Raw genomic sequence first — 566919 nt, forward strand, 5'->3', positions numbered from 1 at the left:
TTTTCCTAATGTGTTTTAGACTGGGGTATGCATCTCTACTAACCAATCTCGCCAGTTTCTGTTAAACTCTTTTAGGTTATTTCGTTTTGCATATACCGCTCTCTCCTTACATAGATATTCGTTTACAGCGCTCACCCAATCCTCTATTGTAGGAGCTAGATTTGATTGCCATCTTCTAGCAATCATTCTTCTAGCTTGAAATAGGCATCTTAGAATTACGATAGTTACTCCCTTTCTCTCTGCTTTCTCGTCTCTATATCCCAGGATACACACTATGGGGTTTGATTCTATTACCGTCCTAAAGACTCTGCTTAGTGTTTCTACCACTCCTTCCCAATATCTAAATAATTTAGGACATTTCCAGAGCATATGTATTAAATTTCCTGTCCCCCCACACCTAGGACAGCAATCGTCTGCTCTCTTACCAAATCTAAATAATCTCTGGGGGGTATAATAAGCTCTATTAATTACCATCAAGTGAGATATCTTATGGGGGGGAGAGACTGAGACTTTTGGACATGCCTCTAGAATATTTTTCCACTGCGCTCGTGTTATATTACCTATGTCTTGCTCCCATTTCCCTTTCTCAACCCTCCCTTTCTTCTCACAATTAATCTGTGCACCCAACTGGGCATAAAATTTAGATATTAATCCTTTAGTGGGTCCTACTTGTGCTACTAGATGTAACAGGGACAGTTCTTCCCATGTTGATACTACGTTTCCAAGCTGGGTCTTTAAAGCGTGCCTTACTTGTATATAAGCATAAAACGACTTTTGTGGTAACTTAAATTCTTTTTGTAATTGCTCAAAAGATTTAAAACCCCTACCTCCATATAGCTGACTCAACCTTACAATACCACATTTTTCCCATTCTACAATTTTTCCAACCCGCCATATTTCTTGTAGCTTCTTATTATTCCAAAGGGGTGTAAACTTTGTTATTTTACTGTATCCCATTTTTTTTTTAACTATATCCCATAGTTTTATCATCATTTTTACTGTGGGGCATCTATACTGGAATGAATCCGCTTCCAGGGTCTCAATCAACGTTCTATGCGGGGAGCCTATTAATACTAATATCCCGTTTGGGGTTCCACCATTCACCTCTTCTATTCCCCCTAACTGTTGTAATTGGGATGACCAAAAGTAGCACTCCGGGTGGGGGACTGCGAAACCACCTTCCTCTCCCGGTAGCTGGAGCATCCGCAACCTCAATCTAGCCTGTCCTCCCTTCCATATTAATTCCCTAAACAGCATCTCGATCTTATTAAACCAACATCTATTAATCCATATTGGGGAATTATGCAATATGTATAAAAGTTGGGGCATCCATATCATTTTTATCAGGTTGCATCTACCGGCCACCGAGAGAGGCATTCTCTTCCATATAGCAATTTTTTGTTTAAACTTAACCACTAATGGGACTAGATTATAATTTATATACTGGTTAGGATCCCTTGTCAGGGTTACTCCCAGATATTTCAGCTTATCTACTGTTGCCATTTGGGGGATTCCCAGGGCTGTTTGTTGACCAGTTGGGTCTAACGGAAGACATTCCGACTTTTCCCAATTAATCTCCAATCCTGTGAAGCCTCCAAACCCTTGCACCAATCCTATTGCCTTTGGCAGTGAGTGCCTCATATCCCCCAGAAATAACAGGATATCATCTGCATAGAGAGAGATTTTTTCCTCCCCCGTTTTTCTCAAAAATCCAACTATTTCCCGGTTTGCTCTGATTGCGCATGCCAAAGGCTCTATAGCCAACACAAAGAGCAGGGGCGACAATGGGCACCCCTGCCTCGTCCCTCTCCCCAGCTCTATTTTATCAGAGAACTCGTTATTAATTTTTAATCTAGCGCTAGGTTTATCGTATAGCATCCTAATCCATCCTATAAAAAAAGGACCCAGGCCAAATTTCTCCAAGACTTTCCATATATATCCCCATTCTACACTATCGAATGCTTTCATTACGTCCAATGCCACAACTGCCCCCGGGGTATCATTATCCGTTGGGATCTGAAGATTCAAGAACGCTCTTCTAATATTTATACTAGTTGACCTATTGGCAATGAACCCTGTTTGGTCCGTATGGACTAATCTTGCTATAACTCGATTAAGCCTAATCGCTAGAACCTTGGCCAGTATCTTTGTATCAGTGCACAAGAGAGAGATTGGTCTATATGCTGCTACATCTAGTGAGTCCTTTCCTTCTTTGTACAGCAAAATTATAACTGCCTCCATCATTGATGGTGGCAGTTTACCCTCCCCATATGCTCCTCTTAACATCTCCAGAAGCTCAGGAAGCAGTATCTCGCCATAGTTTTTATAAACTTCAATCGGTAGCCCATCTGGCCCAGGCGATTTCTGATTTGGCATACTCGCAACTGCTTCCTGAAGTTCCTTCAGAGTTATAGGGGCTTCCAGTTCTTCTCTTTCTTCTTGTGTCAGACATGGTACCTCTAGGTGGCCTAAAAATGTTTCCATCTGCTCATCCATCCCCACTTTTTGTGCAGTATAAAGTTTTTTATAATATCCTCCAAATACTTGACATATATTCCCAGTTTCCGTTATAACTTCTCCCTCAGTTGTCCTAATCGCCGGGATTGAAGAGGGGCCCATGTTGTTCTTCACCAGTTGTGCTAACATTTTTCCCATACTTTCCCCTTCAGCAAAGGAGACTTGCCGATGTAACTGATGTTGTATCTCCACTTTCTTCAGGGTTATTAACCTAAATTCTTCTTGTTTGTCTAACCAGATTTTTTTCTTACCCTGGATGGGGTCACTAATAAAATCTCTTTCAGCCTCCAGCACTTCTCTACCTATTCTTACCTCCTGCTCCTTGGATTTTCTATTTATTTTTGCTATTGATTGGATCAGCAGACCCCTCAGGTAAGCTTTCAGAGTATCCCATAGGATCCCTGACCTTACTGTACCCCGATTATTTTTTAGAAATTCTTTTAGCTCCCACTGGATTCTCTCAGGGCGTTCTTCCGTCTCTTTTTTTATTAGTTCCAACCAAAGCGGGTTCAATTTCCACGCCCTCTGTACCCTTCGTTCTCTCATTTTCAATGCTACTATCACTGGAGAATGATCTGAAATCCCCCTGGGCTGGTATTCAATCTTTTCCACCATTTGTAGGGCAAGGTCATTCCCCAGTATCATATCAATCCTGGATAGTGTAGAATGCGCTACCGAGTGACAACTATACTGCCGGACTCCTGGATTCCCGGTTCTCCATAAGTCCAGCAGTCCTACCTCTTCCAGGTACTGACCCATTCTCCCCTGCCCAACCGATTCCACCAGTTTTTTTTCTGGGAATCTATCAACTTTAATATCTAAAACCGTGTTGAAATCCCCTACTATTACTATAGGAACACCATCTATCCCAACTAGGAAGTCCTGTAATTTAAAAAGCACTTCCATTTTGAATGGTGGGGGAATATAAATATTTGCCAGCATACATTCTCTATTTTCAATTAAACAGTGTAAGAAAATGTATCTACCCTTTTCATCCAGGCTAACCCGCTTACATACAAAATTCACCCCTGTTCTTACCAGGACACTCACCCCTCTACTATATGTCGAGTAAACAGAATGGTATTGAGATTGGTATTTTCTACTCTGCAACCGGTATATTGTATCTCTATTTAAATGAGTCTCCTGCAGACATAACAACCCTGCTCCACATCCCTCCAACCTTGAAAGCACCGCTTTTTGTTTCACCTGCGTCCCCAGGCCCCTCACATTCCAGGAGCCTACCTTAATTTTTCCATCCTGCATTAACACCAATAGATGAAAAAGGGAAGTGAAACAGGATGGAGAGAGGATACAATGAACAGTCTTATGAAAACACTGCTAGGATCCATTCCCACCCTTTTAATTAAATTATACCAACCTCCCCTATTATTAAACCACAGTATAACAATAAATTTCCCAAACATCATCATTATTTCATATATTATGTGTCTCTTAACGTGAGTTATACTATATAATTGTTTATTACCATTTTTCCCCGTGAAACCAACAGATTTTTCTTGTTTTTTACCACCCCATATTTTACCACCCCTAACTTTGTATCCTTTCTTTATTTGGATTATCTCCTGAACTTCTTCTAGTGCAAACATATATTTTTTTCCCACCCTCAACCTCCCCCCTTTTCTTCCCTCCCCTCCCATTCTACCCCCTCCCCCACCTTCCCAGGTGTTACCCAAGGGGCTATTAGTGACCATATACCACTCTCTTCACAACCTATTCACCACCCACACCTGTTACCCTCGCTGTGTGTTGCCTCCCTCCCACCCCCCCCCCCTTTCACACAAAAAAAAAAAAAAAAAAAAAAAAAAAAAAATAATAAAAAAAAAAAAAAAAAATAAATAAAAAAAAGAACCATGCATACTATACCCCCCCAACTCTTCCTATCTTCCCAGCACCCTCCTAGCCACGGTCCCCAGGGGCTAAAATTTTTCTTTATTTTCCTCTATCCATTTTTCCACTTCCATTGGGGAGCAGAAAACCTGAGTATGTCCTAGAGCATTAATCCGTAACTTTGCCGGATAAAGAAGAGCATATGACACACTAAGCTTCTGTAGCTTGCGTTTCACCTGAAAGAACTCTGCCCTTTTTCTCTGGAGTTCTGGGGAAAAATCAGAGTATAATGAAATTCTAACACCCCTATACAATACATTCCCCATTTCCCTTGCTTTCCGTAATAACACCACTTTATCTTTATAATTGAGTAATTTCATCAGTAATGGCCTAGGGCGCCCCCCCTCAGGTGGGGCTCTAAAGGGTACCCTATGTGCCCTCTCTATAGAAAATGTTGTCGAAAAAGCCTCCCTTCCGAACAGATCAACCAAAAGATGCTCCATAAATTCAGCAGGGTTTACACCCTCGCTTTTTTCAGGAAGTCCCACTATTCGCACATTGTCCCTCCGGAGCCTGTTTTCCATTTCTTCCATTCTTGTACTATAACTACTAAACTGCTCCTTCAAGCCTTCTACTTCTTTAATTAAGAAGGTTGTATCATCTTCTAGTCTACTAGTCCTCGTCTCGAGTTCGGTCGTTCTTTCCACCACTTTCTGTAGGTCTTGCCTTACCACTAGTAGATCCTCCTTCACTCCCTTCATTTGTTTACAAAGTTCTTTCAGAGAGATGTTACATGCATTTACGGCCAATAGCACGTCCTTTATAGTTGGCTCTTTTTCTATCAAGGGGGAGTCGCCTGTTATAGTTTCTGTATGCTGTTCCCCTGCATCCGCATTTTTATTTACTGAGGATTTTGCCCCTGCTCCAGCCTGCGTATTAATATTAATGTTTGACTGTCCCATACTTTTCCTTTCGGTCATTACACCTTGCTGCACCTTTGACTGTCCTTTTTTTGCAGGAGTCTGAGAAGACTGTGCAGGGTTATGAGCATATTGTTCTAATTTGGCTGCTGTGGCGGACTGTTGCGAACTTTTTTCCCCCCTTTCTTTTGCTGAGCGCAGGTGCTGCATATTACTTTCCCTTTCTCGCCGCTTCCTTCAGAACAATCCTGGGTATAGCACAGTTTAAAAGGATTTTAACCCTGCCGCCCACCAAACAATAAACTTTAAATGCGGTGAAAGCCGTTTCCCAGTGTACATTTCAGGTATCACAGACTCTTCCTGTTTTCTTGATTTTTCTAGGCTTCAAAACACCACACACATTTATTTTGCTCACATCAGCTCGTGTACCGTTCAGCCCGTTAATACCCAGACACCGTCCTTCAATTAATACATATAGTTCAGTTGTTACATTAGCGCAGTACTGAGCTGGACTCACAGTCAGTCCACAGACCACAGGTTCCCAAAGTCTGATTTTCCTGAACACTGCATACAAAATGTTCGGGGGTTTGTTTCCCCTTTTTTTTTTCTCCTATAACAGCCTCACACACAGGGCGGTAGAGTCCGGGCATCCAAACATCCAGAGGGAGAGGAGGAAAAAAAAAGAAAACTAACAGGGGCATACAGGACTTTCTTACCCCCTTCGGTGCCTATTTAACTGTTACCGGCCCACGAGCTTCACTGTATCCCTACTTGCTCCACCAAGCCTCTGCTTGCAATGCCCCTCAGTCAGCCGGTTTCTTCCTCCCCCACAATCCCGCCGCTTACCTCCTTCCTCCTGTCGCGGCTTACCGGGGAGCGGGGGAGCGTTCGAAACTACTCGATACTGTGAGCGGCGTCTCTCGGTCCGAGGGGTTCGGCGTTGGTCGGGAGTATTCGTGGGCTCGTCCTTCTCTGCGGCCGTCAGGATACGGAACCCGGAAATCAGCGGAATTCAGCAGGGGTCAGCGAGCATCTCCGAGATCTCCACACACCAAGGTGATGCAAAGCCGTCGCTCCTCCTCCCGTCCAGCGTCCTGCTATGCTGCCAAGCTGCTCAGCTCCGACCCTTCTCTTGCTGTACCCGGCCGTAATTTTTAAGCACACCACGCTTTCGCCATGGGGGCCAGGGAGGGAGACACACACAGCGTCTTCACGCACTCACTCACTCCACTCTGCACATCCTGTCACGCCCCTAGACTTAATCGTATCTTGTGTCTAAACGGTGCTTCAGTATTCTCTGGAAGCTCCCAGGAATATTACAGTGCCTTGCAAAAGTATTCACCCCCCCTTGACATTTTTTGTGTTTCCTTGCCTCACAACCTGGAATTAACATGGATTGTCTGAGGATTTGCATAATTTAATTTACAGAACACCCCCACAACTTTGAAGATTTTTTTTATTTTATTGTGAAGCAAACAGCAAATAGGACAAAATAACAGAAAAAGTCAATGTGCATAACTGTTCACCCCCTAAAGTTAATATTTTGTAGAGCCACCTTTTGCAGCTATCACAGCTCCAAGTCGCTTTGCATAAGTCTCTATGAGCTTGCCACATCTTACCACTGAGATTTTTACCCATTCCTCCTTGCAAAACTGCTCCAGCTCCTTCAAGTTGTATGGTTTGCGCTTGTGAACAGCAATCTTTAAGTCTGACCACAGATTTTCAATTAGATTTAGGTCTGGGCTTTAACTAGGCCATTCCAACACATTTACATGTTTCCCCTTAAACCATTCATGTGTTGCTTTAGCAGTGTGTTTGGGGTCATTGTCCTACTGGAAGGTGAACCTCCATCCTAGCCTCAAATCACACACAGAGTGGCACAGGTTTTGCTAAAAAATATCCCTGTATTTAGCACCATCCATCTTTCCCTCAACTCTGACAAGCTTCCCAGTCCCAACTGCTAAAAAACTTCCCCACAGCATGATGCTGCCACCACCATGTTTCACTGTGGGGAATGTGTTCTTTGGGTTTGTGCCAGAGATAGCGTTTTCTTTGATGGTCAAAAAGTTTAATTTAAGTCTCATCAGAACAGAGCACCTTCCTCCATACATTTTGGAAGTCTCCCACATGCCTGTTTCGCAAACTCAAAACGTGCAAATTTGTTTTTTGCTGAAAGTAAGGGCTTTCTTCTGGCCACTGCCATAAAGCCTAACTCTATGGAGTGTACGGCTTATTGTCGTCCTATGTACAGATACTCCAGTCTCTGCTGTGGAACTTTTCAGCTCCTCCAGGGTTACCTTAGGTCTCTGTGCTGCCTCTCTGCTTAATGCCCTCCTTGCCTGGTCCGTGAGTTGTGGTGTTCGGCCGTCTCTTGGCAGGTTTGCTGTTGTGCCATGTTCTTTCCATTTGGTTATGATAGATTTGATGGTGCTCCTAGGGATCATCAAAGATTTGGATTTTTTTTTATAACCTAACCCTGACTTTTACTTCTCAACAACATTGTCCCTTACTTGTTGGAGAGTTCCTTGGTCTTCATGGCAGTGTTTGGTTAGTGGTGCCTCTTGCTTAGGTGTTGCAGCCTCTGGGGCCTTTCAAAAAGGTGTGTATATGTAATGACAGGCCATGTGACACTTAGATTGCACACAGGTGGACATCATTTCACTAATTATGTTACTTCTGAAGGTAATTGGTTGCACCAGAGCTTTTTATGGGCTTCATAACAAAGGGGGGTGAATACAGACACACAGGCCAATTATCAGTTTTTTTTATTTCTGAAAAATAGTTTTATGTATATATTTTTCTAATTTTACTTCACCAACTTAGACTATTGTGTTCTGATCCATCACATATAATTCAGATTAAAAAAAACATTGAAATAAAGGCTGTAATGTAACAAAATAGGTAAAAAGCCAAGGGAGTGATTACTTTTGTAAGGCACTGTGTCTAATTTTGCAAATATAACCCATCCTCCACTGAATCCAAATGTGCTGGCTAATGGAAGTCATCAAAGGGCACCTGCTCTCATCTCTCTTGTCTAAAAACGTTCCACTGTGCCCTGCATGAATTTTATTTTCACTTTTTCCTAGAAGCCATGATTTTTTTTATTAAGGCATATCCTCAATCCCATTTTTCCCTAGCCCCTCTGTCCAGTGACATTGCCTTTCTGTTACATGTACATGGGTAATGCCACAGGTGCCAGAAGTTTATACCCCAAAGTATCTTGGATGAGACAGAGTGGAGATTGTTCTGAAATAGAGAGGTAATAACAGGCAATTAGTGAGGCTTAATTCTATGCGACACATTTTTTTAGATTAGGTGACAGAGAGGCTTACTTAAGGCCGTGTTCACACTAGTTGCGGCTGCTGCTCGCAGCAGGGGGTCTGGTGCTTCCCTGTTCTCCGCTTCAGGGGAAAAGTCAGGTCTAAATTTTTGCATGAATTCGGACCTGAAACAGAGCCAAAGACACACTGGATACTTTTCCAGTGCGGACCGCGGCGACCCTGGAGATGTGTGAACCAGCTCCATTGAGAGCCGGTCACACTCTCCTGTCATGCGAATTGGATGCGAGGAAACCCGCAACCAACTCTCATAAGCATGATAAGTTTGCATCAACATGAGTTTTAACAGGCTTTTCACACTCCTGCGACTTAGGATCTGACTTGTGAGACCCAAAGTCACAGGACATGTAAAATGCTTTGTACAGTATCTCTATAAGAGCCATTCTAATTGACACTACTGAAGTCTCTGGAACTTCAGAAAAGGTTGCTGCATTACTTTAATCTGACATTGACACAGCATCAATGCCAGAGAGTGTAAAAGTCTTATCAAAGTCACTTCAAAGTCGGACTCCAAAGTTGCACTGGAAATCGCGCAACTTTGATGTCCGCTAGTGTGAACCGAGCCTTAACAGGCAGCCTCAACAGATTAAAAGAGACCATGATCTGCACCTGACATGTAAAAAAAATGCAAAAGGTTAAAATCAATAATTTTTTGTTTTCAAACGAAAAAAATATTTTCAATGTATGTTTTTTTTTTTTTTTTTTTTTAATCCTGACAATAATAAAGCAAATATAGAAAACTGTTTAGATAAGGCTGGTGTGTACAGGCACCTTAGTGCTATCTTATGTGTGATTCTCATGTTTCTTAAAGGCCGGTTGGCTTTAATTAACAGCCCTGAGATTTCAAAAGTTTCTTACAAATGTACAAGTGAAAGGCAGGGAAATATTAAATAACTATGGGTTAGGTGTTCATTTCTAGATTGTTTTTGAAAATGTGAATGCCTTACAAAATGTATGCAATTTAATATTTGGAATTTATGGAATTCCTTGTGTGATATACAGTATATCTTGTTGTAAAATTGTTCAGTTTACTGATATAAGTAAAGTACAGACCTAAAAGTTAACCAAAGTTGTGGATTTAAAAAATGTTAACAATCTTTAAATATTAACAAAAGTTTTATGTTTAGGACTTGTGAAGCAAATAACACATCTTAGTCCTTCCTTGTGCTTTGTTGTATTACAAGGAGCTATTGTCAGTTATCCTGGCTCAAATGCTAAATCCGTCAGAGCAAATTTGCATATTATCAACTCTGCCAGAGCCAGATAACCAAAAATAACTGTTATACATATATTGAGATTTTCACTGTGTGCTCATTGCCGTGTATAAACAAAATATCATTTAAACTACAGTTTTTCTTTAAAGTCTATCCCAAATTGATACTTAAAGGCAACTTGCACTTTGCCTATTCAAGACAAAGCTACAGGTTTGCATTACCCCCCCATCTGTTGCAGCATATACCTACCTTTTTTCTTTTTCTTCCGCTGGTCTAGTCAGCCCTGTGAACCAACAAGAAATACCCATTGCTTGTGGGCTTGGAGGAACATGCGACTCACTCCCTATACATACCTTTAATCCCACAGACATCTTGAGGTCCTCTCCGCCCTTTGGGAGCAGTGAGCAGTCTTTTATGTCTCTTTGAAGTCAGCTCAGTGTTGTACTGTGAGCTCCAACCGACGTGGTATTCCCATCCCTAGAGTTTGTGTCTACGACAGCTATGTCTGTGTGTCTATGACAGCCTGAGCTCACAGGAAGTAATCTGAATAACATTGGATGTTATTCAGTTTGAAAACGGACTGGCGCTGGACTTCAAAACAGAAGAGGACGGCATCAAGGAGGAGGAGAATATTGCACTGACATCTTCCACTTTATTTTACAAAAAAACAAACAAAAATATGTACAGTATTTCACAAAAGTGAATACACCAGTCACATTTTTGTAAATATTTTATTATATCTTTTCATGTGACAACGCTGAAGAAATGATACTTTGCTACAATGTAAAGTAGTGAGTGTAAAGCTTGTATAACAGTGTAAATTTGCTGTCCCTTCAAAATAACTCAACACACAGCCATTAAAGTCTGAACCGCTGGAAACGAAAGTGAGTACACCCCTAAGTGAAAATGCCCAAATTGGGCCCAATTAGCCATTTTCCCTCCCCGGTGTCATGTGACTCGTTAGTGTTACAAGGTATCAGGTGTAAATGAGGAGCAGGTGTGTTAAATTTGGTGTTATCACTCTCATACTGGTCACTGGAAGTTCAACATGGCGATCATCAGAGGTTATATGGCTCTCCCACCCTCGCAAATACAAATTAGCATAAGCTGGGGCACATGATGTCCCCATAGCGACTCCTTGGGTCTGTAGGTAATATTGGTCATTGAAAGCAAAATAGTTTTTAGTCAAAATAAAATGCAGTATTCCCAAAATAAATTGATTCAGAGGCCAAGAGATCTGTTCTTGTTCTCTGAGGAAGGATCCAGCCGTCCAGACACCTTGCTCATGGGGGATACTCAAGTACAGGGCCTCGATATCTATAGCCACGAGCAGGGCGTCCAGAGGGATCAGGATCCCCTCAATATGTTTCACGAGGTCGGTGGTGTCATGTATGAAAGCCTCTTTACATGTGGCATTAGAAAGGCGTCTACAAATTTGCTAGCATTGTCTGTAAGCGATCCTATTCCGGAGACGATCGGTCTGCCAGAGGGTAGATGGATATTCTTGTGGGTTTTAGGAAGGGTATAGAAGGTGGAAATTTGGGAACCAAGAACTCCAGAGTGTCCTTGTCAATGAGACCCCCCTTGGAAGGCCTCAGTGTAAAGCTCCGAGAGTTCTGATGCAACATGTAATAAATTATATATTTTTACTCATTATTGTGCATCAATACCAAGATAGTCCACTTAAACTGTTGTGGCTCGGAGTGTGTATTTGGACAGCTCAACAACCGTACCCATGATGGTAAATTTATTGCCTATGTTTAGGCTTTGATATTTGAGGCTACCCTCAAAAATATTTTGTAACAGTTTGCTGAAGACAAGCAGACTAAGGACAGGGATTAAGAGAAAACAAATGCTCTTGCCCTCGAGAGGTTGCTGTGGGTGAACTCGAGTGGGAGGAGGATTCTTCACACACCACTGCCTAGGCTGTGCTGCCACTCTCAACAGGTCAGAAAGACCTAAGGAGAGTAGTCCAAGGTTAACTGATGCGTTTTGAGGTTGACCCCTCTTCCTCAAAATGCATCAGCTAACGTTGAACTATTCTCATCCCACTCAACTTTACCGGCCAGCAGACCGTGTTGGAAGAGGTTACTGATGGACTTTGTAAATTTCTTGCTTGATTTTATCACTCGTTTGTGAGTATAATATTTTATTCAATAAAAAATATCCTTTGTTGCAAGGGGAATGTGCAAAGGCTGGTGTGCCCTCTGTCCTTGTTAATCTAAGGACATGGACTACTGGAAACATGTCCTGTGGTCTGATGAGACTAAGATAAACTTATTTGGTTCAGATGGTGTCAAACATGTGTGGCGGCAACCAGGTAAGGAGTACAAAGTCAAGTGGGTCTTGCTTACAGTCAAGCATGGTGGTGGGAGTGTCATGGTCTGGGGCTGCATGAGTGCTTCTGGCACTGAGGAGCTACAGTTCAATGAGGAAACCATGAATGCCAACATGTACTGTGACATACTGAAGCAGAGCATGATCCCCTCCCTTCGGAGACTGGGCCGCAGGGCAGTATTCCAGCATGATAATGACCCCAAACACACCTCCAAGATGACCACTGCCTTGCTAAAGAACCTGAGGGTACTGAGCATCTGTGGGGCATCCTCACACAGAAGGTGGAGGAGAGCAAGGTCTCTAACATCCACCAGCTCCGTGATGTCATCATAAGAGTGGAAAAGGACTCCAGTGGTAACCTGTGAAGCTCTGGTGAACTCCATGCCCCTAGAGGGTTATACAGTGCTGGAAAATAATGGTGGCCACACAAAATATTGACACTTTGGGCCCAATTTGGAAATTTTCACTTAGGGATATACTCACTTTTGTTACCAGCAGTTTAGACATTAATGCCTATGTGTTGAGTTATTTTGAGGGGACAGCAAATTTACACTGTTATGCAAGCTGAACACTCACTACTTTACATTGTAGCAAAGTGTCATTTCTTCAGTGTTGTCACATGAAAAGATAGCATAAACTAATTACAAAAAATGTGAGGAGTGTACTCACTTTTGTGAATTACTGTATATTTATATATATATATTTATATACACACACACACAGTGCATACATAGTATATATATATATATATATATATATATATATCATTTTTTTTAACCACTTCAGCCCCGGAAGGATTTTCCCCCTTCCTGACCAGGCCATTTTTTGCGATACGGCACTGCGTTGTTTTAACTGACAATTGCGCGGTCATGCAATGTTGTACCCAAACAAAATTTATGTCCTTTTTTCCTCACAAATAGAGTTTTCTTTTGGTGTTATTTGAACACCTCTGCGGTTTTTATTTTTTGCGCTATAAACAGAAAAAGAGCAACAATTGTGAAAAAAACTATATTTTGGACATTTTACTATAATAAATATCCCCCCCAAAAATATAACAAAAAAAATGTATTCATCAATTTAGGCCAATGTGTAGTCTTCTATATATTTTGAGTAAAAAAATCGCAATAAGCGTATATTGATTGATTTGCGCAAAAGTTATAGCGTCTACAAAATAGGGCATAGATTTATATAATTTTTATTATTATTATTTTTTACTAGTAATGGCAGCGATTTTTATTGAGACTGTGACATTGCGGCGGACAGATCAGACACTTTTGACACTTTTTTGAGACCATTGACATTTATTCACCGATCAGAGCTAAAAATAGCCACTGATTACTGTATTAATGTCACTGGCAGGGAAGGGGTTAACACTAGGGGGCGATCAAGGGGTTAAGTGTGTCCTGGAGAGATGTTTCTAACTGTGGGGGCAGTGTAGTGACTGGGAGTAGAGAGACTTTCCTGTTTCTAATTACTAGAAACAGCAGATCTTTCTCCTCTTCCTGGCAGAATGGGGGATCTGTCTGTTTACATTGACAGATCCCCTGTTCTCTCTCTCTCTCAGGTGCGATCACAGATGCCCGGTGGAAATTGTGGCCTCCGGCCACGTGCATCAGCGCATATGTCACGTGGCGGGCTAAGTCTAATTAAAGGGCCGATGTACAGTTACAGCGATTTACCCAGGAGAACCACCCTGCTGCAGTATATTGACGGTGGAAGATCGGCTAGTGGTTAAACGTGCAGTATCTCACTGGAATTGACTTTGTTAAACATGCACTAACACACTGAAATATACTGCGTTAAACGCGCAGTAACATACTGAATTATACTGCAGGAAACCTGCCCTGACCAAATAAACTGACACTAAAGTAAAAATGAATGGTCAAACTACACTCACGCTGCACTATCACTAGATTCACTCTAAAGTGACACTAAAGTAAAAATGAATGGTCAGACTACACTCACGCTGCACTACTGATATTCTACATTGACAATAGAGTACACTATAGCAAACACTAACTCGCTAGTAGTACTATCTCTCTCCACGCCAATATCACACTGCAAATGGCTGCTATGGTGAAAATATTTTTATAGTGTGGGGCGGGACTAAGAGCAATGAGCCATGATTGGATAGAGTCATTGTTACTTTGTCCAGTCATGGCTCTGACCATGCTCTGTGCCCTAATTGGGCAAAGCTTTCATTACTTCAGCCAATCAGGGCTTCCAATGCACTGTACAGTGACATAGTGCATTGTGGTCATTCAGCGGGCCAAACAAACAGTCGAACACCCCAATAATTTGGGTGTTTGCCGAATAGACAAACAGCCAATGTTGGCTGGGGCTTGAACTGTTTGCCCAACTCTATATGTGCTGCCTGTTTGTTTTGAGGAACCCATTAGAGGTTTCCCTGTTAGTCTGGAACTGACTTGAGTTTAGTTACTGGGGTCAGCAAGCAGCTAATTTGTTTCTTTTATGCTGTGGAGTTGCTATACCAAGTTTTCCTGAATTGAAACTGTGCTTGTTTGCTGCTGTGTCAAATAAAACTGCAGGACTAATCCTGGGTATCCCTGTTTCATGCATGGTTTACCATTGGCACTGACAGTTGAGCCTGTCCCCTTACAATAATTATGTAATCATGTTCTATTTTTAGGTCTTTATGAAATTGGATCCAAAAAAATAAATCGCAATAAGCGTATATTGATTGATTTGCGCAAAAGTTATAGCGTGTACAAAATAGGGGATAGATTTATATCATTTTTTTTTTTTTTTTTTACTAGTAATGGCGGTTAACACTAGGGGGCATTTAAGGGGTTAAATGTGTTCCCTCACTGTGTGTTCTAACTGTGGAGGGGTGGGAGTGACTAGAGGAGGAGACAGATCGTGTGTTCCTACATAGTATGGACACACAATCTGTCTCCTCTCCCCTGACAGAACTGGGATTTGTGTGTTTGCACACATACATCCCCAATCTCATTCTGTCACGAGTGATCGCAGCTGCCGGGCGGACATCTCGCCCACCACGCACGCGCATCGGCTTCGGGGAAATGCTGCGATGCACACGATCCTGCAATGCCGTCTTAAAGAGCTGACGTACACTGATTTGCGCAGCCGTTCCAACCTGCCACAGTATAACTGCGGCAGCTGGTCAGCTAGCGCTTAAACAAGAGTTCCACCTTAAGACCCCGTTCACATCTGAGCGTATGTGCTTGCGGTGCCATTATTTCTTAGTGGCACCCCAAACACGATGTGATTTTGCTGCAACGCCGTCTGGCTCAGTGCTAAATTTGGTACATGGGCTTCTTTGGCAATTTTTTGGCGCAGAGGAAAGCCCATTCAAAATGAATGGTGTTGCTCTCTAGATGAGAACAGGGTCTAATGCATGTAACAAGTTCACTTTAGTTGGATAATGGTGGAATGAACCAAACACTGGCATCTTTTTTTTTTTACTTATGGATGTAGCCTCCCTGGCGGGATGATTATGTCAAATTTTTGTGTCTCAATTGTTTTGCATAGAAATTTGGCGTTTTTTATTGTAGGCCTGTAATTCTTAGCAATAACACTCTTAAATCTGTCCAAACAAGAGTCTAGTAGATATCCCGGGTATGATAAAGTTTGAAACAGAATTATAAATCATAATATAATAAATAACTATAAATAATTATAAAAAATAATAATAAAATGAATTTCCCCACGATTCACTATCACTCAATTCTGCGAGTGCTCTAATTTACTATCGCTGTGTGACGTAAAGGGACACTTTTTAGTAGAGTTGCTATGGATCTCAATCTCAAGTTTCCAGGCAGAAAGAACAGTATATATATATATATATATATATATAATCTAAAATGACATGCAGGGCATTGGACAAAGCACTAGGGACAAAAGGGATGTGAAATGATTTCATACAGTAATGTAATCTGTAAGATTACAGTGTACTGTATGCGTTATTAATTTTCTATTTTTTTAATTTGTCGCCGGGCTCCGCCCACGTGCGTCGCAATGCTCGCAGGGAACAGAGTCCGGCACACAGAGGCATCAGGCGAAGGACACAGCCTGCAGACACAGCAAGGGGACATCGCAGGATCCTGGGGACAAGGTAAGTACACTGCACCAGGATCCTGCAATACAATCTCAAGTGTGGCTCGGGGGTTACCGCTAATGGTACTGAAATATTGGTACACTTGAGAAAACCACCAGGGAAGTTAAGCTGGGTATACATGTTGAGTTGAACAAAAAAAAAATTCATAGATCCTGCATCAACACAAACCATCTGGATGAAGAGATCTCTCCTGCTGTGTCTTTGTATTCCGACGGGGGGACTCCCTCCTCACTCCCTGACGAAATACACAAATCAGTACTGCAGCTATTGGCTGCAAGCCTCGACCGAATGTCTTCCAGCATAACTGTTCAACAGAAGCTGGTCAGTTCCTGCTGAACCAGTCGAATTTCAGCACATGTATACCCAGATTCCATTTGCAAGATATCACCATAGAGTCTCCAGCTGTAATTGTTTGCTTATCAAGGGTAAACCAACACTATTGTTCTTACTGGGCCAGTTGTTGTTTCCCTATTCCTGCCCGTAGGACATTGGATGAAGTCCTGGGCTTGAAGTGGAGATATTGGGATGATGCCTTCAGCTACTGGCATCATCCTGGTATCTTTCTTTTCAACTGGCAATTCATTTTCATGTAAAAGCCATTGTAGAAGTTGACCAGCCTCTGGATTGCTTTTACAGGCAATGGAATGGAAAGTGCCCCCTTCCCGCCACCCGTAGGCGCCTCTCCAAGCTCTCCCATGTGATCGGAGAACCCTGTCCCCTTGAGCACGCAGAAGCGAATGCATACATGGGTCCCTCTTGCATATGTAAACGGTGTTCGCACCACCTGAGGTATCCCCACAAACGTTATAACGAGAGCAGAAATTCTACCAAAAATTGGCTTATATATTCTGTTTTTTGTGTTTTGCTTTTTTTTTATTCATTTGAGTGTATTTTTCCCAAAAAAATTGTGTTTGAAAAATCACTGCGCAAATACTGTGTAGCATAAAAAGTTGCAATGACTGCCATTTTATTCTCTAGGCTCTCTGCTACAAAAATATATATAATCGTTTGGTGTTCTGAGTTATTTTTCCTGCAGGAGAGAAATATCAGAATTGGTCTGGGCTGGAAGTGGGTAAAATTGTTGTCTGCTATGAACTTGTCTTCCCATCAGGCACCTGGAATCTCATACTGTATCTATGGTTGTCTTTACCCTGTAAATATGAAGTTAGTCAAACACATTGTAACCTTATCATACCAATCTTACATAAGAGACTCATCTTCATATGCCTGAATATTACTGCCATATTGAATTAAAAAAAGCTTGATTTTTTTTTTTTTACTTTTTAATATCTTCACATAGTATTATGCTTTTTAATTTGCTTTTTAATTTGCTGCTTGTGTAGACAAATAATTATTTATTATGTTTATGTACCAGTAATTTTTAAGAATATGAAATAAAATTATTCACATTGCATTTTTGGTTATGCCTGCTATCCAAATGAAAACCTAGGGAAGAACTGGGAACAAACTTTTATATAAAATACAGCTCCCCTTTTCCAGTTAAAAGTTTATTTTGAAAGAAAGGTATTATTAGTTTGTAACCAGTTTAAAGTGTTTGTTAACCCAAAAAAAGATCCTGGTCCCTTAAAGCAAATTAAACAGCACAGTGCTTGTGCTGTATAATCTGCCCCCCTCCCTTCCTGCATCCCCTCTCTACTGATGACGAAAATCAGGGCTGCTGAGCCCTGACCACGGTGGTCAGAGGGCATCCCTCCGTTATACGCAGCTGTCCTCTTTGCTCTCCTCTCTCCCCCTCGCCCCCTCCTCCTTGCCTGTCAGCTCCCTCTCTGTGTCTCTGTCTTCGCCCCGCCCTGCCCCCCGCTGCTATTATTAAAAATAAAAAACCTACAATGGTCACTGCCAGCCCCTCTATTAGAGCCTGGCATACCACACTATGCAAGCCATTTATAAAAACAAGCATTGTAAATACCTATTGAGAGCTATCTCCAAATGTTTTCCATTGATACTAATAGTAATTACTCTTGTTTTATGTATATCATTTCTAGCCTACTTACATTCTTTAGACATGAGTGATTAAACATATTTTAAAGCTGAAAATTATGTATAGCTATTTTTGAAAAACTATGGACCAATGTAAGTAGGCGTGCTTCCTAGGGATCAGCCAGACATGGCACATGGGTCCTCTGGTGCCTCTGTCCTGACAAACAGCCTGCCATTTGTGGAACATACAGGTGCATCTGCATGTGACAGGCTTTCGGGGCAGAAGCAAGCAGTTCAGGTTGCTCAGGGACACTTGCCCCCCTAACGACATGGCATCCTATCAAAGCACAAAACAAATTTTGGGGCACGTTCTCTAGGTGCCTAAAGCTAATGACTATTAGAGGAAGAGCTCTATATGAGGCAGTCATCACACAGGTAAAGTTATGGCATACTGGCATGATCTGGTAAAAAAAAAATAGAATATTATTATTGAAATAATAATTTAATTGCACCAGGTGTTGGCACTAAATAAATCATTTATAATAAGTACATAAAAAATTCCAAATAGTCTCAGCTATATGGTGTGACTTGTTTACTTGCATGTACATAGTGGCCAAGGTGCAACTTTCTGAGGTTAATTTATATCCCGTATTTGTATCCTGCAGCAGATCTATGTTGTGTACAAGCAAAAGTTACCTTTAGATAAGATTATTTATTTTCAGTTGCAGCTTGCCCCTAAAGAGGCCTGTCATTTCAGTTTGAGAGGAATAACATAGAACTTGAAGCCTAAAAATATGAACTGCTCCTTTAAATGACATTAAGTATAAAATGTTTTTTTTTTTGGCTTAGACTATATGCACTACACACTTTGCTTACTAGGTCATAATGAGAACTATTGCATCCCTCCAAGGACAATGCAGTCTCCTCTTCTGTTTGCATTTCTAGGCAGATGTTTGAAAGAAGAAAAGAATAGTGCTCTTATTAATTGTTATGTAGGGGGAAACTGGCTATCTTTTAGGCATACATGACATTAATATATCAGTTTACTTCTAAGAAGAATTCTGGTGTTTCTAAACTCGACAACTTCAGTCTGGTTAAACAAGTAAAATGCACCTTGGTGTATTAAAAGATTAAAAATAAGAACTGAAAATAAAAGCAAAAAAATATAATACATTAAGGACCAAGTATGAGCAAATGTATTTTGTAAATAGTGTCCAAGAAGATGAAAAATCTAAATAATAAATTTTAGTTGCAATACGCTCCTCAAATCCTGTACTGTCCCAGCAATTCCTTCCTGTCACTAGATGTCCTCTGGCTTCTGGCTTGAATGGTGAACAGGGTTATTCAACTCTTTTGCTCTGTGTGCACGGCTCTACAGTTCTGCAGAGCTGCCCTCTGCATTAGTGAGAAAAACCCAACACAGGAGAAAAGGCTGAGACGACCCTGTAAGTCACATGACTGGGATGACGACACTTGGAAAAGATAAGTTTAAAAAAAAAATATTACACAAAGAGGAATTCCAAGGGTACTGTTTTTGAAAAATATAAAGGACCAACCCTAAGACATCCAATAAATTAAGGTGATTGTAAAGGAGAAATATACTGTGTAAGATTAAATATTCACTAGGGAGCCATTTGTATTGCTGTCTGTATCCTTCATATTGCTTCTGGCTATATTATCCAGTTCTGCCTCATATTACCTCCTTTGGCAGACTGATACACATTTATGACCATTTCCTAACTTGTAGTTGCCACTCTGTTACCTCTATTACAAGAAGAAAATGCAAACTTAAGAAGTCGTAGGGTGGATGATAACAAAAAATTAATTCTGCTAGTATTTCATATTTATTTTTCACTGTCCATTTAGTGTTGAGATTTAAATAGTTTTATCATCAAGCAGGGCCAGGAAGATGACACCATGTTTTATATTACAATTACTAATACAGTGCCATCATCACTCCACCACCAGCCTGCTGACAATGAAGGCTCAGCAAAAGATTGATGAGGTCATGTCTCTTCTCATTCTGCTATCATCACTGCATGCGGCACATTTGCATGCAACATACTTGATTGTATACCACTGTCATCCTATCATTTCCCGGTCTGTGTACCACATACAATTTTAAGAGACTGATATCAGGCAAAATTCATACTACAAGCATTTTAAAATGCTCTGATAAAGAAGGGACAGCCTCGAAAAACGTTACTATCTTTAGGACTGTGTGACATCTTGTAGGTCCATCTGGAGGCATGCAAATCGGTTCTGGTTGCCCTTTTGGAGATTTGTGATGAGTGTGTTGTTTTCTACCATTTATGAGTATACGGTGCATCCAGAAAGTATTCACAGCGCTTTACTTTTTCCACATTTTGTTGTTACAACCTTATTCCAAAATGGATTAATTTCATTAAGAAGAAGTTTGTTTGAATATGCAAATGTTTTAAAAATAAAAAAAAATGAAAAAAAATCACATGTACATAAGTAATCACAACCTTTGCTCAATACTTTCAGAAGCAAAAGCAAAAGAGGCGCCTCTAAGTGCAGAATTACAAACTTTTAATATCCCCACAAGGGTTAAAAACACTTATAGGACCTGCAGTAAATGAAGGCATTTCATTTATTCATAAAACAGGTGGTCCGGCATAGGAGGGGTCCCCAGTGTGTTAAGGTAATCCCAGTGATGTCAGTGTATGGCAGCGGAAAATCCCAGGGTAGCCTGCAGATGGACATCCTACGGCTCTGGAGACACTAATGGAACAATCACGCTGTCTGAATCAGTGAGAAGCAGAAGATCCCGGAAGTGACATCAGCAAAAGTGGACGTCAACCAGCGTGGACCGCAAGTCGGAAACCGTAAGTAGTTATCAAAATGGGACACATTTCGGAACTTCTGATTGGTTCCTTCATCAAGCCAATGACTACGTTTGCTCAGGTATGGCTACTTATAACCAGTAGACGGGCTGTGGGTGGGGCTAAGGGCGGGAGTAGGAACAGGAGATAGTACAAATGTTCTCACAGGATATATAGACATATAGGGTAGAAGATAATACGAAAAACAACATATGATCAAATGAAATACAAGATGTATCCTATACCAAGGAAAAGTGAAAACAAATGTGACAAAGGGAAAAAATGAATAGATAAATACTTAAGAAATAGACAAGGCAAAACTGTCAGCGGAACCAGCACATAGCTATAGAGTGGAACACTGCAGCAAGGTTGCACACTCACTAATGGCAATGTCAGTTTCATTAGGAGGGAAAAAGAAAAAAAAGGAAAGAACTTGTTTCTAAAAAACACTAAGATGAGTGATAAAAATTGATTATTAAAAAAAAGTACTATAAAAAGTACATCATATAAAGAAAAAAGATCAGGTATCAAATAAAGACAAATGGGTATGCACATACATACAGTATCTGCATACGCATGAATGCATTTGCAAAAATGGTCACAGATAGATCATATATATCTCCATAATGCAAAAATGTGTGTATACATGTCCAGGGGACAAGGCATAACGCACATCACCCACCCACATACACACACACACACACACACATATAAGTGCATCTCATTGGCTGTGAAAAACGATCACCAAATGAGGACAAATGTAAAGTGGAAATGAATGTACAAGACAAACTTCTAAAGTATGGCACTGATTTCAAAATCCTCATTTAACCCTCCAGAAGCCAAAACATTCAAAGAGAAATCCAATACATTTCTCTGTGACAAAGCTTACAAAAATTCTTAGCTGGAGGGAGGTCTCTAGCAGTGGCGGCTGGTGAAGTTTTAGGATGGGGGGGACGCAATGCACATCATATACCAGGCTGTACATTATACACCGGGCTCTGCACATCATATACCAGGCTGCACATTATACACAGAGCTCTGCGCATCATATACCAGGCTGCACATTATACACCGGGCTCTGCACATCATATATTATACACCGGGCTCTGCACATCATATACCAGGCTGCACATTATACACAGAGCTCTGTACATCATATACCAGGCTGCACATCATATACTAGGCTGAACATTATACACAGGGCTCTGCACATCATATACCAGGCTGCACATTATACACAGGGCTCTGCACATTATACACCGGGCTCTGCACATCATACACAGGGCTCTGCACATCATATACCAGGCTGCACATTATACACAGGGCTCTGCACATCATGTACCAGGCTGCACATTATACACAGGGCTCTGTACATCATATACCAGGCTGCACATTCTGTGTAGTAGTATGAGATCATACTACGATCATGGGCCACAGCTCAGCCCTCCTTCTCCCCTCCCCCACTCAACCCCTTCTCTCCGGGGGGGGGGGGGGGGGTGTAAGTATCTGGTCTTGCCTAGGGCAGAAAATAGGCTAGCACCAGCCCTGTACGCATGCAACAAATCCCCACGTATGCGCAGACACATCACAGGTCTCTGCCATTTCAATATCATAGACTCTGTGGCACATGCACATATGAATTTTCATGCAAACTGGTTATGGATGTCTATGTCAAACATGCACAAGAGTCATGTGAAGTGTTTGTACATGTGCTAGGTTCTGCTACATCATTCTGGCCTAGGCTGGGATTTATCAAGAGAACAAAAAAAAAACGAGTTTTTACTTTTTAAACAAATTTTTTTGGACCCTGCTTAAATCTCTTTTGGTAAAGTATTAGAGCTGCACACATTCATTTTTAAGGGATTCCTGTTTGTGCTGCATTGTCTCCCTTTCAGAGTAGGGGTGTCATAGCCCCACAGAGTCTCTTTTACCTCCTGCCTTACCTAAGTGCTGATAACAGACATAAAACTGCCAAATAACAAAGGCTCTGTCAGGACATGAAAGAAAACTTTCCTTTTGTTAAGTGGCAGGCTTTTTCTCCTTTAGCAGCCCACAGAGAATAAGTACCATTCACTAAGATATAATGATAATTACTTACCATGACTTCTATTCCTTTCAGTTGCTAAGCGGAGGGGGGGTTAGGGTGGTGCTGCTGGGAAGAAATTAATGACTTGAGTGAGAGTCTATGCCGCCAAACATCAACAGCTTCCGGTTATCTGCTGTGATCTACTCAGGGGGGACGCAAGACTGAGCAGACGAGTCCCAAGTCACTTCCTTGAGTGACGTTGGTATTGCAGCTCAATGAATCTCACCCGGCCAGTCCATCACGCCGGAAACTGTGGCGTGATCAACCACGCCACAGAGCAAGTTTTTTTGAGGCAAATGAAGCGCCGCGTCTGCAATCTCGTGATTGCACAGACGTGGTGCTTTCCATATTGCACTGCGCCCGGCGCCGGGACACAGTGCACACAAGGACATTTAAAAGAAAAAAAATAATTTAAAGGGACATGTTTAAATAATTTATTTTATTTCTTGACTTTTTTTTTGACTGCCTGGGGGGGGGGGGGGGGGGTGGCACCTGGGCATCCCCCTATGGGCGGGCCGCCACTGGACCATCAGTAGATTTATTATGGTATTCAAGATAGTGTCTAGGGACACTATGAGTGTCCAACCATCAGTAATGAAACAGCGATGTTCGCCAAGTCGCTTATGTAATGGCCTAATAGTTCACCCAACATAAAAAAGACCACAGGGGCATATCAAGCAGTAAACCACATGGTCAGAGGAGCATGTGTGAAATCCCTTAATAGGGTATATTTTGCCTTTCACACAAAAATCCTTCTGACCAGGTTTGACAAACCGACAGGTATTGCATAAGGGTTTACGGCATTGATACATGCCAGAAATGGCTAAAAATTTGGGGAGAGAATGGCCTGGAGGTGGTGGTTTCTCTTTGAGTTTGCGTGGTGCCACCTTACTTTCAATGTTAGGGCTTTTCGATAAGCAAACTTGGGCTTGTCAGGTAGATCAGGGAGAAGATGCACATCCTGAAGCAACAAAGCTATTGCCCCTGCACAATGCTCTCCATCTGTCTATGGCAGGAATGGAATTGGAGTAATGAAACACATATCATTCTTATTAGTAGTATCACCATGAGTAGGAGGATGTGATGAAGGAGGTGTATCTTTATAATGGGAATACGCTGTTTCCACAATGTCAGCTGGAAATCCTTTATCAAGAAATTTTTCCTTCAACATCTTGCTCTGAGTATCATATTCGCTGCTTCGGGTACAGTTCTCTTTTAGTCTACAAAACTGACTTTTAGGTATGTTATTAAGCCATTGAGGATGATGGCAACTTTTATAATGAGGAAAATAATTTCCTGCTGTTGGCTTGGTAAAGTTCTTAGCATGGATTTCTTTTCCAACAGAAAACAGTTCCAAATCAAGGAAGGCCAACTTATCTTTGTCCATGAGAGAGGTGAACTGTAGACCCATATTATAATTGTTGCAATGTGCAACAAAATCCGAAACTATGGATGCATTACCATCCCAAATTATCACATCATCTATATACCTTCCATAGAACATGATTTGGGAAGAAAAGCGGTTATTGCGCCAAATGTGCAAGGATTCCCATTGCCCCATAATAAGGTTGGCATATGAGGGTGCAAAGTTTGTCCCCATAGATGTCCCATTGATCTGTAGGAAAAAATCATTATCAAATTTGAAATAATTATGGGTAAGATAAAAAGAAGTAGCCTCTACAATGAAAGAGGCTTGTCTGGGATGAAGCATTGGAAGCACAAAAAAGATTGTATAGCGCATAGTCCCACATCGTGCGGTATGGAGGTATACAGTGATTGAAAGTCTAGGGAGACCCAGAGATAAGTGGGTTCCCAAGAATAAGGGGAAAGGAGTTCCAGCAAGTGGATGCCATCTCTAATATATGACTGGAGGGATTGGGTGAGTGGTTAGAAAAACTGATCAACATACTGTGAGAGACCACTAGTTATACTTTCCATGGCTGCAACAATTGGTCATCCAGGAGGGTTGACCAGGCTTTCGTGCACCTTGGACAAAAGATAAAAATATGGGGTATAATGAACAGCCTTAACTAAGAAAGAGATTTCCTGCTGAGTAATAATATGATCACTAAGTGCATCTTTAACTAACGAGGGAGGTGGCTTCCATGGTAAACCGAGGCAGTGGGTCAGTCTTGAGTCTAATATATGTGTTGGTGTCTGACAGGAGTCTGATGGCCTCTGCGACATTATCAGCTCTATCTTGTACAACAATGCCACCTCCTTTATCTGCAGATTTGATAGCCAGATCGAAATGATTGGTTAGGGCATCAAGAGCTTTCTTTTTAGAATATGTGAGATTATGAGTTATCTTATTTTTACTTTTGGCTGATTTATACATATCCTCTATGTCTGCATATATGATGTGATAGAAGGCATCGATGCAGGAGCCCTTGGATTGAGTAGGATAAAACACAGATGTAGGTCTAAATTTGGTATTTTGAATAGGTGGAGAAGTCATAAGATGCTGAGTATACAGTATTTGATCGGCCTCAATACTTGGTTGAAGCACCAATTACAGCCTCGTCTTTTTGAGTATGATGCTACAAGCTTGGCACACTTATTTTTGGGCAGTTTCTCCCATTCTTCTTTGCAGTACCACTCAAGCTCCATCAGGTTGGATGAGGAGTGTCGGTGCACAGCCATTTTCAGATCTCTCCAGAGATGTTTTATCCTGTTCAAGTCTGGGCTCTGGTTCTGGCTGGGCCACTCAAGGACATTCACAGAGTTGTCCAGTAGCCACTCCGTTGTTATCTTGCCTTTGTGCTTAGGCTCATTGTCCTGTTGGAAGATGAACCTTCGGCCCAGTCTGAGGTCCAGAGAGCTCTGGAACAGGTTTTTATCAAGGATGTCTCTGTACATTGCTGCATTCATCTTTACCTCGATCCTGACTAGCCTCCCAGTTCCTGCCACTGAAAAACATCCCCACAACATGATGCTGCCACCGCCATGCTTCACTGTAGGGATGGTATTGGCCAGGTCATGAGCGGTGCCTGGTTTCCTCCAGGTATGACGATTGCCATTCAGGCCAAAGAATTCAATCTTTGTTTCGTCAGACCAGAGAATTTTGTTCCTCATGGTCTGAGAGTCCTTCAGGTGCCTTTTGGCAAGCTTCAGGTGGGCTGTCATGTGCATTTTACTGAGGAGTGGCTTCCGTCTGGCCACCTTACCATGCAGGCCTGATTGGTGTAGTGATGCAGAGATGGTTCTTCTTCTGGAAGGTTCTCCTCTCTCCATAGAAAAATACTGGAGCTCTGTCAGAATTACCATCGGGTTCTTGGGCACCTCCCTGACTAAGTCCCTTACCCCCCGATCGCTCAGTTTGGCCAGACGGCCCGCTCCTGGTTTTTCCAAACTTCTTCCATTTACAGATGATGGGGGCCATTGTGCTCATTGGGACCTTCGATACTGCAAAAACATTTTCTCTACCCTTCCCCAGATCTGTGCTTCTATACCAGAGATATGCAATTAGCGGACCTCCAGCTGTTGCAAAACTACAAGTCCCATGAGGCATGGTAAGACTCTGACAGTCACAAGCATGAAACCCAGAGGCATGATGGGACTTGTAGTTTTGCAACAGCTGGAGGTCCACTAATTGCATATTCCTGTTCTATACAATCCTGTCTCGGAGGCCTATGGACAATTCCTTGGACTTCATAGCTTGGTTTGTGCTCTGACATGCACAGTTAACTGTGATTTTTTTTCATGTTTTATTTTTAATAATTTGCAAAGGTTTCAAACAAACTCTTTTCACGTTGCTATTAGGGCCGGTTCACACAGCGAGGCGCGGCGAGGCGTCTCCGACTTACCTCGCCGCGACCTGCGGGGAGCTCAGCGGCGACTTGCAGAGGACTTCTGTATAGAAGTCAATGCAAGTCGCCCCGGAGTCGCCCCGAAGTAGTACAGGAACCTTTTTTCTGAGTCGGAGCGACTCGAGTCGCTCCTCTCAGAACGGTTCCATAGTACTGAATGGGGGCGACTTGCGGGAGCGAGGGGAGGCGAGCCGTGTCGCCTCGCCTCGCCTCGCTGTGTGAACCGGCCCTTAGGGAGTATTGTTTGTAGAATTTTGAGGAAAATAAAGAATTCAATTAATTTTGGAATAAGGCTGTAACATAACAGCATGGAAAAAGTGAAACGCTGTGAATACTTTCCGGGTGCACTGTACTACTTATTTTTATCTTTGGAAATAAATAGTATCCCCATTATGGTACAAGGCTGGTGTTCCCACTTTTGTTCTTTCATATATACAGTGCCTTGAAAAAGTATTCATACCCCTTGAATCTTTCCAAATTTTTTCATGTTACAACCAGGGCTTTTTTTCTCAGAAAATAGGTGCAGAAACTCAACCGTGACCCCTCCAAAACCCCCACACACACACACCCTTCAAACCTCATCACATAGCGGGTTAATAGTGTGGTCAAATTCTACTGACAGTGGGAGGATCTTAAAGGGTGTTACATACAGATTGCAGTGTTGGGGTGTGGGGAGTACACACAGAGTTCGGGGGTGAGCCAAGGCCATCTTTAAGGCAGGGCAAAAGGGGCAGCTGTTGTGGGGCTCCACGCAGCAGCTCATACTTGCCAACTACCCCAGTTTACATTCCCTTGTCCTTTAAAGATTTAGTCCTGTGCTGTGTCCCGATATCTCAGTGTGAAGTTATGTTACTAATGCTGCCCAGCTCTGCCCTATAGCCATGTACAGATGACTCACTTGCAGACCCTATGTTTACATGTAAATAATCTGCATTGATATGTAAATATAGACAGCATTAATTTGCAAATAGCCATGGATCAGCAGCATTAATATGTAAATAGCAACAGACTGGCAGTAACTTCTAGCAATCAATCAGTGAGCAGTAATAATGTGAAGTAACCTCTAGCGACCAATTAGTGAGTGGTAATGCTGTCCAGTAACCTCTAGCAACCAATCAGTGAGGATTATTGATGTACAGTGATCTCTAGTAACCAAGCAACAAGCAAAAGCCATGTGCTGCAACCTCTAGCAAATAGGCAATGAGCCAAAATGTGTGCTGAAACCTCTAGTAGACAGTCAGTGAGCGGTAATGATACCTCTGGCAACCAAACACAATCGCTGCCTGATCTGATTCAATAAACTGATTTTCAGTCTAGCTGCTATTTATTGTATGCCTCAGAGCAGGTAGAGAGCAAAATTTCATGGGGGGGGGGGAGGGGAATGTTTGCACAGGGTCCAATCAATATTAAAGACCTGGGGTGAGCTACATAGAGTGCAGAGTTCAGCCTTCTTCCACAGCTGCTTACGGCTGCATCCCCCATCCACATCTCACTTTAACCTATCTTCAGCTCTGATCTCTCCATACAATCCTCCCCATCTTCTCCCTCCCTCTTAAAAGGTCCGCCATCGTCCAACAGTCTTACTTTTGTTGCTGTACTAAGCTGGAGCACCCAACCGACTAGTATGTTTCGCACACTGTAGGTGGCTTGCCTCTCTCACTTGCAGAGAGACCATCTAGTGGGTATGTTAGGATCTGCACTGCACCCTGGGCACCTGCACCTCCCTTGTCCACATCCTACACTCAGTGGGAGGCACTCAGGAGATCAGATCTGTGAGAGCCAGTGAGAGACAAGCTGTCACTTGTAAACACAGTCGGTCTTGTGTTTACAAGTGATAGTGGTAGGCAGGGAGCAGAGGGCCTGAGCCAGAGGTGGTGGAACTGAGTTTTACCAAGTTCCAGCTGAAAAAAGGCCCTGGTTACAACCAAAATTGTAAATGTATTTTATTGTAATTTTATGTGATAGACCAGGGGTAGGCAACCTTGGCACTCCAGCTGTGGTGAAACTACAAATCCCATGATGCCTCTGCCTCTAGGTGTCATGCCTGTGATTGTCAGGGTCTTGCAATGTCTCACAGAACTTGTAGTTTCGAAACAGCTGGAGGTTCGAAGTTGCCTACCCCTGTGATAGACCAACACAAAGTGGCGCATAATTGTGAAGGGGAAGGAGAATTATAAATGGTTTTCAATTTTTTTTACTAATAAATATCTGAAAAGTGTGGTGTGCATGCATTTGTATTCAGCCCCCTTTACTATGATACCACTAACTAAAATTGAGTGTAATCAATTCAGGAGTCACCTAATTAATAAGTAGAGTCCACCTGTGTGTAATTTAATCTCTGTATACATACCGCTGTTCTGTGAAGCCCCCAGAGGTTTATTAGAGAACATTTGTGAACAACCAGCATCATGAAGGCCAAGGTACACAGCAGAAAGGTCAGGGATAAAGTTTAACCACTTGCTTACTGGGCACTTAAACACCCTTCCTGCCCAGACCAATTTTCAGCTTTCGGTGCTCTCACACTTTGAATGACAATTACTCAGTCATGCAACACTGTACCCAAATGAATTTTTTGTCCTTTTTTTCCCACAAATAGAGCTTTCTTTTGGTGGTATTTGATCACCTCTGGGGTTTTTATTTTTTGCGCTATAAATGAAAAAAGACCGAAAATTTTGAAAAAAAACGCATATTTCTTTGTTTCTGTGACAGAATTATGCAAATTATACATTTTTCTTCATAAATTTTGGCCACAATTTATACTGCTACATATCTTTGGTAAAAATAACCTAAATTAGTGGATATTATTTGGTCTTTGTGAAAGTTAGAGAGTCTACAAGCTGTGGTGCAAATCGCACAAAATTGATCACATCTGATGTACTGGTGACCTATTTCGCTTCTTGTGACCCGAACAAGTCAGGAAAGTACAAATACCCCCCAAATTACCCCTTTTTGGAAAGTAGACATTCCAAGGTATTTAGTAAGAGGCATAGTGAGCTTTTTGATGTTGTCATTTTTTTCCCACAATTCTTTGCAAAATTAAGATTTTTCATTTTTTTTCTCCACAAAATTGTCATTGTAATAGGTTATTTCTCTCACGTGGCATGTGTATACCACAAATGACACCCCCAAAAAATTCTGCTACTCCTCCTGAGTATTACAATACCACATGTGTGGGACTTTTTCACAGCCTGGCCACATAGAGAGGCCCAACATGCAGGTAGCGCCATCATGTGTTCTAGGAACATAAATTACACATCTAACTTGTTGACTATTTATTACACTTTTGAAGCACCAGGACAATGACACGTGACACTGATGACAGATGGCACTGATACGTGGCAATGATGACACTTATACGTGGCACTGATGACAGATGGCACTAATATGTGGCACTGATGACAGATGGCACTAATATGTGGCACTGATGACACGTGGCACTTATACGTGGCACTGATGACACGTGGCACTAATACGTGGCACTGAAGACACGTGGCACTAATACGTGGCACTTATGACAGATGGCACTAATACGTGCCACCGATGACAGATGGCACGAATACATGGCACCGATGACGCGTGACACTGATGGCACTGATAAGTGGCATTGATGACACGTGACACTGACAACAGATGGCACGTGACACTGACAGGTGGCACTGATGACAAATGGCACTGATACGTGGCACTGATGACAGATGGCACTAATACGTGGCACTGATGACAGATGGCACTATGTGGCACTGATGGCACGTGGCACTGATGACAGATGGCACTTATATGTGGCACTGATGACAGATGGCACTGGGGACAAATGGCACTGACAACAGGTGGCACTGGGGGCAGGTGGCACTGGGGGCAGGGAGCACTGGGGGCAGGTAGCACTGGGGTGGATGGCACTGGGGGCAGGTAGCACTGGGGTGGATGGCACTGGGGGCAGGTAGCACTGGGGTGGATGGCACTGGGGCGGATTGCACTGCTGGGGGGAGGATGGCACTGCTGGGGAGGATGGCACTGCTGGGGGAGGATGGCACTTTTTTTTTTTTTCAACTCAAGGCAGAACGGCTGCCGCTGCAGCCGTTCATCTCTCCCCTCTCACACTGTCTGTGTGAGGAGGGAGAGCGGCGCTGAGAGATGATCTCATATGTTTACATATGAGATCATCTCCCATTGGACGCGCCGAGCACGCTGTAAACGGCCGCTGTGATTGGCCGTTTACAGCGATCTGTATTTGCCTGTCCCCGGGGGACACGGCGAACACAGAACTTCCGTGATGCGCGCCCGCGGCGGCGCGCATTGCGGAAGTAAACATTAGGACGTCCAGGGACGGCCTCCCGGACGAACGCGCCTGCTCTACGGCCGTCATTCGCGTATAGGGCGGGCGCGAGGTGGTTAAAGCAGGGTTTGGTTATAAAAAAATATCCCAAGCTTTGAACATCTCACAAAGCACTGTTCAATCCATCATCTGAAAATAGAAAGAGTATGGCACAACTGCAAACCTGCCAAGATATGGCTGTCCACCTAAACTGACAGGCCGGGCAAGCAGAGCATTAATCAGAGAAGCAGCCTAGAGGTTCATGGTAACTCTGTAGGAGCTGTAGAGATCCACAGCTCAGGTGGGAGAATCTAGCCACAGGACAACTATTAGTCGTGCACTCCACAAATCTGGCCTTTATCGAAGAGTGGCAAGAAGAAAGCAATTGTTGAAAGAAAGACATAAGAAGTCTTGTTTTCAGTTTGCTAGAAGCCATGTGGTGGGGACAGCAAACATGTGGAAGAAGGTGTTCTGGTCAGATGAGACCAAAATTTAACTTTTTGGCCTAAAAGCAAAACACTATGTGTGGCAGAAAACTAACACTGCACATCACCCTGAACACACCATCCCCACTGTGAAAGATGGTGATGGCAGCATCATGTTGTGGCTGATTTTCTTCAGCAGGGACAGGGAAGCTGGTCAGAGTTGATGGGAAGATGGATGGAGCCAAATACAGGACAATCTTAGAAGAAAACCTGTTAGAGTCTGCAAAAGACTTGAGATTGGGGCGGAGGTTCACCTTCCAGCAGGACAATGACCCTAAACATACAGCCAGAGCTACAGGGGAATGGTTTAGATCAAAGCATATTCATGTGTTAGAATGGCCCAGTCAAAGTCCAGACCTAAATCCAATTGAGAATACGTGGCAAGACATGACAATTGCTGTTCACAAACGCTCTCCACCCAATCTAACAAAGCTTGAGCTATTTTGCAAAGAAGAATTGGAAAAAATTTCACTCTCTAGATGTGCAAAACTGATAGAGACATACCCAAAAATGACTTGCAGCTATAACTGTAGCAAAAGGTGGTTCTACAAAGTATTTACTCAGGGGGGCTGAATACAAATGACCACCCTACTTTTCACATATTTATTTGTAAAACATTTTGAAAACCATTTATAATTTTCCTTCCACTTCACAATTATGTGCTAATTTGTGTTGGCCTATCACATAAAATCCCAATAAAATACATTTACTTTTTGGTTGTAACATGACAAAATGTGGAAAATTTCAAGGGGTATGAATACCTTTTCAAGGCACTGTAGTGCTTATGGGTTCCCCACTCTGAGGAAGGCAGCAGGGTCAGGTGTAACCTAGTGAACTGAGACTGGTCTCCTGTTCTAATTACGCCTGAAACTTTGAAGGATTTCTTCCACAGTATTGGGGCCATACTTAAACAAGGAAGATTTTCACTATATTGTAAAATGCATACTCTTGCGGCATTTAAAAATACATTTAACAGTTTATTATTGAATACTTATTTACATTAACCTGTTTCTTTTATATCTGCCTGGAGTTAAGGAATTCGATAATTGATAACATTTCCTTAACCTCCCTGGTGGTTTTCCTGAGAGTGGCTTGGGGGTTAAATTTCAGTACCATTAGCGGTAAACCCGAGCCACACTCGGGATTGCATTGCAGGATCCTTGTGCAGTGTACTTACCTTCTCCCCAGGATCCTGCGATGTCCCCCCGCTCTGTCCATGGGCTCTGTCCTCCGCCCGATGCCTCTGTGGACCGGGCTCCGTTCCCTGCGAGCGTCGTGGCGCATGGGGGGCGGAGCCTGGCGGCAAATTCAAAAAACTGAAAATTCATAATACATACAGTACACTGTAATCTTACAGATTACATTACTGGATGAAATTATTTCACAACGTTTTTGTTCCTAGTGCTTTGTCCAATGCCCTGCATGCAGTTTTATATTATATATACAGTACTGTTCTTTCTTCCTGGAAACTTGAGATTGTCCATAGCAACCAAAAAGTGTCCCTTTACGTCCCTAGTGCTTTGTCCAATGCCCTGCATGCAGTTTTATATTATATATACAGTACTGTTCTTTCTGCCTGGAAACTTGAGATGTCCATAGCAACCAAAAAGTGTGCCTTTACGTCAAAAGTGGCTTTAGACCAGCTAGAAAACAGAGATAGTAAATTAGAACACTTGCAGAATTGAGTGATAGTGAATTGTGGGGAAATACATTTTATTATTATATTATTATTTTTTTAATTATTTATAGTTATTTATTATATTATAATTTATGATTTTATGTTTCAAACTTTATCATACCCGGGATGTCTACTAGACGATTCCTCTATAAATATATTGGCGTCTGAATCATCATATAAAGTTCTCACACGCTGGTATTGGGTTCCTGCAAAAATCGCCAAATTCACAACAGACAACACTGGCCTCTGCTTTCGTGGCTGTCTGGAAAAAGGTACATATATACATACTTTGTGGCATTGCCCAATTGTACAATCATTTTAGAAAAAGGTCTTTTTGATAATTACAAAATTTTTCGACAGTTCAATTTTACCAGACCCAATTATAGCTCTCCTAAATTTAAAACCAGCCTTTCTTAAAGCGGAGGTCCACCCTAAAATGGACCTTCCGCTCATCGGAATCCTCCCCCCCTCCAGCGCCACAATTGGCACCTTTCAGGGGGGAGGGGGGTGCAGTTACCTGGATAATCCAGGTAACTGCACCCACTTCCGGGATAGCTCTCTGCGGAAAGGGGCGTAAATTACGCCCCTTTCCGCAAGTGCCCGCCCCCTTCCGCAAGTGCCCCGCTGCCTGCTGGGAAACACACAGATCCCAGAGGCAGCGGGGACCGTCCTTATTGCGCAGCGCAACTCGCGCATGCGCAGTAGGGAACCGGGAAATGAAGCCGAAAGGCTCCATTTCCTGATTCCCATACCCAAGATGGCGGCGGCAGCACCCGAGTGACGATCTACAGATCGGCTTCGGGTGCCGACATTGCGGGCGCGCTGGACAGGTAAGTGTCACTATTTTAAAAGTCAGCAGCTGCAGTATTTGTAGCTGCTGGCTTTAAAAAAAAAAAAAAAAACGCGGAGTCCCGGTGGACTCCCGCTTTAATCAGAAACAATTTAAATTAGTTCTTACACTCCTGACAGCCGCAAAACACACTATAGCCAATGCGTGGGAAACAGCTGTAGTGAATATTGCAGAAACCAAACGTAGAATGAATCAATCTTTCATTCATGCTAAAATGGATGCTATTGATAATAACCAGATGACAAAGTTTGATATCATATGGAAGCCTTCGATTAAATATTACATGTCAGATAATTTTGATAACCGAGCTTTATTGTCATGGTGATTAAGACTTTCTATAGAATTACAACATTAGCTGATATATAAAACTTCCTCCGGAGAATCATTACCTTCCCTTCCCCTCCTATATACCTTTTGTGTTCTCCCCATACTGTATTATACTTATTATAAACATACTTTAGAAGTTATGGTCAAAACTTTAAAATCTCATATCTTCTTTTAGATATATTTATATTTTCTTGGGTTTAAAAACGTTTAAACTCAGCTATAAGAAAGGTTTCAAATTCTAATATATATAAGGTCATTTGTTGTCATACCCACGAAAATATCTTGAAATCCTTTTTTGCTTTGTATCATCCGTACTTCAATATGCCTATTTTTTCTTTCTGGTATCAAAAAATGTGTCTCATATTCTGTACATGTTATTTATTTTAACATAAAATAAAAATTTCCAAAAGGGAATCAAGCCTAATCCTCTGTACAGCAACACTCAGACTGAGAGAAGAGGGGCAGCACTAGGAGTCAATCAGATGTGCTGCATGCTTATGTGCTGACAAGGTACTTACTGACAGGAGGAGGGAACAGAAGGATGACCTTATCAGCATTCTGTGCAGTTTCTTTATTATACACTAACAGGGGACAGGGAGAAAGCTGTATTGCTTTAGTGCAGGAAATGTAAAGTGTGTAAATCTCAAGACTAGACAGACAGACGTACAAACCCTTCTGCAGGTAAATGGCTTCCTTATACAGTATGTGCTTCAACTGCATATTTGCTTGGCATCCGGCTTCAGTGCTTTAAAAATAAGTTTGTTTTTGTTTTTAATGCTTATATTTTCGTCTGGGCAAACATTTAGCAAAGCACTGTTCTTCTCCTCAGGCACTCTTGTGCTATTGAGTTTGTCCCTTATAATTTATGCATAAGCCATGTCCCTTGTAGTCAGAACATTTCTTTTTACATATGGCCTTTGTCCACTGCAAAGCATGTTTTGGGAATAATTTAAATAATGCAGTGCACTCAATAATTTTGCAAAGGTTATTTTATATGGTCTGCAAACTATAAATTTAAAAGCAAAGATTCAAATATTAAGTCTGATTTCACTTTATATGCATAGGATATGACAGAATTAGATCACTTTGCTCATTTTTTTTTCTTAAATTAGTTTTTCATTCATGCAGTTCGTGTGTTTTGCTAATTTGTTAAATGCTCTTGCTTTGTTAAGAGTGTGTAATTTTCTCGAATGATTAACTACAGTCAGGATGATAATTACATTCAAAAGTAGGATACTGGACTATGTCACCTTGACATTTCTTTGCTTACAATGTGCACTGTGGATGTACCTTCACTGAAGATTGAATTTCAATTTCCATCACCTTCTTTTAACAACCGAAAGCAGCTGGATTACAATCTGAAGCAGCTAGTATTATCTATAATACACATGGTGGGCCTGATTTACTAAAAGAGGTAGAGAATATTCACTTTCAATAAATGTTCACTTATATTTATGAATAATTTAAAAAGGGAAAATAAATTTTGCAAAGCATACCCAATCAAGTGCAAGGAAATTTGAGAAAAACATGTTTTTTTTTTTTTTGCTCACACATTGAATGACTGAAATTAGCATAACATCACCCCATTTACTAAGTTAATGAAGATTCACTTTGCAAAGAGAAAATTCATTGTGGAAAGAGAAAATTAACTTAGCTTAGTGAAAGTTATGTTGACTTAAAAAAAATCTAACCACGCACATGCAAAAATCCTATTTTTTTTTAATCTCCCATGCACATGACTGTTTTTTTTTTGTTTTTTGCAAAGTTAAATTTCCCTTTTTTTCATTCTTGGGGATGAGGTTCGGGTTTGTTGTTACCGGGTTTAAGGCAAATTCTTCGGATTCAAGATTTATGGTCTTGGCAAATGTGCAGATTTACCCGAGAGTTTTTATTAAAACTATAATGCACTCATGGCCTTTCAACTATGACCAGGAGGCTTAAAAGGACCAACCAAGGGGCACCCTTACTAAAAAATTGGGGCCCCAGAGTAGCTTTGTTGTCAGTGATTTGGAAACTGTTGTAGGGAAAGCTGACAAAGTGGATACAGTGAGATTAGGGTCAGTTTGAAAAATGTTCTTTAATTCTGATTGCTAACTTCTTGAAGAATTGACTCTTTGATGTCATTTTTGTCCCTATTATTGGAGGTTTTTCTGTCTTTTATTTTGTGGTCGATTTGAGATGAAAATTAAAGAGGAAGTAAAGTCTCCCACTCTGATGCTTCTCTTCATTTAGTCCATTATAATAAGTAATTATCAGAGTATAGCCACTGTAATCCAGCCCAAATCGCATATTTACTTACTGTCTAAAGAAACTTTAAAAAACTTGTTTCCAGGGGTTAGGCAGCACCATCTTAAGTATTGTTTTCTGAGTTCACAGTGGAGTGTATTTCCGCCCTTACATTGAGCATTTCCTGTACTGTTAACCAAGCCTCCTTCTCAATCCAACGTTTCTATGGCAACCCTGCTTCCCTGTTCATAGCTGACTTGTTTTATTTCATAGTATTTACTTGTGCCAATGTCTAATGTTTCCCTTTGTCAGTCTTATCAGCTTCATCTGATAAGACTGCAGTAATGGGCAAGTTTACACTGCATGTCATGTCACATGGTTACATGGTGTGTAGGAGGAAGCTCTGAATGATTCTGAAGTCTCCTGGGAATTCAGTGTTGCGTGCCGTAGGAAGTCCTGATAACAGATAGATAAGCACATAGAGAGTGTGCCGTAAATCAGGGGAGATCGGGGCATGCTCAGTGACTTCATTCTAAAGAACAAAAAGGATTACAACAATACTAAACAAGTAAGTGGATATCTACAAGCAATGTTCATTAGTGTTTTTTATGCTGATTTACATGGGACAAAGTTGTGGGGGGAGGGTTTACAACCACTTTAAGTCCATATGGACCTTGCTGTTCATGCTGCAGGGATTTTATTTAATAAAAAACAGGCTTTTGCTTCAAGGGGTGGCATTTTGGTGTTTTCATTAATTTGGAGATATATATATATATTTTTTTTTCCCCATTTAATGTTTTTAAGGATTTTATTTTTGGCTAGACTGCATTTTTATACTGCATGGTATCGTTTAGAAAAAGATAGATTTTTGTTTCTTGGGTGGTATTTTGAGGTTTTCATTTCTTTTGTGGGTTTTTTTTTGTTAATAGAGCCTTTTTTAAATTTTTTACAAAGGGTTTTATTAACCACTTGCCGACCGACTCACAACATTATACATCAGCAAAGTGGCATGGGTGCACAAAACAACGTACCCGTACGTCGCTGCGTCATCCGCGGCTATCAAGCGCGCGCACGGTCATCGCGCGCCACGGGAGCGTGCCTGCGGGTCCCGCAAACTCAATATCTTCCAGTGACACAGAGAGGCAGAATGGGGAGATGCCCATTACAGAATGTAAACAAGGCATTTCCCTGTTCTGCCTAGCAACATGACAGGAATCTACTGCTCCCAGTGATAGGGAGCAGTGATCTCTGACATGTTCTAGTGAGCCCACCCCCCTACAGTTAAAACATGCTGAGGGAACACAGTTAACCCTTTGATCACTCTTTAATTTTTAATCCCATTCCCTGCCAGTGACATTTACACAGCAATCAGTGCATTTTTATAGCATTTTTCCACCGCAATGTGGCAGTCGTGATAAAAATCGCAGATCGCCGCCATTACTAATAAAAAAAATTAATAAAAATATTTTGTAGATTTGATAACTTTTTCACAAGCCAATTAATATACGCTTATTGTGATTTCTTTTTACCAAATGTATGTAGAAGAATACATATTGGCCTAAACTGTGGAATCATTTTTTTTTATATATTTTTGGGGGATATTTATTATAGCAAACAGTAAAAAATATTGCTTTTTTTCAAAATTGTTGCTCTTTTTTTGTTTATAGCGCAAAAAATAAAAACCACAGAGGTGATCAAATACCACCAAAAGAAAGTACTATTTGTGGGAAAAAAAGCACATTTTTTTTGGGTATAATGTTGCACGACCGCGCAATTGTCAGTTAAAGCGACACAGTGCCGTATCGTAAAAAGGTCTTGGTCAGGAAGGGAGTAAATCCTTCCAGGGCTGATGTGGTTAATAATCAATCCAACATAACAGTTCATCAGACTGACGGTCACATCGCAAATAAACATAGAATACTACAAACAAAAAGAAAACAAAATAGAGTAAGTAGGTGTGTTAGATCCAAAAGGTTCCAAGAATAATTACACATAACTATTGTGAGATGAATATCGCCATCCAGAACTTCGGAATTCTGGAACATGCTACACAAAATGTGGTATGGAGTTTTGAATGCAGCGTAGTGCAAATCATATGTTCAATAATTACATTAGCAAGGGTATACCACATAACAGCGCTAAAAAATAACCATGTAACCATCCCACCCAGACATAAGCCTGGTGGCCTAATGATTTAAAAGGAGAGGAGAAAAACAAGGAGAAAAGGAAGGGGGAGAGGTGTAGTAGACCAGGAACATATAAAGAAGATAGCAGCAAGAAGGAAGGGGAGTCCATGGGGTGGGGTGCAAAAAGGTATTAAATCGAGAGAAGCGTAGAATCAAATCTAGAAAGTTGGGTGTAGGCGACCCATGGCTGCCAAATCCTATAGAATTTCTCATGAGTGTCTAAAAGTATAGCCATCTGTTTTTCGTTTATCATAATATCATTCATATGATTTTTAACTGCCTCAAAGCTGAGTACAGGTGTCTTCAATGCTCTTGATATAGTTAGTTTAGCTGCAGTATATAGATGCAATGCCAGCTGACGTTCTGAATGAAGCAGCTCTGCGATTGGTTTACACAGAAGAGCCTCATAAGGGTCCCTCTTCAATTTGGTATGGAATAAGTTGCGAAGAAGGGCATAGACTCTGACCCATAATCTGCATACCCTCGGACATGTCCACCAGATGCGCTCCATAGTGCCATCTTGTGAACATTCACGGAAACAAAAGGGGGAATAAATTGGGATTAAACGAGCCAACCTAGCCGGTGTATAATACCACCTATATAGTATTTTGTAAGCATTTTCTAAAGTAAGAACATTTTTAGAGCATTTGGACAAAGCTATAGTCATGACCTGCCAGTCCTCTGGATCCAGCTGCCTCCCAAGTTCAGCCTCTCATTGGAGGTGATAAGGTCTGAACAGTGTTTTTTTTGAGGAGATTATTGCTGTGTAAATCAAAGAGATTGAGACAGTGGTCTACAAAGGCTTTCAAAAGGGGTCAAGGTGTATGGATTAGGTCGGGATAAGCTGTTGCAGAGAATGCTGAAGCTGTAGGTAGCTATAATGTTTAGGAAGAGGGATATTGTGTGAGGAGTGTAGAGCATCAAACGCAATTATCCTAGTGGATATCAACAAAGCCATTATTGGTCCACCAATAAACTGTTGTGGGTTATCACACCCTGGTGGAAATAAGGGACAGTGATAGTTGGCGAAGTAGGGAAAGATGAGGATAGATCAGGCCCGCTGAGTGTTTAATCAAATCCCACAAACGAAGAGAGTGTGCTAGACAAGGTCCAAGAGTGTCGGGACAGTGCTTATGAGGAAGTCTGGGCACGGAGACGATGTTTACTAAATCAATTGTGGCCCATAACAGAATTTGGTATTTCTTGTGGAGGTGAAATAATGGGGCTATATTTGCTGCTGTATTGTAGGCTCTTAACTTGGGGACCGAGAGACCACTATTGATCTTACGGGCATATAGGATTTGTTTATTAATTCTGGGTCTGGTGAAACCCCAGACAAAATTAAGGATTTTATGTTGATTTTATGTTGATGAATGCGCAAAATATGTGGACAGACGGATCGATATGGGGACCGGGACCAGCAAAACGCGAAAAAAAACAGTTTTGGGATGTAAGTTATGCATACTGCCACAATCCTACCGAACCAAGATAGCAGGAGATGGGACCAGGAGGACAACATATTTGATAGCTTCCTAAACAAAGGGGGCAAATTGGCCTGGTAGAATCCTCATCCTCAGATATGGCAAAGAAGGCAACCATTGAAACGAATAATCGTTTTTTAGAGTTGCCAGCTCCAAGGGTGGAAGGTTAAGTGTCATAGCTTTCGATTTTGCAGGATTGACCGATAGTCCAAAAAATTATGCAAATGTAGGAGGGAAAACAAATTAGGCAAAGCGATCCTCGGATTAGTTCGTAACATCAAGATGTCATCCGCAAACAACGATATCTCATGAGAAGTACCCTGTTATGTCTGAGTGACATACCCCTGTTATGTCTAAGCCCACGTACACACTGTCGGAGATTTTGCCAACCAAATCCGTCGGATTTTGCCCGTCGGATTTAGTCTGACGGATTGTGTCCGAAACTGTTGCATACACACGGTCGGGCCAAGTTGTCTGATTTCGCGGTTGCCAAGAACGCGGTGACGTAAGCCGTGTACGGCGGGACTAGAAAAAGGAAGTTCAGCACCACGTCCAGCACCCTTTGGGCTCCTTCTGCTGATCTCGTGTTTTAGTAGAAGTTTGGTGAAAGACGATTCGCGCTTTTCAGATTAGTGATTCAGATCGCTACTGCTCTTCAGTTTGTGCTTGTCTTTGCGTATCTGATAATCAGTGCATGCAGTCATTAAGTATTTGCTTCTCATTGTGGACTCTATCTTGGTATAGTACGCTTTGAAAGGCATTTTTTATTGTCTGCTTGCTTCTGCTATTCAGGTCGTCCTTTCAGGCCTTGCTGTTTAGCGTTTCTTTCTGGTGTCCGTTCTGACCAGCCGACCGTTTTCCAAACATGTTTCGTCTACGTACTCATAGTACAGTTTGTGCTGTGCAGGGGTTCTTACTTTGACTTTGACACAAGCCAAAGGGCTTGTGTCAAAGTCAAAGTAAGAACCCCTGCACAGCACAAACTGTATGCCGAGTACGTAGATGAAACATATTTGGACGACCAAGAATTGGTTGCGCCAGCGTCACCAGTTCTCCCACATGCCTTTGCTCCGTGAGATCCGCGAGAATAATCCTGATCATTTCTGGATTATTCTCAGGATGACGGACCCCGTTTTTCACTGTCTGCTGGCTTTGCTGTCCCCTTATATCACCAGGCAGGATACCTGCATGCAGCAAGCCATCACTCCGGAGCAGAGGCTCATCGCCACGTTGCGCTACTTGGCGACAGGGAGATGCCTTCAGGACCTCAAGTTCTCTACAGGCATCTCCCCCCAGGCTCTGGGGATCATTATTCCAGAGACCTGTTCTGCCATCATTCAGCTCCTGCTGAAGGACTATATTATGCAAATTTTTAACCTTAAACATCACATTCTATGTATTTCATGATTGCTAATGTCTTGCATTTCTTTCCTCATTCCCCAATTACCATCATTGCAATATGCTCTAATTCATATGCTCTGCCCCTTTGTCCTCATGCGGATTTGCCTCACTAACTTCCCCACATGCTCTTCTTGGCCCCTAAAACTAGAGTCTAGTCACTTAACAATGTCTTTTGGCAGCTCCATAGTATTGCTTTCCCCTAAACACCCCCTAAATCTTTACAAATGTGATGTGTGTGCTTCAATTCATGCAAAGTGACCTTTTTATTGTTTTTTGGAGTTGTGCCAAACTCATTAGGAACCCCCCTCTCCCCAACTGTTACCTCAGCTTATAGCAATCTTCTATCTGATGACTTGACCCAACCCAATACACACTCTAAATACCTTTTTCATGATAACATTTATGGAACAATTCACCAAAGCATGTAGTGTAAGGGCCTCAATACTTTCAAATGCTATTTTGATTTTTTTAACACATTAATTTTCTTGCTATGTAATAGCAGAATGTCAAAATGTGCTTCCATTTTATTATTATGACACTTCTTACCTGTCCGGCTGCCAATAGTGTAACTAAGGAGGGGCTTCACAAAGTATCACACATTATTTAGGCATTCAGCTCTCAATCAAGTGGAGAGGGTTACCTGTCCTAAACATCCCCCCTCATTTTTTATCAAGGGCCCATCAGATGGGGGGATGGGGGGGTTAGGACTCTCATAAGGGGACCTTATACTTTAGGCTTTAAATACTCATTTCAAAAAATTTTATACTAATTTTGTCCAAAAATGTGGGTGTCTAATCTGCATGCAATGTTGATTTGTAAAATTACTAGTTTTTTTTCTTGTGTCACTACACAGTGTCCTTCAACGCAACAGGAATGGCAGACTGTGGCCTCCCACTTTGCCATTTTTCGTCAAGTTGTGCCTTTTTCAGCAACAGTGCAAACCCAAGTTCAGAGTGAGATGAGGGAACAGTCTCTTCTTCAGATAATCTTATTATGTTGTGGGTCTGCTACACACACACCTTCTTTTTGTTAACTAATGTGTAGTGCATTACTGATCTAAATCATGCTCATTTTCAGCACCCTGGCAGGAAAATGGCATGATTGTCCAAATTTACACCTCACTCTGGGTGCTTTTTACTAAAGGCACATCCACTATGCACTACAAGTGCACTGCAAAAGTACACCTGAAACTGCACTTAGAGTGCAAAGTGGAGTTGCCTTTAGTAAATCGCACTCCTTCTCAGCACAAACTCAAATTTCACTACAAATACATTTTAATCCCAATGAAAAAGGAAGCCACACATTGTTGAGAATTCAACTTTTTAATACAAGCACATTCATATGTGCGTTTAGTAAAGGTTTTTACAACAAACCAAGATATTTTGGGTATCCAAAACCCAGTTTAATCATATTTATTTTTTACTTGTTTTTTTGTGTAAACAGGCATGTATCAAAGCGTAAAATACAGAACACAGGAACTTACAAAGTTCAACTTGGAAAAGTGAAGACAATATCAGACCTGAGTATGTACAAACTGGGCTGATATTGCCTTCATCACATGGGGTGTGACACCTGAAAAATCCAAATTTGGAAGATGCACACAGTGTGTCAACATGTGCTATCTCCCATCATGGGGGATCAATGTACATGCTTTAGGGCTACAACCCCTTCATCTCAGACACTTTCCACAAAGCATGTACATTGATCCCCCATGATGGGAGATAGCACATGTTTACACACTCTGTGCATCTTCCAAATTTGGAATTATGCAAAATACAACATTTTTTTTTTTAAAAGCAAAAATAAAACCCTATCTAGTTTTATAGTTTTCACACTCTCCCCAAAACATCAATGATGTTCTTCATTTTATTTTTAACATCATTGATGTTTTGTTGTACAATTTCCAAATCCCTATTGCACCCCATTATCTCCCCGATCAAGATCTGGGCCCTTTCACTGGTAAAACGGGAATCTTCCTCCACATCACCTAGAAAAAAAAAAAAAACACCATGTAATCCAAATATGGTGATATACATTGATGAGCTTACAGGAAGCTGTGTTCTCCGACACTCACCTGTTGTTGCAGTGACAATTTGGCCAACCTCCACAATCTCTCCTCCTCCTGCTCCTCTGTTTCTTCTTTTGGAAGTTGCCCTTCTTTGGGAGGGGTGTGGTCCCTGGTGTCCTCATGGTCCCTGGTGTCCTCATACTTGCCGAGTCTTCTCTCCCCTATGAGAATGTAAACAAAGATTAATTAGCACACAGAGGGCATAAATAGGAATCTGAAACATTGCTTGGAAGTGTTGTACAATTGTGTTTTTGGGCCAAGTTACAAGGTGAGAACATTATTGGGGCCACTTTGTTAAGCTGGAATACTTCCCTGCAGAACGATGTTTCATACGAACGAACGAATCCATGACCTTGAAAGTGGCCATTTTAAAATGCACAACATGAAATCAAAGCACATGGAGCATGTATGCAAGCAAGAATAATCATATGAACACAGGACAACTACTTACTTTTTTTAAGAACACACTTGATCCTTAGGTACTGCTCGTGCTCCCTCAGTTTCAGGTTTGACCAGCGTTTTCTCAGTTGATCCTTGGATCGGCGTACCCCAAAATTCTTCAGAAGACTCTTCACAACTTTATTCATGATCTTGGCCTTTCTGATATTTGGGTTTGGGTAAGGTCCATACTTCCCATCATAGTCGGTCCTGTTCAATATGTCGACCATCTCCAACATCTCTCCAAAAGACATATTTGAGGCCTTAAATCTTGTCTTCCTGGATCGGGACGTTTCAGGCTCCGGGCTTTCCTCACCCTCCTCCTCGTTAGTGGAACTATTATTGCGCACCTGCGTTCTTTCCGCCATGTGCTCTCCCCACTGCGCGGGAAGCGAAGGGGCGGGGAATAGTCTGGAAAGAACGTCAGGGGCGGGCGGAGGTTCACGCATGCGCACTGTATATAAAACGCCACACATGTGTATCGTCCGTATGATCTGGGAGGAGAGTGTGAGTCACGGACGCGTCGAACGTCAAAACGAAGGTAACATTTTTAACTTTGTGCTTCACTAGACTAGACTGCTTGTATCTAGGCCGCTGTTGGGACAAGATTAGGAGGGATTTTGTGTTGTGTCTTGCAGACAAAATGGACCCATTCAACAATCCCAACTTTATGGGGCTATTCCTCGAGCTCTACATGGAGATGCCCTGCCTGTGGCAGTTCCACAACAAGTTTTGTAATGACAGATCAAAGAGGAACGCAGCACTGGAGAAACTGCTTGCTTTGGTGCAGATCAGGGTCCCCACGGCAGACATGACATATCTGAATCGCAAAATTGTGGCCATGAAGCTTACATATTTCAGGGAATAGAAGCACCTGGAGTCCTTGAGAGCAGGAGATCCAGATGTTGTTTATTACCCCAGGATGGTGCACTTTGACAGGCTGCATTTTCTGGTAGACCAGGGGGTACCCAGGCCACCACTCAGGCCACCACTCTCCAGGCTTCCTCCAAGGCATCCTTCACCCCAGCTGAGGCTTCTGATGTCCAACCTGGGCCTTCCAGGCAGCACCATGTGGTGGGGCCCAGCTTGAGACAGGTATTGCATTGTTGAACATATTTCTTGTGTTACATTTAATGATGTTAACTAGATGTTCTTATTGATCAGTAAGTTGAGATTTCTCAAAGTGGTTTACATCTCAATAGACAGTAGTGACCAAAAATGATTGGGACGGGAAAGAAAAATGCTGGTGTCACAATGATAGTCTGTTCTATTTGGTAACAGTCAAATAGCAAAAGCCAGGAGCACAAAATGTTGTGATTGATGATCAAAAAACTAAAACTATGTCCCCTTTTCATACACAGGAAGACCTCAGTCGGGGGGAGGCTGTGGTAAGTGGCAGCCAGGAGGTCCACCAACGCCCTCCTTCTCCTCCTGCCCCAGCTACAGGAGCCCAGCCACAGCCTGGAAGGATGCCTGGTGGGAAGTCCCAAAGGAAGACCAGAGTGTGATGGCCTGGGATGAGTCTGGTGTGCCAGAAGATGCAGCCTCTTCAAGATCACCATCCTTGGGACAGAAATGTCATCTGAATTTCCTGCTCTCTAGGACTTCAGGAGCAAACTTCTCTCCCTGAGATATCTACTCCTCAGGCCACCAATTTTTTTATATGTCATTTAGTCATGTCTGCCCTGGGGGCCAAAGGCTGCACCAAAGTTAAGAAGTTTCTCCAGTGCTGCGTTCCTATTTTTATTTTCGAGCAAACAAAATAAATGTTATTTTTGTTTGATGAAATACTTGTGTAATGTGTTTTCCTTCAAAAAGTAGAGTTTATTTGTGAGCAGGCAGGTACATTTCCAAAATACAAAGTGAACTAAATAACAAGGGGTACCAACACTAAACAACCTCCTGTAGATTAAAAACGAAAAAGAAAATCTAAAAAATACAATAATGTTGTTGTTGTAAGTTTACACCCAAAAAAAAAAAAAGTAAAAAAAAAAGGAGAAATGAGCAGTGTCTTTAAAGGAGATTTTTAGGGAATCCCCCCCCCCCCCCCAAAAAAACATCCAAAAAATAAACAAAAAAAACAAACATTGTGTAGATGTGACTTAAAATAAAACTGTATTGCTGAAATGGTTAAAAAAAGAGTAATGAAATCCGTTCGGGAGAAGTGTGTGTGACTATGAGCATCAAAAGAAGTTGGTTCTTGCAGCATTGTAAAGAACAAGAGAATGCGCTTGATGAATGATTTTTTAACATTGCAGCGTGACGAATGTGCTATATCGCTTACGAGCAGTAGTTTTACCTGAACGAGCGCTTCCGTGTCGGAATTTGAATGTGAGCATGCGTGGCACTTGGTCCGATGAAAATGCTCTACACATGATCGGATTAGGTCCGTCCGGCCCAGTTGGTCGGGAAATATTTCCAACATGTTGGAAAATTGGGTCGGACGGAGATTCGGACGGAATCAGTCCGATGCAGACCACACACAGTCGGATTATCTGACGACACGGTCCGATAAGACTCATTCCGACAGATTCTCCGACCGTGTGTACAAGGGCTTAGGAGTTCCAATGGCAAGATAAATAAAAGTGGGGAGAGTGGGCAACCTTGCCTGGTTCCCCTCCCAATGGGGAAGAGAGACGAAAAAAGAGGTGCCAAAGCCATAGTGGCGGAGCACCGTTATCAAATTAGGCCAGGACAAAATGTTGAAGGCTTTATTCATGTCGAGGGGCAAGAACATCGTTGCCAAGGATATACTATGTTCTACAGTATCTCACAAAAGTGAGTACACCCCTCACATTTATGTAAATATTTTATTATATCTTTTCATTTGACAACACTGAAGAAATTACACTTTGCTACAAGTAGCGCGTATACGGCTTGTATAAATTTGCTGTCCTCTCAAAATAACTTAACACATAGCCATTAATGTCTAAACTGTTGGCAACACAAGTGAGTACAGCCCTAAGTCAAAATTTCCAAATTGAACCCAATAAGCCATTTTCCGTCTCTGGTGTCATGTGACTCGTTAGTGTTACAAGGTCTCAGGTGTGAATGGGGAGCAGGTGTGTTAAATTTGGCATTATCCCCCTTACTCTCTCATATTGGTCATTGGAAGTGCAACATGGCACCTCATGGCAAAGAACACTCTGAGGATCTGAAAAAAAGAATTTGTGCTCTACATAAAGATAGCCTAGATTATAAGAAGATTGCCAAGACACTGAAACTGAGCTGCAACATGGTGGCCAAGACCATACAGTGGTTTACCAGGACAGGTTCCACTCAGAACAGGCTTCGCCATGGTCAATCAAAGAAGTTGAGTGCACGTGCTCAGCATCATATCCAGAGGTTGTCTGTGGGAAATTAGACGTATAAGTGATGCTAGCATTGCTGCAGAGGTTGAAGGGGTGGGGGTGGGGGGGGGGGGTCAGCCTGTCACTGCTCAGACCATGACTGCATCAAAGTGGTCTACATGGTTGTCGCCCCAGAAGGCAGACACTTCTAAAGATGATGCAAAAGAAAGCCTGCTAAAGAAAAGCAGACTAAGGACATGGATTACTGGAACCATGTGCTGTGGTCTGATGAGATCAAGATAAACTTACGTGGTTCAGATGGTGTCAAGCGTGTGTGGCGGCAACCAGGTGAGGAGTACAAAGACAAGTGTGTCTTGTCTATAATCAAGCATGGTGGTGGGAGTGTCATGGTCTGGGGCTGTATAAGTGCTGCCGGCACTGGGGAGCTACATTTTATTGAGGGAACCATGAATGCCAACATGTACTGGGACATACTGAAGCAGAGCATGATCCCCCTCCCTTCAGGCACTGGGCCACAGGGCAGTATTCCAACGTGATAATGACCCCAAACACACCTCCAAGATGACCAGTGCCTTGCTAAAGAAGCTGAGAGTAAGGGTGATGGACTGGCCAAGCATATCTCCAGATCTAAACCCTATTGAGCATCTATGGTGCATCCTCAAATAGAAGGTGGATGAGCGCAAGGTCTCTAACATCCACCAGCTCCCTGAAGTTGTCACGAAGATGTGGAAGAGGACACCTGTGGCAACCTGTGAAGCTCTGGTGAACTCCATGCTCCAGAGGGTTAAGGCAGTGCTGGAAAATAATGGTGGCCACACAAAACATTGACACTTTCTTTGAAAGACAAAAGAGAGTCATTCATAACCCAGGGCAATGTTGAGGCTTAAAAAGCAAAGAGTGGCAAACAACCAGAACAGGGTCATGATCTGACCACGGAGCAGCTAAAATAGAGGTGGACACAATTAAGGGGAGATGTTTCCTTAACACAAACATGTGATTAATCCTGGAGTTTGAATCATAAGGATGAGAGTATAGTCCTTACCCAGGGGATGGAGCTCTCTCCAGACATCCACCAGGTCATGACATGGTCAATAACCATCAGGAGAAGGGGCTTTGTGTTTTCAAAGGATAGTTATCAAGAGCAGGGTTCATCATCAGGGCCTTTTTTAAAAGAAAAAAATATATAAGTCAGCAGCTACAATTACTGTAGCTGCTGACTTTTACTATATGGACACTTACCTTTCCAGGGAGCCCACCATATTGGCACCCCAGCCGATCTTTGGATCAACTGTTGGGATTAGCCATTCCAGGTAAGGGAACCCAGCAATGTAGCCTTTCGACTTCATGCCTGGTTCCCTACTGTGCATGTGCAAAGCTGTGCTTTCTGATTTGCAAGCGGAGGAAGGAGGAGGGGGCCGAGATTCCAGGAGATCGGACCTGTCAAAGAATCCCCCTCCATCCCCCCCCCCCCTGAAAGGTGCTGAATGTGTCACTGGAGGGGGGGGAGGAAGCAATTAAGCAGAAGTTGCACTTTGGTGGAACTCCGCTTTAAGTTTGGGGTGGTCAAAATGGAGCATTCACTTGTTACTGATTATTTGTTATTTGAGTTGTCTTTGTTCATAGTATGCATCATTTGAAAGAAAAAGAGAACAGTGTGCAATTAAACCACCTCACAATGTATTGCTCACATTTACTACACCCCCCTATCCCCATAGATAAAATGTAAGTTAGGCCAAATTATCCCTGATCAAAATGTCCCACTGCTGATCAATTTTACTTTCTTGTAGTAAGAGCCCATCCTGTGCTTTTTGTCTGTAGTACATTTGGGCCTAGCCTTGCTCATTAAAATTATTCTGCTGACCTTATGCCCTGTACACACGGTTGGAAATTCCGAGGGAAAAGGTCCAATCGGATTATATTGTCGGAAAATCCAATTGTGCGTGGGCTCTATCAGACTTTTTCCGACGGAAAAAATTTGAGAGCAGGACCTCAAATTTTCCGACAACAAAATCCAATCTGACTTTTTCCAATCGTTTGTAGAGAATTTCGATCGGACAAATTGCCATGCATGCTCAGATCAAATTACGTGACCAAACCTATTGGCTACTAGCCGCAACGTAGTCCCGTCGCAACAAACGAATGTCATCATGTTCCGAACTATCAGATGTCTGACCGTGTATATGCAACACCAGTTTTGGACAAAATCCGTCTGAAAAAATCTGATGGATTTTGTTGTCGAAATGTCCGACCGTGTGTACGGGGGCTTAGACTGCTGTGTCATCTGTGATCTCCTAATATTGTAATAAAACACTTGCCTGTACTCTTTAAGGTTGATTTACTAAAGGCAAATAGGCTGTTACTTTGCAAGGAAATTTTCCCCAGAGCCTAATGAATGCAATTTTTTTTTTGCAAAGTGAAATTCACCACATTCACTAAGCTCTGTGGCAAATTCCCTTGCGCAGTGCAACCTCCCTTGCAAAGTGAATAACTCATTTGCTTTAGTAAATCAGTCCCAAAGAGTACAGGAAGGTGTTTTACTACAATATTTGCAGATTGCCAATGACACAGCAGTGTAAGAGTGGTCAGCAGTGGTAAATCAACCCCTTTGTCTCTAGTGAGTCGGTTTTACACTGCTGTGTCCTCTGCAGTATCTTAATTCTTGTAATAATCTCGAGTCAGTGTGGTTTGTCTCTAGTAAACTCGGGTCTAGCCATGCTATACAATTGTCCTGCTGATGGCCAAATTTATGCTGCGGTAGTATCTGTGTGTGTTTTTTTTTAAATTCTTGTAGTAAAACACCCGGTTACAGTAAATTGTTTTTCTTTAGTACATTTTGACCCTCGCTACAAATGTTCTGCTGCTGGCCAATTATATACTGTGTAACATCTGCAATTAATTCTTAATAAGAACTTGACAGAAATTGGGTAGTTTTGCATTAGTGAGAACAGAGAGAGCCACACTGAACTAACTACTGGTCAATTTCTGTCTGCTGATCAAAGCAGGTCTACTGTGTTTGATGAAAAAAGCATATGTAACTGTTAACGCTACCTTATTAAAGCAGTTTTTTTCAAACTGAAATGATTAAGATTGGGGTCCTGCTGCTGTATGTAAGCCAAGCTAATTGTACATGAAAAAAACTCCATAGCAAAATATGCTCTGCCAGCATACACTGTCACTGAGACTCTGTGCAAATTGTACTGTTCCCTAATACCACATAGAGCTTTAAGGAATCGCCAAGCATAATATTTAAAGATTTGTGTATTTTAAACGTTACCCTCAAAGTCACATGAAAGACCCTCTCTTGGCTGTAGAGTATTTTTTTTCTTGATTGGCACGTCTCTCATGACAGTGCCTAGCTTCTAAAAAAAGGTAACTTGCGCGGGACTTTTTCTTGCTGTTCTGATAAAGCAGAAAAACCCTGTAGTAAGATATAGAATATATATATAGGATATAGAATATACAGGTAAGGTGGGCTGAAAGAAATCAATAAACCCTCCACTAGACCAGTGTATAGCACAGTAGAGCCTTCTATCACAAATTCTCATACCAGGGACATTATTCCTGATTTTGAAATTGTGTGCAGACTCATGTAAGTCATTCATTTATGCATTTTGGTAAACTTTGCATATATAAAGTGCACAGTATAGCAATACAGCATAATATCATAGAGCCATTTATTCCAAACAGTTGTTTGGTCATCATCAAAACTGTGCATATCCATATCTTCTATGGATCAGAGACTAAAGTAACTAGTTTGGTTATAGTTAGATGGGCCAAAAGCAACCAAAAATGGCTTCTACGTGCCTGAAAATGCATAGACAAATCACTCCTCCTGTCCACCACAATGGATCAACTTTACTCTCCAATGGTAATCCCACAGTCTCCAGACTGCTCCTCTGTGTGGGTAATCAGCGTTTGAGTTGCCGACAGACAAAAAAACTTTCCCTCACTTTCATCATCTATTCATTTCCTGTAGTTATAATGTAGTTCCAATGAGAGACCTACATGCGTTTAGAGGGGAGGAGTCTGAAGCATCGTGAGTGTAGATCTGCGGTGAATGAATTGATGATTTGAGACAAGCTGTTTTAACATTTTTATCGTGTACGTGGATTTTTTGGGGGGCTTGTGTTTGTTGTTTCATATGGAAGTAAAAGCGGGATTGAGCACTAATGAGAAAGTGATGGAAGGATTTTGTCTGTTGGCAATTAAAACGCTGATTACCCACACAGAGGAGCAGTCTGGAGACTGTATGATTACCATTGGAGAGTAAAGTTGATCCATTCTGGTGGACAGGAGGAGTGATTTGCCTATGCTTTTACATTCATCTTTGAGGTGAGCAGGCACTTTAGCTGGTGGAGGTGTGCACTGGATATTGGTCCTTTTGAGGACTAACACACACAGCGTGATTGCTTTAGAAGCATCGACACAGATGAACTGTTGTGTTTGGACTTGTTTTTTTTTATAATTATTTGATATTTTCATGTTTTTACATTTTTCGATTATGAAATGTTCAGTATAAATTTTGTATGCACATTTTTTAATGAGGCACAGCGCTGCACTATTTAGAAAACAATATTGAATTTGGCGTGGTGTATCACTGTAATGCCGCGTACACATGATTGAAATTCGAACCAGCAAAAGACCAAAGGGAGAGCTTTTGGTCGTAAAATGTGATTGTGTGTACGCTCCATCTGACTTTTGCTGGCTGAAGTTCGGCTAGCAAAAGATTGAGAGCATGTTCTCAATTTTTCGGTCAGAAAAAGTTCCTATCCGAAAATGCATTTGTGTGAATGGAATTCCAATGTGCAGAAAACTCACGTATGCTCAGATTCAACTAGGAGATGGAAGCTATTGGCTACTGGCCATTGAACTTCCCTTTTCTAGTCCCGTGATACGTGTTGTACGTCACCTCATTCTTGATGGTCGGAATTTGGTGTGACCGTGTGTATATAAGACAGCTTGAGCGAAATCCCATTGGAATTCCTTTGGGAAAACCATCAGAGCTTTTTTCGACCAAAATTCCAATCATGTGTACGCGGCATGAGTGTTCAGCAGCTGTGCAGTCACATATATTGGGAATTTTACACATTTACCCTGTTATAGGAGGAAGTTATTTCTTAATTTTGCCACTGATTGTTTTCTTCACAATGGATACCACAATAAATTATTTATTCATCATTTCTGGATAGTGATCTCCTTTCAAAAATGCTAGCTACCTGGTTTAAATTCTGAATTACTGACCTGAAACAAGTAATTGAATAAAGCCAGCCATAGATGGATCATATCTCGGCTGGTTCAGCAGGAGCCAGTCCAGATTCGATCCATCTGTGGGTAGGCTGGTTTTACTGAAGTCCATCCAATGACCTACTTCAGTACAATCAGTTTGTCTGATTTTTTTTGCATGTGATTACTCCTGGTAGGTAAAGCCACCAGCAGTATTCATTGTGTTCTGCCAGCAGGGAAGGTTCCAACCCGTGGTTGCTGGATAGAAAATCACATAATCTATGGCTTGCCTAAGTGTGAAGTGCTATCTGAATACTTGCTCCAGGTCAGTGACCTGATCATTTTTAAGCCATTAAATCAGCACGATAGGTAGCTCTATTTTCAGAAACCTCAACAATAGTCACCTACATACCTACATATTTCTCTCCTTTGTGATAAACTTATTTAATCACACTATTAGGTTTTTTTTAATGATTGCATTCACTGTTTGTTTATAGTTTTCCTAATTTATCACCCATTTTTCCTTCCTAATATTGTATTGACTTATAATTATTTTTGTAGCTGGCTTTAATACTGAGAAATGTTTATATTTAGAGTATAATGAAGTCTTATAATTGTTAAAAACTTTTCATGAATATACATGCATCACAAATTAAGACAGATTTATTCAAATTTAGTTTTTACTACTGGTCACATTTTCAATTGGTATTCATACTATGAAGTTGATTTATTAAAAAGATTTGCTGCACCAGTGTCATGAGCATTTACACAGGTATTAAGAATAATCCCAGTAACTTTGCCTAATTAATTTATTTCCTAGGATCATCAGCTCTATCTGGTGGCCATAATGCAGTGTTTTCCTGCAATACCTCAATCAGAAAAATACGACATTACGGGCACTAGATGGAGCTGATGATCACAGAAAATATCACAAGAATTATTTGTGGCTGCTGTGCGAACGCTTGAGACATATTTTTAAAAGTGGACCCATTAGTGTTAGCAGAGGTTTTATTTTTGTATTTAATAATTTAACGCACTTTCAATATACTATTTTATTTGCTCTTAAATCTTTTAAATCACTGTATTTATAGAATGTATGGAAGACCTGCTTTGGGAATAAAAGTAATCTCCATTGTGTGTCAGGAGGATTCATCTGGAGTTCATTTTTAAGTGTTTTTAAAAATATCATTTGGAAAATGTTATGATGAATCATGTACGAATTAAAATTGCCCCTGGGATAACTGTTATTTTGGTTTATTTGTTCGAAATGATGGTATTATGTCCTAAGAGGGCAATTTTCTTGTCTATCCTTTAAGCAGCAGATGTCATCTCTAAAACGCTATAATATATTATCACCAAACAGGTCAAAAGCAGAGAATTTTCAGTGTTGAAAGTTATCAAAACTCCCCTACTTCCATCTTTCGCCTCTTAAAATGATCATTTTGGCTTAAGTATTTATTTGCTCAGGCAGCCTTCAGTTTAGTGTGTACTGGGGAAATACACATTAACGAAAGCCACAACATTTTATTCAGTGTTTCAAAATTTGTTACGTTGCCTGGAAAATATTTGTTTCTCAAAATGCAAACAGAATAAATAACCCATGTATTTTATAATAAAATGTGAATCATGAACATAGCCACCCACTCTGACGCAGGAAACACTGTCTTTCTTATGTTGCTTTGGACAACATGGTGATGATTTCTTTGTGGCTCGTTGACAGTTGGACCATGTATTTATTTTGTTGCAAGCCAAAATCATGACTCATATCATCATCTGCTACCTTACTTAGTAGCAAAGTGGCTTCTAATGCACTACTAACCATCCGTGGAATCAGAGGAATTAGGGTGAGTGCATTTTATGCTGACATATCAGTCACAAGACCTGTACATTTGCTACAAAGTTTCACATCTAAGAAAACATAGTTGTATAATGAAAAGATGTATTGATGCTAAGACTATTCAAGCATGCATATCATTTTATGAAGTATAATTTATGCTTCTGTTTACATGCAAATAACTTACAATTTGAAGAGGAACTTTATTCTTGAGTCCATTTCTAGTAAGCACAAATATATTATTTATGCAATACAACATTTTATCCAAGGTTAGTTCAGCATTGACTAGGAAAGTGGTAACAGCAGAAAATAACATTCATTTTCGAAATAATCATAATCATCATAATACTTTTTTTTAGTAAAATTACAAGATTAACTTAACCTAGAACTAAAGGCAAAATCTTTTTTTTTTTTTTCATTTTAAATAAAGTAAGGGAGGATTATAACCCCTGTCTGTGTTTTTTTTGCCATCTGTGTTCCATCCCTTCACTTCCTGTCCCATAGCCTAAACAGGAAGTAGGGGAAATCCCTCCAAAATCAGGGAAACCTTGGTTGTCCATAGTGATGCAAGCACCATGGTCCCCATTGGAAGATTTCCGCTCTATTCCTGTTGTGGTAACCACTCAAAATATGTGATTTTATTAACAGGACAGATAGAGAGGGTGAATCCTGAACTATCCTTTCAGCCCAATGTCCAACCACTGTTCAAATCTTGCTGCCTCAACCTCCACAACATCTCCAAAATACGTCCCTTTCTAACCAACGACACCACAAAGCTTTTAATTCACTCCCTGGTCATCTTCCGCCTCAACTGTGCAAGTGTGCACAGTCTATTGTCCTTTAGCAAATAAGCCCCATAATGAGCTAGTATGCATTGCATACTAGCTCATTATGAAATACTTAACTTACCCTGTGATGCCCTGCAGAGCCGCCTGCACTCCGCTCTGATGGCCGACGGAGTTACTTCTGGTTCCACAGGCCAGGCGCTGTGATTCGTGGGTGCTGCCAGTCACGGCATGGGTACTAAAGAGATGGCATGAGCGGGCAGTTTCTTCAGTGCACATGCACCGATGACGTCGGCAGCAGCGCATATAGTGACTATCTCCTAAACTGTGCAAGTTTAGGAGATATTTACAGTACCTACAGGTAAGCCTTATAGGCTTACCTGTAGGTACAATTAGTGTAACAGAGTTTACAACCACTTTAATATTTTAATGTAATTTCAAAAGTTGTTTTACATTTTTTTAACTCTGCGCCTTATATTAATAAAACTCGTTGTGATCCTACCATGGAGGTCCTTGTTCAGGAACTTCCTATTATAGGGTGACATTTGCCTCCTCTTGTGTTCTGTGTTATCACCCTGTCACGTTTGCTCCATGCATTTTACAACAATAGTCCACCAGTATTGCCAACAAGTGATGGCACATGAATTGCTTAGGATATTAGTAACAAAGATCAAGAAGTGTCCAATGTGCCATGGTGACCTGTATGGTTGATTACTGTATCTGGTGAATGTATTGTAAGTTGGTGTACAGGATTCAAAGTATCATATGAAATTGTGATGACATTGTTCTGTATTAGGATCAGGGGCAGACTGACAACACTCAGGGCCCCTGGACCAAATAAAGCAAGGGCCCCCTGCCAGGTCCAGACCATGGCCCACCCCTGATGATCCCACCCCTACATTTTGCACAAAGTACAACTTCTGCCTTTTTTTTAATGGGACCTGGAGGGGGAGTGTTTATTAGACAGTCTGTTAGAAAAAAAAATCCCTCCAGACCCCATTAGAATCTACAACAGCGTCTAATGGGACCTAGCAGTGTCCATTAGAGAGTCTCTGTTAGAGAGAGATCCCCCTCCAGGACTCATTAGAGACTATAAACGAGTATAATGGGAGCTGGAGGGAGGCCTCTTTCTAACAGAGTGTACAGTGAACACCTTCATTCACTCTGGTCACTATGCTCTCTGGACAGCTCCTGCATCCTCTGTGGCTGGCTGGCTGGCACCCTGGCCCTGCTGTGAGTGTCTGGCTCCTGTGGGTGGCTGTCTGGCTCCTGTGCATAGCTGGCTGGCTTCCTGGTGTGGGTGGGTCACCGTGATGACTGGCTAACACCCTTGCCCTGCTGTGGGTGGGTCACTGTGGCTGGCTGGCTTCTATGGGTGGCTGGCTGGCACCCAGGCCCTGCTCTGGGTGGGTCACTGTGACTGTCTGGCTCCTGTGGGTGGCTGGCTGGCATAGTTTTCCAAAACTCTTTTTAGTTTTGTGAGTGCATAGTAGCATCTTTACATGTTTCTTCAACAGCAGTTATGCATTGCATGGCCCTACTCCGCAGATCAGTTATCAATCATTTATATACACCAATTTGTAAGTATTTTTACCAAAGATATGTAGCATTATACATTTTGGCCAAAATTTATGAAGAAAAAATACAAATTTGCTAAATTTTATAACAGAAACAAAGAAAATTTCATTTTTTACAGAATTTTCGGTCTTTTTTCTTTTATAGCGCAAAAAAAAAAAAAACAGCAGTGATTAAATACCACCAAAAGAAAACTATTTGTGTGAAGAAATTTCATATAGGTACAGTGTTGCATGACTGAGTAATTGTCATTCAGAGTGTGAGAGCACCAAAAGCTGAAAATTGGTCTGGTTAGGAAGGGGGTTTAAGTGCCCAGTGTTAACCACTTTTAGACCGGACCATTTTGCTGGCTTAAGACAAGACCACTTTTTGAGATTCGCTTTAACTGACAATTGCCCGGTCGTGCGTCGTGGCTCCCAAACAAAATTGACGTCTTTTTTCCCCCCCACAAATAGACCTTTTTTTGGTGGTATTTGATCACCCCTGCGGTTTTAATTTTTTGCGCTATAAACAAAAAAAGAGTGACAATTTTGAAGAAAACACATTTTTTTTACTTTTGTTATAATAAATATCCCCCAAAAATATATTTAAAATATTTTTTTCCTCCGTTTAGACCGATACACATTCTTCTACATATTTTTGGTAAAAAAAATCGCAATAAGCGATTATTGATTGGTTTGCGCAAAATTTATAGCGTTTACAAAATAGGGGATAGTTTTATGGCATTTTTATTAATAATTTTTTTTTTACTAGTAATGGCGGCAATCAGCGATTTGTATTGTGACTGTGACATTATGGCGGACACATCGGACATTTTTTACACATTTTTGGGACCACTGTCATTTATACAGCAGTCAGTGCTATACAAATGCACTGATTCCTGTGTAAATGACACTGGCAGTGAAGGGGTTTACCAGGGGGTGGCAGTGTAGGGGTTAAGTGTGTCCTAGGGGCGTGTTACTAACTGTGGGGGCGTGGCTGTGTGTTAGTGAACACTGATCTCTGCTCCAATCACAGGGAGCAGAGATCAGTGTCACTTGTTGCCGGGCAGAATGGGGAGATGCTGTTTACTTCCGCATTTCCCCGATCAGCCTTCCCGTGAGACGATCACGGGTATCCCCGCGGCGATCGAGTCCGCGGGACCCGCGACCAGACTCACGGGGCTCCCGACCGGCACGCGCGTGCGCCACCGGTGGCGTGCACACAATGGCACGGCGGCAATTTCAAATGGGCGTACCTTACGCCAATTTGCCTGCCCGTGCCATTCTGCTGACGTACATCGTTGTGCGCCGGTTGGGAAGTGGTTAAGCTTTTTAGTTTTTTGGTTGAATAATGATTTGATTTGGTATATTTTCTATATTTTTGGATGCATAGGATGCACTTTTTGGTTAATTTCTATTGGCAGATAGCATGTCTAATTTTATTTGTTTCTTTTTTTAATGCACAATAAAAAAATGTGGAGAATAATACTTGGCTATGTGTTTTACTTCAAATGACAGTTTGGGAGTAGACAGTTACATTAAAAAAATACAATGTAAAATTGACAAGGGACACCAACATAGTTGTATCTTTGATCTTAAAAATTATGGGATAATAGTGTTGTGGTAACTTGCCAAAGGAAAAAAAAGAATAATAATATTATTCTTGATATCATTAGAAAATCCTTTTAAAATATGTTTGCCATAACTCCATCAGTATCACCAGCAAAGCAGCTTCATTATTATCCCATTAAATAAAGAAGAGAATATGCACTGCATTTCAAGATTTCATAATTTGGCATGTCACGAATGTTAATTCTCCATTACGAACGCTAGTTTACAAGAACGACTGCTTCTGGCTTGTCCTTGCTTCCGAGCATGCGTGATTGTACTTTGGACTTTTGTCCAACGGACTTGTGTACAAACAATAGCAAAATTCGACAACAGACATATTTGTCCGCGGAAAATTTTAAAACCTGCCATCCAACATTTGTCCGCAGAAAATCCGACAATTGTCCGATGGAGTGTACAAGCGGTTGATTTTCTGCCAACAGCCTGTAATCACACATTTCCCGTCTGAAAAACTGATCGTGTGGGCATTGTCCTATTGTGTACTCATTTTGGAAAAAAGTCTTTCTGATTATCTTGAAACTATTCGATTGTTCTATTTCACCAGACCCAATGCTAGCTCTCCTTAATCTAAAACCGGATTCTCTCACACAGAACCAATTCAATCTATTCCTCACGTTTCTGATAGCCGCAAAACAGACAGTAGCCAATGCATGGAAAACATCTGTTGGGAATATTTCAGAAACCAAAACTAGAATGAACCAATCTTTCATACATGCCAAAATGGACGCTTTAGATAAGAATCGTCTGACAAAATTCAATAACATATGGAGACCATGGATTAGATATTATATGTCAGATAATTTTGATAATCGAATGCTCTTGTCATGGTAATTTATATATATATATATTTTTTTTTTTTCTCTCTCTCTCTTTCTGGTACGATATTTAGCTATATAAACTATAATTTATCCCTGGAGTTAAATAATTATCTCTCCCCCTCCTTTCTGTCCCTATTTCCTTTTACCATTTTCTCTTCCATACTTCTTCAAAAAACCTTTAATTATACTACAGTATTTATTATCTATATAGAAGTATACCTAAGGTCAGGACTTCGTTTTGCTCAAATATGTAAAATTGATATATTTCTGTCTCTTCTAGTTTATTAGGCCCCTTTCACACATGCGGATGATATGTCCGTATTTCATCCATCCGTTTGCGGATGAAATATGGGCATACATTCATCCCTATGGGATAGCGGGTGTCTGCGGATGAACACGATTTCCTCCGCCTCCGCAACAGTCCGATTCTGCAGACGGAGGAAAATCCTATTTTTCTATCCGTCTGCAGAGCGGATCGGATGAACACGGACATGTGGTCCATGCTCATCCGATCCCCATAGAGGAGAGCAGAGACCTGACAGGGCGGTCCCCGCACAGTGTGCGGAGACCGCCCTGTCCGCAGCCGGCTCAGCGGATACAACGGAGCGATCCCTGCTGAGCGAGCGGATCATCACGGGGCGGATCATTACTGATCCGCCCCGTGTGAAAGAGGCCTTGAGGAGGCCTTGAGCTCCTGACGTTTCAGATATAAACAACTTTATACTCTAGTCTTCTCTAGATTATATAATAACCACACCTTTTTTTTTGGAGTGTTTATTATTCCTCCTTGGTATTTTATTCCTTTTTACTTAGATATCTGTAGTTATAATTTGCATTCATCTCCATAGGTTGTAAATGATGGAGCACCCCTCTCTTGTTTTAGTGTGTTTATTTTTATTTATTTGCATATTTATTTATGTATTTACTTATTTTTTATATAAAATTTATACTTTAATGTTATATTTTAATATTTTTGTTTTGTCAATTATTCTGTATTTGTTGTTATTTATTATTTCTAAAACAAATAAATCTTTTGAACGAGAAAAAAAATAAAAAAGAAAAGAAAAACTGATCGTGTGTACGCGGCTTTAATGTGCTAAAAGTAAAGGTAAGTTTTCCACAGTATCAGAAATCTTCCACCATGGACTGCCACCAAAGAGTATCATCCACGTGCCCAATTGGGTGTCTCCTCACCTGATGCAATGGACTAATCAAGGTGGTCAAAAGTGCGTTAAGCACAGGCAAGCAACAGGCGAGCAGCACCGAGGTTACATCTCTATATTCTGCAGTTCATGCATAAAAAGCCTCAAAAATACTGTATATATATGCAAGATCCAATAGTATATGATTGCCACTGACTTTTTAATAAAAATATAAAAAGGAGTAACGCTCACAATGCGCAGAGACACGAGTGTCTATTCACACCATGCATATACACAGTGTAGATCTGTCAGCTCAGCAAGATGACGCTTGGCCCCAAACAGCATGATGTTGTCACACAGGTGCCACCTGTCTCATGTGTATTGCCCCATCAGGGCTTTCTCCATGTTTGAGAAATATAAATTTCCTGAGAAAATGTTTTTTTTGTGTGTTCTGATGTGAGGACATAGGAGCATTGCATGTCCATGTTACCTATTTATAATGTACACATGTGGTTTCATTTAGTAAATGCCTTACTAATATTGTATTCAAAATAATAAAAAGAGGAAATGCCTAGAGCTGGTAAGATGGTATTCCCTTTTTAAAATTCTGAGAATTATCTGATGAATAACAATATTTAAATGTATAAAGCATGGCTGTGCATAAAAATATCTTCTCATCATGAATCATACCTTATATAACTGTTCACAACTGCTCACAGTAGAGTTCCAATATGTTTCATCTGCCTGCTATAAGTAGGTCTTTTAGTATAATGCTGGCATGTTACATACTTAGAGCTTCTATGTGCCTGAACTTCCAAGGATAGCCCTTGTTTTTAACACTTGAAATGCTATCATTCTCTAATTTTTGCATTTTAGCTCTTTATGATCAGATTACTGACACTCGCTGTAAATGTATTTGCTGTCATATATATGGACTATATGCACTACACAATACACTACAATATTTCTTTCAGTTTTTTTTTCAATCCAAATCTGTATATTGCTGATTAATATGGCAAATTTCGCATTGTGTTGAAAAACAAATAATGAGCGATCTGCAGACCACTGTGGAGTGCATTTTAGAGGGGCATCAAGGGCTGCTGCATGTCAGAACAAGCCCTAACATACGCAACCCTTGTTTTGTCCCAGGCAAAGGCATATTATGCCCAAGGTGGGGAAAAATGTTTGCCCAGTTCTAAACAGTTTATACTGCTATAAAGATCTGTCACTGCCACCAATTTATCCCATGAAACACCACAACCTAAGCCACAGGTAAACTTCATCCAAGACTCTTCCTTAGAATAATGGGGACTGTTTGCCATTAAATGTAATATATATATATATATATATATATATATATATATATATATATATATATATATATATATATATACATATATATATATAGTGAGGGAAAAAAATATTTGAAAAGTATGAAAATGAATCAAAAGACAGGAAGGGAAGTTAGGGATTTTAGCGGTGCTAATTAACAAATATAATTAATTAAAGTACAAAATTTGTAATACAAAAATTTATTAAGTTTGAAGTTAAAATCAGTAGCAAATTCTGCTTAAAAAATACAGGATAATACAATACAGTGGTTGTTTTTGTTAAACACACATAGTCCCGACATGTTTCGCATTAGGTTGCTTCTTCAGGGGATGTGTGAATGTTTGAACAGTATCTAAACCAAAAATACAAAATAATGTAGTAATGAAATATATCACAAAAGTCATAAGTGCAGACATAAGAAAAAAAAAATAAAAAAAAAAAATTAAGAAAAAACACACATATCACACCCACCTTCAACCACTACGTAGATGGTAAAGTAGGGGAATTGTCCACCTCAGGGGTTACCCGCAGCAGCGCTGAATCGCAGGGGGCTAAAAAACCAGCCCAGGATAGCTAGTAAGAAGAAAGTGTACAATGAAAGTAGAATTTTTGGATTTTGGGGTAATTAAAAGTTCTTTAGTAAATGACTAATTATAGAGGTTGCTAAAATAAATCAACATAAAGGGGTAAAAACCCTCTGAAGTACAAAAATTGAGAAAAATAATACAAAGGTATTTTAATTTCAGATATATTACTTACATGAGTTAGATAGTTGCAAAAATAAGGGCGCACGTATTGAAAATTGAGCACTTAAGGAGACACACCTGCACGAAAGTACCGACTGGGCGGCCAATTGAAAGGAAAACAGAAACGAACGTTAGAATAAATGGGTAGATAGGATACAGATATATCTACATAGGGGTGCTTGCATAGACATCTAAGTGTTATAAAAACACAGACATTCAGGCATAGGAACACACACTGGGAGTTAAACAATGACATCCCAGAGCATAGAATTCTAAGCTAGAGAGTCAATGCGGAAATAATAGAAAAACAACATGGCAATAGCCCAGGTGTGGAAGGTCAAAAATCAATAAGAAGAAAGATCAGGTTCAAAAAATGGGAAAGATCGGCTATAGTAGGAGTAGAGAAATATAGCAGTCAACTTACTAAGAAATACGAAGTCTGAGAGATCAGGCGTCACCCTTGGCTGCAGCTAGCAAGGAATGACGGTGTCACGCTGGCTTTTTATAAGCCTCGCCATCAAGCCGACGTTTTACGTAGTCGGCCTGATGCGGACAAAACGAGAGCTATTGCGCATGCTCACCAGTGGGACGAGACTGAGTAGGCCTACAAGTCCCATAATGCCTCAAGCCGGTGGGCGGGGGAGAGAGGGGAACGAACGATGCCTTGATCGCCACCCTCCGTAGGGGGCGACGGCATACACGAACGTGACCACCAATCCAGCCGCCCGATCGGGCATAGAGAGGCAGAAACGATGGAAAAAGCAGGTTGGAAAGGTGAATATGTGAGGGTTTTTCTCCCCCCCCTCCTTTCCCCCCCCCTTTTTTTTTTTTCTTGTATTATTGTGTAATTTGCAATTCACCTCTCAGAGGGGCGGTCAACAGAACTAAAGGACCAGGAAAAAAGAAAAAAAAAATTGAGATATATATATATATATATATATATATATATTTCACAAAAACGGTTTAAAGCTTAAGTTCTCATTAAAGCCAGGTGGAGTTGTAGCCCTTAAATTAAAAATCCATTCAGCTTCATGCTGAAGTAGAATATTGTCCACACTGCCCCCTCTCAAATCAAGAGGAATGTGTTCAAGTGCGGAGAAAGTGATAAATTTGGGATTATTTTTATTTTATTTTTTTTCTTGTATTATTGTGTAATTTGCAATATGTATGTATTGATTTGTTTGTAACTAACTGTGATAATAATTATAGTAATACATTATTGTAATATCTATATGTTATGTGCTCACGGTATTATGATGTGCAGCTTCAGAGAAAAAATCCCTCTCTTTATTACTAATTATTTATTTTTATTTTTTGTTGTTTTTAATTTATTATTATTTTTTCACCTTCTATCTTAGTTTTTATTTTATTATGATTTTTTCCTTTCTTCTCCTTTTTTTTTTTTTTTTCCTTTTCTTTTCCCACCACAACCGTCCACCTCTTTGGTTTCCCCATTAGTGCTGTTCGCACGGACGCCCGGGGGCATAGGCGCCTTGTGTGCCGCTGCCCCTTTTCAGCGCTGCGACGCTCCCCTCCGATCGGTCGGAAGGACTGGCCATTCTTTGGTCACTCCTTTCCGACCTGCTTTTTCCATCGTTTCTGCCTCTCTATGCCCGATCGGGCGGCTGGATTGGTGGTCACGTTCGTGTATGCCGTCGCCCCCTACGGAGGGTGGCGATCAAGGCATCGTTCGTTCCCCTCTCTCCCCCTAAGATAGAAGGTGAAAAAATAATAATAAATTAAAAACAACAAAAAATAAAAATAAATAATTAGTAATAAAGAGAGGGATTTTTTCTCTGAAGCTGCACATCATAATACCGTGAGCACATAACATATAGATATTACAATAATGTATTACTATAATTATTATCACAGTTAGTTACAAACAAATCAATACATACATATTGCAAATTACACAATAATACAAGAAAAAAAATAAAATAAAAATAATCCCAAATTTATCACTTTCTCCGCACTTGAACACATTCCTCTTGATTTGAGAGGGGGCAGTGTGGACAATATTCTACTTCAGCATGAAGCTGAATGGATTTTTAATTTAAGGGCTACAACTCCACCTGGCTTTAATGAGAACTTAAGCTTTAAACCGTTTTTGTGAAATATATATATATATATATATATATATATATATATATATATATATATATATATCTCAATTTTTTTTTTCTTTTTTCCTGGTCCTTTAGTTCTGTTGACCGCCCCTCTGAGAGGTGAATTGCAAATTACACAATAATACAAGAAAAAAAAAAAAGGGGGGGGGAAAGGAGGGGGGGGGGGAGAAAAACCCTCACATATTCACCTTTCCAACCTGCTTTTTCCATCGTTTCTGCCTCTCTATGCCCGATCGGGCGGCTGGATTGGTGGTCACGTTCGTGTATGCCGTCGCCCCCTACGGAGGGTGGCGATCAAGGCATCGTTCGTTCCCCTCTCTCCCCCGCCCACCGGCTTGAGGCATTATGGGACTTGTAGGCCTACTCAGTCTCGTCCCACTGGTGAGCATGCGCAATAGCGCTCCTTTTGTCCGCATCAGGCCGACTACGTAAAACGTCGGCTTGATGGCGAGGCTTATAAAAAGCCAGCGTGACACCGTCATTCCTTGCTAGCTGCAGCCAAGGGTGACGCCTGATCTCTCAGACTTCGTATTTCTTAGTAAGTTGACTGCTATATTTCTCTACTCCTACTATAGCCGATCTTTCCCATTTTTTGAACCTGATCTTTCTTCTTATTGATTTTTGACCTTCCACACCTGGGCTATTGCCATGTTGTTTTTCTATTATTTCCGCATTGACTCTCTAGCTTAGAATTCTATGCTCTGGGATGTCATTGTTTAACTCCCAGTGTGTGTTCCTATGCCTGAATGTCTGTGTTTTTATAACACTTAGATGTCTATGCATGCACCCCTATGTAGATATATCTGTATCCTATCTACCCATTTATTCTAACGTTCGTTTCTGTTTTCCTTTCAATTGGCCGCCCAGTCGGTACTTTCGTGCAGGTGTGTCTCCTTAAGTGCTCAATTTTCAATACGTGCGCCCTTATTTTTGCAACTATCTAACTCATGTAAGTAATATATCTAAAATTAAAATACCTTTGTATTATTTTTCTCAATTTTTGTACTTCAGAGGGTTTTTTACCCCTTTAGGTTGATTAATTTTAGCAACCTCTATACTTAGTCATTTACCAAAGAACTTTTAATTACCCCAAAATCCAAAAATTCTACTTTCATTGTACACTTTCTTCTTACTAGCTATCCTGGGCTGTTTTTTTAGCCCCCTGCGATTCAGCGCTGCTGCGGGTAACCCCTGAGGTGGACAATTCCCCTACTTTACCATCTACGTAGTGGTTGAAGGTGGGTGTGATATGTGTGTTTTTTCTTAATTTTTTTTTTTTCTTTTTTTCTCTTATGTCTGCACTTATGACTTTTGTGATATATTTCATTACTACATTATTTTGTATTTTTGGTTTAGATACTGTTCAAACATTCACACATCCCCTGAAGAAGCAACCTAATGCGAAACATGTCGGGACTATGTGTGTTTAACAAAAACAACCACTGTATTGTATTATCCTGTATTTTTTAAGCAGAATTTGCTACTGATTTTAACTTCAAACTTAATAAATTTTTGTATTACAAATTTTGTACTTTAATTAATTATATTTGTTAATTAGCACCGCTAAAATCCCTAACTTCCCTTCCTGTCTTTTGATTCATTTTCAAACTTTCAGGGATGTGGTGCCATATTTGTTAGGTGTTGTGTGACGCTGAACCATTAAAATTATTCCATTTGAAAAGTATATTTCCCCTGATGATTTTATATGTTTGCCCACTGACAAAGAAATAATCAGTCTATAATTTTAATGGTGGGTTTATTTTAACGGTGAGAAACGATGGTCTTGAAACCCTATTCCAGCCTTGTGTAGGTTTACAATCTTGACCTTGACATCTTTGGACAGCTCTTTTGTCTTGGCCATGATGGAGAGATTGGAATCTGATTGATTGCTTCTGTGGACAGGTGTCTTCTATACAGGTAATGAGCTGAGATTAGGAGTACTCTCCTAAAGTCAGTGCCCCTATTCTCAACTTGTTACCTGTATAAAAGACATCTGTCCACAGAAGCAATCAATCAGATTCCAATCTCTCCACCATGGCCAAGACAAAAGAGCTGTCCAAAGATGCCAAGGTCAAGATTTTAGACCTACACAAGGCTGGAATAGGCTTTCAAGACCATCGCCAAGCTACTTGGTGAAAGGGTGGCAACAGTTGGTGCGATTATTCACAAATGGGAGAAACAAAAAATAACCATCAATCTCCCTCAGTCTTTAGCTCCGTGCACGATCTCACCTTGTGAAGTTTCAATCATCATGAGAACGGTGAGGAATCAGCCCAGAACTACACAGGAAAATCTTGTCAATGATCTCATTGCAGCTGGGACCATAGTTACCAAGAAAACAGAAATTTGCTAATGAACATCTGAATGATTCAAACTGAGTGAATGTGTTGTGGTCAGATGAGACTAAAATCAAGCGCCTTGGCATCAACTCAACTCTCCATGTTTGGAGGAGGAGGAATGATGCCTATGACCCCAAGAACACCATTCCCATTGTCAAACATGAAGGTGGAAAGATGATGCTTTGGGAGTGTTTTTCTGCGAAGGGGACATGACAACTTCACTTCATCAAAGGGATGATGGACAGGGCCATGTACCATTAAATCTTGGGTGAAAACCGCCTTCCCTCAGCCAGGGCATTGTAAATGGGTCGTGGATGGGTATTTCAACATGACAATGACCCAAAACACACGGCCAAGGCAACAAAGGAGTGGATCAAGAAGAAGTACATTAAGGTCCTGGAGTAGCCTGGCCAGTCTCCAGACCTTAATCCCATTAAAAATTTGTGGAGGGAGCAGAAGGTTCGAGTTACCAAACATCAGCCTCAAAACTTTAAGGACTTGGAGAGGATCTGCAAAGAGGAGTGGGACAAAATCCCTCCTGAAATATGTGCAAACCTGGTTGCCAACTACAGAAACGTCTGACCTCTGATTGCCAACAAGGGTTTTGCCACCAAGTACTAAGTCATGTTTTGCAAAGGGGTCAAATACTTATTTCAGTCAATAAAATGCAAATCAATTTATACCTTTTTTGAAATGCATTTTTCAGGATTTTTTAGTTTTTATTCTGTCTCACTGTTAAAATAAACCTACCATTAAAATTATAGACTGATCATTTCTTTGTCAGGGGGAAAATGCACAAATTCAGCAGGGGATTGAATACTTTTTTCCCTCACTGTATATATGTATATATATATATATATATATATATATATATATATTAATTTTAGCAGAGCGTCCCAGAGAGAGCCAGGAAAAGTCCTGTTCGGGGTTTATACGTCTCCCAGGCTCCTCTCGTACACATTCAGGGATCTCTGATCCATGGTCCAGTTCGGGTCTTGGTCCTCTTCCCAGGCTAATTAAAGCTCACCTGAGCAGACAGCCTTTGCTCTCTGCCTGGGATGTACACACAAAGTTGGTCTGTGAAGAGAGTAAGTTTGGTAAAACCTGTTAAGCAGTTTTTTTGTAGAGACTGACAAGCGTTAGGCTTGTTCAGCCTGGTAGAGAGGGCCTTCAGATTGTATAGTTAGAGCCGTGACACTGCTAGGATTTGTGTTTTGCTATTTTGCCCTTTATTTTGTTTTCTGGAACACTGTACAGCACCTGTATTTGGACTTGTATATAACACAAATAAACACAGCACTGTTTGTCACTTCGTCTCTGGATTTGGTATCTGTGCCTGAGAAATTGCTCATCCCAGGGAGCTTTGTACCTGCTACCTGTCCCCAGGTTACATATGGTGGAGGCTGCAACCAGCTGTAGTAAGTTACTACTTAAAAAGCCAGTACCTAGAGTGACTAAACATGGAGGACATCCTAAAACAATTGATGATATCCAACCCTGCACAACAACAAGCAAACACTGAACAGCAGAAAACAAATGCTATCACACAAGAGCAAACCAAGGTTCTGTTCCAACAGATTAGTGCTGTACAGGAGCAAACTAATGCTGCACTACAGCAAGCTAATGCTATCGCACAGGAGCAATCGCAGAGGCTGTTTGAACAGCTAGCCACTGATGCCAAAGCGGATAGGAAAACCTTGACGGAGGTTGTGGAGACGCTAGCACAGTGGTCACCTGCTAAAATTGATGTTGGAGACAAGCCCTCAGCCATCCATGTGGGTCACTTTCTTTCTAAGATGACTACAGATGATGATCCAGAGGCCTTTCTGCTAACGTTTGAGCGGACCGCTGAGAGGGAAGGTTGGCCTAAAACCCAGTGGGCAGGACTGGTTGCTCCCTTGCTTTCTGGAGAATCGCAGAAGGCCTACTATGATTTGGAATCAGCAGAAGTGGGAGACTATGAAAAAGTCAAACGGTAAATCCTGGCACGACTTGGTGTCACTTTGGCAGTTCGAGCACAGCGTGTCCACAGTTGGTTCTTTCAAGGGGAGAAGCCCCCAAGATCGCAGATGTTCGACTTAATTCACATAGTGAGGAAATGGCTACAGCCGGAGTCCCTGCCTGGGCCACAAATAGTGGAGTGTGTGGTCATGGACCGGTTCCTGAGGTCACCTCCAATTCCCCTGCAGAAGTAGGTGAGTCAAGGAGACCCCAAATCGGCGGACAACCTCGTGGAACTCGTTGAAACGTACTTTGCTGCAGAAAACCTGGTCACCACCCCTACAACTGCACGGACTTTCCACCCAAAGCCACGGTCTCCCCAGGCAACCGGTAAGACTGTTCCAGGGGAAGTGGGTGGTAAAGATGGCAAGGAAATAGGGGGGAGGAATTTTGTTGCCAGGACTGAAGTTTGGCATCCCAAACAAGGGAAGCCATTGCCTGTCAGCAAACCAAATTGGGGAAACCTCAGGTGTTTTCGTTGCCAAGAACTGGGACATGTTGCACCAAATTGTCCATTGACAGATGAACCGATGCAGTGCAATTTTTTCATTAGGAGACAGTCTATGTTTGCAGCTGTTTCATGCGCTGCAGCGCCAAATGTGGGAAAACCAATGTGCCAAATGACTGTTAATGATAAACCTATTACAGTCTTGCTGGACTCTGGAAGTCTAGTGACTTTGGTTACAGCTGAAATGGTTGAACCTGTAAATTGTCATGCTAAAAAAATTGCTGTGACCTGTATTCATGGGGATACCAGGAAGTACCCTATAACCACTGTTCGGTTTAAAACTGCCTTAGGTATGGTGACCCATCAGGTTGGACTTGTCCCCAACTTGGTGCACAGGGCCATCATTGGTAGGGACTTCCCTAAGTTTTGGGAACTGTGGGATCGTCCCGACCCAGTCGCAGTGCCTGACTCAGTGGCAGAGCCAGAACTCCTGGCCACTACTGACAAGGTGGGTACACAGGATTCCTCTCAGGGCTCCCCGGGTTTTCCTCTATCGGTTATGGCAGGAGAACTGGAGGAGTCTGAGGAAGTCCCCACCACCAGTAGAGCTGGACAGCAGTCTGCTGAATCCGAGCCTACGTTGGAGTTTGCTGACCTTAATGTGCACAAAGAAAATTTTGGTACTGAGCAAAGAAAAGACCAGACCCTTGCCAGGGCCTGGGAAAATGTAATAGTGATTAATGAGGTACCTGTCGAACCAGGGGACAGGCCCTGTTTTCCCTATTTCAGCAGCAATGAGGATTTACTATATCGTGTATGTAAAATGAATGGTGAAATGGTTGAACAGTTGGTGGTCCCTAAGCCATACAGATGGGTGGTGTTGGAACTTGCACATGGGCACTTGTTAGGAGGCCATTTAGGGGTTGAAAAAACGACTGAAAGGGTGTTGCATAGGTTTTACTGGCCCGGGGTACAGAAAGAGATTGAGAATTATTGTCAATCTTGTCCTGTGTGTCAGATGTCAGCCCCACTACCCCACTTCTGAAGTCCTTTAGTGCCATTACCTATTATTGAAGTGCCCTTTAAGAGGATTGCCATGGACCTTGTGGGTCCACTCCCCAAGTCTGCCCGGGGTCATCAGCATATCCTAGTAATTATGGATTATGCTACCCGTTACCCTGAAGCAGTTCCCTTACGCACCGCTTCTGCTAAAAACATCGCCAAGGAGCTGTTTATGGTGTTCAGTCGGGTGGGCATCCCTAAAGAAGTCCTTACAGACCAGGGCACCCCATTTATGTCGCGAATAACTAGGGAGCTGTGCAAGTTGTTTAAGGTGACACAGTTGCAAACCTCAGTGTACCATCCTCAAACAGATGGCTTGGTGGAACGCTTCAATAAGACGTTAAAGAGCATGTTAAAAAAGGTTGTTGACAAGGATGGGAAAAACTGGGACTTCCTGATACCATACTTGATGTTTGCCATCAGGGAGGTTCCCCAGTCATCTACGGGGTACTCTCCATTTGAGTTGCTTTATGGGAGACACCCTTGGGGACTTTTAGACATAGCCAAAGAAACTTGGGAGGGGGAGCAGACACCCAATAAAAGTGTCGTTGAGCATATCGCTCAAATGCAGGAGAGGATTGCAGCAATCATGCCGATGGTAAAAGAACACTTACTGTAGGCCCAGGCAGCCCAACAGAGAATATACAACAGGGGGGCCCAACTCCGGGTTTTCTCATCTGGTGACAGGGTCCTGGTGTTGGTTCCTACTGTTGAGAGCAAGTTCCTGGCTAAGTGGCAGGGTCCCTTTGAAGTAATTGAAAGAGTTGGGGAAGTCAACTACAAGGTGTATCAACCAGGAAAAAAGAAAGCCCGAGCAGGTTTACCATGTAAACCTGTTAAAGCCCTGGAAGGATAGACTGGCGTTAACTGCGAGATCCCTCCTGGTAACGCCTAAGGGTACTGAGTCCCCTCTGATCCCTGAGGTCACAATCCCAGATACCTTGTCATCTTCACAAAAACAGGAAGCTAGAGAGTTCCTGATAAGGAATAGAGAGAAATTTTCAGAGTTACCTGGCATGACTTCAGCAGTTCAGCATGATATTGTTACTGAACCTGGGGTACGTGTCAAGCTCAAACCATACAGAATTCCTGAAGCAACGAGAAAAGACATCAGCAATGAAGTTAAAAGAATGTTGGAGCTAGATGTTATTGAGGAATCCAATAGTGACTGGTCTAGCCCCATCGTGTTAGTACCAAAATGGGGCACTTGGAGGTTCTGTAATGACTTCAGGAAGCTTAATGCAGTGACAAAGTTTGACACATACCCAATGCCCAGAGTAGACAAACTTATAAACCAACTTGGCAAAGCTCGCTATATTACCACTTTGGACTTAACAAAAGGGTATTGGCAAATACCCCTGACTGGTAGCGCCAAAGAGAAGACTGCATTTGTGACCCCCGAGGGTTCATTTCAATATAAAAAAATGCCTTTTGGGTTGCAAAATGCCCCCACGACATTTCAGAGGGCCATGGATAGGACCCTAAGACCCCACCGACGATATGCAGCAGCCTATTTAGATGACATAGTCGTATATAGCACTGACTGGGAGTCTCACTTCCCTCGTGTCCAGGCTGTCCTTGATTCTCTCTTCAAAGTAGGTTTTACAGCAAATCCAAAAAAATGTGCCATTGGTCTAGAGGAAGCCAAGTATTTGGGCTACACTATTGGCCGTGGTGTCATAAAACCTCAAGTGAGTAAAATAGAAGCCATCCAGGAGTGGCCACGTCCTGCAAACAAGAAGCAGGTCAGGGCCTTTCTTGGCATTGTGGGGTATTATAGAAGATTTATTCCAAATTTTGCAACTATAGCTGCCCCTCTGACAGACCTGACAAAAGGTAAACACTCTGTAATGGTGAAATGGTCCTTAGTAGCAGAGGAGTCTTTCCAAGTCCTGAAGAAGGCTCTTTGTGCACAGCCAGTACTGTATGCCCCTGATTTCTCCAAAGATTTTTTTGGTTCAGACGGATGCGTCTGATGTTGGTATCGGGCAGTACTATCGCAGGTACACAATGGGGAAGAACACCCTGTGGTATACCTAAGCAGAAAGCTCAATGACCATGAGAAAAAGTATGCAGTCATTGAAAAAGAATGTTTGGCCATAAAGTGGGCCGTGGATGCGCTCAGATACTATTTGTTAGGGCGCCAGTTTGAGTTAGTAACTGACCATGCTCCCTTGAAATGGATGGCCCAAAAGAAGGAGACTAATAGACGGGTGAACCGGTGGTTTTTGGCTCTACAGGATTACTCCTTCACCGTAAAACACAGGCCAGGTGTTGAGATGGGGAATGTAGATGCCCTGTCCCGTGTTCACTCCTGTTGGGCCACAGGTGTTCCAACCCTGGGGTTGAAACAAGGGGGAAGGATATGTAGCAGAGCGTCCCAGAGAGAGCCAGGAAAAGTCTTGTTCGGGGTATATACGTCTCCCAGGATCCTCTCGTACACATTCAGGGATCTCTGGTCCAGTTCGGGTCTTGGTCCTCTTCCCAGGCTAATTTAAGCTCACCTGAGCAGACAGCCTTTGCTCTCTGCCTGGGATGTACACACAAAGTTGGTCTGTGAAGAGAGAAAGGTTGATAAAACCTGTTAAGCAGTTTTTTTGTAGAGACTGACAAGCGTTAGGCTTGTTCAGCCTGGTAGAGAGGGCCTTCAGATTGTATAGTTAGAGCTTTGACATGGCTAGGATTTGTGTTTTGCTATTTTGCTCTTTACTTTGTTTTCTGGAACACTGTACAGCACCTGTATTTGGACTGTATATAACACAAATAAACACAGCACTGTTTGTCACTTCATCTCTGGATTTGGTATCTGTGCCTGAGAAATTGCTCATCCCAGGGAGCTTTGTACCTGCTACCTGTCCCCCAGGTTACAATATATATATATATATATATATATATATATATATATATATAAATTAAGGAAAATTGTTGCTCATACTTACCGTAATTTTCCTTTCCTGGATCCTCCTCATGTCAGCCTACTATGGGTCAGCTCCGCCCCCTCTGACCCCTCCAGGACCACCTTTTTTCAAGCCCATAAAGGGCGGCGGTCTGCCCAGACCAGTGTTCAAAAAATACCCACCTTGCGATGGATAAACTCTGTGGGAATCCTCCGGCTGACATGGGGAGGATCCAGGAAAGGAAAATTACGGTAAGTATGGGCAACAATTTTCCTTATTCCTGGACCTCCCCATGTTAGCCTACTATGGGATGTAGCAAGCTTTCTAAAAAGGGAGGGAAGACAAAAAATAAGCCAAACCCTTAATGCTACTCAAATTTTTAATGGGCGGCAGCCGCCATAATAACCATAGGGCCAAATGTCTCCTCAGGCGGGCAACCCAATTAAGCCTGTAATGCCTAACAAAAGATGTTGGGCATTCTCCAGTTTGCTGCTCTGCAAACTACCTCAGGGGCAACCTTTGCGTATGCTGCCCAGGATGCTGCCATACCCTTCATCAAATGTGCTTTGATCTCTGAAGGAGGAGGAAGGCACAGAGTTTTGTATGCAATATGCATGGTCTTTGACAAATCTGGAAGAAAAAACTCTGGATGTTGCCTGCATACCCTTTTAGGCCCCATTGGGAAAAAAAACTACAGCTGATCTGCCTTTAGACCATTTCAGGTAGGCTGAAACTGCAGAGCCCAGGTCTAACCTACTCCATTTATCAGCTGTATCCACCGGAAAGGCTGGTAGAATGACCTCCCAGTTCATATGAAATCATATGGCAACCTTAGGTAGTAAGCTTGGAATCGGCCTAAGGACTATCATGTCTGGGAGCACCAAACAATATGGTTCTTTAGATGAGAAGGCGCACAACTCAGAGACCCTTCTGGCCGAGGCAACAGCTAGTAAAAAACAAAACACTGTTAAAAGAAATAATGAACAAGAGAAAGCTTATATATATATATATATATATATATATATATATATATATATATATATATATACATTTTTCAGGGACTTCATGGTAATTAAATTTTGTAAGAAAATTTGTATTTAACTGCTGATTCCCTTTTTTTTTTTACTTCTGAACTCATATTCCTCCTCTTGTCCGCACACAAGCAAAAAGAAAAAAATACATTGATTTCCATGGTATGAAAAGCAGTGACATTTTTCTTGCATGATATAATTATGCTATAGTTGTAGTTTGACAATCAAGAAACCATGTTTTGACACTTTGATTAGATTTTTCTGCATTCTGATGCTTCTTAATATATCTCCAATATAGAGTACTATATATAATTGTATTTCGTCATGGAAGTTGCCAGTGGTTTGCTTCCACACTATTATATAATAGTAAAGAGTTTTTAGAGGTTAAATGATTGCAGTCTTGCCGAATAAATGTACTTTTTCTCCCATGCTGAATAAAACCACTGCATTTTAGGATATTACTTTTTAATGTAATCTAGATTGCTTTATGTTAGGAAGCAATTTGTACTCCTTTCTATTATATTATTTCTAGGAATGCCCCAAAATTTCAGTGGACGAAACGTTCCAGCCAGAAATTGTGTTTTCAGCTTGTTGCCGAATGAAAAATAATGCTGATAATTGCACCGAAAATCGTGCATGCCCAGAAGCGGTGGCCACCAGGTGACGCCCATTGCGGAGTGTCATCCTGGTCAAGGTCCTGTCTTCCCCTCCTCCTCTCATTGCAGAGTGGAGATCTCCATGTGTCAGGGGGCTAGATTGTCCGGGTCATAGTAACAATGTCATGCTTCCTGTAATAGATGGCACACTGATCCAGTGGTGGGACATTGAATCAGTGTGACATGATCACAGGAGGCGGGATATTGTTACTGCAGCCCGGGCAATTCAAATCCTACACGGATATCGCCGCTCTTATTCGGACACAGGCAGGCTGCATCCACAGGAATTGGTGAGGCTGCATGATGGGCACAGGCAGGCTGCTGCATCTGATGGGCAGAGGCACTGGTGAGGCTGTATGGCGGGCAAAGGCAGGCTGCTGAATCTGATGGGCACAGGCAGGCTGCTGCATCTGATGGGCACAGGAACTGGGGAGGCTGCATGACAGGTACAGGCAGGCTGCTGCAGCTTATGGGCACAGGTAGGCTGCATCTTATGGGCACAGGCAGGCTGCTGCATCTGATGGCCACTGGCACTTGTGAGGCTGCATGATAGGTACAGGCAGGTTGCTGCATCTGATGGACACAGGCACTGATGAAGCTGCATGATGGGCACAGGCAGGCTGCTGCATCTGAGGGGCACAGGCACTGGTGAGGCTGCACGACGGGCACAGGCAGGCTGCATCTGACTGGTAGGCTGCATCTGACAGGCACTGGTGAAGCTGTATTGAGCTCTTGTATCATGTGCGCAGTCTCTGACCGTCTCCTGTATCATGTCTGCTAGAGGTGCACTGAATTAACATTTTGCTAATACTATTAACAATGTGTTTAAGTTTAAGTAAGAGATTGCAGACATAATACAAGAGATGGTTAGACCCTTGGGACATGATACAAGAGATGGTTAAAGACAGAAGACTGCATTTTTCTTGAGCTTTTCTTGCACTAAAGGTGCCAATAATGGGCAACAATAAATTAATATTCATTTAAATTCATGATATTAATTAAAAAGTCGAATATAATACAATTATATATAAAAGTATTTTTCTTTTAAAACTGTCATTTTCGTTTTCGGCCTAGTGCATCCTTCATTTTCAGTTTCGGTTTTGGCACCAAAATTTCCATTCAGTGCACCCTATTTCACCAATTTCAGGCAGTTGTTTTATAAAGTGCAATGATCTTATAAGAAACTAGCTATAATACTTTATCATTTTAAAATAAATCCTTGTTGGTTTCTCACCAATGCCAGCCTAGTAGAATCTTCTCCTTCTCCCATTCTAGTAGAAATGCTAAGTTTAGGATCACATTCTTCAAGCTGTAGCAGACACCTTTTCCAGAGCTGGAGTTGAATCTGGCTCAGAGCAGTTCCTGATTTAATTAAGCTCTTTGTAAGTACCATTATATACTATATTTGTTAGCATTCCAATACACACAAAAATAACATTTGTGTGAGCTACCTTGATACAAATGCCCTTTGATGTGCAGAGAATTTATACAATTTATCTGGGTTCAAACCCACCCACAAAATGTCATGCAACCATCTTACACTGCCTAAAGTATGTTGTACATGGAGGAATTACCTTCCCAGACCCTTAAAATAATATCAACCTTTTTTGCTAAAATGGGAGAAGGACCTAGGTACCCCGTTCTCATCTGAACAAATATAATGATATCCTATACTTCTCCCACTAGTCCTCTATAACCTGCAAGTATCAAGGATCAGGTTACAAAATCCTGACCAGGTGGTACAAGGTGCCAGTAGTTTAACATAAAATGTAGCCTCTAGCCTCTCACACACGGTTGGATTTTCCGATGGAAATTGTGCGATCGGATCATGCTGTTGGAAAATCCGACCGCGTGTGGGCTCCATCTGACTTTTTCCATCGGAATTTCTGATACACAGTTTGAGAGCTGGATCTCAAATTTTCCAACAACAAAATCCGATCGCATCAATTCCGATCACGTGGAGCCTAGTCCGACGCACAAAGTGCCACGCATGCTCAGAATATATTATGAGACGGAAGCGTTTGGTCTGGTAAAACTAGCGTTCGTAATGGATATAGCACATTCCTCACGCTGCAATGTTAAAAATAGTTTAATTCAGCGCATTCTCTTTTTCTTTATAATGCTAGAAGAATGAAGTTGTTTTGCTGCTCATATTCACACAGACTTCTCCAAATCATATTTCTTTATTCTTTCCTGATTTCATGAATAGAATATTTTTATTCGTCAGATCTCCATTTTGGATTTTTATCTTTTAATATTTTTTTGAAATTTTGTGGTTGCTTTTTTAATCAAAATCTCATTTTTTGTATGAAAATGGGACATAGTTTTAGTTTTTAGTTCATCAATCACATAATTTTCAGCTCATGACTGTTGCAAATTGAATGTTAACAAATAGAACAGACTATCATTCTGACCACAGCATGTTTCCTTCTTGTCCCAATCATTTTTGGTCATTACTGTCTATGGATATGTAAAACTCTTTGTTAAATCATAACTTACTGATTAATAATAACATCTAGTTAACATCATTAAATGTACAACAAGAAATATGTTGAACAATGCTATACCTGACTCAAGCTGGGCTCCTCCACGTGTAGCTGCCTGGAAGGCGCAGGTTGGACATCGGAAGCCTCAGCTGGGGGGGGGGGGGGAGCCTTGAAGGAAGACTGTAGCGTGCTGGCTTGGATTCCCTCTGGTCTGCCAGAAAATGCAGCCTGTCATACTACAACAGCCTGGGTACATAAATGTCATCTGCATCTCCTGATCTCAGGGAATCCTGGACCTTCATGCGTACCCTCAGCTATGTACTCCTCAGGCCACCAATCTTGGCCTTCACATAGGTGATGTCTGCCATGGGGACCATTGTCTTCACCAAAGCAAGCAGTTTCTCCAGTGCTGCCTTCCTCTTTCTTAGGTCCTTATAAAAGGGGTGGTTCACCTGCCACAGGCAGGGCAGCTCCCTGAGCATATCAATGAAGATGGCAAAAAAATCTGAGTCCTTGGATGGATCCATATTCTCTGCAAGACACAACACAAGACAAACCCTAATGTCAGGCTAAGCTCTTCTAATCTTGTCCCAATTTAAGTCTCAATCTAGAAGCAGTATAGGCCAGTGATGTATCAAGTTAAAATTGTACCTTTGTTGGAACGATCGACGCTTCTGCTACTCCTTCCTCCGCTCACAGATCGTATGTACGCGTGTTACGTTTTATATACAGTGTGCATGTATGAAACTACATCTGCCCCTGACGTTCTTTCTAGTCTATTCCCCACCCCTTCTCTTTCGCAGTGGGGAGAGCACATGGCGGAGACACAGCAAGTGCGCGCTAATTATTCCAGTAACGAGGAGGAGGACGACAAAAGCCCGGAGCCAGAAACGTCCCGATCCCAGAGGAGAAGATTTAAGGCCACAAATATGTCTTTTGTAGAGATGTTGGAGATGGTGAACATATTGAAGAGGAACGACTATGATGGCAAGTATGGACCTTACCCAAACCCAAATGTCAGAAAGGCCAAGATCATGACTAAAGTTGTGAAGAATCTGCGGAAGAATTTTGGGCTACAATGATCCAAGGATCAACTGAAGAAATGCTGGTCAGGCCTGAAACTGAGGGAGCATGATCAGCACAGAAGGATCAAGGGAGTTCTTCTAAAAAGTAAGTAGTTGTGTGTTCATATTATTATTATTGCTTGCATACTGCTCCATGTGTTTTTCTTTAGTGTTGTACAGTTTAAAATGGCCACTTTCATGTTCATGGGTTCAATCGTTCATAGTAAACATCGTTCGTTCGCCCACTAAAATACAATGTTTTGGAAAGTTGCAGTTAGCTACATTTGTTCAGGCCTATTTCTAGTCAAAGGAAGTTTGTTGTCTAGAGGTGTTTGTAACTAGAATGAAATGCAAACTTGATTCAGTGTAACGGAGAGGTCACTCAGTAGCTGTTTACACATCTGGACTCAGGAGCACTAGTGTAGGACACCAGAACAACCTTTTTATTAGCGTGTCCCACACACACGTGCTCCAGTGGATACTATAGGGGTGTCTCCATCTGTGAAACTTGCACAAAACAGGTAAGCATTCCAGCTTTAGAAAGTCTCTAAAATAATGTTTTCAGCTTTGAACTCTGCCAAAAAAGATAATTGTACGACACTTCCAAGAAATGTTTCATATTACTATTTCTGCCCTCAAATATCTGTGTGCTAAGTATTCCTTTTTTACATTCTCATAGGGGAGAGAAGACTCGGGACATCTGAGGACACTAGGGACCCCCCACCTCCCAAAGAAGGGGAAATCCAAAAACCAGAAGTAGAGGAGGAGGAGGAGGAATTGGCGAAATTGTCACCACAACAGGTGAGTGTCTGAGACCACAGCTTCAGGTAATAAATGTATGCCTGCATTTTTATAATACATGGTGTGTTTTTTGGTTTATTTTTAGGTGATGTGGATGTTGTGGAAGAAGAATCACATTTTACCAGTGAAAGTGCCCAGATCCTCATCAGGAAAATAATGGGGTGCAATCGTGATTTAGATCATCTCAAGAAAAACATCAATGAGGTTCAACAAAAAATGAAGAACATCATTGATGTTTTAGGGAGAATCTGAAACACCCAAAACTAGCTAGCATCGATTTTATCTTTTAAAAAACAGTTTTATATTTTGACAATAGCCAAATTTGGAAGATGAACACAGTGTGTCAACATGTGCTCTCTCCCATCGTGGGGGATCAATGTACGCGGTTTGTGGGTGCAACCCCTTCCTTGCTACTAAAGGGGCTGAAATGAAGGGGTTGCACCCCCAAAATGTACATTGATCCCCGATGATGGGAGATAGCACATGTTGACATTAGGCATGGGATCACAAGGAAAATGCACAGTTTGAATAATAATTTGTGTGCATCTTCCAAATTTGGCTTTTACAGGGGTGAATACCCCATCTGATGAAATCAATATCAACACAGTTTGGACATACTCATGTCTGATATTGTCTTCACCTTTCAAAGTTGAACTTTGTAAGTTCCTGAGTTCTGTATGTTATACTTTGATACATGCCTGTTTCCTCAAAAATGTGAAGTAATATTAATGTTACCAAAATGTTAAGTAATGTTATATACACCAAATATGTTGGTTTGTTGTAAAAAACATTTTATAAATGCACATGTAAATGTGCTTTGAGTAAAAAGTTTAATTATCAAAAATGTGTGGCTTCCTTTTTCAATGCGCAAAAGCAGTATTTGTAGTAAAGTTGTTGTTTTCTGTGGCATTGGGTGTTATTTACTAAAGGCAAATCCACTTTGCACTCCAAGTGCAGTTTCAAGTGCACTTTTGCAGTGCTCTTGTAGTGCATAGTGGATTTGCCTTTAGTAAATAACACCCACAGTGCTTTTTTTCATGACTCCACAGATTTCTGTCATGGTGCTGAAAATGAGGAAGATTTTTGTCAGTAATGCACTACATACATTAACAACAAAAACAAGGTGTGTGTGTAGCAGACCCACAACATAATAAGAATATTATCTGAAGAGACTGTCACCTCATCTCTCCCAGAAATTTGGTTTGCACTGTTGAAGAAAAAGGCCGAAAAAATAACCAAAAAAACCTAGGACACACCTAAAACAAACCCAAGCAGTAAATGAAAACAAATTTTCTTGCAGTTTGAAAGATACATTTATTTAAAAAATGCCTCTCAGATATTGTTTGGCATATCAATGCCCCCCACCCGCAAATTACTCCATGTATTGGTTTCTGACCTCGCCGGAGCTTTGGGGGGGCAAGCCAGGGCGGCCAGCTTCAAGTGCCGTCAGGTTGGCACGTCCTGGAAAGTTTGCCTCAGGCCCAACTGAGGCCACATAGTTTGGTGAGTGTTGTTTTTAAACATTGTGCAAAATGCAGCAGGAAAGCACTATATGGTTCAGTTTCTATTCCACAATGTGAATGGGTGTCAAAAATAGGCGTAACCGGCTGGCCATTATCCTGAAAGCATTCTCCACCACTCTTCTGGCTCTGGCCAGCCACTAATTAAAAACCCTCTGGTCCGGGGTGAGGGTCCTCATAGGGAATGGCCTCATAAGATGGTCCCCCAGCGCAAACGCTTTATCTGCAACAAAGATGAAGGGGAGTCCTTCCACATTCTCCTCTGGAAGTGGCAAGCCCAAACTGCCACTCTGGAGATGCCAGTAGAACTCCGTCTGCGCAATCATGCCACCATCCGACATCCGGCCATTTTTCCCCACGTCCACATACAGGAACTCGTAAGTAGCTGACACCACCGCCAACATCACAATACAATTATATCCCTTGTAATTATAATATTAGGACCCCAAGTTGGGGGGTGGGACAATGCGGACATGTTTCCCATCAATTGCCCCTCCACAGTTGGGAAAGTCCCAAAGTGGGAGGCCACAGTCTGCCATTCTTGTGGCATTGAAGGAAACTGTGGAGTCAAACAAGAAAAAAAAATTGTCATTTTGCACATTAACGTTGCAAGCAGATTAGACACAAACATTTTTTGCCAACGTCAGTATAATTTTTTTTTCAAATGAGTATTTAAAGACAAAAGTATAATGTCCCCTTATCAGATTCCACATCCCATCTGATGGCCCATTCCAAAAAATTAGGGGGGGGGGGGGAGACACCACGAGGAAAGTTTGAGAATCAACTGATTTTACTGGCTGGAGTATTATTAATTCCCAAAATACAATTCAATCCCAGAGCAGTCGGTCTAGATACCACACATAATCTCTCTTTATCCCCCACTCTCCCTATAAACTACCCTTCGACCTTAACCCCACCCCCCACCCCAACCCATCTTCCCACACCCGTGATCTTTCTTACTACCTTCTTAACCTCACTTGACTTTGCTTAGATCTGGATCCAAGTTAACATGACTAATGTATTAATGTTTTCTGACAGTTTGAACTGTTATCCTGACCTCTGTAATATACTGTAATATACTGTGTACAAGACACATTTCTTAGTATGTCATACTTTTGTCCTTGGTAAAAAAATAAAAAATAATGAATAATAGTAGACTGAAAGTATACCATACATGTTATTTTAATATTTGTAGAAAATGTGTTCATTTTTAGATGGTGAAGAAGTAGTCAAAAAGTTTAAGATGCCACTTTTTTTTTATCGTTTTTAAAATAATTGTACTCTTCCAGGTTATATGTGGTCACTCAAGTTAGTGTTCTTAAGTCTCCTCAGATAGTCCTCCTGAGTTAGCCTAAATTACTATCACCATATTATGGTTTTTCCGCACTATTTCTTTAAAACTTAACAAGAATAATTAAATTGGATTATGCTTAATTGGATGCATACTATCATAGACAGTGCAGTTTCTTAGTGGTTATCAATTCTGTTTTGCAGCAATGAACTCTGGCCAGGACACTATCTGCATGGAGTTTGCATGTTTAGGGCTGTGCTTGTGTGGGTTTCATCTTGATATTGCAGTTTCCTCCCACACTTCAAAGACATGCTGGAGAGTTGATTGGCTTCAGTATGTGTGTGTATGGTAAATAGGGACCTTATTGTGTAAGCCCCTTGATAGCAGGGACTGATGTGAAGGTACAAGATGTAAAGTGTTTCATAAATTGTAGAAGCTTAATGTAGATGCCTATAATAAATATTGGAAGGCAGACAGTCTGGCTTCCATGGATTCAATATGCCAAAAATCACACAAACCCACAAAAATGCTTGCCATTATGACTGCTCTTATTTCCCTTAGCCAACAATATTAACAACCACACAACTTTGCACCTAATAATGTGTTTACCAGTCTAAAACTACTAGTAAAGCTATTACTTTTTTAGGTTTTTATTACAAATGGTTCACTTGTATACATTGGAAACACATTTCCTGACAGTCTCCATGGCAGACTATGTGTGGGTTAACCCCGCCTCCTCTCCAATGCTATAGGACCCCACTCCAATAAATTTGAGCTCACCACTAGAGACTGCATTCCTTTTTTGTCCTCCTCTATGGACCTACAAACAATGCACATTTTCAGATATCAAAATCAATCAAGGTTGTTGCCGGGCATATGTTCTAGCAGTGTGCCCAGGGCCCAGCCATGGGTGGATGTGCGTCTCCAGGCCCTATGTCCAGTGGTGGGGACGGGTTTTCGTATGTCCAGCCGAGGAAGCGGTGGATTGGCTGGCAGATGAAGATTTATCTTTCCTCCATGGCAGAGAGTTTTTGTATGTGATCGTCGGTCTCCCCTTCACGTCCCCTCTTTCCTGCAATTTTTGTTTCTTTTGCTTTTTTGCAGGAGTGCTCCAGGACATGGCTCCCTCTTCCGGGTTGCAGCCCAGTGCGCTTCCACACGTGATTCTGGGGCAAAACTGAGGCTTGATTTCACGCATGTGTGGTATGGCAAGGACCTGCCGGTTGCACGAGTGCTCTATGGCAGGTCGCTATTGCACAGGCACAGACGGGCACGGGGGTGATGACATTTTGGAGGAGAATTTAAATCACTGTCAGCTCCTGTCATATTGGGGATTCCTGTGGGCAACTTGCTACAGTTCTTCCATGCACCATGCTTCCAGTTGAAGGTAAGCTCCAGCCTGGGGCTATGGTGCAGGGTGGGGGGGGGGGTCTAGGATGGCTCTTAAAGGGGAAGCTACACTGCATTTTGCGCTCCTTTCTCCTAGGACTAGTGAGTATTCCTACAAAGCTGCAGGATCATCCCCTATTTGTCTGCCAGGTTGCCATGGACAGGTCACCGCCTCCGTGTGGCCAGCCCTCATGCTCTGGGTACGTGGGGTGTGAGAGGGGGGGCCAGGTCCACACTGGTATGGACATATCCCCTAATGTCACATTTTGTTTCCCCCTCTCCTTTTAGCCCTTCCAGGTCAGACCATCAGTTTAATGTCCAAAATGACAGGGACCTTACCAGGCCACAACGTCAACCTTCCTCATCCAGACGTAACTCTCTGTCTAGGACCCACCAGCAGAGGAGATGTTGTCATTCCTCCTCCAGACAGAGGAGATGTTCCCATTCCTCCTCCAGAGAGAGGAGATGTTCCAATTCCTCCTCCAGTCATTGCACCCACCGTTGTGACAGCCGCTCTGATCCCAGAGCCTGCTGGGGATGTGAGTCACGAGTCCCGGAGGGCAAGTCACTGTGTGATCCATGTTATGCCCAGGCGGTTGGGGAAAAAGAGATGGAAAACCAACAAATGGAGTCTCTTGTTCAGCGTGTGGTGCAGCAATCCCTAAAGGAGTGGGATACAACCTGCACGTGGAGCCAGTCCACCACTCTATCTGGCTCTCTGGCTGATGATGCCCAGGAGGATATGGGCTCATTCCAGCCTTATAATGCATCCCCCGGCTCTTTAGAGAGAGAAATTTGAGGGAGATGACTTTGTTAGTAGCTTTGGCTTGACCCTTGTTTCCCCACTAATTAAGGCGGTCAAAGAGGCCCTTAAGTGGGAACATCCTTCCACTCCTCCTGCTAAGCAAAGAAAGTTCTTTAAGCACCTGGGGAAGGAACGTTCCATCTTCCCGCTCCTTTCCGAATTGAATGATATCATTGATGAGGAGTGGAGTAAGATAGACAAGAAGACTTCTATGTCAAGCAAAATTTCCAGATTATACCCCTTCAAGGCAGAGGAAGTGAAATATATGGAAAATGCGCCTGTTGTAAATGCAGCATTGATGTGATTAGCCAAACATGTCCCTCTTCCTTTAGAGAACACTCTACCCTTCAAGGACAAGCTTTAGAGGAGACTAGACCAAGAACTCAAGAGAATTTACAGGCTAGCCAGTAAGGCTTGAAAACCTGCCTTGGCCCTCGCGGCTAGGTCCAAGGCTATGGAAGCCTGTACAGAAAATGTAGACTTTGTGCTCAAGGGCATTGCAGAAGATCTGGCCAGCGGTTTGGCAGTCCAGGAATTGAAACTGGCAGTGGTCTTCCTGAAGGAAGCTTCTATCGATCTGATCCACCTGTTGGCCCGGACTATGTTATCCTCGGTCACGGCTAAGCAGGCCCTATGGACCTTGGCTCACTGATCCAGCATCTAAGCAGGCCTAGTGTAGGATCCTCTTTGAGGGGCCCTCACTGTTTGGTAACAGGCTGGATAGTACCATAGCCTGAGCCAAGGGTAGGAAATCGTTTCCTGCCCCAGGATAGGCATCTGGTCAAAAGAAGCCTCAGCGCAGAAGACACAGTACTGAGCATTCAAGGGAAGCACGCTCTTACAGGCCCGGCCCAGATTTCAGAAGGAATTGGAGCAGAGGTCAGACATCCTTCCAAAAGAGATTGAGCCTGCCCAGGCAGATCAGGTGGGAGCTCGTCTGCTTCTCTTCCAGCACGTCTGGGTGGCCTCGGTCTTGGACTACCGGACCATCAAGATGGTTTCGATAGGCCATGGTCCTTCACCAGTACTCCTCTTCCCAGATTTATCTCCACCCTTCTTCCATGGTCAGAAGAAAAGAAGCAGGTGTTACTGTCCTATGTGGATTCACTGATAGTACAAGGATCCACAGTGCCTGTCCCGAAAGATGAAGAGTATTGGGGGTATACCCCCCTTTCTTGTGCAGAAAAAAAACGGTTCATGGCACCCCGTGATAGACCTAACTTACCTAAACATGTTTATAAAATACGAAAGATTCAAAATGGAAACTTTATATACTATCCAACAACCTGTGCAGCCAGGTGATTGGCTAATCTCAATCTACTTAAAAGATGCCTATTTTCATGTGCCTGTGGCAGAAGAATTTCCAAAATAATTCAGAGTCAGGCAAGAACATCTACAGTTCACTTGCCTCCCTTTTGGATTGACAACCTCACCCCGAGTCTTTTCACAAAGTTCTTCTGGCCGCAGTGGCCCTCATCAGAACAAAAGGAATACACTTGTACCACAATCAGTCCCAAGGCAAGAAGCAGCTATTGATCCACAGAGAGCAGGTTATCATCACACTGCTCAAGTTTGGTTTGCTACTAAACATAGAGAAAAGCCATCTAGAACCAGTTGAGCGCCCGGTATACCTAGGGGCCCAGTTTGGCACAGTGGAAAGCACCATCTCTCTCCCAGTGGAGAAGGTCCCGGTCATCCAAGGGAGACTCTCACAGGCTCTGAGTTCCTCATGCCTAAAGGCCTCACAGTGCCTAAAAATTATTGGCACAATGGTCTGTACAATCCCCATGGTCATATGGTCCCTGTGGAGGTTATGCCCTTTCCAGGCAGGGTTTCTCCATCAGTGGAGCTCAGGGGATGGCAATCAGTCCATTCACATAACCTCAATGATGAGGAACAACCTCTTCTGGCAATCTGCTCACCTGCGGCTCCATTGCCCCTTCTCATGGGTCACAGTTACGACAGATGCCAGCTGTGCTGGTTGGGGAGCCCTTTGCGTGTGAGAACTTGCTCAAGGAAAGTGGAATGCACGTCTTCACAACCCAGGCTCAAACGTCCTGGAACTGCGGGCAGCCTGGTGTGCCCTTCAATATGTCACTCCTGAAAGAGGAGTCAGTTTTACTGCAAATTAACAACACCACAGTGGTCTCTTATGTGAAGAAGTCAAGCCTATAATGTCCTGGGCTCAGAAAAACCTGACTAATATTTCAGCGGCCTTTGTCCCAAGAGTCCAGAATGTTCAAGTGGACATCCTGTCTCTCACACAGTTAAACAACGAGTGGTCTCTTCATGTGCAGACGTTCCAATGGTTCCTGTCCTTGGGAGTCAATCCCGAAGTAGACCTATTTTCATCCCCCTTCAACTTCAAAATCAAGAAATATTACACTCGGGGCTGTTGCAGCCAGGCCTTTGGAGTAGGCACGCTGACAGATCAGTGGAGCTTTGACGGGGCATAGGCCTTTCCCCTGTTTTTCCGATGATCCTCAGGTTCTTACAGAGAATCTAAGCGGAAGCAGTTGAGGTGGTAGTGATTGCACCTTACTGGCCGAACAGGCCATGGTTTCCCCTCCTGACCCAGCTCAGCTTCCCAAGGACCCCGGTGACTCTTCCTACTGGGCTGGATCTTCTTTCTCAGGGGGCATTCCTGCACCCATATCACTAAGACTGATGGTCTGGTTCTAGAGAGGGAAAGGCTGGAATCTTTCGGGTGCGCTTCAAGAGTGATTTCCAGCCTCATGAGCTTGAGAAAAGCGAGCACGAATAAACTCTATGAGAGGATATGGGCCAAGTTCATTGAATCCTCATCCTCTACTGGCAGATCTTTCAGGGATCCAGGAGTCCAGGAAATCCTTGGCTTCCTCCAATCTGGCCTAGATCTATCTCTATCCATGAGCTCTCTCAGAGTTCAAGTCTCAGCTCTGTCAGCCTTCTCCGGAACATCATGGGCAGTTCACCCTTTAATCCAGCAGTTCTTTCATGGGGCGACAAGACTCAGGCCCCAAAGAAGACCAAGATTCCCCAAATGGGATCTTCCTCTTGTTCTTGACTTGCTGACTGGTCTCAGTACCGCAGGATCCGCTCCGCTTTCTATCGAAGATTTTTCTGCAAAAGTTGCCTTCCTAGTTGCCATCACTTTGGCCAAAAGGGTTTCGGAGATCGGGTCCTTGGGTCATGAGGAACCTTTCCTGACTTTTTTTACAGATGGGTGGTCCTCATCCCTATTCTCGGCTCAAACCCTAAAGTTACTTCAAAAAAGTCTTCATCAGTTTAGACCAGTATGTATTCTTATAAATAAAAATATATTTTTGGTAAAAAAAAAAAATTCAATAAGTGTATATTGATTGGTTAAAGCTTCTTCAAAATAGGGGATATATTTATGTAATGTTTATTTATTTTATATTGTTTTACTAGTAATGGCGGTGATCAGCGATTTTTAGCAGGACTGCGACATTGTGGCAGACAGATCGGACACTTTTGACACTTTTCGGGACCAGTGACTTTTATACAGCAATCAGAGTTAAAAATAGGCACTGATTACTGTATAGTGTCACTGGCAGGGAAGGGGTTAACACTAGGGACAATCAAGGAGTTAAGTGTGGCAGGGAAGGGGTTAACACTAGGGGCAATCAAGGAGTTAAGTGTGTCCTAGGGAGGTGTTTCTAACTGTAGGGGGAGTGTAAGAGAACTGTCAGAATACGTTCTGTGCGCACAAGTGCGCATGCGCACACTTACGGGGAACAGGCGCACACTTACGGGCAACAGGACACATTCACGGGCAACTGGCACATATACACGTGCAACTGGCCCACACTAACGGGCAACAGCAGATCCTTGCGCACGCAGGAGTGCGCCCCTAAACCCAGTTGACGCCAGACGGCCTATTTAAAGGGTGCCCTGACTTCTGAACAGTGCTGACTGGCCTTTCAGCTGTGTTCCTGATACCCTGATCTTGTGATTTCCTGTCTGAATACCAGTTGCTGACTTTGGCTCCTGCTTATCTGATCTCTGGCTTTTGACCCCGGCTCTCCACTGACCTTGCTTCTGGACTGTGTTTACCTGATCCCTGGCTCCTGATCCCGGCTTCTCATCTGAACTTGCATTTGCCTGATGTCCTAGTACCTCGCTGCCTGCCTGTTAACGAACCCGGCTTCCTTTGTGACCTCGCTCCAGTGTCCTGTTGGGCTCAGCACTTCTGCAACTACAGTCCTGCCACTAGCTGCGACTTCCTGCAACAGGTCTCCAGGTCTTCTCCTACGGGCACTCGTGTTCCTCCTGGCCCTTGGCTCCTTCTGTTCCACTCTCAGCTGGCTGTGGACTGGAGAAACAAGAGAGGCCAACCTTGTCAATTCAGTGTCCTTTCAGCTATGTGACAGGGAGTGTAGTGACTGGAGGAGGAGAGAGATAGCTGTTCCTAATCACTAGGAACAGCAGATCTCTCTCTACTCCCCTGCCAGAATGAGGATCTTTGTTTACATACACAGATCCCCATTCTGGCTCTCTGTGGTGCAATCACGGATGGCCGATGGACATCGCGGCCGCCTCTGACAGTTTGTCTCATCTGTGTAAACTGATACATTCTGCTGGAAAGCTTGTGCTTTTGAAAAAAAACAGACTTACTGGCTGGATCGCTAGATTAAAATAGAAGAAAGAAAGCCTAAAAAAAGAAATGAATATAGCTAACACATCTTAGCCCTTGTACACACGGTCGGAGATTCCGACAACCAAATCCGTCGGATTTTGTCCGTCAGATTTTGTCAGTCGGATCTTGTCCGAAACTGTTGCCTACACACGGTTGGACAAGTTGTCAAAAAATCCGATCTTTCAGAACGTGATGACGTAATTTCATTACGATGGGACTACGTTCAGGCTAGTAGCCAATAGCTTTGATGTAGGAATTTGATCTGAGCATGCGTGGCACTTTGTCCGATTGGAATTCTCTACACATGACCAGTTTGTCGGAAAATATTTCCAACAAGTTGGAAAATTTGGTCCGACGGATATTCCGATGCATACCACACACAGTCGGAATATCCGACAAAACGGTCCAATAGGACACATTCTGACGGAATGTCCGACCGTGTGTACAAGGGCTAAGAATTGGTAAGCTGCAATATAATAAATGTTTGCTTTTGGGTTTATTACTGCTTTAAATGTGTAGTAAAACAGGCATCCTGGATATATTTAAAGATCCTGCAAATATGTGCCTTTACTTTTTCCAGGTAAATTTGTTGTAACAATATTTTTATGGCCTGATCAAACATGCACGTTGGCTATTTTTGTAAGTGATCATAACTTTTGATACTTAAAATCTTTTCCTCTGTTACCTTGGTTCTTTCTGGTGCATGATGTCTGTTTTTACCCTCATTATGAACGTCAGTGTTATTATCACTGTACTCTGAATCAGCACAGATGTTCATAATCATCACAGCTGTATAGATTTTTTTCTTGCACTTGATGAATATTGAGACACATTTTTTCCTCAATAAACAACAAAGGAAATTAGCCACTTTGATAACATTTGAAAAGTGTATGCATCTGTCCTATTCATGTTGCTGCTTCATGGAAACTAGAAATTATTTTGGGTGGAAACAAAAGCCAAGAATAATTTGAAATGATCAGCACATTTAAACTCCTTGTTGAGTCAGATTTTTGAACCAGAGGATTTGAGGGTAATGTTCCTCCTGCCTTTAGGAGTTTTTGTGATTTAAGAGACTGAGCCTTGTGTTTTGTCAGTATTTCTCTAAGGCGTGATTACTGAGTCACAGAGAATAATTAACCCTTGAAGAAAGAAATCTGACCTTTCTTTATCTTGAGAAGGAAGGTGAACTTTAATAGTCTCCCAAGAACATATTCCATTTTTATGGAATTCTCTATAGTACGAACAAATTGGTGGGATTCAGATTCCTTATCCTTTACCAGTGTTACAGACAACAAGGTTTACATAATGGTAAAGTACTCTCTCATTTTATTTATTTATTTATTAATTTTTTTAGAACAATGAAACAATGTTTTCTTTATAGTGTGATAGGGACCTCTAAGTCCCCAAGTTTTTCAACAGCATTTTTTTTTGTTATTGCCCCAATACAGACCTTGTATTCAGCTAATACCAAGAATGCATTGTATTATACTCATCGCCCACTTTATTAGGTACACCTTGATAGTAACGGGGTTGACCCCCTTTTGCCTTCAGAACTGCCTTAATTCTTCATAGCATAGCATAGATTTAACAAGGTGTTGGAAACATTCCTCAAGAATTTTGGTCCATATTGACTTGATAGCAGCTGAAGATTTGTCGGCTGTACATCCATGATGCGGATCTCCCATTCTACCACATCCCAAAGGTGCTCTATTGGATCGAGATCTGGTGACTGTGGAGGCCACTGGAATACAGTGAACTCATTGTGATGTTCAAGAAACCAGTTTGAGATGATTTGAGCTTTGTGACATGGTGCATTACCCTGCTAGATTTAGCCATCAGAAAATGAGTATGCTGTAGTCATAAAGGGAAGGACATGGTCAGCAACAAAACTCAAGTAGGTAGTGGCGTTTAAACGATGCATAATTATGGGGGGAACTGTACATGGGTGTGCGTCCTACAAAGGTTATCATTGGAGTTTGTTATAGACCTCCCAGTGTTAATGAGGAGGTGGAGACTGAGCTCCATGCACAGATGGAAAGGGCTGCAAGGGCTGAGACAGTGATAATAACTACCCAGCAATTGACTGGCGTAATGGCACTGCTGGGACAGTTAAAGGGCAACATTTTTTAAACATATTACAAGACAATTTTATAATGCAGTTTATTGAGGCTCGACTAGAAATGACGCTCTGCTGGACCTGGTAATCTCAAACATGCAAAGCTTATTACCAATATTCATATAAAAGAACATCTGGGTAGCAGTGATCATAACATGATTTCATTTAATGTTAGATGTAATCAACACACACATACGGGAAAGATAAAAACACTTAACTTTAAGAGAGCAAATTTTCCAAGGATAAGGTCTGCTCTCCAAGACTTAGACTGGAAGGGAATATTGGCATTGATGAACAGAGACCAGCAATAGGAATTCTTCAAGAAGACTGTATGCAAACTTAGGCCGCGTACACACGCGGGGACTGTTTGCTCAACTTTGTCCGTCAAACAGTTTCAGCGAACAGTCCGCTCAAAATTAGCATGGACAGACTTGCCCACACACGACGAACGAACAGTTTGCTGAAACCGTGCGCGATGACGTGAACGGCACGTACGACGGGATGGAAAATACGACGTCCTATACACTGCATTACAACTTTCGGCGTGTAAATCCTTTCTGAGCATGCACGGAACTTAGTTTGACGAACAAGCCTACACACGAGGGGACTGTTCGCTGAAACCAAGTTTCAGCGGACAGTTTTTCGGAATTTCCGAAAAACTTTGTTCAGCAGACTGTTCGCTGAAACTGTCCGCTGAAAGCCCACACACGGGCGGACTGTCCGCCGAAACACTGTTCAGTGGACAAAGTTGGGCGAACAGTCCCCGCGTGTGTACGCGGCCTTACTGCAAAGTATATTCCCCTGGGCAATAAGTTTAAAAGGCTAGAAATGAAGCCTATGTGGCTCATGGCCAAAGTTAAAAAAGCTATAAATAATAAGAAAAGAGCTTTTAAAAAATATAAAATTGAAGAAACACTATCATCGTTTAAGTGTTACAAAGAATATAACGGAATATTTAAAAAGGATATCAAGGATGCAAAAATTCAAAATGAACAACTGATTCATTTTCACTTCTATTGTCGGGAAGATGCTGGAGAGTTTAAAAGACTATGTAGATGACTGCTTGCTGGAAAAACATATTCTAAGCAACAGACAGCATGGATTCATGAAAGACAGAAGTTGTATAACAAGAACAGGGATGGTTCCCCCAAAGTGGGGGTTTTAGGCAGCACGATAAGACAATTGAATCAAAAATATAGAAAAAAATTATTGTTTTATTAATAGTATCAAAACCATGACATGATGGTTAAAATATGAGCTCCAGTAGAACAATAAAATACAAGTTAAGCCAGATATACACTTGCAGACAGAAATTTCACGACAACATTGATAAACAAATGTCAGCGATATGAAAAGAAAGCCTGACATGTTTCAACCCATATACCAAGGGTCTTCATCAGAGGGTCAGTCTGCTAAAATAAATATATTATAGGTACACATGTCATAATTATTTATGCACAATAAGGGAAAAATAAATACCATAGAGTGTCGACATGTGGCATAGTTACCCAATAGTGTATATCCAAAAGAGAAAAGGCTTCCTACATAGAGATCCTTTAAAAATTTTCCATTTTCTCCCCACAGAGTCCCAGAGCACTCCACAGCCACAGCAGCCAAAGAAGGGGGCAGTAGTCCAACGATATGTCTTACGAGAAGTCACACTGAAAAATTACCCCCCCCCCCCCCCAAAACAAGACTGTAACCAGACGGGAGATGGGTCACACCTGCTGTAGAAATCTGTGAAGAAATTAAATAGCATTCTCACAGTTTACGTGAACAGACCCGCAGAATTAACATGGGGTAGAGGGTGCGATAAATAAAAGCACATGTCTACATATATACATGTATCCACTATATAAGACTGTGAACAATTAAGTAAAAGGAGGATCAGAGTACAGACCAAGCGTCAGCTCCATATGTGAGGACATTACTTCACATAGATGTATATTCTGTGCAGTGAAAAAAAGTGAAAAGTGACAGGATGAGACTAAAATAAGAACACCAAACCAAGGAACAAGGGGCATAAGTGAAGACAAAAGGTGAAAAAGTTATATGAATGAATGAAAAAGGAGGACTAAAAGAACAAGCTGTGACAAGAAGAATGTGAAAAATGTGCGTGTGCTGGAAAGATAAAGAAGGGGAGTGAAAAATGGTGAAAAAGGTGAATAGACGTTGTAAAACAAACCTGATTTCTATTTATGAAGAAAAACCTTGGACAGAGGGGTGGCTGTGGAATACCTGAATTTTGCAAAAGCATTTGACACAGTACATGGCTAATGTCTAAGGTAAAGTCTACAGCCTTGGAAAGATCAGTTTGTAAATGGATAGAAAACTGGAAAAAAATGAATTCAGATAGTAGTGGTTAATAATTCTTACTCTGAATGGTCTAAGGTTAATAGTGGTGTACCCCAAGGTTCAGTGTTGGGACCCTAACTTTTTTTATACCTTTATAAATGGTATAGGGTGTCTCCAACTTACAAACTGACCTCAATGCACTGTTTAATTGGGCAACTGTGTGACAAATGAGGTTTTATGTTGATAAATGTAAAGTTATGCAATTGAGGGTTAAGAATATGGATACATCATACATACTAGGGTGGTACAACTGGGAGAATCCATAGTGGAGCAGGATCTGGGAGTTTTGGTAGATCATAATCTTAAAAATAGCATGCAATTCCAAGATGTGATTTCCAAAGAGAGCAAAGTCCTTTCTTGTATTAAGAGGGATATGGACTCCAGATAGAGAGATATCATTTTTCCCCTGTTCAAATCATTAGTAAGACCTCATCTGGAATATGGAAAAACTGTGTAAACTGCGCTTGGATGCAAGATGATTAAAATAAACTAAAAATAAATAAATAATAGGCAGCGGCTCAAAGTGAGATACAAACACTCAAATGCAAATATAAAAAATAAAAAAGAGCAGCGCCAATAGTGCTAAATAAATGATAAGAAAATAAATGACATAAATAACTATTAAAAAATAGTAATAAATGACCATCATCTGGAATATGCAGTTTAGTTTTGGGCACCATTTTTCAAAAAGGATATCAGGGGACAGGAGAAAGTGCAGAGAATGGCAACCAAACTGATAAGAGGCATGGAGGAGCTCTGCTATGAGGATAGATTAGAGGAACTGAATTTATTCTCTCTTGAGAAGAGGAGATTAAGGGAGGATATGGTCAACATGTACAAATGCATAAGTGGTCCATATAGTGAACTTGGCGTTGAGTTATTCACTTTAAGGTCATCACAGGGGGGGCACTCTTTACGTCTAGAGGAAAAAAGATTCTCCAAATACGGAAAGGTTTCTTCACAGTAAGAGCTGTGAAAATGTGGAATAGACTCCCTCCAGAGGTGGTTATGGCCAGCGCAGGAGATTGCTTTAACCACTTAAGGACCGGGAGGATTTACCCCCTTATTGATCAGGCCATTTTTTGCGATACAGCACTGTATTGCTGACAATTGCATGGTCATGCAAAGTGGTACCCAAACAAAATTTATGTACTTTTTTTTCCCACAAATAGAGCTTTCTTTTGGTGGTATTTGATCACCTCTGCTGGTTTTATTTTTTGCGCTATATAAAAGACCAACAATTTTGAAAAAAAAACAACAATATTTTTAACTTTTTGTTATAATATATATCCCAAAAAAAAAAAAAGAATTTCTCCATTGCCATGTGCATGCCCACTGTATATATTGCGCAAAGCAAAATCCTTCTCAGTTAACTCATCCAATATCTTTATTGACAACTGCAAATAAATCATTGCAAATTTCAAAAACTTTTCCACGCAGAGGTTTTTAGATTTTTTTTTTTAAATGTTGGGCAAGCTTCTGAGTACTTTTAAACAGTCATCGTGACCCCTTTCTCCAGTGGCATTTCAAAGTTATTTCTAAAATTTTAAAAAATGGCAAACATTGTTTTGCCAGCTTATGTGTAGTGCCCGGACTTATTGGTTGGAGCCTTGGAGCCCTTAGGAAGCCACAACTTTGGCAGATTTTTGGTTTCAGGTTGGAAAAAAGTCAACTTTTTTATTTGTATTGCACTCTATGACATCCTGTGGCAGTGATTTCTTTAAATACAGGAATAGTGGTATGGTTTCATAGAATCAGCAGCTGAGTGCCAAAGGGAAAATATTTTATACAAAAAATGAATGGTTTATATTTTTTATCATAGGTGTATTTTAAATGCTAGAGACAGAATATCCAAAAAAACAAAAACAAAAAAATACGATACAAACGTTCCCAAGGCACTACGATTTCTCTAAATCAGGATTTCTCAACAAGGGTTCCATGGTTTCTCCAGAGGTTGCTAGGGGTTCCCTGAACAATGGCCAATTTCTGCCTCTCAGGTAAGTTCTTAATGACACCATTGAATTTTTTAGCTATCTGTAAGGGGGTAATTCTTCCCAATAACCACAAGTGTATGGAACATTCTTCCCACTGACCATCACACCAATGTACCATGAGTTGTAGATTTTTAATTTTTAGCAGGGGTTCCCCAAGACTGGAGAATTATTTTCAGGGTTCCTCTGTGTTGAAAAGGTTGAGAAAGGCTGGTCTAAGTAGTCAGCACAGCAGTAGCAACTCACCTTGAGGTTTTCTCTGTTCAACTGAAACCTCAAACAGGGCCATCTAATAAAGGATGGGTCAGTGCCCTAAATTATTCACCCGAGTGTGTAGATTTTAGATTGAGCTATTGAATTTAACCACTTGTTTACTGGGCACTTAAAGAGGAGTTTCCTCTAAAAAAAATGAAAAGTCAGCAGCTACAAATACTGCTGACTTTTAATAATCGGACACTTACCTGTCCCAGGGCCCAGCCATGCGGGGGAATGAAGCCCCACTAGTCCCCCCTCCTCTCGGCAGTGCTGGCATTGCAACTGTGGGCACACAGCCTGGCACCCACTGTGCATGCACAAGCAGCGCCGCGCACCGTGATTGGCTGCACAGTCATCTGGGACCTGTCACGGGCCCCAGATGACTGACAGGAGGGAGGGGGCGGAGCTGGGTCCTTCCTGCGCCAAGGGGAAGTGACATCAGGAGCCCAGGCACTGAAGGAGGCAGACAACGAGGGACCCCCTAGCAAGAAGCATTTAGAGGTGAGTTAAAAAAAAAATCCAAATGTTTTTTTTTTGTTGTTTTTTTGGATTTTTAAGCATTTTTTTTTTTAGTGTGTGCAACACCACTTTAAACCCCCTTCCTGCCCAGGCCAATTTTCAGCTTTCAGCACTGTTGCACTTTGAATGACAATTGTGCAGTCATGTTACACTGTACCCGTATGAAATGTTTATTATTTTTTTCACACAAATAGAGCTTTCTTTTGATGGTATTTAATCACTGCTGGGTTTTTTTTTGCTAAAAAATGCAAAAAGGCCCGGAAAAAAAACTAATTTTTATAAAATTTTGAAAACAGGTAATTTTTCTCCTTCATTTATGTGCGCTGATGAGGCTCTGATAGGCTTTGATAGGCTGCACTGATGGGCACTGATAGGCTGCACTGGTGGGCACTTATGAGGTAGCACTGGTGGGCATTGATGAGGCGGCACTGGTGGGCATTGATGGGTGGCACTGATGGGAACTGATAGGTGGCACTGATGGCCACTGGTAGGCACTGGTAGGTGACACTGATAGGCAGCACTGATATGTGGCACTGATGGGCACTGGCTGGCAGCACTGATGGTTACTGGTAGGTGGCACTGGTGGGCACTGGTAGGCGGCACTGATATGCATCTGTAGGTGGCACTGGTGGGCACTGGCAGGTGGCACAGGAGGGCACTGCACAGCAGCAGTGCCTCTCCCTGTTCTGGACAGATGTCTCTCTGTCAGAAGCCAGCAATCAGCTTTTTTTTCCCCTCATGCTGTCAACTTTGATTGACAGCAGTAGGAGCCAATGGTGCTTTGCTGTCTCAGCCAATGAGGAGAGAGAGTCCTAGACAGCCGAGTCTCTTGTGCAAAATCGCTGGTTTGAAAGGGGGCTCAGGTAAGTGTTAGGGGGCTGACGGAGGCTTCTGCACACTGAATGTTTTTTATCTTAATGCATAGAATGCATTAAGATAAAAAAAAAACTTTCTGCCTTTATAACCACTTAAATACATATTAAACTGAGATAAACAGCCTTGAGTGTATGTCTTGGCTCAGCTAGATAAGTAGGCTACAGAAGCTTTACAGTACTGAAGTTCACAGGCTACTAAATCAGGGAGATAAGATAGGACACTATCCTTGTAAGTTTAAGGCTTGGTTTATATATATGCAAATTGGTTAGATTTTCAACCGCATCTGATTTACAAGACATGTGAGCCGTACCTTTCTATGGAGCTGGTTCACATATGTCCGGGCTGATCGCAGTCCACTTTTAAAAAGAGTCCTGAATGTTTTTCAGTCCTGTTCAGGTACAAATTCAAGTGTCATACACTGTAAAATCTCATACCTGAATCACACCTGAACCGGTGATAGAAACCGCACCAGACTTCTGTGAAAAAATACAAGGAAACCAAGCCTTACTGTTTGTGTCTCCCGGGCAGCTAAATTTGTCCTGTCATTTTCTTGCTTTCTTTTCTCTCTTCCTAATATGTGTTCTCTTTGCACAGGCTGTGCAATTTCTGTTGCTTCCTCCTACCTCAACAGCAGGCTGTCAGCAGATCAAACTCTAGTGACTGATAATCGGCACAAAGCTGAGAATACAGGACAACTGAGCATGTGCAAAGCAGAGTGAAACAGTGTATTACTGGGTTTTAGACTTATTTTTAATGTTTTACATAGCTACAGTACCTTGCAAAAGTATTCGGCCCCCTTGAACTTTTCAACCTTTTGCCACATTTCAGGCTTCAAACATAAAGATATAACATTTTAATTTTTTGTGAAGAATCGCCAACAAGTGGGACACAATTGTGAAGTGGAACGAAATCTATTGGATTTCTGAAACTATTTTAACTAATAAAAAAATGAAAAGTGGGGTGTGCAAAATTATTCGGCCCCCTTGCGTTAATACTTTGTAGAGCTACCTTTTGCTGCGATTACAGCTGCAAGTCGCTTGGGGTATGTCTCTATCACTTTTGCACATCAAGAGACTGAAATTCTTGCCCATTCTTCCTTGCAAAACAGCTCGAGCTCAGTGAGGTTGGATGGAGAGCGTTTGTGAACAGCAGTTTTCAGCTCTTTCCACAGATTCTCGATTGGATTCAGGTCTGGACTTTGACTTGGCCATTCTAACACCTGGATACGTTTATTTGTGAACCATTCCTTTGTAGATTTTGCTGTATGTTTGGGATCATTGTCTTGTTGGAAGATAAATCTCCATCCCAGTTTCAGGTCTTTTGCAGACTCCAACAGGTTTTCATCCAAAATGGTCCTGTATTTGGCTGCATCCATCTTCCCCTCAATTTTAACCATCTTCCCTGTCCCTGCTGAAGAAAAGCAGGCCCAAACCATGATGCTGCCACCACCATGTTTGACAGTGGGGATGGTGTGTTGAGGGTGATGAGCTGTGTTGCTTTTACGCCAAACATATCGTTTTGCATTGTGGGCAAAAAGTTAGATTTTGGTTTCATCTGACCAGAGCACCTTCTTCCACATGTTTGGTGTGTCTCCCAGGTGGCTTGTGGCAAACTTTAGACGAGACTTTTTATGGATATCTTTGAGAAATGGCTTTCTTCTTGCCACTCTTCCATAAAGGCCAGATTTGTGCAGTGTACGACTGATTGTTGTCCTATGGACAGACTCTCCCACCTCAGCTGTAGTTCTCTGCAGTTCATCCAGAGTGATCATGGGCCTCTTGGCTGCATCTCTGATCAGTCTTCTCCTTGTCTGAGCTGAAAGTTTAGAGGGACGGCCAAGAGTTGGTAGATTTGCAGTGGTCTGATACTCCTTCCATTTCAAAATGATCACTTGCACAGTGCTCCTTGGGATGTTTAAAGCTTGGGAAATCTTTTTGTATCCAAATCCGGCTTTAAACTTCTCCACAACAGTATTACGGACCTGCCTGGTGTGTTCCTTGGTCTTCATGATGCTCTCTGCGCTTTCAACAGAACCCTGAGACTATCACAGAGCAGGTGCATTTATACAGAGACTTGATTACACACAGGTGGATTCTATTTATCACCATCAGTCGTTTAGGACAACATTGGATCATTCAGAGATCCTCGCTGAACTTCTGGAGTGAATTTGCTGCACTGAAAGTAAAGGGGCCGAATAATTTTGCACGCACCACTTTTCAGTTTTTTATTTGCTAAAAAAGTTTAAAATATCCAATAGATTTCGTTCCACTTCACAATTGTGTCCCACTTATTGGTGATTTTTCACAAAAAATTTAAATTTTATATCTTTATGTTTGAAGCCGGAAATGTGGCAAAAGGTTGAAAAAGGTCAAGGGGCCCGAATACTTAGGCACTGTATACCTGCAAAGTGGCCAGGATTTCATTTTTTGACTAAAGTTCCACTAAAGGAAAGGCAGCTGCAACTAAAATAATGTGAAAAAGCAATCAGCACAATCACAACTTAAACCAAATAAAATAAAATAGAATCACCAGTTCAATCACCCCCAAAGTAAAAAAAAAAAATATACAAAAAAAAAAAAAAAGGTGTAGCACAATCTCCATAGAATTAGTTATTAAATATAAAAGTCAAATGTCCACATCAAAATCAAAATATCTTCATGCGTCTATTGTGCCATGCGTGCGTCCGCCGTGTCCAACAATTGAAAGCTCAACTTTGTTTTTGACCTCTAGATAAATAATGATGCCAAAAAGCACTTTGTGCCACCCTCAGGGCTGTTGCCAGGACTATATTTTCAGTGTGCTGCTTCTCTCCACTGAATTCACTGCTCAAACATACATAAAGCATGCAGGGGCAAAAAAAGAGGACCAATAGTGCTCTCTGTATATGGTTTTAATGATACTAAAAAGGTTAAAAACACTCACATTATAAGAGCAATCCAAGTGCTATTAAATGTAGCCTACTAAAGAGGTCCCCTTTAGCGGGCAGACCCACCCCTTTGATGTCATCATGCCCATATTGTTTGTGGTTTGTTGTGTGCTTTATTGCAGTCTTCAGTAATACAGGATAACAGAGCACAGAAACATGGGTCAGTTCAGTACACAACAAATGGATGTACACACAGAATATGCAAAGTACTAGTAATCAAGACAGTAAAAGCCACGTAAATACTAACAGACTCAGCATGGTAAAACATGGACAGACCCCATACTTAAGTAACAGGAAATAGGACTTCACACAGAGGAGAGTCATCATGTACCCAAGGGCATAGAGTGATGGAGGGGAGGGAGGAGGAACAAAAAGGGTGGAGAGGAAAGAATAAGAATGTGAAAAAGGGAAGGGGATGCAGGAGGGAAAAAATAGCAAACATGAAAGGGAGGGGAGGAATCACAAGGAAGGGGACTTCAAGTGCAACACCTGATCCCTAATCCAAAAAAGGGTATTATATAAGGATCACCTCAGCTCAAGGTCCAAGGGGACCATACCTTTTTAAACTTCCAGGGGCATCCCCTATTATCGTATGTTCACTTGCAGGGGAAGGGTTGCGATCGCCATAGCCTCCCATGAGGCTTGACGCTACATCAAGTATGACCATTTCATCAGAATATATTTGTTGGTGTAGTAAAGGACATAAGATATCAATAGCTTAGTATGATGAGCAGGGAAGGGCTGGCATTCTTGGGCCTGGGGGCAAGTCCAATAAAGTGGCCCACTGAAACACTGAATCAGCTCACCATCAATTCCCACCTGGTTTTATAACGGATATTGATGTTATGAAGCAAGACCAATATGATACAATGTGGAAACATAATTTAATGTTAATAGCAACAAAGGAGGTTTAACAAAAATAATACATCTCTGCAGCCTCACCGGCGTCCATCAGTGCAGCCTCACCAGTGCCCATCAATGCAGCCTCACCAGTGCCCATCAGCTTAGCCTCATCAGTGCCCATCAATGTCCACCAATGCAGCCTCACCAGTGTCCATCAATACAGCCTGATTAGTGCGTGCCCATTAATGCAGCCTCAGCAGTGCCCATCAATGCCACCTGATCAGTGCTCATCAATGCAGCATCACCAGTGCTCATCAATGCAGCCTGATCAGTGCCCATCATTGTGGCCTGATCAATGCAGCCTCACCAGTGCCCATCAGCTCAGGCTCACCAGTGCCCATCAATACAGCCTGATCAGTGCCCATCGATGCAGCCTCACCAGTGCCCATTAATGCAGCCTCACCAGTGCCCATCAATGCAGCCTGATCAGTGCACATCAATGCAGCCTCACCAGTGGCCATCAATGCAGCCTCATCACTGCCCATTAATGCCCATCAGAGCAGCCTCAACAGTGTCCATCAATGCAGCTTAACCAGTGCCCATCAATGTAGCCTCACCAGTGCTCATCAGCTCAGCCTCATCAGTGCCCATCAGTGCAGCCGAATCAGTGCCCATCAACGCCGCCTGACCATTGCCCATCAATACAGCATCACCAGTGCCGATCAGCTCAGCCTCATCAGTTCAGCCTCATCCTTGCCCATCAATGCAGACTCAGCAGTGTCCATCAAGCAGCCTCATCAGTGCACATCAATGCAGCCTCACTAGTGCCCATCAATGCATCCTCACTAGTGTCCATCAATGCAGCCTCATCAGTGCCCATCAATGCAGCCTCACCAGTGTCCATCAATGCAGCCTGATCAGTGCCCATCAATGCAGCCTCACCAGTGTCCAATAATTCAGCCTGATCAGTGCCCGTCAATGCAGCCTCACCAGTGTCTATCAATGTGGCCTGATCAGTGCCCATCAGCTCAGCCTCACCAGTGCTCATGAATGCAGCATCACCAGCGCCCATCAATGAAGCTTCACCAGTGCCCATCAATGCTGCCTGATGTGGGGGTCAGCTGTGTCAGGGTCTCTCACCTCAGTGATGGCAGCTCAGCAGGCCCTTGCATGGTCTCCTGAGGGGGTGATGCTCCTGGTCATGGGGTCAAGTTTATGCAGCCAGTGTCCAGCCCCGCAGCTGATGGAACCACTGAGACATTTGAGAATAAGAGAACAGAGTTCCCGAAGTCATATCTCCTAGGTTCTTAACTCCATAACTTACCCACACCTAGGGATCCATGACAATGTGAAGGTGAGGAAGAGTAGGGTTATATTCTACTGTTTAAGTGCTTTTGATGGCACTTTGGATTGCTCTTATAATGTCAGTGTTTTTAACTTTTTTAGTATCGTTAAAAACTATATACAGAGAGCACTAGTGGTATTTTTTTTTACATGCTTTATATATGTTTGAGCAGTGAATGAAGTGGAGAGAAGCAGCACGGTGAAAATCCAATCCTGGCAACAGCCCTGAGGGTGGCACAAAGTGCTTTTTGATCTCCTTATTTATCTAGAGGTAAAAAACAGAGGTGAGCATTCAATTGTTGCACATAGTGGATGCACGCAATAGAAGATGATACTTTGAAGATGTAGTGCACTTCAAACACAATGGTGACTGGAAGCAATGATCATTTATGGACTTTATCTTGATGTGGACATTTGGCTTTTATATTTAGTAAAACTCCACATTAGCCTGGCTATTTTTGCAGAGCATTATGCAAACCATTATACCTTGCACTGGGGAATATGTGGAATTAGCTAATGTTTATTTCTTTACACTGAGTAGTTGTCTCGAGGGTAATGCCTTTTCCCTCCTGATTTAAAAACATTTTCCCTCACTTTTAAAACTATTTTGTCACATTATAAACCACATTTTCTTCTGTCCTTTGTTTCTCTGATTAGGGGGAGCTGTTAAGAGCTCTTAGCTGCATAAAATGGATCAACATGTGTCCTTCTGTGCTTGCTCATGTTGTTGTAATTTACTGAAATAAGTGATGGAGAAATAACGGGAGGTAAATAAGAGGATCCATAACAAACAGTTATATAATTGTAAGTGTAACGGGGGGTAAATGTTGAGTCTGGAATGTGGAGAGAGCTGGTTATGGTAGGTAGAGGCAATAGTATGGGATATCTGGAAATGAGGACCAATTCTGTGTTTGAACACACAAAGCTAGAAAATAGCAACTCTGTGTGTGACTGCAGCATATGTAGTAGTGAAGTGTAGTAATGCATACCTCCCAACTTTTTGAGATGAGGGACACCTATCAGAAAAAGTATGCAGGCGTAGGACACACCCCTTGCCATGCCCCCTTAAAGGACAATTGTACAAAAAAATCAAGATTGGTTAAACGCACAACTTTTTTTCACCACTACTATTCCTTTATATTGGCTTTTGGAATTTACAAATGCAGCAATTTAGAAATTGGATGAAAGGTTCAGTGCTGGAAAACTGTTTTTGATGGATAAAAAGTACATTTTATATATATCTATATAGATCAGACCAAAATGAGGGACAGATGAGGAGGAATGAGGGACGGTGGGACATTGCTCCAAATCAGGGATAGTCCCTCGAAATCAGGGACCACTGGGAGCTAGGGCGGTGCAGGAAGTCCCAGGTAAGTAGTGCTCTCAGTGTGTTCTATTATCAAGAAAACAAATGAATTTGAACTTTAGGAACATAGGAAGCTTGATTGCTATGTATGTAACCTGATAATGGTGTACTACTATTACATTTCTAGCGTTATTTCTCTCTAGTTTTCTTCTTTTTTTTTTAATGACTGCAATGTTGTAATGTGCTCTGATGGTATCAGTTCATTTCTGGCACTTTACAAACACTTGCTGTATGATAAGAAGGTTGGTAGGGTGCCAAGTTTCTGCTGCCATAGAAAATAAGGGGAAAGGAACTGTGATTTCTGTGCCTCGGTTGGCAAATGTAAAGATCACCTTTGCTCTGTATGCCTGCAATTTACAAAATTAAGGTAAGGGGAAGGAGCACACGCTGAAGAGGTCATGCCTGTGCAACCCCTGTAAGCAAGCTCCTTGTGTAAATTGATAGCACCATGAAACACAATAGATCCCTCAGTTTGGGCCCAGTGGGCAGTTGAGTAGAATGAAAAGACAGAATTCAGACTAGCAGTATTTGCAATTTGCAGCTTTATATATTTGTCTGGAATTTAGGTTTTACTAAACCGTGTAGTGGCTGCTGTTGACCTTCGGCTTTTGTTTATCTGAATGTAAACATAAGGATCCTGAAATCCTGGTGAGGGGGAAGAAATTGGGTAGGCACAGCATGCAGGGACAGACAGGCAAAAAAAGCTCAATGATACACACTTCACATAGAACCTTTATAAATGGCAACAGGGTACCTCAGCCCCCGACTATGTATACACATGTGGTAGGACATGCATTGCATAGCTCTCAACTGTCCTTGATTTTGAGGGACCGTCCCCAACACAAAAAACAAAAACAAAGTCTCTCTGTCCCTCTTTCCTCCTAATTTGTACCTCATTTTGGTCTGATCTATATTATTGCATATAAAATTTACTATTTATCTTTCAAAAAGTGTTTCCCAGTGCTAAACCTTTCATCCAAATTCTAAATTGCTGCATTTGTAAAATTCAAAAGCCAGCATAAAGGAATAGTAGTGGTCAAAAAAGCATTTGTAGCTTTTACTAGTTTTTTTATCTTTTGTATAATTCTCCTTTAAGGAGGCAGACAGGTGTGTCTTATGCCTACATACGTTTGTTAATAAATGTCCCTCATTCCCAATCTCAGAAAGTTGGGAGGTATAGCATTGTCCCCTTTTACTCCTGATCTGTGTGTACACATTTAGCAAAATGTTTTTCTGGATCCTTTAGAAGCATGGGTACAAGGACTTTATACTGTGTACTGGGTATATTGTATGTAGGCTTGGTCTCTATCGAACCATGCTCCTTTAAGTCACACCCAAAATTCACTGAAGTTTAGCAACTCCACATTTTAGCAATTTTCCACATCTGTGTCCCCCATTTCAAAATCAGGAGGTATAAAATGGTTTCTTATAGACAAGGGACCTCTAAGCTTTCTAAACAAAGGGCCAGTTTCTGAAGGCCAGTTCTTCAGACTTTAAGTGGACCAGACTATGACAAGTGAGAGTAGAAAATACCCAGCATGAGTGAGAGTAGACAATGTCTGGCTTGGTGGTCAGAGGGAGTAAAAAAATAAAATAGTGCCCATGGTTAGCAGGAATTGAGGCCCATGATTGATATTAGCGGGAGAATTAATGCCCAGTTGTTTATATCATCTTTATGCCCCATCTTTAGTGTCAGTGAAAAGAATAGTGCCCCATCGTTGGTGTCAGTAGAAGGAATGATCCTCAAATCAGTGGGAAGAACAGTGCCCCAAGGGTCAGATAAAGGCAAGCAAAGGGCTCAAACTTTTTAAACAGGGGCCAGTTCACTGTCCCTCAGACCATTAGAGGGCTGGACTATAGTTTAAAAAACCCAAAAACAAACTATGAACAAATTCCTATGCACACTGCACATATCTTATTTTGAAGTGAAAAAACAAAACGGAAACAAATACAATATTTAAAATAAAGAACACGTAAAGTTAAATCAACAAACTTACCAGTATTTCAATGGGAACTGTGGGCCTGTTTTTGGTTGAGATGGTCAATGTCGCAGCCCAATCAGTGCCCGCCTCACCATCAGTGCAAGCCCCCTCACCATCATTGCAAGCCCCCCCTCACCATCATTTCAAGCCCCCCTCATCATCATTGCAAGCCCTCCCCCTCACCATCATTTCAAGCCCCCTCACCATCATTGCAAGCCCCCCCACCATCATTTCAAGCCCCCCTCACCATCATTGCAAGCCCCCCTCACCATCACCGCAAGCCTCCCCTCACCGTGATTTCAAGCCCCCCTCACCATCATTGCAAGCCCCCCTCACCATCATCACAAGCCCCCCCTCACCATCATCGCAAGCCCCCCCTCGCCATGATTTCAAGCCCCCCCCTCACCATCATTGCAAGCCCCCCCCCCCACCATCCTTGCAAGCCCCCCTCACAGCCTTACTGTGCCAAGCAATGTCTCACCAGTCAGTGTGTGTGCACATCGGGCATCTCCTGCTGCTGTGTCACGGCTCACTGTGAAAAGTTTAAGAGTGCTGTGATAAAAGTCCGCCCTCCCCCTAGACCAGCTCGTGTGATAGACAGAACACTGCCTCTATCACAGGAGCTGGTCTAGGAGGAAGGCGGGACTTTTATCACAGCGCGCCTGAACTTTTAACAGTGAGCTCCATGACACAGCAGTCTCCCGATGTGTTACAACTGGCCCGCCCCGAGGCCTGGCCTGTCGGGAATCCGACCCTGGGTTGGGTGGGCTGAATAAATGTCCTCATGGGCCGTAGTTTGAGGACCCCTGTTTTAGACCATTGCTATAGACCCATTGCCAATAAAGATTCCATGGTATTGCTTTGAGAAAGATGAATCAAAATCAACAAAATGCTAATGGGAAAAAGTATATTTATACAAATGTGTGTGTGTATGTGTGTGTGTATGTATATATATATATATATATATATATATATATATATATATATATATATATATATATATATATATATATATACAGTATCTCACAAAAGTGAGTACACCCCTCACATTTTTGTAAATATTGTATTATATCTTTTCATGTGACAAAACTGAAGAAATTACACTTTTCTACAATGTAAAGTAGTGAGTGTGCAGCTTGTATAACAGTGTAAATTTTCTGCCCCCTCAAAATAACTCAATACACAGCCATTAATGTCTAAACCGCTGGTAACAAAAGTGAGTACACCCCTACGTGAAAATGTCCAAATTGGGCCCAATTAGCCATTTTCCCACCTGTTAGTGTTACAAGGTCTTAGGTCTCAGGTGTGAATGAGGAGCAGGCGTGTTACATTTGGTGTTATCACTCTCGCTCTCTCATATTGGTCACTGGAAGTTCAACATGGCACCTCTGAGGAGCTGAAAAAAAGAATTGTTGCTGTACATAAAGATGGCTTGGGCTATAAGAAGATTGCCAATACCCTGAAACTGAGATGCAGCATGGTGGCCAAGACCATACAGCAGTTTAACAGGACAGGTTCCACACATGAAATGATATAATAAAATATTTACAAAAATGTGAGGGGTGTACTCACTTTTGTGAGATACTGTATATATACACACTATTCTTGTACATATTTGTCAATTTGCAGGCTTTTGGTGGAGTCTTTATTAGTCATGTGTAAGGTCGTGAAGGGTTGGCCATCACTCTTTTGGACCCACTTATTCAGCCTTCTGTTACTTTAAACACTATATTGATCTACGAGCAATAACAATATTAACTTCTTTTTAGGCCCTTTCCATATGGGACGTTTAGCCCCTGTGCATGTAATTCCGGCTGCTTGCAGCCTGTCAAAGTCTATGGGTCCTTTCACACGGGCGGATCAGTTCTGATCCGCCCCGTGGATATCCGTTTGCTCAGCGGGGATCACTCCGTCGATCCCCGCTGAGCAGGGAGATGACAGGTCCGTCTCTGCACACTGCGCAGGGACAGACCTGTCACAGCGCCGCTCTCCCCTATGGGAGATCGGATGACGACGGACCACAGTGCCCGTCGTCACCCGATCCGATCCGCAGACGGATGGAAAAATAACTTTTTCCTCCGTCACACTTTTTCGGATCGGAGCGGGTCGGATGTCAGTGGACATGTCACCGCTGACATCCGACGCTCCATAGAGCTCTATGGAGCACCCGTTCAGGTCCGCCTGAAAAACTGGCAGGCGGGCCTGAACGGGACGTCAGTGTGAACGGGGCCTATGGCAGCTTGAAATGTGCTGCAGCTGTACAGGGTGATACTCACATTTAGAGCCCCGTGCATTCAAGGAAAAATGCCTGGAACACAGTAACCGTGTCTCGGGCATTGGTCCTTGAACATGTATGGCCCTAAATGAAAGTACATTTTGGTACAACATTTAGCCCTGTCCAGCCATAGCATATTTCAGCCTGCCATAGACTTTGACAGGCTGCGGGCATCAGGAATGGGCGCTGTGCCTGTGCCTCCCAGGCACAATAAAAGGCTGGGATTTCATGCATAGGGGCAAGGAGTCCCATGTCCAAGGGGCCTTATCTTGTTCCACTGTCACAAACTTTTCAGCTGAATTAGTCCAACATGGTGAAACCCTGACAGGCTGTAGTGGAGAAAACTGTATCAAATATTTATATTTTTTAAAGTTTTATCCCTAGTAGGTCATGGCAAAATAAATTAAGCTCATGGAGAGAATCTATGTTTAGGAACCAGGCTCTCATTGTTTAAAAAAACAAAAAAACAGATAAATGCCTTTAACTAAATAAAATGATTTTGCCTGACACGGAACTGCTGTAGTATCATTAGCTGTTCTCTCTGCTCATTATTTTGTATGCTTATTCTCTGCAAAAACTACCATCCAATGCAATAACATTCTGTTACACACACACAGAAGGTTTTGATCCATTGCAGACTGTGTTATGCCTTAAAATGATACTAAAGTCTCAGTTCTTTTTCTTTACAAAATAACAAACATGTTATACTTACCTCCTCTGTGCAGTGGTTATACACAGAGCATCCCTGATCCCTCCCCCCTGCCAAGTGCCCCCACAGCAAGCAGCTTGCAGTAGGGGCACCCGAGCCATGCCTCTGCTCTGTGTGTCCATTCAGACATGGAGCGGCAGTTTGGCCCTGCCCTCTTTCTCTCCTCATTGACTCACTGATTTTGACAGCAGCGGGAGCCAATGGTGCTACACTGCCATCTCAGCCAATGAGGAGGGAGAGTCTCGTGCAACTGAGATTCTTCTGCAAATTTGCTGTATTGAGATGGGCTCGGGTAAGTATTGGTGGTCCAAGGGGGGCTGCTGCACACAGAAGATTTTTTATCCTAATGCACAGAATGCATTAAGATAAAAAAACTTCTGACTTTACATTCATGTTAAGCTCTCCATACACTTCACAATCTGATTGTAAAATCTTCTTTAGATCTACCATCAACTATGTAGTGCAAGAGCCTGCCTGATTTGATACTAAATGAATGGATTGTTTAGGTCTGTCCACATATTACATATTTTTGGAAGATCTAAAGTAAATTCTGCAACAATTGTACAATCTGAATTATACTGTACAGTGTATGGCCAGCCTTATTCCCTGTACACACGGTCGGACATTCCAACCACAAAATCCGTCAGATTTTTCCAGACTGATTTTGTCCAAAACTGGTGTTGCATACACACGGTCGGACAAAGTTGACGGAAAATCCGATCGCTCGGAATGTGATGACGTTCATTTGTTCCGACGGGACTGCATTATGGCTAGTAGCCAATAGCTTTGGTCTTGTAATTTGATCTGAGCATGCATAGCACTTTGTCCAATCGGAATTCTCTACAAACGATCGGAAAAAGTCTGATCGGATTTTTTTGTCGGAAAATTTGAGATCCTGCTCTCAAATTTTTTCCGTCGGAATTTCTGATGGAAAAAGTCAGATAGAGCCCACACATGATTGGATTTTCCGACAATATAATCCGATCTGACCTTTTCCGTTGGAATTTCCGACCGTGTGTACAGGACATAAGTGTATGTAATGGCTTGAATGAGGCCTTTCCTCTGCATGTTGTCTAAAGTTTGATTGTGCAACTTTTACACAACTTTGGATGGGTGCAACTTGGATACGACTCTGGCTTTGACCAGTGATAATGGACAACCGTTGCATTGTATAACATTCAGCTATGACATTCATGCAACTTATTTAAGTCTATGGCCTTCAAGTTTCATTAAAAACCAGATCAATTTAGTGCATGAATTACTTTAAAGTTGCTGTAACTTTAGGTCACACATATATGAATGGTTGTCATTGGAAAACATGGCGAATGACTTGTCATGCAACTTTGGTGTCCAAAATTGCATGACAAGTCGCACAAGTGTGAATAGAGCCTTACTAGTCCTGTTTCAGATTCTACCCAGTTGTGCCTCATCATTCAACATCTGATGTCAAGTCACTTTTCTATTTTTCTGCTGGCTCCATTCACACTTGTACCAAAGTAGTGTGACTTTGAAGTGCAACTTTGGCGCAGCTTTGGTGCAACATTGGATGGGTGTGACTTTGATGCAACTTTGGTTTGACCAAAGATAATGGACAACTGTTGCACAACTGTCACATGTATTACATTCAGGTGCGACTTTCATGTGACCTTTGAAGGCTAAGGCTCCATTTGCACTTGTACAACTCCAAAGTTGCGCCAACTTTGGAGTGCAACTTTAATGGAACTTTAGATGGAGGCAACTTGGATATGACTTTGGCTTTGACCAGTGATAATGGACAACTGTTGCACTACTGTCACATTGTATAACATTCAGGTACAATTTTCATGGAACTTTTGAGGGTTAACATTGAAGTCTATGACCTTCAAGTTGCATGAAAGTCAGAAAAAAGTAGTGCATGAACTGCTTTGAAGTCGCTGCAACTTTAGGTTGCACATATATGAAGGGTTATCATTGGAAAACATGGGGGAAAATCTTGTCATGCAACTTTAATGTCCAAAGTTGCATGACAAGTTGCACAAGTATGAATGGAGACTTACATCTGCAGTCTATGGCAGTGGTCATCAACCCTGTCCTCAGGGCCCACTAAAAGGCTTTATGACCACTATAAGATAATACTTGGAGTTCACCTTGCTCCTCAGACTTGCGTGTTTGTGATGATGGTGGAGGACATTAGAATGACTAGAGAAGCCCTACTGGTCCCAAGCTTGAGGGACTCTCTTTCAACTACAACCTTTACTACTCCTGTTCCCACAACACTTATTGCACCATATATTTAACCTTCATATTCCATACATATAGTATGTTACAGGCAAATATGTGCTTAATAAGGTTAACAACAAGCTCTGTGGTGGCCATACACCATTGTTGCCAACCGCCAGCATTTTTACTGGCAGCCAGTAAAAAATGGGCACTTTTCTCCTGCCAGTAAATACCAGTGAAAGAAAAAGGTTGCCAGTAAAAAAATATGACTGTGACGCTTGGGCAAGACCAAGCCAGTGCCTGTACAGTGTGTTTGGATTGTGTCGGCAGTGTGTCACGTGAAGTCATGGTGCAAGGAAACGGAGCAGCCGGAGCCTCTGGGGCAGGTCTGTGGAACGGGAAGAAGGCAAGCCGGGAGTGGACTAAGAGGACCACCTGGCATGGAGGGAGAGGGTCATTATGAATCAGGAGGGGATGTGTCATGTTGGTGAGGTGCCGTCGTTATCTGTGCTGCTGCACACTGCTGTCAGTGTCACTGTGAGAGTCAATTTCATGTGTGTGTGCTGTCCATTCTAATTTCTTGCCCTGTCAATTCCTGTTCCTGAGCTACTTAATTACTATATCGAAAATAAAATAAGAAATATGTTTTTGCCTTAATATCTACCTTAAATCGCTTTGCTAATTGCATATTGTACTTGTTTGTAGCCTAAATACTGAAATATGCACTTAAAACTGTCATTTTGTAACTTTTGGACATGCCAGTAAAAACTTGACCGTGCCAGTAAATTTTGGGTGTCGTGTGTAGTGGTTAGCACTCTCACCTAGCAGTAAAAAGGGTCGCTGGTTCAAATCCCAACCAGGACACTACCTGCCTGGAGTTTGCATGTTCTCCCTGTGCCTGCGTGGGTTTCCTCCAGGTACTCCGGTTTCCTCCCACAATCCAAAGACATGCAGGTAGGTTAATTGGCTTCTGTCCAGAAATTGGCCCTAGTATATCAATGGGGACCTTGGATTGTGGGCTCCTTGAGGGTAGGGACTGATGTGAGTGTGCAATGTACAGGGATGGGGACAATTGTGGACACTCACTCAGGTTGAACTGGATGGACTGGTGTCTTTATTCAACCTTACTATGTAACTATGTAACTATGTTAGTAAATTTCAATCTGGTAGGTTGGCAACACTGCCATACACCCTTTCTTCAATTTCATTTTCTGATCAATGCAGGATCCTATCAAACAACTGATTTGTCAAACAATCAAACATGCATAACTTTCATTTTCGATCATTTTAGACTCGCTTTGATCAAGCTGATTTGATCGATCGCGTTGCATCTGAGATGCTTTGATTATGAGAATGCATGGTAACGTGATCAATAACTTATGATCACATCTTTCAAATATCAATGGAAATGCATTCCCTTGTGTGTGTCCCATCCATAGGATGGGTTGCCAACCATACATGGTGTATATGGCCACCATGAGCAATAAATAGCCCATTATCATGACGATCCTCAGGTTGCTAGGTATCCTGAACACAGAAAGCTGCTGAGAGTCTGGGCACGGATGTCACCTGTAACTAGGTGACGGTTTGCCAGTGTCTGACATGAAAGTCTGAAGGAGATGGTAGAGCAGACAAGACACCATAAAAGCATGTGTGGATTCTAAAATAGAGCGGATGAGTGTTTGATGAGGGGGCGAAGGATGTTACCAGCGGAGGGTGTGTGCAGACTGTGTTATGAGTTTGTGCGGTGGTGCTGAAAGGACAGCTCCTCTCCTCCAGCTGTCTTCTCCTCCAAGGAGACCTCCTCCTCGTCATCACCATCCTCAGCACCTTCATGCCACCACCACCCTTCCCTGCCTCTGCCTGCCTACCGAGGATGGCACACTGATCACAGGGTCACCCCCACCAGGCTTTGTTTGTCTTCTCAGTGTTTAATGGCTACCGCCTGTTGTGAGTCTGACATAGTTCCATGCGAGGGAGAGGATGCTCTATAGAGAGGACTAGGACTGGCTTCTCCTCGGAGTTGGAGATAAAGATCACCATTCATCAAAGAGCAGGACTTTACACCTCGACATCGCTCATCATCTATGGTGTGTCCAGGGAGGTGAGGAGCGCCGGGCACACCATCCGCACACTTTCTTCTCTCTCTCTTTGAGGTATGCCGAGCGCTATGGGCTATGTGGATGACATGTATGAATGAATGGCCACTATGGCTTCTGGGATTTCTCCTGGGTGCCATTATCAGCCTCATCCCTAGCTCCAAATCGGGACTCACCATACACCATACAATCTGATCAGAGCGCAAGGACTCACCCCAATCTATGGAGATTGTACAATCTGATTGTATAGTGTGTGACCAGCTGTAACATTCACTATGCACTGCGCAATCTGCTTGTGCAAAATCTGTGCAATCTAATTGTATAGTGTGTGGCCAGCTTTAACATTCACTATGCAGTCTGCTTTTGCAACCTCTGTACAAACTGATTGTATAGTGTGTGACCAGCTTTAAGATTCACTATGCAATCTGTGTGTGCAACCTCTGCACAATCTTCTTTTGATTTGCAAAATGACATGCTAGAAGGACAAACCTTATTGATCCATTCATTGTAGCAAATCAGGCAGGCCCTTGCACTGTATAGTAGATGGTAGATCTAAAGGGGATTGTACAGGTAGGTTGTATATAGATAGGGTATGACCAGCTTTACAGCTGAACATATGCTATGTGATTTGATTGTACAATCTTCATACGATTGTCTTTAGATTTTTCACAATCATGTAATATAAGGACAACCCTTATTGATTCATTCATTGGGGCCCTTGCACTATATAGTTGATGATAGATCTAAAGGGAATTGTACAATTAGATTGCATACGATATGACCATCTTTACTGCTGACCATAGGCTGTACAATTTGTACAATGTTCATACAATCTTTAGATTTACCAAAATGATGTAATATAACCGTGATCTCCAAACTGTGGCCCGGGAGCCAGATGCAGCTCTTTATTTGTCTTTCTCTGGTCCTTGGGGCACTATTCCTCCCACTGACACCAACGATGGGGCACTGTTCCTCCCACTAACACCAATGATGGGGCACTGTACCTCCCACTGACACCAATGATGGGGCACTGTTCCTCCCACTGACACCAATGATGGGGCACTGTTCCTCCCACTGACACCAATGATTGGACGTTGTTACCAACACCAGGAAATTTTCTACTCCCACTGACCACAGTCTGGCCACCCTCCCGAAATCTCTATTCCTTCTACCGGTACCAGTGGCGATGGGGCACTATTCCTCTCACACCAACAATGTTGCACTAGTCCTCTCACACCAACAATGGGGAAATATTCTCCCCACTAAAACCAACGGTGGGACACTATTCCTCCCACTGACACCAAAATGAGGCACTATTCCACCCACTGACACCAAAATGAGGCACTATTCCTGCCACCGACACCAAAATGAGGCACTATTCCTGCCACTGACACTAAAATGAGGCACTATTCCTCCCACTGACACCAAAATGAGGCACTGCTGACACCAAAATGAAGCACTATTCCTCCCACTGACACCAAAATGAGGCACTATTCCTCCCGCTGACACCAAAATGAGGCACTATTCCTGCCACTGACACCAAAATGAGGCACTATTCCTCCCGCTGACACCAAAATGAGGCACTATTCCTGCCACTGACACCAAAATGAGGCACTATTCCTCCCGCTGACACCAAAATGAGGCACTATTCCTGCCACTGACACCAAAATGAGGCCCTATTCCTCCCGCTGACACCAAAATGAGGCACTATTCCTGCCACTGACACCAAAATGAGGCACTATTCCTGCCACTGACACCAAAATGAGGCACTATTCCTCTCGCTGACACCAAAATGAGGCACTATTCCTCTCGCTGACACCAAAATGAGGCACTATTCCTCTCGCTGACACCAAAATGAGGCACTATTCCTGCCACTGACACCAAAATGAGGCACTATTCCTCCCACTGACACCAACAATTGGACATTGTTACCAACACCAGGACATTTTCTACTCCCACTGGCCACAGTCTGACCACCCCCCCTGAAATCTGAAGGATGGTAAACTGGCCCTTCGGTTAGGAAATTTGGAGACCCTTGTAATTTAAGGAGAAACCTTGCTGATCAATTCATTGTATCGGTCAGGTGGGCCCTCAAACTACATAGTTGATGGTGGATGTAAAGGGGGATTGTACAATTAGTTTGTATAGGGTATGCTCAGTTTTACTACTACTGACCATATGCTATACAATTTGATTGTACAATCTTCATGCAATCTTTTAAAGATTTCCCAAAATCATGTAATATAAAGACAAACCTCACTGATACATTCATAGCATCAATTTAGGCAGACCCTTGCATTACATAGTTGATGGTAGAGCTAAAGGAGATTAATCAGATTGCGTCACATATGGCCAGCTTGGGCTGACCATACACTATGTATCTGATCTAGACCTACTGTTAAGTAGGTAGTGCAGGGCCTGCCTGATTGAATAGTTTAGGGAGGTCCTCATATTGCATAGCTTTGGTAAATCTAAAGCTGATTGTACGGTCAGATTGCAACATGTTGCAGATAGAGTATGACCAGCCTAATCTCATATGCTTCTATTTTCATACCTAATCGATGTGTAATGATCAAATTGCAAACAATTGAATAGCCATACCTTCCTTTCCAATTGATTTAGACTCAGTTTTGATCAGATTTGATTAAAGTCAATTGGCCAGGACAGAATATTATTGATCATTTTGCATTGATTAAGATATTTTGTTCATGGATATGATCAGATTTCATTTGATGAGATAGTAAGATGATATGGTGGACCCAGGGGTATGGAGGATCAAAATCCACTTCCAGTGTGTGTGACTTATCAGTTAAATGGGTTGTCAACTATAGACTGTATGATGGTAAAAAAAAGAGATGATTTTTTAGAAGCATGTATGACACAATGGAAGCATGTATGGGACAAGAGAAGGTGACTGATCACCTTCATTTCATGTGACTGGTGGTGAGGAGTGACAGGTAGGGAAAGTGGGCGTGGCACCGAGTGACAGGTGGGAGGAGTCTAACAGGGACAAGAGAAGGTGACTGATCGATCACCTTCACTTCATGTGACAGTTGGTGAGGAGTGGGCGGGGCGCGGAGTGACAGGTGGCGCAGAGTGGGCGGGGTGCCGATTGACAGGTGGTGCGGAGTGGGCGGGGTGTCATATTGACAGGTGGTGCGGAGTGGGCGGGGTTCAGATTGACAGCTGGGAGAAGTTGAGAAGTTTGTGGTGCGATGTGATCGGTCGATGTGTAGGTGAATCGGTGACTGTGGCTGACTTTTGCCTTTCCTCCCTCTTCCTTTGTGTAACTCCAGGGGCCGGGTTGCTTTCACCTGCCACCCATGCGAGTCATGTCGCATCCAGAGAGATGGGGAAGATCGATGAGAACGAGAGGATCATCCTGAACGTGGGGGGCACCAGACACGAGACGTACCGGAGTACGCTGAAGACCGTGCCCGGGACCCGCCTGGCACTCCTGGCATGCGAATCGCACAGCGACCCCGGGCTGGAGCAGCAGCCAGTCCCGGGACCCTTCCAGAGCACCAGCCGGGGCAATGAGTTCTTCTTTGACCGGCACCCCGGGGTCTTCGCCTATGTCCTCAATTATTACCGCACGGGGAAGCTGCACTGCCCGGCCGATGTGTGCGGACCCCTGTTCGAGGAGGAGCTGGCCTTCTGGGGGATCGATGAGACCGATGTGGAACCCTGTTGCTGGATGACCTACCGCCAGCACCGAGATGCCGAGGAAGCCTTGGACATCTTTGAGACCCCGGACCTGATCACCGGAGAGCCGCCGCCAATAGATGAGGATGACGAGGACCTGGGCAAGAGGCTGGGCATAGAGGACGTGGTGGGTTCTGATGGTAAGGTCAGCCGGTGGAGAAGGCTAAGACCTCGGATGTGGGCTTTATTTGAGGATCCCTACTCTTCCAGAGCCGCCAGGGTGAGTGCTACTTACTAAACAACCTGCCTGGGGAACTACCTGTAGAGTGTCGCTAAAAGTCACAGCCTGCTCAAAACCAACACAGCACAACTGCCACTTCTCTGCTCAAAGCTACAGTTTGGGGCTCTTCTATTGCTATACTCTGTATGTTTCTGGTCATACACTTCCTTTTTTTCTTTATACATCTATCAGTAGTTCACATCCCCATTAGAACACATGTATGTCTCCTAGGATAGTTTCAATGGTTTGGAAGCACCCTAGACCAGCTTTTTTTTTTCAACCAGGGTGCCTTCAGGCTAGAGCCACCTTGGCAAAATTTCTAGAAACTACCCAAAAATTGTATACAAGCCAGCAAGTGGATCAAGCCTGCCTATTAGTTTCATAAAGCCACAGGTTTTCATTGTGCACCATTACAACCTCCTAGTCACCAGTGTCCTAAGAACCAATGACATCATCGGTTGATAAGGAGGAGGTTGGGTACCTGCACAGTGTGCTTGTTTGCCCCACCCTTGCCCCTATCCATCAGCACCAGGGTCACATTAGCTGAGCGAGCCCTTGGTCACACCAGTACGACTTCAGGCATGACATGCGATTTACAAATAGTACCTAAAGTAGTATCTAATGTGTTTCTATGAAAATGTCCTAATAGATACGATTTTAAGTAGTGCAATTTGAGAAGTAGTACATGTATTGCTTTTTGAGGACTTCAGCATGATTTCACTGCTATAAACTATAATGTAAACCATGCTGCAAATCGTTCCTGTGACTATATCAGCACTACTAAGAGCCTGAAAGATTAACCGTTTGCTTAACCGTTTGCTAGTTAAACTTTTGTATATAAAATCAAAGTTTCTCCCTGTGACATGGACAGCCCCTCTCACTGAAGTAGCACTGCACTTATTTCATTTCTTACATTTATTTGAGGTGTTGTGATTAACCTTCAAGTGTGCAGCTTGCATTTTCATTATATTACTCTGAATTTGTGTGCGCTGATTGTTTTATGTCATAGCACTGAAGTCATATCAAATTATTACAAATCTCAGTACTGAAGTAGTGGTTGAAGTCGTGGCTTTAAGTCGCACTACTATAAATCGTACTTGGTGTGACCGCAGACTGAAGGAGAGGAACTGAGGGAGAAGAGAAACATTGGAATACTAGTCAGTACCAGTGTGCAAAGGTGTTTGCGTTGGAAGAATTAATCACCTCTAATGTAAAACTATTGATTTCATTTTTAAAAGTTTAGGATGGGGTGCCTTCGAGATTATGCTAAATTATAAAGGGTGCATTGACTGAAAAAAGGTTGACAAACACTGTCCTAGACAATGGATGAAAATTCTGTTGATGGAAACATTTTGACTCTTTGTAGGACAATGCTAGTTGTCTGGCTATTGTGGCTGTCAAGTTGATTATGAATGAAATTGGTCTTGCACTGATCAAAATCGGACCAAACGAATTTCGATCAGTGGGTGGATTGCACCCGCTCAACAGTGGTTGACCACTTGATAAACTTCTGTAGAAGGGACATGTTAGAAATTTTTGATCAAATAAGCTGCAGCCATTGATCAGGGTGTTCTGGAGCAGTTGGTATAGTTGGCGGAATGCAGTGTCCTGGGGAGGGGGTTCCTCCATCCGCTTAATTCGTTTTTTCTGGGTGAACAAAAATTCAAACCATTTTTGGTCAGCTTTAAGCCAACCATAGTTTGAGTCCATGCTGAACTGGCTGAGATTTAAACTATGTATGGGCAGGCTGATTGTACCCAACAATTGATGAACTTGGGTACAACCAACCTGTTGGATTTTACATGCGATTGTTTCCAGCAGCTATAGCAGCTAGCACTATTCACCTTATTTTTCTCCCATACAGGATGCCTCCCCCTGCCGGGAGAACCCAATAGCTCAGCAGGAGGGAATTTTCTCATAAACGTTAAAGCCTTGTACACACTGTTAGGTGTTTTCGTTCAACCCCGTAGGTTGAATGGAAAAATACTCAGCTCTGGTCGAAACTGATTTAATAAACATGCAAGGTTAGTTCCTGCGATCTTCTCTGCTTAGCTGTTGCGTTCTGACAGGGGGCAGCCCCCCCCACCCAGCCCCCCCACCCAAACACTCTGATCAGCACTCTCTGCAATTGGCTGAGAGTGCTGATCAGGAGTTGGTCAAATTCTGGTTTCCCAGCATGCTCGTCTGACAGACTGACATACACACAGGTCGACTTAAATCCTTGTAACACTACTAGTCTTTTTACATTCAACCCAGCAGGCTGAATATAAAATAAACTGACAGCTTGGGTTGGAGCCACTGTACTAACAATGCAATGTTAGTACAGCAATTTCCCCTGCTAAATTATTGTGTTCTAACAGGGGAACGGTCCCCCCACCAGAATACTCTGATCAGCGCTCATCGCCATTGGCGGAGAGCATTGATCGGAAGTCAGTCGGATGCTGGATTTCCAGCATGCTTTTCTGACAGACCGGCATAGACAAGGACCGAATGTCTGACGTTTTTATTTTTAAACTGGCTGTTTTCTCTCAACATTTGGCCCGTGTGTACCTGGCTTAAAGCCTCGTACACACTACTATTCTTTTTTTATTTTGGAAAGAAAACGGCAATGATACAATAAGCATTAATTATTAATTTACTAAAGGAATGAAGCATGTTCACCGAAGCTGTGTTCAGGACAACCCTTGAATCATGTTCAAGGAAAAATCTATTTTTTTTAAATATTTTTTTTTCTTGCACATGACTGATTACGTAAAGTCAACACAGCTTCCCCTTAAAGTGACACTAAACTTTGTTTTGAAAAAATCTATTCAAGTATATATTTTTAACTAAAAAGTGCCTTCTTTTTCTCTCAGCCTCCTCCAAATCAAATTCCTCTTTTTTTTTTGCCGTTGTGATCCGATTCAATGTTAGAGGGTGGCTATGTTCGTTCTCCATGGTGCCACTGTATGTAGTAGTGTAGCCACCCTCTCTTGCTCATTACTGACGATAAAGAGGAAGTAAACACTGATGAGTTTACTTCCTCTTTGATTCCCTGCAAAGGTAAAGCATAATGGACTACTGTGCATCACATAGTAGTCCATTATGTGTCACTTACCTGACACAGGAGCCAGTGATGTCACTGCTGTCCCCTGTAGTCCGCAGCATCCATCTTCTCGGTGGGTCTCGCTGCTCCGCCGCTGTCATTCGCCGAAGCCGCGATGACGTCACTCCCGCGCATGCGCACGGGAGCTGCCACTCGCGGCATATCGCCGTTGACAGCGGCGCGCTCAGTGCCTGGTGCCTGTCTTTCGGCAAATATCTCCTAAACCGTATATGTTTAGGAGATATTTCTTGGACCTACAGGTAAGCCTTAATCTTTACAGCCACTTTAAGTAGGGACTATGAACTGTGGGATTTGTAGTATGCATAAAACAGCACACATGAGCACAACTAACACATACTGCTCATTCCAAACAAATGGAAGTGATAAAAAAAAAAGAGGTTTGAAGGCTCCTGGAGGACGTTACAAGGAGGCAGAAAACACCGTAAGAAACAATTACATGAAAAATAGATTACAGGGCCATTAAGTAGTAGTATATGTATATGGTATATTTTTGGAGAATAAGGATATCTTTAAGTGTCACTATAAGTTGAGAGAACGTACACGTTGCAAAGTGAACATCCTCTACTCCTTTAGTAAATTAACCCTAATACAACAAGGCAACCTAAAACCCAGAGTTTACATGATTCTATGTATGTGCCAGGGATGGTAATAGGTTGCATCAATACATTCAATTGTTTTTACAATCCGAAGCAGGTTGAAAATGGTTGCAGTTGCTAGTAGATAACATCATTTACACCCAGCATAAGGGTTGTATTATTTCCTATATGGAAAAGGAAATTTTCCATTCACTGCACATCTGTCAGAAATGGTTCACTTAGATCAGACCTAGATCAGAGTATCAGACTGGTGTGTGAGTGACATGCAACCATTGTGGAGCTCAGACTTGTCAAGAAATTAAACTGTCAAACATGTACACACTTCCCTGCCTTGCTTTACTAGACTAGAGAGACTAGACTCACGTCTTCCTTAAAGGTGCTAGGTCTTCTATCCCAAATCATTAACTGTCCTCATAAAGACATCATGACACGTGTCAGGACTGGCCGCAAAACTGGGTGCCAGGGCCATATGACAAGGCCTGGAGGAGCTGAATGTGGCCAACAATACTTGAGTTTGACAGTAAAGAGGGAGCAACTGTTTCTTGGTCTAGTAGAATTTAAGGCCAACCCATTACTACTGCTTCCCTTTAGTAGCCTGTTGTCTGCTCTCTACCGAAGATAGGAACATTTCACTTTATTTGAAGTCACATTTTAGACTCTGTTATCTAATCTTTGAGTGCCTGACTAGCTTAAAAATGTTGAATAAAAAATTTGAATTTATGTGCAATTTTTTAAAGTTGGCACCTTGATGGTGGAGCAAAACAGTAAAATGCTCTTGTATGAGATATGGGAATATATGCATTTGCACTGCCACTTTTTGCACTGCAAGTTTTGCACCAAATACCTCTGGATTTGTATCATGTAACTGATACTATTATTATGGCTCAAAATGCCTTATTCAGTGAATGTGTGTGATTAAAAAAACTAGTTTGAGCCGCTTTAAAAAACAAATTCAACCTTAAAGGGAACCTGCGACCAGGCTATTGATATTCAAACATTAGTGTATTCTTAAGGTCGTAGTAAAGTCAAGAATTACAAAATACACTGAAAGGCAGGGTTTCTATAACAGAAGAGACCCTAGGGGTCTCTTCTGCCACAAATATCCTCCCTGGCTGCCTGTCAGCGTGTAATGTGATATGAGACACACATGCGTAGCTCAGACCACATTTGCAACCTTCTCTTTATGCGGGAATGATGTTCCCTCTGCCCATCCATTTAAACGGCTGGTGCTACGAAACCTGGACTGAAGACAGGGTGAAGGTGGAGGAAGCACCAGGGACCAGAGAAAGCTGTGACAGTGCAACACTGTGCACAGTGCAACACAACCTACAGTTGTAGGTTAGTCTGTAATAATGTACTAGTATGCAGTGCAGGGGACCCATTTTTTGAATTTATCACCAAGACTTTACTACCACTTTAATAAGCAGTAAGTGCACTTTAAAACAAGCTTTTATTGACCTGTGTAGATGCAGGCACTAAAAAAGTGGTAGTAAACTTAGGCATGTTAAAAAAAAAAAAAAAAAAAAAAACACGTGCTAGGTAAAGGCATAACATGCTAGAATGCATTGCATACTAGCACATTATGAAATACTTACCTTAGAACAAAGCCCTGCAGTCATCACCCTCAGGGCTTCCATGTTCCCTGGGCTTTCTTCCAGATTCGCATGCTCCGGTCGTGTGATTGGCTGATGCCATCATTCCCATGAATGCATGCGGGAGTCATGAGCACTGCACACAGCTCTGAAGGAATGGCACGTCCCTTAAGGCCAGGTTGCAGTTTAACTATTCAAGGTGCATTTTGCATTTTTTAATACACATTTTTCATCTATTGAAGTCTATAGAACCAAAAACCAGAAAAAATTCCTGGCCCTTTCCATAAAATGCACAGATGTGGACTACATCCATAGGAAACAATGTTAAATGGACTATAGTGTGTTTCTGCAAAACTAAAAAATGCATAGGTGTGGACCAAGCCTCAGAGTACATGCCCCAGTGATGTTACCAGCTGCATACTGTGTGAAAACCTCCTAAACATCGCAAGTTTAGGAGATATTCACTACAGATAACCCTTACTAGGCTTACCTGTGGGTACAAGTCCAAAAAAGAAGTTTACGACCACTTTAAGGTTGCTTTCACACTGGGGCGTTGACTGTAAAACACTGCTAGTTTTAGCGCCGATTTACCATAGTTTTAGCGGCGCTATTTGGCACCTTTAACCCCTGCTAACAGCCGAATAAAAGGTTAAATCGCCCGTGTATTGCTGCTGCCGAAGCGCTTTGCGGGTGATTCGACAGTGGTGCCCACTCATTTCAATAGGCAGAAGTGGTGGAGGAGTGCTCTTAAGGGGGTTAATTGCCAACTAAATGGAAAAGAGCTTGTTCAGGTCCACATCCCTAATACAACATGTAAAGTTCCTCAAAAGGTGGGTCTTTAATGGACCAGAAATGCATCAAGAAACTTAATATAATTGACACACATGATAATAATGAGGACAAACATGAAAAACAAACAAAACAAAAAGAAGGGAAGCCCAGATCAACTGTCGGAAAGACAGAAGAAACCAACGCGTTTCGATGAATGAGGTAGAGGTCTTCTTCAGGGTTATTGAGTTGACACTTTCCAGATCAATACATACAATCTATAATATCAATCAATACATAATTACAAACACAAATCAAAATTCATAATGTAGCATCATAAAGGTTATAACAAAAAAGAAAAAAACTAAATGTGCATGCAAATATCCATACTGACCTCATGTGTCATGTGTCAATCTGAAAAAAATTCATAGCTCAACAGATAAAAGGAAACTAGAATGCCAATACAGCGCCACATAGCCAAAGCAAAAGGGAAACTAAGCCGTGTCCACATCAGAAATTCTCCCATTCATCTGACCCTGCCTCCCAAAAAGGGGCCTGAGCAGCATCAAGGGAAGACCCAACAGGAACCTAGGTATATGTAAAAAACAGAAAGGAAAATAGGTAGACAAATAGTAAATAGGTTATAAGATAGGGCATAAATGATTACACCGAAAAATGGACGCTCAGTGGTATCGTCCAAAAAGGTGATGATGATAACCATACCTATCACTTGATATTATAGATTGTATGTATTGATCTGGAAAGTGTCAGTCAATTACCCTGAAGAAGACCTCTACCTCAATTGTTGAAACGCATTGGATTTCTTCTGTCTTTCCAACAGTTGATCTGGGCTTTCCTTCTTTTTGTTTTGTTTGTTTTCCATGTTTGTCCCCATTACCATGTGTGTCAATTATATTAATTTTGTTGATATGTTGTAATAAATTTGTCATTTTACAAAACTCCCTACTTCTTGAGCATTTCTGGTCCATTAAAGTCCCACCTTTTGATGAACTTATAGACCGCTCTTCCATCGCCCGAAAGATGCTGCTTGCAGGACTTTTTCTAATATCCTGCAAGTGCACCGTCCCAGTGTGAAAGCACTTGGGCTCCCATACTGGGGCTGCAGAAGAGGAATTTTTCAGGTGCTTTACTGGCGCTATTTTTAGTCCAAAAGCTCCTGAAAAATGCTCCAGTGTGAAAGGGGTCTAAGTAATAAATCTCCGAAGTTCACAGCAGAAACACTGATTTTTTATTGCCTGCTCAGCCCCCTGCTTCTTCTCCCAATGTACCTGCTCAATCATTACATTTGCGATCAGAAAACTGGATGTCTATTAAATCACTGTTGGGAGAATAAGAATGTTGAGCTGAGCTGGCCTAGACAAGAATGCTGGTGGCTCTGCCATAACATTTGTGGTTGAATTGTTTCACAGTGCCTGCAGCTACAGAAGTGGTGGTTTGTTATAACACTCATTCACTATTTGTTAAGAATATGCAAATGCTTCAATAGTCTGGTTTACTTTAAATAAAATTTTAGTATCAGATCAATATGGATGATGCACTGAATCAACCATTGTCTTCTAGGTGCTCTGTGGTATAATCTCTGCAATTGACTTTCTAACTGTGACAATTATAGAAGGATCTTAAGCTGCTATAGATGGATTGAACCTTGGCTGGTTCAGCAGGGACTGGCCAAGATTCAATCCATTTATGGCCATGCTGGCTGAACTCAAGTCGACCAACATGGGAACAACCAGCCTAGAAGATTTTTCACATGTAATTACTACTGGTGGCTATAGCCGTTAGTAAACGTGTTCTGCTGGTCAGGAAGGCTCCCCGCTGTCAGAACAAAATAGGAATGGGGGAACTGACTATGTTGATGGTGGGAATCGAGCAATTTTCTTTCCTTCTGCCTTTGGTGGAAGGAAAGAAAATCGCATAATCTATGGGCTGCTTTACATCCACTAGTTTTTTTTTTTCTTTTTACTTATGTTAGCTATAGCAATTGTGGCAGGCTGAGTGAAACCATGTGGTTGGCAGGATAAGTGTCAGGTATTTCAGGAAGACAATCTTTTCTCTTGAGTCCCAATACACATAATAAAACTATTTTTTGGCAGAGGGTTTGTGTGATTTATGCTTATTTGTTGTAAGTACTTGACGCATTATTGTGCTTTTTAATTAAATATAGCCACCAGTCCGAGAAGGAAAAAACAGTTGGTAAAAGTCAGGGAAATTTATTAAATTCAAGTAATGCTAAAGCCTTTTTTTTTTCTTACACAAGGACATCAGTATTAATTTGCTTAGTATTGTGTAATAAACAATTTCCTCCTAAACACTTGGTAAAGACTTACTTTCTTCTCAATGTCCTGTTTCCTGTGCACCTTCCTGAACTTCCTGTGGGGTAGTGCTTATACATTACATTATTACTCATTTCCTGACTCAGCAGAAGTCCTATGATGCCTTGTGACAGTGCAACAAGATCTGGTGAGATATTGAGCAACTAGCTAACCCCACATGCAGTAGTGAAGCACCGTAGCATTACCAGCAATCCTGCAGGAAGCTTCAGAAGCAGACCTAAACTTTTTTTAAATGCTTTATTTTTGGCAACTGTTTTTATACCTTTTCTTAAAAAAAAGAGAATGCGGGGCTGTCATCTAAGCCAGTGTTTCTCAACTCCAGTCCCCAAGGCGCACCAACAGGTCATGTTTTCAGGATTTCCACTATTTTGCACAGGTGATTTGATTAGTTTTCCCTGCCTTAGTAATTACCACAGCCATTCCATCTGAAGGGAAATCCTGAAAACATGACCTGTAGGTTTGCCTTGAGGACTGGAGTTGAGAAACACTGATCTAAGCACACATTCCATTTTCATGAAAGGTACACTTAAACATAATTGAATAGAATAGTGCTGTGCTATATGAGGACGGGGGGGGGGAGGGAAAGAAGAGGTGGTGGGGTTGAGGGAGAGGGAATGTATAGGTGAGAAATTGAGGCTATTTTATACCAGGCAAAATCAAAGATTATGTAAATTAAATAACGTGAATGGAGTGTTGCAAGATCAAAAACAACAATCTATCTGTATGGAAAAACTCCTTCTAGTGCGTAAATGCTCAAATAAATTAATATCAAATATAGATGAATATTAGTGCAAAATATCTAATTGTAGTAAATTATAAAAAACAATCCATAAAAAATTCAAAAACAGCTCAACAAAATGTCCGTGTAAACCTCTACAAGACATATAAAGTGCAGAATTATAGTGATCCAGAGTAACACATATAAGGTGCAGGGGCCAGTAGTTATGATACTGATAATGTCCGTGCAAACACTGCAAACAATGTGCAGACTTCACAATAATTGCAATACTGATAATGTCCGTGCAAACAATACAAAAGATGTGCAAACTCAGCTCCTAGCAATATTGGTCATGGGTGATTTTTTCTTTTCTCTGTTAGTTAAGTGGATGGGTGTCCCCTTACCTTACTGCTGTAAGGTTACAGCGTAAAAAAGCTTTATTATAGGACCCTTGCATGTTCCCAGGGAGGGCGTCCCCAAAACGGTCTCACTGGTATCTGGTCATATGATGTCCCTTTAGGTTCACTTAGAGCGATTGTGTGGTCTCTCTTTTACAATCGCTGGGGTGGGTGGACCTAATAAACAGGGCAAGAGGGATGCTCGATAGTGTAGTATTTTTTAAAATTTTATTGTTACAGCATAGTAAAAAAAAAAGGTACTCACATTTAAATAATGGTCAATTTTATTTAACATTTTTAAATTATCTGTACAGTACAATTTTTGTTTTACAAATAAACATTTATTAAAAGACAAAGAATCCCCAGAGCACCATGGGTATCCTAAAAAGAGAACACCGTGGTATTATCTACTTTCAGACATGATATCAGGCTTTCTGATGCTGAAAGAAACTTCAGACATTGTGTAGAGGAAAGAGGGCAAAGGTGGGCAATCCATTGCTCTGACTCATATACTTGTATGTGTAAATTCCAGCTTAATGTCCTGAATTTTGTAAATGGCAGGAGTGTTTCAACAAAGCTGATAAGGATACAGGGAATAGCCAGTTTTCATCTGTGGGACCTGAAAGTAATTTATTTTTCCCCTGCTAGTGCAAATTAGACCTTGCTTTATACAGGCTTTTTTTTTGCCTTCATCTGGATCAGCCGTGGGTATAGTTTTAGGTATTTGGAAGTTTTCTATCTATTTGTTCTGTTTATTTATTTTTCTGTTTATTATTATTCGTTTTTCTATTGCTTGAACTGAATGGATGTGTCTATTTTCTCAACCGATGTAACTATGATACACAGCCAAACATTGAATATGGAGACTGGAGCTCCACTTGCTGGCTGAAAGTAATATTTTAATATGCAGTAAATGAGATGTGCCTGATGTACAATTTCTTTTAGCCCTGGCCATAATAAAAACAATTAAATAAAAACTACCACACATTCTCTTTAATATTCTTTATTTTCACCCACAGGCAATTTTTCCTCAAAGCTTTATAAATAATTACAAAATCCGCTGCTGAACACAGTTGGCGGTATCGAAGATCCATACAACTCTCTTGTGCCTTCTGAATTCAGGATCATAGTTTGTTTACCATTGTGTTTCAGAACATTTCAGTGTCACATCTTGGTAAAAGAGTTTACAGTAAAAGGTTTAAATATATGTGGATTTGGATATAGTACAGGGCACATAAAAAATGCCACCCACTCCGATTCCACTATCTGGGCAGCTCTATCATCCTATGCTCCACTGAGTTGTTTAATCAAACTGATAAGTAAAAAAAAAAAAAAAAAAAAAAAAGCAGATGTAAAAAAAGATAATTATCTACTTGGACATACTGTGAGTTATTAAGATCCTTGTATTTTTACTGGGCATAAACAGAAAAGAAAAAGAGAACTGAAAATTCTGAATTCGCCTGGCACATTTAGCTTCAAATGAAATGCCAATGTTTAATCATGATTTGGGCAAAACAGCCAAGCCCTTGGCTATTCTTTGTGCAGCCATGTGTGTTATATACAGCATAAGTCCTTGAGAATGGGGGTAGGAGGTACATGTTAGACAAGTGACTGACCTTCAAGCTATTCCTTTCTACTCTGTACCATCCTGCAGTGTATTACGTAGGCATGTTTGTGTAACAGAAGTATATGCTAGTGAAATAAGAATAAGGAATACATGTTGGCATGTTCTCTAGATCCTTGGATGAAACTATTCAGTGACACCGTAATGTCAACCCTTCATTAATTAAGATACCGTTATGGTATGGATATACTATGAACGAACCAGTGAAAGTAATGCATAGATGATGTCTTTAAAATCTACCCACTGCTTAGTGAATATTTAAATGTAACCTTCTACCAGGCTATGCTGAGGACTATTGAAACATCATTAGCTCCTTCTGATTACTGTGAATGCGTATAGGAGAGTGACCAGCCTTATAATATGTATGTCGCATCATTTGTCATGCCTTTGATTTAGCTGGTTTTCATGGTGGCTTATTGTAATAGTTCATGTGGTATGTCATCTAACGTAGACCTTTGCTTTTCTATTCACACATCATTAGGCTTGGTTAATGAAAAATTCCCCAAAAAAGGTAGTGACGTAAATGTTTTCCAAGGGTGTATGTTATTTAAAGCATTTTTTAGGTTCCCTTACATGTGGGATTTCATACCTACTCAACCTTTTCCGCTGTCAGCGTTGAATGTTTTTTAAGGTCATATGTTGTGCAGTAAAAGGTGAGATGTTCCCCTGCATGTGGCAACAGACAGAAGTGCTGAAGATTAAAGCCCTTTGAGATTTCAGTTTAAATAAACTAAATACCGTTTGTTTTCGTTAGAAAAAGTAGAAAAGCATGACCTTTATCAGAATGCTGAAGAGAAAGAACCTTACTCTGTCTGAGGAAGCAGTGTTTTCTCTGCAAAGGTCCAACTAGCCTGTTCTGAGTAAGGCCTGTAGGTTTGCCATAAGTAAAGTTCAGCTGATGAGTGGGAAGTTGTAGCTCTGACTTGGCAGACCTCGACAGAGATACTGCTGTTTCCACACATAGAGCCGGGACCCCTCTCTGCAGCATGTTGGCAGGTGACAAGCTTTACCACTAATGGTCCATACACATGAAAATCGGATGACAGATTGTCCGTTTCTTTTTGCATGCTAGTCGCATATCAAAAAATGGAGAGTTTACTAAAGTTACAAAAATACTCGTACTACAGAATACAAATTCAGAAGTGATGTCTTGTATTGTAGTGTATTTCCATTGTGTTTTCGGATGACAATTGTACTGATTAAATGAAAATCGTACGATCTGCTATCAAACGAGAAAAATTTTAAGGCTTGTCCTTTCGAGAAATATTGGATGAACTGTTGTGATCGACTCTCAAAAGCTCAGTACTAACGATCCAATTATCGTACGATCGTGTCGAAAGCGGTATTTTTTGTCCGGTTTTCAGATCGTGTGTTACGGCCATTAGGTGGTCCGTACACACGATGTGGCTGCTTTCTAAAAAAAATCTTTTGTAAGACTTTGTACACTTTTAGTTTTGTTATACCTGGAATGTATGTAGCTGGTTTAAACTGAAAGTTTACTTGGGCTTTAACAGTCTAGTGTTTTAACTTTTATAACCTCTGTCAGTTATTTGCTTGGGGTCATTAAAATAGCTCCCAACAGAAACTAATAAAATAAAGGTCAAAGCTAATAATCTGTCTACTCCCAAATTACATACAGGGCCTGTTTCCTTGACTAACAGGTTGACAGCCACAAGAGTAGAATACTTTACAAGATTCCAGATTTAACATTTTGCACCAGAAGTTAATTTAAGGGCTTATTCACGCCATACGTGTATGAAAACTGATGGGAACTGATGGTAAAACTGACATCAGTTTACATGCAAGCTCTCATTAGTTTTCATGTGTTTCAGTTATGTGCCCTATTCACACCAATGTTAATGTCATGTCAGTTTTTTTCCATGCAGAAAAAATCTGCATGTGATACCAGTGTTTTGGTGTGAACAGGGCACATAGAGAACAATTGTTTTTTTTGTGCCCTTGCAGAACGCATGCAGAAAACAGATGTATCTGCACCATGGTATGAATGAGGCCTAAATGTTAGAATTTTTTTTTAACTTACTGGATTTTTAGGTCTACATTGCAACACGCTGCAAAGCAGGGACGTGGCTGGTGAGGCACTGGCTAGTATCGGAGCCAGATACACACAGGTAGCATACGCCGTGATCGTTAGAGCGAGAGCAATAATTCTAGCATTAGACCTCCTCTGTAATGCTAAACATGTAATCTGTAAAAAAATTTACAGCATCGCCTATGGAGATTTTTATGTACTGAAGTTGGGTGCCATTCCACGAGTGTGCATTTTTAAATTTTAATTTTAAAGCATGACATGTTATGTATCTATTTACTTGGCGTAACATCATCCTTCACACTATACAAAAAAATCGGGCTAAATTTACTGTTTTTTTCATAATTAATAATTCATAAAACAATTTCTTTAAAAAAAATAAAAATAAAAACAGGTTTGAAAAATTGCTGTGCAAATACTGTGTGACATAAAAAGTTGCAATGACCACCATTTTATTCTCTAGGGTGTCTGCTAAAAAAAAAAAAAATTAATTACCATAAGTTAGCACTATACAAATGATTATTATATATTGTTTTTAAGGCAATTTACTATATTTTCAACATCTGTACTCAAAGAGGTGGCTCAACAGACAAATTACTGAAGTTTGAAATTATAACTTCCAACCAGTAATTTCACAGTAGCTAGATAAATAATAAATTATTATGTTATAGCATATAAATATATAATTTAGCTTTAATAAAACAGTACCTTTTCAACAGCAGCAGATTCTCATTCTCCCTCTTAACTGTGTGAGAAAAACGTGGGATTGTGGGTAAATCTTATACCCATAAACCTATGTTTTTTCCTTGTAGTTAGGAGGGCTGGAAGGGAGCATGTGTCTTTTAGATACATGTCCCCTTCTACGACACTGCAGAGAGAGGCGTGCCAATGGACAGCTTGGGCCAATGGTACTTTACCATTGGTCCAAGACTCCAAGCTGTCCATTTAGCTCATTGCCTCTGACAAGAATTGAGGAGAGGCACTGTGAGCTCACCCTCTCAGTCTGTTGTAAACAGAGGGTGGCCGCTCTGTTTGCAGCACCTGACAAGCTGCGCAAGGAGCCCCGTATCTCCGGAACCATAGTTCGTAGGAGCCCCAAATGTTGACCAGTGGTGGGGTAGGACTGCAGCTACATACCCCCCAATGCAGGGTTCGGCCCACATGGCTTTGTCATTCATTCACAGTTTACTGTGAATGAGTATAATACAAGTGCCATCATCCACTTCGGATGGCAGCTTGTAGTTCTCAATTAACTACATGAATGCTCTCGTAGTTCATTGATCTTTCTGCTTTCAAGTAACTGCCTGGTATTGGGACAGACAGCTATCCTGAGAGTCTGCAGGATATTGCACCTGTGGTCTGTTAATCATGGGTGTAATACTCTGCAGGCTCAAAAGAATTTTTTTTATAAATTAATATATATTTTTTTTACATGCAAAAAAATGTACATTTAAGGTGAACTTAGCCTTTTACTTGGAATTGATTTACTAAAGGAAAATATACTGTGCACTACAAGTGCACTTTGAAGTGTAATTGCTCTAGATCTGAGGGGAAGCTATGCTGATTTATATCATCCAATCTTGTGCAAGCAAAAATGCAGTTTAAAAAAAAAAAAAAATTCTCCTTGTATGTTCCCCTTAGATCTAGAGAAAGTGTGCATGGACTGTTTGCCTTAAATCAACCCCTTATGCCACATACACACGACCAGACTTTCCGGCAGACTAGGTCCGACGGTCTTCCCGACTGACTTTCGGCAGAGTTCCAACAGACTTTCTGAACGAACAGACTTGGCCACACATGAACGGAAAGTCAGTTTGTTTCGAACGCGATGACGTAAATGAGACTAAATAAGGAAGTTCAATAGCCAGTAGCCAAAAGCTTCCCTTGTGTCATATTTGGTCCGTCGGACCAGCACACAGACGAATGGTTTTCCCGATTTTTAGTCTGTCGAAGTTGAGTCCGCCAGATATATTTGAAACATGTTCTATTTCTAGGTCGTCTGATTTTTTTTCTTATTAAATGATTGGACTAGCCCGTACACGATTGGATTGTCCAACGGACTAATCCCTTCGGACCTAGTCTGCCGGAAAGTCCGGTCGTGTGTACGTGGCATTAGAGTTGTTATGAAAATAAAAAGCAAGCAACGTTTTTCCAATGGAGACAAATGTTCTGGTGATATCTGAGAAGTGAATTCCTCATGCTTCCTGTTGCATCTCGAAGACAAAGAGTGAAGGATAATCCCAGCAGCAAGTCACACAAAACAAAAAAATAACCTCATAGGGGTTCCCTACTCTATACAAAATGAAAGCAAATTTTTGACTATGCATACCCTTTAATGTTTTAATAACGTTTAAATAGGAACTTATTGAGAACACAGGTTAATGGACTAACACACACCCTTTGACATCCTTTCTTACATTGCACCATATGCCGTACTATGCATTACATTTTTCCTGTAAGTCTTCCTATCTATAGCACTGCAACTGAAAAAAGCAACACTAGTGGATGACATGAATTGGTTTTAATACTGACCTGTGGTTAAATACTACTGTCTCAAATCTTTACTAATGGCCATGTGTAATCCTGAGCCTGATTTACCACAGTGCTATGTGAGATAAACGGAACCCTTTCTCACTTCACCCAATAATAATAAGACTAAACGCAGTAAATCAGGCCCAGGATCACTCCACCATACCTTATTTTACTGAACTCCTATAAATTGTATGGAATTGTCAGTATTCACAAGCTGTAACTTTTACCATTAGTTCTGATGGCTATTAATAAACTAAATAACTGACTTAGATGCACATAAACATAATTACTTGTTCAAATACAGAATGACGCTGATACATTGCTAGTATGATGTTCTATAAATCCTTACAGTGCTTAGGCTGTTTTTTTTTTTTAGATATTTGAACAGTATTTATCTTCTGCTTAGAAGATCCACATAGCCCAAAAAAAGAATTTATAACTTTTATAAAGTCTTTTCATACACTTTTATTGGTAACGTAACAGTATAATGTGCAGTGCTACATAGTGAGAATATATTCATTCTGGTGTTAATACACAGGGGTCACAGACAATGCATATGAAACAGAGAGAAATAACTAAGAATCTGTTATGGGGTTGATTTATCGAAGACAAATAGACTAATCCCTTTCCAGGGGAAGTTTCCCCAGATGTTAGTGGATGAGGTGATGCGCTGCTGATGTCCATCATCCAATCAAAAGCAAGCAAAATTGCTTTTTTTTTTCTTTAAATCTTGCACGTGATTGATATTCTTTGCAAAGTGAAATTTCAACAAATTCACTAAGCTCTGGGAAAAAAATCCTTTGCAAAGTGCAACTTCCAATGCAAAGTAGCCATATGGAAGAGAAATATATTTCCACAATATTTTTAGGAAACAAATTATATATGTGACATATATTGACAATATATTGTCAATATATGTCACATATATTATTATTATTATACAGGATTTATATAGCGCCGACAGTTTACGCAGCGCTTTACAACATAGGGGTAGACAGTACAATACAATACAATTCAAGACAAGGGGAATCAGAGGGCCCTGCTCGTTAGAGCTTACAAATATACAATTTTGTTTTCTAAATACCATATTTAGCGACGTATAACACACATTTTTTTCCCCTTAAAATCGGGAAAATCGTGGGTGAGTATTATACGCCGTTCGTCACTGTCTGTGAGGGGGAGAGGAGCGAGCAAAATACAAAAATACAAAATACACATAGCCAAGTGTACTGTATACTCCGCTAGGTTTGGCTCCTCTCGGCTCTGCTCGCAGTCACGCCCAGTCCTGCCCAGTCCTGCCCAATCCCGCCATTATCATGTCCATCATACTAGCCGAGCCAATGGGTGGGACTGCGCGGGACTACGAGAGGAGCTGAGAGGAGCCGAGTACACTGGACATCCGGCTCTGTGTATCTTGGCGGTGCTAATTTTGAACGATCAGGCTACAATAAGGCTGGGCAGGGTTGCAATGAGACTGGACAAGGCTGCAGATGGAAAATAATAAGGCTGCATTGATGGGCATTTAAATGCAAGTTTTTTTTTTTAAACTTTCCTCCTAAACTTGGGGTGTGTGTTATGCACCAGTGAGTGTTATACGCCGATAAATATGGCATATTGGAAATATATTTCTCTTTCGTGTGGGTAATTAGCCTATTTGTCTTGGTAAATCCAGGTGTAGCGGGACCCCCATAGGGGCTGCTAAGAACTGTGGTCTGTCCATCAGTCACCCTGTTCGGCAGTCACTTCTCAGACACTCAGAAACATAGAACAGTCCATGCGCTTTGTTTTTTTTTTTATTGAGGGGATTTAACTTGGATGGGGTAAGGGAAGTATGATATTCCCAGTAGAATTGGTAGAACTTGCTTGGAACAACTATATACAGTCCAGTACATACACTCCATTTCTCCTGCTGGACATTGCTTGCTCTCTAATCTTCATGTCTTTCTCCCCCTCCTCATCGCTTCCTCTTTAATCTTTAGGCACAGCCAGCACAAAGTTGTTAGACCTGACACTGACTCAGCCAGGCCTTAGCAATTGCCCTTTGCAGGCAGGGACCAAGAGCCCCTATAGTGTATAAAATGAGAAAGTCTCTGGTGCCATCTGTCCTACATGCGGCTACTGAGCCAAGTAACACATCTTCATGCCCTGCCAGCCCTCCTGGCTGCAGCTGCCTCTTTCCACTGCCCCTTCCGCCACAGTCCACAACTTTGGTTCTGCACCCATCTCAGACTGCAGGCTCCCAGTCTTCTCAGGCATGCCTCCATAGGCCTACTGACTATGCCTCACTCACCAGCCCTCCTGGTTGTGACCAGTTGTCCTCCCTGGAGTCTCTTAGCAGTGTTCTCTCCTTCTGTCCTCTTTTTGCTCTCTCTTGTGCCTCTGGTGCAGAATCTTTCCATCTGTTCTTGGAAGTGGTCCCAACTGCACCCGAGCCCATGCCCAAGGTCACCCCCCCCCAGATTGGGGAGCTCCTTCAAAGGCCCTGACAGCCTCCACACTCTCTCACTTCAGCTCTTCCACCCAACATCCCCTCCCCAACTTGGCTGACCCTGGGTATTTAAGGAGATCTGCCACCTGCCAATCCAGGTTGGGGATTTGTCAGGGATCCTTAAAACACCCAGGAAGCTCCACCTCTCCTCTTCTCTTTCCAGAACTTTCCAGCAAAAGAAGAGGGAGGTCTCAGTGATGCTGTCTGTTAGTCACCAGCTGCTACCCAGAGCCACTCCCAGCCCAGATCAGATCAAAACAAACAGCCCTGGCTGCCCGCCAGGCCTGCCTAAATTTACCTATCCTACTATATCCCATCTCTAGCAATTTTATTATTTTAGTTGCTGGGAGTTACCTTATAAAGACTGCATACTGAAAACAGATAAAAAAAAATGGGAGAAGGAAAATAGAGGATGCAATATGATTTTCTGGACAGATTTCTTTCCTGTGAGTGTTTAAATTGAATCTTTTAGGATATGGGATTAGGATGGGAGTTACCATGGCTTGAGTGCTGGTGCTGTCAGTTTACCAATAACTTTGAAAAAAAGGTAGAACTCCTGGCCTAGGTACTCCTGACTCACATAGTAAAGCAAAGGTACGAATGATAGCTCTCACCATTACCATCAAGGAGGCAAATGCAGTTTTCATATACATATCTTGTAAGGTTCCCTTAAAGTGGAACTAAACTTTTCTATCCTTTTCAACCAAGGAAGCTACCATCTTAGACTCTGTTTGATTTCTAGTTGCCATGGTGCTGTACATGTAATCAGTTAAGGCACCAGCTGCTTGATGGATTGACAGTTCGGTTGAGAGTACAAGTAACTGAGACAGGTATCATTCACGACATGCCTGTTTTGGGAAACAATTTAATCAATGGGCTGTAGAAGGGAAGACATTTACAGGAGGAAAGAAACATCCTGCACACCCCAAATATTGTCACAAAATGGAAAGGGTCCCCCAGATTTGGGTTTTTCTATGCAGCAAAGATTAAAATAATAATTCATATAAATTCAAGAACTAATTTTATTGATAGCAACCATATCATGTACACAGTGACAGTTAAAATATAAACTCTGGTACCGGGGATATAATAATCAATACAATTGATGCAAACATAATAGTACACAACATTCAATCATTAATCAATGGGTTTAATTCCACTTTAAAGTATGGAAAATTAGTGGATAGTGAAAGGGAAACATAATTTTATAATTTAGAAACAATACAAAATAAAGAAGCCTGAAGACTATTTTGTATAGAGCAACTTAGAATCATAGGCAGTGTCACTTGACTCTGCCTGTATTTCTGGATCGTGCTAAAAACATGCCAAAAGATTTAATGAGCATTTGGGTGCCATTCATTGGTAATGGCACCCCAAATGTGAAAAAGAAACACACATTTTGTTGCATGGCAAAATGTCTGACAAATGTACAAAAACACACTATTAAAAAACATTCCAAAGTTGGCTCCAAAAAAGTGTACTATTGGTATACTTTGGTGTAATTCTGGAGTGAAGGGCCACCCTTTCAAGTGAATTGCGTCTCTTCAAATACACAAAGAAAAAAAAAATGCAAAAAGCACAAAAAGTGCAAAACATTATGTTGATGTTAAGATGTGAACGAAGCCTTGGGCTCCCAATGAGTTCGTAGTAGTAGATAAGGAGGTGTGTGGGCCCAAATGTACATTCAGTAAAAAACAACACATTTTTCATTTAAAAACATTTATTGATTATGGGTAGGGATGAGCCGAACTGCTGTGGGTTTGGTTCAAGCATTGTTCGAAGAATGTCAAAGAGGATGCCAAATCTGAACCCCATTAAAATCAATAGAAGAGGAACCTGTCAAAATTAAAAATGCTTAAAAATCTTAAAAATGCAAATTTTAAAAATTATATTCAGCTAGGAGTAGTGATTTTTTTAAAAAAAATGTTTAAAGTTTAACACTGGAAATTGCAATTTTTTAAAATATGAAATAACTGGGGATATCCTAATCCTGCCTATGAAGGGGCACATCTCTGTGTTGTACAGAAAGTGCTTCAGCATTACTGACATTTACAAAGAAAAAAGTGTTTAGAAGTGTCGGCAAATAACATTTGTCGTTGGCTCGTCCCTCATTATGTTGATCTAAATACTTTAGTCATGCACATGTAGGAGATTCTATAATTCGTTTTCTGGGCAATACCTCTCCACAATATATCATAACTGTGTTCTCATCAGTAATAGGAGCTTTCCTTCCTGTGGTACAGATGGGTATTTATAGCACTGACTCTGAATGCTCCAGAAGTTGGGTTTAGGTTTCAGCTGATTTCCATTTTAGCAGGTTACCAAGCTTAAGAAATGAACACAAATGTGTTATTAAGTTATCGTTCCATGTCTAAACAAATATGTCTTTAGAAACGATAGAAACATTTTTTTTAAAGAGGGGAATGTGTTTTTTAACCACTTCAGGCCCGAAAGATTTGGCTACTCAATGACCAGGCCATTTTTTGCGATACGGCACTGCGTCGCTTTAACTGACAATTGCACAGTCCTGCAACGTTGTACCCAAAATTTGACGTCCTTTTTTCCCATAAATAGAGCTTTATTTTGGTGGTATTTGATCATCTCTGCATTTCTTATCTTTTGCGCTATAAACACAATATTTTATACCTTTTGCTATAATAAATATCCAAATAAAAAAAATGTTTTACTCAATTTCGGCCGATGTGTATTCTTCTACATATTTTTGGTAATAAAAATCTCAATAAATATATATTGATTGGTTTGCGCAAAAGTTATAGCGTCTACAAAATAGGGGATAGATTTATGGCATTTTTATTATTATTTTTTTACTAGTAATGGTGGTGCTCTGTGATTTTTATCGGGACTGCGATATTGCGGCAGACAAATTGGACACTTTTGACACATTTTTGGGACCATTGACAATTATACAGCGATCAGTGCTATAAAAATGCACTGATTACTGTATAAATGTCACTGGCAAGGAATGGGTTAACACTAGGGGGCGATCAAGGAGTTAAGTGTGTTCCCTAGGTGTGTTCTAACTGTAGGGGGGATGGGACTGTCTAGGAGGAGAGAGAGATCGGTGTTCATACTTAGTATGGACACACGATCTGTCTCTACTCCCCTGAAAGAACCAGGATTTCGGTGTTTACACGTACAGATCCTGGTTCTCGCTCTGTCACGAGCGATTGCGGGCACCCAGCGGTCATTGCGCCTGCCAGGCATTCGCATCGGCTCCGGGCACACTTGGCGGGAGAGTGTGCTCGTCCCTAATGGCCAAAAGGAGAAGTGGCGTAAGGTAAGCTCGTTTCTCCCAGCTGTGCCATTCTGCCGCAGTAAAACTGTGAGGGCTGGTTGGTAAGCAGTTAACCACTTGCCTACTGGGCACTTCCAGGCCAATTTTCAACTATCAACGCTGTCGCATTTTGAATTACAATTGCGCAGTCACGCAACACTGTACCAATATGAAATTGTTATAATTTTTTTCACACAAACCTTTCTTTTGATAGTATTTAATCACTACTGGGGTTTTTAATCTTTGCTAAACAAATGAAAAAAGACCGAAAATGTTGAAAAAAAACACATTTTTTTTTCATAGTTTGTTATAAAATTTAGCAAACAGGTAATTTTTCTCCTTCACTGGTGTGCACTGATGAGGCATCACTGATGGGCATTTTTGGGTGGCACTAATGGGCACTGATGAGGTAGCACTAGTGGGCACTGATGAGGCTGCTGATAGGTGGTACTGATGGAATCTGATAGGTGGCACTGAAGGGCACTGAGAAGTAGCACTGATAGGTGGCACTGATGGGCACTGATAGGTGACACCGATTAGGAGGCACTGATAGACATTGATTGGCAGCACTGATGGGCACTGATAGGTGGCACTGATGGCCACTGAAAGGTGGCACTGGTGGGCACCTGATTGGCAGAATTGTTGGGACTGCACTGATAATCAGGACATTGATAATCAGTGTCGATGTCCCTTTAACACAAGCAGGTTATCGGCATGAGGAAAGACAAGCCGATAACCGGCTTGTGTTTACATCCTGTGATAAGCTGTCATTGGACACAGCTGATTATGTGGTAAAGAGCCACTGTGATTGTCCCTTTCCTCTGATCTGTAATCATCTGAGTCCAAAGGAGGCTGCAGGGGGTGCGCAGACATCCATGGACGCCCTCCTGGCAAACAAAGCTCGCACTGTAGGTTGTAGGTTTAGCTATAGAGTGGGTAGCAAGATGTTATAGAAAAGTGCAGCCCTTGTCTATATATTTTCCATATAAGATATTAGTTCCATTATACCTATTTTCCTCTTTCTTTTTTTCTTTTTTCTTACTCACCACTGCAAAAAAGCTTGTTATTTACAGAGCATAATATCTTAAGCTGAAATCTGCGCACACAAATGTCAGAATTGTGATTCATCCTCTCATTCCTTAGAGCTCCATCTGAGGTTTCAATAGGAACCAGAATGTCTAATAAAAGACAGTTACTGTGCTGTCTCTTTAGAAAACACATAGTGCTTTGCTAATCCTTTATCATGTATTAAATGTAAAGTTAAAAAACTCTTTACAAAAAAATGTAAAAAACAAATAAAATAAAATCGACCCAAAACCCTTATAGTTTACCTTTAAAGCTGAACTCCAGTTTTTCATACACTTTACTTAGTTTGTTTGGACCAAGCTGTTCCAAAAAAAGTATGTCCCTCATTAACATGTGAGGCTGCTGGATGTACAGTATGAACTGAATGTAGCTTAGGGTACATACAGCTAGGGTTGCCACCTGTCCATGATTCACCCAGACAGTTCAGGTTTTGAATCAGGTGGACTGAAACCCGGACACATTATTCAGACCAGGCTGTGGCTGAGTGATTTGGCCACAGCCACTGTGTGCCAAGGCACAATCTGTACATTACTACTCTACTTGGGGCACCCAAATGTATCCCAGGTCTTTTATATTCCTATAGTGTCTACAGCAAAAAATAAATAAAAAAATTCCCTGTGTTGCAAAAGTGGTCGGGTTTGGCTTGAAGAAAAGGTGGCAACCCTACATACAGCATACCACACTGTGTTCCAGGTTCAAAGCGAGACTTCCTATCTCATAACTGGAACACAGTAGAGTCTATCACAGCAGCGCTCAGCCATTCCGAGGAAGCAATATATTTTAGTTGTGAATGCAAAGCTTCCTCTGATTGGCTGAGCCAGAGGTTTTGACATCATCAGCCTGCCTCTCAATCAGAGGAAGCTTTGTATTCATTGCTAGAATATATTTTCTCCGAATGGCTGAGCACCACTGTGATAGCCTCTACTGTGTTCAGGTTATGAGACAGGAAGTCTCTGCTCGAACCCTGAACACAGTGTGGCATACTGTATGTAGCCGCAGCTACATTGTTTAAACCGCATATCCAGCAGTCTCGCATGTTAGGCTTGATGCATCATTTTTATTGCTTTTTGCATTTTGCAGATTTGAACTACAGTCCATTTAACATGGTTTCCTATGGAACACGTTCTGTAGTGCAAATCTGAAAAAATGCAAAAAGCACTAAAAATGCATAGGTGTAAATCCAGCCTAAGTGAATGGCATAGTTTGTTTAAGCCAGCTTGTAAAGTGTATGAAAAGCTGGAGTTCAGCTTTAAATAAAATTAGCATTCGCTTCTAGGGATGCTGGGGTCATCCTTTTAATCAGTACTGATTGCATCAATTCTGTAAAAGTGAGCAGGTGAAATGATGACATGAAATCTTTTTCTCATTATGGGAAAGAAGATACCAAATAGATATCAACAGGTCAGACTTTTAAGGCATGGAAGAAAATATGGAAGAAAATAGGAAAGTAGAAAAAAAATATTTATTTTATTGAAAAATACAATATCATAACAGTGTTCAAAACAATATAAAAATCATATGAAATGATATAATTTGTACATTGAGCCCTTGTGTGTCGCGTCATGTCCTATTTGCTTCCATGCCTTAAAAGTTCGACCTGTTGATATCTATTTGGTATCTTCTTTGTTTTCCCTTGATACATTACGGATGTGGCATTGTGGGTGCTACCTCCTTCCTATTTCTCTTTATATTCCATTTCTGGTTACCCAGCCAAAAAATGTATGTAACTCACTCTTTTTTTTTATTGCTTGTCTAATACATTACATTACATTCTAATTGATTTCTGTTAAATCTTTAGAAATTGTACAATCTACTCACTTTTAAAAAGTTTCAATTCTTAAAGTATTGGTAACATTTACAACATTTGGGTAGATTGTTGTGCTAAATTTAGAAAATGCATTTCATTTACCTTTAACCACTTGCTTACTAGGCACAAACCCCCCTCCTATCCAGACCAATTTTCAGCTTTCAGTGCTGTCGCACTATGAATGACAATTATGCGGTCATACAACACTGTACCCAAATGAAATTTGTATCATTTTTTTCCCCCAAATAGAGCTTTCTTTTGGTGGTATTTGATCACCTGTGCGATTATTTTTTTTTTTATGTAAAAAGACAGAATTTAAAACATTTTTTTAATTTTGTTTTAAAATTTTGTCTGTCATTGATGTACGCTCATGAGACGGTACAGATGGGCACCGATAGGTGGCAGTGATGGGCACGGATGGGTGGCAGTGATGGACACTGATGGGTGGCAGCGATGGGCACTGATCGTTACACTGATAGGCAGCACTTCTAGGTGGCACTGATTGGCACCACTGGTGGGCATTGATGGGTGGCACTGGTGAGCATTGATAGGTGGCACTTGTGGACATCGATAGGTGGCACTTGTGGATATCAATAGGTGGCACTTGTGGGCATTGATGGGTGGCCCTTGTGGGCACTGTTAGACTCTATAAATGAGGCATAATTGCCTCTTCCTTTTCGGGACCAATGTCCCTTTAAGATAAGCCGGTGATCGGCTTTTTATTCTCCTCCGCTGTCAGCTTTTGTTTTGATCATGTGATCAGCTGTCATTGGCTGACAGCTGATCACATGGTAAGGGGCCGAGACCTGTCCCTTACTCGGATCGGCGATCACCTGAGTCTCATTGACTCGGTGATCACAGGGCGCTCTGCTCACGCCTTGTAAAGCACGCGCAGGGAGCGTGCACAGGGGAGGCCGTCATATTGCGGCCCCTTTGGGAATTCACATCCGCGCTGTGGCCGTCATTCGGACATAGCGCAGATGTCAGGTGGTTAAACAGAGTTGTTTGTACTCTGCTGCAAGGGTTCTCAGATCAACAGATTAGACAAAATGGGCTATCAATAAGCCATAAAATCACACACTGCTGAGCAGTGTGGACACACATATGCCGTTTCACATTAAGATGTTTAAAGCTGGCACATTTTGGGGCGCACCACCTTTCTTTCAGCTACCAGGGTGGCGGTAGGTACATTGTTTTAACCAGTTCAGCCCTGGAAGAATTTACCCGTGGTCGTGCGACGTTGTACCTAAACAAAATTGACGTCCTTTTTTTCCCCACAAATAGAGCTTTCTTTTGGTGGTATATGATCGCCTCCGTGGGGTTTTTTTTTTGTGCTATAAACAAAAAAGAGCGACAATTTTGAAAAAACACAATATTTTTTACTTTTTGCAATAATAAATATCCCCCAATAATATATCAAGAAACATTTTTTTTCCTCAGTTTAGGCCGATATGTATTCTTCTACATATATTTGGTAAAAAAATCGCAATAAGCGTATATTGATTGGTTTGCACAAAATTTATAGCGTCTACAAAATAGAGGATAGCTTTATGGCATTTTTATTTTTCAGTTTTTTTTTAGTAATGGCGTCAATCTGCAATTTTTATTGGGACTGCAACATTATGGCGGACACATTGAACATTTTTGACACTATTTTGGGACCATTGTCATTTATACAGAGTTCGATGCTATAAAAATGCATTGGTTGCTGTGTAAATGACACTGACAGAGAGCAGTGATCTCTGTCCAGTCACTAGGCAGAATGGGGAATTGCTTTGTGTACAAAAGCATCTTCCTGTTCTTCCTCTCCGTGACACGATTGCGGGCATCTGGCGGACATCAAGTCTGCGGGACCTGCGGTCACGGAGACAGCGGTGGGCGTGCGCCCGTGACACCGCTTCTTAAAGGAGATGTTCCTGTACGCCCTTTTGCCTACCAGCGCCATTTTGCCAACGTATATCAGCGTGCACTGGTCGGCAAGCGGTTAAAGCAGATAGAAAATAAAATAAAAGGAGTCGCTTGGCCAAATCTGTGTAAACAAACTCTTTAGCAATAAAATGTGACAATGTATGCTGCGGGACAAAAGCACAGCATAGCTTGCACATTTGCAGTGGGGAGTTGGCTGCGAAGGCGCCAAGAGTCACAGCCGACTTCTAAACACCATTTTGGCATTGTATACAATGGGTATGTATCTATTTTTAAGAAATAAAAAAACTAAAATTAGAAGTACAGAAGTGCAGCAGCCTTTAGTTGGCTGTCTTACTATACGGTATATGTAGATAAATGTATTTATCTATCTATCTATCTATATATATATATATATATATAGCCATATATACAATGCCTTGAAAAAGTATTCATACCCCTTGAAATTTTCCATACTTTGTCATGTTACAACCAAAAACGTAAATGTATTTTATTGGGATTTTATGTGATAGACCAACACAAAGTGGCACATAATTGTGAAGTGGAAGGAAAATGATGAATGTTTTTTAACATCTTTTACAAATAAATATCTAAAAAAGTGTGGCATGCAATTGTATTCAGCCCCTTTTACTCTGATACCCTAACTAAAATCTAGTGGAATAAATTGCCTTCAGAAGTCGCCTAATTCATAAATTGAGTCCTCCTGCATGTAATTTAATCTCGGTATAAAAATAGCTGTTCTGTGAAGCCCTCAGAGGTTTTTTAGAGAACCTTAGTGAACAAACAGCGACATTTCTGTTCACAGATGCTCTCCATTCAATCTGACAAAGCTTAGCTACTTTGCAAAGAAGAATGGGCAAAAATTTTACTCTCTAGAGTGCAAAGCTGGTAAAAACATACCCAAAAAGACTTGCAACTGTAATTGCAGCGACAGGTGGTTCTACAAAAGTATTGACTCGGAGGGCTAAATACAAATGCATGCCACAGTTTTCAGATATTTATTTGTAAACAAATGTGGAAAACCATTTATTATTTTCCTTCCACTTTACAATCATGCACCACTTTGTGTTGGTCTATCACATAAACTATCAATAAAATACAATTACGTTCTTAGTGACGAAATGTGGGAAGTTTCAAGGGCATGAATACTTTTTCCAAGACAATATATATATATATATATATATATATATATATATATATATATATATATAGGGCCAGACTTACCTTTGGGCTTGACTGGGCTCAAGCCCATGGGCCCTACCCAATAGGGGGCCCCACGGGCCTCGCCCAATAGGGTGCCCAGCCGAAATACATAGCCGAGTGTACTTGGCCCGGCTCCGCTCACAGTCACACCCAGTCCCGCCATATGGTGGACATAACACAGGAGCTGGGCGTGACAGTGACCTGAGCCGAGTGCACTCAGCTACTCTCAGCTTCGCTTGGGACTGCGAGAGGACCCGAGAGCCGCCGAGAGGACCCGAGAGCCGAGACTCTATATCTCGGCGGTACCATTTTTAAACTTCAAGGCTGCAAATGACACTGACAAAGCTGCAAGATGGACACTGATCAAGCTGCATTGATGGGCATTTAAATGTAAGTTTTTTTCTTAAACTTCCCTCCTAAAAGTTTTTTTCCTTAAAATTCCCTCCTAAACGTGGAGATAAATAAGGTAATGTATAGAAGGTAGGGTCCGAAAGTGACTCAAGCCCAGGGGCCCCCACCACCCTAAGTCCTGCCCTGTGTATATATATATATATATATATATATATATATATATATATATAGATATAGATATAGATATATATATCTATATTGTCCAAGAGAATTATTTAAAAACTGTGTCTTTCTTTAATGACGTCATATGACATATATTGGCTGTGTCTACTATGGTGGTTGAACCTACAGGGCCTTTTATACTGTACATCCTTCCCAAGCTGCCACACGTCCAAAAAGATTTGCAAAAAAACTAAATGTAGAGAACCAAAAAGGTTAGGGTGCTAATTCCATTCCTCTTCTTTAGGCTGTTTGGTGAAGGTACTTTGTCCACTTATATTCATCATTTACATTCTTACTATTGTCAAATGCAGCTTTTGTATGGAATAATGACCCTGCTCCGCTTGTTCATTGTACTAACTCTTTACTGTAAAACCAATAAAAATCTATTGAAAGAAAAAATAAATATGGACGAATGGTAGCAGAGCACAGTCAAGACCAGCTCAAATTAAAGGACAATACAATTCATTCAATAAAATAATCTAAGCAAATAAGAACACAGACATTGTCTCTGAAGAATACATTTGTCTTGTGACTCCACAGAGAACAATATCACTTTGAAATACTAGAATTGAGGATAGCTTCTTGAGAACATTGAATATTATTAATATTTTAGTGGTCTTACTATATCCTATGAAAAAGTATATATCTAAGGCCATACAGATGTATTTCTTTGTTGGTGTTTTTTTCATTTTTTTGTCCTAGAAGAAGATGACAAGACAAATACTTACATTATTGATCCCAATAGTGTAACACACGGGGGTTGCTTTACCAAGGGCAAATTGGATGTTCAAAGGGGATTTTTTCCTTACTTTAGTGAATGTAGCGAATGCTTTGTGGAATACCAAGTCACATGCAGAGAAAAAAACATATTGTTGCTGACACATGATGAAATTATGGAAGTTATTGGAGCCTCACCTCATCCACTAGGCTAAGGAAAAATTCCCTTGCAAAGTAAAAATTCTCTTGCAAAGTAAACAGCCTATTTCCATTTAGTTAAGCAACCCCACTGAATTTGTACGCAGTGATGGTACTGTTTGTTTGTAGCCATGAGGAAAAAGATGAACATCAGTGATAGAAGTGAAATACTTGGTTCATATGATGCCTGTTTACCAAAAAACTGGGTTCAAGTGGCATCAGCATGTAGTTAATTCTTATCTTAGACTTTTTATTTTCTGTGGAAAATCTTGGTACTAGCCAGCAGAGAATGAAAAATATTAAAAGTGGACCCATAAAGCTAAAGATTGTCTATCAGGGATTGATTTAGACATATAATGCTAGATTAGAATAGAAGTATGTGGCCATTCCTCGACAGGTAGACTTTTCTCGCCTCTGAAAAGCCTATCAGGACTTTTATAACACACCCACTGTTACTTCTGAATATTGGATTAAATCAATGGTGTCATTAAGGGTTGGGGTTTAGAAGCAGAGAGACCTGTTCCGCAGAGAAAACATATTCCATGGAAATACCTGGGCAATATCAGGATGCTAAAGTCAAGGCCTTTGTTAAAAGCATCAGACGCACCATTCATTATTACATGGACTACAGATCAGCATGAGTCCTAACTACACTTATGACTTGGCCTCTATGAGGCATGTGTTCTGGCTCCTACATTATGATTTTAAAGAACATGGTACCTCATCATTTTATTTTACTGCTGTATCATGTACATTACTTGTATGAAAAAGTACCCTGTTCGCTTACTTCCTTTGTGTAAAATGCGTGGTGTTCTTGCCAGTCCCTCTGGGTCCTGGCAGATCTAGGGTTGCCGTCTGTCCAGGATTCACCCGGACAGTTCAGGTTTGGAATCATGTGTTTCAAACTGCCTGAAAACACATTATTCCGACTGAACTATGGCTTCCCAGCAGGGTTGCTGGCTGCAGTTGTCTAAGCCGAGAGTGTCTGTTACACTCTCTTTAACACTGCCCGAAGCCAGCACTAATGATTACCCCCCCCCCACACACACACACAGACAGGAGAGGAGAGAGGGCTCGATCTGCACCTCTCTGTCCCACCCCTACCCCTCTTTGTCTGCCCACACTCCAATCCCCAGCGCTGTGCCTCAAAAAAGGAAAGTGGGGGACGGAAATTTGAAGTCCAGCCTCAGATAAATCTAGATGAGAGGTGCTGACTTCCAAGGGGTGAGTGAGCTCACTATCCTTCTCTCTCCTGCCTCTGAGTGAGTACACTAAAGTAAATATGAGTTCTCAGAGCAACCCATAGTTCCCCTTTACACCAGAGGCCACAGTATTCCCTCTTACATCAGAGTTGTCAGTGTTCTCCCCTTACATCAGGGTTCCCAGAGCATCCCTTATGTTAGAGTCCCCAGAGTTCTTCCTTACATAAGAGACTGCAGAGTCTCCCCTTACACTGTAAGGGAACTAATCGAGTTCAGATGTTAAAGGGGAACTCTGTGGATTCGGATGTAAAAGGGGAACTCTATGGACTCTGATGTAAAAGGGGAACACTTGTGATTAATTTCATATGATTAGAAATGTTATTTAATTGCTAAATATATGTATAGTTTATATGTTTATACTATAAAAAAAAAAATGCTGTGTGCCGCTAATGTGTTCAGGTTTGACTTGAAGAAATGGTGGCAACCCTAGGCAGAGCCCTTTGACACATCTGCATGTGCACAGATTTCCTACACATGTGCAAAGACAGTAAAAGTTTGAGATTTCCAAAGATGTGCTCCAAGGATTCACTCTGGACCTGAAGCTCTGCATCACATCCGTGCATACTCGGGGGGTGGTGGACATAAACATCATTCTCTCCTAAATGCGGAAGTGCTGCTTTGAAGCACAGAAAACGGTTATAAAAAATAAAAAAATGTATATCCAAATTGTTGATGGAGAAGGAGGTAGGGCAATATGACATGTACACTAGCGAGAAGGTTTGCTTTAATGTGCAAGGGGCATAGAGTCCATAGAGTATGATTGTGAAATTAGGCCACCGTACAGTTGAGATATGTGAGCATTTTTTTTTCAGATAATTATAGCCTAATGCAAAATAGAACCAGTTTAAACTAGTTCATTTACCTATAGAAAATCCCGATTGACCAGTGCAACAGATTGGAAAGATAAATAAACTTACTGTATCTTTATTGAGAAACAATTGTATTTTAATACATTATTTTTTAGATGCTTGGATATCAGCATACATCTGTAGAAATATATAAGAAGAAACATATATTATTTATGGATTTGCACTACTGTAATGTATTATTTTACACATATGGATGCTTTATTTACCAGTATGTTGATGATCAATAACTAAAGCCCCATACACACTATCAGTTTTTCTGATGAGTTTTTTCTTTAGATTTACCAAAACTATATAATATGAGGTCAAACCTTAGGAGTTTCAATTTGTATGCAATCAGGCAGGCCCTTGCACTACATAGTTTTGGTAAACCCGAAGGAAAAACTCAGCAGAAAAATTGATAGCGTGTATGGGGCTTTACGGTTTCTGCCATTAGACAGAACAGTCACAGTTTACACTCCAGAAATAGTTGAATGATTCCCTGGGAATGTTTTGATGGCTTTTTGGTCAATCAATGACAGGAAGCAGAAGCTGCACTTGGGAATCACATTTCTGAATTGTTAAAAAGACAGAATTGTAGAAGGTATCAGTTAACTGAGCTAAGAAAATCCATCTGACTTCTATTTTCTGCTCATTGTCTGCAATGTTACAAGTGTCTTTGTTTGAGACTGGAGTTTCGAATTTCAATCATTGTACTGCATAGCGATAATGCCTTTCATATTAATTTTGTTTATTGGTGTATACATTTTTAAATATTTAAAATGTTTACAAAACATAAAAATAAATAATGGCATATGCCAGTGTACCTTTTTAAAAAGATGTATGAATCGGTGCAGAACTATGGTATATCCTGTACAATGAATAGGAAGGAATAAACAGATCATTCAGATCATACCAGGCCCAAATACACTTACATAATTAGCTCTGCCATAGACCAAAATGATTCCCTTGGCAAATCAAACTAAACCGTGCCTGAGCCCACATCTTCAAGCATGCCAGGGCATGATATGTTGAACTATGCCGGAGAACGGTACAGTATAAAAAAAATATATGGCCAAGCGGTCACTGTTAGCATTCCAACACTACAAGGAATGTAAAAATAGACTATCAAAGACACATAATGGAGGGCGGGGAGAAGGCAATAGTTAAATACATTCTTCCCCTCAGTTTTTACTAAGGAGGGGAGGGGGGTATAATAGACAATAGGGTATTGTTATTAACAAAGCACATAATGTTTTTGTATGGCTAATGGAAGCCAGTGTCCAAAAAAGACTGAAAAATCTTTAATTTTTTGTTTTGGATAGAGTAGAGAGAGATTAGGGCACCTGTCAGTTTTTATTGGTGTTTGTGCCCCGTTGGAAAGATTCACCCTCTCTATTTGTCTTGTTTACCATTATCATTGAATGTGAAAGTAAAGAAAGTCTCAAATCTTGGGTTGTCCCCATAAAAGTAATAGAAAGGAAATCTTCAAATGGGGACACTAGTTCTGTTGACCTAGGGGTCCTCAAGGGATTTTCTTAATGTGCAAGGTTTACTTCTCACTTCCTGATTGGTTATGGGATAGGAAGTGAAGGGAAATCCCTGAAATGGAACACAGATGGTGAAAAAAAATCTGACAGTGGTTAGTTTTGCCTGTAGTTCTAGTTTATTGTGAATTAATCACCAGGACCAGATGGTGTACACCCAAGTGTTCTCAAAGAACCTAGCCAATCCATTGCTAGACAACTATTCCTAATCTATAGGGACAGTGTACTGACCAGAATGGTACCAACTGACTGGCGAAAAGCTAACAGGGTACTAATATTCAAAAAAGGTCAGAGATATATACCTAGAGACTGCAGACTAGTTAGTTTAACATAAATATTATGTAAAATATTAGAGGGGATGATAAGGGATTATATCCAGGATTTTACTGGTGGAAATTATATCATTAGTAGTAATCAGCATGAATTTTTGAAGGATCATTCTTGCTAAACCAACATTCTATGAGGAGGTAAGCCACAATCTGGATAGAGGAAGGCAATTGGATGTGCTGTATCTGGACTTTGCCAAACCATTCAATACAGTAAATGCCTAATTTACAAATTGAGGTCTGTTGGCATTGACAAAAGTGTGTGTACCTGGATAGAAAACTGGTTACAGGAACACCAAGGGTGGTGATAAAAGGCATACAATATCTTTTGGATGGACTGGAGTTGTGAGTGGGGGATCTACAAGGCTCTGTCCTGGGACCAATTCTGTTGAACTTGTACATAAATGATATAGAGGATGGAATACATAGTTCAAGCTCAGTTTTTGCTGATTATACAAAGTTAAACAGAGTAATAACCTCACAACAGGATATTGCAACCTTACAAAAGGCGAAAGAAGTGTAATACTGATAAATGCAAAATAATGCACCTAGGGACTAAAAATATGAATGCAGGTTACACTCATGAGTATGAACCTCTGGTGGACTCTAGGATGGAAAGGGATCTGGAGATCCTAGAAGACCATAGGCTCAGCAGTAGCATGCAATTCTAAGCTACAGCTATCAAAACTAGCAGAATATTAGCATGCATTAAAGCGGAGTTCTACCCAAAAATGGAACTTCCGCTTTAAGTGATGGTGACCCCCTGACATGCCACATTTGGCATGTAATTTTTTGGCGGGGGGGGGGGGGCGGTGCCGGAAGAACATTCACCTCTCCCCCCTCCCTCCCTGCAATCTTCTGGGACACATCATAGGTCCCAGAAGATTGCTACACTTTTTGTAGCTGCTGACTTTAAATTTTATTTTGTTCGGTAGAACTCCACTTTAAGAAGGGTATCTACTCAAGAGACAAAACTATAATCCTTCTACTTTACTTTTACTCTGGTTCAGCTTCATCTTGAGTATGCTGTCCAGTTCTGGTCACCAATCCTTTGGAAGGATGTGCTGGAACTGGAGAGTGTCCAAGGAAGGCAACAAAACTGATAAGGGGACTGGAGGAGCTTAGTTATCAGGAACCCATACATTGACTCATACACCCAAACCAGTTGAACTGGTGTCTTTTTTTCAACCTTACTAACTATGAAACTATAATTGAAGTTTATAGAAAGTAAGTTTTGAAAAAAATTATTTGCAAAGAAAACAGCTTATTTACCTTTAAAAAATAAACCCCTGTATGTCAAGCATGCTATTTTTCCATAGAAGCTGCAAACCCTGGTGAATGAGCATTACATTTTTATTTATAAACTGCAGAGAGTGATCTTTTTGCTCTTTGCTGCCTCCATAGTAAAAATACAGGAGCTGCAGTGGTAGCAGATGCTACATTGTGTATAGGTTTAAGGGCCAATTCTTGCCCGAATACATGTTGAAAAATGTCTTCAACTTCTCCAGTGCATCAATAAAAAAATGTTATGCTATGGTATGCACTCAAAATAGGCTCTCATGCCAATTTTTGTATGTCTGATTAAGTGCTCAATAAAATATTGCTTTTTTGCAGTTTTTATAAATGAAAGAAGAAAAAGAGGGTGCAACAGCCTTGTGCATTATCCTTAAACGTCTTTTTATAAAAAATAAGATAAAAAACTACTCACAAACATATGGGAAAAAGTTTGCAATACAAACGATCTTCAGGTGACAGCAATTAGTTGACTGACAAACAGACTCCAGGGCGGTAATAACAGAGATATCAAGGGCCACTGCTTGTTCCGACGCATTTCAAACTCTTTTTCCCAAATGTTTGTGATTTGTTTTTTATCCTATTTTTAATAAAAAGACGTTTAAGAATAATGCACAAGGCTGTTGCACCCTCTTTTTCTTATTTTCTTTCTGACTACTAGGATATCCTTATCCTCGAGGAAAGCAATGCCTGAGGCACCTTCCACTATGAACTTTAGTCCACTTGGTAACTCACTTGTGCGCAGGAGTGTTTGTTTTTTCTGCTATCAAGGTCGTTTTTATAAGCTGCTATAGCTGAGAACTAAAGGCTAGCAGTCCTCCAAATTTGTAAGCTCCAGTTACATTAATGAATCTCTATGAGAGTCAGACTGTTAGCTCTAAAATAAAGATAAACAATTCACAACTTTAACCCAAGACAAGCTTTATTGGTCAAAAGAGAACCAAGCATGGAAAAGGGACAACAGAAGACCCTTGGAATGTATCTTGTAGCTCCTAATTAAAAAGTGATGCTCAAAAGAGGAGTTTGTATTTTGAAAATAGCAGTATACTTTTTTTACTTGAACTTGCATTGAGCTGAACAAGTAATGGGTCCAACGGACCCCTTTACAAATTCTCTGAGAAAGGGGAGATAAGTTGCACAACATACTTTCCACAAATTAGCATCACCCTCATAGGGAACTAATGGTATGGATGAGCTCAGGGCTGACAGTATTTTGGTTAGTGTTTTGAGTTTTTCAAAGTAGACTCACAAAAATGAAGGGTGCACTGACTGGTATTATGACTGCAGAGGGAAGCATGTCCATTCATAGACTGGAATAGATTCAAGATTGTATGGTTAATTAAGTACATCAGCATAATTGAACTATTATTATTATTATTATTATACAGGATTTATATAGTGCCAACAGTTTACGCAGCACTTGACAACATTAGGGCAGACAGTACAATTACAATACAATTCAATACAGGGGGGAATCAGAGGGCCCTGCTCATTAGAGCTTACAATCTAGGAACTATGCATATAGACAATATAGGGACTGTCTTTACTGTCTGTTTTCTTTTTTTTTTTTTATAAGAGTTTAGGCTTTGGGGTGCCATCCTGGCTTTACTACCTGTTGAGTTCCTGACCTGTAACAATAATACGGCCTGGGATATCTATGGAATGTGAACTCTATTCTAGGGGCTTGTTTAATGTGAGTGAATAGACAGTAAGCCAGGTTCTGTATGACAGCCCTGAAGCCTGTGTCTTAAAGCGGTTCTTCACCCTAAAGGGGAAGCTCCGCTAATCTGATCCCTCCCCCCCTCTGGTGCCACAATCGGCACCTTTCAGGGGGGAGGGGGGTGCAGTTACCTGGATAATCCAGGTATCTGCACCCACTTCCGGGACAGACCTCCGCAGACCCCCGCAGAAGCCCCGCCCCCCGTTGTGTTCTGGGAAACACACAGTTCCCAGGACACAGCGGGGACCAGCAGAAACGCGCAGGGGGACTCGCGCATGCGCAGTAGGAAACTGGACAGTGAAGCCGCAATGCTTCACTTCCCGATTCCCTGACCGTGGATGGCGGCGGGGGCAGCAGAGAGACGAGCGATCACTCGTCATCTGCCGCCGGCATCGCTGGACCCTGGCACAGGTAAGTGTGATTTTATTAAAAGTCAGCAGCTGCAATATTAGTAGCTGCTGGCTTTTAATATTTTTTTTTTAGGTGCAGAACCACTTTAAAGTTTAAGCCATTCATGTCAGTTCCATATTTGAATCTCAGAGATGAAATTTAAAGCTGAACATTAAAAATTATTAAATGCATTTTGAAATTCAACTAAAAACATCTGTTTTTGACTTGGCATTAGCTTTCTTAGTCCCTTGTGCGGAAGCACTGATGGAGGAGGGACAGAATAGAAGGCAATCAGTTGTGTCATAGTGCATATGACCTTGGAAGGAACATTTTGAGAGGTGGAAAGAGCAGAGAAAACATAGGGATGACTCTCTACTGTGTTGTTGCATGCCTTCATGGTCTACTTACAGGTTTGGGACAGAGAGGTGATCAGGCTGTATGATTAAACTTCAGTAGGAAATAGTTAATACTAACTTAGATATGCTATCTGGTAGAGCTGAGTATCCCTCAGGACTGGATGAACAGAAAAACAAATCCTCCTTCAGGTAAACTAGCAACCATATACTATGTATTTCAATGGTATGTTTAGCTGTTTGCATGGAGAAGAGTTTTAAGCATGTTCTTACCTAAAATGCCCAAAATCCTATTCTTTATAAATTTCATTAAGCATCTCATACAATTTTGCTTTTGTCAGTTTTAAGGAATCAGGTTCTAATCAGCATGCAAACTTGAGTGATAATTACAGGAATACTGCTTGGAAGCACCAGGCTCTATTTGCATTAGCTAAAATTATGCTTGCTGTGCCTTTGGGTTGCACATTAAATACCCTATAAATAATTATTTGTAGATTTAGCACTTTATGGTTAGTGGCTGTGTCTAGAAATTGGTATTTTAAGGCAATTTGTCTGAGACTGTTGAGACCGTTCAAGTGCATTTCTACAAATACCTTAAAACTACATCTTAAATCTCAAGTGCCTCTCTGAGTTCATTTGAAAGGAGAAGAGGAGGTATGCTGTGCCAGATGGATTTCAGTAGAGTATATTTAGTATGACCTCTCCCACCACTATGAAGAAAGGTTGCAAAAGGTTAAAAATAACTAGCTTGTATTTTGATTAGTGTTTCTACTTTGTCCCGGGGTTCTCTTACTTGTGATTGGGTTTTTTTTTTCTTAGTAGTCACATTAAAAAAAAACATGATTGACCTTTTCTTTTAATGTCAGCAAACTGTAAACTGGAGTATTAAAGGCAATGCCAAGAAATTTGCATTTTAGCACATTGTTGGTTTTAGGATACTACAATATTCACATCCGTGGAATGTATAATTACATTACCAATTATGATAACATTTTAAGTAAATACAGTGCATGAATTAAGCAACAGTTCATTTCACAGGCTCGTTTGTTGATCTGAAAGCCATTATTCTGTGCAGTTTCTACTTCATGGCATATGTGTGTGCACTCCAGTAATGCATATTTCATATAGTGTATCTTCAAATGAAACTATCTGCAAAAGATAACACTTGCTAATTGCCTTAGCCTTATAGCTAAATTGGATTAGGTTGTGTTCTTTCATCCACACTCTTAAAAATGGATGGAATTTTTTACATTATTTTTGGTAGTTGCTTTATTTGTTTTTAACTATTGATTGCTTACTTGCTGTTTAATGGTGGAGATTGTGTGTCCTATTTAGCTTTCTTTTTATCTTGTCTATGATGTACCCTGGGTTCTATAAATAGAGATTTATAGAAATTGAAATATAAGTTGTCATGGCAACCTGTTGTGCAGTGAAAAAAAAGAGCTTACAGGCAAAGGAAGAAGCCAAAATTGCTTGGAAATAAGATGATACTATAGATCTATATTTTCATTCTTATATTGGCAAGTTTTGTATTGTATATTAGCCACTCCTAATGTACAATGTAATTTTACATGACTTCTTAGGTTACCAACCTTTTTTACAAAATGTTCCCTTTTCCATTACATGATTACCATTATGCTCAGGTATTCCCATGTGTGGTAGTGCGTAAGGATGGGCGAATGTGCCTAGGTTTGTTTCACAGGGAGGGAAGTTTGTTGAATCCTGTTTAAAAAAATGCAAAATCTGAATTTAGCAGTGAATCCTATATTTTTTAGAGAGTGAATCTTGGTATTCAATTCTGTCCATTTTCAAGGCTAGTATTCAAACTATTGTCAAAAAAGGGCATGGGTAGCTGGGCACTGCCACAGGGAACATTTAAAAAGCAATACATTTTTTTATATACTAGAAAGTAGGAAATGGGTCCTTTTTGTGATATTGAGGGCAACATGGAAAAATTACTTTTAATCATTTAAATTGCATTCATGGGAGATGTCTTTAATCTGTATGTTGTTATGGAATAGTATTATTTTACACAGTAGGTGTGAGTGACATTGTATTCTGACAAAGGTGAAAGGTCTCCATGATTAGGCCCCTTTGGGTGAAACGCATCAGAGTAGGTGGATAGCAAGTGAGGTGTCATGTTATGGATCTGTGTTATTGGAATAAATGTGTTTTAAGCATTGTGATGTCATCAGTGTAGGCCGTTTTCACTCTCTTTGATGCATTGTTGGGGGGACACACTCTGGGGTGGGTATTGGGTATACTGTATGTCAGAGGACTAAGGAGGAGTGAATGTTTGGAGTGACATTGCCTGCTATTGATTCTACTCACTGTGTTCTGGCATTACATAATTTGGACGTGTGTTGTTTTCTTTTTACTTTTTATTTATAACTTGTATTCAATTCAGCAGCAGTACCTCAATTGGATTCATTTAAAAAATGCAGTTTTTGAGATGTCACCTGGTAATAGGCTTGATTTGACTGATGGAAGTAGCAGCCACAACTTATCTAAAAGCTGTAAGAAAGTTTACACTAAAGACCTCAACTTCATGCAATTAGGCCACTGGCAAAACCGTTTAGTAATGGATTGTGAGCTTAATTTTTCATGATACCATACTGCTTTATCTTAAAAGTTTGATAAAATGTCATAACAGAATGCAAAAAAACAATTTTAAACAACATTTGACTTTCTCTGAACCCCTACACATCTCCAACTATTCCAAAAATATCCCAAAAATAGACCAGGTATCTATTTTATCTTGGAATAAAAATGTGAGTATTTTTTCAGAGAAAAAATAATCACAAACATTGTTTAGTGGCTGGGCAGTATGTAAGCAGCTTGTCAGGCCACAATATAAGAGGGAGAGACCAGCCAAGTTTAATCTTGAAATAGAAATTAAAGTGTATTATTTTAGTGGCAATAGCAACACATATTGTTTGGTAGCTGGACACAGTGGACAGTTTGTAAACTCTTTCGTTAAGCTGCAATATAAGAAAAAAATGACAGGAGATGTCAATCTACCATTGTAGTCTGTTGCATGGCATAACATGCTGGGATAAGCAAATAGAATAGTACCCATGAATCATACTTGGTAAAAAACAGTCTCCTTACTTCTGTTCATAGCCTAGGCCATCCAATAGTAATATATTTCTACCTGCCATCAATTTTTTTTAAATGTATTTTCACTTAAAAAAAAAAAACATTCTTTTTTTGTTAAGTAACAAGTCAAATAAAGATGGGTATAAATGGCAATTCAAACTGGGTAAAAATACTGGAGCTAGGAAAGAGGCTGCAAGTGGGACCTCATTGGATTTTGTGGGTCCACCACATTTGGTGGGAGACTCATTTCAATACCCTTTCAATTCTCATTAGTCTTTTCCTGCAAGTCTTTCTACAAGAACAAAAGGGGAAATGCAGGCAGCAGCAAAAATGAAACATACAATTCTGCTGCCTGTCTTTCCCAAAAGTAAAGCCTACAAACTCAAAGCAGCACTTTCCAACACTCACCCCACCATCACCAGTAACAGCCTTTCCATGACAGGCTTCCCTTCCCCCAGTTTCTGGAGTAGAGAAAAAAGAATGTCCCCAAACCATCCTCACAACCAGCACCTGAATGCATGTTTAGCCACTTCAACTACTTCCTTACCAGCTGGTGAAAACAACTAGACATGTGCACTGCCAAAAAATGTGTTTGTTTTTGTTTTCGTTTCATTCGTTTTTTGTTTTTTTTTTTTAAATTAGAAAATTTTGAAATTAGAAAATTCGTAAATTTAAAAATTCATAAATTTGAAAATTCATAAATTTGAAAATTCGTAAATTTGGGAATTTGGAATTAGAAAATTTGAAAATCCAAAAATTTGACAATTCAGAATTGAAAAAATCCAGAAATTTGAGAATTTGAAAATTCGGGAAATTTGAAAATCCGAAAATAAAGAAGGAAAATCGGAAAATTCGAAAGAACGGAAATCTGAAAATCCCAAAATTTGAAATAATATCTAACTAACTAATAACTAACTATTAAATTATAGGTATTGTAATTTCCTTTCAAATGTGGCTGTTAGTGAACATAACATATAGAAATTTATCTTACGTTATGAATTATCCAAAATAACGAATGCCCCATCTAAACAAATGGAACGGAATGAAATAATAATAGATAATAATACGTAATATAATATGTAATATAATATTATTATTGTTATTTATTATTATTTATTTTTTTATGTTCCATTCATTTAGATACGGCATTCGATATTATGGATAATTCGTAATTTTAGAATTTCCTAATTTTTCGAGTTTCCTAATCTTTGAATTTCCGAATATTTGGAAAATTTGGAAATTCGAAAATTTGGAGACTCGGATATTTCCGAATTAACTAATTTGTCTAAATTTGTTAAAAATTTTATTTGAATCTAAAAGAATTGCACATGTCTAAAAACAACCTGCTTCTTCCAGTTCATGGCCTGGGTTGTCCCACAATAACATGTGCCAACACTCAGTGTTATGTTTTATTTTTGTTAAACAGTATTTAGCAGTTGATGTTCCTTACTAATTTTAATAAAGCCATTATTTTTTTCCCCTTGTTTTTCTTAGGCGGGGATGGCAAGGTTGTCAATAGAAAAATGGACTACTGTATGTTGAGGATGTACCACTGGCTGGAGGTGGCCCAATATGTAATTAGGCATCATGTTAGCGAGGGCCTTTAGTGAAGTGGTAGAATATGTGACTGGGCATTTGACTTTTATTAAGATAAATTAGGTCTGGATCACAGAGGCCCTCACTGACATGATTACAAGCACACATTGCAGATGTCAATGATAAAATCAGTACATTTAATTTATATCCATTTAACTAAGAAAATTTAAAAACATTTCTGCTGTTTGAACTGTTATACCTGGATATGTTAATATAGCATGCTGGTCTTCCTGGTGATGTCCATCTACTGTGCTACTGTTGTCCGATTAATAATAGCTCTGATATTTTTGATTTGAGTATATGGGATTATTCCAGGGGTTCATAGTGCATCTGAGGTGAGGGTATGATGTTTTGGGTGAACAGTTTTTTTTTCATTTTGTTTTTCAAAGGATATAGCGAGATGCAGCTCTTGAATGAACTGTCAGAAACAACTGCTATAATCACCCTAAAATAAAAGTTATATTTAAAAAAAAAAGGAAAAGACCCCAATTAACAGACAAAAGTAGCTAGATTTTGACAAATGAAAAAATACCTATCAATCAGTTGATCTGTTATTAAGGACAGATATTGGTCCTTAAAAGAGTTTTTGGGTGTACTTTGTTCTCCATCACTGCAATTCAAAGAACACAAGCATAGTTTGGTAAATTAGATGTAATCCAGCCACTACAATCTCAGGTAAGCTTTAACATGACAATATCACTTGGAATGTTTATTTTTATTTCTAGCTTTAAAAATAACAGCTGGTGATGCTGATATGTTTTCCACATTCATTCTCTCTCCCACATTCTTCTTCCTGTAAATCACCCTGTCACAGGCTCTCCTAAAGGAAACTATAAGCTGGTCTGCTACTACACATATTAAAGACATACTGTTTTCACTGTTGTCACCATTAAAAAAAAAAAAGGTAAAAAAACATATGCAGCCAGTATTTAGGAAATATGCCCTGTGAAAAGACACAAGCATCTTGTTATCACTGTAGTGCATGTAGACAGGGATCATCTGTAAAGAGGCTACACAACATCAATACTATTTATTTAGATGTAAAAAGGGATGAAAAAAAGGCAACCCCCACCCCCTATTATTTAAGATAACTACATGACATTTGGGAAGGGTTTACTCTTAATTTAGCAGATTTGCCAGTGCCTACAAAACCTCTATAAAGTTCAATAATCCAAATAAATGTCTTAAACAATAAAGTGCAATGTGCTCCATATTCCACTCAGTGTCCTTATAAATTCCAATAGATAGTGCAAAGAAAAAGTCCTTTTGCTGATTTGTGATATCACTATACATGGAGATAATATTTTCACATTTATCCACCTCTGTGCATCTACAAATATCTGACACCGGTTGTGACCTCAGCTTATAGGCTTATTAATAAGCCTTCACTCATATGTAAGGTACAAAGCTTACAATAGTGCTTTACCGTTTTAAAAATCATTTATTTATATAAAGTATAAAATAAGTTCCACTCACATTTTTCAAATAAAAAAACAAGCCTTGGTATTTGTATCCACAAGTGCTGGGACAAGGCATCACCTCACAGCCACATCTGCAGCCCCAGTTATCAGCGTTCTCACGTCTTTTACACTGGCTCTATTTTCCTTCTGTCACTTCCTGGTTCCTTCCATGTCAGCCTCCCAAGCCCCTCCTACTAGTTTCATCACTCCTTGTGACTTCCTCGGGGACATCTCTAAATAGTAAGCTTTGTACCTTACATGGGCGATGTAAGTGGAGGCCAATACTTAACAATAAGAAAGCAGTACACCTTGTGATATGAGATGTGAGAAGTAAAAGCGAATGAGCTATATGAAGGATGAAAATCTAAGAAGGAAAATCAGAGGAGTGAGTCCGGCACGGCCATGATTTTGCAGTTACAATAAAAATCGCCGATTGCCGCCATTACTAGTAAAAAAAAATTATTAATAAAAATGCCATAAAACTATCCCCTATTTTGTAAACGCTATATCTTTTGCGCAAACCAATCAATAATCGCTTATTGCAATTTTTTTTACCAAAAATGTGTAGAAGAATACGTATCGGCCTAAATTGGGGGAAAAAAAAATTTTTTATATATATTTTTGGGGGATATTTATTATAACAAAAAGTAAAAAAATAATGCGTTTTTTCAAAATTGACGCTCTATTTTTGTTTATAGCGCAAAAAATAAAAACCACAGGGGTGATCAAATACCACCAAAAGAAAGCTCTATTTGTTTGAAAAAAAGGACGTCAATTTTGTTTGGGAGCCACGTCGCATGACCACACAATTGTCAGTTAAAGCGACGCAGTGCCAAATCGCAAAAAGTGGTCTGGTCTTTGACCTGCAAAATGGTCCGGGGCTGAAGTGGTTAATAAGCCTATAAGGTGAGGGCACAACCGGTGACACAAGGATATTTGTAGATGCATAGAGTTGGATATATGTGAAGATATTATCTCCATGTATAGTGATATCACAAATCAACAAAAGGAATGTTTGTTTCTTTGCACTTTACATCTATTGGTATTTAAAAGGACGCTGAGTGGCATATTGAGCACATTGCACTTTGTTGTTTAAACATTTTTTTTTGTATTATTGAATTTTATAGAGGATTGTACTTTACATTATATATATATATATATATATATATATATATATATATATATATATATATATATATATATATATATATATATGCACTTTTTGATATTTGTAACAGCGCTGCACTTATTTAAAATATTCTGTATTACATATTTGGAAGTGTGGGAAGTGCTGGCAGCTTCTAGGTATTATATAGCAGCTCTCAGGGTTTCATCCAAACACTGACAATATGTCTGCTGTGACTAGCTTGTACAAAAAACTCTTAATGGCCCTTCTAAGTTCAAAGGCCCAGCAGTGCATTATTGTTACAAAGAATTCAGTCTGGCGAATTTCCATAATAATTTGCTGGGATCGCAAATTTTGAACCTGCTTGATCTGCCACAAACCTATGGTAGCAGCAAACTCAAACCTCATCCATAGTAGTGAAGTCACCCGGTGAAAAAAAGGAAAAGGTAGATATAAATATGCCAAAGTGCCATAACTAGTAATTTACTGACCCTGTTGTAGCAAAATTCTCACAACTTATATTTATATGTGTTCTCACCCAACAACTGCAAAGCTCAAAGTAGTCAAGAAAACATTACATAACTTTATCATGAAGCGTTTTAAAGCATAAGTTCACTGTTTAGAAAAAAAATAACAAATGCACATTTTTTTCCAGGTAAAAAAAATGTGCATTTATTTCATTTATTTATTTTGGAGCCTGTAGAGCATTACACCAGTGAACAGCAGATCTGCCATGCAGCTCTCCAGCAGATCTGCCAGTGTATCTTGTGCCCATATATCCCATACAAGCAAGCAATCTGACAAGGTGTAGTAGTTAATTTAAAACTACAAGCTGATGGCCACAAAGCCTGCCACACCTTGTGTTTTTTCATTCACAGGCCACTGTGGATGAGTGAATATTTTACGAAAGGTGAACTTATCTTTTAACTACTTCCAGGCCGCCCACCGCACATATACTCCGGCAGGGCGGCCCAGCTGTGCAAAACAACGAACCTGTACGTTGTTCGCACTTCCTGGTCTGGGGCATGCGCGCCGCCAGCGACCAGCTCCCACTGTGATTGGACACAACAAGAGCCTATCAGCGGGTTCGGTGGCTGCAATGGCCACTGGCTACCTGCCATCATTCTGGGGAATGACAGAACGGCAGTCTGCCTATGTAAAACAAGGCAGGTCATTCTGTTACAGAGGAAGAGAGAGATCTGTGATTCCTACTAAACAGGAACACCGATCTCTCTGTCTAGTGTCAGCATCCTCGACACCATTAGAAAGCACACATAGGGAACATATTTAACCCTTTCATTGCCCCTGATGTTAACCCCTTCCCTGCCAGTGTCATTTATTCAGTGTTAGTGCATTTTATTTTTACCACTGATCACTGTGTTGGTGTCACTGGTCCCCAAAAAGTGTCACTTAGTGTCATATTTGTCCACCACAATCTCGCAGTCCCACTAAAAATCGCTGATCCCCGCCATTACTAGTAAAAAATAAAATGTCCCTATATCTGTTACTCACAATCAATTTTGCGCAAACCAATCAGTATATGCTAATTGGGATTTTTTTTACCAAAAATATGTAGCAGAAAACTAAATTGATGAAGAAATTCGATTTTTTACTGGATATGTTTTATAGTAGAAAGCAAAAAATATATATATTTTTATCAATTGTTGCTCTTTTTTTGTTTATGGTGCAACAAATAAAAACTACAGAGGTGATCAAACACCACCAAAAGGAAGCTCTATTTGTGGGAAAAAAAGGTCATCAATTTTGTTTGGGTACAACGTCGCACGACCACTCAATTGTCAGTTAAAGTAACGCAGTGCCGTATCACAAAAATGGCCTGGTCATTAAGGGGGTAAATTCTTCTGGGGCTGAATTGGTTGATGGGATCAAGGTTTTTGTATGTGGCCTTCCAATGCAGAGATAGACAGCAGAGCTACAATCCAAATGTGTACCACTGTGAGGATTTGGTAGGCTGAGCTACCTTAGTGTTACCATGCATGCGCAATAACCCTTAGTGAGCCTCATGCTGGGACAAACCTCCCAACTTTGAACATAACGAAAGAGGAAACCTTGGTGCAGAGAAGACTTATGACAAAAGTAGGTGTGGCTACATTATGTTAAATATGGCTCAAACATGGCTTAGTAGATTCTGAGTCTACTTATAGTATATACCACACACATATGCTGCAGTCCTTGTAACCACAAAGTACTCTTTAATTTAAAGTCCCATGAGTCTCTCAGATACACATAAAGCTAATTAGCAGAAAAGACAGTATATACAATGGAGCAGTCAGGAGTATGTAATGTACAACATAGGTTATAGAATGCAGAGTCCAGAAGTAGATTTATAGAGCACAGTATACAGAGAACAACATTCAAAATTATGTTAGTGCTACTTGTTGGTGGTGTTTGCTGCCACGTGGGTGCATTGACTGCATTGGGGTGCCTTTTATAATACACTTGAACACAACCATTGACCCGTGTGCTAAAACACATTACCTCAAAGCAATAGTCTAAGTAAGACTTTATACTCATCTATCCACACTCCTCCAAGATCCACAAATTTAGAGTGTTCTGGCTGAGAGTTAACCTTGTACTTAAAGTAATTGTAAACGGTGACCTTGTAAAACATTCCATTCAGTTTAACCACTTGCTGCCCGCCATATGGCAAAATGATGGCAGCAAAGTGGTTTCAATATCCTGACCGGGCATCATATGACATTGACAGGATATTAAGCCGCTGCATGCCCCCATTGTTACGGTGTGTCAGTCTGACACACCACGACTCCGATCTAGGTAAAGAGTCTCTGATGGAGACTCTTTACCACGTGATCAGCCACGTCCAATCACGGCTGATCATGCTGTAAACAGAAAGAGCAGTTGATCAGCTTTTCCTCACTCGCGTCTGCAAGATGCGAGTACTGGAGTGCCACTTGGCTGCTCCTCTGACTGAATGATTATCAGCACAACCCCCCCCCCCAGGATGCTCACATGTTAGCACCATGTATGCCACCCTAGACCACCTGGGATGCCAACCAGTGCCCACAATGGATGCCAATCAGTGGCCACAATGGATGGCAATCAGTGCACACAATGGGCATCACTGATTGCCAGGCATTATTGTTTGGCACTGATTGGCATCCATCAGTACCATACATTACAGTACATCAGTGCCACCTTTGTTTCCCTTTTTTATAAGTGATCACATTCCCTCTGTTCTCAGCTGCATAAGAGCAGGAGGAGGAGAAGCAGCAGTACACTATCTTTCCAGTGACAGGCTGTGCAGGGGAGGCATGTCAGTACAAGTCTGATCAATGGAGGAGAGCCCACTGAGTTCCCAGTGCAGCTAGAGAGCTGACCCCGGTGGGTTCTCCTGCTTAGTGTGGTCAGTTTTTAACAGGAAAGCAGAAGGACTAGCAGGAACACCAGGTAATTCACATAAAGGAAGCAATACAAAGAGATCAGGATGCTTTCTCATACAAGTACATGGTACAGCAGGAACATATCAGGAATATGAAATGTTGGGTTAACAAACATTTTAAGTGGATGGCCTTCCAGAGCATGCTAACATAATGCACATTCCATAATAGAAGGATGTTAAATATGAGGTTGATAAAGGAGGCTAAGGAACCCAAGGATGAGCTAGGGTGAGTAGATGGTTAATGGGTCCCACTGAGGGGGCCAAGGGAGGTCTTTATTCTCTAAGCCACATCTCTGAGATCTGCACTGCCACACTATGCCCTCCTTCTCTACTACAATGTATTCAGCAGGCAACCCCACCCCCTCTGAGGCTGCTGTTAGATTGCAGACAAAGGGAGTGAGCTCCACTTCTCTCCTAGTAATAACTGAATAAATTATATAGCTCTGGTGGGTGAATTTGATAAGTAAATTCTCACAGCCAGTTTCTTTTATCTTTTATCCCCCACCTGCAGAGAAACTTGGAATTAAAGTAAAACTATAGGCAAAACATTTTTTCCCATTTTGGATAGAGCCAGCGAGGGTTATAACCCATGTCAGTTTTTTTTTAACCATCTGTGTCCCATTGTTGAGATTTAACTTCACTTCCTGTCCCAAACAGCAAGTGAAAGGAAATGCCTGAAAATTGGGGGAATACTTTAGTGTCCCCCCAGGTCACTAGAACTAGTGTCCCCATTGGAAGATTTCCCCTCTATTACTTTTTCTGGGGACAATCCAAAAATTGGGATTTTCTTTTACTTTCACTTTTTTTCAATAATAAGATAAATGGGACAAATAGAGAAGGTAAATCTCCTTAAAGCCGAGTACCACTGTTTTGAACGTTAATTAAAAGTCAGCAATTACAAAAAGTGTAGCTGTTGACTTTTAATAAACAGACACTCACCTGTTCCACGATCCAGTGATGTGGCCACCAGAAGCCTTGCTCCTCTCCCCCTCCTCTCCGCGGCACCGTCCTTACTACTATGGGCGCCCAGCTTTTATAGCTTGCGGCTTCACAGCCGAGCACCCAATACTGGCCAGGCAATCTTCTGGCACCTGTGACATGTCCTACAAGATTGCAGAGAGGGAGGGACCCCCTGGGGGAGAGGAGGTTTTGCCTAGGCGGCCAAGCGATGGAAGGAGGAAGTGGGACAGGAAGTACCTGTCAAAACCAGGTACCCACTCCGCCCCAAAAAAATGACATGCCAAATGTGGCATGTAAGGAGGCGAGGAGTGCCTTAAGCGGATGCTCTGCTTTAACTATCGCACAGACCGCAATAAAAACTAACCAGCGTTCTAATCCATCTCCAATCTATCCAATACTAAAAAAAAAGTTTTGCTTTTAGTTATGCTTTAAGTCCACATGGCTGCAAATTTCTAAACTGTTGGAAGGTATGCTGTGATCCTGGGACATAGCCTGGGACACAGCTGTCAAAGGATCAAACTTAAAAGTGGGACTGCGCCAGCAAATCCAGGACAGCAGGTAAGTACCGTATTTGCCGGCGTATAAGACGACCTTTTACACTTAAAAAAACTGGCCGAAAATCGGGGGTCGTCTTATACGCCGGATCAGCCCCTCCGATGCCTGCTGAGGGTTCGGTAATACTGTATGTAGCTTTGGCTACATACAGTATATACCGCTGAGCCAATCCCAGCGAGCAATGTATTCAAATTAATACAGAGCCTGCTCGGATTGGAGCAACAACCTCTGCCAATCCGAGCAGGCTACTCTGTAGCCTGCTCGGATTGGCTTTGAGAGTCAGACAGGCGCGGGCTGATGATGATACAGCCTCTGCCAATCCAAGCAGGCTTTGTATTCATTAATAGAATACATCGCTCGCTGTGATTGGTTCCAGCAAAAGCAGGAAGAAGGATATGGCGCCAGCTCCTGCTCCAGCAAGAAGGACGGAATATCAAGCGTCGGAAGCCTTGGAAGGGGGTCGTCTTATACGGTAAGTACAAGAACAAAATGTAAGATTAACAGTAAGATTAGGGGGTCGTCTTATATGCCCGGTCGTCTTATACACCGGCATATACGGTATGTAAGGGACTATTTTCTGTATTGGTGGATTGTGTAAACTACAAATTCATCCTACTATTATCTCTGCATAAAACACACTATCCATTCGTTATCTGCTAAATCTTACATGTTTTCAAGTTTTCTGTGGCTTGTTTTCACTCACATTTGTTAATGTACAGTATATATACCACAAGTAAAAAAAGAAAGGAGCTCACGAACATGCTACATTTAATCAACTGTCCAGGGAATACTTCTGTCAATGTGTAGGTGCTCTTGGTTTCAGTACTAACTGCAAGACACTGGAACCTGTTCAAGCACAATGTGTTCCACTCTGACTCCAAACACCTTCACACATTGACAGATGTACTCCCTGTGGGGTATAATAAACTCTGCAGTCTTAAATAAGGAGTAAAGTGCAAGTGCAACGTGAAAGTACCCTTTTGTCTTTTATACCGTATTGGACAGAAAATTAGGTATAAAAGCCATACCAAAAATAAAAGCATGAAAAAGTAAATAACTTAGCTTAAATAAAAATATTAACAAAAATATGTATACTTCAGTAGAATGTATTGTGGCAATAATGTTATTGGTAAGGGTCTCACTGTAAAATATTTATATTTTTCTTTAAATATTTCTTATGCCCTGTACACATGGTCAGACTTTCCGACGGAAAATGTGCGATCGGATTGTGTTGTCGGAAAATCCGATCGTGTGTGGGCTCCATCGGACTTTTTCCATCAGAATTTCAGACACAAAGTTTGAGAGCTGGCTTTAAAATTTTCCAACAACAAAATCCAATCATTTAAATTCCGATCGTGTGTAGACAATTCCGACGGACAAAGTGCCACACATGCTCAGAATAAATTACGAGACAAAAGCTATTGGCTACTGGCCTCTTTATAGTTCCGACATAAGTGTTGTACGTCACCTCGTTCTGAACGATCGGATTTTCCGACAACTTTGTGCCACCGTGTGTATGCAAGACAAGTTTGGGCCAAAATCCGTCAGAAAAAATCTGACGGATTTTGTCGTTGGAATGTCCGACCGTGTGTGCAGGGCATTAGGAGCTAAATCATAACTAGAATGTATGGGCTTCGGAAACATGAAGGGTCCTTTCATCTGTCAACACCACTTTTTGCCATTTCATTGATTTAAACTTACACTGTTTGGCTTATATTTGATATCTGATTGTTGCAGTTTACATAATGCGTCTAGTTGTACATTTAAAGTAGGGGGAAGAGAACATTTTGGCAGACTGGAGGCAGCATGACTCTGCCGAACACTGTGTTATAATACTGGAAACATGACTTAGCTATTATATGTCACTCAGGATTGCTTTAAGAAGTTGGTTGGGTTGATACCCATACTTACTCTGCTTCTTTGCAGTTTTATAACCAGCTTGAGGATTAACCTGTGGCCCTGTATTGTTATATAGATGACTACTGGTTTCTACATCACACCACAAGAATCTAGATTTGACAGTGCTGCCTGAAATAAGATTGTTCTTCTGTATAGGTGGGACCTTGAAAGTAACAGCCGAGATCTTCCATTTGCAGCTCCTCTTTGTGAAGAAACTGGGATGATAAACCTGATGGCATTTTTGTAGATTGCTTTTGAAGTGCAATTACAGTGTTGTGTTATACTTGGTACCCTTCAGTGTTATGTTAGTACACGTTTATATAGTTACTAGAGAGCAAGGCTCTAAGTGACATTTTAAAAGCTAGAAAATATACAGTGTCTTGAAAAAGTATTCATACCCCTTGCAATTTTTCACATGTTGTCATGTTACAACCAAAAATGTAAATTTTTTTTTTTGGGCTTTTATGTGATAGACTAACAGAAAGTGACACATAATTGTGAAGTGGAAGGAAAATGATAAATGGTTTTCGATTTTTTTTTACAAATAAATATCTGAAAAGTGTGGCATGCATTTGTATTCAGCCTCCTTTACTCTGATAGCCCTAACTAAAATCTAGTGGAACCAATTTCCTTCAGAAGTTACCTAATTAGTAGAGTTCACCCGTGTGTAATTTAATCTCAGTATAAATACAGCTGTTCTGTGAAGCCCTCAGAGGTTTGTTAGAGAATGTTAGTGAACAAACAGCATAATAAAGGCAAGCAAGGAGAGCATTAATCAGAGAAGCAGCCAAGAGGTCCATGGTAACTCTGGAGGAGCTGCAGAGATCCACAGCTCAGGTGGGAGAATCTATCCACAGGACAACTATTAGTTGTGCACGCCACAAATCTGGTCTTTATGGAAGAGTGGCAAGAAGAAAGCCATTGTTTAAAGAAAGCCATAAGAAGTCCCATTTGCAGTTTGCCAGAAGCCATGTGGAGGACACAGCAAACATGTGGAAGAAGGTGCTCTGGTCAGATGAGACCAAAATTGAACTTTTTGGCCTAAAAGCAAAAGGCTAAGTGTGGCAGAAAATTAGCACTACACATCATCCTAAACACACCATGAAACATGGTGGTGGCAGCATCATGTTGTGGGTATGCATTTCTTCAACAGGGAAACGGAAGCTGGTCAGGGTTGATGGGAAGATAGATGGAGCCAAATACAGGGCAATCTTAGACGAAAACCTGTTATGCCTTATACACACCATCAGATTTTCTGCTGATTTTTTCCTTCAGGTTTACCAAAACCATGTAGTGCAAGGGCCTACCTGATTGCATACAAATTAAAAAAAAAACTAAGATTTGACCTCATATTATATGGTTTTGGTAAATATAAAAGAAAAACTCAGCAGAAAAACGAATAGTGTGTGTAGCCAGAGCTACAATGGAATGGTTTAGATCAAAGCATATTCATGTGTTAGAATAGCCCAGTAAAAGCCGAGACCTAAATCCAATTGAGAATCTGTGGCAGGACTTGAAAATTGCTGTTCACAGACGCTCTCCATGCAGTTTGAGCTTGAGCTATTTTACAAAGAAGAATGAATGGGCAACAATGCCTCTCTCTACTCTAGATGTGAAAAGCTGGTAGAGACATACCCAAAAAAACTTGTAGCTGTGATTGCAGTGAAAGGTGGTTCTACAAAGTATTGACTCAGAGGGCTGAAAAACAAATGCATGCCACACTTTTCACATATTTATTTATAAAAACATTTAAAAACAATTTATAATTTTCCTTCCACTTCACAGTTATGTGCCACTTTGTGTTGGTCCATCACATAAAACCACAAAAAAATAAATTTACGTATTTGGTTGTTACATGTCAAAATGTGGAAAATTTGTGGAAAAGGGTTATGAATATTTTTTAAAGGCACTGTAAGTGTCTCAAGAAGTTTGAAATCAAATATTTCAGCAAGTTGCCCCCTCCTTCACTGCCCATCTATGGCTTCATTAGCTGATGTTAGTCTGACCATAGATGGAGTGAATTATTTTCCTGCAACCACAGGTTAGTGTTGATGGCCTGTGATGCCAGTGTGTTCTCTTTTTAAACAAATAAGATAACCAATAATACAATCCTTTTACTTTAAGCCTAGATACGCAGATCATGTTTAACAGTGTCATTATGGACTGGTTAACTTGACTAGGATTTATTTGTTTACCGAAATCATTTTTACATTAAAGTTGATTGGCTTCTGACCTGTGTACGTGGATCTGGGTATCGTGTCCTGTGAAATCTTTTCTGCTACTATGGAAACAACATTGGCTCGATCTCTAGTGCCTTTATTTGTCTGTCTTCTGACTTTCTAGATTTTTCCTCATGTATTGATTCTGATCAGACTTTGGCTGCGCTGACCTATTTGTTTCTAGTTTACAGTTATGTATTATGATTGTGTACTGCTAGGTAAAGATGAGGTAAAAACAGAAAGCCATGCATCTTATGTCCAGAGCCTGAGTGTGCCCAATAACAGGGGAAGCCTAAGTAAATGAAAAGCTGGAGGAGTGTCCGACAGGTGTGGAACTACAAGCATCAGCAATAGCCAATTTGCAATCAGTTATAGAATAAACCTCATAAAATTGGATTTTATGGGCAATTGAGAATATATATATATATATATATATATATATATATATATATATATATATATAGAGAGAGAGAGAGAGAGAAAATTTCACATATAGAAAATTTAATTTATTGTAATAAAATTGTTTTAAAAAAGTCTCATATTAATAATACAAAACATTGTAAGAATAGCACTATCAACATTGCACATTACATAAATGATGTTTGTAAACATTGCACATTTGGCTATTTGCCCATGAAGTGGTAATCCCCATCTACTTGCTGTTCCCATGAGTCATGGATTGGGCAAGGAAGACTACAGAGGGGGATAACCCCCCCCCCTTACAAGAAGGAAACTGCTACAGAGCCGGGTTGTGCTGTGTTTTCCCCTCCTGTCCAAAACAGCGCTCCTCCAGAAGGCATTCTTCCATCAGTCTTTACACACAGTTTGATTACCTGCCCCCTACCCACATGTGCCGCTGCCGAGAGATTAGTATCCCATGGAGCACATAGGGGACAGGTAATCAATGTGTGCGCATACAGCCTGATGGGAGTCTCATCTTGGGGTGTTCAGTAACTCATGCAGCAGCTGGGGTCCATGTGCATCCATCTATAATCTCTAATGCTGTGTGCACACGAGCGGAATGTCCGACAGAAAAAGTCAGACAGTATCATATAAATGTAATCACGAGGCCAAGATGCAGAGAGTGGTCGCTGTTGAGACTCGGCGCAGACCACCCCTGAAGGTGGCACAGAGGGTGGTTGCACCAAGAGGCACAAGCTACCAGTAGGACAGTCACTTTCTAGTAGATCAGCAGGTAGCTTGAGCAGAGCTGAAAGGTGATGTCCCGTGAGAAGGTCCAGAAGCAATGGCAGCAAGTCCGTAAGGCAAAGGCAGAATCCAGGTGGCAGGCCAGGGGTCAAACACAGTCCAGATCAGAAGACAACAAGTACCAGGAATGCTGAGACAGAAGGGTAATCCAAAGACAAGCCAGGGGTCGATCACAGGAAATAGCAGGTAAATCCAGATGCAGGCTGAGGGTTAAACACGTTCAAAAAGCAGGAGTCCAAGGTCAAGCCAGAGGTCGGGTCAGAAGAAGATCAACGAGGTCGATGAGGCAATCCGGGTCACAACGGGTAATACAGATCGCAAGGGCTTGAGAATTGGAATCGCATAAAGGCTGATCTAAAGGCACAGTACCCCTGTAGGGGTGTATCTTTCTGGTGAGTGGGGAACCTTGTGGGGGAGCACTGAAGAATATATTTCAAGCACTAAAGTCACCTTTTTTTCTGCTGGATTGGCACAACTGAGGATTTTTTGACTTTTTTATTTTTTTCTAATTTTTCATTTTTTACTTGTGGACACTAAAGACTTCTTGCTCTTTTTCTCAAATTTTGTTTTATTTTCTATTTTTTATTTTTTGTTATTTTTTATTTTTTATGCACATAATTATTGATATATTTCTTTGTTTATGATATAAAAAAGTTTTTTGTTATATATCCCACACATATACATCTATATGGGATGCTCCTTTTTGTGATTATGCACTATTATATATAGGAGGTTTGGAGTATATGGTTATAGATTCTATAGCCATACTGTGTGTTTTTTCATATGTTTGCACTTTAATTTGATTATTTGATTGTTTGTAGTTTATTAGCGTTGAAAAATTCAACACATAATAGTATTTATGCGATTTTAAACGTATCATATTTTGCACTTATTTTTGCACAAAAAGCCCTTCATATGGGCATTTATAGGCCTTTTTCACAATTTATTGAATTTATATTTTTGGGATGTGATAATTAGAACACTCATAACTGACACAGAAATATACTAACAATCTATTAAATTGAGGTGACACTTAGTTTGTTGGAAACAACGGTGGTCCTCCTCTCTAATATTAGGTAGCGCCGGATACCCCATTTTTTGAGATTACTAATACAGATCACAAGAGCAGACATGGGAATCACAGGAAGCTGAAGACGAACCAGCAGTGTGTTTGGATGACCTTCCTTTATAGGTCGGCGAGGGGTCACACCCTGTGCGCTTTAACTGTGCGCCAGAGCGCCTTACCCGCGCGCATCTTATGACAGACGGAAGCTTTTCATCGTATAATCGGATCGTGTGTGTGCCTCATCTGACTTTTTTTTTTATATTCTGATGGACCTAGAAAGAGAACATGTTTTAAATATTTCCGACGGAACCAATTCCTTTTGGGAAAACCACTTGTCTGTATGCTGTTCCGGACCAAAAACTATGCATCCTCTGAAGTACGAGACAGAAGCTATTGGTTACTGGCTATTGAACTTCCTTTCTCTAGTCCTGTCAAATGTGTTGTACGTCACTGTGTTCTTGATGGTTGGTGTGATCGTGTGTACGCAAAACAATTTCAGCGGAACACCGTTGGAAAAACCTTCAGAGTTTATTCCGACGAGAAAACCGGTCGTGTGTACAGGGCATAAGAGATTTCACAAATTCAACGTGCATAAGAGGTATGTTGAGAAAAAGCCTGTGCTTTCCAAAAAGAATATGCAAGACAGATTACAGTTTGCCATTGAGCATAGACCAGAATTCTGAAACAATGTGCTAAAAGACTGATTAATCAAGGATAGAGTAGCTGCAAACCAAAGACAGTATTTCCGAATAAGAACCTCATAACGTATTCAAAGCATGATGGTGGGAATGTTTTGGTTTGCAGTTGCTTTGCTGTTTCAGGGCTTTGCCAGCTTATAGTCTTTGGGATGGTTATATATAGGCTGTTCCATTTGTAAGGAAGTTTTCCCTTTACAGAGGAATTTTCACTTAACTTAGTGAAAGAGGTCAAACTCAAAAAATACCATTAAATATTCTTTGCAAGGTGAATTTCAACCTTATTCACTAAGCTAAGGGAAACTCATTTGCAAATTGGAAATTCCTATGCAAAGTGAACAGCCTATTTGTCTTTAGTAAATCAACCCCAGTGAGTCAGTTATATCTCCTAGATCATTTCAAATCTGTATGTTGACAATGAGGCAGTCTGTCCAAAAGTTTAAGTTGGACTGAAAATGAATCTTTCAACGTGATAATGATCCGGAATACGCTAGCAAATCCACCAAAGAATCATTCAAAAAGAAGAAATAGAGGACTGTGGCCTGTCCTAGCCAAAGTCCTAATTTGATTACCACAGAAATTTCAATGAAAATCCACAAACATCTTGCAACGGAAGCAATTTTGCACAGAGAAGTGGTCAAAAAGTTCACTGAGACAATGTCGGAGACTAGTGGGCAGTTAAAAATCCAACAAAAAGTAATTTCTGCTACCGGGGGCAATATCAGCCTTTTATGCCAAGGGTGTGTTTTCTTTTTCCACAGTACACCATTACATCTATGCATATTTTTGTTGAATAAATGATTCAAAAGGCAATTTTTTCTCATTCAAATATAACACCTTTACATACTTCCCAACAGACCTGGTTTCCATGGGACGATCTTAGAATATTAAAAACGTACTGGCTTTGCACGGATCCAGGCTTTCTCTCTCTATTTCGCTGCTCCTTGGCTGACAACTGCAGTTAAGAGTGGACAGAGCCTGAGGAAATGTGTGCATATGGTTCCCCATCAGGTCTGCTCCAGTGCTGAATGACAGCAGGTTTGCTGGCCTGCTGTTTAACTGCATTTTGAGTTGGTGGGGCCTATGGGGAGATGTTTTGTTGTATCTGTGCTGTGAAATATAAGTGGAACCTGAGGGTAGCTGCGCTCCATGTTTCCCATTTTCTTGATCAATGCAAGTTAAAAGAGGTGATACCCATGGGGAGTTAAAAAAAAAAACTTTTCTCCATCAGGTCTGCTTTTATGATGATTGACAGTTTTATGGGAATTTTGGAAAGGTATGATCTGAATGTACACATTTTCTCTCTGTTTGACTACAATAAAGGGAAGCATGGTTCCTAAAAGTAACCACCAAGATAGAAGCATTCTTCCTTTCACTTACCACCAACACATAGGGTCATTTTTAATGACATTGACCACCAACAGGAGGTGGCATTCTTTCTCATACTGACCAAACATAAGGGGGCATTCTTCCTAACACTGACCACAAACATAATGGGGCATTCTTCCCTTCACTGACCAGTGTGACCACCAACATAAGAGTGTTTTTTTTCCAACATTGATCACCAACATAAGGGGACATTCTTCCTAACACTTGCCACCAACATAAGCGGGAATTCTTTCTCACCTTGATCACCATGGGATTTCTTCTGCCAATGGACACTAGCCATTTTTTCTTCCCACTGACAACTATCTCTGGGCATGTGTTTTCCCAGATTGTTTTGTCCCAATGGCCACTGACATTGGGCATTTTTTTTCCTTCCCACACACCAAGTATATTTTATTCATCTAACCAGCAACGCTGTGCATTTTCCTACTGATACCATGGCATTTTCTTTTTCCCAGGGCACTCCAGGACCTTTAGGACATTCTCCCATTGACCACAGGGCTTTTTTTTCTCCACAACTGGCATCGGGGGTAATTTTTTCTTCCCACCGACTAGCAATATTAGGGGGCTTATAATACATAGTCCTTACTTCTGCACTTTGTACTGTGTTGTATATTCGTTTGTACTGATTGCTAAACTCTGTGGACTGTGTAATACATTTCACAGCACATTATATTAACCACTTCAGCCCCGGACGGTTCTACACCCTTCCTGACCAGAGCATTTTTTTACAATTTGGCACTGCGTTGTTTAATTGGTAATTGCGCAGTCATGGAATGCTGAACCCAAAACAAAATTTGCGTCCTTTTTCTCCCACAAATAGAGCTTTCTTTTGGGGCTATTTGATAACCTCTGCGGTTTTTATTTTTTGCGCTATACACAAAAACGAGCGTCAATTAAAAAAATATATATATATTTTTTAACTTTTTGCTAGAATAAATATCCTCAAAAATGTTTAAAAAAAAAAAAATTTCTTCATCAGTTTAGGCCAATATATACTCTTCTACATATTTTTGGTAAATAAAATCGCAATAAGCATATATTGATTGGTTTGCGCAAAAGTTACAGCGTCTACAAACTATGGGAAAGATTTATGCCATGATTTATTTATTTATTTTTATTGCTCTTTTAGGATTATGTAGGTGATGCTCAGTTATAGTACAACAATTATGGAATATGTTGTGGGTACATGGACTGCAGCCTATGTAAAGTGTATACAGTATGTAGGCTTAGATTCTATTTATTTATTCTGTATATTATTATTCTCCCTGCTGCCGAAACAGACCTATTTTGTCACCCTCATTAACACTCTCTCACGCAATCCCTGTAAACTCTTTTCTACTTTCAATGTGCTACTTTCTCCATCACTGTCTCTACCCACTAACTCACTGCCAAGGAGATTGTAAATCACTTCAAATGTAAGATTGATACAATTTGTGAAAAGAACTTCACTGTACAGATATCTCCCCTATCTAACATCCCAAGTTCATCTGCACATTCAATATTTGTCTCACTTCACCCTGCTACTATAGAGCAGTGTTTCTTAACTCCAGCCCTCAAGGCGCCCCAACAGGTCATGTTTTCAGGCTTCCCATTAATTTGCACAGGTGATTTGATCAGTTTCACTGCCTTAGTAATTACCACAGCCATTTCATCTGAGGGAAATCTTGAAAACATGACCTGTTGAAGCACCTTGATCGGATTCTTAAAGGGTTTCCATGGTTCCATGATTCAAACAAGGTTAAGAACCACTGCTCTAAAACATGCACCGTTCACCCCCATACTTAAAAAGCTTTCCCTGAACCCCACCAATCTTAACTACCTAAGACCAATCATTTGCTCCCTTTTACCTCCTAACTCCTTTAATGTCTAGTCTACAACCGACTGAGCTACCACCTCACTGAGAATAACCTTCTTGATCACCTTCAGCTGGACTTTGCCAGCAACGTTTCAGAGAAACTGCTTTCCAAAACTTACAAGTGACTTACTAATGTCTAAAACCAATGGTTATTGTTCTTTACTTTTACTTTTAGACCCCTTCTGACTATAATACAGTTGATCACCCCCCACCCCTGTCTTGGTTTTTCTCCACCCTGGGTCAGCCAGCTGATAGCCTCACATTGCTTACAATACCATTGCCAGCGACACTCAAATCTATCCTATCCTTCTGCTCATCTCATCAGTCTCCTCATACATCACTAATTTATTTACAGATATATCAAAATAGATCTCAAACCATTTCCTCAAACTCAATCTATCTTTCCAAAGCTGAGCTCATAATATCTCCTCCCCCACATGTCCCTTTCCCTAACTTCTCTGTAGAGATTGATGGCACAACGATCAGCCCGTTCCCCACATGCCAGGGTGTTGTGTGTAACCCTGGACTAAATATTCTCCCCAGCCCCACATCTAATGGCTGTCCAACTCTTGCCACCTCAACCCCACAACATTTCCAAAATATGCCCCTTCTTGACCAATGACATTACAAAGCTTCTAATTCACTCCCTCGTTATATCTCACTTGAGTACTGCAACTCCTTCCTCATTGGCCTACCTTTACATAGGCTATTCCCATGCATTCTGCTGCCAGACTCATCCACCTTACTAACCGTGTCTGCTACCCTTCTTTGGTGATTTCTCCATTGGCATCTGCTCACCTAACAAATACAATTTAAAATACTAGGAACAGCTTACAAAGCATATAAAATAAAAACAAAAACTTACAAAGCCATCCAAAACACTGCCCCTAGCTACGTCTCAAAATACCTATCAAACTGTTCTCTTTGCTCTTCCCAAGACCTCCGGCTCTCTAGCTCCCAAGTCACCTCCTCCCAAACTTGCCTCAAGGACTTCTTCGGCGCCTCCTCATTCGGCTTGAACTCCCCTTGTATTGAATTGTATTATAACTGCACTGTCTACCTTCATTTTGTAAAGCGCTGAGCAAAGTGTTGGTGCTATATAAATCCTGTATAATAACAATAATATTATTTGACCATGCTCCTTTAACCACTTATGGACCGCCAGCCACAGGTTTACAGCGGCTGTTTGAAGGAGGATAGCGTTGTTATGGCAGCAGCTCGCTGCCACAACCCCGGTATCCTCCTCTTCAGCAGGAGGTCCGCTACAAGATAAAAGTGGTCTCTGCGGCAGATTTGCTGTGAGATCACTTTTAGGCGATCGCGTCCTCTTGCTGGCTCAGTATGGAGATGAGTGAGGGGAAGATGGCCCCCACCCGTCCCCCTACAATTGCTGGGCGGAAGCAACGTCAAAACATCACTTCTGCCCACAGCTCTTAGCCCTTGTACACACGGTCGGACATTCCGACGGGAAATGTCCGATCGGACCGTGTTGTCGGATAATCCAACCGTGTGTAGTCTCCATCGGACTGTTTCCGTCGGAATATCCGACGGACCAAGTTTTCCAGCTTGGCTATAAAATTTTCCGAAAAAACATGATCCGATCGGACTTTGTCCGATCATGTGTAGTAGAGAATTCCGATCGGACAAAGTGCCATGCATGCTCAGATCAAATTCCTACACCAAAGCTATTGGCTACTAGCGTGAACGTAGTCCCATCGTAACGAAATAATGTCATCACGTTCTGAACGATCGGATTTTCTGACAACTTTGTTCGGCCGTGTGTATGCAACAGTTTCGGACAAAATCCGTCTGAAAAAATCAGATGGATTTGGTTGTCGGAATGTCCGACCATGTGTACAAGGGCTAAAAGGGCCATTTAAAAAAAAAAATTTTTAATGACATTATTTTTTTTTTCTATTGCATTTTAGTCTAAATATGAGATCTGGGGTCTTTTTGACCCCAGATCTCATATTTAAGAGGTCCTGTCATGCTTTTTTCTATTACAAAGGATGTTTACATTCCTTGTAATAGGTATAAAAGTTTTTTTTTTTTTTTTTTACCGAGCCCCGTCCTTATGAGCTCACGTGCAGAAGCAAATGCATACGTGAGTAGCGCCGACATATGAAAATGGTGTTCAAACCACACATGTGAGGTATTGCCGCGATCGGTAGAGAGTGAGAACAATAATTCTAGCCCTAGACCTCCTCTGTAAAGCCCCATACACACTATCAGATTTTCTGCTGATTTTGTCTTCAGATTTATCAAAAACCATATAATATGAGGTCAATGTGTATGCAATCAGGCAGGCCCTTGCACTACATGGTTTTGTAAATTTTGCAAATCTGAAGACAAAAATCAGTACATGGTTTTGTAAATTTTGTAAATCTGAAGACAAAAATCTGCAGAAAATCTATGTGTATGGGGCTTTAGTCAAAATATACAACCTTTAGAATTTTTTAAATGTTGCATATGGAGATTTTTAAGGGTAAAATTTTGTCGCCATTCTACAAGCGGGCGCAATTTTGAAGCGTGACATGTTGGGTATCAATTTACTCAGCGTAACATTATCTTTCACACTATAAAAAAAAATTGGACTAACTTTACTGTTGTCTTATTTTTTAATTCAAAAGTGTATATTTTCCCAAAAAAGTGCGCTTGTAAGACCGCTGCTCAAATACAGTGTGACATAAAGTATTGCAACGACCGCCATTTTATTCTCCATGGGGGTGTTAGAATTTTTTTTTTATAATGTTTGTATAATGTTTGGGGGTTCTAAGGGTCCGTTCACACAGGGGCAACTCCGATCTGACTTCAGGTCGCCCCTAGTCGCCTCAGGTCGGACAACATTTAAAAAGCAATGTAAGTGAATGAGAGCCGTCTTAATGCACACTACTGAAGTCGCTCCGACTTCAGAAAAGGTTCCTGTACTACTTGAATCCGACTTGTAGGTGACCGGTACCCATTGATTTCAATGGAGGTCGCCTCCAAGTCGGATCTCCGTTTATACGGAGGCGACTCTGACAGAATTATCAGCTCTCAAGAGGGCACTCCACGCCAAATTTATGAATAAAAATGTATTCCCCCTCCGAGAGCATACCAGGCCCTTAGGTCTGGTATGAATATTGAGGTTAACCCCCTACGCCGAAAAAAACTGCCCTTATCCGAGCACGCTACCCGGCCGGCCAGGAAAGGGGGTGGGGACGAGCGTGTGGCTCCCCTCCTGAGCCGTACCAGGCCGCGTGCCCTCAACATGGGGGGTGCCTTGGGGAAGGGGGGGCCGCGCGGCCCTCCCACCCCAAAGCACCTTGTCCCCATGTTGATGAGGACAAGGGCCTCTTCCCGACAACCCTGGCTGTTGGTTGTCGGGGTCTGCGGGCGGGGGGCTTATCGGAATCCGGGAGCCCCCTTTAATAAGGGGGCCCCCTGATACCGGCCCCCCACCCTATGTGAAGGAGTATGGGGTACAACGTACCCCTACCCATTCACCTGTGAAAAAAAAGTAAAAAAAAAACACAACACAGGGTTAAAATAGTTTATTGCACAGCTCCGGGGATCTTCCGTCTTCGGGGGTCTTCTCGCCGGACTCCTCCGCTATCTTCTGCTAGCTCTTTTGCTAGCGGAGGAGCCCGGCTTTCTTCCTCGCCGCCCTCTTCTTCCGACTTCGGGGGTCTTGTCACCCTCTTTGGTTCTTCTGCCGGGCCACCGCGCCTTCCTATAGCTCTTTTACAGGCGGTGGCCCGGTCTTCTGTCGCCGCCGCTGCCGCCTTCCGTTCTTCTTCTCCTTCTTCTCCTGGAGATGTTGACTCGATGCTCTCTCCGGCCGCAATGCCAGAGATGTGGTGCGCGGCGACTTATATAGGGACAAGGGGCGGGGTCGCCGGTTGATGTCACATGGTGACCCCGCCCCCTTACGATGTCACAGTCCCAGCATCCTCCGGGACTGTGACATCGTGGCACCATGTGACATCAACCGGCGACCCCGCCCCTTGTCCCTATATAAGTCGCCGCGCACCGCGTCCCTGGCATTGCGGCTGGAGAGAGCGTTGAGTCAACATCTCCAGGAGAAGAAGGAGAAGAAGAAGAACGGAAGGCGGCGGCAGCGACAGAAGACCGGGCCACTGCCTGTAAAAGAGCTATAAGAAGGCGCGGTGGCCCGGCAGAAGAACCAAAGAGGGGGACAAGACCCTCGAAGTCGGAAGAAGAGGGCGGCGGCGAGGAAGAAAGCCGGGCTCCTCCGCTAGCAAAAGAGCTAGCAGAAGATAATGGAGGAGTCCGGCGAGAAGACCCCCGAAGACGGAAGACCCCCGGAGCTGTGCAATAAACTATTTTAACCCTGTGTTGTGTTTTTTTTTTTTACTTTTTTTTCACAGGTGAATGGGTAGGGGTACGTTGTACCCCATACTCATTCACATAGGGTGGGGGGCCGGTATCCGGGCGCACGCTCGTCCCCACCCCCTTTCCTGGCCGGCCAGGTAGCGTGCTCGGATAAGGGTCTGGTATGGATCTGGGGGGGACCCCCATGCCGTTTTTTCGGCGTAGGGGGTTCCCCTTAATACTCATACCAGACCTAAGGGCCTGGTATGCTCTCGGAGGGGGAACCCACGTGGAGTTCCCTCTTGAGAGCTTATTCTCTGGCCGCGGCAAAAGTCGCCTGGCCTGGGGCGACTTAAAGTCGTGTTGTAAGTCGCCCCAAGTCGTGTTCAGGTCATGTCCAAGTTGCCTCCAAAAGTCGTGTTAAAAGTCGTGTTGCCCCTGTGTGAACGGACCTTAAGTAATTTTCTAGCAAAAAAAATAAATAAAACGTTTTTTAACTTGTAAACAACAAATCTCATAAAGAGGCTCGGTGGTTAAGCCACACCCAATATTTGCCATGCCTATTTTTGTTCTCCCATAGTATGCCACTTTCTCAACATCAATGTTGGAAGATATGCCTTTATCTGTAGGTACTAGTTGAATAAAATGTTTGCTTAGAAAAATGATGAAAGTGTCAACTATTTTCATGGGGTGTCCTTTTTCATGACTGTATATGTACAAATCTTATGAGAAATCTAAGAGGGTATCTGTATATTGTAGATTAGATCTTTATTTGTAAATTAGACTGTAGCATGTTGCAGCATAATGGTATTAAAACATAGTATTAAAACATACTTATGTTTTATACTGTATTCACAAGAACTGACTTCCTATTGAATAAAGCTGTTCAAAAGGCAGTGGTGATATGAAAATGCATTAAAGTGACGCTAAACCCTCAGTTTTAGGCATTTCAGCAACTACATTAAAAACAACATAAACACTCGCTAAGTGCACAGCTTCTTTATCTATTAATCGTTGCCAATGTTCCAGTTTAAGCTGGTGCCATGACTACTACCCGAGGTTTTCTGTTTCAGGGTAGCTCTATTCTCTTCCAGCATCCTGTGGAGTCACCCTTGTATGCAGGGACTAGAGTTGTCAAACGACACAGTGTGCATCAAGAGAAGCACACAGCCCTATTGCCTAAAGATGGCATGGCACTAACATGCCCCCCCCACTCCCCACTTTCTCCATACTGACTGGAGACAGTACTGTCAGCTCTTCCCTGTGAAGACTGTATGTTCAGGGAAGCAGCAGAGCAGGGGCCCAGGCATGATTAAAAATTGTGAACTGCAAGGACAGGGGTAAAAATGTTGCCAAATAAAAAAAAAAGAAGTTTGCTAGGGAATGTTTATTTTATTGTGCTCAATGTAATGTAGTTAAACAAAAAAAAACAAAAAAAAAAAACGACTACTTTCAAGCATATTTAAGTAGCCTGGCATTAGTCCAGTGCATGACAATTTCTGACTAACAAAGTGGTTGTAAAGAAAATTGTTTAATTTTTATTTTAATAACAAACATGTTATACTTCAAAACAAAAAAGAGAAAACACTGCGCTATTTCAAAAATGAAAAAAGTGATAAAAAGTAGTGGAACTACAAAATTTCTGTGAGGAGCACAGCCCAGCTGCTAGCACACAAACAAACCAAGTTCACATTAACAAATATAAATTAGTGCAGTGCTCAAAGGCACCTATTTCAATAGGTGAAAAAAATGTGCATATCAAACAAACAAACAAGTGAATGGAAAAGTCCATAAAATATTTAGGAACAGTCCCAAAATTAATCACTCAGGTGCATCTAGAGCTTTATTGAAGTCCTCAGATGGCATTCAAGGCTAAATATGGCATTCAAGGCTAAATATCTTGTCGTGTTCTCAGACTTCAAAGTCTCTTAAGAATCGATTATAGGCAAGTAGAGAAGGTAGATACTCTTACCAGATAGGTTGGACACATCCACCGTATAGTAGTGTGTCTTGCGAGCTTATGGGGGGGCTCCAGCCACTCACCCCAATGTACCGACCAGATGTTATTTTCCTCTTAGGGTTCCTTATGGTATCCAGATGAGAAAGATGAATAGGGTTTCTGTACCATGAATTACTGTAGAATTTGGTGCCAGAAGTCTCGTGAAGATTCACCATAAAAGGGACAAAAAATAAAAAACGCCTCGCATGGTGAAATACAACCAATGATGGTTTATTGAAAAAAAATTCTGATAGACAGAACTTAAAAAATATAAAATCACGTGATACATAAACATAGAAACAATTGCAATGTGGGGAGCAAACAAGTGCTTACCCTACGCGTTTCGACCTTTAAGTCATCAACAGGGGCATAGCTTTATGGACTTTTCCATTCACTTGTTTGTTTGTTTGATATGCACATTTTTTTCACCTATTGAAATAGGTGCCTTTGAGCGCTGCACTCATTTATATATGTTAACATGTTATACTTACCTGCTCTGTGCAAAAGAATTGCACAGAGTGGCCCTGAACCTCCTTTTCTTGGTTCCCCATTGACACAGACAGCGGGACTTTTCACTGGCTTTGATTGACAGTAGTGGAAGCCAATGGCTCCCGCTGCCTCAGCAAAGTCTGTGAGGCCCAGAAGTGAGGGAAGAGAAAAGCTGCAGACATGCACAGTGCTGGATTGAATGAGAACTCAGGTAAGTATAAGGGGGGGGGGGGCGAGGGACCAATACAGATGCCCAAATATTTTGTTCCCTAATGCATGGATTGCATTAGGGTAAAACATGTTTAGGGTTTAGAACCACTTAAAGTTTGCTTACCATATTTCTCTTTGCATTAATGAATATAACCAAGTGAATGTTATTTACCACCTTCCTGTCCAGTGATGTACAGGTACATGATTGGATGGGGGTGATATTTCGCTCATTGCTGCAGCAATAATCTTCCAGCTGGTGATTCTGCACATTGTAAAAATAATCTGAGCGTTGGAGCTACCAGTTTCTGGGACAAATTGAGAGGAGCTGATGTTGTTCCTCCCACTGTGTGATGTCAGAAATCGGAAGCGATGAGGATTGCATCACTTACGGTTTTGGTCTCATGTAAAAAAGCCATTACTGGCTGGAATAAACATCTGATTAAACGGATCTTGGTTTGATTAAATGCTTTGGAGGACAGAGGAGAGATATGGGGTTTAATAGACCCCAGATCTTTCCATAAAGAGGACCTGTCATGGCCCATGGCAACAGTTTTTTTTTATGGATACAATGTAAAAAAACATTTTTTTAACTACAATAAATATTAAAATAAAATAAAAAATATTAAACCCCCCCCCCCGTTCTCCTGAACTCCCGCAGGCATATGTAAACAGAAATCGCACCACACATGTGCAGTATCACCACAAACAACAGAGTGAGGGAAGTCATTTTAGCACAAGACCTTCTCTGTAACACTAAACTGTTAACCTGTAAAGGCTTTTGAAGCCTCGCCTATGGAGATTTTTAGGTCCTGTTGTTTGGTGCCAATTGTGGCGGACACAATTTTAAAGTGTTAAATATTTGGTATCAAAATACTCACCCTAACATGATCTAACATCGTCTTTTGTATTTTAACAAATAATTCGGTATTATGTTGTGTTTTTGTGCGTTAAAAGTCATTAAAGTGTACTTTTTCCCAAAAAATTGTGAAATTTGAAATACCACTGAGCAAATACCGTGTGACATAAAAATATTCAACACCCGCTTTTTTATTCTCTGGGACCTTTGCTTAAACCATATATGTTTGGGGGTTCTAGGTGATTTTCTAGCAAAAAAAATATGTTTTTTACATGTAGAGGAATGTCAGAATTTTGTATGATTGTATATATGTGTGTGCGTATATATATATATATATATATATATATATATATATATATATATATATATATATATATATATATATATATTGTTTTTAGAACATGTTACTACTTTCTGTAAACAAGTGCCATTATGCGATATAGCATCAGCATCTGTCTTAAACAGTTATAAACCAATGCAAATGAATGGCTTTTAATGTATTGTGTTAGGGAACCTGTCAAGCTGTCAGTGAAATAGTGTAAACTGCTATTTTAGTTTGACAGTCAACTAATAACCTCCAGAGTCCTGAATATTTGTCTGTCGTTATGGCTAATAATGAGTGTGCTTACACAATCAACAAGTTATACTGTTTCAAATATTTAGTCATTTTTTTAAAGAAAGTGATGAGTTATTAAATGTTTGATTAGAAAAAAAAACTTACACTAATGATAGATTTTCGAAAAGAATTAAGAAGGGAATGCAGCATGAATAATCCAACCATTATATACTCATACAAGCTTCATGGGCTTTTAGTAAGTAGTTCACTGCAGAGCTGCAAGCCGCAAGCCGCAAGCAGGCGTGTCAGAAACATGCAGGCATTCGGAGGGTTCTATAACAGCCTCCTGTTATGACTCATCCTCTCCATAAAATATATATATATCTTCACTCCTAACATTATCTTGCTCTAAAACAAACATCCCTATGAATACCGCACAATGGCTTGTAGTTTTGTCATAAAGAAAATGTGTATGCAAACACAAATGATATTGTATTTATTTAAGTGATATTAAAGTATAAACTTTACAAATACCGGTATGTAATATATTGCAATTTACTAATTCTTAGATGCAGTGGCTGCATTAACTTTCAATTGTTTTTTTTTTTTTCTTGTTTTATTTTCATTTAGTGATCTGACCAGTAAGTCTGATATTTTTTAACCCTCTTTTAACAGACCAAGCTGTTCAGCAAAAATGGCAGTTAGAGGGTTGAGTCAAGCCATTTGTCACTGACAGGGTTGCTTACAAGGGGTGCTTTTATTTATTTATGTAAATTCTTTATCCCAAAAGAAAAAAAAAACTTGTTGCTGTAGCTGCCTAAAACATGTTAGTTGGAATTCATATTTAAATTGTTAGTCAAGTCCATCAAAATCGTATAGGGCATCTAACATTACCCTCTCTACAGATTGATAGGAGGAGTGTTACTGTCAGGTATAGGGATGGGCCAAACGGACCACTGTTCAGTTCGCACCAGAACTTCCGAACACTGCGAAAGTTCGGACCCAAATAACGAACCCCCATTTAAGTCAATGGGACCCGAATGTCAAAAATCAAAAGTGCCCATTTTGAAGGATTATATGCAACTAATTGGGCATACAATGGTTATAAGGGTCTGGGTCCTGCCCTGGGGGACAGTGATCAGTGAGCAGTGATTTTTTTGATTTTTAAAGTGAACGCCTAAAAATGAAAAATTCCTTTCAATATAGAAGCACGAAGTTGCCCATACACCTCAAATTTGCAGAGGCTTGTGAAGCAGACTCCTCGGGGTCACTCAGGATGACATGACAGCATCTGGAACTTCCTCCTCCCAGCCACGTACTACTCCCAAGGGTCCTGGGGTGGGAAAGCCATTGCTTACAGATTGACGTATGTCTTTCTCTTCTTTGAAGCCTATGAAAGTGCCAAAATCCTCCTCCTCATCCTTCTCCCCTCTCGCCTCCTGTGTGTTCTGTGACATAGCAATGATGGTGTCTGGATAAATTAGGCCTTGAGAGAAAAGGAAGTCCTCCTCTTCCTCCTGCTGCTCAGCGTCCAGTGCCCTGCCCATAATGCCACGCAGAGTCTGCTCCAGCAGGAACACAACAAGGATTGACTGATGCATGCACTGTCACGGCTCACCATCCTTGCGGCCTCCTCAAATGGTGACAATACAGTGCATGCATCCTTAATGATCAGCCATTGGCATGGGGAAAAAAGCCAAGGTGACCTGAGCCTGTGGTTATGCTGTACAGGTACTCATTGATGGCCCTCTGCTGCATGTATAGCCACTGTAGCATTGACAAAGTTGAGTTCCACCTGGTGGGCATGTAACAAATCAGGAGGTTTACAGGCAGGTTGATTTTCCACTGAATTTCAGCCAACCGAGCACTGGCTGTGTATGACCACCTGAAATGGCTACAGACTCTTCTGACCGGCATTAGCACATCTTGCAACCCTGGGTACGTATTTGGGAAATGCTGCACCACTGAATTGAGGACATGTGCCAGGCATGGCATATGTGTCAACTTTCCCTGTCTAAGGGTGGACAGGAGGTTTGAGCCATTATTGCACACCACCATTCCTGGCTCCATCTAGTGTGGTGTAAACCACCTCTGGGCCTGTCCCTGCAGAGCTGCAAGAATCTCTGCCCGGTGTGTTTCCTGTTCCCTAACACACCAGCTGAAGCACTGCATGGCACCTTTTAGCCTGACTCTAGCATTTTGAACACTTAGGGGTACCTGATGTTCATAGGACAATTGTGTAGAGTAGGGCATGGAGGTGGCGGAGGAGGAGGGGAGGTAGAGCTCACAGGTCTGGCATTATCATCACCAGCTGTATGGAGGCATGGGGGCACAAAAAGCTGCAGCACCGAGCCCTGTCCTACATCCTTTCAAATTGCAAGCATCATTACCCAGTGTGCTGTGAATGAAATATATCGTCCATGATTGCTGGACCATGTGTCAGCAGTAAGGTGTATTTTACGGCTGACTGCTTTGCCCAATGATGCCAGAACATTCCCTTCCATGTGTTGGTAGAGAGATGGAACAGCCTTACATCAAAAGGAGTAGCGACTGGGAACCTGCCATTGTGGTACAGCACATTGTGCAAATTCACAGAAGGGGCAGAATCCACCAGGCTGAAAGGCAGAAGTTGGAGAGCCAACAGCTTTGACAAGCTTGCTATAAATGCTGGGCATGTGGGTGGCCGGGACTGTATTTTTTTCCCCGCTGCAGCAGATGGGGCAGAGAAATTTGCCGGCTACAGTCTGCAGCTGGTGGTGTGCTACTGGTGGATGTGCTGCTAGGACCTGGGACACACTGTGCTATACCATCATCCCTGTCAGTGGAGGCTGCTGAGAGGTAATGACTCGGTATAGCGGGGGAAGACTGAAGTGGGTAAGGAGGAGGAGAGACAGATATATGGCTTTTAGGTGCTGTTGCCAATGGGCTAAGTGGTTGGACGTTAAATGCCTTGTTAAGCATGTGGTACCCAAACGGTTGGTGTTTTTGCCACGTTTGATGTGTCTGAGACACAGTTTTCAGATTGCAACAGTGTGATCTGCTGCAGATGTGCTGAAAATGGCCCAGACAGCTAAACTTTGGGGAGTGGACAGGGAGATAGCTGCAGAATGTGATGGAATAGGGCGGCTCCTCTCTGATGTTTAACCACTTAACAACCGCCTATTGCCGATTAATGGCTTCAGGGCGGTTGTTTAACTCTGAGAGGCCGTTAATTAACGGCCTCCCAGAATTCTGCTCTCGCGCGCCCCCTGGGGCGCGCACACGAGATCATCCGTGACCGCCGGGTCCACTGGACCCGGCGCATCACGGATCACGGCCGTTTACCACGTGATTGCTCCGTCAAATGACGGAGTGATCACTTGTAAACAAACCGGCGTCATGTTATGACGCCGGTTCCTCCCTCCCCCTCTCTGTACCGATCGGTACAGCGGAGGGGAAAGAGATCGGTGTCAGCAGCGATGTGGGCTGCATCTGCAGTGCCCACATCGCTGCTTACCGAATTTAACCCCTCAATTCCCTGCCAATACTCTGCAATACCCTGCAATACTCTGCAGTACCCTGCCATTACTCTGCAGTACCCCCCATTACTCTGAAGTACCCTGCCATTACTCTGCAGTACCCTGCCATTACTCTGCAGTACCCCCCAATACTCTGCAGTACCCGCCATTACTCTGCAGTACCCCCCAATACTCTGCAGTACCCCCCAATACTCTGCAGTACCCTGCCATTACTCTGCAGTACCCCCCAATACTCTGCAGTACCCTGCCATTACTCTGCAGTACCCCCCATTACTCTGCAGTACCCTACCATTACTCTGCAGTACCCCCCAATACTCTGCAGTACCCGCCATTACTCTGCAGTACCCGCCATTACTCTGCAGTACCCCCAATACTCTGCAATACCCCCCAATACTCTGCAGTACCCCCCAATACTCTGCAGTATCCACCATTACTCTGCAGTACCCCGCCATTACTCTGCAGTACCCGCCATTACTCTGCAGTACCCCCAATACTCTGCAGTACCCTGCCATTACTCTGCAGTACCCCCCAATACTCTGCAGTAGCCTGCCATTACTCTGCAGTACCCCCCATTACTCTGCAGTACCCCCCATTACTCTGCAGTACCCCCCAATACTCTGCAATACCCCCCAATACCCCGCCAATACCCCTGCAATACCCTGCCATAAATTGCCATACCCAGCCATACTCGGAGATACCCAGCCATACTCGGTGATACCCTGCAATACCCAGCCATAGACGCCCCCCCACCCCCCAACCCCCTCCGGTGCTTCTACCAACTCGCCAGTACGATCAAAGCCAGAATATTTATTTATTTATTTTTTTCAGGCTTCCCAGCCTAGAGGTGAGATGTGGGGTCATATTGACCCCCAGATTTCACTGTAAAGAGGACCTGTCACCCCATATTCCTATTACAAGGGATGTTTACATTCCTTGTAATAGGAATAAAAGTGATCAAAAATTTATTTTTGGGGAAAAAAATGTCAAACTAAAATAAATAAAGTAAAATGAACAATAAAAAAAAAAAAAAAAAATTTAAAGCGCCCCTGTCCCCATGTGCTCGCATGCAGAAGCGGACGCATACGTAAGCCCCACCCACATATGAAAACGGTGTTCAAACCACACATGTGAGGTATCGCCGCGAACGTTAGAGCGAGAGCAATAATTCTAGCCCTAGTCCTCCTCTGCAACTCAAAACATGTTACCAGTAAAAAAAAATTAAAGCGTCGCCTATGGGGATTTTTTAAGTAGCGACGTTTGGCGCCATTCCACGGGCATGTGCAATTTTGAAGAGTGACATGTTCGATATCTATTTACTCAGCATAACTTCATCTTTCACTTTATGCAAAAAGTGGGCTAACTTTACTGTTTTTTTTTGTTTTTTTAAGCACAAAACGTTTTTTTCCCCCAAAAAAACGCGTTCGAAAAATTGCTGCGCAAATACCGTGTGAGATAAAAATTTGCAACGACCACCATTGTATTCTCCAGGGTCTTTGCTAAAAAAAAAAATATAATGTTTTGGGGTTCTCTGTAATTTTCTAGCAAATAAATGATGATTTTTTACATGTAGGAGAGAAATGTCAGAATTGTCCTGGGTGCTCCAGAACGCCTGATGGCGCTCCCTGCATGTTGGGCCTCTGTATGTGGCCACACTGGGTAAAAGTCTCACACATGTGGTATCGCCGTACTCGGGAGTAATAGCAGAATGTGTTTTGGGGTGTAATTTGTGGTATGCATATGCTGTGTGTGAGAAATAACCTGATAATATGACAATTTTGTGGAAAAAAAAAAAAAGGAAAAAAAAATCTTGATTTTGCAAAGAATTGTGGGAAAAAATGACAACTTCAAAAAACTAATCATGCCTCTTACTAAATACATTGGAATGTCTTCTTTCCAAAAAGGGGTCATTTGGGGGGTATTTGTACATTTCTGGCATGTTAGGGTCTCAAGAATTGAAATAGGCCGTCAGTCCTTCAGGTGTGATCAATTTTCAGATATTGGCACCATAGCTTGTGGACTCTATAACTTTCACAAAGACCAAATAATATCCACCAATTTGTACTTATTTTTACCAAAGATATGTAGTAGTATAAATTTTGGCCAAAATTTATGAAGAAAAAATTACTAATCTGCAAAATTTTATAACAGAAACGAAGAAAAATTCATTTTTTCGCGGAATTTTCGGTCTTTTTTCTTTTATAGCACAAAAAATAAAAAACTGAGAGGTGATTAAATACCACCAAAAGAAAGCTCTATTTGTGTGAAAAAAAGGACAAAAATTTAATATAGGTCCAGTGTTGCATGACTGAGTAATTGTCATTCAAAATGTGAGAGCACCAAAAGCTGAAAATTGGTCTGGTTATTAAGGGTGTTTAAGTGCCCAGTGGTCAAGTGGTTAAATACCACCAAATGAAGCTCTCTTTGTCTCAAAAAATTATACAATTTCCGTTTGGGTACAGTGTTGCATGACTGAGTAATTGTCATTCAAATTGTGACAGCGCTAAAATCTAAAAATTGGCCTGGGCAGGAAGGAGGTATATGTGTTGAGTATTAAAGGGGTTAAAATTACTTATAGCCCTACCTTTTTTATCCATGGCGCTTTGTATACAGTAGGTGGTAGCTATAGGAAGATTTGTTTGTGCAAGAGCTGGGTGTCGATCGCAGTGATGTTCTGAGTTTCTGTATAAAAAAAATTATTTTTGGGGAAAAAAATGTCAAACTAAAATAAAGTAAAATGAACAATAAAAAAATAAAATAAAAATTTAAAGCGCCCCTGTCCCCATGTGCTCGCATGCAGAAGCAAACGCATACGTAAGCCCCGCCCACATATGAAAACGGTGTTCAAACCACACATGTGAGGTATCGCCGCGGACGTTAGAGCGAGAGCAATAATTCTAGCCCTAGACCTCCTCTGCAACTCAAAACATGTTACCAGTAAAAAAAATTAAAGCGTCGCCTATGGGGATTTTTTAAGTAGCGACGTTTGGCGCCATTCCACGGGCATGTGCAATTTTGAAGAGTGACATGTTCGATATCTATTTACTCAGCATAACTTCATCTTTCACTTTATGCAAAAATTGGGCTAACTTTACTGTTTTTTTTGTTTTTTTTAAGCACAAAACGTTTTTTTCCCCCAAAAAAACGTGTTCGAAAAATTTCTGCGCAAATACCGTGTGAGATAAAAATTTGCAACGACCACCATTGTATTCTCCAGGGTCTTTGCTAAAAAAAAAAATATAATGTTTTGGGGTTCTCTGTAATTTTCTAGCAAATAAATGATGATTTTTTACATGTAGGAGAGAAATGTCAGAATTGTCCTGGGTGCTCCAGAACGCCTGATGGCGCTCCCTGCATGTTGGGCCTCTGTATGTGGCCACACTGGGTAAAAGTCTCACACATGTGGTATCACCGTACTCGGGAGTAATAGCAGAATGTGTTTTGGGGTGTAATTTGTGGTATGCATATGCTGTGTGTGAGAAATAACCTGATAATATGACAATTTTGTGGAAAAAAAAAAAGGAAAAAAAAATCTTGATTTTGCAAAGAATTGTGGGAAAAAATGACAACTTCAAAAAACTCATCATGCCTCTTACTAAATACATTGGAATGTCTTCTTTCCAAAAAGGGGTCATTTGGGGGGTATTTGTACATTTCTGGCATGTTAGGGTCTCAAGAATTGAAATAGGCCGTCAGTCCTTCAGGTGTGATCAATTTTCAGATATTGGCACCATAGCTTGTGGACTCTATAACTTTCACAAAGACCAAATAATATCCACCAATTTGTACTTATTTTTACTAAAGATATGTAGTAGTATAAATTTTGGCCAAAATTTATGAAGAAAAAATTACTAATCTGCTAAATTTTATAACAGAAACGAAGAAAAATTCATTTTTTCGCGGAATTTTCGGTCTTTTTTCTTTTGTAGCACAAAAAATAAAAAACTGAGAGGTGATTAAATACCACCAAAAGAAAGCTCTATTTATGTGAAAAAAAGGACAAAAATTTAATATAGGTCCAGTGTTGCATGACTGAGTAATTGTCATTCAAAATGTGAGAGCACCAAAAGCTGAAAATTGGTCTGGTTATTAAGGGTGTTTAAGTGCCCAGTGGTCAAGTGGTTAAATACCACCAAATGAAGCTCTCTTTGTGTCAAAAAATTATACAATTTCCGTTTGGGTACAGTGTTGCATGACTGAGTAATTGTCATTCAAATTGTGACAGCGCTAAAATCTAAAAATTGGCCTGGGCAGGAAGGAGGTATATGTGTTGAGTATTAAAGGGGTTAAAATTACTTATAGCCCTACCTTTTTTATCCATGGCGCTTTGTATACAGTAGGTGGTAGCTATAGGAAGATTTGTTTGTGCAAGAGCTGGGTGTCGATCGCAGTGATGTTCTGAGTTTCTGTATAAAAATGAACTTTATCTCAGGCTAGTGTTGCCATAACAGCATCTACCCTCTCTATTCTCCTCATCTACAGCACTATTTTTATTGCTAAATTAAAAATGTGCCTTAAATGTTAATGCTGTAGATGTTTAATATAGGGTTTTCTTGACATCAGAGTCATTACATACATACTGATTAGACATAAATTATAACAGCGACACTTACCCTATAACTTAAGAAAGCAGAAATGTCAAAGACCCATGGGATGTAAGAACTGAGGATATGCAGGTGCAAATCGTATCTAAACCTAAAAACAAAAATGTAATATATTGCAGGTAACCAGCTTTTAGATGCGTTGGCTGCATTTGTTTTTAGTTAGATTTTGCTAGTTCCACTCTGAATATGAGAATGCTCTCTCCCCTTTTGCATCAAGACAACAGAAAAAAGATTTTGAAACCCCACTCCTCTCCTGTTGTCCATAACACAGAGGAGTGTATTTCTGTAGTCCTTAGAGAACAATGTACCGTATTTATCGGTGTATCACACGTGTCGGTGTATAACACGCACCCCAAGTTTAGGAGGGAATTTTAAAGAAAAAAACTTTTGGGAGGGAAGTTTAGGGAAAAAAAACTTACATTTAAATGCCCATCAGTGCAGGTTTATCAGTGTCCATCTGCAGCCTTGTCCATCATTGCACCCTTGTCAGTGTCATATGCAGCTTTGTCATGCAGCCTTGTCCATCATTACAGCCTTGTCATGCAGCCTTGTCCATCATTGTACCCTTGTCAGTGTCATTTTCAGCCTTGTCAGTTTTATTTGCAGCTTTTATTTTTAAAAATGGCGCCGCTGAGATACAGAGCCAGATGTCCTGTGTATCTTGGCGGCACTCGGTAGTTCTCAACCGCCTTCGGACGTTCTTGATGGCTTTTGGCCGCCTTCAGCCGCTCTTGCCAGCTTTCGGCCACCTTCAGCCATTCTCATCAGCTTTCGCCCGCTCTTGGCCGTTCTCTGTGGTTTTCGGCCACCGAGAAGGGCCGAAGGCGGCAGAAAGCTGACGAGAAGTGCCGAAGGCGGCCGAAAGCCGATGAGAAGGGCCAAAGGCAGCCGAAAGCTGGCCAAGAACGGCCAAAGTGGTTGGAAAACCGCCAAGAAGGGCCGAAGGAGACTGAAAGCCGCCCAGAGGCTCCAAAATGGTGGAGGATCGGCGTATAACACGCACTTGCGATTTTCCCCTGATTTTAAGGGGAAAAAAGTGCGTGTTATACGCCGATAAATACGGTAATTGATAACAGTCAGCACAGTCAGAGAGCACAAAATTATTAATCTAGGAGATTTCCAGACAGATCAACAGGTATATTTTTAATTTATCTTAAAAGATATAACAAAATGCTTTTTAATGGTATCTTTGACTGATCAAAAAAGAACAAGTTCATTGTTAAGGTTTACCGTATATACTCGAGTATAGGCCGACCCGAATATAAGCCGAGGCCCCCAATTTACCCCCAAAAAAACTGGCAAACTTATTGACTCGTGTATAAGCCGAGGGTGAGACATGCCTGTCCATCCCTGTGTGTGTGTCCGTCCATCCCTGTGTGTCCGTCCATCCCTGTGTGTCCGTCCATCCCTGTGTGTCCGTCCATCCATCCCTGTGTGTGTGTGTGTGTCCATCCATCCATCCATCCCTGTGTGTGTGTGTCTCCATCCATCCATCCGTGTGTGTGTGTGTGTGTGTGTGTGTGTGTGTGTGTGTGTGTGTGTGTGTGTGTGTGTGTGTGTGTCCAGCCTACCTTTGTCCCGAGCCTCCGTCCCGTGCCTTGCCTCCTTGCCTCCGTTCCGTCCCGTGCCGTGCCTTGCCGTCGCGTCGTGCCTTGCCTTGCCTTGCCTCCGTCCCGTCCCGTCCCGTGCGGTGCCGTGCCTTGCCTTGCCTTGCCTTGCCTTGCCTCCGTCCCGTGCCCTCTTCGGCGGCCATTGTAAAATTCAAAAGCCGCGCCTCCTCCTTCGCCTGTGATAGGCGGAACACTGAATTTCCCAGCAGCCTGTGTTCCGCCTATCACGGACGTCGTATCATCCTCGTCCGTAGTACGAGGATGAGCGGATGCCCGTGATAGGCGGAACACAGGCTGCTGGGAAATTCAGTGTTCCGCCTATCACAGGCGAAGGCGGAGCCGGAGGCGCGGCTTTTGAATCAGAATGGCCGCTGTCTGTCTGCTCGACACGCTGATCGAGCGGGCAGACAGCGATGACTCGAGTATAAGCCGAGGGGGGCACTTTCAGCCTCAAAAAAGAGGCTGAAAATCTCGGCTTATACTCGAGTATATACGGTACATACATTTTAAACCCTCATGTCTTCAGTGGTAATTTTTATCACTTTCGCCCCTCTCAATCTAACACACATTTATTGTTTTTGCTAACTAAAGCTGGCCTAATACTAGTAGGATTTTGTAAGCATGTTCAGTTTTCTAATCATTAGTGGGGTCAAATCAACGTTCCTTTTTGACCACATTGATGAGAAAATCTAAAGGAGCAGTATAAAATTCTTTCTCAAACTACCAATAGTATCTTGTATTGACCACCCAGGGGGGTGTGGGAAACCCGATTGAATGACCACCAGTGAGGGGGCGGGTTAGTGGCGGCAGACAGATTGTGCCCACCCCCAAAAAAAAATATACCACCACCAGCCACTGGTCTACACCTACAGCAATTATTACTCTGCACATTATTCAACTTTAGTCAAAGCTCCACAGTTTGTTTTTTTATCTACAGTTGCACCATATCTGCATAGAGTGTTTTTTGATAAAGGTGAACTACCTCTTTACGTATTGAATGTAAATATTTTTCTATTGTCTTATACATTTTCTAAGATTTTACCCCAATTTAGTTTGATGAGACTTGCTCAGATGTGCTTTTAGATGAAAACCTCATCCTAGGGGATCACAGTGACCAACACGGGCATGTAGCATGAGACACAAGGTACCTCGGGATAAACAAAAAGAACAATCTTGCAACAGAAAAGAAAAACAGCAAAGAGGTTTTTAGGAAAAGGAACAGTGGACAAAAATTAAATACATTAGCCTTAATACAGGGGAACAGTGCAGATATTAAGAGGCATAGGGGTCTCTAGAAGAGCCAGTAGAAGGAACTGTGAGCCCCGAGCGCATAGCCTGTATGTTCTACACTCTGTCTGGATGCTTGCTGAGCACTGCTGACGTCACTTCCGCCTTGCAGGGTGGTTAGCGTGGAGCTTCCCACACCATGTACAACACGGACTAGCTGCTAAAACAACCAGGACTAACATCCTTACAGCAAAAGTACTGCCAGCGGAGCCTGCACCCTATCACCAACACACTCCAGGATTTTTTTAACCTTTGATGGACATCACCACTTTATGAACCTGCAAACCAGTAAGTTTTAAAAAACCAACATATATTTATGTGATAGAACTACTGGGGTTGGCGCCTTCAAAACCCCCCCCTTCCTGTTGTTTTTTTTTATTTGTGCACCTTTTGCATGCCCTAGGGGGCGCACAGCAGCGCGACCCACTGTGACCCACTGTGTCCACTATAAACTGCAGATCACGGATTTTTGTACCGGGTACTCACTGTGACTAATAACAGTGATCACATGTCGGTTGACCATAATGGCTTACATTTATAGCCATGTGTGTACTATTGTGATCTCTGTAATTGTTCACAGTGATCACATGGTATAGGGACATGTACCATGGGATAGCTGTGACCAATCACAGCATCACAGTAATAAGCAAGGTTTCATGAATGAAACCTTTGAACAGTGTTAGTGATCATCACTGCAATAACCAATCAGAGGGTAAAAAAAAATATATATATATATCCTAATCACCTCCCCAGAGCAGTACTGTGTCACTATGGTAACACTAGACTCCACTGTTGACAGTATGTAAAAAGATTTTAAAAAAAAGGAAAAACTTTTGTAAACAAAAAATTTTGTAAAAGTTTAAAAAATGAAAAAATGTTTTACTTATTTCTTAATTTTCCCAAAAATTGTGCCAAAAAATGTCAACTTAAAAAAACTCACTGTGCTTCTTACTAAATACCTTGGGTGTTTAGTTTCCAAAATGAGTAATTCAGTGGGTATTTGCACTGTCCTAGGATTATAGGACCTAAATAAATTATATAGGCAGCCAGTACATCAGAAATAATCAATTTTCAAATATATACAGTACTATAGATTGTAGACCCTATTCATTTCACACAGAGTAAAACATATACACTGATTTGTACTAAAAACTACAAAAAATGTGTTCTTTTTTTCAAAACTTTTCTTTTGTTTATAAAGTAAATATATTTAAATAAAACAGTGGTGTTTAAACACGACCAAATGAAGCTCTCTTTGTGTCAAACAATTATACAATTTTCATTTGAGTACAGTGTTGCATGACTGAGTAATTGTCATTCAAGGTGTGACAGCGCTAAAATCTAAAAATTGGCCTGGGCAGGAAGGAGGTATATGTGTTAATTATTAAAGGGGTTACAATTACTTATAGCCCTACTTTTTTTATCCATGGCGCTTTGTATACAGTAGATGGTAGCTATAGGAAGATTTGTATGTGCAAGAGCTGGGTGTCGATCGCAGTGATGTTCTGAGTTTCTGTATAAAAATGAACTTTATCCTAGGCTAGTGTTGCCATAACAGCATCTACCCTCTCTATTCTCCTCATCTACAGCACTATTTTTATTGCTAAATTAAAAATGTGCCTTAAATGTTAATGATGTAGATGTTTAATATAGGGTTTTCTTGACATCAGAGTCATTACATACATACTGATTAGACATAAATGATAACAGCGACACTTACCCTATAACTTAAAGCAGAAATGTCAAAGACCCATGGGATGTAAGCACTGAGGATATGCAGGTGCAAATCATATCTAAACCTAAAAACAAAAATGTAATATATTGCAGGTAACCAGCTTTTAGATGCGTTGGCTGCATTTGTTTTTAGTTAGATTTTGCTAGTTCCACTCCTAATATGAGAATACTCTCTCCCCTTTTGCATTAAGACAACAGAAAAAAGATTTTGGAACCCCACTCCTCTCCTGTTGTCCATAACACAGAGGAGTGTATTTCTGTAGTCCTTAGAGAACAATGTAATTGATAACAGTCAGCACAATCAGAGAGCACAAAATTATCACTCTAGGAGATTTCCAGCCAGATCAACAGGTATATTTTTAATTTATCTTAACAGATATAACAAAATGCTTTTTAATGGTATATTTGACTGATCAAAAAAGAACAAGTTCATTGTTAAGGTTTACATACATTTTAAACCTCAGTTTAAATTGTCCTCAGTGGTCATTTTTATCACTTTTCGCCCTTCTCAATCTAACACACATTTATTGTTTTTGCTAACTAAAGCTGGCCATATACTAGTAGGATTTTGTAAGCATGTTCAGTTTTCTAATCATTAATGGGGTCAAATCAATGTTCCTTTTTGACCACAGTGATGAGAAAATCTGAAGGAGCAGTATAACAATTTTTCTCAAACTAATAGTATCCAAACCAATAGTATCTTGTATGAGTTTTTTTATTGGGATAGTGCATTCATCCTAAAATAAAATGTTTAAAGCAACAACCTTTTTTTTCAAATTCTTTATTTTAGATTTTAGGCATACATAAAAAAAGAAACAAAAACATATACAGTATAGTCAACCATATACCTTATAAAGCAGGTGAAACAAACAAGAAAACATTCCAGGAGTTAACACCAAACCATCTCAAGAAGGTTTCAATTTCTCATGACAGTATAACCAGTATATGAAAAACACCACCCACCAGCAGAGGGTTAACTCCCCTGGTTCTAAAAAGTCGGAAGAGGTTAGTCCAGTGGCTGTTGGCTTTCATAGTTTTTTTTTGGGGGGGGGGGGGGGGGTGCAAATGAACTTAAAAATTCTGAAAAATACTGAAACTAAAACATCAAATGCAGCCTCACTGTGCCATTAAATGCAGCCACTGTGCCCATCAATTGCAGCCAACTGTGCCCATCACATGCAGCCAACTGTGCCCATCATATGCAGCCACTGTGCCCATCATATGCAGCCAACTGTACCTAGCAAGTGCAGCCAACAGTGCCCATCATATCCAGCCAACTGTGCCCATCATATGCAGCCAATTGTGCTCATCATATGCAGCCAAATGTGCCCAGTAAACGCAGCCAACTGTGCCCAGCAAATGCAGCCAACTGTGCCCAGTAAATGCAGTCACTGTAACACCCCCAACCCACACACATGTCTGCTGTCGGATCAGAACTTACCCCCTCATGGTGGTGGGTCAGGCAGCGGCAAGCTGTGGGATGGGTAACGCAGGTCAGGCGACGGCTCCTGTGTCCTTCATGCATCTCTTCTTGCCTTCTGCTAGGTGGCCAATAGGATCACCTGTGCCTTCAGCCAATCAGGTGACGGATAATTGACCTGCGCCTCCTGATTGGCAGAGAGACGGTTCAGTGTTAGAAAAGCAAACATTCAATTGCTTTTCTAACACACCTGGGTGGACTGCGAGCGCAATGCTCTGCGCTCCAAGTCCACCTATTTTGAAGCCTATTAGAGCCTATGGCTCTAATCAGGTGTTTCAAAAAACACCCCTGCCACTGGAATTCAGGAGCCCAATGTCTGAAAAGGGGCTGAATGCCTGAATAATGGGTGGCTACAGCAGCCATGGATAGATTCATGTCCTCAATGTAGAATCTATCCATTCTACATAGAGGGGGTGGTTGGAGAGAGGGGGTGGCACCTGTGTGCCCTTAATGGATGGGTTGCCCCTGTGCTAGTCATCATAGATGTGAAGAGTACATCTGCCATAATCCAGGAATCTGCATTAATGAGCTGGCATTACTATGAAATACAGAGAAAATAAAAGAAAGGGGGAATCTCTGGAGGTCCTCCAAGCAGTTTTTGGAGGGTACATCTACCCCCTGCTTTCTAAAAGCAACAACATTTAAACTTTTTGAACTGTGGCTGTGTCCAAAAGTTTTGAGAATGACACAAATATTACATTTTTGTTCAGTGTTTTTCTATCGTTTTGTCAGATGTTACTATGGTATGAATTATAATTACAAGCATTTCATGGAAAAAAAGGATATTCCTGCGCCAAAATGGGAAAAAAATATTATTGGTGGAATGGGGCACTCACTGGAGGGAAATATCTGAACCCGAAGAGAAAGATTGGTACAAGAATAGTGGTGCGCTGTACTAGAGGATATGTAAATTTACAATAGTTGTGTATTGTGTAAACTTGTATAGATAAAATTCTAGTAAAACCAACGAGAGTGGGTATAGTAAATGGTTAAAAGTGTTTATAAAGGTAAGTGGATGACGGCTAGTAATACATCAAATATATGGCAGAAGTAAAATGTAGTAGCGTAATAATCATATAATACCTTGGATCAGTAATTTAGCATACACATCAATACACAGAGGTAAAAAGAATTCATAAAAATTGATGATATTATATAGAGATGATAGAAGGTGCAACAGTTAGTATTTAGAAATACGTAAAAAAAAAAAAAAGTAAACGACAAAGTGCAGTAGTGCTGAGGGCTGAATCCAAGTGAAAAAAGCACAGTTTGAACAATCGTCTAGATCGACGGAAGGATATTTATATCAAATATCCATATAAAGGTGCATATAGTGAAACAAAGTGCTAACTATACAAAGTCGCATAAAGTGCAAATGAGCCGTGTAGCGACTATAACATAAGTCGCATGAAACATAAATTAACTTAGAATCAAAAAGTCGCATAAAATAAACTACAGGTGTAAATAAAGTGCTAAATGTTCTTCAATATAATGTGTGATGGTTAGGGTGATCCAGCGGAGTTCAGTGTGATCCTAGGAGGTCAATTTATGGATGTCCCCTTACCTTACTGCTGTAAGGTTACAGCATATATTGAGTATGTCTTTAGGTGTTCCTGGAGGTCTTTTCCCTTTATGGATCCTAATATGGCAATTCCTGTTTGGCGTCCCTCTCTTACTCCCTATATGGTGCGTGGCCTCTTTAAGAGTCACTTTGGGGTATTCGCCGTAGGTAGTCTCGTGCCGGGTATATAGGATTAAAAAATAAAGGAAGGATGCCCCATAGTGTGGTATTATAAAGAAGTGCAATATTTATTAAAGGAATAAACTTCAGGTACTCACAAACACAGGATGACAAAAAGGCAATGTAAAAACGAGCAGCGAGCTCGACCAGCTCCACTTCCGGTAGCGGTAATTCCCGAAGCGTGTTCGTCACGGGTCACGTGACTTCATCCTCTTTTATCTATACAAGTTTACACAATACACAACTATTGTAAATTTACATGTCCTCTAGTACAGCGCACCACTATTCTTGTACCAATCTACAAGCATTTCATAAGTGTCAAAAGCTTTTATTGACAATTAGATTACGTTTATGCGATATTTGCACTGTTGACCCTTCTTTTTTCAAGACCTCTGCAATTCTCCCTGCCATGCTGTCAATCAACTTCTGGACCACATCCTGAAGGATGGCAGCCCATTCTTGCACAATCACTGCTTGAAATTTGACAGAATATGTGTGTGTGTGTGTGTGTGTGTGTGGGGGGGGGGGGGGGGGTGGGTTGTTCACTCATCTCTTGAAGATTGATCACAAATTTTCATTGGGATTAAGGTCTGGGGAGTTTCCTTGCCATGGACACAAAATTTCAATGTTTTGTTCCCCAAGCCACTTAGTTATCACTTTTGCCTAATGACAAGGTGCTCCATCATGCTGGAAAAGGCATTCTTTGTCACCTAACTGTTCTTGGATGGTTGGGAGAAGTTGCTTTAAGAGAATGTTTTTGTATCATTCTTTATTCATGGTTGTGTTCTGGCATGACACAGGACTGATGGTAGTGCTCACCTTTTCTTCTCCGGACAAGTTTTTTTCGAACAATCGAAAAGGGTATTCATCAGCGAAAATTATTTTACCCCAGTCCTCAGCAGTTCAATCCCTGTACCTTTTGAAGAATATCAGTCTGTCCCTAATGTTTTCCTGGAGGAGAAGTGGCTTATTTTCTGCCCTTCTTGACACCAGGCCATCCTACAAAAGTCTTCCCCTCACTGTGCGTGCAGATGTACCCACTCCTGCCTGCTACCATTCCTGAGCAATCTCTGCACTGGTGGTGCCCCAATCACACAGCTGAATTAACTGTAGGAGATGGTCCTGGTGCTTGCTGGACTTTCTTGGGTGCCCTGAAGCCTTCATCACAAATGCAGTGGAAATGTTTTTTTATGAGATTAAGTTCATTTTAATGGCAAAGAGGGTCTTTGCAATTAATTGCAATTCATCTTATCACTCTTCAAAACATTCTGGCATATATGCAAATTGCCATCATAAAAAACTGACACAGCAGACTTTGTGAAAACTAATATTTGTGTAATTCTCAAAACTTTTGGCCATGGCTGTACACTTGTCAAGTCATTGAAATTACTGTAAATTTTTGTATGAATGTTGGTGCAAACGTTTGTTCAAGAAGGTACTAGTGTATGGCCAGGTCCTAGGGTACTGAAAATATTTTTTATGGTATCTGTTTGTATGACACATTCTTGTGCACATTCATATGCATTGACCGTCTACTGCCCTCAACCCCAAACTGGGTGAAGTTATAGCTGAGCTCATGTAAGAAGAAACAAGAAAAGGAAAGCCTGAGGATGTATTGCTACTGGAGCTGGAGGAGGGCAAGCACAAAGTTCTGCAGCACTTTATAGTATATACAAAAAAATGTACTTCTGTGCCTGCCCCACAAGAGCTTACATTTTAATATTCCACACATGATCATACAAAAACAAACAAATTTTGACTGCCAATTTTTTTTCAAAGATAGTTAACCTACCAGTGTGTTTATGTTGGATAACTGGCAATTTTTTTTAGCAACTTCAACCACTTTCTTCCAGATTTCAATTGCAAAAATCCAAATCATCTTTGCTGGTTGTTGAATATGATGTGTACTGTATATGCCCAGCAGTAGACAAAGTAAGAAATACATTTTTTTTAAAGATAATTAATTATAATAAATGAGAATACACAGAGGGAACCCACACAACCACAGGGCGAGCATCCAAGTATCATACAGATAGTAAAGAACTTAGAGCGCCACTCAAAGCTCAGAAGACACAAGGTGGAAACGCCGCACACCAGAAACCAGCCACTATACAGAATGGTGAAGATACGGCTTCAGCCTAAGCCTGACTACACTCTTCTGACATATTTTGCCCCACCCATGGGGCTTAATCACCAAACTTTATGATAAAGCCTCATGGATGAGGCAAAACATGAGTGTTGTCAGGAGGAGCTTAGGCTGCTGTAGAGTGGCTGGGCTCCGCTGTGCGGCATTTCAACTTTGTGATCTGATCATACAGATAGCAATATCATAAGGTTGGAACTCAGGAACCCGGTGCTGCTGGGCATAAGGTTTAGCCAGATGCTGTTTATGATTTATGTTAGTTATATCTAGCTTTCATATATTTTGCACTGACCTCACATTGCTTTATGGTAGCAAAAAATGCAAATGCAAATTATTTATTACAATATTAACCGGGAGAAGTACACATCTGTATCCCAAACCAGCGTTGTACATTGCCTAATTTTCCTAATATTCTAGCAAGGCAAGTTCAATTAGGATTTGTTGGGAGCAAAAATTTGAATCCACCGTAGGCTTGTTATTTCTTTTTTTTTTTTGCTGTATTTATTTGTTTATGTTGGCAGGGCTTAATCCATTTTTTAAAGCATATCCATCCTGAACAAGGTGTCTGCTCGCTGCAAAGACCCAATGAAGTGCAAATAAGACTTCAATTTATTATTATTATTCATCTTGGGAGGCTTTAGAGGATTCTCTGGGATTATACCCATCTTAAATTCTGCTAGAATTCCTTCTGCTTCTGTGCTATAGATCAAAGAGCCTTCTTCACCAGAAATGTCTGTCATAGAGCACATGGCATTGATACTCCAAAAACGTTGCTAATTTAAAACTGACGTTAAAGTCGAACGCCAGGCAACTATAACAATCAAAATGTCATCTGGTATTGTATTATTAACAAACATTTTTTTTTCAGCAGAACTAGTATGCATCTATTCTATCCTTATATCAGCCCCTTTAGAAGCTCCTATTAAGCAGGACTGAGCCTGAAAGAGGTGGACGTGACACTCTAAGCCCTTGTACACACGGTCAGAGATTCCGACAACCAAATCCGTCGGATTTTGTCCGTCGGATTTTGTCTGACGGATTTTGTCCGAAACTGTTGCATACACACGGTCGGACAAAGTTGTCGGAAAATCCGACGTGATTACGTTATTTCGTTACCACGGGACTACGTTCACGCTAGTAGCCAATAGCTTTGGTGTAGGAATTTGATCTGAGCATGCGTGGCACTTTGTCCGATCGGAATTCTCTACACATGATCGGAGTATTTCCGATCGGAGCATTTTGTCGGAAAATTTTACCGGCAAGTTGGAAAAGTTGGTCCGTCGGATAGTCCGACGGAAACAAATCCAATGATTGGAATGATTGGAAACAAATCCAATGATTGGAAACCCAATCATGTTCCCAAATAGTGACAAATCTATATGGAACAATACAATCTTGGCTGTCTTAGCCCTTGTACACACAGTCGGAATATCCGACAAAACGGTCCGATCGGACACATTCCGTCTAAATCTCCAACCGTGTGTACAAGGGCTAAGACAGCCAAGATTGTTTTTTTCCGTATAGATTTGTCACTATTTGGGAACATGATTGGGAACACGTTTGTTGCATAGGAAAGGTACTGGAAAGACTAATTCAATAGTGTGCTGCTGCTCCCTAATTTTCGGTTTACAGCTACACTTGGACCAGACTCAATGAACTGTATTTTTGCTAAAGGCAAACACACTGTTCACTTTGCAAGTGAAATTGCAGTCTGCAAGGGAATTTGCCCCAAAGCCTAATAAATATGGTAAAGCAAAGAATACCCAATCACTAGCATAGAAAAAAAATGCATATTTGCTTGCACAAGATTGGATGATGAAAGTCAGCTTTACCACTTGATGCCTTATATTTACTGTGGCAGGATGGCAGCTCCAAGCTGAGCGACATACTGGTTTGTCGCTCAGCAAATGCACACTGGTGCACCCACTGAGAAGTGCAGCGGCGCAATCCCATAACCGCTGTTTCTGGGGGACACAGTGGATCACATTGCTCAGTACCCAGCCACTGTGAGCGGCTGGGGTATCATGTGATTGCTAGGACCAGTCATCCTGATCACGTGATTAAATGTAAACAATACTGTCATGAATATCTTCCTTTCATGACAGCTTGCTTACTATTGTGATGCAGTGATTGGCCAACAACTATGACATGGTACCTAGGCCAATCACAGCACCCTGTACCATGTGATTAGCTGTAGCCAATCACAGCATTACAATAAAAAGGAAACTGTCATGAATGAAAGACATTCTTGGCAGTTTAAACTATTGCTTATAACAGTGATCATAACTGTTGTAAGCAACACCAGTGTAAAAAAAAAACCCTGATCAGCCCCCCAGAGTAGTACAGTATCACTATGAGAAAAACACGTTAACAAAATTTAATATAAAAATTATTTATTTAAGTATTTATTTTTTACATTTTGTCACCAATCAGTATCCCTGATCACTGCCACACCAGTCATATGATGATGCTGTACTTCACTGGTATGCACAGTATGTAAAACTAAATTGTGAAAAAAAAAAAAAAAATTAAATATCTTTATTTTCCAAAAATTGGGACAAAAAATTACGAATTCAAAAAACTTGCCATGCCTCTTACTAAATACCTTGGACTCTATACTTTCCAAAACGTGATCATTTGGGCATTCTGTATATCAGGATTAATCAATTTATTAAAAAAAAAATATATATATATATATATATATATATATATATATATATATATATATATATATATATATATATATATATATACCATAGTTTGTGGACTCTATAACTTTCACACACAAAAATAATATACTTGTTGGGTTATTTTTTTTTTTTTACCAAAGAAATGTAGCAGACTATATTTTGGCCTAAATTTATTAAAAAAGACTATTTGTTTGCAAAATTTTATTGTAGAAACGTGAAAGAAAAACATGATGCTTTCCAAAATATTTCATATTTTTTCTTTTATATCAAAAAAGTAAAAAACTCAGTGGTGATTAAATACAACCCAAAAAGCTCTATTTGTTTGAACAAAAGTATATCAATTAAATTTGGGTACAATGTTGCATGACCAAGCAATGCCAGTTATAGTAGCACAGTGTTCAATATCAGAGAATTCCCTGGTCATGGGGGTAAAACCTTTAGGAGATCAAGTGGTTAAGTGATTGTGATCCTCCTCTTCCTCAGTCGCCTGCCGGCAATCCTGTCTCCTCCCCCCTGCTTAGTATTCAGCAAGCTGCTTGATATGGGGGCACGCATGTGGGATTGCTCCCACATGATGCTAATGCCTCCCGCTGCTGTCTCTCAGCCAATGGTAAGAGAGAGAATCAAGAGAACTGCTGCTCTCATGCACATCGCTGGATCATAAATCAGGCTCAGGTAACTATCGGAGGAGCTGGAGAAGGGGGGTGGGAGAGCAGACCACAGCAGGGTTTTTTTTTACCCTAATAAATGGAATACATTAAGGTAAAAGAAAAAAACTTCCAGTTTTACAACCACTTTAGCTTCACCTCTTTCACTAAGCTCTGGAGATAATACACTTGTAAAATGCATCTGCAATTGCAAAGTAAACAATCTATTTGCCATTAGTATAACGGCTCCTATGATTTAAAGGAAACTCATACATAGATAATGGGGTTGATTGTTCAAGACAAATAGGCTGTTCACATTGCAAGAGAAGTGGCACTTTGCAAGGAGCTTTGCCCCAGAGATTAGTGCATGAGGTTATGTTCTGATGACTTCCATCATCCAATCATGTGCCAGCAAAAATGCAATTTTTTTGAATTTTCCTTGCATATGATTAGGTATCCTTTGCAATGTGAAATTTCACATTCACTAAGCTCTAGGGAACATAATTTGCAAGGCGAAACTTCTCTTGCAAAGTAAACAGCCTATTTGCCTTTAGTAAAGTGCAATCATTTATCGATAGGAGAGGACATATCCACCATTTGGTTTGATGTCACAGCTATGGTACAATCATTTTTTTGCAGATCAGAATATCTGACTTTTCACAGACTTTCCAATCTGCTTACTGGTTCTGAGTCAATGACTCTGAAAGTATTGCAGTCAGAAAATGTCGGGCAACTTGTATCAGTTTTCCCTTAAAGTTGATGTAAACCCTATTCATGAAATCTGGCCTGGGCACATATATCTGCAATGTTTACTTATCTCTCTCCAAAGCACTGAGTCCTGTGTCTTTCTGCTGCTTTGTTCCTCTCTTATCATCATGATAACTTCTGACAACTTCTCCAACACAGGAGATAAAAGCAGCTGGAATTTTGTGTTGGGGTGGGTGCATAGAGATGGAATAGCAAAGAGCTGGTCTATTCGAAGTACAGCTCTGCATGTTTCTTCATTCCTCTGCCTATTTGGAGGGGGTGTGTGCCTTTCCTCCAATCATCTGTCACACAGTGTATTCCAAGACTCCACACCCAGTGGTGGAACAGAAAGAACAATTTCTAAAGCAATGTGCGCTTTCTAAACAATGTAGAAAGCTGAAGACAGCAGATATACAAATAAAACTTATGTAGGGAGATTTGTTTCATCCCTGTGTATAATCTGAGGCTGTTCACTTTACTGGATATAGGAGGGGGTTTACATCCACTTTAACTGCTGCGTAATCTGCATAGACATCCAGTACCTGTCTGTTCTGTTTGGCAGACATTTCTGGATCACAAGATTGCCTGTTACTGAATTTCCAATTCTATGGCAGGTCCAGTTCACATGCATGCATGCAAATGGAAAAAGATCGCGGTAGCCACACTCCAGTGATGTCTTTATTGAATGTAAAACTTTACAAACAGCATACAAAGTCCCAGATGAATAACTGACGCGTTTTACCCCTCCTTACCGTTGCATAGTTAGCTATGAGTCCGCCCAGTGCAGGGGAGGTGAATTCTTCGACTACCACCTGGAGTGGTATATTACCTTTAATCATTTCACATGCATGTTTTTTTTAAGTATATATTTAACAATTTACCAGGAGTTCAGCTTTAATTGAAGGGATTTAAACACAATGTTATTGTTACTTACTCCTAGAAGTGAATTAAATGGTGTTATCACGCAGTCCTAGGAAACATGTATTTTCACCCGTGCACTGTAATGTGCACTCTGCTCATCTGCTTTAGATGCTGATGCTTACGTTACTATGGAAACAGTCTAGGTCTTGGTTTTCTGCATTCACGGAATAACATCCACTTGCTGTCTTATTGATTTGAAAAGTCATTGTACCATAGCTGTGACATCAAACCAAATGGGGGATCTGTCCTCTCCTATCAATACACGATTGAACTTCTTATCAGAGCTGCATGTCAATAAAATGAAAGAACTTAGTTTTGTTTGGATCCGCAAGATATTACAACCCGTGAACAGCACAACAATTAACAGCAATCAACAGATATACATTGTCTTTTCAATGTGATGCAGCAGGTGTGGGAAATGTATAGGGAACTTTTCATCCTATAACTGTGCATGTTTCAATTTTATAATGACTACATACAGTATATCCTTCCTAACACAGTTCTATTATTTTTTTAACTTATACATGATAAAAGGCTGTGGAATGTCCACATTTACTGTTAAAAATTGACATATTATTAATTTGTGCTTGCAGGAGAACATCACAACTAGAGGATTGTGCTTCCTGTATTCCAGTATGTCAGTTCCAATCTACTTGGGGTAAACCTTATGCAATAAGCCAACTCCTTGGTTGTGGGCCAGTGAGCATGATTTCATACAGCATAACTGTGAATGAGAGAATAAAGCATGGCCCAGCAATGTTATGCAGGCTAGTGGTCAGAGGACTGGCATAGTACATAGAGGCAGACAAGAGGTTTAGGAGCCAGATTAATTTGACTAGCCATCCTGTAATCACAAAGGAGAAGTGTGGTTATAGAGCAAGTCTAAAGGAAAAACTCAATTTGAAAGCCCCACATCCCTCTTAAAGTAGAAAAACACAAAAAATAAAAAATAAATGGAACTTTTTAAGTGCATACATATACAAAAGGAGAAATATATATAGAAAAATATAAATTTTATTAAATTAAAAAATCCATAAACAAGCATAAATTGATCAATAACAGATACCACTATACGTGTAAATTGTTATCTCTACATGTTTCTCCTGTTAAGGCTTCCTCAGGAGATTATTTTGCAATGAACACTGTAGGTGTGGACTGATCACTACAATAAAAAAGATGTATATCAAAACAAACAATTATACAAAGTAAATGCATGTAAAAAACAACAAAAAAACTAATTGAATACATAGTTTAATATAGGACTGTGTGCTAACAAACAAAATGCATGCTCTGATCTGGTACCAACCTTAAAAAGATCAATGATCATTCAAAACTGTGGAAAAACAAGGCAGGACCATTTGTCAGCATCATAGAGAGGGATAGCATGTTTGGGAAGATCTAATAATCCATCTAGGTCAGAAGGTATATGTATATAAAATAAATAAATGTTCAATAAGATCAAAAAACAAAAAAGCTCAACTATAAAAAAAGCCTACCTTAAAGAATTTTCAAGATGAAAAAAATATCGACTAGAAATCTACCCTTTCAGAAACACTTCCATAATGCTTCAAAAATAGCCTGAAGAAAAAAAAGCCATCTTGTAAATTAATAGCACTAGGGTTGATTTAGCTTAAGCTTACCCTCATTTACTAAGCTCTTGAGCTACTGCACTTGTGAAGTGCACAGTCTATTTGCTTTTAATAAATCAGCCCAACTGTTTACTTCTGCAAGCACCTCAGCAATGCCAACAAGTTCCCTTTAAGCCATATACCATCTTGCCTTTCATCTTGTAACCATTAGTTTGGGTGTCACTCAACTGCTGAATTGCCACTATGCAGACATAATAACTGTACATATACTGTAAGATTTCTCTTGTTCAACCCCGCAGGCTGAATGAAGAAAATGTATCAATTCCCCATCCATGTTATACAATGCATATGGAGGAGTATCCCCTGCTGGTATTATATTCTGGCAGCTGCTGCAGATTGGATTGATTGGATGAATTGCTGTTCACTCAATAATAATCAGAGCCGGCTCCTTCTATTTTCATATCGAAAGATGTTGACGGCCACCCACGACTCAAATTGTAGTCAGTTCATTAAGAACCAGCAAAAACTTCCTCCGTGCATGGTCAGTTTATGCAGATGTTATACTAATGAATGATGCAGAAGCCATAATCGAATCAATATTACACCTTCATTTTATTGTGTCTTACACTGCATCTTAGTATAATAAAATAATTGCTTTGTAGCAGAAATACCTCCCTAGGGCTCATGCACATGGGTGTTCTGATTCGTACGCCCATGCAAAGCACCATCTTCAAACGCCTGGAATGCACAGGTCTTCTGTGCCGAGGTGTTCAGGCAGCCTGTTGAAATCAATGACAGACCTCAACATGCAGCCAAGAGTGTACATCCATGTGGGTCTAATGCATGGATCCTAATGTAGTCTTTCTGAATCCAGATACATGGATCAGTCTGGCATTTACAATGTATGAACACTCTGGAAAGGGCAGGTAGAGCTGTGTGGTTCCGTATAGCTGACTGCCTGCCACTGATTTCAACAAGCTGCTTGTACCTCCCTGTACTGAACACCTGTGCGTCCAGAGCGACTGAAGACAGCTCTTTGTACAGGCCTACAAATCAATACACCAGTATAAATGAGACCTTAAAAGCAAAGCAATATTAACATTTCAAAGTTGTATACAGGCATACCCCACTTTTAAGTACACAATGCGGTTTATTTACTAAAGTTGGACAGTGCAAAATCAGGCTCACTTCTGCATAGAAACCAATCAGCTTTTAACCTCAGCTTGTTCAATTAAGTTTTCGTAATAAAACCTGGAAGCTCATTGGTTTCTATGCAGAAGTGAGCCTGATTTTGCACCTTCCAGCTTTAGTAAATAAACCCCATTGTGTACTTAAAAGTGGGCTATGCCCACAATATGTCTGATCTGGTGCACTGTGGTGTGTTGCATGTTGCATTTTACCATACAGTGCGTTGGGTGCCATTCAGAATGACATATACGTACATCCCATAGAGCAGGTGCTTTGCGGCAAGGTGCATTAACACATTATAGTTCATGTTGCTATAACACAAAAGCGTGAATGGGCCCTTAGATTAAAACTTGTAGGTTGCATAGGACCTGGAAGTTTGTGCGTTGCACCCACGTTTGCTACTGTTGCTGCCACTGGATTTAAAGAATGATCCGTTGCTTCAAGATGCATAAAAGCCTTGGCGAATACATAAAATACATTTGTACTCTGATACTCTTGTGGATAACTAGGGAAAGGAAATAGAAGAAGAGCCGGAAAGTGACCTGGGGTGTGCCGTGGTTACGAGGTCATAATGCCTAAAAGGGGGCATACCTAAGAAGTAATTAGAAATAAGAAGAGGTGAAATGAAGGGAATGGGTGGGTGAGAAAAAACGAGAAAGCAAAGCCGATAGAAAGGAGGACCAGGGGCAGGCCTTTTAACCAGATGGGACACAGTAATCAGAAAACAGTGTACTTTCTTTTTTTAGCACAGTAAAAGTTACCAGGAGGGCAGGTTTAATGTTTCAATAAGCTTGGTTTTATTCATCTTTACAGGTACTTTTGGTAAAAGATCCAGATTAGGTGAGGCTCCTCCTGCGCCCGCCTTCCTACTTGGCAGGTTCCCCTATACCAGTGATTCTCAACTAGGGTTCCGTGGAACCTTAGGGTTCCTCCAGAGGTTGCTAGGGGTTCCTTCAGCATTGGGCAATTTTTGCCTCTCAGATAAGTTCCCACCAACACTATTGCTCTTTTTAGCTATCTGTAAGGAGGTAATTCTTCCCAATGACCACAAGTGTAAGGACCATTCTTCCCACTGACCATCACACTAATGTACCATGAGTTGAACATTTTTAAATTTTTAGAAGGGGTTCCTCCGAGACCGGATAACTATTTCAAGGGTTCCTCTGTGTTGAAAAGGTTGAGAAAGGCTGCCCTATACTGATGCTTGGTTCAACAAGTAACCCTTAAGCTGAGTTACTTAAGCTGGCCATACATGGATCCATGTATGGACATGCTGATTGTACACAATCCAGATGTATACAACCAGCCTGTGTTACCCAAAAGATTAGTGCAGCCGGCTATAGCAGGCAGCACTAATCATTGTATTCTGCTGGCAGGGAAGGCTCCCCCTGCTCCCCACTGGCAGGCTACGATAGCACAGTGGGAGTAATCCCCCCGCCCCCACATTGTGTTGATGGGGAAATCAAGCAATTTTCTATCCTTCTACCTGCAATGGAAGGAAAGAAAATGGCATAATCTCTGGCCTTCCTTATGCATTTACAGTGGTGTGAAAAAGTGTTTGCCCCCTTCCTCATTTCCTGTTCCTTTGCATGTTTGTCACACTTAAGTGTTTCGGAACATCAAACCAATTTAAACAATAGTCAAGGACAACACAAGTAAACACAAAATGCAATTTGTAAATGAAGGTGTTTATTATTAAAGGTGAAAAAAAATCCAAACCATCATGGCCCTGTGTGAAAAAGTGATTGCCCCCTAAACCTAATAACTGGTTGGGCCACCCTTAGCAGCAACAACTGCAACCAAGCGTTTGCGATAACGTGCAATGAGGCTTTTAAGGCGTCCTGGAGGAATTTTGGCCCACTCATCTTTGCAGAATTGTCCTAATTCAGTTACATTAGAGGGTTTTCGAGCATGAACGGCCTTTTTAAGGTCATACCACAACATCTCAATAGGATTCAGGTCAGGACTTTGGCTAGGCCACTCCAAAGTCTTCATTTTGTTTTTCTTCAGCCATTCGGTGGTGGACTTGCTGGTGTGTTTAGGATCATTGTCCTGCTGCAGAACCCAAGTTTGTTTCAGCTTGAGTACACGAACAGATGGTCGGACATTCTCCTTCAGGATCTCTTGGTAGACAGCAGAATTTATAGTTCCTTTTATCACGGCAAGTCTTCCAGGTCCTGAAGCAGCAAAACAGCCCCAGACCATCACACTACCACCACCATATTTTACTGTTGCTATAATTTTCTTTTTATGAAATGCAGTGTTCCTTCTACGCCAGATATACTTGGACACACACCTTCCAAAGAGTTCCACTTTTGTCTCATCGGTCCACAGAATGTTGTCCCAAAAGTCTTGGGGATCATCAAGATGTGTTGTGGAAAAATTGAGACGAGCTTTGATGTTCTTTTTGCTCAGCAGTGGTTTTCTCCTTGGAACTCTGCCATGCAGGCCATTTTTGCCCAGTCTTTTCCTGATGGTGGAGGCATGAACGCTGACCTTAACTGAGGCAAGTGAGGCCTGCAGTTCCTTGGACGTTGTTGTGGGGTCTTTTGTGACCTTTTGGATGAGTCGTCGCTGCGCTCTTGGGGTAATTTTGGGCGGCCGGCAACTCCTGGGAAGGTTCACCACTGTTCCATGTCTTCGCCATTTGTGGATAATGGCTCTCACTGTGGTTCGCTGGATTCCCAAAGCTTTGGAAATGGCTTTATAACCCTTTCCAGACTGATAGATCTCAATTACTTTCTTTCTCAATTGTTCCTGAATTTCTTTGGGTCTCGGCATGATGTGTAGCCTTTAAGGATCTTCTGGTGGACCTTACTGTGTCAAGCAGCTCCTATTTAAGCGATGCCTTGATTGTGAACAGGTGTGGCAATAATCAGGCCTGGGTGTAGCTAGAGAAATTGAACTCAGGTGTGGACAACCACAGTTATAGTATGTTTTAACAAGGGGGGCAATCACTTTTTCACACAGGGCCATGATGGTTTGGATTTTTTTTCACCTTTAATAATAAACACCTTCATTTACAAATTGCATTTTGTGTTGTCCTTGACTATTGTTTAAATTGGTTTGATGTTCCGAAACACTTAAGTGTGACAAACATGCAAAGGAACAGGAAATGAGTAAGGGGCAAACACTTTTTCACACCACTGTAGATCACCTGTGGCTGTTATCTGGATCTTTTACCAAAAGTACCTGTAAAGATGAATAAAACCAAGCTTATTGAAACATTAAAACTGCCCTCCTGGTAACTTTTACTGTGCTGAAAAAAGAAAGTCCACTGTTTTCTGATTACTGTGTCCCATCTGGTAAAAAGAAGGGGAGAAACAAACCTCTTGGGGGCTGTATGAGTGCATACAATCTATGACATATTCTGCTTCTACATCAGCGCCAGTCTTGGACTAGAAATTAGCTCTGACATTTGTGCCTACATTTGTGTTGATATGCTGATGTCTTCAGCTCTAATAAGTATTCCATTCTATAAACTGTGTTAGTCTGAGCTGAGAAGGTTATTGGTATCTACACTGTAAGGACGGTCATGTGATTTCTCTTCTACGAGCAGCTAAAAATAAAATGACATCTAACCTGTTTAGCACTCATTGAAAATAGCAAATGCATGCATTTCTTCTTCATGCTAATTTCTGGCTAGAAGCTGAGGTATTTTGCCATCTATGTCTAGAAAACAAGTATGCTAAAAATCCTGTTGCGCTTTACTGAAAATTTAGACAGCAGTTGTTCAATGTAATCGCACAGAGAATCAGTTCATTTTGACACACAGCTAAAAATGTGTGGTTTTTCTATACGTAATTATACTAAAGTGCACCTGTCGTGAACTCTAATTTATAAAACTTGAAATATTGTTTATTTATTTTTAATATTACCCCATAGCCCTAAAACACATGGAACTTTCCTATGTAAATTTTAGCCATAGTTTTTAAAGCTGAGGTTGGCTCCTTTCCTTTCTACCTCTCACACCTATTAATACAATTAATGGCGTCAATGACTTACATTAAAAGAAACCTGAAGTCTGTTTTTACAGAAACAGGGGTACTTAGAACATGACTTGTTTACATAGATGTTCATCTTCTTTTTTTTTATTTTTTTATTTATTCCAAACTTTTTTATTGGGAAAAGAACAAAAAAGTACAAGAACATCAGAAATTTGTGTTATATTCACAAAAACAAGGTCAGATATTACTAAAAGTATATGTGACAAGTAAGACACTAAAAGCAATAGTAGGTTGCATGGATAACAGTGAGTTATACTATGATTTTAACAAGGAAATAAAACCAGATTCATCCGTAGAGAGTGGGACATCGTGGGGGGTTTTGTTGCTTCCATTACTCATCTTCTGATATAGCCCGCTCTGCTCAGCGGGGGATCGCTCCGTCGATCCCCGCTGAGCAGGAAGATGACAGGTCTGTCTCTGCACTCTGTGCAGGGACGGACCTGTCAGAGCGTTGCTCTCCCCCATGGGGAATTGGATGAAGACGGACTGTAGAGTCCATCGCCACCCGATCCAATCCGCAGACGGATGGAAAAATAGGTTTTTCCTCAGTCACATTTTTTTGGATCGGAGCAGGTCAGATATCAGCGGACATGTCACCGTTGACATCCGTCCCTCCATAGGCTTCTATGGAGTGTCTGTTCAGGTCCACATTAAAAACTGACAGGTGGACCTGAGCGGATCATCCGTGTGAAAGGAGCCTGCCTATGTGTTTCGATTAGTATGTGGTGATTAGAAGGGTAGATCATGTAGAGAGATTGTCTGGAACTTGACCCGGCGGGGACGTGCTGTCTCTCTGCCCGGGGTTCTTGGCTCTTAATTGGATAGATTGATAGCAGCGCAGTCATTGGCTCCTGCTGCTGTCAATCGAATCCAGTTATGTGGGCGCTGGGTGAGGGGGCCGAGTCATACATTTGGCATCTAGGGACGCTGAATGCTGGACTCGGGAGCGCACCGGCAAGGTAACCCCCTTGGAAGAGCACTTCTTCTAGGGGGTTATCTGATGTGGGGAGGAGCAGCAAGAGCTGCCGCTGGACCCCAGAAGACGAGATTTGGGGCCACTCTGTGCAAAATAAGCTACACAGTGGAGGTAAGTATGATATGTTTGTTATTTAATAAAAAAAAAATAAACCTTACAATCACTTTAAGCGATTAGTAGGGAGGGGGTGTGTTTGAGGCAGGGGGAGATGTTCATCTATGCAAGATTAACTTTAACTGGTCTAGAGGAACAATCAGAGATAGTGTTTTTTTTTTTTTACTAAAGGCAAATAGACTGTGCACTTTCCAAAGTGCAGTTGTACTCTGCAAGAGCAATTTCTCCAGAGCTTAGTAAATAAACAAAAACTCTGCTGACTTCCATCATCCAACCATGTGCAACCAAAAATGCTGTTTTTTTTAAATTTTCCTTACATGGGATTGGGTAGTCTTTTGAAAGTAAAGCTTTACCTCATTTACTAAGTTCTGGAGCAACTGCACTTGAAGAGTGCAAAAAATGTTCAAATAGTAATAAAAGTCCTAAAAGATGGATGAATGAATACATGGAGAGTTAAAAAAAGAAAAAGAAAAAAAAACACTGTATAACATCCTAAAACAGGTGTAAAGTGTTGGGAGAGACTCCAAATAGGCGGCTGGGCAAAATGTATAATATTAAATTGTCCATAAATTAACTCCACAAGTTCCCTCTTCGAACACTGGTCTCACAGAACTCTCACCTTATGAAAATGAAGTAAATCGCATCAATAAGCAAGATGGACTTTTCACAGCATACTATTGGGGCTTTATTTGGTTACATCCACTGCTGATAGAACCATGGATACTTCTCCAGCTATGTGGATTCTCCACTGAGCCATCCTAATTTGCTCCGGTATAGCACCAATGCAAAGATGTGGGGAAAAGAGAGAAGAAATGCCTCCAATGGGGTAGTATATAGTGTTTTTTTTTTCTTTTTTAATTATCCACATATTCATTCATCCATCTTTTAGGAATTTTTTTTACTATTTGAAATTTTTTTTGCACATTTATATGTCTTTCCTTTGCATTACTTGCACCCTCTAGTAGAGGTATCATTATTTTTGCACTTTATTTATCCCTTAGTGGACCTTTTTTGATGTTTTAGCCCTTCTACACACAGTCGGAAATTTTGGAAAATTTCAGATTGGACCGTGTTGTCGGATAATCCGACCATGTGGGGGCTCCATCGGACTCCATCGGAATGTCCGACCAACAAAGTTTGAGAGCTGGATATAAAATTTTCGAACAACATGATCCGATCGGACTTTGTCTGATCGTTTGTAGAGAATTCCGATCGGACAAAGTGCCACGCATGCTCAGATCAAATTAGGAGACCAAAACTATTGGCTACTAGCCCGAACGTAGTTCCGTCGTAACGAACTAACGTCATCACATTCCAAACGATCGGATTTTCCCGATAACATTGTCCAACCGTGTGTATGCAACACCAGTTTCAGACAAAATCCGTTGGAAAAAATCCGATGGATTTTGTTGTCGGAATGTAGCGAGAGGGACACTTTCACATATTCACTTGCAGAGTCCAACTGCACTTTGCAAGTTGCACAGCCTATTTGCCTTTAGTAAATCAAACCCAATGCCTCTTGGTTCTAAACAGAGCTGTAGGATGTAGTAATTCTTCTTTCTTTCCTTTACACAGAGAAGTTCAAAGTTACCTTTTTAATTCTTTCAATTCTTTCAATGGTAGGCTCCACTTTGCAGGGAACTCTCCACATTTAAATGGTAACTACACTTTAGTGGGAAAAAGATATAGAAAATAAAAAATAATAATAGTATAGCATATACAATTGCAACACAAGTCATATTGTAATTGAATGTTTTTAAAAATTACCTTTCCTTTTCAATTTACAGCACTGTTATTTTCTGTAAAATGCAATGCCATATGGCTACTTGGAGGTGTTCTGTACACAGAATGTGTACAGGATGCCCCCCAAAAACATAATTTCCTGCTTGTGTGATTGGTTTACTGATTTTCCCAGAAGTCTACATTGTCAGATTTCAAGCATCCCCTGCAACAACAATGTCATTTGTGGGGAGATACTTCCAATAGGAAATAATGTCTAAAGGGATGCAGACCCTGTAGTTTTCCTCTTAGAGCCCTGCAGGTGCAGCAGCTGATTGATAATTATGACACCAAACCCATTAGATTCACTTTTCACATGGACACAGACAAACGCACAGTGATTTCTTCAGAATAACAAAAGGTATTAATCTGCAACAAGGTTTGTTAAAATAATTGCGATGTACATTGAACACCCAAGGGGGAATGTTTTTTCACAACAAATGTGGAGTTATTCTTTAAGGATATTGTACAAATAGCTGTTGGGTCATTTGATACACTTCATATGACAGCCCTGGGCCAATCACCAATATACACAGTCCTGCAGATACTTGGTCAGTGAGGGCCTGTCAAGAATATGTAGATATCTGAATATCGAAATCTTGGCCACATTTCTACTTTAATATTCTGATCCCCAACAACACACGCTCATGGTCATGCCATTTTTTTATGTAGAACCTTAATCCCAAAACGTAGAAAACTGCTGCTGCAACTGCTTATAGTGTTAGCTGAAGTTCAGCTTTAATTTGTTCGTGAATTTAGATCTGCTAGTGCATCTAACTCCCCCCCCCCCCCCACCCTAGACTGACAAAGGTGCTGTTTAAAGATGCCCCTGTGTTCCTTCATGTAGAGTAGGGGCACTCTAATATAGGAGGTGTGTTATTGCTAGATCACCAGGTAAAAACAGAGGGAAATAACCTAAAAAAGAAAGCAAATGCAGCCACCACATCTAATAATTGGCAAACTGCAATATGTTACATTTTTGATTTGGGATTTAACTTAGCTGTAACCCAGCACTCCCATGAGGAGTGAGTCACATTCTTCTTCATGACCAGAAATGTTTGGGCTCCTGGCAGCTGACTAGAATGGTGAGAAAGTAAAGCAAGTTAAGACTTGTTATTTTTCCCTACATGAGGGCAAGTTTGGAAAGGGCTCTCATTGGAGGCCTGGTTTCATATAGAGGTGCCATATGCACCTAAAAACATCAGCTTCTAGATGCAGTTTTAAAAGGCCTCATGCTTTATGAGACTCTTTTTCACTACATGGCCATCATAAAAATGATTTTCATTATGATAGCCAAACCTCCTCTACTTCTTACTGATTACTTACATTACCATCTGAGTGACTTCACAATCCTTCTGATAAGATTCTGAGAATGATGAGGATCCCAAATTTTACAAAGGGAACATTCCTGAACTGTTCTAAATCATATTTTCCCAGGATGTGGGGTACCCCTTGTTTATCGGTAATCTCATTGAAAGGATAGGGAGATCACCCCAGTGCAGAGTGGAAGACAGTGGTTAGGTTTACTCAAATGTTTTTTCCCACATGTACATTTTCGAGATACTATTATACAGCTGTTTAGCTGGGGTAGGGGGCCCTGATCTTATTCCCATTACAATATTTTACCGGCTATGGTTACAGATATGCCACTGGATCCAAGATAGATACTGACTAAATATTTTTTCAGTTCCACTTTCAGACCATACCTAGCTCTTTACTATGGCTAAAGTCTTTGAAGTCTGGACTAATATGATTGCTGAAATCTTGACTTGATGAAGCCTTGATGGCAGATTTAGAAAGGCCTAATATCTAATGAAATTGAGCTGACTGCTGACTGCATTGTCCATTGATCTGGCCAAAATGACACCTGGGGTCATGCTGCACTGATCCATATGCAGTATTAAATAGAAAAATGGTGTTGCGCTCCACAAAAAATACTAAATCAATTCAATAAATAGGCAAATGATGATAAATAATATCACACAAATACAAAAGTAGCTAAATGTGATTATTCAGAATCAATTTCTTCAAGTGTGCACCTTTTAAAGGGCATCAGTGCCAATCAGACAATGTTCAAATCAGTGTAATGTGAATGGTTAAATATTCCAAATAAGGATAATAAAATATTCCAAATAAAGTGCAAATAGTGAAAAATAAATAAATATTGAAATTACGGATAAGATTCAAACAATGAAAATAAATAAAAATGCAATAAAAATCCAAGGCGTGTCTCAATCCATAAAGTGCATACAGTGAAGCAATAATAAGAAAAAAGGTAAAATAAACAGTCCAATACATTTTTTTTGGAGTGTCTCTATTTGTAACGTCAAAAGCAATCCATATCAAGCCATGCAATATGTGAATCCACACTGTGCCATACAACAGACTCATTTCGTGAATAAAGACAGGGGATAATTCCACCGGTGGTCTTGTGAATCCTCAAAACAGGTGTTCACACACTGAGTGCAGTGGCTACCTTACCTCACTGCTGTAAGGTAAACAGCAATTATTTCCAGCAGTTAGACTGTTGTTATCGGCTAGTGCAGGCATCACAGGCAATCCCCTCTAGGTAGCCACGCTGAAGAGAAGAAGGCTGCAGCTGAGAGGCCTCTCTATGACCCAGGAGGCCCTTCCTCCCCTGGCTGGAGCAAGCGTGGCTACCTAGAGGGGATTGCCTGTGGTGCCTGCACTAGCCGATAACAACAGTCTAACTGCTGGAAATAATTGCTGTTTACCTTACAGCAGTGAGGTAAGGTAGCCACTGCACTCAGTGTGTGAACACCTGTTTTGAGGATTCACAAGACCACCGGTGGAATCATCCCCTGTCTTTATTCACGGAATTAGTCTGTTGTATGGCACAGTGTGGACTCACATATTGCATGGCTTGATATGGATTGCTTTTGATGTTACAAATAGAGACACTCCAAAAAAAATTTATTGGACTGTTTATTTTACCTTTTTTCTTATTATTGCTTCACTGTATGCACTTTATGGATTGAGACACACCTTGGATTTTTATTGCATTTTTATTTATTTTCATTGTTTGAATCTTATCCGTAATTTCAATATTTATTTATTTTTCACTATTTGCACTTTATTTGGAATATTTTATTATCCTTATTTGTAATATTTAACCATTCGCATTACACTGATTTGAACATTGTCTGATTGGCACTGATGCACTTTAAGGCCGGGTTCACACTGCTGCGGGGGGAGATCCGGATGTGATTCGCACCGCACTGCAGTGCAAATCACATCCGATCTCCGTAGCGATGCGAGTTCAGCCATACAGATAGTATGGCTGAATTCGCATCGCTCCCGCAGCAAACTCGCACGGGACCCTTTTTTTGGTCCGCAGCAGAATCGGATCGCATGGGTGTTCACACCATGCGATCCGATTCCTGTGCGAGTCTGCAGATCGTACTGCGATATGCGGACGGATCTGGGGGTGTCATTAACATTTCATTGACACTCCCAGTCGTTCACATAGGGCAGTGTGAACTGCCGGCGGGAGTCATGCGATGCGGGAAAATGCCGCGGATTCGCGGCGTTCCCGCATCGCTGTGGTGTGAACCCAGCCTTAAAGGTGCACACTTGAAGAAATTGATTCTGAATAATCACATTTAACTACTTTTGTATTTGTGTGATATTATTTATCATCATTTGCCTATTTATTGAATTGATTTAGTATTTTTTGTGGAGCGCAACACCATTTTTCTATTTAATATCACATTTTAGGGGAGGGTTTGCACCCCTGCCGGTGTTTTGCTGCAACCATAGTTGTTTTTCTTGTTTATTCATTGTGGTGCGAGGATAACTAACAACTACTAATTTGATCCATATGCAGTGCCCCTGTTTTATTTCTCGTTTATGACATTATTCTCTTTGGCAAGCAGCTTGACAAAGTGATTGAGGGTCACAGGTGGTAAGTTAGGCCTGATTCCATAAAGCAATAGGTAATACCAGCAGCCCTTTCCAGACCTATATGCCTGGAAGAGGGTACCTTCAGGGCTCCAGGAAAATAAAACAAAGCTGCTTCTCCAAGAATAGTCTGTTTATTTCCATGCTCCCCCCATCATCCTGCAGACAAGTTGTTGTAAGGCAAGATCTGCCCATCCTGTTCAAATTGAGGCATGTTGGCCTTTGTGATCTGCCCCATCATGACAGAGTCTCCCCTTCAAAAGGCAGCCAATGCATCACAACTGAGTGTCCTACTACGCAGCATGGACAATATCTAAAGGTGATGATATGAAAGAGCCAGGTAAAAATAAACTTTTTTTCTAAATATGTTTTGTAATTTTTTTACTTGTTTAAGTACAGGTTTTCCCTCTCTTTATGTTTATTTCTTTCTGGATTAGTTACTTGGAGCACTGCAATTAAGTAAGAATTTTAAAGATTAACAAAAGGATTTTGTGGTATCGTGCTGGGCAAATCTGGCCAAGTTTAATTCACCAAAGGTTGAATCCTATTTAAGTTCATAGGAAGGCAATTTTAGGGCTAGTAAAAATATCTACAGCACCCCAATCTGATACATTTCAGTTTGAAAATATGGATTTTTCATGGAGTTAATCAGCAAAACGTGCTTTTTTTAAAATCAAATGGTAATAAGCTTGCTTTTACTGTCAGAAATAAAGTGACGAGTAGTTTGCTGTGGCTGTCCTTGTTCTCACTAATGGAAAACATTCTCATTAAGAATGAAGAAATTGCAGATGATAAACTTAAGAAAAAGAGCACAGACAGGTTTTTTTCTATGAACCTTAAAAGACCATAACTGATGGAGCAGTGTAAAATTGCCTAGCAGCAGGGCAATCTTAAATAGTAATACTAGGCCAAAATTTGATAGGAAAAAAAAGCACAGGCTGGGGCTTTACTAAAATAATTATGAGAAGGCAGCGGATACAAAAAGCACAGGCTGAGGCTTTACTAAAAGAATTATGAGACTGCAGAGGATACAGCAGTGTAAAATTGGCCAACTGTAGAACAGTTTTATTCAGCGATAATAGGCCTAACTAGTATATGCCTAACTTTCCTTCTACCTGTGGGGATGGGGGGTGGATGTGACTGGTATAATGTGAGGTGGTTTAGGTGCATACTGTTTTTGCACTTTGTTTTTTGTCCTTTAAAATTATGCGCTGATGACTGTCAGTAACAAGTGAACACTCTGCTTTTGGCAACCCAAAGGCAACCCAAACTTAAAAAGGCCCTATCCACATAAAAATCCCACAAATGAAAGTAAAACCTTTAAAAAACAAAAACAGACACCTAAAGGAAAGGCCCTAAGTAAAGACTTTCAGTACAAAAAAATAAGTTTGCTGCAAACGAGATAGTTGCCAAAAGCGACCGATATCCTCAAAACAAACACAGAAAATAAATTAAAAAAAGAAGAAGAGCAAAAAGGGCAGCAACGTGGTTGTCAGCTTTCCTGGTGTATTAAATAACAAGTGTTGGTGCCAAATAATAATACCAATAGCTAATAAAAGACGTGAGTGCAGCTGCCTCTTTTAAAGTGGAAAAACCACCTTGTAAATTGGTATAAAAATAAAAAGGGTGAGGCGCTAACTCATATAACAAAATAACAAAAACAATAATCATCTGTGCAAAATGATCCAGTCCACATTTTGCCCTGGTTGTCAGCTTTCCCTAAATTTTCCCTACAACAGCTTCCACTCATGGGCACTATGGCCAATAGTGAGGGGGCTAGCTTACCCAAAAGTGTCCATACTGGCCCTTATAAGCCAGCTGACTATAGTTTAAAAGTCATGTATCTCATTTTGGTTTGAAAATAAATCTCAATGATATTGCAGATTTTCACCACCCAGGATTTTCTTCAAACCCATAGTAGCAGTGAATCCAAACCTTATCCCCTTTCTGTGTTAAAGTTTGGGAACTGATCCAAATTGCTAGCAGGAGGCCTATGAAATAAAAATCATACTAAGTATTCCAGAAACAATTTCTAATATCTCACTCCAAACATGCATAAAATATTTGTAAAATAACAAAGAATTTTTTGCTGTGTTATGTAAGGTAGATTAGGTAAGATAAGTTCTTTCACTGTATTCATGTACCACTTATTTGCTTTGTTGGAAAAACTAGGAGATATTGTCCATAGCAAACATAGGATTCTTTTATTTTCTGTTCTTAACATGTACAAACAATTTGACAGCTGGAATGGAGCTACTGCTTTATTCCATTCTTTGTATATCAGAGACATGTGGCTGACAAAACATATTGTGATTGAATCCTTGTTTTATTACTCCTATGCATGTTATGAAATATTATTTTATTTTTGTCTAAAAGAAAAATAAGGTAACATTATATTAGGGCAGGTGCACTGAAAAAGTCCCATGAGTGTAAAAACATATTTTTGGCTAGATATCTGATTCCTTTAATCCTGCCAATTAGTTGCTGTGGTCAATCTTAGCTAAAAGTCTTGGAATTGACTCTAACCCAAATTTTGCACTTCATTTTTATAGAGCAAACATTTCAGAAATATAAAGTGTTATTAGACTTAATGTTTTTTAATTTATATTGCTGAAGTGGAGACTTATTATGGATACTACGTCTTGATTTACTGAGGCTGGCATTTGTTCCTGATTCGGCTGGTTCCCCTTGGGCCGCCCTGCTTACCCAATTCAGGTTGGCTCCTTTTCCTTACAGGGTCCTATGGAGTCATACTTTTGTGTACACTCCTGGGATCTGAGTACAGTATTATGTGATGGCATTGCCTGCGGCAACATGCACAGCCAGCCCAAGAAGACACACACTAGACACGGCTTCTGCTCCTTCTCCAGGAGAAGTTATTGACAAACCACTTCTGAGACTCTGCCTCTGGAGCAACTGTCCATCGCTTCCCTTGGAATTGATGGACCAGAGGGCATTTCATGTGTGTGTAGTCTGGGCTGCCTGTGCGTGTTAGCACAAGAAGCGCCTGCCCCAATGGGCAAATGTTATGAATGCAGGGGCACACATGTGTGGTAGCATAGAGAATGATAGAACTCGCAGTGTTATCAGTGGTGCTCCTCCACCTAGAAATTTAGGGAAGTGGCACCCAGCAACCTTGATGATGCAGATTGAAGATTCAAGAAAAGTGAGTGCTTCTGAGTTTTCCGGGAAGGACTTATTTATTCTATTAACATTTTTTCTATTTATGTTTAGTTTATCTATACATATATGCTGTTAATATGAGTTTTCTTTTAGCATAAAATCTCACAATAGCTAAAAAAATTGCGGTGAAGTAGGTTGGTGTTTCCAACCTACGTCACCGCAATTTTTTAGCTATTGTGAGCTTTTAGCTTTTATGCTTGCTGCAGCACTTTTTATTGTATGCACTTCAGAGTCTTCTTGTTGATGTGCCAATAAATACATCAAAGGTTTTACACTATCGGAGTAAATATTAGGGGATTCTTCCAAAAGTATGCTTTCAAACTTCAAGATTAATAAAAGAATTTATAGAAATAATTGGAATTCAATGTGGAAATTATTATATTAATTAAAGTTTTGACCCTAAATATACATTAACCACTTGAGACCCGCGCTATAGCCGATTGACGGCTACAGCACGGATCTCCTTTGCCGGGACTACGTCTATTGACGTAGTCCCGTGCACGAACGGCCTGCGCGCCCTGTGATCGGCGAGTCTACGAGACTCGCCTGATCACCGATCCGTGCAAGGGGTCGATCCCGACCCCTTATCACGTGATCAGCTGTCAGCCAATGACAGCTGATCATGTGATATAACAGAGCCGGTAATCGGCTGACAGCGCGAGGAGAAAAAAAAAGCCGATCACCGGCGGCCGTGATCGGGACATCAGTCCCGATCACGGCCAGCCCTGCCAGTGCCCACCTGCCCCCTGCTTTGCCACATTAATAAAAAATGTGTCCCCCTGTCAGTGCCACCCAGCAGTGCCCATAGTGCCACCCAGCAGTGCCCACAGTGCCACCCAGCAGTGCCCACAGTACCACCCAGCAGTGCCACCCAGCAGTGCCCACAGTGCCACCCAGCAGTGCCCACAATCTGCCTCAACAAAGGTGCTGCACCCCAGTGCCACATATCCATGCCCAGCAGTGCCGCCCATCAGTGCCCATCAGTGCCCAGCAGTGCCACCTATCAGAGCCACCTATCAGTGCCACCTATCAGTGCCCATCAGTCCTATCTATCAGTGGTACCTATCAGTGCCCCTTAGTGCCACCCATCAGTGCCACCCATCTGTGCCACCCATCCGTGCCATCTTATCTGTGCCCGTCTTTGCCCATCAGTGCCGCCTTATCTGTGCCTATTAGGGCCGCCTTAACTATGCCTATCAGTGCCCACCAGTGCAGCCTATCAGTGCCCACCAATGCAGCCTATCAGTGCCCACCAATGCAGCCTATCAGTGCCCACCAGTGCAGCCTATCAGTGCCGCCTCATCAGCGCACTTCAATGAAGGAGAAAAATGACCTGTTTGCAAAATTTTATAACAAACTATTAAACATGATTTTTTTTATGTGCATCTTTTTTTGTTTGTTTAGCAAAAAATAAAACTCCCAGCTGTGATTAAATACCACCAAAAGAAAGCTCTATTTGTGGGAAAAAAATGATAAAAATTTAATTTGGGTACAGTGTTGTATGCCCGCGCAATTGTCATTCAAAGTGCATCAGCGCTGAAAGCTGAAAATTGGTCTGGGACTGAGGGGGGTTTAAGTGCCCAGTAAGCAAGTGGTTAAAGAATCAGAATTCCACTTGCCATGGGATGTTGCAGTCTGTAATAATGTCTCTTTGCACTGACCTAATATAAAGCCCATATAGTTACCATGCATTACATATATACTCTACAATTGTATATTTTGAAAATATGCTCTGAATTTTTATTTTAGTCTACTATATGGATAGGGGTTGCAGTAGCACCTTTTGTGGGTCCTGTTCTTGCTAAATCTTCCGTGAGTAGTTAGAAGGTTTAAAATGCTAATGTTAACATGCCTAATGAAAAAAAAAAAAAACAATTTATGCTGCAATTTCAATCTATTTAATCTGTTTAATATGCTGTGTTTAGTTAATCTTTTACTCACACCTATACCAAATTTTGAACATTCTTTTTCATAATAAAATTTAATTGAAATCTAGCTATCTATTATTCTTATAAGACATTTTGACAGGTACCACTTTTCCACAAGCATCAGGTTGTAAAGAACTTTTAGAATGTGACAGCAGTTATGTTATGCCGTGTATAAAAAGCCATTCAAATATGTTAGCATTGCTGGTTCTATCAAAACATCTCATTATGTTGTACAGCGTGGTGAATAGCAAAGAAATATGTGTTAGCATGTAACTGAATGAAGCATATATTGCATAATTTTATTTAAGTAGAAAACTGACTGATGGACATTACCATGTTAGCATTAGAAATACACTTTTTTTTTTAGATCCCTGGTTGCACAGAACATGTATAGCCGAATGACAAATTGTCATGAATGACATGACCTATCCTTATTGATAAATAAATCCTTATGGTCAAAAATGGCTTAGCAAATCCTCAGAGGGTCATCCTGTTTGATTTTTAAAGTTATATAATAATTATTTTTCCTAGATTGACTCTAACAACTGTAGCACATGTTTGAAAGACAATGGTCTACAAACATTCTATACGCTGATTCTGCCACAATTCTGCAACAATTTGATATTATAGTTAGTCCTCAGCGCTCAGTCCAAAAAGTCAATTGGTGCAGCTCTGCATAGAAATCAACTAGGTTTTTTTTTTTTTCAAAGCTTAATTGAACAAGCTGAAGTTAGAAGCTGATTGGCTACCATGCACAGCTGCACCAGATTTTGCACTCTGCAGTTTTAGAAAATTAACTCCAGTGTTCCCAAAACAAAAAATAGGGTAATGTGTCCACATAAACCATACAATCAATGGGCTCCAGTTTATGATCGCAAGCTGTATTTAGGTGTCCAGACACATTTTCCCTAAATATCACATGCGATCCTGAAATTGTCAATTTACTGTGGCAATAAATTACCACAAAATGCTCAAAACACTCTGTAAATACCACATGAAAAAAGTGTTAAAGTCAATTCACAGAAGGAAATTATTAATTAAATACGTGCGGTAATTAAAGTGATACTAAAGACTCTTTTTTTTGTTAAAAAATAACAAACGTTATATTTACCTGGTCTGTGCAGTGGTTTTGCACAAAGCAGTCTAGATCCTCCTCTTCTCGGATCCCTCTTCGGCATTCCTGGCCTCTGCTGTTATTTAAAAAAAAAAAAAAATACTTTTACAATCACTTTAAGGGATCGGTGGACACCCTGAGTGTTATAAATGAGCTTATATTTTACTTATAGTGTTAAGGGATGGGGGGACTCCCTGAGTGTTATTATTTTTTATTTATAGCAGTGGCTACCATGTACAGTTTTTATGAAGTTTACCGAATGTGCTAGGCTAAGTTTATGTGCATGTTAGGTGAAAAATGGATTTGTTGAGGATCCTAATGGAGCAGGCATTGTTATGTAGCTTAAACCATAATCAAAGTCAAAGCAGAAGTCAAAGTAGAAGAAAGGGCATCACAACAACTTACCTGGTAAATAATGCATCTCCTTTGCTCAGTTATATTTGTTTACATTTCCCAATAAATAGCTTCCTAATACAATTTTTTTTTGGTGTGTACCAACCATGATCATCGCAAGTAATCACTATTTGTGCGAACAGTTATGAATAGCTGCTACTGCCCGTGATTGCGATGTACGGGCTTGGCGGCCACATCTACACTCACTGTCACTTTAAGCCACAGAAATCAGTAATTCTTGCCACTGGGATTTGTAGTGCGGCTAAATGTCTGTGCAAACGCAGCCTAAAAAACAAGTATTCAGAAAGAGGTTTATTTGAAAATGCAAGCAGAGGTGATCAGAGCAAAGGGTTTGCATCTAAACTGATTGCACAATGCTGTTAAATGTTAAAAAAACAATTATTTTTGAAAAAAAACAAAAACATAAAGACTTATCATTTATTATGTGTGACAACTCCTTCTCAGCATACCATAACTGAGCAAATCAAAGAAAGGAACAAAAAAGCGATACTCCCATGATCCTTCCTGCTCTTCACAGGTCAGTAATGATTGAGTCACTGAGGTGGTCACAGAGACTGCACGGCTCCCACTGACTCCTAATTATCTTTAAGCAAAGCGAGTACAGAAATCAATTTTTTCTTTGTTCCTAGTTTGGATAGCTGCAAATTTGTTTATAAGCAGGCTTTTCAGCTATATAAACCAAGACAAAATCATTGACAGGTTTAGATATCTAAACAGCTCTGTCATTTGAAACTATAGAAAGGTTTTTTTTATTTTACTTTAAAGTGGAACTTAATTTTCTCGGCTCATCATACTGTTGTACCGCGTTCTTGACGGTCGAAAGTTCAGCGAACTTTTGTGTGACCGTGTGTATGCAAGCCAAGCTTGAGTGGAATTCCGTCTGAAAAAACAAGTTTTTCCGACAAAAAAATCTGCTCGCGTGTACGGGGTATTAGCCTCTGATTGATCTGTAATTGGCAAGGTGCTGCAAAGGTGATCAGTGGCCTGTTATGACATCAGGCGTTTGATGGCTTGACATTTCGGTTGAGAGCACAAGCTAACTGTGACAGTTCTGAATCATGGCTTGGCTTGAATTGAACTGTTTTAAGAAACAATTAGGTGCATGAGTTTAGTTCTGCTTTAAAGTGGAACTGATATCACTGATTTAACTGTTTTTCAAAACAGTTACTAGCGTACAGTACTTATGTTATTCAAAGCTGCACTGTCAAGCCATCAGGTAGTGTCATAGCTGATCACAGGTTCAGCACCATGGAAACTGCAGATCAAACAGAGGCTCAGGCTAGGTTCACACATATGCAATGCGGGAACCAACGCGATTGCAGCGCCAGTTCCCGCATCGCATCTCTCGCAGGCAGTTCAAGATGCACCTCTGCGAACCGGGTGTCAATACTATGTTAATGACACCCCCAGATCGGTTCACAGATCGCAGTGCGAACTGTGAACTCGCACAGGAATTGAATCACGTAGGTGAGAGCACCCATGTGCTGCAATTACAGTGCAGGGAAAAAAAGTCCCTGCACCTTTTTTTGTGTGCAAATCCAATGGCAGTTCAGCCATACAACTGTGTGGCTGTACTGGCATTGCACAGAAATCGCATTGTGATCAGCCCCAAAGTGCAGGTGCGAATCATATGCAATGTCTGTGTTTGTACTAGTGTTAACCTAGGCTAAGGCAGCTACCTTGGCTGTAAAGGATAAGAAGGTGTATTTCTGCTTTAAACTCAACCCCTGGAATTAATAAAGACTAGCACAACAGGCAGATTTTGCAAAAATGTCTCTCATGCATTCTAAAAGTGTTGAAGATTGCCCCTAATTTATATACTTGTCTAGAAATTGTACTTGAAATTAACTCACGCTGTGCCCCTTTTACACTGCTCTAGAGACACTTTTGCAAAACCGGTCTAAGACAGTTTTAACCACTTGCTTACTGGGGACCTAAACCCCCCTCCTGCTCAGACCAATTTTCAGCTTTTAGCACTGTCACTCTTTGAATGACAATTGCACGGTCATACAATCCTGTACCCAAATGACATTTTTATAAAAAAAATTCCCACAAATAGAGCTTTTTTTTGGTGGTATTTGGTCACCTCTGAGTTTTTTATTTTTTGTTAAAAACATTTAAAAAGATCAATCAAAAAAATAAATACAAAACCGTGTTATATTTTGTTAATAAATTCTGCAAACAGGTAATTTTTCTCCTTCATTGATGTACGCTGATGAGGCTACACTGATGGGCACTGATAGGCTGCACTGATGGGCACTGATATGCTGCACTGATGGGCACCAATAGGCTGCATTGATGGGTACTGATAAGGTGACACTGATGGGCACTGATAAGGCGGCACTGATGGGCACTAATAGGTGGCACTGGTGGGCACTGATGAGGTGGCACTGGTGGTCACTTATATGTGGCACTGATTGGTGGCACTCTTGGGCGGCACTGAAGGGCATTGATAGGTGGAACTGAAGGGCACTAATAGGTGGCACTGATAGGTGGCACTGATGGGTGGCAGTGATGGGAACTGATGGGTGATGGTCACAGATCGGCATTGGTAAGCGACACTGATAGGCAGCACTGCTAGGTGGCATGGATGAGCCACTGATTGGCGCCACTGGTGGGCATTGATAGGTGGCACTCGTGGTCATTGATAGGTGGCACTGATGTACTGGTGGGCACTGTGGGCACTGATTGGTGGGCATTGTGGGCACATATGAGGTTGATGTCCCTTCAACAGAAGCTATTGATCAGCTTTTTCTTCTCTTCACGCTGTCAGCATGAGAAGAAAAAAAAATTATTACCGATCCTCTGTTTACATCACGTGATCGGCTGTCATTGGCTGACAGCCGATCACATGGTAAGGGGTACGCACAGGGGCGTGGCCAGCTTTGAAAGGGGAGGACGTCAATAGATGTCTCCCGGCAAAGCAGATACGTGCTGCAGCCGTCATTCGGCTATAGTGTGGATCTGAAGTGGTTAATTTCTTTACAGCAAAAGGGAATTGGTCTTAATTAGCCCTACTTTTACATTTGGTGCATTAAATGCTACACAATGTAAAAGTGGTGCATTTTAAAACTACCTGAATTTGGTGCATGAGTTGCTGTCAGAACCAAAAGTGTCGCAAATGCTTCATGTATTTGGCGCAATATATTAACAAGAGGGATTAACACCAGAAAAGCGGCTCAGCAGCTTTATTGAATTTCTCCGATCCACTTTTGAAAATCAGTGTTAGGTGGATACTAACATATTAACCACTTGACCTCCGGAAGATTTACCCCCCTTCATGATCAATCCATTTTTTGCGATATGGCTTTACTTTAACTGTCGACTGAATGGTCGTGCGACACTGTACCCAAATAAAATATATGTTCTTTTTCGCACAAATAGAGCTTTCTTCCGGTGGTATGTAATCATCTCTGTGTTTTTTATTTTTTGCGCTATAAACAAAAAAGACCAACAATTTTGAAAAAAAATTATAATTTTTTACTTTCTGCTATAAAACACATCCAATAAAAAAAGTAAAAAAAATCGAATTTCTTCATCAATTTAGACCAATATGTATTCTTCTGCATGCGCACCCCAGACCCGGAAAAGCAGGATCACTTACTACGTACGTGATCCTGCGCATCAAAGCTGCCTTTGCAGCTGTATATGTAAGTTATATGGTCGGAAAGCGGTTAAAACACTACTATATCCCCTAGTGGGCACCAGCTGCAAAGTCTGCTATTCCAAATGAAATTTTATACTATACAGTTTTAGCCTCAAAGAAAATCAATGTTTTACTCCTTCAGGGCAAAACAGCAAGTTTGCTCTAACCCCCCCCCAGCATTGCATTTCCTTTCCTTCTGTCACTTGCTGCTCTGTTCAGAGTCAGGAGCAGAAGGAAATCTCCAGGTTCAATCAGTGCTGTCATAGGGGGCTCTATAGACCTGTAAGCCATGACTTTGCGGACTGGTCGTTTACACAGAACTTTCCATTCACTATTGACAGCTGAATGGAGTGGTGGTAGAAAGAAAGGAATGCAATCTGTTGCCTAGAATGGCTAAATAACACAGACCTGTTGCTTCACCCTGTGTGAAAGGGGCACAGGTTCTCTTTAAAATACCTAAATCCTGGATTTTATTTGAAAGGTTTTCTGAGTTCAGAGAGGTAGCTAAGCTCTAACAGTGTGAGACATTTATAATTCTATGTAATACGCAGATTATATCCTGCTAAAAGAAAACATAGTTCATGATATTGGCTGGCAACACCTGCATAGAGGTGGATGGGACCATTCTTACATAATATGTTTTTACTTGAGTACCCACACATGCATAAATCCTGCAGGGCTCCTGAAATTGTAGTAATTATTAAATGTATCGGTGCGTTACCACTAGTAACTAACATTCACCATATCACCCTGCTGCCAGACCTCCATATATCGCTTCTGGGACAAGGAACAGTCATTTGCTTTGTTTTGTTTTTGTTTATTGGGGGATATAACTTAGGAAGGAAGTATGGGATGCCCATAGAACAATTATTTTGCCTTCATATTTATAAATTAGAAGAAGAAATTCTGAACATGTATAACATCTACAGTTTCTTCCCTACATCCCCATGCAGATTATTGCTCCTCCTCTGTGTAACTCCTGCAGACTATTGCTCCCAGGAATTCTTCCCTCCTGCACAATCTTATTCTGTAGCACATTATGTTTCTTGTCACATCCTCTTCTATATGCAAAAAAACCTACGCTGAATAGCCTCTAATGCTGACTCTGATTAGTTTCAGCTACTAGGCCAGAGGTGTGCAGTACCTCTCCTCAGAGGCCTAGTAGTTTAGTAGCATGTGCTGAACGGTGGACTACTGTTCCCAGCTAGTCCAGCCTGTAAATCCTGCACCCTCGGGCCGCATTGATTTGACACTATTCCTCACAGTCTCTCTTCTGTTCCAGGACTCCTCATCAATGACCGTGTAAAGATGAGGACTTCATCCATGACTGTGTAAGGATGAAGTTCTCTCCCAGACTTCCTGGCATGTCTTCACATTCAGCTCTCCACTGTGGTACACTCACCGACCTTTCTCTGCCCTGTGTCCATGGTGGAGAACTTAACTGGACTGTACGTTCCGTCAGCTTCTCTTGCCCCTCTGCTCCAGGAACTCCTCATCAATGATTGTGTAAAGATGAGGATTTCACCCATGACCGTGTAAGGGTGAAGCTCTCTCACAGTTCTCCCAGGCCTCCTTCCACGATTGGCGCACCCCGCCTAGATAGAAGGGCCCTCCTGCTGCTGTCTAGTACTCCATTCTCCACTTCTCCCGGCTGAAAACCCCTCCCAGTGGCCTGTTACCTCAGATTATAGGGGAGGCCTGCCCCCTGCTAATTCCAGTTTGAAGGATATAATGTTAAATATAGTTGCCCAAAAAGATTTAGTGATGGGGCAGTCCCACCAAATATGTAGGTGTAAGCCCTGGGTATGACAGCCTTGAAAGCAGTGGGGAGAGTATTGAGGTGCATTTAGTTTCCAATGCAGCAATATCCTGGGAGGAAGATCACATACCAAATTCAAAGTTGTCATGGTGAATATATATTACAGTAGTTTAGGTGTGTGGCTGTTACTGTCAGTAGGAGCACAAGATCAATAGATGACAGCAAAAGAGGTGAGTGACTGGAGTTTGGTAATAGCAGTACTATAAGTTTCAGTAGGGATATTAAAATTGCCTAGGATGATTGTAAAACATCAGCACAGAAGAACTGAAGAAACAATGGGGAAAGGCAAATGGATCTAGAGGTGGATTGTTGTAATTTAGAAGAATTTAGAAGAATAGTTGTGGAAAGAGTAAATGTCGAAGAGGCAAGAAAAAGGAAACAATTAAACCAGTTAAATAGAAGAAACAGCTTAGATTGTAATACCAGCCTAGTTTAGATTGGGCAGGTTTAGGTAGCCGGATATGTTGTAGTCTGAGCAAATTAAAGGAGCAGGAGGAGATAACAGAACTTTGAATAAACCACCAAATAATTATGCGCTCAGCGCTAGAGGGTAATGCTGCACACTATGTTCAGATACAGCAAAAAACAAAATAATAAAAAAAAAGAGTGTGAAAAACCTCTAACCATACAAGTCACAATGAAAACAAACATTAAAGCGATGCAAATAATATCAACATCAATAAAAGAAAAAACAATATAGTGGAGAAAAAAACATATTTAGTATAAATCAGACAATGATATAATAGAAATGAAAGTCCACTCCCAAAGGAATATTCAGGGCTCCACTTGGGGGGCCAATATAAACAATCTTATGTCAAAAAGGCCCAATCTAAAATTTACAAATATTTGTTATTTATTAACTCAATACAGGTTGAGCTTTTACATTTAGAAGGAATTTAGCAGGAACTTTGTAAAATGTGCTGTGTTTGTATCTGCTAATAATGATTTTAGTGCATTTTTAGTGAAAATATTGATTGGGTAAACATTTTAAATGTAAATTGTAAACAGTTCAAATATTGCAGGGCCTTAAAAATCAGTAGCACCTTCCTTTTATTCTAATGGTCCTATGCTTTCAGAAGATGTATAGTTTGGGGGGGGGGGGGGGGGCTTTTACAAGCCCTGAAAGCTGTAAGTGACAAATGAAAACCTCCAGTGTTTTGGAGAAATTTGGTATTTATAATTTTGTGTACTTTCGGTTTTCACCATTTTGCAAAAAGGCGCAATTTAAAATTGACAAATATTTGTAATTTATTAACTCAATACAGGTTAAGCTTTTATAGTTAGTAGAATTTTAGCAGGAATTTTGTAAAATTAGCTGTGTTTGTATCTGCTAATTATGATTTTAGTGTATTTTTAGAGACAATATTACTTTGGTAAACATTGTGCAAATATCGTGGGGTCTTAAAAATTAGTAGCACCTACCTTTTACGCTACTGGTCCTATACTTGAAATGCTTGGAAATATATATATATATATATATATATATATATATATATATATATATATATGGTTTGAGGAGTCTTTTACAAACTTTGAAAACTGTAAGGGAAAAATGAAAACCTTTAGCTTGTTAGAGATTTGGTTATTTACATGTTAGTGTACGTTCAATTTTCACCATTTTGCAAAAAAGACACAATTTAAAATTGACAAATATTTGTTATTTATTAATACAGGTTAAGCTTTTATATTTAGTAGGAATTTTGTAAAATTAGCTATGTTTTTATCTGCTAATAATGATTTTAGTGTATTATTTAGCGAAAATAAATAAACATTTGTGCAAATATCATTGTGGCCTAAAAATCAGCAGCACCTTATTTCCCTTCTACTGGTGGTCATGTGCTTTCAGAAAACATATGGTTTGGGCGGTCTTTTACAAACTTTGAAAGCTGTAAGGGAAAAATAAAAAAGCAATGGAAAAATAGCAAAAATTGTCCGGCCTAAATCCCCTATGCAACAAATAGACATAATGGGAGTGTATGCTAGTATTTAGTGCATTCAGTAGTGGTATTGGAAGCCCCCAGTTAGGGAAGGGGTGTTTGGCTCAGCTCGCAAGAGGAAATGTTCTCTGTAGTGCGATGATGCTTTTTTTTATAGCAGCACAGAATAAATAGTGAATATCAGTGTCAACATCCTGTCTATGCAATGTGGTAGAGGTGGATGAGTAACAAGAGTGGTTAAAAAGACTTTGATAGCTTGAATATTTTTTTTTTCTGTTCAGGTTTTATAAACCAAGTTTGGTTATATGGGGATGTAGAATTTGCTAGAATCAAAATAGCTGGCAATGTCTTTCAGATTTTTCATCTGCAGCTAAGCAAAATATACATATGGCTATAACAGCTGCAAATGTGGAGTACTATAAAATGACTTGGTCTAAAGAGATCATCTTTGTTAGTTTTGACAAAGCAGAAGCAGAATGACACATGTAATAACGATGAATACATCAATCTAACTACGTAAATGAATGAATCACACAACATTGAACCAAAGCAATGAATCAACAGGCCAGTCACCAAATATTAAACCCATTTTAAATCAGTTTGTATGCCATCAATATAAAACACTAAATCTTTTATATAACATATATAAGCATGTACCTCGTGTATCAAAGTGTAAGTAACAAAGCTCTTTTGTTATCATCGGTCATTTTTATTTTCTCATGTCCAGGTAAAATTGCCTTGTTATAGTAATGTTCTTTCCTTAGGTTCTCTGTGCATAAGCTAACTGTGTAATCCATCTCAGTCTATGGTATCCATCAAGTTTTAGTGCACCTCTCCTGGCCTAAGGTAACGAGGTAACAATAATGTTGATGTGCACACAGTGCCGGGACAAGGTCATCTAGAGCTCAGGGCGAACATACCAATTTGTGCACCCCCCAAGAAGTATGAGCATTATGTGCCAGCAAACCCCTCCCCCCAAAAAATGAACACTAATCTGCATGACTACCCCCTAAGCATAAATTCCCTTTTCTCCCAGCACAAATCTCTTCCCCCATCCCCCCCAGCTCAAATCCTGTCATTCCGCTTATTCTACCATCACGGTCCCCTCCCCCCAAAAAATCCACCTTCCTAGCACAAATCTTCTACCCCTCAAATTTCCCCTCCAAGCACCAATCCCCTCCCCACGCCAAATCCCCCTCCCAAACATCCATCCAAGCATAACCCCCCACTCATTTAATAAATAATGCCCCCCCCAAATCCCCCACTCCAAAATACTTTCCCCTCCTAGCACAAATTCCCCCACCATGTTACCTTTTGTAGCACAAATCCCCCCTCCTAGTCCAAATCCTCTTTCCCATCCCTCCTTCTCAACACAAATCACCACTCCTAGCACACCTCCCCAAATTTCCCACCCTATAACAATTCACACCCCTTGTCCCAGCCCTGTGTGCAGGCACCTTGTAATGCCTGTATGTGCTTCCTCTCTAAATTCAATTCTCCTTTGTGACTGAGGATGAAACAGATGTCCCCATCTATCTAACACATCGGTTCAGATGACAGTCCAAAGGAAACAGACAGGCAATCCATTTTCATCCAACTTCTCCTGTACCTGTCAGCTCTGCATAGCAGATTGGACACAGACATGTCATCTGTCTGCTCAGCAGGAAACAGCAGAGAGATCCCCGCTGAGCAGGCGGATCCACTTGACAGAATCCACTCCATCCGAAAGGGGTCTTAGACTAGAAAAGACATTAAAGCGGAGTTCTACCCAAAAGTGAAAGTTACGCTCATTTGTCTCCTCCCCCTCTGGTGCCACATTTGGCACCTTTCGGGGGTGAGCGGATACCTGTCTTTGACAGGTATCCTGTTCCAAACTTCCGGGAGTCTGGGCCGTGGCAAATTATGTCACAGCTCGGCTCCCTCCTCCTCCATCCTCCTTCCCTCAGCGCCGGGCCAGTAGGTGAGCGCAGCGATGCCTCTCGCGTGTGCAGTAGGGACTCCGCATAAAGCTACACTGCTGTGTTCCCTTACCCGTAATGGCGGCGGCAGCACCCAACAGCTTATGGAAACATCAGCTGTAGTGCCAAAATCCCTGGACTCCAGGACAGGTAAGGGTCTTAATATTAACCACTTAAGCCCGGACCAATTTGCAGCCAAAGGACCAAGCCTCTTTTTGCGATTCGGCACTGCGTTTCTTTAATTGACAATTGCGCGGTCGTGCGACGTGGCTCCCAAACAAGATTGGTGTCCTTTTTTTCCCACAAATAGAGCTTTCTTTTGGTGATATTTGATCACCTCTGCGGTTTTTATTTTTTGCACTATAAACAAAAATAGAGCGACAATTTGGAAAAAAATGCAAGATTTTTTACTTTTTGCTATAATAAATATCCCCCAAAAATATATAAAAAAACATTTTTCCCTCAATTTAGGCCGATACGTATTCTTCTACATATTTTTGATAAAAAAATCTCAATTAGCGATTATTGATTGGTTTGCGCAAAAGTTATAGCGTTTAAAAAATAGGGGATAGTTTTAAAGCATTTTTATTAATATTTTTTTTTTACTAGTAATGGCGGCGATCAGCGATTTTTATTGTGACTGCGACATTATGGCGGACACTTCAGAAATTTTTGACCCATTTTTGGGACCATTGTCATTTATACAGCAATCAGTGCTATTTAAATGCACTGATTCCTGTGTAAATGACACTAGCAGTGAAGGAGTTAACCACTAGGGGGCAGTGTAGGGGTTATGTATGACGTTATGTGTTTTTTTTATTGTAGGGGGCGTGGCCTGGCTTGTGACGTTACTGATTGTCTTTCCCTATATCAGGGAACAGACGATCGGTGACAGCCACAGTAGGAAGCATGGGGAGAGGTTTGTTTACACAGACCTCTCCTCTTTCTTCAGCACTGTGACCAGATCGTGGGACACCAGCGGCGATCGAGTCCTGTGGCCACGGTCACGGAGCTCAGGACCGGGTCGGGAGCATGCCGCCACCGGCGAGCTCCCGACCCACGGCTGGGCACTTAAAGAGCAACCTACAAGTACGTGCTTGTGCCCAGCCATGCCATTCTGCAGACATACATCGGCGTGAGGTGGTCCTTAAGTGGTTAAAAGTCAGCAGCTGTAGTATGTGTAGCTGCTGACTTAAAATTTTTGCAGGGGTGGGCGGGCCTCAGCTTTAAGAATGTAAAGGTTAGGAAAGTAGCATGGCAGGATTTCCAATATATTGTACTTCTTTGGATAACAGGCATATCAGCTATTTATCAGTAGGCTGTCTGGGCCACACAAGGACCCATGGGTCATATGGCAGTTATTTGCACTAAAGAAGAATCCACTACTGAAGATATATTTGAATAAAGTGAATTGTTGTGAAGCATAGAAGCTATGTATGAAAAATGCAAGTACTGGTAAAATGAGACAGTTTTTCTTTCTAGATTTCGATAAAGCTGGGAAGGTTTTTTTTTTTTTTTTTGTATGTCCCCACTCCCCATACTTATGTGAGCAGACTGCAGTTCCACTTTAAGTTGTGCTTATTCCATGCTTTACTGTTGTCCCCAGTTTCTCTCGGTGCACTGGTCCTTTGTGAGCAGAATGACAGTTATGTCATTCTGCCCATTTGCTGTGAGCCTTACTGAATGTAGTTGTATCACTTCTACTAGAAGCTGTTTATTATCATCACTTTATTTTACAGCTATTTTCTTTATTTGCAGAAATATAATGATGTGTGGTGAATAGAACCGAAATTAGTGCTATTAGTGCTATAGTATATCAAATCTAAAATATACATGTAAAATTTTTATTTTAGTACAGTTTAAAGAATTCAATTAATTGCTCATTAATATGTAGCTTTGGAGCTCTGATCATCTGCTATGCCACTATAAGGGCATCTGTACTCTACAAGAAAGTACAATTTCACATTAACTGAATTTGAAACTAGGCATAAGCATCTCATATCTCCTTTTGAAAAAAATCAAAATGTGTGTAATAATTGCGCGACTCATTACAGATCATTACATAAGTAATCGCAAAGAGTAAAGATATTCAGGTTTTTACATATTTTAATGTATCTTCTTCATCACACAATAGGACTTTTCCATCAAAACTGGAAAAACGAATATGAAACAAACGTGGAGTTGATATCGATGCCAATTAATCACATTTGACATTTTGTTTTATGCACAAATTAAATAAAGAATTCTGATTAGTGTATTTTAATTTTATTTTAATTATTTTTCCTTCACCTCAGACAGGTCAACCACAATGTGTTTTCTATCTCTCTATTTTTATTAACTTAAAAAAAAAACTTGAACATCTTACGTATTTTCAATTGTCTTAGCCCTTGTACACACGGTCGGACATTCCGACCACAAAATCCGTCTGATTTTTTCCCGACGGATTTTGTCCGAAACTGGTGTTGCATACACACGGTCGTTGTCGGAAAATCAGACCGTTCTGAACGTGATGACGTTCGTTCGTTGCAACGGGACTACGTTGCGGCTAGTAGCCAATATCTTTGGTCTCGTAATTTGATCTGAGCATGCGTGGTACTTTGTCCGATCGGAATTCTCAACAAACGATCCGACAAAGTCAGAAAATTTTATATCCAGCTCTCAAATTTTGTTGGCCGGACATTCAGATGGAGCCCACACATGGTCAGATTATTCGACAACACGGTTCGATCGGACATTTTCCGTCGGAATGTCCGACCGTGTGTACAAGGGCTTACTTTTACTTTTGTTCCTAAAGTATTTAAAGTACAGCTGTGTGCAGACTATGGAACTGGTACCTCAAACCTAACTGTGTATTAAAAATTAGTTGCTACTAATTTTTTTTGTACTTTTTTAACCCATTCGCTGCCAGACTTTTAAACTCAGCTGCATTTTTTAAATTTTTCCATTGCTTGATTATTTTAGAAAGGGAAAACACTTATGGGAGAGAAGAAAATCCCCCCCCCCCCGGATAATGTCAGAAAAAAGGGAATGTCCCCCATATGGAGTTTTCAGCGCAGCAAAAAGATTGGAACATGCTACATGGAGTATCATTAATTATGAATTTTATTATGACAAAGTATCAAAAAATTTGACAGGAACAGTCAAAACACGAGCTGTAGTATAAAGGATAAAAACAACATCACTAGTGTAAGTGTACACAATAATACACAGTGCTCAAGCGCTTAGGTAAAGATGATGTACAAAGCTGACGCGTTTTCTTCAGAGTATTTTGTAAGCTGTAAAGTTGTTTACATGTATTGAAATTCATAAATATGATCATAAAATAAAAATAAAATAGTAAATAGTAAACATTTGTATACCATATATAATTACCAATTATATTGTGTTATGCGATGTCTCAAAAGCTTATGAAGGGAAAGCTCCGTTCCTTGATCCAAGAGTCCTCGGTTGGCTGGTGCATCCACAAAGGAGGAAGGGGGGACCGAATGCTCATGCGTGTCTTACAAGGAATCACATTAGTGGCAATCCCAATAGCCTAGAAGGGACATGGAGGTGGATAGACAGCACCTACATTGGGGGGCATCAAATCACCATGCTATGAGTGTATTTTTGTTTAACAGTGATAGGGATATAATATGAACTTCCAACACAAAGTACTGGGAATGATAAATTAGCGACTGGGGCTGGACAGGAATTATACATATATTTATTTTCCTTAATCCTACAGTATATGGTTAAAGAGGATATGGGCATAAATGTGCAAATACACCCAAAAATTATTAACCATAGTATGTCTAAAATATATAAAGTGGTTATATTACCAAAAATAGCTAATATGAGGAAATGAATGGGGAAGAGTAAAAGTATGAAGAAAGATGTAGAAAAAGGGGGACATGGTGTGGGATGAATGCGAGGAAAGGAAGGGGAGGGGAAAACAAATTGGAAGGGAAAAAAAGGGGAGGGGGAGGAAAGAAGTGACGGTGAGGAAAAAAGGGGTGGGAAAATGGAGAAGAGGGTAGGAATAAAAGGATAAGAGAGTTAGCAAAAATGAGAATGTGGGAACAAATACAATGAAAGCATGTGAGAAGTGAAAGGTGAAAAAATGTGTGACAGTAAAAGTGAAAACTGTGTGTGTGTGTGTGTAAGGGAGAAGGGAATGGGATGAAAAACAAAATAAAAAATAGGAAAATAATTGTGGATAAAAAATTAATAAAACCAGGTGACACTGGTGGTGACACATAAAACCAAAACCAAGACCAAACAGGGCTGGGGGGGGGGGTTAATGTTCATGATGGAATATGTTTGTGAATACAAAAATAAGTGAATGATAACACTGGAGTGAAATTTACCTTGTGTTTTCGAAGGAAGATTGTTCCAACAATAGAAGAAAAGATCACACTTTAAATGTTCCCACTGATTGTATAAGATGTGGGCAAATCTAAAATGTAAAAAAAATGTGTTGACAAATAAAATCATATATGGTAATTAGATATACAGATGCACCCATAGCGCAAAGCATGCAACATGGGGTCCAGACCATAGGAATGTAGGAGTATTGTTACCTGTCCTCCAACTGCACGCAAGGCTATAGCCATCCTAATGGAACGATAGGGATCAAGACAAGATCCCCAGGATGTTCCATTGCTATATATATATATATATATATATATATATATATATATATATATATATATATATAGATATCTACCACCGGGACCACTTTTATCTGAAAGCCGGCCACCTAAAGGAACAAAACAATAGCAGGGTTATGGCAGCTAGCTGGTGCCATAACTATGGTATTTAGCATCAAAGTAATGCCGTACATTCCCAGTTAGGCAGTCGTCAAGTGGTTATACATATTATAAATAACCTAATTATATGCAAGAGTTACAGACTTAGATCTTACATCTAGTGAATCATTAATCATGACGCTCCAAAAAGAGTTTTAAAGCAACATTTTCTTAGAGGATCTGTCAAACACTTTGGCAAAGTCAAAATTTGTTACAAACAATTCTTTCTGGAGATGACATTTAAAATGACAGGAATTCTCTCCAAAGTGAGTACATTTCCCATACCATCAAGAGATGTCACAGGAACATGTGTCCACATTGGAGGATTTTGCTTTACGTCTTGGTGGCAATTTAAAATGTTTGCCAATGGTTGCCAGGACAAATAGAGTGGTAAATCTTTTCAGCAGGAACATGGGCATTCAACAACTTGGCAACAATAGTCTAGCCCTTTTCCACTTTATCAAACAATTCAAAAAACAGGACAGGCACTTTAAAAGACCATTAAACAACCTAGTTTAAATTTTCCCCAACCTACTTGCTTTTCTTTTTGCGTAGCAGACCCTTTTCATTCAGATGCAAACCTTCTTTAGAATGTACTGTAGGTTATAGGTTATACTCAAATGAAAAAGCAGCCCAGCACTCTACAAACCCAAATCCTCCCTTCTTATATTAAGACTTAAGCTATACATAGACTTTAGCCTTTCATTTATCTCCCTATGTGCATTCACTGTGGCATTTCATTCAGATTCCATAAGTAAGGCTTGGTTCACATATATGCAAATCAGATGCATTTTGATCCGCATCTGATTCGCATAATATCTGAACAGGATCGCCTTGCAATGGAGCCGGTTCACACATGTCTGGGTTGGCGGCGGTCCGTTCACTCCTGAATCTCCCCTGAACTGGTGAACAAAATGCACCAGACTCCTTTTTAAAACTGACTGCAAACCGCAGCTGGACATGACCAAAAGAGAGGCTTTTGGTCATCTACTGTGATGAAGGTCAGTCAATACTCAAAATGGATTTGATCCTTCCAACTATTAGTATTATATAATATACATAATTATGCCTTCTATTATTTTTCTCTGTTTTGTGACTTTTCATGTTTTCTTGTCTTATGGCTGCAGGTTTATCCTGTCACTAACAAGTGCAAAGTGTAACTTTGCTGCATGGATTATTTTCCTGTCATTGTTATATGCGTGTTTGTATGCTGTTCCTGTTTATGTACTTGTAATGCTTGTTCTTGTGTCCCTGCTTTGGCTAGAGTAGACTTGCCTTTTTACTTGTCTCCTGACTCTGATCCACTATTAGTAAATGAATAACTTATCTTCTGCTTCTTCTGTGACCTTCTCCCAGTAGCACATTAGTTCCTGCTCTTAGCCTGATTCTAACGATGCCCTCCTGCCAGTTGCCAGATTGCCACCTGCATCCAGTCCTTACCGCTTAACAATTTACACTCCTGCCAGGCAATAAAGTAGTACACTTTTTATTCCATATAGCAAGTAGAGAATATCAAGCCCAGTCCTGAATGGCAATGGTGAATAACAGGCTGTTTACTACTGGAGACATGGAATACTTGTGTCTTTAGTTTGTATGTTCTCACAAGCAGGGCCCTTTGAATATTCTGTTTTGGTTTGGCTTGTAACTGTATTTTCTCTATTCATTTTGTAAAGGGCAGTGTAAACTGTTGGTACTAGGTAAATCCTGTATCTTGTCTCCAAATATCACCCAAATCATCCCCTCCGGTCTTCTTAAGACCTCCTACTCTAAAGCTCTCTTGTCTCCTCCTCACATGCTCAGCTCCAGGATTTCTCCAGAGCCTTTCCCATCCTCTGGAACTCGCTACCTCCACTGGTCTGGCTATCCCCAACTCTTGCTACCTTCAGGCGATCCCTGAAAACTCATCTCTTCAGGGAAGCCTATCATGTCTCCAACTAATCTCCCACCACTTCCATCAGCTCATTCCTCACAGTTATAACCTTTTGTACCACCTGCCCCACCCTATTAGATTGTAAGCTCTTCTGAGCAGGGCTCTCTTAATCCTCTTGTATTTTATTGTATTGTAACTGTATTTTCTCCTTTTATATTGTAAAGCTCTGCGTAAATTCTTGGCGCTATATAAATCCTGAATAATAATAATGATATAATAATAATAATAATACCAGTGCTTTTCTGCTCAGACACTTGACCTCTGTGTCAATAATTGTGTGACAGACCCTCCATGCCTGTTCCTAAACGGTCTCTTTAGATGCCCTATTTACATGTCAGTTCTTGTTTTGTCTTCTCAGGCTCTTGACTTCTCTGCTCAGACACTTGACCTCTGTGTCAATAATTGTCTCACGGACCCTCCATGCCTGTTCCTAAACTGTCTCTTTAGATGCCCTATTTACATGCCAGTTCTTGTTTTGTCTACTCAGGATCTTGACTTGTTTGGCAGTCCTCATCCTGTCTGAATGGACCTTATTATTATTATTAGCTCTGAATGCATTGCTGTCATTTGGGTTCCGCTGATCTAACAGTACCGGTCCTAGCTACTCAGTAATAAGGCACATGTTCACAGCATAAACACTTTTACCTAAATGCTATATATGAGTCCTTGCTGAAGTGTATGCCTATATTAATACAGTAGCACATATACTGTCATAGCAAATGAGTGGAATTTCTTCACTGCAGTCCTGTGTGCTTAATACATATCCTGTATGATTTCAAATAAATGCCATATCTTCCAGTGAAGATTTATATTCACTGCACCTGTATTATATGATTTCACAAACTTGCTTTTACAATAGACCTTGACTGTAATAGTTTCACATGGATAATATACACAAGGGCTTTGCTGTTGCCATATTTTCACATTGCATACATTTTGTGTAATGTCAGTGAGGATTTGTTTTCTGAAGGCATATTTACTCAGCACATATGCTGTATTTTCATGGGAATACCATGTGTGAAGTGTTTGTTAAGGCATAGGCATATAGTCACAGTGCACCCATCGTGTAATTTTTACTGTTATGCTGTGCCCAAAGCATTTTCTATACCATATAATATTATTCACAGCACACATACTATGCCATTGTTATATAAATAGCAAATATGAGACTCTTGCTGTAGTGTAGGCCTAAATATGTAGAAACAAGATGAACCTCTGTTGAAGTCCCACCCTGGAGCCTAATGTGTAAAGTGGAGCTTACGGTCCCCTGGCACACAGAGTCTAATGTTCATGGTCTTTCAGTCTACTGATGCCGGTTTACTTAAAGCGGAGCTCCACCAAAAGGGAAAGCTACGCTTGTTTCCTTCCTCCCCCCCTTCGCTGCCATATTGGGCACCTTTCGGGTGGGAGTGGGTACATGTATTCGACAGGTACCTGTCCCCACTTCCAGGAGACCTCACTGCGGGGAGATCACACAGAAGTCTGGCCCTCATCTTCCTTCCACCACCGCTGGGCCATTCAGAAAGGACAGCATGCTTTGCAAATGCAGAGTAGGGAACCCGCTGTTAAGCTGCAAGGCTTCACGGCCAGTTTCCCTTCAAGGAATGGCGGCAGGAGCGCCCAAGAGCCGATTAAAAAATTGGCTGGGGTGCTGACATCACGGGTTCCCGGGACAGGTAAGTGTCCTAATATTACTAATATTAAAAGTCAGCAGCTACAGTATTTGTAGCTGCTGGATTTTAATTTCTGATTTCTGGAGGGGGGGCTCAAGCTCCGCTGTAAGAATCTGATGTTTAACCTATTAAGTGCTGAAAATTTGAAGATTTATGTGCGTACATTTTCTATTTAAATTTGAAATAATAGAGAGCACTAGGTTAGCATGGGATTAAAAATAAAGTGAGGTGACAACACCTAAGGTGTACTCACTTTTGTGAGATACTGTGTATATATAAATATATTTATATTTAAATCTATATGTTATTATCCGGGGGCCGGCAGATCCTGTGACCGACTCACCGATGGAAGTGGTGAGTCAGTAGAAGCATCGGAGCGCCTCCCGTAAGAACGATCAAGCGGCGGAACAGCTGCTATGATCATTCTTATGGTGCAGGGAATCGCCGGCTGAAAGCGCCGATATCTGAATGATGTCTGTGGCCTCAGGCATCATTTAGATATACCCCCGGAAAGTCAAGGATGTCCCTGGACATACCTTGGGCGGGAAGTGGTTAAAAGTATTTCTTTAATGTTTTGAATGCAATTTTTGTTTGTTCACTAGTGTGTTTACTAAAAGGTGTGTTTTTTTTTGTATGAGATACTTCTATCACTTAAATGGATTTTTAGCGCTTTACATTTTTGTTTTATATTTCTACATTAAAGGGTAACTCCACTTTCATGGGAAAAAATTTGCAAATAAAAAAAAAAATAATATAGCATATACAATTGTCATATTGTAATTGAATGTTATAAAAAAAATGACCTTTCATTTTCAATCTGCAGCTCTGTAATTTTCTGTAAAATGCAATGCAATATGGCTACCTGGAGTTGTTCTGTACACAGAAACATAATTTCCTGCTTGAGTGATTGACTCACTGATTTTTCTAGAAAGTTACACAAAGATACAAGTCAGATTTTTGGCAAATGTCATTTTTGGTAAAATACTCCCAATAGGAAGTCATGTCTAAAGGGATGCAAACCCTGTAACTGTCCTCATTAGGCCCTGATTCTGCAGCAGCTTGTTGGTAATTATGAAACCACTCCCATTAGACTCACCCAGCACAGAGGCACAAAAGGTTGGAATCTGTAACAAAGTTTGTTACAATCTACAATGTACATAGATCACCCAGAGGGAAATGTTTTTTTCTCAACAAAAGTGGTTACGCTTTAACAATATACAATAGAAATAATAGACAATGAATCTGTGGTATTAAGAAGATTTTACTGAAGGCTTCACAAAAGAACACAGAGTAAATTCAAGAATGCATGACAGAGAACTGCAGCAGGCTCTAGCATAGTTGCTAAGTATTATGCCCCATACACACGGTCGAAAATTCCGATGGAAAAAGTCTGATCAGATTTTGTTGTCGGAAAATCCGATCATGTGTGGGCTCTATCGGACTTTTTCCGTCGTATTTTCGACGCACAAAGTTTGAGAGCAGGATCTAAAATTTTCTGACAACAAAATCCGATCGTTTAAATTCCAATCGTGTGTAGACAATTCAGACGGACAAAGTGCCAAGCATGCTCGGAATAAACTAAGAGACGAAAGCTATTGGCTACTGGTCCTTTTATACTTCTGACATACGTGTTTGACGTCACCAAGTTCTGAACAATCAGATTTTCCGACAACTTTGTGCGACTGTGTGTATGCAAGACAAGTTTGGCCCAAAATCCGTCGGAAAAAATCTGATGGATTTTGTGGTTGGAATGTCCGACCGTGTGTATGGGGCATTACTTTTTCTCCAGCACAGTCCAACCATTTTGAAAACTGTCTAGCATCCCCTCGTGTATTACATAATATCCTGTAGGCAGGGGGCCCTGCCAGTTTCCTGGGATGTGCTGTGGTATCATGATTGTTCCTTTTACAGTAAAAAAAAAAGAATAGTTGCATGGGGCAAATAATGATTTCCCTTGCCCCCACCTGACTGAACTTGGGCTTGGAGAACTGTAGGCAACAGCAGGAAGTGCCATGTGTGTTTCAATACTCTTAGCCACTGGGTTTATAATTAGGTTTTGCCAGCAGTCAAGGGCAGTAGGGAGCATGCTACTGTGCCTGTAACAAAGCCTGGACATTGGTTAACCACTTAAGCCCCGGACCATTTTGCTGGTCAAAGACCAGACCACTTTTTGCGATTCGGCACTGCGTCGCTTTAACTGACAACTGCGCGGTCATGCGGCGTGGCTCCCAAACAAAATTGACGTCCTTTTTTTCCCACAAATAGAGCTTTCTTTTGGTGGTATTTGATCACCCCTGCAGTTTTTATTTTTTGCGCTATAAACAAAAATAAAGCGACAATTTTGAAAAAAACGCATTATTTTTTACTTTTTACTTTTTAAATAAATATATAAATAAATAAATATCTCCCAAAAATATATAAAAAAACATTTTTTTCCCTCAGTTTAGGCCGATACGTATTCTTCTACATATTTTTGGTAAAAAAAAATCACAATAAGCGATTATTGACTGGTTTGCGCAAAATAGGGGATAGTTTTATGCCATTTTTATTAATAATTTTTTTTTTCTAGTAATGGCGGCGATCAACAATTTTTATTGTGACTGCGACATTATGGCGGACACATCGGACATTTTTGACACATTTTTGGGACCATTGTCATTTATACAGCAATCATTGCTATATAAATGCAGTGATTCCTGTGTAAATGACACTGGCAGTGAAGGGGTTAACCAGTGGGTGGGATTAAGTGTTCCTAGGGGTGTGTTACTAACTGTGGGGGGCTGGGCTTTCATTTAGTGAACACTGATCTTTGCTCCAATCACATGGAGCAGAGATCAGCGTCACTAGTTGCTAGGCAGAATGGGGAAATGCTGTTTACAACAGAATTTCTCCATTCAGCCGCCCTGTGAGACGATCGCGGGTATGCCCACGGCGATCTAGTCCGCGGGACCCGCGACCGGACTCACGGGGGTCCCGTCCGGCACACGAGCACACCACCGGCAGCGCGCTCGCGTTGGCAGGGTGGCAAATTTAAAGGGACGTACAGGTACGCCCATTTACCTGCCCGTGCCATTCTGCCGACGTACATTGGCGTGCGCTGGTTGGGAACTGGTTAAAGTGGATCTTCACTGCATCTAAGCACCACTAACCAAAAACACTATTTAATGCATTTGTAATATTATAAGTTTATCTCCCCCTATCCATCAATGTATCTATGCTGTATTTTGTTGAGAAAACACTTTGAAAAACACCCCTTACCATTTCTGGTCATGACCATCTTGAGTAAGGGCAAATAATTTATGTAGCATTTATTTCCTGGAACCCATCTGCCCTTAGCTCAAGCATGCATGCAGGAGATTGAGCTTAGCTGAGAAAATCCCTCCTGCCCTCCTGACCTTCTGAAGACTCCTTGGATATACAACATAATTTGCCTAGGCAAGAAACCAGGAAGTTTCTGAAGAAATAATTAAAAAAAAAAGCGTGAAACAAGTAAATATAATATACTTTCCTATCTATTTAGTAATGATAGCAACATGAGGATTAGAAATAATCAATGTCGATTGGGAGAGTGACATTCCACTTTAACCACTTCCAGACCATTGCACACCGATATACGTCCTAAATTTCAAGAGGAATACCATTGTTATGGCAGCAGCTAGCTGCAATAACCCGATATCCTCTTGTTCGGCCGGCGGTCCGGTTTCCGATAATAGTGGTCTCTGCAGCAGATTCGCTTTTATCGGGGGGGGAGGGGGCCTCCCCCTCCCGCCATGCTCCGGTGCCCTCTGCTGCTGACCGGAGCCATCAGCAGTGGTGGAGGTGATCAGATCTATTCTTCTCTGTGGTATAGAGATGGGTGGGCCATCTTCCCCTCACTCCTCTGCATCATTGCAGGGCGGAAGCGATGTAAAAACGTCACTTCCACTTATAGCTCTTAAAGAGACTTTTTTTTTTATATTGCATTTTAGTGTAAATATGAGATCTGGGATCTTTTTGACCCCAGATCTCATATTTAAGAGGTCCTGCCATGCTTTTTTTATATTACAAGGGATGTTTACATTCCTTGTAATAGAAATAAGAGTGACACATTTTTTTAAAGAACAGTGTAAAAATAAAAAATAAAAGGTAAAATAAATAAGAAAAAAATAATTTAAATGCCCCCCATCCCACAGAGCTCACGTGCAGAAGTGAGCGCATATGTGAGTAGTGCCCGCATGTCGAAACGGTGTTCGAAGCACACATGTGAGGTATCGCCGCGATCGGTAGAGTGAGAGCAATAATTCTCACCCTAGACCTCCTCTGTAACTCAAATCATGCAACCTGTATCATTTTTTAAACGTCGCCTATGGAGATTTTTAAGGGTAAAAGTTTGTCACTATTCCACGTGCGGGCCCAATTTTGAAGCGTGACATGTTGGGTATTAATTTACACAGCGTAACATTATCTTTCACAATATAAAAAAAACTGGGCTAACTTTACTGTTGTCTTATTCTTTAATTAAAATTTTTTTTTTTTAAAAAAGTGCGCTTGTAAGACCTCTGCGCAAATACGGTGTGACACAAAGTATTGCAACGATCGCCATTTTATTTTCTAGGGTGTAAGAACAAAAAAATTTATAATATTTGGGGGTTCTAAGTAATTTTCTAGCAACAAAAAAATGTTTTTAACTTGTAAACAACAAATCTCAAAAAGAGGCTCGGTCCCTAATGGTTAAGTAAACCTGTACTCACCACGGGTTTATTATAAGTGTGAGGTTAGACTAGCACAACATTATGACTGTCCAGCAACACTCAATAATACTATATAACTAAAATAGGAATTTTTACTGCATTAAAGTCTTCACTATCTGTCTATATTGTATGCAGGCTATAATAAATGAGATGAAACTACAAAGATCTCTTTTGTTTGTAGCAGCAGCTGAGTAACACTTCTCATCTGGGAATATGCAAATTTTGTACCTTCTTTCAAACATTTTTTTACATTCAGTCTAAGCTGCATCATGAATAAAATATGTTTTTCACTGGAAGAAACAGCAAGTGCATTTGAGTTTTTCAGTTGAGTTGGGGTGAGGCAGATAATACTTTTTCAGCAACACATCAGCTGCCTTTTTTTTCCAGAGACAAATTTAGAAATGTGTATTAGATAATCTCCTAATAAAGATGGCTTGTGTGTAATTGTGTTTTTATGTTGCACACCGAAATGTAGAGAGACTGGAAGTGTTCTGTTTCAAATGTCGATAAAACATATCTCCAAGATCCAGTCTGTATGAACAGCATGACCACTTGCTGATTTGGCAGAATCCGCAGGCAAAAAGTTAACAGAAGTTTTATTTCAGATAAGTGTAGCACAAAAGAAGCATTTCTAGTCTCTTAAAGTGTAAGGGCTTGTTTATACCAACCCATGCTAGAGTATGTTGTAAGTAGGGTTGCCACCTTTTCTTCAAATCAAACCTGAACACTTTAGCGTGTATGGCAAATTTTTTGTTGTAGGAAGAATGTAAAGGACCTGGGACACCTTAGGGTGCACCATTTATAGTAGTATTCTGGCACGCGGCATGGCGCACAGTGGTTGTGGCCAAACTGCATTAACAGATGGCAACAGATGTATGTGTGACTATCTTCGGCTGAATAAGATGTCTGGGTTTCAGGCAGACTAAAACCTAGACATATGACCCAAAACTAGGACTGTCCAGGTAAACCTAGATCAAGCGGCACCCCCCCCCCCCCCTCATAATACAAAGGCAAGTGTCACCACCTTCTTCATAATATAGAGGTCAGTGTCACTCCTAGGATTGCCACCTAATCCCTTTAAACCCGAACACATATGAATTACACAGGTTCTGTGGCTAAATTAATGCAGATAAGGCACCGAGTGAGTTTAATTACCACCTTAATTAGCCACAAAATCTGTAATTAATATGTGTTCGGTTTTAAAGGGATGAGGTGGCAACTCTTGTCACCCCCACCTCCCTTCTTCATAATGCAGAGGTCTGTGTCACCCCCTCTTTTATAATACAGTGGTCAGCGTCACCCCCTCTTTTATAATGCAGGGGTCAGTGTCACCCTCTCTTTTATAATACAGAGGTCAGTGTCACTCCCCCTTCTTCATAATACAGTGGTCAATGTTACCCCCTCTTTTATAATACAGTGGTCAGTGTCACCCCCTCTTTTATAATAAAGGAGTCAGTATCACTCCCCCTTCTTCATAACACAGAAGTCAGTGTCACTCCCCCTTCTTCATAATACAGTGGTCAGGGTCACCCCCTCTTTTATAATACAGTGGTCAGCGTCACCCCCTCTTTTATAATACAGGGGTCAGTGTCACTCCCCCTTATTCATAATACAGAAGTCAGTGTCACCCCCCCCTTCTTCATAATACAGTGGTCAATGTCACTCCCTCTTTTATAATACAGAAGTCAGTGTCACTCCCCCTTCTTTATAATACAGTGGTCAGTGTCACTCCCTCTTTTATAATACAGTGGTTAGTGTCATTCCCTCTTTTATAATACAGGGGACAGTGTAACCCTCACCATAATAGAAGGGCTCCCCATTGAGACCCCCATTAGATGAGTTGGACTGGGGTTTTGACAGGAGGTAGGTGTGTCTGGGTTTCAGGCAGACTGAAACCCGGACCCAAAACCCGAACTGTCTGGGTCAAAACCGGACAGGTGGTAAGGTGGTAGGTGGCAGTGATGGTGATATGCATCACACTATTTACTTTTTTTTTCAATTTATGGAAGTGTCACTAATGACACTTCAATCAAGAATACACACTGTAGTGTGTTGCAACACCGTAAGAAGCAGTGACATTAGGGGTGGTGAGTTGCTCTTCATAAAAATGCAGCATGTTTGCTTTTTTTTTATTAAACACACTACAACCCACCTTAACACGGGATAGCACTGTGAACAGGGCACATAGAAACCACTTGTTTTCCATGTGCCCTTATGTTAAGCCTGCATCTACACAAATCAGCTCAGCTCAATAGGGATAATGTGAATGAACCCCAAGAAGACAATGACTTTTCTCATCTCTGCAGTGGAAAGTGAAAGTACAGTGCACAGTAGAATGAGACAGGGAATGTCTATCCACACACTGTGCAAACTAGCATCAAACAGGAGGGAGAGCAGAACATAAACAGGCTGCTTTGCAAAGTCTCGCCTTGTCTTACAGATACCTTGCCAGAACTTCACCGCTACTCTTTCATCTGTTAAAGCTGATGATAATATTAGGTGCTTCTGAGTATGGGAAACTATTGACCTGCTACAATATGACAGTGGTTAGGTCTAGCAGCTAAGTTACATAACAGCGAGAGTGATGTCAGCACTTCCACTAGCACTTAGCAGCGGGTAACACTTTATGATTTTAATGCCAGCTGCAACAGATGAAGAAGTGGTGGTGTGAATATGGGTGGTAGGCTGAGGTGCCCTTTGAAAGACGCTGACACTTCACTTACCAAATTGATAGGAGGCATGGAGGAGATCAGCTATGAGGAACAATTAGCTGAACTGAATTTATTCTCTCTTGAGAAGAGGAGATAAGGGGGATATGATCAACATGTACAAATACATAAGGGGTCCATATAGTGAACTTGAGATATTCACTTTAACCACTTAAGGACCGCCGCATGCCAATGTACGTCATCACAATGGCATGTACAGGCACAAGCACGTACATGTACGTGCTCGCCTTCCAGCGGGTGGGGAGTCCTATCGGACCCCCTCCTGCTGGATGCGGCGGTCCGTTTTGCTGCAGGAGCGATCCGGGATGAGGGGATGGCCGTTGGTTTCTGGCCACCCCCTCTCGATCGCTCCTGGCGAATGAGAAGCTTCCTCCCACTGTGTATAGTAAACACAGGCAGGGAGGAAGTGATGTCATTCTCCTCGGGGAGGTCTTTTAGACCGGACTACGAGGAGAAGTGAAAGTAAGTGTGCACCAACACTACACTGACACGTAGGCACACACAGGCACACAACCCCCCCCCCCCCCATCACCCCCCCTCCCCCCCCGCCCCAGCCACAGTGTCACTGATTGCAGTGATAATTTATTTACTGATCACTGCATTCAGTGTCAGTTGTGACAGTAAAAACTGTCAGGGCAGTTAGTGTTAGGTCCAGGGTAGCCCCCTACCACCCCCCAATAAAGGTTTAACCCCCTGATTGCCCCTAGAGTTAACCCTTTCACCCCTTTTTCCAGTGTCACTAAGCGATCATTTTTCTGATCGCTGCATTAGTGTCGCTAGTGTCGCTAGGTAGCTAGTTATTTTTTTAGGTTCACCGCCAGGTTTTTATAGCGCTAGGTACCCCGATATACTACCCAATAATGGTTTTAACCCCCTGATTGCCCCTAGTTAACCCGTTCACCCCCTTTTGCCAGTGTCACTAAGCGATCATTTTTCTGATCGCTGCATTAGTGTCGCTAGTGTCGCTAAGTAGCTAGTTATTTTTTTAGGTTCACCGCCAGATTTTTATAGCGCTAGGTACCCCGATATACTACCCAATAATGGTTTTAACCCCCTGATTGCCCCTAGTTAACCCTTTCACCCCCTTTTGCCAGTGTCACTAAGCGATCATTTTTCTGATCGCTGCATTAGTGTCACTAGTGTCGCTAGGTAGCTAGTTATTTTTTTAGGTTCACCGCCAGGTTTTTATAGCGCTAGGTACCCCGATATACTACCCAATAATGGTTTTAACCCCCTGATTGCCCGTAGTTAACCCTTTCACCCCCTTTTGCCAGTGTCACTAAGCGATCATTTTTCTGATCGCTGCATTAGTGTCACTAGTGTCGCTAGGTAGCTAGTTATTTTTTTAGGTTCACCGCCAGGTTTTTATAGCGCTAGGTACCCCCATATACTACCCAATAATGGTTTTAACCCCCTGATTGCCCCTAGTTAACCCTTTCACCAGCGATCACAGTATAAGTGTCACTGTTGACGCTGGTTAGCCAGTTAGTTATTTAGGTTCCCCGTCAGGTTTTTATATAGCGCCAGGGACCCCCATATACTACCTAATAAAAATGTTAACCCCCTGATTGCCCCTAGTTAACCCTTTCACCAGTGATCACCGTATAAGTGTTACGGGTGACTCTGGTTAGTTTGCTTTTTATAGCATCAGGGCACCCACCATTTATTACCCAATAAAGGTTTAACCCCCTGATCACCCGGCGGGTGATATCAATTAGGTTTTAGGGTCAGGGTCTGCGTCGCCCCAGGCAGCGCTAGGTTAGTGCCAGTACCGCTAACACCCACGCGCAAAGCATAAACCTCCCGTAGTGGTATAGAATCTGAACAGATCAATATCTGATCTGATCAGATCTATACTAGCGTCCCCAGCAGTTTAGGGTTCCAAAAAAATGCATTGTTAGCGGGATCAGTCCAGATACCTGCTAGCACCTGCGTTTTGCCCCTCCGCCCAGCCCACCCAAGTGCAGTATCGATCGATCACTGTCACTTACAAAACACTAAACACATAACTGCAGCGATCGCAGAGTCAGGCCTGATCCCTGCGATCGCTAACAGTTTTTTTTGGTAGCGTTTTATATTTAAATCCGGAAGGCAGTGCTTGGTTTTCGGGGTCCCGTATGTGGCTAGGCTCCCAAAAAGTCCCCCTCATGTGGTATCCTCATACTCGGGAGAAGCAGCATAATTTATTTTGAGGTGTAATTTGACTTATGCCCATAGCATTTGTGAGCAATATATCATTTAGTGACAACTTTGTGCAAAAAAATAAAAATTGTAATATTCCTGCAACTTGTGGCAAAATATAAAATATTTAATGGACTCAACATGCCTCTCAGTAAATAGCTTGGGGTGTCTACTTTCCAAAATGGGGTCATTTGGGGGGGTTTTGTGTTATTTTGGCATTTTATGGCCTTCAAAACTGTGATAGGTAGTGAGGAGTGAAATCAAAAATTTGCACCCTTAGAAATCCTGAAGGCAGTGATTGGTTTTCGAGGTGCCGTACGCGGCTAGACTCCCAAAAAGTCCCACATATGTGGTATCCCTGTACTCAGAAGCAGCAGAATATATTTTGGGGTGCAATTCCACATATAACTATGGCATGTGTGAGCAATGAATCATTTAGTGACAACTTTTTGTAAATTTTTTTTTTTTTCAATCACTTGGGACAAAAAAAATATTCAATGGGCTCAACATGCCCCTCAGCAATTTCCTTGGGGTGTCTACTTTCCAAAATGGGGTCATTTGGGGGGGTTTGTACTGCCCTGCCATTTTAGCACCTCAAAAAATGAGAAAGGCAGTCGTAAATTAAAAGCTGTGTAAATTCCAGAAAATGTACTCTAGTTTGTAGACGCTATAATGTTTGCGCAAACAAAAAGTAAATATACGCTTATTGACATTTTTTTTACTAAAGACATGTGACTGAATAAATTTTGCCCTAAATGTATGACTAAAATTGAGTTTATTCGATTTTTCTTATAACAAAAATTAGAAAATATATTTTTTTTCTCAAAATTTTTGGTCTTTTTCCATTTATATCGCAAAAAATAAAAATCGCAGAGGCAATCAAATACCATCAAAAGAAAGCTCTATTTGTGGGAAGAAAAGGACGCAAATTTTGTTTGGGTACAACATTGCATGACCGCGCAATTACCAGTTAAAGCAGTGCAGTGCAAAATTGTAAAAAGACCTTTGGTCCTTAGGCTGAAAATTGGTCCGGGGCTGAAGTGGTTAAGGTCATCACAGAGGATAAGGGGCACTCTTTACGTCTGGAGGAAAACAAATTTCCTCTCCAAATACGGAAAGGTTTCTTGTGAACCTGTGAAAGTGTGGAATAGACTCCCTTCAGAGGTGGTTCTGGCCAGCTCAGTAGATTGCTTTAAAAAAGCCCTGGGTTCTTTCCTAGGAGTACATAATATAACTGGGTACTAACATTTATAGGTAAAGTTAATCCAGGGAATAACCAATTGCATCTCGGGGGATCAGGAAGGAATTTTTCCCCTGCTGTAGTAAATTGGATCATGTTTTGCTGGGGTTTTTGACTTCCTCTGGATCAACTGTGGTTATAGGATTTTGGATATGGTATTGTATGATTTCTTTTTTTTTTTTTTTATTGGTTGAACTAGATGGACTTGTGTCTTTTTTCTCGTTCAATGGTTTTTATTGAAAGCTAAACATATGGGAACAAGTATAATCTATCAATTAAAGGTATTTTAGTAGTTACATGTAAAATAAAGAATCAGGTTACCAAACTGTATTAATATAACACACGGATGGTAAAATTAATGTTAGATACGTTCCCTTTTCATCAAAATAATAGAGTTTTCAGACTGTTTCAATATTAGTTTACATTAATATTTAGAGGATCATTATCAGTTAATGAAAGAAAATTAGGTCTATTTGTGTGTGAGTTCTTATGTGTGTTAAACATTTGAATAAAGTATATGTATCAAACTACTGAGTGTGATATTTTAAATATATTCAATATAACCTGTGTGGGGTTTGGGTGGACATGAAAACACACACACTCCTACAGAGGAGTATCACCTGTTGCTATTAGGTACCTTATGAAATGATAAGAGAGAAATAAGGAAGAGAAGAAAAAAGAAAGAAAGAAAATAAGGGTAAGGAAAGGTGTTCCGGAGGCATAATCTATTCTTATAGTTTTACCATTGTTGCATATAAAAATGTTAGTTACCATGACTGGAGTACCTGGTGGTCAAAGTTTATAGGTAAACAATGTGTGATCTATGGTTTCCATAGACCTTCATATCCTTTCAGATTTTCTTTATCTAGGGCTTCCATTTTTGCATGCAACAATGACCGATTTATTCTGTGCTTGGTTTCTGCTATGTTTAGTAAGGGAGTTTTCCATCATTTAGTTATTGTCTGTTTGGCGGGCCGTCAAAAGTTGTATGAATAGCTTGAATTGTGTACGAGTCATATAATCAGGTTTTATATTTAAAAGGGCAATTTCTGGATCTGGTATTATTGTTATTTTAAACATTTCTGAAGCGAGTAAAAAATACCTTTTTTTAAAGTTTTTAACAATTCCGTCACATGTGTGTGTATATATATATATATATCTATAGATATATATATATATATCTATATATATATATATATATATATATATATATATATATATGTTCCTTGTTCTGAACAGCCGCAAAAGCAGAGACCTGAGTAATCAGCCATGAATTTAGCTATTGTAGCAGGAACCAAATATCCGCGTGAGAGTACCTTGTAAGTGGTTTCAATATCTGTCACATTAGGAGAAAAAGATTTGATATTGGACTAGATTGCAGACCATTCTGTTTTATCTATAGTTTGATCAAGATATTTTTCCCATTTCACCGCATAAGATGGTAATTTAACATCTGATTTAATTAGCAATGTGGAGTATATTGTTGATATGAGACCTCTGGCATGAGGGTCTTTCATGCATACATTTTCAAACTTAAACAAATCATATACAGAGTCGTCAATGCTTAGGAAAGGAATACAAAAGTTCTTAATTTGAAGGTAACAAAATATTTCTGATTGGGGGAGCCCAAAAGACTTGCATGAGTCTGGGAAGGGATGGATTGTTGTATTTAGGATCATGTGATGTAAACATGTTATAACTGCTTTGGACCAAGCCCAAAAAGATCTGGGATAAGCCCATGCTGGATAGAAAGTTGGGTTTTTGAGAAAAGATAGAAGTGGATTATGTTTGGATTGCAGACCATGAGAGATTTTGAGTCTATCCCAGATAGCTAGAGAAAGTTTAGTTATTGGGTTCTTTAAAGTTTTACTATCTATAGGACGTAACCATAAAATAGTGTGTATGGAGAGAGGGTCACAATCTACTGCTTCTATGGTAACCCACAGGGGAATCTCAGTTTTGGAGTGATATTTTATGGATTGTGCTAGTTGAGCGGCTTTATAATATAATAAAATGTTTGGAAATCCCAGGCCACCATGGATTTTGGGAAGGAGTAAGGTTTCTCTAGATATTCATGGTTTAAGTTCCCCCCTAGTAAACTTTATACATTTTTGTTGTATTATTTTAAGGAAAAAGGCCGGGATGTGTATTGGAAGAACTCTGAAAAGGTACAGGAATTTAGGAAGTATGACCATCTTTATTATATTTATTTTCCCATCCTATGAATAATAGGTGGTCTATTTGTGAGAATGAGCAATGGGGATGTGAGTAATGGGTAAATTGTCTTTTAGTTGGATTCAGTTCAAGCCAAGAGTCTACTAAATTATGTTTTGTAATAAGTTGTGACAAAGAGTGTCTATTAGGGACATTTCATTGAGATATAGGTGATTTGTCTAGAAAGGGAAAGAGAGTTAGATTGCATTCTCAACATAAAAGTAACGTTCCTATTTTATGTGATTCGATTACCTGTAAAAGGTGAGAGAGGAACAAAGTACGACTTTTGTTGGTGGCATAATATGAAATTACTGTTATGGCAGTATCATGCAAATATCCTGTTAGAAATCAGATATCCCCCTTCTGGGTCTTTAATCTCCTTTAATAATGTAAATGGGCTATTGTGGTGAAATGCAATAAGTACGCCTCGCTGTTTAATTGAAGAGGTGAAAAATTTAGGAGTGGATTGTGGTGGGAAGTGGGTTTCTTGAAAGCACAAGATATGTGCTTTTCTAGTGGCAAAGGAGCAAAAGACTTTGGTTAATTTTTGTGGGATGTTCAGGCCCTGACCATTCAGGGATAGTATATTTAATGGAGCCATAGTGTTATGAATGCATGAGGTAAGATATCATGTTTTCCAAAACATTGTGTAGATAGACGTGCCTCCGGAAGGGGGGGGGTGATAGGGAAGGATAGAAAAGGAAAGGGTATATATATATATATATATATATATATATATATATATATATATATATATATATATAAAATCTCATAACACTTCCATTGGGCGGCTGGTAAAAAACTCCCATCGGTACATTGGCCACTATTGAACGTCCACTATATCAATGAACTAACCAAGAGTAGCAAAAAGCAGAGCAAGAATCATTCCCGAAAGAACAAAGTAACGAGAATATTTTAGCACTAGCAGGAACTGGTAGACAAATAATGGAAAAGAAACATGGATATTGAAAATGTATCCATTTTGACCATTAAGCCATTTATCTTGGATCTGGAGTAAAGCAGTTGTTACAATATATTATATTAAGAACTCGTTAAGACAATTAAAGTATCTCCTTGAGGCGATAAATGACAAAAAAAAGATAATAAGATAATAAGATTGTTTTGCTGTCTTATTAATCAAGAGATAGATGAAGAATGGATCCTAGAAGTATGAAGTTATGAAAATGGAAAAGATCAATTTCACATTATCATAACCAAGATATAACTTAAATATAATAAGAATGAATTAAATGCAAAATGTGAAATAGACAGTAAGGATTGGTGAACTTATCCATCAAGTAGAGAGAGAGAGATATGAGTATATAGTAATCTTCAGTCCATAGAGTTATCAGGGGCTTGATCAGGCCCCTTTTATGTGAGCTCTGGTGTTCATTTCTCCTTGGCAATGCTGAAGATTTATTTGGAGAAGATGATGCCGGTCTTCGTTGAGTGGTTTCTTGATTCAGTGTCGGATTCAGAAGATGCATGTCTTGAAGGGTAGTTTGGAGTTGGTTAGCAGAACGACATGTAAATTTAGAGTCTTGAAATGCGAAATGCACTGAAAAGGGGAATCCCCCATTGATGTTTAGTTTGATTGTAAGAATTAAGGGGAAGGGAATTTGGGACTTTGAACCAAATGTATTGCCTGGTAAGGTCGTGTATTTCCATCCCTGTCAAATGACTTATAGATAAGCACGCCAGCAAAAGCTAGTAGTGGGCATGAAAGGAAAGGTTGGTACTTTACATGAAGCTCATGATTTGCAACACAATAGTGGGTGGATTCATAAATAGTTTAATTGTTCATATAAATATATACCAGGATAACCAAAATAATCATATTAGCACTTGACAAGACACTTATACTAAGTACTAGTACTGGGTACAGTGATTGACATACATATTGCTAGTGTCATATGGCAAGACAAGTAAAACAAGTAATAACAGATAGTATCATTGAATATGAACAACATTGCTAGATAAAACCAAGGGATCACCAATGACTGAATAAATGAGCACATATTGTACAGTAATGCCTGCATCATCTCTGGCCTGTAAATTCCTGAAATTAGAAGGATTCCATATACAAGATAGAATGTTGGATGGGGGGTATATCTGATAGCTTGATGCGTTTCGTGGTTCTAGACCACTATTATATCATTTTAATTTTAGAAATATGGTGTGTCTGCTCCTGATGAGTGGTCTAGAACCACGAAACGCGCCAAGCTATCAGATATACCCCCCATCCAACATTCTATCTTGTATATGGAATCTTTCTCATTTCAGGAATTTACAGGCCAGAGATCATGCAGGCATTACTGTACAATATGTGCTCATCTATCCAGTCATTGGTGATCCCTTGGTTTTATCTAGCAATGTTGTTCATATTCAATGATACTATCTGTTATTACTTGTTTTAATTGTCTTGCCATATGACACTAGCAATATGTATGTCGATCACTGTACCCAGTGCGAGCACTTAGTGTAAGTGTCTTGTCAAGTGCTAATATGATTATTTTGGTCATCCTTGTATATATTTATACGAACAATTAAACTATTTATGAATCCACCCACTGTTGTGTTGCAAATCATGTAAAGTCCAAATCTTTCCTTTCACGCCCACTAGCTTTTGCTGGCATACTTATCTTTAATTTGATTGTGTTGTAATACTTGTAGTAAGGGTTTTAAGGCTCTCCTTTTATTTATTGTATGTTGGGACAAGTCTGTAAAAAACTGGTAATTGTGTCCTTGGAAGTTAAGAGTTTCTTTATCTCTTGCTGCAGATAGTAGTTGTTCTTTTGTTCTGTAGAAATGAAACTTTGCAATGATATCGTGGGGTGGACCAACAGATTTTTTTAGGTGTTAGAGCTCTATAAACCCTGTCCATTTACAGACAGTCTATCGGGATTGCTGGTTGTAGTTCCTGAAAAAGTACTGCCATTGTAGCTTGTAAGTCAATTACAGTTTCAGGAATACCTCTAATATACGCAAATTAGAGCATCTAGCACAATTTTCATAGTCTTCCAATCTTGTCTGTAATGTTGCGTTTTCCTCTTTAAGGTTGTCAATTTCATTATAGCATTCTACATTGTTAATTTCGAAGTCATCTACACTTGTTTCAAGTGTTTATAAGCGCTAGCCCAGCTCTCTTATTTTCTTGGTAAGGCTAGTAGTAATATGGTCAGAGGTGATTTTCAATGCTTTTTGGAACATTTTTTCTATTTGTTTCAATGTAACTGGTGAGGTAATTTCGTTCTGAGGTGAATCTTCCAAATACTCACAGTGTACTTCAGAATCATACGGGGCAGTCTGTGTGACAGTATATGCCCTTACGTTGCTATCATCACCGCCGGAGGTACATGGGGCAGACTGCTGCAGTGTCGTTTTGGCTATGCTGTGAGGAGGCACTGCTTTGTTGATTTTGGGACTCATATTCTGTCCAGTGCCACTGGGACCAAGGCCCCCAAATTAAGGAGTGCTGTGGGCACAAATTGATATATTTTATGTGTGGGTGTTTGGCGAACACCCGCCGTTATTCGGCTTTATCGTTCTCTCAGAGAGCAGAGCTTCAGGCAGGCATGTCTGCTCCTCTTGGCTCCGCCCCTCGGCTCTCTGGACTTATGTATTTTTTCAGCCTGAGTGACTATGTGATACTAAGTCATATGGGGAGGACTTTCAACTCTATTCAAAGAAGATCACCATATGTGCCCAACTTTTCCAACTTCTCTTATTTCTTCTCTGCTTCTGTCTAGACCTCAAATGCTTAGCACCCTTAGTTTTTCTCCAGCCATTGGCAACTTCTTCTCCTTGCATCTACTCACATTACTTCAGACAGGTCATCTTTCTGGATGCATAGAAAGCGAATATCCAGTGAAAGTGAATGAGTCTTCACAACTGTAATCTATCAAACAAGATAAACCATTTTTACTGAAATGCTTATATTCAATAGTATAGACATCAGGTACTTACAGCTTAAAGGCAAAGTTAACAATCTTGTATTGTAAGCAATGACAAAAGCATTTTCAAGTTAGACCATTATGTTCTTCTCACAACTTTAAATAACAGGAGGTTCACTTGCTGAATTTTCTTTACAGCATGATGTAGGTAACAACAGATGCACTCTACCTTGATAGAATAATCTCTTATATAATTTCCTTCTCTCATCTTTCAGATATCCCAGGGGGGGAACATGTCCCCCCAGGTAAGGAAACTTGCCTCTCACACGGAAGGCCTATTTGTTTGATAGCTTTAGGGAGCAGGTCTTCTCCTCTGACCACAATTGTGTCAAAATCCTAAAGAATTTTAAAGTCACAGGATCTAGCTTGCTTTGCAAAACACTATCCAGAAGTTTAGCACTCATACTAACACCTGCATTATTTTATTGTAATTAATAATTAAAAAAAAGATGAATAAATGGTAATAAACATGCTTAAAGGAGAAGTCCAGCCTGAGCTAATTTGGGTGGGCTTCTCCTATGGGTCACAGGAGTGCAATTCATTTTGCATTCCTGTGACCTGTTTTCCGCAAAGAGCGACCTGAAGTCCACTCTCTGCTGACGATCACCAAGATTAGTCCAGGCACAGCCTCATCCCGACTTTGGAAGTCTGGATCCTTCAGGTGCCTAGACTGGTGACTGTCTCAGCCTCTCAATGAGCCGCTGAGATGGCCACTCCCTGCCCCTCCACAGCTCAGCGCTCCAATGAGCGTGGAGGAGCAAAGCAGGAGAGATGCTGACCGACAGGCAGCAGCTTTCTGCTCAGGGAGGTGAGAGAACCGAGCCATCAGTGGTGTTTGGTGGTTCGGCACTCAGTGAAGATGGGGACAGATGCAGTGACGGATCCACCTAGGTAAGTATGAATATGGGATAAAAAAAATACCATATTTCTCTTTTAATATTTCATACAAAGTTAAAACATGTTTCAATCAAGGATTGAACTCAAAACATTATTATTAGTAACACTATGGGGGAGACTTACTAAAACTGGTGCACACCTAATCAGCTGTGCATAGTATCTGATCAGTTTCTAACGTCAGCTTGTTTAATTAAGCTTTGCCAATAAACCATAGAAGCTGATTGGTTACTATGCGCAGCTGCATCAGAGTCTGTGTGCACCAGTTTTTGTAAATCTCCCCCTATGCGTTTATCACTAAATCTAACCGGGAGGAGGTGACAAGGGAGCTAGAGAGCAGGAGGTCTTGAGATGACCGAAGAGAGCGGCTTGGTTGGTATTTTGGGACTAGGTTAGTGATGTAACTAAGGGCAGAGTTATGGATGGTTTTGTAAATTATTGTTAGTACTTTGAATTTTATTCGTTGGGTGAGTGGAAGCCAGTGCAGGGATTGGCAGAGAGCGGTGGAGGACACTGAATGGCTGGTAAGGTGGATGAGTCTGGCAGCGGCATTCATTATGGACTGGAGGGGGGATAGTCGATGTAAAGGTAATCCAACAAGGAGGGAGTTGCACTAGTCGAGGCGAGAGATGACCAGGGAGTGAATTAGAAGCTTGGTGGTGTCATTAGTTAACAAGGGGTGTATTCTGGAAATGTTGCGGAGGCTAAGGTGGCGTGATTTTGACAGGGCTTGTATGTGGGCCTGAAAGGACAGTGCGGAGTCTAAGGTTACCCCTAGCACCCTGGCATGTGGGGAAGGACTGATAGATGTGCCATTGATCTTGACAGAGAAGTCAGGCAAAGGGGCACGTGGGGAAGGAAATATTAAGAGCTCGGTTTTAGATAGATTAAGTTTGAGGGAGTGGTGCGACATCCAGGCTGATATGTCTGTTAGTAGATCAGTGATGCGTGAGGAGATTGATGGGGTGAGCTGAGCGGCAGAGAGATAGATTTGGGTGTCATCAGCATATAAATGGTAGTGAAAGCCATGGGAGGCTATCAGCTGACCCAGGGAGGATGTGTAGATTGAGAATAGTAGAGGTCCAAGGACTTGGTCACTGAAAATGAGAAGTGCCTTTCTCTGTTAAAGTGATTTTAAACCTTAAATTTTTTTTAAATCTCTTGGCGCACGCATATATGCTTTAACGCTGAGCAGCTGCATGCATGCAGTCCTTGTAGAGCAACTTACTGTAGTGAGAGAATGCTCCCTGCATGCTCCCAGCACATTACCAGGCAGGGATCGGTAAGCTCCTGATGCATGCTTGCGATTGGGAGCTTTGGAATCATGTGACCACTGTGACACAAAATCACAGCAATTACATGACCCGAATACTGCCTCCCGACTTTTAGAACTCTTAGCCCTTGTACACACGACCGGAGAATCCGTCGGAATGTGTCCTATCGGACCGTGTCGTCGGATAATCCGACTGTGTGTGGTATGCATCGGACTGATTCCGTCGGAATATCCGTCGGACGCAATTTTCCAACATGTTGGAAATATTTCCCGACCAACTGGGCCGATCGGACATACTCCGATCATGTGTAGCGAATTTTGATCGGACCAAGTGTCACGCATGCTCAGATCAAATTCCTACATCAAAGCTATTGGCTACTAGCCTGAATGTAGTCCCATCGTAACGAAATTACGTCATCGCGTTCTGAAAGATCGGATTTTTCTACAACTTTGTCTGACCGTGTGTATGCAACAGTTTCGGACAAGATCCGATGGACAAAATCCAATGGATTTGGTTGTGGAAATCTCCGACCGTGTGTACAGGGGCTTAAAGGGCCAGGACAAAAGGGTTAAATAACAAATATTTTATACTTATACCCCGATCCTCCCCTTCTGAGGGCCCCCTCCTGGCCCCTCCCCCCTTTCCAAATACCCTTCCAGCAAGTGGCTTGCTAAGGGTACTCATGTGGGATCACTCCCAGGACCCTGCTGCCTGCGTCAATAGCCTGAATGTAGTCCCATCGTAACTAAATTACGTCATCGCGTTCTGAAAGATCGGATTTTTCTACAACTTTGTCTGACCGTGTGTATGCAACAGTTTCGGACAAGATCCGACGGACAAAATCCGACGGACAAAATCCAGGACAAAAGGGTTAAATAACAAATATTTTATACTTACCTGCTCTGTGCAATGGTTTTGCACAGAGAATCCCCGATCCTCCCCTTCTGAGGGCCCCCTCCTGGCCCCTCCCCCCTTTCCAAATACCCTTGCAGCAAGTGGCTTGCTAAGGGTATTCATGTGGGATCACTCCCAGGACCCTGCTGCCTGCGTCAATAGACATAGACAGCATGGCTTTTATTTGATTGACAGCTGCAGGAATCATTGGCTCTGACTGCTATCAATCTGCCAAGTGAGGGGAGAGAGGGAGGTGAGAGCTGCTGCTCTTGTGCACAGAGCTGGATCAAAATTGCGCTCAGGTAAGTGTAAGGGGGGGAGGAATCTGGGGAGTAATCATCTGCACAAAAGGTTTTTTACCTTAATTCAGAGAATGCATTAAGATAAAAAAAACCTTCAGGCTTTATAAACACTTTAAGAGCAGTAAAACTATTTAAGTCTTGCATTGACTTTTTTGTATTGATACTTGATAAAAGAAAAAAATTTTTGGGTATTTTACAGTTTTCATAGATTATTTTAAGACTTTACAGTGGATTGTTTGGTTGCTCTGCATCATAACATGTTTTTTCAGCAACAGTTATGCATTGCATAGTCCTACTCCACACATCAGATATATTATCAGTTTTTTCAGCCTTGCTTGTTTTATCATTTTCTTTAACTTTTAAGGAAGGCTTAACAGTGTTTGGGTCTAGCAGATATCTCCACCTGTTACAAATCAGCCTCATCTTGGGGATCTATGATTGGCAATAGATGATACGAGGAAAGAAAATAGCTTGATTGTCCTATCGACACATTCAGTGTTGATAGGGGAATGCCTCCCTCTTTGCTATTGTATTCTGGCAGCGTGGGGAGCATTCTCGGCCAGCAGAATACAATAATATGTATGTATACTACGTAGAAAGATCAGAAAGGCTGATTGTACCCAAGTTGATCAATTGATCCAAGTTGATTTATTTATCAACTTGTTACAATTAGCCTGCCCATACATGGATCACAATTCAGCCGGTCACTGCTGAACTGGCCACATTTTGATTCATGTATCTTGGGACATTTAGCTGCAAGTGTGAGGGGTGTCAATACCTATGTGCAGACTGGTTATGCAGAGAACAGGTGTTATGGATGATCTGTTTCTTTAAATGCAACTCTATGGTGCATCTCTGTTGTACTTCTTCCTGTGAAGTGTTTCCTGTTCCTGCTGGGTCATTCAGTGAACATGGCTTCTGTACAGTAATAGCTTGTGCTGTCTCTTTACTTATATCACATCAAACATGGTATCAGAAGTATGTGAATCCATGCTCTCTCTGCACATTTAATGCTGAGAGCCTGCTAGCCTTGATGTGAGTGTTCTTGAAACTGATTGTGCCTCCTAACAGTCCTGTCCTGCATACTCATAGTTGCCAACAGTCCTGATTTTCCTGGGACAATCCCGATTTTGGGACCCTCGTCCCGATCGAAGGCTGTCTTGATTTGGGATATTGCCCAGGGAAATCTGGCTTTTGCATTTTTGGAGCAGCTGGCTTAAAAAAAATGGCTGCCGGCGCCACCGCTAGATTGTTCCCCCTTGTGTTCAGTGGAGAGAGGAAGGGGGCTCAATCCATGCAGCCAATTAATTGGCTTCTCCTCTCATAATACTCAAGCCGGGGGTTAGCTTCACAGATCAGCCCCTCCCCTCTTCACTGAACACACGGCACTGGCTGCTCATGCCATGTTCCTTCTGCTCTTGTCTCAGTGCAGCAATTTAACTTTAATGTACAGGAGGGCTGTTAACTATATACAGGAGGAGGGGGGTTAACTTTATACAGGATGGGGGTTAACTATATACAGGAGGAGGGGGGTTAGCTATATACAGGAGGAGGGGGGTTAACTATATACAGGAGGAGGGGGTTAGCAATATACAGAAGGAGGGGGGTTAACTATATACAGGAGGGGGAGGGTTAACTATGTACAAGAGGGGGGTTAACTATATACAGGAGGGGGTTAACTATATACAGGAGGAGGGGGGTTAACTATATAGAGCAGGGGGAGGGTTAACTATGTACAGGAGGGGGTTAACTATATACAGGGCGTTAACTATTTACAGGAAGGGGTTAACTATATACAGGAGGGGTTAACTATTTACAGGAGGGGGTTAACTATGTACAGGAGGGGTTACTATGTACAGGGGGTGGGATACTATGTACTATGCACAGGGGGGTAACTATGTACAGGAGGGTAACTAGGGGGACAGGGGTAACTATGTGCAGGGGGAAGGGGAAACTATGTACAGGGGGGGTGACTATGGCTCTGTCTGGGACACTGATGTAAGGACTGAGGCTGGGAACACTGGTGTAAGGATGGACTCTGCTGGGGGCACCTGATGCAAGGACGGACTCTGCTAGGGGCACCTGATGAAAAGACGGACTCTGCTGGGGGCACCTGATGCAAGGACAGACTCTGCTGGGGACACCTGATGCAAGGACGGACTCTGCTGGGGGCACCTGATGCAAGGACGGACTCTGCTGGGGACACCTGATACAAGGGCGGACTCTGCTGGGGCACCTGATGCAAGGACGGACTCTGCTGGGGACACCTGATGCAAGAACGGACTTTGCTGGGGACACCTAAAACAAGGACGGACTCTGCTGGGGGCACCTGATGCAAGGGCAGACTCTGCTGGGGGCACCTGTTGCAAGGAAGGACTCTGCTGGTGGCAGGCGACATGGCTAGTGACACGCTCAGGGATCTCACTGATTCGGCATTATGGTGTGTTGAATGATTTCATTTTCTATTACAATGTAATAATAGAAACAATGTACTTCAATCATCCTGACACCATAACAATCATGGTAGCGGGATGATTGAAGTGCTAACACCAGGTGTTTGGAGTATCTTTATCTGCTGATTGTTAAACTTTCTAGAATACACATATTTCTATTGTTGTGTAGGATCTGGGGCTGCTGTCGCTTTCTCCCCCTTTCCCTCTCCAACCCTCATTCATCTCAGATTCTAACCATACCCCCTTTGAGCCATGCCCATTTAAGCCACGCCCACACATTCCCGTAAACCATGCCCAATTTTTACTGCGGCGTACTTCACGTGCCTCGGTTTTCTTTTTTTGTTATGCCACGCCTGCAAACGCATGCACCACCCCCTAATTATATTATGGCTCTGCCTACAGTCAAAAAAGTGTCCCGCACTTTTTTTTACAATGTTGGCACCTATGGAAGCTGAGTATTTGCAGCAAGGAAAACGGCATCATGGCAGCTAACAGCATTCCACTGCCTGAGGCAATGAGGATGAGTGGTGATGTCAGCAAGAACTGGGACAATTTCAGGGCTGAGTTTGAGGACCACTCCCTAGCCACAGGGTTAAATGAGAAGCCTGCAGCAGTGCAAGCAGCCATACTGAGAAGGGTGATGGGCAGTGAATGCCTCCATGTTCACACGCATAATCTGAACCTCACAGAGGCGCAAAAGAGTGACACCAAAACCATTTTGGATGCATTAGAAGCTTTCTTCAGGCCCTCTAAAAATGTTGTGTATTAGGCTGGGTTCACACCGCTGCGGGGGGAGAACCGGATGTGATTCGCACAGCAAATCACATCCGATCTCCGTAGCACTGCGAGTTCAGCCATACAGATAGTATGGCTGAACTCGCAGCTGTCCCGCAGCAAACTCGCACAGGACCCTTTTTTGGGTCCGCAACGGAATCGGATCGCATGGGGGTTCACACCATGCGATCCGATTCCTGTGCGAGTCGGCAGATCGCACTGCGATATGCCGACGGATCTGGGGGTGTCATTAACATAACATTGACACCCCCAGCCGTCCGCATAGGGCAGTGTGAACTGCCGGCGGGAGGTGAGCGATGCGGGAAAACGCCGCGGATTCGCGGCGTTCCCGCATCGCAATAGTGTGAACCTAGCCTTAAAGATATATATTTGGCTGCTGTATTCAAGAAGACTGTGAATCAATAGACGGGTTTGTCACGTGGTTAAGAGAAAAAGCTGCAAGCTGTGAGTATGGCTCTCTGAGAGATGAACTTATATGTGATAACATTGTTTTGGGTATCACCAGTGAAAGCACACGCCGCCACCTATTGAGGAAACATGATTTAGATCTACAAACAGCAATTGAGATGTCGCACTGCAGAACTTACTGACAAACATATGAAAGCTATGAAGCAGGATAAACTGATTGACAATATCAATGCAGCCTCTAAACAGCAGAAAAGCTTTAAAAACCACAAGCATAAGTTTCAGCACAAGCGTCACCTACATAACTCACCTGGGAGGAAGCCTGCATCATGCAAGTATTGTGGCAATGTGCATGTATGAGAGAAAGAAAAGTGTCCTGCATATGGGAAAATCTGCACTGCATGTGGTAAACCAAATATCTTTGCAAGAGTGTGTCTCTCCAGTAGAATGGAAGAAGGCTGCACACAATTGAGAAAATGTCAGATCCAGAGGATGCACACCTGCTTAGCACTGATATGGTTTACTCCTCAGAATGCATTGGTGCTGTAAACACACAAAGAGCAAAAAATGGTTTGTAAACCTCAGATTAAACAATATAATCCAACCCTGCCAGCTGAACTCAGGTGCAACGTATGAAAATTGAAATTGGCACCCAGAGCACCCCTTCAGTCTGGTAGCTCCAAACTAAAGTTGTATTCAGGGGGAGTAATGGCATTATTGGGGTTATTCCAAACAGAATGCAGCATATGTGATTGTATACACAAACTGAACTTTGAGATTGTTTACGCAGATCAAAAACCGCTATTATCGGGTTCAACATGTGAGCGCCTCAGACTAATGCAGTTCATCATTCCTGCTGAGCTACATAATGTTGATAATTGGCCGCAAAATTTATGACTAGACCACTGACAAAACTGCAAATTCTTCATGCCTACAGTGATGTGTTTGAGGGCCCAATAGTCTTTGTTCCAGGAGAGGTCCGTTTTGAACTTGATCCTACCATTCAACTTGTACAATGTGCTCCACGCAATGTGCCTATCGCAATTAAGGCATAGGTTAAAGCTCAACTAGATAAATTTGAAGCTCAAGGACATATAACTTCAGTATCACAGCCTACAGATTGGATCAGTAACATGGTTGTTATCAGAAAGCCTGAGAAGATCACAATATGCATTGATCCCAAGTTTCTAAATATGACCCTGAAACGGTCACACTACTAATGGAAAAAAGTCATTTAAAACTGCTTGCGTTTTCAATGTAATATCTGGTTCCGGCAATATAGATGAAAATCATTGAGAAAAATGGCGGGGGTAGCCCCCCCTGCCCATTACCAGCCCCTTTGGGTCTTGTACGGATATTAAGGGGAACCCCGTACCCATATTAAAAAAAGGAAAGACGTGGGGCCCCCAGGCCCTATATACTCAGAACAGCAGTATACAGGCGGTGCAAACAAGACAGGGACTGTGTAGGTTTGTTGTGTTAAGTAGAATCTGTTTGTAATTTTGAACTGGTACATTTTTAAAGTGTAGCTCCAGTCAAAAAATCTATTTTTAAGCTTTTTGGAAAACATAGGGAAGGGTTATCACCCCTGTATAATTTGTTTTGCCATCCGTCTTTTTTCATCTCACTTCCTGTTGTCTCCTTCCGTTTGCAAGTAGGAGACGTTTGTAAGTTGGATGTTTGAAAGTAGGGGCCTGCCCTATATGCTCTGCAGAAATGGCGGAACAAGGTGTTGGTGTTGCCACAACATTGTAAGCCCTCAAAGTGACTCTTGGTGGGCACTGGAGCGCCCTGCTGTGAACGATTATATCAAGAATTGTAATTACATGCCATTGTTGAACAGTGGTAGAAAAATTGGGCCTTTGGTGGTTGTGGTGCTGGTGCCACAACACTATAAGTCCTCACAGTTACTCTTGGTGGGCACAGGAACGGGCCCTGCTGTGAAATATTATATCAAGAATTGTAATTACATGCCCCTGTTAAACAGGGGCTGAAAAATTGGGCCTTAGGCACTGGTGCTGGTGCCACGACACTGCAACCTCTCCCATATACTCTAGTTGTAGTGCAGGAATGAGCCCTGCTGCAAAGCATTGCATCAAAAATTGTAATTATAGCCCCTGTTAAACAGGGGCTGAAAAATTGGACCTTAGGCACTGGTGCTGGTGCCACGACACTGCAACCTCTCCCATATACTCTAGTTGTGGTGCAGGAATAAGCCCTGATGCAAAGCATTGCATAAAAAATTGTAATTAAACGCCCCTGTTAAACAGGGGCACAAAAATTGGGCCTTAGGCACTGGTGCTGGTGCCACAACACTGCAACCTCTCCCATATACTCTAGTTGTAGTGCAGGAATGAGCCCTGCTGCAAAGCATTGCATCAAAAATTGTAATTAAACGCCCCTGTTAAACAGGGGCACAAAAATTGGGCCTTAGGCACTGGTGCTGGTGCCCCGACAGTGCAACCTCTCCCATATACTCTAGTTGTAGTGCAGGAATGAGCCCTGCTGCAAAGCATTGCATCAAAAATTTTAATTAAACGCCCCTGTTAAACAGGGGCTGAAAAATTGGGCTGGTGACATCACCCAGAACCAAAAATGTTCTTCCAACATATCAGCGGAGGAGTAAGAGGATAGACAATCAACATAACAGGACAGTCACTCAGCATCAGCATAGGCAGTCTTGAAGGGATGTGATATTTAAAAAAAAAATTATTCAATTACATCAGCTTCAGGTGCTTGGTAGCTGTGGGTGATCCAAGACTGATTCATCTTTATGCAGGTCAGTTGATCAACCGAGTCGGTGGACAGGCGCACCCTGTGATCGGTAACAAAGCCACCAGCAGCACTGAAGGTGCGTTCCGAAAGAACGCTGTATGCAGGACAGGCCAGTATCTCAATTGCATACTGTGCAAGCTCTGGCCAGTGATCCATCCTCAAGACCCAGTAAGCTAGAGGATTTTCGGTGGGAAAGGTGTCCAAGTCTGACCTTGCCCCTGGGTATTCCTGCACCATGTAAATCAAACGCTGGCGATGGTTGCTGGAACCGATCATACCTTGGGGCTGCGGACTAAAAAATTGTCTGAAAGCATCGGTCAGACGGCCACCTTCTCCACCGCTGCTTCCGATCGATGCCTCAGCAACACGTTGTCCAGGACCAGGAGTTTGTAACCTCCCAGTCTCTGGGAACGCATTGCACAGACCTTTCTGCAAGGCCTCCCGGAGATATCTCATCCTCTGCTCCCTCTGCAACGGCAAGATAAGGACGGCAACCTTACCCTTGTACCGTGGATCAAGGAGAGTGGCCAGCCAGTAATGGTCCCTCTCCTTAATCCGAAGAATACGAGGATCCTTCCGCAGGCTTTGCAGGATCAAGGAGGCCATGCAGCGTAGGTTAGCTGAGGCATTCGGTCTGGAGTCCTCTGGGTCACTAAGGACAACATGATCCGCAGCTACGTCCTCCCAGCCATGTACAAGTCCCCGGGTTTCTTGGGACTGTAAATCATCCCTACAAGACTGCTGCTGCTGCTGATACTGAGTGCCAGCCTCCACCTCCCTGCTGACACAATCATCCTCCTCCTCCTCTTCCTGTGTGATGGGTGGGACAGCAGGAACACTGTCTTGATAAAGGGGGCCTTGAGAGGCAAGGAAGTCCTCCTCTTCCTGTCTCTGTTCTGCCTCAAGTGCCCTGTCCATTATTCCACACAGCGTATGCTACAAGAGGTGGACAAGTTGTACAGTGTCACTGATGCATGCACTGTAACTGCTCACCATCCTTGTGACCTCCTCAAACGGTGACAGGACAGTGCAGGCATCCCTGATCATGCCCCACTGGCGTGGTGAGAAAAAACCGAGCTCCCCTGACCCTGTCCTGGTGCCGTAGTCGCACAGGTACTCATTGATGGCCCTCTACTGCATGTGCAGCAGCTGCAGCATGGCCAACGTTGAGTTCCACCTGGTGGGCATGTCACATATAAGGCGGTTCTTGGGCAGGTTCAACTCCTTTTGGAGCTCAGCCAGCCGAGCACAGGCATTAAATGATCGGCGGAAATGCACACAGACTTTCCTGGCCTGCTTTAGGACATCCTGTAAGCCCGGGCACCTGCCCAAGAACCGCTGCATCACCAGGTTAAGGACGTGAGCCACACAGGGCACATGGGTCAGTTGTCCCTGTCGGAGGGCGGAGAGGAGGTTGGTGCCATTGTCGCAAACCACCAATCCTGGCTTAAGCTGGCATGGCGTCAACCACCTTTTTGGCCTGCCCCTGCAGAGCTGACAAAATATCTGCCCCAGTGTGGCTCCTGTCCACCAAACAAACCAGTGCAAGCACAGCATGGCATAGTTTTGCCTGCGTACTTGCGTAGCCCCTTGAACGCCTACGGAGCACCGCTGGTTCTGAGGACAGAGCACTGGAAGAGGCCATGGAGGAAGAAGAAGAGGAGGGGGTGGAGGAGAGAAGTGTGTCACAACCAGTAGTAGCATTTGGAGGCGTGGTGGCGGAACAACCTCCAACACTACTGCACCTTGTCCTGCATCCTTCCCAGCTGCCAGAAGAGTGACCCAATGGGCCGTGAAAGACAGGTAACGTCCCTGTCCATGCCTGCTTGACCATGAGTCAGTGGTAATATGCACCTTACCGCTGACCGCCCTATCCAGCGAGGCAAGGACATTGCCTTCCACATGCCGGTAGAGAGCCGGAATCGCCTTCCGTGAGAAAAAGTGGCATTTGGGGACCTACCACCACTGAGGAACCACACATTGTACAAACTCACAAAAGGGGGCCGAGTCTACCAACTGAAAAGGCAGCAGTTGAAGTGCTAGCAATTTAGCCAAGCTAGCATTCAACCGCTGGGCATGTGGATGGCTGGGAGTGAACTTCTTTCGACGGTCCAGCTGCTGGGGCAGGGAAATTTGCCTGCTATAATCGAACATGGGTGTACTGCTAGCAGAGTGCCCGGAAGCAATTGGCTGTGGCACACCTAATTGTACACCTTCATTCCTCTCAGAGCAGGTTTCAGAGAGGACTGAAGGTCTAGTGGGGTTGGAGATCCCAGCTGATGAGGAGCAAGGAGAGGTCCGCTTTGTTCTTTGGTGTGGGTCTTTGAGGTACGCTTGCCAACGATCTGCATGGCAGGTCAACATATGTCTGGTTAAGCATGTGGTGCCCAAGCGGCTGATGTTTTGGCCACGCAAGATACGCTTGAGGCATATGTTGCAAATAGCAGTGGTGCGATCTGATGCACTCGTCTCAAAAAAGGCCCACATCAAAGAACTTTTAGAATAACGCACAGAGGCAGCGCCCTGCAAAGGTGGAGCTCTGCGGTGTGATTCAGTCGGTGTGCTGCCCCTAAGCTGGCCCCCGGAGGGAATCCTGCCCCGTTGGACATGTGCCTCCTCCTCCTCCTCCTCCTCTTCCTCTCTCCTACCAGGCACCCACGTGGAGTCAGTGCCCTCATCATACCCCCCCTCTTCATCGCTGGAGCAAACCTGGCAGTATGCTGCAGCTTGTGGAACATGACTGCCAGATTGCTGTCCTTCTTGAGCATCCCCTCTCTCTGCGCTATCGCTACTGCCTTCCGCTAGCTGAGTATCATCATCAGAGCCTACAAAACACTGGGCATCCTCCTGGAGCATGTACCCAACACTGTGCTCAAAGAGTTCAGGGGACTCCTCAGGAGGACATGGTGGGTCTAGGGCAGGAGTAACTGATGATGACATTGAGACGAGGGAAGACGATGCGTTGGCAGCTGCTAGCTATATATTTGGATATAATGGTGTATACTGCGGTCAGGGCATGCAGACAACACCCACAATCTCCTACAACTGACTGAAAGCTCTATTACAGAAGAGCAATATAGCTAGCTATATAGGTGGAAATAATGGTGTATACTGCGGTCAGGGCACACAGACAACACCCACAATCTCCTACAGCTGACTGAAAGCTCTATTACAGAAGAGCAATATAGCTAGCTATATAGGTGGATATAATGGTGCATACTGCGGTCAGGGCATGCAGACAACACCCACAATCTCCTACAACTGACTGAAAGCTCTATTACAGAAGAGCAAGAACGCTAAATCGGCCGATAACGAACGGTGTATACTGTGTTGAAGGTACACAGAGAACACCCACTAACTCCTACAGACGCCAACACACTACACAAGGCCGCCGCGCTGGCTGCCTTATATAGTGTGGGGCGTGTACTACACAGCCTGAGCTATGATTGGCCACAGGCATCCTGCCTGTGGCCAATCATGGCTCTCCTCGCTGCCGGCGCTGTGATTGGCCAAGCATGCGTGGTCACAGTGCATGCTTGGCCAATCATGAGCCAGCAATACACTGCGATGGCGCAGTGCATTGTGGGCCGTGAGCGCCACACGAATTTGGCATGAACGGCCCATAACGTTCGGTATTCGCCGAACGTGCAAACATCAAGCTCATCCCTAGTGGTAGATGTTCAAAACCACCTATGAGACTTAACCTATAGAATGTGTTATTGCTGTGTCTCTTTTGAATTTCACAATGTTCATTTATTAACACTAAAAAGGGGAGATATTATGTATGATATGTTTCTTTAAATGGAACTCTATGGCGCATCTCTGCTGTACTTCTTCCTGTGTGGTGTTTCCGGTTCCTGCTGGGTCATTCAGTGAATATAGCTTCTGTATAGTAATGGTTTGTGCTGTTTATTTACTTATACCACATCAAACAAAAGGCATCTGAGCAGAGCAGAAATCAAACAGTCTATCACTGCACAGAAATTTCAGTAGCAGAGATAATTCTAGAAACAACAGTTCTTATGTTTCCACAAGCAAGTCCAATACACTGAAAATCCAGAGCATGCTAAGCTTTCCAAAACTGTAGAAAGATTTTTAATGAGTGATAACAGACACATGAGATTAAAGCAGAAGTCTGTAATATGATCATCAGTTGTGTCAGAAACTTATTTTCAGATCTTTGAGTCTGTAATGCAGCATGTGCTCACTTAGGAGTTGATTTACTAAAACTGGAGATTGCAAAATCTGGTGCAGCTCTGCATAAAAACCAATCAGCTTCTATTTTTTTTTTTGTTGTAAAATATTAGTTTACCAAGCTGAAGTCAAAAGCTGATTGGCTATCATGTATAGCTGCACCAGATTTTGCAGTTTTAGTAAATCAACCCCTTAGGGTCCTTTCATGCGGGCTTGTCCATCAGTCTTTCATATGAACTAAGGCAGCCATGTCCTTTCTCTAGCGAGGCAGCTTTATCAAAATCAGCACGAGAAACTGTACGGTTTATTTTAACAGATGTTTGGAAATCAGTTCTAGCACCCTAAATGCACACCCCCTTCTGGGAGATATCAGTTTTGTGACATTGGCACTCTATGCTTGCTAAACTTATTTGTGTTAGAGTGCTTTAAAATGGTTTTCTACTTTATCTGTAGATTTTCCAATGGTCCCTACTAGGACACATTGATAATTGAAAGATAAATCCGCTAGCATCTTTAGAAAGCAGCTTATGGTGCTAGGCATGCATTACATTGAGTCCCCTCTAATTTTTTTATTTTTCAGAAATGTTGGGAACTTGTGCACTGTGCTTGGCCATGAGTTACCTAGTTTGCTTGTTTCACTTTGTGCGGAGTATTGATGTCACCTCATGGGTTTTCAATAAGATGTCAGGTGACACAAAAGCTTGCGATCACAGCTATGGTAGGGAGTAATCTATGGCACAAAAATATCTCCCTTGTGTTCTAAACTACTGGTATTTAAAATCATTGTTTGATGGTCAACATCTGGATTTCCAACATTTCTAAATTCTTCAACATGAATAACGGAAGCTACCTAGATATGATGGTTAGTGTAGCTATTCGTCCAGTGTAAGAAAGCCCATGCTTCTGATTATATTTTATTTGCACATCTCCATTATTATTTTACATCATTGTACAGGTATGTGGACATAAAATATTCTGTAATGCCAAACACAACAGAAAACAAAAAGCAAAATGGATCTTCCTGTTAGAGCTTACAGCCTAATAGATCATGGGAAATGATACAAAATATAGTTAAAGTGTTACTAAAGCTAAAAACATATATTTTTTTTACCTTAATGCATTTTTTGCACCAAGGTAAAAAAACATTTTCAGTTTCCCTGTGCCCCCCTATCCCAGTATGAAGAGGAAGAGAGGGCAGAAGAGATCAGTGATGTGCATGGCTTCACCTATTCTCCCCTTATTTCCTCTTCACACAGTATTCAAGCAGCGGCAGGAGCCATTGGCTCTTGCTGCTGTCAATCAAATGCAGTGAAGAGGAAGTGTGGGGGGGGTGAGCCTAAGTCCCACTGCGTAAGTCTATGGAGTGCGGCTCCATTGACACACAGATCATGTCCCCATAGCTAACTGCTTGCTATGGGGCTTGCTATGATGATGAAAAGAGACGAGGAGGAGCCAAGATTGCCACCAGGGACCCAAGATGAGGAGGTTCGGGGCCACTCTGTGCAATACGACTGCACAGAGCAGGTGAGTATAACATGTTTGTTAGTTAAAAGAAAAACAATTCTGACTTTAGTAACATTTTAACCAGTTGCTGACCAGCCACCGTTGGCTCCCCTGCGTGAATCGCCATAGCTGTACAGTAGGCGATTTAAGGGGTATAACGGGCACCCGCAATCGCTCCTGTGAGAGACAGAATGGAGGTCTGTCAATGTAAACAGACAGTTTCGTACTATCAGGGGAGAGGAAACACATCTGCTGTTCATATTGGTTATTAACAGTGATCGGTCTCCTCCTCCAGGCAGTCACATCCCCCCACAGTTAGAAACACTCCCTAGGACACACATTGAGCCCCTTGATTGCCCCCTAGTGTTAACTTCTTCCCTGCCAATGACATCTATACAGTAATCAGTGGCTATTTTTTATCCCTGCTTGCTGTATAAATGTCAATGGTCCCAAAAAAGTGTCAAAAGTGTCCAATCTGTCTGCCGCAATGTCACACTTCTGCTAGAAATCGCAGATCGCCGACATTGCTAGTAAAAAAAAAATAATAAGAACGCCATAAATCTATTCCCTATTTTGTAGACGCCATAAATTTTGTGCAAATCAATCAATATAAGCTTATTGCAATTTTTTTTACCAAAAATATGTAGTAGAATACATATCAGCCTAAACTGATGAAGACATTTTTTTTTGTTTGTTTTTTTGGGATATTTATTACAGCGGAAAGTAAAAAATATGGATTTTTGTTTTTCAAAATTGTCACTCTCTTTTGTTTAAGCGCAAAGGTGATCACATACCACCGAATGAAAGCTCTATTTGTGGGGAAAAAAATGACATCAACTTTGTTTGGGTACAGCATCGCACAACCACGCAATTATCGGGTAAAGCGACACAGTGAAGTATCAAAAAAAATGGCCTTGTCATTAAGGGGCAAATCCTTCCGGGGCTGAAGTAGTTAAGCAGCACAACATGCAATTTGTGACACAGGTCAGTTTAAAAGTATTAAAACGTTATAACACTTTGAGCTACGTCTTTTGTCAAGCTAGGGACAAACTACTGTACACATTTTATCACAATCACCAACTATTTATGTATTCCTCCACCAATCAGTAAGTGGGAGTGTTTGTAATGACCAGTGAGAAGAAGAACAGAAAAGTTGACTTGATGGAGAACTTCTATATGTGTGCCATTTTAAACAAATGTCTATTATTACTATAACTGAGAAGCTTGAAAATTGACCCCTGGGAAACGAATCCCTAAGGTCAATAAATGGGAAGAAAAAAAAGAAGTGGACCGTGTGTGGATGTATGGTCACATGCTTGAGGTTCCTCCAAGTGGTCAACAGAGGTCCTTTCCCTTGCAACAGGCAGTGAATAAGGTGTGTGCTCTTAGAATATAGGGGGTTAATATACTAAAAATGGAGAGTGCAAAATCTGGTGCCACTGTGCATGGTTTTCCAATCAGCTTCTAACTTCAGCTTGTTCAATAAAGCTTTGACAATAAAACCTGGAAGCTGATTGATTTCTCTGCAGAAAAACACCAGATTTTGCATTCTCCATTTTTAGTAAATCAACCCTTGAGTGTGTTGAAAGTAATTATATTATGTATATTATATCTTATTTCTAGAGCCTGATTGACCCAGGACATAAAGACTAAAATATTTCTTAAAATACCTAAAAAAACATTGACTATCTGAAGCAGCCATTCTCAACCAGGGTTCTCAGCCAGCAGCATGGCACCAAATATATTTTCAGCTGTCTTTAAGGGTAGCATTCTGAACACCACTTTAAGTGGGACATTCTTCCTATTGGCCACCAGTATAAGGGGCATTGTTCCTATTGACCCCTGATAAATTGGTTTTAGTAAGGGTTCCTCAAGACCTGAAAATAGTATTTGGGATTCCTCTAGGGTTAAAAGGTTGAGAAAGGATGATCTGAAGGATGCAGTATAAATTATTTTGATCAGCTGAACCTTTTAAAGTTTTCTAGTTACCTTTATTATAGAGTTAGCCCTTGTACGCACGATCGGACATTCCGACAACCAAATCCGTCTGATTTTTTCAGATGGATTTTGTCGGAAACTGGTGTTGCATACACACGGTCGGACAAAGTTGTCAGAAAATCCGATCGTTTGTAATGTGATGACGTTATTTAGTTACAACGGGACTACGTTCAGGCTAGTAGCCAATAGCTTTGGTCTAGGAATTTGATCTGAGCATGCGTGGCACTTTGTCTGATCTGAATTCTCTACAAACGATCGGACAAAGTCCGATCGGATCATGTTGTCGGAAATTTTTTATATACAGCTCTCAAACTTTGTTGGTTGGACATTCCGACGCAAAAATTTCGATGAAGCCCACACACGGTGGGATTATCCGACAACACGGTCCGAGCACACATTTTCCGTCGGAATGTCCGACCGTGTGTATAAGGGCTAATACATCTGTCAGCACACTTCTCTGAAAAATAACAACACTGGACTAATCTCACACAGGTAACACGGGACTGGCTTATCCAATGATGTTTTCTGAACTCAAAAATCAAAAATAACATATGTGTCATGCTTATAGAAATAAATTCTAACTTTGATATATTCACAAGAGTTTAACAGCTAACAAAACAGTTGCTTGGTTAATTAATATCAAGGCAAATATGGAGAAATAATATTTAATTCATGTAATCACATAAAAATAATCATCACAAATACATTTTTTATGGACTGTTGCACAAAGCTAGGCAGAATGTTATATAATCTAATGAAAAAAAAAATGTAATAGCACCAAACAAGACAGCTATATCATTTTTATAAGCATTCAGAAAAGCAAAACAGAAAAAGAGATAGAAGATAATTGAAGGCGAGAAAAGACATTACTTACAAGTGTTATGGGACAAATAATGATCCTTGTTTGTAATATACTCACAATCTGGTTGGTTATGTTTGAAACCTGTTATGTTTATGTTTGTAACCTGTTCTGTTTCAAGAGCTACAAACTAATTTTTAATGAGAGTGCAAACACCCTACAGTGCAATAAACCCTCATACCCTAAGTGCAGGGCTGTTTCTATCTTGAGGCAAGGTAGGAATAGGGTTTAGGGTGTGCCCCATATGGATCTCAAGAGGGAACACTCTAATTTTTCCTTAAGGACCCCCAAATGTCTGCTATTATGGCTACTGGGATGCAGCATAGAAATTCACAGTCTACATATTTGTACTGTGTTTTCATTTTGCATACCAAATATTTATAGGGGTACTTTTCTATTCTCTCTTTGGTCTCCAAGCAGTACCTACAACATCACTGTTGTGAGATAGCCTTTAAGGTTGTTCTTCTGCAGAAGATCTTTCTTACAAAAGTGAATGGAAGTTGCAAAGACATGTGCGAGTACAGCTCACATTAGTATCTGGTAGACTGAATAGTAGGGAAATATAACACATACTCAGATTGTTTTGGGAGGATGTAGAAAATCATATAGTTATTTAACCTGCACTTACTGTATCCCCTGATGAGGGAGTTGTTTATCACAGGAGGTGTGTTGGCTGTGTATAATTGATTATAAGAATGCTTCTAAATGAACATAGGCATACTGTAGCTGCCACCTGTCCTTCAGCTGAAGAGGCTGTGCCTCTTTTAGAACCAATGAGAAAAAAGCTGTGATTAAATCCTCGCACAGGAAAAAAATGAAAAAAATCTTAAAGGAAGAAGAACTGCTGCCCCTGCACCCCTGCACCTAGGTGAAGTGTGTTTTTAGATTGAAAAAAGAGTTGCAGGTGTGGCGCTGTTCTAATTAGGAAGGTATTTGAGTGTTTGGTTTGAACCTATTATAATGGTAGTTTTGTGTTGCACCCTCTGCAGGTTGCAATGATATAAACTTTAAAATCCAAAAAATAAAAAAGTGATAGAAATTGAATATACACTATCTAGTTATGCCAAAGAACACTATATATATCCTATGCAAGATGCGATATTCAATTAACCATGTGCTAGCGAGTGTGTTATAACCTCTGCCTGATACAAAAAGCCAACGTTCAATAATTACTGGAATAGACCAAAATGGTTTAAATAAAAAAAATTGGTTTTGGTATGAATGTGCTAATGTACTACACCCTCTGCATAAATGCCATGTATTTAATCTTAAACTCCAAGAAGAAGGAATGGTGAATTGAACCTTAATGTAGATGGTGTGGGGGTTATATCCTCAGCCTAGGTGGAGTGTACAAAAAGAAAAATTGGTAAAAATAAACAAATAAAAGTGAAATGTGTTCTTAAATAAACTTATCTATACACTTATTGCACAGTGCCTGTTTTAGAACCAAATTCCTCTGTCCCTATTTCCTCCTCATTTGTCTTCTTGGTTTGATGTATAGTTCCCTATCTAAAGTACACTATTAAATTAACAAAAGTGCTACATTATGCCAAACCTTTTATTCAAACTCTGTATTAGTGCCTATGTTTTTTTCAAAAGCCAAAATAAAAGGATACATAAGGGTAGAAAGGGTGTTGGTGGGTTTGAACTAGTGGTGGTCAATTTTCTTGCTATACTGCAGAGGACCTTAAGCATGGCCCCTGACATCATTAACCTCCTTAGCGGTAATCCCGAGTCTGGCTCAGGCTCAGATTTCAGTACCATAAGCGGTCCCCGAGCCAGACTCGGGATCGCATCGCTGGATACAGGGAGGACACAGGGAGAAGTTACTTACCTTGTCCCCTGGATCCAGCGACGTCCTCCGCGCTGTGTGATCGAGCTGTCCTCCGCTTGATTCACACAGTGCCCGAATGCCGCCGAGCTCCGTTCCCTGCGACGTTACGGCACCAAATTCAAAAAAGTAAAAACGCACAAAACACACACAGTACTGTAATCTTACAGATACACACCCCCTTTGTCCCTAGTGGTCTGTGCAGTGCCCTGCATGCACTTATATATTATAAATACTTTTTTCTGCCTGGAATTTGGAGATTGTCCATAGCAACCAAAAACTGTCCCTTTATGTCAAAAGTGATTTTAGACCAACTAGAAAACAGTGATAATAAATTATAATCACTTGCAGAATTGAACGATAGTGATTTGTGGGGAAATTCGTCATCAAACACTAAATCTAATGACAGCGACAATTCTGCAAATGAGCAAATTTCAGTGTTTTTGGATTTGATTACATTATTGAATAATTTTTATTATTATTTATTATCATTATTTATTATATTATAAACTTTATCATACCCAGGATGTCTGCTAGACTCTGGTTTGAACAGATTTAAGAGAGTTATTCCTAAGAATTACAGGACTACAATTTAAAATGCCAAATTTCCATGCAAAATAATTGTACCGCTTTCAGCACCTAAAACCAGAACTAATCATACCGCCAGGGAGGTTAAGGTGCATAATATTTGATGAACACTGAAAGCAGATGTACTACAGAACATAGTCAAATCAAAGGGTGTTCCACAAGAGTCAGAGGCTGCAGGTATGCTATAGAAGTTGTTGTCTTATGCCGTGTACTAGACATGTGCGATTCATTTCGTACGAATCCGAAATACAAATTTTTATGTATACGAATTCTGTACGAAATACGAAATTTCGTTTACGAATTTCAGATCCAAATTGATAACGGAAATTCATAATTTTTATGAAAAGTTAACAAATCTAAAAGTTAAAACCCCAGGAAGTCAGCACAGCACAGGGATGGTTGGAACCCCTCGTAATGATAAATTCAACAAAAATGTTTAATTGTTAAGAAAAGTTAATGGCCCTAAAAGTTAAAACCCCAGGAAGTCAGCACAGGGATGATGGGAACCCCTCATAATGGGCACACAGCAAGGGTATAGACCTGGGAACTCAGCACAGGGATGGTGGGAACCCCTCATAATGGACACACAGCAGATGTACAGACTTGGAAACTCAGCACAGGGATGCTGGGAACCCTATGGGAATTTCTATGCTTACAAATTTTATACGAAATACAAAATTTCGTTACCAAATTTCGGAATTTCGGATCCAAATGAATAGAAACGTGACTAGTGTTTTGTTCACCAATCAGAGGAAGTCAGCACAGCAAGGGGATGGTGGGAACCCCTCATAATGAGCACAGCGGGTATACACTCAGACCCGGGAACTCAGCACAGGGATGGTGTGAACCCCTCATAATGGACACAGCAGGTGTACAGACCTGGGAACTCAGCACAGGGATGGTGGGAACTCTATGGGAATTTCTATGCTTACGAATTTTATACGAAATAGGACATTTTGTTGAAGAATTTTGGAATTTTGGATCCAAATTCCGTTACAACAGAAACGTGACTGGTGTTTTGTTCACCAACCAGAGGAAGTGAGCACAGCACAGGGATGGTGGGAGCCCCTCATAATGATAAATTCATCATAACGAACTTTTGTTATTTTACATAAAGTTTACGAATCTGAAAAATAAATTTTCATACAAAACGAAGCGGAACGAAACAAAACAAATTTATTGATGGCGCACATGTCTCCCATGTACACACGTGTTTTTTCCATCAGAATAAACTCTGAAGGTTTCTTCGATGGAATTCTGCTCAGGCTGTCTTGCATACACACGGTCACACCAAAGCCCGACCGTCAAGAACTCTGTGATGTACAACATGTACGACGGGACTAGAAAAAGGAGGTTCCAACTTGCCAATAGCTTCCAACTTGCTTTAGAGCATGCATTGTTTTTGGTACGTCGGAACAGCATACAGACGAGCAGTTTTCCCGATAGGAATTGGTTCCATCAGAAAAATTTAGAACATGTTCTCTTTCTAGGTCCGTCAGAATTTTCAACGTAAAAAGTCAGATGGGGCATACACACGATCGAAATATACTATGATAAGCTCACTTTGGACATTTTCAGTCGTAAATTCCACTCATTTGTACACCACATTAGACAATACATGAGACTGCTAAGATCACACAGCCCCTAATAAAAAATTATTCAATATTTTGCTCAAAAAATTCCATAATGAAATGTCAAAGAAAAAAATACATAAACTGTGGAAAGGCTTTGACAGCATAGAACAAAAGCATTATGGTAGACATGTGCAGAACAGAAAAAATTGTTTAACCACTTAAGGACCGCCGTATTGCCAATGTACGTCATTACAATGGCACCGGCAGGCACAAGCACGTACATGTACGTGATTGCCTTCCAGTGGGTGGGGGGTCCGATCGGACCCCCTCCTGCTGGATACGGCGGTCCGTTTCGCTTCAGGAGCGATCCGGGATGAGGGGATGGCCGTTGGTTTCTGGCCATCCCCTCTCGATCGCTCCTGGCGAATGAGAAGCTTCCTCCCACTGTGTATCGTATACACAGGCAGGGAGGAAGTGATGTCATTCTCCTCTGGGCGGTCTTTTTGACCGGACTACGAGGAGAAGACAGAAAGTAAGTGTGCACCAACACGACACTGACATGTAGGCACACACAGGCACACAAACCCCACCCCCCCGATCGCCCCCCCCCCCACCAGTCACAGTGTCACTGATTGCAGTGATCATTTATTTACTGATCACTGCATTCAGTGTCAGTTGTAAAAGTAAAAACTGTCAGGGCAGTTAGTGTTAGGTCCAGGGTAGCCCCCTACCACCCCCCAATAAAGGTTTAACCCCCTGATTGCCCCTAGAGTTAACCCTTTCACCCCCTTTTGCCAGTGTCACTAAGCGATAATTTTTCTGATCGCTGCATTAGTGTCGCTAGTGTCGCTAGGTAGCTAGTTATTTTTTTAGGTTCACCGCCAGGTTTTTATAGCGCTAGGTACCCCGATATACTACCCAATAATGGTTTTAACCCCCTGATTGCCCCTAGTTAACCCTTTCACCCCCTTTTGCCAGTGTCACTAAGCGATCATTTTTCTGATCGCTGCATTAGTGTCGCTAGTGTCGCTAGGTAGCTAGTTATTTTTTTAGGTTCACCGCCAGGTTTCTATAGCGCTAGGTACCCCAATATACTACCCAATAATGGTTTTAACCCCCTGATTGCCCCTAGTTAACCCTTTCACCCCCTTTTGCCAGTGTCACTAAGCGATCATTTTTCTGATCGCTGCATTAGTGTCGCTAGTGTCGCTAGGTAGCTAGTTTTTTTTTAGGTTCACTGCCAGGGTTTTATAGCGCTAGGTACCCCGATATACTACCCAATAATGGTTTTAACCCCCTGATTGCCCCTAGTTAACCCTTTCACCCCCTTTTGCCAGTGTCACTAAGCGATCGTTTTTCTGATCGCTGCATTAGTGTCACTAGTGCCGCTAGGTAGCTAGTTATTTTTTTAGGTTCACCGCCAGGTTTTTATAGCGCTAGGTACCCCGATATACTACCCAATAATGGTTTTAACCCCCTGATTGCCCCTAGTTAACCCTTTCACCAGCGATCACAGTATAAGTGTCACTGGTGACGCTGGTTAGCCAGTTAGTTATTTAGGTTCCCCGTCAGGTTTTTATATAGCGCCAGGGACCCCCATATACTACCTAATAAAAATTTGAACTGATTGCCCCTAGTTAACCCTTTCACCAGTGATCACCGTATAAGTGTTACGGGTGACTCTGGTTAGTTTGCTTTTTATAGCATCAGGGCACCCATCATTTATTACCCAATAAAGGTTTAACCCCCTGATCACCCAGCGGGTGATATCAATTAGGTTTTAGGGTCAGGGTCTGCGTCGCCCCATTCAGCGCTAGGTTAGTGCCAGTACCGCTAACACCCACACGCAAAGCATAAACCTCCCGTAGTGGTATAGAATCTGAACAGATGAATATCTGATCTGATCAGATCTATACTAGCGTCCCCAGCAGTTTAGGGTTCCAAAAAAACGCATTGTTAGCGGGATCAGCCCAGATACCTGCTGGCACCTGCGTTTTGCCCCTCTGCACAGCCCACCCAAGTGCAGTATCGATCGATCACTGTCACTTACAAAACACTAAACACATAACTACAGCGATCGCAGAGTCAGGCCTGATCTCTGCGATCGCTAACAGTTTTTTTTGGTAGCGTTTTATATTTAAATCCGGAAGGCAGTGCTTGGTTTTCGGGATCCCGTACGTGGCTAGGCTCCCAAAAATTCCCCCACATGTGGTATCCCCGTACTCGGGAGAAGCAGCAGAATTTATTTTGGGGTGTAATTTGACTTATGCCCATAGTATGTGTGAGCAATATATCATTTAGTGACAACTTTGTGCAAAAAATTTTTTTTAAAATTCCTGCAACTTGTGGCAAAATATAAAATATTTCATGGACTCAACATGCCTCTCAGTAAATAGCTTGGGGTGTCTACTTTTCAAAATGGGGTAATCTGGGGGGGTTTTGTGCTAGTTTGGCATTTTATGGCCTTCGAAACTGTCATAGGTAGTGAGGAGGGAAATCAAAAATTTGCACCCTTAGAAATCCTGAAGGCAGTGATTGGTTTTCGGGGTGCCGTACGCAGTTAGACTCCCAAAAAGTCCCACATATGTGGTATCCTCGTACTCAGGAGAAGCAGCAGAATATATTTTGGGGTGCAATTCCACATATAACTATGGCATGTGTGAGCAATATATCATTTAGTGACAACTTTTTGTAAACTTTTTTTTTTTGTGTCATTATTCAATCACTTGGGACAAAAAAAAATATTCAATGGGCTCAACATGCCTCTCCACAACTTCCTTGGGGTGTCTACTTTCCAAAATGGGGTCATTTGGGGGGGGGGGGTTTGTACTGCCCTGCCATTTTAGCACCTCAAGAAATGAGATAGGCAGTCGTAAATTAAAAGCTGTGTAAATTCCAGAAAATGTTTGTAGACGCTATAACTTTTGCGCAAACCAATAAATATACGCTTATTGACATTTTTTTTACTAAAGACATGTGGCTGAATACATTTTGCCCTAAATGTATGACTAAAATTGAGTTTATTCGATTTTTCTTATAACAAAAAGTAGAAAATATCATTTTTTCTCAAAATTTTCGGTCTTTTTCCATTTATATCGCAAAAAATAAAAATCGCAGAGGCAATCAAATACCATCAAAAGAAAGCTCTATTTGTGGGAAGAAAAGGACGCAAATTTCATTTGGGTACAACATTGCATGACCGCACAATTACCAGTTAAAGCAGTGCAGTGCGAAATTGTAAAAAGACCTCTGGTCCTTAGGCTGTTAATTGGTCCGGGGCTGAAGTGGTTAATTTCATTTTGGATAGATTCATTATGTTAATAATTTTGTTTCATTGACTCATTTCGGAATTCATTTAGTTTTGTTTAGTTTTGTTTATTAATTTTCTACCAAATTCCAAATTTTGGGAATGATTCTAATTCGGATTAGTTGAAAAATGTTTAACCAATGCGAATTCTGTGTGAAGAATAGCTGTTCTTCACACAGCCGGACACTGCATCCTTAACAATTGATGACCCACTGACAGCTGAATGTAAACAGAATTGGTGGAAAATAAAAATTCATCCATAACAGGCCCTCTGGATCTGATATAGATTTTAAAGGCAACCCTATGCCAATTTTTCTTATAAAAATGGCGTAGGGTCCCCCCAAAATTCATACCAGACCCTTATCTGAGCATGCAGCCCTGAAGGCCAGGGTAATGTGCACATGCCCCCCCTCCTGAACCATACAAGACCCTCTTTGGGGCAGGGGGGCCTCCTCCTAAGCACATTGTCTACATGTTGATGGGGACAAGGACCTCTTCTCCACAACCCTGGCCCAGTGGTTGTGGGGGCGTGGGGGTGACTTATTGGAATCTGGAAGCCCCCTTTAACAAGGAGGCCCTCAGATCCAGTCCCCTCCCCTATGTGAATGAGCATGGTACATTCACCAAAAAAAGTCAAAGTGAAAAAAAACACAACACCAGCTTTTGACAAGTCCTTTATTAAAAAAACATGAAAATGACAACCTGAACACGACTGTTCTCATCCAGAACCAGTTGAGCCCACCCCAACCAGCTATTCTTTACACAGAATTAGGATCGGTCAATCATTTATTGACCGATATGAATTAGATTTGTTCTGAAAATTTGGAATTTGTTAGAAAACATATAAATTAGATAAAACAAAATGCTATTTCGATTAAATTCATTGCTATTGAAGCATCTGAATCTCCAAATAACCAAAAATGTGTCTGAATTTAGATTTGGACAGAAATTAATTGCACATATCTACATCATGGTGTGAATGAATGAATGTGTATTCAAATCTCTAAATGAAATTAAATGAAATTGTGACATTTGTTGAAATTCATTTTGTTTATTGGTTTTCTAATGAATTCCACATTTTTGGAATGATTCAAATCAGTCAAATTTTTTAAATTGATTTCTGTGTGAAGAATAGCTCCATTGTCCTTCCATTGTTAAGTAAGCCGGCTTCAACAAAAGAATGCCGGCAATAGAAAAGTCAGAAAAAAAACAGCGTGAAGTCCCCCTTTCGGGCTGGTAGAGGGATTGTATGCTTAATATTGGGTACTGTCTGCCCTTTTACTCTTGTACTTGTGAAAAGACTTACCGGAAAATGACAACAAAGACAAGAAAGGAGAATTGAGATAAATTGAGTGGCAGCACAAAATCTACCGTATATACTCGAGTATAAGCCGAGATTTTCAGCCTCTTTTTTGAGGCTGAAAGTGCCCCCCTCGGCTTATACTCGAGTCATCGCTGTCTGCCTGCTCGATCAGCGTGTCGAGCAGACAGACAGCGGACATTCTACCATTCAAACGCCGCGCCTCCGCCTCCGCCTGTGATAGGCGGAACACTGAATTTCCCAGCAGCCTGTGTTCCGCCTATCACGGACATCGTCTCATCCTCGTACTACGGACGAGGATGAGACGATGTCCGTGATAGGCGGAACACAGGCTGCTGGGAAATTCAGTGTTCCGCCTATCACAGGCGAAGGCGGAGGCGGAGGCGCGGCGTTTGAATGGTAGAATGTCCGCCGAGGCGCCGACGAAGAGCGGCGATCCTGGCAAGGCACGGGACGGAGGCAAGGCAAGGCACGGCACGGGACGGGACGGAGGCAAGGCACGACACGGGACGGAGGCAAGGCACGGCACGGGACAGAGGCAAGGAGGCAAGGCACGGGACGGAGGCAAGGAGGCAAGGCACGGGACACAGGCTCGGGACACAGGTAGGCTGGACACACACACACACACACACACACACACACACACACACACACGGACACACACACACAGGGATGGATGGATACACACACACACAGGGATGGATGGATGGATGGAGACACACACACACAGGGATGGATGGATGGAGACACACACACACAGGGATGGATGGATGGATGGAGACACACACACACAGGGATGGATGGATGGATGGACACACACACACACAGGGATGGATGGATGGATGGACACACACACACACAGGGATGGATGGACGGACACACAGGGATGGACGGACACACAGGGATGGACGGACACACACACAGGGATGGACGGACACACAGGGATGGACGGACACACAGGGATGGACGGACACACAGGGATGGATGGACGGACACACAGGGATGGACGGACACACAGGGATGGACGGACACACACACAGGGATGGACGGACACACAGGGATGGACGGACACACAGGGATGGACGGACACACAGGGATGGACAGGCATGTCTCACCCTCGGCTTATACACGAGTCAATAAGTTTGCCAGTTTTTTTGGGGGTAAATTGGGGGCCTCGGCTTATATTCGGGTCGGCCTATACTCGAGTATATACGGTAGTTGGGTCCCCCTTGCAGCATCCTTCCCATCTGCCAATATTGTTAACCAGTTTACATTGCCGTCCCAGCCTGTGTTTGCTTGACTTGGGTAGGGACGGGCTTACAAGGAAAGGAATACATACAGTTTTGCTCCTAAGTTTACATACCCTGGCAGAATTTATGATTTCTTAGCCACTCTTCAGAGAATATGAATGATAACACAAAAACTTTTCTTTCACTAATGGTTAGTGTTTGGCTGAAGCCATTTATTATCAATCAACTGTATTAAATCACAATGGCAACAGAAACTACCCAAATGACCTTGATCAAAAGTTTACATACCGCAGTTCTTAATACCGTGTATTGCCCCCTTTAACATCAATGACAGCTTGAAGTCTTTTGTGGTATTTGTGGATGAGGCTCTTTATCTTCTCAGATGGTAAAGCTGCCCATTCCTCTTGTCAAAAAGCCTCCAGTTCCTGTAAATTGTTGGGCTGTCTTGCATGAACTGCATGTTTGACATCTCCCCAGAATGACTCAATGATATTGAGGTCAGGAGACTGAGATGACCACTCCAGAACCTTCACTTGATTCTGCTGTAGCCAATGACAGGTCAACTTGGCCTTATATTTTGGATCATTGTCATGTTGGAATGTCCAAGTACGTCCCATCCACACTGTGTTTTATGCCTGTAACTGAGTGCTGTCTTCTTGGGTGAGTGGCTGGTAGTCCGGACAGGATGTTTTTTATGACAACGTTGTAATTATTTTAATGGTGTTAGGTGGAAGAGTATTTTTCATTTGATTATTTATACTTTGGCAATACATTTTATTATTGGTTTACACTGTGTTTGTCCTCATTTGAAACCTAACCAATTTCTGACCATAAAATTACAATATTTGGAGGCTACTCTTTCTTCCAGTCAAGCAAACTTAGAAACTACTTTTTAACTGACATCAATAACATTGATTGGGGTGTTGCTGATGTCTGTAATTTTTCAACTACAAATAAGCTACCAAAGTACTATTTGACTGACAATGCCCCTTAAAATGATGCTGATTCCAAAGTACAACATAAAGATTTTTGGCATCCCTAAAACCTGTTATTTAAAAGGTTTGGGTATTTTAATGTTGCCCTAGAAGCCACATAAACAGGATCCTGTCTCCACTGTAATTTTATTTTGAAAATTTTTGCTATTGCCCAGCTTTCCATTCCCATACTTCCCCAGCAGTGACCAGCTTCCCTTACTTTTTTTTTTTTTTTTTTTTAGTTTTGATACTACCCTTAAAAATAGCCATAATTTACTAACAGGATTTGTTGAATCATAAACTATAAAGATGCTTGAACTGCCCCACCTACAAAAGCATCACTCTGCGCCCTGGGCGATAAATTACTATACCACCTGTGTAGTTATATATGCAACAAAATGAATACACTCTGTAAAAGCAGCCACTTAAAATGTAAAACATAAATATAAATGCAATAAATGCAATATTGAAAAAATCAAAACCATATAGTCTTTTAAAATTTCGCAGCAGCGCTCTTGTCAGATCCTATTTAATGACAAGCTTTCATATATAGTTCATATGTGAGTAAAGATAGAAACGAAGGAGATCTATAGTAGCTTATGAAGATAGCAGAAGAGAGCAAGAGACAGCTGAAGAGAGCAACTTCCACCATACACTCCACCATGTGAGGGAATTCTCCCCTTTGGGGATGCACTCACCAAAATGCAGCAATACTGCGCCTTTAATTATAACTAGCTTCTCCACCGCTCCAATAAACACTTCCACCAGTTATCAGTCACAATATATAGGGCTCCAGTAAACCATGTGAAAGGAATAACATATCCGCATAGTATAGTACTGCTTAAAAAGTTTTATTAACCCAAAAGCCCCCCTTTACAAAATATGTGTACCAAATATAAATTAAAATGAAGCCAAAAGTAAAATGCACTGTGCCTGTATGTTTCCTTTGGCCCCGAAAAGGTAAAAGGAGAGATCGCTGTGTACAGCAGCGGACGTCCTGGTTTCTGGCGCCCTCAGGAAGTGACGAAACACGTCAGTGATGTGATCTACGTCATTAACCGGAAGCGACGTGTGCATTCCACTGCCTGAGGAATCAGGAAGTCAGCTGCTGTACACAGCGGTCGCTCCTTTTATCTTTTCGGTGACCAAGGAAACATACAGGCACAGTGCACTTTACATAATATTTCCTGAGAATGATCACCTGCCCAAATAATAGGATCAATTGGGCAGCCGCTCTCAGCCCTTAGTTCTGCCAGTGTTTGTCATCCTCTTGCCTTTAATCTCAGTCCTTCGGACCTCAGTATCAGAAGGCTAAGTATCAAATTGAAGGAATATTGAGGTTCCAGAACTGGAACTCCATTACCAAGAGCTACTATGAGAGATCTTTCAGTTTGTTTCTTGAAGTAAAAACACCTTAAATGGTTTAGCTGATCATCTGACCAGGGGGCAGATTATGAGGAAAGCTAAAATGCTTGTCAGGTATTTCGCACAGAGAAAATACCTAGGTAAAGTTCCCTATTTGTGCAGTGATGGTTAGCTCCTTACAATACAAGTCTAAACATGGATATTTTGTAGGTAGCCACACATACTAAACAATTATTTATTTCTGTGGAAAGCATTGTAGTAGGTATCTGTTTTAATTGTTTTTCACAATTGTTTTTCACAAGACACATTTTACAGTTGTGCATATTTTTGTAGTAGGAAACATGAAAGAAGAAGAACAAAAATTATATATTTTTTTCCTCAGATATAAACCTGCCTCTGTGTTGTACTGATTTATGCCTTTAGATATTAATAAGAAAACAGGAAGATGAAACTAGAACCACATTTATCTTTGTTCGCTTGTTCTCTAGAGTGAAAAGAATTTTCAAGGTCAAATGAAGCTGCTGCATTGAATGATACTTTTCCCTTTACTTGGTCAATGTGCCATGAAACCTAACCTAAGCATGTCTCTCAACCTGACAAACACCTCTATTAACAACCCAGGATGTCCTTCTGATATCACTGTGTTGCATTTTTCCTTAAGGAAAGACAATGGTCTAAATAGTGAAAAATTCAAAGCCTGCATATTTCGTTTACCATTGTTTGCACAACAATTTTTGCAATCCATAGCTTTTTAAATGTCCCTAATGCCTTGGATTGGGTACACTCTAAAGTTTTTTTTGTTCAACCCAGCAGGTCAAATGGAAAAAAACTTCCAGATCGCCATGCTAACACAAGCTATGTTAGTACGGCGATCTCCCCAACTGAGCTATTGTGCTATTGCTATTGATCAATGCTCACAGCCATTGGCTTGAGTTGAGTAGCACCATCCCAAAAGTTTTTTCTAGCTTTTGTTAGAGTGAGGAAAGTTCAGTACCTGTTAGGCTTTTCTTGCCAACTCCTTATCTAATTAGGGAAATTTCCCTTCAGGGAAAGGGAGGGATGGTCTCCACATGGAGCAGATAGCAATACAAAGCTGGCAGCAGGATCCAGCTTTCTGGACTGGAAATGCACTTTATATTTTTTATTGGAGTTGCGCTGACCCTTTCTTTGCCTAGTCTGCCTTAAGGAACTTTAACACTTAAAGCTAAACTATACTTACACTCCAACAAGCAATAGATACAATAGATAGGTAATATAGATACAGTAGTAGATATTAAGATAGATAGATGGATGGATAGATAGATAGATAGATAGATAGATAGATAGATAGATAGATAGATAGATAGATAGATAGATAGATAGATAGAATGTGTTTTTTGTAAATACTGTAGAATTGCTTTAGTATGTCATTTTAAGTGCCCACGCACATTTGGACATTCTTGTGATTCTAATTTCATTTTGCAAAACTTCTATATTCTAGTATATAGAAGTAAGAAAGCAGCTGGTGTGTCAGCTACCATTAAATCTATCTTTCTGCACACTTCCTGTACATTTCAGGGTCCTCCTGGTGACATCATAATGAATTAAGCTTCCTTACTTTGATGCAGGCATAGTAGTAAGCCCACTTCTTTTTCTATTAAAAACCTTTAAAAGTACAAAATATTTTAGTAAAGTTCAAGCAAGGGAAAGGACTCAGTGGTAAGACATTTAAGATTTAGCAGGTAGGAATATTGTGCCATATGAGATTCCTAACACAAACTTAACTTTCACATATTATGAGGCCTAGGGTATGAGAAAGCAGTAAAAGGAAATAGTAAAATGTATTTAAAGTACCTGACCTAATATGTAAGTGACTGTGTTGCTGGATTAAAAGTATGTAAAAAGCATCACTTGCAAAAGAAAAAAGGGTTTACACTTACCTGTCTTCTGATCTTTGCTCTGATGTAGTGCAATGGACTCCTCAAATCTAAAACATTCTTCTGCTCCTGTGTCACTACAGGATACAGTAGGGATGTAGGGGTAAGCTAGGGGAACCACAGCACATTCAAGACTATTATGTTGTCGAAGTGTGTGACCCTCCCTTTTAGATTGTAAGCTCTAACGAACAGGGCCCTCTGTTCCCTCCTGTATTGAACTGTATTGTAACTGTACTGTTTGTCCTGACATTTGAAAGCACTTTGCAAACTGTTGGCACTATATAAATCCTGTATAATAATAATATAAAGATTAAATAGGCAACCATAACACTTGAAGAGAGTCAAAATTAGAAGAATAAGTGATGATACTTATGTGTGTAAACTATCTTTTCCAGATTGTGTTTTGCTACGTTTTTATAATTCAGCACCACTTTTGCCTTAACCCCTTAACGCTGAATGAATGAATGAAATACTTGTATAGCACACAATGCGAACTGAATCGCCTCTAGGCGCTGTGGCGAGCTTTGATCATCTGCTAAAAGGGGAAGGTCTTGAGTTTCTCCGTTCTGCTCCACCGTTTGGTAGCGCACATTTTGAGTCATGCTAACTGATTGAAAAATGTGGACTTTAAAGGGTTAAGGTACATTCAGTTTAGGGCTCAACCATACTGCTACTCTTAAGCTGCCATTTTTGGGGCTTTTGCCATTTTTTTGCCTAAACCCCTGAACGCACTTAAATAAAAGCCCATGTGTCCATTCAAACATAGGCTTAGGAGCAGCAGAGTATAGAGGCAGTTAAAGCTCCTGCTCCTGAACACAAAAGAATTGCATTCAGGAGAGGAGTTTTTGGGCATAAAAACACCAAATGTGCCTAAGCGGTAACCTGTTTAGCACTTTTTCGTTTATTCATTTCAATGGCCAAAATAAATTACAATTCTGGTAAATGAAATAAACAAACACCAAACATGGCTAAACTCGCCAGTCAGGAGAAACAGTATTCACATTAAACCAGTGTGCATGAGGCCTTAGGCACATTACTGAATTTATACTAGAAAAGGTTGGTCAAATTGATCAAGTATTTAAAGGTGAAGACTCCAGTATAAAACAACGCAAATCTGTCTAACCGAAACACCAGGAAGGTTTAGGCAATTAAGTAACAGTTCCACTATGGCCATGATGGCGAACCTTTGAACCCCAGATGGTTTAGAACTACATTTCCCATGATGCTTACCTACACTGCAGTGTGTATGAGTATCATGGGAAATGTAGTTCCAAAACATCTGGGGTGCCAAGGTTCGCCATCACTGCACTATGGACTGCAATCCAAATGATCAAAGGAGCAAAGGCAAACACCATGTTCTTCTTTATCAAAATGTCCTCCTGCCATATAATTTTGTTGTTCAAACAAAAAAGATTTGTTTGAATGTTTTAGTACAATGGTACAAAAGTAAGCAAAAATCGAAAAAAAACGTTTCTTTCCCCTGCTGCAGCATGTGCTTTACTAGCATAAAACCACAAACCAGCATCTGTTATGCAAATATCTACATAGATATGCTCGTAAGCTTCTTCACTATTCAAGTTTTCTAGCTGACTTATAAGTTCTAAAAACATTATCTTTCAGTTTTTTTAACTTCGGAGTTTGAATATATATTGCCCAATGGTGACTCAGCTCTCACAGGTCTCATTTAGACATTTTTTTTTATTGTAGTCAAGGTCACATAAATTACAGAATAAAAAGTAATGACTTTAATGACTTTGCCATCTTCAATCAGAAAATTCTAAATAATATAGGGAACGTTACTTTTTAACATATATTTAACTTACAAGGTTATACAATAATGTGTCCAATACTTTCTGGAGCTGTGCTGGTATAGGTGAGACAGAATGCACACTGTACATTCAGCAAGGGAAGTCCCCGCTGTCTCTGGGATCCGTGTGTTTCCCAGCAGGCAGCGGGGGACCTTCGGAAAGGGGCGTAGATTCTGCGGAAAGGAGCGTACCTTCTGCAGAATCTACGCCGGAAGTGGGTGCAGATACCTGTACTGTACAGGTACCTGCACCCCCCTCCCCCCTGAAAGGTGCCAATTGTGGCGCCAGAGGGGGGGAGGGTTCCAATGAGCGGAAGGTCCACTTTAGGGTGGACCTCCGCTTTAAACTAAATCTCTCTAAAACTGAGCTATTAATACTTCCCCTTGCACATGCCCCCCTCCATGACTTTTCCATCAAAATCAACAATGCAACCATCAGGCCCTCCCCTCACGCCAGGGTACTAGGTGTAATCCTAGACTCTGACTTGTCATTCCAGCCCCAAGAATTCACCTCTGTAACATCTCTAAAATTCACCCCTTTTTAACAAATGAAACCACCAAGCTCCTCATTCACTCCCTTGTTATCTCTCACCTTGATTATTGCAACTACCTTCTCATTGGCCTACCTCTCCATAGGCTATCCCCTCTTCAGTCTATCATGAATGCTGCTGCCAGACTAATCCACCTTACCAACTTCTCAGTGTCTGCCAACCCTCTCCTCCAATCCCTACACTGGCTCCCAATCACCCAGAGATTTAAATTCAAAATACTAACCACAACATATAAAGCCATTCACAACTCTGCCCCGAGCTACATTACCAATCTTGTCTCCAAATATCACCCAAATCGTCCCCTCCGCTCTTCTCAAGACCTCCTACTCTCAAGCTCTCTCGTCTCCTCCTCCCATGCTCGTCTCCAGGATTTCCCCAGAGCCTCTCCCATCCTCCGGAACTCACTACCTCCACTGATCTGGCCATCCCCTACTCTCGCTACCTTCAGGCAATCCCTGAAAACTCATCTCTTCAGGGAAGCCTACCATGTCTCCAACTAATCTCCTACCACTTCCATCAGCTCATTCCCCACAGTTACAACCTTTTGTATCACCTGCCCCACCCTATTAGATCGTAAGCTCTTCTGAGCAGGGCCCTTTTAATCCTCTTGTATTGTATTGTATTATAAGTGTATTGTCTCCTTTTATATTGTAAAGCGCTGTGTAAACTGTTGGCACTATATAATTTCTGTATAATAATAATAAAATAATAATTCTGTACATTGTGAAATGGAATCCAACAGGTCAGATGTTATTTTCTGACCATGGCTGCTAAACTTTGTTTCCAAAGGAGAAATATAGCCAAAGCTATTTTGGCTGTACATCTCCTAGGGATCAACAGGAGTGCAATTCGTTCTGCACTCCTGTGACCTGTTTCAGCTGCCAGAAAGCTATAGTACGCTGTAGGTTGACGTCATTCTGCTGGTCCAGGCTCAGAAAAAAATATCCTGACTATATGGTAGGGATCCACGCAGATGCCTGGGCTAGTACCTGGCTCAGCCTCTCAGCGATCCACTTAGAGCCTGAGCCTGCTTCTCCCGACCCATCCACAGCTCAGTGCTCCAGTGAGAAAAAGGGGGGGAGAGTAGAGAGCCAAAGACTGACTGTGATGGCTCTATGCTCAGAGCAGAGGGGGAGAACTGAGCGATCAGCGCTGTTTGCAAAAACATTTTTTAAATACTCCAGCTACATTCAGGATGGCTATACTACCCTGTGATTGCTGTGTGGTTTTTTCTTCGCTGCTCACCAGTTCTATATTTTTGCTTTATCTTGCAAGGTGAAAAAGTTAACCATGTCTGTATAAATACTGGGTTATGCTCCTGGCACTCACTTACAAAAGCCAAACTCTAGGAATTAACTACCCTATGAGTGGGCCCCCCAGTTGAGTGATCACAGCCCATAGTGTTATAGAAGAGGCTTTGGAGGACCAATCATACAGATGAAGGGAGTCTTCTGAAGTGAGGAATAGGGTATTAAATTTTATTTTTCATCCCCTAGTTAAACATCATTTAATGTTTTCAGTTCATGGAGGCTCTACTACGAAGGTATTTTTATTTTTGGACTTGGACTTTGAGTTTGGACTGAGGAAGACACTTGGAGGAATGTTGAAACATTTTCAACAAAAGCCTGTCAATGGTTTAAAATAGACTGTGGGATTAAGTATTCACTTTTCTACTCTTTGAGATTTGACATATGTATGCAGTGGGGGAATATGCAAGAACACAGTGGGTTCTCCAAGGGAACTGTAGGTGAATCATCCCGTGTGAGCTGTGTGTCACAAAGAGGATCAGGTCCAGTAATTATAACAATTGTTGAAAATAAGGCATATGTCAAGGCTTGGATTTTCGATTTAAGAATGTCAAATGGTGAATGTTATCTTATGTAACATATTTATGAATTTTCTTTTAAACTACAGTGAATGACCCAATGGGTGAATTAGCCTGTAAATAAACAAAGAATAACTGCTGATCCAAATAAATGCCACCTTATTTAGCAAGGGAATCAATATTACAAGCAAACAACAAAAGTGATGTGACATTCTGTTTTAAGTATAACCTAATATGTGTTATTTTTTCTGCTTTTTATGGTGAAGCTGTTAAAGAATGGGAACATATATATTTAGCCCAAAAGACAGGTTACATTAAAATTATAAATGATCATGTTGTGAAAAACCCCACACTGGAACTGCAAAAGCCTCCATGAGGTATTACAAATTGTTCAGAGATTCCGAAATTATCTGTGAGGTAGCCAAAGTAGTATTTGGATAACAAAATTGTTTTTTTCCTACAGTAACAAAGGGCACACAGAGCAATCTGTTGCCCAGAATTAATTTGTGTGACTACCTGGAAATCTAAAACGCAGAACCTTTTCAATGGTCTCTGAAGAATTGTTTGGGGGACAGATGTGTATAACAGCTAAGACTACCATGTATTTCATTTCCCATTATCTTTACTGTCAATTTCACTTTAATGAACAGGCTACATAGATTAGTGACATTAGAATATCAAAATGATTTCAGGCGTAGCTATAAAAGGATGTGAGTATTTTTCTACAACATGAGAAAAATAGCTAGTGGAATCTTCTAAAATGTTACTGCATTTTGATAGATACATGATTTTTCACACTGTCACATTTAAAAAAAGACAAATGGTCTATTATTAAAGCATAATGAAATGTCATCTTTATCCAGACAGTTTAAAGATGGCATGCTAGTGCTCTGCCTCTACCTACAGTACATCTACAGTCACTGGATTTTTAAAAGGCGTCTTTGTCTGTGTCCTAACCGTGACCTTAATATGTCATACTGAATTGGGGACATCCCTAACAACATCATCAGTAAGGGATTCTTCTTCCAAATACACACACATTCACAGTGACACATTAAGGTCATAATAGGTTTATCATAAATACACCCCTGGTGGTCCAATAGTAAGTGTTTTTCTTTTTCCTGGGTGTTTATCCAGCAATTAACTATCAATTATCCAGCAATTAACTCAGTTCTAAAACTGAGGTTCTAATAAAAATGGGTCATTGTCTCTTCTTGAAAAATATTGAAAGGTTAGTTCTGATTTGGGTGAAAAACTATCACACATGGACTCACACGTTCACACACACACACATGCACACATTTGATTTTCTTGGTTTTTTTTTTAGGCTCCATTTGCACTTTTGCGACTTGTCATGCAACTTTGGACATCAAAGTTGAATGACAAGCTGTTCCTCGTGCTTTCCAATGATAACCATTCATATATGTGCCACTTAAAGTTGGAGCAACTTCAAAGTAGTTCATGCACTATGGTCCAACTTTTATGCAACTTGAGGGCCATGAACTTCAGTGTTAACCCTCTGAAGTTGCATGAAGGTCTTACCTGAATGTTATACAATGCAACTTGTGTGCAAAGTTGCCCATTATCGCTGGTCAAAGCCAAAGTTTTATCCAAGTTGCACCCATCCAAAGTTGCACCAAAATTGCATCAAAGTTGCACCAAGTTGCACTCCAAAGTCGGAGCAACTTTGGAGTCATGCAAGTGTGAATGGAGCCTTACTGTAGCATTAGAGACAAATTAATTTTATATGTAACTTTCAAATTTTTATTTGCTTGATCTTCTTACAAAACATGAATATATATTAGATACATATGAACAGGGTCTCCTACGTGTATCTATTCATATTTAAAACAGGATAGTCAACCTGCCTGCTAAAAAAAAGCTCCTTCAATGAGATCAATTACAGTACACATTTCATAGGCAGTGTATTGTTTTCAGTCAGGCACGGTAGGCATATAAACTTTCACAAATACTGTGCAGCACAACTTAACAGGAAGCACAACCTGAAAAAAAAAAAGTGCATATAGAATTACAAACTGTGAATATCAACACGATGATTTAAAAATAATAATGATATACATTGGTAAGATTATTTACCTTAAACTTTTTACCTTTATGAATTATATACCTTAAACTTTTTACCTTTGTGGACTTAGTTAAAGTGGAGGGCCACCCTAAAAACAAAAGTACATTAAAATGTTGCAAAAAATCTGAAAAAAAAAATGGATTTTTTTTTTTTAAACTTACCAGAAATGCCTGTTGCTAGGCAGATGGTCCTAATCTTCCTCTCCCTACTCCGCGGTGATCTTCAGTCTTCTCTCCTCCGCGCTTCGTCTTCTGGGTAATGGGGCATTGTGTGTTCTGGGAACTATGTGTTCCAGAACACAATGTGCCCAATTCACAAAGTGCTTTGCGACTTGCGCATGTGCAGTAGGAAACTAGTTTCCCTTAGTTGGAATGGAGGCGCTGGGACCCAAGAGCCGAGGAACAGGTCGGCCTCGGGTGGCCGACTTCGCGGGCACCCTGGACAGGTAAGTCTGCTTATTAAAAGTCAGCAGCTACAGTGTTTGTAGCTGCTGACTTTTAAAAAAAAATATATCAGCTGGCCCTCCCCTTTAAGGAGAAAATAGGACAAAATGAAACTGGGATAAGTTGGGATAAGTGTAATAATGGCATTTAATACTGTATATGTGATGTCATTACTAATAAATATTTAATCATTTCATAAATATTTAACTGAGATGTATTTTTTTAACTGTTTATAAGTGTGTCACGTAATTAACAAAGTCCTATCTTTTGACATATTTACCCTTTTCTTGGAAGTTTAAGGCTTTACACATGTGCTGCAAATGGACTTAATGAGTCTTAATGCCTGTGTACAACTATGGTGTTTAATATTAATGTAAAAGAGTTGTCAGTGCAAGTATATCTCATACAATATTTCAAATGGATGTAAACAGAAGCTTTGTGTCCTCTTGTGATCTACCACAATGTTTTTTAAATGTATATACTGTATGTATATATATATATATATATATATATATATATATATATATATATATATATATATATATATACCCCTCACATTTTTCATCAAGTGAGTACACCCCTAAGTGAAAATTTCCAAAGCGAGAGAAGAAGATGAATGGACTTCTTGAGACATATTTATTTTTTTATTTTGTCTTGTGTTTTTTTAACATTTTCACACTTTTTTTGTGAAATGGTACAGGTACAATTTACCCGTTACCATTTCAAACAGGGGGGGCGGGATCTGGGGTTCCCCTTGTTAAAGGGGGCTTCCAGATTCCGATAAGCCCCCCGCCTGCACACCCCCCACAACCACCGGGCAAGGGTTGTGGGGATGAGGTCCTTGTCCCCATCAACATGGGGACAAGGTGCTTTGGGGGGCTACCCCAAAGCACCCTCCCCATGTTGAGGGCATGTGGCTTGGTACAGTTCAGGAGGGAGGGCGCTCTCACATCCTCCCCTCTTTTCCTGCGGCCTTCCAGGTTGCGTGTTTGGATAAGGGTCTGGTATTTATTTTTTAAATTTTGGTGCGGAGTTCCCCTTAATATTCATACCAGACCCAAAGGGCCTGGTAATGGACTGTGAGGAATCCCATGCCGTTTTTTTCAATGACTTTTATGTGTATTTCCGGGACCGACAATTCATTATAGCCGCAAGTAGTTTTAAATTACTTTTTTTCCTTTAGAAATGTCATTTTGTGTAGGGATTGTTGTAAACACAAGAAACATGCGCCACTTTACAGGCATACTATAGACACCCCCCAGGTATGAAATTTAAAGGAATATTTCACTTTTATTGTTTCACTTCAAGCATTATTAAAATCACTGCTCCCGAAAAACGTCAGTTTTTAAAACTTTGTTTTGCATTGATACATGCCCCCTGGGGCAGGACCCAGGTCCTCAAACACTTTTTATGACAATACCATGCATATAGCCTTTAAAATTAGCACTTTTGATTTCTCTCATAGACTTTTAAAGGGTGTTCCATGGCTTTTGAATTTGCCGCGAACACCCCAAATTGTTCCCTATTTGGAGAACAGGTGAGCATACGATGTTCGAGCCGAACTTACGTTAAACTTGAACATCGGGCTCATCCCTAGTTATGCTACCATAGGCCAACAAATAATACCATGAAACTTGATGCTCATTGCACATCTTATGCAAGTGAAATACACAAGGTGCAGGTAGGATGGTTTATAATGTCTTTAAAGTGTTACTAAACCCACAACAGTAACATCTGTCTGTATATGAAGAAAAGCATGCTTGTTATACTCACTGTGGAACTTAAGGGGTTAATCCCCCATGTTGTGTAAAAAGGCTCTTTGGTCCTGTATGGACAGATCCTCCCCCTCCTGCAGGGTCTCACTTGGCAAGGCCAGATAAGACACAGTCAGAATAGTAAAGCTGCACGTGCTCAGTTTGGTCTCTATTGCTGTAGAGAACATTTCCTTGTTGAGCTGAGCTATTCAGGTCACATTGAATTGATATCACACATTTGGGCATGTATACAGATCCTAAATGACAGCCCAGTCCCTCCCTCCTCCTCCATGCCCAGTAACTAAATAAGAACACATGGGTGGGATGTCAAATATTGATTGATGGATGATCCATCTCCCATAACACCATGAGCACATAGGCTGTAATGGGGATCTCCTCCTACCTGAACACTCAGCACTCGGGCAAACTCTGCAGTTTATCACATGACAGATCAGCCAAAAAGGTATAGTGGCAGTATTTTAATGTAAAAAGAAGATTTATAAGCTCTGGGCACTACCTAGGGGCGGGGGGCGGATGAACTATTTTCATATTACTGGGTTTAGTAACACTTTAAATCCTCCTAAGGCATTTTCAACAGATTTGCAGAGAGCTAAAGGTGAGTCTCTTTCTTTATCCCCCTCTCAAAAAAACAAAACAAAAAACAGGCATGTGGAGAGCTTAAAGGAGAAGTACAGCCAAAGCTCATTTGGCTGCACTTCTCTTGTGGATCACAGGAGTGCAGTTCATTTTGCACTCCTGTGGCCCATTTTCAGCAGAGAGTGGGCTGAAGTCCACTCTCTGCTGACCTCACAAAAGTCGTTCCAGGCTCCATGTCATCATGACCACAGAGTTGGGATCTGCCTAGATCCCTGGGCCGATACTCGGCTCAGCCTCTTAGTGAGCCTTTGAGAGACAGAGTCGGCCGCTCTCGCCCCCTCCACAGCTCAGAGCTCCAGTGAGCGAGGAGGGGGCAGAGCAGAGAGCTGTGACTGACAGTCACCAGTTCCCTGCTCGGGGAGCTGTGAGAACTGAGCAATCGTCAGTGTTTGATCGCTCGATTCTCAGTGTAAAGGCATTGGGGGACAGATGGAGCATCAGATCGATGCTGCATCCACCTAGGTAAGTATGCATATAAAAAAAAACACAAACTTTTAAGAAATTACTCTCTAATGCCTTAGAAATGCTTTAAAATGCATCTGAAACAAGTCATTCATTCATTCATTTGAAACACAAACTAATGCTATAGGCATTTCAGAGGGTTTTAGTCTCAAGGCCTTTGTGAACTTAACCTAAGTGGTACCTGTGCTTGTAAGAATGTTTTGTGGTGCATGGTATTGTATATTCTCTATTATTGGTTTTAAATGGGGAATTAACAAAAAGTAGCAAAGGCATAAAGGCTGACCCACTCTTCTAAATCGAGGAAATGGAGAAGACCCTGTTTCTCTTTATTAAACAAATTGCAAGCCCCTTTGTTAATTAGGAGTGATCTGCTTTATCTTCTATGCCTGCACCAGACACAGCAACGGAAGCAGTCTGTCATCGTTCCTTGCTCTCGCAGTCCGCCCAGGCGTGTTAGCAAAGCAAATGAATATTTGCTTTGCTAACAGAGAACCACTTCTCAGCCAATCAGGAGGCATGGATGTAATACCGGTCACCTGATTGCCTGAAGGAAGGGGTGATCCCATTGGCCGCCTAGCAAAGCAGGAAGAAGACATGCACGGAGGACTCAGGAGCCATCGCCACGCTACCCATTCCACAGCCCACTGCCAGACCCACTGCCTGACCCGCCACCATGATGGTGTAAGTGCCAGACAGACAGCGGGCGGGGAGGCACAGTGGCTGCATATTATTGGCACAGAGGCTGAAATTAATGGGGCACAGTTGGCTGCATTTGCTGGGCATAGTGACTGCATATTATGGGCACCGAGGCTGCAATTGATGGGCACAGTCGGCTGCATTTGCTGGGAATAGTGTCTGCATATTATGGGAACAGAGGCTGCAATTGATTGGGCACAGTTGGCTGCATTTGCTGGGGACAGTGGCTGCATATTATAGGCACAGATGCTGCAATCGATGGGGCACAGTTGGCTGCATTTGATGAACACAGAGGCTGCATATGAAGGGCACATTTGGCTGCTTATTGTGGGCTCAGTTGGCTGAATATTATGGACACGGTTGGCTGCATATGATGGGCACAGTTGGCTGCATTTGCTGGGCACAGTGGCTGCATATTATTGGCACAGAGGCTGAAATTAATGGGGCACAGTTGGCTGCATTTGCTGGGCATAGTGACTGCATATTATGGGCACCGAGGCTGCAATTGATGGGCACAGTCGGCTGCATTTGCTGGGAATAGTGTCTGCATATTATGGGAACAGAGGCTGCAATTGATTGGGCACAGTTGGCTGCATTTGCTGGGGACAGTGGCTGCATATTATAGGCACAGATGCTGCAATCGATGGGGCACAGTTGGCTGCATTTGATGAACACAGAGGCTGCATATGAAGGGCACATTTGGCTGCTTATTGTGGGCTCAGTTGGCTGAATATTATGGACACGGTTGGCTGCATATGATGGGCACAGTTGGCTGCATTTGCTGGGCACAGAGGCTGCATATGATGGGCACAATGGCTGCATAGGGTGGGCACAGTTGGCTGCATATGATGGGCAGAGTTGGCTGCATTTGCTGGACACAGAGGCTTCATATGATGGGCACAGTGGCTGCAATTGATGGGGCACAGTTGACTGCATTTGAGGAGTACTGATGCTGCATATGATGGGCACAGAGGCTGCATATGAAGTACCCATTTGGCTGCTTATTATAGGCACAGTTGGCTGAATATTATGTACACAGTTGGCTGCATATGATGGGCAGAGCTGGCTGCATTTGCTGGGCACAGAGGCTGCATATGATGGGCACGGTGGCTGTATAGGATGGGCATGGTTGGCTGCATATGATGGGCACAGTGGCTGCATTTGATGAGCAGAGTTGGCTGCATTTGCTGGGCACAGAGGCTGAATAAGATGGGCACAATGGCTGCATAGGATGGGCACAGTTGGCTGCATATGATGGGAAGAGTTGGCTGCATTTTCTGGGCACAGAGGCTGTATATGATGGACACAGTGGCTGCAATTGATGGGGCACAGTTGGCTGCTTATGATGGGCACAGTGGCTACATATGATGGGCAGAATGGCTGCAATTGCTGGTCACATTTGGCTGCATATGATGGGCACAGTAGCTGCATATGATGGGCACAGTGGCTGCAATTGATGGCACAGTGGCTGAAACTGATGTTTTTGTTTCAGTATTTTTCAGAATTCTTCAGTTCGTTTGCACCCCCTCAAAATTTTTGAGCACCAACCACCACTGGTTAACAGCTGGGCATATAGGTAGGCTTCATTGCATGAGCAAAGAGAGAGAGAGCAAGCTGTCAGAAAGTTCATATCTTATAAGGCAAGGTCCAATCCGGCAGGGGATCTGAGGCAGTTTTCTATACTGAATATTGCAGCGATCCCATCGTTTATTCAGCACAAAAGTTGTGCCAGTTTATATATCATTCTGAAACATGTTTAGCTACTTTGTCAATGTAATGCACGTCCCACGGATTTGTTAAATTGTTTATGTTCTGTTTTGAAGCTGGGCAGAGACTAAAGACTTGAGAGTGCTGGCTTCAGACCAAAGACATAGTGGAACTGCCATAATGCATGGCATATCTGGCACTTTTAGAAAACCATATGCTTTGTTGGCATATTAACTAGAGAAATCACCAAAGGATTAAACATTTGCACAGTGCTGCATGCATCCATATCCTTAAAATAAGCTATAAGCTAATAGTAGACTTCTTCACATGCTGGCATTCATAAAAACTAGCTTTGTTTTTGTTTCCTCTGTATGCAATACTAGGGAGTGCTTGTCTCACATACATACTGCAGTTAATTCTGCACAGTCCATTCACAACATGTGAGGTTTAGTAATGTCTTGTTTCTATAGCAACCCAATGGTTCAATGACTTCCCTGCTTAGTGCCTACTGTTTCGGCTGCTGTAGACAATAGATAAAGAGATAAGCGTAAATGTTTTCCATTGAAGCAGATAGCAGCATTTTGATATGAAATTTTAGTAAAGAAGTAAAAATAGATCGAGCAATTGGTACAAGCTAATAGTGATAAAATGCTGTTAGATAGCACAATGTTTTGTTTATTTCCTGTGTACTTAAAACCGTAAGTATAAAAGATCTATTGGGGAAAGGGGAGGGGGGGAGAGACATTCTAGATTTATCCAAACATTGCTCACTGTGTTACATAGATAAATCCTAAGTATAATGTATGCTTGTTTGTAACATTATTATACAGGCAGGCACGCAAGTCTGCACTGACTACCCATATAACATATTATATCATTATACTACATTATACATTTAGAAATGAAAGTAGAGAACAGATTTAAATTTGTTCTCTACCGTGTGTGTATATATATATATATATATATATATATATATATATATATATATATATATATATATATATATATATATATATATATATATATATATATATATATATAGGGTATACACATTTTACTATAATATAGTAGAATATTGCATTAACTGATTATCTGATTTTCTTGAGAAAGCTAGCTCCCTTGCTGTTATGTTGATTTCTTTCATTTTAATACCTGGAAAAAAGTATGCAAATCAGGGATTAGGATATTGATTCAGTTGCCTGCAAACTTGTTACTTAGTCTGTGACTTTTGAAGGCCAATAGTTAGAAGACTATAACTATGGGATGGTGGCTTACAAGGTCAGCCTGCATTTCCTCCTCATCTGATTGGCTAATTTCTTTCCCATCAGCTTTTTTTCCCTTACTTTAACACTGAGATTGATCATGTGATTATAGCAGAATTTGTTCTGAAAAATAGGAGTATTAATAGTTATTTAATGTTTTTTGTCACTGAAAAATTATCTATGCAATTGATTCGAGTTTGAAACATGAAATGCAAGCCTCTTCCATAACAAGACATCAGTGGAATACATTGCACAGGCACTGAAAGGCAAGCTCCACCTATTCCCCACATGCTCTCTGTAGGAGGTTATTCTTGTGTTCCGATACTGTGGATTGATCATAGTCTTCTCTGCAAGACTTGCTTTGTGTCTTTGAGGAGTTGCTTGTTTACCAAGTTTACCAGCTGTGATAAGGCTCTGTATTACTTTGCTAAATAAGTAGAATAGCTTCCAGATGTTACGGAAATGCTCTCAGTGTAAAGCATTTGCTGTGTGTTTTTATAATTTATACAATGAGAAAATATATTTGATAAGGTTGTTTGGTATAAAATATTTATGTTTAGTAAGTATGATTCTGCACTTCTAGTATGAACGAAGGTGTATTCACTTGTTGCACCCCCTTTTCCCCTAGAGGCTATTATGGACCCCCAGAATTCAAGTGGCCTGACATTTCACCTCAGGGTAGACTTCCTGAAGTGTAGTGGGGATGTGAACAGATGAGTACCAGTCACAATTAATAGAGTTTATTAAAGGCCAATAAACTCCAGGGAGAGAGGGTTAGGATGCCAAAAAGCATGTGCAAACTCCATACAAAACTGCTTCTTACAGCCATAGAGGCAAAAAAGAATATTTAGGCCACATCTGAACTCTGTAACACTACAGACATCCTGGGCATTCTAAGCTTATAGGCAGCTTCTCTGCAGCAAAATTTCACCACTGGTGTTCCTATCCAGCTCTCAACTTTACTTCTTTCAGGCAGCACCTCAGCCAGGCAGTGCAAACTACAGTCCCAAGCCTGGGGCCTACCTTACTTACATGTGTCCGCAGCAGACAGTTGACATGAGAAACAACAGCAGACCCTCCATCGGCAGAGTGTGTGAGGCAAATGACCTGTCAGAAGGTTCCGTTGAATATGTATATCCTCCCCCAGCATGCACCACTAGCAAAAAACCTTCTAGCTGTTGACCAGGGAGATGTAAATATTCCTTAATCTGGCTATTGGATCTTCCCACACTATTTTCAGGGGGGACACTTCTCAGGCAGGAGGCAGAAGCAAACATCAACCAGAACTTAGGGGGGAACTATCAATTGGGCTCAGGTTGACTGCAGGCCAGCAGTACTAAATTTAGAATGAGGGCACTATTGCTTATTCGTCTCTACTCTATAATATGTGTGCAAATCTGCACCTTAAACAAAACAAAAAAACAGTAATTATTGCTCACAGATCTGGGTGAAGTTTTCATAGCAGGCTTATCTGCTTCTAAGAAGAGCATGCTTGAACATGTTTGGTCCGATGATGTCACCTGGGATACCCACCGGTTTATTTACATCTTTAAACCAGCTGGTGGGAATCTGTTATTTAGAGGTGGTAGTAATACTGCCACTAAATAATAATGTTCGCTTTCTGTTAAAAAAAATATAACTTTCAGCTGCATAAGACAGAGGTCTATGTCAGCATATGGGCTAACTGGCCAAATCTAGAACTATAAAAAAGCTGGGTTCAGGTCAAGGGTATACATATGTGTAACTGACCTTTAACACATAGATCAGGAATTTTAATTTTACCCAGACTTTAGTTGCTACTGTACATCCTTGTTCCAGGCATGAAGATTAGAAAGTACCATAGATGAACATGACAGTCAGGCAACTGATATTTTAGTAGAATGTTACCAAGAGTAGTCTGTATATTTCTCTCATCACTAATTCCCATTAAAACATTATAATACACTGAAGACATGTTTTATTTTTCTTGAATAACTAATTTTACCCATTAATCTTTCCCAGACTTCTTTCATTAGAATTATCCAGAGAGTTATTTAACTTCTGCTAATGAGGAACGTAAAGAGATATCTGTTATGATCAGCTGTAACACTCCTTTTCAATTATGCAACATATTTTAAGACTCAGAGGATCTTTATATTTTATTTATGGAGTACCTTTATGGTAAAAAAAGTTTTACCATGTACAGCATATGTCCCCAGTGCTAACAGCACTCTGCATTCTTTAATATTTTGGAAAATGTCGAACTGCTCATAGTAAAGTTGTGATTTTTAAAATACATTTCAGTCATTATTACAAATTAAACCTTGAAATGCATACAGAGATCAATTGTATCTGCTCTGTAATTTATTTTTCATGTGGGCATTATTGTACCTTACCAGTCTATCCCACTGCTTTACGTCTGCATTCTGGTGATCCTGGAATGCACTTGCTGGTAATGCTGGAACACTTATTTATTGCAGAAAGCCTGATAAAAAAAAAAATCCATACTAAGAAGCATCGCTCAACCACCAATCATTATATTGCAAAAGACTCTAAAGCATAAACTCTTTGTGAATGGCTGAAATATTAGACACCAAATAAATCTGGGGGGCACTCATATCTACATGAATGAGTGAAGACCCCACCCTCACAACCCATAAAATGTTCTAAACTATATATATGTTCTGTAACTGTCTTGGAGGGTGTATATAATCAGGATTTCTGGTATTATCCTAACTTTAGAAAACCATTTAATCAACTCAAAAATGCAGGCAAAAGCACGGAAAATTAAGCATTTTAAATTAAATGCTTACTTGCAGTATTTTTCTTTTTCCATAAATCATTTTTTATTTTACAATAATTTTTATTGGAAGTTTCAATAAATAAAGTAAATACAAAATTGCAAGGCGTACACATATAAAAATCAGTATGCTATGTATATACGAAAATACAAGGGATTGAAAAAATTAAAGATAACTTAGAGTCCCTTAAGTATATCCTTGTACAAGACTGAACTCATAAGGTAACAATATGAGATAACAAAGCCATCAGCTTTCTAGTAATCAATGATGCATGCCCACCTGGCAATTCATCTGTCTGTTGGGAATTCCCAACTGACAGCTGAATATAAATAAATGCCAATGGATGGTGGATGACATCATCGACCAACATGGATGACAAGATTGATTATAGATTTACATTGCGAGTCATTTTTTTCAAACCGTGTGGAGTATTTCTTTACTGTTTACTTTTTTTGCTCATTCACATGTTGAGGGGGGGCGGGGGGCTATTTGGGGGTCTCTCATATTTTACATGAGGATTCCAGATTCCAATAAAAAACAAACAAACCCTGGATTGATTTTTGGATAACAAGCAGATGAGTGATGGTCATGGTCATGTGGAAGTCTACACTTAGGGCAGTACTACATTTATAAATTAAGTGTTATGTATCCACTGTATGTTGGCAAAATGTGCCTTCCTCACAGATCTGAGCAGAGGGGGAGGCAGTAAGGCACTGTCTGTCAGGATTGGGAAGGGTGTGTTTAGGGATGGGCTTTATGTTTCGAGTTGAACGTGAGTTTGACTCGAACATTGGTATTGTCATGTCATGTGGTATTGTCATAAAAAGTGTTTGGGACCTGGGTCCTGACCCAGGGGACATGTATCAATGCAAAAAAAGTTTTAAAAATTGATGTTTTTCTGGGAGCAGTGATTTTAATAATGCTTAGTCTGACAGCAAAATTACATTTCTAAAGGAAAAAAAAGTAATTTAAAACTACTCGCGGCTATAATGAATTGTCGGTCCGACAACACATATAAAAGTTCATTGATAAAAACGGCACAGAATTTCCCCACAGGGGAACCCCAAACCAACATTTTTTTTACATTTTTAATTCCATACTAGGCCCTTCAGGTCTGGTATGGATATTAAGGGGAACCCTACGCCAAAAATAAAAAATAAATGGCGTGGGGGTTCCCCCTTAAAATCCATACCAGACACTCCTCCTCTAGTCAGTGACATCCCCCCCACAGTAAATCAGTCTGTTCCAGTATGGTATATCAGGGATCACATTATTTGTCAAGAACTGCCCTGAGTTTGGTTTGTGGCTAATGGCTTGGATGAGCAGATGTTTTGTTTGTTTTATGTTTTATGGAATTAATATACAAAACTCTCCTGCATTTAAACTGTGTTTTTTCGTTGCTGCCTAGCTGAATAATAGTGCAGGACAAGCCTGCTTAGACTATTTCTGGGTGCCTCTTTGATAGACTTAGTGTAACTGTCATTGTGTAAAGAAGCATATTAAACATTGTCTATGCAAAGAGTCTCTAAACAGCTGTATGACTAGTTATCAGGTGGGTGTCTTTCCCACAAAAGAGCAATCAGTCTGGCCAGCCACGACTCTTCCCTCCCCGGAAGAGTCATGCTGTTTGTGGACACAGGGCTGGTGTCTAGGCCTCACTGGTCTATAGAGAGGCTTTTGATCAGGTCGTTGTCTAATGAGAAGTGAATGTAACATTGTCTGAGAGAGAGAGTACTCAGTGTTATGCTGAGAACCCCATGAATGGGAAAATATTTGTGTAAGGAATTTTCATTGATGAATAAAAGTGGACAAGTGCCATTAAAGTTGGCACAATTGCTAAAAAGTGGAGTCTGCTGATCCGTGCCATAAGTACCGTATTTATCGGCGTATAACATGCACCAGTGTATAACACGCACCCCAAGTTTAGGAGGGAAATTTAAGGGAAACAACTTTTAGGAGGGAAGTTGTAAAAAAGTGTCTATTTTCCAAAAACAACCTCTGGATATGACGTTGAGCACGTGCACTCAACTCCTTTGGTCTACCATGGAGAGGCCTGTTCTGAGTGGAACCTGTCCTGTTAAACCGCTGCATGGTCTTGGCCACTGTGCTGCAGCTCAGTTTCAGGGTCTTGGCAATCTTCTTATTGCCTAGGCCATCTTTATGTAGAGCACAAATTCTCTTTTTCAGATCCTCAGAGAGTTCTTTGCCATGAGGTGCCATGTTGAATTTCCAGTGACCAGTATGAGAGAGGGAGAGTGATAACACCAAATTTAACACACCTGCTCCCCATTCACACCTGAGACATTGTAACACTAACGAGTCACATGACATAGGGGTGGGAAAATAGCTAATTGGGCCCAATTTGGAAATTTTCACTTATGGGTGTACTCACTTTTGTTGCCAGCAGTTTAGACATTAATGGCTGTGTGTTGAGTAATTTTGAGGGGACAGCAAATTTACGCTGTTATACAAGCAGTACACTCACTACTACTTTACATTGTAGCAAAGTGTCATTTATTCAGTGTTGTCACATGAAAAGATATAATACAATTTTTACAAAAATGTGTGGGGAGTACTCACTTTTGTGAGATACTCTATATATATACCGTATACCTATATACCCCCCACACACAGCTTCTAGTCAGGTAAATATTAACTCTAGTGCTTTGCTGTAAAAAAAATGTTGCGAGAAGACTTCAATAGCAGGAGCTTAAATTATACCCACAACTAAATCCTTGTCAGTTCTGCATATGTGCTCTGAACTGAGATATATAGTCTTAAAGTGATAAGTCGTGTTGGACTTCTTCAACCACTTCAATTCTCACATCTATATACTCTTTTTGGACCTCAACAATGAGCCTAGTGACTCAGGAACAATATTGCCATTACTTATGAGTGGAAATATACAGTACGTAATGCAAGTATCTTTTTTAAGGAAAGTTAAGACCATATTGAGTAGGCCTTGAGGTGACAAAAATCCATCAAAAAAGAAAATACATTTTTTTTAGCTAGAGCAGTGATAGTGTTGATACAGCTAGTGTTAAATAAAAAGTGCACATTTTATTCTGCGATTTGTTCAGTTTCAATGACAATAATGTCTCAGTTACAAAGTATGGTGTCAGGCTTTCTTTTGTTAATAATCCCCCAAATCAGGTAATGTTTTGCCTGAACACCAAGATCAAGGTAATACTTGAAGGGCTCTATATTTAATTTATTTAAGTAAAGCTAGAAATGCTGGCTTGTCTTTATCTCTTAACATCCACAAATTATTTGACTCAGTGTATTGACTCTGAGTTTCCTAAGAAACATACTGTATTATTGCAATAAGATTATAATAATCTGCAAATGTATATCAGATCATAGGGTCCTTTTCTATGTAAATGCCATTCAACATAGCACATGTGAGGGGCCTGTCTCCTGTACTGTTTGTCATTTTATGGGACCTTCAGAAGTCAGGATTAGGGCATTTATCAACGCTAAAAGGCTAAAAGAGAGGCAGAAATGATAAAAAGTTTTTTTTGTTTGGTAATGACATTTTATTGGCTTCAACAGACCTGCTGTTATCTCTCATCGGTTTTCCAGCTCTATCAGAATTTGACAGATTCTCAGGATTTCCTATAAATACACAAAATCAGAAGCTTTAAACGCTAATCTTCCCCTAGGGGTGTTTGACAAGCTTCATTCATTCTTAACATTTTTTTTATTTTTTGTAACTCTCCAATCCTAAAATGTTATAAAAGAAAATATAACTAATTGGAAATCATTTGTGAATTCTATTACCAACGAGTGTTCAATGTTTTTAAAAAGAGTTAGCGACTTGGAAAAAATCTAATATTTTGTGATTTGAAAGACTTTATTCATTAAAAATAAACCTGCTTCCAGATGTTGATTGTAGACTACTGTATCTATAAAAAATTATCTTTCAACTGACACATGACTGAGAACTCGTGCGCTCCCCCAGTAGACTCCACCCCCACCCCCTACCCCCCATTAGCCCTACCCCCCTTCCATCTTTATCCCTCCCATCTCTACTGGCTCTTTTACTTCCTATACCATCTTAAAATCTTTCCTATTTACCTACTTAATCTTCCAAATTACACCAATGTCAGCTTTATAGCTTAATCTTAAAGAGGTTGTAAACCGGAAGAAAAAAAAAGAAACCCTGTAAGACAAAGGCATAATGAGCTAGTGTGCATCACATACTAGCTCATTAAGAAATACCTTAGATCGAAGATGTTGCCCATACACTGCTGTGACTGGCGACATGTCTCCCAGAGTTATTATCTTCGGGTTCGTGAGCTCCGGCACTGTGATTGGCCAGAGCTGCGATCACGTCACTCATGCGCGCGGGAGCCGCTGGTCATGATGGTCCGGCTGCTGAAAAACCGGCACGAGCGAGCTGTTTCTTCAGTGCGCATATACCGGTGACATAGACGCAAGCTTTTATGGTAAATATCTCCTAGACCGTGCAGGTTTAGAAGATATTTACAGCACCTACAGGTAAGCCTTATTATAGGCTTACCTGTAGATACAAGTGGTGTCACTAGGTTTACAACCACTTTAGGAAAAAGTAAGTAGCGCCAAACGTAAATGAACTGCGTTTTTTGTTAAGATTATTTATAAGTTTGGTATGTTACTTATCTTTGTCAGCTGCCGCCCCACCAAAGCGCAGAGATACACCTTTTTTATTTCTGTTATAGCTTAATCTGATAATCAACTTATCATCCTTTGCATTTTCTATCACAGATGTACCTTGTTACACCTTTATTTGTACATTCCTTTTTAAGATTTATTCATTGTCAGTGGTTATGGCGGTGTTTTGTGGGTGGATATAACCCCTTTTCGCCCGCTAGCTAGAGGTTAAAAATGCCCTGCTAGTGGCCGAATAGCGCCGCTAAAGCAGCGGTAAAGCGGAGCTAAAAATAGCGCCTTTTTTCCTGCTAATGCCGGTGGTGGCTCGCTGTGAAAGGGGTCTAAAAAAAAGGATATTTTTCGATGATTATCGGCATTATCTAGTGGCCACAATGAAGTAGTATCCTAATTAATACAATTCTGAATGAATGTAAAAAAAAAATTGACCTTTAGAGGAAATAGTCAAAGAATATTTATATTGCAGCCATCCTTCAACACAGAATAAATGTACATGCAGTTTACATGATGAATATCTCTTCAAGTTTTTTTTAAATACAATTCTCATGAATTAACTTCCCTGTCTGTTCCTTTCCTAAAATGAATAATGTTAAAACTATAGAATAGGGTGAACATATTTATTTGTAAATAAAGAGGGTTGTAGTAAATGCAATAATCTTGGGACTTGTGTATATGGCCTTTTTAACCACTTGCTTACTGGGCACTTAAACCCCCCTCAGTCCCAGACCAATTTTCAGCTTTCAGCGCTGATGCACTTTGAATGACAATTGCGCGGTCATACAACACTGTACCCAAATGAAATTTTTATCATTTTTTTCCCACAAATAGAGCTTTCTTTTGGTGGTATTTAATTACAGCTCGGAGTTTTATTTTTTGCTAAACAAACAAAAAAAGATGCAAAAAAAATAAAAATAAAAAATCATGTTTAATAGTTTGTTATAAAATTTTGCAAACAGGTAATTTTTCTCCTTCATTGAAGTGCGCTGATGAGGCGGCACTGATAGGCTGCACTGGTGGGCACTGATGGGCTGCATTGGTGGGCACTGATAGGCTGCACTGGCGGGCACTGATGGGCATAGTTAAGGCGGCACTAATAGGCACAGATAAGGTGGCACCGATAGGCACAGATAAGGCAGTACTGATGGGCACAGATAAGGCGGCACTGATGGGCAAAGATGGGCACGGATGGGTGGCACAGATGGGTGGCACTAAGGGGCACTGATAGGTACCACTGATAGATGGGACTGATGGGCACTGATGGGTGGCACTGATAGGTGGCTCTGATAGGTGGCACTGCTGGGCACTGATGGGCGGCACTGCTGGGCACTGATGGGCACTGGTAGATGACACTGATGGGCACGGATATGTGGCACTGGGGTGCAGCACCATTGTTGAGGCAGATTGTGGGCACTGCTGGGTGGCACTGTGGGCACTGCTGGGTGGCATTGACGGGGGGCACTTATATTTTATTAAGGTGGCACTGGCAGGGGGCAGGTGGGCACTGGCAGGGCTGGTGGGCACTGGCAGGGCTGGCCGTGATCGGGACTGATGTCCCGATCACGGCCGCCGGTGATCGGCTTTTTTTTTTCTCCTCGCGCTGTTAGCGCGAGGAGGAATAATAGCCGATTACCGGCTCCGTTGCATCACATGATCAGCTGTCATTGGATCGACCCCTTCCTCGGATCCGTGATCAGGCGAGTCTCATAGACTCGCCGATCATAGAGCGCTCCGCGCTGTACCCGTCATTCGGCTATAGCGCGGATCTCAAGTGGTTAAGAAGCTGTCAAAGCCCTCTCTGCATTTGGCTGTGCTTAATCTATTTGCCAGAACTAAGCAAAGCACCCAAATAGTAGGAACATTTCTCCTCAAATTGCATTGCATGTAGCAAAATAGTCAAGCACATGTGCACACAGTATTATGCCATGAAAATGATCCCTAAAGAAAAGACAGACAAAGTGGTGGTAGCCCAATCCTAAATGTATGAAAATTCCATGCAGGTTTTTATTTCATATTTCTTAGTCTGAATTACTCTGAAAGAAGCAGTTTCCTAAATCACTTCCATAGCATTTACAAAATGACATTTCCTTGGAATCAAGGGAAGTTTTCTCATATATGCAACTGTCCTGTATAATGTATAATCAGCCAAATGATCAGACTTTGACGTTCCTTTAAGAAATATAAACGGGATTTGGGGTGGGAAAACAAGGTCACTTGACATATGGGAATTTCCCAGAATGTCATGTGACCCCTTTGGAATGTTCTAGAAAAGGGGCTTAATATATCAGGCCCCCCCCTCACAGGAATCTCCCTGCCCTCCCTCCCTAGTCATGTTATCTGGTCTGTCACCCTGCATATTTGTAGGGGAGACTTTGGTTATTACATTTTCTTGTTACTCGAGTCCTTTAAGACTGAGCTGTTTTAAGTTTATTGTTTGAAAATGTAATAATTTTATGAATTAATAAAATTATCAAGATGATATTATTATTTATTTAATTGAATACACCAAAAAACGCACTGCGGCCAATTTTTTTCCAACAATTTGTTACGTGTCATTATTTAAGTAGGTATTAGCCTTTATGGCATTCAGGGAGGGTAAGGTGTGGCCTACATTCCCATGATAAAAAGACATGTATACACGGCACACTAATAGATTATGAAAGTTGAACAAACATGGACTGTTCACAGCATTGTCTGTGTTGCTCAATCAGGGTAACATATATTAATTCGCTATTGTCACACAGCTGGATGGGCTTGGGGGACAGTGCTCTGTGTCTTAAGCCCACCCTTTTTTTCTTAATACATTTTTATTAAAGTATTTTGGCGATACATGTGCAAAGTCAGGTATACATGTGACAATAAGCAATACAGATAACTTGCATGACTAAACTCGCATTAGCAAGGGTACGCACATAACAAGCTGCATGTTTGCCGGTTTAAAATATAGTAACAGTAAGCAATAAACAATAGTATGTATAGCAACTTAAACGGGCTATGAATTAACTTGGGGAGTGGGAGTGAGGGGGGAAAGTGGGGCAGGGAGAAGGGAGGGTAGGTAGAGGGGAAGAAAGGGAGGGCAGAGAGAGGGCAAAGGGCAAGAGGGGGAGAGAGCACAAGAAAAATAGAACACACCAAGTTCCATTTAGTGTACATTTCAATAGTTTAAGTAGGATTTTGTAGGTACCATTGTTCCCAAGGGAGCCATGATTCAAGAATGAGAGGTTTTACCTCGTGAGAACATTGTTTTATAGGTGTAATGTGTTTGTACTAGAGCAATTACTTCAGCAATGTGTGGGACCTCTTTTGTCTTCCAGCATCTAGTAATGAGAATTTTGGTGGCCAACAGTAAATGAGTGGTAACTAGTCTTAGCTTGGTTGGGATTGTTTCTATGGATAGATTTAGAATGCTTAGCTGTGGCGTTAGTATGATCGGAATATGTAGTACCTTTTGTATCACGTCTCCTACCCTTTTCCAGAGTTGCAGGAGTCAAGTACCAGCGCAGCATTATCTTTTGGGTTAGTTCCCATAAGAAAGTGCAGTTGGTTGTTGTATAGATTGATTTTATAGCTGATTTTATTGCTTTTCAATTTGTAAATCTTCTTCCCACTCAATAACGGGTTTTGATTTGTAAAACACAGTTTTTTTCCCTGTGATGTAGAGTTTAACAGGGAGGTTCCTTTGGTATTCATGTCATCAGTGAAAAGGAAGTTCCATATTTTTATATGCAGTCTTCCCTCTAAAAGGAAGCAAATTCTTAGGGAAGAATTCTTAGGGAAGAATTTTACACAAAAATACACATCATTATTCTTGCGTGCCCTTTATAGTACTGTAGCTCTACACTTTAATTGACTAATATACTGCTAGTTACTGCTACCTTCCGTTTATTTATATTCATTAACTTAACAGATAGAGACTGCTCTTAAATAAATAGAGTAATGAACCCCATGACTTTTACATAAATACTACAGCTATTGTCCTACATGCAGCTGTCATTACTAACAGTTTCCTATCTTCAGTACGCCCATGCAGTCATTGGGGGTTACATTTGAGATCCTTTTCATTTCACATATGGATTGTTCTTGGTAACAATGTGTGCTTAATAACTGTAGCCCATTGGTAAGTGGTAAGAGATGTGATGTGTCAGTTATTTTTCACATGACACACCGAATGTAATTGTCGTCATTCAGGCAAGGCTGGCAGGCTTGTCTTTCACTGTGACGTGAGGTTAATAATACTATCGCTTTACACACACTGCACACAATACACTGTAAACCCCATTATCTCTATGAGTCTGAAAAAAAGATAAGACATTTAAACAAAATTCAAGATTTTGAATGTAAGATTACGAATCTCCTTAAAGGCAATGTACATTGGCTTTGTATATATTTTTATTTGTTAAATATATAGCTGTAGCTATCCTTTTGCAGATGGTTGAAACTTTTACAGCTTGGAGGGAAACTGTATTTTCTTGTGTATCTGTCATGACTCCCAGGTAAATGAGGTCTTGAGTAGCCATGAGATGAAATATTTCTTTATTGATCACCCATTCAAATTTCTCTAAAATTGAGACAACTAGGACAAGATGAGCCAGCAGTGTATGTCTGTCTTGGTTTAGCATTAAGATATTGTCGATATAGATGTATACAAACACCTGTTTCTTGAAGGTAGGACACCAAGGCCAATAAATGGTTGCAAAATCTCTGGATTGCACGTCCAAAAGGAAGGTCAATAAATTAAGAAATTAAGCTGGGGAATTGATAAGCATAAAACGTTTGAAAATCCAAATGGATCAGTATGTGGAAATATGTGTAAATTTGTATCTTTTAAATCAATAGAAAAGAGCCAATTTCCTGGATGAACAATTTTGAGGATTGTTGACAAAGATTGCATCTTGAATTATTCCTTCTTTATAAATGTGTTTACAAACTTTAAATCTTTGATCGGCTACCAGTTCCCTGTCTTCTTTTGTACCAACAAGAGGGGAACTACAGCCTTGAAAATGCTCCTGATGTGGTAATACCACTATAATGGTACCCTAGCATAACAGTGTTTTTACATAAGAGAAAATAATTTTCTTTTTCTGACTACAGAATAGAATTTCAGATGAAAGAGTTGATATGGTTGCTTGTGAAATTTAAATGCATAACATTCTGCAATGATGGTTAAGACCCATTGATTTCTTATACTGTCATCCCAGAGTCTCTGAAACCTGGAGAACTTTGCTCCTACTTTGAGAATATTAGTAGGCAAATATTCAAAAGGGCCTTTGAGCATTCTGAAAACACAAAGAGGTGCTACGTTTCCCATAGGAATTTGAGTTTTTCTGTCTTGGTAACCTCCTATGTTTGGGGATAAAAACAGATTTTTCCATGGTAGGTTGTCAATTGTGGCATCCAATTCATCACCAAATAGAGCCTTACGTTCTCAGCCAGAGAGCTCTCCTTCCTGTGACTGCATTTAGCATCACTCATAACAAAGATTTGATCATGTCAGTGGCTGCTTCAGGCATGAAACTAGCAAACAACATAAGTTGTCAAAAGAGGCCAATATCTCAGTCTTACTGAGATGGTTAGAGATCGCTGATTCTGACTTTTCTATTCATATTTTCAAGGCTTTTGTAATGGATACTAGTGCAGGCTTACACGATTCTCTCAATGTTAGATCGATCTTTTTGAGATTGGGGTCTATCCATTTATCTAATATAGTTACATAGTTAGTCTGGTTGACTAAAGACACACGTCCATCTAGTTCAGCCAATTAAAGGGGGAAAAACATGTCCCTAAAGTTGACAGTATCATCTAGAGGTAAGGCCTTACCCCTCTCAACAAGGCTGTGTCAACCACAGGCAGCTCACCCAAGTTCCTAATGTATTTTTTTCCTAAAAGGATACAGCTTGGCAAATTGATTCCTCAAACTGACTCTCTTCTTTCCAAAAATATGAGTCACCTGAAAAAAAAAATACAGGGTCTTCTTGAAGTTCATGCCTACAAAGGTCTGGCTGAGAAGCTGTAGCTTGGGAAGTAGCTGGACAGAGGGTTGTATTGAAGTAGCAAAAGACTTAAATGTGTCCTGAAAGACCTACATTATTGTTGATATCACTTGACGTTTACATTCTTTTTTTATTTCTGGTTACTTCAAGAAAGCAAACCTTGCAGGCTATTTTGCCATGCAGTGCTTCGTTAAGGCAAACCCAGCACTGTGGATGATGATAGGAATCATAGAATTGTGTGGAGGCTTAATAACAGTCAGAATTAGACCTAGAGAATCTGTCTCTGGACCAATGTTAATAGTGAGGACTTTTGCCCCGTACACACGAGAGGGATTAAGTCTGACAGACCTCCAAAGGAGTTCCGCCGGAGTTCCGACGGAGTTCTGGCGGACTTTTCGACCGAACGGACTTGACCACACACCATCACACCAAACTCCGACGGAGTCGAACGTGATGACGTACGACTGGATTCGACGTAGGAAGTTCATAGACAGTAGCCAATAGCTGCCCTAGCGTCGGTTTTAGTCCGTCGGAGTAGCACACACACGAGCGAATTTTTCGAAGGGGACCGGGTCCGGCGGAGTTCCGTCGGGAAAATTTGAAGCATGCTTCATTTCTAAAGTCCGTCAGACTTTAGCGAAGCTAAAGTCCGTTGCAGCCCACACACGATCGGATAGTCTGACGGACTCAGTCCGTCGGAGTTTGGATGTCGAAAAGTCCGCTCGTGTGTACGGGGCTTTTCTCTAAAAAGCAACATAATTCCACCTGTCACTGGAAAGTCAGGGAGTACTGTATCTTGAACCAGAAGGACAAAAGGACAGCCCCCAATTAGCCAAAACAGCACGAGCATAAGAAATAAACACTTGTCAAACTGTTTACAGTGATGAAAATACGTCCTACCTTCTCTGATCATGTTGGGCTTGCGGAGGAAGAGATAACCATATTAGTAGAGTAGAGAAGCCATACATTTTTGCCAAAATTACAGGCTGTCGAGCAAGAGAATGTGGTAACACAAAGTATATGTTAGTATAGGCAGATCAGAGGCAGCAGCACAAAACAATTTGCTGAGTAGTTCCCTAGCATGAAGAAGCAAGAACACTGTGTTCTGCACTCAGTTTAAATGACGGCAGAGTAAAAAATGTGACCCCTCCTGCCCTGTGATTAACTGAGTGCTTGACCACAGTCCTAAGCTCTCAGCAGAAGAAGAGAGAGCCTCCTTCATAATCCTGGGATTTACCCAGATCACGTGAAAGCCCCAAAGACCAGCAGTGGGGACTCCCTTGCCTTGCTTTGTTTAGAGGTAATAAGCATGGGCTGCACCCAGCATAGAGCTGAGAGAGCTGCCAGGACTTTATCCCAGCAAAATAGGAAACTGCTTTGTGGATCCTTAGAGAGAGGAGTAAAAAAGAGGAACACCAAGCTCAGGGTGGAGTTAAATTTAGGAGTTAGGATCCTTTTAGTGCAGAGAGTGGGTAGGTCCTACCATGTGTGTGTGCTGACAGGGAAAAATCATTTTTGCTATAGATGCGCTTCAAAAGTCTGTTGCTTATGAAGCCTCTTAATTCAGGCTCCAATTTACACACTCAACCGAGTGTTGAGTTACATGGAAAAAGTCAAATCAAGGTTTTCCCTGTTAAGAAAAGATTTAATACTTACCTGACCTGCTGTCCGTACTGTTATCTTCAGTCTACAATTCCAAGTGTGTCAAATGTCTGGTCTCCTGCTGAACATTGTGGTTAGATCCACTCGCCCCTATATATCTACTGTATTCTAGTGATCTAGTGACTTAGGAGCCAATTGAAGTAATCAAAGTGCTCCAAGGGTACTAGGCATCCTAAGCTGGGTACACACTGGCAGTTTTTCTTTCATTTATCCAATGGTTTGAACAAAAAAAAAGCTGGCAGATTCCCACATCAACATAAGTGATGTGTAATGCAGGGCTCTCTCTTTGTGCTATTGTATTCTGACTAGGGGCCTACCCCCTACAAGAATACACTGATCAGCGCTCGCAGTCATTGGGTGAAAGTGCTGATCGATTGTTGGTTTTCCAGCATTGGCATTCACCGGCTTCTGTTGAACAGACAGCTGTAAACATGGACTAAAATTCCGGTGGTCCCTGCTACACTGGTCGACATTTGGCCTGTATGTACTACGCTTTACGCAGCTGGAAGTGTATTGAATATTGAAGCTTCTGCAGCCACAGTAGCTCTTACGATTTTTACCATGTTTTTGGGACTATTCTGTCAGAGCAAAAGGTCACGGATGTAAAAAGCAGAAAAATGCCCAAATCTGCCTGAATTGAGCTACATAAAAAGCTCCAGAACTTTTTTGAGCTTCAGGCATTTGGCTTCAGGTGACATGGAGTGGAGATGTGAACCATCTCCATAAAGAATAATTGATTTTTTTCTCCTCCAGCATTTTGGAGCTTTCAGGCTTCAAGCTACAAAACACTGAGGTGTGAATGGGGCCTAAGAGAATAATACATGCTGGTGCAGACAGTTGGACAGATGTATATTAAGTATTGTTTTCTACTTTACCAGGATTTACTCATAACTCTCTCTGTCTACTTTTCAAACAGATCCTAAAGAACTTCAATCAAAGAGAGAAAAACTAAAGACAAATAGGTCCTGCTCTGCATTCCTTATAAAATTCCATGTGAATACCATGTTATGGATGCACATACCCTATATGCATCCTACATTTGTCTTTTTAAAATAAATACTTTATGTAAATAGTAAAACAAAAAGATATACATCTACAGTTCTAAAATGTTTACAGTTCATATTTTAAAATAAAACTGACTTTTATGGATTATCTTTAAGATTTTTTGTAGGATGCCAAAGGATTTTTATAACAAATATTGTACTTATAAAGATAGCCGTACAAAGGTTCCATAAAGTGGAGCCAAATTGTTGTGCTGGGCAAAAATTCCTGTAGTCTTTGTGGATCTGTTAGAGAATAAGATGCAAATGATTGAAGTTTAACTATCTCTGGAAATCAGCTTTGGACAAAAGGTCTACAGAATAGGTTGGATATTTTGTCTAATCTTCCACTTTTATCTGCTGTGGGTGTTAAAAGTTCATTGCTAATATGGAGCTCAAGCATCTGACTTACTCTACAAAGTATATGTGTATGTTGGATGAAAAATTTTTTTTTTTCAGTGTCTGATTGTTATTAAATGAAGGATCAGAGGCCTGTGTATAAAGTCAACTTAGAAATTGTGACAAGAATTAACAATATTTATATAATAAACCCTAGAAAGTATATATATATTGCACATTACCAATCCTTAGTTTATTTGGCTTTGGTAGTTTTCTTTCTTGTTTTTTTTCTTAGTTTTTTTTAACCACTTGAGACCCGCGCTATAGCCGAATGACGGCTACAGCGCGGATCTCCTTTGCCGGGACTACGTCAATAGACGAGCGGCCTGCTTTGAGACTCGCCTGATCACCGATCCGTGCAAGTGGTCGATCCCGACCCCTTATCATGTGATCAGCTGTCAGCCATGATATAACGGAGCCGGTATTAAAAAAAAAAAGCCGATCACCGGCGGCCGTGATCGGGACATTAGTCCCGATCACGGCCAGCCCTGCCAGTGCCCACCTGCCCTCTGCCAGTGCCCACCTGCCCCCTCATAACTATACATAATAAAAAATTAGTGCCCCCCGTCAGTGCCACCCAGCAGTGCCCATAGTGCCACCCAGCAGTGCCCACAGTGCCACCCAGCAGTGCCACCCAGCAGTGCCCACAGTGCCACCCAGCAGTGCCCACAATCTGCCTCAACAAAGGTGCTGCACCCCAGTGCCACATATCCGTGCCCATCAGTGTCATCTACCAGTGCCCATCAGTGCCCAGCAGTGCCGCCCATCAGTGCCCAGCAGTGCCACCTATCAGAACCACCTATCAGTGCCACCTATCAGTGCCCATCAGTCCCATCTATCAGTGGTACCTATCAGTGCCCACCCGTGCCACCCATCCGTGCCACCCATCTGTGCCATCTTATCTGTGCCCATCTTTGCCCATCAGTGCCGCCTTATCTGTGCCCATCGGTGCCGCCTTATCTGTGCCTATTAGTGCCGCCTTAACTATGCCTATCAGTGCCCACCAGTGCAGCCTATCAGTGCCCACCAATGCAGCCTATCAGTGCCCACCAATGCAGCCCATCAGTGCCCACCAGTGCAGCCTATCAGTGCCGCCTCATCAGCGCACTTCAATGAAGGAGAAAAATGACCTGTTTGCAAAATTTTATAACAAACTATTAAACATGATTTTTTTTTTTTTGCATCTTTTTTTGTTTGTTTAGCAAAAAATAAAACTCCCAGCTGTGATTAAATACCACCAAAAGAAAGCTCTATTTGTGGGAAAAAAATGATAAAAATGTCATTTGGGTACAGTGTTGTATGCCCACGCAATTGTCATTCAAAGTGCATCAGCGCTGAAAGCTGAAAATTGGTCTGGGACTGAGGGGGGTTTAAGTGCCCAGTAAGCAAGTGGTTAAAGACTATGGGGCCCCATTATCAATGTCCCAAGATTGGAACATTTTTCTAATGGGATTCAATGTGAAAAAGTGTCGATTTTTGTGTGAAAGTTTAAGTGAACATTTTAACATTTTTAGCAATTCATATGGCTATTTCAGTAAATTCTGATATTCCTGAGACACTACTCTGATATTTTTTTTTGTGGTATGTTATGGGCTTCTTTGTAATATCAGTGTTGTCTTGGTAGCATATCTGCAGTTTCCTTAGCTGGTAAATGACCTTTTACATTCTTAATACATTAATAGGAGATAATTCTATCACTAGAGCTGTAACTCATCCTTGGAAGACATTTAAGAAACTAGTAGTTGAGAAGTGCTTTTCTAATGAAATCTTTCATATTTCTATTTGACATTACAAGTTTTTTTTACTATATTAGAACTGTATGGTTTGTGGTGTAAGATACATTTCATTTAAAAGGAAAAGTTTCAGAAGAAAAAAAGATAATAGAATTGCAGTTCTCATGGCAACTACATTTGGTTTCAAAGAAAAGTTTTACATCTCTTCCCTTGGAAGAGTTCTGCTTTTTTTTCTACTGTTAATGTAGAAATCTGCAGAGAAAGGTCCAACATACTTGTATCTTTTCACCTTTTTGCAGTTATGGTTAATGTATCAGTTCAATGGCAAAATATGGACTAGCATTATTAGTAGATCTTTTTCTCTTTGCCAGCATATTTTAAATGCAGCAGTAAAGAAAGATAATTCTGCATTTGTTGATACAGTAACAATGGAATTATGAGTAATATTTTAAAATGCACAATGTTAGAGAAAATTAAAGGTATGGCTACATATGAGGCTTTGTTATTGCCAATACTATGAATGAGCCAATGGGATATGGGATACACAACACAAGACAGTAGAAAATCATCATAATTGCAATGGCAATGTTACTAAGAATTACACTTGTAACCTAAAATACCAACAACAGCAAATAATTGAATCAACTATTTTCTCAGATAATATTGAGACTGATAAGGCACATACATGGTACTTGTTTGTTGTAAGCAAGCCAGTCTTAACATTTTGTTCAACTGACAGGTAAATATGCTTAATATGCAAATTGTTATAACTGCTACATTGTAATCCTTCCGCAGGAAGACAAGAAACATTTACATTTGTTGGTACAGTGATTATGCCCAGTGCTCCTATGACATAACCATGCTTCAGTGCTGAATCTCAAGATTCCCTCAAAACTGGTGCATTTACTTAGTGCTTCCCTTCTTCTATTGATTCTCTGTCAGACTTTAAATGCTTTTTAAATGATCTGAATGATTCTACCACTTGATGTGCATAAACCATTGTAGTTATCTTTTTTAATAATAAACATTGGAACCTTCTGTATTTTACATGTACGGTTTACAATCTTAATTGAAATTTAACCTGGTCCTCTTTTTAGTTCAGTCATGGACTCAAATAGTCTATCAATTCCTTTGTATGTTATTGATAATGGATGCATTATGTAATTACATTGGTGGACAGTATTTTTGTGAAAAACCAAGGGTTCTGTCTATACTTTTGGCCATAGAGGTTAGTGGTTGTAACCCCCCCCCCCCCAAAAAATATATATATCCTATTCCCTTATGGCAGGTTAAATAGCACAGTGCTTGTACTGTCTAACCTGTCTCTCTGTCTCTCTCTAAGCTGTAAAAAACCTGGCTGATCCTGCCTGTTACTATGTCCCCCTATGTGAACTGACCATGGTAATCATAGCTGCTAATCTATGATTACCGTGGTCAGCTCGTGTGTGTGTGTGTGTGTGTGTGTGTGTGTGTGTGTGTGTGTGTGTGTGTGTGTGTGTGTGTGTGTGTGTGTGTGTGTGTGTGTGTGTGTGTGTGTGTGTGTGTGTGTGTGTGTGTGTGTGTGTTTTTGAGTCATCACCCCTGCCTCTATTAATAGCTGTCAGTAAAGTTAAATTAATATTTCTACCAGCCTCTTTGTTCTGCTAAGTGATCCTACACTGTGTACATGTTTTTTAAAAATTGTTCCTGTAAATACCTTTTTTTCAGATCAGTTTTGGACGGTCATGTGACCTCCGGCCACTCTCCTCCCCCCGATCTAAGGGCTACATAGGAAGGGGCTGAGCAGAGAGCACAGTGGTCATGTGACCTCCCAGCTGATATCAGAGGGGGATCTCAGCCCTCCAGCTGTAGCCCTTCAATTGGGGGAAGAGAGCAGCCGGAGATCATTTGACTATCCATAGCCATTTTGAAAAAAGTTATTTACAGGGACAATTTTGAAAAAAAATGTACACAGTGTAGGAACACTTAGAAGAACAGAGGGGCTGGCAGGAATAGTTTTTTAACTTTACAAGCACTTTAAGTGGGGATATTCATGGCTCTATGCTGGGGATATGCAATTAGCGGACCTCCAGCTGCTGCAAAACTACAAGTCCCATCATGCCTATGCCTCGAGGTGTAATGCTTGTGGCTGTCAAAGTCTTGCTATGCCTTATGGGACTTGTAGATCTGCAACAGCTGGAGGTCCGCTAATCGCATATCCCTGCTCTACGCACTATGATGGAAAGGCAGAGATGCCTCTGATCTTGGTTTTAATATATTATAACACTTAAATAATTTATGTTTTAAAATAGTAAAGGTATATTTTAGAGCATTTCTAGTAGAGAGGTTTTTGGCCTCCCCAGCATACTCAGCTTGTCTTGTCTCGTTGCTCCTTAATCTGTATCCCATCGAAAGCCATATCTTGAGTTAATGAGGACTAATTAGCTTTGGATGTTCTGGAAATTCCGTATACATAAGTGGCCACTTCTCCAAAAGTTTACAAATACATGTACAAAAGGGGAGAATACTGCGCTTAAAATAATAATCAATATGTATACAGAGTGTAACAAGATATAAACAAGAAGCAGCATGCAGTGGGATATACACACAGAAAGTAATTGGAAATGGAGAAGCTGCGCTACAAAAAGTCTCAATCAGTAAGTCCAATCAAAACCATAATCATATAAAAAGAGTCCATATGAAACACTTGTAAATCCTGATGCCATCACAGTGACGAATACCATAGGTGGAGAGAGGAAGCGATCTGTACGATCCAGCCCACCGGCACCAGTGTTTACATCTACAAAGGCCTTGGCTGGGTTATAGCCATCTGTCCTTTATGCTTGCCATCTGGTAAGCAGATATTAGTTACGGTGGTTGGGCACTCTCATGTCTGTGTGTATACACTGTGGTGACATCAGGATTTACAAGTGTTTCATATGGACTCTTTTTATATGATTATGGTTTTGATTGGACTTACTGATTGAGACTTTTTTGTAGTGCAGCTTTTACGTGTACATAAAGTTTTCCTTTTCATCCACTTTTATGCTGCTTTCTGAATTACCCAGTATGCGATAAATATATATATTCTTGTCAAAATACAATTAATTGATTGGGATTGGGATTGTGGTTCTGTATACCACCTTATGGAGTAGATGTATAGTACAGCATAATATAACAGATCCACACTTTTTTTTGTCATTCTAGACAAAGCTAGCAAACTCGCTGATAGCTTTCTACAGTTTTATCATTTAATTGAAACATATTCTTTGACAGAAATTGATGGCATTAATTAGTTACATTCCAGTGGTTATGTTTACTGTCATATGCAATTAACTACATTTATTACTAAGCTGTTTAGAGGATTTTGGCTGTTAACTAGTTAAAAAAATGCTTTACATTTGAAATCCAGCCATTGCAAAATGTAAATAAAATACTAGTTTAAGGAAACCTTTGAAATTTTACAATATGCGTACAAGGTTTTATTTGGAAAGGTATAATTATGCTTACTACCCATGGATATGTTTATGTTTATGCACTAACTATTTATATTAGTTTAATTGTCTGTTACATACTAATTGTTTGAATGCCATATTTCACTGGAATACATATCCTTGACAATTTGGAACAATAAACAATGGGGGTTGATTTACTAAAGGCAAATCCACTTTGCACTACAAGTGCACTTGGAAGTGCAGTCGCTGTAGATCTGATGGGAAGATCTGAAATGAAGGGAAGTGCTGCTGATTTTATCGTCCAATCATGTGCAAGCTAAAATGCTGTTTTTTATTTTCCTTGTATGTCCCCCTTGGATCTACAGTGACTGCACTTCCAAGTGCACTTGTAGTGCAAAGTGGAGTTGCGTTTAGTAAAAAACCCCCAATGCATGACTGCTCAAATAAAGGGGAAGGCTGACAGAAGCTTTACAGTTGCTGAAGTTTACAGATCTGCAGATGAGGGAGAAAGGAAAGAATATCAGGGAGATAAGACACTGTCCTTGTAAGTTTAACTCTTTTGACTATGTTTGTTTGGGAGACGTCCAGATGCATCTTGCCCCAGGTGTAGAGCTGCAGTTGGGGACTTGATTCATATTCTCTGGAGTTATATAAATATTAGGAAAGGGGTTCTAGATAAAATAAAGTAAATATTCGAATTAGATCTGCGGTTGGACCCGATACTATGTAAACTGGGATATATGGAGCAAAATGTAGGCTCAGCGTCTACACGAATTGCAGTCCTGAGATGCCTCCATCAGGCTAGGAAGGGGATTACTTGGAAGTGGATAAAGCCTAAGCCGCCCTCCATAATGGATTGGTTGAGAATGGTCAATAATACAATATTAGGGGAAAAGCTAGCTTATATAAGAAGGGTGAGATCAAAACACCAGGACTGGCACCAAAATTTGAGAACATATACTGTAGAATGTTTGTGTCTGTATGACACTCATTTTAATATTGATATGGGGGGGGGGGGGAGTTGAGGGAAATTTAGATGTATGTATTTATGGAAATGGTGTCATTGTTTTTGTATTGAAATTTTGCACATTGAAAAAAAATAAAAAATCAATTGATTAAAAAAAAAAAAAAGTTTACCTCTTTTGTGTCTCTTTGGCAGCAGGGTTTGCCCTGTCACCTCTACTGCTTTTCTTTTCTACCTTCCTAATTTATGTTCTCTCAGCACAGTCTCTATCATACCTGTAGCTTTCCTGTCAGCAGATCAGCTTCTAGTGGCTCTGATTTTAATCATAGTGTCAAAAATAGAGAACAACTGAGCATGTGTAAAACAAGGTGAGAGTGCATTACTGGATTTTAAGCAGTATAGGCATTAATTAAAAATTTTTTTTTATTAAGCTATAACGGCAAAAGAAGCCAGCCTGAAGTGATCTATGAGGACTTAATTTTCTGACTAAAGTTCAATTTTTAGAACATTATAGAGCATGAGGATAAATACAGGATAATGTTCCTCTTTGGTGCTAGAAATCAAACTAAGCACAATTTATTTACCGTATTTTTATCAGCGTATAACACGCACATTCATTTCAGGAGGGACGTTTCAGGAAAAAAATACATTTTAAATAAGGAACTTTGAAGCAAAATAAGGGTCAGTGCCCATCTGCAGCCTCACCATTGCCATCAATGGAGCCTCATCAGTCTACATTAATGCAGCCTCACAAGTGCCATCAATGCAGCAGCCTCACCATTACCATCAGTGCAGCCTGATCGATCACCATCTGCGGCCTAGATGGGACAGGGAGGGGACAGGACAAGTGCCTACAGATTACATACAGTGGTTCTCATTGTATGTAATCTGATGACGCTTGTCCTGCTCCCCCGCTTGTCCTGCTCCCCTCCAGCTAAAATTTGAGTATTAGTGTATAACATGCTATTTGCACCCGATTTTTCAGGGTGGAAAAGTGCGTGTTATACGCCAATAAATACAGTACTTGGAACAAAGGTTCACAATGGAAAACCTGAGAGCAAATAGCACTGTCATTCACAATGATGTTGATATAGAAGATGTTTTATCTGAAAATTCTCACTGGAGACCCATATAGAACAATCTCCAGTCAGTTCCTTGAAAACGGTTATTGTGTTGTGCAATCTAAAACATGCTTTCAAGCAGTTATGTTAGCTTAGTCTGACGGGCCCATGCTGTTGTTCTTATTATGGTAAAAAAGGTATGGCAAACTGTGGATAGTTTGACAAACTGTATGGGGCCTATTTATTAAATTATACTGTAGGTATAGCAGGTGTTTTACCTGTTTCAAGATCTCCTCCATCAGTTTTCTACCTTGAAAACTACTAAATAAAATAGAAAATTTAGGAAATGTTTTTTGAAAAGACAGCAAAGAAGCAGTTACATAAGACATGTTGGACATATTCCATTCTCTAGCTTCCCTCCTTTTGTAAAGGCTAAGAGGAAGAAGTCAAATTTAAAAGGTTAAAACAAGTTAAATGTATTTTCAACCTGTAAATAAATAGATATTTTTTAAAGACTAGGTTCATTTGAAAAAAAGTACTGTGTAAGGGAATGTATTAACATTAAATACATATACTGTACACTGTAGAGTATATTTTAAATGCATTCTTGTAGTATTCTTATGGATGATCTGTTATTTGCTAATGTAGAATTAAGTATACTTCTGAGTGATGTCCTACTAACTAGCAGAAATGCATGAATACCACATTTTAGGTACCTCCTCCTAGGTATTAATATGACACTTTAATTAACTAAATGTTGTTCAGAAGGTCCTTAATTATAAACAGCTGAAGTTGACACTATATGGTGTGGGAAAATCGCTGATCCATGCGCGTTTCCCGCACCACATTCATATTGCGCTGCCCTTGCGATCTACTACGGATGTCAGTGCAATCCTAATGACACAAAAGCAAGTTGCAAATATAGTGCGTAGTGCGTTTGTAGTGTGATTCCAAAATTGCTGCATGCACATCTGTGGTGTGTTGCAATTTGAGCCCATTCAAAATGAATGGGCTTAAATTGCACCACACTGAATTGCTTGTGATTGGAACATTGATGCGGCGTGGTTCATGTGCAATTCATATGTGGTTTGTAGTGTGAACCAGGGCTTAAAGATGGCGTTTGACTAAAGTCTATTCTTCTTCTCTTCACACACAAGTGCATGGTGCTGTACCGATGTATGGATGCAAGGTTGTTTACTGCTTTGACAACATTGTCAATTCTAAATCACATTGTCGATTTGGGTAATGGGGTATTGTAACAGATTATATAGGATCACCCCAAAACATTTTTTTATTATGAATCCTCCACAGTTCCAAAGTACCTTATTCTAAGTGTAGTCTTTTGATTTATGTTGTTGCTTTTTACTGGATGATGTGAATGAAATAACAAAACAAAAGGCTTGTAATACCACTTTTAAATTCTTGTTTAGAGTAGAGCAAGTTTTCCTAAAATTCTGGTGCCTATAGAAAGGTAAAACAGTCCCCTGCAATTTTTGCAATTGCACCCTTTAGCGTACCTCTTGAGCAGCGTTTCCTTTTACAACTGGTCCACAGACATGCTCTCTGCATTATACATACAAAGTTTGTCACTGTAGCTCCCCTTTTTCCCGTCAGCCATCAATTGAGAGCACAAGAATAGGCATATGTTTCCCAGTAGTGACTAGTGTAGTCACTAGAACTTTTGAGTGCCCTTTCAGCATAAAGTGACATCCAAGACTTTTATTCTATTATTGATCATTATAAATTAGTATCAATATCTAATGGCTGTTATAAATTCAGCATGAGTGCCATTACTATTTCTGAACATGGAAAATTATCAAAACATCAGAGGAAATTATTAGCAGAAGATAAAATTAGATGTGAAACCCTTTAAAAATATGATTTACACAGAATTCCCTTCTATTTCTGGAATGGATTATTTGCATTTTTCTAAAAAGGCAGTAATACCTTTTCATATGATACAGACTTTCACAATCACATGTCATGTTGCATTAAATACTTAGAGGAAAGATAATCATCTGAAAGTTTAGAACAGGAGCATTAGGTTTTAGAACTGTTTTCCTAGCCACAGATAAATCATAAAAGATGTTGGCATACTTGCAAAAAGAGATTAATTTTGGATTGAATTTCATGAATATAAATTATAGTTTTAAAATGATTAGAAATAATCCTATGCAAGTTATTCTAAGAAGAAATTCTGCAATTTGTGAAAGAGAAGAATATTGTAGGGTACAGACACTAGTTCAGTCTTCATAGCCACGCATACATTGCTCTTCATCTTTTGCAGCCATCTTCCTTGGATACATTATGTGAATTCTTAAAGTTTATAGTGGCAATAGGATCTTTTGTGACTGATTATAGTTCCAACAAAGGCAGGCTAGGCCTAATGGGTGGACCAGCAATTCAAGGATTGAGCTAGTGAATTTTTAGGTTTTATTAAGTGTAGTTGGTAAACTGGCAAAGTTGTAAACCAGCCATGATTACTGGCAGGGAAGACACACTAGTATAGTAGGGGATAGTACTAGTGGTTGCAGCCAGGGGTAACCAGGAACAAAGCTAAAACCAAGGTAAAGCACTACAGCAAAGTCAGGAGTCACAGCAAATTGTACAAAATATTCTGCCACTAAAAAGGGGAGTGCTGATGACTGTTGACCGTGGGGTGTGTTGGGCGTCCATGCATTCTGACATGCATGGACTGAGGAAGAAAATATGGAAAATAGAGATAATATATGATAAAGCAGCATTATTAACAGCAAGTCTCCGGGGGCACAACAAGAGGAACATTGGAAGAAGTCACCGCAGAGGGTGAACCATCAGAACGATGCTCTGATGAAGACTAACCTTCAGCTGACATCCAACTATGTACAAGTACCACCAGCCACTGAGCAGGTTGAAAACAAGTTCCTGACACATAGTAAACATAACTATGTACTATGTACCAGTACCGCCAGCCACTTAGCAGGATGAAAACAAGTTCCTGGCACATATTAAATAGCCATAAAGATAAAGATATACAGTATATTATCTTAATCTCTTATAATTTCTGCATGATATGCAATAGTAAACAGCTAACAGATTCACAAAAACATATTTTTTTAATAGAGATCAAGAAGGTTCTTTACTGAAATTAGGAACACATCTAGTCTTTGAATATTTATGCATATTAACAGCTAAACCAAACAGAGGCAATGTGTCATTATCCCAAGTGACTGGACCAGAAAGGAGTAACAGCATTTTATTTATTTTTTTAATTTCTAGTCATCAAATATTCAGAAGATCAAAATAAGCATCAAGTCAAGTTGCTCTGCAGTTTCCATGGATGCCAGAATAATGTTTCAGAACAGTACTGCATTTACTCATCTACCTTGCAGACACATACATTGATAGGAAAATTACAGCCATGAAACTGGAAGTAAAACGCGCTAGTGATAATTCATTGTTTTATACTGTAATTCTGACTAAACACAATGTAAACTTATAGAGAATGTGTGTACAATAATATGTCCTTTCACATAATTACACATATACAAAAAACACGTTCCACTGTCTAGTGTGAATGGTATATAGGCAGCTGATATGGATCTAAAGCCTTGAAGAACAAGGAAAGTGCTTTAATTATTCCAGTCAGACCATTGTAACATCACCAATCATTTCAGTTTTGAACTCAGTAAATTGTACATAGCATGCCAAGGACAGCAAGCCATCCATGTAGACCTAAAGCATAAAGCAATGCCATTCTTGTGTAAGTAGACTTATGAGAAAGAATATTGAATGTCAATCTTTCTTCAGTGGTAATGACACTAGTGATGTTCGTAGCCCAAATGGTCTTAGAAGGAATCTGTTTAAGAGTCTTTTCTTTTATAATGGTATGCCTTTTATTTAAATAACTGAAACAAATCAATATTTCTGCATGATAAGGCCCCCTTGTGACCAGTCTTCATCAAGTCATGTGTCTCATACTTGATCAGGTTTATTAAATTGAAATTATTAGGATAGATTGAAACGCCAACTGAATGACATTTGATTTGCTAAAGTGCTATAAAAATAAACATTTTCCATGTTTGTGTTTCATAAAATAGTGTTTTCACCAACTACCACTGGAAATAACAGGACCTTTTGCTCTAGCATCTCTTGTGCCCATTTACACCAGAGCATGGTGCAGAAAAAATTCACTGCAGTTGTGATCTGCAGGGGATGTCAATATTAAGTAAACTACATGCTAAATGCAGGATACAGATGCAGTGCATTTGCCTGCACTGGATCACATAGTACAGAAGTATAATGCAATCCATGCATGCACTACTTTTGGTGCGGTCCAGTGCAATTCAACCTATTCAAAATAAATGTGCTCAAATCACACGGCACTGCATGTATATATATTGGCCTGGTTGTATTTATGCAATCTTAATCTTTGATTTAATCAGTTTCCTTTTAAATGCCAAATTGTTCTACAGATCTGGAATTCCTGATAATAAACAATTGTCACTTAAATGCCGTGTACACACGAGCGGAATGTCCGACAGGAAAAATTCAGATGGGAGCTTTTCATCGTATATTCCGATTGTGTGTATGTCCCATCGGACTTTACTCTCCAATGTAAGCATGCTTTCCTGACTGGTGGCTTAAATTATGTATGAATCTACCATGACAGGTCTCTACCCAGGCCTTATACAGTAGTAACACCCTTACTGTCCTTAACAAAACACAATTTTGGGGCAAGTTTAAAACATTAAACAGATAGTAACAGTACCTCCATAGTTCCACACAGCTGCCACTGTGTTCCACTACTTCCCAGACAAAAATTTGATCATGGCACAGACCTTTGCCTCATACAAGGCACCCATCTATTCTTCCATCTAGGCTGCAAGTACCATGAGCACATGTGCCTCCTACAAATACACATAAGTACACTTTAGGAAGGGGAGCTTACTGTCTACACCTGTTCACAATGTTTGTACAGCAAGCCACTTACTGCAGAAACTAGTGTTTAATTTCCCTCTTCCACTGCAGAAAAAAAATACCCCAAGAGAGATGGAATTCTTCAAGATACACATCCAACTAGATATACTAAAGTTTACCCATTATGCAATTTTAACCCTACATCAAGTAAATTACATAACCTAAACACCATTTTGGGGTCATATAGATTTACTTTAGGTGCAACGGAACACACAGTATAAAAGGCCACCACATTTCATTTCTATGACATATATATATTGCATGCTCCAACAATGTTTTTGATTTTCTGTTTTACACCATGTTATTTCTAATAGAATTTGGTTGATCTGGAAAAGTACAGTCAGCAGACATTGCTTTCGCTGTCTGTTGCCATGGATATACGGTATGTGTGTGCTTAGTTATTTCAGAAACAAGTTAACTGCTAAAGAGACTATAGGTTGAAGAAAAACAAACCATGTTCTTACTAAAAGAAGCACAGCTTTGTAATACTGCTCATTAAACCATTGGTTTGTTTTAATATAATGTGATTAAATTTGTAGAGCATACAAGAGGTAATATAAATATTATCTTACACTCCTAATTTCCTACATGCACTCACCGTAAAGGAATATATAGGGCATACCTGCCAGCAGCTACTTATGTGTTCTTAGACAGGGGTGTGACTATAGGCTATGGGGTCTCACAGCAAAAGTTTTGATGTAGTCCAACTCTGCCTGTGGCACCTGGTACTATCATCAACTGTGATAATACATGTCATTAATCTGAGCATAAAGTATGTCAGAAACAAAAACAGGTATCAAGAGAATGGTCAGCATAGTCATTACACAACAAGACATCAGTGCTGTGGATAGAATTTGCAAGGGAAGAGGGGAGAATCAGTGCAGAAAATCAACTTATAACCTTTTATTTTTCAGCTAACTACTCTGTATTCACCAGTCTTTTCTTACATCAACTAACATTTTTAAATACACCCTTTATTTACACTTTAATTATTTTTTTCACAAATAGAGTCCCGTAAAGTCAAAAAGGGAAACAAAGAATACATTAGTCATAGTCAGTGTTGATGACAGATACATTCAGATTGGGAATACAAATATACATTCAGTTGTTGTAGTGATTCTACATTCAACTGTCATGTTCATGCTTTAGGCAAGTAGAGAGCTGTATATACTATATGATGTCAGTACTTATGGGTTCTAGAGCAGGAAAGGCATGAGAATCAATGGCGAGGTATTATGTAGAAGGCCAAGTATATAGGAGCTGTGAATTTTCCATGGCGTATCAGGCAGTAGACCGTTGTGAACAGGTAAGCATATAGTAGAAAAAGGGGTATTAGGCATATTAAATGTAGGGGAGATTTAGACATGGGAATCCTGTAGCTGCTGACTTTTAATAAAAGGACACTTACCTGTCCAGGGATCCATCACTGTTCTTCATTAGTCTCCAGGTTCCCAATGCTGACATCTTTAGTGTGGGAAGCCAGCTGTGACAGCTTACAGCTTCACAGCTGGCTTCCTACTGAGCATGTGCAAGCCACACTGTTCTTTGTAAATGGTCTTGCAGCCTTCTAGGTCCTGTGACATGCCCCAGAAGATTGCGAGTGTACAGAGGAGGGGCTCAATATGGCAAATTAGGTAGGGGAGAGAAGGACTTAAAGGTCAACTTCCCCTTTTGGGTGGAATTCTGCTTTAATTATGGCAAAGGCGGAATTAACCTTTGTGCAAAATGTTTGAAGTTCTGGGCAGCACCAGAAAATATTTAACATGTCTCCTGGTGTTGTATCACATCTTTTGCAGGTCTCAGATATTGAAGGGTAAACTGTATGTAGCATGGTCGTTGTGCTGTACCAGTGGGTAATAACTTTATACCCTAACTCCTGGTATTTTTTGTTTATGGGAGATTTGTAAGACAGAGTTAAAATTTTGGATCGATCCTTAGGAAAAAAAAAGTAATTTGGAGGTCTCTTTCCAATCAATCAAGAAAATGTAGTGGTGACTGTAATGCCTATGTAAGGATCAGTTTATATGCACAAGTAAGAATATGTCTTAGTAGTTCAACAGCATGACATTTACATTCAAAGTGGGTCAGAGCATGGGTGAAGAGCACCTGTTGGAAATATGTACGCATTGTCTGTTTCCATGACAAAGTGTGAAAAATGCTCTATCCTGTAGACTGTGAGGGAAACGTAGTATTTCCTAGTATTGGAATGAGGGGGAGAAGGAACAGGCAAGATTTCATAAGTTGTGAATGTGTGTGAACAGATTTGTCAGGTGGGGGCTATGGTAGAGGTTTTTTTTAGCTTATGAGTTAAGAGTGCAGTACAAAGTTGAGAGCATATTGCTGGGATAAATTAGCAGTTGGAAGCTGAGATAGTGGATGTGTGAAGATGCCCATTTGAAGGCAAAATTGGTCTTAAATTTGAGAAGAACTGTACTGGAAAAGATCAGATCAGTGCTTCTGACATTTGATGGTTGATGCGGAAGTTAGAAAGTTCTTCATAGAACTTAAATGTGTACATCAGGTTTGAAACAGTGATGTCTGATTAACTGAGAATAAAGATCAAGTCATCTACTTATGATGAGACTTTGAGTTGTTGTTTTCCAATTACTACTCTGGCTATTTTCAGGTTCGTTCATATGTAACACAAGAAAATAAACAAGAAGATAGAAGAAAAGGGGTGGAAGCATGCAAACCTGTTGCGTCCCACTAATGATGTTAAAGGGTGCTAATAAAGTTCCATTAACTTTGATCCATTGTCACGGTCAGGCATCAGCCTTGGAGACCAGTAACTATAGCAGTAGAAATATATATATATAACCTTTTTTTGCAATAAACAGATCATACTGTATAAATATAATTTTATTACTATATATTACTTTTAATATATAGTTTTTTAAAAAAACGTTTTTTTTTGTTTGTATATGTTGCTCTGGACTGCAAGAGATTTTTAATAAAACATTTTTTGGTTATTAACTGCTCCACTATGGGAGCTGATTTTTTTGCTTTTTCTGAGGATCCATCCTATTGCCATAAGCCTGCTACAAAGGGGGATTATCCCAACCATAAGGAATATGGATAAGCCAGAGGAGGCAGACGCACCGGAAAGAATGAAAGAACTCCTGGAAATTGAATGACTACACGCACGTTACCACGTTACAAGGATTTGGTGAGTGGGGACCCGAGCGGGTGAGCACGGACGTCACCTTTTCTTCTGATCAAGCACTAAAGTCACCTTCAATTTGATGTATTTCCTGTTTAGGACCGGTTTATAGTTCTGGGACTGGATATATATTAAGTGTGCACTATCAGTGTGAGATAGAAAAAATCCCCTTCTTTCATAGAGTTTTGTGTGGAGCACATATACAAATATATGCACAGAGGATTGTAGACTTTTTATGGTTGATGCCTTTCTGCACTTTTTTTGTAAATATATGAATTTTTTTCTCGCACATTTTTTTAATTTTTTCCACTTTTTGCACTTTTAGCACCTTATGCAATTTGGAAGATTGTTTTCCTCCCCTCTCTTTTTTTGCACAAGAGTTGGACTTTAATATATATGGACTAGTGTATGATACATGGTTTCTTCCTTTTTGAGGATGTATGGAGGTATATGGTGTGTAAAAATTGAGCAACAAAACAACATTGTTTGATCTAGCATGTCACATCTATATCAACCCCCTTCCTGATATTTATAGTCACGATATGGATTAGAATTATTTCTCTTTTTTATATACTTTTTTCACTGCAGCACTGTAGACTTTATAACTTTTCACTGTGGTATAGTACATTATTTATATTACATATTTTGTGAATGGGTTTGCAGAGGCCGGATTGGATGACTGGCCTGCTGTGAAAGTAGGATTTGTATGGGCAGAGGGAGGCACTTTGAGAATATAAGTGTGGGCCCACTGGAGTTTATATTTCAACATCAAGCTCCACGATATATAATATATCAAACTGTCTTCCTTGCTTTCTGGAGAATAGAGAGGCTTTTGGGAATCCTGTCCATTACCGATTGGGCATGAGTAATAATAAATCATTCTTGGTGGCAGCGCCGTAGACACTACAGTTATACTCTTTAAAAATTCTTGTCTATCCACGATCTCCTCTTTGGGGGACTGTGGATGTGTAGGGGGCAGCAGCCAATTTGAGAACCTTAGCGCAGCCTTTTTAATATTTTCTTTTCTTATAGCAGTAGAAAGACTTCCACTGACCAACAGAATAAATACACCAGCAAGTCACGCTGGTGGAAGACTCTAATCCCAGGCACAGGGTCTAAGCACTAAAAAGTTCCACCAGAGCTCCTGATGGTGGAGATGGGTTTAAATACGTGTTAGTATCAGTTTATGCTCCTCGGGATTGCCCCACCAAGAGATGAGCAAGTTGGGGCCCAGTAGCAGATATCAAGGGAAGGGGTCAAGCTGAGGTGTACTCACTAAACAAGCCAAAGGTCATTAACGAGTGGTTGCCATTTGGGATCAAGCCTTGGAAAGTTTAAGAAGAAGCCAAAGTCAGTAATACGTGGTAGTGAAGATACGGGCAGCAGCAAGCTCAAAAGGAGCAATATATTGGCTGAAGAAGTGTACAGTAATCAGTCAAACAGGAAGTGCAGAAACATGCCTTAAATCAGGAAGTTCATGGGATGAACAAAGTGCTCAAATTTCCCCAGAAGCAAGACAAGGTACGATTGTTCTAAGAGATCATACAGGGGACTGTTCAACATCTCAGATGACACAACGAGAAGAGCCACAACCCGACATCACTGAGGTCGCAGGTTCAGATCTGGACCCTGAAACCCATGCTGAAGGAGATAAATATAAGGCAACAATCCAGGTTTGCATATGGGTTCAAGCCAACAGCCTTCAGGGTGAGTTGAATAAAAGCCACCACAGCAAGCAAATGCTGAATATCATGGTGTAGTAGCCAGTAAATAAATAGAGTTTTTGGTAGCACTAATAATAATCATCATCATAATGGTACTTCATATTATGGCATAACTACTTGTGCTGTTACACACAATTACTCTATAACTCCATGAAGGGGGAATGATACAGATATTCTATTTATTAAATACCCAGTTTTCATTAAGCAGAAATATTGCTTAATCAAAACTGGGGCGGCGAGAAGGGCCTAAGGGTGGTCAGGTTGTGCCTTCATGTCCTACATGGCTTACTCACTGTCAGTGAATGGCAAGTGTGAACTGAATAAGAAACGTAAGAGCAGAAATGAGTCTGATCTACATCAGTACTACATTATTCCAATTTGGGACATTTTATTCAAATGTAGAGTGGTGTCTGTGTTTAATACATTTATTATTATTGGTTTATTTACTCTCACCATTAGCTGGTGCACTTGATCCACATATAAAATGCTGCTTATTACCGACACCATCTAGTGAGATTGAATATTGCAGCCTAAATTCTGTAAAATTTGTAAAAAAAAGCCTAACAAACCAGCAGCCCCTTTTCTCCCATAATTGTGTTGTATTGTATGGAAGATTTAAAAAGTTCAAATTAAGTTCTGGTACTCACCTTAGCTGCACTTTGATTTTTAATGGGTGCAAAACTGTATTCATTGCCATTGTTGTTATATCTGCCTGGAGCATTAAGTTAAGTGCTTCCATTGTCTATGTCCTCTTCCACCTTTCCTCTTTCTGTATCTACATTTGCAAGAACATTTTATTCATAACTCCTGTTGCTTTCTCTTCAAGGCTAAATTCTTTACTGTAGTTGTCAGTTTTCAAATTATTTTTCTCTAGATTTTTTTAAATGTACAGTGGGGTTAATTTGATAAAGGAGTGGAGAATGTTCACAAAAGAAAGTAAATGTTCAGTTGCCTATGTTTCCACAGGGGAAAAAAGATTTTGTTTGAGCATGATTGTATGATTGAAAGTAACACAGTTTCACCTTATTCACTAAACTTGTTCATTAATCAATATGAATTTTCTCTCTCCATAAAGAATAAATACAATTAAGTTGTGTTCACCCAATCATGTGAAATGAAAAAAAAAATTTTTCAATTTCATTTTTTTTTCAATTTCTGAGCCACTAGGTGCTCGTTGGGGAAGAGCTGACAGGCACCACATTGGGAGTTCTGTGTCATAACTTTCTCCCTGTTTTTTTTGTCATCCTTGCGACAATGCAGCTGAGACTAGAACTGGAGGTGTCCCCGGGTGATGTACAGCAGTTGTTCTCAACCTCAGTCCTCAAGTACCCCCAACAGGCCATGTTTTTAGGTTTTCCTTTACTTTGCACAGCTGCTTTAAATCAATATCAATGACGTGGTATTGATAAGAGCTATTTTATCTAAGGGAAGTTCCCAAAACATGGCCTGTTGGGGGGTACTTGAGGACTAAGTTTGAGAACCACTGATGTAGAGTATGACTAGGGACTGGGAGGAGAGTGGTAGTAAAGCCACCAGGCATTGGATACTATCAGGATTATTAACAAGCATTTACAGTACAATAATTGACCCCCAGCATGTTACAATAATTTACTCCCAGCACCGCACAGCAGGTAACCTCCCACATTGATCAACAGTTAACTTTCAGCATTGCACAACAATTAAGCCCCAGCAACATAACAGCCAGTGTACCCTCTGCAGTGTGCAATATACAACATAGTGTATTGATTGAAGACTTCAGCACTGTGTAGCATATAGTGTGTGGTAATCAGGACTATATACAACATTATTTGCTCAATATCAGTGCTCCCCTTTACAATGATGGTCAGTGCTCAGTGTGCCACCTTGCACTGATTGTCTTTACTCGGCATGTTCCCTTACCAACCCCCCATGGCCAGTCAAATTCCAAGTTCAGCTTAACCTGGAAGCTGACTGGTGTCTGTACACTGCCCCAGATTTTGCACTCTCCAGTTTTAGTAAATTAATCCCAGTGTGTCCATTTACAGTGGTGGTCAGTGCTCAGTGGGCCCCTTTACTATAGTGATCATTGCTCTGTGTGATCCTCTTACAATGGTGGTCAGTGTGCTCCTCTTACCATGGTGCTCAGTGTTTTACCCTTACAATGGTGGCCAGTGCTCTTTCCTTAAAATGGTGATCAGTGTATTCCCCTTACAATTAAGATCAGTGTGCTCCCCTTACAATGGTGGTCAGTGTTTTCCCCTTACACTAGTGGTCAGGACAGGTAAGCTGGTCAAAGTTGATGGGAAGATGGATAGGGCCAAATACAGAGCAATCTTAGAAGAAAACCTGTTAGAGCCTGCAAAGACTTGAGGCTGGGGCAGAGGTTCACCTTCCTGCAGGATAACGACCCTAAACATACAGCCAGAGCTACAATGAAATGGTTTAGATCAAAGCACATTCATGTGCTAGAATGGCCCAGTCAAAGTCCTGACCTAAATCCAAATGAGAACCTGTGCCAAGACTTGAAAACTGCTGTTCACAAATGCTCTCCATCCAATCTAACAGAGCTTGAGCGATTTTGCAATGAAGAATGGACAAAAATGTCACTCTCTAGATATGCAAAACTTTGGTTGCAGAATACAGTTGAGATTTTTCTCATGTTGTCAAGATAATGTGGTATAGGGATTAAAACATCAATACTTTTTGAGCATATTGGATCCTGGATGTTAGCCGCTATCTCACTGCAAGAAAAGCTGGTAAATGTGTTAACTGGTCAAATTTGGTGATCGCCGCAGCACTTCATTTTGAACTACAGCTTCCTTTTTAAATAGTTTTGAGTTTCTCTTTGGAGCTAGACATTATAAGTCTTTAATGAAGGACAAAACATTAATTTAAATAAATTAAATTAGGATAAATACATTACATGGTCTTTATATCATGACCCGTCCTGTACCTGGACTCGAGTGACACCTGAAACTTTTGAAAAAGGCTTTATTAAAAAGGTAAAGCTCTGTAGAAGAAGTGAGGATTATGCAAAAGTGCAGAACAGCATTGCAAACACCATGTTACATGTGACACCATCAACAAGGTAAAGTGGGGTACACACTATGAGAAAATTGGAAGAAGGCACAATCGTTTGATTTTGGTATAGTATGTACACAACTTTCGACATCCAATTCAGACTTTCCAAATGAAAATTTCCAAAGGGACAAACTCCAAAATGTTTCTCGTACGTGAATAGAACTAACAATTTTTGCTAGTTTTTGTATGGTTTTCGTTCAGGAAAAATCAGATACGAAAGGCTGGGCATAATCAGAAACAATAAAGAACAAAAAAAAGCCTTTGTCGTACATTAGTTCCAGCCTCGGTTTTCGACTTATGCCCCATACACACGGTCGGACTTTCCGACGACAAAATCCGTCGGATTTTTTCTGACGGATTTTGGCCCAAACTTGTCTAGCATACACACGTTCACACAACGTTGGCGGAAAATCTGATCGTTCTGAACGCGGTGACGTAGAACACGTACGACGGGACTATAAACGGGCCAGTAGCCAATAGCTTTCGTCTGGTAATTTATTCTGAGCATGCATGGCACTTTGTCCATCAGAATTGTCTACACACGATCGGAATTTAAACGATCAGATTTTGTTGTCTGAAAAAATAATAGATCCTGCTCTCAAACTTTGTGTGTTAGAAAAAAGTCTGATGGAGCCCACACAAGATCGGATTTTCCGACAAACACGATCCGATTGCACATTTTCCTCCAGAAAGTTTGACGGGGCATTACTGTGAAACATCGAAGAAAACTGGGCGATTCCGCTGGCATTTGGGCCCTTTCCTTTTAATTAAGTGGGAGTATATACTTCCAAAATGGCCATCCATGACATTACTTGAGATTTGTAATCCACAGAGTAGAAATTAGAGTTAACAGTCCCCTTTGGCAGACTACTTTCTGCAAACAGCACTAGTGACAAAATAAAGTAGGCAAACACATCAAAGTAGACCAGATCAGTGGCTGCAACCACACTCAGGATTAGGGATGAGCCGAACACCCCCCTGTTCGGTTCGCACCAGAACCTGCGAACAGACCTAAACTTCGTGTGAACTTTAGAACCCTATTAAAGTCTATGGGACTCGAACGTTCACAATCTAAAGTGCTCATTTTAAAGGGTAATATGAAAGTTACTGTCCTAAAAAGTGTTTGGGGACCTGGGTCCTGCCCCAGGGGACATGGATCAATGCAAAAAAAAGTTTTAAAAACGGCCGTTTTTTCAGGAGCAGTGATTTTAATAATGATTAAAGTGAAACAATAAAAGTGTAATATTCCTTTAAATTTCGTAGCTGGGGGGTATCTATAGTATGCCTGTGAAGGGGCGCATGTTTCTGGTGCTTAGAACTGTCACTGCACAAAGTGTCATTTGTGCAGGAAAAAAAGTCTTTTAAAATCACTTGCGGCTAAATTGTCGGGTCTCCGTAATACAGAGAACACTCAATGAGTGTTCTCTGTATTAGCCGACAATTCATTCATTCATTGATTAAAAAAAAAAAAAAAAAAAAAAAAAGCGTGGGGGTTCCCCTAAATTCAACCAAAAGGCCCTTCAGGTCTGACATGGATATTAAGGGGAACCCCGTGTCAAATTAAAAAAAAAAATTGACGTGGGGGTCCCCCCAAATATCCATACCAGACCCTTCAGGTCTGATATGGATATTAAGGGGAACCCCGCATCAAATTTAAAAAAAAAATTGACGTGGGGGTCCCCCTAAATATCCATACCAGACCCTTTATCCGAGCACGCAACCTGGCAGGCCGCAGGAAAAGAGGGGGGGACGAGAGAGCGGCCCCCCCTCCCTCCTGAACCGTACCAGGCCACATACCCTCAACATTGGGACGCAGGTTTCCGTTACATCAGAGGGGGCGGGGTCACCCACACGTCACTGGGGAACCCCTGGCTTCCCTCTCCTGCGTCAGAGGGGCGGGGTCAGGTGACGGGTGGCCCCGCCCTCCCAATATAAGAAATGTCAGCGCTCGGCTCTCTGCAGTGTCTCCGCAGTGGAGACAGAAGAAGGAGGTATGGACAGCGCTGGACTGAGAGATCCCCCATCGCTGGATATGATCATCCATCGCTGGACCCCGGAGACCCGTCGCTGGATAGCAAGAGTGGATTAGCACCGCTGGAATTTTTTTTTTATTTTTTTTATTTTTAATAAAGGAATTTTTCAAAAGTGTGTTTGTCTTATTTAACCATTTTGACACTTTCTTTGTGAAATGGTAGGGGTACTTTTGTACCCCCTTACCATTTCAAACAGGGGGGGGCCGGGATCTGGGGGTCCCCTTGTTAAAGGGGGCTTCCAGATTCTGATAAGCCCCCCGCCCGCAGACCCTCACAACCAACGGCCAGGGTTGTGAGGATGAGGCCCTTGTCCTTATCAACATGGGGACAAGGTGCTTTGAGGGGTCACAGACCCCCAAAGCATCCTCCCAATGTTGAGGGTATGTGGCCTGGTACGGTTCAGGAGGGAGGGGGGGCCGCTCTCTCGTCCCCCCCTCTTTTCCTGCGGCCTGCCAGGTTGCGTGCTCGGATAAAGGGTCTGGTATGGATATTTAGGGGGACCCCCACGTCAATTTTTTTTTTTAATTTGATGCGGGGTTCCCCTTAATATCCATATCAGACCTGAAGGGTCTGGTATGGATATTTGGGGGGACCCCCACGTCAATTTTTTTTTAAAATTTGACACGGGGTTCCCCTTAATATCCATGTCAGACCTGAAGGGCCTTTTGATTGAATTTAGGGGAACCCCCACGCTTTTTTTTTTTTTTTAATCAATGAATGAATGAATTGTCGGCTAATACAGAGAACACTCATTGAGTGTTCTCTGTATTACGGAGACCCGACAATTTAGCCGCAAGTGATTTTAAAAGACTTTTTTTCCTGCACAAATGACACTTTGTGCAGCGACAGTTCTAAGCACCAGAAACATGCGCCCCTTCACAGGCATACTATAGATACCCCCCAGCTACGAAATTTAAAGGAATATTACACTTTTATTGTTTCACTTTAATCATTATTAAAATCACTGCTCCTGAAAAAACGGCCGTTTTTAAAACTTTTTTTTGCATTGATCCATGTCCCCTGGGGCAGGACCCAGGTCCCCAAACACTTTTTAGGACAGTAACCTGCATATTACCCTTTAAAATGAGCACTTTAGATTTCTCCCATAGACTTGTATAGGGTGTTCCGGCTTTTCGAATTTGCTGCGAACAGCCCAAATTGTTCACTGTTCGCTGAACAGGCGAACAGGCAATGTTCGAGTAGAACATGAGTTCGACTCGAACTCGAAGCTCATCCCTACTCAGGATGGAAAAAAGGTAAATTGACTACAGCTCCTGATTGGGATCAGGTGAAAGACAAGCCTCAACACTGGACCAGCAGCACAGTAGCTCAGTCCTTAACACCACATAGTCCCCAACACTGGAATGAATGAACAGCAATCATGACACAGTAGAGCTTATGATTCCATACTCGGCCTAGCTCATAACCCTATGCAGTGACACAGCCGCTGGCGGGCAGAGAAAACAGCAACACAGGCATAGAAAGTCCTTCTGCCCCATTGCTAGGCATAGTCATGCCAAATAACAGGCTTTTGCTGCTCCCCTCTCCCAGCTGTCCACCAAGCAGGGCTAGAAAGACAAGCAGTGGTGAAGGCAGGCCCAGCAGGTGTCACAAAAGTGCAACACTTTTCCATTAGTTCTTGCTTGGTAATAGAAAGGGTTGAGCAGATAGTTTCTCTCTCAATATAGGATAAGGGTCTAAATATAAAAAGGATAAAATAATGGCCGATTTACTTAAAAAGTTTGGAATCTTCACAAAATTAATAGGGTGGCTATTTACTTCATTAATCCAATTTGTGGTCATGAAAAAAGTCAATCGTAATTCATTTTTTACATGATTGTATAATTGAAGTGAATATCCAGTCTATTTGTGAAGATTCTGAAATGCTTTAGTAAATTAGCTTCATAGTTACAGTACTTTGCTATGCTTTGTTGTGTGTAACCACTGTGGGCACAGGTTGAACAACTCTTCTGGACCCCAATGCAAGACGGGGCTTATTCCCTTCCTCGAGTATATACATGCAAGTGAATGGTGTTTTTTACATTGATTTCTTGATTGATACATTTTAGTTAATTTTTCAAAGGGATGCAACGCTTGCTTTTCTTGTGCTTGTGTTACTAAGAACATCTTAATATGCGGGAATTGTAACCATTCATTTGTAACTTTCTACATGTAATGAATAGCTTGGTTGATTTTAATATTCACTTTTCTCAACAAATGACACTTCAAAGCCATATAAAAGTACTGCTCAGAAAACACAGCTGCACTGTATTTATTTCTAAATGCTTGTAGGGCTCCATATACCAGAAACTGCAAAACTGCATAGTTTTTGTCTAAATCTGTATTTCCACTGTCACTGGAACTTTTTTTTACATGTCTAGTATTTAGAAGTAAAAAACAAAACAAACAAGCCTCACTTTGTATTCCTTCGGGAGACACATTTCAAAACTCACCAGGTACCAAGACTAACAGATTTATTTTGCCTACCATGCTACCAATGACACGGCCAAATCGAAAGGAGTTTCGATCTTTGTGAGCAAAGAGACCCCTTTTGTTATTTTGGACTGGCTGACAGATTCAGATGGGTGATTCATTTTTATAAAAGGTACATTTGGAGGCTCTCCCATTAGGTTGGCAAACGTCTATTTCCCCAACACAAAGCACAAACCGTTTTGCCAATGGCTAGTACGGGAGCTCCAAGGATTCGCATCCTGCTGTCTCATACTGGGGGGGGGACTTTAACATTCCTTTTAACCCCCTAGTAGACACCTCATCCCTGAAGTCATGCGTCACCTATAAAATACTTAAGAAAATCAAGACGCTTCTACATTCCTTACAACTAATTGACTCATGGAGATTTCTCCACCCAGAAGATAGGGGTTACACCCTTCACTCCATCCCTCACAATAGGTGCTCGCGCATTGACTATATTTTTGTCTCTCACAGAGATTTGACAGCAATCTCAGAGGCAAGAAGCGTAATCCAATCAATTTACAATGATGCTCCGATTGCGTTGTCAATGGACCTGCTCAATCCCAGGCCCAAATCCAACACCTGGAGATTGAACTATTCCCTACTGACTGATCCCACACTATTACCCAAGATAGCCACCTCTCTTACTTATTACTTTCAACTTAATGAAACTCCTGACATGGATCCTCTGATGATTTGGGAAGCCCATAAATGCGGAGCGAAATGATCAAACTGGGATCACAGCGTAAGAAAAAACAGGAAAAAGAACTAAAAGGGTTAACAGAGAAGATATTCAAACTAGAATCCATGCATAAACATTCCTTAAACACACAGTCAACTGGGGACTTACTGGAGACTTATGTAGGAAAGCACTACAACAAATTCTGGCAGTTAAAACTAAACGTATACTATTCTTAAAAAAAGAAAATGTATTATGAAGCGGGAGATAAAAAGGCAGATTGTTGGCCAAAGCTTTAAAGGATCCCAACATCACTCAAACATTATGGGCATCAGGAGAACTGACGGCTCTTTGGATGTCACCACAGATGCCATAGCCACATATTTTCACAGATACTACACCAAATTGTATAACCTCCCACTGCAAAACACAGACCACCAGATTTATTTGGAGACAGGAAGCACATCATTCAAGATTTTTTACTTAGGAGCGGCCTCCCTAAATTAAAAGATATTGATATAACCCCTCTAGAGGAACAGCTCACTTCCACAGAAATCAGACAGGCTATCAAAGGCCTAAAATCGGGTAAAAGCAAAGGTCCTGATGGCCTAACATCCATTTATTATAAAACCTTTGTAAATACTCTGACAGACCAACTTGTTAAAGCATTGAACTCTCTGTCTAAGCTGAGAACAGTCAGACACAGTTTTCTATCTGCCTATATCATTGTTATACCCAAATCTAACAAATCTAACCTGCTACAGGCCAATTTCCCTATTGAATCTTGATCTCAAGATATTGATGAAAATCTTGGCCACCAGACTTAGTCCACTGCTGTCTGAATTGATCGGACCAGAGCAAGGTGACTTTATGCTGGGTAGAAGGCCTAAAAGTAATATCATTAAAGCTCTTTTACTGTTGCATGCTGCCCAAGCAAGAAGTATTGAGGGTCTTCTCCTGTCCATGGACGCAGAAAGGGCCTTTGATAGGGTCTCTTGAGACTTCATGTTAGCCACCTATGAGCACGTGGGTCTGGGTTTACGAATGATGGCTTGGATTTCAGCTATATACCAGAATTCTTCTGCTAGACTAAATCAATTGATCCCTGTCAGAAAGGGTTGCTATATCCAATGGAACCAGGCAAGGATTCCCCCTTTCCCCTTTATTGTTTATTTTGTCACTGGAGCAGTTTATTAGAATTGCTAACAGGGACAATTCAACCAGTGGATTTAAACTACTAGGTAGAGAGTTCAAAATCGCAGCCTATGCAATACCCAACTTAATCAAGGCATTTACAAGCGTTGGTTATGTCTCAAATCTTAAAATAAACTACTCTAAATCAGAAGCTATGGATATTACCTTGACCGGCGGCAAACTCCTCAGAACCAAAGGGAATTGCCCTTTTAAATAGGAAAAAACGGAGCTAAGTACCTGGGAATCTGGCTGACCCCAAAAATATCCTCAATCTTTAAAGTGGAGGGCCACTCTAAAAAAAACAAAAAATTGCATAAAAATGTTCCTAAAAAATTGTAGGAAAAAAAAAATCTGCCTCTTCCTATTTCCGCGGTGATCTTCAGTCTTCTCCTCTCCACGTCATTTTCTAGTGAATGGGGCGCGGTGTGTTCTGGGAACTGTGTGTGTCCCAGAACACAGTGCACCCCATTCACAAAGTGCTGCATGACTCGTGCATGCGCAGTAGGAAATGGGCAGTGAAGCCGCAGGGCTCCACTGCCTGTTTGCCTTAGTTGGAATGGCGGCGCCGGGACCTTGGGCAGCCGACATTGCGGGCACCCAGGACAGGTAAGTGTGCTTATTAAAAGTCAGCAGCTACAGTGTTTGTAGCTGCTGACTTTTATTTTTTTTTCCTTCCTGGCTAGCACTCCCCTTTAAACATAATTTCACTCCATTACTTCATATAATAAAAAAGGATCTCTAATCATGGCACACAAGCTACTTCTCATGGTTCAGCCGTGTAGCTATTTTTAAAATGTCCACACTACCCAGATTGCTATATCTATTACGCGCACTGCCCATCCCAATCCCCCAATTTTTTAAAAAAAAAACTATACTCCATTCTTCTGAAATTCTAATGGAAACACAAAAGGTTCAGAGTTAAATTTTCACTTTTGACTAAACCAAAAGAGCATGGGGGGGTGGGCTTGCCTGACTTTAAGAGGCATCCCACCTAACAAGGGTGATTAATTGTCATTGTCATGGTGATTACAAAGATTGGGTGGCACAGGAAGCATGTTTGAGCCCTATCACTCTGCGCTTTTTCCCATGGATCCCTTGGAATAGTTCAAAACAGCTAACACCCTTAAGGGACAATTCAGACTTTACTACCAGTGTAGGGAACTTGTTATTCCAAAACCTAAACTCTAACATGCCGCTGTTAGCAGGTGACTGTTTCCACAATGGCCAGACTAAAGATTCTTCTACCTTAAAGAATGAGTGCGGACTCCCACACATACCGCTGTGGTCCTACTTCCAAATTCGCATTTACACCAACAGTAAAGTACATAAAAAGGAATTCATTAGGCCTTGAACTGTAATTAGTCTGTGTATCTGGTGAAGATCTTGAAAGGGCTACATCGGTCTCCTTGGTTACAAAATTCTAACTCTAATCTGGAGGATGTAAGTAGAAGTGATCAGCACAACTTCCTAAATCATGAATAGTGTAAAGGATTAATCAATAATGTGCTGAAAAAAATTGAACACATATGACAATGAAATCAGTGATAAAAAGTCCAAAATATCCAAATGTGGTGCAAATTCGTAAATTCATAAATTTGAAAATTTGAAAATTTATAAATTCAAAAATTCGTAAATTAGAAAATTCGCAAATGCAAAAATGTGAAAATTCAGAAATGAAAAAAATCCAAAAATGGAATGAATTAATAATAATAATAATAACAATAATAATGATAATAATAATATTAATCCAACTTTTTTATTATTATTATGTTTTGTATTTATTATTATTAATTCATTACATTACATTCGTTTAGATACAGCATTCGTTATTTCGGATAATTTATAACTTTGGATAAATTCGTATTTGTTACATTTTATAACAGCCAAATTTAAAAGGAAATTCCAATACCTATAATTTAATAGTTAGCAATAGTTAAGTTATTATTAGTTAGATATTATTTCAGATTTTCAAATTTGCAGGTTTTCATATTTTTGGATTTTCATTCCTATTTTTGGATTTGCAAATTTTCTGGTTTCTGAATTTCCAAATTTCGGAAATTTCGGATTTTTCGGAATTCTCAAATTTTGAAAATAGCGAATTTGCGAATTTTCAAATTTATGAATTTTCAAATATTTTAATTTACAAATTTACAAATTTTCGAATATTCAAATTTACAAATTTACGAATTTTCGAATATTTGAATTTACGAATATTTGGAAAAGTTTGTTAAACGGGATTTCATAATTCAGAAATTTATGAAATAATGAGTTTGTCGAAATTCGGTAAAAAACTAATTTGGAACAAAATGAATTGCCTAGTTACTTGTGTATGAATCACAGTCTCGTTTGAGTTGTACAGATATTGTAGGTTTTTGCAGCAGTTTTTGCAGGGTCAGGCTAATAGGGTATCTGGTTTGTTTGCTTTGAGGTAATGAATGTGTTGTGATTTATGTATTAATTTATCTACAGGGTCAGTGAGAAACAGGTCGAATTATAAGCAGGCTCTATCAAGCTTAGCTTTAATAGAAGGGGAGGGAGAATTATGGAATGCATTGTGACACCAATTGATGTCATTTTCTCATTTTTGGTAAATGAGCTTACGCTCGCGTTTGAGAAATGATGCTTGCTGGAAAAGTGTACCTCGAATTTCAGGTTTATGGGCTTCCTAAAGAGTGAGAGGGGAAATATCTGCAAAAGTGTTATTAATGAAATAGTCATTGAGAGCATGTTTAATATCTAGACAATGGGTGAGTTAGAATGGAATCATTAATGCACCAAGACGAATTCTGGGATCTCATGATAGGGGAGGAGATAGTAGTACAAACTGCACTATGATCGGACCAAGTAAAGGGCATAATAACTGATGATAGGATTTCTGGGGCCATGTCAACACTAAGGAAGATATGATCAATCCTAGAAAACTATTTGTGATGATGGGAGTAATATGTAAAGCGTTTACAAGCTGGATTAAGCTCATGCCAAGAGTCTAACATGTTATACTTAGAGATAAGTTGCTGAAATGAAAGCTTAGAGGAACAAGAGGAAGGAGAAGGATGAGATTTATCCAAGAAGGGTTTGAGTCTCCACATAATATCACTGTACCTAACTTGTGTGAGTCAGTTACATGAAAAAGATAGAAAAGAAATGATAATGGATGTTTATTAGGAGCATAATATGATACAATGGTTACAGTAACATCCAAAATGTGCCCAATAAGAATGAGGTAGCGCCCTTCAGGATGTTTAATTTCAGATGAAAGTACAAATGGGGTTGTACCGTGAATAACTATAAGAACACCTTGTTGTTTGGTCGCTGCTGAGGCTGTTGTTACCTGTGGATAAGAGGAGCTGAAAAACGTAGAAGTAGATTGTTCAGTAAAATGGATCTCCTGTAGGCAAAGAATGTGGATTTTAGCACATGGACATTTAGGGTCAAAATGTTTAAGGGGGTCATATTGGTAATATAAGGGGTTGCATAACAAAAACATTAAGTTCTGATAGTAGGATCACATACAATTCAGTATAGGGGGGTAGTAAAAAGGAAATGCTGGAAGAAAAGGAAAGGAATTGGCTTTCATCAAGCAGATTTTACTAAGATTTGTAAAATAATAAAGAGAGCTAATAGCTCAACAGAACGGCGTACTGGGGGAGCAACAATCGGTCCACCATAGGCCAAAGAGACCGCCCTGTCCGCAGCCGGCTCAGCGGGGACAACGGAGCGATCCCCGCTGAGCGAGTGGATCATCACGGGGCGGATCATTACTGATCCGCCCCCTGTGAAAGAGGCCTTAAGTTTCTGAAAAGCCTCGGGAGACATTTTAAAACCAGTGCACCCTAAAAACCGCAAAAAAACACTTGAATTTCACCTGCTCTATTGAATCCAGTGCATTTAGCCAAAACAGTGAAATTAAGGTAACTGATGACACTTCATGTAAATATAGGACACAGTGATTCTGACATGTAAACTAGGCTTCAGGGTTCTTTATACAAATGTGTTGGTACTGGGGATAATTACTATATATATTTAAATGTATTTTTAGCAATAAATATAATAAATTTTCCTTGTGCCTCCATGGCAGCATACCAGTGATAACTCTGCTCCGGAGTCCTCCCCTCAGGATAGTTACTAGCTTATAAAAAGGAAACCCATACCCCCCCAGCATTTTTTTCCTCATACCTGATGGATAGTGTTGTATGTGTTCTTACCTCTGCCTGGCGCAGCTTCCGTCTGGGTTCTGGCCTCTCCCAGACGCTGTCCCCTGTCTTGGGTTGCTAACAGCACTGAAAAGAGGGGAGCCCCTTCTGAGGGTCTTTTGGGGCAGCAGCAACAGCTTCCTAACAGGGGCTTCAGTTCTGCAGACAGGCTATGCTGGTCTTTGAAGGCAGGTAGGGGCTCTTTCTGAGTCTATTTTCCTTTGCTTACCTTTTCCCCTCCCCCCTCTCCATTTAAGCTCAAACAAGCTAAAGGTGGCAGGCTCTGATAAAATTGTCCTGCCTGGGAGTGCTTCTGCAACTCTACCATTTCAACTTAGTAAGTGGTCTATTCCTTACCTTTCTCAGAGATGTATGTGGGTAGGTGTGTATATAGGTGTATATGTATATACGTGTTTAATTTATTTAATTTAATTGAGTGATTAAACCTTTGTAGTTTGTATACTTTGGTATGCGGTAAGAATTAGTCAATATGTTTGTGAATGTACATATATGTATATATGTATACCTATATAATTCTAGGGAATATGGGGTCTTTGGGGAGTATTTCCTTTTTTCGCTTGCAGTTAGTTAAAAATATGTATATATATGTATATAGTGTATTTATGTGTATGTGTGTGTGTATATATATATATATATATATATATATGTGTGTGTGTATCTAATCTGTAATAAAGAAAAATAATATATATATATATATAAAAAAAAATTCGTAGAAGTAGAAAAGGACAATTTTTTTCGGAGGCTTTTTATTCTTTCCTGTCCATTCTTTTAGCTTCTATTTCAGTCGCCTTTTCCGCCCTTACTTGCCTTCACAATTATGAGCCAGCCACCGTTTGACCAAGACCCTCGCTTTCTTAGGAAAGGGCACATACGTACTTTATAAAAAAAAAAGAAGAAGAAGAAAGGAATTAGACTCTCTGTTGTGTGCAGAGAGAAATCTGGTGGATTTGAAAGCAATCTATCTCCCGGGGCCGTTTGAATCAACAGGCGGATCTCCTATCTCGCTGTTTTCCAGACAGAAACGAATGGTCGCTCCATCTAGCGGTGTTCAGGTGGATTGCGAAGTTACAGAAACCTCCGGAAATAGACCTATTCGCCTCCCCGACAAACGCAAAGTTGCCAAGGTTCCTGTCCCGCCTACCTCACCCTGGAGCAGAGGCGATAGATGCCTTATCGTGCCCGTGGCACTACAAGACGGCATATGCATTTCCTCACAGACCATTGGTTACGAAATTTCTGCTTAGATTATCGAGGGAGCCAGTCAGGGTTGTGACAGTTCTTTCCTATTGGCCGAAGAGGCCATGGTTCTCTTGGACAATGAGCCTCAGTGTACGTCCTCCGGTCAAGATCCCAGTATTCCCGCAACTGCTTTCACAGGGAAAGTTTTTTCATCCAGCCCCACACAAGCTGAACTTAGATACCTGGATCTTGAACAGAAAAGATTCCAATCCCTAGGATGTTCGGCGGGCGTAATTTCAACCCTATTAAAGGCAAGGATGCCCTCTACTAATTACATTTACTCAAAGATATGGGATAAGTTCAAACAGTTTTCGGAAGACAGACAGTTGAACCCAGCTGTGCTGTCCACCTCAGTAATCTTAGAATTCTTACAATCAGGCTCGGACTTGGGACTCAGCCTAAGCTCCCTAAAAGTCCAAGTGGCAGCTATTTCAGCGAGTACCCAGAAAAGATGGGCAGAAGATGCACCCATCGTACAGTTCCTTAAGGCAGTCAAGAAGATTCGCCCACCGCTAAAATGTTCCTTTCCAGCCGGGGATCTACCTCTGGTTCTAGAAAGTCTCAACCGTTCATCCCATTGGATTCTGCTTCACTTTGGAACCTAACCCTGAAACCGGTTTTCTTGGTGGCTATTACTTCAGGAAGAAAAGCTTCAGAGTTGCAAGCGTTGAGGGCAGAAAAAGAGCACATAACCTTTTTCCAGACAGGGTAGAACTACGGACAGTGCATGGTTTTGTCCCAAAAGTTTCTTCCCGTGCCACACTCTCTGAAGCCTGGGCACTACCAACCTTTACAGACCCACACTGGGGCGGTACAAGAACTGGACATTTCAAAAGATTTAACACGCTACTTATAGGTCACGAGTCCCTTTAGGTCCTCGAATAGGCTATTAATAATACCATGGGGTAGGAATAAAGGGAAAGAAGCCACATCTAGGACTATCGCCTCTGGAATCTGCAAATTAATTCAAAAGGTGTATAGAGCAAGAGGGTTGGATCTGCCGGCGGTCAGAGCTCATTCCACTAGAGCTGTTTCGTCCTCATGGGCGGCAAGGACATGCGTATCTTTAGAGACTATCTGCAAGGCAGCCACATGGACGTCTCCAAATACGTTCATGCGTCACTACAGAATTGACCCAGGGGCACTAACTTTGGTGGAATTTGGTAGAAGGACTATTGAGTCAGCCCTGGCATTGCCTTAAATAAAGTTTTCCTTTGAAGCATTACCCACCCTGGTTTTAACTATTCATTGTATCACTGGTATGCTGCCATGGAGGCACCAGGAGAACAGAAAATTGTTTCATACTTACCGTAATTTTCCTTTCCTGATGCCTATCCATGGCAGCATACATACCCTCCCTGGTATTCAATATAATTGGAGAATGCTAGGGGGGGGGGGGTATGGGTTTCCTTTTTATAAGCTAGTAACTATCCTGAGGAGAGGACTCCGGGACGGAGTTATCACTGGTAGGCTGCCATGGATAGGCACCAGGAAAGGAAAATTACGGTAAGTATGAAACAATTTTCAGTTTTTTATCCTTGTTCCCTTTTGTCAGTGAGTGCCCATGTCAGTTGGAAATCTGTCTTTAGGAATCTAATCTCACAATTAAAGAGCATTTGTCTTCCAATAACACAAAAGTAAAATCAAGACCCATCTTTAACCACTACAATACAGGGCACTTTCACCCCCTTCCTTCCCAGCCCAATTTTCAGCTTTCAGCGCTCTAGCGCTTTCAGTGACAATTGCGCGGTCATGCTACACTGTACCCAAATGAAATTGTTATCATTTTGTTCGCACAAATAGAGCTTTATTTTGGTGTTATTTATTCGCGACTCCGTTTTTTTTTTTTGCAATATAAGCGCAAAAATAGCGGAAATTTGGAAAAAAAACAATATTTTCTTTTTTCTATGTGAAAAGAAATCCAATAAAATCAAATTTTGTCATAAATTTAAGCCAAAATGTATTCTGCTACATGTTTTTGGTAAAAAAAATTCCGTTAAGTGTATAATAATTGGTTTGTGTGATCACGGACATATGTACGCAAATGATCATGTACATATGTGTGCAGGTGATCACGTACATATGTGTGCAGATAATCATTGGGACATGTGATTTTAGTGGGACATATGTGGGGGACATGTTTTTATTATTAGGAACATGTGTTTTTATTATTTGGGGACATGTATGTTTTGGGGACATGTGTGTTTTGGGGACATATGTGGGGACTGTGTTTGTACTGTGTGGTGTGTTGTATGTTTACACTACACTGATGATCAGTGAGTAAAAAGCTGTAAAAAGCAGCCCATACTCACTGATCATCAGCCGGCTGCAGCGTTCTGCTCTCCTCTCCTCAGCGGTGACTTCCGTGTGAGGAGAGGAGAGCCGATTGCCTAGCAACCGGCTGTTTGTTTACATCACATGACGGCCGTGATTGGACACGGCCGTCATGTGATCAGGAGGGCCAATCACAGAGCCCTCCTGCCGATCTGAGATGTGCCGTGTCCGGGTGACACGAGCACATCGGGATCGCGCTGCTGCGCGGGCACGCGCGCGCGCGATCCCGCTACTCCTGAAGGACGTTCCTGAACGTCCTATCAGGAGTAGACGGCTCCCACCCGGCCGTATATATGCATTGGCCGGGTGGGAAGTGGTTAACCACTTCGCATCCAGGCCAATTCTGACATTTCTCTCCTACATGTAAAATTCATAATTTTTTTTTCTAGAAAATTACATAGAACCCCAAAACATTATATATGTTTTTTTAGCAAATACCCTAGAGAATACAATGGCGGTTGTAGCAACTTTTTATCTCGCACAGTATTTGCGCAGCAATTTTTCTAACACGTTTTTTTCACAAAAAAAACAGTTTCATGCTTTAAAAAAAAAAACAGTAAAGTTAGCCCATTTTTTTTCCATAATGTGAAAGAGGAAGATACACAGAGTAAATAGATACCCAACATGTCACACTTCAAAATTGCACGCGCTTGTGGAATGGCGCCAAACGTTGGTATTTAAAAATCCCCATAGGCGACGTTTTACATTTTTTTACTGGTTACATGTTTTGGGCTACAGAGGAGGTCTAGGGCTAGAATTATTGCTCTTGCTCTAACGTTCACGGCGATACCTCACATGTGTGGTTTGAACACCGTTTTCATATGTGGGCGGGACTTACGTATGCGTTCGCTTCTGCGTACGAGCTCACAGGGACAGGGACGCTTTCATTTTTTTTTTATTGTTAATTTTATTTTTATTTTTTTAGTTTGACACATTAAAATAAAAAAGATTACTTTTATTCCTATTACAAGGAATGTAAACATCCCTTGTAATAGGAATATGGCACGATCAGACCTACTTACAGTGAGATATGGGGTCAATAAGACCCCATATCTCACCTCTAGGCTGGGAAGCCTGAAATAAAAAAAAAAATAAAAAAAAAACGATCCTGGCTTCCCAGCCAAAACAGCGCCGTTAATTTGAATGCAGAGGCTAGGCATGACGTCGTAACATCGCGCCCGGCCTCCGAACAATCATAGAGACTCCGGGGATGATCTGGTCCACCGGAAATTTCTATGGCATCATCCGGGGGCTGGCGGATCCTGTGACCGTCTCACCGATGGAAGCGGTGAGTCGGTACAAGCACCGAAGGGCGGCAGGAGGGGGGGCGTCCCCTCCCGCCACCCCTAAGGACAATCGAGCAGCGGAACAGCTGTCATGATTGTTCTTATGGTGCAGGGAATCGCTGGCTGAAAATGCCAATATCTGAATGATGTCTGTGGCCTCAAGCATCATTCAGATATACCACCACAAAGCCCATGAGGTCATATGACATAGTATAGGCGCCTAGTGGTTAAAACAGATACCCTCAGTCTGAGACCTCCTCTTCAATGTTCCTTAAGCCTCATACACACGATCGGACTTTGTACAAAGTTTCCTGTGGATTTTTGTACCAAGGGCATCAATCGAGAACTTGTATTGCATACACACGGCAGGACTTTTTCAGCCAACTTTTACCAAATCATGTGGTTTTTCTGTTCTTTACCGCCACCTTTGGTCAACTTCTGTATTGTTGTCTGATCTTTTGCATTGGTTCTGAGCATGCCTGTTTGTACTTTGTACAAAAGTCCTATGGTTTTCTGTACACACAATCAAACTTTGCTCCATCGGACTTTTGTTGCCAGAAAGTTTGTGTCAGGAAAGGTTCCCTCCGCTAGTAATATCGATCATTTGGCTTGAAGTACTGAGATCCACCAGCAGGTGTCTCCTGGCAGTTTGGAGCTATCAGAAGAGCTTTTTCCTGCTGGAATTATGTAATCTTTGGTCCGCAGTACTGGCGTCCACCAGCGGAGGGATTCTGGCAGTGTGGAGCAGGTATTACCTTCTGCAGTCAGGCGTCACATGACTGGTAGCAACCATTGTATAAATACCCGGCAAGTGCACACACACATTGCCCTGGTATTGTCCTTGTGCCCTGACCTGCAGCCTGGATACCTGATACCTGATACCTGATACCTGATACCTGATTCCTGCCTCCTGTACCTGTTGCAACCTGATCCCTTTCTTCTTGTCCCCCCATCTGCTGACCTCCTATTTATGACCCTGGCCTGGCTTGACTACGATTCTGGTACTCCCTTTTGCTACATATGCTGGTTTGTTTGTTTATCTTCACTGTTTGGTTGTTTGGTTTGTTCACTCAATTTGTATTGGTGGTGTGTTCACATTTATTTGCATTTACTCTAATAAACTTACTTTCACCTATTTATGTCTGGTTCACTCTGTCGCAGTCACATAGTTCTGGTCACTTCTAGTTTATGACAGTTTGTCCATTCGCACAGCCAACACAATTCCGATGAAAACCGAAAAAGTTTGTCCGATGGAGCGTACACACGGTCCGATGTTGCTCCAAAACAGCTAATTTGCATGTTTGTTGTCAAAAAGTCTGATTTTGTGTGTACGAGCCTTTATACTTTGCTTGATTCTCAAAGGATGATTCCACAGGTTCCATACATTGCCTGCATTATCCCTGCTTAGGTCCATCCCCACTTTCTCCTATACACTCTTTCTCATCTCACTGATTTTGTAACATGATTTATCTCTCAGTGCAATTCATATAGCACATCTCCCAAATGTCTCTCAATTTGAGAGAGAGACTGTCCCTGTTTTGGAACCATCCCCTTTTTTTCTCAGTCTTCCCTTGGGAATCTGGTTTAAAACGTTTGTTACCTTAACACCCCTTTCACACCAGGGCGTTTTGCAGGCGCTATAGCGTTAGAAATAGCGCCTGCAAAATGCCCTAAAGAAGCTGCACCATTATGTGTAGTGTGAAAGCCTGAAGGAGCAGTGTGTTTACCGATCCTCCACCGCTGCTCCCCATTGAAATCAATGGGGCAGCGCTGTAATACCGCTGGCAAAACGGCGCTATTGCGGCGTATTGCCGGCGGTTTTAACCCTTTCTCGGTCGCTAGCGGGGGTAAAAGCGCCCCGCTAGCATCCGAAATGCGCCACAAATCTGCCGCAAATCCAGCGGTGAAACGCCGCTAAAAATGGCGGTGTTTTACCGCCCACGCTATCGGCGGTGTGGTGTGAAAGGGGTCTAACACTTCATATTACTATGTGCCTGCTGTACCATATACTTGTATGAGAAGGTATCCTATTCTCTTTGTATTGCTTCCCTTGTGTGAAATCCCTGGTGTTCCTGCCAGTCCCTCTGCTTTCCTATTAAAAACTGACCACACTAAGCAGGATAGCACACTGAGTTCAGTTCTCTTGTTATGCTGACCTATAGCCTGGTTATAGCCTGCCCTCCTCCATTAATCAGACTTGTCCTGACATGCTCCCGCTGTACAGCCATTCACTGGGAAGCCCAATGTGTTGCTCCTTCTCCCCCTCCCCCCCCCCAGCTCTTATGCAGCTGAGAACAGAGGAAATGTGATTACTTATAAAATGGGGGAAAAAAATGTTTTATAATGTGTTGTTTTTTTTTAATCTATACAAAAATGTTTTGCATTTAATTTCTGAATGAGTTGTTTTACAAGGTGATCATTTACAATCACTTTAAGGAGTAAAAAGTATACATTTTTTTGTTCTCAGTAAGCAATGTGATTACATACAAAAATAAGGAAGGGGAAAGGTTTGGGACTTTAAATTGGATATACATATGATAATATGTTCCTCCAAAGTTGGGACTTTGTATGAGGCAAGTGGCAGCTAAACAAGACAAAATATATATAGTGACTAAATTACTTTATTCACATAAAAGAGGGTATCAAATCACACTCAGTATGCAGTACATTAAAAAACACTACATGATGTAAATGTTGAAAGAAGCACAGTTCATAGACATATTAAAATGACATATAAAACATATTCAGGTAGTGCATGTATATACAACCTTAAAACCAAAATGGCAGCACATTCCAGTTAACAATGTATGGAGTGTTTACTCGAGTATGCATACTGAGTACAATTCTATACCCTCTTTTCTGTGAATAAAGTCATTTAGTCACTATATATATTTTGTCTTGTTTAGCTGCCACTTGCCTCATACAAAGTCCCAACTGCCTTTCTATTATTCATTTTAATGGGATAACATAGTTACATAGTTAATCTGGTTGAAAAAAGACCCATAGTTGATCCAGAAGAAGGCAAAAAAAAAACACAATAAAAAATGATCCAATTTGCTCAAGAGGGGGAAAGAAAATCCTTCCTGATCCCCCTAACATTTACTCGGATATTCTCTGGATCAATTTTACCTATAAATATTAGTATACAGATATATTTTGTGCATTTAGGAAATAATCCAGGTCTTTTGAAAAATAATCTACTGAGCTAGCAAGAACCAGCTCTTGAGGGAGCCTATTCCCCATTTTCACAGCTCTTACTGTGAAGAAGAATTTCTGTATTTGGAGATCAAATCTCAGATGTAAAGAGTGCCCCTTTGTCCTCTGTGATGACCTTAAGGTGAATGGCCCTACACTGAGTTCACTATATGGAGAATTATGTATTTATACGTGTTGATCATATCCCTCCTTAATCTCCTCTTCTCAAGAGAGAATACATTCAGTTCAGTTGATCTTTCCTCATAGCTGAGCTCCTCCATGCCTCCTATCAGTTCTCTGCACTTTCTCCAGTTTCCAGATATTCTTTTGTGACTTGGTGCCAAAAACTGAATTGCGTATTCCAGATGAAGTCTTACTAATGATTTGTACAGGGGCAAAATGATATCTCTCTCTCTGCAGTCCATACGTCTTTTAATACAGGAAAGTATTTTGCTCACTTTGGAAACTGCTGTTTGGCATTGCATGCTATTATTAAGCTTATGATCTACCAGGACACCCAGATCCTTCTCCACCACTGATTCCCCCTGTTGTACTCCCCCCTAATGCTTCCCTCATAATGCTTCAGTCTCATCACACTCTCCATCAACTAGGCCTTCTTTCACACTCGCTTTGCGATCACTTCTAACTAATTGACAGACACCACCATCTTTCCATTTTACCATGTCTCGCTGAAAGCGAGCATAGCCAGGAATATTACTAGACCAGTTATGTGACAAATAAAGCCAAGATTCATCAATACCAATTAAATCATAGTTATATTTGTGCGCCAAACCTTCCAACTCACCTATTTTGCTTGGCAGACTTTAGGTATTGGTGTAAAAAACACTTTAATATGTTGTCTTATTTTGCACATGTATTTTGCATTTTTTTATTTTATTTTAGTACAAATAGTACCATTTCCAATGGTTATAACATGGGAACCTTCTTATTACCTGCTATAGACCTCCCCCTATCTTTCCCCATTCCACCCACCAATAGGAACTGACCACTTTCTGACCTGTCTGCCCCCCAGCATAGCAGACCCCTTTCCATTTAGTTGTAAACCATCTTTAGCATATAGGCTGCACCCCAATGAAAAGTCAGCCCAGTGCTCTAGAAACTCAAATTCGTCCCTCTTATACTAGGTCTTTAGCCATGCATTCAGTTCTCTAACCCCCTCCCCCCATCTTTCCCGTGTTGCATGGCACAGACAATATTTCAAATATCACCTTGGAGGTCCTTCCCACCAACTTGCAGCCTAGTTCTTTAAACTGATTCTTCAGGAAGCATCCACCTTCCATGTATTATGTGATTGGTTCCAACATGATCTAAGACAGCTGGGTCATGTCCAGCACCTCCCAATAATTTATCAACCTGGTCCAAAGCATGCCGAACCCTGGCACCAGGGAGACAGAAAATCATTTGGTTGACACAGTCCTGGCGACAAACTATTCTATCAGTCCTGATTAAAGACTATTCCCTATTACCACCAACTGTCTAGGCCTGCTCACATCTATTGCAGCAGTGTCCAGCCTGGTGGTGATGCCCACCTCTTCTTCACTTTTTACAGAAAAGTATATTCATATGAAAGTTGGAACAGAAGGAGAGAGAGGTCATTCTTTGCTCCCAGCACATCATACCTAAACCATTAAATCATATAAAAATATATAAAAAGCTCCAATCTTAAAAAAACAAGAGTCCACTAATTATATATAGCAGCGCTCAAACATGCAGAATCTTGTTCAGATGCCATTCATTTTTATGCTCATGAAATAGTGGTGATACAGTCCAGTTTGTAAAAAGGAGAGAGATAAAACCCAGCTTCCACCTCACGTTCCACCTTTCGTGCTCCAAAATAAGAGCCCCCCCCCCCTTGGGGGTGCACTCACCAAAAATTCTAGTGAATATGAGCCTTCATGATATCAAATCAAAATACTCCTTGGCCGCTAGATGTCTCAAAGATGGGAGGTCCGATATTTTTCATAGAAGAAACAAGATTATACCAACATAGTGTGATATTGTTTAAACTTCTTTATTAGAACCCCCCATATAAATAAATATGCGTACCAAATAAAATAAAAACACGCATTAAGAGTGTGTACTGTGCCTTATTCCTTGTAATGAACAACCTCAGGTCACCGCGGACGTCTGCTCTGTAAACTGGTTTACTTCCTGGTACCCTGGTTATTCAAAACTTGGTGCATGGAACGCACACGTCACTTTTGGTGTGTGTTACGCCCTGACGCGTTTCGTCACTTCGACTTCTTCCAAGGGCGTCCTCGGAAGTACCAGGAAGTAAACCAGTGGAAGGTGAGGTGGAAGCTGGGTTTTATCTCTCTCCTTTTCACAAACTGGACTGTATCACCACTATTTCATGAGCACAAAAATGAATGGCATCTGAACAAGATTCTGCATGTTTGCGCGCTGCTATATAAAATTAGTGGACTCTTGTTTTTTAATATTGGAGCTTTTTATATATTTTTATATGATTTCATGTTTTAAACAAGCAGCAGCTATTATTATTTTCTAATTTTTAATTTGGATTATAATCGTTGGTCTAGTGTTTAAGTAGTGTTTACTCACTTAAGTCATATCTCATCCTGAAGCGCTGAGCAGTGTGCAATTGTAGTTGGGGACATAGAATTTTCAGCACGCAGACTTTGAATACCTAAACCATTGTTTAAGCTCACAGGTTTATATAAATAATCATTCACAGTATAAATTAAAGGAGGAAAAAAGGCTATTCTGCTGAAATATTTATTTTGTTGCACAAATACCTTTGTTTTCTTTCCCTTAATGCTTTATCATTATAATTTCTAAATTGTGGTTTCTGTGTAATTAGTTTCTGAATTTTAAAGGCCCATACACCAAAATTAACCATGCTTCTGCTGTCATGTTTTCTCATTTGCTTTTGATTGTTTGATTTGATTGTACACCGTCTCAAAAGGCTAAAACAAGTTTGTTTTTAGCATGCTTTATAAAAAAAAAAGGGTTTAGTTATCTTTTTAAATTACCTAAATGTTACAGTACAATTAATTTGATTCTTAATATAGTGACATTATGCAGTAAATTGACAGGGTCAAATTTACCAGAAGTGGGTGTTAACCCTAAATTTTCCTTTCAGTATGTTTAGCATTATGCTTTATTTAAACAGTTTTCTTAAGCAAGTTGTTTGTGTGAATCTGTTGCACAGTTTCTTACCTGGAAGTCCTGTCAATAACAGTATCCTGTTACAGGTTGATGATGCCAAGCCACTGCTACGCATTTAGAACTTGGCTGAGAAGGCAAGTGAATACAGGTTACTATGTGAACAGTCCCTACTACTCTAGTAAATCAACCCCAATGTATTGATTCCTTTTGGAGGTCCGATAGCCAGTTTGAAGACCAAATGAAGGAGCATGCATCATCATGTAGGACAGCAACACTGCTGCTAATTTAGAGGCAGCTGCTTAGCATTGTTAACCTGCAATAGGAATTGTTGTTACTGGTAGGACCTCCAGGTAAGAACATTTTCAAAAGATTCACAAAAAAGTTATTTACTTAAAAATAAATTGTGCACAGTAAGGTATGATGCAAAACAATTTTGAAACATAGATAGGGGTTTACATACACTTAAAAAAAACGGTATTGTGTTACATAGGTACATGCTAGTTTTTTTTTTTTTTTTCAAAGAAACTTTGTTGAGTTTTACATTTTGCATAACAGATGGCATAACAGTGTAACATGTCATCTGAAGTATTTCTCATGTAGAACATACAGAATAATAAATGAGACAGAGTACAAGTCAAAGTAACATGCCTGGTTGTGTTCATCATATAAACCAGGTCAAGGGCTCTGGGGCATCATTGTGGCACTGGGTGAGTCGTAGGCTGGGAGGACTTTAGTGATATAATTGTCCCACTTTTGGAGGAAGCGCGAGGGTAGGTCCTGATGAGACAAGGTTGCATCCAATTTTTCTTTGTGGAACAAGGCTGAGAGATCTGCTTCCACATCCGATATGTTGGGGCAGTAGCTGATGTCCATTGTTTGAGAATGGCTTCATGCCAGTTTCATGTTTATCATGCAGTCTCTGGAATTTATGTGCCTGCCTGCACAGGTTTAGGCTAATGTGAGCTAATCTGATTGTTGCTTGAACGTGATAGTTTTCCCGGCAATCTATTTTCTTGCAATTATTCTAAATAAGCTCCATTTGCTGTGCATGCTTCCTCTTCAGTTTTAGACATGTCGGTAAAGCCAAGTTGAGAAACAATGCCACCAGCAGGGATAATCCGAGAATAATGGAACACAATGATGCTTGGCTGATTCTAAGTATCTGGCTTTGGTTGGTGCCATATTTAATAAATATTTTCAGAGAAAATAATAAACATGCCAAGACTTGTTCTTTTATTGACATGCTAAACAAAAAAAGAACTTGTTTAATTTTGTGTCTGTTAAACAAACTATTAGCGCATTTGATATGCAAATGAAAGACCTACATAAATAATTTAAAACGCTACATAGTAATTACAACTAGTACTTTTTTAATCCCTATGCATATACTGCAGGAAAATAAGAACATAGCAGCAGCACCAGAAAATACTGAGGGTTTGGATGGATTAAAGGAGTTTTATGGTCATTGCATACACTTTCATTTTATAATATCGGCATTGTAATAGCAATACAAACAATATTTATTTTGACAATCTGGGTAAAGTTTGCTTTAAAAATCCCTTTTCATATTGTGAGTGCTGCCTGTTTGCTGGCCATCTCTTTCCACAACTTCCTAAATTTCTTGCATGCTTTGCAGCTTCTCCTTTACTCAATCCTTTATTATTTAATTAATTAAATAAAAATTCTATGGACAATACACAGCATAGTATCATTCTGACTGCAAGTGGGAATAATGTGTGCTGTTTCTTGTTCTAACTCCGCCTCCTGAAACTCCTTCTCTCATCACCTCTGTAGTTCAAAAGACAGGCTCCATGAAATGTGCAACACAGCAGTGCCTACTTTCAGGGCATGGTGAGTATGAATCACAGAATTCAAGGAGGTAAATGTGTGGGATATTTAACAAACTAAGCTTACAGATCTCAAGATAGTTCAGAATAATATGAGTCGGCTAGAAATAATTGGAATTCAATGTGGAAATTCATATACAGTGGATATAAAACGTCTACACACCCCTGTTAAAATTCAAACTCAGTTGAACAACAAACTGAAATCTTTTAGATGGAGGGAAGTAAAAATAAATAAACTAAAATAATATGGTTGCATAAATGTGCACACCCTTAAGCTAACACCTTTTGATTTTATTACAGCACTCAGTCTTTTTGGGTATGAGTCTATCAGCATGGCACATCTTGACTTGACAATATTTAGCCACTCTTCTTTGCAAAAACACACCAAATCTGTCAGATTGTGAGGGCATCTCCTGTGCACAGCCCTCTTCAGATCACCCCACAGATTTTCAATCAGATTCAGGTCTAGGCTCTAGCTGCGCTATTCCAAAACTTTAATCTTCTTCTGGTTCCTTTGATGCTTTGGATGTATGCTTTGGGTCATTGTCATGCTGAATTATGAAGTTCCTCTTCATGTTCAGCATTCTAGCAGAAGCCTGAAAGTTTTGTGCCAATATTGACTGGTATTTGGAACCAGGGCTGTCAGGGCATTTTGTGGGGCCCAAAGCAGCTGCCCCTAGAGCCCACCATAGGTATAATATCAGGTCGCTCCTAGCTACAGGAGCCCGTGCGGTCTCCTTGTCATCAGTGTAGCTGAGCGATCTCCCCTCCCACTGCTGCATGAGCCACTATGGGTCTCTGATTGGCTGTGCTGTGATAAGGGAGAGTTGAAGCTGCGGGTTGCCTGTGTACTCGCAACCCATCCCTCCCCCTCCTGCCAGCAGTCAGCTTTGTCTAATCACTGCTCATTCTTCCCCCTTCCTCCAGCTAAGCACAACAAGCAGCCAATCAGGCGTAATATTGGGTCGCACCTAGCTGCGGGTTGTCTGTGCACTTGCAACCCGCCCCCCACTCCTGTGAGCAGCCGGCTCTGTGTAATCACTGCTTGTTCTTTCCCCTCCCTCTGGCTAAGCAGAACAAGCAGTCAATCAGAAGAGATTTGAGGGGCATGATGGGACATGTACCATGTGGGAGAGACTGCCAGAGAGAGAGGACCATGTTGCAGAGCCACTGCCAGAATACGGACTTTGCTGCAGTATCTGCTAGAGTCACCACGGGCAACCCCGGAAACCTGATTGAAGGGACCATTGCTGTTATTTTGCTGGATCTAGTAAGCACTTGCAACCAGGCCCTGGCTTTCCACCACTGTGGGGGGTAAAAATTGCAGGAAAGGGGCCCGCTACAGAACATGCCAGGGACAGATCACCCCCAACTCCTCCCCCAGCAGTGACCAGGTAGCTCCCAATGGAGTACTGATCTGAGACAGAGCCTACTGCGAGGCTCGCAGTGATTGGGCAGAATTCAGGTAGGGATTGTGGCTGGCCTTGGAGGTGATTGCAGCTTTTGAGGCAAGCAGGCGTGCTGTTGTGAGAGGCTTTGGTCAGCCATAGAAAGAACAATTTTCTTCCCTGCAGCCTATGGTTGATGGGGAATCTCTCCTGCAAAACCATTGTCTCCTTCCAGCGGGGAGGGGGTATAACTGCCTCCACCAGGAGAACACAGTGACAGCAGCTAGCAATAATCGCATGTAAAATCATGCAGGCTGTTTGTACCCAAGTTGATTAATCGATCAACTTGGGTACATTCAGCCTGCCCATACATGGTTTGAATCTTGGCTGGTTCCTGAAGAACTGGCTGAGATTCTAACTATCTATGCAGAGCAGACTGGACAGAGGTATGTGCCGTGGTGGCTACTGAGTGGAGATAGTAGATCCCAGGGGAAGCACATCCTTTTAATGCTAGAAGATCCTTGATGGAAATATCATACATTTCCTCTAGGGTTCTGCTAGCAAAGAAATGGTTAATCATACACTTCCAACATAGATCTGAAAGGGTTAATCATACACTTCCAACTGGGATCTCATCTGCCAGCAATGAAAGGGTTAATTTTGTTCAGGTACCCCTTACCTCCCCAGTCTATGGTGTGCAGGCAGTGAGATGACATGCTGTAACTTTCAGCAATCAATCCGTGAGCCATAATGATGTGCTTTAACCTCTAGCAACCAATTAGTGGGTCGTAATGATGTACAGTAACCTCTAGCAACCAATCAGTGAGCAATAATGTTGTGCAGTATCCTCTAACAACCAATCAGTTAGCAGTAATGATGTGCAGTAATGTCTAGCAACCAATCAGTGAGTGGTAATGATGTGCAGTAACCTCTATGTACCAATGAGTGGTAAGGATGTGCAGTAACTCTCTCCCCCCTCTGCGGTTTTCTTTTTCTTCATGTCCTCCCGCCCCTCTTACACTATGCAGAGACCGGGAAAGAGGGATGAATGGTACGTTTTTTATAGGTTATTTATAGGATCTTCATAGGTGCCCCAGTAAAATAAGTCAAAAAAAGAGAAAAAAAAAAAGAAAAATCCACCAAGTCGCAGAATTTTCAATTCTTAAAGCAAAAGAGAAGAGAAGTATTCCATCTAAACTAGGGAGCCTGAGAGAGTTAAATGACTGGAGACATAAGAGAGGTCTTGATGGAGCAATGATTCTTTTTGAAAACTATGAATCTATGAGATCTACGGAATTCAATTGTTTGCATGAACTGTACCAATGAGAGGACATATTTAAATGTCAATGACTGCCTAATAACCCTAGGAGCGGCTCAATTGATTAAACGCTGGAATTACTGGAATTACTAAACTGATATCTGAAACTAGTACTGAGTTTTAAGTTCACTTAAGGACTATGTATTGATACAGCTTAGTACTGATTTAAAAGGTTATGAACTATGTTACGAACTAAGCTATGAATTAAGTGATTGATTCTGCGATTTAACTATGCGATAAGCTCGGAGCGATATCTACTGGAGATATTGTGACATGTGTATTGAGACATTTCTGTGGTGGATAGCAGCTGATTAGATCATTGGGTCAAGCTGAAATAGAGCTGTAAAAGTATAAGGGCATTCCTTTTCTCTCTCCCCCTCTGCGTTTTTTTTTTTTTCTGCGTGTCCTCCCACCCCTCTTACGCTATACAGAGACCGGGAAAGAGGGACGAATGGTACATTTTTTATAGGTCCTTTACAGGATCTTCACAGGTGCCCCAGTAAAATAAGTAAAAAAAAAAAGTCGCAGAATTTTCAATTCTTAAAGCAAAAGAGAAGAGAAGTATCCCATCTAAACTAGGGAGCCTGAGAGGGGAAATGGCAGGATACTCTCCTCTCCCCCTAAACCTCCTTTTAAATCAATAAAAGCAAAGATTGGAACCGAGAGGTACCCCCCCCCCCCCCCTACATAGGACAAGTAATTTGTCAAGCAAGATAAACGAACAAGATACATGATGAGGGGAAGATCACATAAAACAACAGAACCTAAAACCCAGAGGGAGAGCTTAAATACTAGTGTAACTGCTAGTTCAATACAAAAATATCTGACAACTAAAGAGGGGAACCAAAAAAGCCCAGATGTGGAAAAAAAACATCCCTGCCAACCAAAAACGTTTATCTTGCTTGACAAATTACTTGTCCTATGTAGGGGGGGGGGGCAAGGAGATAAAACAATAGAAGATACAGAAACAGAGAGAGAGATAGAAACTAACGAGGGGGAAGGGGAAGAACAGCGAAGTATAGCTCAAATGCCCACAAAGATCAAGATGATGGCAATGTTTGAAAGGATGGAAAGTTTAATTAAAAGTGAGATTACAAATGTCCGGATGGATTTGGGCCATCTGCTGCGGAGAGTAGAAGAGGCTGAGGAGAGAACTGAGAAACAAACACAAGAGATCGCAGAATTAAAATCGCAAGTGAAAGCATTGCAAATAAACCAGAGGAATACCTTCTATAAAATGGAAGCACAAGAAAATCAAAATAGACGCCAAAATCTAAGGATAAGAGCCCTTCCAGAGCAAAATGGAGAGAAACTGGAAGAAAAAAATAAGGAAAATATTTAATCCCCTATTAGGACGAGATAAGGGGTGAGGTACATATTCCAGGATGGGGATATATTCTGGATATAGGTACAAGGACCAAAGAGGGGTCTGGGAGGGTTGGGAGGGTTGGAAGGAGGTTGGGAGGGGGGGCGGGAGGGGCGGGGGGGAGAAAGAAGACCCAACAGCAGAGAACCTCTAAGTGAGAAAAGTGAGAAAATTAGCCTGACTAAAATCTATGTCCATAGTTAATTGTTTGTCATATAACGTTAGGGGGCTAAATGAATCAGCAAAGCGGTTTAAAATTTTGAAAGAAATAGAACAATATGAAGCGGGTATAGTGTTCTTACAGGAAACCCATCTATCTTATGAAAGCAAGATTAAAATATATTCTCCTAGGCTCCCGGTGTGGTTTTATGGAGATTCTTATTCAAGGAACTCAAAAGGGGTAGCTATCAGTATAGGAAGGGAGGTATACTATAAAATAGAAGAAAGATTAGTGGACCCGGAGGGTAGATTCCTCTTTCTGAAGGGGAAACTATGGGGAGTAGACTATACCCTCCCTAACATATACTGTCCAAATAGAAGTCCAACGGTTTTTCTGAAAGGAATATTGGAGAAATTATGGGATTTTAAGAGAGGAAGAGTAATCATAGCTGGAGATATGAACTTTTGTATGAATCCGCAAATGGATAGTTCGTCCCGTGTACAGGGGATTAGGAAGGAGCAGAGGAGAATAATAAAGCATAGGCTGTATCAGTATCAGCTTATGGATGTGTGGAGAACTATGCATCCAAGGATACGAGACTACTCGTTCTACTCCCCTGTACACGGGACGTATACTAGGATCGACTACTGGTTAGTGGAACACAGGGTTTTGGACGAGGTGATATCCACAGATATAGGAATTAGAACATTGTCTGATCATTCTCCAATATGCCTGAAGATCAAAATCCCAGGATTTCAGAAACCTCCCTTCTCTTGGAAATTGAATAGGGAACTGTTGGATGAGAAGGGAGAGGAAATAATTAGAAAGGAATTGGAGTTTTTTTTCGCCACTAATTTAAATGGAGAGAATATGGAAAATATTGTTTGGGAGACAAAGCTTATATAAGAGGGATATATATTTCATTAGGTACAAATAGGAAGAGAGAAGGTATTAAAAAGAGTAGGGAGTTGAGGGAGGAAATCCATGGATTAGAACAAGACCATAAAAAGGCAAATGGCAGGGAAAGTGGACAGGTAGTGGACCTATTACATAAACTGGCTATTAAAAGAGAGGAACGTGGGGAATTAATGGAACAGGAAATGAGGACGATATATAATAGGATTACTAAAGAGAGATATTATAGCGGCATTAAAAATAGTAAGATCTTAGTAAAGTTATTGAGGAAAAAAAGATCAAAGAATTATATAGAGAAAATATGAAATAAAGAGGGAGAGCCGGCCTATAAAACTAAGGAAATAGCAGAAGTTTTTAGAGAATATTATGGACAGTTATATTCCGTGAGAAATAAAGAGACAGAAAAACAAGAGATGAAGAGAAGGGGAAAAATTAAAGATTATATACTTCAAGCAAATATCCCTAAAATACCGGGGGGAATTGGTGCAGGAATTGGAGAATCCAATCTCAGTCCAAGAAATAATACAGGCAATAAAAGAGACCAAAGGAGGAAAGAGTCCAGGGCCTGATGGCTATATAATAGAATATCTAAAAAAGTTTGGAGACATATTAGCTCCAATTCTATGTGCATATTATAATGGACTAGGTACAAAATATGGACTGAGCGAGGAGGCCTCCACTGCGACAATCTCCACGATATTGAAAGAGGGAAAAGAGAATACAATATGCTCAAATTATAGACCGATCTCATTACTCAATACGGACGTTAAATTGTTCGCAAAAATATTGGCCGCTAGAATAAAGAAGTTGATGCCTAGTTTAGTCCATACAGATCAGGTGGGATTTATTGAGGGGCGAGAAGGAAAAGATAATGGAGTAAGGTCAATATTGTTGCTTCAGAGGATGAAGGAGAGTAGAATCCCCAGTCTACCCCTATCAATAGACGCTGAGAAAGCTTTTGATCGAGTAGACTGGGGATTCATGATGGGTACCCTGAGGGGAATGGGGTTTGGACCTAAAATTTTGAAGTGGATAAAGGCACTATATAACAGCCCCAAGGCAGTGGTAAGAGTTAATGGGGTACTATCAACAGCCTTCAGAATGAACAATGGGACTAGACAGGGGTGCCCGCTGTCTCCCCTATTGTTCGTTCTGGCATTGGAGCCACTCCTGGAGATGGTAAGGAGAAACCCAGATATAAAGGGGGTTGAGATAGAGGGGGAAATACATAAGACAGCCGCATTCGCGGATGATATTCTGTTTTATGTATCTAGCCCACGATTTTCCATGCCAAACTTGTTAAAGGCCTTACAGGAGTACGGGGAATTATCTAACTTTAAAATTAACCCAAACAAGTCAGAAATCTTAAACGTAAATATAAATTTGAAAGAAGAATTAGATATTAAGAGAGAATTCCCATTTCTATGGCAGAAAGAAATTCAATATTTAGGGATTAAACTGACCGCATCAATAGAAAAAATATATCAAATAAACTATATCCCCCTTTTAGAAGAATTGAGAGAAGAAATAAGGAGAATGAGAACAAAGCCCCTGTCATGGTTGGGAAGAATTAATGCCTTAAAAATGATTATTCAACCTAAAATTCTATATACATTTCAGCTATTACCAATATATATCCCCCCTTATATTTTGTCCCAAGATTAAAGAATTTTGGAGAGGATAGAAGTAATAGCTAAAATAGCTAAAATACAGTTACCAGAAAACCCATGGTTATGCCTATTCCATGCAGTAGACACCCCAATTAAGGAGTATAGGAATTTCCTTACAAGCTCATTAATAAATGCGGCAAAGAGTCTGATTCCGAGAAAATGGAAAGAAATAGAAGCACCCAAAGTAAAGGAATGGTTAGGAAAAGCAGAGGAAATATATAGTATTGAAAGGCTGGGAATGGAGGAAGAGAGGGAAAGAAAGAGATTCCATGTGAAATGGAAATACTGGAAAATCTTTAGACAATCTAGGATCTTTAGCGAGGTAATGGGTCTGTAGGGGCGGGGAGGGGGGGGGGGGATATTTTAGAAGAATTTGAGAAGTAAAGAAAGAAAACTAGGATAATGTGAAAAATTGAAGGGCATGAATGTATTTTGGTCCTATGGTTTTCTTTTAATACTTGGTTATGTTTTGTATTCAACATAAGTGAAAAATTTAAATAAAGAATAATAAAAAAAAAAGGATGTGCAGTAACCTCTATCAACCAATTAGTGATCAGTAAGGATGTACAGTAACATTTAGCAGCCACTCAGCAAGCAGAAATTATGTGCAGTAACCTCTATGAACCAATGAGTGGTAAGGATGAGCAGTAACCTCTATCAACCAATTAGTGATCAGTAAGGATGTACTGTAACATTTAGCAGCCACTCAGCAAGCAGAAATTATGTACTGTAACCTCTAGCAACTAATCAGTGAGTGGTAATGTGTGCTGTAACCTCTAGCAACCAGTCAGTGAGCCGTAATGAGTTCTGTAAAAAAAAGTTCTGTAAAATACTTTATCTTTGTTTCATTTTAACAGGGGTGGGTAGACTTTTCATATCCACCATATAAATTTAAATGCTTACCATATATGCAATTTACACAATATTTTTTATTTTAAATGTAAAGGACATTTTAGGGCTTAATGTTTTTTAAAAATGCTCTAGCTTTTTATAAATTGCCTTCTATGTAAAGAAGCTTAAAACTAGGTAAACTTGGAGAGAAAATCAATTCCTCTGACTTATCTCATGATTTTTAGGAAGAGTTAATTAATGAAAGTAACCAGTATAGTTTATTTATACAATACCAACCTTATAACATATGGGGACTGGTTTACTAAAGGAACTGAGAGTGGAGATCACTTCAATTATCCAGGTATGTTCAAATTAAATAAATAAACAGAAACTTACCTTTCACATTATTGGAAAATCAAAGTACTGTGCATGTTTCTTTAATTCTTTCTTTTTTTTTTGCGTAAACCTTAAAAACCCCTTTAGCGGATGTTATACTATTTCTTATGTACAGGGTGTATGAAACTATCCCCTTTTCTCATTAGTTTGCACTGCACACAACTGAGGCATAGATACAATCCATTTCTCCTGCTTCCGAACATATATTAAGAAAAATACATTTTTGAGAGGTAAGAGACATGGATTGTATCCATGCCTCAGTTGTGTGCAGTGCAAGCTTATGAGAAAAGGGGATAGTTTTATACACCCTGTAGATTGCAAAGACCATGTGCTGCAGCCCAAGATCATACAGCTGTTTAACAGGACAGGTTCCACAGAGAACAGGCCTTGCCATAGTTGACCAAAGAAGTTGAGTGCATGTGCTCAGCGTCATATTGGTTGTCTTTGGGAAATAGACATATGAGTGCTGCTGGCACTGGGAAGCTACAGTTCATTGAGGGAACCATGAATGCCAACATGTACTGTGACATACTGAAGCAGAGCATGATTCCCTTCCTTTGGAGACTGGGCCACAGGCCACTATTCCAACATGATAATGACCCCAAATGCACCTCCAAGATGACCACTGCCTTGCTAAAGAAGCTGAGGGTAATGGTGATGGACTGGCCAAGCATGGAGGGTGGAGGAGCAAAGTCTCTAACATCCACCAGCTCAGTGATGTCATCATGGAGGTGTGGAAGAGGACTCCAGTGGCAACCTGTGAAGCTCTGGTGAACTCCATGCCCATATGGGTTAAGGCAGTGCTGGAAAATAATGGCGGCCACAAAAAATATTGACACTTTTGGCCCAATTTGGGCATTTTCACTTAGGAGTGTACTCACTTTTATTGCCAGTGGTTTAGACATTAATGGCTGTGTGTCCAGTTATTTTGCGGGGACAGGATTGTAGCAAAGTGTAATTTCTTCAGTCTTGCCACATGAAAAGATATAATAAAATATATACAAAAATGTGAGGGGTGTACTCACTTTTGTGGGATATTACAGATTTGTAATATATTGCAAAGTAATCTCAGGCAATAGCCTCTACATGTTTAACCTTAAGGCTCTGTTCACACCTAGGCATGTTTGGCGTTTTTCTGCTCTAAGCCTCAGCTCTAAAAACGCCCAACAAGACAAATCTCATTCATTTTAATGGTCCCTGTTCACATCTGAGCATTCTGTCACCTAAAGCAAAACTCCTGTCGCTGAAAAAAGTACAGGAGCTTCTTTTTTGGCAGATTACAGGCGTTTTTCATTCTTTTACATTGGTGACCTTTTGACTTCTACAAAATCGTGCCAAAAATTGCTGCAAATATCACAGTAAAATCGCGCAACGTTTTGCCTGAAAACAATATGCTCAGGTGTGAACGGATCCTTATAGGCTTCATCAGGAGGAACTTCACTACTGGAGATAGCTCTACATTCAAATGAAAATATACAATGTAAATTATTATACAAATAAATACATGCATGTTTATAAATCATTTGTTGCATATTGATTCTCACCACTGGGGAATCCCAAACACACTCAGGAATGCCAAATACACTGGGAACCTCCCAGTGAGGAGCAGATGGTCACTAAACACAAATTCCCACAAATGCGAACAAAGATTACATACGATAAAAGGTGGACTGCAGAGGAGGTCAAAAGGCCCAACTATATACAGTACATGCTATAAATGAAAAAGATATACAACAAGCCAAAAATGTTTTTTTTTCAATTTGTCCAAAATGCCAAATTTCATTGAAATATTCAAAATACAAAAAAATAAGTTTATCAAGATAACCATTCGAGGATGTCCATGTTGTAACTTGTCCCATAAACTGAATGGGAAGACCAGATGTAATCTGAAAGCTAAAAAATATATAAATATATATGTATAGATTTCTGTGCATTGAGTATGAGAAGAGAAACCACACATTTGGGACATTGTACAATCTCTGTACCATTTCCTTTAGATTTACCAGAACTATGGAATCAGAGGACCCCCCTGAACAACCCATTCATTTTGTATCGAATCAGACAAGCTCTTACACCACATAGCTGATGGTAAATCTAAAGGAGATTGTACAATCAGATTGTACATAAAGTGGGTAGAAATAGCACAAGAGGTGTGGTATGGTCCAGAGCGGTGAACATGCCCTATTGTGCCCTCTTCTGTAATGCAGTAAGGCAATGCATGCTGGGATATGATTCACGGGAAGTGATGGAATCAAAAATAATTTTTAAAAATCCAAACAGACAGATCGAAATTGAAAGCTGCTATAGAGGAGATAAGCGAGAGATAAGCACATTGGGCTGGGATAGAAATTACATCACAAAATGAATGAAAAGTGAAAGCCTGCTTGAAAAGATGAACTTAGCCTTTAAAGTAATGGGCTTAGAAGTGATTTTAGAAGAATCTTTAAAATGATCATAAATTAGTGATCTGCAGTATATTAGCTTTGGGAAAATGTTTTCTAATCACCAATTTTACCTAGAAAATCTGCTTCTAAAGCCGCGTACACACGGGCGGACTGTCTGGCCAACTTAGTCCGTCGAAACACATTTCAGCGGACAGTCCGCTCGTGTGTGGGCTTCAGCGGACTTTTTCAGCGCGCAGTCTGGCGGACTAAGTATTTCAGAATTTCCGTAATATTGTCCGTCGTACTTTGGTTTCAGCGGACAATCCGCTCGTGAGTAGGCTAGTTCGACGAACTAAGTATGGCGCATGCTCAGAAAGGATTTACACGGCGAAAGGTTGCATTGCTGTGTATTGGACTTCCTATTTCTAGTCCCATCGTACGTGCTGTACACGTCATCGCGCAAGCTTTCGACGGACTGTTTGTGCATCCGTGTGTGGTCAAGTCCATTCATTCGAAAGTAGGACGGACTGTCCGTCGGATTGTCTGACGGACTAAGTTGGCCATACAGTCCGCCCGTGTTACGCGGCTTAAGATCTACTCCAACTGTAGAATTATATATTTTTTTGCAAGAAGTTAAGAATGCTAGATAAAGAAAACTGCTTGCTTCACACGCCTCAATTATGACTATTTAGTAAGTAGTAACAACCCCCAATATTAATATTATTAACTGCAATATCCCCCAACATGGGTGTCAGTGACTGCAAAATAAACCCCCAGGATTGGTGTCACTGCAGTAAAATCCCCCCCCCCTCCAAGATTGGTGTTATGCCCTGTACACACGGTCAGACATTCTAACCGCAAAATTTTGGCCGCATACACACGGTTGGACAAAGTTGTCCGAAAATCCGATCGTTCGGAACAAGGTGATGTATGTTGTGTACGACGGGACTACGTAGAGGCTAGTAGCCTATAGCTTTGGTCTCGTAATTTAATCTGAGCATGCGTGCAACTTTGTCCATCGGAATTCTCTACAAAAGGAATTTCCGACGGAAAAAGTCCAATAGAGCCCACACACCGTCAGATTTTCCGACAACATAATCCGATTGGACCTTTTCCGTCGGAATTTCCGACCGTGAGTACAGGGCATTAGGGTAAATAAAGCCAGAAGTGAGAGCCCAGATCAGTATTTCCTTCATCCCTGTTTTGTATGGAAAAAATAAATGGCCTCCACGTATATTGGGATTTTAAAGATAAAATGAAACAAGACTGTGTAATATATAAACACTTGGAAGTAAAGTCGCTGTAGATCCGAGGGGGACATGCAAGGAAAATAAAAAGCAGCATTTTAGCTTGCACATGATTGGATGATAAAATCAGCAGAGCTTCCACTCACTGCAGATCTACCCTTAGATTTAGAGCGACCGCACTTTCAAGTGCACTTGCAGTGCAAAGTGGATTTGCCTTTCGTAAATAACCCCCACTGTTCTTTATTTATACAAAATCTAATACAAAACATTCTCTGTTTGTATATTATACAATACAAAATGTATCACAGTGTGAAAGTGTCAGATTATATTAGACCAAAGTCCATTCTGTATTCTTCACCATCTGAGTAAGGACCCAATGACATTTTGCTGGTGAGGAGTATCCAACGCGTTTTAGAAAATTGTTTCCTTCTTCAAGGGTGTATAATAAGAGAGGTATGATCCAAAGTATGCCATCTTTATTATTATTGCTATCACAGCCATAATGTAGTTAAAAGAAAAACGCTGGCATCATCTATCCCTCACATTGGAGGCTGCCATCAACATCCCTGATGAGAACCAGGAGGGTATTCACTAAGGCCACCAATCTGCATAAACAGGGGAGAAAGCTAAAGTATCCCAAAATAACCTATCCTAAATTTTGGTGTCTAAAGGACATTGCAGTCTCCCTCTGAGTGATGACAGACTGTCGTCATTTTTATATATTACAATCCTGTTTCATATTGCCTTTAAAATCCCAATATACATAGGGGTCTTTTCTTTTTCCAAGATTGGTGTTAGTGCAGTACAATACCCCCAGTATTGGTGTCAGTACAGCAAAAAACAACCTAAGATTTGTATCAGTACAGCAAAAACAATAAAAAAGACCTGGACTGGTGTCAGTGCAGTAAAAAACCCAAAACTGGTGTCTGTGTAGCAATATACCAGAATTGGTCTTTGGGCACCAACATTTCACCAGGATTGGTGTCAGCCAGGGGCGGACTGACCATTCGCCCACTCGGGCACTGCCCGGGGGCCCCGGGCCACTAGGAGGCCCCATCAGGGTTGCCAGCCTCAGTAAAACCAGGGACAGTATGTCAAAATCTGTGTTTTTTTTTTTTTACATCTGTTTCTGAAATGTCCCTTACCGACATCCTTTTGGTCTAAAAATCCTGAGATTATAGCTGCTCCACCTCTCCAATACCTTCTCAGCCAATAGAAACATGTCTGTGTATACTGTGTGTACATGTATGTGTATACTTTGTGATTGTATACTGTGTGTGTGTATACTGTGTGGCGCCATAATCTCTGATTGCCTGGGGGCCCCATAATCTACTATTGCCAGGGGGCCCCATGAGTTGTCAGTCCGCCCCTGGTGTCAGTAAAAAAATTAAATAAATACCCCCAGTATTTTTGTCATTGCTGCAAAATACTTGTGGGATTAGTTTCAATGCAGCAAAATACCCCCAGGAATAGTGTCAGCTCAGCAAAACTCCCCAGCATTGTTTTTCATTGATCATACCTGCCTCATTATGCATTCTTATGATGTTCCTTCTCTGCCACATTGCTGTCCCAGTCACTCTGCCAGATGTTTATTTAAGTGTTGCACAGGATATCACTGAGCCTGATAGAAAGGGCACAAATATGGTGAGCAGTGCTGTGGTGCTTAAGGATCCCCCCATATCTATGCCCCAGGCCCTAATGGGTACTGTTGTCAGTAGGTTAAAACTGCAGGATCCTGATGGGTCCTGCATGCCATCTGCCAGCTATATGTGTGCAAGCTTTAGAACATGTGCCACAGATTTCCAACCCCTTGCCTACACTTTCATTTAGCAATACTAATTCATTTTCCAATGACTTTTTAGGTTGCAACATTGCTCTTAAATAAAACTCCCTTTTAAACTGGATGTTTAAAGCAGCATCACCTGTGGCATAAGTTCCATCCGATACATCTGCTACGCAAGCAAGGCATTTTGGAGATCTAAATTAGCAACATTTATTAGGATTCATACAAGTCAGATTAAAAATTCATTACATATGCCCTTTAAGGGCATGTTTTATCATTATCTTTTTGTTAGAATAAACGTATTTCAAGATAGAATCACCTTTTACATTTAGTTGCAACAATCAATCTAACCATGAATAATACACTCAGTGGTGGTAATATGACACTGTGGGGGTTATTTACTAAAGGAAAATCCACTTTGCATTGCAAGTGTACTTGAAAGTGCACTAAAAGTGCACTTGGAAATAAAGTCGCTGTAGATCCGAAGGGGACATGTGCGGAAAATAAAAAACAGCATTTTAGCTTGCATATGATTGGATGATAAAATCAGCAGAGCTTCCATTCATTTCAGATTTACCCCTTAGGCCGCGTACACACGGGCGGACTGTCTGACGGACTTGGTCCGCTGAAACGTGTTTCAGCGGACAATCCGCTCGTGTGTGGGCTTCAGCGGACTTTTTCAGCGGACAGTCTGGCGGACTAAGTCTTTCGGAATTTCCGTAATATTGTCCGTCCAACTTTGGTTTCAGCGGACAGTCCGCTCGTGAGTAGGCAAGTTGGACGGACTAAGTATGGCGCATGCTCAGAAAGGATTTACACGGCCGAAGGTTGCATTGCAGTGTATTGGACGTCGTATTTCTAGTCCCGTCGTACGTGCTGTACACGTCATCGCGCAAGCTTTCAGCGGACTGTCTGTTCATCGTGTGTGGTCAAGTCCGTTCATTCGAAAGTAGGACGGACTGTCTGTCGGATTGTCTGACGGACTTAGTTGGCCAGACAGTCCGCCCGTGTGTACGCGGCCTAAGATTTAGAGTGACTGCACTTCCAAGTGTACTTTCAGTGCAAAGTGGATTTCCCTTTCGTAAATAACCCCCCGTGTCTATTTATTTGAACTCATTTGATCGCCACTTGGGAGAAATGTAATCCACAGAGGACTTCCATGAATACATTACATTTTTGCTATCTTACCTAGAAGCATATGTTCTACATCAGTTCATTTAAAAAGCTTATTTTAAATTTATTTCTATAGCACGTGCACTTTCACCAATCCTGCAGTGTCCTCATCCAAGCTGATTCTTGAATCGGCCCTCGGGTGCTGGCACCACCATCTTCGGTAAGGGAAACCGTCAGTGAAGCCTTGCGGCATTACAGCCAGTTTCCTACTGCACATGCGTGAATCGGACTGCTCTTTTTCAATGGGCCGGATGTGGTAAGGGCTGAAGTTCCGGCTAAGTTTGCCGCAGTGAACTCAGCAGGAAGTGGGAGCTGGGACCTGTCAAACCTAGGTATACTCGGTCCCCTTCCCCCCCACAAGGTGCCAGATTTGGCACTGGAGGGGGGGAGGAAGCAGACAGGCAGAGCTTTCCCTTTGGGTGGAACTCCGCTTTAACAAGTATCCATTTGGCCTACAATTACAGATATTATAATCTGCTAGTGCCATTTGTTCTATTAGTTATATTAGTGTAAGCCTTCCTGCAATGTCTCTCTGCTGTGTACTCCGCTAGATCATCCGCCCAAAGTATTACTGTTCCGGACTCTGTTCCCTGTAAGTGTCGCGACACACATTATTGTATCAAATCATTTTACCTCCTTTTTGTCCCTAATGCTTTTCCCTGCATGTACTTTTATATTATATATACTGTTCTTTCTGTCCGGAAACTTGAGAATGTCCATAGCAACAAAAAAGCATCCCTTTACATCAAAAGCAGTTTTAGACCAGCTAAAAAACAGCAATAGTAATTTAGAATCACTTGCAGAATTGTGAAAGTGATTAGCGGGGAAATTCGTCATCAGACACTGAAAGCGATGACATAGATTATTCTGCAACTGAGCAAATTTCAGTGTTTTTTATTTGATTACATCATTGAATAAAATTTATTATTATTACATTATTATTTGTTATAATTATTTATAGTTATTTATTATATTATAATTTATGATTTCCTGTTTCAAACTTTATCATACCCAGGATGTCTACTGGTCTCTTGTTTGGACAGATTTGTGTTATTACTAATGCCCCGTACACACGAAAAAAACATGGATATTTGTTCAAAGCTTGTTGGCTCAAACTTGTCTTGCATACAAATGGTCACACAAATGTTGGCCAACAATTCTGAACATGAGAACGTGGTGACGTACAACACGTACAATGAGCAGATAAAAAGGAAGTTCAGTAGCCAGTGCACCACCCTTTGGGCTCCTTCTGCTAATCTTGCGTTTATCTTGTGTTAGTAGAAGTTTGGTAAGAGACGATTTGCGCTTTTCAGCCTCATGCTTTTCAGTTAGTTTCTGATTTTCAGTTTGTGCTTGTGGGTTCGTATCTGTTCTTCAGTGCGTGTTGTCAGTTCATTCCTGTCTTTCTGTGCTTTCTATTTATAGTTCACTTCTGTTTTTCAGTGAATTCTTGTCTGCTCATTTCTGATTTTCAGCTCATTCTTCTCAGGTCTTTTCTGATTTTCAGTGCGTTCTGTCAGTTCGTTCTGAGCAGCTGACTGTTTTCTATCCATGTTGCGGTTACTTACTCATCATAGAGCTTGTGCTGTTATTGGGCTCGGTGTTGGAGTTCTTGCTTTGAGTCAAGTCCAGTCCATGAACAGGGGGAGGAGGAGTTCATGGACCAAGAATTGGTTACTTAATCATGACTAATTCTGTCAAATGTCTTTTTTGCGCGAGCTCCAGGAGAATAATCCTGATGATATCAAGAATTATCTCCAGATGACGGACCCCGTTTTTCACCGTCTGTTGACTTTGCTTACCCTCTATATTACCAAGCAGGACACCTGCATTTGGCAAGCCATCACTCCTGAGCAAAGGCTTGTCACCACCTTGCGGTACTTGGCGATGGGGAGAAGTCTCCAGGATATTACGTTTACGACTGGGATCTCCCCCAGGCTCTGGGAATCATTATTCCAGAGATCTGTTCTGCCATCATACAGGTCATGCAGAAGGACTATATTAAGGTAAGATTTATCCTTAAACATCACATACTATGTATTTAATGTTTGCTAATGTATTGTACTTATTTCATCATTCCATAATTATCATGATTGTAATATGCTGTGAATGTCCTCTTTGTCCTCATGCATGCTGTAAGCTTTTAATGCTCCTTTTTTGTCCTTCATGCATATTTGCCTTCACTGACCTCCCCAGCATGCTATCCTGGGCCCATACACACCTAGCCTAGTCACTTAAAGAGGGATTCCACCAAAAAAAAATATTAAAAGCCAGCAGCTATAAATACTACAGCTGCTAACTTTTAATAAATGGACACTCACCTGTGCCGGGTTCCAGCGATGCCGGCAGCCGAGGCCGATCGATCGCTCGGCCCTCGCCGCTGCCGCCACCATTCTAGGTGAGGGAATCAGGAAGTGAAGCGAGTCACGCAGCGCAATGTCCCAGCAGACAGCGCGGCAGGACAGGTAATGGCGTAGACTCCCACGGGAGTCTATGCCCGGAAGTGGGTGTAAATACCTGTCTTTGACAGGTATCTCCACCCCCCTCCCCCCTGAAAGGTGCCAATTGTGACACCGGAGGGGGGAGGGTTCCGATCAGCGGAGGTTCCACTTTAGGGTGGAACCCCGCTTTAAAAATGTATTTTGTCAGTTCCATTGTAGTGCTTACCTTAAATACTCCCTAAAATGTGTACAAATGTTATTGTTGTCCTCAAATTCAGGCATAGTGCAAGAGGCTCATACCTCCCGATATGCCCCAGTTGAAGACCCATCGAGTCGAAACACGTAGGGATTGCTTATCCTGTGCCTGTCACATTGCTGTTTTTTATATTGTCGAGTGATCACATTTTAATGTTGCATCTTTTTTTTTCATACAAGATGTGAAAAAATTCTGAAATAATTTTTGACCTGCACCATTGGAGTGTTTTTTTTCCTTTTTCTTTTTGCACAAAATTTGCGTTTATCTATTTGGATTCCTGCTGGGCCATTTCATCTTGAGTACAATCTGGATGGATGGTGCTTCTTTGTAAGCTTATCACACTACTGGGTAGATTTACAGGATCCCTTCCTAGCTGCTTTTTCTGGATCTGGCTTGATTGGTTCCTCCTAAGCGCAGAAGGTCAAGCGCTGTAAGCTCCTATGACACACTGCTGTACGGTTGATGTGTCCAAAAAATCTGGTAAGAGTTTGATCTCTTCATTTGAATATCACCTGTGCAGCTTTTAAACCCACTGAGATCTTGTGGATGTCATACAAGCAACCTCAGATATTCATTGGATGATTTGATTATGATTTGATTACTTATTGGACACTGATATATTGTTTCAATATCAGGATTTTAATATTATCTTGTTATAGGATAATGTCACTTTGTTTCAGTTACTTTATTTGTGCGTTTATTTATGCACATTCAAATATTATGAGTATACACTTTTAAGAGTGATATATGTTTTTATTTTTATAATTTTTCTGTGATTATCACTTTTTTGGTTATACACGACCATAGAGTGCACAGATTGTAGCGCTACACTAATTTTCCATATTCTATTTGGACTTTGAGTGTTAGCAGCTGTTGCACTGTTTAGATTTAGAGCAGTCTCTTCTCCCACTTTCCACAACCAATACCAATACTCTGCTGACTTTGCCCAACTCATACACACTATACCTACCTCTTTTGTGGTCATATTTATGGATGAATTCACCAAAGCATGTAGTGCAAGTGCTTGCCTGAATACTTTCAAATGGTACTGTTTAAAGTTTTTTTATCCTATTATCTTGATAGTTAATCGCAGAATGTTAAAAATGTGCTTCAGTTGGGACAGTGTGTATTAAAAAATTTGGATTATGACACTTCTTGCCTGTCTAGTGGGCTGCCAATCTGCTTGCAATGTTATGTGCAAAAGTAAAATTTTTTTTTTCTTGTTTGACTCCACAGTTTCCTTCCAACCCACAGGAATGGCAGACTGTGGCCACCCAATTTGCCCAGCAGTGGGACTTTCCCAACTGCGGTGGTGTGATAGAAGGGAAGCATGTACGCATCATCCCACCCCCCAAATCAGGGCCGTACTACTACAACTACAAGGGGTACAGTAGTATTGTGTTGTTGGTGGTGGTGACGGCGACTTCCAAGTTTCTCTATGTGGACATGGGGAAAAATGGCCATATGTCAGATGGTGGAGTCAAGCGTGGTGGGCCTCCCCTTTGTGTTTGCGGCAGATGAGGCATTTGCTCGACCATCTGATGCGGCTGTTCCCCATGAGGACCCTCACCCCAGAGCAGAGGGTTTTTAACTACTGGCTGGCCAGAGCCAGAAGGAGAATGCCTTTGGGATAATGGCCAGCTGGTTCCAGCTATTCCTAATGTCCATAAATATGGCCAAATACAAACTGAACTATATTATTCTGTCCTGCTGCATTCAACATAATTTTCTGAGAAAGAATGCAGCCAATTATGTGGCCTCAGTTGCAACTGAGGCTGACTCACCAGCAGAAACCTTGACAGCGCTAGAACTTGGCCATCCTGGCTTGCCCCCCCAAAGCACCTGCGAAGTAAGGCAAAGCTATGTGGAATACTTTGCGGGTAGAGGGTAATTGATATGCCAGAGAATGTTTAAAAGCTCTTTAAAATAAATTTGTTTTGAAAAGCTGAACTCCTATTTCATTTGATTTACTGCGTGTGTTTCTTATCTGTCTCCTAGGTTCTCCAATGGCCTTTTTTTTTTTTTTTACTTATTTGATATGAGGTGATCATCTCTTCTTCAGCTAAATATTATGTTGTGCTGTGTGTCTGCTACACACGCACAATGTTTTTGTTGTTAATGTATGTAATGCATTAATGATAAAACTAATCATCCTTTAAATGGCCCAATTGGGGGAAATTTTAGAGCACAGTGGGGATTATTTACTAAAGGCAAATCCACTTTGCACTACTAGTGCACTGCTAGTGCAAAGTGGATTTGTCTTTAGTAAATAACCCCATTGTCACTGTAACTACACAAACCTACTAAAGAAACTGGTGTTGAGCATTGAAAGAAGAAGCCACACATTGTTGAATATAAAACATTTTACTCAAAGCACATTCACATGTGCGTTATAAAAGGGTCTTTTAACAAACCAACATCTTTGGTGTATAACATGTATGTTTAACAGTAGATATAGCCTTTTCAACAGGCATGTTTAAAAACATATCATCCAGATCCCCAACTCAGGAACTTACAAAGTTCAACTATGATAAAGTAAAGGCCATTGAGACATTAGTATGTCTAAACTGTGTTGATTTTGCCTTCATCAGATGGGGTAATCTCATCCCTGTAAGGCCGCGTACACACGGGCGGACTGTTCGCCCAACCTTGTCCGCTGAACAGTGTTTGGGCGGACAGTCCGCCCGTGTGTGGGCTTTCAGCGGACAGTTTCAGCGGACAGTTGGATGGACAAAGTCTTTCGGAAATTCCGAAAAACTGTCCGCTGAAACTGTGTTTGAGCGAACAGTCCGCCCGTGTGTAGGCTACTTTTGAAATGAGCAAACTGTTCCCGCTCGGAAAGTCCGCCCATTTCGAGCGCGTGTGCAGGTAGGCGGGGCCCGCGAAGGAGACGTCGCGGGCTCCGCCGCCTGGAATGGGCTTAAAGGGGAACCCCAACGCCGGAAAAAATCGGCGTGGGGGTTCCCCCAAAGTCCACACCAGACCCTTGTCCGAGCACGCTACCCGGCCGGCCAGGAAAGGGGGGCGAGTGAGCGCGCCCCCCCTCCTGAGCCGTACCAGGCCGCGTGCCCTCAACATGGGGGGTGCCTTGGGGAAGGGGGGGCCGCGCGGCCCCCCCACCCCAAAGCACCTTGTCCCCATGTTGATGAGGACAAGGGCCTCTTCCCGACAACCCTGGCCGTTGGTTGTCGGGGTCTGCGGGCGGGGGGCTTATCGGAATCCGGGAGCCCCCTTTAAGAAGGGGGCCCCCGGATACCGGCCCCCCACCCTATGTGAATGAGTATGGGGTACAATGTACCCCTACCCATTCACCTGTGAAATAAAGTACAAAAAAAAACACAACACAGAGAAAAAATATTTTATTGCACAGCTCCGGGGGTCTTCCGTCTTCGGGGGTCTTCTCGCCGGACTCCTCCGCTATCTGTGTGTAGCTCTTTTGCTAGCGGAGGAGTCCGGCTTTCTTCCTCCCCGCCGCCGGCCTCTTCTCCCGACTTCGGGGGTCTTGTCCCCCTCTTCGGTTCTTCTGCCGGGCCACCGCGCCTTCTTGTAGCTCTTTTGCAGGCGGTGGCCCGGTCTTCTGTCGCCGCTGCCTTCCGTTCTTCTGTCGCCGCCTTCGGTTCTTCTGCCGGGCCACCGCGCCTTCTTGTAGCTCTTTTACAGGCGGTGGCCTGGTCTTCTGTCGCCGCTGTCGTCGCCGCCGCCGCCGCCGCCTTCCGTTCTTGTTCTTCTTCTTGTTCTTCTTCTTCTTCTCCTGGAGATGTTGACTCGACGAGCTCTCCGGCCGGAATGCCAGGGACACGCTCCGCTGCCACTTATATAGTGACAATGGGGCGGTGTCACATGGTATATGTCACATGGGTTGGTCACATGGGTTGATGTCACATGGGGACTATGACATCGTAAGGGGGCGGGGTCACCATGTGACCAACCCATGTGACATATACCATGTGACACCGCCCCATTGTCACTATATAAGTGGCAGCGGAGCGTGTCCCTGGCATTCCGGCCGGAGAGCTCGTCGAGTCAACATCTCCAGGAGAAGAAGAAGAAGAACAAGAAGAAGAACAAGAACGGAAGGCGGCTGCGGCGGCGGCGGCGACAGCGGCGACAGAAGACCGGGCCACCGCCTGTAAAAGAGCTACAAGAAGGCGCGGTGGCCCGGCAGAAGAACCGAAGGCGGCGACAGAAGAACGGAAGGCAGCGGCGACAGAAGACCGGGCCACCGCCTGCAAAAGAGCTACAAGAAGGCGCGGTGGCCCGGCAGAAGAACCGAAGAGGGGGACAAGACCCCCGAAGTCGGGAGAAGAGGCCGGCGGCGGGGAGGAAGAAAGCCGGACTCCTCCGCTAGCAAAAGAGCTACACACAGATAGCGGAGGAGTCCGGCGAGAAGACCCCCGAAGACGGAAGACCCCCGGAGCTGTGCAATAAAATATTTTTTCCCTGTGTTGTGTTTTTTTTGTACTTTATTTCACAGGTGAATGGGTAGGGGTACATTGTACCCCATACTCATTCACATAGGGTGGGGGGCCGGTATCCGGGGGCCCCCTTCTTAAAGGGGGCTCCCGGATTCCGATAAGCCCCCCGCCCGCAGACCCCGACAACCAACGGCCAGGGTTGTCGGGAAGAGGCCCTTGTCCTCATCAACATGGGGACAAGGTGCTTTGGGGTGGGGGGGCCGCGCGGCCCCCCCTTCCCCAAGGCACCCCCCATGTTGAGGGCACGCGGCCTGGTACGGCTCAGGAGGGGGGGCGCGCTCACTCGCCCCCTTTCCTGGCCGGCTGGGTAGCGTGCTCGGACAAGGGTCTGGTGTGGACTTTGGGGGAACCCCCACGCCGATTTTTTTCGGCGTTGGGGTTCCCCTTTAAGCCCATTCCAGGCGGCGGAGCCCGCGACGTCTCCTTCGCGGGCCCCGCCTACCTGTACACGCGCTCGAAATGGGCGGATTTGCCTCCTCCTTACGTGGGCGAGTCCGTTCATTTCAAAAGTTGAGCGGACTGTTTGGCAAACAGTTCGCTGAAACAGTCCGCTCGTGTGTGGGCAAGTCCGCTCATGCAAATTTTGAGCGGACTGTTTGCCGAAACTGTTTGACGAACAAGGTTGGGCAAACAGTCCGCGCGTGTGTACGCGGCCTTAAAGCCACATTTTGAAGATGCACACAAATTGGGACTCGAAATGTGGAATTCCATCATGATCCCATGCATAAATGTGTGTATTTTCCCTACATCTATTTTGATAAAGCCACAAAACACAGTGTGTCAACATGTGCTATCTGCCATCATGGGATATCAATGTACGTGTTTTGTGGGTGCAACCCCTTCCTTGCAACTAAAGTAGGGGAAAGGAAGAGGTTGCACCCCTGAAACAAGTCCATTGATCCCCCATGATGTGAGCTAGCACACGTTGACACACTGGGCCTTATTTCAGAAAGGACAATCCACTTTGCCCTACAAGTGCACTTACATTTCACTTGTAGTGCAAAGTGGTTTGGCTTTTTTGAAATAAGCCCCAGTGTGTCAACATGTGCTAGCTCCCATCATGGGTGATCAATGGACGTGTTTTGGGAGAGCAACCTCTTCCTCTCACCTACTTTGCGAGGAAGGAATTGCACCCACAAAATGTGTACATTGATATCCCATGATGGGAGATAGCACAGGTTGACACACTGTGTGCATCTTCAAAATTTGGATTTGCAATAACTTTAAATTTTTTTTATAAAAAGATAAACAATAATGCCAACATTAACTTTTTTTTTTATTTTTAGATTTTGGCTATAACATCAGTGATGTTGGTCAGTCTTTTTTTCAGCGTCATTGATCTTTTGCTTGACCTTCTCTAAATCCCGATTGCACACCATTATTTAACTGATGAGGATTTGTGCACTTGCACTGTTGAAGTGAGTTTCTTCTTCCACAACATCCACATCACCTAAAAGTAAAAAAAAAAACACACCATGTATTATAAATATGCAGGCATACATCTATTACCCGAAGCTGTGGTCTCAGACACTGACCTGTTGTGGTCACTATTTCGACCACTTCCTGAACCTCGGAACCCACATCCTCAGGTTGTGTGCTGAGTTGTTCCCCTTCTTCTGGAGGTGTGGGATTCCTGGTGTCCTCAGATGTCCCGATTATTTTCTCCCTTATGTGAATAAAAAAAAGGTATACTTAGCAGACAGATATTTGAGGTGAGAAATAGTAATATGAAACATTGCTTGGAAGTGTCGTCAAATTGTCTACTTTGGCAGAGTTCCAAGTTGAAGACATGAGTTTTTCCCTTGATGGAATACTTACCTGTTTTGTTAAAGTTTCACACATGGAGAGACCCCTAGTATCCACTGGAGCACCTGCGTGGGACACCATAAAAAGGTTGTTATGTTGTCCCACACTAGTGCTCCTGCGTCCAGATGTGTAAACAGCTGCTGAGTGTCCTCTCCTTACACTGAATCAAGTTTGAATTTCATTATAGTTAAAACACATCTAGACAACAATGTAATAAACTTATTTTAATAAAAACAGGCATGAACAAATGTAACCTGACATTTAACCTGAACTTGCCAAAAACTTTGTATTAGTGGTCGAACAAACAGTATTTAATAAGAAGATTAGTGCACCTGTACCAGCACAAAAGTACTAATAATAATAGGAACACAGGACAAATACTTTTTTGCAGTACTTTCCTGATTTTTCTATACTGATCATACTCCCTCAATTTCAGGTCTGATCAGCGTTTCCTCAATTGCTCCTTGGATCGTCGTACCCCAAAATTCCTATGCAGACTTCTCACAACTTTAGTCATGATCTTGGCCTTTCTCACATTTGGGTTGCTGTACGGTCCATTCTTCCCATAATAGTCTGCCCTCTTCAAGATGTCAACCATCTCCATCATCTCTACAAAGGACATTTTTGAGGCCTTATATCTCGTCCTGGATGTGGAACTGCCTTGAGGGAAGGGGCGGAGTTTCACACATGCACAGTGTATATAAAGCATAACACGCGGGCGTCATACATACGATCTGTGAGTAGAGCTGGAGGATTGTAAGCCCAGATCACTCAAGCGAAGGTACAATTGTAAGTTGGGGCATCAGTGGTTAGTGGCCTATACTGCTTATAGATTGAGGCCTATATTGGGACAAGATTAGGAGAGTTTAGCCTGACATTAGGGATTGTCTTATGTTGTGCCTTGCAATTAAAATGGTGGATAAATTCACTGACACTGACTTCCAGCTCAGATTCATCGACATGTACAGGGAGCTGCCATATCACTGGCAAGTGACATGCAGAGAATATTCCAACAAGCAAAAGAGGAAGGCAGCACTGGAGACACTGGAATTGGTGAAGACTGCGTATCCCACGGCAGACAGCAACTATTTGAAGGCCAAAATTGGTGGGAGTGCAAGAAGGTCCATGATTCTATGAGATCTGGAGCAGCAGCCGATGACGTATATGTATCCAGGCTGTGGTACTATGACAGACTGCGTTTTTTGTCAGACCAGAGTGAACCCAGGCCATCACTATCTAAACTTCTTTCCACACTTCCTTCCACACTTCCTTCCACATCAGCTGAGGCTCCTGAAGTCCAACCTGGGCCTTCTACCCAGGAAGAAGATGTGGAGGAGCCCAGCTTGAGCCAGGTATAGCATTGTTGAACATATTTCTTGTAAAAAAATGTATGATGTTAACTAGATGCTATTATTGATCACTAATTGCGGATTTAGCCAAAAATGATTGGGACAAGAATGAAAAATTCTGGGGTCAGAATGATAGCCTTTTCTATTTGTTAACATTCAATGTGCAACAGTCACGAGCTCAAAATTGTTTGATTGATGACCAAAAAACTAAAACTATGTACCATTTTCATACACAGGAAAGTCTCAGCCAGGAGGAGCCTGATGGAATGGCAGGTTCCTCCCCTTCGAACTCCAACCAAAAGGACCAGGAAAGCCAGGAACCTGGAGGAGTCTGTGACTGCTTTAATTCGACAGGTTACTGCAATACTTACAACAAACCCTGGTGGCCCAAGTCATTTGGAGGTGTGACAGCAAGTAAGCTCAAACACATGGAGGAGGGCCTGATCTGTGAGGAAATCATTCTTCAGACCCTAAACAAGGGGACGAGCAGCCATCGCACAAATCAAACCCATATGTGTGAGTTGAACCATACTCCTCCCCCACCTCCAGCAACACCACCAACACCACAGCCACCCAACCCACCATAGCAGCATGGAAGGAAGTTTGGAAGGAAGTATTGAGAGTGATGGCATGGGTTCAGTGCAGACTGGCAAAGGCGCAAGCTGTTGTAAGACCACAGCCTCGGGACATATATGTAATCTGCTGCTGCTCCCGATCTCTCGGAGTCCTGAACTATATTGTGCTCCCTATTAAATGGACTCTTCAGGTTACCAGTTTTGACAGCCAAATAATTGATGTCTGCCCTGGGGTACAAAGGCTTCACCAATTCCAACTGTTTCTCCAGCATTGTCTTCCTCTTTATTTTGTTATGACCCCTATTCAATTCCTAATTTTTGTTTGGACAAATACTTGGCTATGTGTTTTACTTCAAAAGGGAAAATTTGTTTGTGAGTAGGCAGGTACATTTCAAAAATACAATGTCAAATTAAAACATAGTTGTATCTCTTTGAGGTTAAAAAATACAACATAATAATGGTGTTGTGATAACTTGACAAACAAAACGACAAAAAATATTCTGGAGATCACTAGAAAAAATAATATTCTGGAGATTACGACATAAAAACAAAAAAGTAAAAATATGCAGATCACTAGAAAAAAAAAAGATTATTCTGGAGATCACAAGAAAACCCCCCCCAAAAAAACAAAGATTATTCAGAAGATCACGAGAAATAATGAAAAATCTGTTTATCGGATATCAGCAAAGCAGCTTCATTATTATAGTAATATAAAGAAGAGAATGCGCTGCATTGAGAGATTTGAAAATTTTCCACGTGACAAATGTTGGTGGAAAGTCCGACAGTAAATGTTCGATGGAGCATACACATGGTTGGACTTTCCAACAACAAGCTCACATCCAACATTTCCCATCGAAAAAATCTGATCATGTGTTTTAAAACATATATCTTAGACCAGTGGTTCTCAACCATGACCCCTTGATAACATTTCTCATAAAAGTTGTATGGACCCCTAACAGTAATTTGTGCTCCTAATCTGTGGACATTTAGTGCTCCCTGAGTCCCTTCCACTCACTCAGTATTAGAACCCCTTCTGGTACATTTTTGGATGTATCACTCTTCCTCTTTGTTCTCCGCTCTTTCCCTTTCTTCTCTCTCGATCCCAATTTTTTGCCCCCCCCCCCCCCATCTGTCTCGCTCTCTAGCCATCTTTATTGTACTTTGCCTAATTCCTTCTCTTCCTTTTTCTTTGTTCCTTCCCCTCTTTCCTCTCTCTTCCATGTATTCTCTCTTTTTTTTCCTTCTCTTGCTCCTTGTTGGGGGGGGGGGGGGGTCAGTAGCAGTGCTGGGGGGAAGTTCTGATCAGCCAACTTAGGTGCTCTTGATCAAGGTCATTTGCTGATCTGAGAACTGTAGTGGGGACTTTTACTGGCAACTATAATCATAGGCAGTGTTACTCACTGTGTCTCCAGCTCCGTGGTGTCTCACAGCAGTGACACCTATGACGGAATCAGGAGATAGGGTCTCCTCCATCCCCTCCCACTTTACGTTTCTCACCAGTCATCTGTCTCTAGTCTGCGCCCCCCAGCCATGCCATGAACTGAATGCGGGCTCCAGGAACAGCCCAGCTGGGCAGCCACAGGCTCCAGGGACAGCCTTGCTGGCGACCACGAAAAGGTTGGGAGAGTGGCATGGGCTTCAGGAACAGCCCTGGATTTGGTGACCCCTGGAAAATCAGCATTCCATCCCCAAAGGGGTTGCTACCCAATGATTGAGAACCACTGCCCTAGGCAAATTGAAAATTGACCTCAAACCATTAGAGTTTTGCTGTAATCTGTATAATATGTATATGTATATAATCTGTATTAACACATCTTTAACATTCATGTATTGATAGTAAAAATGCATCCTATGCTGAACTAATCTGTTAAAACTCTAATTTGTTAGTGCATTTAAGATTTGACATCATTTGCTCAATCTCCAACACAGGCTGTCAAGTAAAATATAAAAATACACATCACATGTCATTTCTATAGAGCAGCCAGCCATTACAAAATATAAAACTATTAATAATTTACAATGTAAGACTGTATGTCATAATCATCAAAAAAAAATAAAAAATTACAGTTGGAGTGACATTGAGAAATGACACTCTGGTCGTCCCACAATAAAATGTGGGGTGCATCAGCGAAAGTACAACCACCAGCAAGAAGCCCTGTAATATCCAAAAGTGTCATAGAGTAGCAACAAAAAGATGGAATTTCAATACTCTTCTTTATTTGCTGATGAGTCATAGACAACAAATTGCCAAAAAGACAAAATTATTTTTAGGCAGGGCTGCCTATAATGTGCACAGGTCTGGCACAGACCATACTGCTTTTTTCTCTTGCTTTTGGGTCGTAAGACTAAAATTGGCAACGTACACATTTTGCCTTGTTTATACACCAATCTGTCTAATCACTATAATATCATGTAAAGCAGAATATTACCAAGATTTTCAATATAAATGAACTGAATGTTACCACCCAGGATATTCCTCACTGTGTTCAGCCACTTGTGCAATTCAGTAGCCCTACTGCATAGTATGAATGAGATACCTGCATTGGGAAGGATCCTGCTGGAGATGGTAAGGTGGGTATAAAATAAATTTGCTGCGATGTAAGCCTTTGCTTGACCCTCCTCAATGTGTGTGCTGAGGCTAGATGGCAAGGCCAGTTTGAGATAGAAAGGCAGAGGTGTGCAGCTTCTAAATGATGCAGCCTGACCATTGCTTTGCCCTGTAGAACCTACTCACCTCTTGCTACCATGATACCTTGATACTTGATCTCATTTTAGGCATGCCTGAAATTTTGCAAATAAAAGGGGTTTGCTAAAAGTAATGACAGCTTTTGCAATCAGGAACAAAATATGTGGTGCTTTGGTGCACACTACTCTACAAAACAAGCTTGAGGCAATGTGCTTCAAACGTGGCATTTTTGCCTGGGTCAGCAACAAGTGTGCACTATGCACCACAAAATATAACATTATTATTATCATACAAGATTTATATAGTGCCAACAGTTTATGTAGCGCTTTACAACCTAAGGGCAGACAATACAATTACAATACAATTGAATACATTAGGAATCTGATGGCCCTGCTAGTTAGAGCTTACAATCTAAGAGGGAGGGTCATTGATACAAAAGGTCACAAGCTTTATGAGTTCTAATGAGTTGATGGAGAATGTGGAAATACTGTACATTTGTTAGATGGGGTAATGGGTGGTATGTAACTTGATAGCGACCTAATTAAACAAATAATCAAATCCTATCATGAAGATATCAGACAGGGCTGCGGCCACTCACTCTGTCTGATATCTGCATGCTACGATTTGATTGAAGGGTTCTCTCCCTTGATAATGGTTGCTTACCTGAATATTTCCTTTTGGCATTAGAGAAAGGAAATCTGTTTATTTCAGATGAAGGAATTGTTTATTTAGATTACATGGCCCCTATCAAGTTACATACCATTGTCGGAGGTATATATCAGCAGTAACATGATTACCAATTTTCTTTCCTGTTTTCTTGACCTTTTGCAAAAATAGGGTTTGATTAAGGGATTTATCACCTCTATGACATGCTGATATTCTACCAGACTGCCTAGGGGGTCTTGCTAGCCTTTTTTTGAGTTTTGCTTACGTCTGGGTGATACTGTACATAGGGTCTTGCAAAAGCTCATGAAGAAGCCATGATGGCAAAACCTGTAGAGGCAACATACGTTTGTAGAATGACTGGATAATATTCATGTGTTGGTTTTAAAATAATGAATTTTAATCTTGTTCAATAAAATTTATAAGATTGATATTGCTTTCAGTTTGATTATTTTGCGCTCTTAAACCTCCATTTTCGTCTTTCTATTTTCATTGATAAAACAATTGACTTCTGTTGAGCAGAGATGGCCACACATTAATCAAAATTAGCCTGGTCCCTGCTGAACCACTGAATTTTGATCAGTGCATGGCCTGTTCTAAATCCTTTGCTCTCAGTTGGTTATACACACACATCCCTGTTCCTCTGCAAGCCTTTGTGGGCACAGTTACGTTGAGGACTGCGGCTCATACTCAGTCTAACTATGCCAGCACAAAGCAATGGAAAGAACTGCAGCAACATTCACAATGACACTAAAGGTTTTTTAAGGCACTTCCTAACAAAGATCATTCATCAATTATAACGTGCAGTTACAGCACTATAAATGTATCAGAAGTGTAAGACTTCAGTTGGGCTTCAAGAAAAGGTTTCTTTTACTTTTCTACGTCTTTTCTGTAGTTTGTATTATTAAATGCCTACGTGATTTATCTTTTTACATGCTGTGTTCCTGATACCTCTACATGTCTAGTAATACTGATTTCTGGATCTGGTGTATATAATTCTGAGTACAACATTCTGTACAATAAACACACACTAAAGGTAGAAACAAATATAAATTGAGTTTAGCTTTTCTTTCTTTTTTGCGTCTATGCCCAGTTCAACATACCGATAGAGGTGCTACCACCCTCCACCAAATTACCCCAGTGATAATAATGTTACCAAGAAACATCACTGATTAGGTTACTAAAGTATAGAGTACAAGTAGAGTATGATTACTTTGCAAAGTTAATGTCACTTAGCTTATTGAGTAAAATTAAGCTCTTTTCACTCCAATAATCCAGTCATATAGCACAATAAACATTCTTTCCTTCTTTAGTTAGTCAACCCCACTGAGTTATTGAAGTGGGTCACTCATCGGTGTCTCAAATTTTAACAACCTCAATACTGGACACTTTCACCCCCTTCCTGCCCAGCCCAGTTTTCAGCTTTCAGTGCTGTTGCAATGTGAGCGACAATTATTCATTAATGCAAGACTGTACTCATACATTTCCTATAATTGAACAAAAAAAAAAAATAGGACTTTCTATTGGTGGCATTTATTCACCACTGAGTTTTTCTATTTTTTGCATTATTAGTGAAAAATGACTAAACATTTTAAAAAAAGTGTTTTTCTTAGTTTCTGTTATAAAATTTTTCAGATAAGTAATTTGTCTTTTTGACCAAAATTTATGCTGCTACATTTCTTTGGTAAAAAATAACCCAAATTAGTGCATATTATTTGGTCAGTGTGAAAGTTATAGAGTCCACAACCTATGGTACCAATCATTGAAAATCGATCACACCTGATTTACTGATGGCCTATCTCATTTCTTGAGACCCTAACACACCAGGACAGTACAAATATCCAAATGACCCTTTTTTGGAAAGTAGACATTCCAAGGTAATGAGTAAAAGGCATGAGTTTTTTTGAAGTTGTAATTTTTCTCCACAATTCTTTGGAAAATTATCAAATTGAATCCAATTTTTATTTTACAAAAATGTCATATTAACAAGTTATTTCTCGAACACGGCATAGACATACTTGCAACTACACCCCAAAACACATTCTGCTACTCCTCTTGAGTATGGGGATAACACATGCGTGAGATTTTTTCTGTATTAATCTTTATTTTTGCAAGATCAGAATCCCCAAACATTATATATTTTTTAAGAGAGGCCCAAGAGAATAAAGTTGTGGGTTTTGCAGATTTTAATGTCACATAGTATTTGCGCAGCAAATGTAATTTTTCAACAGTAATGCAAAAATACACTTTAATGAACTTTAATGCACACAAACACAATATAATACCATTTTTTGTATATAAAACACAATGCTGTACCAAGTAATAGATGCCAAACATGACTATAAAATGGCCTTCCAGCTGTTGCGATACGACAAGTCCCATCATGCCTCTGCCTTTGGGAGTCATGCTTGTAACTGTCAGCCTTGCAATGCACATGTGGCTTGTAGTTTCAGAACAGCTGGAGGGCCGCCAGTTTGAGACCCTTTTCTGCACCAATGCCACAAAAAAAGCCTGGTTATAATAAGCCTGACAGCAACTTGACATGCTTCACATCTTCTGGCACACTGTAATCTGTAGTGACAAGACCAAAATAGAGCTTTATGGACAACCATAAACGCTATGCTTGGAGAGGAATCAACAGCGACAAGAATATCATCCCCACTGTGAAGCATGGTGATGGCTCGTTGAAGTTTTGGGAGTGTGTGAGCTCTAAAGACTTAGAGAACCTTATGAAAATTGATGGCAAGATGAATGCAGCATGTTGTCAGAAAACACTGGCAGACAATTTGTATAATTCTGCACAAAAACTGCACATGGGATGCTCTTGGACTTTACAGCACAACAATAACCCTAAGCACAAGGCCAAGTTGATTCTGCAGTGGTTACAGCAGAAAAAAATGTGAAGGTTCTGAAGTGACTATCACAGCCTTCTGACCTTAGTATCATCAAGTCACTCTGGGGAGATCTCTCATGCAAGACGACCAAAAACTTTGCTTGACCTGGAGGCATTTTTCCAAGACGTATGGGCAGCTATACCACTGCAAGCATTTAGGGCCTCCTAGACAACTATTACAAAAGACTGCATGCTGTCATTGATGCTAAAGTGGCAATACACAGTATTAAGAATTAAGGGTATGCAGACTTCTGAACAGGAGGCTTTTCATTTGTGTACTTGTTGCCATGTTTTGTTTTATGATTGTGCCATTCCATTTTGGCTTACAGTTGAATATGAATCCCATAAGATATGAAAGAAATTTGTTTTGCCTGCTCACTCATACTTTATTTAAAAATGGTACCTACTATTACCAATTCTGGAGGTCTGAAGAATTCTGAGATCAGTTTGTTGGAACATAATAATTGTAATTTGCTTTATTTCAAAAACCCAATCTTGCAGGCTATCTAATCTAAAACTATAAGACTGTTGTGGCTATTATTTTTTTTGTGTTAGTATGTTACAATTTTGTTTTTTCAACACAAGTATACAACTACATAAAAGGAAATACAATATGTTATGCAGAATTACTAAGAAACACATTTACACATTTACTGTATCTTTTTAAAATGAAATACTTCTTGAACATTGAGAACCAAAACATAGCACTACATGCAAGAGCATAGTGCACTGTTATTTTGCTTAATCATAGCAGGTGCTGTAATTTCCTTTGAACATAATTATACTATTCACTCAAAATAGCACTGAGTGTATTGACTAGATCAGCGTTTTCTTAGCTTTACAATGAAGTTTCTTTCAAGAGGCCACACAATGTGATATATTATATGTGGGGCTCACAGTTTCACACTGTAAATAAAAAAAAAATTGTTTTCTTAGTGAAGATTTCCTAAATCTAATCTATATAAACACAGCTTAGCATATAATATATAGAGGGTATGTATAATCTTTATGTGTATATTTTCTTGTACTCATAGTGTGTCTATTTCAACAGTACTGCATATTTACCTTCTACAAATGGGTGATGTATGCTTTTCTAGTTTTCTGCTAACCAGTGGACATTTATTTCATTTATACCTCGCCACTGATGCAACATACAAATGTATATATATATATATATATATATATATATATATATATATATATATATATATTCATGTACTGTGCAAGAAAGGAAAGCGCATTAGCCATTGACTCAGATTACAGCACAATGGCATATCATTTTCATTTTTTTTGTGACAATTATAATATAAAATGTGGAAAGTTTTATAAATAAATTATCTGCAGTTGTTCATTTTAGTCAAAATGTTGAAAAAAAGGGGGGCGTGGCGACCGCGCAGCGAGATGGTCGCACTCTAAGTGAGCTCAGCTCCGCGCTCAGGGAATAGCTACTCACAAGCCCGCTACGCGATCTCTACAACCGGCGAACCGTGCGCATCCGACCCCGGAGACACCCGCCGACAGACCCACCATGCGGAAAAGATCCCAAAAACAGCCGCACGCCTTAAAATTACCGGACTTTTATCCGGCCTTGGATCGCGGGCCACACAAAGATGGCGGAGGAGGACAACACACAACGAAACACGCGCAGCCTCCAGTGTCAGCGCCAGCGACGTCAACGGAGCAGCCGCCCAGAGCAGAGCGCACAGAGGAGATGGATGAGGAATCGGAAGCACAGTCCTCCGAGTCAGACTCTCCAAATAATTCTCCAACGACCAGGAGTCCTGCGAAGTCTAGACCCAGGCTGGAGTCTAGTAACAGAATACATCCCAGTACAGCGACGATGAACATGGCGACAGGTGGCGGCGGATTGGCCACCCAGCAAATCGCGGATCCGATCGCACAATTCCCGACAACAGGTCAGCCCATCTCTGATACGACTTTAAAAGAATTGTTAATGTTATTACGTGCATCGTTGCAAACAGATATGTTGTCATGCTTACAACAATGTAAAGCTGAAATCAGCGACCTAGGGGAGAGAGTGCATCAGGTAGAAACAAGAATGTGTGATGTCACCTCCTCGTTCAATGCATTGGTGGACTCTCATGCTGTACAACACGAGGCTATAGAAAAGATCCACCTCAAAATGGCGGACCTTGAGGACCGCTCCCGCAGAAACAATTTAAAAATCCGGGGGGTCCCAGAAACAGTGACGGCACAACAACTTCCAACTTATGCCCAAGATCTTTTCAAAGCCCTGGTCCCATCACTATCACCGTTGGACCTGTCCATAGATAGAATCCACAGGGTTCCAAAACCAGGGTTCCTTCCTCAGGAAATTCCCCGCAATGTTCTACTGCGAATGCATTTTTTCACAGCCAAAGAACAAATACTTGACAAGCTACGGAGAGGGGAGAACATCCCAGAAGCGGCTGCTGCACTCCAAATCCTGCCTGACTGTACACCTTGCAACTCCGACGCAACATGTCTACACTAACCAAAGCCATGAGAAACCACAACATTATGTATAAGTGGAAATACCCTGCCAAGTTACAAGTTTCCTATAACGGATCCACCCATCTCATCCGCACACTGGAAGAAGGGATGCAGCTCTTGAAGAATTGGAACATTCTACCTCCTGACCCGGGTCAGGCTCTACCCCAACCGACGGGGCAAACTTTAGCCAAGATATCCAACGACTGGCAAACGAAACCACGCCGGAGATCTACAGTCCGTCTCACCTGACTCTATTACACAAATGCTTCCTCTGCGCAAGTTTAATTCAGATTCCCTGAGCGCCCCTGGTACCCAACAGCGTACCGTTAGCCCTCGAATTGGGCAATTATTGCCTGGCCCATATGGGTCTTGTTTCTTATTTGCAAATTGCAGTTCATTTTTTTCTTTTCTATTCTTGTTTTTCGTTTACTGTTTTTCTTCTCGTTTTGTTTTTCGCCTCTAAAAATCGTAGTCTCTACTTGAACTATGCTTATAACAAAGCACCCAACGGCAGTATGAAAGATCCACATCTGGGTTACTCGAGTCCACTCTACAAATCCTTTCTAGACCCGCTCTCCTACTTCATAAACAACGAGTGCTCAACAACAGATCTCGTATACCACCTTGGAAGACCGAGACCTATAGAACTTCCACATCCTTCTTCCGGGAACGAACAATTCGGATCAATTGCCCAAGGATTAAAAACGTTTAAATACGGGCACATATGCTCTCTTGTATACAGCCTAGCAGACATTCGAGACTTCCCATTTAAACCTCGAACCGAACGGCTCATATCATTCCTAATTAGCCAAAAATGAGCATTAACATTCTTTCCCTAAATGCACGAGGCCTAAATCACCCGGCCAAACGGCGATCTCTCTGGCAAGAAGCACTCAAGCAGAACGCGGACATATTGGCTGTGCAAGAAACACACTTTCATAAACTGGCTACACCATTGTGTACACACCAGAAATTCCCACACATTCTCCATTCTTCCATTACAGCGAAAAAAAGAGGGGTTATGATTGCTGTACGGGACTCGATTAAATTTGAACTTAAATCCTCTGTAGTGGATCCTGATGGTAGGTTCATCATCATGGTCTGTAATATTAATATGATTGCTGTTACTTTGGCTTGCATATATGCTCCTAACTCACACCAATTAAAATTTTTGCGGAAAGTACTCAAACAAATCGAGCAGGTGCGTTTTGGGAGCATACTCATATGTGGTGATTTTAACATGATTTTAGATAGTGAACTGGATACCTCTTCTGGAGTAAGGAACCATCTACCTAATTTAAAAAAACTCCTACACCAGGAAGGTCTATTCGACGCCTGGCGTTGCCTGAACGCAAATGAAAGATCATATTCGTATTATTCTCCTAGATTCAATACTTACTCCAGACTAGATATGTTCCTCACAGATTTAGATCTTTTGCATAGAACTACCAGATCCTCTATCCTTGATATAACGTGGTCGGACCACGCACCCGTCATACTAACTATCGAAGGGGGTAGAATGCATGCATCGCCCCGCATATGGCGAAACAATGAAACGGTACTGCAAGACCCAAAATACCATACTGAAATATCACAACAACTTGTAGAATACTTTCAAATTAATGACCCTACATGCACTAATGCCTTTATAAATTGGAACGCCCATAAGGCTTTCATTAGGGGGGCCCTTATTAAAATTAACTCAAAAATCCGGAAGACCCGTGCCGCTAACTTAAACAGCCTACTAACTGAACTCCGCTCTCTAGAACATCGCAACCAACAAAACCCGTCTATTGATCTAGCAACGCAACTATCCCAAATTAGATATAAAATTAGAGAATGGTATAGCATGCTCCATGATAATGCTATGGCAAGACTCCGGCTTAATTACTACGGAAACAATAACAAAGCAGGTAAATTCCTGGCCAATCGTTTAAAAGACAGACGCACTAGAACGTCGATCCCTTACCTACTTCACCCTAAAACAGCAGACAAGGTGGAGCATCCCCAAAAGATAGCAGACGCCTTCGCAGATTATTATTCGTCACTCTATAACCTACATACGGACCCCAATACAATGTCACCTACAAAAGGAAACATAGCATCCTTCCTAGATAAAGTCAACTTGCCCTCACTAACTGACACCCAACTCCAGGAACTAAGATCTCCAATTTCCCCCGCTGAGTTAGACAAAGCTATTCACTCCCTACCCTCCGGAAAATCACCAGGCCCAGATGGGCTCTCTAATGTGTACTATAAAAAATTCAGCCAAATTTTATCCCCACATCTCCTATCTATCTTGAATGCTGCCAGGACAGCAGGTTCCTTCCCAGCTGAAATGCTTAAAGCCTTTGTTGTCACCCTACCTAAACCAGGGAAATCTCCAGACACACCAGCCAACTTTCGTCCCATTTCTCTCCTCAATGGAGACATTAAACTATACGCTAAAATAATTGCAAATAGAATCTTTGACATTATGCCAAATTTAATTAATCCAGACCAAACTGGATTTACAAAGGGGAGGCAGGCCTCAGACGCCACACGACGCCTACTAGGCCTCATTCACCAAGCTGGGACTCGTGGGACGCCTTCTCTGCTTCTTTCAATAGATGCGGAGAAGGCGTTCGACAGAGTCCATTGGGAGTACATGACAGAAGTACTTATAAAATTTGGTTTTCGGCATGAGGCCCTGTCGGCTATCCTGGCGCTTTACTCTACACCTTCAGCCCAGGTGTACACCATGGGGCTAGTGTCCAAAACATTTCATATATCGAATGGCACCCGCCAGGGGTGTCCCTTGTCGCCCCTGATATTTAATATGATGATAGAGCCCCTGGCGGAGGCCATTAGATCTCACCCGCACATTACCGGTCTTAAGGCCAGAAGGAGAGACCATATAGTCAATCTGTTCGCGGACGATATAATATTGTTCCTATCAAACCCGGTCGTGTCACTTCCACATACACATAAGATCCTGGAGGAATTTGGTAAGATCTCTTACTATAAAGTAAACTTTACAAAGTCACTCATATTAGACCTAGGGCTAAACCGACACGCGAGTTCTCACCTCAAGCAAGCGTTCCCATATGTCTGGGCGCCCAAACATATCACCTATTTAGGCATACAGATATCCAACAATTTATCCACTATTGCAGATCTTAACATCAAACATCTTACACAAGAAATCCAAAAGACCATATCCCGTATTTCCAAAATTATATTATCATGGGCAGGAAGAATAGCAGCATTTAAAATGCTAATCCTGCCAAAAATTCTATATATATTCCAAACCCTCCCAATTCCTTATAAGTCCGCACACTTCACGTGTTGAATAAACTCCTTAAGCAGTACATATGGCAGGGCAAGAGAGCGAGATGCCCTTCTCATAAGCTTATCATGCATAAAAAGGCGGGTGGCATGGGTCTTCCGGAATTTAGGGATTACTACTGGGCGGTAATACTAGCACAAGCCAAACTATGGTTCTTACCTAACCCCGATCAACTATGGGTAGGCTTAGAAGAATGTATAGCACATACTCACAATATGAGCCTCCTACTCATAGCGGACTCCTGGAAACCTAGATCTCTGATACATCTACCCCCCACGATCGTAGCAACGATCACCGCATGGAGGCATCTACTACAACAACAAAAATCAGATCAACCCCACACAGTAGTCAGGGTCCCGATCCAAACCTTGGAAATGCTGATTCCATACAGCAATATCTCAAAATGGAAGGAGAATGGCATAGAGTGGGTAGATGAAATATATACTCAAGAGGGCATGAAATCGTTCGTCTCCATACGACACGTATACAATATTCCCCCAACTAGTATATATCTATATAATCAGGTGTCATCTTTTCTTAAGAGATCTCCCCCACCAATCATTGAAATCAACAGTCCAATATGGCAGTACTTTGTATCTCCTACCCTCAAAACCCGAGGCATTTCGCTTATTTACAACACCTTACAATATAAGCAATGTCTGGTAAAATCCCCCTCCATGATTACTTGGGAGAGGGATCTAAACCAAACATACGATATAAACCAATGGAGAAAAGCCCTCGCATATAACTATGCAGCCACTCACTGCGCCAACCATTGGGAGCTCAACCAAAAAGTTCTACATAAATGGTACAGGACTCCACACCAACTGGCAAGAATGTTTTCCACGCACTCTTCACTCTGCTGGAGAGATTGCGGCAGTGTAGGTACTATCTTACATATTTTTTGGCATTGCAAAAATGTTTCTAGCTATTGGAGGAAGATATTTAGCATACTCACGGAAATCACCGGAATAATTCAATCCCCAAATCCAGCCTTAGCGATACTGCATCTTAGTATAGAAGACTACCCACCCCAATTCCGCATAGTAGTGATACACATCTTAACTACTGCCAAATTAATAATTGCCCGTCATTGGAAAAGTACACAATCCCCAAATCCTTCTGAAGTACTAGTCCAGGTGAACTTAAATTATCAGTATGAAAGATTGCTAGCACTGAGAAATTCTTGTGGCTTGAAATTTGACCAACACTGGAAATGTTGGACAGAGTGGTACAGGAAATAATCTGTCTGACAATGTGATATTTCTGATCTAGAAGCACGCCAGATGGCCCCCGGCACAGCGTGATCCCAGATGGGGTGCCGGGGAGCCAGAGGGCGTCCCACAATGCAAAATTGAACATTCTATGTATTCACAATAGTTGTACTTTAACCGATCCCACTGAACCGATTACAAAATATGAACATGTCATTTGAGGTGAAATGTTTAAACTACGGTCGTAAACGTAACTCTCTTTCTTTTTCTTTCTTTCTCTTTTCTCCTTCTCTCTTTACTTAATTTTGGTTGTTAATTACCATTCCGTAGTCCACCACTATTTGTATTTGTTTTATTATTTGTACCATGTAAAAATTTCAATAACAACTATTTTCAAAAAAAAAAAAAAAAAAGGTTGAAAAAAAAGAAGAATAAATAGGATAACAAATTGCTAAAGAATATTTCCCTTAACCTCCTTAGCGGTAATCCTGAGTCTGGCTCGGGCTGGGATTTCAGTAACACGAGCCAGACTCGGGATCGCATCGCTGGATACAGGGAGGATACAGGGAGAAGTTACTTACCTTGTCCCCTGGATCCAGCGATATCCTCCGTGCTGTGTGATCGAGCTGTCCTCAGTGCCCGAGTGCCGCCGAGCTCCGTTCCCTGCGACGTTACGACGCACGGGAACGGAGATCGGCACCAAATTCAAAAAAGTAAAAACACACAAAACACACACAGTACTGTAATCTTACAGATTACAGTACTGTATAAAAAAATACACACCCCCTTCGTCCCTAGTGATCTGTCCAGTGCCCTGCATGCACTTTTATATTATAAATACTGTTTTTTCTGCCTGGAATTTGGAGATTGTCCATAGCAACCAAAAACTGTCCCTTTATGTCAAAAGTAATTTTAGACCAACTAGAAAACAGCGATAATAAATTATAATCACTTGCAGAATTGAGCGATAGTGATTTGTGGGGAAATTCGTCATCAAACACTAAATCTAATGACAGCGACAATTCTGCAAATGAGCAAATTTCAGTGTTTTTGGATTTAATTACATTATTGAATAATTTTTATTATTATTTATTATCATTATTTATTATATTATAAATGTTATCATACCTGGGATGTCTGCTAGACTCTGGTTTGAACAGATTTGAGAGAGTTATTCCTAAGAATTGCAGGCCTACAATATAAAACACCAAATTTCCATGCAAAATAATTCTACCGCTTTTAGCACCTAAAATCAGAACTAATCATACCGCCAAGGAGGTTAAAATAACTTAAAAATAGCAGTTATGGCTTTAATAAATTCTTATGGATAATGAAAAAAGAGAACATATTACATCTGTCCGTGCAAGGTATTAGGTAATAAAGCAAGATTTTCTAACAAACATTATGAGTGGAGAGGAGAACTGACAGGCAATTCTGTTTTGCTGTAATTGTAGGTATACAGTATCTGGTGGTGCAATGATAAACCTGCCCACCACCATCCACTAACTCCCGTACTCATTAACATGTAATGGCAACATTTTAACATAACAATACTAAGAGGAAGTGGCATAGCTGCATATACCTAGGCCCCATTGCAGGTTTTGGGTGAGGCCAACCCCCCAATTTCCACCTCCTTACATTTTCTCCTTCCCCGCAGTTGCTCCTTTCTGCACCAATAATTAATTTCAATGCAGAACACACTATGCAAAAAAGTGTTATTACATTTTTAATAGCAAACCTGAGCAGGAAACATAGCATAGGCAGCTGTGATGCTCAGGGATGCAGTGCCTTGCATGTCATCAAATGCAATGCAACATCGCATGACTAACCATGGAAGACACAGGTTCTTGCACTTGGTGGTAAGTGTAAAAGAGATTTTACAGTCAGATTATAGTATGCGTGGCCAGCTTAATACTAAGCTCTGAGGAATAAAATGAAAGACAACAAAATTACATAGAAAAATGAAACAGCTATAATCAGATAATAGGATTTATTTCCAGGTTCTGCAGCTCTATTTCTTTGGAAATGGCTAAGGTGCTGAGTAAAAACAGAACTGGAGCTGACATTAGACTTCACCAAAAAGAAATCAAACCTAAATTAAAAAAATGAAAGGAACAAGTACAAGCTGAAGCCTAATTTTAGTGGTACTGAATGATAAGAAATGATGTTAAGCATGCATAATAATATGATCTAAACTTTACTACTAGATAAAAATATATTTTTTTAATTATATAGACTAATGCTATAAAAGCAACTTATCTCCTTGTGTCTTGTTGCTATGACTGCTTCTACCTGTTTTAATGAAAACTACTAAAAAAAGATTAGATAAAAACCGAGGAAAATTGCTGTAATGATGACTTAAGTTTCCACAGCTCAAATGAAGATAGAAGAGGTTATATTAAAGGGTGCAGTGGATTTTTGTGAATGCATTCGCCTTCTTCATTCATCTATAAATATCAAGGTCATATGTAAGACTGTGACAGACATACATACAGTATGCAAGTGTAAACCCATAGATTGTTTTATTTAGTTTTAATATTATGGTTTGCTACTCTCCATAACTTTCCGCTATGCTTAAATAAAGCAATTGTGTACCTATAGTTTTATGATATTATAATAGCCTCTGCTGTGGGAGTTACTGCATTGGTGCTCCTACAAGAAAAAGAGCAAAAACATATGGCCATGGCCTTGTGTTAACAGTGCATAAAATATAATTTCCCCCAATTTTTTTCCATTCTTCCCTTCTAATATTTAGATCTGAACACTTTTTTGCTGTTCTTCTGTATACCAACATAAAAAATAAACCTTATACAATTCCATAGTACAAAATGTAATAATTAGGGATGGCCAAACTGTTCGCCCGGCGGTCGTTTCGTGGCAAATTTCGGCTGTTCGCGGTCCGCCCGTTCGGCGGACTATTGCTGCTGTTCGCCCGGCGGACTTACGTGTTTACTGTGTAAAAGAACTTTGACCTATGATGACACATCCATCATGTGGTACAGGACAGCCAATTGAGACATTACAGCACATGGACACTTGGACATTCCCCCTAACTTATAAATAGACCCGATCCGGCGGCCATTTTACATTCTTTCTTCTGTCACTATAGGAAGAGGTTGCTGTGTGGAGCAGGGAGAGACTGCAGTGACCCAAATCGCTAGCTATTAGGTCCACAAAAGTTCTTTTAAGGACTGGTATGGTATAGGTGTTAGGTGTAGTTCAGGATATAGGTTTGAGGCACTGCTATTCAAGTCATTGTTGCTGCAGTTTGTCTTTTGTCAGGGCTGAGAGAGGGACAGGACGCTGTGTGCAGCAGGGACAGTCAGTTTAATCATTAGCTGTTACTATTAGGTCCACAAAAGTCCTTTTCAGGACTGGTATGGTAAAGGAGTACAGGATATAGTTTTGAGTGCTATTCAAGTTCTTGTTGCAGGAGCCTGTGTTTTGTCAGTTTAAATAGGGACAGGCAGGAAGCTGTGTGTGACAGTGAGGGACAGTCAGTTTAATCAGTAGCTGTTACTATTAGGTCCAGAAAGGTTCTTTTCAGGATTGGTATGGTAATAGGCTTGTACACGTATAATATTCGTTCTTCCAAATATAGAAAGAATATTATACTTGACTGCTGCCCTTCTGCTGCAGTAGTCCTTTATGAGTATAGGGACTGAGGTACAATCTGCTAATCACAACCTACTATTTGCACAAAGGTCCTTCTAAGGACTGGTAAGGTATAGCGTACTACAGTATATAGGGTTGAGTGAGGTACAGTCTGCTAATCCTTAAGGACTGGTATAGGTCCACAATATATAGGGTTGAGGTGCACTACTGCTGACTGCTGCCCAATTCTGCAGCAGTCCTTTATCAGTATAGGGACTGAGGTACAGTCTGCTAATCACAACCTACTATTTGCACAAAGGTCCTTCTAAGGATTGGTAAGGTATAGCGTACTACAGTATATAGGGTTGAGTGAGGTACAGTCTGCTAATCCTTAAGGACTGGTATAGGTCCACAATATATAGGGTTGAGGTGCACTACTGCTGACTGCTGCCCTATTCTGCAGCAGTCCTTTATCAGTATAGGGACTGAGGTACAGTCTGCTAATCACAACCTACTATTTGCACAAAGGTCCTTCTAAGGACTGGTAAGGTATAGCGTACTACAGTATATAAGGTTGAGTGAGGTACAATCTGCTAATCCTTAAGGACTGGTATAGGTCCACAATATATAGGGTTGAGGTGCACTACTGCTGACTGCTGCCCTATTCTGCAGCAGTCCTTTATCAGTATAGGGACTGAGGTACAGTCTGCTAATCACAACCTACTAGTTCCACAAAGGTCCTTATAAGGACTGGTAAGGTATAGTGTACTACAGTATATAGGGTTGAGTGAGGTACAGTCTGCTAATCACAACCTAAAAAGAACACCGTACTATATGCCAGTATCCTCCTGTTTGAAGAGGTTGAGCGGTGTCATATTTTTGGGGCCCAGCAGCAAGTTGCTGGTATCAGTGCTGCTGTTAGTGCTCTCTATCTCGGTGCTGGTGTCAGTGCACTCTATCATGGTGCAGGTGTCAGTGCTGTATATCACGGTGCTAGTGCTGGTGATCATCTCCTGCACCCTCTTCTTTGCCTACCCTGACCTTCCCTCGCCTCCATTGTGTCAAGAGTCCTGAATTGTCAGAATTTCACATATAAAAAAAAGAATGCTTGTAGTTGCCGATCCCAGATTCACCTCATACATGTGTTAGGTCACGGTGCTGGTGTCAGATCACTCTATCACGGTGCAGGTGTCAGTGCTGTATATCACGGTGCTGGTGCTGGTGATCATCTCCTGCACCCTCTTCTTTGCCTATCCTGACCTTCCCTCGCCTCCATTGTCTCAAGAGTCCTGAATTGTCAGAATTTCACATATAAAAAAAAGAATGCTTGTAGTTGTCGATCCCAGATTCACCTCATACATGTGTTAGGTCACGGTGCTGGTGTCAGATCACTCTATCACGGTGCAGGTGTCAGTGCTGTATATCACGGTGCTGGTGCTGGTGATCATCTCCTGCACCCTCTTCTTTGCCTATCCTGACCTTCCCTCGCCTCCATTGTCTCAAGAGTCCTGAATTGTCAGAATTTCACATATAAAAAAAGAATGCTTGTAGTTGTCGATCCCAGATTCACCTCATACATGTGTTAGGTCACGGTGCTGGTGTCAGATCACTCTATCACGGTGCAGGTGTCAGTGCTGTATATCACGGTGCTGGTGCTGGTGATCATCTCCTGCACCCTCTTCTTTGCCTATCCTGACCTTCCCTCGCCTCCATTGTCTCAAGAGTCCTGAATTGTCAGAATTTCACATATAAAAAAAGAATGCTTGTAGTTGTCGATCCCAGATTCACCTCATACATGTGTTAGGTCACGGTGCTGGTGTCAGATCACTCTATCACAGTGCAGGTGTCAGTGCTGTATATCACGGTGCTGGTGCTGGTGATCATCTCCTGCACCCTCTTCTTTGCCTACCCTGACCTTCCCTCGCCTCCATTGTCTCAAGAGTCCTGAATTGTCAGAATTTCACATATAAAAAAAGAATGCTTGTAGTTGTCGATCCCAGATTCACCTCATACATGTGTTAGGTCACGGTGCTGGTGTCAGATCACTCTATCACGGTGCAGGTGTCAGTGCTGTATATCACGGTGCTGGTGCTGGTGATCATCTCCTGCACCCTCTTCTTTGCCTACCCTGACCTTCCCTCACCTCCATTGTCTCAAGAGTCCTGAATTGTCAGAATTTCACATATAAAAAAAGAATGCTTGTAGTTGTCGATCCCAGATTCACCTCATACATGTGTTAGGTCACGGTGCTGGTGTCAGATCACTCTATCACGGTGCAGGTGTCAGTGCTGTATATCACGGTGCTGGTGCTGGTGATCATCTCCTGCACCCTCTTCTTTGCCTACCCTGACCTTCCCTCGCCTCCATTGTCTCAAGAGTCCTGAATTGTCAGAATTTCACATATAAAAAAAGAATGCTTGTAGTTGTCGATCCCAGATTCACCTCATACACGTGTTAGGTCACGGTGCTAGTGTCAGATCACTCTATCACGGTGCAGGTATCAGTGCTCTATATCACGGTGCTGGTGCTGGTGATCATCTCCTGCACCCTCTTCTTTGCCTACCCTGACCTTTCCTCGCCTTCATTGTCTCAAGAGTCCTGAATTGTCAGAATTTCACATATAAAAAATGAATGCTTGTAATTGTCGATCCCAGATTCACCTCATACATGTGTTATGTCATTGGCCATGTGGTGGGACTATGGTGGGTGCACAGCTAGTAATTATTTTGTGGCTGCAAATATGACCTGTAGGTTTGTAAAGTTCACCATCCCTGTGCTATGCTGACTTCCTCCTGGGGCTGTACCTCTGCTGTGCATATTATGAGGGGCTCCCACCATCCCTGTGCTATGCTCATTATGAGGGGCCCCCACCATCCCTGTGCTATGCTCATTATGAGGGGCTCCCACCATTCCTGTGCTATGCTGACTTCCTCCTGGGGCTGCTTATTATGAGGGGCTCCCACCATCCCTGTGCTATGCTGACATGCTCCTGGGGCTGCTTATTATGAGGGCTCCCACCATCCCTGTGCTATGCTGACTTCCTCCTGGGGCTGCTTACGGTGCAGGTGTCAGTGCTGTATATCACGGTGCTGGTGTCAGTGCTGTATATCACGGTGCTGGTGTCAGTGCTTTATGTCACACTGCTGATGTCAGTGCTCTCTATCACGGTACTGGTGTCAGATCACTCTATCACGGTGCAGGTGTCATTGCTGTATGTCACGCTGCTGATGTCAGTGCTGTATATCACGGTGCTGGTGTCAGTGCTGCATATCCAGGTGCTGGTGTCAGTGCTTTATGTCACGCTGCTGATGTCAGTGCTCTCTATCACGGTGCTGGTGTCAGATCACTCTATCACGGTGCAGGTGTCATTGCTGTATGTCACGCTGCTGATGTCAGTGCTGTATATCATGGTGCTGGTGTCAGTGCTGTATATCACGGTGCTGGTGTCATTGCTGTATGTCACGCTGCTAGTGATCATCTCCTGCACCCTCTTCTTTGCCTACCCTGACCTTCCCTCTCCTCCATTGCCTTAATGCGCTCCACAGTCCTGAATTGTCACAATTTCACATATAAAAAAAGAATGCTTGTAGTTGTCGATCCCAGATTCACCTCATACATGTGTTATGTCATTAACCATGTGGTGGGACTATGTTTGCACAGCTAGTAATTATTTTGTGGCTGCAAATTTGACCTGTAGGTTTGCAAAGTTCGCCTCCCATTGAAGTCAATGGGGCCCGCCGCGAACGTTACAGTTTGCAAACTATCGGCCGCATTCGCGTTCCGTGTTCGCGAAACGTCACGTCGGAAGTTCGTCCATCACTAGTAATAATTCACAGTGAATAATGTTGCCATACAACACAGTAATCAAGTTGAGTGAATCATAAGATTTGTGGATGAATAAATCTCATCGTTAATTCTTCCGTAACATATCCGATTTATCTAATGATTTGGACAATTATCTAGAAGAGATTATATCTAATTTTGTAACTGATTTTATTCGAGAAATGCATGAATAGTATCAATTATACCTTGCATTTAGGCTTCACTTATCCTAACAGCAGGTCCACTTTAAATATCCCCTTTCTTCTTTACTTCTGTCACTAGTATTGTTTCTAAACAGTACATCCAGAAATAAGCAGATAGTACAATTCATTCATAATCCTTGGAACTACTGATAACTGCTCGTGTTAAAGACAACAGTAATGCCAATCAAGGATTCTGTATTAGAAAATGGGTCAGTAAGGTTATCACTTCATTGTCTTCACTTGTCAAATGCTATTTTGCCTGGCGTATCTACACACTTTTTTTTAGCTGCTCCATTCAGCACTGAGTCATGCCAGGGTGCTTGTTGAGAGATGAGGGATTCCAATTTCCCTATTTCAAACGTACAGCTTTCTCTGTCTCGAAGACATTTTATCATCCAGCAATGCTAGGAGCCTGTACAACCCTTGCTCAAAACCCTGACACTTATGTCACATGGGGACTTCGTGCAGTGTCATCTGTTTAATGTCAAACAGAGAAGACTTGGCACCCACAGATTTCAGAACATAAACTGCCACACAAAAAGAACACACATGCAATGTCAATAAAAAAGGATAGAGCACAAATTACTGGTAAAAACATTATAGAGGATCAACCAGAGAGATAACCGGTTTTCCTATCTGTTCCTATAGAGCAGACATGGGCAAATAGCAGCCCGACAGCCACATCTGGCCCTTTGCCCCTCCCTATCCAGCCTGCGATGACTCCACTGTAAACATACCTCTCTGAGCCAGTCAACTTGGAAACTTACAGACTGAAAAGCATGCTGACAGATGTCTGTGTGAATGCTTTGGAGAGCAGCCAGAGCTAGAAGGACCAGAGGAGTAGATTGGCAGAGCAGGGAGGCTCATCTCTGGTGGGAATTGCCTAGGAGATCCCCAGTCTATTCCGCCCCTCTGCTATCAGCCAGTTCTGTATCCAGTGTAGGGGAACATACTCTCTCTGTGACAGTGGTAGTCCTACTCTTCCAGCTTTCTCCTGCTTGCAGCTGCATAGTGTTTCTTCCCCAGGACAGCAGTGAGAACATCTACCACATGCTGGTTTGCCACATATCAGCATATGGTTAAAGTCTGACACATGCCCGTCATAGTGTTTCTCCCCTAGGGCAGCAGTGACAAAGTCTGACACATGTCAGTCAGTAGTGAGAAAGTCTGCTACAAGTTCCAGTCAGCTACCCAATCCTTCTCCCTTGCTAACAATGGTCATACAACACAGCACTCAGATCTTGCCCAGCTACCTCCTGCTTTCAGCTGCATAGTGTTTCTCCCCCCTGAGCAGCAGTAAGAAAGTGTTGGTCAGCTACCTGATCCTCCTACCCCTGTGACAGCAGCCATCCAACACAGTATGTCAGTGCTTTCTTCACTAGTATCCAGATGTTTGCAGCTACACATTCAGGGGCAGTGATTATCACCGCCTTCCACTGTACATACATGAGCCAGTCAGTTATCTGGTTCTGTCAGCTCCCATGCAGAAGCCAGCAGCAGAACATCCAGCTTTTACTTCCCGCAGTTTATGCAAGATGGTGTGCACTCTATATCATACACCACAGAACATTGACCACCATTGGGAGTCCTTTATTAATTTCTTCTTCTCTCCGCTTCTTCTTCCATCTTCTTTCCTCTGGTCTTTCTTTGGTGTTCTTTTTTTTCCACCATCTTCTTCTTCTCCATCTTCTTCTTCATCTTCTTCTTCCTCCGCTCTTCTTGTCCCGCAACTTGCTCTGGCTTCTTGTCCACTCCGTCCGCACAACCCGCCTCAGTGGGATTCTTCTGCCGTGTGACGCTTCTGTTCTTCTGACACTTCTTATATAACGGAGGGTGGGGCAACCCTGTGACCCTGCCCCCTCTGACGCACGGGAACTTCCCTATGGCTTTCCCTGTTTTGTCAGAGGGGGTCACACGTTTACGTAAACGGAAGGATCTACTTGCAGTAAGGGCTACTCGGGATAACAATACATCCCTGGTCCCATTTATCACTAACTACTCTGTACAGCATAGAAAAGTCAAAAGCCTAATTAAAATAAATATTGGCACTTGCTGAACAATGACCCAGTATTGGGGTTGGCTCTTCTGAGAGATCACAGGTTCTCTTCAGGGTGCCCCTTCACTAAAAGATAGGCTGGCTCCCAATGTCCTTGACCTTTCAACCATCAGGAAAGGTTTTTTCGAAAACCTTACTGGCTTCTATCAATGCAGACAACGCCGTGTGTGCTCTATCAATGGGTGCACACACAGACGCACTAATAGGTTTATTTCTTCTAGTACTCAATGAGAATATAAAATTGAACCTTTCATTACATGCTCGACGGAGGGGGTCATTTACCTGCTTTAGTGCCCATGTGGGCTACAATATGTGGGTAGGACTAAACTACCCCTCTCCATCAGATTGAATGAGCATATCACCGATATTAAAAGTGGCTTTCAGAAACATTCAGTTTCTAAGCATTACCTTTTAGTACATAATAAGGACCCCTCCAGAACCCTATTTTTTGAGATTGATAAATATTGCCCACATTGGAGAGGAAGTGCTCTGGTCAGGAGTATTTCTAGGTTAGAAATGGCCTGGATACATAAAGTAAAATGTTATGCTCCCTGTGGCTTGAACATAGATACAGACATTAATGCGTTTATAGATAATTCCTGAATGGTGCATTATGTTTGTTCTCCCCTATTTGTTTGATGTGAACTCGATGTGGGTTAAAGACCTGGAGCTTCAGTGTGGTACCTGCTAATCATTATTGAGATCAAATTCTTGGTCTAATTACCTATTATCCATTATCCAAAATAATTTTATGTTTTCCAGTACATGTGGTTTACCTCTGTACTTTTGAGGTTCCTGTGTGTACATTTTTCCTCCTATCAATACATATTTTTAATTGTGATTTTAACACAATTTAACACTTTTAACTCTGAGGCTATGCCCTTTTGTCTACATACGTCCTGTTAATTCAGGCGTGTGGACATTTAGTTGTATCCTGCTGGAGGGTTTCCGTTTGGGTATGCTATTAATGCCAGAGTCTGTCCCTGTCCTCCTTTATATAGTAGAACAACTAAATACAATTTAATTAACGTATTTTTAATATTTATAATATTTTTCTTTACATTAGAAATTTATAATGAATTTATACGTTTTCCATGGGTTATGCCTGAAGTTCTGTTTTTTTGACTCACAACAAGGCTTGGTTTTATTCTGGCTCTATATAATACGCGACACGTCAGCGCGTTGCCAGTTCCCCAGACAATGTCATTTTTTTGACGAAACGTGTGTTGGGAGGAGTTGGCGTGCTGACATCACTGCATACTTGTGTCTTAGTGGACGGGCGTCCATGCATAGCCGGCCTACTACTTGCTGCTATTTGCTGTTTTTCCATTTTAACATTGTAAGTGCAACCTTTTAAATTCCTATTAAAAATACGTTAGACGGTATTATGCTATGGTGAGCTTTCTTTGTCTGGGTTTCATATGATTGCCCATCAAAGTTTCTTGGCCCAGGAGAGTCTGTTGAGGTACCTTATACCTGGTAGAGTGTGGGTCCCCTGAGACATCTGTGCTGCTTCTATGATATAAGCCCGGGATCGGAGACATCTTTGGATAAAGGCCCTAACCGGGTTGTAGGTCACAAGCTTTAGTAGCTTGCTATTTGGATAAGCTTGCATTTCTTATGGTGGTCACAATCCTTGATGCGGTGGTGGATTTGTCACAAAATCATCATTTGTTTCTGAACACCTTTTTTTTGAGGACTTGATTATGAACTTGCTATGTTTTGGGGATGCTTTTCTTCAGCAGGGACATGGAAGCTGGTCCGAGATGATGGGAAGAGTGATGGAGCCAAATACAGGGCAATCTTAGAAGAAAACCTGTTTGATTCTGCAATAGACTTGAGTCTGGAGCCGAGGTTTACGTTCCAGCACGACAATAACCCTAAACATACCGCCAGAGCTACAATAGAATGGCTTAGATTAAAGCATAGTCATATTTTAGAATGGTCCAGTCAAAGTTAAGATCTAAATCCAATTGAAAATCTGTGGCAAGACTTGAAAATTGCTGTTCACAGACACTCTCCATCCAATCTGACAGAGCTTGAGCTATTTTGCAAAGAAGATTGAGCAAATATTTCACTATAGATGTGCAAAGCTGGGAGAGACATACCCCAAAAGACTTGCAGCTATATTTGAAGCCAATGGTGGTTCTACAAAGTATACTCAGGAGGGTTGAATACAAATGCACTCCACACTTTTCACATATTTATTTATAAAAAATTCTGAAAACCATTTATCAATTTCCTTCCATTTTACAATTATGTGCTACTTTGTGTTGGTCTATCACATAAAATCCCAATAAAATACATTTACTTTTTTGGTTTTACCATGACAAAATGTGGAAAATTTCAAGGGGTGTGAATACTTTTTGAAAGGCAATGTATGGTATAACAAAGGACTTTAAGATTACAATTGAGCTGGTGGCAATATGGTCAGTGAAAGTGGAGACAACAGGGAATGATTTGTTTGTGGAGGTAAATGAATGCTTGGCCAAGCTGGGACTGAAATGGGAAAAAACTAACAGGTGTTACAGCAAATTGTTGTCCAACTCTGAAGGGGAAAAATTGACTTTTGCAGTGGATGCATAATAAAATGACTAAAATGAACCCTGAACAGAAATTGGTATTTTTATATTGTATTATACAACAGGAGGTGTTGGGTAGATCAGTGCTTAAAATTAAAGAATTACTTAAGGCAAAACTTTTGTTTTAGTTTTGGATAGAGTGCAGGGGGATTAAAAAGCATGTCCGTTTTTATTGCAGTGTGTTCTCCGTTAAGAAGATTAAACTTTTCTATTTGTCCTGTTTACCATTATCATTGAAAGTGAAAGTAAAATAAAATCCCAGATTGTGGGTTGTCCCCAAAAAAGCAATACAGGGGACATCTTCCAATGGGGACACTAGTTCTGGTGATCTGGGGGTCCCCAAGGTATTTCCTTCATTTGGGGACAGGAAGTGAAGAGAATTCTCCACAATTGGACACATGGCAAAAAATAAATAAAAAATCTGACATATGGAAAAAAAGGTTTGTCTATGGTTCTGCTTTAACCATATTATTTATGGTGCAACTAAAATAGTTAACTTCATCAGAGCAAAAACATTGACTCACAGACAGGTGTTTTGGAGGAACATGAGAATGAATATCGTGACAAAAGCTACCACATAGCAGCCAGATGGCTTAGCCTGGGAAAAAATGTTAATGTTGGAACTCAGAGTTCTGTAAGAAGAAAGGGAAGAACATCCAAGGCCTATCAGATGCAGATTACATGACCGATTTTGGATTTGTTGTTGATGTGACTCCACTAATGAACTAAATACCATACTGCAATACAGGGGCCTTTTTGTACATGAAATTATGCAGACTTTCATGAGAACAATGCAGTTTCTTTAAAGCCAGAGGACAACATTCTCAGCCACTTGCTAACACTAAAGGATGTCGCACCATCAGCTGATCACCTTCGCGGGTACTTATCTATGTTAGGATCACTGCATGGTGAGTTTTCAAGGTGATTTCAAGGCTTCAAAACAGTGGAGAATGAGCAGGATTTTGTTTCCCTTTACCTGCAGTGTGGATAATACACCCAGTGATGTTCAGCTCACGCTCATTGACCTTCAGTCTGATACATTGCTGGCAGAGCCCTTTAAGTCAGTATCATCGTATTACTCTTCTCTCAGGCTGGGTTCACATCTAAGCTGTATACACTCGCACAGAGGTACCGGTGTGTTCCTGTTCTCTGTTTCAGGGACAAATCAGGGCAGAATCTTTACCTGAATTTGGCCCCAAAAAGGAGCCAAAGATGCACAAGACCTCTGTGCAATCCACTGCCCTGGAGATAGAGAGCCGGTCACAATTCCCTGTCATGCCAATTCGCACTAGTGTGAAACCAGCCTGAAAGAATAGAGCTTAACACATATGACATTAGGAGGCATGCTCAGAAGATGTAAGTTCTCTTTGCATCTACCTATATATGTGAACAAACATTCTTAGTGATGTAGTTCAACAAATACAGATCATTTCTCACTGATGATCACCTGCAAGCTATCCTTTGCATATCCGCCTCAGACATTTTGCTAGACTACAGTGCACTTGTTAAGGTCCAAGAAAGACTGGATTTTTCTCAGTGAACAAGAAAAAAGAACTTTAAAACATCAAAAGCACTTATTGTTTCTTGTATAAAGGTAATTATCTGCTGGCCTTTAACATACTGCAAATCATTCAAATCTCAGTATTGTTTTTTTATGAATATTGACGTAGCACATTATGTTAAAAATAAAATGACTGTCTGGTGTTTTTACTTTTTTACTGCTATATTTGACATACCCCACATTTTCATAGCGATTGTAGCATATTCTTTTCAGTAGCAGCTTTAATTAAGCGAGTAAATTAATTTAGCCATTTGGTTCGACCTTCCACAAGAGTCCCAGCTTCTCATGTGGCCACTTGGGAAAAGTAATTGCCCACCTTTTGCTATAGAGGCATAGTATATTATAGTATTTATGATGATTAGGATGATTCATTTGGCCTGTTAACAAATTATATTTAGCTTATATGTTTTTCATGTTTGATCTAATGAATGTTAGGTTACAGAGAACATGAGACATTCTCGCAATTCTGTGTACATCACAGATCAGCACAGAAGAGAGGCATCTGCTCTAGAAGTGAGACATGGTAAGAAAAAGATCACCGATTACGGTAACTGCTCCACTGCACAAGCAGAATGCAGAGATGACTGTTTACATGCACTTCAACCAAGATTTTAGATGGCTAATATTAAGAACTTCAGTTATAGATAATTTTACTGTAGAAACTTAGAAATGATTTGTTTTCAGTCTCTTTAATGTATAAAAAATTGATAAACCTTTATCTGTGTTCCTATCATTTACCTTAAAATCATTTGTGTTATGATCCTTTTAGGGTTCCATTTACAAAAATAAACACTTTAAGTAGATCAAAGGTCAAAACATAATTTTTTTTATTTTGGATAGAGTAACCAATAGTTAACCCACGTATCAAGTTTTTTTTTTTTTTTGCCATTTATGTCTCATTGGAGAAAATTATTTTCACTTTCAGACACAACAGCAAGCAAGGAGAAATTTTCCAAAGTGGAGAAAACACCCTTTTTAGACACTTGTTAGACAAGGAATTCATTGTCTCAATTGGAAGAGTTCCTCTCCAATGGGGACACTTGATTTAATTTTTAGTCCATTGACAGTAGTCACCAACAGGGATGAGCCTGGGTAGGAACACACATGGGTTTGGTTCACAAGGGTTCAGCTGAACATATTAAAAGTTCAGATGCCGAATCCGAATGTAATTGAAATCAAAGACATTTTCTACGATTTTAGGGCTAATAGCCTGGGGTTGGCAAAAAATGCATGGAGAGCTGGGCACTGCCCTAGGAGACATGCACCAATGCAAACAAAAATAAAAAATAAAAAATGACTGTTGAAAGTGAATTTAAATAATGTTGAAAGTTCAACTCTGAAAGTGCACTATATAAAAAACTATATAAAAAACTAAACCTGCCCATGACATGGTGCTTTTCTACTGTCTAAACAAAGTAGTAAAGCAAAAAAGCCATTTTAATATGCTGTTAATTCACATTTCTCTGCAAGTTTCCTTTATATTTCAGTTTTGCAATGGAGACTTCCTTTTTTTGTAATTGTATTTTTATTAGGTTCAAAAAGGAAATATGAAAACAGTACAAACATAACCATTGCATCACAGGATGCATAAAAAGAAACATGCACATGGCATGACAACATCATAGAACATCAACAATACATTCTTGTAGTATTAAAACCTCAGTAAAGATTAAGATTAACATAGGGCCTAGACACACAGCATGGGGCTTATAAACATAAATGAAGAGTCATAGTGAAGGTTTCTACAGGATATACAAAGAGGACATCAGATTATTCAACTTAAATGATCCCCATGTTACGGTTGGTCCCATAGCTCCCAAATTTTGTTAAACTGAGGGACCATAGCTGTGGCAGTGAGGAACTCCATCCTTCTGACCTCAGCTATCAGTTGTAGAAATTGTAAGTGGAAAGGAGGGGCATTGGACAACCAACACAGCGGGTTGGACCTCCTGGCTGCTAAAAGATTATAGAAGATCAGACGTTTAATTGATTTTGAAACACCTGTAAAAGGGAGTCCTAACAAATAGTGGATAGGATCTAAGGGGAGTGGTAAGCTTGTTAAATCTTGAAGCGTTTGCATGACCTCTGACCAGAATGTCTGTATAAGTGAACAGGCCCAAAAATATCACAATGTGAGCCTGTCTCCACACCGCACCTCCAATACTTAGCTGACAGTGTGGGATTTATATGATGTATACGTTCCGGTGTTCTGTACCAGAACATTAAGATCTTTACTGCCATCTCTCTCTGAACCACACACTTGGAGGATTTAAAAGTTGATGACCAGACTTTGGTCCATAATTGCATTGGGATAGTAATGCATTCCATTTACGCATGTATGAATGCATGTCTTCTAATACTTGAGTGGAGTAATGTAAAATGTGGTATATGGAGGATGTTAAATGCAATTGGTGTGGACCTTCAACACATAAGTGTTCAAAAGGGGTGGGTATGTCCAGGGTGAGAGACGGAGATAACAAGTGAAAGAAATGTCTAACTTGAACATAGAAATAAAACAGGCTTTGAGGAATAGAAAATTTACTCTGTAGTGTTTCAAAAGTGTGGAGTTTGCAAGTAATTGGGTGTACCAGGTTATGTAATTGAAATAAGGGTATTTGCATCTAGGGCAACAAGCTTCTAAAGGACAAACTATCTGGTAGAGCCAGGTACAATAGTATATTAGATGGAGGAGGGTATGGTGAGGAGAGAGAATATTTCAACATGCATTTAGACCATATGAACTGGGTAAATAATCGGTGCTAAGCACATATGCTTTAATACAGGATCAGTAACTAGGGAGCGAGACCATACTAAAGAATAAGGGTGTACAGGATATATAGCACCCATCTCAATCTCTGACCACCGGTTTGGAGCCATCTGACATGACCAGGATATCATAGCCCTTAAGTGAGAAGTGTAGTAGTACTTAATGATATCAGGTGCTCTCAAACCACCCTGAGCTTTTAAAGCAAAAACTACTGAGCTAGCAATCCTGTGTGTCCCATTATTCCATATAAATTTCAAAAAAGCTCTATGGAGAGCTTTAAGTTGACTGATAGGTACAGCTACAGGTAAAGTTTCAAAGAGGTACAACAATCGTGGTAACACAGACATTTTCAAAACGTTTATTCTACCTAGCATGCTTATAGAATAAGTAGCCCATTGGTGGAGGCACTGGTATATGTCCTGGAACAAAGGGGGGAAATTTGTGGAATATATGCTAGAATATGAGGATGTAAGCTTGATACCTAGGTAAGTAAGGGATTCGGGGCACCATTTGTAGGGATAAGTACTCTTTAGTTGCACTCAAGTCTCAGGTGAGACATGTAAAGGAAGAGCTTCAGTTTTAGCAGCATTAATTTTATAGCCTGATATGGACCCGAATGTATGTAGGAGGTTGTGCAAGGAAGGAAGTGATATAATATGGCTTTTTAAAGTTAAAAGAATATCATCAGCGAAAAGGGATAATTTGTATTCTCGCTGTCTCATTAATACCCCTCTAATGTCATGACATGACATCTTATTGCTTCCGCTGTCTGGTGCCATTTGACATAGGAAAGCATGGGGATAAAAATGAGGCCATCTGCACCTGAGCAGATGTGTGATCGTACAAATGACTTTTGGGCATCTAAACTCAGTATAAGAGCTGGGCGCGGAAATTTGTTCAGTAAATCTATCAAATCTATAGTATGCCTTGTGTTAACCCTAACATGTCTGGATGGCGCAAAGCCCACTTGGTCCCTGTTGACCAGTTTGGGTATAAGTTGGGATAACCTAGATGACAAGTTTTTGTTAAATATTTTATAGTCAGAATTTAATACGTCTATGGGTCTATAATTGTCAGGGATAGAAGGGAACTTTCCTGGCTTAGGTATTACTGATATGTACAGTAAGAGTGAGTAAATTGAGAGTGTGGGGTATCACCTTGTAATAAGGAACTAAATAGATTCAACATATGTGGCATTAGAATGGGTAAAAAAGTCTTATAGTAAAGTTATGTAAGGCCATATGGGCCTGGGGATTTATGTAAGGGAAGATCTTTAATAATTTTTGTTAGCTCATCAGAAGAGACAGGGACGTTAAGTTTCACAAGATCCAAAGATGTCAGTTTAGGTAGGGAGAGGTCTTTGACAAACTGGTCAAATTTATCCTGTGTAAATTTGAAGTGTTTCTCAGGGGTACGACAGTTGTAAAGCTCTTTGTAGAAGTCCCCAAAAGTTTTAGTCATAGTTTGAGGACAATGGGTAGGAGTGCCATTGAATTATTAGTTCAGGGAAGGAGTGTAAAGATCTAGTGAAATAGGGGCATGATCCAACCACGTTATGGGCGAGATATTAGAATCTACTGTATGAGGGAATAGCGTCGCTGTTATAAAAAAAATTATCTAATCTAGAATACATTTTGTGTGCCGTGGAGTAAAAGGTGTATTGTTGGATGTTTAATTCTCCAGGCATCAGTCGGTGTGATCTAATTAGTTTTCTAAAGGAGGTGGCCTGAGAAATCACCCTCTGTGATGGGGTATCACCAAAGAGTGTGTGTCTATCTCTCTTGTGGGACAAATTGAAATCACCCCTATTACCATAAAGGGTTGTTAATGTATCTGACAGAATAGTTCATCTAAAAATACTTTTTGTCTAGAATTGGGTGCATATATATTTACCAAAGTGAGTGCAGATGACATGTATTCACATACCAGGGTGAAAAATCTCCCTTGGGGGTCAATGCACTTATCCTTAACCCTAATAGGGCAAGATATTTTAATAAGTATAGCTACTCCAACCTTGCCAGAAGGGTCAGAGGCTATATAAGAGCTAGGAAAATGTTTTGATGTAAATTTCACCAAACCCCCAGCTCCGAAGTGAGTCACCTGTACCATCACAATATCAGCCCCAGATCTCCTAAAGTCTTTAAGGCCGAGCCAACGTTTCTGGATGGAATTCAAGCCCTTAACGTTTTGGGAAACTATTTTTAACGCCATAATATAACAATGAGCCTGCTTATTATGACAGCGAACCAAGATATCTGTAGTTCATTTAACTGGTGAATTGCCATATACCAGTGTACAAGTATATCTAACAAAAACAGCCCTAGGAAAAAAATAATAAAGGAAAAACATCAATGCGAGGACCTAGTAATGATTCAAAAAGAAAAAAAAAGAAAAACCAAAGTCATTACGCCTGAGAAGCAAATGCTACTCAGGAGTCCAAGACCAGGGTCTTGGACAGTTCTGGGCCACCTGGCGACTCCCATCAGATGGAGATGTAGGGAGGAGGGATCCATCCACTCCCAAGTAGTTGCATATCATCTGGAGGAAACAGCATAGAACAGAAAAAAAAGACATATGTATGTTCGTTTTGTTACTTGTAGCTTATTTGTGGGAGAAAAAATTAAACATTGTGTATGAAAAACAAAAGCAAAAAGAAAGAGCATATAAAAACTGTACCCCATGGGAATGGGTAGTGTCTCCTGTATTTGGAGAACTATTCAATCTAATATCCAGATCAAAAACAGAACCATAAGTGATCGCCACTAAGATAAAGGCATGCCTGCCTGTAGAGATAGCCATGTGTGGATATCCTATTTTCTTCAAGGAGGACGTCTGGAAGTACGTTGAGGAGTAGATAAGGACCTCTTCTGCTTATTTTGGACCAGGGTCCAGATCCGGGTAGGTGTAGTAGGAGCCATATGGCCAGGCAGGACTGCAGGTGGGAGCAAAAAATCTTCTGGTAAAGGAGGCAGTCCCAGGCTTTTTACGAATGCTCCTCCCTCATGTATGTTGTGTAGACAATGTTGTGAATCCTCTTTGGGAACAATCAAACGGAACGGAAACCCCCAAAAGTAAGGGATACGGTGGTTTTGTAGATGAGAGGTGATTGGATGAAGGTTTCTGCGTTTGGCCAGGGTTATTACAGATAGGTCATAATAGATCTGAATATTTGCCCCTTTGTATTCAGCAGATTATTTATTGCATGTGGCGAGGGTCAAAGCCTCCTTGCTATCATAAAAATGAAAGCGAAATATGACATCTCTAGGTCTAGCTCCAGAGGGCTGTTTGGGACCCAGATATCTGTGTGCCCTGTTCAATCTCCAATCTATGTCTGCAATGTTTTGAGCTAGGGTGTTGAAAAGACACAACAGATATGGTCGTAAGGCGTTATCTTCAACATTCTCTGGTATACTGCGGAAGAGTAAATTCTGACCTCTTTCTCTGTTTTCCAGGTCTTCCTGTTGTAACTGAAGCTGGGATACAGAGTGTTTCAGTGAGGAGGATTCTTCCTCCAATTCCTGGACATAATGGACGAGATTATCAAACTTAGTCTCAAATGCATTGGCTCTTTCCCCTATATGAGCAATTTCTCCTCTCAGTTCTTGGGAAAGCTTACCCACCTCCGCAGCAAAGTTGCATGTCATCTGCTGTAGGAGAGCCTGTAGCTTCACATCCAGCAACTCGGGAGTTAATACAGACTACTTGAGGGGCTTGAGGGGACATGGCAGGAGGGTCTTGAATGAGGGATGTGCTGCTATCTGTATCCTTGGTCCCCAAGGAAGGGTCCATAGCAGCGAACGGATCCACGGGTGTAGGCAAGGCCGGGGATTGTGGCCTAGTAAGGTACTTGTCCATCGCGGCCTGGTAGCGTGGGTACAATAGCAGTCTATAACAGTGTTTCTGCTGGCCAATTTTATCCATGAAGTGTTGTAGTCATGTAGGGAGTGTTTAAGCTTACCCCCGTGGCGAAAGGAACAGGATTGAAGCGGTACGGGGGTCCGGAGAGCAGGCGGGATCCGGAGCTCAGCCTCTATACATCTGCCATGTCCAAGAGCCACGCATACACCCTCGAGATTTCCTTAAATACATACTAGATCCTCATCAAAGCCTCAATCATTTAAAGGTAAAATGCTGACACGCCACTGCGGTCTTCACTTCTGCTGCCATTAGCAGGTCTCCAGAGCTGTCATTTGGATTACATACATGGGGACAGGCAGGGATGTGGACTATTTTGTCAGAGATGTCACCACCACCCACCCCTTTGTATACACACTAGGCATGTGCAATTCGTTTTGGTCTGAATGCAAATTCAGACGAATTTTGGGTTATTCTGGGATTCAGATGTATCAGAATCTCTGAATAAAATAGTAATGAATTTAATTGAAATTTGTTTAATTTAGTTTTGTTTATACATTTTCTAACGAATTACAAATTGAATTCAAAGATTCAACAAGCTGTTGGAAACATTCCATAGAGATTTTGGTTCATATTGACATGATAGTATCATGCAGTTGCTGCAGATTTGTCAGCTGCATATCCATGATGCGGATCTCCTGTTCCACCACATCCCAAAAGTGCTCTATTGGATTAAGATCTGGTGACTGTGGAGGCCACTGGAGTACAGTGAACTCATGTTCAAAAGACAGCCAGTGCAGCCTATCAGTGCCCATCAGTGCAGCCTCATCAGCGCACATCAGTGAAGGAAATAAATTACCTGTCTGCAAAATGTTATAACAAATTATAAGAAAAGTCTTGTTTTTTTCCCAAAATTTTTGGTCTTTATATGTTTATTAGTTAGGGTTAGTTTGAAAGCAAGGCAACAGGCATTTTCAGAAGGAGGTTACCAAAGGTAGGTACAATATTTATTGCTTAAAAAGTTACTTTAAAATGTTCTTAATTAGAAGAACACAATTCACAATTTTCTTCATTCCTGGCATACTTTATTCAAGCAAATGGCAGCACATTTCATTCCAGTTTATATTTTCTGGTGATTAACTTTTTTCCCTCAAACAGGATGTGCATTTTTTTGCTTTTGCTTTTGTCCTTTTTCTAAATCATCCTCTGTTATATTGAGATGTAAAGCAATCTAAGCAATAAAAAATGTCTTCATGACATTCAAAATGATATACCTTTTAAACATGTAAAACTCAAAGATGTAATAGAAAAAAAAAATTGCTGAATCCAGTGATGTATTTGTTTTAAATTTCTTTGATCTTTCGTAAAAAGAAATATATGAAAGGGAATGCAGAATGAGATTCTGCTACAACTGATAACTTCAGATTTAAGGATATTTGTAGGTTCATTAGTTGGCCAAGTCCTAGAAAATCAGACCTATATGTAATGAGAACAAACTGTTTTCCAGGTAGTCACTTTTCCATTCAGTTTAGTTGTTTTGATTAGCAAGCATTTTTAATTTATTTTACCTATGTAAAGTCTAGTTCCAAATGTATCTGAGTGCTGATGGATAAATGCTGATGGTTTTCAGTTTCAGTATAGTAGAATTTCTTGGGCTTTCTCGGACCGATAATTATATGTTACTTAAAGTACATGCTTTTTTGTCCTTGACATGCAAATGCGAACCATTTCATCCGGGAGTCAATGTCTGGCTAAATGTCTAGCCTGCATGACTTAGACACAGTTACAGTAAATAATTTAAGTTGGAAGCTGGTTTCAGATCACTTGATTTACGAAGGGCAAATTAATTCAGCCGGCGAATAGAAAAACAAAGCAAACAAATGTTTTCACAGAACACTAGTCAGCTTTGTAATTTTTGTTGGTGATTATTAGAGTGAAGGCATTAGCTTCTTTATGGCAATACACACATGGAATATGTTGGTCAGTTTGGAGCTTTTCTACACTGACCTCATACAGCAAGCAACCAATCAACTTTTGCAGCAATCAAAATGTTTCTCATGTGTCTCATGAGGGGATGCTTCAATGTTTCCTGGGTCTGATATGGTTAACATTACAGTAGATATATACAGTCAGGCTTAGATCAGTAATAGCTTACAGTCACATATTGTAGGGCAATAGAGACAACATGGGGGCTATATTTAAGATTCAAGTCTGTAGTGGTTTTCAGTTTACTTTACATAGTTATAATGACTATATTATTTATTGTGATCAGGTTAACTCAGTAAAATCGGGCTATCACTATGCAGCTGATATATTATTTAAATTGTTTTAAAGAGAGAGGCAGATCTATAGCCATGAAGTATTAAGAAAAATCATTTAAATCATATAAACTTCTTGAGGGCTTAAGTTAAGTTCTCAGAGACTCATACATCACAGAAATTATTTAAGGGTTTAATTGTCAGATAAATTAAAATATGTAAAACTTTTTTATAAGTGCTATAAGCATGTCTTTTAACCAGTGGCATCGCTAGGGGTGGCTATTGGGGCTATAGCCCCAAATCTGGGGTCCCTAGCACAGAGTGCCTTAGCGGGTGCAGCCATATTTTACCTTCTGTGTGATTTGGCCAGCATGGCGCCACCCGCTGCACTGTTACCTGCAGGCTGCGGAGTGATATGCCTGAGGGCAGCAGCAAGAGAACGGCCATGGTGCTGGATCTCTCCTTGCATCCTGCTGGCATTGTGACACCCACTAGTCTGTTGCCTCCAGAGTCATGCTGGGATTATACCTGAGGGCAGCAGGAGAACAGAAGAATGGCCATGGCTGGGGCAGAAGAGTTATGGTGCTTCTGGAAATCTCTCTCTTTCTCTCTCTCTCTCCCCCTAGACATCTGTTCTATAGAAGTGATACTCTGCACTCTGGGTTTAAAATCACTCATATTTTGGGGCAGGGAAGTGATCCATCCTCAGGCCCATCAAATAGAGAGGTGATGCTGAGGACATTCATTCACAGGCAGGGAAAGGGAAGGTACTATGTTCTCCAGGAACTTGTATAGAGGATCAGCTCTACATTACCCCAACACCTGAGTAGAGTGAGGGACAGAAGTGATTCTCTCTCTCTCTCTCTATCTCGCTCTCTATCTCTCTCTCTCTCTGTCTCTCTCTAATAGAAGTAAAAAGCCAATACAATAGGTGCTGATTTTATTGCCTTAATATGTAATCAAAGGACAAAGAAAATACTGACTGTGCATATTATCTCCCTACCCGAGAAAATATGTAAAAAGGTTAAAAATCACTCCAAATAATTAGACTTAGAGCAGCCACATGTCAACATGTAAGGAGAGGCTCTCTGGGGACCCTGATGTAAGTAGGAAGTTTCTCTCTAGGGGTCCTGATGTAATGAGGGGGGCTCTGGGGACCCTGATGTAGCGAGAGGCTCTCTGGGGACTCTGATGTCATAGGGAGGCTCTCTGGGGCCCTGATGTAAGTGGAGGCTCTCTAGGGACCCTGATGTAAGTAGGGATGCTCTCTAGTGACCCTGATGTACGGGGAAGCTCTCTGGGGACCTTGATGTGAGGGGAAGCTCTCTGTGGATCCTGATGTAAGTAGGGAGACTCTCTGGGGACCCTGGTGTAAAGGGAGGCTCTCTGGGGACCCTGATGTAAGAAGAGGCTCTCTGGGGACCCTGATGTAAGGGGAGGCTCTCTGGGGATCGGATGTAAGGGGAAGCTCTCTGGGGACCATAATGTAAGTAGGGAGGCTTTCTGGTGGCCCTGATGTAAGGGGAGGCTCTCTGTGGACCCTGATGTATGAGGAGGCTCTCTGGGGACCCTGATGTAAGGGGAAGCTCTCTGGGGACCATGATGTAAGTAGGGAGGCTTTCTGGTGACCCTGATGTAAGGGGAGGCTCTCTGTGGACCCTGATGTATGAGGAGGCTCTCTGGGGACCCAGATGTAAGGGGAAGCTCTTTGGGGATCATGATGTATGTAAGGAGGCTTTCTGGTGACCTTGATGTAAGGGGAGGCTCTCTGTGGACCCTGATGTATGAGGAGGCTCTCTGGGGACCCTGATGTAAGGGGAGGCTCTCTGGGGACCGGATGTAAGGGGAAGCTCTCTGGGGACCATGATGTAAGTAGGGAGGCTCCCTGGGGACCCTGATGTAAGGGGAGGCTCTCTGGGGATCCTGATGTAAGGGGAAGCTCTCTGGGGACCCTGATGTAAGGGGAAGCTCTCTGGGTACCATGATGTAAGTAGGAAGGCTCGCTGGGGACCTTGATGTAAAGGAAGGCTCTCCGGGGACCCTGATGTAAGGGGAGGCTCTCTGGGAACCCTGATGTAAGGGGAGGCTCTCTGAGGACCCTTATGTAAGTAGGGAGGCTCTCTGGGGGCCCTGATGTAAGGGGATGCTCTCTGGAGACCATGATGTAAGTAGGGGGGCTCTCTGGTGACTCTGATGTAAGGGTAGGCTCTCTGTGGACCTTGATGTAAGTAGGGAAGCTCTCTGGTGATCTTGATTTTTGGGGGGCTCTCTAGTGACTCTAATGTAAGGGGGGGCTCTCTGGGGACCCAGATGTAAGGGGAAGCTCTGGGGACCTTGATGTAAGTAGGGAGGCTCTCTGAGGACCCTGATGTAAGAGGAGGCTCTCTAGGGACCCTGATGTAAGGGGAGGCTCTCTGGGGGCCCTGATGTAAGGGGAGGCTCTCTGGGGACCCTGATGTAAGGGAAGGCTCTCTGGTGACCATGATGTAAGTAGGGGTGCTCTCTGGTGACCCTGATGTAAGGGGAGGCTCTCTAGTGACCCTGATGTAAGAGGAGGCTCTCTGGGGACCCAGATGTAAGGGAAGCTCTCTGGGGACCCTGATGTAAGGGGAAGCTCTCTGGGGACCCTGATGTAAGTAGGGAGGCACTCTGAGGACTGTGATGCAAGAGGAGGCTCTCTGGGGACCCTGGTTTAAGGGGAGACTCTCTGGGGACCTTTATGTAAGGGGGGGTTCTCTGTGGACCCTGGTGTAAGTAGGTAGGCTCTCTGGTGATCCTGATGCATGGGGAGGCTCTCTAGTGACCCTGATGTAAGGGGGAGCTCTCTGGGGACCCTGATGCAAGTAAGGAGGCTCTCTGGGGACTCTGATGTAATAGGGAGGCTCTCTGGGTCCCTGATGTAAGCGGAGGCTCTCTAGGGACCCTGATGTAAGTAGGGAGGCTTTCTGGTGACCAAGGTGTGAGAGGAAGGCTCTCTAGTGACCCTGATGTAAGGGGTATCTCTCTGGGGACCTTGATGTAAGTAGGAAGGCTCTCTGGGGACCCTGATGTAAGGAGAGGCTCTCTGGGCACCCTGATGTGAGGGAAGTTCTCTGGGGACCCTAATGTAGGGGGAGGCTCTCTGGGGACCCTGATGTAAGGAGAGGCCCTCTGGGGACCCTGATGTAAGGGGAGGCTCTCTGGGGACCTGGTGTGTGTAGGGAGGCTCTCTGGGGCCCTAATGTAAGGGGAAGCTCTCTGGGGACCCTGATGTAAGGCGAGGCTCTATGGGGACCCTGATGTAAGCCGAGGCTCTCTGGGGACCCTGATGTAAAGGGAGGCTCTCTGGGGACCCCGATGTAAAGGGAAGCTCTCTGGGGACCCTGATGTAAGTAGGAAGGCTCTCTGGGGACCCTGATGTAAGGAGAGGCTCTCTGGGGACCCTGATGTAAGAGGAGGCTCTCTAGGAACCCCGATGTAAGGGGAGGCTCTCTGAGGACCCTGATGTAAGTAGGGAGGCTCTTTGGGGGCCCTGATGTAAGGGGGGCTCTCTGAGGACTCTGATGTAAGTAGGGAGGCTCTCTGTTGACCCTAATGTAAGGGAAGGCTCTCTGTGGACCCTGATGTAAGTAGTGAGGCTCCCTGAGGACCCTGATGTAAGGGGAGGCTCTCTGGGGACCATGATGTAAGAGGAGGCTCTCTGGGGACCCTGATGTAAGGGGAGGCTAGTTTAGCTGCTTCGTCAAATCTTCTTAGAACATCCTACAGACACCATAAGCCTTCAATTGTCAGATTCAAGCTTAATTTATATTTTCATACAAATGCATTTTTTAACAAACAAAATAAATAAAAACGAAACCGAAATTCCCCCAAAAAAATTTCACTGTGCACATGCCTATTAGTCAGTTGTTTTAACTGTGTTAAAAAGGTGGTATTATGACTATTTTTGTTGTTTCTGCATGAGTGATAAATATCATTTTAAAAATGGATACTAAAAGACCTGGCATTTTAGAATGAAAAGAATTGGAAGTGAAACAAAGCAGACTGAAGCTGTTGACATAAGCTGATATATACCTGTGTTGTGCTTCCCCTTCCATTTTTAAAAGCAGGAAAATACTATTTTAATCATACATAATTTACATTTCCTGAATTAACATATTTTTCTTGCTCTCCGACACATATGCCTTTGGTACTGCATGTACCAATGCGTATAGTTTTATGTATAGGTAAATATCATTCTTTCATTTCAAATTAGATATGTCAATCAACATATTCTGCAATATATACACATCTGTAAATTCACACTTTTAAAAGATGTAATATGGTATGGCAAGACTAATCTTATTTTCTTTATTTTTTTGTTATAGTTCATCGCCTTTGCTTCCTTGTTCTTCATCTTGGTATCTATAACTACGTTTTGCCTGGAGACCCATGAAGCTTTTAATTCCATCATCAATAAAACTGAGACAGTGAATAATGGCACAGAAACTGTTTCAATAATTGAAATTGAAACTGACCCTGCCTTGACATATGTTGAAGGAGTTTGTGTGGTATGGTTTACATTTGAATTTTTAGTACGTGTCACTTTTTGCCCTCACAAACTTGAATTCGTCAGAAATCTATTAAACATAATAGATTTTGTGGCAATTTTGCCATTTTACCTGGAGGTGGGACTCAGTGGACTTTCCTCCAAAGCTGCTAAGGATGTACTAGGGTTTCTCAGGGTTGTGAGATTTGTCCGCATCCTTCGAATTTTTAAACTGACCAGACATTTTGTAGGACTGAGAGTGCTTGGGCACACTCTTCGAGCTAGCACTAATGAATTTTTGCTTCTCATAATATTTTTGGCTCTAGGAGTCTTAATATTTGCCACAATGATCTATTATGCTGAGAGAATAGGTGCCAGCCCAAATGATCCATCAGCAAGCAAACATACGCAGTTTAAAAATATTCCCATTGGGTTCTGGTGGGCTGTGGTTACTATGACAACATTGGGATATGGTGACATGTATCCTCAAACTTGGTCAGGGATGTTGGTAGGTGCACTATGTGCTTTGGCTGGAGTACTTACAATTGCAATGCCTGTTCCAGTCATTGTAAACAACTTTGGAATGTACTACTCCCTTGCTATGGCAAAACAAAAGCTTCCAAGAAAAAGAAAGAAATATATTCCACATGGACCTCAGGCTGGTTCCCCCACTTTCTGCAAGATGGATCTTAACATTGGATGTAACAGCACACAGGTGGATGCATGCCTTGGCAAAGATAACCGAATGATGGAACACAACATGTCAGGTATAGTATAAGTCATGTAACCTAAAGTAATAATAATAAAAAAAAATGTTATGATAAAAAATAAACCTGTTAGGTTTTTATAAATGTCTGTGCTACCATTGAGGAGATTCCTCTTTACTTCCTGCTCATGTTACAAGATTTTGAAAGTGAAAGGAAATATATTTAACATTCTCAATGTAAACAATATTAAAAATAGACAGAGGGTGTAACACTTTCCCACTCTAACCAAAAACAGTGATTTATTTACAATAATTCTCTTATTTTAATATATTTTTTAATGATTTCTTGCTAAGGAAATCATAGTTATTTTCTATGGAATTAATAACTAATTAGCTACTTAACTGATTGCTAATTAGTTAGCTGCTAGCTGATTTTACAGCAATTTCTAGTTGAATTTGTACAGTGGTCCATGTTGGCAACAAGCTACTTATAGTGACCTGTAGCAGTGACAAAACGTTTCTTAGTGACCAATCACCAGTGACTATAGTGATTAAATCACTAGTTACACATTGTTTCCATACAGCAAAGCTTGAACTGTTAGAGGGAAAAGTCTTTACAGCCAAATGGATATTCTGCAATGTTCATTTGCTAACAAGTATCATGCTAATAGGAGGTGATAAGAGAGTACTAGAGAAATTAGCTCTTCTGTTTGCATTCATGGTCTAATGACAGGGTAGAGAAGGAATGGGATCTTGTATTGTTTGCCTGCAGTGGAGAAAAATCATCTTTCCAGACTGGTGGTGCTGTGTAAACCACAGGAATTAAAGTGTAACTAAAGGCAAAACATTTTTTTTTTAGTTTTAGTTTAGTTTTTAGTTGGAGACTGATTAGAACCTCTGTCTAATTTTTTTTTCCATCTGTGTCCCATTAAGAAGATTCATTCTCTCTATGTGTCCTGTTTACCATAATCAGTAAAAGAAAATCCCAAACTTTGTTTTGTTCCTAGAGAAGTAATGAAGGGGAAATCTTCCAATGGGGCACTAGTTTTGGTGGCCATGGGGGCCCCAAGAGATTCCTTTAATGTACAGTGTTTCCTCTCGCTTCTTGTGTATGCATATGTTCTTAAAATACTGTGGATGTGATTCTGTGTTCAGGTTAACAAAGGTTCAACTGACTAACTGACTAAATTACAAATGTACACCTTTAGTAAATTACCTTCACTGAATATTTATAAGTCTAATTGGTAAGTAGGAAAACATGGGCCAGTTAGGTCAATGTGGACCTCTATACATGTTCATCATAATGAGATGTCAAATTTACTTTACCCCTACCTCAACCAAGCATAAGGGATGAGCCCAGTACCTCTCAGTGCTGATCTGGTACTTTGTCTTGGGTGCAGTAGCTTCTATTTGCTTCCTGTATTGTTAATAGGCCAAACAGCCTAGCCCAGTGCATGTTGCTAAAAAGCACAGAAGGGTTGCCATCGAGCTATGGATAAGTCAGACCATATGGTTAGAGCACTAGGTTGGTAGTTTTTAGAGGAATTTAAAAAAAATTAAGGAAAAGTCAGATTGGTAAGTTTAGGTAAAGAACAGGTGGGGTTACTGTTGAGTGAAATAATTGTAGCCCATGTATCTTTACCATGTATGCCACAGTTTGTGTGTGTTAACATGAACAAATAAATATGTTTAAAAGGAAACCTGTCACAACTCTGGACAAGTCACACTGGGCACATGGTGAAAAAATGTATAAACAAAGTTGTTTTCAATGGGACCTGCGTGCCAAAATAAATAGCAGATTCATCCGTATAGATAGATGAACTTACTGTATAGGCAAACACTGACCCTTTAGAATTAGGCTTATCCCCATCATCTGCTATTTTTGAGTGCCTTCTAATGGTAAAATGTGCTATTTACATTAAACCTATTAAAGACTATATAATGCCGGCAGAAAGGGTCCAACAGAATTATTCCATTGGATATTCCGTTCATGTGGGGGCTTCATCTGACTTTTTCTTTTGAAAATATTGACAGACCTAGAAATAGAACATGTTTTATATCTTTCCGACGGGATAAATTCCTATTGGGAAAACCGTTCTTCTGTATGCTATTCCGATGGATCAGAAATGACGCAAGGGCAGCTATTGGTTACTGGCTATTGAACTTCCTTTTTCTAGTCCCGTTGTAGGTCATCACGTTCTAAACAATTGCACTTTGGTGTGATCATGTGTAGGCAAGTCCGACCATCAGAGTCTATTCTGACGGAAAAAACAGTTGTGTGTACGTGGCATTAGAATATGTGCAGGCTATGACCGAAACTGACTTTTAAAAAATGACTCTTTGGCTAAACTAAAAGTGTGAGCAAAATGTTTCCCTGCATAGAAGAAGAAAGTAAACAAGTACCTCTCTTGCTGCAAGCACAGTTGAATGCTGCTCTAATGAAGAGGGATTCTTTGAAGCCTGTGCAGAAGCAGACACTTCCGGGAGTGTGGATCTCCCTTGTTCCCGAACTCCTTTTACTAACGCCCACATTACTACAGAACACACTATCATTGGACAGCCAGAAAGATATTTACTTGATTTCACACAAGGAGACCTTTTTGTTTGCATTTTTAGTCCAGGGACAGAGTCACTTTCAAGGTGATGTTACATACATGAGATGAGTGATGCATCAATGGCTGTGGAAATGACAGTAGATTGATTATGTGGATCTTTTGGTGTTGGTTTTTTTGCAACCAAATGCATTCAGTCCAATTTATTTTCAGTTAGCAAATCAACCCCTTTCATCTGCTTTAAAAATGTAATTATCTGATTAAAGCAGAGCAGCTTTATCTATATTTATGATGATAAAAGCATCCCCCTATAATTTAAACAGAAATTGTGCATTGCTATCACACAATATCAGAGAAAATTGCATGTGATAAAGGGGACCTAAAAATCAGTCTGGAAAATTCCAGAAGTGTGAGAGCAAGTATTATGAGAGTCACTTAAAGTGCTAATAAACCCACAACAGTAAAAATTAGTCTGTATATGCAGTAAAGCTTGCTTGTCATACTCACTGTGATACCTAAGGGGTTACTCTTCTGCATTGTGTAAAAAGGCTGCTTGATCCTGTCTTCTCTGTTTCTCCCCTTCTTCCACAGTCCCCGAACCATCTCCTGATAGAACAGAGCCTTGGGGACAAGCTGTACATGCTCAGTTCGATGTGTATTGCTAGAGAGTTTTTTTCTCTTGGGAGGGTACATGTGATCAACACAGAGCCAATCAGCACTGTCCAGATAGAGTGTCAGGGGTCCTGCAGCCTCATAGGACAGTCAGAGTAGACTGAAAACTCCTCCTACAAGCTTTAACCACACACTGATAGAAGTCAAAAGGTTGATCTAACTGGTGAGGAAAAGTATTTAGCAGTTTATATTTATGAGAACTATTCCATTTCCATGTTATGTGTACTGTGGAAGACCAGATATAGTGAATGCATAGTCCTGGGTTTAGTAACACTTTATTTGGGTGTACAAGAATCTGAAAATCTGGTCTTAAAGCCAAAGTCCAGGTTCATTTAACTATTGCATTTCCATGTTATGTGTACCGTGGGAAACCAGATATAGTGAATGCAGAGTCCTGGGTTTAGTAACACTTTATTTGAGTGTACAAGAATCTGAAAATCTGTTCTTAAAGCCAAAGTTCAGGTTAATTTAAAAAAAACAAAAAACACCCTGCCACTGCTAAAATTAAAAGTAGCTCTCACACTGTGATCCAACACTGGTCCTCTTCCAGCATCACTAACCCACTTCTTGAGATCCTAGGACATACAGAACCTTTAAGCTTTAAAGTATTACAATTGTGTTAAAATGTTATTGCACGGTCATGCAACACTGTACCCAAACAAAATTGTTATAATTTTTTTTTACACAGAGCTTTCTTTTGGCGGTATTTAACCGCTTCAGCCCCAGAAGGTTTTACCTCCTAATGACCAGGCCATTTTTTTGCGATACAGCTCTGCGTTACTTTAGCTGACAATTGCGCGGTCGTGCAACACTGTATCCAAATAAAATTTATACAAATTGAACTATTTTTCCCACAAATAGAGATTTCTTTTGGTGGTATTTGATCACCTTTGTGGTTTTTATTTTTTGCGCTATAAGCAAAAAAAGTCCATCAATTTTTGAAAAAAATTTTTTTTTATGTTCTGCCATAAAACATACCCAATCAAAAAATTGATTGGGTAAAATTAGGCCAATATGTATTCTGCTACATACCCCAATAAGCGTATAATGATTGGGAGCTACGAAATGAGGGATAGATTTATGGTATTTTTATAATTAGATTTTTTTTACTAGTAATGGTAGTGATCAGCTATTTTTAGTGGGACTGCGACATTGCGGTGGACAGATGGGACACCTAACTGACATATTTGACACTTTTATGGGAACCAGTGACATTATTACAGTGATCAGTGCTAATAATATGCACTAACATTGCACTGATGACACTGGCAGGGAAGGGGTTAACATCAGAGACAATCAAGGGGTTAACTGTGTTCACTGGCTGTGTTTACTAACTGTGTGGGGGGATGGGCTGCCTGGGATAACACAGAGATCTATCTTCCTGCATAGCACAAAGACAAGCTCTCAGTGTAATCCCCTGTCAGAACGGAGATCTGCCTTGTTTACTTCGACAGATCCCTGGACCTCTGGACCCACTGATTGGCTCCCTGGCTGGTCAATCGCACCCACAGAAGCTAATACACAAATCACTGTACTGGTATGGCAATTGATGCAGCAGAACCACCTTGCTGCAGTATAACTGCGGTGGGTGGTTGGCTTGCAGTTAATCACCACTGTATTTTTTTTCTTTCCTTTTTTCATAGATGTTATTCAATTTTACAAACAGGTAATTTTTCTCCTTCACTGATATGCGCTGATGAGGCTACACTGATGGGCACTGATGGTCCCTGATAAGGTGGTAATGGTGGTCACTGATGAGGCTGCACTGAAGGGCACTGATGAGGCTGCGCTGATGTGCACTGATGAGGTGGCCCTTTGTGGGCACTGATGAGGCACTAATGGGCATTGATAGGCAGCACTGAAGGACACAGAGGTGGCACTAATAGGCAGCACTGATGAGCACTGATAGGTGGCCCTGATGGGCACTGGCAGGTGACACTGATGATGAAGCACTGATGAGCATTGATTGGCAGCACTGATAGGTGGCACTGATTGACAGCACTAAAAGGCAGCACTGGTGGGCACTGATAAGCAATGACAGGTGGAACTGGTGAGCACTATGGATCAGCTGAACACCCCCCTGGTTTGGTTCGCACCAGAACTTGAGAACAGGCAACAAAAATTGTACGAACATGCGAACACCATTAAAGTCTATGGGACATGAACATGAAAAAATCAAAAAGTGCTAATTTTAAAGGCTTATATGCAATTTATTGTCAAGAAAAGTGTTTGGGGAACCAGGGCCTGCCACAGGGGACATGTATTAAAAAAAAGTTTTAAAAACAGCAGTTTACTCAGGAGCAGTGATATTAATAATGCTTAAACAATAAAAATTAAATATTCCTTTAAATATCATGTACCATATACAAAGATAAATCTGCCCAGAGTATCGTGCAAATCTGCTCAGCTATACAATACATATACAGTAAAACCTTGGATTGTGAGCATAATTCGTTCCAGAAACATGCTTGTTATCCAAAGCACTTGTATATCAAAGTGAATTTCCCCATAAGAAATAATGGAAACTCAGATGATTCGTTCCACAACCATTTATTCATAAGTCCTTCAGTTTATAGTCCATATAAAAAAAATATAGCAATGTGATAGGTTGTGTAACCATAAAATGTCCATCCACAAATGGCAGCCTCCACAAGGGGATTAGAAGCAAAATCCAGAAAGAGCTACAGAGTATAAAAGAGAAGAGAGGCGCCTCTAAGTGTAGCAATATGGTTGCATTTAATGAAGGTACAACATTTAGCAACTCACATGGTTGATGATTAAAAGAGGCACATCATAGACCGCCTTCCATACCATCGGCTCTAACCGCTGTCAGTCTGAAATCGTGACCAGGAAGACTAGCCTGTAGTAGAGCAATTTGAAAGTGAGATGTCATGGATCTGCAGTAATATTCCTGTATGCTTACCTCTCCGTGTGATCAGCTTAAAAGCCTGGCTGCCTCTCACCTGGCTGCTTAAGTAATCTTTCCTCAAGCATGGCTCTACCCCAGCCTCTAATTAGGAACACTTGATTAACCTGTCTATTGCAAGCCAGCCTCGCTGATCAATATTGTGTGTTTGGCTTCCATGTGTTCATTGCTGTATGCCATGCATCTGATCCTGTTTACCGACCTTGGCTTGTTCTTGATTGTCATCGCCTGCTTCATACCCCGACCATTGGTGTGTTTTTGACTATCCCTATCTGCTTGTTGCCCTGACCTTTTGGCTTATCTCCTGACTATTCTTGTTGTCCCGGTCTGCTGCTTCCTATCTATCCTCCAGTAGTCTACCGTAAGCATGAACTGTGGGACCCTGGGGGCTGCGACCTGGAGCCAGACTGCAGTGAAGTCCATCCCCACCATCAGGGGCCCAGATGAACACCCGCTGGCTCTTAGATTCTGCACCCTGGGAAATCTCATGTTCTAGCTCCTAGTGTGATCTGTGTTGGTACTCCAGAGTACCTGCTTTCCTGAACCACCCAGTGCTCCATCCACAGCAGTCAGCCATAGGGTCCACTAGCTCAACAGTGCACTCCTGACCCCAGCGGGGTGCATCTGTCACCTGGCCTCAGGTGACCTGACACAAGGCTTGATGCGTTTTGTGGAAGGGATGACGTGGATGGTGGTGTGGAGGATGGTCTATGTGGACAGCTTAAAAATATTTTAAAATGTTGCTTGTTTTGCTAAACACTCTCAAACCAAGTTACTCGCAAACCAAGGTTTTACTGTAATGCCTAAAGCTAGAAGACAGTGATATAATTTGAACAGCACAGTACAGCAAATGGATACCGAACACAAGAGAAAGACACCCAGTACAGGTAGAGCTGGAAGCAGTGACAAATGTTTAGGGTGACTACACCACTTTTATCAGGTCTAGAGATGGATTTGATAAAGGGATACATTCACATTGAAACAATATCCCTGTTTCAACCTCCACCTGTTCTGAGTGTCTCCTACTTGTGTTCCCAGTTCGCAAGGGAGGGAGATGACCAGTTACTTGTCCCCTATAGAAGGGCAGGTAGATGAAAAATGACCCCCCAGTTCCCCCCCCCCCCACACATACACACACTGACAGTGTTTGCAATGTCATATTGCATTGCGTTGAAGATTGATGTTTTTGTAGTTGTTTATTTTTCTGTGATTTTTATTTTATTTTCTGTATACAGCATTTTTTATTTATATTTTTGTCACATGTCTATAAATGGGAATCACTTAATTAGTGCTAGCCTACTGCTGCTTAATTATTAGGATTAGCTACATAGTTGCACACTCAATATTTGTTGATCATTTCTTTGGGGGGAAACCCTTATTTGTTGGGAGAACCCCCCAAAACACCCACCCAATGCTAAAGGGCAGGTGCACTGGTATGGACATGTTGCATGCTCACTTGCTATGGGGATTCCAGCATGCATTTTTGGCATGCAAGGTGGGATGGCGGCACACTTTTTATTTAATATTTACAATTTTAATTAACATTTACCTTTTCAGGTTTCAGCACCATAGATAGCATGTCAACAAACATAAAAGGACATTCCTCCCACTGACCATCAATGAAAGAGGTGTACACTGAGCAGCAAGGAGTGCACAATGATCCCCACAGAGCAGAAGGGGGGCACAGGGCACATATGGATTGTAAAGAATGCACACTGACCACCAATATTATGGAGCACTGACCTTTTTTATATTTAACGAGGCACACAAAACTGGCCACCAACATTTAAAATGTCACTCACCACTAACCACTACCATACGATGGTACTAACTCTTGACCACAGGAATATATAAGCTGTTCTTTGTATAGTCGTAACCCCAACATTCAGACTGATGCTCGCTGTGTTTCAAAATAAACACATTTGGGAGTATTTTGAGGTCCTTAAAATGCTATACATCAGGTTTTTCTAAAAATGTTTTTTTTTCCACTTTATATAGTAAAACAAAATGAAAAAAAAAATACTATCCAAAGTAAGCTCTGTCTGTGCTAAAAAAAAACATAAAATGATTTGGGTACAATGTAAGAATAATCGTCAGCTCAACTTTCACAGTACAGCAAATTGAAAAATTACCTGGTAATGAAGGGGAACAAGTGGTTAAAGTAAAAAAAAAAATCTTCTATTTATTTATATATTTTTTCTAATTTATAAGATTTTTTTTTATTGTTATTAATATGTATTATTTGAGCATATTTCTCTGCTGGAAGTGATTTGATGAAATTTGTTCCCAAATATTACCAGGGGAGGACAGTTCAGGAAGTGACCAACCCTTGTCACCTGGAGAAAGACACCCAATGAGACGCTCTAGCACTAGGGATAAAAGCCGAAGAGCAGGAACTTGTTTCCTTCTGACGGCAGGTGACTATGCTTGCAATACAGATGGCGGGATACGGAAAGGTATGATATTTTTACATTTTGAACTAATTATAATCTAAATAAACACATTTATTACATAAGGTAGAGGTAAGCAATCACTGACACTCCAGCTGATACTGAGCTATGAATTCAGCAGTGAATATTTACAGAAAATATATTTAGCAATAATAAAAAAAAATGGTAATATACACCACTGGAAACGCAGCTGGGGTACCAAGATAGCTTATCTTAACATAATGCACTGTTTATCAAGCTGTTGGATATATGTACACCACAGAAATAGTTACAGCTAGTTTTCTTCAAAGGTCAAAAAAGACATTTAAAAAAAACATGTAAATGTTTTTACTTACGATAATTGGACTTATTTAACAACAATAACTTATAGTTTGTGTTTCAGTGTTTTAGTGAATGCTGAGTTTTTTTAATGTTGTTATGATTACAAAGTAGAACTTCATGTGCAAAGTGACATGAATATTGAAATTATGTTGTTTATGTTTAAAGGAGAAATAAAGTTTTTAATGCAAATATTGTATTTAAAATATAATGCATGCATGCACACTCACAGAAAGAAGTGATTTATAAAACCTTCTTTGTACAAATGTCAGAAACATTTGTGCAAGCTGAACAAAATTTCCCCATATGTTTTCAAAAAGATTAACTCCTGTATCATCAGCTCCACCTAGTGAACAAAATGTGGTATTGTTTTCTGAAATACCTCAATGTGAAAACATACTACAATTTGACCAGTAGATGGAGCTGATGACACAGGATTTTATCTATTTGAAAATATAAGGTGAAATTTCATTCAGTTTTCAAAAATGTTTCTGACATTCATGCAAATAATGTTTTATAAATAGACCACTAAGCATCTTGTGGCTTAGCTAGAAGGCTACATTTGCATAAGGAGGGAAGTACATCACTGCACAGAAAAAAAGGGGTTCCCCCCAGCTTTATGCGGCATCTGTCTTTAATTTGGGTGTTAATTTTATTGACAGCAGCATTTAAAATATGTAATAAGTGTCTGAAAAAAGAGCACAAAAGAGTGAGGATAGCACTGCCCTTTTACACACCCAAATCCTGACAAAGTATGTTCGTATAGAGAATATTCCAGTGAAGGAATGATTACATCACTTCCCTCAGATAATATTAACACCTTCATCACCTCCCACGAATGTCAACAAACAGTATACAAGATGACATATGGATAATATGAAAAATAACAATAAGTCAAAATGTAACACAGATTTGCAGTTATGCTTTCACAATTTTAACCTGCAATTTCTGTGTGTTTGCAAGAGAAAGGGATACTTTAGTTCTGCTTTTACAATTTTAACTTTACAATTCAGCTTGAACAGATACATTCTAGTACAAATCTCTATCCTAAAAAAGTATGACTCCCCTCTTTTACATTTAAATGTTATACTGATATACAGATCAGCAGAACTTTAATCCATTTATGCTATGAAAAAAATTGTCAAGTAATAATTTTTACCTTTAAATTACTAGGTGCGTTTAATAACTAAACCTGAAAAAATTGTGCAGGTGTTGTGTTGCAAATAGCCCTTTCTCAGAAAATGCACAAAATAGTATGTATAAAACCATATACACACAGAACAGTACAGTACATATATAAAACACCTTGGGTCAAGTAATGGAGACATAATCTAGCCATAAATGTTTGCATATTAGATGATTTCATAAAGTGTTTAGTATTGTATTCAGTGGCAATTAACTTGGTCAAAGGACATAGAAATTCTTCCAATTGCTGATCAGTCCTCGGCTTGATAAACTTGCTTTGGGATAATCACAAGCAATTGAATGACTGTATGGTGTTCAATGTAGCTTAGCTCCTCTTTTTATTTCTTCCATCTCTGTACTGTGTTTGCTGAAAAGTTGCTTAGCAATGTGTGTGGCTCAGTCTAACCATTTAGTCATTTATGTCTCATGTTTTCATTTTTATTTTGTCTAACTGTCCAACAAACACACTGTATAATACTTAATTTCATGACTGCTCCTGGAATTCTAATAAAGCCACACGATTATATGCTAAAGTACATACTTGTTTCTTTTTTAATTTATAGTATTGAATTTCCCGATTTATATAACAAAAATAATTATTACAGTATAATATTTTGCAACATAGATTAAATTGCAAGTTCTATAAAATCTTCCTCTATTTTCATATCTCGTCTTACATCAGGGCTGGACTGGGACAGAAATGTGGCCCTGGAATTCCTCCAGACCTGCCCACTTACATTTTGAGTGTCCCATCAGCACTCCCTTACATCAGAGTGTCCCATCACCAGCCCCCTTATAACAGAGTGTCCCATCAGCACCCCTTACATCAGAGTGTTCCATTACCAGCCCCCTTACATCAGAGTGTCCCATCAGCACCCCCTTACATCAGAGTGCCCCATCAGCACCCCCTTACATCAGAGTGCCCCATCAGCACCCCCTTACATCAGAGTGCCCCATCAGCAGCCCCCTTACATCAGAGTGTCCCATCAGCACCCCCTTACATCAGAGTGCCCCATCAGCAGCCCCCTTACATCAGAGCGTCCCATCAGCACCCCCTTACATCAGAGTGTCCCATTACCAGCCCCCTTACATCAGAGCGTCCCATCAGCACCCCCTTACATCAGAGTGTCCCATCAGCACCCCCTTACATCAGAGTGCCCCATCGGCAGCCCCCTTACATCAGAGTGGCCCACTGAGCCATCGGCCCACCGGGAAACTCCCGGTAGTCCCGATGGCCAGTACATGCCTGTCTTGCATGTTGCCCTACATTCGTTTGGGCTAATAACTTACATAAGAAGTCTTGAACTAAATGCCCATATCAGCCTTTGAATCTTTTTTTCTTTAGTTAACAATGTCTACAAAAGATAACACAGAGAACAGAGTGGTTTACATACATATTTGTCATATAATGTTTGATACATAGATGTTGGTAGTACTTATATGTGACGTGTATATTACCCACAACAAACTGATGAATCAAACACATATCTAGATTTATGTTTAAATTTTACATAACAAAAAAAAAAAACAGTAAAAGAATTTATGAAGTTACAAATGTATGGACATCTACAATTATGAATACATTCTCTTGCTGTTTCATGACCTCAAATACCCACTTCTATCATTTTTTTTTAAAAGATAAGTGAATGCCTATGTTCCTCATAAAACAGCATTCAACAGCTTGAAAGTAGAGATTTGTGCACTAAATAGCTTTGTAGTTTTAGTCGTTGGTTGCAGTACCTATTTATCATCATAACATTAAGCTTAAAAAGGCTCTCCAACATATCGATCACTGTAAAAAAAAATGGAGCCATAGTATGACTTCTAAAATAATGATTTACGTAAGGTAGTTAATTTGTTCATTTTGCAAGAGAATTTGCACTTTGAAAGGGAGTTCTTCCTTAGCTTAATGAATATGGTGAAAAAATACCAGCTCATGCACAGGGGAAAAAATATATATTTTTGTTTGCACTGTATTGGATGATAGAAGTCAGCAAAACTTCACCTTATTCATTGAGCTAAGGGTAAATTCCCTTGCAACATGCAAATTCTCTTGCAAAGTTAACCTGTTTTGCTTTAGTAAATCAACTCACTATGACTACGACTTCTTATTAACCTCAGAAGTGGGGCCATGTTTAACATCCCTCTCCAACCATACCCACAGCACATACATAACATATTTTACTCGGTTTATGAAAAGCAATGATGTTATTCTGCCTCTTCTTGATTCTCCACTTTAGGAGCTCTCCACTTGGTAAATTGAACACAACATTCATCCAAAACTGGGCTTTTAGATTTGGGTATACTGTAGATGAATCAAAGGTATTACTTTCTAAACATTGCATTAAAAAGACAAAGTGAGGTGTATACCAAGATCCTTTTATATTCCGGGCTAGCAGTTTAATCAAAACAAGAATATCTACAGTACTGACTTCCACTGGCATTCACCAGATTAATATTGGGTATCTGAATACATTTAGTGCTGCAATGTTCTCATATTAGATTAATATAATAGTTAAACATATCATTTTGAGCAAACTGTGTATATGTTAACCCAATTAATAAAATATCACATAATATTTAACATGCTGATGTAATCTCAAAAGTAATTTTACAAAAATTGCAATCTGCAGCTTTCTTTAAAATAATACCTGGTGACCCAGCCATGAAAGTCCTTATCATTCAGTTCCTATCATAGAGTGACAGTGTTGTTCTCCTTTGGTTTCGCCTTGACTTTGCTTTCCCTTTGGAGACTACAAGTGACCATGCCAACGCACATTGTGCAAACATGTTTCACTGCTGTCATCATAAAAAAAGCTGTCTCCAGAAATGAAGACCTACAATTGCTGGAGCAAGTATATGTAGACAAGAAGTAACTGTAAAGTGGCTGAAATAATACAACACTGTGTTGCAACAAGAATTAAAAAGGGTGAAAGCAGTATTTAATTAAAAATACACATCAGTATTTTGTTAAAATAAATGATGTTCAGTTAAAGTTTACATGTACTTTAACTACATTTTGGCTGCATTAGAGCCAGCCTGCATGCTAAACCCCTTTAGTTCACTTCCCTTTGGCTGCATCCGAGCCAGCCTGCATGCTAAAGCCTTTTAGTTTACATTTATTGGATTATTCTACATTTAGAAGAAACAAAATATAGGCATCCAAAAGCACCTCTACTCTCTAGGCCCCCTGCTTCTCCATTGTATCTATACATAGCAGGCATACTTACCTAGGTTGTGTAATTAAACTATTTGCCTACGTGCTTGTATCATTTTTTTAACTAAATCACTTTATAGTTACTTATTCGTCGGGCAAACATGGGACTTACATGTGGAAGAGTTGGGCCAATGAAATGCAGCTAGGTCAGCTCTTATTTCCAAGCCAACTCTTAATGCCTGCTTTGAGCTGCCATTGGACAATTAGTGTATTAAGCATCCCTGGACAGGCCATTTTATCACACATTCTTTATATTTAGTTTCATATATTTCTCCTGTAACTTTCTGCATATTCATGACTAAAAGGCTTTAAGGGGAAAAAAAATGCCCACAAGCATTGCATTGCAATAGCTTACTGCGTTTAACAATTCTTAAATAATAAGTAACTAGTTTTTATATTTTAAAGGCTCAATTAATCCAAACTATATTACATTTTTTAAATGCTTTACATTTTTTTAACAGATTCCTATGTATTTTAGAGGCCTGGTGTTGAGATCTCTGTACTTTTATCTGGAAATGAACAACTCCTCCACCACTTGCTGGATTTGTTATCTACTTTTTTCAGTTGAGAATCAACAGGAGGAGTGATAATACCATTTTATAAAATGAGAATTAAGACTCTAAAGCTGACCGTAATCATATTTTTTCCATAGTTTTCTTTTTTGTTCAGGTGGAGGGAAAATTACCCCCTCCCCCCCAACTGGGATATTGTATTCTAACAGTGATTCCTGCTACTGTCAGAATACACTGATCAGCTGCTGCAGATGTTTGGATACAGCTGCTGATTGACAAAGGTTTTCCAACTTGTCTGTTTGGCAGACGTTGGTCTAATGATCAACTTCTGTTGCACATGGACAGCCACACACTGATTGAAATTCCACTGGTCCCTGCTGATCCAACTGTCTTTTGAACTATGACCAACTTTAGATTGGCCGAAGCAAAGTCACTAACTATACTGGAGATACATCACCAATATAGCCTTGGGGTGACTGAGGCAACCAAACTAAACATGCATGGGAAAACCTTAAGAAAATATAAAGTAAACAATTTGTATAAAATATAATGTTATGATATATAATACATATAAACTGGATGCATGAAATGAGCAGGTACATGCTTAGCAGTTGTAAATAGTAATAATAACAAAAACACATCCAAAGGGCACATATGAAACTAAAAGTTTGCACTGTGGTATCCTAGTGCCCTGTATAAGTTCTGGAGAGATGTTTTTCAGTTCAAATGCAACAAATTTATGTCAGTGAAAGTATTGCACTGCAAACACAAATGTCCATGCCCTTTTATTAAGTTCAAATGCTTCTCATGTTTGTCCTTTTCAAAATGTATAAACTTAGTGTTAATCCTGAAACATTGGACTTACAATTATAATATAACTGAAAATTGAATTCTTATTCTGAAAATCTTATATCTATCAAAATAAGGTGTGTATTCAATATGTTTTATGTCTATTTACAAAAATGTAAAATTTGTTTTTTTACAAAGTACGGTTAATGTTGTCAGCTAAAATTATTTTAATTACTTAAAAAAGCATTCTTTAATGAAAATCATTTTTTAAAATGTATTTTTAATTATTTTGATGTTCAAATGTTGACATAACCTCAATATTTTTTTAAATCATACCTGTTGAAATTATTGAATAAAATCAAAAGTTAATGACATTTTTAGTGGTAAATTTACAATAGCTTTATGCACAATAAAATTTAAACATTTGCGCTACACTATAATCATAAAAAATAATATGTGCATGCTTTATAAAAAAAAGTTACTATTTATACAATTAACAGATACAAATGCAGATATACTGTGTTTCCAAATGCTTATATTTTTAAATAAAATTGGGGCATGGAATAAAATAATTAATTACATTTAGCTATCATGAGTGCAAATTGAAAATGAAAAAAAAAACATATAAAAAGGAATTCAGAATACATTTAATGTTCATTTTATATAATCATTTAAACTGCAAATTGTTTTAAATATGTGTAAATTATTATTGAATTTAGGAAACATTTGCTTTCAGAAACAATACTTAATTATGATGTTTACAACCTTCAATGTTTGGTTGCTAACTGTAGCTGTACTAAAACGTTATTTACTAAGATATAATAAACTATGACTGTAAAGTCTACATTTTTCAGCTGAATCACCATCCTTGAGGTATAATTATTTATCAAGAACATCTTAAAGGGGAGTTATCATTTCACATAATGCTTTGTGTTTTTAATTAAGCCTGTTTATCATATAGTTTAACATGCCATATTTTTTTCAGCTGACACAATTTTAATATTTTGAATAAATTATATTGTTTAAAGACCCTATAACTTTAATAATGCTGATAATGTTTATCTTCATTTTTATTCAGGTTCATTTGAACAACTGCAGTAAATTAAATAGTATATATAGGGTCATAATAACCTATAAAATTGTCTCAGCTCTTCATTACTGTCTACATAAACCTTTTTGATGGACTCATAATTGATTGCATTTCATTTTACTGTTTGTCTCTGTCTCTTTCTGGCTGAATTCCACTGATGTCTGTGCAATATTTCGTAAAAGGATATGAGAAATCCCGAAGTTTAAACAACATAGCTGGCTTGACTGGCAATGCCCTGAGACTGTCTCCAGTAACATCACCCTACAGTTCACCTTGTCCTCTAAGACGCTCTCGATCTCCCATTCCATCTATCTTGTAAAGCAGACTACATCAATCTGACAAATAGAATTCTCTCAAGCACTATTTACCACATAATGGAAATAATTAAATGTAGCATTAACTCTAGGATCTTCCCAGACAGAATTATGTCATCTGGAAATGCTAGGAAATACCATTTTGTCAGCAGATCATTTGCTATGATGCATTTAAAGTTATTAATCCTATGGAGATTGTGCATATCTACTGACCGACCAATTTCTCTCTGGCAATAAAAAGAATAGAGTTTGGATCGATCGGCCAGTATATTTAATAATTACATATATTTTCAGGGAAATACAGCTATACCAATGTGCTTCCAAATGATAGCCAACACTTCATTGAACGTTCATTTCTTGTGAGTTTCTGATCCATTCTGAAGATGTCTGGGATCCTGTCTTTAGAGCTCGCAGTGTAACAGATCAGACCATTTGCATGGACCATTCCGTCTACACATCATATCAGCGCAATGTTGCAGAGTACTGGGGCTACCAAATGGCTCTGAACATAAGCTTGGCATCGTATCATTCGCTAGTTGTCCTGCCAGTAGGAATTTGCTTTTACTTTCTTTAGTTGATATATTTTTTTAGATGACTTTGACTTGTTTTTTACTGTGCTAAAATCTTGTAATAGAGTGCCGAAATGTCTCTGGTTGTTTGCACACAGATAACTGCAAAGAGGTTGTCATTACTGGTTACACGCAAGCAGAGGCCAGATCTCTTTCTTAATGGCTTGGGAAGGCACAATACATGTGAAAAAGGTAAATGCCATCCAGGCTTGCAATTTTAAGCTAGCAGGTCTTCTTTTTACACCAGGGTTCTTCAACATTTTCACAGGCAAAATTCTAAAAATGTAGAAAGATAACATTTTGTACTCAATGTGTCAATTAACTAAAGAGGGTATTGAATATTTTGAGGTTTTTTTTGACCAGCCTTAAACATCTGGATTAAAATTTTGCATATTTTTTAAGTCAACCTATTTTGTTTTTTTAGGGTTGTTTGTCATATATGTTCATGTTGGTTTGTCTAACCAATTGTTATTTTGTTTCATCCACCTCTCTTCAAACACTCAAACTGTGCCTGTACACAACTGGTTCAAGGCTGCATTCTTTTCTTTTGCGTTTTGCTGTGTTTTATGTGCTTTAAGTATGGTTGATGTCTTTAAAACTGAACTATTTAGAATTGAAGCCATTATTTTTAATCTGGGATTCACAAGAAATATAGCAGAAATATAGCAGTGGTAATAAAGTAGCATTTCTTTTGAAGATAATGTTTTGTTTAACTATACATAGAATATATTATTTATATTATTATTCTATTGCTATAGTGCAAATACCAGCATCACCAGCCAGTATATAGATGACCAAATGATATAAAGCGTCAACCGTTTTCATTTTTAAACCAGTATCTTTAGTTTTACTGGACAGTAATCATTACCAAATCATGACCCGTTCAAATTTGTAGACTATACTAATGGCCATTTTAATTTAATAATTTTTACTAAGTTAAATTCCTTTTGTATATGATACAGGCATACCCCACTTTTAAGTACACAATGAGGTTTATTTACTAAAGCTGGAAAGTGCAAAATCTGTTTCACTTCTGAAAGAAACCAATGAGCTTCCAGGTTTTATTACCAAAGCTTAATTGAACAAGTTGGGGTTAGAAGCTCATTGGTTTCTATGCAGAAGTGAGCCTGATTTTACACTTTCCAGCTTTAGTAAATAAACCGCATTGTGTACTTAAAAGTTGGGTATGCCTGTATATCCACATGTATTGTCCTGTTGTTATTCATACATAATGGTTAAATAGCACTTGAATTGCTCAAGAAATCCAACTAGCACAAACAATTTCAACTAATATATGAAATAAGTTAATTGATTTATTTAAGGGATGGTACTCAAATGTGACTCCACATTCGCCTCAGCACCCTTGCAACTCTGTAATTTTTAGCATACTGTTATGTAAATATTTCCTTTATCTTCTAAAGTTATAATTTGGCCCTTGCTCCTGTGCCGTGCTGTTCAGTTAGACCACCCATCACATTCATAACACAAGAGTTGGGAGGGTGTGGGACCACGTACCAGCTTCAGAAGATGAAGTTGATATGTGCATTACTGAGCACCTCAGATGATGAAGGCACTATGAAGATAACCCAATGATTTTACTGACACTTTCTAATGCCCTTATAGCCATTGGCCAGTTTATTAATTTTGTTGCTAAGGACAAATTTTCTTTAAGCATTAACACTAACCTTGCAGGCTGTGTATGCCAGGTAAACAAATTAACTTTCTATGGATCTGATTGTTTGGAAGCAAGATTTATACATGTGATGTTTAAAATGCAGCAGGCTTCTTCACACCATCATGAAGTATGACCAATGAGTGTAAGAAATTAATCTTTCTCTGAGACCTCTTTCACACGGGTGGTTTTCAGGTGCTTTAGCGCTGGGAATAGCCTCTGCTAAGTGCGTGAAAACCGCATCCCATTCATTCAAGTGTGACTTTTCACACTTGAGCGGTGCGCTTGTGGGATGTTCCAAAAAGTCCTGCAAACAGTATCTTTGGGGCGGGTTGGAAGCACTGTATTTGGCGCTCCCAAAATGCCCTGCCCATTGGAATAAATGGGAAGTGCTTTGGAAGCACCTGAAAAGAGCTTTAGAAGTGCTGCAACACAGGAGTTTTTAATCTCTTCTTTGGGGTTTAAAGTGACCCACTATCAGCTGAAAATGGCTGCTTAAACAGCGGTAAAGTGCCACTAAAACAAGCAGTGCTTTACCGTGAACCCAGCTGTGGCCCCAGTGTGAAAGCAGTCTGATAGCAACCATATAGCCCAAGGGTAAATAAAAATAATTTACTGAGGTGTAAAGAAAACAAAAATGGATGAATGAATAACTTCTGGACTATCCATGTCAAGTGCTTTTTAAAATATGATTTTTTGCAGCATGATCCTTCGCATTTATTTTATTGTTGTACAGAAGGGTAATCCAGAAAGGAACCATAGCATCTTACCATAGATCAAGTAACCAACCGCTCATGGTTTATGTTGCAGTTGTACCACTGCATTGGTCTGGTGCTCTGATTTCATACTGAAAAAATGCATAATGCTAGAGGGAGAAGTTGTCATAGGCAGTTAAAATTGTGATTAATATTTTATTGCCAAGCATTATCTGAATGCAGTCTATAACTTCTCTAGCCAGTCTTGTGAAACCCAATGTCAGTGTTTAGATAATTCTGTCCATTGCAACAAGAGATATGATGTTTTGGGCTGGTGATATGGAACAGAAAACGAGAAAGGTTTTAAAATTAAATAAGTGACCTTGAGACTGTTGAATTATCCCTGACTGTTATTCTCCTATCAGTTGGCCAGTTATGATTTTTACTGATATTGAAAAGTATAACATAAATATACCAAATCCCACAGCATGAGTTGCATGCCAGATTTTATATTAAAAGAGATATAAAACTAATATTGGGATTAATATGATATTTGGTGCTGCTGTTATTGACTACAGTGTTGTACGGAATTTATCATGGATTTGTGACTGCTGAAAAGGGGACAGTGGAATTTAGCCATAACAAGGACTATGCTGGAAAGAAACTCCTGCTGATGAATGGGCCCTAGATGTAAGCTTCTCATGCTTCAAGGTAGTGAATGAGATATGATGTCCAGCTCAATCTGCAAAGTGCAACAATCACAGACTGAGTTTTTTCAGTTGCCCAAGACCAGAAAGGTCTTCATTGGCATATAAGTTGTAAATAAATGTGAGCATGGAGTATCAGCTATTTTCCTCAATCTAAGTACATGTTCGATTGTATGGTTCTCATCAATTGATGTGTGTATATAAACCCCATATATTTTGGGTTACCTCACAATCCCTGCAGTACTCTAGTCTGTGCTGTAGATTGTATAGAAATGCACATAAAAGGTGTGTGTTAATTTAACATGATCTGTATGAGCAGATATATCTTCATTTATTATTACTATGTGTATTTCAGAAGATGTATAGTAGCCTCACTTTTACTAAGTGGTGGTGTTCTAGAGATATATTGTAGGCCAGATAGACACAAAGCTGCCAGTTCATTGCTATGTCTCCTACTTGCTCCTTTAGAACACCACAATTTGGTAATACTGGGCAGTAAGTCTTAAACCACCAGATATGTGTATTATAATCTTTACCCTAGGATATATCATGTTAAACATGCCAGAATTATTTTACCATTAAAATGTACCTATCTGGGTGCTGGCATTTCTTCCATTCTATGAGATAAAGTCTAAGTATTATTCTGACAAATACAATCATGGTGGTAACAAATAAATTGATAGTGTGTGATTAAATCCATTGCTTTGACATCACTACAGAACCCAGCAGCATAAATATTTGTTGTAGAAAAATATTGATTTTTATTTTTTGCCAAGGAGAGATATATCTTTTTATCTGTATTGTGCTATAAGAATGTGAGTTGTTATCTGTTACTCTGTCTATGATAATGTATATTTGAGTTGATACAATAAAATATTTTCCTTTATTTAATAATTTATTCTTGCTTGTTTTTTTTTTTGTTTTTTTTTATCTTTTGCATTTTGCCTTTTTAATAAACTCTTAAATTTCTGTGGCTCAAAATCATTTGCACCTTAAGCACAACTGTAACTTTACTACAATTGTTTTTCAAAATCCACCCCCTTCCCCCAAGCATTGCTGCTCTAACCCTCCCTTTCTCCAGATGCTTGCTTGCATTAGGGCTTGTGCACATCACAATTTCAGCATTCTGAATGTGTTTTTGCATACATATTCACATGCATTTTTTTGTGCGTTTTTGACTCATTTTTAATGCATTCCAGTTTGTTTTTTCCTCTTTTTTGACACTTAAAAAGTCTTTATTTTCATTAGGACAATGTGCATTCCAGTTTACATGTTTTTGATGTGTTCTAGTAAAAATGCAGCAGGCTGTACTTTTGTTGGAAGCACTAGAATTGACCACACTGGCATGAACTAGGACCATTTGAATACATGGCATAAACTGTGCATGCAGTCTGAATGTGGTTAAAAATGCACTGGAAAGCATCTGGTGTGAACCAGCCCTTAGTTCTAGAGCCACGTCCTTCTCTGAGTTTCCAGCCTGTTGGGAAGAAATGTCTTTAGTGCTCTCCCCACCGACTTGAATAAATCTGTATACAGAGTCTGTAAATCCTTGGTATACAGTCACATTTACAGTAAGTCCGTTTTAGGGCCCAATCACACCAGAACATGGTGTGGGAAACCTGTGTTCCTTGCACATTTCCTTTCAAAATGCATTACACTTACTATCTGCAGCACATGTCAATGCAGTGCTAACTGCACCACAAACGTAAGTTGCAAATGTGCAGTGTGTTTGCCTGCACTGGATCACAAGGTACTGCAGTACCATGCAATTTGATTTCGGATGAGTTTTTTAAAGTAGTGCATGCACTACTCTTGGTGCATAGCAATTTCAGCCCATTTAAATGAATGGACTGAAAATGCACTGTAGTCAAATTGAACAAGAATTGCACAAGAATGCAAGCAGATGGGATTGTACACCCCATTAACACCCATCATACCATAAAAACATACCTAAAATATAAAATAAACACCCAACAAGGATTGTGGTAAAGTTAAGGCCGCAGCCCTTTTATTGGATTTAAAACAATTTTAATTATGAAATGAACTTTAACCTTTAATACCAAACAAAATTGCTGTTAACTATTAACAGACCGACATGGTTAGTCACTAAGACTCAAGCAGCAATATTTTATACCAACCAAATAATAGTTTACCAACCACTGTCCACCCACAAAGTGGGCAACATTACCCAAAAAAGATAGACCTTCAGGCCTCATGCACACTGGAAGTTATAATAAAGTTATAAAAATGGCAGTAGCTTTTCAGTGAGTTTGTCAAAGTTTTTCAGAATTTTTTCAATAGCATTTTTTAGCGTTAGCATTTTTTAACTTTTTTTTGTTCAATGGATGGATCACAAATGTTAAAAAATGCTGGTGAGCCATGTTTTTAAACATTTATGAGCGTTTTTTGATGTTAGAGCATTTTTACAGCTGAAAAATTCCTATCAGAACCCACTCATTTTTCAAAGTTTTTCAAAGTTTTGGCAATAGTGTTTTTTTAGCATTTTTCAGCATTTTTTAACATCAGTGTTTTTAAACTTTTCTTTTTTTCTCCTCAATGGGATGTGTTAATGTACACGGGACATTTTACATCCTCTCCTGAACAATTTAACTTGACAGATATTAACCAACATTTTAAAACGTCTGTTTTGCCTCGTTAACATGCCGTGTTTAGCCACATTTGTGTTTAGAAGCATTTTTCTTTTCAGATAGTCAAAAAATAAATAAAAATGCGTGTAAACAAAACGCTGCTAAACGTGAGTTACCGCATTTACAAGCTGTTACTGTTGTTTGGTGTTTCAAATGCCTCTGAACATCCGGCCTGAATGCATTTTTTTTTGCTTTCCAAAAAATGCTTCTAAACTCAACTGCCTAGAAACGACCCTGTGTACATGTACTGATAACATAGAGGAGAGTTCATGGGAAAAAAGCCGAAAAAAACGCTTAACTGCTCCTAAACGTCCGTTTACCAGCAGCGGTGTACATGAAGCCTAAAAAACACTGGTGAGCCACGTTTTTGAGCGTTTATCAACTGTTTTCTTTTTTTTTTTATGTTAGAGCGCTTTTACATTTGAAAAAATACTCTCAGAACCCAGCCTATGTGGGCATAGACACATAAAATAACATTCTGGAGTGTTTATTGACTGTAGAAAAAACATTTGAAGCCAAAAACAGCTGATGTACAAATGTCCAAAAACGTCCAGTGTGCTTGAGGACTCAATATCAAACAGAACTGTTGTTAATCAATAACAGACCAACATGCTTAGTCACTAAGACTCAAGAAGCAATATTTTGTACCAACCACGTAACAGCATACCAACCACTGTCCACCCACAAAGTGGGGGACCTTACCCACATAAAGAGGGACCGCAACGAGGGGAAATAACAAAGGGGAGGGTGGGTTGAGTAGGCCAAAAGATTCAGAAGGAAGGCTGAGGAGATTCCAGAGGTGAGTCCAGCTGAGAGGCCTGAGGTAAATGCTGACTTTGCCCAGTGACAGGAGAGGATATAAGTAAAAGGTTAGACTCATTGGCTAGATGTTTACTGCCAAAGGATTTGTCACCAATCCAGTGCTCAGCAGCTGAGGTAAATCTTCCTAGCAACAACAGGCAGGTTGTCACCTGAAACACAAAACAGAAAGAACCATCAAAGCAGCCATAGAGAGGCAAGTACTTAGCAATCACCATAGCCATATATTAAGAGTAAAATGTATTTATAAAACAAATGGGTGTTAGGGGTGACAATCCCATGGGGCCACTTCTCTATTTTATTATTTTGTGGCCCCGGTATTTCTGTGCGATTCCTGGAGTGAACCGGTGCTTAGTTCAACAAGCTGGAAATATGGGAGGGAGCCAGGGCTTTGCAGCTAAAGTAAGTACATTTCTGGGAAGGGGATTTGTGCAGTTTACGTTAGGTAATAGGGATCGATTTAGGAAAAGTTGTCGTAAAGGTGTAGTTGCCTTTGAACCTAAACTCAAAAAGAGAGGATTTAGAAATGTTACTTGTGCCTAACTTTCATCTTGAAATTGTAACCTGAATACCTTACTTTTAAAATGCAGTTCATATCCTGCTATATGAGGGTACCTAGGCACTCTTGTGCCCACAGCCTTATAGCTGTATATTTGTAGTGTGAATCTAAGGCTCTGACATGAGGGAGCAAAACTCTGTCTCTTCCAAGATGCAGTGCAAAACAAAGTATGGTAAGTCAGTAATGAGGAAAGATAAGCTTCAGGGAGACCATAGGAAATATTAGTGATTTGTCCTTTGACCTTTGTGTTTTTGGGGCATAGCTTCTACAGGCCAATTTCTCTTTCAATGTTCTATTACACACACTGTTTGTAAAGAAGTGGTTGCTGTTATGATTGTATTAAACACACTTTCCTGATAACAGTGTATTTTAAGGCCCCGTTCACACCTATGCAAATTAGATGACGGCTTCCCCGCATCCAATTTGCATAGCAGGAGAATCCAATTTGGAGCCAATTCACATATTTCTGTTGCGGCTGTGGAACGCACTGCACGAAAATGCTGTGCGTGTTTGGCTCAGTTTCAGGGTCGAATTCAGGCATAGAATCAGCCCTGATTCGTCCCTGAAATGGGGAACAGGGATGCACAGCGCTCCCGTGCGATCCACAGCAGGTTATAGTGTGAACCCAACTGTAAAATACCCATCTGCTTCTGACATGTATTCTGATACCTTGTATTGCTGCTAGAGAAATCTAAATGTTGCGCTGGCATTGATGCATTTCAGTGAGTAAGTCCCTGTGTAATGACTGTGTCAGATGGCTAGTAGACCTGTAGTATAAACAGCATTGCTAGGATGTTGAAAAAACTGAGACAATTTGGGGCACCATGCAACAAACTGACAATGTGATCAGAATATGTTGTTTAAAGTGGTATGTAGCCACATTTTATTTTTGATGTTTCATATATCACATTCTTATTTTTCTGCCAGGGACTTTTATTGAAATATGCAGCCTAATTAACTGAAAAGGTATTTTACTGTAATAGTATTAGTTCTACAACCCTTTTGTGCCCACACAGCTGTAAGCTGTCACCTACAGTAGTTCCTGTTTATGGATTTTGGGAAGCTGACATTCAGCAAGAGTAAGCTGAGTAAGTAATTAAGTGACAAGACAGAGAGTTAAATAAAATACTTTTACCACCGCACAGGAATTAACTTATGTTTTTTCTTTTTTCATTTGATAGGATTATTAAGGCTAAACATTGCAATAAAGGTCTTTTTAAATCACATTATAAGTCCACTTTTGCATAGTTGCTTTAATACTTGGTTATTAACTCTTCATCACATAATAAGGGATTTATTATTGGGTTAGGTGCCGCCATTGCTACCCATAAAACAACAGGTATATCTATGGCTGCACCTACAGTGCCTTGAAAAAGTATTCATACACCTTGAATGTGTTCTACATTTTGTCATGTTACAACCAAAAACAGAAATGTATTTTATTGGGATTTTATGTGATAGACCAACACAAAGTGGCACAAAATTGTGAAGTGGAAGGAAAATGAGAAATGGTTTTCAAATGTTTTTACAAATAAATATCTGAAAAGTGTGGCGTGCATTTTTATTCAGCCCCCTTTAGGCTGATACCCCCTAACTAATATCTAGTGGAACCAATTGCCTTCAGAAGTTACCTAATTGGTAAATAGAGTCCACCTGTCTGTAATTTAATCTCAGTATAAATACAGCTGTTCTGTGAAGCCCTCAGAAGTTTGTTAGAGAACCTTAGTGAACAAACAGCATCCTGAAGGCCAAAAAATATACCAGACAGGTCAGGGATAAAGTTGTGGAAAAGTTTAAAGCAGGGTTAGGTTATAAAAAAAATATCCCAAGCTTTGAACAGCTCACAGAGCACTGTTCAATCCATCGTCCGAAAATGGAAAGAGTATGGCACAACTGCAAACCTAGCAAGACATGGCCCTCCACCTAAACTGACAGGGCTGGAAAGGAGAGCATTAATCAGAGAAGCAGCCAAAAGGCCCATGGTAACTTTGGATGAACTGCAGAGATCCACAGCTCAGGTGGGAGAATCTGCCCACAAGACAACTAAGAGTCATGCACTCCACAAATCTGGCCTTTATGGAAGAGTGGCAAGAAGAAAGCCATTGTTGAAAGAAAGCCATAAGAAGTCCCGTTTGCAGTTTGGGGGACGCAGTAAACATGTGAAAGAATGTGCTTTGGTCAGATGAGATCAAAATTGAACGTTTTGGCTTAAAAGCAAAATGCTGTGTGGCAGAAAAATAACACTGCACATCACCCTGAACACGCTATCTCCACAGTGAAACATGGTGGTGGCAGCATCATGCTGTGGGGATGCTTTCCTTCAGCAGGGACAGGGAAGCTGGTCAGAGTTGATGGGAAATGGATGGAGCCAAATACAGGGCAATCTTAGAAGAAAACTTGTTAGAGTCTGCAAAAGACTTGAGACTGGGGCAGAGGTTCACCTTCCACCAGCACAACAACCCTAAACATACAGCCAGAGCTACAGTGGAATGGTTTAGATCAAAGCATATTCATGTGTTAGAATGGCCCAGTAAAAGTCCAGACCTAAATCCAATTGCGAATCTGTGGCAATATCTAGAAATTGCTGTCCACAAATGCTCTCCATCCAATCTGACAAAGTTTGAGCTATTTTGCAAAGAATAATGGGCAAAAACTTCACTCTCTAGTTGTACAAAGCTGGTAGAGACACATCCAAAAAGACTTGCTGCTGTAATTGCAGTGAAAGGTTGTTCTACAAAGTATTGACTCATTGGGGCTGAATACAAATGCACGCCACACTTTTCAGACAATTATTTGTAAAAAATTTGGAAAACCATTTCACATTTTCCTTCTACTTCACAATTCGATGCCACTTTGTGTGTGTCTATCACATAAAAGTTTTTGCTTGTAACATGACAAAATGTGGAACATTTCAGCGGGTATGAATACTTTTTCAAGGCACTGTATGCTAACAATCCGTCTATCTCAGCACTTACTGTATCTAAACCCCCAAAATATTTTTTTTTATTTTTGAGCTTACCAGTCCTAAGATGTGGTGGCTGCAATAGCTTTGTTTCAGGCTTTTCCCAATCATGGTATAATCCTATGAGTATACACTTTGGGGGTTATTTATGAAAGGCAAATCCACTTTGCACTACAAGTGCAAACTACCAGTACAAAGTGCACTTGGAAGTGCAATCTCTGTAGATCTGAGGGGGACATGCAAGGAAAATAAAAAACAGCATTTTAGCTTGCACATGATTGAATGATAAAATCAGCAGAACTTCCCCTCATTTCAGATCTTCCCCTCGAATCTACAGCGACTGCACTTCCAAGTGCACTTCCAGTGCAATTTCAAGTGCATTTCAAGTGGATTTGCCTTTCATAAATAATCCTCATTGTGTCCCTTTATGGCTACATTGACTTCTCTTCAGCATCTGGACCAACTAAGTATCCTTGGTTGTCACAGAGACTTCAAACACATTTGCCTTTGTTCACCTCTGCTACATGGAGAATTGCTGGGAATAGTAGTTATACAAGAAAGATAAAGAAGTTTGTGATTTCAGTTTGGCTCACAGGAAGAGATGAAATGAAAGGCAAATCCATTTTTCACTACAAGTGCACTTGGAAGTGCAGTCACTCTAAATCTAAGCGGTAGATCTGAAATTAGGAGAAACTTTGTTGATTTTATCATCCAATCATGTGCCTTTGCATGTCCCCCTCAGATCTACAGGAACTTTATTTCCAAGTGCACTTTAAATGCACTTTCATGTGCACTTGCAGTGCACTTGTAGTGCAAAGTGGACTCGCCTTTAGTAAATAACGACCAAAGGCACTGCATTTTGGCAAGCTCAATGGGTAATTTTTATATATGTTGAAAATTTCCTGAGCCTAAAAAAATTAACTGAATGCAACCATCTATGGTCTGCAATATATTAAATGTATTGTTTTGGGGTTTAAATATGCTTTTAATAAGCAGTTCCAAACAAATGAAAACAATTAGTAAACTGCTTATTCTAAATAAGCATTTACAGTGTAAACTAAAGTAAATAGTAGTGCTAAACAGTATAAATAAACCCAGTGACAGGTCATAGTGATCAACACTAATACATAAATAAACAACTAATAACAACATTTGTGCAAAAAAAGGTCCATAAATGAGACTGGATTGTCTCAAATAAGGAAAGCTGAATATATCCTGATGTGAGATCTTCAAAACTTTCAGCACACCGCGTGCACTCAGTGTTTCCATTCCCCTTTGGTTAAAAACAAACTAAATGGCGATGCCTTTCACTTTCATGCTCGGCAAAACAGCATCAACCCTTACAGGGATAGCTATCCACCGATATCCAGACGTGACCCCCAATATCATGGACTCTACATATATAATGAAACAAATTCTCCAATAGTGCAGTATTGTTGTAAAAAGTTTATTCTATTAAAACAGCTTCAAACATTGCACTCACATAAGCTCAAATCAATGAAGCCTAGAGGCATCCTCTTACAGCATTGGTATAATGTGGTCTCAGCGGACACAACATAGGTGACCTGAATCTCACCAGCAAGCGATCGTGATCCTCTGAGCGTCACTTCTGGTATAGCGTCAAGCTTTCAAACTGCTTATTCTAGCTAGGAAATAGGACAAATGTGCTGAAACAGAAATGTCAGCCACAAAAAGACTAAAAAATTAGATTCTGTTGCTATCCATGTGTTAACGTCACTCAATTGATTTTAGTCTAAGTAGACTGTAATCTCCGGCATCCAGTCCAATGTTCAACTCATCTCAATTCACTGGGGGATTTACTGCCTGAAGCCTATGCTGTGCACATTTCTGGCTATCCTTACTCTATATCATCAATAACATTTAAAGTTTCAAGACACCTACATTTGATCCATAGCTGTGAATACTTTATATATCACTAACTGTTAAAAAAGAGGCTTCCTATATGAGAGATGGAAATTATCAGAAGTGACTGGAATTTACCCATAAGTCATAAAATATACGTTATCTTTTATTGGCCATAGATGATTGTTTTTATTTTTTATACAGTCAGCAAGGTAGATGGATTAATCCTCCACACTGGGACTTTATATTCTGACAGGGGGACTCGGCACTTTCAGAATACTCTGCTCAACAAAATGTTTCCAATTTGTTCATTCAACAGAAATCTATCTAATGACTCACTTCTTTTGAACAACACTGTTAGAAATCCGGCCAGTCCCTGTTGAACCAGCCGAGATTCAATCCATTTATGAGTTCTGTGTACATTCTGTGTAATCGACTTAAAGTGGTTTTAAATCAAAAACCTGTATGCACAGGAGGCACAGCAGCATTGTAAGTCTGGGGGGGGGGGGGGTTGTGTTAAATGTGTTAGCTGATTTAGAGGCACTAACAAATTGAAGCCAAAATCCAGAAAAAAACTTTATAATCAGTTAAAGGTTTTGGGGTAAGTGGTTTGTCTCATCCGTGTTAACTAATACATTCTGTTGAAGAGCTTGTCCTTTTGAAAAACCACAGACTTGCTGGCTGGATCACCAGATGAAAATAGAAGAAAGAAAACCTAAAACAGGAAAAAAAAATGCAGCCATCACATATAAGAATTGGTAAGCTGCAATATAATAAATGTTTATGGGTTTGATACTACCTATAGATCCTCCCATCTGATTGGAGAGACAAGGGAAGCGGCTGTGTTTGATGTATGCTTTTTGAAACCTTTTGATAAAAATAGTCAGATTACACAGAGCTCATCATGTATGGGATAGGTAAGCCTGCTTCCTGTGTTCTTTGCTGTACAACTACCCCACCTCTGATTCAAAATTCTAGGGTATGTTTGGATATGATGATTGGTGGCTGTTATGAAGCAGCCCAATTCAACTCGATATTATGATACATCAAACTTTCTGCATGAGAGGGACAATAGCCTACCAAGCTCATTTTGGGAATACCTATTTCTGCATTAAAACAGGTAATAAAAGGAATTCTTGAACAACCAGTTTACCATCAAAAGAAGATTAAATTAATTGGTGACCTGCAGTGATGTGTGGATAAAAAATCTCAAACCCTAAACAGGTAAGCTATGCTCCCTATTTGCAGTTGAAGCTTAATGCACAGTATGACTTTTTAATGACATTATTACTCTAAATTAATAACGAAGAACTTGGATCAGCTCATTAAAAAATGCCCTTTCAGTAGTCGCCCTACCATTTTATAATCAGACTCTAATAAGTTTAGGTCTAAAAGACTATAACAGAGAAAAATTACCTTATTCAACTTTCCCACAGATTTACTTTGTGCCAGATGACCAGTCCCCCAAAGCTGTTTATCTTCACAAGTTTAGTGGCCATCCCTTTGCCATCAACATCATGTACAATGCAGGACTAACATTTCTTCACTGTTTATAAGGACATCAAGGACCCAATTACACTGGGGGAATCAAGGAGAGTGCAGACCTCTGGAGAAGTGGGGAATGAGGTAAGCATTTTTCTCTATCGGTGTCGGTTCACACAGGAATGGCACAGCACCATGTCCCTATACGATTCCTGTGTGATTCGGTACAATGCAATTTTCATTCACTTCATTTAAATGGACTGAAATTACACTAGATTGCACCAAAATTAGTGCATGCGCTACTTCTAAAAATGTACTGTAACCGGATAGCATGGTACTGCGGTACCAGGCGATCCAGTGCAGGCAAACACACTGCATTTGTGATCTGCATTTGGAGTGTCCTTTGGATTACATTGACACCCTCAGTATGTGTCACATCTAGTGATTTTTAAATGCAGTGTGAGAACAGTGCACAGAACGCGGGTTTCCTACACTGTATTCTGGTGGGAAGGAGCCCTCTTACTTTTTAACAACTTTATTAGTGTAGAGTCTTACTATAAAAAGTAGGAAGTATCAAAGGGGATTTTTTCTTTTTGGAAGCTGACTGTAGTTCATATTTAAAGTGGTTGTAAACCTCACACATGAAATGTGAACAACGCACATCCCTCTATATTGTGTGCTTGTCTCTATCCAGAGATATTCTATCTTCTGCTATCAGCATGAGTAACTTCTGGTAGGTTTTCCTGACACCAAGTGAAAAAAGGTGACGGGATGGAATACCAGCACACAGCTTTTGATTGACAGCCTCTGTTTCTGAGTGCTGTGTGAAGGGGGGTGTGTCTCCTCTCTCCAGTCAACTCTCAGTTCTCCTCACTGAGCTCTGCAGAGTGTAACTTCAGCTCTCCTTTCCCTGCTTTCTAGAAGCTCAGACAGAATGTATAAATTCTGTACTAGTGGATGGAGAGAGGAGAAGACGACGGATAGACAGGCACAATGTATGTAGGAGGATTTGTTTATCACCTGCGGCTAGTCACTTCACTGGGTATATCTAAGGGTTTACAACCACTTAAAGCACTCTTCTTTAATTGAAATTAGTAATAGTTTTTCTTTCTGACTGTATACTGTAAGTAACAATTATTCATTTAAAATTATGGAAGTAGTCACATGGAAAAAGCACTAAACGTGACTGATGATTGACACTTCAAATGAAGTACAAATACAGAGACAGCATGCTTCTGTGCATCTGAACATCAGAACTGGCAATGCAGCATACAAAGACACAAACACACTCTTGGCACAAATATTTTTTTGTCATTTGATTTGCTGTACAGTCTTGGAATACCAGAGAGCAACATATCAACATGGATCATACTTTCAAGCTTGGCCAGAAAACTATGCTTTGATAAAGGATGTGTTTTCTGGTACAGAGTGGAATACTACAACAAGAAAACTCAACAGTAAGTACAATTGATAAGTGATAATCATTTTTACTATACAAATATATATATATATATATATATATATATATATATATCTCTCTCTCTATATATATATATATATATAGAGAGAGAGAGAGAAAATATATCAAAAGTAGGTTAACAAACACATTTTTACTTAACAAGTTTCATAGGCAACAACAAGCAAAGAATTTATAACTATCTGGTCAACATATACTGTACAGTAATATGAATACATGAATAAATGACAGGACAATAATCTGTGCCTTCTGTGGTCAGTGAGCAGTAGGGACAACATTATTGATATTGTGCCTGTCCTAGTGCCATGTGTACACTAGTAATCCATTGTAAAGTAATTCTTTATAACATATTTATGAAAAGAAGGTGTATCTAGAGAAGTTTCCATGCCTAGATTTCACCTAATTTGTTGACATTCATACTTATATTTTGCTACAATTAGAACTTTTCCCAGCAACAGTGTCCAGGTAAATATCAATTAGAACTGTAAAATAAAATGCATGATTGCAGGGCATTAAATGTGTGACAAATGTGGGAAACAAAGAGAGAGGGACCAACTGTGACAAATAGGAAACAATGGTCAGTCATTTGACAACAGTGAATGTCTAAATCAGGGGCATTAATAACATTGCTATGGTCTGGATTTCTCGTTAGAGAAAAAGAATGGGAAATCCAAATTTGAAGGATATAGTATCAGAATATAGTTAACAAAGCAAATGCATGAGCAAATATAACCAGGCAATGTGATGAATGTCCCATTGGTTGTTCTGCATTCAAATATTAGCAAGTGAATTGTGAACATATCATTTAGTTTCCACATAACCATTACACCTATATGAGCTTGTTGGAAAATCCATTCCCAAACCATGTGCATAAAGTCAATCACATATCCATGCAATCTCTATTGACAAACTTTATGGGAAAAAAATATATTTTAGCCAATTTTGCTCTTCTAACCATGTGGCAACCATCCAGGAAAGGTCCTTTTCTGTTCCAGCATAACTGTGCCCATATGCGCAAAGCAAGGTCCATGAAGACATGATTTGATGAGTTTGGTGGAGAACCTCAGCTGGCCTTCAAAGAGTCTAGCACAACTGAATACCTTTGTGAGGAATTTGAACACTGATTGCAGGAATTCTCAGTTAAATATTCAGCCAGTGCTAACCCATACGTTTGTGCAAAAATAAAAAAATACCTTACTTTGTAAACATAAATATACATAAATACATATAGTACCTACAGTAAGTGTAATAAACAATCAAAACATGTGCCCAGTGATTCATAAGTACAAAATCCACATAAACTGTGGAAAAATTCTTCCTCATATTCCATCTATCTTCCATTAAAAAAAAACTGGATTTACAATGTGTTGTACAATATTTCCCGCCTCTGTGACAAACAGTGCTGTTAGTACAACTCACTTATAAGATCTACATGACCCTTTATCTCTAAGAAGGTCATGGAAGGTTTGTTTCACTGCTAAGCACAACTCAAAGCTCTTCCCTCGTTTTTGACCCTCCTCTCCAGCTCACATAGTTGATCCACAGTGTACGACCACAAGTCACTTATTCCACACAGGAATATTCTCATAGAATAACTTATGCAATTTTACTGAAACCTAGAAGTATAAAAATAAAAACCTTGGTAAATGCCCTTTTAAAAGAATTCAATTTGCCATTGAACAATACCAATCAGTCACAGCCAGGTTGCAGGGAGGCATCTGACATCAAACAAAGCCCTGTCCTCAATGTATTTCATTCAGTGGACTTCCTCCTGATGTGCATTGTGCTAATAGCACTGTTTGGCATGGAGGTGGATAATATTGTGAAGAGGAGTGCTCACTGTATGACACATGAGGGGAGAGTTACTAAACTGAAGTGCTCAGAATTTGGTGCAGCTGTGCATGGTAGCCAATCAGCTTCTTGCTTCAGCTTGTTCAGTACATGACCATACAAATGCTCTGGTGGCTGAATGTGCACAATTTTCCACAGATATATTACAAAATCTTTAATTTTGGTTTTGTACTGGGAAGGTCAACAAGCTTATAGAGGTGTGATGGTCAGGAGTCCACAAATTGTTGGCCATTAATAACTATGTCAATTTAAAGAATATTAAATATGCCAGTTAATACCATCTGCAATTTGACCTTCTGCTATCTTAGTTACATTACCCTCCCTTATATGAAATAAAGCAAAGAAAAAAAATATATATTATGAAATACTTAAAAGAGCTATTAAAAATGTACACAGCTACCAGAGTGAAGCTGGCCATAGAGTTGCAGGAAAGAAAATCACTTATTTCCAACATCAACACTGACTGTTCCCTCCCACTGAGCTGTTGTTTTCTCCCAGCGGGGGCTGTCCCTGTCAAAACACAGTGATTATTCCTTGTGGCTATAGACACTGACAATAATTGTATGTAAAAATACGGCATGCTGATTGTACTCAAGTTGATCGATTTGAATCTCAACTGGTGCCAGCTGAAGTGGCCAAGATTGGAACCATCTATGGCTGGCTTTGGAGTACTCATGCACACAGATTTAGATACTCAGTATTCATGTTATGCTCCAAACAGCATGTTGCTTTGTATTAAAGGCCTTTTTATATTCAGTTACTTAAAAGGAAGTCAGTTTTATGGTTGAAAAATTGGTCTTCACTGTACCCCCAAATTGTCAGAGCAACAAATATTTAAAGCCTCTAATAATGCGTATATTCATTTTTATTAATTAATAATATTAAATGAGTGTATACCTAATGTATGTGGGGGTGTTTTATTTATTAGCTTTTGTATAAAATGCTTAAAACAATTATGTAACTTGTATATGTTTTCCTTTAAAATATTGTATAATAATGTTAGGTTTGTAACAAGGCGATGAGCAACTTGTGTTATGCCCTGTACACACGGTCGGACATTCCGACGACAAAATCCATCCGATTTTTTCGGACGGATTTTGGCCCAAACTTGTCTTGCATACACACGGTCGCACAAAGTTGTCGGAAAATCCGATCGTTCAGAACGTGTGGGACGTAGAACAGAAACGACAGGACTATAAAGAGGGCAGTAGCCAATAGCTTTCGTCTCGTAATTTATTCTGATTTATTTATATTTTATTGTTGGAAAATTTTAGATCCTGCTCTCAAACTTTGTGTGTGTCAGAAAATCTGACGGAAAAAGTCAGATGGAGCCCACACACGATTAGATTTTCTGACAACAAGATTCGATCACACGTTTTCCATCGGAAAGTCTGACTGTACAGGGCATAACACATTAACCCTTAGCAACCAACCAGCAATCTTCCAAGAATTATAAAACAAATAGTGGTAATATATTGTTGTAAAGTGAAATTAAACTTTAAGCTAAAATTATAGTTATTATAGTAATTATAGAGTATCTGTGATAGCACAATAACTATCCTCACACCTTTCTTAAAAATACCAAATCAAAATAAATATCCACCAAAATACCTTTTCTAAATGTCTTCAGTGGTGGACCACTATCTCACCTCTTCCTCGCCAAGCTTTAAGGGCTTTGGGCAGAGATTTATAATGGTGACCTAAAGCTGTAGGCAAGCCAGGAGACAGAATCTGGCATGTGTGATCACAGGGATTCAGGGAGCAGATACGTTTACAGATAAAGATCTCTGGCTTTGACTCTTCTTTTGACTTTACTAATCTGCATACTTGTTTTGAGACAGAAACTCCTAAAGTTTTGATACCAGCACGTCCACATAGCAGCCAGGCTACTAACATTTTCAGAAGGGGGTCGTTAATGGCATCCCTAGTTACTATTCCATGACAGGTTTACTTTCAATTAGATTATTTGTACAAAATTCTGAATCACCTTATGGTTTATTGTTATATATTTTTTTAATGGTTGACTGCTGCTGAATTACTAATGCAAGACAAATTACCATTAAAGATAATAAATTTAAAAATTGTTATCCAGCTAATTGGGGAATACGTGCATGCACTATGAGAATCAGCAAAGTGTTCAATCAGTAATGCAAATTCTTAATTTTTAATGAATGATATTCTATATTAAGTAGCTATAATGCAAGTCCACTTCTCAATTTGGGTCACCATTGTTAAATACGCACCAATACTTTTTTGTAGATTAAAGAGAATATTGAGCAAACTGTAGAAATTGTCTAGACACAGTAACAATGCAATCATTTTTAAAAACACGGAATGCCTTTTGGAACAGTTTAATTTTAAAAGTGTTTGTGAAAACATTTTTTCAGCAGTGCCGGATGATGCTTTACAAATTAGTTTGTTGCAAATCTGATTCCTTTCTTCATTAAAAAGTAACTTCACTTTTGTTGAAAAACATAAAAAAAACAAAAAAAAACAATCCCCACTGAGTGAGCAATGTATATTGCAAGAATTTTAACACACTTTGTTGCGGAGTCCTACCTGTTTATGCTCTGAAGAACAAGTTATTTGTTTTCTGCAGAGTGCATCTGAATAGGAGTGAATTTTTAATAATTCATTAATTAATTCATTAATCACAATCAGCTGATGCACTTGCAGTGTTTTAATGAAGAAAATGGTGGGGGGGGGGGGGGATCTGCATCCATTTAGAGGTCATTAACCCTTTGGGAGTATCTCCCAAAAATCAAATGGTTCCAGCTTGCCATATTGCATTGAATTTTACAGAAAAATAAAATGCTGTAGATTTTAAAGGAAAGGACAGTTTTAATAACATTAAATTACAATATGGCTTGTATAGTAATTGTATATGTTTTTTTTATTTGATATTTTTACAAGAGTGGAGTTACTTTTTAAATAAATAAATGCTGTCAAAGATTTGCTCAAAACAATGCCAATTTTACAAGTTTGTATTTGAAGGAGTTTGAAGGTGCTTTTAGAGCAGGTTCACACCAGGAATCGCACCTGAACAATTGAATCGGATGAAATTGCACTACATTGCACCGAAAAGTAGTTCATGCACAACTTTTCAATAAACACTGTAACCTGATCGCATTATACTTTGGTACCATGTGATCCAATGCAGGCAAACACATTGTATTTGCCATTGCATTTGGGGTGTCGTTAACTTTACATTGACACCTACTGCAGATTGCAGACTTGTTTTAAAGGAGTGTAGATTCTGCCACCGGTAACAGTTGCTAAGCATCTAAAATACTAAATATTAATATCTGTGTCTCACACGGTTAGTGTGGGTTAGGGATGAGCCGAACACCCCCCCCCCCCCGGTTCGTTTCTTACCAGAACATTCGAACAGACTGAAAATTCGTACAAACTTTGAAACCCTATTAAAGTCTATAGGACTTGAATGTTCAAAATCAAAAGTGCTAATTTTAAAGGCTAATATGCAAGCTATGCAACAGACAACACCAGCAATAAGGGGTATCTTCAGGTGTATACTGTGCTGGAGGCACACAACACCCACTTTAACTTCTGCAGATGCCTGTATTAGAGAACACCAGCAATAAAGGTTAGATACAGGTGTATACTGTGCTGTGCTGGAGGCACACAACACCCACTAACTCCTGCAGATGCCTGTATTAGAGAACACCAGCAATAAAGGGTAGATACAGGTGTATACTGCGCTGGAGGCACACACCACTCACTAACTCCTGCAGATGGCTGTATTAGAGAGCAACAGCAATAAAGGGTAGATACAGGTGTATACTGTGCTGGAGGCACACAACACCCACTAACTCCTGCAGATGGCTGAGAAATGAACACAATGTCACTGCCTATCTAGCTCTTTCCCTGCATGCCAACACACTACACAAGGCCGCCACGCGGGCGGCCTTATATAGTGTGGGGTGTGTACTAAACCCCCTGAGCTATAATTAGCCACAGGCATCCTGCCTGTGGCCAATTATGGCTCTCCTCGCTGCCGGCGCTGTGATTGGCCAAGCATGCGGGTTCACAGTGCATGCTTGGCCAATCATGAGCCAGCAATGCACTGCGATGGCGTAGTGCATTGTGGGCCATTCGTGCCACACGAATTTGGTGCGAATGGTCCACAAAGTTCTGAGTTCGCCAAACAGATAAACGGCCGATGTTCGAGTCGAACATACGTTCAAATTGAACACCGAGCTCATCCCTAGTGTGGGCTTACAAAGTGTATCATCAAATAAAAAGTCTGATCTTTCTTAAGTCTAAAGCCCCATACACACTATCAGATTTTCTGCTGATTGTTTTCCTTCAGATTTACCAAAACCATATAATATGAGGTCAAACCTTAGGAGTTTCAATTTGTATGCAATCAGGCAGGCCCTTGCACTACATGGTTTTGGTAAATCTGAATACAAAAATCAAAAGAAAATCAGATAGTGTGTATGGGGCTTTAGAGACTAATAGGAGCAGGTTACCAGACACAGGATGCAGCAACAAGGTACTGTAAACAAGAACTAGGTAAATGATACAGAGAAAACACCTGGGCTAATGAACACTAGGAACCCATTGGCTCTGGCATCATGCTGTAATTGAGCACAGGTATCTGCCCACAGGTTCAGCTAGGATGTTCCAAATTAGTAGTATTAACTAAAGCCGCAAACTGGTCTGGGAAACATTTGGGGTGAAGTTTCACCTTAAACCATGAGGTCTTCAGCACACTCAACTACGTGGGAGCAATCAAACTTGCCAGCCAACAAATGTGTACAAAACCGGTGTAATGTAATGTGATGACCATTAGGTGGCATCACAAATAAGTGCCATTTGGACCCCAGCCATGGTTTAAATGTAGTGAAAGCATGGATGACTCCCTAATAAATACATCTACTAAGAAAAGAAATAATGAAATCCATCCAAAGGTAGAGAAACTCAGGAGCCAGGCACATATACACCAATGAGTCCAGAGAAATGTAAATACGGCTGATGATGAAAAAATAGAGTTTTCTTTATTGATCAAATAAAAGAATGACAAATGCCACTTCTAAAAGGCCCTCCCATTTTAGAGTCTTGCTATTTGTGGGTCTCCCAGGATGTTAGTTTACTTATACTTCAATTTCAAACCGGGTAGGTAGGTCTTAATGTTCTCAATTATTTTACTCGAGAAAAGTTCTAACATGCATTATAGACAGGCTCAGTTCATTATAAAATACACAGAATTCAGTCTTGTGCACAATTATTTTAGTTTTTCGGACCAATTTTATTTGCAAATTCATGGGACCACCATGGGGGCAAACTATGCCAACAATTATGCTAATATTACCATGGGCCATTGGGAGGAGCTTAATTTCTAGAATAATAACCCTTTTGCTGAGTATATTAAATACTATGCAGGTACATTGATGATATCATCATCTTCTGGTGTGGCCGGATCCAGATGTAGGGCTCCTTACTGGAACATTGCAATCACAATGATTTCAGACTATCCTCTATGTATATGGAAAATCCAACAATCAATCTTTTTCTTCTCTTAGAGCTTACTCATAAGGAGGGGAGGATAGTGACAAGAAATAATTTCAACCAACGTGTGGGAACTCTTACTACTGGGCAATTTTGTCATCTGAAAAAAAACTGCTCCAAAATGGACGACTACAAAGAACAGTGCCAAGTTTTGGTCAATAGATTAATGGAAAAAAGCTATCAAAAGGATCTAGTAGAAAAGGCTTAAATAAGATAACTGAGGGAGGAGACAGTTGAAAACACAGAAAGAAAAAGTAATAAAAGAAATGGTGACCAGGCATGGTTTATCATTAAATTAAATTGTAAACACCATGCCATTTTGCAGATTATAAGGTAAAATTGGCAAAGTCTGCTTAGTGACCCAAAGTTGGGCCCTAAACTACCTAAATTTACAGACATTTATGAACATTGTGGCCTCCAATAATGAGAATAGTGTTATTGGTAAATAATTGTCTTTTGACAACTGTAGGGATGTTTTTAAGTGTAAAAAACATAACGGCCTCACTTGCCAGTTTATTCATCATGGTTAAAATACTTTTAGCGATTTAGCGGGGAATATCTACACAATAGGTCAATTCATTACTTGTTCGACTAGTAGATTGTCTATTGTTTGCAATTTATTATATGTTGGCTGCACTAAATGCACTTTACACAAAAGAAGAGCACAGCAGATTTTTATTAGAGTGCTCCACCAAACACACGTGCCCTAGCATTTTTCCCTCAAAAATAACAAGGACACTAGAGAATTGAAGGTCTTTGCTATAGAAGCTATGCCATGCTACCTCACAGATAATGAGATGTTTCGGAGGCTGTGTAACCATAAGCTGGACACCCTGGCTCCGAACAGGTTAAATGAGGATTTGGCTGTATACTCTATTAGATTGTAAGCACTTCTGAGCAGGGCCCTCTTAATCCTCTTGTATTTTATTGTATTATAACTGTATTGTCTCCCTTTTATATTGTGCTATGTAAACTGTTGGTGCTATATAAATCCTGTATAATAATAATAATAATAATAATAATACACAGTGCTATTGAGAGTTCTTTGTTCATATTCTTTAACAGTACTGTTACCCCATGTTCCACAAATGCATCTGTATGTGTGTTGCATGTACATTTTTTAAAAAGATTTTTCACTAATTGGTCAATTGTTTTACATGATATGTTTTTTTATGAGTACACACATATGTATATATGTGGATGCACAGTATCTCACAAAAGTGCGTACACCCCTCACATTTTTGTAAATATTTTATTATATCTTTTCATGTGACAACACTGAAGAAATTACAGTTTGCTACAATGTAAAGTAGTGAGCGTACAGCTTGTATAACAGTGTAAATTCATTGTCCCCTCAAAATAAATCAACACACAGCCATTAATGTCTAAACCGCTGGCAACAAAAGTGAGTGTCCAAATTGGGCCCAATTAGCCATTTCCCTCCCGGTGTCATGTAACTCATTAGTGTTAAAAGGTCTCAGGTGTGAATAGGGAGCAGCTTGCTAAATTTGGTGTTATCGGTCTGGTGTTATCGCTCTCACTTTCTCATACTTGTCACTGGAAGTTCAACATGGCACCTCATGACAAAGAACTCTCTGAGGATCTGAAAAAAAGAATTGTTACTCTACATAAAGATGGTCTAGGCTATAAGATGATTGCCAAGACCCTGAAACTGAGCTGCAGCATAGTGGCCAAGGCCATACAGTGGTTTAACGGGACAGGTTCTACTCAGAACAGGCCTCTCCGTGGTCGACAAAATAAGTTGAGTGCACGTGCGTGTTATATCCAGAGGTTGTCTTTAGGAAATAGGCACATGAGTGCTGTTAGCTTTGCTGCAGAGGTTGAAGGAGTGTGGGGTCAGCATGTCAGTGCTCAGACCATACACTGTACACTGCATCAAATTGGTCTCGATGGCTGTCATCGCAGATGGAAGCCTCTTCTAAATATGATGTACAAGAAAGCCTCCAAACAGTTTGCAAAAGACAAGCAGACAGGACATGGATTACTGGAACCATGCCCTGTGGTCTTATGAGACCAAGATAATCATATTTGGTTTAGATGGTGTCAAGCATGCGTGGCAGCAACCAGATGAGGAGTATAAAGACAAGTCTGTCTTGCCTACAGTCAAGCATGATATTGGGAGTGTCGTGGTCTGGGGCTGCATGAGTGCTGCCGGCACTGGGGAGCTACAGTTCATTGAAGGAACCATGAATGCCAACATGTTCTGTGACATACTGAAGCAAAGCATGATCTCCTCCCTTCGTAGACTGGTCCGCATGTCAGTTTTCCAAAATGATTACGACCCAACACACCTCCAAGATGACCCCTGCCTTGCTAAAGAAGTTGAGGGTAAAGGTGATGGACTGGCCAAGCATTTATCCAGACCTAAACCCTATTGAGCAATTGTGGGGCATCCTCAAGCAGAAGGTGAAGGAGCGCAAGGTCTCTATCGTCCACAAGCTCCGTGATGTCATCATGGAGGAGTGGAAGAGTACACCAGTGGCAACCTGTGAAGCTCTGGTGAATTCAATGCCCAAGAGGGTTAAGGCAGTGCTTAAAAATAATGGTGGCCACACAAAATATTGACACTTTGGTCCCAATTTGGACATTTTCACTTAGTGGTGTACTCACTTTTGTTGCCAGCAGTTTAGACATTAATGGCCGTGTTTTGAGTTATTTTGAGGAGACAGCAAATTTACACTGCTATACAAGCTGTACACTCACTACTTTAAATGGTAGCAAAGTGTAATTTCTTCAGTGTTGTCACATGAAAAGATATAATAAAATATTCATAAAAATGCGAGGGGTGTATTCACTTTTGTGAGATACTGTATATGTATATTTTTATGCAAGATTTTAGATACTCAGTCTATACATGTGGTGCCCTTTTTTCCCACCATTCTTTTTAGCAATCTATTTACAGACTTTAAAGTGGTTGTAAACCCTTACAAACCACTTTGACCTACAGGTAAGCCTAGATTAAGGCTTACCTGTAGGTCCAAGCAATATCTCCTAAACCTATACGGTTTAGGAGATATTTGCCTGAAGACAGGCACCGCTGTCTACGGCGCATGCGCCGTAGACAGCGGCGCACAGGCGCACTGAACGCGGCAGCTCCATTTTTGGAACTGCCGCGTTCAGTGCGCCTGCGCGCCGCTGTCTACGGCGCATGCGCCGTAGACAGCGGTGCCTGTCTTCAGGCAAATATCTCCTAATCCAAAAATGGAGCTGCCGCATTTGTCGACTCCCGTGCGCATGCGCGGGAGTGACGTCATCGCGGCTTCGCCGAATGACAGCTGCAGAGCTGCGAGACGCCACAAGCAAGATGGATGCGGCGGACTACAGGGGACAGCGCGACTTCGCTGGCTCCTGTGTCAGGTAAGTGACACATAATGGGCTACTATGCGATGCATAGTAGTCCATTATGCTTTACCTTTGCAGGGAAAAAAAGAGGAAGTAAACTCATCAGGGTTTACTTCCTCTTTAAAGGAGTTTAAGACCCCTTTCACACTGAGAAGAAATAGTGTTGGTAAAGTGTCTGAAATCTGCCTCCCATTCATTTCAGTGTGACTTTTCACACTGGGGCAGTGCCCTTGCAGGAAGTTAGGAATAGTCCTACAAGCAGCATCTTTGGGGAGGTTTGGGAGCACTGTATACAGTATACAAAATATGAGCAACTAGGGAATCCTGCCTCTAATCACAAACAGAGGAGTAGTACTCACCGGCTAAATTGCGGGGGGTGTAATCAACAAAATAGTGAATAGAAACTAAAAAAAAAACAAAAAAGTATGATAAGAACACACACCCTAAAGAGTTAAACTACATATATTTATTAGCTGTAAACAGCAAAAATACAAAGGGCATAACCAACAGTATCCCATGATCCCTTATATAAACCTCACAAAGAGTCCCTATAAGAGGGGATCATTCAATGCTCAACCAATTCCCCAAAAACAATAGACCTATAAGTTGATTAATCTAAAACATTCCCCCTCTCGATAGAGAGGGGTATGCTAATACAGTGGATAAATCCCTCCCTCCCCCAATATATGGCACTCCCTATCTATAAACAAAAGAAATCAACCAGCTCTAAAAAACGGTAACACACTCTGCAGCTAAAATACTGAGGGTCAAATTACCAAATCCCAGAACAATTCATCATAAAAAAGCAGTACAGCGCAGATACTTAAACTAGAATATTAAAATACAAACATAAAAAACATAAAACCACAACGGGCAGTCCATTAACTATAGATGAGAAAAAAGCGATGAGCTCAGCATAAAAGCCCTAAGGAATTCAGTGAGTCAGGTGATCTATGCATCAGATATGGTGACTTAAGTGACACCCTCCACCACCTATAGAAATGGCCGCTCACCTCAGGAGATGGACCCCTGAGTAAATCAAACAGGTCTAATACAGCATTCCCCTTCAGGTGTTAATAGACAGATCCAAATCCTGATATCACTTGTAGAGCTTGCCGTATCTCTAGTATAGCATCGTCATTTTTCTCCAGATATGACACATGAAATAAAAGTAGCAAAATCTAGTGCTCTCTGTTTATAAAGTCATATTTATTTTAAAAAGATAAAAGAGTGCACTCACATACATCGCACTGCGCCCCAGTGCTAGGTAAAATGCGGTTGTAAAAGTAATTCTAAAGAAGAGTATCCCACAAGGATCAGCGTGTGAGGACGCAGGTGACGTCACGATCACAGTCACGTTGTTTCCGTACGCGTTACTTCCCAAGGGGGCGGGACTTCATCAGCGGCGACGATAACAAACATATAATACTTACCCCCACTGTGCAGCTCGTTTTGCACAGAGTGGCACTGAACCTCATCTTCTGGGGTCCCTTGTGGCTCTCGCAGCTCCTCCCCACATCAGATAACCCCCTAGGAGAAGCAATCTCATGGGGGTTGCATTAAGGTGAAAAGCGGCGGTAAGTAAAATACCTGAGAGCACCACTGCAGTTTTTCAGCTCCCATTCCTGACATCTCCATAGTATGTTAATGAGAGGAAGCTTAGTCAGTTCTTAACCTTTCTGTTGGGTCAGACTCACACTAAACTTGTTCTGACAACTTCTCCTAAGAAACATCTAAAATATAATATATGTGTAAATAGATAGATAGATAGAAAGAAAGACAGACAGACAAACTGTCAGACATATATGCTTTTATTTTTTTGAGTATGCTGTATGAATTAGAAATCATAACAAAAAATTGTGGATTTTTTTAAAATGACAAAAAAATACACTTTAAGACCGCCTAACTGTCATTATACGCATTACTTTGGCATTAGCTAGTGTTTTTATGGGAGCAGCTGACCCTAGTCTTTATTTACAGTACACAGCCGGCTTTCTGATAAAAGTGGTGCAGGTAGCAGATTCACAGCGGGATCACTTTTATATGAGGTGGGAGAGGTGCCCCCCGCCACTTTCAGCATCTTCCTGGTTTACCGGAGCCGTTAAACCCAGAAACTATCTGGTCTGATCAGTGGCTGGGCAGGAAGTCAAATGAGGGCAAGATGGACCTCACTCGGTTCTATGCCCTTGAAGGACCAGAGCGTCATCTGACGCCACTCTTGCCTTTTGGGCTTAAAGGGATTTTTTTTCTAATTACAAGCAAAATTACTTTTCTTTTCTTTTAAAGGTAAATGAGAGATCTGGGGTATTTTTTCCCCCATATCTCTTAATAAAGAGGACCTGTCATGCTTATTTCTATTACAAGGGATGTTTACATTCCTTGTAATAGGAACAAAAGTAATCAGAAAAAAAAATGAAAAGGACGGTGTAAAAATAAAAAGTAAAATAAATAAGAAATGTTACTGGTATTAGAACAACAAAAATAAGAAATGTGTATTTCAAGACTCTATATATCTGCTAAAAAGAAAACTGAATAGCATTATGATATATTTTGTGATACACATGCAATTGAATTATGTTTGTTCATTTGTAAACAAAAGAACAAAAAATTAAAAATAAATATATTTTTTAAAGCACCCCATCACTCCGAGCTCACGTGCAGAAGCGAATGCATACCTAAGTCACACCCATATATGTAAATGGTTTTCAAACCACACGTGTGAAGTATCACCGTGATTATTAGAGTGAGAGCAATAATCCTACCACAAGATCTCCTCTATAACTCGAAACAGGTAACCTGCAAAAAAAATGAAAATGTTGCCTATGGAGATTTTTAAGTACCGTAGTTTGTCACCATTCCATGAACGTGGACAATTTTAAAGCATGACACGTTAGGTATCTATTTACTTAGCATAACATCATCTTTTAAATTATAGAAAAAATTGGGCTAACTTTACTGTTTATGTATTTTTGCCAAACAATTGCATTTGATAGACTGCTGCGCAAATACAGTGTGACAACAACTATTGCAACAACCATTTTATTCTCTAGGGTCTCTGCTAAAAAATATATATATAATGTTTGTGGGTTCTAAGTAATTTCCTAGCAAAAAATATGATTTTTACTTGTAAACAACACATTTTAGAAAACGGCCTGGTCTTGAAGGTTTTCCTGTTTTCAGAGAGAATGCAGAGAATGTATTCTTGCAGTAATGAGTGGTTTTCCTATGCCCTACTGAGCTGCAGCATAGGCCTGAAAACATATGAACCCTACTTTTAATGGAAAGGACTGTAAGGCATACAGCACTAAGATAAATATCATGTTGGCTTTATGCTGGTTCATATCATGTGTCTTTATAAAGCACACATTTAAAAGGGCACATTAGTCTGTATTCTACATCCGTATTATATATTTATGGAATTTGGAAATTAGTTCTATTTACTTTGAGAGATTATACACTGATTATCACAGATTAACATTTTAACAAAGCACTTTAGTTTAAATTTATAATATCAAAGAATATCTGGGAATTTGAAAATTTTTGAACATGAATATAGTTAAATCAAAGTTTTGAATAATGTATGTAGTTTTTGTTATAAAATACTTGATGTAGCTTCTAATACTATAGCTGAAGGCAGAGGTTTCTTTTGCCTCAAGAAGGTAAAGTGACAAATTTAAACTGACATACTTTCCTATCTGTTTCTTTCCTGGGGAGAAATGACTTTACTTTCTCCAGGACAGATATTTTATGAACTTTCCACACTCTTTGCAAAAACAGTTGATTCATGCAGCGAGTGAAAGTTTGCAGCAGCTTATCTGCATGTAGAGCTGAAGCATAGTTGAGATAAAATATTTGATTATTTTGGTCTGATAAAAATAAAAAAAAAATTGCATGTGGTAACATGTGCAACCTTTTTAAACAGCTAAATAGCACTTATGCATTCATAAAGCAACCATAGTTTATTCCATTTAATATACTTTTTTCCATTTAATATACTTTTTTCCTGAGTTTACATTTATTTAAAGAATATTAAAGTGGAAGTAAACTCCCCTATCGTTTTCGTTTTTTTTAACTGTTTAAATCCATGGGTTTACTTCCACTTTAAACCATTGTCACTTATAAATGGGTCAGAATTTAATTACAGTAAAAAAAAACAAAAAAAAAACAGAATACCGGATATACAAGAAGATGACTATAAAATCTAATGGTGATATGGAGCCCTGGGCTATTACATTTCATATTGTTAAAGATAAACATTTATATATTGGAGTGTAACTCATTATCTACTAAAAATGATCCCTTCAGTGTCAATAATATCAAAGAAAAATTGCAGCGCTCATCACAACATAAAAAACTCAAAAAACCTAAAGTACAATACCATTGAGTCCGGAATTTAAATTATTCAAACAGTCAAATATATGAAAAGTTTAGAATACATCTTTGTGAGAAAGTATTAAGTAATGTATTTCAGGTGATCTCCCTCCTTAAGTGTTACAATCACCCAGTGCGACCTCCACCAATGCCAAAAAAAAATGCACTCACCAGATTAAGTTGCCGTATAAAAATTAGAACAGCAAAAATCACATATGGCAAGATTCAGGTCATCAGAGGTATGTAGTCATCATTAACTCACACTATTCACCTCTATCAGAATCCAAGGACCTGATTTTAGAATGTATCAGGGTATATGGATCATGACCAGAAAGCTTTCATTCTCATAGTAAAATCAATTCAGCATATCCCATCCGCAGCAATAAGTCACCAATGACAGAAAAGGGAAAATCTCATGGCGTAGTATTTATTGGGGAAATGACATACAAAAACAAGCATGCAAAAAATATAAAACAATTGGGTCAACAGCACTTACATAAAAAGCCGCCAATCCAACCGGGGAAAATGGCGGCAGGACCTCAGGTACAAATCATCATGTGTAAATAGTAAGTTTTGCTCTTACATGGAACGCCGTCAATCTGTAACAGAGTGGCAGCCAGGACCTCAGGCGTTGTATAAAAACCTATACAGCTGTTTTACGTACACACTCATCATCAGGAGTATAACATTTTTTACATGCATAAAGTGTTTTATATAGCCCAGATGTAAAATAACTTATTTTCCGGGGTCAGAACCAGACCTGAACTTAACTTCCCATCCTGGAATGACATCATATCCAGTTTAGCGCCATCTTACTGCTGGATACTGCTTTGTGCCTCCGTCTTCTGATGCTGTAAAGTTTAACAGCTTCTACTACCCCCATTTAGCCATCACCACCTTTTCAAAACTTGTATTTTTACACTCCTGAAATTAATTGCATTTTGTGATTGGGTGGAGGATATCTTGTCATTCAACTGCTCTGCTTCCATTCACAGAATGTGGTGCATTGTGGAAAAATAATAGTATGAGTTCTGTGACTAGTGGAGAGGGGAGGGGTGTTGGTGGTGCAACTTAATCTTCACAGTGCCCAATGAAGGGGCACATGACAGTGTCTGATGCCAGAGAAGAAAATATTTCAGGGATGATTTTCATCAGAAGCAGCATGCAGGTAATGGGATACACACCATTATACTGTACATAACTAATGAGTTTGGTGCTGTATGCTCCAATATATGTATATAGTAAACTTCAACTTTAAGGATGACTGTTCCTGATAATGTTACAGATTTCTGCATTGGTATTGTGATTATAGCTTCTAAACTCCTAGAATTCACTCATTATTGTTCAGTAAGCTTTCAAAACGTGTTCAAATACGTATAACGTATAACAAGCAACTCAATAAGAAACAAAGCACGATGCATGCAACGCAGCCCCCATGCATGTATGTTTATCTGTCTGGACAACAGCTTTAAAGCATTGAGCACCTAAATAATGGCACAGTGTATTAACTCTACTTACGGTACATTATTTATTTATGCATCTATCTTCAAAAATGTTTTAATAAAAAAAAAATGCCCTACCAATGCTGCTTTTATACTGTGAAAGTTGATGTTATATAACTATGAACTGACATTTGAAAGGTGACTTTGATAAATGTCTTCAAGGCATTTAGTGTGCATTATAATATTACATTAAAATGAAATCAACATTTTGCAATGACATTGTACAGTGTACAGAATGTATTCCCAAGGTACAAGGGCTGATTGGCATGGTTTGAAAAGCTAATTTTCTCATGTATTGAAGATTGCCATTTTTATTTATGTGTGTCTGTATTTGTTATTAAACTCATACAATAAATATATACAATAAAAATAATTCAACATTCCATGAACACTGAATTTATAATAATAACTAAATTCACTTAATTTTACTTTGTAGGTAGGTTTCTTATTTCGGATATTTTTTTATTAATCACTGAAATCTTTTGGCTATTGCATCAGTTTGGTTATAAAAAAATAAATACTATCAAAGAGTAATAATGACATTTATTTTGTTGGCTGTGATGTGATTTGCTAGTAAAAACTCAGGGCTGCAAAAATATATTTGCTTTGTTAATGTGCTAGCATTAATATTTCCTTTAGTTTTTTAAGTTACCGGGTTTAAGAGTGAGGGGAAATCACTTTTACACAGGCACACAAGACAGAAAAGCACATTTTTTTTGTGGTGGTTGCGGGTGGGGGGTCAGGGGCGGCTGGCGATAATTAAACAGACCATAGAAGAGTCAAGAACCAAATGAAAATTCTTGTTGATCATCAAGTCATTTGTTTTTCGCATTATTGGTGTGCCAGCTGCTACGCACAATTTCCTTGCCGTAATCAAAACTGATCTAACATGCTGAATTTTTTTGAAAAACAAAACAAAAACGGTTCAGTTTTTCAACTTGTCCATGACCAGCCTTAGTACCTATGTACCTTCAGACCTTAACTGTGAAAAATTCACCTCCTGCTTTTATGGCTTGATGAACTCTAAAAGCCTCTTACTCTCATACTCATCTGTCCCCAAGTGAGATTTTGCTAATTAGATCACTCAGTAGCTTGTAAACCTATTCTGGCCAGGACTATAAAGTCATACGTTTTTCTGGAACTGTCAAGTATCAGCTCAAAGTAAAATAATCAATTTTTCTCCCTGTTCTAGAATTCCTTTGCAAGCCCCATCTGTGGCCATTGTTCCTAATATATCTGGGACTGTCTGAAATCGTTCTTTATACACAGTACTAGTGTCTCCAGCGGAAGTGTGTTCCCCCATTGGATGTGCTTTTGTTTATTTATGACTGTACAAATCCTTTTGATACCATTGTGACTTTGTATTTTGTTTTATTATGCATTAAAATTGTTCTTTTTAAATATATTTCCTTGTCTTTGATGAATCTAGGCACCATAATAATCCCCTTCCACTCCAACTACCTTTTTTGTCTCTTGTGTTCACTTGTGTTTATCTTGTTTGAACATATGGTACACTATGTCTTGAGGCAGGAAACAATTATATACCACTATAGTACAATGTAATGGTATGGTGATTAAATTATGAAGTACAAACATTTGATCTAATGCATTAGGTGAGATTATACTAAGTATAGAAAAGACTTTTATCTCAGATTTTAAAGACAGCAATGGTGATTGTCCACTAGTATATTGAAGTAGGACACATGTGACCTAAATGTATAAGAGGGATTGCCTTTTTTGAATTAACATATTAGTGTTTGTGTGTTAATTTCTCTCCTTTCCCTAAAATATTTTGGAAATATATAGTTATATGGCCTAAACTATGTGGGTAACTTTTAGAAGCTCAATAATGCTTCTAAAATTGCTTGCTAAGTTATTGACAGCAGCAGTGTAGGCAGCAGCATGTAATATCATGTATTAAAGATCCATTGCTTACAGTTGCAACATTGTGGATCCTATGAGATTAATTGACACTACACACTACTGGGTAGGTTAGACCATAAATGTAACAGGAGCAGCTGTTGTCCATATACAACAGGTAAAATAAGTATTGAACATGTCACCGTTTTTCTAGGTAAATCTATTTCTAAAAGTGCCATTGACATGAAATTTTCAACATATGTTGGTAACAACCCATGCAATCCATGCATGCAAAGAAACCAAAACAAATAAGTTAAAAACGTAAGGAAAAAACTAACGGAAAGGTATTTAATACTTTGTACAAAATCCTTTGTTGGTAATGAAACCTCCTCTATGGAGAAACTTTAAAAAGAGGGTTTGGGACTTTAAATGAGGCATGCGGCTTCAAAGAAGTATAATAAATCACAGTATATTTATTATCATATAGTACATAAAGGAAATAACAGACTAAAAGTATTGTCAATGTAAAAAACATAGTAATTGCATGTATTGCATATATTCCAACATGGTAAACAGTATAAAAAATATTGTATATGGATAACTGCATCCTCCCTAACTAACATGGACAAGAATTGTGAGAAAGGTGATTGTAATAAAACACCTCCCCCAAAAAGAGGATGGCATAAACTGATGATGAATATAGATTATGTTGGTAACATTGCATCATGAATGGGCTCAACGTATTTCGTGGACACGCCACTCGTCAGGAGCCAATGCGGAATACATCTAACAATAAAATGCATAGCCAATAAGGTCTAATGCTCAGCCATGAATGGAAGGGAGGAAGAGAATGGGAAAGAACTACACATCCAATGTACCTTGCAAATCACCTTGAGAGTTCCCAAGGGACACTAGGAGAGCAGGATATGGCAGCGATCTGCAATTTTTATCAGGACTGCGACATTATGACAGACACATCTGACACTTTTGAGACATTTTTGAAACCATTGACAATTATACAGCAATCAGTGCTAAAAAAAATGCACTGATTACTGTGTAAATGTCACTGGCAGGGAAGGGGTTAACACTGGGGGCAATCAAGGGGTTAACTGTGCTCCCTGACTGTGTGTTCTAACTGTGGGGGGAGGGGACTGACTATAGGAGATAACAGATAGTGATTCCTAGCTATTAGGAACTTTGTGTTCCGCCTCTCGTGCCGCTGATGGCGCGCAGCCGGTGGTCATCGCGACTGCCACCCACGAGCATTGGCACCCCCGTCGTAGCCAACATACAGCTACGATGGTTGGCGGCTGCTCGGCAAATGGTTAAAGTCCCGCTCCCTTTCTTCTTCAATCAATGTATGGAGAAACTAGTTGCATGCATTGCTCAGTGTGATTTTGATCCATTTTTACTCACAAACAGTATTCAAATCTTGAAGGTTTTGTGTGCCTCTTCTATGAACTCTGATCTTTAGTTCTTTCCCTAGATTTTCTATTGCATTCAAGTCAGGTGATTGGCAGGGCAATTCTAGCAGCGTTATTTTCTTTCCTTTAAACCAACTGAGAGTTTCTTTGGCTTTGTGTTGGGGATCATTGTCTTGCTGAAATGTCCACCCTCATTTCATCTTCATTATCCTGGTAGATGGCAGCAGATTTTTATCAAGAATGTCTTGGTATATTTTTCCAGTCATCCTTCCTTCAATGACATGAAGTTTGCCAGTACCGTATGCTGAAAAACATCCCCACACCATTATGTTCCCACCTCCAAACTTCAATGTTGGTATGATGTTTTTGGGGTGATGTGCAGTGCCATTTGACCTCCAAACATGGTGTGTATTATGGCATCCAAAGAGTTCAATTTTGGTCTCATCTGACCAGATTATATTCTCTCATTATTTCACAGGCTTGTCTAAATGTTGTGCAGCAAACATTAAACAAGCTTCAACATGCTTTTTTCTTCAGCAATACAGTCTTTCGTGGTGAGCATGCATACAGGTGGTTGACTGCATTACTTATTGTTTTCTTTGAAACAATTGTACCTGCTAATTCCAGATCTTTCTGAATCTTTCCCCAAGTGGTCCTTGGCTTTTGGACAACTCTTAGGATAATCAGGTTGTGGCTGGTTTATGGTGAAATTATGTTCTTTTCACTTCTGGATTATGGCCCCAACACTGCTCACTAGAACATTCAGACGTTGAGAAATCCTTCTCTAACCAATGCCACCCATATGTTTTGCAACAATAAGGTTATAAAGGTCTTGAGAGAGTGCTTTTCTTTTACCCATCATGAGATATTTCTTGAGTGACACCTTGGTAATGAGACACCATCATTTACACTGACAAGGGACAGTGTACTGACAGATTTCAGCTGGTGTCTAGGCATTCCATGTCTTTTTGCACCTCCCTTTCTTTATGTGTTTAGTACTTTTTCCCGTGTCATTCCATTTTATTACACATAACTTAATTTTTGAACTTATTTGTTTTGGTTTCTTTGTATGTATAGATTGCATGGGTTGTTACTGACATTTGGTGAAAATTCCATGTCAATAGCACCTTTAGAAATATAGTACACCTAATGACAACTACATAGTGGAAATCCCGGGCAAAGCAGAAACAGATATCTGAATACAGGGCAGACATGCAGGAGAACATGTACAAGGTAAGGGAAGAAAGGGGAGAATATACTACATTGTCAGCTATCTGTATATGGCTCTCAGTGGGGTTCAGGCACCAGTATTTGGTTTTTGGCAGACTTTTGGGCTTGGGCTTGGGCAGTATGATACCTAGGTTAGGAACAGACTGAACCAGCTAGAATGTCAGTATACTGCAGACAGACAGGATTGGACAGAGACATAACCAGGAACAACTGGATTTTTATACAAAGAGACAGGAACAGAAATAAAAGCCAATCTAGACAGACATACATGACCAGAGTCTAAAGGCACTCCTGGCCTGAGCCAAACACAGATAAGGATGGAGACTGACTGAAGTACAAGAGCACAGTCTAGTTGTGGCTAATGCACCACCACTGCCTTGTGAAGCCAGGGCTCCTAATTTAACACAAAAACAGAACTGATGAAACAGTGTGACAATAATAATGTGCACAGAGCTTGCTTTTGGCACTTTGGCTTCACACTCCGAGTCCTGAGAGTCATTTTGAGGGCTAATGACTGATACACTGGAAATACTTATTTTACATTGAACTAGACTCTGGAACTACAGGCCAGGCTTTAGGTACCCTTCATTCTTATTCACATTTATTTTATTGTTGCCTATTGTCTATTTTTTGTAATATCGCTTTTCTGTAAATATTTTGTTTGCACTATTTTCTTGCCTTTTTATTAAACAATACGTACAAATTATTAAGCTTTATCCCTAATGCCCTAAACCAGAGCTTTGAAGAGTGCTACCTTATTTTATTCTCATTCTCCTGTCTGATTTGAATGTGTGTATTACAGGTGTTTGCTAAAAGTCAAGTGTTTCCATGTTGTTATAACTGTTCTGTGTGTGTAAAAGGTTAACTGTAGAGTTAACCAACCCAGTATCAATCACATTCTGTGCATGGTGAGGCTGAAAGTGTAATTGTCATACAAGACAGAACTACAGACTGACAGAACAGTCCTTAAAGATAAAAACACATTTTTAGTAAAAGGGACTAGAATTTCTGACAATGTTTTTCTTGCCATATGTGCCTTTCTGTCCAATGATGCTCTCTTCTACAATTTCTTGCAAGGTACAATGTTTTAAAGAGATTATTGGAAATATAGTAAACCTTTATAAATATTGTTCTTTTTTTTTTCTTTTCTTTTTACAGATAAATTCATTATGAGTGCCTATTTATCAACAAAGACAGCTGCATGAACTCAGGGTCATCATATATATTGACATACAACTTGATTCACCTCCAAAAACCTTGCACTAAAACTTTAGAATTTTTTACCTTTTGTCAAGAGAAAAGTATGACGTGCTGTAACTGTGCCCAGAGAAATAAAGAGGATGTCTTGCTTCTCTGATTTAACTACAAAATTTTACCAGAGACGGCCAGGCAACTAGCATTTTCAAAAGTCAGCAAGACAGGGAAATGTCATATTGGGGGACTTCAACTATCCCAACTGGGCGGAAGGGGCATCCCACTCATTAAAGGCCCGCCATTTCTTAAATGTTCTACAGGACAACTTCATGTCCCGATTGGTGGATTCCCTAACTAGAAGTAAGGCATTGCTAGATCTATTAATTACAAAGGATACAGATCTGATTGTGGATGTGGAATAATGGGATAACTTGGGGACTAGCGACCACAGAATTATATTAAAAGAGACAACTTTTCTAAACTGCGCTCAATGCTGCAGGATATTAAGTGGGACCACATCCTTGAAACAGTTAACATGGAGGAAAATGGGAATGCTTTAGGAACATATTAAATAAAAGTATCACGAGTGTGTTCCAATGGTAATAAATATAGAAAAACAAAGGTTAAACCTGGATGGCTAAACCAAATTGTAAAATGTCACATTAAGGACAAAAAAATACAGTTAAAAAGTACCAACAGTCAGTGTCAGCATTCCAACACTACAAGGAATGCAAAACGAAGTATAAGAATGCAATCAGGTTGGCTAAAAAATTACTATGAGAGACACATAGCGGAGGAGAGTAAAAATAATCCCAAGACATTTTTTAAATATATTAACAATAAAAAGGCGAGGTCGGAACACATAGGCCCCATAAAGGACGATAGTTACAGATGATAAGGAAAAGGCAGCTGTACTAAATGCTTTCTTCTCCTCAGTCTTCACACAGAAAAGGGAGGAGTATACTGACCTTGACAGTATTGTTAGTAACACTTCACAGGATCTACCCTTGTGGCTATCAAAAGCCAGACTACGGAAAGGATAAGAGAAGCTTAACATAAATAAATCACCAGGACCAGAAGGCTTACACCCGAGAGTCCTTAAAGAACTCATTCAAGTTATAGCCAGACCGCTATTCCTAATCTATGGACAACATATTAATAGGATTGGTACCAGCTGATTGGCAAAAAGTCCACGTGGTACCAATATTCAAAAAATATCTTCTTGAGAGAAGAAGAAGATGAATGGACTTCTTGGGACACTTATTTTTTAATTTTTTAATAAAGGACTTGTTCCAAGCCGTGCCTAGTGTTTTTTTTACCATTTTCACACTTTTTTTGTGAAATGGTAGGGGTACATTTGTACCCCATTATCATTTCACATGGGGGGAGGTCGGGATCTGGAGGTTCCCTTGTTAAAGGGAGCTTCCAGTTTCCTATAAGCCTCCCGCCCACAGACCCCCACAACCACTGGGCAAGGATTGTGGGGATGAGGCCCTTATCCCCATCAACATGGGAACAAGGTGTTTTGGGGGTACCCCAAAGCACCCTCCCCATGTTGAGGGCATGTGGCCTGGTATGGTTCAGGAGGGGGATGCTCTCTCGTCCCCCTCTCATTTCCTGTGGCCTGCCAGGTTGTGTGCTCGAATAAGGGCCTGGTTTAGATTTTTGGGGGGACCCCCACGCCATTCTTTTTTAATTTTGGCACAGGTCTCCCCTTTAAATCCATACCAGACCTGAAGGGTCTGGTATTGATTTTGAGGGGGAACCCCACACCATTTTTTTTACATTTTGATGCAGGGTTCCCCTTCATATCCATACCAGACCTGAAGGGCCTGGTATGGAATTTGGGGGAACCCAACGCAATTATTTTTTTAAATTTTGGTTCGGGGTTCCCCTTAATATTCATACCAGACCCAAAGGGTCTGGTAATTGACTGTGGGGGAATCTCATGCCGTTTTTTTCAATGACTTTTATGTGTATCGCCGGGGCTGACAATTCATTATAGCCGAGAGTACTTTTAAATTACTTTTTTTCCTTTAGAAATGTCATTTTGCTCTCGCACTGTTCTAAACACGGGAAACATGCGCCACTTTACAGGCAAACTATAGACACCCCCCCCCCCCCCCGTATGAAATTTAAAGGAATATTTAATTTTATTGTTTCACTTTAAGCATTATTAAAATCACTGCTCCTGAAAAAAAGGCCATTTTTAAAACTTTTTTTTTTGCATTGATACATGTCCCCTGGGGGCAGGACCCAGGTCCCCAAACACTTTTTATGACAATACCATGCATATAAGTCTTTAAAATTAGAACTTTTGATTTCTTCCATAGACAATTAATTACAGCCGCAAGCACTTTTAAATAACGTTTTTTCCTGTAGAAATGTCATTTTGTGCGGGGACTGTTCTAAACACGGGAAATATGTGCCACTTTACAGATATACTATAGACACCCCCCAGGTACTAAATTTAAAGGAATCACCGCTCCCAGAAAAACGTCCGTTTTTAAAACTTTTTTTTTACGTTGATACATGTCCCCTGGGGAAGAACCCAGGTCCCCAAACACTTTTTTATGACAATAACTTGCATATAAGCCTTTAAAATGAGCACTTTTGATTATTCATGTTCATGTCCCATAGACTTTAGTGGTGCTCGCACGTTTGAACAAATTTTTTGCCTGTTCGCATGTTCTGCTGCGAACCAAACCGGGGGGGTGTTCAGCTCATCCCTAGTTATGGGGAAAGGTTGTGATCACTGAACTATTCTCTCTGGAGAAGAGACGTCTGAGAGAGGATATGATTTCAAATTTATAAATACTGTACTGATGGCCCCACAATGGGGATAAAACTTTTTCGCAGAAGAGAGTTTAACAACACACATGGCCACAACACACAGTGGAAAGGATGGTGGTGGTATCAGCGGAGAGCATCGATAGTTTCAAAAAAACTATTAGATAAGCACCTGAACGACCACAACATACACGCATATACAATGTAATACTGACATAAAATCACACACATAGGTTGGACTTGATGGACTTGTGTCTTTTTTCAACCTCACTTACTATGTAACTATGTAAACCATTTGAGGGGATCATAAGGGACCATATCCACAAATTTGCTAATGAAAACAGTATCATTAGCAGTAATCAGCAAGGGTTTACAAAAGGTCGATCTTGCCAAACAAACCTATTAACATTCTACGAGGAAGTGAGCTGCCATCTGGACAAAGGTAGGCCAATGAATGTGGTATATCTGGATTTTGAAAAAGCATTTGATACAGTCCCCCACAAATGCTTAATCTACAAGCTGAGGTATGTAGGCATGGCCCATAGGGTTTGTTCTTGGATACAAAACTGTCTATGGTTGCGTGCCCAAAGGGTTGTGATAAATGGCCTATACTCAGAACGGTCTAGAGTGGTTAGTGGGGTACCACGAGGATCTGGGATCAATTCTGTTTAATTTATTTATAAATGATATAGAGGGTGGGATATAGCTTGATCTCAGTGTTTGCTGACTACACAAAAATATGTAGGTCAATAACAATACAGCAAGATTGAGAAACTTTAAAGAGGACTTAAATAAATGAATGGAGTGGGCTACTGCATGGCAAACTAAATTAGAACATTGAAAAATGTAAGGTAATGCACTTGGGGGGTAAAAATATAAACACTTGTTACTCATTAGGGGAGAAGCCCTAGGGGCTTCCAGGATGGGGAAGGATCTAGGGGTCTTAGTAGAAGACAGACTGAACAATAGCATGCAGTGTCAATCTGAGGCGACCAGTATTAGCATGCATTAAAAAGGAATTTATTCCAGAGATAAAACGGTTATTCTGACACTTTATAAAACTCTGGTTCGGCCGCAGCTGGAGTACTCCATCCAGTTCTGGTCACCAATCTTCAGAATGGATGTGCTGAAACCGGAGAGAGTCCAGAGAAGGGCAACAAAATGAATATGGGGATTGGAGGACCTTACTTATGAGAAACGACTACAAGCGCTAAGTTTATTCTCCTTGGGGAAGAAACGCTTGAGAGCGTTATACCAATATCTCAATGGTGATCCTAGCATTTTCAGTCCCAGGGAGAGTAGGAAGACACGGAGTCAGACTGGAAGAGAAGCAGTTTAACCTTAAGCTGTGTAGGGGGTTTTTCACTGTCAGGGCGGTGTGGATTTGGAACTCTTTTCCACAATTGGTGGTATCGGCAGGAAGTATGTATAAAAGACTCTTGGGTCTGCATCTTAGCGAAAACAATATACGGGGATATGGGAAATTATGTTTCTATACACACACACCTACAAAGCTTGAACTGGATGGACTGTTGTCTTTATTCAACCTTACCAACTATGTAACTATGTAGTGTATCTATGCATTTGGCAATGGTAGCCAATGTATTTCTCTCATATTTTGCGTTCTGTAAGTTTGTCACTGAGAGATACAGTATATGTGGGCTGCCACTGCTGGCCATCATGCTGATCCTCTTTGGTGCGATGTTTCAAAATCTATTTGTCCTTGTGGATATTGCCATAGGGAGAAAAACATAGGGTGGGAAATACAAATGTTCCAGTAGTCATCAGAACAGAACTTGAGTGCAAATCTTCTAAACCGATCATGTGTAGCCTACTCCGATGGACAAAGTGCCACGCATGCTCAAATCAAATTCCTGGACCAAAGCTATTGGCTACTAGCCTGAACGTAGTCCCGTCATAACGAAATAACGGCATCACGTTATGTACAATCGGATTTTCCGACAACTTTGTCCGACCGTGTGTATGCAACAGTTTCGGACAAAATCCGTCAGACAAAATCCAACGGATTTGGTTGTCAGAATGTCCGGCCGTGTGTACATGGGCTTAGATGCATGCAGCCCATCTTCTGAGCCATAGCAAGCCACATACCCTCAACATACCCCCCTGTCAAGGCAGCTTGGGCCATGTTGATGAGGCAAGTGCCTCTTTCCCACAACCCTGGCCCAGTGGTTGTAGTGTCTACAAATGGGGGCTTAGTGGAATCTAGAAGCCATCTTTAATCTAATAGGGTCCCTGGATATTGTCTGGTGTGTGTGTACTGATACTGATATACTGGTGTACATAATACCCCTACACAGTCACAAAAAATAATGTACACAGTAACTTAAAGCTCAAACAATTTTTGACAAATCCTTAAACCCCCAAAAAATTCCCATGATAATGCCTGTTGACCCACTAAAAGAAAAACATCCCACAGACATGATCTGCTATTGTCACTTACTCTCCCCATTTGATATCTCTTGAATGTAAACAAAGGGGTGACTTCACTGGCTGCTAAGGACACTTCCTTAACAACGATTGAATGGAAGGTAGTTGTCACTTTAGCCAAAATGTTTTATTTTGTTTTGGGAAGAGTGGGAACCTGTCAGATTTCTATTGCCATTAGTGTCCCTATTGGAGGTCCCTATCAGGACAGGACATGATAGGAAATCTCTCCAAGGAAGTCACAAGCATAGGGCTAAAATTTAAAAACAGATTTGTAGTAGTATGGGGAAGAGTTAGAAGGTCTGACAAGGCTTTTTCTGAAAAGGAACTTCTGACAAGTGTCCCTATTATATGTGTGGGCATCACAAGCACAGGAAGTAAAGGAAAATCTCCCTAGTAATATCATAGGCAGAAATACAAATCTGAAAAAAATATTTCCTCCCCACTTTCAAAACCTTTGCTGGAGTTGAGCTTTAACATGCTCTATGTAGCCTACTGCACTTTTTGAAGATGTATTCTTTAACCACTTCAGATCCGCGCTATTGCCAAATGACGGCATTAGCGCGGACCTACATTTTCAGGACTACGTCTATTGACGTCGTCCTGGTTACGAGCGGCCTGCGCGCCCCCTGAGGGGCGCGCGCGGCGCGCTCTGTGATCGGCGAGTCCGTGAGACTCGCCTGATCACCGATCCGTGTAAGGGGTCGATCCCGACCCCTTATCACGTGATCAGCTGTCAGCCAATGACAGCTGATCATGTGATAGAACGGAGCCGGTAATCGGCTATTATTCCTCCTCGCGCTGACAGCGCGAGGAGAGAAAAAAAAAGCCGATCACCGGCGGCCGTGATCGGGACATCAGTCCCGATCACGGCCATCAATACAAGGGACCACCTGCCACCTGCCTGTGCCCACCTGCCTCCCGCAGTGCCATCCTGAAGTAAAAGAAAAGAAAAAGTAAGTGCCCCCCGTCAGTGCCCCCTGTCAGTGCCCATAGTGCCCACAGTGCCACCCACAGTGCCACCCACAGTGCCACCCACAGTGCCACCCCACAGTGCCACCCACAGTGCCACCCAATCTGCCTCAAAGGTGCTGCACCCCAGTGCCGCCCATCAGTGCCCAGCAGTGCCGCCCATCAGTGCCCAGCAGTGCCGCCCATCAGTGCCCATCAGTGCCACCTATCAGAGCCACCTATCAGTGCCACCTATCAGTGCCCATCAGTCCCATCTATCTGTGGTACCTATCAGTGCCCATCCGTGCCACCCATCCGTGCCACTTATCCGTGCCACCCATCCGTGCCATCTTATCTGTGCCCATCTTTGCCCATCAGTGCCGCCTTATCTGTGCCCATCGGTGCCGCCTTATCTGTGCCTATTAGTGCCGCCTTAACTATGCCTATCAGTGCCCACCAGTGCAGCCCATCAGTGCCCACCAATGCAGCCCATCAGTGCCCACCAATGCAGCCCATCAGTGCCCACCAATGCAGCCTATCAGTGCCGCCTAATCAGCGCACTTCAATGAAGGAGAAAAATGACCCGTTTGCAAAATTTTATAACAAACTATTAAAACATGATTTTTTTTTTTTTTTTTTTTGCATCTTTTTTTGTTTGTTTAGCAAAAAATAAAACTCCGAGCTGTAACTAAATACCACCAAAAGAAAGCTCTATTTGTGGGAAAAAAATGATAAAAATTTCATTTGGGTACAGTGTTGTATGCCCGCGCAATTGTCACTCAAAGTGCATCAGCGCTGAAAGCTGAAAATTGGTCTGGGACTGAGGGGGGTTTAAGTGCCCAGTAAGCAAGTGGTTAAACATCCTGTGAACCGTTTCATATATAAAGGTATACTTGGTGCATATTAGTACAGTATGTACATGCCACACTCCTTAAAAATGTTTTACTCAAGATTTACCTAACTTTAACCTTGGATTCACACATTGTTCCCAAGAAAATACAATTAGAAAAATGTGTGAATTTTGGATAAAAATTTGTGAATCTTGTGTAAAACCCTTTGTGTAAATGTCATCGTATCATGTATAAAAACAATATTAAATGGTATGTGGTTTATTATATGATTGATTATCTGTACTTATGATGACCAATTTAATATACTTGTTATAAATAAAACTCCATGTCAAAGTGAAAACAAACTAGTAAGTGATATACTAATAACTACATCTGCTCCCCAAATTTGAACAAGGTGATCAAAATTTACCACTACAATTTAATATACTGCCATATATACCGTGTTCTGATCCTCTAAATCATGCTATTAGGGTAGAAAAGCAAGCAAACACACTCAACACTTTTGCTGTCATAATCTGTCAAAAGAAATACAAGCCTTAAGCTCTTGTTACATTTCTTGAGATTCAGCTGATGTGACCACTGTTACCATGTCACACATGGTATATGTTATGGTTTGTGAAAGTTTGCGTGTGTCTACTCCTCAATACCATGAGACAATTCTCTGAACAACACACCTGAATTCCTATGACCAAGGTTGTAATTACCCAAGTTTTTAAGATACGGAACTGGAAAGGGATTTCCAACAGACCAGCTTTTGATTCACATTATACATGATTTAGATTAAGAAATATCATGTTGCGTCTCATGTACCTAATTCTCCTTACTATTTCTGATTGTTGTACTTAAGCAGCCTTGAAACCTACTTTGTTTGTGTTAGATATAAACACATAAAAGATAGAATACTGTAATTTGCTACTAATTGTTCTAGAGTAAACAATATGCTTCCAATGATGAAAAATATAATAAAACAATGTAAACTTAGAGTTACAGAAGTATTCTTCAAATAAGGAAAAGAATCTATAGAGTTTTGCAGTCTGTTACCATGGAAACACTAGCTAGAGATCTGTAACTGGTTTGCTACATTAATTCATAATCTTAACCTCATTGCAGTAATTCTGCTTCCTATTACATTTTTGCTTGTTCATATAATTATAGTTATTATACACAGTTCATAATTTTATAAAAATAATATTATTAGCAATCATAATGATACATATTTTGTACAGATATTTATGAATGATTGCATTAAACATGCTCAGACTGCTGATTGTATGTACCTGCAGCTATGGATATCATCTAGATGTAGAGCTTTCCGTCTTCCTCTAAAAGGTCAAAGCAGTGTCATCGCTAGCGCTGCAGGATGCTCAGCAGCAAATAATCACAGCATGGTGCAACAGTGATGCCAGCTTGTCGCTAGTCAAAGACAAGGGTTCTACTGAGGGGATATATGATCTACAATAATACAAAGGTTTTTCAAATTAACAGTATTTACCTTTCTTTCCAGTATTTCAGTATAATGCTGCTCCAATGACTATAGTACGTACACCCCAAGTTTATAAAATCAATATATATATATATATATATATATATATTTTTTTTTTTTTTTTTTACCACACTCTATTTTTGCTATTCACTACCCAAGACACCAACAACATCAAAAGATCTTATTTTCTTCTATATACTATGGTGCCTTGGCACATATCCAATCCTTAATTTACTACTGGCTGCAGAAGCATTTTATCCATGAGGAGAGAGAAAAGAACATGCTTATATTTAAGACTGTATGTAGATCAGATTCCAATCAATTTGTTATAATCTGCCAACAATGGTTCATTTTTTTTACAGTTCCTCATTATGGGAAAGTGAACTTTTTTTTTTACTGCAATTAAAGAACTCCACTCCAAAAACAAAATAATTTCTTAATATGGAAACTTAACGTGAAGTCTGGGCTGACTTCGATATTTTGTAGATAGGCAACTATTATTCTCATATTGATTAGTGGTTCCAAATTAATAACAACTATTGCAGTAGGGAACAGACACAAAAGATACACGCAGCATCTTTCCAAATAACCGTTCTCCTTTATTATGACGCAATTGAAGGTTTTTATAAACATGATTACGTAGGTATCACATTAATATTACAATTATAAGTTTATGATAACAAGGGGCTTAACATAGGCAGACTAATTCTAATCGGGACTCGAAAGAATGTAAACATGTTCTGAAAACATTATTAGTACCATGTGCACAGTGAGGGCATTGTGCAATACATATAAAATAGAATACAAATATATACAGAACTTACCAAATTTCCATTACAGGGCTACAGCTATTTAATCTTAACAACTTCACATCCAGGCCAATTCTGACATTTCACTCCTACATGTAAAAATCATCATTTTTTTTCTAGAAAATTACTCAGAACTCCCAAAAATTATATATGTCTTTTTTTTAGCAGAGACCACAGGGAAAAAAATGGTGGTCATTGCAATGTCTCACATATTTGCGCAGCGATTTTTCAAACGCATTTTGTTGGGAAAAAAACAGTTTCATGAATTAAAAAAAAAAACTGTAAAGTTAGCCCAATTTATTTGTGTAATGCGACAGATGATGTTACGCCAAGTAAATATATACCCAACATGTCACGCTTTAAAATTGCGCACAGTTGTGGAATGGCACCAAACTTTGGTACTTAAAAATCTCCATAGACGACGCTTTACATTTTTTTACAGGTTACATGTTTAGAGTTACAGAGGAGGTCTTGGGCTAGAATTGTTGATTTTTCTCTAATGCACGTGGTGATATCTCACATTTAATTTTTTTAATTTTTTTACACTTAATTAAAAAAAAAATTGATCACTTTTATTCCTATTAAAAAGGAATGTAAACATCCCTTGCAATAGGAATAGCGTGTGACAGGTCCACCTTCAATAAGACCCTACATCTCTCCTTAAGCCTGCTTTTATCTACTCAAATGTGAGTTGAACTTATTTTAATAAAACTTTCAGAATTTAACCCTATGTTCCACTCAGAGTGGCATAGCTCTTTCTTCCTCTCGCACTGCACACAGAGCAATCTTCTACTCTGACAGCTGGCTGCCAACTGATGCTAATCCAGACTTACTACTAGGTCTGGCCACAGAGGCATATGGACATTGCCTATCCCCAGGACAATTGGTGAACTTTGTGCACTCACCTTCTCCCCTCAGCCCATCTCTATTTTACTAGTCATACATCCTCAGCTGTGCATCGAGCACTCCATATATACCATTATAATAAAAATCATCTCTCCAGTTTTCCTACTACACAGTGCATTTTGGGACCTGTGTTGCAAGGAGTCCATTTGCCCCATTATATAGCTGCCATCTCAAAGCACAACTCCCAGGATTTCCAGCACTCTACACAGATATCTATGGGTTTGCTTGGCTTTAGAATAAAAAGCAATGTCTCCTTCTCTATATTGCTGTAGCCCAGCACCAGGCTACATTATATTAACTGTACTAAGCAATGCAGTAAAGTCTGTTTGGCTAACGGCAATGCCTCTTGTTGTTTCAATCCCATTGCTGATATGTATGTAGCACTGACCCCCAAAGGAGCTGCTGATTTGAATTGGGCCTGCCCTCTACTGAGAAACCCCCCTTCTGTATGACTCTGTCCCCTTGGCACAGCTGTGGTGCAATAATGATACAGTACAGTGTAAACAGTATAATGTACCTGTGTCTATCCCTCAGGATCCTCTGGCTCCACCTGGTGGGGAAAGACAGTAAACCACACACTTGTACTCTTAAACAGAAATACTTTTGTTGAAAATATAGCAAATAGGTGGTTACAGAGTTTGCACTGTCGTTCCAACATAGAACGTCAGCACAACATAAGTCAACAGGCAAATACAATAAGCAACATGCAAGTACATCTAGACCTGGGAGCTCCCTTTATTTAAAGTTTACGTGAGGCCTCACTTAGTGTATTTCCTCCTTTGCCTTCTTTCTTAGCTAGCTTAAATAGTTCCTCAGATAATTGTAATCCAAAGGGGTAAGTAGAGAAAGTTAACTTAGAGCACTCCAGGTATAACTTCAGAAACTTGTAATCACGCTTAGATACTAAAGTGAAACGGGCCTCGAGCCTATTAAGTGTCGGTTGCTCAATTACGCTTCAGTAAAACAACAGGTTCCAGCGAGGCCTATTAGTAAGTCTAAGTACGTGTAATAGATTAAACAGTGGGCCGCAACCCGCTCACCAATCGGATCAGAGTTCTGAGTGATGGCTTGAGTCCTACAACTGCAGCTTGCTTCCGCTAACTAGGCCAGATGCTCCGTGTCACTCCACCGGATCCGGCTCTCCGCTGCTCCAACAAGTGCCTCCGATCCCCATCGATCTGATCACCAGCTCTTGGCTCCGTCAATTTACCCAGCAAACAGTCCGGTTTGCACTCCGCTGTGACTATCTACTGATGCGTCCGAGAACCTTACACACAGTTCCGCACAGGCAGGCAACGTGATTCCAAGAGACCAAATATGGCTGCTGCAGTCCCTTTTATATCCTACCCTACCCAGCATGCACTGCATATCAAAGTGTTCATGGGTAGGTCACACAGACTCCTGGGTAGATGAGGTCAAATGACCAAAGTAAACACAGTCACTTCCTGTTATCTTTCCATCACCATGAAAAATAAAAATAGCTAAAGTCCATTTCCAGTTTTGGTCACTAGATGGCATCCAGTACTACCGAATAACATTGTCCATAGGTTTACATTGTGCTTCACATTAATTGCATTAATACACAATAATAACCCCCGCTACATGTAGGTAATTACATGTGGATAATATAAATGCAGACTGAGTTATTATTTTATTATTTTAAAATGCATGTATGTTTATTGAAAGTATAACTGGGATAAATGGGACATTGTAGTGGTGCAAATGGGTGCCACATCCCCATTTTTGGATACAGAGCAAGATTCTAAAGAAGACACGGATTTTTATGGCACCACCCATGAAAACCTACACAACTAATTTCTATAAAAATATAACAAATTGTATTACAATATCATAAAAAATACAGCAATAAATAGTTTGTAAATTCACAAGCTCCAAAACATTTGTTTAGTTTTACCATTCCACAATAATTTTGACAGTGGACAACATTTATGATCTCTTGTTCCGCAAACTGTAGATGATCAGTGGTAGAAACTTCTCTGAGTTTATGGCCATAGTGCAGTGTCAGATCCAATGTCAGTAGGACCCTTTTAGTGGGATATACATTTTAGCTGTGCATGCAAAATATAGCTTATTATGCCAGCTACACATTGCAAGCATGAACAGGCATCAGGTATATATGCAGTCCTCAAATTAACAGCACCTATGTCTCTAGAACTGGTTGGATTTGCTTTAAAGCACAGCTCCAACCAAAACATTTACTTTTGTTTTAGGTAGAGTAGGAAAGGGTTACAAGCTGTCGGGTTTTAATTGTCATGTGATAGGGAACTGGCCAGGAAGTGAATAAAATCTTCCCAAGGAGGACACAAGCATAAGAATAAAAAATAACACATTTTGTAGTAGTTCGGGATGGGTTACAACTTCAGGCAAGGTTTTTATGTGTCACAAGGAACTTCTGACAATGGGGGTTATTTACAAAAGGCAAATCCACTTTGCACTGCCAGTGCACTTCAAAGTGCACCGAAAATGCACTTGGAAGTGCAGTCGCTCTAAATCTAAGCCCTTGTACACACGGTCGGAGATTCCGACAACCAAATCCGTCTGAGTAATTCTGACGGATTAATTCCAGAAGAGGTCCGGAAGTGATGTTGCATACACACGGTCGGACTAAGTTGTCGGAAAATCCGATTGTACATAACGTGATGACGTTATTATGTTGCGACGGGACTACGTTCAGGCTAGTAGCCAATAGCGTCGGTCTAGGAATTTGATCTGAGCATGCGTGGCACTTTGTCCGTCGGAGTAGGCTACACATCATTGGAGTATATCCGATCGGAGCATTTTGTCGGAAGATTTTACCGGCAAGTTGGAAAAGTTGGTCCATCGGATATTCTGACGGAAACAGTCCGATGCAGACCACACACAGTCGGAATATCTGCCAAAACGGTCTGATAGGACACATTTAGTCGGAATCTCCGGCCGTGTGTACAAGGGCTAAGGGGTAGTTCTGAAATGAGGGGAAGCTCTGCTGATTTTGTCATCCAATTATGTGCAAGCTAAAGTGCTGTTTTTTATTTTCCTTGCATGTCCCCCTCAGATCTACTGCGACTTTACTTCCAAGTGCACTCTCAGTGCACTTTCAAGTGCACTTGCAGTGCAAAGTGGATTTGCCTTTCGTAAATAACCCCCAATGTGCCAGAGATGCCCGCATTCCCTAGTTCTTCTCTGGGCAGCACAGGGACAGGAAGTGAGGGGAAATCTCCCTAGTAAGGTCAAAGGCATAAATACAAATCTGATAGAATAATTATATCTTCCTTACTTTAAAAATATTTTATGTTAAAAAAAAAGATATGTACACATCGCTGGCCATGCATATGGTAAACGCGGCTAAGCTCTGTATACCGAATCACTGGCGCTCTAAAAACGATCCAACGGGGAATGGCTGGCGAGGGTCTCAAACATAATTCACATTTTTCAAGACAGAATGCACACATTTACATTCACTTGGGCATGTTGCAATCATTTTACAACATCTGACCAGTAGCGTCAATTACCTATGTTCCATAGAACGGACCTACAAAAGTAAACTCTGGCCTCTTTAGTGGATTGGAGGACATGGGGGGAGTTGGGGAGTGGAGCCACATGAGAATGATTTACCAACACCCCTTCTTGTCCCATGCACCCCCATCATTGCATCTATATTTCTCGACCAAGCCCTTCCCTACTCTTCTGCCCTCCCTGCTGCTTCCTCTGCCCCTTTCACCCCCCTTTCACTTATTTGTCTCCTTGTTTCTCATCCTCCCCTTCATCACACATTATTTCAATCTATTCCCCTCCCCCTCATGTGGTCGAATGCCCTGACATCGACTGGAATCTTTACAATACCCCCCACCCCCTCCCTCCCTATCCAGTTGTCACTAAGTATGCTGTCCCAGGATATACTACGTTCGCAATCCGTACCTGGAGTGAGCCCCTAAGCTACCTCCTATCTTTGGATGTTCCAGAGGGGGGGAGGTGGGAATGACAGAGAGCCTTCACCTAACAATGTTCTGATTGCCCCTGCATGGGCAAATGTTTGGCCCCTGCGTGGGCTAGTTTTGTAGGTCTCAAAAATTCAATAAAAAAAGATGTGCAGAAAAAAAACAAAAAAACAATGCTCTGTTCCATTCATACGTTTTCTTCCTGTTCGATTCATCCCAGGCTGTTCTACTAGACTGTATCCTAAGACTGTAAACCCAATCTGATGTTAATAATGTTACTTTATTGACTTTATGCACCGCTTTCTTTGTATACCTTTACTTTACTGAATACAATAAAAAAACTTTTATGGAAAAAAAAAAAGATACTGTATGATCTAATGTTCAGAAAATGTCACAGACAACTCCTTTAAAATACTATATATTTATATGGTATTTAAATATATTATGTTCTCTGATTCACAAAATGATCAAGTGTGATTGTAAGTGCAGTATCATAAAAGTTTTCAATGGGCTTTGGTAACACTAAATAGATACTTTTACATAATTTAACAGTGGAACTAACATACAGCTTAGACAACAATATAAGATATACAAGCACATTTCTTTCGATTTACATTTTTAGTGCAGACATTCACTATAGTCAAATCACATATACTTGCAGTACAGCTATATTTCCCATTGGTCACTATGTGCCACTACATATATGCAATTATTTTCCTAAAAGCAAGGGCAATACAGTATGCATGATACTAAAAGACTTGTGGTGCAGGAAACTCAGATCAATAGGTAACATGACTGCTGAACAAATGTTAGAGGAGCTAACAATGTCATCCAAAGACAAAAATAGACTGGAGAAAAATGAGAGAATCATAGACTTCTCTCTGTCTGGGTCAAAGAACTGATAGCATTTCCAAACCAATGTCATGTTTTTTTTTCCAGTAAATGAATTAATTTAACTGATATATATATAATTCCTGTTATACCAGACATGGTATTTTTTTTATGGAAATTTGCATGTGCTTGTTAACTTTGTTTTGATATTTATTTTTATGTTTTAAAATTTGGTGTATAAGAAAAAGCCAATGGCTCATACTGGAAACAAGTGTGATTAAAATCACAGAACTGTTCATTTGAATAATCCTGTTTTCTATATTGAAATAATTTTGACATTTCTCAATAGGACACCACTAACTTGCACATACTTGCACTTATTTTTATTTGATTTTATTATTCATGAGCACTGTATAAAATGGTTTTGTGTCATAATTGTGTTATAGTTTCAGAAAATCTACTAAGCAGTGTTTGGAGAAATAAACCTTCCTATTGAGCTCATACTCTTAATAGCCAGGTAGTATGTGATTATTTCTCCTTCGCACGTCCTAGTTGGACAAGTCTGAACTTGCTCGTCCCCCATGAACATTGAAAGCTTTTGCTGCCCTGTTATTTTATGACCTCTGTTGTCAAGCAGCATTTTAAGGTGTGGGATCAAAGAAACACATCACTTGTGGCAGTATTGAGTACTGGGGAGCATAGGATTAATTAGAAATCACAGGGTCCCATAGTAAAATTTGAATGAATCCCAACAGAAAATTAAAAATATAATTGTATAACACTACAACTCTTGTGTGCAGATTGCAGTGATAAAGAGTAGGTAATGTGCAGCCAAGCATACAAAGTGCAATGGCCAGGAGTATGCAATGTACAACCTATGGCACACAGTTTAGGGGTCAGGAGTGAGTAACAAAACAGCCCAGTGCACATATTGCAGAGATCAGGATTATGTAATGTAAAGCATATAGCGCAGGGATTAGGACTGTATAACATGCAGCCTAGGGCACAGGGTGCAGGGCCAGGAGCGTGTAACCTGCAGCCCAGCACATAGAGCGAAGGGGTCAGGATTGTGCAATATGCAGCCTAGCACACAGCAGGGCAGGGGTGTGTATCATACACAAAACAACAAAGAAAAATTCCGAGCTCATTTACTAACCAGTCTGCAACAAACCAAATTGTCCTGTCTAATAGTTTATTTTAAAACCAGGGGTTTAGTTTGTACACATTAGCAAATACATGTGTAAGCTGCAGGGCCACTTCACGGCTCCCTAGTATACTGCAGTCCTAACTCTAAACATTTTGAGAGCCTCCAAAGTTGGAGCACATATATAAATAATGGATAGATTAAGAGCAGGTATGCCTGGAGGGAGCACAGCCCTTAAAGGTATATGTACACTGGACGTTCAGTAATATCACAATGGCAGTGAAGGTATTCAGTGCGGCCCTAATTCACCAACAGTATAAACAAATAGCAACCACCCCAACCTATAACTGGTCTTTGCAGCAAGATGCACATGGAAGGGTGATGCATGTCAAAAAACAACAAAGAAAAGTTTGTTGCAGGCTAGTTGGTAAGTGAGCTGGGAATTTTTATTATTTATTTTTTGACATGCATCACCCTTCAATGTGCTGCTTGCTGGGAGAGATAGCTAAAGATAGGTATTAATAAGATCAAAGACGTCCGTCAAAAACTTTGACACCCTGAGGCAGTCCCAAAACATATGAAAGTGTGTACCAAGACTTGTTTGACAACATAAACAATATGGAGACCTCTGAGGATCTGCTATGGAGTGTAGTACACTCTATGTTTGATCCATCTTTGTAGAATCCACACTAATGTGTGCTAGATATAGGGAGGAGAGAAGCTTGGAAAGAGAGTTCTGGGAGAGGAGGCTCTGGGAACGAGCACACCAGCTCTAGCTGGTGTCTCGTGTCCTGACTGGATAAATCAATAGCAATGCAGCCATTGACTCCACTGCTGTCAATAAAATCCAATGACGTGGCGCCGGGGGGAGCACACCTCCACAGGTGTCCACCTTAGGAGGAGCCACCAGAATCGCTCAGGGACCGCAGAAGAGGAGGACCGGGGCCGCTCTTTGCAAAATGAACTGCACAGTGGAGGTAAGTATGGCATGTTTGTTATTTAAAAACGAGGGTTTACAACACCTTTAAGTGCAGGAGGGTATGGAAACTGAGACCAAGCCACATGCCTCAAGGCAGCCCTCCCTTCTCAGTGCTCAGGTATGCTTCATTATTATTTCTTTGCTTTCTGATAGAGCCTTGGCCTGGGCAAACACTCTATGGGAGATGCAAAAACCCATTGTCCTGAGTTACCCTGAGTTTGTGGCTTCCTTTTTCTCATGGACTCTCGGATATCAAAGTTGAGATACCTACAGATCTTTAGAAGTTGATCACGTTTGTCATTCTCATTGACTCGAGACTCCGGGAGAGACCTTCCTTTAAGGAGCGCTTGTGGAAGCCTCCTGTACATTTGGATCCGAGCTCTGCAGTCCCACCCTTGTCTCCCTTACTTCCCATGCCTCCTCATACCAAGTCCACCAGTGAATTAGAACCCATGCAGTTGGGCTTCACACGACAGGGCCTTTAGGAAGAGGGAGAAATTGTGCCTTTATTGTGGCCAGGCAGGTCACTTTTTGAAGTCTTGTCCTACTCGTCTGGGAAATGCTTGCACCTGAGGTCTTGTAGGGGACAGACCTTAGGTGGCATTGTTATGTCCCCAGTTATCCTGAAAGATAAGCCTCTAGTCCAGTTGCCCTTTCTTTTATCCATCTAGACACAGGCGCTAATTGACTCTGGGGCTGCAGACCCGTTCATAGATAGTGCCTTTGTGTCTAAGCACTCGATTCCACTGCAGCTTCGTGCCACTCCACTTGCCGTTAGGGCTATTAATGGGAGCCATCTACAGCCTGTTTATGTCACTCATGAGACTGTTTTTTTGAGCATGGTCGTAGGGGCTCTTCAACGTGAGATAATCCAATTTCAAGTCATTTCCTCACCTCATTACCCAGTGGTTATTGGTTATCCTTGGTTACAGAGGCACAACCCCTCTTTTGATTGGAATTGTGCTGAGGTTTTTGCCTGGTCGCCACAATGCAGTAAACATGTTTTCAGAAAGTGGCTAAGGTCTTGTGCACATCTTCACTCTACTCCTTGCCAGAGGAGTACTGTGAATTTGGTGATGTCTTTGACGAAGGTCAAGCTGGTAGTTTGCCTCCACACTGGTCATATGATTGCGCAATTGACCTTTAACCTGATGCCATGCCCCCTCTTGGCCAGGTTTACCTTTTGTCTGTCTCGGATGATAAAGCCATGGAGGACTATGTTGCCAATGTACTTTCTCGAGGGTTCATCCACAAATCCTCGTCTCCTGCTGGTGCGGGCTTCTTCTTTGTGAAAAAGAAGAGCGTTGAACTGAGACCTTGTATTTAGGGGCTTGATTATAGGGATCTCAATTGCATCATAATTAAGAATGCTTATCCATTTCCGTTGATTACAGAATTATTTGACTGCCTCGAGGGAGCAATGGTTTTCAGGAATTCACCAACAATGTCCTTTGAGATATGTTGCAGCAATATGAGGTGGTTTATCTAAACGATATTCTCATATATTCTAAATCCCTAGCTGTCTCCCGTGTGCTACAGAGGCCAACAGATAATAACCTTTATTGTAAGTTGGAAAAGTGTTCCATTGTGAACAGGTTACATTTCTGGGTTATGTAATTTCTACTGCCAGTTTTTCGATGGACCCAGAGAAACTATCTGCAGTTCTACAGTGGCCTCGAGCCACAGGTTTACAACTGCTACAACATTTTCTTGGCTTTGCCAATTATTATTGGGATTTATTCAGAACTTTTCTTCTCTGGTCAAATCCCTGACTGATATGACCAGAAAGGAAGGTAACCTACAGAATTGGTCTCCGGATTCCATTAAAGCCTTTGATTCTCTCAAGGCTGACTTTGTTATAGCTCCTGTGCTGGCACATCCTGATTCTATGTTACCCTTCATTCTTGAGGTTGATGTATCTGAGACTGGAGTAAGTGCCCTTCTGTCTCAGCATCCTACCTCTGAGAGTGCTATGCATCCTTGTGGCTGCTTTTCAAAAAAATTGTCTCCTGCAGAGTGCAATTACAAGATCGGGGACAGAGAATTGTTAGCTATCATTTTAGCTCTGAAAGAATGGAGGCATCTCCTCGAAGGTGCCACTGTTCCGGTCCTCATTTTGACTGACCATAAGAATCTCACATTCTTGTCTGATGCAAAATTCTTATCTCCCAGAAGGGCGTGATGGGCTCTTTTTCTGTCAATTTTTAACAAGTACTAAGAATGTAAGGGCTGGCGCATTGTCGTGACAGTTTTCCTCCGCTTCCAAGATTCCTGCTCCTGTGATACCTCCCGAACCTATTCTGGCCACAGTTCGTAATAGTCACACTTCACCTTTGGGTGACAGAATTCTTGCCACTCAGATCCATTCTCCTCTCAGGAAACCGGGTGTGGTATGTGCCAGTAGGTTTAATGTACCAAAGAGTCCAAATCCCAAACCTTGCCCAAACCTGGGGAGGTGAGACAGCAATCTAAAATTAGGTAGGCAGAGATTACCCCGCAGAAGATGGCACGGGGACCAATCATCAGGTTTCAAAAATCTTTCCCTAGCAATGGCACACACATGGAGAGTCATTTTAGTAGGATATGGAAGGTTAACATAGGCTTTAGGACCCCTGTACACCAGATTACTAAGTTTCATAAGCACGCCTAGGAGGGCAGCCTCCAAACAGACTGTTACATTAGCTCAGGAATTCATAAACCACCACCTAAACAAAACCAAGATAGCTGCCCAGTAGGGATGAGCCGAACACCCCCCGGTTCGGTTCGCACCAGAACTTTCGAACGGACCCCAAATTCGAACGAACTTTAGAACCCCATTGAAGTCTATGGGACTCGAACGTTCGAAATGAAAAGTGCTAATTTTAACGGCTAATATGCAAGATACTGTCCTAAAAAGGGTTTGGGGACGTGGCTCCTGCCCCAGGGGACATGGGTCAATGCCTAAAATGTTTTTAAAAATGTCCGTTTTGGCGGGAGCACTGATTTTAATGACGATTAAAGTGAAAAAAAAAGTGAAATATTCCTTTAAATATGGTGCCTGGGGGGTGTCTGTAGTATGCCTGTGAAGTGCCACGTGTTTCCCGTGTTTAGAACAGTCCCTGCACAAAATGACATTAAACGGAAATAACACCATTTAAAACTGCTTGCGGTTTTAATGTTATATCTGGTTCCTGCAATATGGTTGAAAATCATTGAGAAAAATGGCATGGGTAGCCCTCCCTGCCCATTACCAGCCTATTTGGGTCTTGTACGCATATTAAGGGGAACCCTGTACCCATATTAAAAAAAGGAAATGCGTGTGGCCCCCAGGCCCTATATACTCAGAACAGCAGTATACAGGCTGTGCAAACAAGACAGGGACTGTGTAGGTTTGTTGTGTTAAGTTGAATCTGTTTGTAATTTTCATGTGTTGGTTTTGCCACAACATTGTAAGCCCTCAAAGTGACTCTTGGTGGGCGCTGGAGCGCCCTGCTGTGAACGATTATATCAAGAATTGTAATTACATGCCATTGTTGAACAGTGGTAGAAAAATTGACCTTTGGTGGTTGTGGTGCTGGTGCCACAACACTATAAGTCCTCACCGTTACTCTGGGTGGGCACAGGAAGGGGCCCTCCTGTGAAATATTATATCAAGAATTGTAATTACATGTCCCTGTTAAACAGGGGCAGAAAAATTTGGCCTTAGGCACTGCTGCTGGTGCCACCACACTGCAACCTCTTCCATATACTCTAGTTTTATTGCAGGAATTAGCCCTGCTTCAAAGCATTGCATCAAAAATTGTACTTAAACGCCCCTGTTAAACAGGGCAGAAAAAATTGGCCTTAGGCACTGGTGCTGGTGCCACCACACTGCAACCTCTTCCATATACTCTAGTTTTATTGCAGGAATTAGCCCTGCTGCAAAGCATTGCATCAAAAATTGTACTTAAACGCCCCTGTTAAACAGGGGCAGAAAAATTGGGCCTTAGGCACTGGTGCTGGTGCCACCACACTGCAACCTCTGCCATATACTCTAGTTTTATTGCAGGAATTAGCCCTGCTGCAAAGCATTGCATCAAAAATTGTACTTAAACGCCCCTGTTAAACAGGGGCAGAAAAATTGGGCCTTAGGCACTGGTGCTGGTGCCACCACACTGCAACCTCTGCCATATACTCTAGTTTTATTGCAGGAATTAGCCCTGCTGCAAAGCATTGCATCAAAAATTGTAATTAAACGCCCCTGTTAAACAGGGGCAGAAAAATTGGGCCTTAGGCACTGGTGCTGGTGCCACCACACTGCAACCTCTCCCATATACTCTTGTTTGATTGCAGGAATTAGCCCTGCTGCAAAGCATTGCATCAAAAATTGTACTTAAACGCCCCTGTTAAACAGGGGCAGAAAAATTGGGCTGATGGCATCAACCAGAATCAGAAATGTTCTTCCAACATATCAGCGGAGGAGGAAGAGGATAGAAAATCAACATAACAGGACAGTCACTCAGCATCAGCATAGGCAGTCTTGAAGGGATGTGATATTTCAAAAAAAAAAAATTTCTGTTACATCAGCTTCAGGTGCTTGGTAGCTGTGGGTGATCCAAGACTGATTCATCTTGATGAAGGTCAGTCGATCAACTGATTCGGTGGACAGGCGCACCCTGTGATCGGTAACAAAGCCACCAGCAGCACTGAAGGTGCGTTCCGAAAGAACGCTGGATGCAGGACAGACCAGTAGCTCAATTGCATACTGTGCAAGCTCTGGCCAGTGATCCATCCTCAAGACCCAGTAAGCCAGAGGATTTTCGGTGGGAAAGGTGTCCAAGTCTGACCTTGCCCCTAGGTATTCCTGCACCATGTAAATCAGATGCTGGCGATGGGTGCTGGAGCCAATCATACCTTGGGGCTGCGGACTAAAAAATTGTCTGAAAGCATCAGTCAGTTGGCCACCTTCTCCACCGCTCCTTCTGACCGATGCCTCAGCAACACGTTGTCCAGGACCAGGAGTTTGTAACCTCCTAGTCTCTGGGAACGCGTTGCACAGACCTTTCTGCAAGGCCTCCCGGAGATGTCTCATCCTCTGCTCCCTCTGCGTTGGCAAGATAAGGTCGGCAACCTTACCCTTGTACCGTGGATCAAGGAGAGTGGCCAGCCAGTAATGGTCCCTCTCCTTGATCCGAAGAATACGAGGATCCTTCCGCAGGCTTTGCAGGATCAGGGAGGCCATGCAGCGTAGGTTAGCTGAGGCATTTGGTCCGGAGTCCTCTAGGTCACTAAGGACAACATGATCCGCAGCTACCTCCTCCCAGCCACGTACAAGTCCACGTGTTTCTTGGGACTGTAAATCATCTCTACAAGACTGTTGCTGCTGCTGCTGATGCTGAGTGCCAGCCTCCACCTCCATGCTGACACAATCATCCTCCTCCTCCTCTTCCTCCTCCTCATCCTCTTCCTGTGTGATGGGTGGCACAGCAGGAACACTGTCTGGATAAAGGGGGCCTTGAGAGGCAAGGAAGTCCTCCTCTTCCTGCCTCTGTTCTGCCTCAAGTGCCCTGTCCATTATTCCACGCAGCATATGCTCCAAGAGGTGGACAAGAGGTACAGTGTCACTGATGCATGCACTGTCACTGCTCACCATCCTTGTGGCCTCCTCAAACGGTGACAGGACAGTGCATGCATCCCTGATCATGCCCCACTGGCGTGGTGAGAAAAAACCGAGCTCCCCTGACCCTGTCCTGGTGCCGTAGTCGCACAGGCACTCATTGATGGCCCTCTGCTGCGTGTGCAGCCGCTGCAGCATGGCCAATGTTGAGTTCCATCTGGTGGGCATGTCACATATAAGGCGGTTCTTGGGCAGGTTCAACTCCTTTTGGAGCTCAGCCAGCCGAGCACAGGCATTAAATGATCGGCGGAAATGCACATAGACTTTCCTGGCCTGCTTCAGGACATCCTGTAAGCCGGGGTACCTGCCCAAGAACCGCTGCACCTCCAGGTTAAGGACGTGAGCTACACAGGGCACATGGGTCAGTTGTCCCTGTCGGAGGGCGGAGAGGAGGTTGGTGCCATTGTCGCAAACCACCATTCCTGGCTTAAGCTGGCGTGGCGTCAACCACCTCTCGGCCTGCCCCTGCAGAGCTGACAAACAATCGGTGTGTACTGTGTTGAAGGTACACAGAACACCCACTAACTCCTGCAGATGCCTTTATTATAGAACACCAGAGATAAAGGGGTATATACAGATGTATACTGTGCTGTGCTGGAAGCACACACAACTTCCAATAACTCCTGCAGATGGCAAGTGGGCTCAAATAGAGAACAGCTATGTAGGTGGATATAGCGGTATGTACTGGGTACAGAGCACGCAGACAGCACGCACTATCTCCTAACACTACTGACTGCAAGCTCTATTATAAAAGATAGATCACTAGCTATATAGGTGAGGTGAATATAGCGGTGTATACTGCGGTCAGGGCACGCAGACAATAACCACTACATAACAGCAAGATCGAAAATCGGCCGAAAACGATCGGTGTGTACTGTGTTGAAGGTACACAGAACACCCACTGCTTCAGACGCCAACACACTACACAAGGCCGCCGCGCTGGCGGCCTTATATAGTGTGGGGCGTGCACTACACAGCCTGAGCTATGATTGGCCACAGGCATCCTGCCTGTGGCCAATCATGGCTCTCCTCGCTGCTGGCGCTGCGATTGGCCAAGCATGCGGGGTCACAGTGCATGCTTGGCCAATCATGAGCCAGCAATGCACTGCGCCATCGCAGTGCATTGTGGGCCGTGAGCGCCACACGAATTTGGCGCGAACGGACCAAAATGTTCGGACTTCGCCGAACGGACGAACAGCCAATGTTCGAGTCGAACGTATGTTCGACTCGAACACGAAGCTCATCCCTACTGCCCAGTAATAAACTAGGTAACTGGGCAGCACCAGCCTCCACAGTGTATTGGCAAGTATAGTATAGACTTCACCAGGTGAGAAAGAGCCCCGTTCCAAATAAAGGAGCCTACATATCGATCAATGTCCTTAAAAAGGAACCAGGTATCCAGACAGGACAATTATGAGAAAGATAGTTCAATTTAGAGAGAAAGATCATTTTAAGGATATCAATATGACCCATCAAATCAATGGAAGTTTAGCCCATGAGGAGCACTTCCCCCACAACTGCAAAAACAAATGATGCAAAAAAAGATTGTAGAACTCAATGGGTCCTATTTAACCTGGATTCCTTAGGCCGCGTACACACGCGGGGACTGTTCGCTCAACTTTGTCCGCTGAACAGTGTTTCAGCGGACAGTCCGCTCGTGTGTGGGCTTTCAGCGGACAGTTCGGAAATCCCGAAAAACTGTCCGCTGAAACTTGGTTTGAGCGGACAGTCCGCCCGTGTGTGGGCCAGTCCGCTGTACTTTCGAAATGAGCGGACTGTTCCCGCCCGGAGAAAAGTCTGCTCATTTCGAGCGCGTCTCCAGGTAGGTGGGGCCCGCGACGGAGACGTCGCGGGCTCCGCCGCCTGGAATGAACTTAAAGGGAAACCCAACGCCGAAAAAAATCGGTGTGGGGGTCCCCCCCAAGTCCACAACAGACCCTTGTCCGAGCATGCTACCCGGCCGGCCAGGAAAGGGGGGCGAGCGAGCGCGCCCCCCCCTCCTGAGCCGTACCAGGCCGCGTGCCCTCAACATGGGGGGTGCCTTGGGGAAGGGGGGGCCGCGCGGCCCCCCCACCCCAAAGCACCTTGTCCCCATGTTGATGAGGACAAGGGCCTCTTCCCGACAACCCTGGCCGTTGGTTGTCGGGGTCTGCGGGCGGGGGGCTTATCGGAATCCAGGAGCCCCCTTTAATAAAGGGGCCCCCGGATACCGGCCCCCCACCCTATGTGAATGAGTATGGGGTACAATGTACCCCTACCCATTCACCTGTAAAATAAAAGTACCCAAAAAAAAACACAACACACGAGATAAAATATTTTATTGCACAGCTCCGGGGGTCTTCCGTCTTCGGGGGTCTTCTCGCCGGACTCCTCCGCTATCTTCTTGTAGCTCTTTTGCTAGCGGAGGAGTCCGGCTTTCTTCCTCCCCGCCGCCGGCCTCTTCTCCCGACTTCGGGGGTCTTGTCCCCCTCTTCGGTTCTTCTGCCGGGCCACCGCGCCTTCTTATAGCTCTTTTAGAGGCGGTGGCCCGGTCTTCTGTCGCCGCTGTCGCCGCTGTCGTCGCCGCCGCCTTCCGTTCTTCTTCTTCTTCTTCATCTTCTTCTTCTTCTTCTTCTTCTCCAGGAGATGTTGACACGTCGCTCTCTCCGGCCGGAATGGCAGAGCCGCGCTGCGCGGCCACTTATATAGTGACAATGGGGCGGTGTCACATGGTATATGTCACATGGGTTGGTCACATGGTGACCCCGCCCCCTTACGATGTCATAGTCCCCATGTGACATCAACCCATGTGACCAACCCATGTGACATATACCATGTGACACCGCCCCATTGTCACTATATAAGTGACCGCGCAGCGCGGCTCTGCCATTCCGGCCGGAGAGAGCGACGTGTCAACATCTCCTGGAGAAGAAGAAGAAGAAGAAGAACGGAAGGCGGCGGCGACGACAGCGGCGACAGAAGACCGGGCCACCGCCTCTAAAAGAGCTATAAGAAGGCGCGGTGGCCCGGCAGAAGAACCGAAGAGGGGGACAAGACCCCCGAAGTCGGGAGAAGAGGCCGGCGGCGGGGAGGAAGAAAGCCGGACTCCTCTGCTAGCAAAAGAGCTACAAGAAGATAGCGGAGGAGTCCGGCGAGAAGACCCCCGAAGACGGAAGACCCCCGGAGCTGTGCAATAAAATATTTTATCTCGTGTGTTGTGTTTTTTTTTGGGTACTTTTATTTTACAGGTTGAATTGGTAGGGGTACATTGTACCCCATACTCATTCACATAGGGTGGGGGGCCGGTATCCGGGGGCCCCCTTATTAAAGGGGGCTCCTGGATTCCGATAAGCCCCCCGCCCGCAGACCCTGACAACCAACGGCCAGGGTTGTCGGGAAGAGGCCCTTGTCCTTATCAACATGGGGACAAGGTGCTTTGGGGTGGGGGGGCCGCGCGGCCCCCCCTTCCCCAAGGCATCCCCCATGTTGAGGGCACGCGGCCTGGTACGGCTCAGGAGGGGGGGCGCGCTCGCTCGCCCCCCTTTCTGGCCGGCCGGGTAGCGTGCTCGGACAAGGGTCTGTTGTGGACTTGGGGACCCCCACGCCGTTTTTTCCGGCGTTGGGTTCCCCTTTAAGTTCATTCCAGGCGGCGGAGCCCGCGACGTCTCCGTCGCGGGCCCCGCCTACCTTGACACGCGCTCGAAATGAGTGGACTGTTGCCTCGTGTGTGGGCGAGTCCGTTCATTTCAAAAGTTGCGCGGACTTAGTACGACGAACTTAGTTTGCCGTATTTGTCCACTCAAAAAGTGCCGTGTGTGGGCGTGTTCGTTCATTCAAAAGTTTGAGCGGACTGTTTGACGAACTTAGTTTCGGCAGACAGTCCCCGCGTGTGTACGCGGCCTAAGTACTTAAATGCATTAACTCACTTCAGCAAAGTAAGAGGCTCCCTTGCTTGGGGGTCAAGAGCAAAGAGACTAGACTTTGATGCCTGATCAAATTTGATCCCAGAGAAATGTCCAAACTCATCAAAGACTACAAGGGCGGACTGCAAGGAAGAGTCTGCATCCTGCAAATATAGAAGAGCATCATCCGCATAGAGCGGGATTTTCTCCTCCAAGGGACCAACCTGCAAGCCCCCAATAAACTGAGAGCTCTGCACCAAAATAGCCAAGGGCCCTAAGGCTAGGGCAAACAATTTGGGAGACAAGGGACATCCCTTTTGGGTGCCCCTCTGCAGAGGAATGACCTATGATATTCTACTATTAGGATGTAACCTGGCACAAGGTGCTTAGTAGAACATACTAAGCCATTTTAGGAACCTAGGCCCAAATCCAGATCTGCGCATTATCTCTCAGAGTACCTGCACTCAACCGAGTCAAAAGCATTTTCGTTGTCTAAGCAGGATAGGACTCTCATACTACAATTGGCATGGGTGGCTGACAAATTAAGGAAGAAGCAACAAATATTAATGTTCCCAGACATAAATCTCATTTGAGTAACCTGAATAAGATCATCCAACACCCAGGAAAGTCGATTGGCCAATATTTTGTGAAAAATCTTGGCATCAACATTAAGCAACAAGATTAGTCTTTAGGAGGCTTAATCCTCCAGATTCTTGCCATGTTAGGACACCAACACAATGAGATCTTCAGATAGACATAGACATAGGGAGAGGACCTTGGGAGGAGAACTGACTAAAGAGAGATGTAAGCCTAGGTGCCATTAGTTCCAGGTAGTGGGAGGACCAACCCCAGAGGCCTTAGCCGGTTAAAGTTGGCTGAGAGCCTCTTGCACATTCTGAAGGGAAATGTCTCAATCCAAACTATCCTGGGCTTCAGTGTCTAGAGAAGGGAACTCAGTCTGGTCAAGGTAGGTACAGAGATCTGATTCCCTATAGTCTACACAATAGGAGTATAGCAACTGGTAGTATCACAGGAATCTAAGATTGATACAGTGAGGGAATTAGAGCACAGTCTCATCACTGTCTTTAATTCTTCCAATATAAGTGACTGTAAAATGACCCTTAACCAGCCAGGCCAGAGCTACCCATTGTTGTCCTCATATTTAAACACTTGCTGGGCTGTAGAAAGTAGGGATTTTTTGGTCTGGTCGATTTGAAACAACGCCACTTCCCTTATGGTGTATTGCCATGCCACTTAGTAAACTTGGTCAGAATTTTCCACAAAAGAAACCTGCTTTTGCTGAATATCACACTACAGCAACTCAAGGGAATGCACAGAATCTCTTTTAACAGTAAGTATATAAGAAATACATTCTTCATGGAGACAGCTTTTAAAAGTGTCCCACACAACTAAAAGGCTAGCAGAGTCATCATTGGCATCCCAAAATTGACAAAGAGTCTCAGGAATAGACTCCTGGACCTTCTGGTCCATGATCGAGTATCTGGACAGGCTCCATAGTCGCTGGAGTCAGAGTAATAGATAAGGGGACATGATCTAATATCCCTCTAGGAAGGATAGATACAGAGGTCACTCTCTGAAGAGAGACATAGGCCAGGTCTATGCAAGAGTGTGTTAAAAGTTACAGAATAACAGATGTATTCCTCCTTACCAGAGAGATGAAAATGTTGCCAACATCAATGTAAAGGTGGATGCCCACTGAGCCAGGCCAGGGGACCATCTAGAGGTAGAACAGAGTCTGTCCAGAACTAGGCATGGCACCACTTTAAAATCACCCAGTATCGGTACATTATCAATAACAAATTGAGAAATGATCTGCATTAACGTGTATAAAATATGGACATCAGCTGACAGGGGTAGATAGAGACCCTCAATCACAAAAGTGATGTCAGCAATCAAAGCATGCAATATGACATATCTGCCCACTGGACCAGTTTTCACCTTAATTTTGAACAGTAAAGATTTATGTACTAAGACACTAACCCCCCCCCCCCCAAGCATAGTTAGAAAGGTGGAATTATAATGGCCACCCACTCTCATCTTCTTTAAACCTAAAATGCGGGATCCCAAGAGGTGAGTCTCCTGGAGAATACACATTAGGGGACCTCTTTACAGCTGAATTAAGGCTTCAGACATTCCACGTCAACACTGAAAACATACTGTAAAAGTAATAGCATAATGGAAAGGATAAGGAAATCAAGCCTCCCCCAACCATGACCTGTTACAAAAAAGGGACAGGCACATTCAGAGTGTAGACCAGACACACGCATACATAGTACCACAAAATACAGTTGTAGCAACAAACAGTACCATGCCACAGAGAAATGTAAACAGTAAAAAAAATAAAAAAAATTTCAAACAAGGGCAGTGTCCCAAATCTAGCCCCATAGGGCATAGAGGTTGTGAACACAGATGGGGGTCTATCAATTACCAACAATAAAGTTAGTAAAAGTACCCAAATAAGTGAGAGTAAAACAATGCTCCCAATAAGAGGTGTAAGTCTTCGGCACATAAGAGATGTAAGTCTTCAGGCATGAGTAATCTGGAAAAAGAGGGGTGTAACCACGCTAGAATAATAAAAGGAATGCAATTAAACCACAACAAGCAACAGCATACAGTGCGATAACACAGAAAGTCAGTAAAATCTAATTAAAATTTTAAGTCCATAAAACAAGCATGATGCCAGAAAATAAAATGTGAAGGTTGTAATCACTGATGAATCCCAACACCACAGTGTGCATGCACAAACAGATAAAATGCCCGACCACCGTAGCTGACGATTATGCTTACCAAACAGCAAGTGTTAAAAGCAGGTGACTTGAACCCATCCTGGGCCTTTTACACTCACAGGTGACCACAACCCTTCATTCGTCGCGATATCCGTAGCTTTCAGTAAATGCTTGAGGAGAGAAATGGACTAGCCATAGTGTAATATATTCCAAACTATATAAATGTATTAAGTATATATTGCACTTACAATTGCATAGTAATAAAATGCATAAACAAGGTTGCTGGCTGGCATACAGGAACATGAATGGAGCCCGTCCTCCTAGTTAGATCACGTAGTGATGTCACCACGCGATCTAACTAGGAGGATGGGCTCCGTTCGTGTTCATGTATGCTGGCCGGAAACATTGTTTATGCATTTTATTACTACGCAATTGTAAGTGCAATATACTGAAATATACTGAAATATCTAACGCGACCCTTTATGCAATCAGTTTTTAAATCCATAATTTCCATGAGAGTGTGGCACAATTTTATCTGTACAATTATGTATATGGTTTATCACATGTATTGCTGTATCCATGATATACAATCAGTTTTTACAATCTGCCACTGATGTTATTCAATAAAACACTTGTTTTATTAATTTAAACAGTTTTTTGGTATATACAGCTATATAAGGTTCATGATATCAACTTTCCACTGTTAGTGACACACCTCATTTAAAGTCCCATAACCCCTCCCCCACCTTATTTCACATAACCTGGAGATGGTATCTATGTTGGCAACTGCCAGCTGGTGTCAGCAAAGTAGGGCCCAGTGGGCCAAGGTTCAGTAGGAGGATCCCAGCAGATAGATCAGATAGAATATTAGAGCACAATGGTGGGATCGTGGTCTCCAGGGATCATAAGAACATCATCAGAAGATATCAGCCACCTGAAACAGTCACCGTTGAAGAGGAAGGGACTCCAGTCAGGCTGCAGCATCACGGAGTATAGTGAAGATGTGAACAGTTTCTTCATCGAGCACATACAGTTTGACAGGGAACACGATGCTATATTTAATGCCTTTAGCTCTCATAGCAGCCTTGACTGAGAGCTCTGGGAAGAGTATCTGCTCAGTCCGACATCTTGGTCATGCCCCTTCTGCATTGTAGTTAGTTACTGGTTTCCTCTCTTCAATGAGGAAAACCGCTGATGAAGTCCCACCTACTTTCTGGGACGCAACGCGTACGGACCACGTGACCTGCGTCGTGACGTCATCCGCCAGCTGACACACTGATCCATGCATGGTACCTTTTAACTGAGCACTCAGCACTGGAGATCAGTGCCTTTAAATGTGAGTGGTATTTGTTTTTTATTTATTTGTTTAATAAATTTACATCAACGGAGAGCACTAGATTTGCCTGTTCTTTTTTATATGATATCACATTGATCTGATGATACGGAGGAGAACCTTACCTGGAAATGCTTCCGCTTGGTCTGCTGTAACCTTATGATCTACCCTTGATGGGAACATGCGTTTTTGACCTATCTGATTTATCAGAGGTCCACTTGTTGAGGTGAGAGTTCAACTTGCTCAATGGTGAAGGGATCACATCGTCACTTGATATATTGAGTGAAGATACATTACACAAGTGGACTCTTTCTGAATATCTCTTTCACTATATGGACTTTTTATTTATATATTTTTTTCACTTTATGATATTTATTGTATTTTGTATTTGCGCTGTACTGATATATTTTTTGAATTTTGATATGTGGGATTTGGTAATTTGACCTACAGTATTCTAGCTGCACTTTTATATTTCTTTTCACTGTATTTGTTGTGTTTCTTAGCGCTGGTTGATTTTTCACTTTATTTTCCTCTCTTCAATATCTCTTTTCTATAATGACCCATATTATGGAAATTGTGTGTAGGGATGAGCTTCGTGTTCGAGTCGAACATACGTTCGACTCGAACATACGTTCGACTCGAACATCGGCTGTTCGCCCGTTCGGCGAATTCCGAACGTTATGGGCCGTTCGCGCCAAATTCGTGTGGCGCTCACGGCCCAAAATGCACTGCGTCATCGCAGTGCATTGCTGGCTCATGATTGGCCAAGCATGCACTGTGACCCCGCATGCTTGGCCAATCACAGCGCCAGCAGCGAGGAGAGCCATGATTGGCCACAGGCAGGATGCCTGTGGCCAATCATAGCTCAGGCTGTGTAGTACACGCCCCACACTATATAAGGCCGCCAGCGCGGCGGCCTAGTGTAGTGTGTTGGCGTCTGAAGCAGTTAGTGGGTGTTCTGTGTACCTTCAACACAGTACACACCGATCGTTATCGGACGATTTTCGATCTTGCTCTTCTGTAGTGGTTGTTGTCTGCTTGCCCTGACCGCAGTATACACCGCTATATTCACCTCACCTATATAGCTAGCGATATATCTATCTTTTATAATAGAGCTTGCAGTCAGTGTTAGGAGCTTGTGCGTGCTGTCTGCATGCTCTGTACCCAGTATACACCGCTATATCCACCTACATAGCTCTTCTCTATTTGAGCCCACTTGCCATCTGCAGGAGTTATTGGAAGTTGTGTGTGCCTCCAGCACAGCACAGTATACATCTGTATATACCCCTTTATCTCTGGTGTTCTATAAAAAAGGCATCTGCAGGAGTTAGTGGGTTTTTTGTGCCTCCAGCACAATATACACCTGTATCTACCCTTTATTGCTGTTCTCTAATAGAGGCATCTGCAGGGCTTAGTGGGTGTTGTGTGACTCAATTACAGTATACCCCTTTATCTCTGGTGTTCTATAATAAAGGCATCTGCAGGAGTTAGTGGGTGTTGTGTGACTCCAGCACAATATACACCTGTATCTACCGTTTATTGCTGTTCTCTAATAGAGCCATCTGCAGGGCTTAGTGGGTGTTGTGTGACTCCATTACACTGCTGTTTTACCCAACTCCCTTCAGGCCATTACCATGTCTGGAAGGCCAGCAAGGAGAGGCAGACAGGCGCGAGCCGATAAAAGAGGGCAAGCAGGCTCTGTGTCTAGAGACAACAGTGCTGGTCGTGGACGCGGTGCATTGTCATCAGCACGTGGCCATGGGACACGCTTGTCCTTCTTTTCGGCAGCTGGACATGTTGAACCGCAACATGCCAACGACTTGGTAGAGTGGATGACCAAGCCCTCTTCATCCTCCTCATCCTCTCTCACCCAGTCTCAGGGTACTAGCAAAGCAGCTGGCAACACATCATCTTCCCTCCTCTCAATGTCATCATCAGTGACTCCTTCCCTAGACCCACCACGTCCTCCTGAGGAGTCTCCTGAACTCTTTGAGCACAGTGTTGGGCACATGCTCCAGGAGGATGCCCAGTGTTTTGTAGGCTCTGATGATGACACTCAGCTAGAGGAAGGCAGTAGCGTGAGCACAGAGAGAGGGGATGCTCAAGAAGGACAGCAATCTGGCAGTCATGTTCCACAAGCTGCAGCATACTGCCAGGTTTGCTACAGCGATGAAGAGGGAGGGGATGATGAGGGCACTGACTCCACGTGGGTGCCTGGTAGGAGAGAGGAGGAGGAGGAGGAGGAGGAGGAGGCACATGTCCAACGAGGCAGGATGCCCTCCGGGGGCCAGCTTAGGGGCAGCACACCGACTGAATCACACCGCAGAGCTCCGCCTGTGCAGGGCGCTACCTCTGCGCGTTATTCTAAAAGTTCTTTGGTGTGGGCCTTTTTTGAGACGAGTGCATCAGATCGCACTGCTGCTATTTGGAACATATGTCTCAAGCGTATCTCGCGTGGCCAAAACATCAGCCGCTTGGGCACCACATGCTTGACCAGACATATGTTGACCTGCCATGCAGCTCGTTGGCAAGCGTAGCTCAAAGACCCCACACCAAAGAACAAAGCGGACCTCTCCTTGCTCCTCATCAGCCGGCATCTCCAACCCCACTAGACCTTCAGTCCTCTCTGAAACCTGCTCTGAGAGGAATGAAGGTGTAGAAATAGGTGTGTCACAGCCAAGTGCTTCCGGGCACTCTGCTAGCAGTACACCCACATCCGATTATAGCAGGCAAATGTCCCTGCCCCAGCTGCTGGACCGGCGAAAGAAGTTCACTCCCAGCCATCCACATGCCCAGCGGTTGAATGCTAGCTTGGCTAAATTGCTAGCACTTCAACTGCTGCCTTTTCAGTTGGTAGACTCGGCCCCCTTCCGTGAGTTTGTACAATGTGCGGTTCCTCAGTGGCAGGTCCCCAAATGCCACTTTTTCTCACGGAAGGCGATTCCGTCTCTCTACCGGCATGTGGAAGGCAATGTCCTTGCCTCGCTGGACAGGGCGGTCAGCGGTAAGGTGCATATTACCGCTGACTTATGGTCCAGCAGGCATGGACAGGGAGGTTACCTGTCTTTCACGGCCCATTGGGTCACTCTTCTGGCAGCTGGGAAGGATGCAGGACAAGGTGCAGTAGTGTTGGAGGTTGTTCCGCCACCACGCCTCCAAAATGCTACTATTGGTTGTGACACACCTCTCTCCTCCACCCCTCCTCTTCTTCTTCCTCCATGGCCTCTTCCAGTGCTCTGCCCTCAGAACCAGCGGTGCTCCGTAGGCGTTCCAGGGGCTACGCAAGTACGCAGGCAAAACGATGCCATGCCGTGCTTGCGTTGGTTTGTTTGGGGGACAGGAGCCACACTGGGGCGGATGTTTTGTCAGCTCTGCAGGGGCAGGCCGAGAGGTGGTTGACGCCACGCCAGCTTAAGCCAGGAATGGTGGTTTGTGACAATGGCACCAACCTCCTCTCCGCCCTCTGACAGGGACAACTGACCCATGTGCCCTGTGTAGCTCACGTCCTTAACCTGGTGGTGCAGCGGTTCTTGGGCAGGTTCCCCCGGCTTACAGGATGTCCTGAAGCAGGCCAGGAAAGTATGTGTGCATTTCCGCCGATCATTTAATGCCTGTGCTCGGCTGGCTGAGCTCCAAAAGGAGTTGAACCTGCCCAAGAACCGCCTTATATGTGACATGCCCACCAGGTGGAACTCGACGTTGGCCATGCTGCAGCGGCTGCACACGCAGCAGAGGGCCATCAATGAGTGCCTGTGCGACTACGGCACCAGGACAGGGTCAGGGGAGCTCGATTTTTTTCTCACCACGCCAGTGGGGCATGATCAGGGATGCATGCACTGTCCTGTCACCGTTTGAGGAGGCCACAAGGATGGTGAGCAGTGACAGTGCATGCATCAGTGACACTGTACCTCTTGTCCACCTCTTGGAGCATATGCCGCGTGGAATAATGGACAGGGCACTTGAGGCAGAACAGAGGCAGGAAGAGGAGGACTTCCTTGCCTCTCAAGGCCCCCTTTATCCAGACAGTGTTCCTGCTGTGCCACCCATCACACAGGAAGAGGATGAGGAGGAAGAGGAGGAGGAGGATGATTGTGTCAGCATGGAGGTGGAGGCTGGCACTCAGCAACAGCAGCAGCAGTCTTGTAGGGATGATTTACAGTCCCAAGAAACACGTGGACTTGTACGTGGCTGGGAGGAGGTAGCTGCGGATCATGTTGCCCTTAGTGACCCAGAGGACTCCGGACCGAATGCTTCAGCTAACCTATGCTGCATGGCCTCCCTGATCCTGCAAAGCCTGCGGAAGGATCCTTGTATTCTTCGGATCAAGGAGAGGGACCATTACTGGCTGGCCACTCTCCTTGATCCACGGTACAAGGGTAAGGTTGCCGACCTTATCTTGCCATCGCAGAGGGAGCAGAGGATGATACATTTTCGGGAGGCCTTGCAGAAAGGTCTGTGCAACGCGTTCCCAGAGACTGGGAGGTTACAAACTCCTGGTCCTGGACAACGTGTTGCTGAGGCATCGGTCAGAAGGAGCGGTGGAGAAGTTGGCCGTCTGACTGATGCTTTCAGACAATTTTTTAATCTGCAGCCCCAAGGTATGATCGGTTACAGCAACCATCGCCAGCGTCTGATTTACATGGTGCAGGAATACCTAGGGGCAAGGTCAGACTTGGACACCTTTCCCACCGAAAATCCTCTGGCTTACTGGGTCTTGAGGATGGATCACTGACCAGAGCTTGCACAGTATGCAATTGAGCTACTCGCCTGTCCTGCATCCAGCGTTCTTTCGGAACGCACCTTCAGTGCTGCTGGTGGCTTTGTTACCGATCACAGGGTGCGCCTGTCCACCGAATCAGTTGATCGACTGACCTTCATCAAGATGAATCAGTCTTGGATCACCCACAGCTACCAAGCACCTGAAGCTGATGTAACCAAATATTTTTTTTTGAAATATCACATCCCTTCAAGACTGCCTATGCTGATGCTGAGTGACTGCCCTGTTATGTTGATTGTCTATCCTCTTCCTCCTCCGCTGATATGTTGGAAGAACATTTCTGGTTCTGGGTGATGCCATCAGCCCAATTTTTCTGCCCCTGTTTAACAGGGGCGTTTAAGTACAATTTTTGATGCAATGCTTTGCAGCAGGGCTAATTCCTGCAATAAAACTAGAGTATATGGGAGAGGTTGCAGTGTGGTGGCACCAGCACCAGTGCCTAAGGCCCAATTTTTCTGCCCCTGTTTAACAGGGGCATTTAAGTACAATTTTTGATGCAATGCTTTGCAGCAGGGCTAATTCCTGCAATAAAACTAGAGTATATGGGAGAGGTTGCAGTGTGGTGGCACCAGCACCAGTGCCTAAGGCCCAATTTTTCTGCCCCTGTTTAACAGGGGCGTTTAAGTACAATTTTTGATGCAATGCTTTGCAGCAGGGCTAATTCCTGCAATAAAACTAGAGTATATGGGAGAGGTTGCAGTGTGGTGGCACCAGCACCAGTGCCTAAGGCCCAATTTTTCTGCCCCTGTTTAACAGGGGCATTTAAGTACAATTTTTGATGCAATGCTTTGCAGCAGGGCTAATTCCTGCAATAAAACTAGAGTATATGGGAGAGGTTGCAGTGTGGTGGCACCAGCACCAGTGCCTAAGGCCCAATTTTTCTGCCCCTGTTTAACAGGGGCGTTTAAGTACAATTTTTGATGCAATGCTTTGCAGCAGGGCTAATTCCTGTAATAAAACTAGAGTATATGGGAGAGGTTGCAGTGTGGTGGCACCAGCACCAGTGCCTAAAGCCCAATTTTTCTACCCCTGTTTAACAGGGGCGTTTAATTAAAATTTTTGATGCAATGCTTTGCAGCAGGGCTAATTCCTGCAATAAAACTAGAGTACATGGGAGAGGTTGCAGTGTCGTGGCACCAGCACCAGTGCCACGAGGGACATGTAATTACAATTCTTGATATAATATTTCACAGGAGGGCCCGTTCCTGTGCCCACCCAGAGTAACTGTGAGGACTTATAGTGTTGTGGCACCAGCACCACAACCACCAAAGGTCAATTTTTCTACCACTGTTCAACAATGGCATGTAATTACAATTCTTGATATAATCATTCACAGCAGGGCGCTCCAGCGCCCAGCAAGAGTCACTTTGAGGGCTTACAATGTTGTGGCAAAACCAACACCTTGTTCCGCCATTTCTGCAGAGCATATAGGGCAGGCCCCTACTTTCAAACATCCAACTTACAAACATCTCCCACTTGCAAACGGAAGGAGACAACACCAAGTGAGATGAAAAAAGATGTACGACAAAACAAATTATACAGGGGTGATAACCCTTCCCTATGTTTTCCAAAAAGCTTAAAAATAGTTTTTTTGACTGGAGCTACACTTTAAAAATGTACCAGTTGAAAATTACAAACAGATTCAACTTAACACAACAAACCTACACAGTCCCTGTCTTGTTTGCACCGCCTGTATACTGCTGTTCTGAGTATATAGGGCCTGGGGGCCACACGTATTTCCTTTTTTTAATATGGGTACAGGGTTCCCCTTGATATGCATACAAGACCCAAAGGGGCTGGTAATGGGCAGGGAGGGCTACCCATGCCATTTTTCTCAATGGTTTTCAACCATATTGCAGGAACCAGATATAACATTAAAACCGCAAGCAGTTTTCAATGATGTTATTGCTGTTTAATGTCATTTTGTGCAGGGACTGTTCTAAACACGGGAAACACGTGGCACTTCACAGGCATACTACAGACACCCCCCAGGCACCATATTTAAAGGAATATTTGACTTTTTTTTTCACTTTAATCATCATTAAAATCAGTGCTCCCGCCAAAACGGCCATTTTTAAAAACATTTTAGGCATTGACCCATGTCCCCTGGGGCAGGAGCCAGGTCCCCAAACCCTTTTTAGGACAGTATCTTGCATATTAGCCGTTAAAATTAGCACTTTTAATTTCGAACGTTCGAGTCCCATAGACTTCAATGGGGTTCTAAAGTTCGTTCGAATTTGGGGTCCGTTCGAAAGTTCTGGTGCGAACCGAACCAGGGGGTGTTCGGCTTATCCCTAATTGTGTGCCAAAAAAAGTCAACCAGAGGACCATGAACTAGATACCAGTACTCTGTTTAAAATGATTGTAAACCTTTGTGTTTTTTTTTTAAATAACAAACATATCATACTTACCTCCACTGTGCAGTTCATTTTGCACAGTGTGGCCCTGAACCTCATCTTATGGGGACCCCCAGCGGTGCTCGTGCCTCCTCCTCGCATTGATAAACCCCCTGGGAGAAGCGTTCTCCCTGGGAGTTACCTTGCGTGTACGCTCCCGAGTCCAGCAATGGCGCCTGCGTCAATGGATTTGATTGACAGCAGTGGGAGCCAATGGCTGTGCTGCTAGCAATCTATCTAATCAAGAGCCAAGAACCCAGGGAAGAGAAGGCGAACGTGTTTCCGCCGAGGGAACGAGCAGGCTCAGGAGAGTAAAATGGGGGGGCTGGGGGGCCGATCAATGTCAGAAGTTTTTTCACCTTAATGCTTAGGATGCATTAAGGTGAAAAAACACAAAGGTTTACAATCCCTTTAAGGTCTCTGCAGCTTATATTTACCCCGTGACTGACCTACCTTTCCATCCTTAGGACAGACCCAACCCTAAATAGAAATAAAAGGAAGAAGATGCTTTTCAATGCAGGTTCTCGCCTTCAACAGGCTCTTAGGAGAACCATGAGGCTCACAGTATGGAGATAATACATTTTTTCTATGCTTCTCAGGAATATGTAGCAATATCAAAAAATAGCAGTTACAAGAGGCAGCAGTGTGTACTATATGGCTTGGATAATATCGCCCTGCAATTATGCAGCTATGAGACTACAGGAACAGGAATGCCTATGCACAGTCATATGTCAGGATTTGCACAACAAATTTTCATATGGAATTCAAGGCTAAAGGTAAATGTTTTGTAACAATTCTTAGCCACAATGTGCTTACTAAAAATTCCCTTTAAGACAGTATAACTTTACTTTGAGTATGGTCAAGCTTTGAGTCCACTTTGGATAAAAACAGCTTCTAAAAAAAATAAGTTAATAATAATACTTACCAGTCACCCTGCTGGAATCTCTGGCATCTGACCCTTCCAGGTGGGTTGGAGACCTTCCTCACCTTTTGTGGTTTCACCTGCCAGCTACTATGTCATAAGTGTGTCTCTGCAGAACTATAACTTTTTATTTTGTTCTTTTTCTTAGCTATTGCCCTTTTTTTTTTTCGACCCATTTCCTACTTGGGCTTTACAGATTGTTAGGCCTAACATACCCTATCTATATTCTCTTGGTTTTGATATAGCTCTAATTTTTGTCAAGAATAATGATTGGTTGCACACCTATATAAACACAAGTTAAATGCATTACCATTTAGCTTTCTAACATCATATGATTATAAGTAGACATTCTGTATGTACTGTATGTGTTTTTGTTCATTCTAATTTCTGTTGTGATGAAAATGCTAAGTAAGGTAATACATCTTATAAGAGAATGAACTATTCAAGCCTTGTATTAGCAATGCTGTGCATAGCATGTGTAAGATTGGAAAAGCAGTTCACAGTTAACTTGACGTGTAATCTAGGATCAAACACACATTTTCAAAGCAGCTACAAATGATTTTTTAAACTACTGTTTAAAGAATTACCTTGAACCATAGCACCATCTAGTGTAACAAAGAATGTTAGGACAAAATGCATGTAGCAACAAGAAAAAAATATTTAATTTTCTCTATGACTACAGTATATATATGTATGTATGTATGTATGTATGTATAAGTGTCCATCCAAATACTAAATCTATCCAATATATCCAAATATAAAGTTTGTTAGGGCATCCATAACATTTTTAAATGTCTAAATATGGACTGTTTGCAGAAGCTAGGAGGATCATATGTGTGCATATACTGATTTCCAAAAAAAACACCCAGAATTATTTTGTGCTTAAGGCTGGGTTCACACTGAATTTGGATGCGGCTCACAGCCGGGGTCGGGTGCGTACCGTTTCAAGGACGAACCGTGCCCAAATTTTTGCCTGAATTCTGACCTGAAATGGAGCCAAAGACGCATAGGCTTGCTGAGGGGGTACTCTGAGAAAAGAGGGAGCGGACCATGCCATTGGGAGACCACCAAAGTAGGGGTAAGGGACCGCTCTGTGAAATACTATTGCAAAGAGCAGGCAAGTGCAATCCTGTGCAATCCGCTCTGCAGCCGTCCCAGAGATGTGTGAACCGGCTCCATTGAGAGCCGGTCACAGTCTCCTTTCATCCCTATTGGATGAGGGGAAAGCCGCATCCAATTTGCATAAGTGTGAAACCAGCCTGAGAGTTAAAGTGTTACTAAACCCAGGACCCTGCATCACTATATCTGGTCTCCCATAGTACACAGAACATGGAAATGCAATAGTTTTAGTAAATATAAACTGCTAAATACCTTTTTTCATAAGCAGTTAGCAGAGTATTCTGACTTGTATCAGTGTCCAGTTAAAGCTTGCAGGAGGATTTTTCATTTTCCCTTGAATGTCCTATAAGGCTGCAGGACACCTGACCCTCTATCTGGACAGTGTTGGTTGGCCCTGTGCTGATCACATGCACTCTCCCTCCCCCCCAAAAAAACTCTCTAGCAATACACACCAAACTGAGCATGTGCAGCTTGTTCCCTAGTGCTCTGTTTTATCAGGAGTTGGATTGGAGTCAGTGGAAGAAGAGGAAGATCAGAGAGACAGGATCACACAGCCTTTATACGCAATGGAGAGGATTAACCCATTAGGTTCCACAGTGGGTATAACAAGCATGGTTTACTACATATGCAGACTGATTTTGCTGTTGTGGGTTTAGTAAAACTTTAAAGTAGTTATAAATGCAAAAGGTTTTTTACCTTAATGCTTTCTCTGTATTAAGGTAAAAAACTTTGAAATGTCTGCTTCCCCCCATACCATCCGTAAACACTGATCTGAGTTCTGTCTCAATCTCACGCAGTCCCATGTGCAGCAGCACTGCTCTCTCTTCCTGGTTTCATAGGACACAATAATAGCAGCAGGAGCCATAGGCTCCCACTGCTTTTAGTCAAATCCTTTGAGGTAGGGGTGGTGAGACATGGCTGAATGCACCCACATGGGTGCCACCTTAACACATGGCTTGCTGAGGGGGTACTCTGAGAAAAGAGGGAGCGGACAATGCCATTGGGGGACCACCAAAGTAGGGGTAAGGGACCGCTCTGTGCAATACTATTGCAAAGAGCAGGCAAGTATAACATGTCTATTATTTTAACAAATAAGGTTTACGACCACTTTTAGGCTATTGGAATTCATTCATACATGTAAATATACTTCACTATCTTAGTGGTTTAAAAAAACTAGACTCCCGGCTGACATATAAAGGTTAGACAGTCAAGAATCATGAGCAGTGTACAGTTTCCCATCATGCAATGGAGAAACAAATCAATACCTAACATAAATATAAAGGACACTGCCTAAAGCTGACTAACCTCTATTTATGAAGCTGGCAAGGTGAGCGTTGCATATAAAAGCCAATAGAGATACATTTAGAGTGGCAGGTGTTTGTGGTTGAATTGTAATAAACCCTTAAATAAAAGAGGTAATACAGCAAGCAACTCTAGAGGTACTAACTCAACATGTGTGACACACAGGCTGCTGAAGGCTACCCACAATGATGTGCCAACCTGAAAAACTTCCAGCACCAGATTTGTTCTTCAAGAGCAAGACCCCAAAAAGGGGCCTCTGTTTCAGCCTTGTGCTGGGCATTGGATTCCTACAAGCCTCCAGTGTTTTAAAACAGATGAAAAAAAAGCTAAAACTGAACTCAGGAGAGTGAAACTATTTACCCTTGCAGTCTACACCCCCCCCCCCCCCACTGCAAAGGTTAAAATCTTGCTTTTGCCTAAGGTATCAGGAAAAAACACTTTGGCATACTTTATTTCTCATTCTCCTGGCAGCAGGCACTCACCTTCTCTTTTTGTTTATAATCTATTGTGCATTGCGCCTCTGGCTTCTTTATTTACAATGCAAGACTGTTGGTCCTGCATTGGGAATATTGACATTACAGATAGGCCAGCTGGCCGCAGCACCACAAGTAAGAAGCTTTGGGCTCTGGTGGCATGGAAGCTGGAGCCTGTCTGAGTGAGACTAAGGTACCGTAAGTAAAAAGTGCTTTAACCTAGTACTTTAAGCAAAAATTAGCAATAATAAGCTTTTATAATGTTTCAGGATTAGGAAATGGAACTCTTGCGGAAGTCAGTCAAGACCACTTATCTTTCGGTGAACAGAAAGATGCTTAATAAAACATACTCATGTATGGAACATTCTCCATGGGGGAATGGCCAATAGCTTGTTCTGGGACAGGGGTATTTACACAGTGTAGAAAGCACATACATGATTGGTCAACAGACATTATAAAATAAGCAGAACAAGTTTCCAAAGTAGCCACATTATGCATAATAATTAGGTTAAGTGCAAGATAAACAAGATAACCTTTGACATGTCCAAAACAACCTAAGGCAATAAAACAGTTACACATTACCCTGTCTTCCATGGAAGGACATCCCCTCTTGCTTACCCATAGTGCTGCTAAAGCAGTTAGAGCGATGGCCAGAGAGGATATTCATACACAATATAATCAAGAATACATTTTCAAGCAGTGTGTTTATCTACTAAACAGAAAAAAACTTACCCAAAATGTACCAGTAAAAATTATTTTTCCTAATCCTACATTAGGTAATTCTCTAAAGGATAAGGCTATTTCTCCAGGAATGTGAACTGTTCTCACTACACAGATCATCCCTAGAAAGAAAGACCTCCCACTAAACGTCCATTTAAAAAGAGAATTGCAATTGATGGAAGTCTGATCGGGCAGTTGCAGGAACAAGGCTACACACTTAGCCATAAGTTCATATATCTAATTGCACCAAAGCATTTTTGTTCGATGGAGCCTTTTGCAACAGCTGGAAGCAGAAGCAAGGTAATACAGACATCCAGTCTTCATCTAATGGAAGGCTCTCTTAAAGCAGAACTCTGGGGGAAAACATTTTTTCCATGTCCTTGTTGCAGATCTGACTATGCCATCCATGTTCCTCTGCAATAAGTAAAAAGTGAAGCGCTAATGTAAACCATAAATTTAAGTGTGAACATCAGCGTAACTAAACTAATATAGGAAATACATAAAAATGTGTATCATGTGTACCAATAATAAAGTGTATTCGTGCTAAAACAAATGAGAAATTATTAGTGCAAATGACAGCACTGAAATGCAGGTGAAAGCACAAATGTGAAAGCACAACTTACCTGCTGTATTCACTTCAATGTGATTATGAATTTTTAGCACTTTTTGCACATTTGTACTCTCACCTCCATTTCAGTGCTATCATTTGTACCAATAATTTATTATTTTTTTTAGAACAAATGCCCTTTATCATTGGTACGCATTTTTATGCATTTCCTATATTCGTTTAGTTATATTGATGTTCACATATCAATTTATGGTTTACATTAGCGCTGTACTTTTTACCTATTCAATTACACATATTTTTCTTGGTAAGCGTAGCAATTCCACACATTCCCATTTCCTCTGCAATAGCCTGCTGATTTTGAAGAAAAAACTTTACTGTCTGGTGATACCAGGTTTGTAAGATCGCTGGCTGCTATTCCTCCTGTACTCTCAGCCATCTCAGCCAATGGTCTTGTCACTTCCCACTTGCAGTTCTCCCACAGCAAGCACGGATTTATTTTTCCGTTCCCGCATGCTGTAGTGGACGGAGGGGTCTCACAGCCCCCGGTCTGTAATGCCCTTGGAGGTGGTTTCCTCTCCTCCCTCCTCCTCTGCTACCTGCCAGCACCACCCCTAATCCGTCCTAGATGAGACCACACATATGGGCTCTGATGAGACCGCACGTATGGGCACAGAGGAGACCACCATATGGGCACTCACGAGACCACACCTATGGTCTCTGATGAGACCGCACCTATGGGCACATTTGAGACCGCAATTATGGGCACTGATGAGACCGCACTTATGGGCACTGGTGAGAATACACCTATGAGCATAGATGAGACTGCAACTATGGGCATAGATGAGACTGCACCTATGGGCATAGATGAGACCGCACCCATGGGCATAGATGAGACCGCACCTATGGACACTGATGACAGCGCACTTATGGGCACTAATGAGACTGCACCTATGGAAATAGATGAGATCGCACCTTTAGGCATAGATGATACCGCACATATGGGCACAGATGAGGCTGCACCTATGGGGTCTGACGAGACTGCATCTATGGGCATAGATGAGACCACACCTTTGGGAATAGATGAGTCCACACCTATGGTCTCTGATGAGACCATACCTATGGGCTCTGATGAGACTGCACTTATGGGCACAGATGAGACGGCACCTATGGGCATAGATGAGACCGCACTTATGGGCTCTGATGAGACCTCACTTATGGGCTCTGATGACACAGCACTTATGGGCACAGATGGGACAATACTTATGGGTACAGATAGGACTGCACTTATGGGCACAGATGAGAGCACACCTATGGGCACAGCTGAGACCGCACCTATGGGCATAGATGAGACCGCACTTATGGACTCTGATGAGACTGCATTTATGGGCACAGATGGGACCGCACTTATGGGCACAGATGAGACTGCACTTTTGGGCACAGATGAGACTGTAAATATGAGCACATATGAGACCGCACTTATGGGTTCTGATATTGAAGTTTATTGAGATTTCCATAATTTAGAGGCTTCCACCATTATTGTGTTATTGATTAGTAAGTTAGCGCTGCACTTTTTTGTTTATTTCTCATGCCGACATTTACTTGTGCCACATGCTGATGTAAAGCATCATGGCCCGCCTCTTTCTGTGTCATCTCAGGGATGTTCTCACATACACTATACACATACTGATTGCTGTTAGAAAGATCTCAAAGCTGCAGCATGAGGAGGAATAATTCTAATACGGAATTACAGCAGAATACAGTGTGTATAATATATGATTATGGGCATGTGTCTACAGTTCAGTAATGATTACATAAAGCAAGTAAGGGCAATATGTTTATCTCCTGTTGTAGGGGTAGGGGTAGGAGAGCACAAACATGCTTTGCATTTATAAGACATTTATTTGTAACCTACCTATCCTGCTGTGTGTTACTGAGTTATGTTGAAGTGGGCTTGTTCACATTTATATGTACAGGCCTAGTGTACCCTCCCACATTCATTTCAATCCCAAGTGGTCGAAATTTGGTTGTTCAGATGTTTGGACAAACACCGAACAATATGTGGTGATCAGGGCAAGTTGGAAAGCCTCCGGAACACCGTTAAAGTCTATGGGACGTTACCATGAAAAATCAAAAGTGCTCATTTTAAGGCCCCTTTCACACTGAGGCGTTTTTCAGGTGTTTTAGCATTACAAATAGTAAATTAATAATGCCTGAAATAATCCTGCCCCAGCATTCTCAATGTGAAAGCCCGAGGGCTTTCACATTGAGGCTTTGCGCTGGCTGTGCGTTGGAAAAAATCTCCAATCTCCTTTTTTGGAGCATCTTTTGGGCGCATAAAAAAGCGCTGTAAAAATGCCTATCCCCATTGAAATTAATGAGTACCGCTGTAAAACCGCAGTAATACCACTTTAAAAACACCCAGAAGCTGTGGGAAGGTCACATGGCCGCAGTAGAGTGGAGGATACTGGGATACCAGTGTAGCACTACCCCCGAAGGAGCTGCTGGTTAGATTTGGGCTTACCGTTAACTTCTGTTCTCCTTGTTTCATGTCTAGGGGTGTCCCATGGTAAATGGCCCAGTAACTCGAGAGACTGACAACAGATCCACTTGAATGGATTTTATTTGCAAAACATAGACAATGAAACAGTCTCTTAAATTGGGATCAGAGGGTTGGAAAGGAAGTTCAGGTACTCTTAGTGTCGAAGTCAAAATGTTGAAGAACTTGCTTACTTTGACTGCATCCAGAGAACAGCCATTCGCAACTGGATGTTCACTCAAGTTGGACAATCCCTCTCTCACAAGGCCTAGCAGCCAACAAGGTACTTACATGTCTCTGCCACAGAAGTTGTTGTAGAACATACAAGATATGTCTCTGCCACAGACGTTGTTGTAGAGCACGTAGGGAAACTAAACTTGAAAAACACTCGTAGGATACCTGGATCTTTCAGCCAGCTTGGCAAAATCCACGAGACTGGATTCTCTTGGGTACTTCGGGCCTTCCAGGCTCTTACTAAGAAACCAACCCGTACGTGGTCTTTTTCTGAAGAGTCCTCCCCTGGAATGCTTGAAGTCACTGGGTCGCTCCCAAACCGGAGACGGCACCCGACCACCTCAGAATCCTCCTTCAGTTACCTTGCTTTGGGCTAGCCAGCCCCGAGACATCAAAATTGGGTGGATCCACACCGCAGGCCATAGCCTTCCTGGGGGCTGGTCAGGAAGACCAATCGTCAGCACATCATTCTGGACCGGGACCCCAAACCACGCAATGTCCGCATCTTTAATACCCTCGCCCAGAAAGCACAGCGAGAGCACCCCTCCCACTGGACGGGCCCCTGAGAGAGAGTAACTTAAGCATCTAACCAGACCATAGTTCCATGCCTGCCAGAAGAGACAGTGCCCCCTGTGGCCAGGCTGAACATCTCACAGTCCAGTCAGACTGATGCTGAAGTCTAAATTTAGACAATTGTACCAAAACCAAACTGCAGTTCAGGCATAACTTTAACTTTGAAAAACACATAGCGCGTGCTCTTCATGAGCCACCGCTACACCAGGAAATCCTGTTGAGAACAGGAGAGGAGACAAGACAGAGTGACTGAATAACATCATGACAGAGCAATTTGTTGAAATTCTGCCAACAGCTGCAGGAGCAGCTGGAGAAGCTGAAAGACCCTCTGGAAGTGGAGATCCAGAGGAGTTCATCGACATAATGCGCAGGCACCCAGAACTCTGGAACAGAAAACATAGCTGGTACTCAAACCGCCTGAACAAAAGGGCTGGATGGAATGATGTGGCTAATCATCATATAGAAAATTGGATATCATTATCTAACAAAATAAAAGAGGAGAAATGTAAGTAGTTCAAACAAAAATCTAGTCCCTATTCCCAATTCTGGTATTCTTTACCCTATTCCTAATCCCAAACTCCTAACCCTAACCCTAATCCCACTCCTCCTAGTCCCAAACTCCTAACCCTAACCCTAATCCCAAAGTCCTAACCCTAACCCTAATCCCACTTCTCCTAGTCCCAAACTCCTAACCCTAATCCGACTCCTCCTAGTCCCAAACTCCTAACCCTAAACATAATCCCTCCCCTCCTGGTACCAAACTCCAAACCCTAACCCTAATCCCACTCCCCTTAGTCCCAAACTCCTATCCCTAACCATAATTCCACTCCTCCTAGTCCCAAATTCCTAACCCTAACCCTAATACCACCCCTCATAGTCACAAAACCCCAACCATAATCCCACCCCTCTTAATCCCAAACCCCCAACCATAACCTTAATCCCACCCCTCATAGTCCCAAACCCCTTCTAAATCCCATCATTGATAATGTAACTTTAATGTAATAATGAAATATTGTTCATAACTTTATAATGTAATATAGTAATTAAATGTAATTGACTCACAACATTTTTTTTAACAAATACATTTATTATTGCATGTAACATTAGTGAATTGATACAAGGCTTTAATGAACATACATGATACAATTTGAAGGAAATATCTAGTCTGAAAGACAATGAAGGCTGTATATTGAAGGTTTAGATCATGTTTTCTTGCCAACTGAGTGCACCAGCCAGACTCAAAAAGTAGTCTGCAAAAGCATCTCGAATTGTGAATCCTACTATAGGTCCATGCACATGAAGAAAATTGTCAGGTTCAATATTGCGTGACAGTGTATCCTCAAAGTTTTCTCCATCCCTCTCTCTCACCAAATTATGTAATATACACACAGCCTTTATTAACTTACATGCGTTTTCAATATTAAGATTAATTGGTTTTAGAAAAATTTGCCACTTGTTGGCCAGTATCCCGAAAGCACATTCTACAAGCCTACGTACCCGACTCAGTTTGCAGTTAAAGATCCTCTTTCATGTATCTAGATTTCTCAGCGATAGATTTCTCAGCGATGAGATATTCATGAATCGCGAAAGCATCGTCCGCTACAAACACTAATGGCATATCGGGTCCTTCTGTTCCGGGCAGTGGTCGGTTATCTGGTAAATGTAATTCATTATAGGCAAGTCGTTTTCCAAATTTACTTTTCTGGAAAACAGCAGAGTCTGCACTGCTCTCAAATGATCCAAAAGCTACATAAATTAATTTGTAGTCTGCATTGACCACAGCCATTAAAACTACAGAAAAATACTTTTTATAATTGTAGCACTGGCTTCCACTATGGCATGGTTTTATTAGCCTAATATGTTTTCCATCAATAGCTCCTAAACAGTTCGGAAAATAATTATCTTGTTCAAAAATCGCTGGATTCATGCCTTATTTGGAACAGGCATGAATCTACTTTTCAGATTCCAGATTGCATCACATGATTGTTTCACGATTTCGCTTATGGTCGATATCCCTATCCGGAATTCATATTGCAGTGATGAGTAGGTATTGTCTGTTGTAAGATAACTGATTTTTTTTTTTTATCTTTCAGTAAAACTAATCAAACAACGATGGAAAACTTTGAGGGATAATTTCAAAAGAGAACTAATGAGACAGCAACAAATCTGAAGTGGATCTGGCACGAAAAAAGGGAGGATATATTGTCATTATTATGAATTGGAGTTTTTAAAACTAGTGATGGAAGGGAGATAGTAAGTAGAAAAATTGTATACATTGTTTAAATTTTAGTTTTTTTGACAAGAAATGCATATAAATAACAGCAATTCTCATGTAGCACTGTCTAATCATTTTTATTTTATTCAGAACAGACAACAATTTTAGTAGTGAGAGTGAGGAAGAGGAGCTTATTCCATAAACTGAGGAAACCAACACTACTACTGAAACACAGCCCTTAGAGGAGATTGTTGAAGACAGAGAAACACCAGAGCCTCCAAGAAGGTCAACAACAAGAGCCAAACCAAATATAAAAACAAGAAACTCAACAATTCATTGAGGTTGTTAGAGAGAAAATTGAGTACTGTCCGTGATACTTTTTTTTTTTATTTGCACTAACATACAATTTTTCAGGACAAGCTTTCGGGTATGTCCGCTTCTTCAAGGTCCAAGCAGTACTGCTTGGACCTTGAAGAAGGGGACACACCCGAAAGCTTGTCCTGAAAAATTGTATGTTAGTGCAAATAAAAAAAGTATCACGGACAGTACTCAATTTTCTCTGTCACAATTGCACTAATACGGCTACAATCACATTAAGTATTGAGGTTGTTAGAAATGTAATTGATCGCCAAAAGAGTGAAAATTACAAAAAGTTTAATTCCTCAAATAGCAGAAGTCAAAAAGGAATTTCAATGTGATCTGAGAATTGACATAATGAAAGTCCTCAAATCATATCTGCAGAAACGTAATCCTCCCAATTTACGTGCCCAACCCTCAGAAAACCCGAACCAACAACAAAATATTTGTTACTGGAATCAATGGGAAGAATTCAGGTTCCGTACATCTGCTTATAACAATCCATGTGGCCCAAACATTATGTCCATGACTGCCCAATTCAATCCAAGATTCAATGCAGCACAATATGATATGCCCCAAATTATTATCCCCCAACTCAAGCTCCTCCTCCTCCTCCATCTCCCGCTACTCCTCAGTCAAACACTGTTAGAGAGGATTTACACCCTCACTCCTCCTACTATCATGATCTGTAAAGTTAGTTTGATGATTACATTTTAATCACAACAGTTATTAAACCTTCAGGTAATTTTTTTGCACTGTTTATTAGAAGTTTTTTAAATCTAACTTTTGAAAAAAAATTCCCTATATATTTTTTTGTTATAATAAACAAGTTTTTTTACTCATAGTCTATTTTGAAAATAAAGATTCAGCTATTAAAAATTATAATAATACACTAGATTGTTTTAAATTGTTAAAAAAAAATAACAAAATTTCAGTTTATGCATATGTTGGGCAAATTGAAAAAATAAATGTAAATTTTTTCAAAAAAAAATTTGTAGTATGTTTATGGTGTGTGAATGATAATATAAATGCATGTAATTACAAAATTGCTTACCTCAGCGTTATAAGTAAGCGTTCACATGGTGATATTGCATCCCTACAATTAGTATCTCAACAACGCAGGTGTCAGCAGGTCAAGAAGAAAGTCAAATCTATGGAAATAAAGAGATGTGTTGTTAAAAAACACAGGGAGTAGGAGTTTGGGACTGGGGGGTGGGATTAGGGTTAGGGTTAGGAGTTTGGGAGTAGGAGGGGAGGTATTAGGGTTAGGGTTAGGAGTTTGGGACTAGGAGGAGTGGGATTAGGGTTAGGGTTAGGAGTTTTGGGCATAGAGGATTGGGGTTAGGGTTAGGAATTTAGGACTAGGAGGGGAGGGATTAGGGTTAGGGTTAGGAGTTTTGGGCATGGAGGAGTGGGATTAGGGTTCATAGTTTGGGACTAGGAGGGGTGGGGGTTAGGGACTTCCGAGACTGACATTAGGGGTTTTTGGGACTACCGAGAGAACTAGGATATACTTACGTTGCAATGCTCATCCGAGTGTAATTTCTGAATTTATCAGGGTGCTCTCTCAAGTCATGATAGATTGCCCTCCCTCTGAGTGCATTTGTTGGATGGGATGAACCCAAAAGCAACGTTGCGATCTCTGTTGTTGGAAAATATGATCTTAAAAAAGTAGCAAAAACAACAACAGCAGCTCATGAAACTCCATCGTCTCCCTGTTCTTTCTTCTCTGACGAAAAACCAGGCAGTGCACAGGATGTGATGTAAGGGGGTAGGGTTATTAGCTGACGCTTAAAAAATTCTATAAGAATGAGTGTTAGCGCTATTTTTAGCACTAACGCAGTAAGCACGCGCTACTAAGTCCTTGTACACACGGTCGGACATTCCGATGGACAATGTCCGATAGGACCGTGTTGTCGGATAATCCGACAGTGTGTGGGCTCCATCAGACTGTTTCAGTCGGAGTATCCGACGGACCAAGTTTTCCAGCTGGGCTATAAAATTTTCCGACAACATGATCCGATCGGACTTTGTCCGATCATGTGTAGATAATTCTGATCGGACAAAGTGCCACGCACACTCAGATCAAATTCCTAAACCAAAGCTATTGGCTACTAGCCTGAACGTAGTCCCGTCCTAACGAAATAACGTCATCACATTAAGTTCTGACAACTTTGTCCGACTGTGTGTATGCAACAGTTTCGGACAAAATCCGACGGATTTGGTTGTCGGAATGTCCAACTGTGTGTACAAGGGCTAACGCTCATCGTTTTTAGCATGTTTTTACAATGCCTCAGAGTGAAAGGGGCCTAAAGTCTTATATGCAAGTTATTGTCATAAAAAGTGTTTGAGTACTTGGGTCCTGCCCCAGGGGACATGTATCAATGCAAAACATTTTTTTTTAAATGGACGTTTTTTCAGGAGCAATGATTTTTTTAATGCTTAAAATGAAACAATAAAAATGAAATATTCCTTTAAATATCATGCCTGGGGGGTGTCTATAGTATGCCTGTAAAGTGGCACATTTTTCCCGCGTTTAGAACAGTGACACAGAAAAATGACAGGAAAGGAAAAATTCTCATTTAAAACTGATCGCGGTTGTAATGGGTCTTGGCAATATAGATAAAACCCATTGAAAAAAACGGCATGGGGTCCCACTCCAGTCCATTACCAGGCCCTTTGGGTCTGGTATGAATATTAAGGGGAACCCTGAACCAAAAATTTAAAAAAAATTGTGTGGTGGTCCCTCCAAAGGGGAACCCTGTGCCAAATTTAAAAAAAATGACGTAGGGCTCCCCCCTAAATCCATACCAGACCCTTTAGTTCTGGCATGGATTTTAAGGGGGACCCTATGCCACAATTAAAAAAAATGGTGTAGGGGTTTTTCCTGACAGGCCGCAAGAAAAGAGGGGGATGAGAGAGCCCCCCTCCTGAACCGTACCAGGACACATGCCCTCAACATGGGGAGGGTGCTTTGGGATCTGACCCCAAAGAGGGCAAGGGCCTGATCCCGACAACCCTTGCCCAGTGGTTGCGGGGGTATGTGGGCGGGGGGGCTTATCGGAATCTGGAAGCCCCCTTTAACAAGGAGTACATTGTACCCCTACCATTTCACAAAACAAAGTGTCAAAAATGGTTAAAAAGACAAGAGACAGCTTGGGACAAGTGCTTTACTAAAAGATAAAAAAATAAAAATGTACAGTGGTGTCCATTCATCTTCTATCACACTGCCGATGATCCGAAAAAAAAACACCTCCGCCTCCATGGGATGCTTCCCAATGATGCTTCCCATTGGTGACCGCTGTTATAAAGCTGAGGGCGTGGCCACCCTGTGACACAAATGGGTGACCCCACCCCCCTCTGATGCCATGGGGAAGTCATGGGGTAACCCCCATGGCGTCAGAGGGGTGAGGTCACCTGTTTACATCAACGGTTGGCTCCACCCTCAACTTTACAACAGCTGTCACCAATGGCAAGCATCACTCGTTGGGATCCTCCTATGGAGGCGGAGGTGTTGTTTTTTTTTCTTTTTTTGGCTCGTTGGTAGCATGATAGAAGATTAATTTACATTGCTGGACATTTTAATATCCATGCTATGTCCATACCAACGTATCCATGTTGATGGGGACAAGGGCCTCATCCCCACAATCCTTGCCTGGTGGTTGTGGGGGTCTGTGAGCGGGTGGCTTATCAGAATCTAGAAGTCCCCTTTAACAAGAGGGCCCCCAGATCCCAGCCCTCCCATGTGAATGGGCATGGGGTACATTGTACCCTTACCCATTCACCAAAAAAGTGTAAAAAAAGTCAAAACGACAGCAGACAGTTTTTGACAATTCTTTTATTAAAAAAAAGTTTCCTGTGATGTAAATCCATCGTCAATCATAGCGCCAGCATGCCTGAGAAAAAAAACTGGAAAAATTCCGCCTTCATGGGAGGTGTCCCGCCAACTACCGTCTTTTCGTGGTGAAAGCTGTTATATAGCCAAGGATGGCGCCACCTGGTCACGTAACCGGATGACCCCCCCTTCTGATGTCCTGTGACATTGGAGGGGGGCAGTGTCACCCGTTTACTTCACTGGGTGGTCCCACTCTTGGCTATATAACAGCTGCCAAAGTGAAAAGACGGCAATCGGGGGGAACGCCTTGTATAGAGGCAGAGTTTTCCTGTTTTTTTTTTCTCTGGACTGTCGGTGCTGTGATTGACAATGTGTTTAAACTTTTTTTTATAATATAGGAATTGTCAAAAACTGTCTGCTGTTGTTTTTACTTTTCTGACACTTTTTGTTGGTGAATGAGTAGGGGTACAATGTACCCCATATCTATTCACATGGAATCTGGGGGCCCCCTTGTTAAAGGGGAATTACAGATTCCAATAAACCCCCACTGGTACACCCCCAAAACCACCGGGCAAGGGTTGTGGGGATGAGGCCCTTGTGGCCCTTGAGGGCATGTGGTCTGGTACAGTTCAAAAGTGGGGGGCTGCTCTCTTGTCCCCCCTTTTTCTGCGGCCTGCCAGGTTACATGCTCGGATAAGGGTCTGGTATGGATTTTGGGGGGACCACCACGTCATTTAATTAAAAAAATTTGGCATGGCGTTCCCCTTAATATCCATACCAGACCCCAAGGGTCTTTTCAAAGATTTTTTATGTATACTGGTATATTGTCGGGATACGGCAATACATTACAGCCGCAAGCAATTTTAAAATTACATTTTTTCTTTAGAAATGTCATTTTGCTGCAGTACTGTTATAAACATATGGAAAATGTGTTACTTTACAGACAGACTAAGGGGACCCCCAGGCATGATATTTAAAGGAATATTTCATTTTTATTATTTCACTTTAAGCATTAAAAAAATCACTGCTCCCAAACGAACTTCAGTTTTAATTTTTTATTTTTTTTGCATTGATTCATGTCCCCTGGGACAGGATCGAAGTCCCCAAACACTTTTTATGGCAATAACTATATAAGCCTTTAAAATTAACTCTTTTGATTTTTGCACGTTCGTGCCCCATAGACTTTAACGTTTCGCATGTTCGCACAAATTTTTTGTTTGTATGCATGTTCTGGTGCTAACTGAACTGGGGGTGGGGTTGACTCATCCCTATTAGGCATCTATTACAGGGATTCCATGTTAAAAATGTTGCTGAATTCTGTCCTAAAAAATATCAGCAACACTGTGTTTTGGTGCAATGCAATTCAGCCACTAGATGTCACTGTGATGACATCATCATCTTATACATATCATTGCTTCATCTCTCCATAACCTTAGATTAGCCAATGGTGATTTTGAATCACACTTTCCAATTGAATGTATTTTATTCATTATAGAACCAACTCAATACTACTTTTTCAGAAGAGAGCTGATTTGATTTTACTGTTATTAAAACAATAAAGCATCCTAAACAGAACACACTGTAGTTGTCATTCTGTGTGTTTGTTGTCCTTCAGTATATTGCACAGAATTATTTATATAAGTATTATTTTTATATGCAGTATTTATGTAGTAATGACATTACTCAAAATGTCAAAATCAATGACAGGCTTAAATATGCAATTGCTGTACACATACATATGTGAGTACTCCTCAGATGTGCATACACCTGTTGCATATTCTAGCCTAGGAGCAGGCTATATGTACCATCTGTGACTCTCTGTTTCTTCACTGTACCGAAAAATGCATCTGTGAGCATAAGCCTTAAAGCATGGGTGCTCAACCTGTGGCCCCTCCGCTGTTGCAGACCTACAAGTCCCATCATCCCTCTGCCTTTGGGAGTCATGCTTGTAACTGACAGCCTTGCAATTCCACTACAGCTTACATCCTGATGTGTGTAAAAAAAACAAAGAAAAACCCATATATATATATATATATATATATATATATATATATATATAACTACATACAGTTTCTCACAAAAGTCTGTACACCCCTCACATTCTATGTGACAACACTGAAGAAATTACACTTTGCTACAATGTAAAGTAGTGGGTGTACAGCTTGTATAATAGTGTAAATTTGCTGTCCCCTCAAAATAACTCAACACACAGCCATTAATGTCTAATCTGCTGGCAACAAAAGTGAGTACACCCCTAAGTGAAATTGTCCAAACTGGGCCTTAACCCTCATGGGCATGGAGTTCACCAGAGCTTCACAGGTTGCCACTGTAGTCCTCTTCCACTCCTCCATAAGGATATCACGGACCTGATGGATGTTAGAGACCTTGCGCTCCTCCACCTTCCGTTTGAGAAAGTCCCACAGATGCTCAATAGGGTTTAGGTCTGGAGACATGCTTGGCCAGTCCATCATCTTTATCCTCAACTTATTTAGTAAGGCAGTGGTTATCTTGGAGGTGTGTTTGGGGTCCTTATCATGTTGGAATACTGCTCTGCAGCCCAGTCTCTGAAAGGAGGGGCTCATGCTCTGCTTCAGTATGTCACAGTACATGTTGGATTCATGGTTCCCTCAATGAACTGTATCTGCCCAGTGCCAGCAACACTCATGCAGCCCCAGACCATGACACTCCCAACACCATGCTTGACTGTAGGCAATAAGAACTTGTCCTGGTACTCCTCATCTGGTTGCTGCCACATACGCTTGATACCATCTAAAGCAAATACGCTTATCTTGGTCTCATCAGACCACAGGACATGGTTCCAGTAATCCATGTCCTTAGTCAGCTTGTCTTTAGCAAACTGTTTGCAGGCTATCTTTAGAAGAGGTATCATTCTGTGATAAAAGTCATGCAGACCAATTTCTGAGCACTGACAGGCTGACCCCCTACCCCTTCAACCTCTGCAGCAATGCTGGCAGCCCTCATACGTCTATTTCCCAAAGATATCCTCTGGATATGACGCCGACCAAGGCAAGGCCTGTTCTGAGTGGAACCTGTCCTGTTAAACCTAATCTTGGCCACCATGCTGCAGCTCAGTTTCAGGGTCTTCTTATAGGCCATCTTTATTTAGAGCAACAACTCTTTTTTTCAGATAATCAGAGAGTTTTTTGCCATGAGGTGCCATGTTGAACTTCCAGTAACCAATATGAGACAGTGAGAGCAATAACACCAAATTTAACACGCCTGATACCCATTCACACCTGAGACCTTGTAACACTAATGAGTCACATGACACTAATGAGTCACATGACACCAGGGAGGAAAAATGACTAATTAGGCCCAATTTGGACATTTTCACTTAGGGGTGTACTCGTTTTAGACATTAATGGCTGTGTATTGAGTTATTTTGAGGGGACAGCAAATTTACACTATTATACAAGCTGTATAGTCACTACTTTACATTGCAGCAAAGTGTAATTTCTTCAGTGTTGTCACATGAAAATATATAATAAAAAATGTACAAAAATTTGAGGGGTGCATTCACTTTTGTGAGATACTGTATATATATATATATATATATATATATATATATATATATATATATATATATATAAGAAGGCCAGTATGGTGGCCTGAATTTATGGGAGGAGTCTGGGGGGTATTTAAGCAGCCCACTCATCTGTGGTCTTTGTCGGTTTTGGTGTGCGTTACGTTATGTCACTAGGCCGACTTTTCCAACTCACTCTGTGTTTGTGTGCTGTGTGTCTGAACTTCCAGAGGCTTTTGGTTCTCCGTTTGTGTTTTTTTTGTAGATCAAGTCTTTGGCCTCTTTCACACTGACGTCCCGTTCAGGCCCGCCTGTCAGTTTTTCAGGCGGACCTGAACGGGTGCTCCATAGAGGTCTATGGAGCGTCGGATGTCAGCGGTGACATGTCCGCTGACATCCGAACCGCTCTGATTCGAAAAAGTGTAACGGAGGAAAAAGCTATTTTTCCATCCGTCTGCGGATCGGATCGGGTGACGACGGGCACTGCGGTCCGTCGTCATCCGATCTCCCATAGGGGAGAGCGGCGCTGTGACAGGTCCGTCCCTGCGCAGTGTGCAGAAACGGAGCTGTCATCTCCCTGCTCAGCGGGGATCGGCGGAGTGATCCCCGCTGAGCAAACGGACATCCACGGGGCGGATCAGAACTGATCCGCCCCGTGTGAAAGGACCCTTTCTCAAACTGTTGTAGGTAGGATTCATATATCATTTCTTCATTTCACACACTGTTGTTTGCCAGATAGCCTGTGTCACCGAAACCCCACTACGGAACTTGCGAGTCATTCGTTAAGTTACCGTATGCAGCCTTATTTTAGCCTTGTGCAAACCACAAACTTGTGGCTCAGTTAGTGAGCACAAACCCCGGCTTTTGGTGCTCTCACACTCTGAATGACAATTACTGCTTTCGTTTGGTGGTATTTAATCACCGCTGTTTTATTTTTTATTTTTTGCGCTATAAATCAAAAAAGACTGAAAATTTGGTAAGAAAAAAAAATCTTTGTTTCTGTTAACATTTATTGCTAGTATTGGCGAGTATTGGCAGAGTATTGGCGAGTATTGGCAGAGTATTGACAAGTATTGGCGAGTATTAGCAGAGTATTGCAGAGTATTGCAGTATTGCACAGCATTGGCAGAGTATTGCACAGTGTTGCAGAGTATTGGCAGAGTATTGCACATTGTTGCAGAGTATTGCAGTATTGCACAGTATTGGCAGTGTATTGCACAGTGTTGCAGAGTATTGCAGCATTGCACAGCATTGGCAGAGTATTGCACAGTGTTGCAGAGTATTGGCAGAGTATTGCACAGTGTTGAAGAGTATTGCACAATGTTGAAGAGTATTGACAGAGTATTGCACAGTGTTGCAGAGTATTGCACAGTATTGGCAGAGTATTGCACAGTGTTGCAGAGTATGGGCACAGTATTGGCACTGAGCAGCGCTGTGGGCACTACACATCCAGCCCACAGCGCTGCTGCCATCTCTCCCCCTCTCCCACTAATTTGGGTTATTTTTACTAAAGATAAGTAGCCTTATAAATTGTGGTCAAAATTTATGAAGAAAAATTAATAATTTGCAAAATTTTATCACAGATACTAAGAAAAACTATTTTTTTTTTAATTTTCTGTCTTTTTTTCATTTATAGAGCAAAAAATAAAAAACCCAGAGGTGATTCAATACCACCAAAAGAAAGCTCTATTTGTATGGGTACAGTATTACATGACTGATTAAAGCCTGCTGAGTTCAACCATCCAATCATATGCAATCAAAATCCATGTTTTGTTATACTACCTACACCTGGTTGGGTATTCTCTGCAAAGTGAGTTTACACCACATCCACTAAGTTAAGTGAAAATACTTTTGAAAAATAAAAATCCAAAACATCTTAAATTCCTTTAGCAAATTCACCCCCCCCGTGTATGCATGTGAAGAAGGTCAGAGAGGGGTGGGGATAGCCAGAGTTCTGCAGTCCAGCGAGCAGGCCTAACAGCATTGGCTGAGATTTCTGTCCAGCATAGGTCCTATGTTGTCAGCTCAGGACAGGAAGTTAGGCGCTCGCTGAATTTCTGGCATATTTTAAATAGAAAAGAATATACAGTAAAATAATAGAATAGAATATAAAATAAAATAATAAAATAGAATAGAATAGAATAAACTAATAAAAAAGAATATAATTAAAAAAAAACAATAGATTAGAATAGATTAGAAAGAATATAACAATTTCCCTAAATTCAAATAGAATCAATTTGTATTCGAATAGAAGAGAAAATAATAGACTTGAATAGGAAAATGGTTAAATTCATTCTATTCTGTTGCTTTTTTCTATACTATTGTGTTATTTTTGATTCTATTCTACTCTATTCTTTTCTATTCTATTCAAACTCTAATTGATTCTATTTGAACTTTGGAAAATGGTTATATTATTTCTATTCCATTCTACTCTATTGTTTTTTTCATTCTATTCTTTTCTATTCTATTTGAATTTCTGAAGATGGTTATAATCTTTCTATTTTATGCTATTCTTTTTTTTTACTTTATTTTATTCCTTTCTATTCTATTCTGTTCTTTTATTTCCGATCCTATTTTGTTTTACGCTATTATATACTATTCTTTTCTTTTCTATTCAATTTTATTTCTATTCTATTCCTTTATTTTCTATTCTATTTCTATTCTCTTTTGAAATTCGAAAACTATTTGAATTCGAAAACTATTCAAAATTGATTTGAAATGTAAATTTAAAAATTTGAATTGATTCGAAAACGAATAAACTAAACGAATTCCGAAAAGGAACAAATTTAACAAAACAAATGTATGTAAATAATGAATCTAACAGAAACTAAACAAATGTTTTCATTATGCACATGTCTAACAACTATTAGTCATGCACTTCACAAAAATTGCTGTTCATAGGTGCTCTTTATCAAATCTGACAGAGCTTGAGCTATTTTGCAAAGAAGAATGGGCAAAAATGCCACTCTATAGATGTGCAAAGCTGGTAGAGATATACCCAAAAACGACTTAAATCCATAATTTAAGCGAGAGGTGGTTCTACAAACAACATGCTTTATACATATTTATTTGGAAAGAAAAATGTTAAACATTTATCATTTTCCTTCCACTTCACAATTATGTGCCACTTTGTGCACTGTACTTCTGTAGGAGACCGTGTAGGTTTGCCCAGGTTCTTCCCTGCTGGATTACCCTCAAGTGTGTACCTCAGTCGCACTTTTCCCATAATAATCGATCTAGGAGTGTTGTTTTTTGTGAGAGGAGAATTGAGGGAAAACCTCCAAAAACAGAAAATATGTACAGATTGAGGACAATGAACCACTTTCTTTAAAGCTAATGCAAAAGTCCTTATGGCAAACTGGATTTGGCTTTTTGTTTTCTTGTCAAATTTGTATATTGAATTTTAACAATTACTATACATAAGTACATATGATGGCAACAAAAGAAAAGATCACATATATGGTAATAATATTGAGTTGTAGTTCCAACATAAATTAAAAGTACCGGTAGTTTAACCAAAACAATTTTAGAATGGATATAACTACTCACTATACCTTTCATGACTAATGCCGCATACACGCGACCGGACTTTTCGATGGACTAAGTCCGACGGTCTTCCCAACAGACTTTTGGCGGAGTTTCGACTGACTTTCCAAATGAACGAACTTGGCCACACACAAGCACACCAAAGTCTGATGAATTAGAACGTGAGGACGTACGACCGGATTAGAATAAGGAAGTTCATAGCCAGTAGCCAATAGCTGCCCTAGTGTCGGTTTTCCTCCGTCGGACTAGCATACAGACGAACATATTTTTAGACCAGACTTAAGTCCGTCGGAAAGATTTGAAACGTGTTTTATTTCTAGGTCCGTCTGACTTTTGGGAAAAAAAGTCTGCTGGAGCCCATACACGACAAAGTCCGGTCGTGTGTATGCGGCATTAGCCTATTTCTGACATTTGGTGTTTACAAGTTAAAATCCATATTTTTTGCTACAAAATTACATAGAGTCCCCAAAAATGATATATATTATATAAAATATAAAATGATATATATATTTTTAGCAGAGAATCTAGAGAATAAAATGGTGATTGATGCAATATTTTATATCACACGGTATTTGTGCAGCGGTGTTTTAAACACAACTTTTTGGGAAAAGGGACACTTTCATGAACTAAAAAAAAACTAAACGGTAAAGTTAGTCCAACACACTCGTGGAATGGAGACAAACTGCGGTGCCTAAAAATCTCCATAGGCGACACTTTCATTTTTTTTTTTACCATTACCAGGTTAGAGTTACAGAGGAGTTCTAGTGCTAGAATTATTGCTCTCACTCTGACAATCGCAGCGATACCACACATGTGTGATTTGAACACTGATTACATATGCGGGCGCGACTTCCGTATGCATTTTCTTTGTTGCGCTCTGGGGGACGTGGTGCTTTTAAAAAAAAAAGTCCCTATTTATTTTATTTATTTTTATATTATTAAGTTGTGTTTAAAAAAAAAATGATCACCTTTATTGCTGTCACAAGGAATGTAAACATCCATTGTGACAGTAATAGGGGGTGACAGGTACTCTTTATCTAGGAATCGGGGGTCTCCAATCCGTACTTTGCACTTTCAAAGTATTCAGATTGCCGTTTTCGGTGATTCTGAATACTGTATATTTTTTAAAAACCTGCATCATTGGCAGCCGAGTAAACAGGAAGTGACGTTGTGACGTCGCTTCCATGTTTACAATCAGGAGGCTGGGACAAAGCCATTTCCAGCTTCTTTCCAGTTTGCCCCTAGCCACCAGAAGTGGTGGATTGTCGAACGGGCTTCTCAGTTGAATGGGAGGCCTGGGAAGAGCGGCGGGAGGCGGTGGGAGGGGGGACGTCCCATCCCACTCCTCTGGGATAACAGCCCAGTGGCTTTTAGCTGCATGGGTTGTTATCCCTGGATAGCCGATCACCCACTCTAAACAACAGTACCGGGATGATGCCTGCAGCTGTGGGTATCATGCTGGTATAAAGCCTGAAATTCGAGAACGCGCATCTGCATACGCTCGGCAGGAAGGGATAAGAGAGGATAATACCAACTTAGATCAGGTTAATATAAAATGACCTCAGATTAAAAAAAGGTCTTAATTATTATTAAGATCATAGTTTAAAAAAAAAAAGAAAGAATTTATTAAAGAATCTAAAATCTTATACTACATATTGCAACTATGTACAATTGATAACCAAGCAAATAAAAGTTCCGCTACCAGAACTATACCAAGAGTAAATAGAAAGAGGAGAGAGAGAATAGGGGGAAAAAGTAGAAGAGAGAAAGAAGATAGGATTTTGCTTTTAATAGAAGCAGACTTCTTTCTTCAGAGCACTAATGTCGCATACACACGATAAGAATTTTGGTCGGAAAAATCTCAGACGGGATTCCGCTCAAGCTGTCTTGCATACACACAGTCACACAAAAGTTATCTGAACTTTCAACTGCCAAGAACGAGGTGACGTACAACACTACGACGAGCAGAGAAAATGAAGTTCAATGCTTCCGAGCATGCATCTAATTGTTTCAGAGCATGCATAGGAATTTTGCCAGATCACCTGCGGGAGAGGGGAGTGTCAGTGCCGCACCGCCCGGGGGCGGGGGTGGTGCTGTCGGGGGGTGTTGTTTGTCAGTGCAAGAAGAAACCACCAGCCACCACTGGTCACTGGCATAGAATAAGATGAGGACAGGCAGAAAAAAAGTTTTTATCCACAAAATTATTCTGGGTCAGTGGCTCAAACTTTTAAAGCAAGAGGGTCAGTATGGCTGACAGGCAACTTGCATTTGCAGAATTGCAGCCACCATCATTTGTTCAGGAAAGGTTTACTTTATGTTATTGCAAAACCTATGTACAATATATTAGCTCATATAGAAATGTTCCAACAAACAAAATCTCTGCGCATTTAAATGTGCTACCATCAGAAACACTCATTATAGCCTGTTTGGGAAGCATTATGCGAGCACCCAGGTTAATAAAAATAGAAGTTGCGCTTTTTCTGTTTATCTGCAAGAAAAATGGCACAGTTCATATGGTTCAGTTTTTCCACAGGATGGCAGTAGCAATCCATACTATGCAGACAGTTTTCTATTCCTTAATTTGCTATCATAATAAATAAAAATGATCAGGTAAGCAGGGAGTTCATAAAGGAACAACATTGGTAAGAGGGCATATGAATACACAAATTAATGCATTATTAATAGAAAAAATTGCTGATCTTCTATCTCTTTGGCAAGCACTTGATAGCAATTTATAGTAAGCAGTGGTTTTATATCTACCGTAGCAGAAAAAGATTTTAAGCTTATGTACTTCATTACAACAAAAATGCAATTTGTTATTGCTTTCTAGTGGCAATATGATTTTTGTCACTATATAATGAACATTTATTTATCTTCCTTTTTTGCAAACTATGTTTGTACCCCCAAAGTCAAGAGGAAAAAAATAAGTTTGTTTTTATTGTAAATTTTCATTGGTTATATGGGTAATGTGATTTTGAAATGATAGACTCTGGTTATCACATGCCTTTCAAAAATATTCTACAAAATCAAACAAGAATAGATGACAATAGCAGAAATGTTATTCCAAAATGATAGATGCTAAAGTGCAGATCGTTATTTCCTAGATAATGTTGCAGATAGAAATAGTTTACGAGGAAGGCACATTAACATGCATTTGCAATTGTAGTAAACAATACAATAAATTATGTATCAAAGGTTACAGTATTCAGCTGCGGAAATGATTTCTTTTTGTTATCTACAAGGTCAGGTTTACAGGTTTACGTGTCTGTGATAGTAAAGAAACGGAGTTTGCCAGGATTCTTACCTAAAAAAATAAATATTATTATATATTATTAAAGCTGAACTCCAGGCAAACAGATAAATACGGTACACAGATGTTTTATATGCCAAAGGATTTATATTTCTGTCCATCCAGCCCTACGATTTACACAACTCGCACAGCCCTGTCTGGCAGGACACGATGCCTGATTTTTCTATTCTGCAGTAAATAACACTTAGAGGTGTGAGAAACATTTTAAACTTGGTATATACATGAATTTCATTTTGTATGCTTTGTGGACTGCAGCCAACACCTTGGCATCATACTAACTCTTCTGCCATGTATTCATATTCCTAAGACCCTAATAAGACACTAGCCCACCTACTGTATGTACTGTTTCACCTACTCCCCTTGTTACCTTAAAAATCTATTCCTTAACCACTTGACGTCCGCACTATAGCTGAAAGACAGCTACAGTGCGGACCTCAAATGCTCTGTGATCGCTGAGTTCTTGGGACTTGGTTGATCACAGAGCAGGGTAAAGGGCCAATGACAGCGGGCCCTTCACCATGTGATCAGCTGTCAGCCAATGACAGCTGATCACGGAAGTAAACAGAATCCATTTACCGGCTTTTTTTCCCCCATCACGCTGTCAGTGTGAAGAAAATAATAAACACCGTAACTGGCTTATGTTAGAGGGACATTGGTTCCCTAAGTGCCAACCAGTGCTGCAAATCAGTCCCCTCCAGTGCGGCAAATACATGCCTACCAGTGTCATCTATCAGTGCCCATTAGTACTGCTAATCGGTGCCCACCAGTGCAAACTATCAGTGCTTATCAGTGCTGCCAATCAGTGCCCATCAGTGCCTCATTATCAGTGCCTCCTGATCAGTGCCCATCAGTGCTGCCCATAAGTGTCCATCATTGCCACCTAAAAATGCCTATCAGTGCCGCCTATCAGTGTCCATCAGTGCCCCCTATCAGTGCCACCTCTCTGTGCCATGTATCAGTGCCACCTTTCAGTGCCCATCTGTGCCACCAATCAGTGCAACCTCATCAGTGCCTCCTAATCAATGCCCACCAGTGCCGTCTCATCAGTGCCCATCAGTGTAGCCTATCAGTGCCCATCAGTGGCACCTCATGAGCACACATCAGTGAAGGAGAAAAATTACCTGTTTGCAAAAAAATGTAACAAAATATGAAAACCGTTTTGTTTTGTTTTTTTCAACATTATTTTTTGTTTGTTTAGCAAAAAAAAAAAAACCCCAGTGGTGATTAAATACCACCAAAAAAAGCTCTATTTGTGTGGGAAAAAATGATAAACATTTCATTTGGGTACAGTGTTGTATGACTGAGTAATTGTCATTGAAAATGTGAGAGAGCTGAAAGCTGGAAATTGGCCTGGGCAGAAAGGGGTTTTAAGTGTCCAGTAAGCAAGTGGTTAATATTTATATGATACATACGTAAGCTTGTTTATAAGGAAACATCAAACGTGATGAATAAAGAAAAGAGTTATTTGGAAAGGTTCTGCGTGTATCTTTTTGTGTATGTTCCTTACTGCAGTAGGCATTGTTATTCTGTATCTAAAATGTGTCTGTTCCCTACCCCGTGACTGGACAGTGGAAGGAGAAGCAACTAACTAATGAGCACATATCACTTTCATTCAACTCTCTAATTTTATTAGCAGATCCCTTGGCACGTGAGTACTTCAACATACCTGACTATGTCCTTGTGCTACTTCTCTCACTCCCAGACTGAGCTATACAGGGACTGCAAGGGGCTGATAGAAGGTCAAATTAAGGTGCTTACTCTCCTTGCATTTTAAAATACATTTATTGATGTAATAATAAATATAAAACTACATTAAGAATAGAAGGCTACATTAATTTGTGACTTTTATATCTGTCTGGAGTTTAACATTAATTATTTCACTATAAATAACAAATACAATAATGCAATTCTTTAATGCTTTACCAGTCTGGCAGGAAAAGGACCTAAAATGCATAATTTGCACATGCAGTATTTGCAAACATTTATATAAACACGTTGCATGCAATATATAATTAAGAGTAATGAAAAAATTAATACATATGTAGAAATTACTAGTCTAAACCCCAACCTTCCTTATGAGTGCAGCAAATCTGTATGAGCTCAGACTACTGAAACATGTTACATACTGTACACTGCTAAGACATTAATACCAACAGCTTGCCAATTTACCTGCTTCTAAAAGTTTACTAAAAATGGAAGTCTTTGTTATATAAGTTTGCAATCTGTGTGTCAGACTCCACAGTCAATACTATTATATTTATACTGTAATAAATCAGGGTCAGTGGTGTATATTTCTTCAGGGTCGATCCTGGGTGGGTACACTGGTTGCCCCGTGTCTGGGTGCCACAAGGTAAGGCAAAGGGGGGCACCAAAGCTCAGGTGCCATGGATCCCCCTCCTGCGTGCTCTCCCCACCAGCAAATGATAAAAGCAGCAAGTGGGTCCAAGGAGGAGGAACTGTGCTGCCCCCGAGCCACCGTTGTACGGAGAGGGCTCTCTGTTTTCTACCCATTCCCCCTCCTTTCTTCAGTCAGTAGCTGGGGGAGTGGCTGTGTCTCTGTGTGGAGAGAGCAGCTGCGGGCTCTTCTTTGCTCCTCCCTCTCTTCCTCATCCTGCTGTACTCGGGAGTGGGGAGCTGTGCCCTCGCCTTACTACTGGGCAGGGAAAAAAAGCACAAAAAAGGATCAAGGGATATGTCTTGCCGAGGACTGGCAAGCCTCAGCTATACTAAGAGGGAAACTGCATACCTAGCAGAAGGCGAGGGAGAGAGAGCCAGGATATAGGTCTGCATTTGGCAGTAGGTGAGGGTTGCAAATGACATGTTGCATCTAGTGGCAGGCGAAGGTGGCAAGTGACACGCTGCATCTAGTGGCAGGCAACGGTGGCAAGTGACACACTGCATCTAGTGGCAGGCTATGGTGGCAAGTGACACACTGCATCTAGTGGCAGGCTATGGGTGGCAAGTGACACATGGCATCTGGTGGCAGGTGATGGTGGCAAGTGACCCACTGCATCTAGTGGCAGGCGATGGTGGCAAGTGACACGCTGCATCTAGTGGCAGGTGGCAGTGGAAAGTGACGCACTGCATCTAGTGGCAGGCGATGGCGGCGAGTGACATGCTGCATCTGGTGGCAGGCGACGGTGGCAAGTGACCATCTCAGGGCTTCCACTGATTCTGTATTATGGTGAGTTGAACTATTTCATTATATATTACAATGTAATAATATAAATGTGATTTGATCATCCTGACACCATATCAAGCATGATGTCTGGATGATTTAATTGCTAATACCAGCCATTCACCAGACAAGTCAACCCTGCCACTGATCAACCCTGGGACTACATCTCCCCCCCCCCCCCCCCCCATGCCGTTCTTAGCAAAATTGTCCCTGAATGGCAGTTTGGAAATGTGGTCACCCCGGGGTCACACCACTTCCCTCAGGCTGTACACGCCCTCCACCCCTCCCTGGCTCAGTCAATGGCAGACGGGCATCAGTAGTGGAGAGTGCTCCTCAGTTCGCTGTGCATGGAAAATATAATTTTGGGGTGCAAAAATGTGTAGGCTGCCAGTGGTGGTGATGGAGGTTGGGGTCGGCGGTTGCTTGTTAACCTCACCAGCCTGTGTAGCCGTTTCCAGGGCCAGACTTCCAGGGCACTTACACAAAGGAGGAGGACACAGGCATGCGCATAGGGGGTAGAAGACCCAAAGCCGCAGGAGAACTCCTAATGTGAAGGGTAGACTTCTGATGTAAAGAGGGATTCTGGCATAAAGTGAGACACCTGATGTTAAGTAGGAGGCTATTGATGTAAAGAGGGACTCTGATGTTAAAAGGGGACTTCTGATGTAAGTAGGGACTACTGACGCAAAGGGGACTCCTAATGTAAAGCGAGGGCTTCTGATGTAAAAGGAGACTCTTAATGTTACTTAGGATTCTCACGTTGTGAAAGGGGGCTCCTGATGCTACGTATGGAGCTCCTGCTGTTAAGGGAGACTCCTGATTTTTTTTCTCTCCCATACATACCACCCACTGTCATACCCTCCACACTCCTCTCCTCTACATACCACCCACTGTCATACCCTCCACACTCCTCTCCTGTACATACCGCCCACTGTAATACCCTCCACACTCCTCTCCTGTACATACCACCGACTGTCATAACCTCCAAACTCCTCTCCTGTACATATCTCCCGCTGTAATACCCTCCATACTTCACTCCTGTACATACGTCCCACTGTCATACCCTCCACACTCATCTCTTGTACATACCGCCGACTTCCATACCCTCCAGGGGAGGAGCTCCTGCTGCTAAGGGGGACTCCTGATTTTTTTCTCTCCTGTACATACCGCTCACTGTCATACCCTCTACACTCCTATCCTCTACATACCACCCACTGTCACACCCTCCACACTCCTCTCCTGTACATACCGCCCACTGTAATACCCTCCACACTCCTCTCCTGTACATACCGCCGATTGTCATAACCTCCAAACTCCTCTCCTGTACATACCGCCCACTGTAATACTCTCCACACTTCACTCCTGTACATACGTCCCACTGTCATACCCCCCACACTCATCTCCTGTACATACCGCCCACTGTAATACTCTCTACACTCCTCTCCTGTACATACCGCCAGCTCTCATAACCTCCAAACTCCTCTCCTGTACCCTGTATCCTGTCTCCCGCCCGCTGTAATACCCTCCACACTCCACTCCTGTACATCCATCCCACTGTCATACCCTGCACACTCCTCTCCTGTACATACCGCCCACTGTAATACCCTCCACACTCCTCTCCTGTACATACCACCAACTGTCATAACCTCCAAACTCCTCTCCTGTACATACCGCCCGCTGTAATACCCTCCACACTCCACTCCTGTACATACGTCCCACTGTCATACCCTGCACACTCCTTTCCTGTACATACCGCCCACTGTCATACCCTCCACACTCCTCTCCTGTACATACCACCACTGTCATACCCTGCACACTCCTCTCCTCTACATACCACCCACTGTCATATCCTCCAGGGGAGGAGTGTGGAGGGTATAACAGGGGGGCGGTATGTACAGGAGAGGTGTGTAGAGGGTATGACAGTGGGCGGTATGTGCAGGAGAGGTGTGTAGAGGGTATGACAGTGGGCAATATGTGCAGGAGAGGAGTGTGGTGGGTATGATGGCAGCCATCCTATTGCCCGGGGGCCTCATGAGTTGTCAGTTCACCCCTGGGCAGCGCTGCAACAAAGTCCCACCTCCTAGACCGGCTCCTGTAATAGATGGAACACTGATCCAATACAGTGAAATGAATCAGTGAGATGTGTATCATAGGAGCCATGAGCTGGTCTAGGAGGCAGGACTTTGTTACAGAGGTCACCCGGGAGATTCAAATCCAAGCTCCGTCACCGTAGGAGATCGTCACCATTCTGTTTGATCAAGGGGCACTGGTAGGCTGCAATTGGTGGGTACTGGTAGGCTACAATTGATGGGCACTGGTAGGCTGCGATTGGTGGGCATTGGAAGGCTGCATTTGATGGGCATTGGCAGGCTGCATTTGATGGGCACTAGCAGGCTGCATTGGATGGGTACTGGTAGGCTGCATTTGGTTGGCACTGACCGAGTGCATTTGGTGGGCACTGGTAGACTGCAACTGGAGGGCATGGTATGCTGAAATTGGTGGGCACTGGTAGGCTGCATTTGGTGAACAATGATGATGCTGCAATTGGTGGGCACTGGTAGGCTGCATTTGATGCATTGATCTCATTTCCGCAGTCTCTAAACATCTCTTGTATCATGTCTGCAGTCTCTGACGATCTCATGTTGATACAAGTACATATCTGCAGTCTCTGACCATTTCCTGTAGTATGTCTGCAGTCTTTGACCATCTCTTGTATCATGTCTTCAGTCTCTGACCATCTTCTGTATCATGTCTGCAGTCTCTAACAATCTCTTGTTGATACAAGTACATATCTGCAGTCTCTGGCTATCTTCTGTATCATGTCTGCAGTATGTCTGGGGGCTCTTTCTAACAGACTCTCTAACAGAAGCCCTCTCTGTGCCCTTTAGAGAGACCCCCTCCAGGTCCCATTAGAGTACTCTCTTCCTATATTTTGTTTATTGTTAAGGGAGAATCCAAGGGTAACAAAGACTCACAAGGGGAGCATTTCCGTTTTTGAGTCATTGCCATAGAAACGTTAGTAAAGGGGAGGGCTTTGTAAGATGACCATAGCCATGTGGGGGGGGGGGGCAGATATATTTCGGCACCCAGGCCCCTGTGACCCTAGGATCGGCCCTGTGTTTCTTTGTCTTCTTTTGCTGCACTTGCCAGTGTATGTAAAATAGCAAAGGATTAGAATATCCAAGTATTTGGTGCTGGCATCTCAGTGCTACTTTTGCTTGGTGCAAAGGCTACGTGGTTTGGGCATTAGTTCTGGTGCTGGATCAAGGCAAGAACAATTTAAAAGGAGTTAACCTAACATTTGGGGGTAGGCTTAGATAATGGCAGGTTAACCACTTCCCGACCAGCGCACGACGATGTACGTCGACAGAATGGCACGGGCAGGCATATTGGCGCACATGTACGTCCAATATTCGATGCCGCCCTGCCATCGGGAGCGCGCCGCCGGCGGCGCGCTCCCGCGCTGGTCGGGACCCCCGTGAGTCCGGTCGCGGGACCCGCGGACTCGATCGCCGCGGGCATCCCCGCGATCGTCTCACGGAGCGGCCGAATGGAGGAAATGCTGTATAAACAACATTTTTCCATTCTGCCTAGCAACTAGTGACACTGATCTCTGCTCCATGTGATTGGAGCAGAGATCAGTGTACACTAAATGAAAGCCCAACCCCCCCACAGTTAGTAACACACCCCTAGGAACACTTAACCCCTACACTGCCACCCACTGGTTAACCCTTTCACTGCCAGTGTCATTTACACAGGAATCACTGCATTTATATAGCAGTGATTACTGTATAAATGACAATGGTCCCAAAAATGTGTCAAAAATGTCCGATGGGTCCCCGACAATGTCGCAGTCACAATAAAAATCGCAGATCGCCGCCATTACTAGTAAAAAAAAAAATAATAAAAAATTATTAATAAAAATGCTATAAAACTATCCCTATTTTGTAAACGCTATAACTTTTGCGCAAACCAATCAATAATCGTTATTGCGATTTTTTTTACTAAAAATATGTAGAAGAATACGTATCGGCCTAAATTGAGGGAAAAAAATGTTTTTTTATATATTTTTGGGGGATATTTATTATAACAAAAAGTAAAAAATAATGCGTTTTTTTCAAAATTGTCGCTCTATTTTTGTTTATAGCGCAAAAAATAAAAACCGCAGGGGTGATCAAATACCACCAAAAGAAAGCTCTATTTGTGGGAAAAAAAGGACGTCAATTTTGTTTGGGAGCCACGTCGCACGACCGCGCAATTGTCAGTTAAAGCGACGCAGTGCCGAATTGCAAAAAGTGGTCTGGTCTTTGACCAGCAAATTGGTCCGGTCTGAAAGTGGTTAAAGGATGTGTTTCAAGATGTTGGGACAAATTTGCCTTTTTTTTGGTTTGGCGGGAATCTATAATAAATATGAACGCACTACCGAGGATCCTCTACTTGTTCCAAACAATTCTCCAATACATTTTTTTATGTTGTCCAAGTGCTCTTCTGCCAGTTCTTATAGAAATATAAGTCATCTAGAATAAACATAACCAGACTCACTGTCGCAAATCATAAGGAAGATATTGGCTTACCTGATATTAAACCCTTTCTGATGCCTCCCGATGGTCCTTAAAATCTTTCTTAATGCCAAAAAGTCGAAAGTGATCACTGTGATTGGCTTTCGCTATTGTCAGATGATTGGAAGCCTGCCCTGCTGGCCATAAATCATTAACAGAAACTGCTAGCTGTCTACAAGAGTTTGTTTACTATGCTGGAAGCATACAGTGAGCATGCTCTCAGCAGAGAAATCTCGGCCCCAATGGACACATGTGGGGCGTGTGGGCATTCCCACACATCCTGCTGCTGCACATATATGTTAAATGGCTAGCAAGCAGTTATAGGCAAATTACATTTAACCAGCAGCGGAAATGATATGAAGACCTCAGCATTGTGTACAGTCTATGGAGGTTGCTGTAAAAATGGCCAAAATAATGAGTGTTTGGCCAAGTGAACCTCCAGCTGCAGTGTGAAGTGAAACATTTAGCACATTCAGCTGGCTAAACTCCCAACTGACAGGTGAATGTACCCAAAGAGCAGGGATAGTGTAGAATAATGGTGTGGGATCCGCCAAAAAGTAATATTGGGCCTTTTAGGTCTGGTATAGATTTTAAGGGGGAACCCCACACAAAGAAACCAAAAAAAATATGGGGTCCCCCAGAATTTATACCACACCATTATTCAGACATGCAGCCTGGATGGTAAGGAAGGAGGGGGGGGGGGGGGGGCAAGCATTCACACCTCCTCTTAAACCATATCAGACATCAGCCTAAACATGGAAGGCCTCTTCCCCTCAACACTGGTCTGGTGGTTGTAAGGGTCTTTGGTTGGATTTGTTCTCAGAATCTGGAAGCTCTTTTAAAAAAAAAAAGGGCCTCTAGATACTATCCCTACATGAATGAGTTAGGGGTACATAGTACCCCTACACATTCACAAAAAAAAGTCCATAGTAATAAACAGACATTCCATTTTTAACAAGTCCTTTAACTAAAAAAGGTGTCCCATGTTGTAAATCCATCATCAGTCATGCTGTTCAGTGATACAGATCCACACCAATCACAATGGTCAATGCCTGCTGACCCAACAAAAAAGAGAAACCGCTGGCACATCCAACTCAGTTATTTGGCTTCTGCTGAAGTATAAGCAAAGGGGTGGGGTCTCCAGGTGATGCCATTGACCATAAATGGGCATGACCCTATTTGGTCAGTGAGATCACGGGAACACTGTTAAGTCCCTTTCACGCGGAACTGTCCGTGTACGGGCTCCGCTTTGCTCAGCGGGGGATCGCTGCGCCAAACAGCTAATTTCCTAATAACAATAGCATTTTGGAAACTAACAAAAAGTGTAACAGTTGACGCGGCCTTATTCCAGTGCCGCTTATTTCCTCCTGTTCAGGGGCCACCAATCAGAGGCTTCTGCAACCAATTCAATGAAAGACCTTTAAAAGGCCAGCGTGTATGCAAGCTGGTGGGCACCTTTGACAGTGTTTTTCTTTCTTTGAGCCCTGTGCACTTTAAGAGATCTTCCAGCATTTCTGCACCATTATACCCTGTGTACTCCAAGAAAGCTTCCAGCATTCCTGTATATGTGTGCCCTGTGTACTTCCAGTGAGCTCTCAGTGTTGCTGCCAGGGCCGCTCCTAGGGTCACAGGCGCCTGGGTGCAGAAATATTTCTGGCACCCCCACATGAGCGTGGTCATCTTATAAACCCCTCCCCCAAGAGATCAATGCATCAAATGCAGCCTACCAGTGCCCACCAATTGCAGCCTCATCAGTGTCCACCAAATGCAGCCAGCAGTGCCCACCAATTACAGCCTACCAGTGTCCACCAATTGCAGCCTACCAGTATCCACCAGTTTCAGCCTACCAGTGCCCACCAAATGCAGCCTTATCAGTGCCCATCAAATGCAGCCTGTCGGTGCCCATCAAATGAAGCCTGCCAGTGCCCATCAAATGCAGCCTGCCAATGCCTACCAATTGCAGCCTCATCAGTGTCCACCAATTGCAGCCTACCAGTGTCCACCAATTGCAGCCTACCAGTGTCCACCAATTGCAGCCTTATCAGTGCCCACCAAATGCAGCCTTATCAGTGCCCATCAAATTCAGCCTGTCGGTGCCCATCAAATGCAGCCTGCCAATGCCCATCAAATGCAGCCTGCCAATGCCCACCAATTGTAGTCTACCAGTGCCCAACAATTGCAGCCTACCAGTGCCCCTGGATCAAACAGAGTGGCGACGATCTCTTACCGTCACAGAGCTTGGATTTGAATCTCCCGGGCGGCCTCTGTAATAAAGTCCCGCCTCCTAGACCAGCTGACGGCTCCTATGATACAAGTCACACTGATTCAATTTCACTGTATTGGATCAGTGTTCCATCTTTTACTGGAGTCAGTCTAGGAGGTGGGACTTTGTTGTACTGCTGCCCAGGCATGTACTGACAACTCATGAGGCCCCCAGGCAATAGGAGATTATGGGCCCCCAAAGTTTAAAGATGGCTGCTGTCATACCCTCCAAACTCCTCTCCTGTACATACTCCCCCACTGTCATACCCTCTACACACCTCTCATGTACATACCGCCCTCTGTTATACCCTCCAGGGGAGGAGTGTGGAGGGTATAACAGGGGGCGGTATGTGCAGGTGAGGAGTATGGAGGGTATGAAAGTGGGAGTATGTACAGGAGAGGAGTTTGGAGGGTTTGACAGCGGGAGGTATGTAGAGGAGAGGAGTGTGGAGGGTATGACAGTGAGCCGTATGTAAAGGATAGAAGTGTGGAGGGTATGACAGTGGGCAGTATGTTCAGGAGAGGCGTGTAGAGGGTATTACAGTGGGCGATATGTAGAGGAGAGGAGTTTGGAGGGTATGACAATGGGCGGTATGTACAGGAGAGGAGTGTGGAGGGTATTACAGTGGGTGGTATGTACAGGAGAGGATTTTGGAAAATATGACAGTTGGTGGTATGTACAGGAGAGGAATGTGGAGGGTATTACAGTGGGCGGTATGTACAAGAGAGAAAAAAAATCACGCCCACAAAAATGCCCCCACATCCATTATTTTATATGATAATTAAAACTAAAATTAAATTTATCAGGAAGTCAGATTTACATGCAACAGACTCCCCACTTCACATCAGGAGCCCCCCCTTAACAGCAGGAGCTCCATACATAGCATCAGGAGCCCCCTTTCTCATTGTGAGCCCCCTAATTAATATGAAGAGTTTCCTTTTACATGAGAAGTCCCCCCTTTACATTAGGAGTCCCCCTTTGCATCAGTAGTCCCTACTTACATCAGAAGCCTCCTACTGAACATTAGGTGTCTCCCTTTATGGCAGAATCCCTCTTTACATCAGAAGTCTCCCCTTAACATTAGGAGTTCTCCTGCGGCTTTGGGACTTCTACCCCCATGCATGTGTCCGTGTCCTCCTCCTTCGTGCAAGTGCCCAAGTCCGGCCTTGGCAGCTTGCACCCCTTACCTGAGGATTGTGGGTCTCTAACTTTAAGCAGCGTTCCAAGAGTGGTATTTAGGTCCCAGCACCACAGTTTTGCTAAACCTGGCCTGCATCACTACATAGCCTCAGCTGCTACTAAAATGCCCTGATCTGCTTGTGCCTAGTGAATATAGAATCTGGACTGTGACAAAACCTACCAAAAAACCTTAAACTTGACAAATGGGTAAAGTTTTGTTTAAAATATTAAGTTGTTTCAAGTAGAATTATAATGGAAAGGCTACAATATGTTTTAATTAACTTTTGGTTTGCTTATGCTTAATTACAGTAATTCCTGCAAACATACCATGATCTTTCATTACTTTAATAACGATGACAATGCTTTATTAGAAAACCTAAATAGTTTACTAAGTGATGTGATTTTTCATTAAATGTGCGGTTGACTTTGTAAGCATAAAAAAGGCTGAACTTGTGTCATTGCATAATATACCAATATATTCTCAGATGTTATTTGGTTAATCTGTCTTTTATAAAAGCTAATAAAACAGAAATAAATAGGTCTTTTTTATCAAGCCGCAACTCGTGTAGTGAATGCTAAAAGTGGCACATCAAGGGACTTTATCACATGATAGTAATGCTTGACTTGAAGTGGGAAAAGTTTCATGCGTAATTAACCCAAATAAGTTTTCCCTTGTGATCTTAATGTCTAATTCAGAAAATCTTTTCACTAAAAGAAGAAGTAAATCTGTGTTAAGATTTTCTTGGCTGCTTACCTGCTACCAAAATTTGTATTGCACATTCATGTCATGTTACAAGAACACTACTGGACATAAAAGTGATATGCCCCAGCTCATCTCTGAGCCCATCAGAATGCCTAGAGAATCACAAGCATGAAGGACCAATGCTGATGAATACGTGTTCTTTTAATGGAAAATAAGCATGCATTTTTTTTTAAACAATATTTTTAATGTCTATAACAAAGTTACAACAGGAATAACAAAAGATACAGTGCAAATCGCAAAGTGCAATCTTATCACAATACTATATTTTAAAAAACAGTATGCAGATACCTTTGGAGAGTTGTAAATAGGCTGTGGAAGCCTTACAACATTACCATTTCATAAGTCATACCTCTCGGTCCATATATTCCAAGACTTAGTAAAGGCATTGCACTTTAATGAGTTTATGGCCAGTAGGCATTTGTATGTGTAGTTATGATAGACTAGCTCACTACTTTTGATAGGTTGGGTTATATGTAGGTAAGTGTGCATATTTAAAAAGTGCTTTTAAATGGAGTAGTTTGCTTAGTATATTTGAAATTTGGAGTGGATTATTTTTTAACAGCCTACTCCTCCATATATCAACATTTTCACTAATAATTATAAAATGGAAACGGCCTGAAAAGACACAGGATCAGTGAAGATGTATTATCTGAATATATAATAATATGTAAAAGAAATAAGGATTTAAAAAAAAAAATGTGCATGTAGTGCTCTGTAATGGAAACATGGTTGCTAGATGGTTTGACAGTGATAAACGTGCAGGGAATTAATGGCTTAGTCCACCCTTGTGGCCATGTTTCATGTTAAACACATGTATAGGGTGTAAACTGCAGACATGAAATTATCAACATATTTTTAACAATTATTAAAAGAGCTTTAAAGCAAGTCCAAACTGACCTTTGTAGCTGGAGGCACTTGGAGGGTGCGGAGGGTAAATTAACCTTCAAATAGTATTATCCCCCCTCTCCAAGCATTTTTTTTAGGAACACATTGAGCATTATAAAATAAAAATTCCCCAGTAAACTATTTGGTAAACTTCTTATCCAAGCACTTGCAGTTTACAACGTTCAATACTGTTGCCTCCCGCTCTCTCAGTGCTGTTTTCCCCAAATTTTAGTCTTCACAGGAAAAAGTTAACAGTGGACCTTGCTATCTCCAGTCAGTTTATTAGCTTGGAGAAACAGGTGAGTGTCCTGCCATCCCAGGCTATAGGGCTGTGTGTTTCTATTGATGCACACAGTGTAGGGTTGCACAGCTCTAATCACTGCATGCAAGGGTGACACCAAATGATGTTGAAAGAAAAGAAAAGGAGTCATTCTGAAAAAGGAAACCTAGGGCAGCAGTCATGGCACAAGCTTAAGTAGGAACATAGACAAAAATGATAAGGTGAAGAACTGCATACTCAGTAAGTGATAAGTGTACTGTTGTACACTCACTACTTTACATTAAAGCAAAGTGTAATTTCTTCAGTGTTGTCACATGAAAAGATATAGTAAAATATTTGCAAAAATGTGAGGGGTGTACTCACTTTTGTGAGATACTGTAAATGCATATATACACATACATGTATACATATACACCTGTGCCCATAGTCTGGACACAGGTGCATTTTGAATATTCCATATGAGGGTGTGGTGTAGAGAAACAGAGTGAATGAAAAAGAGACCAAGAAGGATTTGTTGCAGTGCATACAGTGCTAAGCTTGTCCTTAAGAACGTCATTGCAAGTGGATGAAGGTGCAGTGATATATGAACATTATAACATATTTAAATAATAATTGGCGATAGGAATGATTCATCAGCTTCATGGAAATAAATATAAAATTCCAGGTATTTATCAGAATTAAAAATGTCTGAGCAAAGGTAATATTATAGGAAAACAACGTTGCTACAAATATAACAGACTTCCCTTCAGATAACATCATATGTTATGACCGTAGGTTTATATTATAATTACCTTATACACAGTAGAATTAAATCATTTTTTTAACATATAAAACACATACAAGAAAAAACACATTTTCCATATTCTGAATCTTCTTATAGCTGCTGGCTGACTTGTATGATAGCATTGCATTAACAGTGTTTGCAAAGAGTACAAAAGATAGTGTACTGAAATTATTATTTTCTCAATATATGTGAAGAAAATTAGATTCCAGTGTTCTGCACAATATTGCTTGAGGATTATTAAACATTTTGTTTTTTTAATACACTAGGAAATAAAAGAAACTTTCAAAAAAATCACTAGATTTCTTTATCTGTGCGAAATGTTATTAGGAGAGTGTGAGTGTCATGGTTATTTGTGTGAACTAATGTGCCTAGATTGGTGGACTA

General features: G+C 41.1%; 1 protein-coding gene across 7 annotated transcripts; it reads left to right on the top strand.

Moving 5' to 3' along the window:
* The first annotated feature begins 112629 nt into the window (after nucleotides 1-112629).
* Nucleotides 112630-456251, top strand: KCNC2 (potassium voltage-gated channel subfamily C member 2). Of its 7 annotated transcripts, none has more exons than XR_013271151.1 (6): nucleotides 112630-113253; nucleotides 116493-117121; nucleotides 434823-435750; nucleotides 444140-444295; nucleotides 451583-452475; nucleotides 455229-455279. XR_013271151.1 is itself a non-coding variant. In XM_077474276.1 (6 exons), exons 2-5 carry the CDS (start codon nucleotides 116546-116548, stop codon nucleotides 452441-452443), a joined length of 1722 nt encoding a protein of 573 aa, XP_077330402.1. In that variant the 5' UTR covers nucleotides 112630-113253; nucleotides 116493-116545; the 3' UTR covers nucleotides 452444-452475; nucleotides 455229-456251. The 7 variants fall into 7 exon arrangements, 6 of the variants coding, with proteins under 6 accessions (XP_077330402.1, XP_077330399.1, XP_077330401.1 ...); XM_077474276.1 differs by having other exon boundaries at nucleotides 452382-452475; nucleotides 455229-456251; XM_077474273.1 differs by having other exon boundaries at nucleotides 451583-456251.
* The last annotated feature ends 110668 nt before the right edge of the window (nucleotides 456252-566919 follow it).

Source organism: Lithobates pipiens, unplaced genomic scaffold, assembly GCF_037356315.1.
Source record: "Lithobates pipiens isolate NorthernLeopardFrog02 unplaced genomic scaffold, aLitPip1_a1.2 Scaffold_8, whole genome shotgun sequence".
Lineage (NCBI taxonomy): Eukaryota > Metazoa > Chordata > Amphibia > Anura > Ranidae > Lithobates > Lithobates pipiens.

Bases quoted from the DNA above. Each gene is read 5' to 3' on its own strand.
- KCNC2 (XM_077474273.1), top strand. From the start codon at position 116,546: ATGGGGAAGATCGATGAGAACGAGAGGATCATCCTGAACGTGGGGGGC. The intron at 435,751-444,139 runs GTATAGTATAAG...AAATATTACCAG, and splicing joins GATGGAACACAACATGTCAG to GGGAGGACAGTTCAGGAAGT. The intron at 444,296-451,582 runs GTATGATATTTT...ATTTCGTAAAAG, and splicing joins AGATGGCGGGATACGGAAAG to GATATGAGAAATCCCGAAGT.